This window comes from Falco cherrug, chromosome 3, assembly GCF_023634085.1.
Source record: "Falco cherrug isolate bFalChe1 chromosome 3, bFalChe1.pri, whole genome shotgun sequence".
Classification (NCBI taxonomy): Eukaryota; Metazoa; Chordata; class Aves; order Falconiformes; family Falconidae; genus Falco; species Falco cherrug.
This window is the reverse complement of record NC_073699.1, coordinates 51,795,205-52,346,322: the sequence shown is the minus strand read 5'-3', so window position 1 is coordinate 52,346,322 and position 551,118 is coordinate 51,795,205. Positions and strand designations below refer to the sequence as shown.

General features: G+C 41.7%; 4 protein-coding genes and 1 non-coding gene across 20 annotated transcripts in view; 3 read left to right on the top strand and 2 right to left on the bottom strand.

Moving 5' to 3' along the window:
- Window positions 1–71,748: 71,748 nt before the first annotated feature.
- DTNA (dystrobrevin alpha) lies at window positions 71,749–306,042 on the top strand. 7 transcript variants are annotated; one of them, XM_055705138.1, is made up of 21 exons: window positions 116,201–116,431; window positions 203,809–203,876; window positions 208,849–208,929; window positions 234,123–234,336; window positions 242,155–242,240; window positions 243,798–243,952; window positions 248,372–248,477; window positions 250,947–251,113; window positions 253,604–253,728; window positions 259,033–259,113; window positions 267,375–267,467; window positions 274,496–274,583; window positions 277,060–277,157; window positions 278,506–278,619; window positions 281,892–281,988; window positions 287,556–287,715; window positions 290,540–290,629; window positions 291,141–291,309; window positions 292,062–292,194; window positions 295,473–295,519; window positions 302,489–302,628. In XM_055705138.1, exons 1-20 carry the CDS (start codon window positions 116,415–116,417, stop codon window positions 295,488–295,490), a joined length of 2,160 nt encoding a protein of 719 aa, XP_055561113.1. In that variant the 5' UTR covers window positions 116,201–116,414; the 3' UTR covers window positions 295,491–295,519; window positions 302,489–302,628. The 7 variants fall into 7 exon arrangements, with proteins under 7 accessions (XP_055561109.1, XP_055561113.1, XP_055561107.1 ...); XM_055705139.1 differs by lacking the exons at window positions 116,201–116,431; window positions 295,473–295,519 and adding exons at window positions 261,018–261,107; window positions 266,671–266,748 and having other exon boundaries at window positions 203,792–203,876; window positions 302,489–306,042; XM_055705134.1 differs by lacking the exons at window positions 116,201–116,431; window positions 295,473–295,519 and adding an exon at window positions 71,749–71,952 and having other exon boundaries at window positions 302,489–306,042.
- Window positions 306,043–336,587: 30,545 nt separating this feature from the next.
- Window positions 336,588–436,516, top strand: MAPRE2 (microtubule associated protein RP/EB family member 2). Of its 6 annotated transcripts, none has more exons than XM_055704334.1 (8): window positions 336,588–336,607; window positions 363,531–363,589; window positions 397,179–397,306; window positions 409,168–409,313; window positions 411,246–411,459; window positions 423,126–423,265; window positions 427,618–427,776; window positions 433,542–436,516. In XM_055704334.1, exons 3-8 carry the CDS (start codon window positions 397,186–397,188, stop codon window positions 433,611–433,613), a joined length of 852 nt encoding a protein of 283 aa, XP_055560309.1. In that variant the 5' UTR covers window positions 336,588–336,607; window positions 363,531–363,589; window positions 397,179–397,185; the 3' UTR covers window positions 433,614–436,516. The 6 variants fall into 6 exon arrangements, with proteins under 6 accessions (XP_055560309.1, XP_055560304.1, XP_027653065.1 ...); XM_055704329.1 differs by lacking the exon at window positions 336,588–336,607 and adding an exon at window positions 347,035–347,181; XM_027797264.2 differs by lacking the exon at window positions 336,588–336,607 and adding an exon at window positions 362,366–362,458.
- On the bottom strand, window positions 343,305–343,378 carry TRNAN-GUU (transfer RNA asparagine (anticodon GUU)). The gene has a single exon. It is a non-coding gene; the product is annotated as a tRNA-Asn (tRNA).
- Window positions 436,517–437,527: 1,011 nt separating the features above from the next.
- LOC102051967 (ethanolaminephosphotransferase 1-like) lies at window positions 437,528–495,284 on the bottom strand. Of its 2 annotated transcripts, XR_008731276.1 has the most exons (11): window positions 495,177–495,284; window positions 479,071–479,139; window positions 472,992–473,100; window positions 470,810–470,884; window positions 466,356–466,624; window positions 458,162–458,270; window positions 447,755–447,803; window positions 445,401–445,581; window positions 441,352–441,534; window positions 439,893–440,159; window positions 437,528–439,125 (listed from the first exon to the last, which is right to left on the bottom strand). XR_008731276.1 is itself a non-coding variant. In XM_055704328.1 (10 exons), exons 1-10 carry the CDS (start codon window positions 495,225–495,227, stop codon window positions 440,094–440,096), a joined length of 1,161 nt encoding a protein of 386 aa, XP_055560303.1. In that variant the 5' UTR covers window positions 495,228–495,284; the 3' UTR covers window positions 437,528–440,093. The 2 variants fall into 2 exon arrangements, 1 of the variants encoding a protein (XP_055560303.1); XM_055704328.1 differs by having other exon boundaries at window positions 437,528–440,159.
- Window positions 495,285–503,380: 8,096 nt separating this feature from the next.
- Window positions 503,381–551,118, top strand: part of SPIDR (scaffold protein involved in DNA repair) — a 209,364-nt gene continuing 161,626 nt past the window's right edge. For 2 of the 4 annotated variants that reach the window (XM_055704295.1, XM_055704294.1), the window contains exons 1-5: window positions 503,381–503,488; window positions 510,914–511,069; window positions 512,096–512,174; window positions 513,701–513,886; window positions 516,652–516,809. In XM_055704295.1, the coding sequence (XP_055560270.1) occupies window positions 503,474–503,488; window positions 510,914–511,069; window positions 512,096–512,174; window positions 513,701–513,886; window positions 516,652–516,809 (594 nt within the window). In that variant the 5' untranslated portion in view covers window positions 503,381–503,473. The remainder of the gene's footprint in view (window positions 503,489–510,913; window positions 511,070–512,095; window positions 512,175–513,700; window positions 513,887–516,651; window positions 516,810–551,118) is intronic. The other 2 variants (XM_055704296.1, XM_055704297.1) reach the window with 1 other exon arrangement.

Genomic DNA, 551,118 nt, shown 5'->3' with positions numbered 1-551,118 from the left:
GGCAAAGAACCACTCTAGAAAGTTGTTCTTAAGGATGAATCCAAGGTGTTTGCTGCTTAGAAGATCAGAAACTAGAGAGGTGGATAGTTGGTGGTACTAATGTATGAAAAATGCAAGCAAATGAATGTTCCTGGGTTTTGATTTATCTTCTGAGCTATCATGAAGCAAAGCCTGAACTATTAATTGTTGTTCAAGATAAAGGTTTCCTACTAATTCTCTGCTGTTTCCAGTTTCCTGCGAATTCTTTATTGTTTCCAATTAAAATATTCTCCTCTATTTTTTGCAGTAGGTTTTGGTCAGTTACTGCTGAGTTTGGAAAGTTAGAGGAGGTAGACCAAGGCAATGACTTGGAGATGGATTATAAGAACGTACTAGATTGCTAAATCTTGGGGGGAAAGAGGCTGTATGTTCCTGGGTTTATAAAGGAACAAGAGAAGGGTACCATAATTCTGGTTAGGATCTTTTCACATAGAGTGATGTTGATGATGCTGATGAGAATAATATCGGGATATGTTCCATCTTTGCCTTGTAACGATCTTGTTAGGAGACATTTGGAATCTCTTATGGAAAATACTCAAACTCACTTTCCCTTACTGCAGTTTGAAAAATTCAGACTCTGCTTCATTCTACAAAGCTGCTTTGCTTTAAGTAGCAGTTCTGCAAAGCATAACTTCACATATTTCTTTTACTTTATGCTTTATTACTGAGAATATTTGCATGGAAACAAGATCTTTGTTTAAAAGTTCCTGCTTCTTATTCATCACAGCTCGTTGGGTTGGAAGCAATTACAGTACCCTCTACGGAAGGCTCCGATCCCTTCAGAGCAGGAAAATATAAGCAGTAATAGACAAACTTTTAAGAATGTAGGCTATTGTTTTCATGCAAATTTCCTCATTTCCTTAGTAATGAAGAAAGGAAAAGGGAGTAAATATGTGACATAGTGGGGGAAAAAAAAGAATGTTTCAAATGTGTTAAGGTTTGTATATGGGCATCAAACATTTTTTAATGTTATAATGGTGCCTTACATTCAACTTTGCTTGCTTTTATCCTAAAGGAGAAGGTGTGCACAAAGGATTTTTTTTTGTAGGATTTTTTATTCCTTCTATTTGTAATGTGTCTTTCTCAGCTACAGCAACATTAATATAAACCAGCTACTGGAGTATCACCCAGTGTGTTGTCTAAACCAAGCCAGGACTAATAAGGCAGTGCTGAAAATGCTAGCAACCTATCTCTGATAGCATTCTCAACCTTGTTGCCATGGAGGAAGATGTGATAACTGGAAATTTTCCCAGAAAGTTCCAGGTATGACTCTACAGCCATCATGTCAGGCATTACCAGACAAAGCCAACAGTGGAACAGCTGGCATTGTCCTCCTTACAACAGGAGGAAGTTGTAGAGGAAGAAAAAAAGAATTACTTGGTCTGAAATATTCAGCAAAATACAACATTAATCCCTTCCTGGTGTAAAATACCATCCAAATTTTACTTTTGCATCAGCAGCATGGGGTCCTCCTGCCACTTCACAACGTTAAAGAGATAGCTAGCTGAAGACCAAAACAGAAGAAATGGGTGTCACCTCTCATTGCAGATATTCCTTCCTTCACTATTTTATGGATTTCAGCTCCTTAACCTAATTGATCTTGCTTCACAGGTGAAATTTGCTTAAAGTACTTCCCAAATTCTTGCCACTGTTGTTTTACTATAAGCTAGCCATGCTCTTTAAATGAAAATACTGTGCACATTTTGTGTTTATATGTGTAGGGTCCCAGAACGGTCACTAAAATATACCCTTTCAGAAACTGATGTTACTGGTAGCTTTTGACTTGGTAACATTTATGTGCTGTTTCAATGTCCTGAATAAAGTTATCATCAAAACACCGAGTCAGTACCATTAGCATCAACTTTAAGCAGCAGAACAATATAAATAGTATCTGCCTGCATGTGACTTTCCCCTGCTCCCCAAATGCAGCTTATCTATTGCACACTCCTTACGCTTGTCTCTCTGTTCCTGTTAAACTACTGAATAAATTCTACTCAGTATAACCCCATTCCAAACAACAACAAAAAAGATCATTATTTTTAAAAAGTGAACATAACTGAACTGATTAAATAAAACAAATTCTCAGAACAACTGGGGATTTACAAATAGAAGTGGGGTGCAGATCTCCATGAATTTATGGCAAGTAAAATTGGTTCAGACCCAAGTGGGTTTGGTTTGGTTTGGTTTGGTTTGGTTTGGTTTGGTTTGGTTTGGTTTGGTTTGGAGGGTTCTACTGGTTGTTTGGGTTGGTTGGTTTGTTTGTTGGTCTGCTACTCTGTGTGTGCTCTGCCTGACTGGGTTACCCCTCATCCCTCAGGAGTCAGGAGAGGACCTCTGACTAAGGATGGTCCTGCCATGTGTAGGGCAGTGGAGCATTGCCACAAATCAATTAGGTAGAGGATTTTGAGGCATAACGTGTAGAAAACGCCCAGCATAGGGACTCGGACATAGTTGTCATTGTGTCCTGCAGGTCTCCCGCCTTAGCAATGCAGGCCTGGAGCAGACCTTCTGACAGGTCCCACTTACTGTAAGTACAGTGTAACAGTTAGTCAAGGATAGTCTACAAAACACCTGTTCTGTATTTCCCCCACTCTCCAGGGCTCTCCCAATCCTTTATGTCAATCTGGAAACATTCAGAAAGAAAAGAAAATTCACAATAGTTTGCAACAACAGGGAAATAGTTGTGGCACTCTGATTTCTAACCAGCTGTGCCCTACCACAAGCAGTGCAGCAAGGAGGCACTAAGTGTGAAAGATGACAGCACTCAGGAATTAAATGAGGTATGAGCCCAGGTCTGCCCCTTTGTGCTCTGTCTCTGGAGATCTGCCAGAATCACGGCATTTATCTATACCAAAACCTTGCGGGTTGTTTGCTGTTAGAAGCAGGTTTATTTAGACCTCAGCATGCCTGTGTGTTTCCTTAATCCCACATTCCTGTTACTCAGAACAAAAGCGACAATTAGAGTCTTATGATGGTGAAGTTTAAGATGGAGCCATACATCACTGTGACCACTCTGCCCACGCACCCTCTTGACACTGCCCCTCACTCTCAGCTGGGGTGTGGATAGAGAGGTGGAGATAGAGCACAAGGCAGCAAAAATGCCTGCTTTGTTTCAGGAAGGACTTCTTTTAAGCAGTGGCATTTCTCCAGCTGCTGTCCCCAACTGTTTAGTGACCACGTTCCAGGATATAAAGCAATGCAAAAGTGGCTTTAAGAAAAGTGATCCTGGTACCTTAACTTTTGGATGCTTACAAATCTCCAAGGTACCTCTGAGGCACGTCCATTGCTGCTAAAGCCTGAGGGATTCACCTGAACCAGCATGTTTGCTGATATAATTTTGGTTTCTCTCTTCCAAGAAGGAAAAGACCATCTGAAAAAAACAGCCCATTAGATAATGCTGGAAGGCTCTGAAACACAAAAAAATGCTTAGTGAGGAACCTCGGTAGTGACAGCAGTACGCCTGAAAGGTGAAGGATTGCATGAATATTTGTATTTATGACCACTAGCTTATAGAGAACAATGCTGCCTTAGCAAAGTCCTCACTTTGTTTAACGCATACAGAACTTTGCAGCATTAAGCTCTGTATATTTTCATACATTTTGGATTGAACTTTGCATAATGGTTCTTACGAAAGAAAGTAAAACTGGAGCTCTTTGTACTTCCCATAGCCATTTTTTGAACCAGAGGTGTACTTTGTTTTCTGGAATTGATATTCCCATTCAAACAAATATGTGATAAAAAATGTGTTCATGTGTGAAAAAGCCATATGCAGTGTTGAAATTCTGTCCAACTTGTTATACAGATACTACATGCTAGAGAAATTATGACTCAGTAGGGGAATTTTACTCATCATGTAATGCGCTGAACTTTATAAGCAACACCTCGCCTTCACTGCTCTTAGTACTGCCAGAGGCCAGGGAGGTAGAGATGTGCATGGCAATACACAGGGTAGCTTAGGAACCTATTCTACTGTTTCTGCTGTGGTTTGAGGTTTTTTGGGTGGGTTTCTTTGTGGTGTGGGGGGTTTTGGGGTGTGTGTGTTTGGGTTTTTTTTTAAGATACATACTCTCTATGTAAGATCAATTACTGCTGTGCTACTTCCAGCCTCTGATAGGAAGGAAAAAGCCATTTTGGCCTTTGTCTCCAAATCTGCAATTCTCCCTGCTCTGTAATCACCCACTCAATTGTTGTACTTAGCATGGGCAGAAAGCTACCTGTTGGCATATTAGTGATGTTCTATTTTGTGCATTCATTTTGCTGATTAATCAGAGGAAACAGAAAAAACATAGGCTAGACCAAAACTTGTCCATCATATATTAGCTTACGCTGGCTGGCCCAATTGTTCACCTTACTTTTTTCTATTGTCTTTATTGACACATCTGAATTCATGAAAGAGTTGATTCCTTAGCCCATCACTTGATACAGGCCTCTGAGAATGAATTAGAATACAATAAATTAATCTGTAGATGCAGTATCCCTAGAAAACAAACAGCAAGTTTGCAAATGTGCTGCAGGAAGTAATCATGGTGAGTTGAAGGGAAACTATATCACTTCTGTTCTCAAAACCTTCCCAAAGCACAGGTTCAACACAAGAAGTTCTCTCATCAGCCCATTTTAAAGGGTGAGCTTGAAATAAAGGATAACTACAGGTGAAAGACCTTTCCAGATATTGCTCTGTCTGTATTGCTCTAGTATTGCTGAGTCTCCTGGCCATGGTAGGTACCATTCCCAAACAGGAAAGAAGACACATCCAAAAAGACCATGTGGAGTGTTGTAGAAAAATCCCAGTATCTTAAATTCTGCCTGGGGAACAAAACAATGGCCACAGATCTTTGAGTACACGTTAAGGGGGTTGCTGCATTTTTTGCTCCATGTCTGAGTTTAAACATACACTTTAGTGTATCTAGAGAAGCAGCTATGTGCCTCCCTTCTTCAAAGAAGTCCATTTCTCTGTTGCACACAACTCTGCCAGATCAGCCCCATTTCAGATGGAGCATAACTATGCTTAGGATCTCTAGGCTCATGTTGGGGCTCGACATGTATGTTTATTGTACTGGGGTCTCATCCATACAAGTAAAGGTTCTCTTAAAAAAAAAGGTAATCAAAAGTAATGGTGAATAATTTGCTAAATGTAAATTTTCAATCCCAGGGTGTGAATCAAAGGATCAATGCACCGTATCTGCTGCAGGATTTCTCAAAGTAAAGCTGTGTTGCCTCTGTATTGGCAGAGGTGTGGTGGGGACTGAAGCAGCGTTCTCTGCTGGGGTCCACCATGAGGGACTGGTGGCCAACAGAGAGAGGTTTGGAGAAGGGCTACAAGAGAGGAAGGGATGTCTTTCAGAGAGAGGCTTGAGTAGATCCATCTATTTAGCTTAACAAAGACAAGGTTAAGGGTTCGTTATAATTTATAAATTTCCCATCTCCCTGTAGAAGTAGCATAGAAGAGTAGAAATTTGATAATATATGGCATTTCAGTCGAGTGGAAAAAAGTCTGACAAGAACCAGTGAAATTTGAAACTGGACATATTTTAACATGGAAGATAATTAATTATTAGAACAATTTACAAAGGGTTGTAATGGATTCTCCATCACTAGACATTTTGAAGTTAAAAATGATTGATTTTCTCAGAGAAACGCTCTTGTTCCTACAGGAGTTAATTCAAGAAAGTCCAGTAACCTGTGTAATACTGGGGAAAAAATAATGATTGTAAATCGGCTTTCCAGCTTTGTTATCTATACACTTGTACCAAATTGCTAATGCATAGCTGCCTGTGTCCTGTACTCTCCTACTGCAACTAGTAAGTATGATTCAAACATTTTTCCATTTATTCACATTTGCTTGGGAAATTTACAGTGAAAGACTGCAACATAAACTACAAACTTGCTGTTCAGGTGAGACCTTCTGTCTGGCATATGGATTCAAAGATTTTAAGGCTGGTGAACTCCTAATCATCATCTATCCTGAGTACATCCAGCACAGAGCATCACCATTCCTCTACTACTTGAGGAGCTGACATCTAATTGACGGCAAATGTTTCCAAAAGGCATGTGAGTTACAGTTCGCCAAGGGAGTGCAGGGGGAAGCAGGATGCCCCACTCCTTATCCCTCTCAGTGGAATGTGAGCTCCTGATTTTTCCAGGCTCTTTTGTAAATTACACCCCAGACCAAATTTAAAGAATTAGGTCCTGCTGCTGCTGAAGCCAGCAGACACCTTGACTTGGATTTCAGTGAATTCCACTGGATGAGCTAAAATGATGCTGCATTTGCCACACTGAAAATATCCAAATCACATCAGTTAATAATCCTCTGTGGATTTTGTTATGCAGAACTAAATGTAAAGTAAGACACCACTGGACCTCTCTGAACAGGACCTCTCTGTTCCTGATCACCATTCACTGAGGTGTATGAAATAAGGAAAGGTCTACTTTAAAATAGACAGAGAATTTTTTGTTTCAATACTTGTCAAAGATTTTCCCAGCTACTGCATCGAACTGTACTGTCTAAATCCAGCAGATTGTCTGTCTCTGAGCAGAGCTCAATGCAAGTGTTACTTGACCTAGAAAATTACTGCTCCCAAGGAAAAGGAGAACCCTTCTGATGTTTTGGTAGTAAGTCATGGAGACCAACTATACAGAGAACTGCAAATAAATATTACTTCAAAGTGTAGCTCTGGGCAGTTCTGTATAGTTCATCTGAAGCCATTACAACATACACAGCTATATAAAAGAGTCAAGATAGAGGAGGGAGGGTCTTTTATTACAGCTGGAAAAATTAATGTAACAGTTGTTCTAATCAAAGAGGTTAGTTACTTCTTCCTGCTAACTTTGTGTCTTTGAACTGCCACAGCTACAACGCTACCACTCATTCTCCATAAACAGTATTGTTAATAGAACTGATTTTACATACAGCACAGAATACTTGAGAAACAAACCAAAACCAATGATCATACACAGTAAAATATGCACTTTAAAGCATAGGTGAGAAAACCAATTGTTAGATATTCTCACTGGTTTGTTTGTTGTTTGTTTGTTAGCAAAATGAAATGACAAATTTGTTTCTAAAAATAATGCCCTTTCCCCCCACATTAGGTCTGGATAGAAACAGCAATAAAAATAATTAAAAGAATCAGCAGGTTGAACTATTCATGTGAGTTACTTACTTCACAGAATGTATACTTCTATGAATTTTATCCATGATCGAGTTGTGTTTATTTGCTGTAATCATGCGCCATCTCTTTCTGAAGGATCAACTCATAACTCATGATAAACATTCATATCAAGGTTAACAAAGACAATTTTAAAAAAAAAGTACTTAATTTTAACCAAACAGAAGGTAAGGGAAGAAGAGTTAGAGACAGCATGTTACAGTTTTTTTCTGCACAGGTTAGGTGGCAGCAGCACTGTAACAGAAAACAAAACTATTCCCCTCTCCCACCTTCCTTTCTGAAGACCAAAACACTCACTCTTTTACTAAATGACCGTAATGTAGAGCTACACTTGGACTAGCATGCTAAACACCTGAATGAGACTCAGCTTGCAGAGGGTATGAATGATTCAGGTATGAGTGATCTGACTGCCGCTGATGTGCATTAACAGCAGAGATTAGTCAGTCAGCTCTATGTGAGTGTTCAGGTGGCAAAATGAGCAATAAGTGGCAATATATTGTAAAGCATTAGAGATTTTTGGAGGATGAGGGAAAAGGAGGGGAAATTGCTGCTATCTGCAGTGCAATTTAACAGGTTACAGCAACTTTGGAAGAATAAAAATGCACTCAGAACCTCACTTATTTGCAATATTGGGTCAATTAGGTGATTATAAAGTGAGCCCAGATCAGGGTGCTATTTGGGCAGTTCCTGCTTTGGACATGACATCCTATGTAATTTAGCTCAGGACATCTACAATGACCTGATTTTTCTATTTCCTCAGCTGAATTTGTTTTATAGCAATCACTAAATATTTAGTCAGAAATTTTGCTAATAGCAAGGAACAATCGTCCCTTTGAGAAGGGTGCTCAATGCTGTGAGTGCAGTCTGGACGTTGAAGATAAACTCACTCAGAACCCTGCAGTGAGTGGAAAAAACCCATCGATGCAGGCCAATACTGACAGATCCCTGCTAGGCTGGACTCTGGCACTGCTAACACTTAACTGCCTCATATTTAACTTTTTAAAACAGCTTTTTATGTTGGAATTTTGCAATCAACCCCCCAACCCCAGAAGCTTGCTCAGTTTCTAATGTGAATCACTGTTGCTAGACAAACCTACACTTTAGGCTTATTGATACCATGTGAGAAGTGCACTGGGCATCAGGGATTTGCCTATTCTGAGACCTCCACCCCCACTATTGTACCTGCTTTGGGAACTGGATTGCTGCTAGCAAATATGGGTAAAAATCATTTATTGTTCAGTGAAATTTCTCAGGGGAATGCTATGCCTAGCTGCTTTACACAAGCTCTGAAAAAAGCATTTTGAAATTACACAGCAATAAGATGTAAAAATCACCACGTTTAGTTTGCACCTTGAGCCTACGCACAGGGCCAAATCTAAGGGCATGTCTACCAGGTGGTCCCTGAGGCATCAGGATGGCTGAGGCTGCCTGCTCTTAGCAGCAGCTTCTAAGAGCCCACAGTAGGATAAATGACTCTGTGTCCCTATCATGAGGTTTTTGACAGGGGATCCATCATGGAATAATATGGGACATCTTTTCCAGATTTCTCAATAAATGACATTACCAAATATATTGGCATGTACTCTTTGAAGATCTTGCTGTAAAGGAGGGAGGTTTTAATGAGCAGGCAGCATAAAGTCAGGCCACTTTCTTCTGGGGTTTTGTATAATTGCTGCCAGCTTCAGCAAGAGATGGGTGTAAAGAGCCTGGTGCTGGAGAGCCACATGTTCGTCCCCTGCAGCTTCCCTGCTGAACAAGGCAGAGAAGCAGGGATGCACCTTCCCTGAGAGGGAGGCAGGTCACACACTGCTGCCCACAACCTGCTGGAAAACCTTCTGCAGAGCACGCAGGCGCTGCCGCTCCCTCCCCAAGGCTGGTGACATGTCATTCCCCATCCCAAGGCCGGTGAAGTGTTAACACAGCATTTCCAACCCAGAGATCAGGCCCTCCGGAGACCAGGCAAATCTGCGAAGATACAGGATAGCAGAGCAGAAGAGCAGAGGGGCAAGAAGAAATCTCTCCCGTGGTTCGCCGCTTTGCAGGGACAGAGGTGGGGCTGGGGGCGAAGCAGCAGGGGGATAGCGCCTGGCTGTTGCATGCTTCACCGTTCCTGTCCTTGTCCCACGTTCCCACTTTTTTCTACTTTTCAGTACACCTCCAAATATTTGTTTTGTGAATAACAACAAATATACAGTTATATTTATCTGCAGAAGTGTTTACTTTAGAAGCCCAAACTGAGAATGGAAAACTTCAAAAGCTTTAACTTGCCCATTTCTAAAGGTAACTATTTTCAAACAAATTACTTCCTTGAAAGAGACAGTTTCTTGGTGACAATAATGCTGTCATATAGGAGGGCATGTAGTTTTACAACTCAGGCACAAGTGGAAGCATTTCTTGTACTGCTCAAACCAAAATACTTTCATAGTTTTTTAAGAAGGAAGAAGGCACTTTCCCATCTAACCCATTGTTCTGCCTAACACAGGTCACACAATTTCATCTGATTTCTTAGCAACCTGTGACTCTTAAAGTATGTGCTTAGGAAGATGGGAATTTTTCACACATCTAAAAAAATAATTCATTAGGTTACATGTGAGATGGGGCTTTCAGGTGGTGGGTTTAGCCTCTACCTGTAATCAGTCAGCTGTCTCCCAGCTGATGAGATAAGGCTAACAAGGAGCTTACTTAAGGGAGGCAGTCCCTGGAGCTGAAGAGCCTGGGTCATGTTAAGGATAAGGCTGTGTTATGTAAAATTGGGTGATTTGCCTGTTATCTAGGTGATGGTAAAGAGCTGGAAGGAGTCAGGTGGTAAGATTTGGCTTACCTATTATACCTGCCTTTGAATTATGCTTGTGATTGATTCAGTCCTTTCAGGAAGAGTCTCAGAAAGCATTGCCTGTATTCAGCTCAGCTAGCCAGTCTGCCAGCCTGCTCAAGGGAAGCAGAGGACTGAGGAGATGCTTGCTGAGTTCAGCTGATGTGAAGGTGGTTTTACTACAGTAAGCCTTGCTGACCTATGCGAGAGATTTGTTTGTGGTCTGTGTCCATTTTCTTTTAATGACTATAGATGTTATTTCATAGAGTATTTTATCTGTATTTTTGTCCTTAACTATGTTGCAACTGTAAACCCTAATAAGGAATGTGGAGAGTTTACCACCATGCAATGCAGAGCTCTGTGTAGTATGGGCAATGCCTAAAAGCAGAGTGTGTGTTAACCTCTTTTGTAGGAGTTCCTCCCTAGCTCACTAGTGGAGGCATCTGCACTGTCAGGGGCTTCAAATCTTGCTAGAACTTCCCTTAAAGCCTTGCAGTACCAGGTGCTGTACACAAATTGGTTTGGTAGCTTCCTCCAACCAAGTTCTTACCATCTGTCATTGCAATGCTCAAATGGGTCTCTTAATCTGGCAGCATGAATGCTCAAATCTATAGAGAGGCTTATGCAGACACACTCCCTCTTTGTAGTTCAGGCAAAGATCCAAAAAAAAAAAACAACCAAACCAAAAACCAAAACAACCACCACCAAAAAAACCTTGGGTACTAGGGTGTAAATCAAGCAGAACTTAAAAGACACAAAACCACTCTGGCATCTTTTATTTACCGTCAAAACCCTTCTGTGGTGTGTATGCTTTTAGTACTGTGGTTCTTTCTCATAGTTGAAGGTTAAACAACGCCTGGAGGCCGGCTCCCTTCCCCGAGAACGAGTGCCTGCGCTACACTAGATGGCACTGCTTAATACTCGCGTTCTCCTCTTGCCTCTGCTGCGTCCGCTCCCTGGATCTGGAGCATCCTGTACCTGCAGGTTCATCAGACGTTAACCAGTGCGCTGTGGTCGCTGGTGATGGGATCACCTGCAGGACAGGTATTCAGAGTAGTCATGTGGCAGGGCGGTAGGAACGGTCATCAGAAACGTACTGAGTTTGTCTCTTTAACCTAATAAATGGGTAAAGCAGGGCTTTTTAGAGATTGAACACTTAAGACTGAGTTCTGATGTTATCTTTAACTGTTGCTAGCATCCCCCATCTCCGTTATCTTTAACTGTTGCTAGCATCCCCCATCTCCTTTCTCTATGACTGGAACAAAAGGCATTGATAGAATTGCTGCAGACATTAGTCATTTTACAAAGTGAGAAATCTGAGTGGTAATACAGCTGTTAGATACTGATCAATAAATATGGGGGGAGGATAAGCTATAGAGTAGCAAATCTCTGCTCTCATCAATAGCCTATAGATTTGGCAGTAAACAACCAGGCTTCTGCTTCCAGAATAGCATCCAGCTAATTCAACAGCTTGATTCTTGCAAGGACGGTCTGATCAAAATTTAGGAATGCTGTTGAAAAATCCCGTGTTGTGCCCTTCACTCGCTAATAGATAGCTGAATACATCTAAAACATAGATAAAAAAAAGCATAGAGGTCTCATGAGTATTTTATGTACTTTTGGAAATAATGAAATGTATGCTTACAAAAGTCAAACATCAAATTTCATGACTAGTGTATAGCTTTTGCAGAACTTCAAAATCTGTTGTAAAAGCAGTTATTAGTTGAAGTACTGTTCTCCTCCAAGAGTAAGGAGACAGCTAAGTGCTCTTAGCTGAAGTTAGATATTTGGAAATCAGCTGGGCCTAGAACGCTTAAAACCTGACTGAAGTTGTGTTGGAGCATGATGGATGTTTCTGAAGGTGGGTAAAGTTCTGGAAAAGGGCAAATGGGATAAGTCAGGAAAAAAATGGGAAAAGCAGAGGACTGTGGTAGCTGTAGATTGGCCAGCCTGATGCCAGCTCCTAGAAGGAACACCCATAAAAAGCCTGCTAAGTAACAGGGGGAATCGCAAAGGAGTAAGTAAAGAGCCTATGCTGGTTCCTTGTGGAGGTGTCAGGCTAGCTAGCGTATGTTCTCTAACACTGGAAGTGCCCTTTTAGCTGTGGTGAAGCATCAGAGGCATCTTGGCTGTTTCAACGCTGACCCGTTTGGTTCCTGACTTAGGCAATGGAAGTGGGAGTTAAACTTGAAGATGACTCGAGGTGGGAGTCACTGCAAGTGCACACAAGGGTTATGCAGAATTTAAAAGGTCTGGGAAAATGTATTAAAAAATACTGGATGAGATTCAATAAAGATTTGTTTGCAATACATTTGTTAGTTGATTATTCCTCCTTAATAGAGGATGAAAAATAAATGGTTAGGTAGCATTTTTTCAGAAAAGGGTCTTGGGAGTATAATAAACACAAATCATAACTGTGCTGTTGCCAACACTCCCCCTGAATCTCATAAGAGTGGGAGATACAGACAAATATAGACTGCAAGACACATGGAAAGATCCTTTTTCCACCCATCATTGATCAAGCCTCAGCTGGAGCACCGTGGCTGGTTTTGGATATACTTTAAGAACAATGTGGCACACTCAGAGCATCCAGAGAAGAATAACATGTTCTCCTTAGGCAAGAACATAGCCAACAAAGAAAAGATATATATTTTTTTTGAAGTTATCTAGACTAAGAAAGAAAGGTCTTGGAGTGGGAGAAAAGGAATGATCACAATTTTTGAGTACGTAGAGACTTTCAGAAAGAAAGGGGCTATCTCTTCAAATATGATGGATAAAAGCAATGGCTTTAAATTGGTGCAAGGAATATGGGTGATGACTTGGGTAAAAGCACAGGTATAGTTAATCTTGCCTTGGAGCAGTGAGAAGGACTAGGTAGTCCCTTTCTGCCCTGTTTTTCTATTATGATATTTATTAGTAATTAATACTGACAATTTCATTTAAAACATACAGCTGTGAAACTCCAGATCCTGGGTGTGGTAAACTGACATTGCTGATGATTTATTTTGAAGACCTCAACTTTGAATTTTATTGGTGTCCAAACAGTGTTCTCCTTTGTTTTATGCCTAAACCCAAGCTAAATCGCCCATCTGAAATAAAAATCATGGATGTGGCTGTTCTTTCAAGATTTCCCCACAGAAATGTTACACATACTTCTTTTTTTATACTCATAACCCAGCTTACAAAATAAGGTGAAAGGAAGAGAAGTTCTGGAAATAATTAATAAGTAAATAATAATAGTTTGTATTTACATGTTGGTTTTTCTCAGTGGCTCAGTAAGTAGTAGGTATAGACTAAACTTGTTATTTAGCATGGCTACAAACCAGGCCCTACACTAGCTTTATAAGCAAAGGTATAACCTAAGCTTTCTGGCTTTTCAGGCTTGAGCCTGAACTTGAGAATTGGAGCCCCTGGGGGGGATCAGCCTGGGTGGGGGAGAAATTGCTCTGTGCAGCTGAGGAGGTTCTCAAAGGGCAGTTGGGAACCATGTAGCTAACCTCAAGAATGAGAAACAGACTCTTTCTGAAGCCAGAACAACTTGGCTGTCCCAAAACCCCCATAAATCAGGAAATCAAGTATTATCACTAAGTTTAAGGTACTGCATATTCTCCTTGTGTTAGTCCACTGAAAATATTTAGGGACTTACAAGCTGGAAAAGGTTAGATAATCCTGGTATGGGATTGCTCTCTCCTGGAGAAACTGGCTGCTCGTGGCTTGGATGGGTGTACTCTATGCTGGGTAAAAAACTGGCTGAATGTCCAAGCCCAACAAGTGGTGGTGGATGGAGTCACGTCCAGCTGGGGACTGGTCACAAGTGGTGCTCCCTAGGGCTCAGTGCTGGGGCCAGTGCTGGTTAATATCTTTATCAACGATCTGGACGAGGGGATCAAGTGTCCCCTCAGCCAGTTTGCAGATGACACCAAGCCGAGGGGGAGTGTTGATCTGCTGGAGGGTGGGAAGGCCCTGCAGAGGGATCTGGGCAGGCTGGATCCATGGGCCGAGGCCAGTTGTACGAGGTTCAACCAGGCTCAGTGCTGGGCCCTGCCCTTGGGTCACACCAGCCCCACGCAGCGCTACAGGCTGGGGCAGAGCGGCTGGGAAGTGCCTGGTGGGAAAGGGCCTGGGGGTGCTGGTGGACTCACAGCTGAATGTGAGCCAGCAGTGTGCCCAGGGGCCAAGAAGGCCAACAGCATCCTGGCTTGTGTCAGAACCAGTGTGGCCAGCAGGACTGGGGCAGTGACCGTCCCCCTGCACTGGGCACTGGTGAGGCCGCACCTCGAACACTGTGTTCAGGTTTGGGCCCCTCACTGCGAGGGGGACACTGAGGGGCTGGAGCGTGTCCAGGGAAGGGCAGCGGGGCTGGTGAAGGGGCTGGAGCACAAGGCTTATGAGGAGCAGCTGAGGGAACTGGGGCTGTTTAGCCTGGAGAGGAGGAGGCTGAGGGAGACCTCATTGCTCTCTGCAGCTCCCTGACAGGAGGTTGTAGCCGGGTGGGGGTCGGTCTCTTCTCCCAGATAACAAGTGACAGGACAAGAGCAAATGGCCTCAAGTTGCAGCAGGGGAGGTTTGGATTGGATATTAGGAAAAATTTCTTCACCAAAAGCACTGCTAAGCATCAGAACAGGCTGCCCAGGGAAGTGGTTCAGTCACCATTCCTGGAGGTATTTAGATGTGGCCTGTAGATGTGGTGCTTAGGGATGTGGTGTAGTGGTGGACTCAGCAGTGCTGGGTTAATGGTTGGACTTAGGTAATCTTAAAGGTCTTTTCCAACCTAAACAATTCTATGGTTCTACTGCATGATGCAGCAAACAACTGTAGAGAGGAGTCATCTGATCTAGAAAGGTTTGTCAAAAAGGTATCACTGTGAGGTACTTAATTTTGTTAACATTAAAATGCAACAGAATTTGTCATATTTATTAATCATAACACGGCAAAGGAGATGAGGGAGATAGTTAAGTCTAGAAAAGTTTTCATCCTTTTGTTTTCAGCAAACAGAAAGACTCTTGTAATGCAGATTTTTCTCTGCATAAGATGTTGATTTTTTGAAAAATTAAGTCTCAGAGATGTGATTAAACTGAAGAAAAATTGGATATGGATATATTAATGTGTTTCATGAGGGTTTTGCAAACTAGAGATTTAGTAAGATGTATGAGTAGATACTTTAGGAGTCTTGTGTTAGAAAATGGGCTCATGTTCTTTTTCTGAAGCTTAGTTCTGTCAAATTTTTAAGTGTTGTGGAATATGTACCCAGCCTCAAATGCAGTACGGGAAAGAGTATTTTTCTTGATTAAGCATTGTTGAGAGATGACAGAAGCCTGCTAAACCTTAACTTGAAGCTCAGGTACAAGTAAATTTTAACTCTATGTGCAATAAGTTTTACAGGTGGATTTTAAAATGTATGTTTCAACATTAAGTACCATTTTACACAGTAAATCAAGACTTACTTATAACTGAGTTGTGTTTGAAGATGGTAGTAATGTACACTTGAAAGGAAACTATTCTAAGGAAATCATGTTACCCTAAAAAAGTAATTAAAAAAAATGTTTTGCTTTTCATGCTGTTGTCCTTGATTTCTATATAAAAAGATGACTGCAGTGTGGATAACAAGGAGGATGCAGTGGGCATCTCATGGGTTTTTCAGATAGGTCCTTCCTTTCCTCTGCTTACCTTGCCCCTTGCTTTTCATTGTCTTGGGCTCCCTTACATGACTCCTTGACTTGGTGTCAGCCACATTGGGGTAGTCCTGGGCCTGGACAAGGGGTGGACTAGGTGACGGGGCAGCCAGATGCTGGCCACTGCAAATGCCGAAGAGCCCTTGAGAATATAACCTTCCTGTTTCTCTCAATCCTGTTAGATGTTTACCTACTTAAATACTTCTTGAAAATCTCTCTTTAAATGGCTTACAGGTGTAAATCCCACTGGAAATCGATAGCAATTTTTTTTCCCTAAGTGATCAATATACTTTTTAAAATCCTACCCATAGCTGTCGCGCATGTACAGAGAGATAACACTTGCATGCCTGAGTATCTTATGGCCTATATTTACTATTATGAAACATCTATTTTTGCAAAGTTACTGCCATTCAAACTCACCAAGGTAACTGTGATGAAGAACAAATGCTGTTTTGATTGAAACTCAGTGGAAACAAACTCAAACAGAAATTTCATAGGTTTTTTCCCTGATATTATTGTGCTTTTGAAAAAGTGACTAGTTAAAGAACAACCTCCTGCTTACCCAGCAAAATGCTTGTTCCTGGTTGCATGGAAGCTGCTATGGAGCAATAAAGCACAAGCAGAAAGAAAGCACTAAATGCTGAGATGCTGCAAATAGGCAATGCTTATTGTTCCCAGTTCCTCAAATTCGTTTGCCATACACAATCAGAACACAAGCTGGATATAGAAGGTTTGTGATTCAATAATTTGAGCTCTCCTCTGAATTGGCATAAATAATGTGAAACACTTTTCCTGAAATCTACTTTAATGATGAAAATATTGCTGACTTTCAGTGCAAATATACATCTGATTTATTTACAACAATGCCCAAAGTTAATTTTGATTATTTCACTTTGTAGCTAATAAATGATCCTGGCTCAGTAATGAGGGTGTCTTATTCCTGTGCATTTCACATAAGCAGCAGGGATCACATGTTCATATAGAAAAATAAATTTTAAAGGTCTTTTAGCTACTTAAAAGAATAATTTTGAGAGAGCTGCTCGTAACAGCCAAAATTTTGTGGAGTATTTCCTACACAAAGACCTTAATACTTTCAGATTTCTGTGAGTTGTATGATTTACTTACGTATTTTTTGTACTGACGAATACTGTTTTCTGCCTTTGTTTTTTGGCTATAGGACTGTCAAGAAACACCTATGGGAAGTCAGTGTGGTTTAGATTTATTCCCCCCGCCTTACTGTCTTTCCTTATTCACTTCCAAAATGATTTTTGAGAAAGTGTAAACCCAAAATTCAAAGGTCAGTTAACAAAGCAAGTTATTTGTTTTAAATGACAAAGCCATAAACTGCGAAGCTAGCTACCTTTATAGATGAGGATGCTCCACAGCATGGAGACAATGCCAGTCTTGTCCCACAGACCTTCCTTCCGTGCTTCCTGAAAATTAAGGAGGAGAGAAGAGTTAAAGCAGGATTTCACAACTATTCCCTAAAGGAGGTCAACTTCCAATGTGAAAAGGGACTTGTATCTTATTAAAAAAAAAAGTGCAGCCTCAGTCATTATCTGCATCTTGTTTCTGTGCTGGCTCTTGAGAGAGCATGGCAAGAGGGAGTGGTCTTGGCTAGACACATTTACAAATCCAAAACCATGCACTAAATGAAAACTAAGCATTACAAATGCTTTTCAGGCACTCACTGTCGGGGCTGTGCGTTTCCTAAAATCCTTCCGCCAAATGTGTTACTGTATACAAACGGTTGGCATGCACACACTTAGCAAGTCTGAGTGCAGATGGTTTTGGTGGTCTTAATGGTGCTTCTTTTTTTTTCCCCCTTCAGTTTTCTCCCTTTCTGTGTGTGTGGATGTGGAAGAGTGAGGGAGGCAGAACACATAATGAAAGTATCATGTCTGTTAACTGTGGAAATAGCATTCTCCTCATTTTCTTCCTTTCAGAAGTTCATATTTGCTATTGTAAGTGGCCCAGCAGCTTGCACAGGATAGAAAAATGCCATATAGAAAATCCAGGCTGGCCCACATTCCATCAGCTTGAGAACCAGATGCTGTCATGTTGGAGCCACCACCAAGTCCTGCAGTGAGCTGGCCTGAGGGACCGCTCAGCCCCAAGCCCTCTTTGCACAGCTGGCAAACGCACTCTGGGCTGGCTGCCATGCTAGGTATTTTCATCCTAAAGGAAAGAACAGCCTCTGTTTAAAAGAAAAAGCTTCAAACCTCAGTAACATCTCTGTCAGTACTGATTGTGCAACAAAACCTACATAATACCAGTGAGCAAGTGAGAAATAAATTCTCTGTTCTGCAATTCACTGAGACCGTGTCCTAGCATGTTTGTTATTGCTCTTTTGTGGGTTGTGGCTCAGTTTTTGTTAGCAGCATCTCTGGCTGTACAGACACTAAGTTTTCTTCCTCTGAAAGGAGAAAAACATATATTTGTCATGGGCAAACTACAAATCAAATTAGTAAAAAGACTAGTAGTATGGTTTCAACTGCTAATACGCTCACCTGCATGTTGCATATATGTGCAGTATCTCCAGGAAACTCCATATAGTAGAAGAGAGCAACTTGCTGAAAATGCTATTTGACGAACAGAAGCTAAGATACCGCTGGCCACGGAGGCTCATCTCACGCTGCGTGGCTGCTTTCACTCCTCATCATGAAATGCAACAAATTTAACCTACCATGGCAGTTTTGCAAGGGGAAGAGGGGTAGAGTCAAGGCTGTTTATGGATCAGACCTTCCCCAGTCACAGTTTATGTTCACATAGGAAATGGCACTGAATTATTCAAACCTTTGGGGATTTGAAATCACTGGATTCCTACTGGGTAACTGGTGTATTAGTGGTACTGAAGTGGTTCCTGTTTTGTGAAGTGGAGGTGGGGGGTTGGCAGAGGGGAAGAACGATGCCTGAAAACTATAACACACTTTGCAAATGTCCCTGTTAACTTCTCAGAGGTCTGAGCTTGATTTGTATAGCAGCCTGAGAGGTAGGTAAATGGTCATTTTACAGGCAGGGAAATTAGGATTATTGAAGTACCAAAGCATTAATAGAGGTAACCTCTCCAGTCCTACTAAGCCAGCAGAGCTACAGCTAGCATCCAGAGCATTCCAATTCTCAACTTGTTTTTTAGCTGCAATTTTCATACCTGTTTTAAAAATATTTACATGTCTATGGTCCCCCTGGGAGCCTTGGACCAAGACTTCCATGTGACTAGAAAAACAAAGATGAAACAGAACACCAAGAACATTAGTCTTGGAGGTTTCACACGTGATTCCTTTGACTATCTCAAAATGTTATAAAATTGGTCTAAAAATGAATAACAGTTTTCTAGTCTCCCCTAGCCCAATAAAACAAAAATAGGGACCTAATCATAAAATCCAGGTTCCACACCTAATGGCCAGTTAGTATTTAAGGCCTTACCAGGAACGTTTTGCCTGTTGAACTGGCCTCAGCCAAATGTTTCTCACCAGCTGTCCTTCACTTCATGTTCAGTACACGACTCTCATTGTGCTGAGCAGAAGCTGCATGCACACACATGACACCAGCAGTTTGCTCAGCAAGTTGGAAACACCTCCATCCCTCTGCTTAGATAAATATGAGCCATTAAGAAACACTTCACTGAAGCACCTAAACTGATGCTATACTTACGTGTGCTAAAATTATAAGGACTAAACTTTATGAAGCAAATGAAATTGAACTAATTAAACAGACAAGAAGGGCCCAGCCTGAGATTTTTCTCTGCACTAGGTTTTCAAACTGCTCTTAAGTACCATGCAATGCATATCTGCTTTTGCAATGCCTAACTTTTTCTGGTGTGCTTACATTATCAGATCAGAGAAAACTCCTCCTCACAAAGCCAGTAGCAGCCCAATTCACCATTGATATCCCCAGCCTCAAGCTTCAAGGTGAGGATTAAAGAAACTTTTAAACATAACTGTCTATTAACACGTGCACAGAGTTTTAAACTACAAGTGTAAAGGCAATGAGAAATTTTATGCAGCTTTTGAACTTCCTGATTTGGTTTAAAACCAGTGTGCACAGGAGGAAAAGCAAGGAAAAACAGGATGTTCTGCAAGACATCTGACCAATCCGTACTTGTGAAGACCAGGAAAATCACCTGGCTCACTAGCAAAGCCAGTGCCTGTGTGCAGATAATTCTGGTTTAAAAATTAAAAAAATCAAAAACATCACAACCTTCAGCCTGTCAAGGATGGCGCCAGAACAAACTGCTTTTCATATAATAACACAGTAACACTCTTCTTTAGGGTATTTTTTATCAGCAAAGCCTTTTTACAAGAACTCGAAAGCAACAGCATTTTCTACAAGCAGTATCTTACTATGCCACAGCTTCTGCATGCTTGATTGTAGCGTAGGTGGGAACTCCTACCTGCAATAAACCAAAAGAAATAAATGTCCACCCATGAACTGTAGTCATGATTTCACCTCTCCTTGGGGAATATTCTCTCTCAATACCAAATTGTCAAAGTGAAACAGAAAAATAACTTCATAGCTCTTGGCTCTTCAGTTAGCTAGGACTCAAATGAGACTAGCGTTTGAGAACGAAGTAGGCAGCCAAGAATAGTTCAGTAGCAAATCTGGCATGGATTACACTTCTAGAGCACCTCAAGTCTCTGCTGTGGCAATTCACAGATGAGAGATCTCATAGTCACTGTTCTTTGAGGAAAGATGGTCTCACACAGCAGTTGCAGCAGGTAATTAATGCTACATAAACTTCTTTAAAAAGGACCTTGTGAAACAACTGTATTCCCTAGGAACAGAGTGGCAAGGGAATAAGTTTCAGTGATGGTTTACCCCACTCCGATGATGACTATGGTGAAAATAATTGCCTGATGTACTGATAGGAAATACAAATAGATTTATACTAGAGCACATATGAAATTTTTAATACTTCAGCCTTTTATCCAAGGCAGAAGTACCCTTTTATCCTGTTAATACTTCAGCCTTTTGTCCAACAATCTCAAAACACACTGGACTTAAACATCAAGACTTGAAACTGTGACATTATCGATTATTTTGGAAATGGAAAAACAGAAAAAGCATAGAACAAGAAAAAAACTTGCCTGCCATCGCTGCTTGAGCCACTAGTACATTACAAAAGAGACCTCAAACTCTATGAGACTCACTTCCACCTGAAGCAGCAATTCACTTGTAATAGCATAAAGCTTAACACCAGAAGTGTTGTGGTTGTGTAGAGTAACCCACGTATGTGAGAGGACATGAACTGTTATTGACGTTTAACTGAACTTTATCTTGTAGACAAGATTGAAGACACAAAGAGATGAACAATTAACCATGCCCCTTAGCTCTTTCTTCAAACAACTAGTTTTCTGCAACATTAAAAATGTGATTGGTTTTGTATTTGCCTGCCTTTGGCTTCTCTTGTTCAGTCAGCTGTATTCCTTCTCCTGCCTTTTCAGCTAGGTTAAAGCCTTTTGGATTTATGTTCCCCCTCTATGAAGGTACTTTGCATTGATGTGAAGGCCATTCTCTGACTCCTCTTTGCTAAGCTAAGCAGACTGAGTTCTCGAAGTCTCTCACTGCCAGGCATTTCTTCCAGCCCTCAAAGCATTCATCCAGGCCCTGTCTTTGTCTTTTTCAGTTCTGGACTTCTCTTGTTTCTCTTGTTTGTTTCCTGCAATTTCTTTTTTAAAGCATGAGCAGCCCCTGTGCCATTCCAGTAATGGTGATCCCAGTGTCCCATTTAGTGGTAAAATTTTTTCTCCTCACAAACTGGCAGAGCATTGTGAGCTCCTGCTACTTTGCCTGTTTCTTAGGACCCTCTTATCTCCTTGCATGCTGCTGTTTCCTAAGATGTGACTGTCAATTCTATAGGTATGACCCCTATTCCTTTGCCCTAGGTATGTAACTTACATTTGGCTGCATTTTAATGCACGTGGTGTGAAGAGCTCCAGAAAAATCAAGTAAGTCTCTGTAATACTTCTAACTCCATAAAGAAAATGTAAAGCCTAATTTTAAGTGATGATAAGCATTCTCCAGTCTCTTGAGTTTATTAGCTTTAAATATCAAATAAACTATAAAATCCCTCATTTTTTTACTTTCAGGAAGTTGAACTTATATTCTTCAACTCAGAGATTAAAATTCTAGTTTGCAATAAGGTTGGAAAAAACAGCAAGCAAATTACAGAATTAAGTGTTAAGGCACCAACCAAAAAGAGAAAAATATGCCTGAGGAGAATTAACAACATTAATAAGTGAGCACCAGACAATAGAATAATTACTGTTTCAGTACAAAAGGGTCTCTATTAGAACTAAATCCCTTTGAGGGGGGAAGAAAAAGAAAGCTACATGCTGTAAGCAGGAAAGTAACCTGCAGCATAATCATTGCTAGAATCTAATCTTAATAACCTGCCCTTACTTAGAAATCTTGTACACGTATGGAAAAGATGTGACTGCAAATTAGTAAAACAATTATAGTCAAAGGCTATTTATACTTCAGGATAAAACTCAGTGAAAATCTTTGCCTTCAGGGACTGTCTGTGTATTGAATTTCAGGTAAAATTACCAATGCAATTGATGAAAAAGACCTTTGTCTTCAGCATACATGCATCTGATCAGTATCTGATAAATTTGAGCTGCCAGTTAGATCAATAGTTTCCCTGGTAAAGGCCAGAAATTAAAGGAGAGCACTGCTTCCTAAGAAGGTCATCAACAAAGCTTGGGCAAAGCACAGAGATCCCAGTACTTCAGGGAAAGCTAAACAGCCCCTGTGTTTGCACAGAGCTGACTTGAAGTCACTGTGCTCCCATACTCAGGCTTATCTCAGGGGTCTCATCTAGACCGTGTAAGGGAAAGCAGCCTGCCACATACATAAAGACTTCCAGTAGTCCAGCCAGTTGAAAGAATGGGGGGGAAAAGAAGACCCAGATCCTGCAAATGTGCACTCATCCATAGTTGTGAATATGTAAGTTGCCCCACTGACTTCATAGGGTTGGCTGTCTTTTAGGTTTGCTGGCAAGACTGGAGCCTGGCATAGTAAACCCCTGGGGGTAAAGGGATCCATTTGAGTTCTGCCCACAAAAAATCTCAGCACCTGGTCTGTAAGACTCTTAGGACACTGAAACAACTCAACTAATAATTGTTGTTCTGTACAATAAAACTGTAAGTTAAATACGGTCCCTGCAACAAGCTACACTGTAGTCTCCCTGGCCTACGCTCAGTGCAGGTGAGAGCCAATGCCGCCCTATGCCACCTTCTTGGACAAGGACTTGGTGCTCACTTGGTCAGCCATGTGTCCCAGGTTAGAAAAGAAATCCTGGCTAACTTCTTCCTGTGTAACAAGAAGGGATAGTGTAGGACACAGAGCAGTCTTCGGTATGTCCCTGCTATCCAGCACAGCCTCAGCCTGCTATCCTGGATGTCAGGATTGAAGTAGCTGCACTGACCCTGGGCCATCTAAATGCAAAGTTCTGAATCTGAAAAAAATACTCACCCTCCAAGCCAACTGATAAAACTGGAGCAGTGAAAGTGGCTTTAACCCACAAAGAATTAATCCCAGTTAAAAAAAGTCTCCATGAAAGTGGCTGCTGAGTCCATCACATTGCATATTGGTAAAAGTAACTTGAGTTTCTTATCCTTCCCAAGTGCTTTCATTTTATGTCTCTGCTAATTCCTTAGCCTGAAAATTCCCAGAACCAGAAATGTCCTAACAGGCTTTTCTGCCCATCATGAAATGCAATTATTACCTCTACATGGGAAAGTAATTTGTTCTTCTGATTTTCAGCAGTGATTTCTGTGTGAAGCATGGTGACTCTTAGCAGAAACTGGCAGGTTTTTCTGTATGCTAAAAGTTTATCAGTGATTCCTTTCTTCAAGCCAGGATATATTCTTCTTCTAGTTGGATTAAATCTTTTTTTCTTTTTTTTTCCCCTAAATTAGTGCAAAAAACAGTGCAATATTCTTTGAATTGTAATGGTACTAACTAGAAGTATTTTGAGCCTGATTTTATGAATAAGACGTAGTCCTACATAGTGGACTGTGAATAGAAATGTTGTGGGTTGGGGCTCTGTATAGTAAGTATATGGAGCAGATCCTCCAGTCTGGTCATGGTACTCTGTGTTGTAATAATGCAAAGCAACTGTGAAGTGTGTTTAACTAATCATATGAGGAGTCTTCAACCCTGGAGAATCTCCAGGAGATGTGAGGCCGCTGTTGGATTCACGCTAATCTGTACCCACTGGCTGATGTGAGGCACTGCTGTGAATATACAGGTATCCCTGTTTGAACTGTGTCTGGTATAACTGCAGTCATTTTAGGGCCACGGGCAGATGTCGTCAGCTGGACGTGGGTCTACTAAAGGGTGGAAGGTGAAGGACTGAGGCCAGTTCTGAGGTTACGAAAAGCTCTGGCTAGTGCCTTCTGCACTGCTTGTTCTTGACCATCACAAAGACAAGGTCTCTGTCCAGTAAGTTAAATAATTAAATTTAATATTCATACTTGAAGCTGAAATCCATTTTCAGGTCAAGTTCATCTTTCACAGTTGACATTCCACTGGAACCTTCCTGGGGTTTGCACTGGTGAACCACAGCCCCAGGGATCAGCAACATGCCCAGAAAATCAGTTGCCCAAACTCTCTGATCTAAAGCCTGTTTTTCAGGTGGAACTGAGAGAAACCAGTGGAAGCATTTCAACTGGAACAGAAATCAGAAGTCTTTTTTGCTAGAAGATGTTCAAAAGGAGCAGAATTGTTGGCATCCTGACAATTCCCACATCACATAGACAGGAAAAGCGCTATCAATGCAGGCCTTCTTCTGGATCAGCTTCAGGCTCTTTCCCACCCTTCCACCTGCACTGCTAACAGCAACAGCGATTGATACAGCTAAGCCGCTGCCGAGGCTTCAGAAACGTTCAGGTTTAAAGCAGAGCAGCGTTACACATCAGCAGGGAAAGCCACGTCAGCGGCACTCGTTTAATAAAGGTATTCCTAGCAGCCTGCATGCTGGATGTGCTGTAATTACAGCAGGGCAGCAGAGTGGTGCGGCTCCGGCTGCCCCCGACAGCTCTGCTCCCCTGGAAGAGCAGGGCTGGCAGCTCGGGAATGAGAGCAGCAGAGCTGGAGGCAGCTTTCCTGGCAGCTGGCCTGTGTTCGCAGAGCTCTCACCCAGACCGTGCTGGTGCACAGGAGCTTTCTGAACAACATGTGAAAGCCCAGGGCAAGAGGCAAACAAATTCCTCTTCTCTTTGGGAGAAAACAGAACACTGCGTGGTAATTAAATTTGCCAGGCTCTGCTGTAGTAAGATGATGCAGATGAGAGGAGGCAGCTAGATATTCTGGGGCAGCCTACTTTCACGTTGAAGCACTGGAACGATTCTTTTACAAACAATGGCATTAACAAGTCTGCCTTAGTCTTGCCTAGTCCAAAAGGTAGTGTTCATGAAGTATAGTTTACAAGGTTTAGGGGGTTTTTTAACACTAAAAGAAGGATGCAATTTTTAACACTAATAGAAATACTCTTATATACATTATATATATATATATACACACACACTATGCTAAAAGAATCACTTCTCTCCAGACCTGAAGTAACAGAGATCTTGTTTTATTAACTCAGAAAAAATACAGAGCAAAGCATAGCTGAAGCAAGTAGAAGGACTATGGAATCCCACTCGAAGGATTTCAATTCAGACCCATTATGACTAGTTCCCACTGATCTCAGTGGAAGTTATTTGCCCCCGAGAAGGAGAGCTGTGCAGACCTTGGTTTTCACATGATTATTCACTTTAAATGCTTTCCTTCAGCTTCCCAGGGAATAGATGTGGAGAGTGTCCAGAGTATGCCTTTGAACTCCTGGGTATTTTACCTGGCATACTGCAGTATTGCATTGCAGCATGGCCACAGAGCTGCAGGTAGTTCATTTTGGATCATGCCTACAATCACCTGGGAAATCTCTTTTGTTGTTATGTGCTCAGATACCATCCTGATCCAAGTCCCTGGGCTGATCAATGCAAATAGCTAGCGAACACATGTATAACCTCTCCTGATTATCATGCAGCTTACTGTGCAGCAGCTTTCCTCCATTTACTTTGTCATTACCTGTTTAATGTTCCTCTGTCTCTCCTTTTAAAAGGGAAATCTTCTTGACCTCAATCAGTGTTTCTTCAAACTCCTTCCTCCCCCGCCCCTACCAAGTTCATGCCTCTCCATCAGCCATTAATGCTCATTCACTAGGGCGGATTGTCCTTGATCACCTGCTGTCACTCTCCTACCCTGTCTTCCTATGTTAGGACATCTTCTGTGTCAACACACCGAGCTAATCTTCAATACTGACACCTTACACTCAGGCTAGTAGTGTCAAACAAGACCAAGTATTTGCTTTCAGAAGGCACCCAGGGATGCCAGGGTAGTTACTACCTTCCCGTGATGTAACGCAACAAAGTTTTACAGTAGGCTTTGCTCTTTGACTTTTGATTTTCTGTTGTAAAAATGAATGTGTGACAAGGTGGGGGGTCGGGTGGTGGGGGAGTGGGCAGTTACCAGGAAATATTTGGTTTGCCTGTTTTTTCCTGAGGTAGCATTTACTGCTTGGGATCTCTGCTTCCCGCAGGGAGTCATATGAACCACAATGCAGCTATCGCAGGGGGCAGCAGATAAAGTCAGTGAGTGGACGTGCACTTTCCCAGACTAGTCAGAGGGAGAAAGACCCTTTGTATTAACACAGAGAAAAGTTGTCTGCTTGTGCCTTGCACCTTAACAACACTGCCACTGCAGCAAACATCAAACATGAAAACCGGCTTTGCACTGCACCATGCTGTTGATGGGGAGAACAGGCTTCCTGCTGCCACAGAGGCTTTTGGAAGCTGGGAGGGAGATGCATGGGGGTTTGGCTAAGCAGTCCTTATAATCCTGATGGGTATTGTGTGTGTGGTGGTGGAGAGCTTCAAAAAACAAATGTATTTGGTGTTCGTTCCATGGCACATGCCTGGAGGGCACTTCTGTACGTACAGATACTGCCCTGGCCACTTCCGAAAGCAGCTAAAAAGACATTCAAGAGGTATTACAGTATCACTCAAAAATGGCACAGGGACACCTGGCTCACCTTTTAACAATTTCACTGCTTCAGATGGCCACAGCTTGGACAGGTGCAAGGCTCCCCACCACAAACACACCCCAGCTTCGTGCTAATGAAGTCTTCTTCGTTGACTTCGAGGGTGTAAGAAGGAAAGGGAATGGCTCTTCTGGAGGCTGGAAATGTACACACTGGAAGTGTAGATAGCATGCAGATTTGCAGAGTGTATGTTTTCCTCTATGCTACTGTAAAACAGAGCTTCTGCTGTTGCAGTGAAGTAGTAGTTTCTGACAGGGAACATGGAAGAATTCAAGCCCGTATATGCCTGAAGTTACCAATAGCTGAACTGTACTTTGGTTATAGTAACTTTAAACTTGAAAATGTGGATGAAGAACTTTTCTTCTTTGCTCTCAACATATATACACCCATTTTGTCATTTGTAGTTCCCTCACCAGCATTCATTCACAAGGCACATGGGTCGAACAGCCCAGACCCAGACAAGGAGATTTCATGCTTACTGCAAATGCCTGTTTCAGCTTTATAACCTTATTTTTGAGTACAGACCAAGCTGAGTTTTGCCCTTTTCATTATCCTAAACTCCTCAGCATCTCAAAATAGCTATATCCTATTAGAAAAGCAAACATCACCTTGTATCATCCACCAATTGCCCCAGTTCAAAGCCCCTAGCTACCCAGAACTGATCTCTCTCCTCCAACGAATGCGTCATTAACCTCAGTCCCTTCTAAAGCCCACCAAGTCCCCTGCCGCTGAGCCAGTGTACTCAGCCCACAGCCAAGGACGGCCAGGAAGGTTAATGGTGTTTCTCGCTTTCTTCAACTGCCTTGCTGGCACGGTGGGATCCCCACAGCCTCTCACACCACTTGTTCTTGCGCCAAAGCTGCCCTTTAGCTTAACTTAAATAGCCCTTTTCCCTTTCTGCTACTAATTCTTCTGAATTACTTATGAAGAACAATCATATAAGCTCTACAGCCTTTTGCTGAGATAATTAATCTTGTGCGTATTCCCTCATAGGAGAGTGACTGTCCCCAGACATCACCTTTGCCTCTGCTCCAGGCTGGCCATGTCTTTCCTGACAAAGAGCTACTGGTTTAAAGCAGCAGGGATGAGATCCCTCCAGAGACTTCTGTGATAGCATTAATAAGTCTTGCTCTCTGTAGGTAGTACCTTGCCTAATAGATTTTGTGGTCACCTTTTTTCTTTTTCACAGCCAACACATCTCAGTGGCTCATTGTCACCTTGTGACTAATAAAACACAGACTTACTCCTCCTCTGTCATTCACAGCTGATGAACTCAAAGAAATTTCCATGATTAATCCTGAAACACTGAGACTATTACTTTGCTGTTAGATAGATTTCCATTTCTACCCCACTGGTCCTCATGCTCATGCATTACGCCTTCACATATTATTCCAACCCTTGCTTTGTTGGCAATGTTTCCCAGTCTGGTGTCAGCAGTGTGTTGCTTTACCTCCTGCCTTGCACTTCTGCCACTAGAGCAGAACAAGGGCAGCGTTAAGTCTGATCCCATAGCAGCCCCACCACTGATTTCCTTCTTTGCTGATAGCTTTTTCTCCAAGAGCATGCATGGCCATCAGCCTTTCTGAAGCCAGAGGAACAACTGGCCCAAAAACCGTGAACCTTTTCTTTCATACACAACAGCATGGACATGACATGTTCTGTGGGTGAAAAAATCAGGCAAATGCCAGACCAGGTGCTGAGGCTCCCTAGCTGGACTCCAGCGCTGGCTCACCGCTTGCCTTGCCTGGGGCTATCAATGGACCCGGCTCTGCCTGCCATGGCCAGACCCTGGGGGCCTGTGCCCCACTGCTGAGGGCACGGCTCATGCTGTGGTTGCCCTCATCACGGAGGCACCAGCCCTTGCTGTGCCCTGGCCTCTCTGCCATGAGCTGGGTTGCTCCTCCTCAGCTTTGAAATACACATGGCACCAGGAGAGCCTGAGATTAGCTTGGTGCCAGCTTCTGCTTCACCTGCCTTCCTTCCTGTGTGCAGAAAAGAGGGATCAAAGGTTTTATCTCAGCCCCAGTAAATTTATCCCTTGGTTTCAAAGAGTGATTTTCAGTGATAGGGAGAATATCTTTCAAGCAGCCAAGTGAGAAATCTGCATGGGCGTCCACGTTTCTAAAACATCAATTAAATTAGATGTTGGGAGAGAGGGTAGGTTAAAGTCTGACTCCACATTTTATGAATGTATGGGTGTTGAGCATTACCACAAATTTTTCTGCAGCTTGCTTTCTTTAGTCTGTCCTTAGTAGAAGCACCTCCCATTTTAAGTATCACAGTAATCTGTGATAACTGGATGCAAGTCATACTCCCTCATTGTCCACAAAGCTAGAAAAATTACCTCTGTGCATTTACGCATTTTGCATTTTCTAAACACCAGTGCCTTTCCTTGCTCTATTTAAAATGTCTAGCAGCATATTTTTGGCCATTGTTTTACCCCCTTGCTCTGTGTTATTTCAAGGTTGATGTGATGACAAAAGCCACTTAAGGATGGCAGCTAATAAGACATCTGCTTTCCCCTAGTGAGTGTGAGGGGAGGCTTGCAAGGCAGTGGTCAGATGTGGATCAGTAATAGGATGCATTATCTTCTGACTCCGGGTCACTGCTTCACCTCTGATCCTTGTCAAAAGTGACCATAACTTGTTACCCGTCTGTAAATCACTAACCTAGGAAAATGAGTTGGTGCTTTTGCTTTAAGTCCTGCTGACAACTATCTATACCACAATTAGCCAAAGTAGCAAAGACAGGCCGGAGTGAGTTGCCTTCTCAGCCTGTGACAGGGGGTCTGGCAGGTCAGGAGTAAGGCAGCTTGCGGGGCCAAGGCTGGGCAGGCATGCTGGCTGCAGAGCTGCAGCGCTGCCAGTTCTGCAAGTGCAAACCACATTATGATATAAATAAAAATAGCAGTAAAGCAAGGCAAACTGGCACAGTTTAACTTTCCTGTTGTTTTCTGGAGTGCCACTAATAAGAGAAGTCAGTGCCCATTTAGTAGAGTGTACTTTAAGGGTGGGCTAAAGAAAGGAAACTGTAGGATAAAATATAGCAATTTTCAGGGGTTTTGGAGTCACAACATAAAGTGATGGTTAACTGTTTGTCTGCAGTGTATGCAACCCTGGGCTTTGTGTTGATTTTGGCTGCTTTGTGATGTGACTCCACATATATCATGTCAAAAATGCCAGCCAGCTGTGTTACATTTGCGATATAAAACATCATACATTTCATTTTTACTTACTCTCTGTATCTTAAGATAAGGCATAGGTAAGATTAAAGTCAGCAGGAGTTTTATTAACTAGTGCTGTTAATCAGTGAAATGTGCAATGCTATCAGGTGGTCAACATCAGCCATTTTCACTACATATAATTGTCAGTATCTTTCTCAATTTCAAGTCATCACAATTGCCATATTATGCATATAGATCACTTTTTTTTTTTTTTTAAAGTCTTTATGGATGTCAAAATGTAACCAGAACTTAATCCAAATAAAAGGGCATACTGAAGACCTCCATTTGTGGTGATTAAATCATACATTAACCCAAGAGAACAGAAGGTCTGACATCACTACCAGGTAGTCAATGATTATGGCTCCTAGTGTCTCCTAATATTATCTTGAAAATGGCCATATCAGGAGGCCTAGGTATCCCTCAGTGCACCTTATGCTCTTCTATTTTCAAGCGTCCAGTTGTAGTATGTGATCAGAGAGAGAGACAGACATATGAATTAGCTAAATGATCTGTTAGATGTAAAAAATGAGGGCCAAAATATGCTTTTTTTTTAGTCCATTCTCACTCAGGCAAATCTCCAAGTACTTTTAAGGTGAGCATTTGCTGGAGAAGTTATTTCAGAGCAAAGCAGGAGCGAGCAGACTGAAATATGCCACAACTAGTAGAAAGATATTTGTTTCAAGAAGGTATCCCATGGGTTTTGGTGGGAAGAGCACAGGGAGAACCACTCAGGCTTTCCCCTGCTCCCTGCCGTGACGGGGTCACAGCAGATGCTCAGGGAGGGACAGCAGCAAGAGGCAGGCACAGCGAGAGCCTTTCTGCTCCCTTAGTGACTGAGGCCTCCAGAAAAAAAAAGGCACCTGCAGTCAACCTGTATGTGAATGTTACTCAGTCTTACTGGTGCTACACAAAAGGGCATTTGGGGTTTTTTTGCCCACACCTGATCCGGTGTAATGGCTATTCTAGGTCAGGCACTGGCCATCTGTGTGTGCGTGCTCATGCCATAGCCCAGCTCCTTGGGGCTTTATCCCAACAACAGGCTTAAGCACATGCTTCGCTGTTCATGGTGGTGGTAAATAAATGCTGAGGGACTGAAAACTTGGGTCTTAAGACAGTGCTTACCAGCCAAGCCGTTTACAGGGAAACCTGGAGAATTGTGTGTTTCACACCCAGTAAGGCTATTTGTAAGAATGAGCAGAAATGGCCTTTTGAAGATTTTATGGACTGGGAATTTTGAGCTTGGGAATCAACCCGTCTTCTTAAACCAGGGTAGTTTTTTAGCTTGTAGCTCCCATACATACTTGTTTTTGCAAAACACTCTTTGGGGTGGGGGGCTAACTGCTGGGTGCCCTGGCTGCAGCGAGTCTCTGCTGGGATGTGGGAGTGTGGCTGGAGCCTTCCTCACCCCAGGAGGATGCCCACAATGTGAAATAAAGACAGCAGAGAGGCTGGGGGTGGGGGAGTGGGGTGGCGAGCTGGAACACCTGTAATGCAATGCAACAGGGCTGGGCAGCCACAGACACAGGTGAAGCAAGGAGAAGGCAGGGGCTCTCAGGGAAGAGAAGACACCAGCATGTCGCTGTGGCACATCTCTGACTTGGCCACTTCTACAGAATTTAAGCTGTTGTTTAATCAAGGTGCTTAAAAAAATGGATACAGTTTGATAAAGTGATGTTTAATCTTCATTATACTGCTCTGTGATCATCACAGCAAAGAGCTACACTTGTATGTCTGCTTATCATCTCCTCTGAAAATTTTACTGGTAAAGAAAGACTTGCTTGGGGATTAGATTTTCGTCATCAGATCCCATTTTTGTTCACATGCAGCAAAAAGGAAGAACTTGCTTTTGAGGGAGAAAGGAAGTAAAAGGAAAGCACAATTGCTGGGCGGTTATCTCTGACATTCATATAATGTAGTGTATGTCCTTATGTGACATTTATGTAAGAGGAAAAGAAAAGCATTGGCTGAAAAAGGTTACAGAAGTTCTTCAGGCATGAAGTCATGTCCAGGCAGCAGAGTCACTGCAGTTTATAAACAGGTTCTGCTCTCACCCAGCTGCATCCTTGGAGTTAGGGCACCATGTAACCATTTGCTGGCTGACACTTTAATACCCAGCTTCAATTTTCCTTTCCAGGAAATTAGGAATTAAACCAGGAAATTAGGCCAACTTCTGGGTTTAGGAAAGACATTTGCAGCCACTGCCCTTGCCACCCTGTCTTCCATGAAGGAGAAGGGCACTGCACGGAGGAGGTGGGAATTGGTGTGGGGAGCTTTCTCTCCTGTCTGCTGGGAAAGAGTGGCTGGTGCTTACAAGGGGCTGTCTTCTCCCATCCCTGGGCATGACTTTCTGTGAAACTGGGAAGTCAGGCAGATGGGCACAGGATGCAGATGCAGGCAGAAATGGCAGAGTGAGGACCACCACCTGAACTCTGTTTCATTTTAACTTTTTGAAGAAGAAAATCCAAAGCCTACCCTCAAACAACCATTACATCATCTATTTCAGTAGCAGTCACTTTACTTTCTGTTTATCTCCGGTTTCTAAGCATTGGGACTGACTGAGGGCACATCTTCAGATTCTTTTTATTTCTACAGGCATGGCACCTACAATATTATTTCTATTGGTCTCAGAGCACATCATCCTGGAAAAAGCTGTGCAGACGTCCTCACAGTCCCTAGGCCTGGCGGATCTTGCACAGCCAAGGTTTCTGAAGATGGAGATCCAGATACAGAAGTGTAACCAAAGACCTGTGGAAGAACTGGCATTATATTGATAGGTAATGGTGGCGTAGAGGCGGAAGCCTCTTTGTTTCCCTACCCTTGCAGTGCTGTCTAGTTTCCTGAGGTGGCCTGGGGCATCAGGCAGTTCTGCCTCATGGCTTGCTGTGGAAAACAGCTGTTTTTTAGAGAATGCAACACTCCTGGGCAAGGGTGGCCATTTAGCAGTGCTGGAGCTGCTCCTGCAGTTTCTGGGTGTTGGCATGAACTTACCAATAGCACAAAAGCTCTGGAAGCAGAGCTGCCTCCTCTTTGGACTCCGAGGCGTAGTCTGCCCTGTAATACATGCGGATGAAATTGTCTTTGTCACAAGATATAAAAGACGTGTAATAACACGAGCATCTTCCAGCATTTTGAATTGATTATGAATGTAAAAGAAATGGTAACCATGTAAACACAGACTGGATGCTTTTACATGGCACATAGGCAATGCAGAGACATCTTACTCCCCAGGGCAGGTAACAATGAAGTGCAGTTGTCATGGGCTCATGGAGTGGTCTAAGTTCATATGATCTTTAGTGTCTTTCACAATATTACTTTGCAGTGTGTGATAAAGCATTACTTGACCAGGGTGACCGCTGTCCTACCTGAACGTGTGTGAGCACTGCCAGCCACAACAGCTTCCCTTTCAGAGATCGTGTGTTCTGTGCAATTTTATTTTAATTAGAATCTAGAACAAGAAAAGCTTTATATCCCTCACATCACAAAAGAGAATAATATAATGTGCATTGTGTAAAGCTGTGTTTAATTGGGGTTGTACAACATAGCATTTGCTACTGCAGACAGCAGCACAGGTATTTGTTGCTGCATTGTTACTTGAACCCAGCTGTCCTCACATTTTTCTTGAAAAATCTTACTTCCTCTTGCAGGTGCTGTTTTTCCATGATCTTTCAAACACATTCCCATTTCTCTTTTCGCCTTTCATTCCTGAATTGTGTGCATTACCTTCCGCTTGCTGAAACTAAAGATGTGTAACACTTCTCCTTCACATACTCCGGACAGCCGATCCCTGTCTTCTTTAATTTCAGGAATTCTTTTTTGAAAAGGGAACACCCAGGTTCCAGGGAAATTCTTTGTGCAACTCGGGATTACGAGTAAGGGTGGCAGGACTGTGTCTAATGGCTCACAGGCGCAAAAGCGCACAGCCACTGGAGAGCTGCTTAAAAGCCACTTGTGTGCCCGCGTGAGAAAGTCTCTCGCTAACACGCGTCCGACTCCGCAGTTAGGAAAAGCTGGAGCTTTGCGAGGCTGTCGAGAGGTTGAACAGCTCCAGGGGATGTGCAGGTACCTGCTCCCTCTCCTGGCAAAAAGGGCAAAGCACCAGCGAAGGGCCCCCTGCCCTGCGCATCCCTCCCGCTCCGCAGCCTGCGCAGCCAGCCGGGGCCGGCCGGGGCTGGGGAGGGGGGGTGGTTCTGCTCCCCTTTGTCCTCCTGCCAGGCTTGGTGGCGAAGGGAGATGGTGGCAGAAGCAGAGATGAGGGGACTTGGGTTAAGATCCAATGGGTACCTCCACAAAGCTGCAGCGCTGAGCGGCCTGAGGCAGCAGGAGCACCTGAGGGATGGAGGGGGCACGGGAAGAGGGGTTGTATCCTTGCTGTGAACCCACACAGAGGCAGTGGGAAGCAAGAATTCATATTGGGGATATTATTCTCAGTGGTCTGATAAAGGAGATCAACCAGAGTTCGTAGTGGAATGGTATTGCATCCCTAATGCGCATAGGTGGGTTTGCTGCTGGTTCCTCCCTCTTTATAAAGCTTTCTCCTTACAGGACTTTTGAAGGCTTGTGAGTTTGGAAGCCCTTGCCAGTCTAGGTGTCTGCATACAGGCTCTCCCGTGTCTCAGGAGCTGAATAAACCGATTTCATTGTCCTACATGTGATAAGCTTACGCTGCTGAGCACTGGAATGAACAATTCCATATATACATAACCATCACAAGTATTCACAGTCATTTCTAGAACACCTGCTGCTTTAGTATCTGAATTTGAGGGGGGAAACTAGCAACTAGGCAATGATTTATTACCACCAACACTCCAAGGAATAGTTTAGATAAATTCCAAAGATTAATCAAAGCTGGGAAGATAAAGGTAACTGCAGAAACAACAAGGAAATGTTCAGTACTCTAGCTGTAATGCTAGAATGGATACAAAGATTCAAGTTAAATGAAAGAGAAACCAAACACTAAAAATAATAATTCAAACCAAAAATTTAAAGGGCGTATTTGGGGGAAGATACACTTGGCTGTATAAACCTTCTGGTCAATGCCACAGCAGTCTTTAGGAGATTATCTGGTAGGAGTGCCCTTGTGCTCGTTAGGCATGCTCGCACCCCTGGGCACCTCCTAACGGGCACCTCCTTGAGTGTAATATTGCCTTCTCCACACATGGGCAAAACATCTGTCTGGAAGCCTGTGCACCCAGTCTCTTCACTGGCTCCCTAACTCCTAGTTTGACCTCCCTTGGAAATGTACAGGCAAAAGAGTTCTTGGGAAATAAGGGCATTGCACTTGTAATTTTAAAATGGGTGTAGCTGATTTTCAGAAATACCACTCAAAGTTTATTCTTATTCATGAATTTCAGTACAGCAGGCTGACTTCTCTCTTGGTTGTAACGTGTTAAAGAAGATACGACTGACTTGGTACCATAACAGTGTGTCAGAATATGTTATCATGGTAAGAAATAGAAAACAGTTTCTTGTTGAGACCTATGTTCAGCAGTCTAGCTGCATTTGGCAAAGTACTTAAATGCTTGTTTAAAATTATATTTATGTCCCACTGCTTTCAATGGGACTTAAATAAATCCCAAATGCTTCACTTAGCTGAGAATTCAGGTTTAGTCTCATAAAGATCCCCCATCACTACTGAATTCAGTGGAAGCTGAGGGAACTTGTCATCCAGTAGGAAAACTATCATTTCATGAGGTGTTTTCTTAGTGAAGCAAATGATGTATCTTTTCCGATGTGAGTGGGAGAAGCACAAGTCCATAATGTGCTTCGTTGAATAAAAGAGAAGCACACTGGAATGCAGGGGTTGTATTAGGAAAGCCCCTAAATTTTGCATGTCACTAATACACAGTGTTATTGTAAGATGCAATTTCTGGAGGCTGGGAGCTGATCTAAGTTAAAAGAGGTAAATTAGTGATTAGAGCAAAGAAATCATGAATGTTGGTTTGGTATAATACATTTTGTAGTAGTTGCATGTTACGCAGTACATAAATTCAGAAACAATTCAGTAATACTTACGTTTCTGAGAGCAAAGGGACTGGAAGTCCAATGCTCCTGTTTGTTCAGTAGCTTAGCAGGCTGCAGCCAGTGGTATAATGTGTATTTGTCTTACAGGTGACCTTCTTTTCGAATGGAGTTAACCATCATGCTTGTTCAGCCCTGGTCATTTCATCCCCAGTCTGGTTCTGCTGGATAGTTTTTGCACACTGAACTAAGGTGTGGAAGGAACTCAGCTGAAGCCACAGCTTTTATTATAGTGATGGCATCAGGGTGGACAGGAACCACAGCACCAGTGTTAGCCCTGAGCCATCCTGAGGCACATATTTTCTATTTTGGACTGACCTGTTATGACTGTGCCCATGCCCTTCCCAGTTTGGAATGGAGAATTCAATGTGACAAGATATCAGGAAGATATTCTGAGTGTGATCCTACCGCTAAGCATTTCTATTGTCTCAATTTGTGTAATTTGTGCTGCAGAGCTATGAGAAAGTGTGGACCAGAGCCTTAACTCACGTGTGAAAGATACATTATGAAAAGAGTGAATTATGGATTCGAGGAATAGTAACTGCTCACCTCTACAGATCACTAGATAAAGGTAACCAAAAGAAAACAGCAAGACTTTATTCAGTTTTTTTCTTTTTTTTTTTTTTTTTTTTTACTGTTCTCATGCCAGTTTATTGCTGGGCCACTGCCTTGTTTCTGTTCCTGTCTCTCTGTAAAATTAATTGAAAACATCACCTGGATCGAGCATACCAGGTGAGCCTCAGACCACAAAATGAGTCTGTGTCCTGAGAAAGGGGAGTGAGTTCAAGTGGCCATGAGTTTATGGGAAATGAGCTGTCACCTACTCAGGTCCCTAGGACTGCAGATTTATATAGTGTAAAACTGCCATTGAGACTGGCCCTTAAAGGCTAGCCTGATTTTTACAGTTGGATGAACTGGTGGAGATGTGAAGAAGGGAGTGCCATGAGTTACATTTCACTTGGTGCCTTCGTCTTAAACAACGGCCAAAACCCTTGGGGCTGGCTCTCCTTTCATGTGTGAGTGCTTGGGGCAGGACAAGCTTCCCTGCAGTCACCCAGGACTCACCAGAGTAAAATCTGCCGTAGGTCTGCTGAGCCAGAGGAGGAGGGTGACCAAAGGGGGGCTTTAGCCTGTACATTAGCACCACCTGATACAGTATATCTCCTCTGGGGCAGGATGAGGAAGATGCCACAGACCGTGACCATCACAGCTGTATCCAGCCGTATCCAGCTGTATCCATCCAACAAACCCCAGTGAAGAACAGGGCCACAGGGAAACACAAATCCTTCAACAACCTGAGCCACGCATTCTCTGTGCACAGTCACTGAGCAATTCATTTCCCAGTGCTATCGGTCACAAAAATTGTCATCCTGATTAAAAAAGCTGCTATCTATGGCTATATATAGGCTGTTCTGTGTGTGGTTCAGCACCCAGCTCTTCACACACTTTAATGTCTCATTGTGTTATGCAGGGAAGTGTTAGCATCACCCATCGGTTAAAGAGTACAGCACACAACTTAGGGCCACAGTCGTGCAAATGGGGATACACCTGCTTCTCTGTCTTAGAAGAACAGTCCCGTGAAATCAGTGGGACTTGTCATGGTTGTCTCCCGGGTGCCTCTGTGTCTGCAGGACTGCAGCCTGTGCGCTGTGCCAGGAGAGGAGCCGTCGTGCTGCATGCAGGTGAAAACTACAGTCACCGACGGAGAGGAATTGGATGAAGCTCGGATGTGTTTTTGTGAATGAAGTATGTCCTGGTGACCCACCTCAAGCAGAGGGGGAAGAGAGGGAATGTTACCAAACATGCATTCCTGGAGGCAAAGAGAGTGCAAACTCATCTTTCTCTACAGAACACACATGCGTAGAGTGGCCTGGAAAGCACCAGACGCTGCCTGTTAAAAATTGGCATCTCTTCAACACAGCTACCAGTGATTTTTCCATAAAACACATTAAGATTCAGTATAAATGCCTTTATGGATTTCACACCACATTAAAAGGAGTGAGTGATTGACTACATTCCCAGTAGCTTATTTTTCATCCTTTGACAGCTGTTAACCAGACAGAGGCATTATTAGTTTAATTTCTCATGCTGTAAAAATATTTGGATATAGGAATTTGGCCAAATTTTTCCTTCTTGTTTCTGGTTTCCTATCAGAGTTGGTTAGATTGTTTTGACAAATCTAGAGTGTAACTAGCACAGCATCTTAACACGAATGTTGGTTTTAGAGCCAAGCCTCCAGGTTTGCTAAGCAGATTTGAAGCTCAAAGTAAAGAGACGCAAGCTCTAATTACAGCACTCCTAAGCAAAGTTTCAGGGTTGTCAGGGCTTGAATATGTTTTTGCTCTTCACAAAAATAAGAGCTGCTTGTGGGTTGTGGGGTATCTGGTTCAAAAGTAGGATCTCCCTGCCACGGTCAACAGATGGCATATGAAAAATAGATATTGAGTGCTATGCTAAGTCAAATCTGTTTTTTCCTTGTGTAGACTACAGACAAGAGAATATCATTCCTGTTCACCAGTCTCTTCAGTCTTTATTATTAATTGTCTGAGAAAACTTCGGTGCTATCTGTGCATCTTCTGGAATTAGCAGTCTCTTAACACAAACTCTTTTGCAATCAAGTGTCGAAGTTCTTGAAGCACAAAGTGTGGAAATAAAAGAATTTCCCAGATGCCTCAATGTCACTGGCATTTGATAGCATCTGCCACAGCCCCTGGGGAATTTACACTACCCAGGCATTATTCATTGTTTCAAGCAAAATGATTGTGCAAAATCAGCAAGGTGATGGTTACACAGAACCAAGTCATGCTCTCAGTCATTCAGGGGCAATGCAAGGCAGCAGCATCAAAGTCAATGAGTTGCTTTGCATTTAATCCAGGGGACCTAAGAGCAAAGCCTGAGCATTTCTGAGACATCAGGTGTTACAAACAGTGCTGCTTCCCTCCCGTGGGCTCTGGGCCCCACCAACCCTGTGATGAGAAACTGAGGGACTTGGTGAATACCAGCTGTATCTGAAAGAATTTCTGATGTTGTGGGAAGCAAAAACCTGAACACTTCTCAGTGTATTCATCTGAATATGAATTACACAAGCTTGTAGAGCATACAGAGAGAGACAGTTTTGGACCGAACACAGAAGCAATTTTAACACCTACTTTCCTGGAATATGGTTATTTTCAAATCAGGTTGGAGTTTTGAAATGTAAATGTTACTGGTCATAGCTAAATTACAAAGTGAGTTCTGTTTTTCAAACGTTTAAATGTGGGTTTTTTTTTTCCTCAATAGGCATACAGGAAATAGGCACATTGCAGGAGCATAAAGTGTTCACTGGTGAGCAGCGTAAAATAGCCATTGCAACTATTAAGTCTGCAATTTTAGCATTCTTAAACAATACTAAGTACTCATTTCTTGTTCCAGCTAAATATTTATGATTTTATATGTAGTTATATAATTTTCTAAGTAAGCTAGTAGCAAAGAAAATGTACATTTACTTTTCCCTCAGCTTAGAGCCAAGTTAAGCTAATATGATTCAGGTGTTTTTGTCAACAAGGAAGTCCGTAGCTAAAAGCAAAACAAAGCTGTCGTGTCCATCTCAACCATAAAGAACATGTTAGCACTGCAGAGCATTCACAGTTCCATTTGCTGGATCAGAAAAGGGGTCCTGTTTATCCAGGAGTTACAAAAAAGCATCGTCTCAGACTCTGAGGCTCCCCGCTTGTCCAAAGGCTCTCTGCTGGGCTCTGGTATGTGTGGGACATAGCTACATCAGGCAGGGCAGGGCAGACGAACCCAAATGATCACCTAGTGAGTGAGCTCTCAGCAGAAAGCGAGGTAGCAACATATACTTCACTAAGCCTGGTCTAACTGACTCCTGCAAAGCTAGGCTGAACTAACTCCAGAGCAGCACTGCACGAAGAGGGTGGCGCTGCGGCCAGGACCTGAGAGGGTACGTGTGCCCACCACAGCAGTGGTCCCTGTGCAGCACTCGCCAGGAGCCAGCTGTGGTGTCCCACCATGCACGTGCCTCACCGCCCTGTGCAGCTCAGTTTCTTCTCTGCATCTGCCCCCACCAGCTAGGGCACTACGGAGCAGTGGACCAGGTCACACAGCACAGTGACCACTGGCAAGCTCCACATATGATGCATTAGCCCCCATTACTTACATGAATTAAGACAGAAACCTACTTTTATTTTCCTAGGCTTATTCATATAATTAATTAATATCTCAATCAGCCAAGAACAGGCAAAGACATAACAGTATTTCAGTGCGTTCCTTGGGGAAACACTACACAGAGACAGCACAATTAATTTAGACAAGATCCATTTAGATAGCGAGTTAATTTTAAGGGATAGAAGCAGGCAGGAGAACCATTTTTCAGAAGAGTATGAGAAAATCAAATTTCTTTTCCCTTTACCTGTTGTCTATCTCCATTGAACACACTTTTGTTTAAAGGTGAAGACACGCAGAAAACATAGCAAAACCTGTGTTGAATTTCTACAGGTTTCTGGGGCATTCAGGCCAGGTAACAGTTACGACTGAGAAACTCATTGGAGCTTTACCTGGTAAGGGAATTTGTTCCCCAGCTCATCTACACCGTGAAACTGTATCAAAACCTGAAACAACGCAACAATGTCTGGCTTAGCTATATTAAAATCAGTTCTCTTAAGCCTTGTCAGCATTAGAAATACAGCTTCACAGAGCTAAGTCAATTAATTAATTAATTAATTAATTTTAGCAAGCCTTGCAATGATCTGACTGAAGATGGGGGGGGGGGGGGGGGGGGGGGGGAGGAAGTGGCCCCTCTTATAAACTATCCAGTTTATAAGCTATAAACTGGGTAACTGTAAAACTATCCAGTTCATAAGCGAGCTAGGTTACTGTACGGGTGTCCTTGACACCGAGTGCCAAAGTGCAGTATGCAGTTCTTGCCTCCTTGTGGGTTGCCATCTGCCATTACATCTCCCTCTACTCCCTCTGTCTCCCTGTTGGGGTAAAGTCGGACTGTCAGGGGCTTTGGCAGGCGGTGGTAAAAAATCCTCACCACTGAGTCTCCTACAGGCCAGTGCAGTCTGCTTCTAATATTACTTCAGTCTCTGCCTGCAAAAAATGAGGTTAAACAGACCTTATGCTGATCTTGGGCTCAATCCTCAAATTGCCGTAAAACAAGGGCACTGGAGAGCCTCTGTTCTGCCCAGGAGATGGGGTTTTTGCAGTGAAATGTTCTGTGCTCTCACACAGCACTGCAACAGTGAGTGACTGTACCACATCGTAGCACAACAGGGCTTTTAAAGTTTGAATAATGCATCTCTGAGCACTTAAAAATTACTTCCAGTGTTTGTTTTCAACAACTGCATCTCTTAACAGCTCATGGGAGGCTCTTTTTTGCAGCACGAAATTCTGCCTGTGTTTGCACAGGTCATTATACCCAAGCACAGATTAGGCTCCACTCAAGGAGAATTTCACTTGGAAATCATAAGGCAAAATGGGATCTACTAATTGCCATGCAACAACCAATAAATCAGAAACAGAGAAAATACTTGCGTTCTGCTTCAACAGTCCACTTGCATCCCAGGCTGCTTTTGCAGCACACAGTAAAAGAAAGTCCCAAGTGTTTCCGACCAAGATCATGCATTCTCTGAAATACAAAGCAGATTTTAATAACTGTTTTCTGCTATAGCTGGCCCCAGCTATGGGGCTTATACAAGAGGAAAATTCACCGACCATGAATAAGGAGCCTGTCTCTGCCCAGAAAATCTCTCCTGTAGCCATTTCAAACCCTTTTTATGTCCAGATGGGTATTTGCGTTCCTGGCTTTTCAGGAAAATGAAGCGGGACACAGTGTAAGCTTAATAGTTTATGAAGTGTTAGTTATAATTTGGTTTTATGCTTATGCAAGACAATTTGGTTTTATGCTTATGCAAGACAAAGCTTGAACTTTTTGGGGAAGATCTGTTCTGCGAAGACCATGATGTTCATGTGAAATATAAGGCCAGAATGTTGGGCAAAGGGAATGTTCAAGAGAGGCTCTTTTATACATGTGGCTCCATATCTGCCATCGTTGCATTCTCTCATCACACTACAACACAGAGAAATGGAGTCTAATGAGTTTTTAGGCAACTCTTGCTATAACCTATATTTTATTCTATTTTAAGTCATAAGTTTAAACAAAATAGCCATGTCCAGCTCTTTTGGAGTTAAGTAGGCAATTAATAGAAACCAGTGCAATCTAAGCACCCAGACTCATTCCCTGAGGCGAAGAGCTGCTGCGGCTTAGGATGCTCTGTTTTGCAGATTAGTTCTCTCACAGCAGTGCCAGCAATAAAAGGCTTGCACCTCAGCCACTGCAATTCCAGAGCATACATATCACTGTAAATTCATCTTCATCAGAGGTTTAAAACAGTATGCCCAGCCCACACCAGACCATGAACAAATGTTTTCTTCTTCCAGCTTCTCTATACAAAATATTATTTATAGTCACTGGGGAAGAGGTTGACATCTGGGGAGGACCGGACTGGATTTGCCAGAGCTTCTGTGTAGGTGCTGTGAGGCCAGTAGGTGTCCTGGGTGTCCTCCTGCATGGCGGGATGTTTCTCCAGGTACCTGCTCAGTATTTCTGGCAGAGCAGGGATTAGCAAAGGAAAGGCAGGTTTTTCCTCTGAAGTCCACTGAACAACTGTCCATTTTTGCCTCACAAAAGGCAGCACTTAGCCCTATCAGTGCATTGAATGTGAATATTCTTGCATCAACACTCCCACAAAAGTGGTTTATTTTATGTGAGGTGTAAAAAGATTTCACGCTAAGATAAATTAACAATTATTTGCCATGATGTGATGCAACAGCCTTCTCCTTTCAGAGTCATTCATGCAGTTTTATCCTGGACAACATATATAGATCTACCTGTCCTGTGGCCATAAGACTTCACACAAATCTGCTAGGCATTCAGCTGTAATACCCTTCACATGAGGTTACTCGTTCAGCTTGTATCTATTGCTTAATCAATGAGAAATAAAACTCCAGTCACTGCCAAACTGGTGCTTCAGCTAATAAAGGCTTGGTCTGTTTTGCCTGAGTATCCTAATTAATAATAATGAAATAATGTAAGTAGACCTGATATATATATTGGAAGTTTTTGTTGTGGTGTTTTTTCTTTTTTCTTTCTTTCACCAAAATAGGAATTCAGTAATGCCTGGAGTTTTATTTGTCACTGAACTACTCTTTAATTGGAACTGATGAACTACTCTTTAATTGGAACTGATTGCCTGAGCTGCTATATGTAACTGCAGCTCTCCCTCTAGTTTAGGGAGAAACTTTTAACATCACCACCGACAGGGCTGCAGTGTTTGCTGTGACAGGGTGTAAGATACTCTAAAGCATCCCTGGGTAGAGACAGATTTAATATGCATCCTTTTGCCCTAGTGGGTTAGAAACACTGACTGGTGGTGCTGCACCTTCTGATAAAGATAACAGCGGCAGGCTTGGTTTGTGCTAGTTAGCAGGCTGTACAGGGGTGGGCAGCAGCCTCGTAAACTCAATACCAAGTAATTATCAGCAATTTGCCATGTGTTTCTGTTCCCTGTACTTCTGCCCCGTGGAGGGCACTGAGCTGCTGTGTGCTACAGAACTGTCTGCCTGGGCTGTAAAAGATCCTTGGACCTTAACACACAATAGTAAGATTAACAGAGACAATTTGGGGAATCTGCTCTGAAACGTTTGGATGCATGTCCTCTAGGGGCCTGAAGATTCAACAGCTACTGGACAGCCAGAAATGCTGGAGGTCTGTTGAGACAGGTGAGCATACTTCTACCTGCTCTGCAAGCAGTGTTTTCTAAATTAGCTTCCAGAAGGGGTTAAATGGAAAGAACTGCAGTGACACAGTTGTAAGAGCTCTTACAGAAGCATCGCTTAGTGGCTGAGGTGAGAAGATCGATCTCCAAATGAGCCAGCAGTGAAAAATCCTATGTTGCTTTATGTTCCTGTGATCTGAAAATATGCAAGAAGCTATAATGCTTTATGAAAAAAACCAGTTACCCAGAGTAACACCATTAGTGGTTATAGTGTAGGAAACATGCTAGCGAGAATTTTCCTGTATCATATCATATAGCATTTTTTCCTTCTATACTTTGGGGGAGAAATCTCTTTGCAGTGTGCCAAACATGCACCTCCTTTAAAAGCCTGATAAGATCCTTTCTGATTGGTGGCTGAATTATGTCCTTTGTAATGTGGTGTGCAAATGTTAGGACACATTTAATGTGATTTCCAGTCACGCTCGTGAGAAATACTTTATTCAGGAATGCCTGTTTTGTCCTCTGCAGAGCTCTGCTTCCCATTGCTGATGGGGTAAATGGAGAAGTAGCTGCTGTCCTCTAGTTTGGGTGAGACCTGGATCTCAGTGCAAGGTATGCAGGAAATACCAAAGATGGAATCATAACGAAAAGTGCATACATTGCATATACGTAGGTCAAAGATGATCTTCATAGAATCATAGAATGGACTGGGTTGGAAGGGACCTTCAAAGGTCATCTAGTCCAACCCCCCACAATAAGCAAGGACATCTTTAACTAGATCAGGCTGCCCAGAGCCACATCCAGCCTGGCCTTGAATGTTTCTAGGGCTGGGGCATCTACCACCTCTCTGGGCAACCTGTTCCAGTGTTTCACCACCCTCACTGTGAAAAATTTCTTCCCTGTATCTAAGTCTGAATCTGCCCTCTTTTAGGCTTTTGCTTCACCTGTTAAACGGCCTTTATCTCAACCCATGAGTTTTCTCACTTTTACTCTTCCAATTCTCTCCCCCATCCCACCAGGGGGGAGTGAGCGAGCGGCTGTGGGGGGCTGAGCTGCTGGCTGGGCTTAAACCTCAACAACCTGGAAAATAAGTTGTACTGCATGGGGAATGTATAAGGTAAATCTTGTATTGTCTAGCACAGTGAAAACTCAAGGGAGAAAGAAGCAGGGTTTGTAAATACTATCAAGCCAACAGCATAAATGAAAGAAGGGAATTATTTAGTCTCAGAAAATAGCAGGTCGAGAAGAAAGGGCCTCAAGCTAAGAACAGGAAAGCTTAGATTACTAAAAGCTCTTCATGGAGCAATTAGATGATCATATATGTACCTAAAAAAAGTTGGGAAAGATGTGTTTCAATTTTTAAAGATTTCCCATTAGAATAACTGTGTCAGAGCAAATCCCTGTTGAAAATCAGCCACGCTAGCACAGAATCGGACTTGCTCTTGGTTCATTGAATTAGTAAAGGCAGCTAATCGGGAAATATCTCTGGTGCCCGCGTCACCCTGTACCAGCTATATTACAACTTTTGCAAAATAGATATAAAAATGCTAATATTCAGTCAGAATAAAATGCCATTATTCTGGCTGCAGTGAGCTTCGCACCTATTATATTGTAATTTCTGCATATGGCAATATCAAATCCACTTCTCTTGCTGTAGATATTTAAGTACAGGTTAAAGAAATCAGAAAAATTATGGCTTTGTCAGAAGGCAAGACTGTCCTTTAAATATGTGGGAAAAGACTAATCTAACACTGTTGATCTATTCTTTCAAGTACCTAATTCCTCTACCTGGTAAAGTCAATAGGAATAATTTTTTCTCCCTTCTAAACATTTTATGGATTATACGCCAAAAGCATGAGATGTGGTTATTTTGTTTTTTGTTTTTGTTTTTTATTAATATCTGCAGTGTAATCAGTAAAGTCAACAGTACTCTGGAGACAGGATATACAGTCTCGTCCAAGTATCTTTACTCATCCATAGAATAAATAACTGGACTGGAATACCATTTCTTAATTCATTTTCTCCACATGGACAACTCTTCTTTTGCAACAGCACTTCAAATATCATGCATCTAAATTGTTACTCTGTTAAAGCTTATTCATTTTTCAGAGAAAAAGTAGTAGATGTTCATTTTCTTAAAATAAGAAAAAGGTTAAAATGTGATTTTAAGATGAATACCACATTTCTTGTCATAGCAAAATAATTTTAAGGCAGGTCAAGCTTTGAGTTCAAACTAATTGGTAATATCCCTTCAAACTGGTTATGGACTGTCACTGTCAAAATCTGTTTCTTTAGATTAGCATGACATTTTTCATCCCTTAAATTCTCATGGGAACATATGTAAATTTTGATGACAGCATTTTTCAGAAAACCTGTAAAATACACAGCTGAAATGTGGATATAGTCTTAAACTATTTTTTAGAACTAGAAAATAAAAAATGTAACATTAGGCTATTTCAAGTTAGCAAAGCCAATTGCTCTAACTTGCCCCTTAAAAGTCTCAGAACTGGGAGCGATAAGGACTGGTGAACTTAATTGGTTCCAGAAAACTCCCAAAGGTTCTCACATGTTTCTCATGAGAAAGAAATAAATCTCGCATCTATTCCTACTGTCCTACATTCATGGAAAAAAAAAGTATATCTAGAGTACCTTCTTCTCTGGAAATGTTACTGGAGAGTGTATTCTACAGTTGGAAACATAAAGTACCTGACACTGCACTTACTCCAAGTTTATGCTGATGTAAATAAAATCTGGAGAATCTCCTCAGCATAAAGCCTGTCTAAATGAAACCCAGAGTAAGGCTTTAAGAAAGTCCTTCCTCCCATTTAACTTACTAGGACAATTTTCTATTAACTTTCAGTTCAGATTAGTCAGTGCCTTGTTCTAATAAATAATTTCTTAATTGCACTCATTAAAAATCAACATGACTTTACAACATTATATGAAAGACTGAAAGTTAATACATATTTCAGTCATGTGGAGTTCAAAAGAAGGAACAGCCTAGGGACACCATGGGCATCCATGAGACAAGTGAAAAAAGACAAAGGATGGTATGTAACTATCCATTTAAGTGCCACACCCCCATCTATAAACTAACGAGAATTTATTACAGAGATACTAGAGAAAAGCAGATTACCTTGGATTTATGGTGAGGTAAATCTGGATTTGCTTATTGTCTGTTTGTTTAATGTCCTTACAAATGAACATCCATTATCTTCTTTATTGTGCTTTTATAGTTTTCCCCTCTCTGTGAAGTTGAAAAGATTAGTATTAGAAACCTGATTCAGATCTGATCCAGTCTATTGATCTGCTTTTTGAAACACCTGAGCTTGAAGCAGGAATGCTTCTTCATCTGCATTCTCACACAACCTTTAGCAAGCATCAGCCAGTCACACAGGAGATTTTCAAGTAGCCATTCATTATATATTTCCTTTAACATGTATGATTTTTCTGGAAGTCTTTAGCATCGACCTTCTGAAAATTACAAAGGGCTGGAAGAGACTGTGGTAGGGGAAACCGACAACTGGGATAACCAGCAACAATAGTCTGGAGAAGGAGAGGAGGGGGAAAATGTACTGCATCTAGAGAAGAGGTGCAAACAGAAATGAGTGAAGAGTCCAGTGTGAGATGGCATACAGTACCAGCACTTCTCAGAGCAGCCAGCCCACGCGCCAGCATGTCTTAGACCAGGTTAGATAACAAGTGGTTTCGCAGTGAAGATTCTAACTCTCCGTTTGATCAGATGTTGTAAAGTACAAATAAACATACAACGTAAGGATACAGGAGAAAGTGTGTGAGTGAGGAGGGGAGGTGCAGGGAAAGGTATTTCCATCCTTTTCCTGCCCCCACAGGTCTCACATCTTTACATTGATCATTATCATGAAAAATGAGTTTCTTTTGAGAGAGACTTGCTGAACTTTGTGGATTGTTTTGGTGGCTCAGGCCAGGAAGAGGAATGTGATGTCCTCTGAGGCAGGTGTTTCTATGGGAAACTGGGAGCCTACAGACAGCTCCTGAAGTCAGAAAGCCTGAGTGCTGACCTCTGTGCTGGTAAGGCGTACGTAGCTTGTGTGTTCATACAAAAACTCCCCGCTAGACAGGAGCTCCTTACTTTTGTTAGCATTCTACCATCTAGATGCGTAAGGTGTCCATCAAGGGCCATCGGAGTAGACCTCATTTCAGTAATCCCTGCTGATGCACAGTTAAGAACTTTAATGCAATGCTGTAAATTGCAGCAGTCTGGCAGCTGCTGTAAATTGTATCTCAGTTGTGTTGGATCGATAAAATCCAAAGTCTCCTCGTATTCTGCTCTTTCTTCCACCAGGAAGAGGCTCTAATACTCATTATTATTTTTCTGTCTTAAATAGAGATATCATGGCACAGAGAAATAGGACATTATCTCTTCCACGTAAAGCATGGAAACCCTCACCCACAGCATATTTATCCCATCAGGTCTAAGCCTGTACATGTTTCCTGCTTGGTTATGACTGCGGTCAGTCCCTTCATCTCCACCCCATACCGAGGTGTCCTGCTAAGAAAGAGGACAGCTCAGCAGTCTAAGTCCTCTTAGACAAAAACATAGAAATTTTTGCTGTTCCTTGTTAAGGTTTTTGTACACGAGGAATAAATTCTCTTGCCTGTAATGTTCTGGCAATGAGTACTTTCTGGAGATTGATTAAATGCTTCAGCTTTGCTCAGTCTATTAATCTCAGCAGCCATTTATTGCTTCATATACTACAGTGCATTGGGGATTATCCCTTAAGCACTGTGTGTAGAAAGCATGTAGCGGCGAGATACAGATCTTGTGTCTTGGAAATGCTTCTCTGGAAATGAAGAAAAGGAGCTGTTGGTAAAAGCCGGGATAGCTTATATTGGCACTGGATGCCTCAAGCTTTTGTTGTCACTACTGCAAGTCCCATTTCCTACATCAAGTAAGTGATACTAACCCAGAATCTGTGGTGTAACCTAGTGTATCACTGCTGCTACACCCTCACTTGTCTGTTACTTCCCAGTGATACCTGAGCCAGTGGAAAGGGGACTTAAAACACTGCAAGCTTCTGAGAACAATATAAGCAATTGCTGCTGTGTATTGGCTGGAACATTCAGCCTCTTAATCCAGTGAACTGTTACAGCTGCCATTGCAAGTATTATTATTCTGCATATTAAGCATATAGTTAAAGGTAATACATGCACCCTAGTGGATGAAGCAAACGTATATCAACTATGTTAGCACTCGGGCTACCAACATGAATAAACTATACTAAGAAGTCTCTTACTTTATCCTGGGTCTTTGACTACTTCTTTTTCTTTGTCTTGCACAAGTTGTTGGCTAGCTAACATTAGCTTCAGTGGAGCTATGGCCAGTTTGCAGCAGCAGAGGGATGGGCTCTTCGCTGCTCAGCCACTGTTACTTTGAGAAGTCATGTCAGGGCTGTCACTGTCTAAATCCTTTTCTTGGTTGATTGCTTGTCTTTCATTTCAATAATGTAAAAACAAACAGGCACATGCATCAGGATGAATTCCCTCTGCACTGAGTTTACAGTATAGTTAACCAGGTTGTGTCTTCCCCTCTCGTTATTTGAATGGGTTTGTATAGTACTTACTTTCAAGAGTTTGATAGCTAATGAGTAATGAGGCACAGAGAAAGAAAAGACAATGTAACCAGAATGTTTTGATGCTTCTTGCTTTCTGGCTTCTCTGTTTATCCTGCTCTAACACATCAGCATTTAGATGTGTCTCTGTTTATGGTTATCTGTTCTCCCTTTGTGCACTCCTAAGTCCTTGAATCATTGCCTTGCCAGCCCAGCAGTGTTTTTTCCTACCATGCCTCTAGACCATATTTCTGATGGGACACATTTTCCAGACTTGAACACCTTGACTTATGGAAAAAAGTGGTGTAAAAGATAGAGAATAGTTTTGAAGCTGAACATCGCATGAGAAGGATGATTTACAGGGCCGTATGGAGTCATGGGATTTGAAGTCCTCTGGAAACAACACAGACAAGACCAGTGATTCTCAGGGCACCTGGCCAGGCTGCAGAGACAGTTTCCTGACATGCTACTCTGGCAGTGACATGGCAAGAGTTTAGGACATCAAGGAGGCTGTGATGCCTTCCAAAAGCACATACAGGAACTGTCTCCCAGAACAGTGACCCGGTTTCCTCTCACACCAGCCTGGGCACTCAGCCCTGCATCTCTGTTGCCTGAGCATTCAGGTCACCAACAGCCCAGGTGAGAATTTTGCTCCTCTCCAGCTACTTGCCACCCTCATGTTACTGCTTCCCTCTGAGTCTTCCAAATGCTTCTTGACAACAGTCAAGAACCACCCCCACCCCCCGCTTGCTCCTATTTTCCTGACCAAATAAGCCCCAAATCCATATTCCATCACATATGTATTTACCACTCAGCTAACTTCTCTTTTTCAGCAGTGGAGGCTGTCCTTGGTCTCAGTCCCTTATGCCAATTATTCTGGTCCTCATCATATTTATCATCAAAATTATTTTCTAGGTTCCTTAACTAAAATTCTAGTTTATCAAGAGAAACCCATGTAGGATTATTGCATGTATGATTTGATGAGGAGGATACAAGTACAAAAAAATTACTGCTGTCTTCTTACAGCATCATGTTAATTTTCAGTAATGTTTTAAGAGCAATTTTATAGAAACAGAAATCAGTCTTACATTTTAGCATCATTCATTTCCTTGCTTTTGCACGCATTAGTTCAGTGATGACAAAGGTCCAAGTTATTTTTTTTCAGGAGCTTTCTTCCTTGTACCAAATTTATGATTTGATTTGTTTTAAAATTGTTTTGTTCTTTTAACTGGGAACAGCCAAAATGAATTTTGCTTCCTTTTCCCTTCTTAGATGAGCAGGAGTCTTAAGTGGCTATTTCTGGTTTCTGCCTTCACCAGTGCATTTTAGAGTTTTACGTGGTGGTCACATCCAAAATAGAAACAAGCAATCAACTGCACAAGTGCAAAGCACAAACCTCCCATGATCATTCCCAAGTGCAAAACAGTCAGAGTGGCACACCAAAGAGCAAGTGCTGCAGTAAATTCCTCATGATAAGGTAGGGTCACTTTTTCTCTGTTCCCATGCCGGTGACCCAGCATGAACCTCAGTAGTTTCATGGGTCAGAGAAGAATATCTGTGTTAAGAAATCTCAGAGGGAATCTGGAGAAAGACATCTCTCAAAAATTTCCCAAGATTTTGAGCAGAACCATAGATCATTGACAACTATAGGATGAAAAAAGACCTACAAAAAAACCCACACCCAAAACTCCAAACCCCAAATACATGAACCAGCCTTCTTATTTTTGCCAATTCAGCACCTGTAACATCCCTCAGAGGCATCAGACTGAACCACCACACAGTTTTGAGTGAACCGAAAAGTAAAAAGTGAAACAAAGGTCAGAGACCTCATGGGAATCTCCAGCTCTGTGGTACACATAGAGTTTCTCAGACTACAGAAAGTGAAACACAAGCGGAAGTAAAAGGGGTGAGAGCAAAGAAAGGAACGTAGAGATGTTCTAGAGAAAGAAAGAGGGTCTTACCCTGGCAGCTGCCACAAAACAGCCTCAAGATAGTGGACCACAGTTTGGCCATAACAGGGAAACCAACTAGTGGCTATGGAGGTTGCCCGGCAGCACAGGGGCATTATTGCTACTGTAAAGGATGTAATCTTCAACCAAATGTAATCAAAGCTGCCATCTCTTTGCCTCCCCTTACCTCTGGCATCTCTAAACTGAGACATATCACAAAACTTTGCAAGCCTAGATGCTACCAGTCCCTAGTACTCATTCTACCAGGAGAAGGCATTTGGCACTTGGCTCTCCCAGCCACCATATAGCTCAGTCTGACAGAGACCAAACTGCTCCCAAAGATGCCATGAATCTGATATAGACCTTCAATATATGGGTGATCCCCAACAAGAAAGGCTGCTCACCAAGACCCTAAGCCTTTCTAGAAAAAGTTCTTATCTTAAATTTATAATTTATAAATATATATTAAAATAATTTATAAACATATATAAATGTAATTTATAGTATAATAAACTAAATCCTTAACTACAACACTATATTCCTTCCACTTACTCCCTTCATTTCCCTCTTTGCAAAGTTCAAAATGGTCTTAAAAATGTGTTCATGCACCTTTGGTGATATGTGTTTTGATGCACATCAAGGACAGCAGTGTCTTATTTTATTTACTTGGCGAAGCCACATCTTGTTTACTGATTAAGCATCTTCTACTTTTTTCTTATCATCTGTTTCTAAAATTCACAACAAATCCATATAGATAATGAAGCTGCTAATTCTGAAAGGTGAAGCATTCGCACCAAGTACACAGTTTGAAATAAAAGAGTAAAATCTTATTGAGGGAAAAATTCTGGACAATACACAGAAAACTGTTCTGGGCCTGTTGGTGAAGGCTCTCACATAGATCATCCGCTCTGTGCTACAGGTAAACAACAATCAACATTCATGAAAGCACATGCTGGCTGCAAAATGGTCCCTCTGATCCATCATGCAGAGCCCCTCGCACCTGATGGACTGGTGTGCACTATTCTATTTTAACACTCGCGTGGACGTGCAAAGCACACAAAAGGAATGCTTCGCATCTTAAAATTTCCAAGCAGTATTTCAAAAACAGTGTGCTCCCTCTTCCTGGGAGGTATGCCAGGCATTTCAGATTGCGTGCTGCTGGCAGCTGCTGTTCAGGAGGCATCTTGAGGGCTGCTCAACCTGTCCTGAAAGTCTTCGAACCTCTGTTGAGCGACCTTGAGCTGTAGCCTTTGGTCTCAGTGTGTAGAGGGATGAAGCTGGGTTCGTTATCATTGATAATATACAGCTGTGGGCTGGCTTCAGGGGCGGCAGGTTGGCTGATGTAGGTAAGGTGCAGCTGTGGCTGGTTAAGTGGTTGGGCAGCCAAGGAAGATAGAGGAGGAAGAAACAGAGAAGAAAGAGCATGCGCCCTGGGTGAGGATGGATAGGGAGAATGCAGCAGAGGGACCGGCATGAAGAGTATGTTGGTATGAGCTGGTAAAAGACCTCGTTGCAGCTGGCTAGTTTGGAGAGTGCTGCAACATCAGTGCATATGAGGTTGCATTCTCACTGCAGGGCATAGCACTCAATTATAATTCCTAAAGAGAAAAGCTACCGTCGTGCTGCAGGCACTTCAATAATAATGACATAGGGTTATTTTTTTCTGTCCAAGGAAAGGTTTCCTTAGCCATGGTTGTAGAGGGCTAAGAAGACAAATGCTAATAGCATTCATCTTCAGACTAGTAACCATGTTGGAAAACTTCTTGGTTTTAGAGTGGGTTTATTTTAGTTTTCGTTAAGGAAAATAGAAAACAGTTTATGAATATTTACTCAGAGTCTTTCCCAAAAAGATTCACCAGATTGAGTTAGCGGAGAAATATTCCTTTTGTTTCTAAACTCAGTGGCTTGGTATGGAGACAAACAGTATGTGCTGAAAACAGGGAACAGCATTTTTGCAGAGGTGTGTTTGCTTTCCGTGGCTGGACAACCCTTATGATAGGCAGAGAAGATTCTTCTTCATGGCAGCATGCAACACAGCCACAGTAGTCCATTCAGCATCAATTCAGAGTCTTTGTAAAAGTAAATGAGCATGTAAATAAAAGTGATTTATTTGGTATAGCATACATTGATTGGCAAAGTTTTGCCAAGCTTCTCAAAGAAGCTAAGCCTCTTGAGAAGAGAGGAAGTGTCCTAATAAACTGTCACACACATGCACACACACACAGAGTTAAAATGTGGGAAATAAAAGACAGGAATAAACTGCCAGGGTCTGCAGCAAGAGGTTGATTACCAGATACTACTATGGAAATCTATGCTATGGCTTGTACCAGATGTTTACAAGTTACATAGCAAAAGGGCAGAGAGTGAAGTTGCAATGTCTGCAGATGGCACAGATGTTCAGAGTAAAGCTGACTGCAAAGATGTACGAAAAGGATTCTTGCTGTATTTTATTAATTGGTGGCAAAATAGCAGATGAAACTCAGTGTGAATACATACAATGTAACACACATGGGAAAAGTCATATGAATTATATGTACATAGTGATGGGAGAGAAGTTAGCTATTACCACTCAAGAAAGTGGACTCGGAGCAATTTTTGGTGGTAAAAAAAAGAAACAAATTGCATATCAAGCATTGTTAAGAAAGAAGCAGAGAAAAATAACAGTAAAAATTATCATACCACTGTAAAAATCTATCATCCATTCCCATCTTGAATACAGCAGATATTTCTGATCACCTGCTTTCACAAAGAGCACAGGAAGGAAGGAGAAAGATGTCAAAATGATAAATGCATACAGTGGCTCCCATATGATAGCAGACTGTGAGAATCTTCAGCTTCCAGACGGTTTGTGAAAGGTGAGCAGGGAACAGTCTTTCACTATTTTTCACAATTCAATAGTCAAAGGGCTTCAGGGATTTAATTTCAAAAAAAGGAAAATGAAGGGTTTTTTTCCATTTGGAATTGAATGATCAACCTTAATGGCACAGGTTAAAAGCATAAACAGTTTTAAAAAGGAATTACAAAGTTAAAACCAAACAGACATATTGATGTTATTAAGCAAGGTAGTCTGAATACAGTCTTCATCAGAAGAAAAATTCCTTATAAGGCCTTTTTCAACATATGTGCCCTATTTCAACATTTCAGATACACAGTACTGAGCTAGCCAGACCTTTGATGTGATCTACCACAGAAGTGCTTCTGTTTTTGCATTCCCGGATCCTGTAAAGAGCCATATCCAATGTGAAGTTTTTCAGAGATAAGTGACACTTCTTACTCTTTGCTTTCTTATTCTGCTGCTATGGAGTTTTCCCCAGTGCTCATCTCTAGAAGGCTTGAGCTAAAACTGAAATAGGACAGTTGAACCTGGGGGCAGGGGGTAGCTTGGATGAAGTTTGAGGTCCCTTCCAAACTTTTGATTTGGTAAGCTCCACTGCAGATAAGCTAGGAAATGCTGTCATTGTCTTCCCACTTCTCAGGAACAGGGTGCCTAGGAGAAGTATGTCCTATCATTATTTTGTCCTTAGCCACAATTTCACAGTCAGACAGAAATGAAATCTTATGGCAAAAGACAAATCATGGTATTTTTACAGTTATATGAGAGGACATGAAAAATGCAGATTTACAGTGTCCACCAACAAAACATGCTGCACATGTTGCAGTGGCACAGTCCCAAATTGCACTGTTGTCCCCCATCGGCCCCAAGGAGCACAAAATTCTAGTTCACAGCACTAAGGGAGTAATCACCACCACAACAAAACAATTATTTACAGCAAGATGAAAGCCCACTCCTTCTTTACTTATTCCAGAGCAGATAATGTGAAGCAGTTAAAGAGAAGCATGTAATTTCTGTGGAAATTCTCTCATGTGGAGAAATTCTGAGTGTGAAATTAACCTGTGGGGTTTTTTTAATTCCAAAATTTTCCTTTCTGAAAGTCTGCCATGAAGCTTATGGCTATCTAGCTGCTTTTATTATCATCATACAGTTAGGATAATACTGTAGAGTCAAATTAGAGATCCCCATTAGGGAAGATATCCCCTACATAGGTGCCAGGACTGTACAAACCCAGGGTCTATACTGTGCTAAACTTGTAAGCTAGGAAGACGTGAGGCAGATGTTTTTATCCAGGATGGCAAATCTAGTCCAGTCTTCAAAGACAGACATATCATACCGCAGAAAAAGGGGACAATCTACAAAAAAGCCATCAAATTACTGCAGGGGAGTTTCTAAACGTTCTTCTGCATGAATGAAGTGATAATGCTCTTGCTATTTGCCCTCGTATCCCAGTAGCCGTTGTGGCTGCTAACTACATTGTGTTCTTCATTAAAATGGCACCCCTTTGCTAAAATCTTTGCTGGGTTAGTGGGTCAGATGATCAACATTTGGTGGGATTAATCACTCCAGAGTATTCAAAAGCATCTTCAGTATTGCCCAAGGACTCTGTTTTGGGATAGAAAAGCAAGAGACAGGGAGAAAGATTTTGTGGAATCCAAGCTGGAGATTGTCTCTCTGCTGGCATTATCTGAGCTGCTCTGTTATAAACCCAGAGTACATGGCTAAAGTTACTTACCTCCATACCATTATGTTCACGTCCCTCAGGTGACATGACCGTATATATTCATGCCAATAATGCCAACTCAACAAGCCGCCCCGTAACTGAAAGCACAAACCCCCTCTTATTTACCAGTGGGCTCCATTTTACTGCCTGAAATCCACAAGGTAATATAATAGCTGCTGATTTACTGTAAACAAAACAGCTTAAAAGTGGTTAATCTGATGAATGTGGTACAAACCCAAATAACCTTTTTGCCAGCTGTTTACTGCACTTACAGTTACTTAAAGTAATAGCTGATAGGAAAGATTGGATAGCTAAAGAACAGGAAACCAAAATTGATTTAAGCATGCATCTTTATACAGTAGATGAGTGCATAGATACAGTGTCACTACTCTTAGGCTGAGAGCACTGGCAGCAGCATTCTTCTGGCCCCAGCTTTGTCACCTGAAGATGTTATTGTGGCTCCCTATGTGTAACCACTCACTGTCACGAGGGTCCCATCCAGCCTGGCGCCAGGCACAGTCAAATACGTGAGCATTTCTCAGTCGGTTTTTATGTAACATCACCAAGGTTAGCACCGTCCAGCTTCAAAACAGCTGCACGTAGGTGCCTTTGCACGGGTGAGTCTGAGGAGCCCTTTTGCTAGCTTTGCTGTCAGGTGGAAACCTCCAGCACAGGAGTAGTGGTGTCTTGGTGAAAGGAGTCACCTGCAAAGGCCGTGTCCTCAAATCCTGTGGCCTCCGAAAGACGCTGCAGTAGCACACTACCTTCATTTAGGTACGAAGGTGTTTAGGAGCAAGCAAGCATGACCAAACAGGTGCATCACGTCAGTGCACAAACTGGCCAAATCCCTGAAAAACTGTGCGTGCACAAGAAGATGATTCTCACAGCTTTCTATGAGGTCTGCCTTTTCTGCCAAGTCTGTCACTCTCCGTTATTCATGATTTAAGTCAGCAGTGTTTATTCAATTACAAAAGCACTGGAGGGGGTGAGGAAGGGTATGCTTTGCATGAACACTAAATGCAATCTACCTGTACTCAAGAATTAACATTCATATGTAAGCAGGTCAGTCTTTAAATCAATTTTGTTAGTCTGTTTGAGTTCTGACACTTTAGAAAGTACCTTATTTGTGTTAGACTGCTGCAGACTCTAACAGTTACATTTTTAATGGAGAGATCACAGAGCAATGTGACTTAATGTTCTGAAATCTATGCTCCCATGTAGTTCGACTTATTCAAGTAAGCCACGCTAAGGTTTTGTCTTTGTGTTAATATGATTCTAATAAGAGGTGGACTAATACTAGCTTAGGCCTAATGTTATTAAAGCCTGTTATTTCTTTGCTTTTCCTATTACCAAATTTGTAACTCACGCTGGGTAGTAACCACAGTGCCTGCTGGGAGACTTTTTTAAGTAGGTTTTCTTTGCTTTCTCATTTTTGCTTTCTCATAATTGAACGAGGTGGGGCTGAATCTGCCAGACAGTTTTGAAAGGCTTTTTGTAAGAATGTTATGAGCTACCACCTCATGTTTAGAGCTGTGATTGCTTTTGAAAAGGACTTTCTTTTCAAAAGAGGTCTCATCTTGTCAAATATTGGAAAAGTTTACTTGTTTTCTTGAAATACAATTATCCCTGCAGTCTTAGAAGTGGTAATGGTGAAAAGGCTAAGTGAAGCTGAAATCATTTATATCATTTATGTCAATTGATCAGCTGAGACGAAGAGTCTCAGCCTTATTTTACCACATCAGAGTATTGAAACTACCGTGCCCAAATTCTGTTGTGATTTCTGGTGGGTTGTTATGTACTCATTTGTTAAGGTTACTCAAGCTGTTTGTTGTCTGTAAGGCTCTGGTTCCATGTTATTAATATTGGACCACTACAGCACTTGGGAAAAGAAAGCTGATCAGGATCAGGAAGGAAATTACATTTCTGCCCCGTTAGCTGGAGCACCCAAAATAAGACTCACGCTGATGACGCTTTATACTGCCTCTCTGAGTTATTCCTCACCCAGTACCAGCACTAAGAGGACAGTAAATACCTGATCTGGCATACAGTCTGTGAAAACAAAGTTATCCCTTCAAAATTTCTAGAACAAATCTGAAGCAGCCAGGCAAATTGTACTACTTCAGTGCCTTTCATCATCCAGCTGCAGCACTTCAGTTCCCCATTGCTAGGTACCTAAAGCCTTGCGTGATTTCACAACTTAAGACAATTAGTCCCCAATTCTTTACAATCCATCTGCGTTACTATTAAACTGATAAACTGTGAAGTCTTACCCTGTGCGTACAATCTGTGTCCTTCAGAGCAGCTCAGCTGAGGCCCCAGGGAGGCTGCCCAGCAGCAGGCTGTCCATGCTCCTGCTGTGCAGTACAAGCTGTGTGTCCTCCCCAACTCACTGCTGCTGGACCTGACCCTGGCTGCTGTGGAAGTGTGAATAATATAGGAGTCTGCAGATAAGAAGGGCTTTGTAAATAACATAAGGCCACTGCTGGTTGTGATAATGTTCTCCCAGTAGAAGCAAAACTGTGTACCACAGGTCTGGTATCTCAAGTGGTATCTCTCTGTTGAGACATGACAATATTAGGGGTTGTTTTATAAGTTTTAGCAAACAAGTTTAAATATTAGCTAAAAAACCTGGGTCTTACTTTCATATCATCACTGGGACTGGTAAAAGCAGATATCTCACTGGTGACACTGTTTTCTAGCTGAACACACCAGATATCACTGGACTGCTACAAAACTCATTACCAGTCATGTTTGAACTGATGGCTTAGATAGCCAACACATCTGGAGCTTAGTAATGCATAATTATAACAGTGGCTGAAGATATCTTTCTCCTGTTGCATGGTGCTAAGTGTCCATGGTGTCTTCTCCACACAAGAGGCAGTAGTCCCTGTAGAGCATAGCCTCACCTATTCAGTCTGTCCCAAAACTGTTCAGGAAAAGGAACCCCGATCCAGCTGGAAGGCTGTCAGCACAGTTTAATCACCGCTACTTGCTCCCTTACCACTAAATGGGATTCTCTCTTTAGTTCTCCCCCCTGTCAACAACGCACAGAGTAATTATCGTTCTACTTTAGTGTCCTGTGAACACCTGAGGGCTGAAATGAAATGTATTTTTTATTGCCTCAAAAATATGCACAGATTGGTGGACAATTTTTCATGAATATGTGTTTTTTTCTTTCTTCTATTGCTATCTCCCAAGTTTTTTGTTGACATTATTTGCTGATTGTACTTTGGGGCCTGCTTTTAACACCATTACATGGCCAGGACAGGTGCTAGGACAAGTTCAGGGAAGATTTTCCTGTAAATGATCTCACTGCCGTATAAACACCCAGATGATATCATCTCAGCAGCATGGATGCCACAGTGAAAGACCTTTTACAATCTAGACACTATCAATGCTGTACATAAACCTTTGACATCCACACGTATGCTGCTAATTCTTCACCACCCAGGCACTGTGAGGTTAGGAAACTTCAGAAAATGGAAGAATCCAACCCCTATGTCTTTGGCTGATAACAATGGAGATAATACTGCTGCTTCCAAATCTAACCTTTACTATAGCAGGTCCAGCTCAGCAGTCTAGGCAACATCTCCACCATTCCTCCTTTTTCAAGAGCAACGTATTAGCCCCCATAGCAGGGCAAGTGAATGAAGCTGGCTCAGCTCTAGAACAAGGATAACCATCCTTTCACAGGCCTCCAGCCAAGCCAATTAAGACCTGTAGTAGCTGGCAGTACAAGGAATGAACATCTGAGTGGCTGCAGAACATGCAGCTAGATTCTAGCAAAGTTTGTTCACTTGGCCCAGTAGTGCATAAACATGGCTATTGTCATTCTAGAGAGAAGCTGGCTCTGGGCGCAATCCACTAATGTGTATATTTGTCCCCACTTTTCCACTAATGAACTCTTGAACAATAGTAAAGGAAGAATAGAGGGGTCTTGGAACACAGTACCTGGAAAACTGTGTAATCTAGTAAGGGAGAGCTGAGTGTTGGCAGTAAATGAAGAGTTTCAAGGTGCAACATTTTGAGGGGGGTTCATTGGGTGATAGTGTAAATCCAAAATTTCAGGTGTGATTTCACTGAATAGAAAAATATCATCCGAAAGGAAAAGAAGAAAAGGGAGTGGAGGTAGATATGCTGACTTGCAAAAAATACAAAGGGGAGAGTGTGAGAAGAGTCCACAGGGGGCTCTCTTCTTGTACCAATCTTTGATCTTCTTTCTGCCTGCTAGAAGACATGAAAAGGTTAAAACGCTACTATCAAGGAATAAACATTTTGTGTATTTGCTTCTCATGCTGCTCCCCTGCTATCAGATATCCTATTTGATTTGTTGTTGCTAATTCCTTAAAGTGCAATTATTATTTGACTTTATTTTGTACTTTGTAATTTCTGTTCAATTCTCAGAAAAGTAGCCTATGACTGGCAGTTGAATGTTACACAGCTTTCTGGACTACATTATAATTTGAGCAAAATCTGCCTTTGGGGAAAATTCTTCCCCACAGGATGAAAGAAAAAGAATGATATTTACCATAATTTGCCACTGGACTGGTACAGCGTTCAACAGAATACATGCACTGTATACTAAGTATTTGAACTAGTTGCTGGGTAATTGAAAAAAAAAAAAAAAGGGATATCATAAGCATTTTTTAAACAGAACTCTAACATCCTTCAATTTAGTTAGCTTTTCAAATGCTTCTGTCCCGCAAACTGAATAGCTCAACAGAAGTCTTGCAGATGGAAGGCACAGATACAAATACAGAAGAGATATAAAAAATAATGTATTTGATTCATAGTCTCTTCCTACTTCTTTGCCTTCCTGTAGCTTGAGAAACACTTCGCTGGGTGAAGTTCTACAGTTCTTTATTTTGGAGAAATCAGGGCCTTCCCATTGCCTTCATAAATCAAGGAAGTGAAGAAATCCTATTACTTTTCTTCCATGTACAGCCAGATGATGGAGTCTCCACTTGTCTGAGTGTTATGACTAGAGTCACCAGTATTATCCATAAAAAGTTGCTCTTTGAGATGAGCCTGAAGACCGGTTCTCTTCTGTGGCCAAGCCGGTGTGTGCTTGGTGTCACACAGCAAAGCAGGAGAGGCTGGAATCGCTGCTCTCCGCCGAAGCTGCAGAGGGCGGCTGGAGCTATTCACTGGGCTAATACTGACCAGCTCCTGTGTGACTAGGTGTTAACCTCTGTGCTTGCTCCTTCTGCTGGCAGGCATCAATGAGAACCAGTCCCAGAGCTCTCTTTTTCTGTTTCTGTCTCTGTTTCACAAGAGGAAATAGGAAATGCTGTGCACCTCAGCTGACCTTAACTTTGTAAGATACTGAATGTATCCTGTGCCGTTCACCCCATTCTGTCGTAATTTTAATGCCATTTGTTAGAGAAAATAGAGCCGCCTTTCCACTACCAACTGTACCACACACTGGCACTAGCACTGGATGGGGAATACCCTAACCATGACTCAGAGCAGATGTCACTATCCAGTCTTTCCCCCAGTCAACAGTTCTGTGTTTCTATCAGAAGCAATCTCTTCATAAAATTAAACGCACTTTGTTCAGTCACCGAGACAACTGCTGTCCAAAGCCAAATAGTTGTTGATACTAGACTCTGATATCTTGCTGCTGTTCTCTTTCTTTCACAGTTTCAGGGTTCAGATGACTTTTATCTTAAGTACTTTATGATTGTAATGGACACAAACGTTGGTTAGAAGATTGGATAAGTAGATCTACAGCAGCATTTACCACCTGCACTTAGCCGGAGTTGTCTTTCAAGACAGTCAAGAAGGTCAGAATGAAGGAAGAGAAGCAGAAGACTGAAGAGGCAGAGGCAGGGTTGAAGGTAGCCCCAAGGTACCACCCCCAGGCTGTGTAACTGTTTGGGGTGGAGGTTTGCTGTGGGGCTAGGAGAAGAGACATGAGAAGAGGAAGCTGAGATGAGAGCTGGGCTCCAAAAGAGCCAGCACCTTGTCTGTCCTTTTTGCTCATGTCTGCACAGCCCTCTCTGCCAGCCTCTGTTGTCAGGGTTAGAGAAAAGGTGCAGGGCAGAGCCCAGGTTCCTGCAGGATTTTGAGTAACCTTTGGAGCTAACTGCAGGCTTCTGCTTAGAAGGGACTGGTCATTCCTCCTCTGCAGAGCCCCCGTGGCCACCTTACCCCACCCCCAAACCCCACCCCATGAGGCTGGGAGAAGCTCAAGCCTGAGCTCTGGGCTCTTTCCAGCCACTCTCACATTACTACTTCTTCCCAGTCAATCAGCTTTGTCCCAAGAAGCTGGGTTCTGCTGTGCACCCTCTCCTGAAGACCAGCCCCAGCCCTCCCAGAGCGCTCTAGGGCTAGGTTTAGCTGTGCCCCAGACAATAAATTCCTCGGCAGAGAACTCTTTGCAGCCCTCATCTTCCTTTGGTAGCTGCCTGCCCACCCCACCTCAACTATGACTCTGCTGCTCCTTTTCTTCTCTTACCCTAACCTGAACTCTAACCCATCACAGCCCCAGCCTGGCTTCCCCCACAGCAGTAGGTATCTCTGTGCTTTCCTCTGCCTGAACCTGGAACCTAAAACCCTAACCCCAACCCCAGAGTCACCCTTCAGCCGGGCACCCAGCCATGGCTCAGACTACCGCAAAGGAGAATTGATTTTGCAGCTCTCAGTTTCTGTCCCTAAATTAAAGTCTTTCTCATTCCCTATACCTACTCACAGGTAAGCTTTCCAACGCTTTCCCATCTGAAACTTTCCCAGGAGACAAGAAAGGGTAAAAATTAAATTTAGAGTAAGAACAAGGCTTCATACTGACCCAAGAGTGCAGATCCTCTGGGCTTGTCCCTAGCCCAGTACTCTACATGACTGCCTGGACAGCTCAAACCTCTGCAGAGGTCTCCAGAGACCTCAAGTATCTCTTAGTACACGTACTTGGTCTCCAAAACCAAACAGCTGGTAATAGAAAAAGGAGAAACCAACAAGTGAATGAATAAGCAGCATCTCATTGCAGGTTGCTTGATAGCACAGTATTTCTTCTACTCTAAAGTCAAAGACTCTGGGAATACAAGGAGGCAAAATGCTAGAACAGAATGTACATGGCAAAAATAAGTTATGTCCTTTCTGATGCTATTTCCAGAGCTGCAAAACAGTACTCTAGAGATGCTGTAGGCCAGATCCTCAGCTGCTACAACCTGAGCGAGTCCTGCACCGAGCCCAGCTGTGCTGAGCAGGGTGAGCTGCCCTCCCTGTGCGCAGCCAGCACCGTGCCATTCTGCACGGCAGCAGCCAGCGTGAATTACACGAGTGCAAAAGCAAATGTTCATACTATTTCTTGTCACACAGGGAATTGGATCAAGATTTCATTTTAGATGGACTCAGTCCACAAATACCAATGAAAAAAAGCCAATGACATATATCATCAGGCTGATAAATGTTTTTGCACTGTGCATACCAGTAATACATAAAGAAGCCCAAACCTTCAATTTCATACAGACCTGAGTAGCTTTTTTTCACCCGAGTAAAGGTAACTTAATTGTACAAAGAAATTTGTGAAGATTCTTAGGGCTGATCCCTTTAGTAGAAGAAACTGTGCCATAACAAAATATTATGGTGTATGGCTTTTTGGTTCTGTACACCGCTATCTTGCAAGAGCTCAGAACTAATTGACTGGTATTGACTACACACTTTAATACTGAACTGCAGAATTAGATTATTAAGACTACATGCTTTAATACTGAACTGCAGAATTAGATTATTAAGAACTATGTTATCTCTCGTGATTTAAGCTGTTAGACAAAAATCTCAGATACATAAGGTTGGAAGAAACACGCAAGTCCTATCTCCTTTGAGAAAGAATCAACTCTGTGTAGCATATTCCTGAAAGAAGTTTGACTGTCTTGTTCTTCTAAAATGTTGACAATGGGAATTCTTGAAGAAACCTGTTCAAATGCTGAGGAAATGATGATCTAACATGTGTCTCTCTTGCTGCAAATCAATTCTCATTTTAGCATGGAGAAGGCTTGATTTTCTCTACAAGTCTTTTACATAGGTGAAGAATGCTACCAGGTAATTGCTCAGTTTCTATTTTTTCTCGATTAAATGAATTCCATTGCTCTTTTTCCTCTTCTCTAGTCATTCTTGATTTATTTTTTTATTATAGTATTGTGGGCACATAACTGTAGTAATTAGTGCTGAGTAGCACAGAGTAATTATCCTTACATTCACCAGAATTACATTTGTTCAGCTGATGCAGCAGTGAAGTCGTTGCAGGAGTGAGTGTGTTTTCAGCAGTATTATACTGCTGACTCGTCCGCAGTTCATGACTGACTGTGGGACCCAGAGCCTTGCCTCCAGCACCACTGCCTAGCCAGCTGTTCTCCACTTTGCACCTCTGCATTTGACTTCTCCTCCTTGGGAGGGGTCCTTTGCATTCTTTATTGAATTTCATCTTATTGATTTCAGAGCATTTCACCAGGGCAGCAAGATTATTTTAAATTCTAATCCTGTTCGCCAAAGTGCTCACAAACCCTTCCATCTTGATGTCATCCACAAATTTACTCTCTATACAAATCATTACTCTCATCCAAGTCATTAATGAAAACATTGAGTAAAACTGACCCCAGACAAACCCTTGTGGGACCTCACTTCAACATTCTCTTGGTTTGACAGTGAATCATTGATAATTACTCTGGACAAGTGGTATTTCAAGCACTTGTGCACCTACCAGACTGCAGAGTGATTTTAGCCTGGCCTCATGGTTTGTTTTAGTTCAGCACATAACATCATGTGGGACTACATCAAAAGCTTTTAAAAAGCCTTGCTCACATCTGATGCTTACCATACACCAGCTAGGTCAGGGATGCCCAGTGTACACAGCTTACAGACTCTACCTTCCAAGTCAATTCATGCAGCCCATACCCAACTGCCAGGCATCTGCCTTACCTATGTAGGCAGCAAATTACCTTGTCCTAACAACACAGCAGCAGGGTTTCAGCTGACCACCTTCCCTCAGACACAGTCAGAGGGTATGGAGGGATTAACTTGTACGCAGGATCTTTGCAGCTCTTGCCCAGTAAATCCAGCACCCACAGAAAGGGATGGACTTCCGCAGACATGAAGTGTTTTGTGGGTGCAGAGTTTCCATAACAGAAGGGGAAAGAAAGGCACCTCCTGAATGCTTCCCAGAGTTATCATATCATCAGCAGCAATAGGGGTAGGTGCCTATGGCACTAGGCTGCTTGTCCTAAAGAAGAGATTAGATCCATTTAACAGTATTTGTTCTTCAAAAGTCTTTGTTGCCTGACTGTATTCTACATGTTTAGAAGCAAACTGTATTTGTTGTAAAATGTTTCTCAATGACAGTCCTAGCCTCACTCCCCTGAAAGTCCCTATTTTCTTCATTTCCCCCTTTTTAATGACAGGTACTATGTTTATCCACTGGGATTTTTCTTCTAGCAGAAATTCTACATTTCTTAAATTCTACATTTCTTAAACATTTAGAATGTAGTCTGTCCTTGAGTTTGGACTTCTCTACACACCTGTTAAAATAAAGCATGATAAGTTTCTGGGTACCAGCACCTTGTTTGTGACTAAAATCCATTGAATATGTCAATCTTGGTGTCACCTGCTTCTCTTCTCGTTCTGCACTAAGTTCTGCACCTTCCCCCATTTCTAACATCCTTTCAAATTTGTCATTACAATTTGTCCCTTGTGACTCATTTTGTCCCTTTCTGCATCCTCCTTGGTCAGGCCCCCTTTGTCCCTGTATCCCTTTCTGTACAGCTGCTTTTGTGTGATCCCGGTGCTGTTTGCAAGGTGAACTGGGAAGTGCAGAAGGATATTTCTATGGTCCAGGGCTCATTGCGGTCACAAGGGCAGAAGGGAGGCTGTGCGGTCACACAGTAGCTCCCTGTCAGGCAATATGGTGTGTATACAACTGACAAAGCACCTTTGGCTTCTCTAGAGTAGTAGAGCCAACATTCATGGACATGTTATCCTCTCAAGATCATACAGCTTTATATTCACATCCTGTATGTGCCCATGTTTGAAGCGTGGGACTCTCTTCTTTCAAGTGTCTGCTTCTATAAACTTTCCTTATAACTATTTTAGATGGAGGGTGTGGATATACCTAGTTACCATAAGGATAGCTCCCATTTTTCCTTTGCAGATCTTAAGGCATTTACAAGGGACCCCTCCTTTTCCTTCTGCAGGTGGAAGAATGGAAAGGCAAGGGCTGTGCCCAGGGCAACACTGGGCTCAGGCTGGGCTGGCAAGGGAAACCCCGTTGCCGAATCCCCACCCTATGTTCCTGCAGCAGCATCACATTATCTCCACAGATACACCACTGACTTCCTCAATATTTGTAAAGGTCTTGATGATACACATGTTAAACTTCACTTTCCATTTTAAAATGCTGCATACTATTTAGCTGTTTGGCACAGACAGCAGTGATGTGCTAATAAATTAAAGTCTCTGTAAAGCACTACATTGTTCCAAAGTACCGTTACAATATCCAGCTTCCAAACTCTTTAAAGTTAAAGCTTTTGCATTTGCAAGATGTAGAGCACAGCAGCACAGTAATACACTATATACTACATTAATGCAAATAACAGTCATAAACTTGCATATATCAGCTGACGATAATTGTGTAGCATAAAGTTTTCACTCTCTCATGAGTGCCACTGCTAGAGTGTATTATTTATTGAAGGAAAAAAACTTAGAGGGAATTAAATCTTCTACTGTTGTAACTGGCGACCTTTACAGTTTCATCCTCTCAGACAACCTGAAATCTGTTTGTTTGAAAGAATAGCATTTGGTGAAAAATCACTCTGCTTCCTTGCAGCCTCCTGTGGTATGCATTTGTCCGCCTTTCTAAAACAGTTGTGCTCCTCTCAGATTCCCTTCAAGCCCATTATTTTCTCTGGTAGACAGACTAGACTCGTACGGAGAGGGTGGGAACACATCAGAGCTCAGCTGAAAAGCAGTCACACCATGGCAGCATCAAACCAAGGGAAGGCAGATGTCTCCTGGTTTCACCAGTGCCAAGTAATGGCTAGTAACAATTGCCACTAAAAAGGTTTTAAACTCCCCTTGGAGTAGGTAAGCAATACTCCCAGAAGGTGCTTTAGAAGTGTTAGATGTGAATAGTCCCCTCATTTTGCAAGCAAATAAACGTCTGTTGCAATGTATTTCTGGTACAGCGTGACCTCTCTGGGACTACCATCCTATTCTGAATAAAATTCACACAGTTTCCACAAAGCTACTAATTTAGTAACAGACTTAGTCACAATTTTAACTTCCAGGTCATTAAGAAAGCTCAGAGTTACACACATAATTTGATGCTGAGTAGTCAACACCATTTCCTTCTTCTAAGGAGTGAATAAATAAAATTATTAATGAAAAAATTACAATAATACAGCGTACAAAGTGTTTTGTAGTTTTCTGCCAGCATATTTCCCACTAAATTATTTTATTTCTATGTACTAGAAATCCTGTTTCTCTCTGTGACATCTCAGTGTTAAGCACGGCATTTTTCCAGAGTGCAGTATGAACTTTATTCTCTGTCCTGTAATGAGTCAAGGCAATGACTAACATACAGTGTCCGTATTTTTACTATTATTATCTGTATTCTGGCATTTCCGACAAGTCAAATATCATAGTAATGATGATGTATCCAACAGTCCAGTTTGGATAATATACCCAAATGGAACATATTAAGTTTATTATTTGATTTCACAGGCACTTAATCATACAAAAGGATGCCTGCTTGGCACAGTGATAGATGAACTAGGGAAAGATTAGATTTGTTAACAGTGACATTAAGATCAGCACTGTCTAGTGTGATTCCTGCTCTCCTCACACTCTCTTAGATGTAGGAGGTGTGATCTTCTCTCATTTTTCAGCAGCGGGCGGAGCAGGGAGATGTCAAATTAGGAACTCCAGAAGCTGACACCAAATGGTGGGAGAGCTGCTTGGTCAAAACGTGTCGTTCTCATGTCTGTCATCTTCAATGTTAGAGAACCATTTCTGTTACCCAAGAGGAAATTGGCTACGTATGGAAAACTTGAGAGGGCTGTTACAGAGCTCATAGCTTTTAATGTTATTATTAAACGTAAAATGCAGGAAAGCTAGTAAAGGGTTTGTAAACTCCCTTATGAATTGCTGGCTGGAAAGAAGAGCTGGACAATGAGTGATAGGACAGCTTGCTTAGATGGTGCAGCAGAAAGGTCAGGAGTGCAGGAACTACTTTGAACTTCAAACAAAACCACAGCTGGTCACACTCTTGTGCGTGGAGGGAACAAGCCAAGCCACACAGTACAGGTGCAAATTAGGCTCCTGTGTTTTTTCTGGATGAGACATCTTACAAAACTCAAGGTGAAATATAATAGGGCAGCAAAGGAAGAACCTGTTGTTACGTTTGCCCTAGAATGACGTTTTTAGTTTAAATGACTCCCAGTCATTCTTGTTTTCCAGCCTTGTGATCTGGAGCTTGACCTTGCACCTGGCTAGAATGAACCTTTAATTTGATTAATGCTTGCACTTGACTAGAGTTGATGACAAACCCAGGTGAAGCTAACAAACTTCAGAGTATTTTCTATCTTGTGACATTATTCAAATGCTTCCCCATAAAGGGACATGAAGAGGCAGCTCCTAGAGGAACTGCTCTAGATCTGTATAAAGGATCAGCAAATGGAGTGTGTTGCTTTGCAGGTACAAGAAGGGACAAAAGTTTTCAGGTGTGTGATTGCAGAGAGAAGCCTGCTCTGGTAGACACAAGCAATGCCTCTCCTGCAAGGAAAAGATGTCTGAAATAGATCTTAGAGTTGCAGGCGGCAACCCTCAGACTGCCCCGTAACAAATCTGCATTTGCATTTGTACCATCAGCATCTCCATGAGACTGGCTAAGAAGCTGGATTTTTTTAGCAGAGCCTTTCACTTTTGGTTTGGTTTTCATTCATTTCAAGCAAACCAAATAATCACATTGCTTTCCTACAAACTGGACATTTGAGGAAAACTCTTAGAATACATTGATGTACGGTGCACCCTGAACAAAATAACTCCTTATGTGGCAGCAGCTCCATCATGCAGGCACACACGTCTGTTAGCAGTCCCAAGACTGCTAACCACACCTAGAGGAGCATAAAGCCCTAATGTCCTGCTTCTGCTGTGCTCTGCCAGGAATCAAAGCACTTCTCTATGGGAATTCTGCCTTCTAGGCAATGCCAGTTTGTTGAAAAGCAGTCTGCTAACTCTGGTCTTGATCCCCCTTGAAAAGATTACCTCTCCTGCCACGCAAAGACCATCACAGCTGGGTCTGTGAGCCATAGAATCGGGCATCCTTTGGCCACTTAGCCTTGGAAGGGCATGTTGTAGCAAATGAAAGATTATGGTTTATTGTGGTGGAACTGCCCATAAGTGCAAATAATTTAGTGCCATGTTAAAACAGTGATGAGTTTAGTCCATAATTTCAAGAAATGAAGCGACACTCCCTGACAAAGCCTCAGAAGCTATAATTTACAGCAGCTTTTCCTGGGTTAGCAGCCCAGAAAGCTATGAACATCCTCAGCCCCGTTAATGTCTTAACTGGATCCCTACTGAGCATCATGGTCTGCTGGCATATTCTCTGGTGAGCTGGAAACAGAGATTTTAAGGACAGATTCTCCTGTGGTCTGATCCTCTTCATGTGTCACTCTTCCTTTCCAGTAATGTTACTGTCGTTTAAATGTCTCTGTTGAAAGGCAAGTCTTCCCTTACCTCGTCACTACAGTGACAGAATCCCTTGCTGCAGGCTCACTCACTTCATCCTCTGTGATGCTGCCTTTCCCCTGCATTTTTCTACTATACTCTGGTAATAATAATCAGCTTCCACAACTGATACACTCTGCAGGTACACAGACTTCCCTGCCGGCTTTCCATCACCCACTGCGCTTCATTTCAAGCTCCCATTTCAATCCCCTTGTTCTCCCCGACCTCACACCTTACTTCAGCAGCTGTGTCACCTTATCCACTCCATCCCTACCACACTCCTGGTGTGTCTTACCAAGACAGAGGATACCATTGGGCCACTCTGTAGTAGCTACTACACCTCAATCGCATTCTCATCCTCTTCTCACTGCTTCTTCCCACTATGTCAGCAGCATGAGGGGGGCAGTTACTGCAAGTGGTGTAACAAGGCATCGGTGTGAGAATGCAGTGTTGCCTGCACAATGCCTTTCTCCTGTGCTCAACCCCTCACACTGCTTTTTAAATGAGGATTATCACGTTCTTAAGTACTTGCACGCAGCTGGGTAATGCAGTGCCCTAGCTATCTTAACAAGGCACACTGGGGCCTCCAGCATGATCAGACCTCCCCCCTTTTCACTTTTCTGCTTCTCCAGACAAATCTGGGATCTCCTCCTGTTGCCTTCCAACTAGTCAAAGCATCAGTCCTGACACAGGACTGATGTTGTAGTGCGCCTCAAAAGCCTTCAGTCCTCCTGACACCATGTGATGAGCAGGATCCAGACCCTTAAGCGTTACCTGAGCTCAAGGTTAAGTATTGTAGCTAAACAGTTATACATACAGTTAGTTGTCTCCGTGAGCGGGTTGGAAAATCTGTGAAAGCTGAAGAGAAACCCCCCCCCCCCCAACTCCCAAATATCATTGTTTTAAAGACTGTACATCGCATTTCTAATGCGGATAGCTCTGTTTTATTTTCAGGTAATACATGATGGAGGAAAGAAAACATGGGGCTGCTTTTCTGAAAGGTTCCCAATTTTCTCCTCGGGTACCTGCGCGTTACAGCTCTATGGTTAATCCCGACGGTTTACGCGACCAGCGAGGGGAACCCCCCCTCCCCCCCCCAGGCGGGTCAGAGAACTTCAGCAGCAGAGACAGTTCGATTCCTTCGCCAAGCCTGAACGTGCTGGTTTCGAGACCGGCAGAAGCTCTCGCTGCTCATCCCTTTCCGAGCCGGACGCGCTGGGAAGGCGCCCACACACTCGCGCGCCAGCCTCGCGGCCGTGCCCGCGCCGAGCGCCCGCAGCGCCGCGCGCCCCGCACAGCCCCCCCCCGCCCCCCGCACGGCCCCCGGCCGGGGGAGCGGCCGGCTCCGGCCGCGGCTTGGACACAACGTGCGTTCCCCGGTACGTCATCGCGCCGCGTGTGGCGGTGCGAAAGCGGCGGTCTGCCCGGCGCCCTGCGGCCTCGGGAACCGGGGACCGGGCGCGGAAGGTTCCCCCCCCGCCAGGGCACACGGCTGGGCGGCGCACCACCCGCGGGGACGGTGCCGCCCGGCCCGAACGCACCCGCTGCAGCACGGCCGGAGCCACCGCGCGCCCCGTGCCGCTTTCACACCGCCGGAGGGCCGCAACCAGCCGGTACCCCCCCGCCCGGCCCCAGGGGAGGCGCCGCCGCGTCGCGCCCCCCTTCCCCGCTCCGTCCCGCCCCGCGCCGGGAGAAGCGCCCGCCCCGCCCCGCCCCTCCCCGGGAGAAGGGGATGACATCATCCCTCCCCACCCGCCCGCCGCGCCGCTCCCCCGGCCCGCCCGCCGCCCCGGGACCGAGGGGGGCTCGCGCCCGCACCCCCGGGCAGAGCCGCGCCCCAGCGGGGGGCTCGGGGGGGCTGGCGGCGCCCCCCGGCCCCGGCCCGCCGCCCGCCGCCCGGCCTCGCCCCTGCCCCACGCCCCACTACGTCATCCCTCCCGCCGCCCCCTCTCCCCCGCGCGAGCGGCGGTGCTGGCGGGGAAGCGTCCCCCGAGGGGAGCGCCGGGCCGGGCAGAGGCTTCGCGGCGGCTTCAGCCGGCGAAGGGCGCAGGCGCAGAAGCGCCGCGCCGGCGCGGTGTGGCGGGCGCGCATGCGCAGCGGGGGGGGGGTCGGGCGCGGCGGGCGGGCGGCGGGGCAGCTCCTGCGCTGACACCTGCAGCATGTGCCAGGAGCTGCAGCGGCAGCGGCCGCCTCTGCCTCTGCGCGGCGCGGCCGCCCCGCTCCGGCGCCGTGCGCGGCGGCGGCGGCGGAGAAGCAACTCCCGCTCCCGGCGTTCCTCCTGCCTGGCACCGTGTGCCGGCGGGTGCACGGTGACCTTACGGAGCGTGCATTACCTCACAGGTAAATATCAGCTGATCCGCCCCGGCGGCGGCAGCGGCGGGAGCAGGCGGCGGCGGGAGCTCACAGAGCCTGCCTGAGGTAGCGATCCCGGCCGGGGCAGCCGGTGCGTGGTGCCGGGCGGGGGGCGCCGCCTGTTGCCGTTTACCTGTGTGGGGCAGCGGGCGGGGGGCGCCCGGGGTTTTCCCCCCCCTCAGCGCCGCGGGGGCGCCGTGTGCGGGGCGGGGGCGGGGAGGCCTCGGCGGGAGGGGGAGGGCGAGGAGTGGGGTCGGCGGCCCGTGCCCCCCGGTCCCGCCGGGGCCGCCCGGGTGGGTCGTGCCGCGCTCCCGCTTGTCCTCGGGGCGGGTTCGCGCCGCCTGCTGAGGCGCTCCGGGCCCCGGCAGGTGTGTGAGTGTGCGCTGCCGTGCGGCACGGCCGGGCTATCTCCTAGTGACCCACCCAGCCGCTCCGTGCGGCAGGTCCTTGGTCCCTCGGCAAGGAGAGGGGGCCCGGTGGGCCGCCGGCCGTCCCTGCGCGGCTGCTGTCACGTCTTATGGCCAGCTGAGGTAAAAGGAAAGAAAGGATGGCACCCCATAACGCAGCAGCCCTGTCTTTACCTGTGCGTTCACTGACTCGTTGGCAAACTTTGGTAACTGGCGGTGAAAATCTTAAGTCATTGCAGCCAGACTAGCTTGTACTACACTCCCATGCTAAAGAGTAGCTGCTTCCTAAAATTAACTATTGCTGGTGACTGCAGCGGTCAGCTGAATCCGGTAGTTATTCACTGGATCCGCTTGCCAGCATGGGTGATGTTTTAGATAGTACTTTAAACGTTGGTAGGAATCAGTGTTGTCTGATAATCCTTGCTAGTTACTGGTGACCCAGAAGATGTTAAAATGAGAGTTTCACCAATCAAAAAGCAGTATCACAAACTTGGTGCTTGTAGGCTGTCAATATATTGTGTTGCGTTCGAAGTTTTGTAACTTACTGTTCACTTCTGAATGCTGCATCTCTGCTCCCCCCCTTGTTGTTGGGATATAAAAGTAGTTTAATAATAATGGGAGGTAAAGGCATGGATTCTGTGGTTTAACCCTAACATAGCTGTGGAGCCGTTTCCATAACTTTTACCTGAACACCAGAACACCAGGTTGTTGTCTCTCGCACCTGTGAACGTGCACATGACTGGACACCTCTTCACTAAAAAAATGATGGTAACTAGAGTGTAGTGAGTGATAGATTTTGGAAGTCATACTGGTTTCTGGTTGTCAAAGGGTAAATGGGCAAGAGATAAAAGCCAGTGCCATGTCCATTTTAAGTTCATGTATTTATGTTGCTCCTCAAGAGTATGGTCCTACTAACACATTTTTGGGTTTCACCCTCCTGTTGCAGTCACCAGTCAAGTTCTTATATATATTCAAAGTTGGTATTTAGTGCACTAGATGTTTTTGTGGTTTTATGTGAGTTCTGGTTTTTGTTTTTTTGTTTTTGTTTTTTTTTTTTTATCACAAGACAGAGTTGAAATTCAAGGAACTCTATGCTTACAAAGAAATCTTTCCTTCCTATAAAAAGTCACACATAAAATATCAGCTCCTGGCTTGACCTCTTAATAAGTTATAACTGTAATCAAATGAGGTGCTGTAGTCTTGTAGCGGTAGTAGTAAATACAAAATTACAAATGTGTGCACGCTGTGATTGCGAGCAAGTGGATAATTCATGCATGTAATACTCTGTGTATGTGGCTTCCCAATGGTGTGTTATCATTTCCACTAGCAGTTTTTGGTGTGTTACTGATTGTGTGCACCAATGCTCAGGATGGCTAAACTATGCAGGCTCAGCCATGGCAGGTTCAGTGCTCTCTGGGAAGCACCTCAGGACTCAGTCCTGAAAACAAACATGTGGCTGTGATGTCTGTGTGCTAGGGTAACCTACTGATCCCACAACGAAAAAGAGGAGAAAAAGCACAAAGTACGTTATGGTAAGCTGCTGGATAGCGATCTATTAAGGTTTAGAGGAAGGTGATGGATGGATTTTCTTGTTTTGTTTGGCTTTTGAAGATTTTGTCCTTTATTAGTGATTTCCTTTATTTCTACAGTTGTACATTGTCAGAGACTGTAGAATAGATTATCTCTTCCTATCCATTTTGCCCAGCGTAAGTCTATTCAGAATTGCCTATAAGGGTCAGCACTGATCTGTCTTAATTTCCATGCCAGGCAAATAATCAGATATAATTGCACTGAAATCAATGAATATATACTGACATGAAACTGTGAGAAGAAAATCGGCCTCCTGATGTTTTATATTTGTGTAGCTGAAAGCCAAAAATAGCTGTCATAAACACAGCATGTCCTTTCAGAAGAAATAGTCAATGCCTGTCTTACAGTTGTCCAGAAAGTTTCTTCTGTTTCAGGAGCTTTGGGTTAGGAAAGTGAAGGCAGCGGTCTTTGAATAAGAACTGTACTGGAGAAACTTTTTGTTCCAGTGACTAATCTCCTTCTCCTTTAATTCTGTGCTGTTAATCTTAGCCTGCACATAGCCACACTGTTAACATTTGGCAAGGACTGTTTTATTAAACAGGGCTTCTTAAGTGTGTTGCCATGTGTCACAGGGTTAATTCTAATGACTATGTTTTAAACTGCTGCTCTTTATAGTAATTACGTATGTTCCTATCTCTAGGCATAACAGCAAAATGTAAGTGCTATGGAATGTTACATTCCAATTAATTTTGCCATACAAATGGGCATTATAGTTGATGGCTAAGTCTGACATGTACTGCATGACTTGTGATGTTTTTCCTGGAGAGAGAAGAGTCCTGGGACTGAGTCACCATGGAAGAACATGGAGCCCCGTAGGCACAAAACTGGTGCAATGGAGTGATGAGTCAGACCTCTTATCTTTAAATTTGGTATTATGAGGTATTCATGCATGGGGTGCATTGCATTCATTGTGCACCTAGGCAAGTAACTAGCAGGTGAAAAACTCATTTAATCAGTCCTCTGACTCTGGGAAGCCTTTTCTTTGCAGAGTTGCTCCTGTTTTTATTGAAATGAAAGGATGTTGGTTAGGGTCATGTAGGAAATCATGGTGCATTAACTTGAACCAATCGCTCACCTGTGGTGGGCAAATGGCAAGTTTCTCTTGACATCACTGGGTGAATTGCCTTTTAGTTGTATTGGTGAAAATCCAAAGAGCAACAGGACTAGGTGAATATATCTACAAATGCAGAAATGAATCCGTGTATAAAATCTTGGGTCTGCCAGGCTATACACATTCATTTCTTACATTGTTTCAAATCCAACAGTAGTATGACCTAATGCTTACATTTTCACTTTCTGCATTGTAGATTTGCACCAGGTTTTTCAGACTTCTGAAACTGGATAAACAGTAGAGGAGTAAGAGCAGTGTTGCATCTTCATAGGCCCCAATATTTGTCTAAGCTAAATGACTTTTGAGTGTTGCTGTGGAATGACAGTATTGTTTCAGATTCCAGAGGAAGCTGGTGTTATTGCTAAGCTAATGAAAATAATTGAAATTTCTTAGGGGTGGTAACCTCAGAAATATGTTAAACAGTGAGAGTGAAGACTGCTCACTCGGCTGTTTTCAGAAACAAAACAAATCTCAACATCAGAGATGTCTTCACGTAGTTATTCTGAACTTCCTTGAATAGTGATCATTAATAGCACCATCTTTTCAAGCTAACTGAGCATGAAAGTTACTTGATTTATAATCATTTTGAAGCAGATGCTCAAAATTCTGATTACACGAACAGCACAAGAATGACACTTTTGCTGAAAATGGGGGCGGGGGGCAGGGGGACAATTGTGTCTGGGGCAGTCGGAATGGCTCGAAGGAGTGTTATACCATGGCTCCTTCTCCTACTTCATTACAATGGCTACTAGAGGGACTGTAGAAGAAAGTACATGAGGTTTTTATTTGAAAGTCATAGCAGGACATTATTGATCTGTATATTTTTAAATCTTGTTAATGTAACTAGTCACCATTTTGTGATCACAGACATTAGCACTGTTTTGGGGTGGTGTGTGTGTGGTAATGATCTTGCAAAGATAGCTTCTGTCTTCTCACATTATCTTAAATTGGGAAACTGTTACAATCAATACACATTGGAAAACAGGCAGGAAAGATGTGCCAGCCTAAGATCTAAATCAGACCAATTCCAATTAAAGCATAAATGCTTTATCTGTTTTTAAGTTAGATGCACCTATGGTATTCTCTAGATGTATAGACATTTAGAATGTCACATGTGGAGAAATCAATGCAGGGAGGGTTTAGCAGTCTCAGCAACTAAGATGAAATGCCATGCCTCTTGCAAGAACTTGGGAATTTCAGTGGTCTTTGTGTCCTGGTGTGGAGATCAACAAACCTGAAGACTAGTTGCGCTGATGAAGAAAGTGATACCAGAACTGGAAATCTCCAGATAAACTCATCTCAACTCTATAAAGAGATGAAGATCTAAGAAAAGCCTTCAAATACCTCTTTTTTGGATTTAGTTACCATAGAATTGGAACGCTGTGAAGTTGTGAGGTGGTATCGCCCCCCCGGAAATCAATAGCATTTTGCTATTGACTTCAGCAGAGCCAGGGTTTTGCCCTGCTACTTAAGATACCCAGGACTGAAATGTGTGGGGCTAAATCCTCTCATTTGTGATGACGTAAATCCAGTCCTAGTGTATTTTCTTCATCACAGTGAAGAGAAAAAGAGATCACAACTGTGCTACTATCCATAGCATATCCACAACTGCTGCTAAGGTATATAATTATTTTATGCTGTTCCTATATGCTATGCAAAACCTTTACCATTAAATCTGTGGCGTCATCTTCTCCTCCTGTAGCCACTATATTTATACTGATTATGTGAGAAGTACCACTGACAGTTCACATACCTGAGCATATGCCACAAGGACCCAGAGGGAAATCCCAGGCTGTATCTTTTATTTTACAGAGACTACATTTATGCTTTGTATAACCAGAATAGCCTGTAAAGGGGAATACAGAGATTTTTATAATTGTTCAAAGGAGATTACAACTTTAACACAATTCCATCCTATAATGCGCACAGTACAAAAATAAAGGCTCTTTTCAGTTAAATCCTCTACCAGATTGATGTCAAGAAGCAATGCAATATCTCAAATGATTTGGGCTTTTTTAATCTTCTTAGCTGGAAGAGATGTCAGAAGAGCCAAGGGTGAAGAGCTACAAAAATGAAGTAGAAGATTTGTGTGGAATTTCCTCACGTAGTGGTCTGGATGCCTCTGCTTATTTTGCTTAAAATGAAATTCAGACTTCAGAAGCACACTTGATTTTCTTTTCTCTTGGTGCTGACAAGCTCTGCCTTGGCTTTGTTGACTGTAAAGGTAACAGCAATTAAAATGTCATGTGATAGCAACTTCTGTAAACTGTTGCGTTATGATTCTTACATCACAAAAGATTTTTTATGACATGATGGAAGTTAACAGAGGAAAGGAAATCTTTCAGTGTTATTCGCAGCTTTTCAAAAGTTCAGCCGGAACTTCCTCCTGATCGCCAGCTCCTCACACAGAGGGTGTGATTGGAGGCTCATTTAACTGGTGAAACTCCTCTGTACTGCAGTTTGACTGCACTGGTTTAAATAAAAGGCTGATACAATTTTGCCCTTGGGGCCTTCCTGGGGAACTGAAGAGCTGCTGGTTTAGTGCCAAAATTTGCTTGTCATACTTACAGATGAATAGATCCGTTGAACAGTGAGACCATGCTAAGCTGTTCATCTTGGCTTGTGCAGGATGGTGGAACTGTGTTTGCACCATGCTTGGCACCAGGCAGGGTTGGTGAGCTGCTTCCATCCAACAAGAAGAGCCACGTGGACTGGTCCTAAAGCAGCTTCCTCGTGGCTAAGTCCACAGGTGACTGAAGGAAAAGTAGAAGATAATGCAGCATTTTCTGAAATGTAATTATTACCATTAGAAGGTTAAATCCCCAAAGTAAACTACGAGCCCTCTATCTTCAAGTGATAAAGATGAAACATAGTGCAAGTAGAAAAGTAAAGATTAGCTTTAATTAGAAATGTAAGAGGGAGCAGTTGCACAAGATGGTAGTATGATCCTCCTGGAAAGATTTGAGCTGAATTGAAGATCTGATGCACCTTGTTCTGATATTGCCCCCTGGTTCCTGGGCAGCTGTAGTTACCAAGTCTGCCCACTTGTGAAAGGAGCTGCCTTTTGTAGGCTATTTGTGTATGCCCTTATGCCTCGCAGAATTGCCCTATATAGTGGTTGTTTACATCTATTGAGTTTTCTCACAATTGCCCTGTTGTACTTGATTGGTGCCAGAGTTAAAGTTAAATGATGGCTGGCCTGTGCTTAGCCACAGAAGCATTGTCCATGGTAATCACTGCCACAAAGTAGGTCTTGATCACAGTCTGAAGTACCAGCCAGCTCTCCTCTTTTCTTTCCTCTTTGAAATCTTCTTTGCTTTGGCATGCGTGTCAATGAGCATGGTCATGTGGTGTGCAACACAAACTTGAGTTGCTCTGGGAGGCTTGCCTCCCTGGAGAAAGAAGGGCCCTTGGCTGCCCACCAAAGCGCATCACAGCTTGACAGTTACGCTTTAGTGAAATGGACCGACCAACTTCTTGGTGGGCAGAGTGCCAGCCTAACAGATGGGCCTGAATGTGGGCAGCCAGCAAAGCACATACATACGTGTAGATGTAGATAATTGTATGTATAAGCATAATAAATAGGGATCTTTGCAATTTGAAAAAAGTTGCCAAAGCAAAAGGCTGAGTACTAAAGCAAAGAGCCTGAAGAGAGACTTCTTTTGGGGAGGGGCCATGTCAGAAATTGCAGAGGAAGAATCGGTGCTTTCCTTGTCGCTCTCTGCTTGCAGTTTTGCAGATTAAATAGCATCCTTTGTTTATTATATAATCTTTTGAATCCAGGCACTCTTGTTACTACAACTGGGAATGTGGAAAATGACACTTTACTGCAGTGAATCCCCTTACAAACCACTTGAAGCTTGCTACCAGCTCAGATTCTACCAACACGTTTACTAGTACTGCTTGAGATCAGTGGAAATCTGTGGATGCCACACTTTTTGTTTTGAATTACCTTTTGAAGTATGAAATACTTCACTGAGCAAGAGTTGCATGGAAATCTGTTACCAGTACAGAATGTATGTAGATTATAGCTTCCAAAATCTTTGTGTGTTGTTAGCTAGCAAGTAAACGCTAAGCTCCTTCCATGGATGGCAGTCAGCTAACATATGTGTGCAGGCCATATAATAATTGATAATTAAATGCTTGTAAGTCTTTTGAAGACCTAAACATTAGCTACATCTCTACAGAAGGGACATAGAAAAGCTAGGTGACTTGAACTTGTCTGCAGAGGGATTTGATTGCAGAAGCCTGTCTCCCTTGAGCCCAGTTCCCTAATTTTAGCAATGTGATGCTGGAGAATTGCCTGGCCTTGCTGTCTTAGGGCACACAGGTACCTTGCTTGAAGGTCCCTCTTTCCTTACTATAGAAGAGAGCACTAGTGGATTGCTTGATGAATAGCATGACTTACCCAGCTGGAAATTGCCTCGGGCTCCTCTTTAAATTCTGGAATGTCTGTGGATGCAGTTTTCCTTGAGCTGATAGGGCAAACCAAGGATCTAAGATTTTTGGCAAAATCTGTAATGGGCTCTGGATAGCTTCAGTATAAAAGTGGAGGTTCGGCTTTATGTTTCTAGGACCCTTGAGTTAGATTAACAGGAATTATTGGGATAAGAATTTTTTTTTTTCAAATCATGGAAATAAATTAATTTACCAGATCTAATCTAATACCTTTACACTTAACCTGAAGACATGGCAGCTGTCCGTGTGACTCCCAAATTAAGTACTGCAGTCGCTGGCTTCTAAGTGCACATAGTACACAGAAATTTTGCAGGCCAGCATGTTACATGCTCCAGCAGGCCTATAGAGTATGTTTCGGCTTCAAGGATGGGGCCAGGCTTTTGGTGGGGGCTGACCTACTGGCAAGGTGTCCAGAATGAATACAATGGAAAGACTATTTTGAAGAAGGGGAATAATGATGTAGTGTCTTAGGGCCCAGATTTCAAAAGATGATTAAAAAATCCTGTAGGTTTCAGAGGCAAGTATTTGCTCCCATACTGGAAATGATAACAGTATGCCTGATGTGTTCTGAATATTGAATGGGTCTAGTCTGAATATGATGCCTGATGTGCACACACTTCTATTAACTTTTTATTCTTCTTTTGGTCTGTCAGATGTGTTTATCATGTGACTCTGCTCATTTTTTCCTTTCTTAAATAATAACCAGAACAAGCAGTTTAATGGTGGTATGCACTAGTTAATGGGAGCTACAGAAATTTAAATCCTCTGTGTGGAAATTCAGCAAGTTTTGACTCATTTAATCCCTGTCTCCGTAGCCCACATCAACCATTCATTCCCCTTTGTGCAGGCTAGGGGAGAACACAGCCCTTAAGTCTCAAGTGTTTTTTATCAGTTTTCTTATCACTAGCATTCAGCTGCTTCTGGTGGGACTGTTAGGAAAACACAGGTGCCGTCCTCCAAAGGGCTGGGAGAGGGCAAAGGGAAAGAAAAATAGGATGGAAGAGAAGGATTGTTAAAAGGGGAAGGTGGGATGGAGAAAAATGGTACATGAAAAGAGAAGGAAAACAGCACAAAAGGGAAGTGTAGAAAGGAAGAAGACAGAAAGAAAACCCTGAAATTAGTAGAAAGGAAAGAGGGAGAGGAAAAGAGTTAAAAACTGCAGATCATCAGATGAGAAGAACTGTACTGTGTTAATGAAAATTAGTACATGCTCCAGCTAAGCTCCTTTTCTCTTAACATGACAGAGCAGGACTCATCTTGCAAAGGCTTCTGTGGGAAAAGGATCTCATTTGACCTTATGGGACCACTTACATGAGGAACTCGCTTGAGAAGATCTTTATAGGGTGAAGACTGATGTTAGTGGTAGCAGGGTCAGGCTGTATCTGTTTATGCCAATAGACAGGACCCTGATTTCCTTTTTATTACAGAGTATATTGAGGTGGGAATATACATGTCCTCAATTTAGTGCTGGCACTGAAACAAGGAAAGTAAGTTGCTGTGTGTTTTAAGCCTGTAGACAGGCATATTGGAAGCTGAACTGCATCACATTGTGCTCTGTATAACCTTCTGCAGAGAAAGGTGATACTGTCAAATACTGTAATATTAGAGGTATTACTTTTGTAGTCCCTGTTTCTCTAGACAGAATCAGAAGATTTAAAAGCAATCAGTGTTCGTGAATGCTGCATCAGTCTACCCTAAAAAGCACTCCGTTAGTTTTTCCTTCCTGACCCCTGTTTATCTAGTCATACGAAGACCAAAATTATTATGGACAACTGCAAGAAACTTTTTTGCACCGAAAAGATAAATAATAACTGTTGTACAAGATTAGTGACTTAAAATGCAACTTAGTACATTTCTCTGTGCCAGGGATTAGGCAGTCATCCTTCTTAGGCAGAAGAATAGGGAGAATACCTTCATGTTTTGTTGAGGGGTATTTTTCATTTGTCCCATTGTAACACTTTTCTGTATTTCCACAGGGAATGCTACATTTCTGATACTAGGAACCCCATATCATCATTGCTATTTGCATTTACACTTAAATGTTACCTATCTTATTTTTTAAAATAATCTAGCAGAAAGATGATTATTCCTGCACAATTTGTTGCTTTAATTTTTTTATTTCAATACATGAAAGCATGTGGTAGGGCATTATAAAACTCTTGATTTGTTGTAAGCAATCGGACTTTTGATGATATGCTTGACTATTGGAACATAGCAACCATGACTTCTTTACCATAAGCTCTGTTCCAAATAATTAATGTAATGTTAGTGGGCTTAGTGAAGCAGTGGGCTATATTACAGTGACTGCAAAGCATGGAAAGCTACTGTGTCTTTCTGTCATAAAAAGGCCCTGCCTGTGCTGTAGATCCTATGAAGAATTTGTAGAGATACTTGAAAGGATAAAACACTGTATAAATTCCTAAAGTTCAAAGAGAAAATACCACTCAGGATAAAAAAGGGAGCTTAGCCCAGTAGCAGCTTAACCATATATGACAGATCTAGTGCTAAGTCCTGTGCCATCAATGCAAATGCCTCTGGAGTTCACCGAGTAACCAGATGGAAGGACTAGAAGAAAGGCTTTGAGGATACTGCCGGGGGGGGGGGGAGGGGGGCTATGGGAGGGGGGTGAGTAGAGAGAAAAGGCATGTGCTTTGCAATAAATAACTGGTTCTCTGGGCGGGATACAAACAGGGATGGTTTAAGAAGTGTACAGCTAGATCTGTTTGCATTTAGTGTGAAAACTACTTTTAAAGGCATTAATATGTATTTGTCTGTATTTCTGTGCAAGTATTATGCCATAAATAGACTTGAGGACTATGCAAGTTGGCAGCCCTGTTATTCTAACATAGGTCTGAATGATGCTTTTGAGAGCGGAGACTTATAAAAATCATTAGCTATGTTCTCCTTCCTGTGTCATATAATGACATGAACATTGGATCAAAGTTGATCACCTTCAGGCCATTGAGGGTAATAAAAAATTCAGTAAAAAGGCTGGTTTTGATATGATACTTCCTTCTAGGTAGCTTTCTATGACCTTTAATCATCTCTACACATGTCCTGGACCCAACTGTTTTCTCGTCTCGCCAGCTCCCAACAGAAACACCCCATGGAACAGTGAGCCCAACTACGCCTCATGCTGGCCTCCCTTCCTCCCTCCCCAGCACAGAGCTGCTCTTGTGTGCACTTTCCTCTACAAACCTGAGCATCTTCTCTTCCCTTGTGCCAGTGGTGCTTGGATTTATTAAACAGCTCTGTCTTATCTCAGCCACTGCTCCACGTTGACCATGGATGGCATATGAACATGCAAATTATCTCAGTAAATAATTTGCACTAGTTGCCACATAGAACAATGCAAACCTTGGTGGCTTTGGCAGACTGCTGTCGCCGTAGGAGATGTGCAGGGACAGCTTGTATGAAAGCCTGAGGAAAAGAACGACACAACAGCATTTTAGCAGCTGTATTGATAGCAGGTGCTCTTTTAGGCTTCTTACCCAGTGCTCGGAGTCTTTGTTTCAAGTGGTGTGAACGTTTGGTAGGTGGGAGGTTACGTGGTATCTGGAAGACCTTAATGCTCAGTAAAATTAACATGGACACATAGCAGTAAGTGAAGTCCTAGGAAAGAATGTGTGAGATTGCTGTCACTGCCAGGAGATGTATGCTTGTTGGCCATATGGTGGCTTTTTGGCCCTTGCTGATGACCACAGGCACAGAAATGGTTCATTTGCTTTTGTTTATTTGTAGAAAAAGAAAGAAACATGGAGCTGCATCTCTGTTCTGGAGCTAAAGTATAGATTAAAGGTACTATTTTTCCCCCCTATGGTTTTGTTTTTTAGGAGACTGCAGCAATGTATTCTAAGCAGTCACAGGAGTTTTAATGACAGCTGTTTTGCTTGAAAGCCTGTATCTGTCAGTGTCTGTACCATGATTTGATGTAATCCTTTGGATTTCCTCATGTTTAAAAAAGCTGCAAAGTCTTCTTTGCCTACCAAAACACATTTAACAGTTGAAATTTTAGCAGGGAATATTTCTAAAATCTACCATTTTACACATACTCTGATGATCTTACTGTTCATGTATTTTTAATACATCTTTCACCTTAGTCTGAGCATCCAGTGAAGAACATAAGAAATATGGGAATTTGGGGGGAAAAAAGAAGAAGCAGAAATAAAATTACACTAGCAGAAACCTTATTAGTCCCATATCCCTATGGTGTTTGCTGCTCAAAACTGAGGAAAAATATTTAAAAATGAAGTTGTCTTTCACAGCAGACTTTATGCCTATGAGTCAATCTCATCTTACTACTCAGCTGTCGAGAAGATTTGTCCTTGAAACCCAGATTTCCCTTACATATACTTACATGTGTTTTGCAAGACCTTGAAATCACACAATGGAAGGAGAGCTGAAAACTGCTGCCAAATCTACTAGATGGTCACGGTTACCCGGAGCTGACCAGAAGCTTTGAGTTTCCAGCACTACAGTACTGCAGGCTGAAAGCTGCGGTGTGCAGGCAGGTAGTCGGCACTGCGCGGGTGGCTGCGCCTTTGGCCAGGTGGGGAAATGCAGATTTACCACAAGGGGCAGGATGTGGGTGTATTGTTTCTTTGACCTCAGCAGGCGGGCTGTCACTTTCCTCCTGTTTTGTTTGCCCAGAACACTTTTTCTCAAGCAGTGATTCTTGAAAGGAGAAGGTATCGATGGGCACAGGGGGTCCTGTGGCACGCTGAGCGGAGAAGAGTGGGGATATGGGACTTGATTTTAGCACTCCTGACGCAGCTGTTTGAAAACCAACCAAGTCCAGAGCACTTGAATTGGATACTGGTTTTTTTCCAGGGGACTCTCTATGGCCCTTACTAACAGAGAGAAAAAAAGATGGTCGTCCCATAGGTATTATGATATACATCCCAATTTGTTGATACCAACATGCTTGTCTTTGCTAGGCTACAAACATGGAAACACAGAATCATTTAGGTTGGAAAAGACCTTTAAGATCATCAAGTCCAACCATTAACCCAGGACTGCCAAGTCCACCACTAAACCTAAAATTAAACTAAACTAAACTTGTTTTGTCAGATGCAGTTATCCAAAATAACCAGCATCCAGTTGGATGACTCTGGTGGGACCTTGGGAGGGGGGGAAAGGGGTTTTTGTTTTTCATGGTGGTATTTTTCCTTTCCTTGCTTTTCTTCTTACCAACTTCTTTTCATTGAAATGACAGCAAAGTTTGCTGTTGTTGTAGTTAGCTCTTAGCATCTATTTTTATTTAAGGACTACAAGATACTGGGCCAATCTACATTTTTCTAGTAGTCTTCAAATGCAGTAATTAAGAACAATTGATTGCTTTGTTTGCAAAGCCCCAAACCAAAAGGAGAGGTGTTGCTTTTATCACTTCCTTGTCTTTGTCAGCCTCACAGCTGTGAAACTTCTGGGCCTCTGGCTCTCTGCTTGGCTAAGTCCAATGAATCTTTTGTTAACAAGGGCGTTAAAAAATCATTAAGAATATTTTTGCTCTTTATGCTTTACCTCATACTTCTACTTGTGTTTGGGTAGAACATACCAGTGATTGGAACATAAGTTATGAAATGTTATTATGTGTTGTTAATGCATTTAATTTGAAGCTCCAGCATACACTCATACAGTCCTTGAGTATCAAAACATTTGTTAGCATATATTAGTGAGCAGCAACGCTAAAAGTTCAGACCCTGAGAGGGCCTTTACTTTTTTCTTTTCACATCTTATTTTTCACAGTTTATTAGTTTATTCCTTTTTTCCTTTTTTTTGTTTTTAAATTAGACAAACCTCCCCAATCTTTCAAGAGTTGAATGTATGATGTGACTTTGGTTTGGGCAGTGGTAACACCCACTGGCACACTGTTTGTTAATTGTCAATGTTATTAGGTACTAAGGTGTTCAGCTGGATTTTAATATATAAGGCTCTGCTCCCTGTTGTCTGTGCGTCTGTATTAACTAGCTTCTTAATTATTGTGGTTTTCTACTTGACAAATATTCTCAGCAGAAGCACCTACAGCAGTTGCTTCTAAAACTGCAGCATTTGTAACCGGTTACTGTACTGTTACCATTGTTTTTTTAATATTCTATTTTAAAATCTTCCTTTTAAAAAGCAAATACATGGAACAGTTATCAAGAAATGTAGCAAAAAACTTCCCCAGTCCAGAAGGATTTACAGGAAAATACAAAGCAGTACAGCTAATCTGTGCCTTCTCATACAAAAGGAGTGTGTAACATACAATCTAGGCAATAGATCCTTAGCTGCACAAATTTGTGTAGCTCCACTGAAGTAATTTTTGAAGGCATCTGCCCTGGCTCTGAGTGTGTTTCCTGTGAAGCTGTTGATAGTAAAGCAGGCAGCACATATGCTGGGGCAGGATCAAACTACATGTGCATCAGAGAAGGGAAATAAATGCTTGAATATATACAAACGTGTGTCTGCAAAGGTGAGGTGACTGGATTTCTTAGCATATTGATTGAGGTGTGGAGGAGACAATGATAGTACCCCCCCCCCCCCCAAAAAAAAAAAAAAAAAAAGGTAGAGAATGAACACCCAGGAGGCTTTTTTAATTATTTTTAGTTTATCACAAAAACTTAGCAAGGAAGAGAAGGTCAAAGTCCTAAGAAGATGAATGGCAACAGTCAGAGGCCCTTTCATGTTTCAGTAAGAGGGAATGTTTTGAACACAAAGAATTGTTCTTTCTTCTCAGTGACTTGACTGAAGATGAACACATTTCTCACTTGTTACAAGAGTAGTGTTAAAGAAAGGGCCTGTTTCTCACTGTGGGGCTTCAAGTCTAAACAGGTAGGAGTTCACCATTGTTTTATGTACCAGCCACATGAATTTGCTTCCTTTTGATATTTAACTACTGCATCCCTGATAACACTGGCCATTGCTAAAAGTAATCATAGAATCACAGAACGGTTTGGGTTGGAAGAGAGCTTAAAGATCATCTAGTTCCAACTGCTGCCATGGGCAGGGACACCTTCCACTACACCAGGTTGCTTGAAGCCCCATCCAACCTGACCTTGAGCACTTCCAGGGATGAGGCATCCACAGCTTCTCTGGACAAACTGTTCCAGTGTCTTGCCACCCTTACAGTAAAGAATTCCAGCAATGATGTGGTTTTGTTAGATTTAGATCTATTGAATAACATTGTCAAATAAAAAAACACTTCTGTCAGTACACTTCCTTTATAACTTTTTCAATGTAAGTAGGAAAAAATAACATCATGAAAACTTTGGGAGCTGATACTAGAGCTGACTTCCCATGGCAATCTCTGTGTGTAACTCCAGGTGGTTTAGCATGGTCCAAGTGCCAAGTTATCCCCTGGTCGCAGAGGGAAGGCTTCTCAAGGCTGAATAATAGTAAGCTATGACCTTCCATGCTTTGTAAAATTATTTCCTCTTTTATTTTCCTATCTGAGCACTTAAGATGATCAAAAATAACTGGCAGACAGTTTTTGCTCGTTTGTTCTTTAAGTAGTCTTTTGAACTGGCAAGATATGAAATCCTTAGACCAAAGGACAGTATTTTTCAGTAGGTTACAAATATCTGAAAGTAGAGATGCTGAATATATTTACCTCAGCCGTGATTTTACTGCCATAATAAGATTTTTTTGCTTTGCTGCATATACCAGGACTTTAAGATTATGTTAGTTTACGCTGAGCTAAATCCAGATACAGGATTTGGTTGTAAAATGCACAAGGGGAGGTTTGTGGCTGCATAAAGTCTCTACAATTCCCTTTCCATGAGAAGGTACTAGCAGGGTTGAAAGGAATCTGTTGTGTAGTGCTTTCATGCAGTCTTAGCTAAAGTGATGGTGACGTTGCTGTTCACACCCCTGCAAGGCTCCTGAGGAGCCAGGGGGTAACTTCACTGGGCCTCTTCCAGATGGCAGTGTCTTTTTGGTCACTGGGCTTCTTGCAGATGGCAGTGGGCATTTTGGATTTGATTGCTCTGCCAAAGCTTGTGTTGACCAAACAGTATATGAACTTGATGAGCTCGCCTGTGCTCTGTGCTCTTCCACACAATGCTCTTAATGTGCGGTAACCGTAGAAGAGGCACCTCCTGAGCGTGTACAGCCTGTACCAAAGGTCACCCACCCATACGGTATGAGTGCCTGAGTAAATCCTTGTGCTCCCCCTCAGTAAGAGCATGCACAATGGCTGGAGCTTAACTACTATCATTTGATGATTCATTTGCAATGCTTATTTTCTAAAAATTGCATAGCCTGTTCTCAAAAGCAAGGCAAAGAAAAAAGCAGCTGTTATGAAAAGAGAGAAGAAAAACTCACACATACAAAACATAGAGCCACACAAAACCAAACCACATTGTTAGGGTAGGGGGAAAAAATTCAATTTGCTGTATCTTACCTTTGAAAAAGATCAGAAATAGAATTATATTTCTGAGGTACTATTAATATTTTAGGCAATTAACAGTGAAACTTGTGAGTCTAAGAACGTATGGATTTTAATTGAGTCCTGACTTGCATTTCTTACTTTTGTGGGTTTTCACAGAGAATACACCAGGGAATTTTTCCCTGTTGTGAAAAGGCATGTTTTTGTATTCAGTACTAGTGAATTTTAGGCATGTGATATTGATACTGAAATAAACACTGCTTTTTAAGTGTAAAAAGCATCAGAACCAACCAGTCCAAATTTTACTCTGTCATATCATTGAATACAAGAGTGGATTTCATTGTGCTTCTCTTTATTCTAGCATAGCTTATATAGAATTTGACTCAAAAAGCAGAAAATTAGCCTGACTGAAGAAAAGAAAAAAATAATTTTCAGTGCTCTCTAATGTTTTGTATAAAGTATTTTCTTTCTGTGGAAGCAACTGATCAACAAAAAACTAGCTGAAACTGAAACTTCACAATCAAAAATTTCATAGGTTTTCATTTAAAAATTCATGATTGAAGTGAAATATTGTGACATATCTGATGTCATTGTTTTCTTTCACCTCAGTCTGAACTTTAATTTTTTTCTTCCTGAGCTACAGCAGCACTTACTTCCTTCCCCCATGTCTCCCAGTAAGTCAGGCCGTCCAGCCCAGAGAGACATCTTTCATGGCATGTTACTACTATGCAGCTGCTGTGCCCAGTGGGGAGATTGTATTTACTGCTTAGATGATGTTTTGTCCAAAAGGAACCCCACAGTCCAGTTCTACAAGGCTCCAAAATTAGAAGTCCAGTGAGGTACTCCAGCAGCCCAGATATATGCAACATATCCTGAAACAAAACCATTCAGTCTGCTTTGAAAGTGATACATTTTTTTCTGCATGAATTAAACTTGGCTTTTGATGAGTACTTCACTTGGATTTTTGCTGATGGAAGATTTCAGTTTTCAGCTCAACTTAAAGCACTTCTGTGCTAAAACTGTTCAATATTGTTCTGCTGGCCAGCTCTCTTCTGAGGTTCTCTTATTCTTTGTTTGCATGGGTTGTAACTTGGAAATATCCTTGTGAAGGCTTCTCTTCTACGATGCATTCCCTGTTCTTACAGGTGGGGAACTATGAAACCAGTACTGTTTCTCAAAGTGGAAGAAACATGTCAAGGACAGATGATAAATTTTTTTGCAGACTGATACACACATTTATGTTGAAGGTCCTGACCAACTTGGAACCCAGAGAAAAAAAAAATCCTATCTCTCTGTGTGTATTTAAGAGAGTAACACACAGATGAGTCATGAAGACAGCATCACTAATGACACAGCACAGCTGCTGAACCTTTCTGCAACACAGAATGAGCTCTAGACCTCCCCCAGACGCTAAGAACATCTCATCAGACTCGCCGGAGCTGATGGTCTCTGACAGGCTTTCAAGCCTGGGCCCCACCTTCTAGCTGAGGAGCCTGTGAAGACACTCCCCCCAGTTCTTTTCCCTGCCCACGTGATGTGACCTACCCACATCCTTTCCTTGGCCTCACCTCCTGTAGGATGAAATCTACCCACCCACCCCCCCCAGTAATCTTTGTAGCACTGAATTTACCTTTAAGTCATGAAGCTGCAGCGGAGAATCACACTGCATCAGTGAATGCATGCAAATAAATGTAAACCACAGAGAATGTGGTAATTTCTGCAATCTTAATATTCTGGCTATATGCCTATTAGCATTTTCTTTGATGGACTAGCTTTTCTTTGACGTCGGACATATATTTTTTTTAATGACCTTTATAAAGGCAATTAATGAAAAAAAGGTAGATATAGTGTAGTGTTGGTTTAGAATAGGCTAAAAATCCTTTTGTGGCTCTTCTTGTTAAGCAAGCAATGCTTCTTTCAGGGCAACACAAAATGTGAGTTGAAAGTAGGATGAGAGCAATTAAGATCCAAGAAACGGCATGTAGAAAGCTAGGATTAAAGAAAGCTGAAAAGCAGAATTTCAGCTGAAAAAGAAGAGACTGATAAATATATTGAAAGCTTTTGGTGGCTGAGAAATACATAGAAAGGCAGTTCATTTCATTTTGGCTTTTGCTTTTAACTGTCAGTTTACTACAAGTGAATTTTTGTTTTCATCCAAAATAACATTCTGGGGAATGGCCTTTCTTCTGCTCCTGACTCTGATCTGCAAAATACATTTGAAAGATTTGCCATATGACTGTGAGTTCTCTCAGTGTTTTCATTAAATCTAGGTTTAATGGATTTTTCTTCTTCCGATTGAAATCTATAATTCTTTTTTTTTCCCTTTGTATTTTGCTTTTCTGGTTTGCTACTGTTCTGTCTTCTTCTGGGCCAGTGCAAGCCTGTGTATTACAAATAAGCTGTTTTCATGAGAGTCCTGCCTCTTCCTATTTGGAAACCTATTTATGAGTGCTGCTGTCTTTTTAAGCACTGTGCTGTCTTGTGTAGAGGCAGAGTAAGAGCTTGCTGTTTGATTGCTCCCAATTCCCCGCTCCTGCAAGCTACTCACCTGTCTGAATGCAAGGTACGTGAACCTTTCTGAGAGTTGCCTCTCCATGGTTGTTCTTGTGGATACTTGACCTAACAGATGCTTCTTAGAGTTGCTCAGTCTGCTATTGCGTATTTGGAAATTTGTTTGTTTTTTGACAAAACTAATTTGTTATATTTGCAGGCTTTAGCAAGCCTTTTTTACAGTCATTCCTACCATCTTATGGTTTCTGTGAACCCAGGTGCTGTTGCTGGTCTTAAGTTCTAAGAAGAATGGTGATCCTGGTTCCAACACAAGCATTGCCAAGCAGATGGACTGCTTTTGTGCATGGCTCTGTTCCTCTTTTCATTCTCAGAGTCAGCTGTAAGAAAGACTACTGCTTTATGCACTTTGAAGACAAGACATTCACTGGCTCTTGGTCCTGGACTGTCACCTTGGACGAATGTTCAGAGTAAGAGAGCAGCCACACACCTCACTTGATGTTCTTGGTGCTGGAGGAATATGAGTTGCTGGTGAAGACTGCTCTCCCGAGTGGCCAGATCCAAAAGCCTTTGAGCTTCAAATCAAGGAAAGAGGCTGCATGGCAATGCTGGTAATAGTTTCCAGCCTGCTGAGATGTGGTTTGGGAGTGATTGTGAGGTTTTTCAGGGTCTAGGAAGACCATTTGGGATAGCATGGTCCTTTGTTGCATTGCTGCCATGTTAATAAACAGTTTCTGCTAAAGTTGTGGTGAATTGCGGGTATGAATTCAGAAGCATTGGGCTTTAGTCTCTTGCTTGCTTATTCACAGAGGAGATGGAGTTCTTAGGCCCTGTTGCAACACTACCAACCCTCAGAATACTGGACTTTATTTTAACATGCAGCTTCTAGATGGTACAAGATTTCCAACTAAAACAATGTTATCCTTTATGGTATTACAGAAAACTTTGGAAATAAAGTGTATTAAAAAACGATAAAAACTGGAAAACACAATTTTTGAGCCAGTACTATGATTTCAGGGTGATTTGTTTTGGTATTCTCCATTTTCTTTTGAAAATAAAATTAGTATCAAGCACAGTTTTCCACCTGGAATTAGATCATGCACCAAACAAGCTCATCTGGAACATTTCAATACTGCTATACCACAGATATCTTTGAAGTCTAGGGCTTAATAAAGTAATTTTTACCAGTTAGGAATAGCAGTTTGGATTAGAGTTGCATATGTAGCAATATCCCTTAATCTGAATTAGTTGATTCTAGGAAGTGAAAGTCAAGTGCACAAATCTACTTTATGAGCAAAGGTAATGGATTTTCAGTTGGGGTGTAGGAGATACGAGCCAATTTACATCAGCATATGTTTATTGGTATTTTTCATACTTTTGTTGAGGAAATTATTGTGTGATTTTATTCTTTTCTTCTAGCTTGTGTATCTGAAAATGGGAATCACGTTGGTTTTCAAGCATCATTGGATGTTCACTGAGCATCTAAAATCAAAAAGTAATAATCATATTTTAGAAGGCAAGTGAAAATCACTGCTGACTCTTTCTTGTGAGTTGTGTTGTGAATAGGATGGTTTGCATTGCAGAGAATTGTGATATAACTGTGTTTGAGAAATTTATTCAAGAAAGAAAAGCTAAAAACAGGCTCAGTCAACTGATGTGCTAGGTTTCATTCTGCTTTTATCTCCCAAAGCAGGAGGAATAATATTTCTGATTAATTATATTCTTCAGTATTTGACAAAATATGAATCTACTGTGACTTCCAGACTTTGCTGAGGATGGATTAGGAGTCAGGGAACAGGGAGAGCTGTTGTGCATGGTCAGAGTAGTGTGGAAGAGTTTGTGCTAAACTTGACCCATATCACTGCTACCAGGCTATCATTATTCACAAACATGAGTTAAAAATATAACAGATATATCAACAAGATGTCCTAGCAATCCTAGCAGAAGCTTTCAATTTTTAAAAACATTTTTTCAAATTCCTTTTGGAAATAGTTATAAGATTTGACCTTTCAACTGTAATTAATTATAATTTTTAGAACAGTAGAAATGTGTGCTTGAAGAATACGTGCGAGTGATCTACGGCAGCAATAACTTTGTGCAAAGAGCCATGCTATGCAACCCAGTAGAGTTTCTTGCTGTGTATGGAGTTCAGTGCATGTGTGTATCCTCCATGGCTCAGAGCCTGGGATAAACACCTTGATCTTCCTTTTGGGCAGATAAAGTGGAGTTGAGAAGTGTTTATCCTGAGACCTTTTAGGTGAAAATCTAATACCAAATTGTTTCTGTTGTGCTTCATTAGAGGTGCTTGCAACTGGATTGCTGTTGATTGGCTTTTAAGCCTGATTCTATATTTTAAAAAGTTGTAACAGAAAAATGACAAGTGATATATATATATATATATCTACACCTTAGTAGCCCTGTGTCAGATGTGAAGAAAACTGCACTTTATCAACGGCCTGTTAATGGCAGAGGAGCCAATGACTATTCACAACCAAAGGCCCTGATCCTTTTTAATGTAAGTAACTGCACTGAATATCATGGGATTACTCACGTCAATAAAATTAAGTGAGTTTCAGTGATCTTGGAATCAGTACCTTGGAAGCTGTTCATGTAGGAAAAAACTATGATCAAATAATCAAAATCAGAAATGCAAGTGTTAAGAAAGGTACCAGTGGTCCTGACACTAATAGTTTCTTTGTGCTTTCCAGCTGACAATAACAAATTATACAAGGTTAATAATGTAATCACTAGAAATTGTTTTGCCACTTTTATGACCAGCTTATGTGACTGGTTGAAGTCGGTGGGTTATGCCACTTAGGTCACTTTCAGATTTCACTAATTTTCACCTATCCTGTACTTTCTCTTTGCTTTGTGCAGGCCTGATTTTTTTAGGCAACGTTGTTAATACATGTGACATTTCCCTATCTTCTTTAGCATGATGATGACATCAGACACAGTACTAGGAAATGCTGAGGCATCTTCAGGTCCTGCTATGGCAAAAGAGTTGAAGGGGTGTTTAGATCTTGTAGAGATCCTCAGCATCTTGCTTGGCTGAAGTCTTGATACGCTTGGTGTGTACAGCAGAAGTCCACAGCTCAAGTGAAGGTGGGCCCTTTAAGGACTCCACCAGCTAGTGTGAGAGCCTCCAATGATCACACCTCCTCATCCTCACCCTTTTCTTCCAACCTACTCCACCCTGCCTTCCCCCTCACCCCCTCATTTCCCCTTCAGGACACTATGGATTTGGTCACCAGCCCAGCGTCCCAGGGCCCCAGCTGCCTGTGCTGTAGGAAAATGACAAAACACTCTCTTCTGCAGTTACTGCCAGTCAGCCATAGTTTTTATTCTGTGATGAAGGTTATTTTGAGAGTTCAGCAGTCCTCACTTGGGGGGGATAGGACATAAAGAAATGTGATGGGTTTTTTTTCAGTTTACGTCTTTCCAGATTTTTTCCCTTTTGTTTTACCTTCTGTCTTCCTTTATTTTAACTCTACTTTTTCTTCAGTCACAGTAGTTAAAAAGAGAAGAAACACCAAGTATGTTTTGAAGGCAAATATTTTGAAAACTGGAAAAAATAGTAACAATTTATACAGCTTTTGCTGAAAATAAAAGTATTTTCAGACAGTAGTAATATTTATACTTTCATTGACTGTGCTATGCACACGTTGAAAATGGTCCTTCAGCTGACTATCTCCAAAGGTAGGTAGTTACATCAAACCTAAATTCTCTACTCTATGACTTTTTGTTGTAATTAGATGAAAGGACCAGATCCATTTTGGCTAACACCCTAAGAGAGAAATCATTGTGTTCCCCAGTTCCAGGGACTGGAAGTGTTTGGGTTATGAATCTAGATCCACTGACCAAAATGGTTTGAAAGTCCTCTAATGGATTTTACTGCTAAATGTTAACAAACATAATTTTTTTTGAGACTTATAAATACAGTCCCATCATGGCACTGTCCTAACTCTGATGATGTGTCTGTTCTCTGTTAATCTCAAATCAATAGCCATTCTATTTTCTTTTTGCTTTCCTGGTAGCAGTATGAAGTGATTAAAAAAAAACCAAACCAACCACAAAGAAGTATATAAAAAAAGAGCCAGATGGGAGATCCACACCAAGGTGAATTACTTTTTCACAGCTACCTGGCTAAGCTATTATCCCTATTTGTGGTGAATTTCCACCAAAATCTTAAATAAAAACATGTAGGTAAATATCCTTGACATAGTAGTGATTTTCATATTATTTCAGTTTTCTTTTGTTACTGTGAGAGCACAAGGAGGAAAAGACTATTATTTAGTTACTATATGCTAATATGTGTTTTCCTGTGATAAAGAAAACAAAAATTCTGTAGTTCATCCTATACTGCATCCACAGTGATGTCTGTGTGTTACTGTCTAGCTGAATTCAGTACCAGACTTGAATGTATCATTTTCTGATCATGAAATTGTTTGAACAGTGGCATCCAGGCACAGCCAGTCAAAGTGGTTGAAAAATAATATCGCATAGAGAGCTCAGATTCTTTGGGAAGAGACTTGAAAGACAAAATAACCTGCCTGCAAAGGAAACAGATTGTTTCTGAAGTGCAACAAGCAGCACTTGTTCCTCTTCTCCTGAGTGTTAAGCTGCTTTCTATCAAGACGTCAGGTGTGATGCACCATTTTCAGCCTGCTTCAATGAAAATACCTTTGGAGAAGCATGGAAGTTTTTTTTGCATGAACGTAGTTTTTCCAAAAATAGTGAGATGCAAGACTTAAAAATACTTGAACACATTGTCCTACTCTCCCTAATTTCCGGACATTTTGAGGAAAATTGCTACCTTGATTTTTTTGTATGTTGTTTGCAAATTTGTAGTTGGAGGTGATTATTCTACCAAAAACACCCAAAAAATGCACGACAGTAAGTTTCTCTTTTGATGGTCCTTAACAAAAAGTGCTTTACAGTAGCCTTTGTTTTGGACAGTCTTGCTTTGCAACAAAATTAAGGCATATCATGTTCAGATTTATCTGAGATACTATCCTGTATATAGTTAAAACTCTTACTCTTCCCTTCTTTTTATTTGCAAACTGCTGCTGTAGTGGTCAATGTTTTAACACCTGGTCTGTACCCTGAGTAGCATGTTATGATTTTTAATGGCTGAATGTCACGTAGCTGCAACAAAGTGCTTGGGTCAGACAGCTTGGCCTGGACAGATTAGTTCAAATAACATTTACCTGTCTATAGTACTAGAGAAAATACTGGAAACCAGAAGAATCAAAAAAGAAATCTGTGTTTGTTTCTTTTCCTTCAACTTCTGTGTGGAAATACTGAACTCATACTCAAAAGATGAAATGCTTGTCTTAAATATGTTTTTGAACAGAGAATAAATTAAACTCAGGTAAAACATGGAATAACCTGTGACCAGTAATTCTTACCTTTGGTTATACATAAAACACTCAGTTTGTAAATTAGCTCCAATATATTCTCTTATCTAAGGAAGTTCTGTCCCAGCAAAATGTCTGTGCATGCAATAATGAAACCAGCATTGCTTTTATTGTTTGGGGGAGAGGGGTTTGTAAATAAAGCATCGTTACATGAAATCTCTGTAGAGTTTAGACAGGCACTCTACCAACATGTGTATTTATGGTTTATTGCATATGAAGAATTGGTTCCTGCAGCCATTACCAACTAGTACCATGTGAGAACCTATCTGTCTGCGTTACCATCCATGCATAGAAACTCCAATGTCAAGCTACAACTGCACTTGTGTGATTCATAGCTGTTAGAAAGAAAGGCTTATTAGTCATCTACTTCATTGCCCTTCCTGTATAGAATTATTCTATATTCTATATATCTGTATAATGCTGTACATTTACTACTTTTTTGTCAGTCTAACTTTAAATTATTGAAGTAATGGAGCTCCCACCACTTCCCTCAGGAAAATGTTCCAGACCATAATAGATCTACTGTCAAGAAATATACTAATTTTCTGATATTAATTTTTCCTTTATTAACTTCATTTCATTGCGCTAACTGCTGTCTTCTGTGCATTTTCCCATGATCTCACTCTGAAACCTAGGCTTTGCACCCTGCAAACGTGTCTTGTTTATTTTCAGCTACTGTACGTGCATATGAAGGGGTAAAATTTAACCTCTGCAGGCTTATAAATTTGGCCTGTGTTTAGTAGGAGTAAGGCAATAAAACTGCTAAAATTAATTGGTTCATTTTAGAGCAGCACATCTTTGCAAGAACTCCAGAAGTAATTACAAACAACAGCTAAAAACTTCATGTTGATTTCCTAGGCCACTTTTTACAAAGGATGAGTGCACTATCTGAATGTAAGCAGGCAGAGTTAAATTAAGGTAAAAACTTGTGTAGACATTGATTTTGATTTGAGTTTTCTAATTTATGTAGAGGACCAGTGGGACAGTTCAGACAGCTGAAGAATTCAGTTTCCCAGTGGAGGTGCACTCCTGTGTGAACTTCCCTAGGCTGTTCCACGGCAAACTTTACTTTAAGCCAAGTCAGTGTTTGCTTGTGCTGTTATTTCTGCCCTGAAATGGATGAAGAACACTTCCTGCACATCACAAATGTGTGGTACAGGACGGTCATTTAAGATATGCCTTTCTGCTTTGCATTCAGATGATCTTTGTTACCTCAGACAAGGGACAGTAGCTTAGCACAAGATATGTCAAAATTCATCACTCACTCACTCACCTGACTACACTTTAAACCTATTTTCAATGGGTATCAGCTGAATGAAATAAATCGTTCTTGAGTGGAAATAACTCACATTAGGTTTTCCGTAGCTGGATTCTGTGTGCAGGAGTAAAACTGACTTAAACTGTGCAACTTTACAGTGTCTTGTAAATACGTATGTCCTTAAGTGACTCTACTCGACAGAATGGTGAGCAAGTCTTGTTTCCTTCATTCTGCTTTGAAATTTGCCATCATTAATTTCCTTGGAAACTTCAGATTATGCGAACGGTGTTCAGGTGGCTTGTGTCCTTCTAGCATCCACCTGCTTTCTCTCTCTCCTGGTCTTGGACAAGTCTGTGTTGTGCTGACCTTGTCCTAACTGCTAGCCCTCTTTCTGCTGAGTTTCCTGTATAATTTCAGATTACACACTCCAGCTTCTGCTTTGGACAAAGATTCAGCCATGATGTCTTACCCTGGATGTGAGCTGGTATAGCAGGTTAAAATAGAGACCTTGTTTTAAAAGCTTTAGAGTTCATCAGTTTTATTAAGGATATGTCTGTCATTCTTTTGCCAGGAAGTGACCATGTTTTATATGATAGTATTTCCCTTGGAAGCGCTTCCAGTAGGACTCAAAGATTTTGAAAAGTGAATGTTTTCTAACTGAGGCTAAATGTGGGCAAGAGCATAAATAGAACTTGATTTTACAGAATACGTTCTGTGTCACGGTGTCTGCTTTATGGAGGACAAAAATACCTGCAATGCAGAGAGTAAGATGGTAAACATGACTCTGCCCTTTTGCTCAACAGTATCTCTCACTTGAAATACTTGAATCTTAAATGGCCAGCTTATCAGTCCTTTGAAGTTGGTGAGAAGACTGCAAATGTTTCAGTGTATTCAGTCTTCCTGTCTAAATATCCAGGGAAGCCATATGAGGGCAACAAGACAAAAAAAGATCATGCAGATCATACAGTTAAGAAAAAGTGGGTATCCTAACTTCTTCAGTCTTTTCCAGGTTGCTTGCGAAAGCTGGATAATAGAAGGGATACACTGTCTTCTGAGATAACAAATCTTAATGTACTTTCTTAGCTCCTTTTCAAGAGCCAGTGTGCCGTTTTATTCTGAAAAATGGAATAAAATGAAAGTCAAAACCAAATCAGTCTTTTGGGCTTTGTCCCAATATTTGCTGTAATTGACATGGCTGACATGGCTAAGGTTACTGTGAATATATCAGAAGAACTACAATCAAATGTTGAGTGTTTGAACAGGCTTTTCCATAGCTTGGCTGCTAAGGCTGTCTTTACCTAGAATTTTATTGTCACTGAATGATCAGACAGTCCCTTTTGTTAACTCAAACTGTTTTTTAAAAGATAATTGGTCTTTTTAAGTTTTAATTGGATCTTCAGATTTTATACGATAAAGCTGACTGTGCAAAATGCATGAAATGGCATTAGGTTTATTTTATGTACTGTAACTGACCATGCATAAAATTCATGTAATAAATTAAACCTTGACAAATTAATATTTTGTCCCCTTCACCTCAGTGCAGTCTGGGTGAGCAGAACATACGGATATTCCATATATTTAGCAGTCTTAACAGGATTTTAGGTGTTTTGGGAGTATTTGGTTCTACCTTAATGTTGTCCACTCTGATCTGTAGACTTCTTGTCAAGAGGTAGGTCCATGTTAAATGCCTTTGAAAATACCAAATATGATGTAGCTGCTTTGCATTGGGAGCAAAGATTAGTAGAGAAAGTAAGTTTTCTAAGGCACTGTAACAGATATATTTGTTGAGATGAACCTCACTTTTGGAATTGTATCAATTGAGGCAAAGAGCAGGAATTAGCTTTGCAAATCAAAATGGAAGCCTTACCATGAAAAGGAACCTAAGCAGAAAGTAGGCTGGAATACTGCTCTCTTTAGCATTTACATTCAACATAAGTCCTACCATATACTACCACCCTTTTGGTATATTGTGTATTTTGCTATGCACGTTTAATTATCTATATAAAGCCTTTATATTAATTTGTCTTTGAATGTATGCTCTGAAAATGGTGACTTTGCAGATTTATACGATGAACTCTGCATTTGTGTTGGTGGATGAATGATTTAATAGCTCAGAGAAAGCAAAAAGTCATCAAAGGCAGCAGAAATATGTCTTTAAGAGTGTACAGAGCTGAGATTTCAATCAAGGAACATAGCTATCATGTTCTGATGTCATGTCTCGATCCTCAGGTAGATCCTGTGGTGAAGTGAGGCGATAAAAAATTTGTGACCTCACAGCAGTAAGAAATTAAAATATAGGACAACGACATTACTGGAGCCGTAAGGGAAAAAAAGGTTCAAGTTGAGAACAGCAGTTGTGAAGGCATGTTTATCTCCAATCTAAAGTACAAAATGGTTCAAGGAGAAGTTCCTGATAAAGTAATTTGGTCTCCTAGTTTGCCCCTGAAAAATTCTTCTTAAGATACTGTAGAGCAGCTTAGTGGAACAATAAAAGCAATTGCCAACCTGAGTGTATACAGAAAAGCAAGTCTTTGTTAGCAAAGGGAGAAATTAATTCTGTCACGTACTAATGAGGTGTAAGTTTTCAAACAAAAAAAAACCAATTTCCTTACTCATCTGTCTTTTATAAACTTTTAAGAGTTTGAAAACTATTCTGAACTCTTACTGTCTAATTGATGTGCAAGTTCTTGTGTGGCAGTGTATGGACTACTGATACTGAATTTGGCAATCTATTTTAGTTTGACCATTTGGTTATTCTGTGTGCAAATAGCCTATACAATTAAGTGTATGTGACTTCTTTTGCTGGTACTTCTGTCACGTCATAAATGCAGTGACCCTCACAGAAGAGGTTAATGGCTTTCGTGTCCTGATGCCATTTGTCCAGCACAGATGTAAAACAGAGCACAAAAGGTCTGGATCTGCAGTGTTCTTTGGCTTGTCCGAAATATTTTTTTAATAAATGGCAACAGAGGTTTTAGAATATAGGATAGAAATAAATCTCTAATTGCCATCTTCGTTATCTTTCAAGTGAAAAATACTTGTGAAAAGGGCCTTGTTTAATCATACAAAAAGTATTTTCAGAGTAATTTATGGGTAAGTAAATATTTATTACTGGTGCAGAATCGTAGTAAGCCACAGCAGAGTTTTATTAAGAAATGACCTTATACTTAATGATTATGTTATAAATTTAAACTGCAATAATCTGCTTTCAAAATACGGGTCGGTGACTCTCATCACACTGTAGTAAAGGCTGTCATATAGGAGGTTGTGGAGCAGGCTAAAGGGAAGGCTCCTGGGACCAGGCAATTAAAACATCCTGAGCACACAGCTTTCACAACAGTGCTTACTCTGCATGTGGCAGAAGCATTAGGAAAACTTGTATTGTTTCATGGTTTTTTTTCCAATAGCAAAATTTACAGTTACTGAAGTTTAATTTATGTATGCGTTAGCTGGAAAAGCTTTAGGCATTTGTGCATAGAACTATAGGAAGTATGATAACTGTTTTTCCTACTCTTAGCACGAAATGTTCAGAGAGGGTCACCACTCCTGTGTGAGAAACGTGTGCATAGTATGACTGAGAAGATCACTGACCAAGGGCTAGAAGAGATTAAACACTTCAAGTTAGCTCTCCCACTGCTGCTTTTCAGGGTTGGAGTCAGCTGCTGTGTGAATGCTGTGTGCTCAGGACCTGTGAACGGCTGGGTCCCACGATCCTTTCCCCTAGCCTGCTCCTGAATCTTCCTATATGACAGCCTCTTCGCAGAGGGCAAACATCTCCTCTTGAGTGCTGTGTGAAAGACTGCAGAGAAGTACCTTTGGGTAGCTCCTCTGTCCTTGATGCTCCTTTGCACATTTATTGTCTTCTGTGAAGCAAAGGGCCTTTGTGCTGGAGGGGTGAATCTCATGTCCCCTATAAATCCAGTAACATTGATGCAAATGGCACACATACATTTCTAGGATTTACTGCCATTGTTATATGAGTGTTCTCATATAAAAGAAACCCCTTAAATACCAGGGGCCAAATATATTCCTAAGTATAAAGTGTTCAAATAAAATGAGCCAAAATACCAAATTCCCATCCAGATTGTCACCATCCTTTTTTTTTATCCCCAGTTGCCTGCACCTCAGATCTGACAGTGATTTAAGATATGCAGGTAAATATTGTTGTGTATTTTGGAAGTCCCAGAGTGAGCACAGTTTCATGCATCTTGGGGGCCAGCTGAGGAGTCTTGTTAGCTGAGTATTACTTGTATACCATACCACAGACAAAATGTTTCCTTCTGCTAGTATTATTGCAGTATTTGCTTAAAAGGAATTGTTGCACAGAGATATTAGTATGACATCTTTAGTTCTTTGGGTTTTTAAAGCTCAGATTAATGTTTGCAGTTTTGCAGGGACCTGATTCATGTCCACTGGTTTTGAAAAAATTTAGATGTATCAAATGAATGTCAGCAGTACAAGTCATGTCCTGCTAGTTTGCTAGTCCCTCAGTGTCCTGAGGTGCAGATTTGCAATGTCTTGTATGGTAGGAAAGGAGTGGGCAAACTGTGTATGTTGGTACCACTGTCCACCCATGTGAGAGTCAAAACAGAAAAATAACTACCTGTATTAGCTTTACAGTATAGCTATAAATTGAGGAGCCTTCTCAACAAAATGGACCCCCATGATGCTTGGCTGGCAAGTGTCTCTAGAAGAGCATCACAATGGAAAAGGGCTGCCAGCAAGATGGAACAGCAAAGCTTCTCCAACCAAATGGCCTGAGGACTGAGAAGACAGGCATGCATTTTGGCGCTTATCCCATGGTGACTTCCCTCTCAATAAACCTTTTCTCAGGGCAAAATCTAGTAGAAGGATCCCAAGCAGAGCTGCAGCCTCCCTCCAATTGCAAGATTTGCTATAGGAGGGAAGCAGTGAGCCTGTTGTCATTATGGTTCTGCTTTACTGCCCTGTTAAATGTGGTGCCTTATTGCTATTTTTAATTTAATTCTTTTGTGAGATTGGAGGCGATAAAACAAATTGTTTCTATGCTTCATTCACACACCTAATGGGAGAACAGTGCAAGGGAGCTGCAAACTGTAATTCACATGAGGTACAGCAACAGGAATTTCCAAATGCACATGCTTGGAGTATGCTGAAAAGCTGACATTTGCTAATGAGTCCACTTTCATCCCCATTTCTGGTTGTACCTAAGTATAATTTATAATATCAGTGCCTTACGTCATGAACCCTAGATTCATTTGTGCTATCCAGTGGTTTTCATTGTAAGTCAAAGGGCGCCTGCCTAAGGGTATATATGTGACCTTGTAAAAGGCTTTTTGCTGTTTCAGCAGATGTAGGAGAGACCACAAGTGAGAGCAAAGTTTCTTATCAGGGACTAGAAGAAGAGACCAGGGGTTGGGCAAATTGTGTTGATACCTGCCCATTGGCATCTAGATCGAAAGCTAAAGGATTAAAGAGTCCTGCAAGTAGAAAGCTGGAGTTGCAGGGCCACGGGGAGTGATGTACAGTGTGAGAGAGATTTAATAAGCCAAGTGGAGGATTGATGGGTTTTATTTCCCTTCTGATTTTTGCATTGAGCGTAGAAGGCACCATGGGTAATATGAGACTGCTCCAAGAGAAGGAGAAAGCAAACTATCCAAAGGCATAAAGGGTGGACTATTGATGCACCTCCTCATAGGCAACAAAAGAAATTACGTATGCTTGCTGTGGATGCCTGATACTCCAGTTTGTGTGCAGATGATACCAGTGAGCCATGTGAGTGTCCACTGCTGTTCCAAGAGGCAAAACTAAGGCAAGAGGTAGGTGATCTCTCAATGTAAATTGATCTTTCTACATACTATGTTTATGTTTGTTCATATAGCTGCTTTGTAATTAGTTCTGCCAGCTCTTGGTTTCCATATTTCTTGAGGAATGACAGTACACTCTTAGATTTACTTCTGTTTATACGAACTAAATACTAGTGAACCTGTCCATCTAAAGGACAAATTATAAATCATATTTTCCTCAGCTCTGTGCTGGACTTACCCGTATTCCTAACTATTAAAGCTGCTTTATTTTATATGTTCTTCCGTCTTACAAACAGTTACATAAGTTTATAGTCCTGTGTAATTTAGCTATACACTTCTTACACTGAACTCATACAGAGGAAATCATGACAAGTTATGTAGGAGGAGGATTTCCAGTTATTCAAGGCCTGAAGTGATGAAATTATATAGAGATTTATATTTTTATTAAGCAAAATCATGGTGTCTCTAGAACATCTCCATCGCATACTAGCTTGAATATACATGAGAAGCGTCATTATCAAGGTTATATACCTGAAGTTCTTTTAAAAAAAAAAATTATACAGGGTTGAAAAATAACATTTAACGCCATAGCTCTTAGGAAGGAGAAACCTGTAGTAGCCAGGTGATTCCTGACAGCGTGGAAAGTTCTCAAAGCAGACTGTATATTATCCAGTGCCAGTGTAAAGGGAAAGAAAACCATTTTTCAAGTAAAGAAAATGCCTGGGATATTGTCATTAACAATTTGGAGCAAGAGAATTTCTAGTTTGGTGGGGTGTTTGTTATTTGTTAATGTGCTTAGTGGCTGCAGCCTGGGCCCAGACCAGCTGCATCCCCTGTCCTTGCTGCACTACCCTTGTTCACCAGCTGACTTGTTTTATGATCAAGGCAGAAAGTGTTATCAGCCCATGGATTGCGATCCAAGTTTTGTAGTTGAGCAGTGGTGTACACTGAACAATTGTCTTCCTCTCCTTTCCAAACCTATTTACTGAATCAAATTTATAGTATGATACTATTCCAACTGAGCAGGGAGAGGACTCCTTCTGAGGCTCTGTGGGCAAAGACCTTCTGTGGTGGAGCAGGGGTCTAGCTATTACCTAACTAGTGCAACTACGAATGGAGTTGCTTTTCTTGTAAGTATACAGATTAATCCAGGGAGGGCATCTGTGAGGTCAGCCATGCCACAGAAAGTTAGGGATAATGCTGACAAAGAAATGGGCCGTCAGGTACTGAGATGGTACACGGTTATGTGCCCATTCATCTTGTGCCACTGAGGCTTCCAGCTGGCTCTGGCAGAAACAAAATAGATGCATGCTTAGAACCATGTCTGAAGGTGGAACACAGCACATTTTGTAGGTCTGGCTTTAAGGTAGAATGTAAGAAGCAGTATTACCTGCTTGGTTATGTCTCTGCAGCAATGATACAGACATGGAAATTTGGCAGAGGGGATTGCCATGCTAAGTAACCTATATCCTCATTGCCCTTCATGCTAAGGAATCCTCAGTCTCTTGGAAGAGAGTTGTGGCTTATCCTATGAAGTTGTGTGAACGGTGCTGTAGAAATGTGATTTTAACATACTGTGTCCACAAAGGGCTTGGCATCATCACCAGTTAGGTTTCAGTTACCTCACAGTGCAAGGCAAGATGTCCCTACATGCCTGTTGGGGGGAGCCATGAGGCTGGTTTTGCCCTGGATAGGCAAAAATCAAAAAGTCCAAATCAGAAATGTGGGTGAATGTCTTTAAATACAGGGTACATTTTAAAACCCCTCATTATCTTTAAAAGATCTTCACTTCTGCCTCGCTCATGTAGTCTTATTTCAGTCTCTCCTGGTAGCTCAGTTCTATTCCCAGAGGCCTGAAATTAATAAATCCAAACATGCTCTGTTTAGACTTCTACCCCATGGCCAGCACACCCGATATGGCATTTCGGAGACTGAGGGAAGTGAGCCACATTTGCTTATGGAAAAAAGAAAGAACTGCAGCAATACAATGACGTAAGGTTTATCCTGCAGGTTCACCTCAGGTTACAACCGGATCTAATTCAGCATGCTGTTGTCAGTACAGCTTAGTTCAGCTAAACCAAGAAAACACAGTTCAATTCTGCATACAGCTAACTCCCACATAAAGCATCAAAACCTTTCCAATCTAATTTTTATTGCAGGCTTTTTTTTTTTTTTTTTATTTGAAGAGCTGTTGGGCCTGAATAATGTGGGTTTATTTATCTGTCTTGTACCAAATGAAAGTAATTTTATGAATTTGATTAAAGAACCATCTCAAAGTAAGCAGGAGAAACACACATTTAAAGATGTTCCCACACATCAGATGCTAATGAGGTCACCCAGGAGAACATTGCTCTTTGGGGCTTCTACTTGTCCCCAGGGTGCATTTTCTCACTGGCAAAAGCTCCTGCTATGCAGTCTTAATCTAGAGCATGTTTTGAAATAGCTCTTTCAGCTAGTGATGTGCTAAACTGCTTCTTTGTTTTCATCTTAGTAGACTCTGAGAAATGAATTGCATAAATTTCATAGCAGTGAGATATTTTTGATATATGTAATAATTTTACAATTTGACTTTTATATCACAGTGTAGTGGCAAGCTTCATCAGCCAGAAGACCCTGCAACTCCTAGAACTGCAAATATTCTGAATGTAGTGGCAGACCAGAAGTCAAGTTTCCACTGAACATATCAAGCAGCTCAAAGAAGTGAAATAATGTATCTTGACCCAAATCTAGGCCAAAGTATTTTTACACACCAAAGCAAGTAGAGTTGATGTATGCTTGCTGCCTTCATCTTCAAGTGCTGCTAGCTACTGGCAGGCAGAGCAAAAAAATGGTTTTAAAAGCTAAGTTTTATGGTACACTCCCAAGGCTGTAATCTTTTTTTCTTAAACGATAAGTTTTAGACAGAAATTTCTTGATTGAACTCTAGTGTTAACCAGACATTGGTGTGTTGGATCTGACCCAGTACATTGTTCCTGACAGTGCTCAGGAACTGGTCAGTTGACAGTTACAGAATAATGTGACAAAAGAGGGATTTTCTTAATCCTTGGGGATTCCCCTTAAGGGGAATGTCTTAATCCCTGACATTTAATCATTGCTTGTGTCAGGAAGTATAAATGTTTGTATTCTGTTGCTTAAAAAAAGCAAGGTTCATTAAGGATTATATTATTTTTTTAAAAAAACAAATGAGTTTCTAATGGGAACATACAGGAATTCATTAACAATCTAATGAATATTTTTTTTTTTATCCTTTTTGGTCCCGATTATATTATGCTGCAGACAGCTCCACAGGGTAAACTATGCTTTACGTTTAAAAAGGTAGAATTTTCTTTAATCTCTTTTAAATTTGCCTGTCAGTTTTAAACTCCCAGTTTAACTTTTCTTCCATATTTCCTTAATTATGTTGTCTTTTGGCTGCAACATGTTATTTTTCTTCTGTTATGAGAAAATAAATAAGAATGTTTCAATTCCCTTGTTTTTACTATTTATAATTTTTATACAGCTATCCTGCATTCATCATCTCTCTCCTCATTTGCCTCCTCTCCAAACAGAAATCGGTCTTTCTTCATACAGCTGATTTCCTGAGCCTCCTGGTGGTTTATGTTCCTGGGGTCTGAACCCTTTCTGTGGCTGCTCTTTTAGCAACCCCATCCATCTGTAGTACTCCTGATGCCAGTTCTTTCATTTTGTTTGCTTGTGGGGAGAGAGCTTCTGCACATCCCCTTGAATTTTGAGTGGTATGCTTGACATTGCAAGTGTCACCAGAAGTGGTGCAAGCTGGAGTTCAAACAAGTGGTAGGTACCATTGGGCTGCTGTCACGGGGGATGAGATCGTACATTCATTCTGTCTCTGTGATGGATTTGTCTAACTCTCTCCAACTCAGGCTGACTTTGATCCCATATAATGAAAAGCCTTAAAATAGAAAGTGGAAGGGAACAGAGAGGAGCTTTAATTATTTACTGGCTGGGTCGAATCCATACCTTTTGTAAAGACACTTCTTTTGTTGTTTTTTGGTCTATTCAGTTCTCATTAAGCCAAATTTAAATCTTTGTGCTCAGCATTGATTCAGATTCTAGGGCTGATTAAAGAGGCTTTTGAAGGATGATGCATTTTTTTCTTCTTTGACTTAGTTATTTTTTTCCATCTACTAAATGGAATAAAAACGCTCCCTAAATAATTTTCAGTATTTTAGTCACAGTAGTGCTAGGAGGTTCCAGCTCAAAGTTTTAGTTGCTCTGAGCACCTAGAAACGTGACATCCATCCTAAAGCCACTGAAGGCTATGTAAGTAAAACAGATAGGCAGTGGGAGGAAGTAAGTTTGTAAATTCCCAAATTCACAAAACAAATTTGTGGCAAAGCTGAGACCTGATGAGGTACCCTACCACTGATACTGTGGTGTTTAACTGCAAGCCCATGCTGGCCCTGCTGTATTCACCCCTTAAGTAACACCTGAGTAGCACAGCATGGTGTGGTGGTCTGTGACACAAGTACCCCCTGACTGACTGCATTTCAGAGTGGTATTCCCAGATACAAAAGTGGTTCCCATCATCCTGAACGTTTTAATAATGTGTTTTTGCCCTCCTCTGGAAACAGTAGAGGTGTCATCTCCCTCATTGCGTAGGAGGAGTTAATGCAGGGTGTGAGTACAGCTCCTTTGTGAGCATCTTGTCCTGCCAGGTTGTGCAGAAGGAGGCAGGGTATCATCCCCAATCCTTCCCCTTCTCTGGAGGCTACTTGAGGGAAGGGGGAGAAAGGGCAGGGGAGAAAAGCTTTTGGTGTGCCAGTTCTTCACATCATTTCGCTTACAACGAGAAACACCCTTGCAGTTACCTCTGTAGTCAAGCCAAAAGCTCACCAGATTTATTTTGGAAGCTAGCATCTTCATAGTGTTCATGGCTGTAAAATCTGCATGCTTGAGTTGAGGCTTGAGGAACCTCATTGCCTATCAGTATCACTACATCCATGGCTCCTTCACAAAAATAGACAGTAATGTGAAAGATAGTGATAGTTCAGAGAAATGTCCTTGCTTTATCCTCACCCTCTTGGTGCGTGTTGATACGTTAACAGACTACTGTACATAAGGGAAAACATGCCTTTAATAGTTCTGTCTCTGCTGCTGTTAATTTGATTTCCCTCAGGTAGTCAGTGTTCAGTCACAAAGTCCTGGAGCAAGACTTTTTGTAGGAAGAAGTACAAATAATTTACACTGTAATGTCTGAGGCTCTTAGATAAAGCATACACTGCTCTGAACAAAGCAAAAAAAAAAAATTTATTGGGGATAAACATGGTGAATTCAGAGAGATGGGAGGAGGTGCTATAATAAGGAGCATGTTTTTTCAAAGCAGCTTTGTGGTATCTGACAATGAGTAGATTATGTCCAGAGCTGTGCTCAGTCTCTGTGCCATACATGTTGTATATTTGCGGGCTGTTTGTTATGACACTTCACAGGAAAATGTCAAAATAATTTGTAATTATTACTGGATTACTACAGGTAAAATATTTTTCAATATCTCAGTTTTCCTGTGGAAATTGTTTACTTTATATTTTCAGCTCCATTCCAGCTTCTGTGTAAACTGGGCAAGTGTAAATTAAGTACATTGTGTCAGTCCTGAGGCCAAACCGCATTTGTTTGCGTTTATGTAAATCCGGAGTACTGCCTTTGACAAGAACACTGCATTCTGCCCTGAATTGTCATGTCCCATTCCATTGCTGGAGCCCCTCATTTAGGGGCGGGATTTTTCAGCAGGACTTAATGCTACTGCAACATTTGTTCTAATACTACTGTAGTATTGCATGGCTCATACAGCTTTGCAAAAACTAAAATTGAAGAATTTAGAGCAAAATTAGGTCATGGCAAAATGCATTTGAAAATGCCATGCTAATTGTTCACAACTTTAAAATTACTGCATTAGTTTCTTCTGAATTTGCTCTGTTCCATAGATCCCATTGACATTTCAATGTAATTCACTTTATCACTGTGTTATATCATAAAGTCCTATTTCCAGTATTTTCATTAGCTGGTAGATGTTCTGTAATATAAAAGGAAATAATACTTGGGGCATGGAGAAAAAAGGGAATGCAGTTAGTCTGTTAACCTTGCCTTTCTGGAATTCACAGATTAATTATTTTAATCTCATATGGGTATTAGGAAGGTTTTTTGGTTTTGTTTCTAGTTAAAGTTGTGTAAAGTTCCTGAAATTCTCTGGAAGGTTTAAGATGAGTGTATGACTGGTCTTGATTTCCATAAATCAGTGCTAAAAGGGAAGTGTGGACTAACTTAAATACTGCTCTGGAGATCACAAAAAGCATATTGTAATGTTTGAACATTTGAAAAAAAGCACTTTTCTTGGGGTGCGGGTTTTCCCTATGTTCAGATAAATGCTGCAGATGTCTTTTACAGGTGGTATCCAGTGTTGCCAATTTCTTAGCTCTCAGAAATAAGTGTACAGGATGGAATGATTGACTGGAGTTGTGTTCAGGTGGTCACAGGTTGAAAAAAACATTCTCTACGACAGTCAGATTGGGAATTCCCACATGATTAATTGACTCCATTTCCATAAGCCATTCTTCCCCTTGCTGCCTTTTTTGCCTGCGCTTCGAGTTGTCTAAAGGTGGCATGGCACTAACAGGACTGACAGGTGGGGGGTGTTTGGTGGGGGGGTGTTTGCCCACCCGGCTGCGGCTGCCAGCCCGCTCGGGGAGCCTCATGGGCCTTTCTCTGCAGCTGATCCTGACACCCATCCATCTCGTAAGATGAGATCATTATCTAAATATGTGTGCTAGAGCGAGATGATTGTGCCCAAGGAGAGGCATGATTTTCCTGTGCCTCTCTGGAAGCGTAAGGATAACACTGGCAGGTACAGAGCAAAAGAGATTTGATGGGTTAAACGGGCAAAAACAAAAATGTGCCATCTCCTGAGTGTGGTGGTGGTTTCTTCCTGATCAGCCATGACTTTATCCCTTTCCCAAGTCTGTCTGGGTCTGTGTTACCTGCAGATAGCTTGCTGAAAGCTGCCATGCCTTATCCCAGCTTTTTGTGCTGACATTTGGGATTTCTCCACAGGATGGGTACAGCAGAGGGAGCAGTAGGATAAGGTTCTCCCAGGCCGTCTCACCCTGTGTGCTGCCGCCCCAGCCCAGCCCCTCCGGCTGATCAGAGCTCCTCTTCTCTCCGTTTACCCCCAGCAGCACTGAGACCCCCAAGCCTGAAGGGTCTGTGCGTGCCTTGGGTCCAGAACCGAGAGGGAGAGAGAGAGGGCTGTGTGGTAGGGACACCTCCCCAGCCCCTGCAGAGCAGATGTATTTCAGAGAGCAAGTCAGACTCTTCTTGCTTTTACATAACTGATCGGATGGGATTTTTGTTGTTGGCCTATATATTAATGCTCCAGCTCTCATTAGCAGTTTCTGAGACTTCCAGGCTTCCTTCTGTGTTATTGCTATATATTCTTTCCTTAAAAAAAAAAAAAAAGGTAATCTCTTTTTCCCCAAGTTTTTTGTCTGAAGGGTGGAATAAAGTGAGTTTTATTTTAGAGCAGGAGGGTTTTTTCGGTGGTATGTGGGATGAAATGAACAGTCCCTGTTCCTACCCTTGGCTTAACTGAACAGAGAATCTGTTTCATGGATTATCCTCTTCCAGTTCTGAAAAAAGTGTGTGTCACTCTATCCACATGCGTGTCTGCCTGCACGCACACTTTAAGTATTGGTTGATTTTCCACAAAAGGCCTGTGGTTGTCTGTCCAGGCAAATATAAATACATAATTTGTGGCATTTTTATGAAATAACTTACTGGAAACCTTTTCCAATGCAGAATACAGTGCTGCAATGAAAGCAAGGTGCTGGATTGACACAGGATAACAGGGCCATTTCCATAAGAAAAATATTTGCTTAACTTCATAATCTCAGCAATAATAAGAAAGTTGTGACAACAAATTTTGGTGCTGTGATCTTTCACAAACATTCTGATTATTCTTTTCAGGAACAGGTTGCAATGAGCTCTCCTAATTAGCAGTCTTCACTACCTTTTGTATACTTTGTTAGATCAGACATGAAGCCTTCAAAGCAGTAGAGGATTCTTACCATCGAGGAGACAAAGAGCATCTCATGCTGGAGCAAAGGCTGTGTCACGAATATTTGTAGCTGGCATGTGGGGTATTTTGTTTTCCGAGTTTGGCTATAACGCTATGTTTGTTTGTCTCACTTCTGGTCATAGCCAGCAGTTTTGAACTCATTAGACACCTTTGCTAAATTTAACAGAAAAAAATCTCAACTATACTGATTCGCCTTGACTCTCATGAAGTGGGATTCAAGATAGCACCCCAATAAGGACAGGGCAGGTAACATTCGCCTCTTGAAACAGCTCCCACGTGTGCTAGCTGGTCAGTCTGAGCACACACAGCTCTGAAGCAGCTGCATGACTTGTTCCCTGCTTTTTGCCCAGGTAGGGAGAAGGTACAAAAGGGCACGTGGAAGGAAGCAGGAGTGCCGATTAGGGCTGTACCTTGGAGGCCTGGGGAAATTAAAAGGATTATTGTGGAGGTGGGGGCAAAGTTTGCATAGTATGTTAAAAGGAGCTGAAAGTGTAGGTGGGCAACACTCATGCCTGAGGGGTAGGGGTGGTTGTGAAAGTTTAGAGGAAAGGGGGGTTGCTGTGTTTGGGAGCAATAAATAACAAAGTAGCCTGAATCTTTAGGAAAATAGTCTTCATTAGATGCTCTGCTAACCAATCAACTTTAATGAACTATAGCTGTGACTTCAAACCTTTCAAGTTCAGTGTTTTCAGGTGGAGAACCTATAGTGGATGATACAGCTTTTTTATTTATCCATGAATGCCATTGTGCCACAGGAGACTTTTCCAGGGCTCAGCACTGTGTGGGTTTAGGTTTACCTGGCTTTTTATTTTTAGAAAACTATTTTTCCTTTCAGTGTGGTAAAATTAAACCATTTACTTACAAAACCTAATTTTTTTTAAAGTTCTCTTCATTTTATTATATCTCAGAGATCTTTATGCTGATCAATTCGGACATCTAATGAAAAGAGTAGTCTTTTTCCTGTATTTTCTGTTTGGATTAAAGATAAATGGAAGCAGAATTGTTCTAGTCCTCCTCTTAGATATTTTTCAAGTAAACTTAAATTGCTTAATTCTTCATAATTAACATTCATAATTTGTTCTTGTGTATAAAAATAAACCCAAAGCCTTTATATCCTGGCTCTTGTAGATGTGACATGCTTGTATATGATGATAAACACTGGTTTAAACCACAGGTTTGTCCAAAAACCTTTACCAAACTGTAAATAGAAGATGTGGAAAAAAGGAAAGAAATGTTTAAAAGTAAATCACAGATTTTTTTTAATCAGTAAAATGGATTGACTCAAAATATGATTTGTTCCTGAAGCTTAGATGCATGACCATGGACGATCTCCCTTCTTCCCACATAGTTTGAATCAAAGAAACACGGAAATCAAGAACAGAAAAGCCAGCACAGAAAATCCTTTCGTGCTGCAAAACTGCTCACAGAGTATGTACCAAGTGCATTCCCCATTTATCTTACTAATGCTTACTGAGAATTGAAGCAATTTGAGTATGTTTTGCAAATAGCAGAGCTAACCCATCTGAACATTTTTTGTGACTGAGTTTCCTCCCATCATCCTGTGAGTCTCCTGGAAATGGTAGGATTATACTTAGAGCAGTCAGACTCCACACTGGGAGGCCAGGGCAGTGTTTTTTCCTGTGGGAGCCCATCTCAGTCCCCTGGATTGCTTCCAGAGCAAATGTACCCTGCTGTGCCGGAGGCTGTGTTGGAGGCAGCAGCAAGAGAGCAGGTGTTCAGGGGCTGCCACCAAGAGCCCTCTGTCCCCACCAGCTCCAATAGCTGTTCCCCATCTCTTGCAGTAAAAAAAGTGGTAGGTGGGAGAGAAGCAACTCATGGGTCAACACTTGGCCAAACCGTGCCTGTTGGACCATGTTGGAGAGGGCTCTTGGTGTAACCACATAGCTGAGTAGCCAAGGCTGGAGGTAGGCTGGGGGAGTGAGGGGTGTGGAGATTGAGCGATGCTGAATGAAGTCAGTGTGCTGGGTCCACTGTGACAGGCAGGAACTGCATACCTGTCAATGTAGTGGCAGCCCCCTACTCAAAGCTCTTGCTCTCCAAAAAACCCATGCTGAAATCATCTGCAGAGGTTTACAAGATTATTCCTAAGAGCAAGAAGTAGTCTGAGTAAGACCTAGAAGGACTGAACCCGTAGGGTAGAAGATGTTGCTTGTCCCAGTAAGCCCAAATCTTAAGACTGCCAAGACAGATGAATTCAAGACACTGACAGACAAGGAAAGACAAAGAGCAAATTCTGTACACATTAAAAATAGCTAAATGTGAAGGGACAGATCATGCCTCTTAGGCACTGGGCTAAATTGGGAATGGGTAGGAAGTCACATGGCTCCAAACATGTTACCTATTTACACTTGTCACTGGTACCAAATTACTTTCTCCTCCCTGCCGCTCCCTTGTCTGCTCCCACGCCAGCTCCAGCTCCCACTCCTCTGTAAGAATTCGCTATTAATATGTATCCACATATGTCAAATCTAATGCCACAGAGGTCCCTGATCTGTTACATTTGGTGATGGCTATAAGCAACAGACCCTGCTGAGAGAGAAAGAGTAGTATCCCTTCTCACAGGTGTGGTAAATCTGTCCCAGACACTGGTATTACTGCATCTCTTCATCTGAGGAAACTGGACACCTGTCTTTTCCCTTAGCTTACGTGATACAGTTTTTGGACATATGACCTCTGTCCCATTCATGGGATTGGGGTCGTGCTGTCCACATTGACATCCAAGGTTTCTCAGTATTTTCCAGCATCCTGTTTTACAAAGCTCCACCCACCACATACTCTTAGGTTTATAAATAACTTCTTAAGAGACAAGGGAAGTAAACACATTAAGTGTTCTTTTTAGAGGATCCAAAACCCAATCTCTTCCACCCCCTCCACCTCCCACCACCCCACCACCCCCCACCTTCCCCGTATCTAGTAAGGGAAATACACAAGTTTAGATAAAAGTGTGGTGCTTCTGTTGATTTCCCTGCCTTTGTTTTTCCCCACACTTAAGCACTCTCTAGAGGTAGGCTAGAGTCCTAGAAACAGCTCAGTCTTAATCCTTCCTGTTCACGACTTTGCTTCTGAATCACCAGATTTGTCTATCACACCTTCTTCCATGGGGAGCTTCTTTCTTCCTTCCTTGTTGCCCTAATTAAAAAGGAGCTCTCAGCCACAAAGACATGACTGACTTGTTTGCCTCTCAGCATCTAAAGCACTGTGCTTTTTAAACCTAATGTTAGCACTTGGTCTCTGATTCTAGTGATTATCTGCCCTTGGAGTCTCACATCCTTACAAACAATTGGAAAAAAAACCCTGTTCTGAGGTACGATGCTGCATTATATGAAGTTGCTCTGTTTGAATGGGGGACACTGTGGCTCAATGACTTTCCAAGGGATTTGTAAGCTGGCAGTGTTAGAGGTGGCTCTGTTGGAAAGCAGTGCCAGGCAGCCTTCCTGCAGTTCACTGCAGCTCCTAAACCTCAGTGATCGACACCTTCCCTGAACCCTTTCATCAGCAGTCAGAGAGTTTTAGGACCTGAGGCAAAGAAGTGACTTCTTCCTGTCTGGCAGGGAGTCCCTGGCATGTTTTACTTTTGCTGGAGGTTGTAAGGCACTCTGGAAGGCATGCATTAAACATACTGAGGTCTGGCTTTGCTAATAGTAACAAAGGTTAGGAATTCAAAATACATCTTTTGACTTTTCAGGAGTTGTCAGCTAGTTTATTCTTTAACATTTATATGTTGCTGGCAACTTTTCCAGGCCCACAAACCTGAGCCGACTCCAGGTTAAGAGGAGCTCTTGCCTTACTGCCTGTGGGACTGATCATGAAAATGGCTGTGAAGCTACTGTTTGGTATATGTTCTATATATACAGTTATCAAAAAGCATCATGAAAAGTAGCTGGCAGGAGATGAAGTGCAGGCTTACTTAATGTGCACTAAGATACATCCCTTTAGATGATTTTTTCACCCTTCTTTAAGCCTTTCCAAGTCTGAGTTGTTTCCCTCATTAGCCTGAAGTAATGTGTGATTACTTTCACTACGAAATCAGTCCAGCCCCTCAACACTGGTGCTCTGAAAAGTGCATCATCGAACAGGACACTGGCAAGGTATTTATAATCTGTGGGTTTTTTAGCTAAGTGATTCTGGGCACAGCTTGGCCTTGCCCCGCTCCCTGCCCCGACCTGTCCTCGCTGCTTGCTTGGCTGCATCCCTGAGTACCGACCCCTCTCAGCAGCAGCTCAGACTGTAAACCAGAGACATTTACCATGTTATTCTGTTTGAATTGGTGTGACTGTCAATTGATATTTTCCAGTTGCAACTGAAAGTGTTCAATAATTCATATGTTTTACATAGAGTCTTGTGGCTTATTCCATTCCCACCCCTGAGATAAGACAGTCTTGATGGCAAGCAGTATTCAACTGGATGCGCATTTACAAATTAAAAACTGCTGCTTCAAAAGGCTGATAGTAGGAGCCAGGGGGTTGTGTCAACACTAACGATGCCTGAAGCCTTTGGTAGGGATACTGACTTTCTGGGTTAGGTGGAAGGACTTTATTTTCCCTCCCCACTTCAATCACCTCAAATGCTTCCATTAATCAGTAGTCTAGTTACTTCTGAGTCTGACTGCTGACAGCATTGCAATGCATTGTTACTGGAAGGAGCCACAGATTTTCCAAGACTGGAAGTTTAGATGCTTTGTGTTTCAGATCTGGTAAAATATCTTTTTGTTTGTTTTGTTTATAAGCCGTTCCTCAGTAAAGCTGTGCCCAGGCAGAAATGCCGTAAACGTCCCAATCTGAGTTTCTGCAGAAGCTCCATACAGCGGAGGGTGAATCACTGCCTTCCCCCAGCCCTGGTGCCCCGCCAGCCGGTCGCCTTTGGAGTCCCCTGCAGAGACGGCTTGCTCGCCGTCCTGTTCTTGACCGAGGTTCGGTCGGTGGGCACACGCCGTACCTCCAGGTACCCGGCGCCGAGCGGGGAGCCGAGGGCTGCGGGGAGCTGCGGGGCGGCCGGCGGTGCCCGGCGGCTCGGGCAGGCTGGCGGGGGGCGCGGCGGTGGGAAGCGGTGAAATCCTGCCTGCCAGCCCCTCCGAGTGCGAGCGGGTGTGCCAGGAGGAGAGGTGGGGATGGGGGCGATGGGGGCGGAGTGGCAGCCTTGGCAGGGAGGGAGGAGGGGGGGGGGGGGGGAAGGGGGGCCGGGTGATTGCGATTGGTAAAGCTCCGCAAAGGCATCTGCCTGCAGGACTTCAGAGGAATGTGAAACCAAATCATTTAGAAGTTAAAGATAGAGGCAGAATACACAGCATCTTGTGCCAGGGTTTAAATTCATCCCTCTCTGCCTGGCTTCTCGCAAAGCTCTGCTTGTCAGCTTGCCTCTGTCAGCTCAAACGACTCTAATATTCCCTTAAAAATAACATCATTCTGGATTCTTTGGAATTACTAAGGTGGCAAAAGAGATCATGGTGCATACTGTAGGGTAAGTAGGAAACTTGCCTTTGCATATATTTGCTAGAGTCGTTCCTCCTGGCTTTGCTTCTGCTCTCAGAGCACTCGGCAGTTCCTGTAGGACGAGACAGATATTTAAGTAACGACTTCCCCACGCGATTTATTCCCCTGTTTTCCCCATACAGATTGAACTTTATTCCTCAGTGAAGTGTTAACTCATGAGGTTACTTGTCTTGAGGAACCTAGGGAGCCTGGGGCTTTAATAATTTTGCCATTACAGTTTTGAGTGCTGTTTTCCTATCAGCTGAATTTTGTTATATACCTTTGCTCTGTGTTAGTGGGATATGCTGTTTGAAATGCTGCTTATTATTACAAAGTTGAAAAGCAAGTTGTTTTCTGCTTTACAGAGGGTGTAATCAGTGTTTGCTTGCTTGTTTGGCCATGGTTTCACATACCTACTATTTCCTCATGTGTGAATTTGATCACAACACAGGGTTAATTAAATTTAACCTTTTTGTTTATTTCTTTCCAAATAATGTTTTTACTTGGTGTTTGGGTTTGGGTGTTGTTGTTTTTTTAACATTTTGACCCTCGTTTTCTCTGAACAGTGTCCTTCTAGTAGTAATTTTAAAAGGTGCGCACATTCCTCTGACAGTCCTCACTGAAATAGTGAGTTTGTGAGTAAAAAGAAGATTCAGGAGATCGTGTTCTTTCTGTAGCTTATCAGAAGTAATTTCAGTATCTAGCAGTTACTTCATTGATCAATGTTTTTCTCAGGCTATTTTTTTAATATTTGTGATGAATCTGTGTTGTTCATGTGGCTGAAAGGATTTTAAAATGTCAGTAACTCAGTAGGAAGTTAGATGTAAGTTACGTTACAGAATGAGAACTTGTGTTCTGAAAGTTTCATCTGAATCTGTGCTGTGAATGAGAATTAGCTACATGCTAACATCATTTTTAGCATTTATCCCAGACATGTGTGTTTTACACTCGTAGTAGAGGAGGTCTTAACTTTGGATTTGGTGGCAGTTCACCCAAACATAGTCAGAATTCCTGACATGTTAGTACTGCCAGTAATAACCGTAGGAAGTAGGTGCTGTCTGCGGATAACTGAAACGCCTAACATTTTTGGTTATATATACCAGTGCCGAAGAGACTCACATAATGGCAGTCTGCGCCTTGCAAAATACGTGGAACTGGGTGAACTAAAATAGAAATGTTTCCTCTGTTTAAAGGAAAGTTGATACATCTGGTATGTTTTATTATCTTCCATTTGATCGAGTTCATCCCTATTGATCAGTTTACCCAAATTTTGCAAAACATCTGGGTATATTTGGGTGAGTACATCTGCTGTCAAGTGTTTTCTGTGTGGTTAAATGTCAGGGATGGAGAAGAAGGAAACCTGTAATCTTTAAGGTAAATGTTAAGGAAGGAAAGGAAAAAACTAACTGCGGGGGTGAGAAAAGACATTTAAACCAGTTCTCTTATAGCTTGTACTAGTTGGGAGTTGTTTTAACTAGCTTAGACTAGCTGAACACTTCAGTCCCATGCTATATTTCCAGGTCAACAGTTACTTACATTAAGGTATCACTGCAATATTTGTTTTGGTATTGAAGTGAAAGAGCTTTAAGACAAAATGTGTCAAGATGAGTAAAAACTTGCAGTGGGGCTTGGTAAAGCTGTGGTTAGTTTCTGCCTCTTGTACAGGATCCTGCACAGCTTCGGGCAAGTCCTGTGAGCTGTCAGAGCTCCTGCACACCTGAAGGGTATGGAAATACCTTTATTACTGTTCTGTGTTAGGTATGTGGATAGCAGTTCCTCAGGCTAGGCATTGTCTCTGATAAGGCTTGGCACAATTGGCTTCTGTTTTCAGATGCATCTCCCCAGGGCTATGGCAAAAGGCAAGAGGCAGGGAGAATCCACAGATTTGGAAGTAGAGGTTCACTGTACCTTTTATAAGCTTCCTAAACTGAAAGAGAAAAATAGACTGACATTCAGAGGTGAGCAGAAAATAGAACTAATGTTCCATGGGAAATTCCTGAGTCAGTTCAAAATTAAATTGCATTTCCCTAACACAGTGTATTGCTTTTCAGAAGTTACAGTTCAGGAGCATGATGTTCCCATTTCATTATCTGAGACCCTTCTCCCATAATTAAATGTCCAAGAGGCACTGGAGAGCTTCATCACAAGGAAACCTGCTTTGTATTCTGGGAAGTGAAGCTGCCTGAAGAACCTCATTCCTGGAAGGGAATGAGCATCTGACCCAGGAACAGGGAGTTCCCAGGCTAAAGTGCAGGACTGACTTTAAAAAAATGTATTCTGGTGTATCTAATCCACCCAAAATAACATCTTCCAATTGTCGTAGCAGTAAATGAAAAATCTTCAATAAACTGATATTTTCCCGTAGAAAACATTGCTGTGTTTGATATAGTTTATATATTATTATAATGTTGGCATATTTTCTGAAATGAAAAATCCTTGAACAGCTGTTAGGGTGAATGGTTGCATGGTTAGAGTGAATGTGGTACTGCACGTGTTCAGCAGCTCAGTATTTGGGTCAGGGTGTGGTAGCTTTATCAGAGCAGGATGTAGGGACTGGGACATCTCTCCACTACCTGTCCCCTTCTTTCCCACTAGCCCTGTGCTGCTCAGGTGACTAGGATTTGTTGGGAAGCAGGGAACAAGAGAAAGGGAGACATCTTTTTCTTAAAGACTTTTCTAACAAGGTGTTGCTGGAGGTGGTAACACCCTCTTCTCCTTGATCACCTGGACCAGGGGTCCTCAAACTTTTTAACCAGGGGGCCGGCGCGTGGATGCAGTGGCAGGCAGTCATCTGCGGCTGCTTGGTTTCCCCCCCAACCCCCGGTGGGGGGGTCTGTAAATACGGGGGGCCGGATTGAGGCCCTGGGGGGCCGTAGTTTGAGGACCCCTGACCTGGACTAACTCTTGCCTCACTGCAGCCTTTGATTATCCTGCCCTCCCCTTTCCCAGGACTCCCACTAACCCCACACAGGGGGAGATGGAGAAGTGCTGCTGGGACAGAGTGGATGGAAGGGTGAGAGAGTGCCTGCTCCCAGCCCCTGCCTCTTGCTACTGCAGGTAGACAAGAGAGATCATGGAGGCCTCAGTTTTCAGGAGGATCAAGCAGGGGACAGAACATTAACGAGAGGAGCGCAGGCCTACAGCTGAAACATTGATGCCTCCTGGTTTTGGTACTGTTTGAGTGGTTGAGGTGTTACTCTGATGCTGGTACAGTGTTCATCATTAGCATGTGCCATGCTTTTCTGCTCCAAGGAGCTGACTCTTTGGTGTTACCTAGGGACAAGCCCTGCTTCATCATGACTAGTAACATGTCTTCTGGAACAGGCAGGACACGGTCCCTCTCTTTCCATTACCATTAAGTTGTAAGTGACTTTGTCAATGAGAGTTCAGAAAAATCATGCTTTCTGAGGTGAAAATGGGTTTGCAGATTTTTTTCCTTTAATACATCCTCTGCTTCTTTCTTTGTAAACCCTGCTCATGGGTGTTAAAATCCTTCCTTGCTAGACTTTACAGTATACAATTCCTGTTTTCTTTCTTTCTTTCTGTTGTGATCTTTTTTCCCTTTGTAAATCTTTGTCTCTAGCCTCATCTTCAAGCTTTTTGCAGTGATCGTTTGGCCATAAATAAGAAAACAGGCGTGTCACCAGGGACCAGTTGCTAAAGAGTTTAAGGACTGTTTCACCAAGGCATTTTTCTGAGCTTAGAAGTACCTAGAAGCAGCTCACTGTGATAATGATTCTGCTCCCAGTGACAGCAGCTAATTTGCTTTGGCAGAGTATGACAGTCAATGCTTTGTACAATGCAGCACAGTGTAGAAAGCCTCAATTCTGTAATTTTGTAATTCTGTAAAAAAAGAACCCCCAAAACACTCACAACCAAAACTAATGCAATTATGATTTCCTATACAGCCGTATTATCACTTCTGAGTCCGTGAGTGGAAACCCAGAGAAATCACCAGTCTGAGCTGTGTCAGACCGCCTGCACTTACTATTGATTCCAGCTCCTGGTGTATCAGGGAATAAAGTACTTCCTGAGCTAATTATTACTGTATGAAGTGACTTTACCTGGAAACACAGCGAATACTTCCCACTAATAGGATGCTTAAAAATGCATCTAATTGCAGCTGCGGTAGTTGAAAGAATGCCTAATACCCAATAGTCTCAAGAAAACCATCCTCCCTGCAGGGGGCTATTACAGGAAGCCAAGTTTTACCACAGCCTTCCTGTGTCTGAACCAATTGCATGGCCTTGCTGCATTTGGCTGTAAAACCTGAATTGGGGATTATACTCTGGGTAATAAAGAAGAGATAGGAAAGCAGTAGAACTAATGAATCTTTATTTATTAATTTATTTGTTGGCATGGTGGTATCTGTTTGCTGAACATAACCTTCCCTAGGGCAGTGGAGGAAACAAGTCAGCTTCTGTGCCTGTGATCTTTGACAAGTCATGTAAGGGGCTTGGTGTATCCTTTTCTGAGAGCAGTGACAGTAGTGCTTGCCCAGTTCTGTGAAGGTCAGGGGATGAAAAGTGGTAGCAAAGTGCTGCATTCTTATTTTCTTTTATATCTTTTTGTAAGGATAAGACTACTCTGGTATGAAATGCCTCCTTGTAAACTTGTAAGAACATTTGCACTCAGTGGAACCTCAGAGAAAAATGAAGCAGACAGAAAAGTCTGTGAGCAACTAGGCTTTAAAAAAAAATTATTGACAATTTGTGACTAATTCGTTTAAACACAGTGGAAGTAAGCACGGGCAAAGCACAGAACATGCTTGGAGTGAAGTTGTCCTTGAGTACTCATTACCAAATAACAGCTGCAGATAGAATTAGTTGGTAATCTTAGGCTTTCTTGCTACATTTTTTAAAATATATTGTGTAACAAGAGTATATGCTTTCTAGTAATTACTACCATTTCAGTCCGTGTTCATTCCTAACTTGACATTGTCCTTGGAATAAGATCAGGAAAACCTTTTGATTCCTTCCAGATTTATAAAGCAATGATAGTTTGGCCATTGCATGTTTCTGTGCCCTCCTTTTTTGTTATACACAGCTCATTTATATTGGATTAAGAGAGCTACTGTATCATTTGTGTGGTATGGAACTATAATCCATTCCCTGGTTTTAGATCATTCTTTTTTCCTATAAATTGACTTCAGAATGACGGACTTTACAGCTAAAAATTGCATTAAATTATAAAGTCAAGACATTGATTTAAATGTTTTCTAAATTTTGAGTTAATAATTCTGAAATTTTACCACTCTTTCAACATGGCATCCTAATCTGTAAAAAAAAAATTTAAGCTAGGAGAGCTGGCCAGTCTTTTGCAGACTAGATCCCAAGGAAAAAAGGTGCATCATAGATCCCAAGTTTGAAAGCATTTATCTTGGTACTTGATGTGTATTTTTAATTGCTATTACAATTACAAATATTTCACTTTTCTTTGAATATACACAAACAAAATGTGTTTCCAAACAGATCAAACCAAATGCAAAGTGTTTTATGTTTTATTTTTGTCCTTAAAAGTTTGATCAATTTGCATGTCTTACTAGGGAAAATAAGTAATCAGTTTAATGCAGGTACAAATTATATTATGCTGGTAGAGGAATGCAAGGAGATCTTAATGGAGTTGAGAGTCAAGCCATTTACTCTGCCAGGCTATTCTGTAAACAGGTCATGTTTTTCTTTTGAAAAAACCCACTTCTGATAATGCCATCTATCGTATTACTTCCCCTACAACCTGTTCTGCCTCCTGGCTTCCCACCTCTCTTGCCACCTGTCAAGCCATTGGTAATCCTTTTCATCCCAACCTCCAAGTCGTCTTCCCTCTAATTCCAGCTGTAGAGTTGGATGAATTTTTGGCTGACTCATTGAACACATAGTCACAGCAGCCAGGGCAGGCTGGCAGCACATCCAGAAGTGGTAATTCAGTGCAAATCCTTGCTCCATCTCCTCGTCTTGCCTACAGAGTCCCATTTAGGGAGGAAATTTCTGGAGGAGACACATCTTCAAATACAAGAATTTGTGCATGGCTTGCAAGAAGCCCTCTGAGCACATCTCCCATAGACCCATGTCAGTTCAAAACAGAAGTCGTCAGCAAGGTTCAGACCTTCAGCTGGCAGAGCAATCACTTGCACTCACAAGCTTTGAAGCTCCCTGTGAACCATCATTGGACGGGGATGAAATATGCCTTTTGTTAATAAGTTAATTTCATCAAATCATCAAATAAGGCTGTTTGATGATAGTGGCAGAAAGACAGCAGAAAGAAACCTGCCTGCCAGGTTTCAAGTTTTTGTGTGAAAGCATGGAGGAATGAATGCTTCTCAGCAAAAGAATGATAAAAGATTTCTTTTAGCACAAGGAAAACTATTTCTTTTCATTAATTTTAGCTTTGAAAATTGCTGAAAATGCATAAATAATACATTTGGCTTGACTATTATCTGGTATATAAAATTTCAGGTCAGGCATAACATTCAGCAGAACAACTGAAAAAAAGTTTTATAGTAGGAAGTGGGTGTAAGCAGAGGAAACTTGCTAAAGTGTTGATGGCAAGAAGCAATTATGTGAGTCTAAGAGACAGTAAATACAATTTCAGAGATTGTACAGCTAAATAAGTAATTTAGGTGGTGAATGGTTGAAAAGGATCCAAGCAAATGTAGGTTCTTTGTCTACATTAAAACTGGTGATGTATTCCTCAATAGAATTAAAAGTGCTGGAGTTCAGAGGCTTTTTTAAAAAAAATCACTCTCCAGGCTTAGGTGAACTCTTCACAGTGCATTTTCACTGAAAGGTGAATAGGTGTCTGCTGAGAGCCATGCAGTTACTCATAATCTGGTGGCAGCTTGGGAGGAATGGGCCTAATCTTTGCTGTTACACTGTTTAATAGTCACCCACATTGAAACAATGTATTCTCTGTGAAAAAGACATAAAGTAAGGAGATAGACTGGCAATTTTTCAGGCCACTCACTTTTCCTCAAGGTGGAAATAAATTCCTTGTGCACAAAGCCTCAGCTTTTGTAAGTGGGCATGTAATGTACTAAAGAAGTCATTCATTGTGTTATGTCCAAGAGAAACCAAGCTTTGCCAGAAAGCAACCTCAGCCTGGCCAGGTCTGACCATACCTATTTCAAAGGTCATTAGTCCTATACTTTTTTTGTTGTACACCATCGTAGATGACTGCTTGGGCTTGTATTAGGCATGACTATATGTATATATATATATACACACACATAACAGACTCAGTATAGAGCTTAGAAATAAAATTGGATATCTCTGCCTTGGAAGAAATAGTCCTAATTGTTCTACCCCGCCCCTGGTGGATTGAGCAGGCAGATAAAAAGAGGGAAGGTTTATGCAAATATTGTCCTGGGCCTTGCTGGATTTCCAGTATTTTTCACTGTGTGCTAATTAAGAGCTACACGCAACTCAATGCCTTTCGTGAGGCAGCATCGCAAGGGCACGCTTGGCTCACCGGGCGCACAGAGGCTAGCAGTGGTGGTGTGTAGCTCCAGAGGCGTCACTGAACTGTGTGCTGGCAGCTCTTGATACCAGTACAGGCTGGGGAACAACTGGTGAGACAGCAGCTCTTCAGGAAAGGGTATAGGGATTACTGTGGATCTCTAGTTGAACATGAATTGGCAATGTCAAGCTGTTGCACAATAGAAAAGGAAAAAAAGAAAGGCATGATGTTGGGAAGCATATGGGAGTACAGCCCGTAGGAGCAATCTCCGTGTTGGTGAGTGCTTAGCTGGATTCCTGTGTTTGGTTTGGAGCACTGCTCTTCAAGAAAGTGCTGGCCACTTTGGAAGTGGAGAGGAAGGCAGTAAAAATGACCAGAGATCCAGACAACATGCACCAGGAGAGAAACCTGAAAGATCTACATAGTCTGTGCCTAAAGAAGAGCAGCCTGCTGGGGAGCAAGTAGGAGGCAGGCAGTTTTCCAAGCACAGATAGCAGAGAACCAGCTATTGTGAGAAGGCCAGTCATCTCTAGTCTGTGCCACAGACAAAGAGAAATGGGTCTAAAGTGAAGCAAGAAAGGTGAGGTAAACCCTAGGAAGACATTATGTCTGAAATACACTGCCAGTGGAACTTGTGGAGTCTCCATCACTGGAGGTGTTAGACAAGGCTTTAATAAACACGAATGAAGTGTATCTGACTTTATCTCACAGTGGGAGGTGGATTACATATCTTTTCTACCATCCTTAATGAGTTGGTGATACTGGTGATAATATTGCACATGGAATTCTTGTCTTAATGAAAGACATGCTATCTAAATTATGTTTGGAAAAATCTGCCTGCAGAGTGGGATGCATTTTGCTGAGGTGCAGAGGCACTTACTCATCATATAATTTTCTCATTTGAAATGTTCCTTAGGTAAGTGGTTAAGGCATAAACAGCTGGCTTTGCATTTCAGCTCAAATATCATTGTCCTGAAATACTTGGGAACATCATTTTGTCAGCTGGGACTTGACAGTCCATCCTAAATTTGAAACACGTAATTGGATTCTTAGGATGAAATCTGAGTCCCCTTTGAAGTCATGGGTTTATATTGGGTAAAAATTTCACACTGAAGACAGAGTGGTGTCCACTTGTATGTGCTTTAGCTTTACTGTCCTAGGCTGGCCTGTTGTTTTCAGGACAAGGATACAAGGAGTGGGTTGTAAGAGCGTGTAACCTTTGCTATGGCAAACATTTTGGTGCAGGAGGTGGCCTTTGTAGTGCTCGTGTGGGTGAGTGAGAGTTTACAACAGGCATTACGTGAGATGAATTAATTAATTTTTACTTTTTTCAGGTCATGTCAACAAAACCAATTTACGCCATCTGTTCTAAAATAGAGGCAGTCAGTAAAAAAGCAACACCCATTTTAATTTTTTAAATTACATTTGATAAGACTTCAGGCATTTTATATTCTCTTTAGTGTAATGTAATTTTTTTCCTTTTTCTGTTTGGGGGTGTGTGTTCTCCCCCCAGATGTATTTTTTTGTTGCCCATGGCCTTTAATTTGCATTTAGTATTCAGATAGCTATAACTGCAAGTTAAATGTTTCTCCAGTTACTGGTTAATCCCTCCCAATGAAATGCATACAGAGAAGTCTCCAGGTGCTATGAACTGGAATAGTTCCACTGAAAATACTTTGTCTTTGTTTATGCCAGTATTAATTCAGAGCAAGTTCACTGTTCACAATGTAGCTACTTTAGTTTTAGAGTAGGTGATGGTCAGAATTTCATCCCCCAAAAGAGATCACATTGATGCAAAAGCTCAGTGTAAATCTCAGAGCTGAGAGCTAAAGTTTTGTGCCTCTTAATGTATTGTTGCATTTCACATCCAAATTTCTTTGCCAGCTTTTCTTAACTGTGCAATGACATGCCCTGTGTAGGAATTCCGTATGTATACCTGAGGCTAGAATAAGCCTGCAGGGAAGCACAAAATCCAGACTTTAGGACCACCGATATATCAGTTGTTAATAACCTTACAATGATGTTATAGTTAACACTAGAAACATAGTTAAATTTAAATGATTTGAAACTGCCATTAGAGGGAAGAGGACAGAGGAAAACAGTTTCGTCCTTACAACGTCATGTATTCGTTGACCTACTTACGGTAGAGAAGAAAATATGTCCCTTCCCATTAGAGCAGAATAGGTTTGTTCAGCAATTTTATAATGTAGCTGCGCAAAAAAAGACTGGCTTTCCTAACCACTCCAGGAGGATTTGGAAAGGAGAGTAACATTATTTCACACACTACTAAGACGTGTAAGTTCCCGTCCAAGCTAAAACGTTATTAATCTAATCAATTTGGCAGCAAATGCTTTGACTGAGAAAAAAAAAAAAGGAAAAAAAGAAAGACTTGTATTCAGAGGTGAGTGGAAAAGGGCTGTGCCTGGGCTGCAGCTGTGCAGAGGAAGGTTTTGTGGGCAGTCACTTTTCCTTCATCTTGATCTTCCTTGATGCAAAATCCCTGACATCCCTGAGTCTCCTAGACCCCCTGCCTGGCATCCCTTGCAGCTGAGCAGCCCTGCCTTTCAGACACTGAAGGGAATCTCTGCAGCATGCGTTCACTTCAGCAGGAGTTCCCTGGCATGCTTCATGTCAGGGAATTACTGAAGTGCATGAAGAGATGGCGTAGGTCCTGGTCCTGTTGGGATGCACAAACTTGCACTGACACCGAGCCTTTGGAACTGTGTGAGTGTGGGCATGCAGCCTTTGGGACCACCAGGCTGGAAGTGGAGGAGTCCTGAACATCGGTGCCTGCTACAGCACCACCTGTGCATGTCCAGTGTCCCTACCTAAGTCACCAAGCAGGGGGCCAGAGCTGTAGAGCCCACAGCATGTGAAGCACTGCTGGAGAGCAAACCTGAGTGCTCACACTTCTTCACATCTGTATCATGAGCAAACAGCGTGACACGCAGGTGTCCGGGTTACTTCAGCCATGGGGCATGGTGGTGCCCATGGAGTAGGCAGCACGTGGGGCTTGGGGCGCAGCCTTCCTCCTCAGGACTTGTGCGTGTGGTATTTAATGTTTATTGTCTTATACCTGGGTTAATAAACCATCTTTATCTGAAAATAAACACCTGCAGCTAGTCCTTTCTAGGCCACTCAGGTCACATTCCTGCACAAGATGTTGTTGGTAATTTAGTGTTGTCAGAGGCATTAGTCACTGCCATAGTAGCTTAATAATGCGCGGTAGGAGCCAGCTGGTAATTAACAAATTAAAGATACCATATACATTTTCCTCAAATATTTCATATGTAGCAAAAATAATTAGAAGCAGAGCACTTTGGGTGTTTAAAGCTGTTCGTATATTTAAAACATCTCTCTGTGTTAGGAAATTATTCATTCTTTCAAAGGTCAGCTAGGCCTAATTTTGATGTTGTCCCAGGATTCATAAATATGCACATAGGAGCTGTGAAGCAGGCAGCCTGCCAGAGTCCTTTCTTTTTCTAACCCTTTAATTCTGCCTTGTTTAACATATTCATCCCAATGTCTGTGTTCTGTGCTTGTTTTTAAGAATGGCAGAACTTTGTAGGTCTTAGCTGCTCTCTTTTGCACTTTCATGTCAGAAGTGTCTTGAATTGGAAGGTTACATGCATGTGTGTGTGCACTGCAATCTGTTCAAAAGATGAAATCATCTTGTAATTGAAGCGAAGGAGAGACAAAGCTAACACAAATTGTATTAAACTGCTAAACTGGGAAAGACGTGACAGTATGAATGGAGGTGATGATGGGTTTCATTATGTAGTGCAAGTAAAATATCCAGGTATGGACAAGCTTGCTTTAACTCACTTGGTGCCTCCTTATTTTATCACCAGATGGTGGCCAGCAGTTTCAAATTAAGATGCTCTAAATTACCTGTGTGTGATGGTTGAACAATAGTGCACCTTGTTATGTCTCCCTTCCATGCTGCTTCAGCCCAGCAATCCTTGATCCTCCCACTGCCTGACTCCAGGACTTGGCTCTGAGTATCCCAAGCCTTTGACTCTGCTTTTTCTCTGGGGCAGGATCTGGCCTGAGCACTCTGAGGCAGAAGAGGCAGGGAACAGAGCAATCGATTGGAGGAACATCATTTCTACGGGTAGGGTACAGTTAACTCTTCGTGGGGAGTACTTGGGTACTGGCAGTGGCTTTGAGAAATATGATTTATGTTTGATAACTTTCTTCCTAGAGAGGAAAAAATACTGTTGAAAATGTGGATGGTTACTTTTTGATACAAAGTCTTTGTCAGACAGTGACAGAGTTTCTATTCCAGCTTTGAACTCATGGTACAGATGCAAGTGGCTGTAACAATGCAATGAAAGGCAGAGAAGAATCTGCTCCATAGTACCTTTGCTCTTTGCTACATTTATTCACCTCCACATTGTTTGATGGAAGAGCACTGGGGATTTAAAAGAATGCGTTTCTGAAGCTTATGAAAGAAAAGGAATTCCATGTGCAATTTCTGTTAAGATTTTTAGCCTCTTAGGGTTGGGGTCAGGCATTTGGAGTGCTTCTTAAAACCCTTTGGTAACTACTGCACGCAGGGTAGAGGTAGAAAAGGTCTGTTAAGTTATTCACGCGATGCTGTTAACAGCATAGACTTGTCTTGTGAGCCCTGAATTCTCTTTTATTGTTGGGGGTGGCTTTTGCTTGGGGGTTTTCTGGTAGTGCTTTGTACTGACTGTTGTCTCAGCAGAAATCCGTCACTGTTTTTACTGTGTAACAGTAGAACATGAAAGGCCAGGCAACACTGGAGTCACATAGTGTGCAGACGTGGTGAGAGAGTGATCCTGCTGACTGCATTCGGGATGGGTGAGAGCGGACATCTGAGAGGCCAGACAGAAATACAGGAACGTGCTGCCCTTTACCTGCAATCCCACAGCAGTGGTGAGAACAGGCCCTTGCATCTCCCAGCCTGGGTGCAAGCAGCACAGCAGATACTTTTTACAGTGCTGCCAACAATCCTTGTCCCTCTGCTGCCCAGACTGAGGAGCCTGTTGAATGCACTGGGCTTCTCTTATTGCTGGTGTTTCTGGATTTCCCCCCAGTACAGCCCAAGGGCAGGGTATGGGGATGGTCTCACCTGGTTCTGCCCATGGCACGGCATTGGTGGCAGCTGGGCATAGACGGCAAGACCTGGCAGTGCTCCTGATATCCACAACTGAGGCGTAGCTGGAGAGTCTCGCCTGTGTATCTCTCCCAGTGACAGAGTAGTGTTTCCTAGCAGGGGAGCTGGTCCCACAGGCAGGGCCTTGCACAACATCCACTTTTACTACAAGCAGCATCAGAGAAAATCTTTCACATTTTCCATCCCCTTGAAGCCCTTCATATACACAAACAGTTACACAGACTTCATAATGATTATGTTTAAACTGCTGTATTGATATTGGTAGTAGATTTTTTAAATAATTTTTTAGCCTTTGAGTCATGACCTTCATACTAAAGGTTTTCAAGTGCCATTACATCCCATGGAAGACTAGATTGCTGTTGAGGGGAATGGAAGTAAATACCATAGCAGGGGGAAAGAAGGAAGCTGGCTTTCTTCAATCTGATAATTCATGTAATTGGGGAAGGCTGGGGGGTGTCTTTAATACCTGTCACTCTCTTGTACTGATGCTTTTCAAATATTTGGACACAAGTCATGGAGCTTTCTGTTCACCTGGGAATGAAGGCAGACATTCAGTCTGAATCTCCTTAGTTGCTACTTTTCTCACATTACATTGCAGGTTAGTATTTCTGCAATGAGGCTATACAGAAATCTCAGAGTAATTTAAGCTGCAAAGATTTCTCGGTTCTCTAGTTTATTTTGGCAAAATAAGGTCCATATAGCTCTGTATTAAAGGAGCATTTGGATATTGCCTTTAAAGCATTGCCTTTCAGTGCAATTACTAAAAAATAAGCTGTGCATAGCTAAAATATTTTACTTGCTGCATTTCTTATATTCTGAACAAATATGTAATATTAATTCTGGTTGTATAATTTTCTGGAAGAAACCTTTACTTCTGACGTGTTTTGTTCTGTGCTCATTGCCTCAATTGTGTAAGTCAGACTTAGGCTGTCCTCTTCAGTTTTTAATTTTTATTTGATATTTGGGAAGCTAACCTGTGTGTTCTGTCATCAGTCTGGATGACCAAGTAATTCCAGGAAGACTGCAGTTCACCAGCTGATCACTACACTTGCAATTTACTTTTACTAAGATAAATGCCAAAGTCCCACAGCTTAACAATTTGATTCCAAATGCAGATGGCTACATTGATACTCATTTATTTTGTAGTTTTTAGCACTGACAGGTGAGGTTCAGAGTCCCCACCGGCGCTGCATGAGCAGTAGTAGAAGTGCTGCAGTCATTATGAGGAATTTTTCTTGAACTTGGGGGTGATCGGCTGTTAGAGTTGTTCAGCACTCTGCTTACCACATGCTTAGAGAAGGTATTTCCTTTAATTTCAAACAGCCAAGCAAAATGTCATTCCCAGCCATTACCTCAATGTCTTCCCTCACTAAAGTGACACAACAGGTGACTAGATCCTGCTGTGCCATATCTGGCATATTTTGCAGTTGTTTTCTGCTTCTTGGTAATGCTGGGATCTGAACTTCAGGTCATTCCAGCTGCTCTGGCCACTTCTCTGCTCACTGAAATGAAGACTGCTGGGTTTAATCGTTGCTATTTGCTGAGGCTACATTTACGTGCATTTACTCTGTTTATAGGATCCCAAACACTATGTGTAAAGATCTGTGCTGGCATTTGTAGTGAGAGTTTCTGTGCTGATGGGAACCCAGGCACGTACATGTATATGTTTTTGAATCAAGTGGTTATGGCGATACGTGCAAGCTTATCTCCTTAGCCTGTTCATTTGAATGTAGTCTTCTGCAATTAATTGCTAGGATGAAAAATTCAATCCATCCTGTTGAGAATTACGTGCGTTTATTCCGTTCATTGTTAAAGCTGGTGCCATTAGGCATGCATCATTTTTGCTTCCCATGTAAGTTTTATTATACTTTGATATTCTCCTGTAGCACCCAACATACTTTTAAAAACCACTTCCCCAGAAACTGTCATTTCACTGTAATTATAAAAGAACATGCATATGAATCACAAATGAGAATATTACCCAACTAGATGTTCCTAGAAACAGGAGGGCACTTACGTGCAATACAATATATTAATCATTTATAAGGAGTCAGCTATTAAAATGATATTTTTTTAAATACTGTACACTGAGTACAAAGATGATGTGAAAAGCCTTTTTACTGAAGATGTTTCTGGGCTTTTGAAACCTGAAGTTTCCATCATCACATTCTTGTCACAGATTTTGAAAAGGAAAAGCTCAAATATACTAGTTTGGGTGACTCCAGGTTAAGGCACCTCTAGCGTGTGAGTAAACATGCATACATGTGTATATACATATGTACATACATGTATCTGTACGCATATGAGAGTGTATATTTTGGCCCCATTTCTACAAGCTTTTGTCTTTAAAGGAAGTCCACAGTGTGCTTGGTGGTTCTTCATTTAAACAGAACTCCTTATGGGCAAGAGGTTTGCCTGCTTAGACATTTTCACAGTCAGGATCTGTGGTCACTGTAAGCAGATTTCTCAAATGGAAAAAACTCGTGATAAATCTAGCTGAGCTATCGTTTCTTCACAAGGCTTTATTCCTGGGCTGGCTTCAGACTTACATACTTGTAAATGTTACTGATAACAGAAGAAGAGAAAGGAAAAACAGGAATGAAAAAAGCTTCAAACAATCTTGTTTTGAATTGCTTGTGTGAAGACGTGGTGTCCCCACTCCACGTTTGGATGCAGGGCATGTATCTGCAAGATGGCCACATGAGCTCCCCTCTGTCCTTTCCCCAGGCTGGTGAGATGTGCTCCCACACCAGCCAGGAGCTGCAGAGCTCACTTACCACCGCGCTGTGTGCAGTGATGATGCATGTTGTTTTAGCAGCTGCTGAAGCTGAAACCAGCTTAGAGCTGCCTTGTACCTGGGCAGCTCAAGGAGGAAGCAGGAACATTCCCTGGGTGGTGCACATTCGTGATGGAGATGGTAGGGCAGGAGACCTTTCCAGGAGGGTGTCTGGTCTGACTCTTGCTTTTGCAGCAGAATTATTGTTATTAAGAGCCCTGTCACCACTGGGCAGTGATGCAGAGCACTGTTCTGCTGCCCTGGATATCTCACCCTCAGCTCCCTTGATTTGGAGTGAAAACTGGGCAAGGGAAAGGACCAGCTGCACGCCTGCAGTCGTTTTGAGGCAAATGCACTGCATTAAGAATGGAGGTACAGTCTGGGCCACTTTAAATTCCCTTGTTGATGTAAGCCAAAAATAGGAAAAAGCGGGATGGTTTGGGGAATTAATAGCCACACCTGATAACTTAGCTTTTAAATAAAGAACAAGATTTTCCAAATATTGCAGGAAGTGGCAAAAGCAGCAGGAGAGAACAGATTTAACACTTGTAAATTATCTTATTTTTTAAGTGCTAAAGTTTGGGCAAAAGAGATTGCAGTTCTCCAGGGAAGAAAAGTCTTTGTAATGAATAGTTGGTTCCCACCTAAATCCCTTGCACTCATTATACTGGAAAATACAGCAGTTGTGATTCCCGTAGCAGTATTTAAAATGACAGGCGTATTTAAATCTGAGTTTGTCTAGTGAAACTTTGCTGAAACTATCACACCAGCATGATGATAGCATGAGTGCTTTACGGTTTCAACCAAATCTGTTTTGCCTCTGATGCCACCCTGAGGCCCATTGTAGTGAAAAAAATCTGTGGTTCATGCTCTGTGCTTCCAGATTGGTTGCATGTCATTGTGGGGCAGGGAAGGAAGGTGGTCTTTGATGGAGACCAAAGTGAAGGTATCCAAGACTACTTTGTGCTTTAGTCTCCCTCATGGGGTCAAACCCCAAAAGAGATCAGACTGTCTGAGGCTTAGGAAAAGAACCTCCCACCTTCCTGATGCCCTAATGGCTTTTTGGGAAAGGTCGTCCATTCATTCATAAATTAGTTAATTTTTCATTCATGAAATAACCCTGTTTCATGCTCTAGAAATACTGGTAGTGGAAGACGGTGTGTTACACACATAGTTTCCATAGTTTTAAATGCAATATTACCCTTTGTGTCTGATTTTCAGAGATTCTGAGCAGCTGTAATTCTGAATGAAGTCCATGGAGAAGTGTGCATGACAATCACACTATTAAAGTAGCTCTCTCTACCAAGTTTCTCCTGTTTTGCTTTCAGTGCCAGACCTTAGTACTTGCAGTTCAGCTGTTTATTAAAGGAGAGCTCATTATCTTTTGTACCCTATTTATCAAACGTTGTACTGGTAATTTATCCTTCTTATGTGCTGTCATATGCAATTCATGAGCCAGACCCTATTGAAAATTCATGGAAAAATGCTTGGAAAAGAATGTCCGCTGGAAAACTTATTCAAAGTAAAATTCAACTAGTTGTTACAAAATTGACAGTCTGATTCATTCACCCGTCCAGGGCAGAATGGAAGGTCAAATAAAATTTGAACCCTTGGTAAAGGAGTATCACTTCATACTAGTGTAACAGGCAGTCCAAAGATAGGATCACACATTACTAAAGGTAAGTGGTGCAAAAACCCACTTAGAAATTTAAAAGCAACATCCTGTACAAGTGTGATTGTTGAGTAGGACATTGGTATTATAATCTTCCAAATGACAGATCTATCTGACTGTAATTCATTGTGAAGTAAAGAGTTTCTGGTGTGCTGGGAGTTTTCTGGACCTGATGTGAGAACTTCATAGTTAACTTTATGACCCCAGGAAATTAAATACATTATTGCAATTCTGAATCTAGTCTTTCCCTGCCTGAAGGTACTAAAACTTCTGTAATACTATTTATTAAGCAATGGACACTTAAAAATTCTAAAACTTTGCCTTTCCTTTATAGTTCATGCACACACAACTGCATTGAAGCAGCTAAGAACATGTTGCAAGCTACCTGTTTATTGTTTTTAATTTTGGAGTTAGCAGAAAATAAAAAGTCAAGCTGTTAAGCCTCCACCAGTTTTCAGTTCATTGGAGCTGTTCTGAGAACTGCAAACCGTACGTTCAGAAATGGGCTTCTAAGCAGGATCTTGTGTGCCCTACATGTGTCATTGCAGAAAGACTTTAAATTCGTCTGATGAATTAGGAGAGGAGACTTCAGTGCTGAGAGATCCTCATGGTCCCAGAGACAGATTTGAGGTACAGTCCTGACCACACTGTCATCATGTGGCTCTGGAAATGCTCATTTACTGCCTGGGAAGAAGGAATTGTTTTCCTCCTCTGTCTCTAAAGGTCAGTCTGTGTGAAACCTGCTCCAGTTTTCCTTTTGGCATACAAATAAAATTGCCTGTTGCTTTTCCAGGTATCCTTTTCCTTGTATCTAATCCAAGCACACATCTCAGGTTTCTTTTTCATCTGCTGAAATATGACTGTGATAATTTTATCTCGACAGCCTGTATGGCTCCACTCGCGTTTAAGCGGCAGTCTGACTGGCTGTGGGTTTCAGGCACATGGCCTTGGTAGAGATGCAGGCTATCAATGTTACAAAAACTTTCTGTGTTGGAGTGATGTGCATGTGCATGCATCTGATACAGCTTTGTAAGGCCATGGCAGACACAAGAAAATGTCCTTTGGTGTCTCTCACTTCCCAGACTGACCACGGAACAATCTTACAGGCCTTGTCCAAGTTCAGCCAGCAGCTCTGCCCTCTGCCTCCTTTCTGCTTCCCTCCTCTTTATTTTTCTGCTCATTTTCAGTTCACTAGAGAGTAGTTGATAATGTAATCTGCAATTAAAAAAAAAAGTAAAGTCCTGACTATGTAATAGGTTGGTAGCACCGCCAATTAGGAAAACTGCCCAGCAGTTCCCATTGTAGTACCCTGGTTTTCAGGGTATTTGTGAAACTTTTAACGTTTGAGCTGGAATTTTTCAGGTCAGCTGTTTTCCTCAGCCCGAGTATTTTTGGAATATCTCAGCTCAAGTGATTCAGTAAGACTGAGAACAAGGCTAGCATAAAAATAAGTTGTTTTCTTCACCTTAAAAGAAACGTCATTTTTTTTTCTTCAGTGTGCTTTAGTATTCTTGTACTTTGGAGTAGTGACGTAAACTTAAGCAGAGCACATGACCTTTGCATGAGGAGTACTTCTGTTATTTGTCACTGTGCAAATCTGCCTACATTTGTCCTACACAGTAGCCCTCAAGGGAAATAAATCCTGAGCAGCTTACCCATGCTAAGAACCAGCTGTTTTGAGTGAAGGTCTTTGATGGATCCAGCCCCTCTGCTGGAGAGTGTCCATGCCTGCTCATGACACCTGAGTTGCTCTTTGGGCCTTGAGCATCTGGCAAGCTTTCCGCTGTATTTGTCTTCGCAGGGCTTCAGGAGACACAGAGCTCTGGTATCTAGTTTACAAGAGTGGTGCACTGAGTGAGGAAGTGGTTGCGAAAAGAAATGTGTACCGAGGAGTCAAAGACTGTACTGAATAAAGGTGACAAAGCCTCCAATTCTTTGTAGTAGTTATACTGCCTAGCATACAGAACAACCTTGATCGAGGATGCCATAGTACTTTTGGCTTTCACCTATTACCCCATGAGGTACATGCAGCAAATACACTTCTGGCAGCTCTCCGGCAGGAGCGGGAAAAGGATCCTTCTTGTTCTCAGGCAGCACTGTCTCCGGGGAAAGGAAGTGGCTTACATTCAAAGTTCACTTCCATTTTGGTTTATGAAGAAGTGCTTTTCAAAACTTCTGGGTTTCTACCATACATCCACCCTTAGCTAAACAGATCTCAAAGGGAAAACAATAAACAGAAGGAAAGAAAATACATGAACATTTTGAAACCTTGGTTAAGCAGCATTGGCCAGTATTGAGTAGAAAATCATCCTGCTGTCATCAGTGTGTCTGATGTTAGGATTACATCTCGTCTCTCCGTTTTTTTGTTGTTGCTTTTCTCTTTTAACAATCTCCCTTTTCTTCAGGAACAGCCTTTTGATTCAGTTTCTGTTTTGTTCAGTGTGGTCAGATGAATGTTATTTTCCACTTATTATATGCCCCATGCTTACTGTATTTTACACACATGAATAGGTTTGCTTGAGAACAATGTGAATGTTGCATGGTAGGGGGAGCAGAGAGTTAATATTGTTTACTGAGCAACATAATGCTTTTGGATACATTTCTCTGTTGATCCCCCAATCCTCTTACGTCTGCCTAAATAAATTCTTTGTCATGGAAAATAACTTCACAGTTTATAACACTGTGAGATCACTTCCCCCTCAAAAGATCTTATTTATATAGTCCTTTATTGCTTTCAGACTCACTACTTCTGCTCCAGTTTCCTCTCTGGTAGTAGTGGTTTAAGGATAACTAATAGGCAAAGTTTGCAAGAAATAGTGCTTTTTACAAAGCCAACTTGCACCTGTTGAAAATAAAAACAAAATTCTGGCAAATGTAGTGGTGGCATTTTAAAGAGATACACAAATCAACAAGTCCTCTCCCCAGTTATCTGTAGTAAAAAGGCTTTGGGATTTTTTTTCTCATCTCTTTCACAAGATTTTCTGTGCTCGCTTCTCCTGCCTTTCACCTCACTGGACCTCATGTTTCTTGACTACTTGATGAAAAATATTTTGGCCAAGGCATAAAGACCATGGAGAGGATATGAATACATCATAGCGACTCTACCTCTACAAACAGTTTCCAAAGTTATAAAGCTATTAAACAACTGGACAACTGAAAAAAAGAAAACCCATAGTTAAGTGGTTTACTAAAGGCATGACCTTTTATTAATGCAAGGCAGATTTCCCAATATGGGGAAATACATCTTTGGAAACAAACAAAAAGAAGAAATTCTGCATCCCAGCAATTTGCTGCAGACAAAGGTTGCCTTCCTGACTTCTTCAGGGGCACAGTCCACTTCACATGCTGTCATTTGCATATTAAACCACAAGTCTTGTTATAGCAATGTATTAAGGGGTTCAGAAAGTTATACTGGGTTCAGTCATTATTTAAATATGCTCTGGGCTTTCCTACCTGAATAAATGGATTGCCAGCTGCTCAGACAAAAATACTTTAATTAAGATGGGAGAGTAGCTGGTAGGTTCCATGAACAAACATATTTCCCGGATTTTAGATAATGCAGGAAAATTGTGAACTTCATGTTACAAAAAGGAAAGATGCTGAATGGAATGAGCTGATGTGCAGATAAAAGCAACTGTGAGCTTATATTGCTGTTGCAAGTGGTTTCATGTGTACAGAAATAACTGCTGTGCAGGCCAGGCTGGGTGCCAGTGTCATCTCCTCTGCTTGTATGGTGCTGAGGTTGCCAGCGCTTACCCTAAAACTGACATAGCTGTTGGCACAAGCCTAGACTCCCAGTGGTCACTTTGATGTCTGAAATATAATACAGCGTATAGGCGACTTCTTTACAAAAAGAACAGCAGAGATACGAATCCCTCTGTGTCCATGATGAGAAGTAACAGATGGGTGAGAAAGGCACCATGTCTGCTGGAGGCCAGAGAGGGGAACAGGAGGGCAGAGCACAAGCACAATTTTGCTGTTGCTGTCTTGCCGCTTACCAGAGCCCTACCACAGCATTTTGTTTGCAAACAAAATTCAGGTTTCTGTGTACAAATGGTGTTAGAAACAAAGGCTTAAAAGAAAGGGGAGGGGAAATCCTAGATTCCAAAGAGATTTAGAATCTTGGCTGTGTAAAATTGCAAGTAAAATCCATGACTGTTACTCTCCAATCATACGAATTGAGTGGCCTTTAAACAACAAAACTGTTTCAGTGATCAGCTGGGAAGTGGATTTAGGATGTCAACTCAAATGCGCTTACCCTACTGACATTAAATGTAGCTTTGGAGATGAAACTTTACCTCTGGCTGCATGCTAATGGAAGTAAAACTCCCGCTCTCAGATGAAATATGTAGCTCGCAGGATATGTGATACCGTGAGATGTGCTGCTCGTCCCAGGAATTCGCACCTTACGCAGCAGAACAGAAAAAGCATTGTAGGCACTGCACGAAGAAATAGATACAGCTCATTCACAAAAAGCACCATTGCTAATGTCATCGGTTAATAGGCAGCACAACATACCAAAACTACTACTTTGAAAAATGGTGGTGTTTGAGGTTTTTCTTTCTAGATAGAAGGATGTGGTAATGTCAGTCCTTCGATACTCAAGAACAGAAGCTAGTATTATTAAGAGCATCTCTGTTTTCATACTCTACTATAATTTTTCCTACCCACTTTTTTTTTAGTACCACCTCTATTCATTTAATAACCTCTGTTTGGAATTAAGGATACTTTAATTTAAAATATTGATTCTTAAAGAAACTATTAAAACTGAAGTACCTTTTATGAGACACAGCAGCTTTTTACGAGTTCTGTTTACACATTATCTAGGCTTGCCAAAGACTGTGCATATCCCAGAGCATATTTTCATTGCTAGACAAGAAGGCCAGAGTTTGCCCTAATCGTGTCAGATTCTGGCTGCTGAGAGCACCTTAGTGTGCATCTTGTTTGTAAAAAAATTATCACCGAAACAGTGAGTGTAAGAGATACGATCTTTATCAAAGTAGCTGTAGTTCTGAGCAACCTGTGTCAGGATTCTCGCTTATGGCTATGGAGAGCATGGACTGCAAGGAAAGCTGAAATTCTTTCAGATAAATCAGCTAGTCTGATTACCATTACTTTTATTTTAGAGGGAAAAGGCTGATTTTGAAACATGAGCTTTCCTAAGCAATGTGTCAGTTTTAAATCATTTTGGAAAGAGCTCTGGCATCCAGATTCATACATCAAGCTGAAGAGGTAGAGACCTCATACTAAATAGCTCACTGACTGAGACGCTGAGGCTATGTCTATTCTAGTAAACACACCACAGAGATGCCTCTGGCACTGAGACAAACTAGCACGGCACAGCATGTGTCCATACCACTGAGCTCAGTCTCCAGAGCGGGGTGGCCACAAGCAAACAATCTGCTGGAAAGGTCTCTGGCCCCTACAAACTCCCAAACTGTGCCTAGGAGCCCTCGGGGGGAAGGAGGGCTGTCTAGGGCTAAAACTGTGCCAGGGACTGCTGTAATGCTCTAGTGGTAAAGGCAACAGCTTCAGCTCCCGGGAGTGCTTCCTTGCCCAGTTTCACTTACTAATATAGACAGTCTTATCAGGGAGATGGAACCACCTAAAGAAGAAGCAGTGGTTTGGTTGCCATCACTCGCCATTGTGTTGCAAGGCATCGGTTATGAACCCCATTGCACGCTGTAATAGATTATTCAATAACTCTGGGCAAGCTGCCTCCCTAACAGCTCCCAAGTTAAGTTGGAACAAATCTGCCTTGGGAAATGCCAGAGCCCAGCTTGACTGCGTGTCTTCTGCTGGGCAGGATCTTGCTATCAGCAGGGTTTTTCAAGAGACATTACACATTTGCTTTCAAAAGCGATGAAAATATTTGTGGGAAAATCTTGCCATTGGATACAAAAAAGTTTGTCTCCTGGGCCCAGTGCTATAGTCAGTGTGTTTCAGTAAATCACTGATGCCCTAATTTCTGGCATTACTTTTTTTTCCAGATACAGAGGAATTTGGAATTCTGTTATCTCTGTTTACAAAGAAGTATTTATATCAGTACCTTTTACTAGTACCTCAGTGCATGTAACATGGTGATGTCACTGTGGTTTAAGTAACAACATGTAGCACTGCTGTCCCGGACATGCCAGATACTACTGCTGCACGTGTGCAAAAAGCTAAATGATCTGGATGGGAAAATTTGGTTTCAGAATGATACTGAGCTTCCAGGGATTGTGCCAGGGATCAGTCCTAGTTGATCCAAATTGTGTCGGGATGTGCTTGTATGTAGGTGCAAGAGGAGTCACAGTCAAGAGGTAAACTAAAGGACCCGTACTGCACAGCACTCGTTCCATTTCAGAGGAAAGTTTTCCGGAGTCATGGCTGTAAAGGAAACATATTCATGTGCACAATTCTAAGCAGACAATTAATCCCACACAAACTCTTAAAATTAAGTGCATAAAGTTTGTATCCATTTCTGTTATGTGAAGATCTGTTTGCTGGTCGCCCATCTTGTTGAAATAGCTGTACTCAAATACCATAATAATGGGCATTGTGGGGAAGCTTAAATGCAGTAGAACTGCCCATCGTTCTGTTTCTGCCTAATTCACTGATGTTATCCACAATATCCAAAGGCATGAGGAAAAAAAACCCCACTGCTACATAGGCCAGCTGAAACTGCTGAGCACTCTGCAGTTTAATAGTAAGAATAAAGAGAGTGACATTTTTGTGGAGGTAGATTTATTTCTTTTCTTAGAAATAAATTCTGTGCTGAGTAAGCAGGCAAGGTCTGTAGTTTCCTTAGTATAAATAAAAAATCTGATTTGACATATATATTAGTTTCATGCTTTGGGCTAAAGTTTCTAGTTTAATTTGCAAATATTTTCGTTTTCCTTAGGGAGAAGAGTCCTTCTGCTCATCTTCTTCGTCTTGTAATACGGGAACTTTGGTTTCCAGTTTAGTGTTTGTAGTTTTATGCTTCTATAGTGAATACTTCTGTAGTGTGATCAAATGCATTTCAGCATATTCTGATAGTGGTGATTTTGCATGTAAATTGCCATCATTGGGTTTTTGAAGTGTCAGGCAAAGCAGAACTTTCGAATCCAGCTCAGGACTTGATCCACAGCCTAATATGGATGTAGAATGTATCTGGCCTCAGCCTCTCCGAGCACGTTTGGAGCCTGCCAGGATCTCACTTTGGACGGTTTGCATGATGAATTCATCCTAAGCAGTAAACAAAATGTGGTTAATGCTCTAAATAGACTGCCCTGTTGCCTGGGTTCTGTGTGGTTCAACTGTTACTTAACTACAGTAACAAGATTTTTTTCAAAGCAGAGAATTAATGTTTCAGCTTTTTGTTGTGTCCATGTAGAGCCATATAGCAGAACTGTGGCACAGTGAAGCAGCTGTTTTACTTAAAAAAACTTTAAACTTTGAAGATCAATTTAACTCTGTTTAATGTTGCTATTTGTCCTAGCATTTACAAATTCCCTGCTTTAAAGTTTACCCTGAGAATGATTTTGTAAATGTAGTACTATCATGCTAGGAAGAGGTGAGCACTTCCTGGGTAGGACATTGGTAGTCCCAGGTACGCGGCGTGGGGAGGCGCTGCTTGGGCAGGAGGCTGGAGCAGATGACATCCAGAGGTCCCTTCCAACCCTAACCACTGTGAATCTGTGACACAGTTCAGTTGCTGTCTCTGTAAGGCTGCTCCCATTTCTGTGAGAGCAGCCACCGAACATGGATGTTAACCACCAGAACCAAACTACTTAATTTTGCCATTGTTTATTGTCGCCAAGAAAGTTCATTAAAAATCAAAATCTCTCTTCATGCCATTCCAGACATGCATGGTGGTGATTGCTCCTCAGGAAGCCTTAGGTCTGCATTCTCTGCCATGCAGTGTGTGGCTGTATGGGTGAGCTGGTACTGGGAGGAGATCTGCACGTTACAGAACAGCTTACCTGAGCGGTGTTAACAGATAATACTATCAGTAGGAAAAGTCCTTTGGCTCCTAGGAAATGAAGCAGCGCTTTCTCCTTTCTATAAAATACAGTTCAAAAAGGAAAAAAAAAAAAAGGCGTCCCCTCTGGAATGTTACTTCTAGCCCTTGTTTGGTTGTTTTAAATGGAAGGTCTAGAGGGAGGAGCCTGGTTTTGCTTGTTTCATCCGATGCCCTTTGGTAGGAGGGACTCTCTTGCTAAGTTTTGTCTCTGACCTGCAGAGTTAGTAACCGGCTCACCTGTCTCCCCTGTTCTGCTCCAGCATATTGAACCTGAGAGCCCACCAGAGAATTACAGAAGCTGCTTTTTCTGGAGGGATGACTTACCTCCAGGGAATTGCCAGACCTTCCCAGATAATGAGAAACTCTTCCATAATTTCATGTGAGTGATCTCTGACCACCATTAAACACATTAGTCATGTTTAACCAGTGTAGTTGCTTTCCACCGTTGTCCCATGTCATGGAATTACTGACCACCAAGCCCTGTTGATGTCCTTAGCGTTTCATTTGTAACGGCAATGGAGTCATTGCCTAATCTGACTAATTGCTAGTAAGGCCAAATTGGGGGGTGGGGGGCGGGCAGAAAAAGTGTGTGTACATTGTTATGATTGAGATAGAATTTGTGTTATTTCTGCTGCTATCCCAAACAGAATTAGCCAAATTAATTGTTTTGGAGTTATGGGAATGTAGAGTTTTTTATATGAAACTTCATCATCATCTTTAAGGAAGCAGTTAATTAACTCTTGAAAGCTAAATTATTTGGGGGGGGGTGTACTGCATTTAGGATTTTTGTGACACTTAATGGATCTTGGATAGATCTAACTTAATCTTAGACTGTTTCTCCTGTCATTTCATTCCTTTCCTGGTGTACCTTTAGCCCCAAACGCAACGCCATGAACAGACTACATTGCTAGCAGGTAAATACTTTGGAGAGGGACCTGGTTTACTGTGAAGACTGTGAGACACTCTGAAAATAAACAGTACAAAATAAAAGGAGGGGAAAAAAGTATTAAAAAAAAAAAAGGTGAAATATGTTTGTCTGTGTAGTCCTTGAAAATGGCAATGTAGTTCTTTATTTTGTCCAACCATTACTGAGTTCTTCTGTAACACCAGGGGTACCCATAGTGTTGCTGTAGGTTAGTGTTTCATTTTTCTGTTGTTCTCACCAATGGTCTGTGTGTGCTTTACTCTGTCCAGGAAATTAACTCTGCCTAGTAAAGAAGTGTTCAAATGCGTTTCGTAAATATCATGTTTTGTCCTCAGTTTCTATGAATTAGAAGGTGTTTATTAGGTACCCTCATTCACCAGTACCTTAGTGCATGGTCCTTTATACATCTTTCAAGATAACAAAGCAATTGATCAAAAATACTCCTCTGCTGATCTCATTCTTCACTGTGTTGCAATGGAAAGAATTGATGCAGAAGGACTAAAGATAAAGAAAAAAAGGTAAAACTGTAATTCTTATTTAACAGAAGTTATTAATGAGGAAATTTGGTAGAAAACTATTTTTATAGGTGATGAAATTCACAGTTGTTCTAATGCACCAGAAAAATGCCAAAGGTTGGCTGCAGAGTAAGTAATTACTGAGAAGATGGGAGAAGGTGGATATTCTGTGTCTCCTGTTATGATTTTGACTCTTGGTCCAGTTTAGTTTTCTGCAATATTTGCAAGTAGCTTTCAAGTTATGGCCAGTAAGCCCAAAGGTTTATTATTTTTGTTGTGATGATGATGGTGAGTATCTTTGTCATTGTTACTGATAGGTGGTAAAATTAGAATCCAATTTTTTTTCCAATTATTGACTAGTTGGAAATGAAAATAATTTGTGTGTTCATTTTTAAAATCAACTTAAAGGATTTTTCAATAGGCTAGGGTTTGGGGCCGTAGCACAGCCTTGTATACGCTTAAGTGGTCTTAGGAGTTAAACAGACCAGGTTAGTTGTGTATTCAGAGTGAAAAGCTAAATTAACCAGTCCCTTAAGGAATCTGACATAGCTATGAAAAACAGATAAGGAGTTTTTGTAATTCAGGCTTTTGGCTTGAGAGAGTACTTTTAAGAGGCAAAATAGGTAGGTAAGGAAAATCACCTCTGACCCAGTGTTGCCCCAGAAAGCTTCTTACTACCTTGCTGGTGAATCAGGAGGGTACCAGGGTGTACCCCTGAGCACACCTGTGGCACCTCTGCTGGGCGCCTGGCACAGTGGTCCCCGAGTGCCCCGGCAGCTGCTGGTGGCTCCCCGCTTGCCTCGACCCCTTCCTCCATCCCACTGTGAGCAGAGGAGGTCTCCTCATTCAGAGCACTTTGATTGCTGCTTGGTTTATTCACTTCCTTTCAGGCCAGATTCTGCTCCTTCGGTAGGTGTAAGCCAGGGCAAACCCACAGCTGTCTCCAGCTCTCTTCACCACCCCGGGCCGGCAGGCAGGCAGATGCTCCTTGAATTGATGCAAGCAATGAGGAGACTCCCCTCCAGTATTTCAGCACAAAGAATCCACCCGCAGCTACATTGCCATGCTGGAAACCGCTTTAAAACACCATTTTGCATACAAATAAGAATTTGCTGGTGGGAAAAAACATATCTGGTGTAGGTTAGTTGCAGTACTGAGTGGCCAGATCAGTCTCACAGGGCAGTAGCCTGCTCTGGCCACAGCAAAATGTATCATGGGGACCTGCCCAATGCCTTTTTGGATGGGGGATGTGTTGGATCTCCTAGCAGCTCCTGTCCTGGATGTGCGTGGAGAGCAGGGTGGGCATGGTGTGGAGGGAGAGAAGCCTTGCCTGTGTAAGAGACTGGGACACTGGCAAAGTGTGTGCCTGAGGGTGGGAGCTGAGTGTCCTTTCTGTGTCCAGTAATATAACTAGTGTAGCAAGAGTTATTTGTTGACTTGAGAGGGATCATATTTTCCATAGAGCACCAATACCCAGGCCAGTCTTTTTTTGAACTTTCTGTAAAAATTGCCAAGGACAGAGAGAAAATAAATTGGAGGGAAGGATGGGTTGTAGCACATACCAGTGAAACACTGTTTCAAGTAACTCTTTGAAGGCTTGTTTTAGCCTCTTGAAAGGAAGCAGGAATTCACGTGTTTTATTTTTAGCTTGCAAGGGAAGAGTTATTTAATGTTCCTTTATATCTCATCTCTGAAAATGTTCTCACTGAGGCAGGATCTACAGTCTTGGAGCTAGTTAACCCAAGACTTGCCTGCCTGTGAAAATTTATTTTTTACAAAGGGGAGTTACTGAAATTGTTTTTCCCTTATAAAATTTTAAGTAGAACCAATTCCAAATTCCAGAATCAGTAGAGTGTTAAAATACTTTCTGCTGCTGGCAGTGATCTGTGATTCACAATATATAGTCAGGTGCGTTTTGCTTTCAGGAAGTCATAAGTTTTTTCAGAATTTTATTGCGGAGTTGCTTTTGTTGACATTTGCTTTGATTTTGGCTCCTGTAAATTATATGCAGTTCAATTACTTAAATTTTTCTAGAAGAATATTTTCATTTCGGGATTTGAATAGTAGTGCTGTGACTGGGCCTTCAATCTCTAAGCAGAGATGGAATGAGCTATAAATGAGTTCGTGCTGAAAAAACCTCTCTCACTTTTTTCTCTCCCCTCCTCCCTGGTCTCTGAAATTCAGTACCATGGCTCATGCTTTAGGTACCTGAAAATCAGTGAAATATTTATGATACTTCATTGTCCAGCAGTTGCGTCTTGAATGGGCTTGCAAGATGTTGCTGGTCAATACTCACACTGCTTGTCCAGCACTCTTGTGTCAACAAACATCTCTGATGCATCTTAAACTCCTTGGGAGCCTGCTTTTATTTTCCTTGCTTTTCTTTCCCGTGAGGTAGCAGAACAGTGTCAGCAGCAATGAAATGAGAGCTATCATCTTCCCGAATGGGTAAGACAATCTGCAAAGCATGTATTAAAAATAAAACAGGAAGTCAGCGATTATCAATTTTTAGCAAACACATTTCTACCAATCTTCAGACTGATGCCTAATGATAACACAAGGAGAAGCTCTGCGTCTAGGCAGTGTAATTTCTAGTTATTTGTAGTATCTTTTCCCCTCATTAAGGCATGGGCTGTTTTTATTTTAAGGCATAAGACTTTTAGGAATAATAACAGAGGCCTAGTGTTGCTTGTAAACAGTGCGTGTTGAACAGCATGGCTGGGATAAATAGGTATCGGGTTAAAAAAAAAAGGAACGTCCTTTTATTGTGCATTTACAGTTTGCTGAAGTAAAATGCAGCATATGGCAACATTAGCAAGGAAGAAGTCACGCCTCTCAGAGACTCTTCCCTAGCTTAAGGAATTAGTAATTGCTTCCCACCCTCATAAAAGAAAATTACTGGCATCCCTGTGTTGAGCGGTGTGCATGTGGGTGATGGGAAATAAGGCTTCCTCCAGACCTGACCACCTGCTTGAGGAGCAGTGATGGTGGTGGGAGGGAAATCCACCCACCAGTGAGCGGTGTTGATTGATGTCTGTTTTCACTGCCGGAGGGGAACCAATGCTCTGCTGCATGGGGAGCTTCTCCTTTGTGCGTCTCTTTTCCCCTTGAGAAGAACCGAGAGTGTTTATTTGGACCCTGCTGCAGAGGAGAGGGAACAGCCTGCACACCTGCCAGGAAAGGGAATCCTAAACAACTGCTCCCGCTCGGAAGAGATTGGGAGCTGGGCCAGACATTTCATATGTGGATGATTAAAATTAGACTCCTGCATCCATATGTACGTTCTCATTTTGAAAACACTGCCTGGCTCTACTTCTTTTCTCCCCTGCCTTTTATGTAGTCCCCTAACGGGTGCATGCTTCCTTCTTTCCTGTAGCTCTGACAGTGGCCCTTGTACTCACTGAAAGTACATTTATCTTTCCTTTCTATAATCACACCTGATCACAGGCACAGGAACACAGCTTCTGTCTTTCATTTTCCACTAATATTCCCTTGACAAGTATCTTTCTGAAATGAGAAGAAATTATAATCACTCCTTTGGAAAAACAGCCAAGTGTGGAAGTAGACTTGGCTCTCTGCCTCTCCTCCTGTGCTTCTGCCTGAGCAAACTGAGACCTTCCTGCGCTTGCTGATCCAAAGACATCCAGGCCTGGCTGGAAAGGCATCCCATGGAGGAAGGGGAGAGGGTAGGCAGACCGGCACAGCATTTGGCTACAATGTGCTTGTCTGCAAGCCTGTTCTGTTCACAAGCTCAAACCACCAAAGGATAAAGAAGCAGTAAGGGAGTGAGTGCATAGCTGCATGACCTCCAGTTGCGAAGAATGGAGACTTGCAATGAGCCGTGCAAAACTGTTGGTGCAGGAGGACTTTGTGCCAAATTTCAGCTTTCTGTATCCTTTCAGCTGGATAAGTGCACAGAGATGCTTATCATCATTAGACAGTGATTTGTTCCCAAGAGCTCTGAAGCATGCATGCAAAGACCCTTTCTAAAGTACTTCTAGAAAGAAATCCTCATGTCTCGAAAGACTTTTTGACATTCCCCTCTTAAAAGCTCTTGGTAGGAAAATGAAGAGACTTCCTGGAATTAGCAACTCCTAGGAAACCTGTATTAATGCGGCTGTTTTATAAGCAGCCAGGTGTCGGCATCCTCCTGCTTCACAGTGTGTACCCACTGCAGAGTTTAAGCACCCACAGTGGGAGGAGAGAGTCAGCCCGGGGGGACCTGCACTTCCCTGAGGGCTGATCGGTCAGGTCATGATTCTGCTCTGGGCAAGGAGACAGCACAGCCTCCACTGTGCCCTGTGTGCTTGCCTGGCATGGGCTTGCCCATCACCTTGCTGGTTGCAGGGCTGTCCTGGTCCTGACCCTTGCATGTGCACTGCTGTACAGGTGAGGAGCCACCCCTGTACCTTTCCTGGGGAAAAAACTGCTCACACAGAAGTGCTGAATTATTTTCCCTGTAGAAGTACATCTTGGATGGTAAATTGAGGCTTAAGTCTTCCAGCCATGGTCCCAGCTGGGGCCTGGTGAGGTTGCATGGGGACCCCTGCACTGGGTTTCCTTTCATCTGGAAAAACTGCAGGCTACTGGGTACAGGCCAAGGCAGAGAGAGGAGGCAGCTGATGCACACCCTGTTCTTGCCCTAACATGGAGTGAGGACATGGCTGCAGGGCACACAGAGATACAAAAGCTTTTTTTCTTTTTTAATATCAAAACTAAGAACAAAGCACCTCCACTAGCAAAGTGGAGTTTATAGCTTGCTTCAGCCTGGAAAAAGGCATTTCAGAGCAAATAGTACTGGCACTGTCTCCTAACAACCCTGCAGTGTTTACTGGAGGTAGTTCATCTCAAGCTGTTTTTTCATTCCTGCGTTTTTTAAATTGTCCTCCCAGACCCACAAAATTAAACAAACGCAGTGACTTCATAATGAAACATCCCAATAAAAAAACTCAAGTGAAATTTGTACATTTTTACAGAGCAGCTCCCAAAAGCCTGCCAGTCATTGTAGTTTTAAGAGGACTTGCAATTTATGCATAGCCTCTAAGCATCTCCTCCATCAATAAGAGTTTTCTGATGTTGTATGGAGAACAGGGATATATTCGAGGTATAGTAAATGGCATTCTTAACATTACAGATGCAACTGTTCATTGTATACAAGCAAGAGGACAAGGTACATGTAGAAGAGATTTCCAGAATTACTAAACTCCTGTTACTGTCACAAAAATGCTGGCAGCCAAGCAGAGCGGAGAAGTCAAAATAGGTGCCTCAGAGAGCAAAAGGGGAGCAGGACTGAGCAGTTACACAGTCGGCTGTGGGAGCTGAACCATCTGTACATGCATAGCGCCCGACAAGCCCCTGTACTTGCTGGCTTTTGCCCGGGAAGGCTGTTGCAGCCTGTCTCCCCACAACCAAAGGTGTAAAAGTCATTACATTAGTGAGAGAGGAAGCTGGAAATCATATACAAAGGAAGGAAGTTTTTTGAGAATCAGGTTTCACTGTTTCAGCTACTCAAGGCAAAACTTGTTTATAATAATATACTGTCTATATTAGGTGTGTATCTGTATAGGTATGTGTATATATGCATGCAACATAGGTGTATGAAGAGAAGGAACTTTCACTGTGCTCTGTCAGCCTAAAGCACATTGCTTCTGTTTCTTCCTAAGCCCTGCGACTTCCTTTTTTAAAAAAAAAAGGCATTAAGAAACTCCCAAGGTAGAGTGCGTGCAAGTGTGTGTGTGTGTGCGCGAGGGAGTATGAGTAACTTATCTTCACATTTAGCTGGAGCCTTGGTATTGTCAAAGCAGCTGAATCACTCACTGCCTGTGAGCTGCCATCTTTGCCATGGTGATAATTTGACAGCATGCCAACATTGCTGCCTACTGTCTCTGAAGAGCTGACCTTGTAACAACATCAACACTCTTTCTTTGGCTTTTGCTGACATCCTCTAGGCTCTGGAAACTGTTTTCAAAACAAATATATAATGAAGTATTGTGCTTGTAAAAGCAATTGTGTTTCTGTCCATCAGATTATTTTAGGGTGTCTCACTGGCTGAAGAGCAAAACAAAGGAAAAGGCAGGGAGGATGGGACTCCAGATAAAGTGAAAGGCTCTCCGTGTACAGGAACGCTTGGAATCAAAACTAATCAAAGTAACCTTCTCAGAATCAGAAGTTAACGGTAAAGTGGCAACTTACTGACTCCTTGCACTGTTCCATTGTAAACCAAATTATTTCTCAAGGTCATGAACAAAGCAAGGGCAAGTGAGCAGAGCTCTATAAACAACGTGAAGAACTTGCAATGGCCAAAAGCAAGGAAACCTTGATTTAATGTTTGCTGTGTACTGTTGTGTGTCTTTCTTCATTCAGGCAGGAAAAAATTGCCATCTAAAATACTGATTGAGACTTTCCATCTAGATATTTGATATGGAGAAATAATAACTTGTCTTAGCAGGTGGGGTAAAAATGGCAGTACCTGAATATGCCAGTCTTCTTGGCGCTATGGTTAGGCTACTTTATACTGGACGACCTGACACATTGAGACGTTCTCTAGTTGTGGGGGATTATCTAGGCACTTTGTATTCCCACTGCCCACTTATGCCTACCAAACTTTGTGTGCCCTCTGAGCATCCAGTATGTTTGCCAGGGCTCAGCTTGTAAAGGAAACAGAATAAACCAGACACAGAACTCACCCCACATTTGCTACTGTTTTGATCGTGGGGACCAGTGGTAGTGAAATGCTGTTACAGATTTTTTTCTTCTTGCTATCTTTACTAAAATAAATGAATACAGTAATTACTGGTACCCTAAATGTCATTTCACGGAGGGTGTTTGTGATATCAGAAACTGTATAGTGGATGCATGACAGGCTTTCCTTAAAAACTGCCATGCGGTGTGCAAAACCCGTACATATGGTTAGGTAACAGCAGTTTAAATTTTAGATATGGCATTGGAAAATGCAGTTAGCTTAAACTTAGGACTCCACAGGTTAAGACGAGAATGAAAGATGTAGCTAACAAAAGTCTGGAGGCAACATCTTCATGAGACACCCCAGTTTTCACTCCCCCTCAAAGATCTATTTTCAGATGTTGCCATAAAGAAGAACACTATAATTGATACCAAGATGTTTCCCCTGGATCCTTCTTCAAGTGCAATCCTTTAGATATGTTTAAGTCAGGTGAATTTTATATAGCTGAAGTTACGCTTTTAGTCCTGCATGTAGAAGTAAAAGTTACTCTTGATTTTGCATAGTGAAGATAAAAATTGTATTGTTTGCCTGCTTTCTAACTTACCTACTTAAAAAGCCTCCAACAGATAAAGCACTCTGACTTCAGCTCCTTTTGACACGTCTCAATGTATTACTCTGACTTTATGTATAGTGTATATATGGCCAGCAAAACTTCAGCTACTGCAGAAAAATGTATTTGAGAGAAACAGCAAGCAAATTATATTTGAAAAAAACCTTGGCATTGTTTTCCAGCTTGTTTCTTTTTGCAGTTCAGTGTTTGGTTTTAACCTGTTTGGGCTTCATTTTCTTTGGAGATTGTGTTTCTCCCTGTGTTGTTAGCACTTGAATTGTTGGGCCAAACTGACAAACAGGAAAAGACTGAAAATGGGATTTTCAACGTGAAATAACTTGCTGTGGGACCTATTTTCAAACCTGTAGGCCCTTTGTAATGAGGAAGGCTGAGTCTGTTACTCTTCAGGATATCTGAATGATGTAGCATCTCAAACTGCAAAGAGGGGTGCTGAAATTGCTGGGCCTGTTGTATGTCATCTAGATGGGATGTTATGTTTAGCTTTGAAAGGAGTATTTGTGCCTAAAGAAAAAGAGGTTTTGTTGCCTTAACCAGTGGCATAGCTAGGAATGAAGTTAAATGGTCTCCAAGCTGTGGTGGACAGGCAGTGACTAAATCTTTTTAAGTGTGGCCACTGTACCAGTTCAGATTTGGGAAGGCTTAAGAGCTAGTTGAGTGGGCCATGTCTAAAATGTTTGCCTGAACCAAGCTTATAACAGAAATTTGGTGCAAATTAGCTTCCTGAGATGCTCCTGATAGCTCAGTTGTCGATGCAATGGAAATATGCATTTTTTTTCTGACAGTGAGAAAATTCAGTCTTTCAGTGCCTGAGAGTAGTTCACAAGCCACATGGTTTATAATTCATTCAGCTTTATACTAAAAGCAGGGACTAGTTTTTGGGGCATTGTTTTCATGTTAAATGTTAAACCCCTGTACAGCAGAAGCCTGCTTCTTACCGGCTTGGCTTCTTCCGGATGGATGGCAAGAAGGACTTTCAGAATGACTTTCCAGGGGACTGTGAGCTTTTACTGGCAGTGCATGATTTTAGCTAATGCATTTATTAGCTTATGCTAGTTTGTTCCTGTTTGTGTGAGTGGGATCACAAAGCAGGGACCCTTTCAGCGTGCAACTCAAAAATAGGTAAGGAAGACTTTTCTATCAAAGGACAAATGAGAAATTGTTCCTTGTGAGAAAGCTAATTTGAGACTATCCAAGGCAGACCTGTTAGGATGTCAACCAACTAGTGCCTAAACCATGCAAATTACTGTAAAAAAAATGAATATTGCTTGCTTGTTTGTTTCTGAAACCAAGGGTGCCATGCATTAGCTGCTCACTGAACAGAGTATCAAACTGGACCATAGAAGGAGAAGAGGAGAATGCCATGGAAAATAAGGCTGGAGGCTGAGCCAGATTTTTACTTGGTTTTGTGCATGAAGAGGTCTTGTTATAGCCATATCCTTTAAGCCCTGAGGAGACAAGATCCATTGCCAAGAAAGGCCTTTGCGTCTCTGATCACATGCTGCCTCCTCCACCAGCCTGTTTTTTTTCTAAAAATAATCCTGATTTCATACCTTAGCTGATGGACCTCCTAGCAGCCACAATAGATGCAGCCTCCCCGGAAAACACACAGTAATACTTAAAAACATTGGTTCCAATCTCTAAGGGAGGTTGTACACAGCTTTTGAAGAGGCATCCTTTGTACTTTGAATTGTGCTAAAACATAGTAAGCTTATCCCAAGCCATTTCTTCTTCCTCAGAACAAACAAGTCATTTCTGAATACCAGGTATCTTATTCAGCAGAGGAACAAGAATTCCTTTTTTTCTTTCAAATAAAAAAACCCCAAGAAGTCACTTGGCAGACAGGAAAGAAAGGATTTGGTTTTCTAGTCCAGGGGGAAATTTGTCAGGCTGCACAGCCTGAAACGTCTGCTTGGGTTATGTGATGGTCACTAACAGTTGAGGGAGTGTCCTGAGACAGGTATTGTATTCGCCGTGTGATTAGCAGGGAGAAAAGCTGCCCTGCAGTGCAGCACAGCTTTGGAGGCTGTGGGTCTGTGTTACTGTGCTGTTGGTGGCAGATCCCTTGTCCACTCCACACTCCCCTTCGCTCCCCCTTGTGCCAGAGTCACCCTCCTCACAGCTGTGTCAGGTCCTTTATCTGTTTGGCTGCTGGGAAGCTCCTACACCAGATCTGCTGCTGGAGGAAGCAGTAATGTACAGCTGCACCCTTTGTAGATGTAAGAGTTTGCAAACAGCCCTGGGTTGCCACATGTGTATCCATCATAGGGTACCAAAGTAGGGAAAATGCACCGATGGTAATCCAAAATATTTTACCAGCACAGAGATGTCTGTGGTTTGAGGACTTCCTGAGCCACAGGTGGAGTCTCCATGTTTAACAGCATTAGGGTATGATCAAATGGTGGTGCTTTGTGCCCTGAACTTGCTGGTCTATGTTGCAAGTGGTGCTTTTCCTCTCTGTTTCCTCTCCTCAGCCGAATACAAAGGAATTGGTGGAGTTTGATACCTACCTCATACTCACACTGCACCCAGGACTACCTAGGCCTGGCTGAGCAGAATTGGACCTTAAAATGCACTGTGGATATATCTGTACCTGTAACATTGCCCAGGCTATAGCCAGATGGCACCAGAGCTGGCTGCAGCCGTGCAGACATTGACATGGGAGGGAGTACCTCCATGTGCTGGGGTGACCCTGGTGGGATGCCAGGTGCCCCCCAAAGCCGCTCTGTCACTCCCCTCCTCAGCTGAATGGAGGAGAGAGAATATAACGGAAGGCTCCTCGGTTGAGATAAGGACAGGGAGATCACTCACCAATTACCATTACAGGCAAAACAGACTCAACTTAGAATAGAATCATAGGTTCGTTTAGGTTGGAAAAGACCTTTAAGATCATCAAGTCCAACCATTAACCCAGGAATGCCAAATTCACCGCTAAGCCACGTCCCTAAGCATCACATCTACAAATTTTTTAAACACTTCCAGGGGTGGTGATTCCACCACCTCCTTAGGCAGCCTATTCCAATGCTTGACCGCCCTTTCAATGAAGAAATTTCTCCTGATATCCAATCTAAACCTCCCCTGGCACAACTTGAGACCCTTGAGACTGTTACCTCTTGTCCGTGTCACTTGAGGAAGATTAGTTTTCGCTTTCAGGGAAATTAGTTTAATTTATTACCAATCAAATCAGATTAGGATAATGAGAAATAAAAACTAAATCTTAAAACACCTTCCCCCCGCCCTTCCCTTCTTCCCGGGCACAACTTCTCTCCCGGATTCTCTCCCTCCCCCCAGCAGCGCAGGGGGACAGGGACGGCATGGGGCTGGGTCAGTCCATCACACGCTGCCTCTGCCGCTCCTGCCCCCTCGGGGGAGGCTCCTCACACTCGGGCCCTGCTCCAGCCGGGGGTCCCTCCCACGGACACGGCCCTCCATGGACTTCTCCAACGCGAGCCCTTCCCAGGGCAGCAGCCCTTCCCAGCCTGCCCCAGCCGGGTCCCCCCCCGGGCGCAGCCCCTCAGGCACAGCGGCTCCAGCGCGGGTCCCCGCGGGGGCACAGGCCCGGCCAGCAAACCTGCTCCCGCCTGGGCTCCTCTGCACGGGGCCACAGGCCCTGCCAGGAGCTGCTCCAGCGCCGGCTGCCCGCGGGGCACAGCCTCCTCGGGGCATCGCCCTGCCCCGGCCTGGGGTCCCCGTGGGCTGCAGGTGGGGATCTGCTCCACCACGGCCCTCCACGGGCTGAGGGGCACAGCCTGCCTCGCCAGGGGCTTCACCGCGGGCTGCCGGGGAACCTCTGCTCTGGGGCCTGGGGCACCTTCTCCCTTCCGCTTTCGCTGACCTTGGTGTCTCCACTGTTGTTTCACATATTCTCACTCCTCTCTCTGGCTGTAGTTGCTGTTACGCAGGGCTTTTTTCCCCTTGCTAAATACGCTGTCCCAGAGGCTCAGCCTTGGCCAGCGGCGGGTCCATCTTGGAGCCGGCTGGCGCTGGCTCTGTCGGACATGGGGGAAGCTTCCAGCAACTTCTCACAGAAGCCACCTCTGTAGTCCCCCGCTACCAAAACCTGGCAGAGCAAACTCAATACACTCCATCACAGAAACTTGCCCTCTGCCACTTCCTGCGATCAGGAAACAAGTAACAGAAAAGCCTCCCATTACTGGCCACAGACAACTTCTGTCACCAGGAGTATGTATTGGATGAAGAATAAAGGCAAAAAGCCACAGTTGTATGTGCCAAAGAAAGCAGGCGGCATTGATGGCATCCTTCTGCAGGTGTTGGCCACCTTCTTCCTGACTGCTGTCTGACAGTACACCACATCAAGCTTTCAGCTCCTGGAGCCAGCTTCGGGGCACCTAACACATAGCATCAGGGGAGAAGGTGGCAAAACACCGATCCCTGTTCTGTAGGCTCAGAGCCGCTTAAAAAGCACTGACAGGGTGACCTCCTGTGCGTGGTGTCAAGCTAACATAAGCTGTGTGTTGTATGCTGAGGCGGATTTGACACCAATGTGCTTGTGTGACAGTCTCGGCTGCAGGTCAGGTTTGTGCTGCTGAGTGACCTGTCAGTCACAGGCTGCTTTCATGGCATCCTAGCTTCAGCTCAGGGGTGGAGGGAGTGGTTTGAGCACTGTGTGTACACACAACAGGAGTATCAAATGGGCTTCGGAGGGGAAAACCCACATCAAGTGAAAGACACTCCCTTCATCTTGTCCTGGATGCACAGGACAACTAGCACAGACATATGTGGCCTCCATTTAAAGATTTTTTTACTCCAAAACCTCATCTTCAGCACTATGCATAATTCAGTGTGTCTCAGCACTGCTCTCCTGATGGTACACGATTTTACAGTGTATCAGTAATTTGTTTTTCTCTCTCTCCCTCATTTATAAAGGGTTTCCCAAAAAAAGTTCATTGTCCATTCTAATAAGCATAGACATGTTTAATCTGACTTACTTTATCTTGATTAAAAATTCACTTTGGAAGTTAGCAGCCAGTTGGCTCAGTTGTGCTGGTCCAGAACATCCAGCAGGAAAATCAGTAAAATCACCATGTTTAAACTGCTGTGAATAGAGCTGGGTCCCCTTGCCCCCTCTGGGTGTGCGTTGGCTCAGTAGGTCCTGCAGCCCAGTGCCCCCTGAGTTTTGGTGCAGAATCATAGTTTTGTTTTCACTTTGTGCCAGGGATTAGTGTAATTTTAAGGCCTTAGTGGAAATAATAAGAACATAATAACAGGTTTCTGAACAGTATTTCTTTGAAACTCTGGGGGCTGGAGCAAGGGGAAGCCTGGTCTATAAAAACATCGGTGAGTGCTATTTGCTATACATTTGAAGTACTGAATGGTAGCTAGTGAAAAATACATCATCCAGGAAGAGCCAAGTAAAACTATTGACAGCAAAGATTTTCCCAAGGGCTTTTGCAGCTGCTCAGTTTAGAAATCTAATCTGAAGGGCCCTGATTGGTGAAATGGGCTGTCAATTTGTGTCTTACCATTTTATTCTCAAAGCGGGTGGATTGGAAATTGTGATAAGATGCTGGAAATTGCTACAAAATCCTGTACTGTTTAGATGTCCTATACAACATCTGCAAAATCCTGTACTGTTTAAAAGTCCTATGCAACAATGTCCGAGCTGTATTTATTGTCCTAGTAAATAAATTTTTCAAGCTGTCAAAATAAACAAGAAAGAGGTTCCCTCCACACATACACATTGTATCTGTAACTGGTGGTCATTGTGCATACCTGTGTGAATCCCTTGGGAAATCCTTGCCTTCCTCAGAAGATAATGCCTTTCATGTCACTTGGGTGAGGGTTAAGCACTATTAACCAGAAGGATGAAAGCTGATGCAGTTGCTTTAGGGAGCCGGAGGGATGTTTAGGCTTTTGGTTCACTTGATTTATTGCTCAATTATTAGACTGTGTCCTAACAATAGCGTGTGAGAGGCAGGGAGAGCTATACATTTCTGCCTGATTTCTATTAACAGCCTCCCAAATAACAGCCTGTGTTAGCAGCTGCTTTTTCCTTTTCATGTCCAGGGAAGAAATGTTTGAAAGCTTTTATACTGTCTGAGTGAGTTAGGGAGAGAAAGAAGGTACTCTCATCTCCAGTTCAGCCTTTATGTGCAGTCATTTATGTTTTCACAAAGAGCAGTGAAATCCAAGGCATGTTGCAATACTGGTTGCTATTTTCTTATCTCCTTATTTATGTGTCGGTTTAGAGAGAGGCTAACAGGCATGTAACTGATGAAATATTAGGGGCTGAGTGTTCAGGACATCTGGTGTATCACATGAGTAATGAGTGAAAATCAACTGATCAATCAGTTTCCCTGACTTATGCTCTTCAGAGCTAATCTTTATGTTGATCCTGGTGGAGGGAGTGATGCCTTTGGTTAAGAAGGAAAGGTATTTGACAATATGCAGCTACATGGCAGGGAGATATAGTGTGTGTGTTATGTGGGATAAGTTAATTGTCCTTTTGCTTGTTTGCATGTAGTGAAAAATGTGAAGTACTCAGGATGCTTGGAGCTGACGCTACAGATGTTATAAGACAAGAGGAACATATGAACTAAATTTCTGAGAAAACCTGCACTAAAACCTGGACCAATTCCAGCTGGGTTTCCTGAGCAGCTCCAGAAACTACTGATAGGTTCATATGAGCATCAATTAATTATCATTAATACAGTTATGATTCATAGGCAAGGTGCAACATGCCTTGAGCAAGGAAGTTTCCTTTGTAGCTGCTTACACCTTCCCTTCTCTATTTTCACGATCATTTGCCTCTGCTGTGTCCCATTTCTCCTGCTCTGATCCTGTCTTTTATCATGTCTTTACCTGTTACTCTACCCTCTTCTTCCCTCCTCCTTCTCAGTGTCTTCTGGCTTCCTATGCCACCCTCCTCCTCAGGAGCCCCCCCCCTTTCTCCTGCCTGCCATTGTGTGCTCTGGCTTGCTTGCTCTCCTCCCCGGTGTAGTGAACACTGAGCCAGGGCTCTGAGGGACAGGTAGGTAGTCCTTCTCTTAATATCAGGCTGGTGCTGGGCCTGTTTGGTTATAGTCCAGAGAGTGCTAGCAGGAGTGGTCTGGCAAAGGTCTGTCTTGGGTATTTCTAAGCTCCTTGTCTATATGATCATCTAATCACATCAGGCTCATAAACATCTGCGTCTCCAGAAAAACGCTGTGAGATAGGATGCGCTATTAATCCTGTTTTATAGATGGGAGACTGAGATCAGAACAAATGGGGAATTAAGCCAGAGTCTCCTGAATTACAAATTAGTATGACAATGTGATCTTTATGAATATGTTCTTTGTTTCAGTTTGTCTGGACAGTTTTTTAAAGTGTGATTGCAAAAGAATGTGGAAAGTGGAGAGAACCAGCACAGTTACAAGGATGTTCTAGTTTGGAGAGGGTGACTATAGCAGGAGGGAGAAAGGAGCTGAGGTTATTACATTGTTATCAGAACTGTACACAATATTGTCCTCTTCATGCTGAAATCTGTCGGTGTTGGTAATATTGGGTTTTTTTTCATTAACCATTGGTTTAAAGCTAAGTTGTTCTCAAAATATCAAATGGAGACATATTCCTACAGGCATGCATTGTAGCAGCCCAGAAGTTAGGAGGATGGCTCTTCCTGGTGGCATTCCAATTTCAAGGCTCCTGAGCTACAGTGACAGAGCTAGGGACACAAGCATCTGTTTTCTCAGTCATCAGTGGAGTCCTAACTACCAGATGTGCATGAGCCTCTTTTGGGCTTTGAGTAAAAATTCTACCTTAGACCTGAGAAACCTTTCCAACAAAACTATTGTCAAAACTAGGGTATGCAGATATGATGGGAGTTGTGTTTGATAAATCAGCATTTTCTTCTTACATATTGCTGGGATAGGGCAACCCCAATCCATCCCACTCCTGCCAGTTTGATGCCAGTGCCAGCAATAGATGCCCAGAGCCTGAAGAGGGACTGCAGGTCAGCGGGAGAGCACCTGAAGAGCAGCACAAAGGAATTGCAGCCCCCCCCCCCCCCCCCCGCAGTCAGCTTCATTGAGGGCCCAGCCTTAAATGCCTCTGTGCAAATGCACTTAGCGTGGGGAATAAACAAGACAAGTTAGAGACTAAAGGTGTGCACACACCTGCAGGGCTGTGATCTTGGCATCATGGACACATGGTGGGATGGTTCCTGTGACTGGGGTGTGGAGGTGGAAGGATACAGGCTCTTTAGGAAGGGCAGGCAGGGGAGACAAGGAGAGGGTGTTGCCCTCTATGTCAATGACCAGCTGGAGTGCATGGAGCTCCACCTGAGGATAGATGGATGAGGAGCTGACCAAGAGTTTATGGGCCATGGTTAAAGGGAGGGCAGGGACAGATGACATTATAGGGGGGGTCTGCTACAGGCCACCTGACCAGGAAGACCAAGTGGATGAGGCCCTCTATAGACAGATAGGAGCAGCCTCACATTCACGAGTGCTAGTCCTCATGGGGGACTTAAACCACCCTGATAATTGTTGGAGGGACAACACTGCAGGGCATAAGCAATCCAGGAGGTTCCTGGAATGTGTTGATTATAACTGCCTTCTCTGAGTGATAGAGGAGCCAAAAAGGAGAGGTGCTGTGTGGGACCTTGTTCTCACCAACAAGGAGAGGCTGGTTGCGAACATGAAACTCAAGGGCAGCCTTGGCTGCAGTGACCATGAAATGGTGGAATTCAAGATCCTTAGAGCAGCAAAAAGGGTGCACAGTAAGCTCACTAACCTGGACTTCAGCATAGCAGGCTTTGGCCTCTTCAGGGGTCTGCTTGGTAGACTACCATGAGATGAAGCCCTGGAAGGGAGAGGAGCCTAAGAGCTGGTTAATATTCAAGGATCACCTCCTCCAAGCTCAGGAGTGATGTGTCCCAACAAAGACAAAGTCGGGCAGAAACACCAGGAGGCCTGCATGGATGAACAAGGAGCTCCTGGACAAACTCAAACACAAAAAGGAAGCCTACAGAGGGTGGAAGCAAGGACAGGCAGCCTGGGAGGAATACAGAGAAATCGTCTGAGCAGCTAGGGATCAGGTTAGGAAAGCTGAAGCCCTGATAGAATTAACTCTGGCTGGGGATGTCAAGGGCAATAAGAACAGCTTCTATAGGTACATTGATAGTAAAAGGAAGACTGGGGAAAATGTGGGCCCTCTCCAGAAGGAAACAGGACACCTGGTTACCTGGGACATGCAGAAAGCTGAGGTACGCAATGACATTTTTGCCTTGGTCTTCACTGGCAGGTGCTCCAGCCACTCTGCCAAAGTCACAGAAGGCAAAGGCAGGGACTGGGAGAGTGAAGAACCACCTGCTGTAGGACACGATCAGGTTCGAGAACACTTGAGGAACCTGAAGGTGCACAGGTCCATGGGACCTGATGAGATGCATCCGTGGGTGCTGAGGGAACTGGCAGATGAAGTGGCTAAGCCACTATCCGTCATATCTGAGAAGTTGTGGCAGTCCAGTAAAGTTCCCGATGACTGGAAGAGGGAAAATGTAACCCCCATTTTTTAAAAGAGAAAAAAGTAAGGCCTGGGGAACTACAGGCCAGTCAGTTTCATCTGTGTGCCCAGCAAGACCATAGAGCAGATCCTCCTGGAAACTATGCTGAAGCACATGGAAAATATGCTTCACTAAGGGCAAATTGTGCCTGACTAATTTTGTGGCCTTGTATGATGGGGTTGCAGCATTGGTGGATAAGGGAAGCACAACTGATGTCATCTACCTGGACTTGTACAAAGCATTTGACACTGCCTCGCATGACATCTTTGTCTCTAAACTGGAGAGCCATGGATTTGACAGATGGACTACTCAGTGCATAAGGAATTGGATGGATGGTCGTACTCAAAGAGTGGCGGTCAACAGCTTGATATCCAAGTGGAGACCAGTGACAAGTGGCATTCCTCAGGAGTCAGTATTGGCACCAGCACTGTTTAAAACCTTTGTTGGCAGCATGGACACTGGCATGAGTGCACCCTCGGCATGTTTGCAAATGACACCAACTGTGTGGTGCAGTTGACATGCTGGAGGGAAGGGATGCCATCCAGAGGGACCTTGATAGACTTGAGAGGTGGGCCCATGCAAACCTCATGAAGTTCAACAGAGCCAGGTGCAAGGTCCTGCACGTGGGTCCTGCAGGGGGATTAGAACTAGATGATCTTTGAGGTCCCTTCCAACTCAAACCATTGTATGATTCTGTGAATTGGTGTTGGAGAAAGTCGCAGTGAGCTTGGCTTTTCACACTATAAGATGTTCTCGTCTTCCGTGTGCAACTTTTGAACTCTGTTAGCAATGCTTGCTGCAGTGTCTGAGCAGATAAGCTGATTTGAATTATCCTTCATTTTATTCCTTTGTATTTGTTTTTGGCTCAGTGTCATTAAAAAAAACAACAACAACAAACCCAAAACATTTATTTGAGGTACCCATACAGGATTTAGCTGTAACAAAAGTAAGTGAAGTTAATCACTGCTGGGAAAAATAGAGCTCTAAACTCTGACCTCACAGGAGAATAAATAAGGAACCGAACAAAGATTTTGATACACTCTTAGGGGAAACAGAGGTTGCAGTACCGAGCTCAAAATAGTGCCAACAGTGGGTTGACTACACAATGGAGAGAGTAGTCCTGATTCCCCTTCTCTCATTTGATTCATTCTCCTTCCTCCCAACTGTACTATGCAAGAAATTTGGACCAAACAGAAGAACTTCCAGTAGAGTCTCCAGTGTGGAAGATCAGACCTATATGGGCTTTCTGATGCACTGAGGCATTTAATCTCTGCAGACTAGGTAAAGCACCTAGGCACCTAGCATGTGAAACTTGTCCTTATTTTATGACTGTGTGGTGAGAGTCAGGAGTCTGGAAACAAGTCCTAGGTGCACCTCCCTACTCACTTCTCCAGGCTCAAGAATTTGAGCCTTCTATTTATCTGGTAAAATTGTAGGTCAGTGCAAATAAAAGAATGGCACCAGAACTGGACAGTCTCCTCCACACTGAGCTACTAGTTTTAAGTATTTATTGCAAATATTGTTGCATACAAGTGATTTCTATCGTAAGTGGCCTTTTGCAATTTATTTTTTTAAAACCAATTTCCTGCTGTAAGCCAAAAGTAATGTGCCCAGTTATGAATGATGTTGCTTTTATTGTATCCTTAAGACTTTACAGTTTGCCTCTCATCCCTTTCTGGAACAGTTTTTAAAATAAAATGTTTTAAGTGATATTAAATTACAAATAATTTAATTTTAAAGCCACATTTTATTTTGAAGTATTTATGCAAAGGGTCTGGTATGTTTTACAATTAAAATAATTTCCATATGGAGACTGACCTCGATGCTCCTGAACTGAAGACAACGGTTTTGGTGTAAGGTGTGGCAAGTTCAGGAGCACAATATTCAAAAGAGAAAGTAAAAAAGAGAAATCCACAGGTTCTACTGACCATCAGTAGCTTTGCTTTTTAACTAATTAGGTGAACATGGTATTTTCACGATAAATGTGGACCCTACTCACACACGGATCCTTTGAAAACTAATTTTAGATTATTGCATCTCTGGAAAGTTTGTCATAGTTTATCTGAGTAGGAGCCCATTGTAGGCACAGCAGATAGGTCTGTTGGACTGATGCTAGCTGAGGACAGTCAGGATAGACCACAGATTGACTTTACTTACACTGTGGGGTAAACCAACTTGGTGCCCTTTGTATTTGTCTTATTCTACAGTATAATGAGATAAATGTATTGCTCTGTGTGGTCTGCGTCTTGGGCATTGCTTCCCCCACCCCAGAAAACTTTAATTTTAAAATGCAGGAGTCTGTATCTGTTTCATTATGCATCTTTTTGTCACAGTTGAATGACCTGGCATGCTCACATTAGCTGTGGTTGCTTTATGATCTGCAGGCATTTCAGCAGGGCTGCAGCTTCTGTAGTGACTGCTGCCCTGGCTGCACCGGCGGGATGCCCAGGAGACCCAGGAGTCCCAGCTCTCAGGCTTACTGGACAAGCAAATACTTAATTTGCATTCTTGCTTGCAGGTACTGACTGGCTCTCAGTACTAGTTAAAACAGTTTTAATCAGCTGCAGCTGTATGCAACTTGATTGTTTTGAATACGAATTCCTAGCTATATTCCCTCAGCATTTATATGTGGATATATTAATAATATCTGTAAAGATAGATAATGTCAAGATTATCTATATTTACGCAAGTGCTTCATTTGGAGGTCCACAGTGTAATTCATCAGTCATTTCTATGTGCTTGAATCCCAAGAGGGCAGAGTCACCTCTGTGTCCTGGGTCACAGTGCACTTAACTAACTCATCAGGTCAGAGGGTTTTCTACTGCAGTGTTTGATGTGGGGAATCATTCCTGAGAATGGGTAGCTGTTAGTCACCTGAAAGGCTCTGTCCTTTTTGCTTGCAGCTCAAAATATAACATGATTCTTCTGCATCATGAACATACTCTCTTCCTTAATACACACATCCAGTGACTCAAGTTTTCTTTTGTCCAAAATTGCTAAAGAGGTGCTTTAGGAAGAAGAACAAGGTGCAGTTACACAATGGGATGAGGACAGATGCTGCATTTAAGATATTCAAAGCCACCTAAGGAGGACTGGATCCCAGAAAGGTCGGGATAAGTATGGGTCTTAGAGAGGGTCTTTTAGGGGCACTTTAGAGCTTCCCTTGCAGATGAGTAGTAGCAGAGGGAAATCCTTCCTGTCATACTAGGTGTTTTGTTGGTTTACATCTGGAAGAAAGGTAAGATTAGGGGTTCTTCCTTGAGCATGGGGAGGAATTTAAGAATGCAGCAATGCCCTGTGGGCAGAAATGCCACTGTGCCTTGTACATCTTTGTGCCAGGGTAGCAGGAGTCAAGCCGCTGGCTTCCATGGCAGTAGCCTGGGGACTGGAAGCTCCTCTGTCTTCAGAAAGGGCTGAATCTGGAAGGGAGTAGGTCAGCATGTGCTCAAGCTCCCATCCACAGTCAGGGACTTCCAGTGTCTCTCATGTGTGAGAAAGAGAGGTCAGTACCAGGGTGCTGGCCTCTCTTCCCACATGGAAGGCACACATGAAATAAAAGATGATTTCTCAGAGTAGAGGCAGAAGGGGAGAAGTTTCATGGGTTCTGGTAGTGCATGCAATGTTGCGGAGTTCTTCTCTTTTCCACAGGTTGACACTGGCATGCATCTTTTGGTAGAACTGGAGCGGGAAATTTGAGGATGCAGATGAGGTGAGACATCATTAGATATAGCTCATTTTCCAGACAATTGACAATCAGTGAAAGAAGATAGTAGCATGCAGTGTTATATTTCAGGACAGCTATAGGTGAAACATGTCATGGCAGCAGGATCTGGTTTCCCAGATGTCTCTGCTCATCTTTCATATGCAGTCAAATCAAAACTCTTTATTTTCTAATTTTTGTCCCGTTTCACCTTCTGTACTGTGGATGGCAGTCCTGTATATTTTTCTTGGCCTAAAATTTGAAGGCTGAGGGCGCATGCTTCCTTTTGAATGCTGAGTTTTAGCTTGGTTGGGAGATCAGAGGAAGGGGCAAAGGGGACTGATCAGTTAAGTTTTGAACCTTATCCATAACTTAAGTCAGAAATTAGTTTTCAATTCTTTTTGTTTTCAGGAAAAAGTATGGGCAGGAGTATTGCAATATGTGACTTTTTATAAATTGTCAAACATTGTTTCTAGAACAATTTTGATAACACTCAGTTCCATTGAGTTTACACAGTTACAGATACTTCCTTGCTATGGTGATCATCTGGTACAAATAATGCATATTGCTATTGAAAGAAAACCAGCTGTAGTTAAATTCTTTTTAAAAAAATGAACATTGCCAAAACAAAGATGATAAGCTGATTTTAAGAGAATGCTTTTCAGCTTTTCAGCTGATAGTAAAATTAGAGCTTAAATTAACAACAGTGAAATTGCCAAAAATTATTTGAAGTACCTTTTAAAGTAGAAATGTCTTTTTTCAGTGAAAATTAGTTAAAACTGCTGTTTCACTTAGCATGAATGCGGTTTGGGTTGATGCTGTATCTTTAAATCAGAAACCCCATCCTGATTGTCACCGAGAGTCATCTGAACCACGAGGCAGTTTCAGTATGGCTGTTGTAAGAATTGTGCAGGTCTCCTCAGAAAGGCAGGGACTGTTTTGCCTCTTTTTTAATCATCATTCCTTTGCTTTCCCTCATTGGCCTCTCCAGAGCAAAAGGCTGCTTATCTACTCAAATGGAGTGGGAACTTCTTTTTTGTGGAAAAGTGCAAGGAGAAGATTTAATTTATTTTCATTTGTGATGTAAGAAGGAAATGAATCCAGATTGCCAGAGGTAGAAACCAAATGTATTAACTCTTTACAGACTTTCCTGCCAGAACCCCTTATGCCAAAACTCTGTATGGGATGTTTTTAAGGGAAATCAGTTGGATAAATGTCAGGAGAAGGCAAATTAGACAGCTGGCTTCAGCTGCTTGTATTCCCCACAACCTTGACTCCATCCAGCAAGCCCAGACGGATTCCCCAGTGACCCAGTTCAGGGGTGATCCTGGGTACTTCAGTTCTTGCTCTCTCCCATCCTCTTGTCCCTGTTTTCAAGCTGTTAGCTGGGGTTGACAGTCTTTCCATGCACTGACAAGGGGACAGCTGCAGGTGCTGCCTCTTACAGCCTTCGTGGGGACATCCCTCCCTTGCAGAGCCACCTGCAGGGAAAGAGGGTGGTCACAGGAAGGGGTCTTCCAGGTGTGCCCACTGCATACTAGTTGAAGTAAATGCCTGATACATGTGAAACCACTTGCCCATTTTCAGTTTGAGAACAGGGTTGCTGCAGTAATTCTGAAGTCTGTTTCACCCTTTGCATCTGAAGATTGTAGCAAACTGGTTCCCCAAGGAAGCTGGGAGTCAGCTCAACCATCAGAACTAATTTTAGCCAGGATGTACTTCCGTTCCTGGCACAACATTTCACATGTAAACAAGTCAAAGTGAGAGAAGGTGTGGATGTTATGAACAAGGTCCCAGCTCACAAACTTGGAACACTTTGGATGTTGGTATGTGTAATAATTAATCATATGGCCAGATGAAGGGATTGAGATGTCATATTGCAGTGCCCTTAGCTGGACACTGGACAGTGCTTCAGGTACTACACAATAACAAAGTTCACTGAAACACGAACGTTAGTTTACAACGCTTAACAATTTCAGATAGTCTGTGTCATTGTGTCTTCTTCCATATTTCCTTTTGTTTCCTATGTAACCATGTACTTTGCCATACTCCCAACAGGAAAGTCAGGCTTGCTTTGGTTAAAAAGCCATGGAAAAAACAGTACTGTGGTTCCCCCACTATTTGTAATCACATTTTCCTTAAAGGTTTGTGTAGAAAGACTTTTGTGTTCATCACAGTTCATTCCTCATACTTTCATGCTAATAGCAGGCAGACCCAGTTATACTTACACATTGTTCTAATTGTTGCTGGTGGTGTCCTATTTAGTTAATATCACTTCTTTCTGAGTAATACTAGGTTTGCTGAATCTGTCTGTTTTTTACTTTTGCTAAATTGAAAAAAAAAGAAAAAGACAAATTAACATGCTTTCAAAAAGATTTAGAGATAGGGAAACCACTACATCCCAGTGCATGAATTAAAAAAAAAATGCAAGTAGGCCTATAAATGGAAGTCAGGAGTTGTTTTTATTTCATAGTTGCGTCTCTGTGAATGCAAGATTTATTGGCTTTCAGTCCTCCTAAAGCTTATGAATGTGCTTAGTTGGACTCGTTGGATTCAAAGCAGGGTTTTTTCCACGCTGGGGAGCAGGGGTGCAGAAGCTGGCTAAGTTTCAGCACATCCTGTGAACTTCACTTGTGTTCACATCACCAGCTTTGGCTTCCCCTGTGTGCGGGCATGGTGACCTCTGGCAGTATGTCTGTTCAGAGGTACCTGCTTTGCTAGATGTGATGCAGGGTCTTTTAAAGAAGGAGTTTACATCTGATCAACCAGCTTGAAGTCAACCAGGTGATGGAGATGTACTCTTTAAAATATTATGGGTTAAATGGCAGAAGATTTAGGCTTGTACGCATGGTCTTACATGCACTTGGCATGTCCGTGATGCAGATGGAGACTGCCTTGAGCCACCACAAAGAGCAGGGTGGTGGACCAGGTAAGGCAGAGTCTGATCTGTGTTTCTCTAAAGTCCGTGCCAGAGTGTGGGTCTGGCTCCACTCTGAAATGCTGCGAGCAGTGAGGTCCTGTGAGCTCTGTAGTCAGTAGGCTCTTGTCCCTGTGTTAGGGCAAACATACAGGGAAAGGGTTGGCTCAGCAAAAGCAGCAAGGAGATGGAAGCATTTCAGACATGTTAGTATCTCCTACTGATCTTCCACACTCATTAACACAAGTTGCTAAGAAGGACAGAAGATGGCTGTTGGCAAAGCACAATAAATAAAGGCATTTGGGGTAAGATAATAAAGCAATATGTAAAATTGCAGCAAGATCATACAAAAATGTAGATGGGCCATGAAGTGTAATCAAATATTAAAGTAAGAGTTAAAAATAGTTTCACTTAGTGCACTTCCCTTAATATCTTGTCCATGTTTTATTTCAAGATTACTTTTATTCTATTACTACTTTCACTCTCCTCTGTTATATTAAAAAGCTGCACAAAGTACAAAGCACTGTTCAAACCATAAAGCAAACAAAAGAGATAATTTATTTTTTTATACAATTGTTTTATTTGAAGTAATTTTAAGTATCACATAATAGTAACATTTTTGAAAGTCAGAAAATTGATTTTTTTTTTTAAAAAGTGGTTTGTATCTTTTAAGGACTGTTCATATAAATACTGTGGTTCTTTATATAAGAAATGTAGTCGAACAAAATCCTGTGCGGATTTCTGTTGCTTGAGGGCAAAATGACTTTCATAGCATTCAGGGAGGCATGCTGTTGCAGCCCCATAGCAGAATACACGTGCTGCCGGGCAGCACGGTAACATGGCAGCAAGCTTGAGAGGACATATATAAAAGCGGATAGGTAGGAATGTGTTCTCGTTGCCAAGGTGTTTGGATACTTCATTTCATCTATCAGCTGAGTCTGGTTCTCTCCCTCTCTTCTGGAAACCTGCAGCCCTAACCTGTAACCAGGTTCAGCCCCTGATAGGCAGTCAGGTCCCAGTAAAATATGGACAAAAAATTTATTGATTTTTTTTTCCCCCCCCAATAGAGTTTCTGGCATTCATGGCTGAGGAGGAAAACTCCAGATGGTTGAGTGTGCATTATCTGTTCATTGGTGCTCCTAAAGCCCACCTAAGTATGCCTGTCAGCTGGCCACTGGGGCTTACAGCCCTGGGTTAGCAGCAGGAGCCCCGCAGAGATGGGTGCTGCTCCCTGCTCTGTCCTCAGCCACCAGGGCCCGGGAGAGCTGAGAGCCAGCAGAGCTGCCCTGCCCTGTAATGAGATTTTCAGCTCCTGCAGGTCGGTGAGAAGAGGGTTTGGGAGAGATTAGGGGTGGCCCTGGAGCCTCACTTAGTGGGTGGCCTCTTTGCCCCAGTCCCACTCTACCTGCCAGACTACAGAATTGCTCTCGGATAGAGATGCTTAGCTGTTCTAAAATTTGTGACAGCTTAATGATTATCTCAGATAAGGGGTGGGATGAGCTCTCCACATCAGTTTCCCTTGTAGTTTGTGCCAAGCTGTGAATATAAAATGTCAGGTTCTAGTTATACAAGCACTTTGTCTGATACATGCAGCACACTTCCCTTGATATCCTTAAACTAACTACAACAAAATGGACCAGACATGCATATCAATTTTAGCTTTTTGACTGCTAATGTCATGGTACTATTTTCAGTGACTTTGGTTTTATCATGGTGGCATTACTGCCAGTGAACTACTGTAGTTGAAAGGTTGTTGGCGTATCCCTCATAATTTTGAAAATAAAATATCCTTGTCTCCCTCTGGCTGAGTGGTGAAATCACACTACAGTGGCCCTACTTGATAATTTTCTCATGAAAGACTCAAATCCTAGAGTTAATTAAAGCATGGAATAAGTATCTAGGGAGGCATACATAAATGCTAACAGGATTCCTACCACATAGCTACAGAGGCAAAAATCAGCATGTATAGTCTATGCTAAGCTGAGGACAGAAAATCCTTAGATCTCTTACAAGGCAGAATTTTTGTATTTTGTGATAGATGTAGCCAAAAAGCCCCCAAATGATAACAAAACCACACAAAATTTGATAACGATGATACATAAATATATCCCTAATAATCACAGGGATTAAATGTTCTGGGAGATTGTATAAAGCTTTGTATTTACAGGAATCTTGAAACCCATTCCTATCAGAGGAACCGGGACCTAGGGTCTGAAAGCAAGGAAGAGTGCTGTGTCTGACTGAAACTACCAGGGAAACTGTAGCAACCAGAATTATCTACTGATAACATAATCTGGCCAGTGCTGCAGGCCAGATCATTATGGAGAAGAATTGCATGATCCATAATGATAGGTGATCAGAAACATTGTCAAGCTTCTTGCCTAAAAGCCCCAGTTCTGAGAAATCCATTGGCACTCACCATCTGCCCCCGACATCAGCGGGGGCACCGACTCAGAGAGAAGGGTGCCACCTCCTGACTTCTACCGTCCTCCTTGGCTGGCCTCCATTTTCACCCTGAGGTTTGTTTTTCTGTACTGGCTTGACCCTCTTTAGTTTATGCTGGTTAGCTGAGGTAAGAGGAAATAAATGGATGAAGTAACCCAGAGCTTTTGGCAGAAGTCCCCCTCGCTTTTCTGTCAGCAGCGGTTTGGACTGCTCTGGCGTAAGGGAATTCTGTAGAGGGTCTCTCCAGGCCCTGGATCACCTAGATTTAGGTCTGCACTCCTGTAACTGAATTTGCTCATTTTTAAAGAGGTTAGGGTTTGTCTGCTGGAAGCAGAGCCTTAGGAGATGGAATGATACCATCTGCTTTAAGCTTCCAACTTGGATGCAATTCAGAGGACAGCGTTAGGAGCAGCAATTCCCTGTAACTTCATGGTAGAGAGGCAGGTGTCTCTGTGCGGGCAATTGAGGTCATTCATGTTACATGCTTAAAATAGAAGATACGCAAATTCAGATTGTCTGCTCTCCTTACCTAGTCTATTGCTTACATCTGTTTATGTCTTATATGTGATTTACCATCGAGCCACTGAAAGAAACCTCGCACTCTTTTAAACTTGCCTGCCCGATGTAAGAAAAAAAAAAAGCATATACATTAGATCCTGACTGCATGCCCATTACAACACACGTGCCCCCAGCATACGCACACGCCTCGCTCCGAAGTTGCCTGGGAGGTGGTACTGCGGCATTGCTGGGTAGCTGGGGAGGGGGGGGAGAGAGAGAGCCTGAGGCTGCTGGGCAGGACCGGCAGCAGCCGCATTGCTTTCAGGTGAGTGGCAAGAGGCCGGTGGTTGAGCTGATTGAGCCCAGATGGGTTTTGAGGTGGTTTGAGCTATTGCCTTGTAGAAACATGTTAAAATACAAATGAAGAAATAAAACTGCCTTTGCAGGAGTGTAGAAGTGATCACAGTGGTAGGGAACCTAATTGCTAATGTATTTGAGAATTTTTTTTAAAATGTGTCCTTTTGAGAACCATTAGAAAAAGGCTAGTTCATCAAACCACTCCCTGGCCCCTTGTGCTTGCATGTTTGTTCCTTTGCTTTGGAAGTGCTTGAGCTGTTACTCTGCTATATAGATGTGCTCCAGTCTTCAAACATTTGCTCTCCCCAGTGTTACGGTGCTGCTTCATACAGTGTTTGCTGGCCTTGTGTTCAGTCCCATAGTAACCATTCCCTGGGAAGGGCAGCAGGATGAGGCGAGGAACATGTCAAGTGTCCAAGATAGAAAATGCAAAGCCAGACCTGACAAAGTCTTGACATGGGTGGCAAATATTTGACAATGCTTTGTAGTGGCCAGTGAGTTCTCCCTAATGGAAAGACAAGTGAAGAAAAAATGCAGAATACCGAGCAAAAATTATGAGCGGCTCACCAGTATTTGACAAGGGATTGCACGGACCGGTCCTGTGTGGAAAAGAGTGCTTGTGGCAGCATGGGGAATACAGGTCAAACCTCCCAGTTCCTAGGTCATTCACAACCAGTACATTCACCTTGGGGAAGAGGTGGGAATGATGGGAAAGAGGCTGGAAACTGTATATATCCTTCTTGCTTGCTTGCTTCCTTCCTCTCTCTTTTTCTGTTCCCCTGCCCATATGTCTGGTTTTCCCCAGTCACTCAGCAAGCCTGCAGGAGCCAGCTCTCACGGTGGGCAGCCACCGAGGTGTGTGCAGGTGATGGCGCTGTATTTGCTCTCTGCCAAGGTACAGTTCCTCCTTCGGCTTGGTGTGAGGGTGTACCTGGGTGGCACACCTGTCACCCCAGCCACGCCGTGAGCTCATTGTTGGTAGGTGAAAAATGAGGCTGAGCCCAGTCTTCAGACTGAAGAGTTTTTATTCATTCTGACCTGTTTCAGTTAACATGTTTTATTTTGCATTCAGAGTTTAATTGCAACCAGAGGCACACACCGAGCAAGGAATTCTGCTCATCAAATAATCAAAATGATTTTTTGGGGCTCTGTGGGTTCTTGCACCATAGGGCTTGTGTGGGCTTTTGTCTGCCAGTGGTGTGCACTGCCGGCTACCAGATACTTGAATCCTCAGGGAGGGGGAAGGAGAGGCTGTAAAGACTTTGGCTGACACAACCCTTTTTCAGCTATTTGGAGATTAAGGCTGTAGTTTCTTAACGCAAATTTTCTGCCTGCCTGCCTCAGTGCAAGGTTTCACCCCCATGCCAAACCGTGGCTGCTTGCTCCTGTCACTGCACGCTGCCTCCCCAGCAGTGCTGGAACCAAATACTTGTGCCGTGAAGTGGCTCAGCCACAGAGATTTTTCTGCATTCTATTTCCACTGATCTGGCCTGAAGCATTATTAATTTGAAAAGAGCACCCAAGTCAGCTTGAGTCCAGACAGGCTTGTTAGCACTGGTGCAGCCATGCCAGGCGGGGGGGCTCACAGGCTCTCTGAAGCCATGCTGGACCAGTGCTGTTGGGGCTTGCAGGACCCACATCTCTGAGGAGCCCCTCAGAGTGGTGGTAACATCCGAGCAGCTCTGTGAGGACTTCCCTGGGTGCAGCATGGCAGGCTGGGAGCCAGAGCTGGCACAGCATCTTACTGACCCCCTTCGGAGCCATCTGGGTGCCCCTGTGCCATGCCCACTAGCCCTGCCGAGACACAGGCTGGCTCAACTGGGATGCAGCTTGTGTCAATGGGGCTTAACAGTTCTGGCTCTTTCTGAAAGCAATCTGAGTGCTGGCCTCTATTTGAAGGAAAGCCTAAACCTGATCATCTGTGGCTTAGAAATCTGACAGCTGAACAAACCCAACCACAGGCATTTGTAATATCTTGCAGTCTCCTGGGGTCTGCAGCCCAGCCTTCAGCCATCTGGGCAGCACTGGGGATGCCTTTCCTACCTGTCGATGCAGGCAGCTGCCCAGCACCAGGGCAGGGGTGCCGCAAAGTCAAGCTGTTTGTCAGGCGAGTGGGGGCAGTGAGAAGAGATGTGATTCCCTGTGCCGTATCCTGCTTGGCTTCAAAAGTGCTGGAGCAGTGCCGCTACTCCATCCCTTCTGCTCACACCACATTTTAAAGGGAGAGTCAAGTCTTCACAGCTGCTGCAGACTGAGTTCCTCCAGAGAGAGTCCGTTCTCATAGAAGCCAGGCTTTACCTTTATTTTGTGTGGCTTGAGTATTGTGTGAGAGGATCAGTTATCCCATGGCAGTAGGAAGAGAGCCCTCTAAAAGTCTCAGTAACATGTCTGATGAGAAAATACTTTGATGGAAAAGCGGCCATTCGTCCTGCAAGTCCAAATGTTCTTGATGCCATCTGTGTAATGCAGCCCCCGGCCAACAGGTGTTTAAAGAAAAGCAGAGTAACCTTCCTTTGAGTGCATTTGACATTGGCTCAATCTCCTGTTGCATTTTCCAGGTAGTGTATTAACTGACTCTGTTCCAGAACAGTAAGCACACAATGATGCTTCAAGCCATGCCCGACCCTTTCCATACAAAAGGAAGTGCTGCCTGGAAGCTGGTTCCCACTTGTCTTAGGAGCACGGTCCAGGTGCCTAACTGTGTTAAAAAAAGTGAAAGAGTTCAGAGCTATCCCCCATTACTGACAAGCACAATTTCTGAAACGGGCTTGCTTTTCCTGCAGGTCCGCTGAAGTTTGCTACAAACCTGTAGGAGTGAAGGAGAACTGGGTTTGGGGGGGGAAACACAGCAGACGAGGTAAAGACTGTTAAAGGGTGAAGTCGTGAGCGACACAAGAAGTTGCTTTTAGCCTTGGGACACCAGAGTAGACATGAATTATTGAAATTATGGCTCTGTTAATCTTTGTGTTGTCATTCCTTCTATGAACAGTGAGCAGGTGCTGTACGTCCGCCAGCCCTGTTGAGTGGGAAAGCCCTCTGGTCAGGGAGCCTGGAGGCCTCTGCTGGGGATCCAGCCTGCAGCCTCAGCTGTCTGACCTGAATTATTTGTTGGTTCGGAGGGATATTACTCTTCAAAAGCCTGTGTTCCTTTCTTTAAAAACAGGTGATGATGTCCTTTAATAGTCCATTAGGCTCCCTCAATAGGTTTTCTTTTTTTGTTGTTTACTTTATACACAATTAGAGTGAAGTCACTGCAAGAATACAAGACAGACAGTAACCTTAATAGGATGTGCTTGGAAGGTTTGCTTGCCTTTCAGCTTTTAGGGTTTTTTGCAGTTGTTTGTGTGTAAAGTACTTATCACAGAGTTCACAAACGACTGTGTAAGAACTGAAACTCAATCACGTTATACAACTTCAGGATGTGCTTTATGGGCTATCTGTTCTCCTAATAGTCAGTATTTGGGGAAGAAAATGCACCATGTCGTAACAATTAAGAGGATTATGCCTTGAGTAATTCTCTGAGGAGAATCCTCTTGCACTGTGTGTTTTGTCCCTGTATCCAGAATGCCAGACAGAATTTCAAAAGTGAATAAATACATACATACCTACTTCAAGGCAAAGTAAGGTGACTTTTCCAGGAGCCTCATTGCTCTTTTCTGTCTTCAGAGGTCTCTTAGGACATCTGCAACTCTTAACATGTACAAAAGTGGAGATCTGTGAACTCAAACCCAGCCTTCGCTGGCAGTTGTAGTAAGATAATACAGATTGCACAAACAGCTTTGGCAGGTCCTGTATGAAAATAGGGTAAAAAAATAATGAATTACCTTGGACGGAATTTGACTCTACTCATAAAGCAGTAAGAAAGAATGAATTAGTAGTTACTATTTTATTTTTATTTTTATTTTGGACTTTCTGACGGGGCGGGGGGGTGAGATCCATGATAGTAGTAGCTGTTTTTTTCTGTGTGCTCCATCACATTCAAATGGAGAACTGAGTAGAAAAGTTGACCTTTTAATGGTATAGTTGCAAGGCTACATTATTACGTAAGACACTCCTGGAACAATAGTACCTTTCACACCTCGAACAGACTTTTTATCTTGGAAAGGAGAAGCAGTTACTCCAACTCAAAATGCCTAGCAGGTTTTGGGGAAGGCTGCTGGGAAAACCGTATTAGGGCCACTTCAGAAAAGCCTGGCCCTTCAGAGGTAATAACTCATGTACTCAAGTACACTTTGCAAGGCAGACTTTAAATGTATTACTAAGATGTCTCAGCAGTGCAAGAATTCATTTAAAACCGTAAATCATCAATGTTTAACTCAGAAGGCTTTTTATGGTCAGTACTCATGCTTAATCCAGTAGGGCAGTGCTAATAATGATTATTTGGCATTTTCCAGTTAAATACAATTCTGTTCCACAAGCAAGTAATTTTGTAAATTTTTTTTTTCCCAGGCCAAGGGGGTGGAGGTGCATGGATGTTTTGTATCTGAAGGTGTAAATCTGGTGTTTGCCACCTGTACTGGCTCTGCAGCTATACCATCACATTTCTGTCTGCCAAGCATGATTATGTGATTGCAATTCCTATGGAGATAGGGACCTAAATTTTGAAACCAGTGAATGGCAGGAGCAGAAAAACAGGATCAGCTGTTTAAGGAATCAGTGGTGATTTCATACTATTGACTCATTTGTTCTCTTAAAAATAAATCCGAAGTCCTCCTAAGAAAAACCTATAGTTGTGTCTTTCTTTTTAGACTTTGCCACAGTTCAGCTCTCACAGGTGGCATAAGTCTATCTGGATTAGATTTGCTGCACAAGAAAACAACCCTGACTTTTACTGGGTGGGTGGACAGGAAAAAACCCACAACTTTTTGTCAGTCTTTTGTGTTGCAGCAGCTGGATTCATTGCTGCTATAGCAACACACCACATGATGAGGTGTATTAGATTGCTCTGCACAGAGCACGAGGGGGAAAAGGAGCACAGCTCCTTGCCGAAGGTAAAGGCTACGCTGGAGTTTCTGATGGAGAGCTGGGGAAGGTCAAATGCTACAGTTCCCAGCACATGTTGTGCTCCGCAGAAGGGAGTAGGGGTGCATGGTAATATTAAACTGCAGAACCAGGTAAGGTACAACTGCATCGATTAACTTGAGATCTTACCCTCCTCAGTGTGTCAGCACAACTTCCCAGAAAGTTTTCTCTTAGTTTTTCCAAGTGGGTGGTTTTTTGTAAGTTAATTTGCTAATATGACATTGTGAATACATTGACAGTGATTTAAACTGTTAGAGACGCACCCTTACTGCAGAGAGACCAGTCTTTCAGCTTAGGAGGTGATTCCCCTAAAATCAATGCAAAAGTGAAGTTTTTTGCTGTTGTTTCCACTTTACTTAAAGGTGTTGAACAGGTTTTGGTTTTGTTACTGTCTGCACAGTGGTTCAGAACATCTCTCTTGTCAGTCAAAATCCAGAACTTTACCTACTTAGTGGTTTTTATTATCAGTACTTTTTAATGGTGTGCAGTCTTTAGTATTTATTAAGATTTCTTCCTCCCTCCCTCTGGATCAGCTGCATCAGGGTGCCTGAGTCTTCTTGGAAGTGAATTTTCATGTAATTTTCTCCTTCAGATTCTATGCTACCTCCTTAAGTCCAGCAGTTTTCTTAATGCAGCTAACCAAACTTCAGTGCACCTGTAAAGATGTGGAAGTGGACACAGTGCCACAGGATATTATGGTTTTTACCCAGTTAACCATTCGTCCACATACAGGTAAATAGAAATAATGTCAGCGCTGAGTTTATGCTTATTCAGATCCATATCAAACTCAAAAAAATACTTACTCTCCCATATTCTCTATGCACCTTTTTTTTGCTTTTACACATCTCTAGGTTAAATGTGACAGGCTTTCAGGTAGCATCTGTTCAGTGGAGGAAGACAACAGTACTTTAGAAAGGAAAAAACTGAGATCAAACCAGTAGTGGAGAGGGTGGAGAGCATGTCTGAAATTCAAGTTAGTTGGTTCAGTACTTTTCCTGCTTCCCATGAGGCTTTTCCAACATTTTGAATACTTTCTATTATCTGCAACTTAGAACATATTTCTCCCTTACCATTGAGCTCCTCTTTATTTCAACAGATAGTTGCTTTTTTCTCCTGACCATATAAGAGATGTTTAAGAGCCTCAAACTTCCACTCCATAGATGATTCTGCTTACACAGATAACAAGAATCAGAGGCAGAAACCCAAGTGCTTTCATGCCAGTTTAGGAGCAGTGGTGAGGCTAAAGACTCATCCACTCCCTAGTTCTGTCAGAAAGCTGAAGAGACATGGCATGGATGTGTGTGTAAAGCCAGTCCATGGGAAAAGCTCCAGTGTGTTTCACAGTAGACAGTTATAAAATGTAAGGAAAAAGTGTCCTGCCCCACTACTTTTACATAGGGCATAGCAAGGGTGTGCAGAAGTGCAGTCTTTCTCTACTGCTCTAATTAAAAGGTTTCAAGTGACCGTTGTGTTTCTCCAGATATTTATATCCATGGTGATCTAGTATTTAAAATCCCTCATCACCACTGCAGGCAAATTGGAAGCCTTCCTGTAGAAACTGAGGCCTGGTGTGAAAGTCAGCCTTCCCCTCACTCAGCCCTGTTAGTGGCAAGAAGCAACAGCCTGATTTACGGTATAAATAAACCAAGTCTGAGTGATAGGCAGCTTTGCCACGAGCAAAGAGTAAGTGTGCTTTGTGTGACACTGTAGGAACTGTGTGATCAGAGCTCAGATTTAAATGAGACTTTTCCAGCTGTAATGAGGTGACTTTAACAGAGGTGAAGAAAGAAGCAGCCGTCCTGCCCATCAGCTCCCAGGAGGGAATTTGTGAAATAAAGAAGTATATAAACAAGCAGCCTGTTAATGATCCCAGAACAAGACAGGTTTGCAAGGAGCTGAGTCCGGATTCTTGAAAATGAGGATTCAGAAAGGGTGGAAATCTTTGAAGGGGAAGATTAACTGTACAAGGAAAAACTCAAGTAGGACCTTGATTTAGCTCTGATTTCACCAGTTAAACAGAGCAAGGAAAATCCAGATGAAATTATCTAAGCAATAGAAGCTTAATCTATCTAGATTTAGGGACCTTGTTCAATTGGGTGAATGAGAAATCTAATTCAAACACACAAGAGCTCTTTATCAATAATACAGCACATCCATTGTGGCCCAAAGCATAAAGCAAGTGATGCATAGTATCACTAACACACTATCTAACAGACTGTCACAGAGATACACTAAGGGTGAAGTTCTCCAGGGAATTAAAAAATTAAGGAGGAGACAAAGCACCATCTAATAAGTACTTCCCTCTCCATGAGTTTGTCTTTCTAAAATCACAGCTACGATGGTTTATCACAAGGAAGGGAGAAATGGAAGTGAGAGTCATAGGTGCTCCATTATTAAGCAACAATAGCAAAACGAGATAGAAAAGAGTGTCTAGCTGGTCATCTTTGCTAGAGTAGCAAAAAGGGAAGAGGTTATGTAAATATGGGTATGGAAAATCATATTCATGGTGAAGCCTGGTGAATAGAAGGAACATGAGTACTGTCAGCAAAAGGCAGTTTCCTTCACCAAATGGTGTTCCTTTGCATGGGTTTACTAGGATTAGGTTAGATTCTACGCGTGTTCTTAAAGATTGCAATCCTGGTCATGGTCTGGTGAAGAATACTGTATTTTCAAGTATTGCATTTTGTCCATTTTTAGGATCTGTGAGTACATATGAACCTTCCCCCTTGGACTTTTGTTCCATTTCCTTTCTACTGCCTCATTAATCCCATTGAATCTCTTGTAAAACCTTCAAAACAAGGGGCAGTGTCTTATATATCTATGTCTACAGACTGCACAATGTATTAAAACCCAGTGCTAAATGAAAGCTCTGAAAGGTGCAGTAAACCAGGTAATAATTCTTTATAACATATGGGTGCCTCTTGTATGTGAATCATCTGAGAAAGTCAGGGAAAACTGCTAGAATGTACTAATGTACCATTGGAATAATTTCACTGCAAAATTTTGCTTTTCAGATTTTACCCAGCATTAAAACTATAACTCACTAATAATGTCAAAAAATTTATAAAATACGTCTCATCTGCCCCACTCCTGTAGATTAATATCACACAATTTATTAATAAAATAATCTTTTTTCTGGTTTTGGATTCATGGAAAAACCAAACTGACTCCACTGGAAAGAAAAAAATAAGCCACTGGACTGACATGACTGTGTGTCAGCCTCTGAGAAGGAAGAAATCTGGAATCTTGATTAGTAGGAATCAAAACAGACACAATTTCTTAGGGCTATGTAACATGATGTGTATATGCCTTGTATGCAAATAGTAACGTAGGCAAAATTCCAATACGGAACAACTTGCAGTGACTAATTGATGTAGGAATATGTGCAGTAGTAGGAGCAGGCCAGTCCCTCACTCAGCTGTCAGATGGCTGAGATATTTTTCTAGAGGTAAATATGTACAAGGATGATTACAGTAGCAGACACTATCTCTAGGAGCTTGGTCTCCACATCCAAATCTTCATCTGGCTCAAATCAAAATGGGAAAAACCTTTTCTAAAAGGAGAGCTAACATCTCCAGGGTCACATCTCAGATCAAAAGTGGATGTATTGATAGCAGTCCGGAGTGTCTTCCTCACATGCATGACCTGTGCTCTCAGGGCCAGTTACTTACAAAAGATCCAGTCACTTAGAGCATTCAACATGGAGAATTAAAGAAATTTGCTGTCCTTGGAAGGAAGTCTACTATGAAAACATCCCAGGAGAAACTGGTTCAGTTCGTCATAGAGCACAAGAGCTTATGGCATCAGGATGTTTATCTTGGATGTCTGTAGAGCTAGCTCCAAAACCCATTTCAGCTTTAAGAGTGTGCTGAAAGAGGGCAAACGCACACACCACTTCTGGAAAATGAGGCTCTGGCTCCCAGGCCACCATGGCCACTGAGCAAGGAGAGGAGGCTTGCATATGAATGCCTCAGGGAGAGATCCACATGGCCACATTTGCCTGGGTTCAAACTTCCTGTAATTCTTCCTCTGAGGAACTTGCCTTCAGTATTGCTGAGTCCAAAGCGCTCACGGATCACGAGTCTGTGCTAGGGAACAGTCACGAGACGTTAGCGCTACCCTGCTTTCTGGCTCGTTGCATGTTCTTTTCTGCAGCTGTGAACCATGGAGAACTTCGAAGTGCACTGCAGAGCAAAAGAGTTTGTTCAGTCTCCTGTTTCCAGTAATACAGTCTGTTAAGGAAGAAAATGCCAAATGCTGTGACACCCTGAGAAGAGATCCTCTTTTCCTGATGGAGCAGCAGAGGTACAGCCAAAAGAAAGCTCTCTGAGGTGAAGGTGAGCCTCTAGTGCAGAGACCCTAAACCTTAGAGGTTCATTTGGAAATATGTGCAGAAGGTTACTTTCAGTGAGGAATTATCTTCCTGTGAAAGAACGAGAGAAACAACCGACAGCTTCTTTAACCAACAGCTCAGAGTATCTGGTGGCTCTTACTGATGTTAGATCTTTGAGAGGAAAGGGAGCATAGCTTCCTCCCACAGATTCATCCAACAATAAACCTGTGCTGAGAGAGTTTCTGGCTCTGAACATCGAAGACTAAAGCTCCTATCTAGATCCTGTGCTAAGAAAAAGCTCCCCTCTGTGATTATACTACCTCCTTTGTCAGCTCAGGCTGTGCTAACTGATTAATCTACAAGACTCCTCCCTCCCTGCCTGTCCCATGTAAACCAGCCCTCATACACATGCTTTTGTGTATGCATGTACGCATATACACACAGACGCACACACAGATGCACTTAAAGTGAGTCATGTATGTCATTAGACACAGATTACTGCATTTGGGTTGAATTACTTCGGTTTTCATGATTTCCAAAAAGAAAGATGACCGAAGAAAAGATTAAATGCCACAAGCTCTTTTATCAAAGATAAGTGACCTAAGAAGTGCTGTCACATTGGGTCAAGGAGAATAAAACAGGCACAAACTGCAAGCCTCCCCTTCCTTTTTTACTGAGCAGGTAGCCTGTTAATTGTGCCAAACTGCGTGCTGATCTGCGATGCTGAAGTAACTGGCTGCCTCAGAGGCTGACCATCCCACATTCACTGTGCACTGCAGCAGCACTGGACTGAAAGCAACGGGATTTACAGGGCTGAGAGGCACAGTGCCACCTACCTACTAACTGTAATTAAGAATATTATTTCTCACACATTTATGTCACGAGGGGAAGACTAAAAGCCTGTTAGCTGTCTTCAGTTAGGGATATTTTTGTGTGGAGTGCTGTTTAGAATGAAAAGTGGCAGATTAGACTTTCAAGCACCCTTCGACAATGGCAGCGAAGGTGAGGGCACACTGAGGAATGCTAATACTGGAAAACTAGGAACATCTTGATTGTTAATTCTGCTGAAGTTAGCGGAGGAAAGCAGGGGGAAAAAAAAGGTGTGGGTTTTTTTCCTTCTTATAACCCCTAGGCTTCATACATCACACTTCCTTATTGTCAATTTGCTCAGGAAACCACTGCTGACATCTCACCTACGGATTTAATATCATTCCAGTCAGGCTATCTTTCACTTATATTGAAGATTTCTTGGATTTTTACCAGCTTTAAATTATATTGAAAGTAGGCAGATGAACATTTAAATTAAAAGGTTAATTGAAACTGAAATATTGCACTGGCACACTTAATTTGTTTCAGTTAAATTGTTTATTAGCTTAATTAAGTATTTACAGAACCAAGGCAAAAAAAGTTGTGCATGTGTTTCCACACACAGAAAAGTAGATGTACTTGTATTCAAAAGGTAAATAACCACTAATAACTCTTAAAAACAGTAGCCTGTAAGAGTATTTCCAAAGCAAGGAATGTTCTTCTGTAGCCAAAGTCCTAATTTTTTATGGTTTCCTATCAGTCACCAGTTTCTTTTATGATTCTTCAGGGTTTATGAGTATCTTCAAAGGTGTCAAGAGAAAGAGCTTACGTTGTACAAATGCTTGGGCCAGGAAATGCTGGTAAGGTCTTCTGCCTGACAGAAGATGACCAAATACATGATTCTTTTTTCTTCTTAGTGGACTTTTTGAGACTGATGAGCAAGATCCTTGTGAGGAAGAGTTGTTAGAGAAATCTGTCTGCTTTTTCTTTTCCCTAATTGGAGAGGGCTCAGGCTCTGCTGGTGGCAGGAGAGGGAAGCAGTGATTCATTCTGGCTTTCCTGGAAGAAACCAGATTTTAGTTAGTTGGCTTTTGTAGGGTGCCTAATTTAACAGCACAGTCACAGGAAGATTTTTTTTCTTCCTTTGAGAGAACTGTATTTCCAATCTAAGGGGCAAACTGAACACCAATAGTGACACCAAAATTAAACTGATCAGATTACGTCTGTATGAACATAAGTGTTTTTTTTGACAGAGCAAGTATGTTCCAAAATAAGGAGTAACACATGTGATTTGAAATATGTTTAAACATGAAAAATGTGCTTTAATTGGATTATTTTAAAGAAGTTTATGTTTGAAAACATCTAAGATTAATAAAAATGCTATTGTGCAATTTCCTATTCAAAGAAATATTACGGCTTTAAATAGCAACACAAATGGATTTATTTTGTTTTTCAATATCTAATAGATGGACTATTTGAAATTCTGCTTTATCCCCTGTATTAGTTTCCTGACAGGATTTCCATCATCAGGCTTTAGGGAATACACTTAAGCACTGAGGTCTTAAAGCTATGATAATTTTTAATCTTTAGCAAGTAACCAGTTAGACCTCACTGGCTTCGTAGCATTCAGACCTCTCCAGATTTTACGAGGTATTTTGCCCATTATAGCATCTGCCTCAATTACACAGATGGATATGCTGGAGCAGTATCATACCAAAACCTCCAGTTCGTGACAAGTGGGAAGGGTGCTTTTATCCCCCAGCATGATTTTGTGAGTTTGTGCATCTTAGCAGCACTGCAGGAGAGGAGACAGTAGGTAGTTTCAGGCAGTGAGGTAGCTACAAAGGTCACAATGCCTCCTGTTTTGCTGGAAGTGTGGCTGTGGCTCTCTTCAAAGAGTATTATGCTACTCTGTAACTGTGTCAGTTCCGAGCAACTTAAATGTGCTGCCTTAGGTGGCTTGAGCAACAAAGCCTAGTCCTTTGGCCTTTAATCAAAACAGTTACTGTTTGATTTTGACAATCTTTTGCCAGCCGTGTATTGTTTTCCTCATGCAGTGCACCCACAGCTCCCACGTGAGCAGTTACCCGCAGGTGCGCGGTGCCCAAATGCTTTTCTGGTGCACTGCTTCAGACTGATGTGTTGGTCATGAGTAGGCTGACCAAAAAATACCTGTTGTTTGGGGTTTATTCCATGAGCCTGGTGTGTTTGTTCCATGTTGAAACATAACTGTTGACCTCTGAAAACTCTGTGTGGAAAGGTACAATTAAGTGTCTTCAACGGGCTTTGAAAATACTTCCAACACCGTGTTGGAAGTGTGAAGGACACCGACTGGTACCCCTTAGCTTCCCGGCTATATGTTCATCGTATTTCCCTTCTCATTTGCTATTCTTACTGCCTTCCCTTGTCTGCATTGCCACTCTCTGCCGTTGGTCCTATTCCTCCTCCATGCTCACTACATATATGCACTTTTTTGCCTCTGTTCTGCTATTCCTTGGAGCAGACTGGCATTTTCTAATGACCAGATACTCTTCATTCAAATCTGTCCTTTAACATTCACACAAGGAATCTCTTTTTCTAGTTCTCCTCACTGATAATCCTTGCACTTTTTCATTGTCTTTAACTGTTTCCATATATCAAGGTTTCTCTTTGCCGTGTCTTTGTTCACAAGTTTTTCCTGTGTTCGTTAAGCACTGGTTATCTGTGGATCCTTCGTGATTGTTGATTGTTATCAGCATTGTGGCTACAATTATGTTTACACTTGGTATAGGTCAAATTGCTGATGTTATTCAGAGATATTAATTAAACTTCACCCACGCTATTTCATATTGTTGCCTTGTGCCTAATAAAACAACCTTATTTGGTGCCTTACTTGTCTGATCTCTATGAGGCATTGCCAGAGCCCAGCACTTGCTTGGTGTCTGTTAGGGTAAAAGTACTGAAAGCTTCTGGTAGACCTTTCCCATAATGAAGCCCGTGTCACTCCTGAAAAGAGCACCAGTTTCAGGAGGTAGAGGCATAACATAAAAATTTATAATGCTTATATCTGAAGTACCCCTATGTGCTTGTGTGCTAGAGACTTGGAAACACCTTCCCTAACTGCTGAGATAACATGAAACAAGTGCAGCTTCTGCACCTTGAACATGGAACAGCGCGTGAATGAGAGAAGGTGATGGTGGCGGATTGTGAGTGGAGACAGGGAACTACCTGCTTGTGAAGGAAGAAACTTCTTACAGCTGCACCATGTGTAATGATACGAAACCAGCTCCGCTGTGCCTTCTTTTTCATGTTGTTGCTTCACCTCACTGCTGAGTCTTCTTTTCAGAGTGATTTTATTACAGTGATACATTAAATGCAGGAAGATGGAGCAATCCTGAGCAATGATTAGAAGCTGAAGAAGGAGGATGTTTTAAGCCAGCCATTAGTAGTGTTTTTTTTCTCCCAGCTGGTAATGTAAAATCTGTAAATCACATAAATAACCTAAAAGCAGAATGAAATAATTATTCATTTTGGGTCAGGTTTTGATTTTTAAGAGCCTAAGCATAATTATTCTTGCACAAGGGACCTTCTAATGGTTTTAAAGCAAACAGAATTGGCTGCAATGCAAAACCTTGTGCCTTCAAACCAGCAAGCGTGCTGGTCTGGGCAAAGCGGTGAGGCAGAGTCCCATGAGCCAGACCATCACCAGCTTAGACTTCTGCTGGGTCTGGGTGGCTGCAGGCTTGGGTAAGTATAACAGCCTTCCAGCTGTCAGGGTGCAAAAAGAGTATTCGCTTCTGTTTTCTTTAAATGCTTGGGTTTGTGATGAGTATACACTAAACCACCATGTTTTACAAGAGAAATTAAGAGTTCTAAGTCAAAAGCTCGAGAAGGTGGATCATCCTTGCAGGAGGAATTAAGAGTCAATACACCTGAGACTGTGTGCGGCCAGCACTGAAGCATGTTCTTTGTGGGGCTGCTTTTGCCAGCCTGCTCTCTGCTCTCTCTCACTTAAGCAAGGGGTACACCTCAGCACATTTAGTGGAGCTGCATGGAGAGAGAGAAGTGATTTAAAACTACTGAAATTGTAGGAGTCTTTTTTTTTTTTTCTAAGGCAGAGAATGTATCAGGTAGGTGCAGAAATAGATTGTGCAGTTCAGAAATAGGTTTTGAATAGCAGAACATCCCAGGCCCTTAAGTTTTGGGTGAAGTTCAAAGAAATGCTTCCAGAAAGCCAATTCAGAATTTAGCCAGACCATTCTGTTCCCATTTGGCTCTCTAAAGCCTAGGAAATAAGAAGTTTAATCAGCATCTACCAGTGCAATTAGCTCAGAAAATTTTCCTCAGTTTGGGGTGTGACTTGGCAATGTAGAGAACAGCTACAGATCTGAAAATAGTGACACAAGGAGCAGAAAGTGCTTTGGCTCCCTTTTACTAAGCTAACATATGTATATTTTGAATTCTGACCAAAACCCAGGATAATATGAAGTTGCAAATAGTGGAAGGACAATGATCTCAACAGCTGGTAAAAAAAATAATTACATTTTCTATTTACCTGAAATTTCCTACCTTTGTCCTTAAAACCAAAGTTTTATGTGTAAATTGTAATTTCTAATAGAAATAAAATACTTTACACAGTGTATTTTAAATTGAGGGCTACCACGAGAGAATATGTCTTGTCTTCATAATGCTGTCAATGCAGACATTAATTTTGTGCAATTGTAACTGTTGGAAGGGGATAGTAAAAACCTGAAGTCCCATTCCAGTTTCTGAAATTCTTATAGGAAAGCGATACTAGGGCTGTAAGTGCATTCTACCTGGGAAAATGCTAATCCATGTTCCCCTCCACTACAGGTGGTCAGATGCAAACAGAAAGGTCCCACTAGTGTGCTGGAGGCAGAATAGACCGTGACTCTGCCGTCTTCAACGTATTCCATCTGGCTTTTGCAGCTTCTTGCAAAGGGCAGGACCGCATGAGCTACTGCTAATTAGAGTCCTGTTCCTTTAAATTCCTGTTGTATCCGATCAAAAACTGGTATGTGAAAACACCTGCAGGCCAGGAAGAGGAGTATAAGTGGTTATGTTTGCATTTTAAAATAACTGCCCCTGCCCCCACCCCTGCCCCAATTTATTGCATAAAAATAGCCAATATTTTAAACCTTTCTTCTGGGAGTGTCCCATGCAACCTCTGTGTCTTTTTATCATCTCTTTCCTGTAGTCACTTTGGTAGTTACGCTTTTCCTATCAAAATTCTGGACAGCTAAGAGATAGATTACTTTCACAGGAATCAGTGACTGAAATTATTACATCAAGGTCATTAGGTTAATTTCCTATCTTTGTAAAACAGCATATAATTCTAAATCCAAAATTATCTAAAGTGGATAAAGATGTGGAAAAAATGAGCTGATATAATGGTGCGTAAAATCTCCCATCAGCGAGTATTTCACATCTGCCACTTAAGGATGAACAAGATTGTGTCGTTTATAACAAATGCCACCTTTTCCATTGAGAATCTTACAGTAATTAAAGAACAGAAGTGACTGTTGATCCACACATTGCCATCATTCATTGCTTATCAATTGTTATTTCTGATGTTGCTGTTCTGTTGTCTTGGCTCCCCCTTGATTGGGAATCTGTTCACATCACAGTTTAACCTTGCAGCATTCTAATTTTAACACTGCAACACTACAAAATAGACAAACATACAGGCTAGACTCTGTTTTCAGAAGATGATGTTTATTTTCACTGCCCTGCTTGATTTTTGAGCAGAGAATGAGAACTTTTTGTTTGTGAAAAACAGACATCTAATGGAGCTTTTACAATATATCCAGAAATAGAGGTATCCTACATCACAAGTTACTTTTGAAAAACACAAGCCATTATGGCTAAAATTAAACAGAAGTAAAATCCTGGCAAAATGGACTCCGTTGTCATTGAAGTCAATGAGAGCCTTTCCATTGATTTAAGTGGAACTGGAATTAAACTCTGTATTTTATATAGAAGAGCCTTTACTTTTTTCACATGCAGACATATGCATGCTTTCTCTTCCCTTTTCTGCTATAAATGTACTGTGCTGGACAAGAGCCACTTGAAAGTTCACAACCTTTAGGACAGATGGGATGCCAGCAGCAGAGAAGCGTTAGTCGGTGCAGGCTAAGTATGGCTGTGTACATCAGCCAGTGCCTGTAGTTCTCAAACAAGAGAGTATTTCACTTGACAGGTCTGCAGCAAAAAACTGCAGGTAGATTTCAACAGGCTTCAATTCCCACTGTCGAAAGGAGAAATTTTAGACATACTTACTGAGGCTTTCAGGTTCAGATCAAGACAATTTCCGTGAGACAGTGTGCAGGCTGCGTTTGTGAAAGTACATTGTTATAGCAACTTAAAACAATGTATTGGATGTCAACTCAAGGGAGTAAGCGGGCAGCGAAGCTAAGCCTTAGCAGTACTCAGGGTAAATGGCTTCTGACCTGTAAAAGTGTACATTTCCACAGACGGTTGTTAGCTTTGCCCTTTCTCTGTGTGGCAGACATGGAGGAGCAGGGACCAGTATCTGGTCTGGTTTGTTCCAGGCATTGATCCTGAGGGAGATTGCCTGGGGGCCTGCAAGCAGTGGAGCAGATACTATTGCATTTTACAGTGGATGTCTTTAAGGGAGAAGCAGGGGTTTTACCAGGGTGCCGTATTTTCAAGATAAAATTTGCAGTGTTTGGTCCAGCCAAGAGAAATTTGCCACAATATTTTGCTCCAGTACTCATGGTAATTCTGGCCAGGAGCCCTCAAACGCAAATCTCACTAAGTGTTTGCTCTTCGTAGTTCAGGGCAAAACTTTGGCTCAGCCTCTGAAAAAGCCTAAAACCTTTCTTTTAAAGAACAAACATTTACTTTCCCATGTGATTATCTGCCTGGAATACAAGAGAACTGTTTACTGAGAAAAAAAAGAAAAAGACATTTTTCTTTTGTTACAGTCACCCTGTAAAAAGAATGTGAAGTGTACACTAAAGCCTAAATCTAAATCTGTATTTTTTCCTCATAAATATCACCATAGACTGATGTATATACTGAAGTTTGCATTTGTTGCAAAAAGATCCATGACTTCAAGAGCAAGTAAAAGGCCTTTGTACCAGGACAGAGAGGGTCCAGATGCTGTATCTTGCCTGGAAGGAGAGGAAATCTGTGCAGAATTCTTTTCATGGACAGGGATATAGCAGAAAAGATTATTCTGAGTAGCTGTTGCCCGTGGGAAGCTTAGAAAGTTTAATTTTAAAAGGTTTTCTATCCCATATACATTCAGGTGTTACCTATTTTGCCGTCAGTGTTTGTAGTACTAGGGAAACATATAAAACCAACTCGCTTTTATCCTGATAGAACCAAATGTGTGCAGATGTGATCTGTTTGTTTGGTGTGCATGAGGGGAATGGGAACATTCTTCTTTGGACATTTGAGAGAGTACTGTATTTGTTCTTTTTCTAATCCTTTGCCATACTAAAAACTGAGCAGTCAGGACGAAGATTACGTGATGTGTCTTTTTGATCCTAGCAAATACATTATTCGAGTCTGATAAGGTGCCTTTTTAAAAAAAATTGTTTGGACCTAGCTTTTCTGTTAAAATTTTAGAGGTGAACAGAAAGCATTCACATATGAAGCATTGGATTTGGTGCTTGGTATTCTTCCTCTTCAGAGTAGCTTATGTAAAACTGTCCCAGGGTCTCAGGTTTTGGCACTGTTCAAGAATTCAGCTGATGTCATGAACTGTTGCTGGCAGATGCAGCAACTTCTAAGGGCTTAAAATGTTGATTCTCCAACGCTTTTCTAAGTGCATTATTTTATAACTTTTATGTGTATGTATTTTTACAGTTTTCTAAATTTAGAAACTTACAGGTTTCTAAAGCTTTGTAATGATTTGTAGTTTCCCCCTCAAGACAGTGACACCATTTCAGTCAGTACGATTTCAGCAGATCATCCCAAAATTATATGATGAAATTTAGCTATTTGTTGTTTCAACCTTGAGTATTTTTCTTATACAACTAACACGATTAAAAAAAACGTGTATTAGTTCTCTTCCTAATGCGAGATCTTGGATGAAAATAAAGTTTGAAGGGATCCTGTTATGTTTGCCCTCATTATTTTGGCCTTATTAATGCTGCAGGTTATTTATAGCTCCATGAGTGCTTGCTAAAATCTTTGCAGGCAGTCTGACTCTTATCAGAAACTGCATATTTGAAAGTCTTCCAGGGTTGCTGCTACTTTGGAGTAGGATCTGCTCCATTCTAGCTTCTCATGCACCAGGATCTGCTCTACCCTGGCTTCTCATGGACCCTTTGGGGCTTCTGCTCTGGGAAACCCTGCTGGTGTAGCCAGCTCATACAACTGACATACAAATGCTACCTCCAGAAGTGCTACCCTGTAGTATTTTCCTACGTCACCCAAATCTCTGTGATGTTGTGCATTAGGCGATACAATCTTAATTATCCTGTTGCTGATATAGTGAGAAATGACTGGCACTTGATATAAGTGAATCTCCTGGCATTGGAGATTGCCAGTGGAAATCCTTTCAGTGCTTCTCCTCAGCTGAAGAAAAATGAGGTGTATGCAAGGAACGCCACCAAAAGGCTTTTCTTTGCCAAAAATTTCAACATTTGACAGCATGTAGGTCTGTTCCAGGCAGAGGCATTTGTCCTCTCTAGCTGCTCTGCAAATAGGATTGAGTGGCAAATTTGTAAATAAAATAAAAAAGTAAAATAAAACTGTGAGCAACAGGAAAAAAAAAACCTCTCTGACGCTTTCAAGTTGCCTTTTCAACTCATTTGTTGTAAAACCACACTTCTGCAGGCTTGCTTAGAACCAAGCCTGCAGCTAAATATTTACCCAATAGATTTTGTTAAATCTGTTTCGGTGCCTCTGGAAATGAATTCACACCTCTAATTCCTAAGTACCCTTTGCCTCTGGGCATCTGTAGTGAAATGCAGGTATTAGAAGAGCTGAAATCGAGCTGAGCTAACTGATAACCTGAGTCAATAAGCAATGAACTAAGAAGAGAGAATGATCTCTTGTCTCTCCAGGGTTTGGAAATGGAAATGGAAATTTTCAAGGTGAAAAGCCAAGCTGGACTGGGGTGTTTCAGGTCCTTCAGATGATGTTTGAGAAGTATTTTCAGTGCCTGTTGCCAGGCTTCTTGTGATCTCCAGGTCAGCTCCCGTGCTTCCCAAGTTGAATCTCCTGGAGAGAAAGCCATGTAGGTGGGGAGGTGCCACCACCCCCTGCAGCAGCGGGACAGGTGAAGAGTAAAGGCAAGTTCTTTCATGGGAAAGCAGAAGGAGCAGCACATGGTGACAGCCTGCATGGCTGTGTCTAGAACTGGAGCATGAAGGAACTGTCTTCCTGGAAGTGCCTTGGTCAGGGGACAAGGAAAAGCCCTGGTCAGCTCAGACAGCCTCTCCAAGACCCTCAGCCCTGCAATGAGTTGTGTTCCGTCTCCTTGGCCGAACAGTCCCCTACAGGCCAGACACAGGTCAGGAGGAGCTAAAGACTGGCCACTCACCCCACCAGAAGGTATAATAATAATCCCACCAGTTTTCTTGGCTGCTCAGTGTATTATGCTGTTAATTCATCTCACCTGTTAATCTTGCCCCTTATAAAAGGAGCATAGTCTTTTGCTGAAAAGTTTTTGCTGTTCCTACTGACTTTGCTGCAGTTCTGTCTTGCTGGAGCTTGCTACACAGGATGCACCTGGTTTTCTGATGTGGAGCCCCACCTCTGACCATGTCCGCCCCTAGACCTGGGCTTGTTATAGTCTTGCTTCTCAGGTTTCTGATCCTGAATGGTTTTGACTTGGCTACCTGGCTCTTAATTTGGGTGGGGCAGCTTCCTCACAACACTAGCACCTCCTGGTCACCATGTGTCTTTAACACACTTCACTGATGTATGAGCAGGAATGGTGCATCACCATCAAATCAACAGCTATTTCCCTATTTTATAAGCTTTCTGAGAATGATTTGGCCTGTGATAACTGTGTAACTGTCATCTTTCTCACAGGTAAAAGCGGAGTTTGGCAATTCTTCCATCATTTTCATGTTTCAGCTTTTGACGTCTGTTCAACGCAAGGTAGAGATCTGAGCCCGGTGCCCAAAATCCAGCTGTGTGGTTTGCTCCCTTCCTTTGCTCTCGTACTTACGCTGGAAGCTAAGGCAAGAAGCAAAGTGGTTAGCTGTCACTGAGCAGTCTGCTGTAGGACATCACAACTCTGTGATGCAACACAGGGGAAGTCTGAGAAATCAGAAGGTGGTAGAGGCAAACGGATGGTTTGGGAGAGAACGGACAAAAGAAAGGTAATAGCGAAAGAAGAAAGAGCAATGGGGCAATAGGACGTGGCTGCTGAGCTAGTCTGTTTTGAAAGCTGTATGTTTAAGAAACTAAATTATGAAATATGTAAGAGGAAAAAACATATATACAACTGGGGAATGGAAGATGAGCCTCTGCTGATAAAACTCTTCTACATGCTATTTTATACCGTAGAGAGTCTTGTCCAGAAACACTTCTGGAGTCTCCATTTCACCTCATTGAAAATACAGTGTTAGGCCTACAATATATATTTCAAAGATTTATTGAGATAGTTTTAAAAACCACAGACTATAGGGCATTTACCACATCTCTTGAGAGACTGTCCACAGCCTCATACATCTTTCACTTCAGAGTTTTCCTGTCGAGATTGGATATTTTCTATGTTTAAATATCATTCCTTTTATTCCTAATCAAACCCTTTGTATCACACCTGATAATTTTCTCTTCAACATGAACAGCAGATAGCTGTTTCATTCCCAGCACATGAGCGTTTAACAAAACTGTATAGATTTTATGTTATTCTCTTCCCAGAAATTGTCTCTGCCCTCTGAGTATTCCCCCATCTCTTCTCCTCGCTCCTTCCACTCTGTCAATGGCTTCCAGACAACTCGGTGCCTGAAACAGAATGTAATAGTTGAGTGCGGTTGAACCAGAGCCAGACAGAAGGAGAAGGTCTCTTGATTCCTGCTCTGATGTGATGCATTTGATAAGGCAGACCAAAAATGCACTGCTGCTTTTTTGCCAGAATGCGCAGAAGAATATTAGACATGGTCACAGAATTGAGTGATACCTGAGCTGTGAATGCACTTCCTCTTGTTTGCAAATATCATTAAACAGCTTAGCTCAAATCTGCTTATTACCAGCTTAAACAACTTCAATTTAGATGCCTCTAGACTGGTTTAAGGATCGGCTTCATGTAACAGTAGGGTTCAAGCTGGACATGGTTTTGTTAAGGCAGTGGTGTGGTGCTTCTAACAGGAACTTCTCCGTTTCAGTTTCTGTTGTTCTCTGAAGTAAACTAGTCACCACTTTGAAAGCGGGCGTTCAATATGTGGCCAGAGCATCACACCAGCGAGCCGCTGCTGAGTCAGCGGAGAGCTGCTTTTGCGTAGGGGCCCTGATGGTGGAAGTGGTCTGTAGCTACCTGCTGCTCCTAATTACCCGGCTGAAAGTGCTTCTCGCCTGTGGCAGTCAATTCAAGTACATTTTCCTGTCAAAATCCAAGCCCAGAGAGGGTTACTGCTCTCTTGAGAGGATGCATGTAATATTCTCACTCTTGTGCCCCAATTTTCAGTGCCCCTGCAGTAGCCACAAATACTCCGGCAGCTCTGGCTGGGATGCAGCTGCTGGGCTGCTGTGGTGCATCGTTACAGGTGGTCAGTACCTGATACTGAAAGTATCTGTACAGCGTTCTATCTGCTCAGAACCAAAGCATTTCACATAAAAACTAGCTTGAACAGTTCGCATTGCTACTCTGTCTCCCAGAATGTGTCATGCCCTGCAAACTGCTGGAGATCTTCATTCCCCATGCTTTACTGTAGGGTGTCTTTGTTTTCACACTGACCATCCATTCCTCTTCTTCCACCAGCTGTGAGGCTTTCTCGTAGTTGATGGCTGATGATTTGTGGTGACCAGTCTTTGTGAAATACATCTGTAAGTGTGGTGGATCTTGGAAGCGGCACCTTCACAGCTGGGAGTTCAGTGACTAGGGTTGCTCCACGGAGTTGTTTTTGAGACAGTTCTCTTAGAAACTGCTGTGGTTTTTGAAAAAAACTTACTAAATGCAACTGTGATGTAAAGACCAGAAAGTCTTTATTCATTCATTGAACAGCCTCACTGAAGTCCACAGTAGTTCTCCCAGGGTAAAAAACTATCCTGCACAGGTGAAAATGTTGGCTTGAGACCAGTAATTCCTCCTGGCAATGGGAGAAATACAGCATGTAAAACATTTTTCTGTTATAGCTTTATGTGTGCATTTAAATGTAAACTGTTGGGTTTGTACTAAATTATGTAGAACAATGGACCTCAGCAGAAACAGAAGGAAAATGAGATCTTTTCAAAGGAAGGAGGTACTGAAAAATTAGTTTGAGGAAGATTAGTCTCTGGTGGAACATGTGGAACTTGACAGAAGCACATACAGATATAAAGTGCTGTGTGACTGGGTCTTCGCTGTTTTGGTGTCTCTTGTAACCTGTCATTAATGTTACAAAAGTCCTTTTTCCACAAAATTCGATGCATTCTGTGCATCCTAGAGCAATGCTTTTGTAGGAACATGTCTTCTGTCTTGACTTCCCTTAGCTGAGTGTTTCTAAGAATCTACTTCATTTTACATAAACAAAAGCATCTTTTAACAACCATCTGGGTATTTCAAAGCACATCAGAAATCTTTACAGCCATAGGTGCCAGTTTGATTAGTTGCACTTCTTCTGGGCTTTCTTGTCCTCCCCTTGGCTTTCTTCATATTCCCTCCTTGACCTGGGAAAGGTAAACTCAGGACACTGAAATTTCTCCAGGGGAAAAAAAAAAAAGCATATTTCTAACAGCTGAAATGTTTATGCTGCACTGGAGGGATTTTTATAACCTAAATGTTCTTTCACAATATAATTAATAGTTCTATTAAAGATGTTCCTCTTCAAGCGTACTTTGCATAACCAGCAGTAATTTGAGTTTAGCAGGGTCCAACCAGTGTTAGAGGTAATGTATGTAAATGAGAGGAAAGAACAGGGTCAGTCAGTCACACGTAGCAGCCTGTTTCTGCTGTGTCCATTTACAACAATCACCAGCCATTATCTTTGCATTCAATATTTGAAGCATTAGCTTTATGTTCTGGCTTAGTGTATGAGACTATTTACTACATACTTATATTTTATTTCATTTTCTTCTGTACACTATTGTAATAATGATATTGCCTAATAAAATAATGTCAGATTTTAATTAGGTTAAAAGTAATTTGGTATATTAGGTTTTTTATTTGAGAAAATAAAGTAGGCGACAGTGCATATCAAGCTGTCCATTTTTTGTGTTTGTATTTGCTTTCATTTCCTGTCATACTTCACCTGTTGAAATAAGGGTGGTTTTTTTCTTGAATTGCCTTAAGTTATTACAGCCCTTCACATCCATATGTCTATATATTGATGTAGCAAGGTGTCATGGTTTAACCCCAACTGGCAACTAATAACCACACAGCCGCTTGCTCGCTCCTGTCCCCATCACCTGCCCCAGTGGGATGGGGAGGAGAATCGGGAAAAGGTAAAACTTGTGGGTTGAGATAAGAACAATTTAATAATTATAATAATAACAACAACAACAACAATAATTGTAATGAAGAGGAGAGAGAAAGAGAGGAATAAAACTCAAGGGGAAAAAAAAACAAGTGATGCACAATACAATTGCTCACCACTTGCTGACCGCTGCCCAGCCAGTCCCCAGGCAGCAATTGGCAGCCCGTGGCGAACCTCCCCAGTTTATATACGGAACAAAACGTCATATGGTATGGAATACCTCTTTGGCTAGTTCGGGTCAGCTGTCCTGGCTCTGCTCCCTCCCTGCTCCTTGTGCACCTGCTCACTGGCAGAGCATGGGAAACTGAAAAGTCCTTGATTTAGGTAAGCGCTACTGAGCAACAACTAAAACATCAGTGTGTACCGACATCATTCTCATACTGAATCCAGAACACAGCACTGTACCAGCTACTAAGAAGAAAATTAACTCCTATCCTAGCTGAAATCAGGACATAAGGACATAGGATGCCTAATTTAGTATTTCTTGAATGGATAGTTTTGCAAAAAATTCCTGCTCCTAATAAATAGCTGCACCTTATTAATCACTGAAATGAATCAGCTAGACTAATATGAAAGGGTATGGTAATACTATATGAGAGTAGTCCAGCAACAGGAGGCCAAAATTTACTAGGAGGCACAGACAGGATACATTTGCATCAAAAACATTTTTGCAACAGAAAACCTTATGCTAGCCCTCTGTGGTGGGATACTTTACAAATAACCAGTGATGTATGAACTGACATAAATTTGCAGTTCACTTTTATAAGAGTGTCCTGAATAGCATCTCAACATACAACCAAATAAAGAAGAGGAGCAGGAGGAAAGGGGGAAATATTCTTCCGCTTCTTACACACTTCTCGTTAATTCTTTAATTATTTTTGCTTTCCAGGTGACCTCAGTACTCTGTAAACTTCCACATCACATGCAGAGGAGGTATGTTCTGTGTTAGATACATCTCTGCATGTGACTAAAGCTTATCTGGTGTTGGGAGATACTCTGACTCCTCCTTGGAGTGCCGTTTCCAAGTACATTCCCTGTTACATACACTGTAGGCTGTCCTTTTTGTTAGATGTTTATTAAGGACTAAATAGAAAAACCTTTGAGCCCGGTTCAGAAGTCCATTCCTCTTTAGCTAAGTACTCAGTCAGCACAATGGAATTCAAGCATATGCTTTGAATTCAGTGTGTGTGTAAAGGCTTTGCAGAATAAGGACGGATTAAAGAAAGCTTCTGTTGAGCTGGAGCCAATCTGTGTTTGCCTTTCCGATGTGTTCACCATTAGAAGACTCAGAAATGTTTGTATGGGCCTGTAATTTCTTGTCACTTAAATTTTTACAAATTTAGACATCTCATTGCTTGGAATTTTTTCTGCTGTTTCTTCTGTTATCACATGGTACTGCCAGCCTACCTCTTCTGTTTCTGTTGGGTATAATGACTGTATTGCTGCATTGCTTGTGTGGTTATTTGTGGGTATGCAGGCAGGCAGTTAATGGAACGAGAACATACAGACACTGATTTTAATCATACTGACTTTGGGATAGTTAATATCTTAACTGAGTATCTTGAGGACTGAACCATTATAGCTAAGGCTGCCAAGTGAAATCATTTTAACAATGCATGCAGAATTTGTTTTCCCACCACAAGCTTAGAGACTTAGATGTGTGTCTTTCAATGTGATCTGGTACTTGAAAACAGAATTAAAAGGAACAAGTTGGCATCTGCTTTGAAAGATTCTTCAGCTGAATGCAGCCACCGAAATGATCAAGCTCTGTCACTTTTACCCAAGTCATCAGGCCACTCACAGAATGGATATGGACAAGTAAAAAAGAGAAGATCTCCCATTTGCTTATTCCCTGACAACAGCTAATTGCTAAAAATGCCTTCTTCAGATACTAATTAGTTCAGCCTGTAGGCTGCTCTTACTTGGATTAAGGATCTGATTTCTCTCTGCATGAGGTTCATACAGACTCAGTAATCAAAGCTTTTTTGGTCTCAGAAGGTATACTTAACCGAATATGCTCTTAAATTCATTAATTCCCATCCTAGTGCCATTCTTCTGTCCTAGTGCCTGCTCTGACTGAACCTCAAGACAAATTAACAGCTACCACTATGAAAGAATATATGTGAATAATTTCATCACTGCCTCATCATGCTTTCATTTGTAATTTATTTTCTATCTTTTCCCCAATTAGATCTGGAGAGACGGGATTTCCATGGGAATGTTTTTAATTTTTTTTTTAGCTGTGTTTAGATACAATTCAGACTACTTTTTCATCCATCTATTCATTATAATATTTCAGAAAATTAAAAAGTGGAAAAAGGCCAAAGGTATCTATTTCAGGCATAAAGATGAAAAAGTTTAAATTTTTCTTGGTTGTCAGTTGAATAATGAGAAACTATTCTTAGCTGATAAGGTTTTTTCAACTTCTCTGTATCAATGGCTATCCAGTTAATTGTTTGGATGCTGAAACTTTTGATCAGGTAAGGTGGCAAAAGTCAACAGCCTCTCTATTAACTAGTTTGCTTGACTACCCAACAATACTTAATTTTGGTGAAAGACTTTCACAGTATACTGAAGGGATCTCAATAATTTCAACTGCCTAGGAGTGTATCTTCTCCCACAGCTACCATTTGGTTTATTTAGATGTTTTTATAATTCTAAGGAGATGAAAGTACCTGCCATCCTACAGCAAATAATCATCAAATCCCTGTTTCCAAAAACTGACAACTTGTATTATTAAAATTGGCAGAAGCCAGGAAATGCTTCCCAACACAATAGTATCAGTGACAGCTTACTCAAATGAATTTGGGTTTAATTATGGCAGCACAAGAAGAGCTGAAAGGTCCTTTTGACTAAGTAGAAGTTTAATTACATGAGAAATCCTGCAACCTCCTTTGTGTCTCTACAATGGCAAATAAAAAGACCTGAGAGAAGACAGGGTACCAAAGTATCAGAGTATCAATTACATGCTTCCTGTGATAAAGACCTTGTAACTTTTTATCCCTTGAGTTTCATTATGGTTTTCCCTATGAATTATTCCTTGCCTAACCAACTGAAAGAAGTAGAACTGCAAATTTGAGTGTTTAAAGGTGATCAATACTTTATTGATCTTGTTTTTTAGAAAAATAGTTTTTAAAAAGCATACATTGAGGGAAAAACTACAGTTTGGGTGAAATCCAGCTCCATGTTGAGGGCATGGCAAAACTCCATTAAAAGATTAACACATCAGACAACCAGATTTGGCATTGTATATTGTCAGGTTTTGTTTCTGAGTTTTGGAGCTTTCTTTCTCTGGACTGTGTTTTGAGTGCAACGAAATTGAAATTACTGTTAGCGGAGGTTATTTCTGAATACCCCTCCATCAAACTAAGGCTCTGAAACATCATGCATGAGTGTAAAGGAAATCAATATTCTGCTTTATTTCTTTTAAAATATTTAATAAGACTTAGACAAAATATAATTTTAAAATAGCATTTGAATAGAACTTTGAAAAGGTATATTTAAATCTATACCAGTTAGCTAAAATCAATCCTTACTGTTTGTCAGAACTCTTTATCAGAAGTGATGGCAATGAAACACTGGGGAAAAGCTTTTTGGAGCTGGCCAAAATGATTTTATTAGATAATTTTGTACTCTCAAAGGGTGAAAACTTATTTGAAGCACTGAACATTAGTGTTCTTTCTGTGTTTCATCCAATAGAGTAGTTTCTTATAGTACCAGGAAAGCTAACTCTAAAAAAGCATGGTTGAAAAAATATATCTAAGCAACTCCTGTAAGACAGTTTTGTAAAGTTTCACAGATATATTGTAAGTCTCAATAATTTCACAATATATTGTAAGTATTGTAAGTGATGGTTTTCTTAAATGTCTTTCATGTCTGGAGTAGTAAGGTTCTCTAAGAGAAGTCCTCCTTTGTGTTGCAGATAAAAGCTGAAAACTGTACTCTACAGGCACACATAAAAAGCATAAACCCAAAGATTCTGGGTTATATTTTGGCCTGATGAATAATATTTTGAATTCCTAAATTTGATAATGCCTAGTGCACATGGAAAATGACTGGTGGTTCCTTTGTTCCCTGAAGCCAAACAGTTATAGCATCCTCTGTTGAAGTTCTGATTCTGTACAGTATTAAATATGGAATTAGTCTATTTTGACTCTCATGTTTTCTATTTTCAAATTGCCCTTTTTTTCTTTAGTGATTAACCTCTTCACAATACAGTTTTTAGACCTCACAGGGAAGATGTGCATAGCATTTGGTCTTCCTTGAAGACTAAGTGTTATGAAAATGAGTTGCATTGGGTGCCTTATTAGGCATTTTTGACAGTTTCCTACTAAGGATACGAAGCTACCAAATGGGAAACTGATGAAAAATCTGTTAGAAAATTCTTTATTAAAAACAAAGTACACATTTTGCTAAAGGAATAAATCAAGATAGAATTGCATATTTTTTTTTGTAATATTAAAATTGCAAAATGTGACAAAAATAAAAGAGGCAGACTTACTGAGGCTCATGTTGGAGATGAGCTTAGCAACAGCTTTTATTTTCCTTCTTCGCTGTAAAAAGCTCATCTAGATAAAATACAAACAAGCATTGCAAGCGCAGTGCAATTATACCTAGCCTCAGGAAACAGCATTGACCAATTTTATTATTGTGCCAAAGATTAGTCCTGGAGTGTAAAGCTGAGAGAGACCTATTAGGGACCTGCTTCATTAAAAGATGTGGAACAAGACCTTCATAAGGCACCAATAAATCCCTTTAAGGGGAAGAGGGCTCTGAAATGGCCTTTTGGGGTTCTCGTTATTAACTTCAAGGATTGCTGAGGTTGGTGACTTTGCAAATATGGTTTTAGCTAGCACTCACTGTCCTTTTAACTCTCTGTTCCCCAGTCCAAATTCACTTTGAAAGAAGCAGCCATAACTCTGCTCTAGTTAGCTGAGCAGCATCCACCTACTGGGGCTGAATTTGGAGAAAACGAGAGAAGAGGAAAAATCTGTGGAAAATCTTCTCTCTGATATTGCTATGAATCTTGCATGAACGGCACTCCAAACCTAGCTGTTGACTACAGCTTTAAGTTCCTCATAAAGTCCCTGTAAGCTGTGATTTTTCATAATTTTTCATAAATCAAAATTTCTGATGCCAGTAAATCTCAAAAAGAAATAGCAGTTTGTTATGTATGGAGGGCATTTTGATAAAACTATCCCAAGCAATGGCAGACAAGAAGCCTATGCTGCTGGAAAATGTTAGTGTTTTCTGCTCAAAGCTGGGTTTAAATGTTGACCAGCGGCATGGAAAATAACATCAGATTTGTCAACAGCAGGAGGAATAGCCACAGAGAAACAGCACATTTCTCTGCATCCTAATGCTTCCAATTCCCAGAGATACCAAAGCAAATATCTAGCATTTGACATTTCAGGGAAGAAAAAATAAAGAGCTGTTTATATCAGGAGTTCGAGATTTCCTTGCTAGGGAACTACAGACTGCTCAGATAAGTGATGCTTGAGCATGGTTGATATTTTCTACAAAATGATGGTACTCTTTCCAAACGTGATCTCGAGATACTCACTGTGGGTTTTACCCATCTTCTGGAGCAAAATCTCCAGCTAGAAGTTGCATCCCAGTACACTCCCAAGCTCTTCAGAGCAGCAGCAAGCACAACCAGGCAAAACTGGGGCAGAGATGAGTGTTTCTCTTTTTCCTCTGTGCCTGCTGCAATGGAGAACCCAATTTTTAATCCAGCCTAAAAGACCATCAGGAATGTCACCAGACAGGATTCGGAGCCTCTTTTGTCAAACACAGGGCTGCATCACAGCCATCACATGGGACTCGATAAATGTTTCATGCCACATTTAATCTGTTTCAGCCGACAGTTTTCCTCACTGGCATGCTTCCTGCCGCCCTGGGGCACTTCACCATCACTGCTGGACAGGATGGGGATTTGTGGAAGTGTTCATGGGGTGGCTTTTCTTAGAGCCATCAAACTGCGTGTGCACGTGTGCGTTAGGTCAGGAATTTTTTACAGTCTCCTGGGAAGTGTCTGGAACTCTCCAGACGGGAGCTCCTTCTCCAGGTATACAGGCAATTACTTCTTTTGATGGTTTTTTTTGGAGCTAATGTTTTAATTTTGGCAGGCATTGCTTTTACCATGCATAGAGATAGCTCAAGAAATGGAAATATACCAATAACAAGAATAATGACATAAACCAGGGGTTAATAAAATACACTATTTACCCTATAAATACTAAAACAAGAAAAACAGTTATGTGTGAGAGAGATTATTACAGTACTCACAAATCAAAGCAGCACAACAGCAAAAAAAAGGAAAGAAAAATTAGGCGTTTATTTCTCACCTTAGGTATATTATATGATATTTCCTCCCAGGTTTTATAAACAAATAAAGTGAATAAATAAACAAATAGGTTTTTTAAATATAAATAAAGTGAATAAATAAACAACGTGAAAAAAAACCCAAATAAAATAAAAAGTAGACCAGCTATGCTTTGGGTACAGGATAAGCATGAAGATGAAATTGCAATCAAAAGAGTTCAAATCAAACTAAGTATTTCTTTTTTCTTTTCCTTCAAGCACCACTAACATCATAAAAGTTTTCAGCTTGAAACACTGATAGAAATGAAACATTCATGGTATCTTTTTCAGAGGTTGGAAACCTTATGCTTGGAATGATTTCTGCTCTGGAATGTCTGTAATATGTTGAGGCCTTAATACCTTGCTAATTGGTACCTTACTAATTAGCCCATGACAGGAAATTTAATAAGAGGCCCAGCAGGTGTTCTCCCTACCTGCAGTGGAGAAGCTGTTTCCTGGGGAGAAAAGTGAAGGGAAAAAGATAGTGGAAGGGGTCAATAGAAGACAAATATAATCTAATCCCAACTCTGGGAAGAGTGTACGTTAATTAATATTTTTCAAAATTATGTCTCTGATAATATATTCTGCTTTGTAAAGTCCATTAAAGTTCACTTTGTAATTTGCTCTTCTCCCCTGTAGAACAAATTGTACTTTTTTTTTTCTGTGACTTGACATGTGTTATAAAGCAAAATGAGAAATACTGGGACATGACTGTAATTATGCTCACGACCAGCCCAGAGACTGTGCTGAGCATCCCAGGCTCAAAGAAGCATGAGCCTCTGTAATCTGAGATAAAGGGCAGAGCTGTGTACATGTGGGCTGGATCAAGGGGAGCAAGGCTGAGAAGGGAGATGCCCAACACCAATGACCAATGGCATTAGCTGCGCCTGTAGCACATTCTGGAGTTAAAAATGCACACAAAAAACTTGGAAGACACAGTTGAGTGAATTACTATGAATGGTAACTCAAAAATAACAATATTGATGAGTATCATCTATCAGTTTCCTTCTGTCAGGAAAAGATGTGAAGGAGGGATAGAAGATACCTATCTGAAAATACTGCCACCACTGATGCTCTCATTAGCTTAATGTCCTGTACCCTGTTGCAGAGGATTTTACTGTTTTGTCATTTGGTATGAAGCCTGTTTTCAAAACTGCAAAATATCTAGTGCATTGAGAGTCTTAAAAATATAAAACCAAAGTTTCTTCCCTCTCAAAGGAAGCCTGAGTTGTGTGTGTATAAATATAAAAGTTATTTGTCAGGCGTGGTAATCCCCATAAGCCCCAGCAGTAAAAAGGGTGATTCAGTTTCAGTAGATAATGGGACATTCTGAAAAATTATGATCAAGTCTGGGGAACGTTTTATGTAAGGAGATATAAACATCAGTAAAAGTAAGGGGAGGATGAATTGCAGGAAAGGGAAAAGCAGTTAATGATTTTTACCCCACTGAAAGGACCTTGTAGGAATGGGCTCTCCGGGGGAAGTGGAGAACTTGCTGTACAATTTGCATTATTTGAAAAATTCCTTTTTTTACTTAATTTTGACTGGGAAAATTCTTACAGGTGGTGAATAAGGTCACAGGTGAGCCACATTCCAGTGGATGCTCTGTAGATATTTAAAAGCAATAGCTAAGGAATGTTTTTCTCCAAGAGGTAGTATGAGGGAAGGGCAAACAAAGTTGCACCCCTTCTGTTTTCAATAAAGTTTGCAGCAGTCACTGTGAGACCAGTGATTATTTCACTTATGTTAGAGAACATTGGTGGAATTTAAACAGCAAATTAATAAATGGAGAAAAATCTGTAAGAATTAAGTGTAAATTGTATCAAGAAACTGAAAGAAGATGATGTGATCCTTGTGCCAAAATCACAATAACCCAATCTTAGTCAATTAATATGAACACTATATAGTCTGGAAAACAGTTGCATATTGTTTGTAGAATAATTCTGAGGGCAGGAGAAGTCAGGGAAAATTATGGTGGCCTGTGTCCCGCTCTACAAATAATAAAACAATCTAAAATTGTATTTGCTCTGAATTATTCACTCAGCTGTCTGCTATCTTTTCAAAGGGTTTTATGAAGCCACCTGTCCTAAGAGATATGGTCATTTACCATGGCAAATTTGTTTCCTACTATGAGTTTGATTAGAAACAGGAAGGAGTGGGGAACTCAAGCTGGAGTTAGTGGGATTACATCATTTTTCATCTTTGATGGGCAGAGATTTAAGGCTAATCCAGGCACAAAAGGTATTACTGTCTGCTGTCTAAGTAGGATGCAGGCTGGGTCTGGCATATCTTGAGATATATCTCATTTTGCAGGTGGGTATGAGTCTTCCCTGACACATTTAAGCTAGCAATCCACCAGCTACCTCTAGATCAGAGGCTGTGTGGCCACTTCTGTAAAGCACTCTACTGAAACCTGGTATCTCTGCACAAAGGCAGGATACGTTAGCTGAGACTTAACGTCATGCTACACGCATCTGTATCACTCCCAGCCAAGTTAGAGCATAAGGGTGAACTTGAATGTCCCTGCAAACAGGCTGCAGCTGTACTCTTTGTCCACTTCCTAGTGGCACTGCTGCTCACATCACAAAATGTCCACCGTAGACAGCACTTTAGCAGAACCTTTATCAGTACTCTGAGAACTGAATAGGCTGTTTGGAAAAGGCAGTTATAATGTGCCACCACTTCATTTGAACAGTGCATTTTGAAAGGAAAAAACCCACAGACAACAAAACACCTCTTACGTGATTGCCTTTCTTTCCTCAAGAAGTAAAAGGAAACTGGGTTTCTATCCTAAGTCCTTTGGTGATGGTAGACTGCAGCATCCAGTACTTTTACCCTTCCCGTTATATACATATGCGGGTTTGCTATGGGATACAGTAGAATATTTTGAATTGCAGGTCTCTGCAGATCATCTCCTTTATATATATCCCGGATGTTCCAATGTTATGTTACACAGTCTAGTTGAGATAAGGATGCAGATTAAAATGCAGGTCAGAAGCCCTAACCAGACTTGTCAGGGAGGAAAGGATGTTGGTTTGCTAGGAGTTATCCATAGGAAGTAGTGATGCTGACACTGGTTTCATTTTTTGAGTGCTGCTGAAGTTTAAATAAAGTTGTCACAGCCTTTCACAGCCTTATGTCTAACATATTGACGTTGTAGTGAGCTGCCGTGGTTTAATCCCAGCTGGCAAATAGGTACCATGCAGCTGCTTGCTCACTCCCCGCCCTGCCCCCACCCTGGTGGGAAGGGGAGGAGAATCAGGAAAAGGTAAAACCCGTGCGTTTAGATGAGAACAGTTTAATAATTCAAATAAAGTAATACTAATAACAACAACAACAATAGCCATCTGTTATGGTTTGAATGCTGGCTTTGAAGGAAGTTGTCTCTTCTCTGTGCTCTATCCAGCAGTAGTGCTCTTCAAAATATTCTGAAGATTTTTAGATCTTAAAACTGAAGGAAAATATATTCTTACTTCTGAGTTTTTTACTCATGTAATCAGAGTCGTACTGTCCTGAATTTGAATGAATATTTGGAGTATATTTGCTTGAGTAAATAGAGGGTGTTATGTTGTGGAGTAGAGATTTAGTTGCTGTTGTGTTATTTTTTTGTCCCCTCTACCCAGAACTGGCTAGAAAGGTATTTTCTAAATTACAAAATAACATCTGAATCTTGAGTGATTTCCTCTTTCTTACATAGTTTAAACAGAAGATTCCTTACTTGACAAAACCTAAAATGAATTTCAGAGCTTGTGTTACGTAAGTCAGTTAGTTACATCAAGCAGAAAAACTGAACATTGCCTTTGGGGGAGAGAGAGAGAGAGAGGGAAAACAAATGCTTGTAAGCAGAGTCTAGGGAATGGAGGACAACTTGGGGACCAGCTTCCTTGCAAACCATGCCACAGAGAGGCTGGCAAAAGGTATTGGGTACACATGGAGCACCAGCCAGCCTCAAAGGTTCTCTAGGATCAATTGTGGATGCTTATGTACTTATGTTCAGTCTGGGAATAATACTCAGTATTTTAACATGATTTTGTCTTCCAGAATGATTGAAGATTGTGGGAAAAGAGGAAATACCATGGCAGAAAGAAGGCAGCTGTTTGCAGAAATGCGTAAGTACTAGAAATGTTTCACAGAGATAAACGAAGCCGGTTGCAATGCAGTGTCAGTAAAATTTATGCAAGCTTTCCACCTCAAGTAACTGATACCTCCATTTCACAAATGGTTTATTATGAGTCCAAAACTACAGGAAAATGGGCTGATTTGACCAAAAAGCAGAAGAGAGGGATTTTCTACATCAGATTTTGTAATTGTATTATTTAATCAGTAGCTTCTTGAGACACAAATGCTGCAATGCACAGGTAGCAATGAAGAGGGATAAAGGTCTCCGAAAGGCGACATCTTTTAGTGGGGGTATCTGTAGTGAATTGTCCCCAGCTGGCTGCTAAGCACCCACACAACCACTTCCTTAATCCTGAACCAGCCCTCAGTGGGGTGGGAGAGAATACAGGGAGAGCAAAAGCAAGAAAACTCATGGTTTGAGATAAAGATAGATGATTAAGTGACGTAAAGAGAGAAAAAAAATTACCACAAGAAACAAGTGATGCAAAGGTGGTCACTCATTCATTGATGCATAGACTGTCTCCGAGCAATGTCTACCTTGGAAGACAAAACTTCCCACCCCCTTCTTTTGCTACCCCAGTTTTATTGCTGAGCATGACGTGATATATTATGGACTGTCCTTTTGGCCAGGTGGGGTCATCTGTCCTGGCTGTGTCTCTCCTAACCTCTTGCCCACCCCCAGCTGACTCTGGGGGGAACAGAGTGGGAAACAAAAAGGCCTGGATGCTCTGCAAGCACTGTTCAGCAATAGCTAAAACATCAGTGTGTGATAAACACTTTTTTAGCAGCGTGCAATAAAGGAAGTTAACTCCATCCCAGCCAGGCACAGTACAGGGACTCTATCATACTCCACTTGAGCACATTTTTTATAGTTTCTAGTGAAGCTTTGTGTTCCCTGCAGAATAGTGTGTCAGGGATGTACTATAACAATGATCCTGCAGTTCTCGACAGTCATCTCTCAATTCTCTTACAAGCAATGCACCATTTGTCAAGGAATTTCTGTTACGTATGAAGTTTGGGACTGTCACCTTGTTACTAGGTTTACCTAAGTTCTGTCTGTAATAGACGATACAATACTAATACAATACTAAGCTTCCTATTATTTGTCCCCTGCAACATAGTAAACAACGACAGAACATCTCCCCCGTCGTTGGGGGAAGACTAAGATGAGCATTGCTGGGACTTGAGCAGCTGTGCACACTGAAAGGCCAGGTCCGCGCTGGTGAATTAGGTGTGCTTAGGACTGTTCTCCAGGGGTGAGTCCAGGGGTGACTGAATGCCCTACACCTGTTCTCCTGAGTCTCCAAATTAAGGATTTCTCATTCAGATTGCGTGCTGAGGACAGTCTTGGCCTGTTCCACTGTGTCCGCTAGCTCTGTTGTGCCCTGTAATTATTTCAGTATCATACAAGGCTTGCTGTTGTAACTCAGGTGGGTATTTCTCTTGTCCCTTGCGTACAATATCTCAGACCAGTGGAGAGAGGGGTTGTTCTTTGGCTAGAAGGAAAAGAAAAAAAAAAAAAAGCAAGAAAAAAGGATGATGCATTTATCCATTATTAGAACATACTATACTTTTATTTAGAACTATAGAGAGAACTTGAGTTTGTATCAGCTAAAGTCGATAGCACAACTTCCATTAACTTCAGTGAGTTTGAAATATTCCTAAAATGGAAGATAATTGCTTAAGACTTTGCTGGAGGATTTATGGTTTGTTCCCACAGTTTTGAAGGCTGTTTTGCTGTCGGGTTGTTTTGGAGGAGTTAAGGAGGTGTTGGGAAAATTTACACTCAGCAATTGAAGGGAGAGAAGGGACTATTTTCCCTGCACTGTACACAAATAGTTATTGTCTACTATTTTTTCTTTCACATTTTAGTATTATGACATATTTACTTGAGTCAGTTTATCTCACGTGTGCTTTCCTTTTTCTATTTGCCAGCCTCCCTTCCTCCTCATACTACACATGCACACAGAGAACTGGGTTCCAACTAGGTAAAAACGGGGAAATATTAAGTCTTTGTGAAAAACTAAATATGTTTTAGGCAAATAAATGTCCATATTAATAAAACACTGAATTTTGCATTTTGAAAGTCGCTTGGAATCCTGTGTGTGTAAAGGGTGTGCTTCACCGAAACAGAAGCTCATCCTGGCATTACATTGAGGTGCCCTCAGCTGTGTGCGAGCCCACATGATCCATGTTTAACAAAAAACATGTGCTCCACATGCCCTACATGCTGTGGGCCATGTGAAACTTCTTAACGTAACAGGCATAAACTTACGGTAAAAAGTTAAACTCCATAACCTGCAGATGTAAGAGGAAGAAAATTCATAACACAGAGGACTCTGCCAGTGTTTTAGGTTCCTGCAGTCATATCTGCAAGTCTGATTAAAACCCCACAATACTTGTATGAAGTGGGTCATGTTCCAGACTACACAAGACAGCAAGAAATATTCCAACTTTTCCTGCCTTTTTAAGTAGGAAATTTGTTCTAAACAAGCAATAGATGGATTTGACTCTCACTTTAGATTTGTGCCAATATGTGATTTTCCCAATGTTTTAAAGAAGTTTAGCTTGACTTTTTTGTTTTCTTTCTTCCGCAGAGGCATCTTTCTAGTTCCAGATTACAAACCTTTGTGAATTAGTATCATAGTCAATATCATCTTCTTTAAAGTCCTGTGGTTAAAACTTAAATTGTGTCTTATATCTCAAAATGCACCATTGGATGTCAAATCACTAGGCTTCTCTTAGTCTTACCTGACATGCTCAGGTATATCTGGCCTGATGAAGAGAGTTCAAAACATACATCGCTGTTGTGCTGCAGGCACATATAATCCAGCAAGAAAACAGCAGCCAAAGCTTGAAATGTATCCCTTTATTATTTTTGCAAACTGCAAACACACAGTGTTACATGAGGTGAGCATGTTCAAAGGAAACAGCGAATCACTGGCAGCGAGCAAAAGGAGGGAGAGGCCACTGGCAATCCTGTAGGCAAGTTACAAATTCATAGTCTCATTTACCGTGCTCAGTCCTGCACTATTTCCACTTGCTTTTCAGGACTCTCCGTGTAAGTAAATTCACTTTTCTACAGAAATTGACAAATGGATCTCTGACTGTGGCAAAATATGAATGATGATAAAATTAAATTGTCTGTTCCAGGGATTTTATCAGCAAAAACACCTGCTCCCAAAATAGTATCAAAGTAATACCATCCGCTGTGTGTGCAAATAGAAAAGAAAAAAAAGCAACACTATTGCCTACAAATTTGTTTGTTTAGGATTAACACTGCAACCTTGGGAGCTCAACGAGCCAGTCTTTCTTTGCTTTGAATCTTTACATTAAAAGGCTGAAGTTTTGTAAAGGGGCATTGGAAGATTTTATTAGTGGCTTTCACTAAAGAAGGAGAAAGTTAAATTCATATTACTCATCAGTCCTATTAAAAATGTTAAGACTTAGTGTTACAAGTGTTGCCAGTAAAGAAGTTTTCCAAAAGCTGTCAATGAGATTCTAATAGAGGAGAGAAAAACCTGTCTAATTTAACAATAAAGCACATGATGAAAAGAATAAAAAATCTTTCCAGACCTGATGTTAAGTAGTTACGGGTAGCTTCTCCCAGGAGCAGATGGTGTTAAGACAGCCAACTGGCAAAAGGGAGTAGCTGGGATCCCTGGGAACTCAGTGTGGGGGAATCCAGTCAGGAAAAGAGCAGAGTTTGGGGAGAGGGGAGAGAGGAGAGTATCATTCTCATTCGCAACTTGCAGGTCAGAGCACACTTGAAAAATTTGGGTCCGGGAGGTTTTTTAAGAAAGTGTGAGTGAACAATGCTGACATAGCCATATGTACAAACAGTGCAGCTGAGCAGCCGATCTAATAACGTCAGGAGGAATCTTAAAGAAAGCATTTGGGAAACATATGTAAAAGCAGGGATATACTCCACTCCTCTTCCAGCCCGATTGTACCTTGTTTGGATGTGTTTCATGCAGACAGTTCCTTAAGAAGCTCTGTTTTTTGTAACTTGGTACCTTGCCTAACTGAATAGAACAGGTTTTACTGCTGTTACAGGGCCAACTAATTTAATACGTTTCCATTAAATGTGTGGTAAAATTAATAACCAGTCATGTATTTCATAGTCCATGTTGTAGCTATGAGGCAACCCTTTTTTTATGTAAGACATACCAGCCAGGAAGGAGAAAGATTTAAATCACAATCTCTTCATCTACATTTTGAGGATTTGGGGAAGTGTTATGAGTGGTACACAGCAGCAGGAGCCCTAAAGACACTGTGCCAGGTTCTGCCCCCATCCTGGTCCCTCTGTACTGCACTTGTATGTGAAGTAGCTACCAGTCAGTTTATACCCATCTCCTCAACAGCTGCTTTGGAAATGTTGCCAGATCTTTTAAGTTGCAGCAGCCAGGGCCAAGCTATGTGTGAAGCATAAAGCTGACCCTTTGAGGTCTCTGTTGCAGAGGACATAGCTCTGCAAAATGGAGAAAGGCCTCACACCCTTTGCATTATTTTTGTCCCCTTCTGCAGATTGGCATGTCTTTTTGTGATGGCATGATATTTTTTCTCATTTGGCTTGCCGGCAATACCTTGTTCTGATCTGGCATGTCAGCCAAAGATATTTGATATGAGCTTTGTTGTTAAATATTAAAATTAGATGGAGGTTTTCCCTGCTGTTGGAGCCTGGCCAGTGTGTCTTTTAGCCTGCAGCTTGACCAGATTGTTCTTCAAAGTGACAGACACAGTGGGCTGACTATTCCTTGCCTTCCTTTATAAAAGTCTTTTAACACTGTAGCTCCTACCATTCCCCTCCTTTCTCCTCACCCCTCTCTACTCCCTGCAAAGGGGAGTGCCTTAAAAATTATTGAACAGAGTCCGCTCATGTGTCCTCTTTGGCTTCCCTGCTAGCAAAGATAGGCACAGGTCATATTCCATACAAATGTTGCTGTTATTCTCTTGCACTAGGGGCTCAAGATCTGGATCGCATTCGTTTGTCCACCTACCGAACAGCATGCAAGCTTAGATTTGTTCAGAAGAAATGCAACTGTAAGTATGTCAGCGCTTTTTAATATACCATTGTTACTAGCTTTCCACCACACTCCCCAGTCTGTCCTTCACATCAGTCACAAACTGGGGCTGTTTGATCCAGCACTGTGAAGGACACTAATCAGAGTGCCTAGGCACATTTTAAATATTAACCTTTTTATATAAGGAACTTGTCTCAAGCATGCCAGTGATTCAGTCACAGAAGGGTGAGTTGTGATGCAGGCCACAGCTTTAATTAATAAGTATATTAACTACACTCTCCAGTTTTCTTGTAAAATAACACCTGTGGGTTCCAGCAAGATCCTGAAAATTAAATGCTTTTGTAGGAACTCCATGAGAAGGAATGGTGGTTTTAGTCCTTGTCTATCTGGGGTGCAGCAAGTGAAGTGCAATGTCAGTCAGCCCCGTTTTCTCCAGAAGGCCAGCTAGAGACATCTTCTAAGAGGGTGAACTTGCTTCTGATCTCTGCATGTCTGTCTTCCACCTTCTAGACTTCATTCTTGAGAGGTTTCCCACTTGATTAGTGACTTTTTAAATGTTTCTTCTGAGATTCAGTCTTTCTTCCTTTACAGCTGCAGTTTCTATTATCACAGTCACCTGCTGTGAACTTTAAAGGGGAAATACATATAAAATCTGTAATGGAGTGTATCCTTTTTTCTCCATCCAAAACAGTATGCAAATACTTAGAATGGTAGGTTTTGGTCTGTGTGTTTTACTGGACCTTTCCACACCAAGACAAAAAAAAAATTCTAACCAAGGGAACGCTTGTCATCAGTGGCAGTAGGGAGACAACTAATGCAGAGAAAACAAGTTTTTTAAGTCTTCGTATCTAAACTAGAATGATAGTCTGTCTACGTTTATGCTATGCGCAGTGGTAAGTATGTTAAGAACGTTCACTGCAGATAGAGATTAACCACCCTGGAGAGAGTTCCTAGTTTTGGGGTTACATCTAGCTGCGTTATGGAAGTGTTTAGCTTATGCTGTCCAAACCTACTGGAGAGGCCAAGTTGTGGTGGAAAAGACTTTGGAGAGTATTTTTTGGCTTATTAACTACAGAGCAGGTCGTTCAATTATTTCTGCAGAACATTTATCATGTTTTTAATATGTGTTTAGCTGAAGTAGAATTGAAGGATTAGTATCACATTATAAGCAGGCTGCGGGACACAAAACCCAGGAGGGATTTAGTACCTGCCCAGCAGCTGGCTTCTCCCATTCAAGAGGAAGTGTGTTGAAAGACACTATGATGTTGCATTCAGTTGTTTATTTTATTTTTATAAATTTTATATTTAAGAGGATGAAATTTTCACTTCATTTTCATGGTAACAGAATACAACAGTCTGAGGTCACAAAAGTATCCAATTAGGTTGACAGTGACAGCAAAATCTTAACAGTAATTGCTTTGATAACTGTATATAAAAGCAAATGAAAAAACCTAAGGGTGCAATAGCTTCATTCTTGGGAGTGGCTGGCTGGCTAAAAATATTGGTTGTTAATCTTAACTTTGTTCTTCTTATTTATCAACTGCAATCTGCTTTTGTGGAACTGTTGTTTCTCTTCATAGGGAACAAATACACATATACACATACCCTTCAGTTTACCAGCTCGTGCCAAGTTGCTCATGGACAGTGCTTGCCTTCTAGTTGCCCTTGATAACCTAGGAGAAATGATTTGCTGGTCTCGTATCAAGACTTATACTATATCAATCTCCTCTGAAGAAAAAAAAATGGAGGAACTTAAAATGTCACCCTAAGAATTGGTTTCTGCGCAACTTAAGCAATAATGCCTGTTGCTCTGGAATGGGCTCAAGTACATGCATCTTTTCACCATCAAGTACAGATTCTTCTGGTTGTTTCTGGTCGACTACTGCTCTCCCAGATGGCTTTCTTTTATTAGTGGGAAAAGAAGTCATTCATTCACATGATGTGATTTCAGGCAATGGCTGTGCAAGGCAGAGCTTCTAGGCAAGAGCTTCAAGGCAGAGAATAGATAAATCTGAAAAAGCTCTAATATTATCTTTCAAAGAATTCCTGCAAATTTAAGATTCCCCTATGCCTATGTTAACATTACACATAAATAACAGTATTTAAAAATTGTTGTTGGCGCACATCTGAATCTACCAAGTGCCCAAACATGGGAAAAAATCCCAAAAGAAGAGACCCACAAAATTCTACATGCAGAAATCCTAAAAGCTGGGAAGTTATATTAGTGCACCATGAATATAGACTCATTTTATGCTTCTCTGTTTCTCCTGATAATTTCTGAAACTGGAAGTAATGAAAAGAGAAACTGTCAGTAATGTAGGTACCTTCAAGGATGTGGTGGATATAGAAAGAGATGATTGCAGGCTACTTGCTTATTACTTTGCAGAACTCATATAGCAATAGTCTTTACCTTAGTTATACATACTAACACAGGATCACAGAATGGTCAAGGTTGGAAGGGACCTCTGGAGATCATCTAGTGCAACCCCTTGCTAAAGCAGGTTCTCCTACAGCAGGTTGCACAAAATGATGTCCAGGCGGGTTTTGAATGTCTCCAGAGAAGGAGACTCCACAGCCTCTCTGGGCAGCCTGTGCCAGGGCTCTGTCACCTTCAAGGTAAAGAAGTTCTTCCTCATATTCAGAAGGAACTACTTGTGTTTCAGTTTGTGCTCATTGCCCCCTGTCCTGTCACTGGACACCACTGAAAAAAGCCTGGCCCCATCCTCTTGACACTCACCCTTAAAATATTTATATGCATTGCTAAGTTTCCCTCTCAGTTTTCTCCAGGCTGAAGAGGCCCAGCTCCCTCAGCCTTTCCTCACAAGGGAGATGCTCCAGCCCCCTCACCATCTTTGTAGCCCTCTGCTGGGCCCTCTCCAGTAGTTCCCTGTTTCTCCTGAACTGGGGAGCCCAGAACTGGACACAGCACTCCAGATAGGGCCTCACCAGGGCAGAGCAGAGGGGGAGGACAGCCTCCCTCCACCTGCTGGCCACGGTCCTCAGATGCACCCCAGGATCCCATTGGCCCTCTTGGCCACCAGGGCACACTGCTGGCTTTGGCTTGCTGTCCAAGATGTAGATGACTCTTCTGTAAAAAAAAAAAGGAAAAAAATCAAATTCTAAAGAATTTTTGAGAAGATCTTGAGATTTGGGTATAAATAATTCCAAATGAATGCAGACTCTTGGACAGACAAACCCCAGAGGAAGCACTGCTCATGGTTACGTCATCTTCAAATCTCAGAATGTAAAGCAAGTGTGAGCTGACGGTGGCTGCTCTACTGGGTATAGTCTTGGAAACAGCAGCACCCTAATCATTTGAGGTTTAATTTCATTATCTGGGATAATAAAAGCAGATAGGAAACAGGTGCAGAAATCTGATCAAACACGCTACGTCTTTATAGAAACATGTAATAGAATCATAGACTAGAATCACAGAATCTCTTAGGTTAGAAAAGACCTTTGAGATCATCAAGTTCAACCATTAACGCAGGACTGCCAGGTCCATCGCTAAACCATGTTGCTAAGCACCACATCTACGCATTTTTAAAACACCTCCAGGGATGGTGATTCCACCACCTCCCTGGGCAGCTGTTCCAATGCTTGACCACTCTTTCAGTGAAGAATTTTTTCCTAATATACAATCTAAACCTCTCCTGGTGCAACTTCAGGCTGTTTTCTCTTGTCCTGTCACTAGTTATCTGGAAGAAGAGACCGACCCCCACCCGGCTACAACCTCCTGTCAGGGAGCTGCAGAGAGCAATGGGGTCTCCCTCAGCCTCCTCCTCTCCAGGCTAAACAGCCCGTTCCCTCAGCTGCTCCTCATAAGCCTTGTGCTCCAGCCCCTTCACCAGCCCCGCTGCCCTTCCCTGGACACGCTCCAGCCCCTCAGTGTCCCCCTCGCAGTGAGGGGCCCAAACCTGAACACAGTGTTCGAGGTGCGGCCTCACCAGTGCCCAGTGCAGGGGGACGGTCACTGCCCCAGTCCTGCTGGCCACACTGGTTCTGACACAAGCCAGGATGCTGTTGGCCTTCTTGGCCCCTGGGCACACTGCTGGCTCACATTCAGCTGTGAGTCCACCAGCACCCCCAGGCCCTTTCCCACCAGGCACTTCCCAGCCGCTCTGCCCCAGCCTGTAGCGCTGCGTGGGGCTGGTGTGACCCAAGGGCAGGGCCTGGTGCTTCTTGTTGAGCCTCATACAATTGGCCTCACCCTATCAATCCAGCCTGTCCAATTACTCCAGCCTGTACGGTACAAATTGTGAATAGCTGACTTCATCATCTAAATTTTCTAAATGTGCTTTACCCTAAATAGTGCACACTGCAAGAGTGTCAGGGAGATGGAAAAACTACAGGTGAGCACTACGACTTCTGCAACAGTAGCAGAACTTGGGAATTCTACAAACCAATATTGCTCAAAGTCAAACATCAGGGTATTGTCATTCACTTCACCTCCAGTGCACTGGAGCAGTCAGCACACATTCCCACCATACAGGCTCCTGCTCATCTCCCCTTACTGCCAGGAAAATGCCATCTTGACAAGGCTGATTTACAGCTGTTTATTCATAGCTTTCACACATGGAAACATAATAGGTTTTCCTAAAACAAGGCATGAAGAACCAATGACAGCAGTTGCACATCTCTGCAACATTCACCAGTATTCAGGAACCACCAAAAAGCACAATTTATAGTTATCCCCAGTGATCATTGTGCAGTTGGTTTATTTTAATACTTGGTTTTCAGTGAATTGATTAACAAGCAGAGATGAAATATCATGTTCACATGCAGATTCCCTCTGGGGTATGGTGGCAGCAGGAGTAGAAAATAACAACATACCGTAATCAAAACTGTTGTGCTGTTAAACATCGCTCACCAATACAGAACTGTGCAGCTGGAAAACTACTGCTGCCCTTGACAAACTTTCCTGAATGTGTTGTGAGATTATTCTATGACTGGCTGAAAAAAGCATGTTTTGCTGCTGTCCCGAGATCAGAATAAATCATTGGCAATTGAAAGTTTGAATCTAAAGCATGCTGGTCATAGTAATAAGTGACTTAATGCAGACAAAAAAAGGGAGCTTGTTTCTCTGGCAATTTAGTCCCAGCACCTTAGGGCTTCAGTGTCTATTTCTTTCTTCAGTATTCTTCTGGTGAGTGACAATTTTTTTGTTGTTTTGGGTTTTTCTGGGGGGGGGAGGTTTTTTGGGGTTTTTTTGGGTTTTTTGTTTTTTTGCATTGTTTTATCCAAGTTATAGTACAGCTATTGCCACGTAGGGAATGCAGCTACCATGTCTATGGTGGAGACCTCATGAACTTCCAAAACAGTCTCCTCTTCCTCCACCCCACTCTTCCTCCTGCCTCCACTGGGCTTTAAGTAGTCACAGCTGAGGCATGTGGGTGTGTCAGCTTAATTTGCACAGATTCTTTTGGGTGCCTCCCTGATCTGATCTGCCTTTTTATATTTATTTTAAGTTAGAATAATTTCTCACCCTCCTGAAATATAATAATTTCCCACTGGAAGTGAGTGACAGTTATTGTAAACACACTATTTTTAGATGCTTTTCTTAAAACTTTTTTCCGTCTGTACTCTTATACCTCCTGTAACGCTACAGCAAGCTGCTGAAACTGGTTTTGTCCTAGAAACTGACAATTTGGATATCAAATGGTGAGATCAGCCTGTGTGAGTGACTGACTGCCATCAGGACAGCAAGCACTTTCTGAAAATTATTTGATTAAACCTAAATAAAATACTAGGGTTTGGGGTTTGGGTTGGTTTTGGGTTTTTTTTCTATACTGGGATGACAATTAAAATATCATTTTATCCCATCCCATTCAACATGCCATTCACCACAAAATGAGAAGTCACAGTGTCTGGTACTTGTAGGAAAAGGAAAGGGTATGAAAAGTCTTGATTCCACACTGGAAATGGTGCTGTGATCTTTGTGTTATCTAGTGGCTGAAGAAGTCAACAGGAGATCCAGGTTCAACTTTCACTACTGCATGACAAAATCTGCGCTGATCATACACATCCAAAAAGTTCCCTAAACACAAATCTAGAGGATGTTCAGAAGTGTTCTAATCTGTCCTGTTGATGCTTAGCCACCAAATGTTTTATCTTTGTATGTTAACTGGTTTAGGAACTGGCAACTGCTGCTCTTTACTTAAACGAGACCTCTTGCCACTGTTGTATAAAACCATTCTTTCTTTGACTCAGTATTTTCTCTAAAGTGAAGCAGTGCACAAGAAAGACTCGATGGTGGTATCCTCAGTGTGCAAGAATCTCATGAAGATCCCTGCCATGGCAGGAGGCATTCATTCTCAATATCCTGCCTTTTACCTCTGAAGGACTGTATAGCCTGCACAGTTTTGTACTTGCCCTTCATCCTTTTATTCTCAGGATGACCATCAGAACAGAGCCACCAAATTATCACAATTACAGAATTGTTTAGATTAAATAACTTAATCCTTCATCACTGTAGGTTTCCATGGTTAGTGCTCTGTTCTCATTGTTGATTTTCATCATGTTTTTCACTCCATCTTGGAAGCAATAAAGCAGAGGATAGATTCAGGCTGGGTCACAGAGCAATCAAACTGAATGACAAGCAATGTTGCCTACTCAAGAAGTGCAAAAGGTCTGCTTGGCTGCAGTTTGAAGCAATCTGCCTCTTGAATTTGTGATCATGGCATTCTCATATTTTTCTAAACCCTCAGTGATCAGTCTCCCGTGTGATTGGCTTAAAAATCATATAATTTGCAAAGAAAACCTGCCATTTTGAATTCTTATTTTTATTCCTCTGTTGACTGTCTTGGATATTCTGTGGTCTGCTTACTATTGTTACAGAAAGATAGAGGCTGGAAATGCTAATTGTATTCTTTGTTTTCGATTTTAATGGAAGCTGAGTCTTACAGTTGACTAATAGTGAATTACATTATTCACATGGCTCCAACAGGTATAGCTTTAAAAAAAGAAAAAGCACTCTATATTACAAGACTCATGATACCATTGTGTAAGTTACTAATTCTGGTATCCTGCAGTACCTGAATAATGGAAAGAAAGATGAGTTAATGATTTTTAAAACTTTTTTTGTTCCATTGTCTTTACCAGCAACTTAGAGACTAAATGCTCCTGGAACTGCTAGTACCGTTCCATATGGGTTTCCAGGCAACTATGGGGAAAAGATGCATATATTATACATTCTGCATTATGCATCAATTATTTAATCAAAAGTTCAAAAGGGCTTGATTTAGCATATTCCCTGCAGACAAATCCTTTATAAGGGTTTTAGCCTGTAAGTGTTCACTCACAGCACAATATCCTGAAAATGGGTTCGGATTTTCTTTTCCTTTTGACTGTAAAAGTTTATTAATATACTCAAAAGATCATAATAGCTGTTAGCGACCCAACATATAACCCGTGTATTTGGCATGTTTATTGAGGGACTGCTATTCAGCCTTTTCTTCAATGTTAGCATGAAGTGTACTGTTATTATGTAAAAGGGTTGTGGTATCTCAGATGTCACTGAGTATTTGCTCTTAAAGGCTACCACTACAAGTCTGCCTTGTACAAGGCTGATAGAAGAACTATCAGTGGATATTTGGAATTATTTTAATGTCAAAAAAGAGTGAACCGAACAAGGTTATATATCTTAAACTTTCACATTTTCATTTGCTTAGAGGTAGATTTTTCAAACATACTCATGATTCCAAGTGGCTCCTGTTACAAACCGAGTTGCAGAAGATTGTCAGCTGGTATTATTTTGTCCTTTACAGAGGAAAATGACTGAATTGGCTTCCTTTGAGTCAGAAGCTGACAGACACGTAGGCTAGGCCACGTCCCAAGTATACCTGCACGCTGCTCTCTGCTACACAGGTGGCTCAGCCCTGCCTTGATGGAGACAGCTTTTGTAATTGGATCATAGCTGAAAATCTCTTCTTTCTGACTTCCTGAACTCTGTGAAAACTGCCATTCACAGTGCTATTTCTGATGGCTTTCCTGATGCAGGTTTAAGGTTGGACAGTCTGTTGAGTTCCCCACTGATGTCTCTGAACATCTGCTACTGGTAAGAGGTGTTCAGTCACCTTTGTCTGGCAGGCTTGGCATTAGTTACCCAAAACCAGAAAGTTTCTGCGTTTTATTTCACATTGGTCCTCCTAATGAATGCTTCAAACTAAAGAAAATAAACCATTATTATTAGCCTTAGTACTCTCCTAGGCAGTCTAAAAATTGCAAAATATATGCAGACATACAAACTGATACGTTGGCAATCACAGGATGACCGTTATCTTCTGAGGTATGCTGCTGCTTCATGTGAGAGCTTTTTCTTCTTTCACCTTCTTGTTTTTCCCCTCAAGCTGTAACTGTGTTTTTAAGTCTCCTTCATAATTTTCTTGTCCCTTCTTCAGCTTCATGTCATCATCTGTGGCATTTGCTTTATCTCTGACTACTCTGGAACCCTCGTTCTCTTAGCTGCTCTCTCCTCTCCTGTTACCCTCTTGGCTCCAAGCACCTTCCTTCAGGCTAACGTTCTTTTACACTTGAGCCTTTTTTCCCTTGCCCTGGGCTGTTCTGGTCTGTCCCATTTGGGTATTTTGCTGAGCCTGTCCTGATGTTACACAAGCACCTCTTTAATGTGCCAGAGTGCATTAAGCAGTGTGACTTAATGCCTGTCACATGTTGTTGGTCATTCTCAGTTTTTGCCATGTGACAACGTGTGACAAGGAGAAAGAAGTTAAAAAGTCATCCTTGGAGCAGATCTCAGTGAATTTGGTGATCACAGTCCTTTGTTCTTAGGGAGCTTCAGTCCATCATCTTGAACCATCCCTGCCTCTCTATTCTGGACTCAAAGCAGTAAGTCTTGAGCAATAATACATGAGCTCAGTCCATACATGTTTTCTGTAGAGAGTAAAGGACAGGTTTTATGTCTGTGCAGGAAATTGTTTTCCTCAGAAGATAAGCTGCAGCATTTTGCCCTGTCTTTCTGTTGGGGCATTGCATTCAAAGTGTCCTTCTTCAGTACATCTGCTGACTTGGGATTTTTGCTGAGGTTTTTTTGCCCTGTGGTGTTTTTTACAGTGTCACGCAGCTCTGGAAAATTAGTAGGCACTACAGAGCTTTCTTCCACCTTAACCACACAATCTGCACCATCTTTGTGCCTAAACAGTGATTTCTGTCACAGCCTCACATAGACAGTCTGATCTGTCCTCAGCCCTTCCTCATTCCCTTTCAGCCTCTGTCTCCAATAACTTCTACAAATAAACCAGCTGTGGAGCCAGCAGGGACACTGGCTGTCTGTGGTGCATGTTCTCAGCAGTTATGGGCTTCTTCAGGGTGAGGACAGCAAATAGTTCACAGAAGGAAAGTCAGCGTGTGGAACATGACATAATTTTTACTATAATTCTCTTCTCTAATTCCAAAAGAGTGGGTTTTTTCCATGTTCATTTGTTTCCAGAGCTACATCAAAAGTAATTTTGTGTACCTCTAACAATATAGATCAAGCTCCTAACACCCAGAATATTCAAAGTGAAGCCTGAGCTTAACGTCTATCTCCTATTTTTACCCATCAGCTGCACCTACTATTATTTTCTGTAAGTTTTAGTGGAAGATTTCATACAGCATATATCTGGTAGGCTAGGACAAATTGTGAGAACAGAAGATGTTGGCCATAAAAATAATTTCCTGCTTTTATAAGTGTGAAGAGACTGCACAATATAATGTTCTCAGTGTGCATTGTTATTACTACAGTTCTGAGACTACACAATGAACATTCAGCTTCCTGGTGTTAATGGTTGTGATATACAATGGCTTTACAGAGGCAGTTTTCCTTGTGCTGAATTAAGGCATTCCTAGGCTGAATTCAGACTGAATTATATCTGTGATATTGCTGTTGGCTGCAATGGATTTCAATTTCACGGTATTTCTGAGCAGTCTTCGATCCTTTACTGAGCAAAGTGTGGGCTAATTCCAGGAGAAGTTGTGTGTGTGCTATCGTGGTTTAACCCCAGCTGGTAATTAATTACCATGCAGCCCCTCGTTCACTCCCCTCTCACCCAGAGGGATGGGGAGAAGAACTGCCAAGGAATGTAAAACTCAAGAGTTGAGGTAAGAACAATTTAGTAATTGAAACAGAATAAAAATGAAAGAACAATACTAACAGTTATGACAATAACAGTTATAATGAAAAAGGGAAGGGAAAGAATAAAATCCAGAGGGAAAGGAAGAAGGAACACGTGGTGCACAATGCAGCTGCTCACCACCCGCTGACTGATGCCCAGCCAGTGCCCGAGCAACGACCTGCCTGCCCCGGCCAGCCCCCGGGTATATACACCAGGCAGGGAGTCCCATGGTATGGAATGCCGCCTTGGCTAGGTCAGGTCAGCTGTCCTGGCTGTGTCCCCTCCCCCCTCCTTGTGCCTCTCCAGCCTCTTTGCTAGCAAGGCCTGAGGAGCTGAAAAGTCTCACATCAAAGCCAAAACACAGTACTGCACTAGCTCCTGAGAAGATAATTAACTCCATCCCAGCTGAAACCAGGACAATGCTCAGCCTTTTCTTCAGTACATGCAGACGGATAGATGGATGTCTCCTTTCGTGACAGAAAGTATATTGAAAGTAACTCTATTGAACTCCCTGACATTACTATGGCATGAAGGAAGGAGTGGCTCAGTCTCTCGTGCATATTGTTTAAGGAGATTGGACTCAATTTCAGATAAATTGACACTCTAGTATCATACTGCATCTCTTGTAAAGGTGCTGATCTTCCCCGAGTTTAATTTTCCACATTTCATTCATCCTTATTTGCCTTGATACTCTTATCTTGTCTTGGATTTGCAAGATATCTTTAAGGATTGCATGTGTAAAATAAAGGGTGACAGATAAAGTGGTCATGTACATTGAGACTCTTACTCCATCTAGGGGCCCTGACAACATCGTTAAAGAGCTTCTGTCACACAGAGGTGGAAGGATAGATGTGTGGGACTTCACCTAAATCCCATTTACCTGTCATTTCACATTCTGCAGTCTTGTTTCCTTTCTCATTGTTGCTGATTGTCAAACTATGTTTGTATGAACTGGAGCTTTTCTCCTTTTCTTGGCCTATTTGTCATACCTGTTTCCTTAAGAGATGTGAAGTTTTAGTGCGTCGTATCGCACATTGCTGCAATGGGAGCCACTGCAGTTTCCTCCTGATATGGGTGGCCTGGTGACTGAGCACATCAGCTGGGGAGCTGGAGCACTGAGTGGCTCTTGCAGAAGACATTGCTTTGAATATGAGTAATGGCAGGAGGGCAAATGCGGGAAGATTGTGTGAACACAAAGCCAGAGTTCAGTCAAATATTCTCTACAGTTTCTCTGAATGAGATATTATCTACTCAAATGAATTTGATGCAAAAAAAATGGATCTTTCAGGTGCCAGGATCCATCTCTTTATCTCGAAGCTAATTATAGCTCAGATCCCAAAAGGTTTTTGCGCAAATAAATCCCATTGTTTTCAAATTTAATAGGTGTTTAAATACCTGTGAAAATGTGAGCCTGTGGCAGTAATTATCACCTACATTACCAATCTCAGCAAAAGGTTAAATAAGATTTAAGAGTCTGAACTGTCCTTATGACTTTGGGCATAAGATGCTTTTTCAACGAAGTCCTGTGTATTATATGAATGTTCTGTTTCATAGTAATGCTCTCAGTTTTACCAGCTGGGGTTGATACTGGGATTTTGTGCCAGAAACTGTCTGGACTGACCCAAACTCTTCAGAAGAGAGAAGCATATGCTCTTTCGTATGTCTCTTCTATCCTGGAGGTAAAAAATGCAATTCTGCTATCAGGCAGTTTACGCAAGCATCATATTCATCTTAAGTATTTCTCTAATTATTTTTAAGAGATGAAAACGATATGGGCCAAATTCAGTCCACATTACATAGAAATTATTTGAATTAATAAGTATCAGCTTAAGAATATGCTTATTTATAAAATATTGCATCTCTTATATTCAAGGATATGCACAATTCATATTTCATTAGTATTCTGTACATTGTGTTGCTGGTTACAGTCTTGCCAACCCTAAACGGTTAAAAAAAAATTACAGAAGACAGTGACAGCTGACCACGGATCGAAGTCTGAAAAACAGGAGATGGGCCAAGGAAGGTTTTGGTCTTCAAGCTGTTCTAAATGTGTAATAGATGCTCTTTCTTTTTCATTGACCTTTGTGATATGACTGAACCTTAAGGGTTGACAATGTAATCTCAACTTGTTTTCTCTAAGAACCATTACAATGCATATTCTCTTTTCATCACCAGCTAATTTTTAAAGAAAACAGCAGTTTATATGACATTGGGGATAATACCCTGTATCCTTAAAGTTGGTAACATATACTGCTTCAAAATTAATGGAAAATATAAATAAATATAATAATTATAAGTGTAAAGTGAACGTGTATGTTTAACAAATAGCGTACACGTTCACTTTACACTTGCTTTTTGCTGGCAACGGTGCCAAAGGAAGCTGTAGTCCTCTTGAGGCATGGACAGTTTTTAGAGGGGATAGCCGGAGCTGGGAACAGTTGTATCAAAGGAAAAAGCCTGAAGTTATTTGAGAGAGGAAGATGTCAGATTTGGCATTAGAAGAAAGACTTCTGGAGGAGATTTTATCACTGTAATGGGGACACTCAACATGAAGACGTTCTGCCCTGTCCACCTCATGGATTTGGTATCATCTGCCTATCATGTATGATCGCCTGCCCAGGGCTTCCACACCACCCAATCTCCAACCACATAGTCTTGATTCAACCAAGCGGATAGGTAAGGCCATTTTCTGCAGACAGCGGTGGGGTTGCACAGCCTTTGATTTGTGTCAGTTCGCTTGACATTATGCCAGCAGAGAGTTAAAATGTTACGGCAAATTATGCTGCATTTACTAAAATACACCCAGTAGTGCCATCCTGTGGTCATGACCGCGGCTGCCAGAAGGCTTGTGCACCCAGTCCTGCCTGTTTTCTAAAAGCTGGTGTGTCTTGGGTTCTTGCACACAATCTCAGTTGTGCCAGGCTCTAAAATTAGGGTTTCCTTCTCACATGTTCAGTAATTTCTGAACTTCTAGTTGAATCTCCTAAGTAGGAGGGCTGGGATATGGCTTTTTTCTTTTCTCTGAAGACATTTTTTGAAAGTCTCCATAATTCAGTTTCTGTGATCAGATATATAACAGAGAAAACTTTGAAAATCAACTCCAGATACGGTATCACCCAACCTTGGAGATGTTTTTTGCCACCTTTCAGGAGCGCACAAACTTTTCCCTGATATATGCTTTGCTGTAATATAATACAGAAGAGTTATATTTCATTAAAATTTTGAAGCGCTGTAATTTTACTAATTGAAATATGAACTCAGATGTAAGGCAAATTGACTTTATTTTAAGAGAAATGAGAGATCTGTTGTGTATCATACATATTTACTGACCAAGTTTTGTTACCTCACGTCCCCATGATTTTTTTGGCTAATTTAAAGCTGACACTTGCAAAACCCATTTGAAGGGAATAATTAGCCACACTGAGGACTGATCACACAATGCCTCAAATAAAACCTTTCTCATTAAAATAGTATTATGGTGGGATAGCAAGAATAATAGAGGTGCATAATCTAGGAATACCATTGTCTTGGAGGGGAGTGATTTCTAAAGTTTCTGGCTATGTAACAAACATAATGACACGTCTGCTATTTACATATTGGTCTGTAATTCATAAATATGTTTAAGTCTCAAAACAAGAAAATTATGTATAATGGATGATTTAAGCTATGTGACTTATTAGCAACAGTGCAGAGTTTAAATTGAGTGGTCTTTCCTGGTTGTCATCAAAAGATTAAGCAGCTTAGAGTTAGACTTTGTTATTATTTTATTTTATTTTATATATGTCATACTTCATTCAGCATTCTGAATAAATGATTTCAAAGTGTGTTTGAAAAAAAGGAAACACTTTCCCAGCAGCTGGGTGACAAGCAGATGACAGCAGTTTCCCAGCCCAGCACTCAGGGTGCATTGCCCACCGTTCCCTTTCACAGAATCAGTTGTCGTTAGTGCTGCTCCTTGGGGAGACTGACGTCCTCTTCTGCCATCCGTGGAGAGCCCTTCAGGCTTTGGTTCAATATAGGTGAGACAAAATAGGCAGGAATTGACAGCAGAGGGAGAAGGAACTTTTATTGTAAATTAAATTAATGTAAAGAATTTTACTGGTGATCTTTACATACTCTTACACCTTGGTGGATTAAAAATACCACGTTTCAGTGTATCGTTAGCCTGATGGTTATTCCTCAGTAGTAGCACTTGGCCAAGTTGACAGACTCTTCCGACAGGCCATGTTGGTTTAATGTGCTGTAGTGATCAGAATCTCAGAAGGTTTTAAAAATACCTGATTTTTCTTCTGGGCAGAACAGTAGGTGAGGGTACAAGGATGCAAGCTCAGGTATGCGGACAGCAGAACCTTTAAGATTTTTACCCAGAGTTTTCCGTGCCTCAGTTGTACTTATCATGTCCTGCAGATTTCCAGACACCCAGCAGCCAGGTTTGGCAGCCACTCAGAAGTTTCTCCTGTCTATGCTGTGTGCAGCTGGCCAGCGTGTGCACAGAGAACCCAGCTCCTGGTGGCTGGGACATCGCTTGTCCCATGTGGTATTTCACAGACAGGTGATCTGAATGAATTCAGTGAGTCTAAATGCAACCAACTTACTCCATGTGTACAGTAGTTCAGAAGAAAAGATGTTTCTGTTGGCTAGTCTGAATGTTTTGTTCCTTATCCAAGGATGACTCCTCACTCTGGGTATCCACCATTGAGATGGGCAGGTAGAATTAGATAGCCTTGCTCCTGCTTCCCACTGAGCCAGTGTGTACCACACACCTGCCCACTCTCACAGCACAGGCAAAGAGGTAAGGAGGAGAAGGAATGCTTACAGGGAACTAAGTGAAATCATGATTTCCCGCTTGGCATTCAAGGGAAACCTTGAGAGAAAGACAGAATACGCGGAGTGCTGCGAAGGCCCTCAGTACACCTCACACAAAACCTCTTGACAAACTGGAGAGCTCTTTCCCAAGCATCCCAAAGGGCCTCAGGGCAGGCTCTGTGGTTTTGTTTGCTCATTGCACATGTCAGAAAAGGAACTTGGAGCCCATCTTACTTGAGCAATGGCTTTAGAGAAAAATCAGTGGGGCAGCAGTGATTCTTCTCCGTTAATATATAGTTTTGCAGTATAAATTCATGGTTAGACAAGGGCATCACAGAATCACAGAATTGCTGATGTTGGCAGGGACCTCTGAAGAGAGCAGGGTCAGCTAGAGCAGATTGCTCAGGGCTGTGCCCAGTTTGGGTTTGAATATCTTCAGGGATGGAGACACCACAGCCTCGCTGGACAACCTGTCACAATGAGTGACAACCCTTACAGAGAAATTTTTTTGCCTATGTTTAAATGCTTTCCTGTGTTTTAATTTGTGCCCGTTTCCTTCTGTCCTTTCACTATGCTTTCTCTGAGAAGAGTCTGGCTCCATCTTCTTTGCTGCTTTGCATCAGATATTTGTACAGACTTATACAGTCCCCCCTGCGCCTTCCCTCCTGTAGACTGAGCGGTCCCAGCTCTCTCGGCTCCTCCCCAAATGACAGTTGCTCTAGTCCCTTCATCATCTTCGTGGCCCTTGCTGGACTTTGGACCCAGTACTGCAGATATGTTACCAGTGCTGAGAGGAAGGTTCACCACTGGAAGGATCTCCGCCTGCTGGCCACGCATGCCCAGTGCAGCCCAAGGGGATGTTGGCTGCCTTTGCTGAAAAGGCATATTCCAGTGAGCACCCAGCCAGTACTGGTACATGGGGTTCCACGTCGAGGAACTTCTATTTCCATTTATTGTGCTTCATGAAGTTCCTGTTTGTATATTTCTCCAGCCTGCTGAGGTCCCTCTGCATGGCAGCCCAGCCCTCTGGTGGGTGTTATCAGTCACTCTTCCCAGTTCTGAATCAGCTGCAAACTTGCTGAGGGTACCCTCTGTCCCATCATCCAGGTCATTAATGAAGGTGTTAAACAGTATCAGGCCTGGGGGTATATACCATTAGTGACTGGCCTCCAACTGGATTTGGTGCCACTGAGCACAAGATTTTCAGCTAATCTGTTCAGCCAGTTTTCAGTCTACCTCACTGTTCACTTCGGCCCACAGTTACTAGTTTGCCAGTGAGCACGGTATGGGACACTGTGCTGAAAACCTTGCTAAAGTCAGAGTAAAGAACATCGACTGCTGTCCTTTTTCCCCATGAACTAGTCATTTAATTGTGGGAAGGCAAATAGGTGGGTCAGGCATGATTTTTCCATCATAAATCCGTACTGACTGCTTCCAGTCACCTTTTTGTCTTTAATATGCTTGGATATGGTTTCCAGGAGGGTTTGCTCCATCCCCTTTCCAGGGACTGAGGTGAGGTTTTAGTTCGCTGGATACTTCTTGCTCTTCTTGGAAACTGGAGTGACAGTGAGTTTCTGCCCACCCTCAGGAACCTTCCCCAATTGCCACAGCTTTTTAAAGACTACCAAGTGGCCTTGCATTAGCATCATCCAGCTCCCTCAGCACTCGTGGGTGTGTTCCCCATCAGGTCCTATGGACTTGACTATGCCGGTCTGTTTAAACATCCCCTAACTGGACCCTCCTCCACCGAGGTTGCCTTCCTTGTTCCAGGCTGTCCCACTTGTTGTAGAGGCCTTCATCACGAAGGCAAGGAGGCTTACCAGTAAGTCTTACCAAATTCAATTCTAGGTGGGCAGTCTTTTGTAGAGGAATGAAGGCAGTGGGGTGATTGACATGGATGATGTGCAGCTGTAGCTGGTTCCCACAAGGTGGTTGAATAGCCCTGAGGATTGTGGAATAGGGGTGGGTGGAGGAGGAGCAGCAGCAGCATGGATAGTAGAATCTGCCTGACAGTAAAGGCTTCGTTGCAGCCTACTAGCTTGTTTGTGCTGCAACAACTGGTGCCCCGTGTGAGGCTGAGTTGGACTCAGACTACAACAACTGGTGCCCAACGTAGCTAAGTGGGAGAACTTATGACCCATAACAGACATGGTGAGAGGTGAGCTGTTGACAACTAATTGATATGGGTGTATTGGAATATTTATTGTCCATCTTAACTCGAATTGCAACTTTTGGTGCCCACTGTAGATGGGGATTTAACGATATGGGTGCAGAGGAAGAAAATTCTATGTTAACAATGCTTACAGGTATATTTGAGAAAAGAAGCATAAAGTATAACAAGAAGGCAATAAGAACTTTGCTAGAATGGTGCAAAGTAAATGATGTGCTGGTTACGCTGAAAAATGTTTCCAGCATTCAGATATGGCAAAGTGCTGGAAAGTTACTTTTTGGGGCTGCTACAAGAGGGGATGAAATTGCTACAGCCTTGTTAACAACATGGAGATTGATCATAGATTTGCTAGAACAATCAAAGTGGACAGAGAGACAAACGCTATAACAATGCTAATCAACCCACTGTCTTCATTCCTCTACAGTCTTTGACAAGACTTTGATTTTTGTGAAAAAGTGAATGTTGTCTATGTTTGCTCTTGGTTATCAATATATCATTCTCTTACAACTTCTCATACTATTGGATGGGTCTAATACACACATCTCTAAAATCAAAGCATTTTGGGATCAGAATAACATGGCAGTAAATATTCTGAATATTTTGTTAATTTTTTCTTGAAGCTTGCGGTATTTACTCACGCGTGACTGCATCTGCAAAACCTAGAAATCAAGTGAAATGGCAAGAAGGTGCAATGAAATGCATTTTGACATTAACACGTTCAAGTATGTGATGACAAGCTAGAAGTCCACCAGTCTTGCTTTTGGAAGAGCAGTGGTCACCAGCCTGAGAGCGGCTGGTGGCCTGTGGAGTGTTCAGAAGTGGCCCTATGCACACCAAGCTCTGGGAACGGCTGCTTAACGGGTACCCAACTATGTGAGAAATGACTGGGCTGTGTGAACTGGCCCTGGCAGCAGAAGTCAACCGGGGAGGTAGAGGAGGAGCCCAAGAGACATGGGAGTGGGAATGGGAACTTGCAGGACATTTCCAGGTACAGACTGAGTGCAGGTTCAGATATTTGGGCAATGAGTAGCCTGGGTGTTTCAGGCCATATAGGGTGACAGCTGTCACCAGACGTGCCCAGCCAAAGAACTGGGTACTTCATTTTAGCCCCAAGCAGAAGCAACACCCTGGCACATTTTCCTTTCCCTTTAGTTTGGCACCCAGAGAGTGTAAAAGACTGTAAGCCATGGTAGCTGGCACGTTGACCTGCATAGTGGTGAGATGTGCAGATAAAAGTTTTTGGTGATCATGATGCAGCTGGCTGATTTGAGGGGAAGCTTGGCCACAAACGGGTGTAGCTTAGAGGAAAAACACACCCCACTCAGTCCTCAGTTACCCGCCTAGCAGCAGGAGAGAGGGAGCCAAACAGAAAGCATGAGTAACTTCCCAGGGCTTCATAGCAATGACAATGACAAATGGCTCTAATACCCTGATTTGTGATGGGTTCATAGATTGTAATCAAAAAAAGAAGAATTGCCTAACATATTCTAAAATATTTTTAGGATTGTTAGACAAGGAAGCATAAATCTTTCCCTTTTAATGAAATCTGCCTGAAATACCTGACATATGTTCAAGTGCCGTTGATGTCAAATGACAGTATTAGTATGCTTAAACTCAAGCATGTCCATAAGAGCTTTGCTAGACTAAAATCTTAATGAAAGATATACTAAAGTTTTGGAAATAATATAAATTACTACTTCTTTAAAGGTGTTTTTTTCTGTATTCACCAACAAAGGAACATCTATTGAGGAGGAATTCTGTCCTAACTATCAATTAGGCATGTTTAACCTAGAGTTAGTTAAACCTACTGTATGTTAAGTAAATTTGAATTGATTATTAAAGCCTTGATCTATTCGTTTCTGTTGTTTAGATTAAATGTAATCTTCTGTTCCATGTTCATTTAGTAATAAATGGAAAGATAACATGGAGTTCATGGTTCAGATGGAATACAAAAAAATGCAGTAGAACAGATGAGGGGTTTTGCATACATAGATCTGTTTAATGGTAAGAAAGCTTAAGCATGCAGGCTGTTTCTAATATATTTATTTTTTTTACTACTTGAAACATAAACTTCCACTGCAGTTTTCTTTTCTTACGTTTGCTTAGGGCAACGTCATTTCTTGAGAACTGATGTTTGAAGTAATCTGCCTCCTTTGAGATTAGTGATATATCCAAGATTATCTGTATCTCACAACCTTTCCATAATTCTAAGTAAACTGCATGCTGGAAAGAAGACTTCATTTTTTCTGCATAAATAAATTTTAATTTCTTTGCTTAGAGTTGAAAAAACATGACTGTAGTCCATCTTGTCTCTTGCATTTTGGCTATTAAGATAATGTTATCTACCAAACAGAAAATTACTAGTTGCAAGTAAATTAAAGTTGCTAGTTACAATAAATTAAAAATACATTGGTTTTTTGCTAATGAAGAGACTAAAAAAAACACTTGAAGAAAAGAGGATCAAGATCAATAAAATTGACATATGCATTTATAGTAGGCGACATAATCTTGTCCTTAATTCTGCTTTCTCCAAATGTATCCAGAGTACACCTTTTCCACAAATTAACCTGTTGACAGAGTTGTAAGTGGTGGAATTCTGCACTCTAACAACTAACTAGTCTTTTCTGTCATAGTAAAAGGAAATAGGGAAAGATGTTCTGAACACAGGTAAAGGGAGAAGGGCAGGGTCTGAAAACTTTTGGGGAAAATGTAAAACTTTCAAACTGAGCCAGCTGTCTTTCACTCATCCTTACATCCTGTGGAGAGAGACTGATCAACTGAGTTAAAACATGCTGGCAACAGGCATTCTCCAAATGTTGTTTTAACAGCTGAAGGAGTCCACTGAAGGAAATAACATTTGTTATTTGGAGTGTATTTTCACGCATTAATCTTCATTCTCTGCAGTTCAGCTGGGGTCTCCTCAAAGTGTGCATCTTCTGGTAACGATTGTTGTGGAGTGAATGGTGGCCATCTGTAATGCTTCTCATCTGCATTGTCCCACTGCTGTCTGGATACTGAACTTTATTTACATTCAGCAATCACTGTCTGTTACAGAATGTGCTCAAGTATGAAATCCTCTATGACAGTGTTTAAATATCACTTGGTCTCATAAAAGTTAAATTACCAGACACTGTTGGTCATAGAAGGTTTAATAATGCAGATGTTTAGCTTAGCTGTGACTTCAGAAATCACTTAACAAAATCTGAAAGGAAATATATAGTTTGTCAGTTGCTTGTGGAAATCATCTACATTTTTTTTCAGACATTAGGCAAATGAGGGAGGAGATCTGTGCCTGAATAGGTATGCTGCTTACAGAGTGCAAGGCCTTTCCGAAGGGTCACTGAAGATTGGCTGAGCTGCATGATTGTGGATTGCCTTATGCTACACAGATGCTAGATACAAGCAGCTTTTTACTCCTACTGCCTGGTGATCATCTGCTGACACTGAAGAAATCCTGACAGCTTTCTATAGTTTTACAGATCCACTTCTGAAAAGCTACCTTTCTCATGCTGAGGGATGATTCCCTTTTCAGAGGGAATTGCAAGTAAGGCAACAAAAGCAGCAACAGCAATGAGAAGCCGAAAACATACTTGTGGAGTTTTACTTTGTTGAGGGAATTTAAGGCAGATTTGGGGAAACAGAAAGCTCCCCTACACCTGTAGGCTAGTTTGTTACACTGCAAACTCTTCTTGTTAGCATCACAGTATACGTAGAAATCAAATTCAGGTTTTATTGCAATACTGTGCAAACAAAATAAGGAGATATGCCTTCTTCAGTGAGATTAAAACATTCTCAGTGATGGATAAATAAATAACTGAGCATAGCAGGTATTACAGAAAATGAGTAACAGAAGATGAAAATTAAAATGAGAGGAATGTTAAGCTTATGCAAGGTTTGCAAGGTTGATGTTCTGTTGTTACACTGAAAAGACTACAGATATATTGCTTGTTGACGTGAATTTCTAGTAGTACAAAGGAATAGAGTGGAGTTTGCAGAGAAGCCTGTGTTTTACTCTGCCTTTTCCCAATGTTGATAGGTTAACTTGACAGCATGATATAATAGTAAGAGTTTGCTTACTATGTGAGTAAACCTTTAAAAAAATACGATTTGAAGTGATCAGGAGGGCATTACGCCCAGATGCAATCTGCCCAAGGTTAAGCAATTCGGTGTAAGAGGCTGTGGCTTTGACAGGATCTAGTAGCTGTTCCTACAGATTAAAGTATTTATTATTCATATTTTATATAAAACCTAAATTATTCTAGGCCATGTAGTAGTCGGAACAGGAAAGACATCTTTTATTAATGTTTAAAGAGCAAGGTGTGGGTTCATCTCGGTTAACTTGAGTTAACATCTCACCTCTGAGGTTACATGTCTCGTGTAAACTCATTGCTTTAGGCTTTGTCTGTAGTCAGTGAAGAAGTATGGGGACCTTCAAAGCACTGTTCACCCACCTGTCTCCAGACAGCTGCTTTAAGGTGCCTTTTTCTTTTGCTGACATTAGAGGAAGCCTTGATCACCAGCTGACAGTAGACACCTAACTTTTGACATTTAAATTGAGGTGGGTGAATTCTTGTCCATAACAACTGACTTAAAAAAAAGCCAGAGACTTCATTCCTCTGTGTAGCAGTTGAACGAGCTCCCCTTGTGATTTTGAGCTAGTCATATCAGCAGATATTTTCAAAAGTAGTAGATCTTGTATAATGGCTGGCTTTTGTCCATCTTCCATTACCTCCTCCAGGAATTACTACTTTCCAGCCTTTGCAGAGAGATTTGAAATTCATTAATAAGAAACAAAATAAAATAGTGCAATAGAATTGTTTATTCAGCTTCGAGTGGAACTAAAGTGTTTCTTGAAAAAAAGCCCAAGTAAAATTATTTACAGTACAAATGCACAGCAGTTCCTTGAGACTAATATTTTATGGTGGGTTGGGGACTTTTACTGCTGTGTAATTTCCAATAAGTCATTTTCTTAGTCTTGTGCCCTACCTTTCTGGCATACCAATGAATATCAGGATAGCTTATGAGGCTTTCGGGTTACAGTTAACACTGAAACCAGTATTTTTTTTCAGATATGTTAGTGTACTGATATTATTAGACCCATGTCTGCTAGCCTCTGGATATTTCCCTTCCCAGGACCATCATCGAACTTAACTCTAGATATGACTAGGCTATGAAAAATATAGTATCAGTGGGAAAAGATAGAAAAACCATGAAAATCTGACAGCCACATAGTATCAGTACTGAATCTTGTGAAGAATAGAGACACCAACACCCATTTCAGCCTCATTCATTATGACAACTGTTTTCCTCCATGCTTTCTTATTCAAGTTTTCCACTACTAGGCTATGGCAATTAAAGTTAAATTGCTGTGTGAAATTCTCACTGTCAGGGAGTCTGGATGTCTGGTTCATCCTCCCCGGATGTCCTTTTATCAGTGGTAGGGAAACCATCCCAGTTGCCTGTAACTGCAGAAGTAAACACGTATGGTCAAAACAGTGGGCTTCCGGCTGTGTTCATTCCTTCACGCTGGTCAGGTGCAGGGCTGCTTGAAAGGTACCCTGGGCAACTCTGATGACACGATTTGTTACCCTTCAAATTCCCCTTTTCCGCTCCCATGCTTTTTTCCTCTACCACAGGCATGCACCCCCAGATGAACAGCCTGTCCATATTTATTCTTTCCCCACTAGCTCTAATGTTGCTGACTTTACGTCCTTATTCAGTATTTATGATGGAGTTGCCATAGTAATTTCTTCCTTGGTCAGCAGTGCTGTTAAGCTAGTACCCCTGTTTGTGCTGTTCCTCAGGTTGCTGTCTTGTTAGTGTAGCCTCAAGTCAAGGTCAGCCATCTGCATATGCATTAATCCCTTTTTGCTGTTTGTCATGCCTGGTAATTTCTCACGTTGTTATCTTGTTAGTGTAGTTGCAGTTTGGGTCTGACAGTTTGCACACATACCCTCACACCCAGAAGCCAGCCTGGTAAAACTGCTAGTGGAAGCACCTTCTCCTTCGTCTTCTTGGTCTGAATTACCAGAGAGACAGCCCTCAGGGCCAGCGACAGCTAGACCTTGAGAGAAACATCACACTTAACCTTCTCCTTTCTGCCTGCCTTTCCCCTCTTAATAAGGCCACAAAATACATGCGCATGGTCCAGCCTGTTGCTGCATCTTCTGGCATGTTGCTCTGTATTTCTTCCTTGGCAGCTTTACAGTGGTGACCCAGAGTGGGCAAAGCTCATTAACCCTTCTCCCCTGGACCAGACAGCGGCTTGCTTTCCGGTGACTTCTTCCATTCTCTGCCTTGTCTGGCCTCTGAGCCATGTGGCGTAGGTGCCCGGAAGGGGACAGTTCTGTGCAGGCTGTCTTCCTGGAGGCTGTTCATTTCCCATTTACCCACGTTACCTCTGTGGGAACTTGACAGTGAAAACTGATTGAATGGGAATGCCTGCATTAAAAGGATCTGAGACCTATGCCAGATATTTTTACAGGGAGGCTGCTCTTCCACCAGCTAGAAGATAAAAAGGAAGAGTTCCGAGAGGATGTATGTTCCGCCCACATGTCTTAATTCAGGATGACACTCTGAAGACAACTTGCCAGTATATGAGGTCACCTATAGAAGTTTCCTTGTATTACAAAGGCCAAATAAATACTTAGGTGTCACAATGGGACTGCATCTTTCAGTTTTTCCCAATTGTTTGCTAGGGAACAGCAAGAAGTGAAGTGCCTTGTCTAGTGCCTGAAGTAGTTGTTGCTGCTGTTGCCGCTCACCTGTATGATGTATCTTCCTCCTTGGGCTTACACATGCCACCACAGGGCATTAGAGGTTGGGGTTTTTTTCCTGAAGCAGAAAAAAAGGAAACCTAATCATAGGGGAAATCTCTAGACTAAGTAAAAGGACTATATCTGGTTTCATTATCTATCTGGTTTCAGCTTACATTTCCCTGCCATCAGACCATCATGTCATATTGCAGTCTGAGACAGCACCTGCAAAACAAGCAAGTAAAAATATAATGATGAGGGTTAGAATAAAATTTCTCTTTCCACAAAAAAATGCATCTCCTTCCGCATACAGATGGTTCTTGACATGTCATAAGAAATATTGCTATGCTAAGTAATAAGAAGTACACAGTTTCTCTGGTAAAAAAAACCCAAAATTTGCTCCCTGAACCTCATGATTTGTTTCTTATTGACAGTTTAGTAGGACAGTGAGTAATGCTTAAGATAAAAAAAATAAAAATGATTCTTTGCGTTCAGGCTTGAACAAAATCCAAATCTTGAATGACTGTAGGGTTTTTTTATTTTTGGCATGGTCCACCACTTTTAGAAATGCCAATCTGCGGCAAACTGATCATTCTGCCACAATAACAGTGCTATGCAAACAAGATTTCTGTTTGGGTACAATCTGAAGGGTGAGCAGAGATTGTCCTTCAAGCTGTCCTTGTAGGTAAAACCAGCCCCCATCAAATTCAGCTTAGACCACGGCTTTATCAAAGAGAAAGATTTAACAAATCATTTAGCGAATATATTTAGAAGATACAAAATATGACTTTGGGGTCAGTTCATTGCATGTTCTTTGTTTAAATGTAGCTTGTCTACCCTGACTCAGTTACAATTCTGTTTCTGTAAAATATTTTGCTTTCCGTACAAATTGCTGAAAAGAATTTTCAAAATGTCAGTACGTGATAAGCACTTAGCATTCATAGAATCTTCTGAAAAGCCCATCTGCTATGCAAATTAATATCTAAGAGTAATTTCTGAATGGAGGTTCATAGAGGCATGATTTAGAAAAACAATTAGCATATGTTTACCTTCCAGCAATTTCAATAAAATAGGGATTTTTACTTGAATACTTTATGCAGTGAGGAATGATTTCCCAAGCTGAAGTTGTACTCATTGCAACTAATAATATCAATATATTGTTTGCTTATTAACGGATTTGAATTTTATCTGCCCATTCCTCCACCAAGTTCAAATTTCAGTGATGGAAAGTACATTCATTTGCTTTATTATTCATGAAGCATATCCTGTGTGGTTCTGTTATTCCGCACCCTGTGGGATAAGGTGACTTTTTTTTCTCAGTTGCTTTCAGGAGCACGTGCTCCTGCCGACTCTTGTCTGTCCTGTCCCGTAGTGCACCTGGTGGACATCTGGAACGTAATAGAAGCCTTGCGGGAAAACGCACTGAACAACCTGGACCCCAGCATCGAACTGAACGTGGCTCGGCTGGAAGCTGTGATTTCAACAATCTTCTACCAGCTCAACAAACGGATGCCGACAACCCACCAGATCAACGTGGAGCAATCCATCAGCTTACTGCTCAACTTCTTGCTAGCGGCCTTTGATCCGTAAGTCTGCCTTTCTTCCCTCTTCTCCCAACTGGTGAAAGGATTATACTTACTCCAGAAATATCTTTGGAAAACAATTAAACAAGCTCAATTCTGACCCAAATAATGAGCGTGTGAATAGTGCTAACAAGGGAGAAAACCTAAATTAAAGACCTCTGCTTTCCTTTCTGTCAAGCCAAATTCAGCACAATTGTGTTTTCATCCAGTTACTCAGACTCGTTCCAGTTTATATCAAAGAAGAGTTATCTACAGAAACAAATTTACATCCACTTCTAATTTGCCTTGTTATTTATTGATGCACCAGTGGCTGACACCACTGCAATGCCTCTGCAGCAGTGCCATGGGTTAATAGCTCATTATTTTGAAAGAGCTCATTTTCCGGCAAGTTCTTGCAGCTGTAAGCAATTTTTTTTTTTCTGGCTCATGCCAGTGCAGCATGATTTTGAGACCATGACAGAAATAGGATAAAGACCTGGAGGTGATAAAATTAATGTTGTTTATTACTGCATGGGACCCATATTAAAAAAAGGGCAAGTTTGAGATAGAGCAAGCCAATTACCTCAATGCATATACTGTGTATGTGTATTACAGTTTCAGAATATATGGTTATCAACCTGTACAATGTTTGTAATCCTCAAAACCGAATTATTGGAGAACAGTGGTTAAGTCTGACAGATGCAGATGACCTATTGCCTCTTTATGGTTTATATCTTGAAAATTCACCAGTGAAAACACTGGCCATGACACATTAAAATAAGGATGCTGCGCCTCTCCCCCTCCCTCATTTCCATCCTTTTGCTGAGGGCCCCAGTGCTGGGTGTCATCAAGCACCTTTTGGAGCTAGACCAGCCAGCAGCTCTGTCACCATGGCAACAGGGAGAAAAAGTAGATGTTCCACATGAAGAGGCTGCACTCTACCTCCCCTCCGGCCCCTTAGAGGGGAAGAAAAAGAAGCCAATCCGTTGTGCAACCATAGCCTTCAGGAATATATTTCTCCCCTCAAGGGCAATAAAAGAAGGAACAGGCATTTTAATTTATACCATTGTGGCTATGACAAGAACACTAAAGGACGATGAAAATGGCCAGATGCATGCATTGCTGCATGCCGCGAGCAAACTGCTTCCCAGCTGGTAAACACAGGGAAAGACCCAGGACTGTGGAAGCAAGACCTGCAATAACGTGCTTGTTTTGTACCTCGCTGTAAAGGGGCAAAGATCTCAGCTAGACATTGAGGCTACTTGCAGCAAAATGGAGGAGAGGAATTTTCTCCCCTATAGGGAAACAGAGAGTATGCTTAAAAGGGTAAGGTTTTGCTTTCCCTGAAAATGTCCAACGTGCTGTGGGTCATGACCTGTTTCTGGGCTCCCGTCAGGCCGTCCCAGGGTGAAGAGGCTGGGACCCTCGCTCCCTTTGCCAAGCAGCAGCTCAGCCTGTCGTGCTGCCCCTGAGTGGGGTGCACAGATGCACTTCCCATACAGGGGGAGCAGAGGTGGGACTGTGAGGCAGGATGGAGTCTTTTTCTCACTCTCCCCCCATTTGTAGGAACTGGACAGTTAAACTAAATTGCCTGCAGTCTTCTCTGATGAAAGGAGGGGTTTACTAGGTGCATGAATCATACTGAAATCACGATGGTCACCCCTAAAATAATGTTATCTTTGATCTGGGTTCACTCCTGTATTTCTTAGTCTTGTGTTTCAAGGAAACAGTTGGCCTGCAGAAATGCTATCCAAATTTCTAGGTAGCTACTAAGGAATTATTTTTCATGTTTATTAATGAATGTTAATATGATCACTTTTGATCATATGAATGCAGGCAATGAAAAAAAACAAAACCCAAACCCCTAAAAACCCCAGAACAGCTTTCTAAGATCAAAAACCAGTAGACCAAGGCCAAATAGCTCTGTATTATAAATGAGAAGGCTGTTCTTAAGTAATCATGGATGGTGTTTGTTTTGGTGTTTGTGGCTACACAGATTGATGGCTGCTCTTGCTGTACTGAGGGCAGGTCCAGAAAAGGTGGTGCGGTTTCTCATGTCCCATTTGAAGTGCAAAGAAAGAGAATGGAGAAATGGAGTCAACAACTTAACATGTATGAAAGGACCACAAGGGACAAGTTAATGTGTGATTTAAAATTGAATAAGACTTCCACTGTCTCACTTATTTAGTTCTAGTTAATATATCCTACCCCATGGGTACTGTGCTGGCTGAAGATCCTCCAAGCTTTACAGAGCTTCTTCCTTCATTTATAGCCTGCTGAAAACCTGGCAGGTTTCTCTGCCTTCTGGCAAGGAGTATTTCCCTAGGCCTGCAATAAGATGTCTTCTCAGGAACTAGAACCTGGCTAGCAAAACTTAAGAGGAACCACAGTAGAATGCTGTGGCATGTGTGCCAGCTTGCCCCACTGCCTGTGCTGAACTTTCATTCCAGATTTTTTGTTTTTGCATGGCCTTGAGGATTCATTAGGACTACAGATAATTATATTTCCTTTCTGCTCAACCCTGATGGGAGGAAAAAGTGGGGTAAAATATTGTGTATAAGATTTCACATGATGCTGAGTGTGACGTGTATTCACGGTAAGCCAAAACTAAAGTGCAATCTTATAAAACTGCAAGTCAACAAAATCAAAATTCACCAACAGAAATGCTGCTTCAATTAATTTGCCATTAGTTTGTGAAAAGCATCATCATGGGGTAGAGGGCCCTGACAGACCAAAACCAGTGAGCAGAATGAGGTGGTCACACTTTAAAATGTCTGTACAAAAACATGCCTGATGTGTGTTTTTAACTGCACATTAAAACTGGCCAATGGCTTTTCCTTCAAGATCTAAGGTGATTAACTGGCTTTATGAAATAATAGCATACTTTCATCACTGGCACACAAGGGCTGTATCAAAACACGACAAGTTCAAACCTCTCTGAAAAATCCATCTCAGGCCGGTGTCAAAGCTTAGACAGCTAGGTGGGATGTCAGCCTCATTCAATCAAATCAAATCTCATTCCCAAAAAGACACTTTTAAACAGACTGTAAAATATTCTGTGCTAGATCATCTTCAGCACTGACTCAGTATTGCAATACAGCTATTCCCTGCTGCACAGTTTAACTGACAAGAAAATACCTGAATTTTTGCTGTCCCTTGACATACCTGTATTACAAATGGAGCTGTGAGCTCTGGGCTATGAAACAGACCCAATCTGGCTGGAGGGGCTTGACTTCTACAAAGAAAAGAGGAAATATGTGTGCCCTTGTTTAATCAAATGCACATTTGAGTCGTATGAGTTCAATACATAAAGATGTTCAGTATCTGTTTTGGAAGTGTAACTTCTTGCTCATCCATTTATTCAGTGCTGTAAAGTGTTTATTTCTCTCTTCTCCACCTTCACTAATCTTTGAAAGCCATACAGGCCAGCTAGATTTTACAAAGGAAGTCCAGCAAAACATGCATTTCAGAGATTTGGTCATTATGCATTTTGCTCTTCTAAATGAAAGAATTTTGCTTGATTCCAATAAAATTTCCTCTCTGAAACCTGTTTGTGAAAATAGGAATTTTTAATTACAGCCTCTGACATTTCAGAATTGGCTGCTCTGATTAAGGTGGGCAGTAGGAGGCCCACAAGACCAAAGGAGTTTCATTACTTTTGGAAAAGATAATTTAAAGTGTTAGGGGAACACCACTTCATTTCTAGTTAATGAGAAGAATCCTATTTTCTCGATGTCCATTTCATGGGACACATTTGCTATTTCGAAAGATGTGTTGTAATTTCTTTATAGCTTTCCCCACCATATGGCTGTCTCAGTGTGAGTACTACTGCAGATCCTGACAAAAGTCGGCATCATCCATTTGGTACTGCTCTTCTTGCTGACCTGAAAGGCAAATTCAGCCCTGGAGCTGTACTTAGCCCCTTATGGTGTGTGGATTTTACCAGGCAGTCTGTGGGGCTTCCTTGCTCTGGGGAAGAGTCTGTCTGTCTCAGCAGCCACAAATTTGAGGAAGAAACCCTCTGCTCTGGTGTCTAAAATAATGTATTATTTTTCGCCCTTTTTTCCCCAAGCCATAGGAGATAACCTTAAGCCCTGGACTTCATTCCCTTTCCTAGGTACTCCATCCTGTGTTGTCGCTAAGTGCACATCAGCTTCAAGGTTTGCTTTTAGCATCACCAATAAACAGAATCACAGAATGGTTTGGGTTGGAAGGGACCTTTGAAGATCATCTAGTCCACCCCCCCTGTTATGGGCAGGGACAACTTAGTGCTTCTTACCAAAAGTACAATACGTGATGAATTTCCACCCTAGTGTTGTTGAGAACCCCTGAGTTGTTCAGCATATTTTACTCTGTATATGGCACCATCAACAACAACGTAATACTGCAGACGTAAGAAGTTTATCCTCCTTCATATCATGCTTTTAGTGCTTTTCTGTAGGGATCTGAAGAGTAATCTCAGTAAGAGAGGTGCTATATAAAATCAAAATATTTTCTGTCCTCTCCTGTTCCCACTCTTTGCATTAGCCAGCCTAAAGCTTGAGGGAGCACTGACTTTACAATAGAGATCTTCACGCTGCTGTGAGCCACTGCTTCAGCATTTGCTTTTACCAGGCAAACACTGTGATGCCCCAGTGCTGCCAGTCGAGGGCATCTGTAGTGCTTAGACATGGCTTAGGGCACTTCTGGATCCAAATGATATTGGCAGGTCTTGGGCCCCATTATCCTGTCAGTTCATCAGTCATGTATATTTATATATGCATGTGTGTATATGTACACACACAAATACACAGAGACATATATATTTGGAGGGCAAACTGAATTTGTACTGGCTGTAGTGATGCCTTTATGAATACAAATGACCGATACAAAATACAGTGTCAAAACTAATCAATTCAAATGGAGAGACTGAAAAGATAAATTAAATCTTTTCTTTTTTCCGTTCCATAACTGAGTATGGGAAAAGCTGATAGCTCTGGGGTAGAAAGCTGAAGGCGATTTGATATGTGTCTGCCATTCAAGAATATAATCCTATTAGTAAATGTAACTAAACCTACTGGGAAGAATAATGTAAATCTGAAGCACTTCCACATGGGCTTTAGTTTTTCCTCTGATTCTTCCATAGCTTCTTCATAATGCCATTGCTTCCACTTAGCATTTACTTTTCTTAAGTATAACAGCTCTTTTAAAGGCAGGTGAAAAACTCGTGATGAAACAGTGCAGGAGAATCCCAAAGGTTTAAAGGGTAGCAGCCACAAAAAGACCACAAAGTGACCAATTTTTGTAGCAATGCTAGGTCCTGGTTTACACAAATTAGAATCCAATCAACAAAGGACAGAAATACAGAAGACTGGAAATTCCTATACTGTGATTTTAATCTTATAAAGCCAGTCAAAGAGAACACAATGTAGTGAAAAAGAAAATGCACAAAAGCCAGCATGTAACATCTTTAATGTACTGATATACCATTCATGTCTACTGTGTATGTATATATTACTGTATTAGTCTGGTTTGGGGTTAGCAGGGAGACACAGTCACAGGCTCTGTGTCTTTCCAGGATCAGCTTATCTTTTAATTCTGATCAAACACAATTTTCTTCATTTGAGTTATGAGTGATAATCAACAGAGTGAAACAGAAATATTGATGAAGAGCTAGATTTCTATATATTGCTATTGCAGTTGGGCTATCTTATGTAAGACGTAATTACATATATTTTAACAGGAAATCTCTTATAAACATAATATTCCCTGACAGAGTAAAGACTGAAGGTCATAGAAACCCCACTTTCAAAAAATGATGCAAATTTTTTATTATCTGGTACCATCATTAGCCCTGTCAGTAGAATTTAGAAGGAGGAACGGGTGCCGTTTTGCTCAGCTCACAAATACTGGCTGACTGTCTCTTTTTTTAAATCATGATGACAATGTGTTCCCACTGATGTCATTAAACAGGCATATGGGAAGCTATTAAGTAATGCTAAGGTGTTTGGATGACAGATAAAAGTTGCTCCGGTGCAACTGTGGACTCTTACTGACTTATAGTAAGACTGAGAATTCCAAGAAAAAACACATTTCACCATTTGGACATTGTCCTGATTTTGTCTGGGACAGAGTTAATTTTCTTTTTAGTAGCTGGTGCAGTGCCGTGTGTTAGATTTAGTGTGCGAATAATGCTGATAACACACAATGGTTTTAGTTGTTGCCAGGTAATGTTTATACTGAGTCAAGGACTTTACCGTTCCTTGGGCCCTGCCAGCGGGAGGGCTGGAGGGGCACGGGAAATTGAGAGAGGACACAGCCAGGACAGGTGACCCAAACTGGCCAAAGGGATATTCCATACCATATAACGCCATGCTCAGTATATAAACTGGCGGAGTCGGCCAGGAGCTGCTGATCACTGCTCAGGGACTGTCTGGGCATCGGTCAGCAGGTGGTGAGCAGTTATATTGTGTGTCACTTGGTTTTTTTCCCTTGGGTTGTATTTCTCTCTGTCCCTCTCCTCTTCATTACAATTATTATTGTTGTTGTTATTAGTTTTACTTCAATTCTTAAACTGTTCAATCGCAACCCACAGGATTTACCATTTTCTGGTTCTCCTCCCCATCCCACTTGGGTGTGGATGGGGGGCAGAGTGAGCAAGCAGCGGTGTGGTACTTAGTTGCCAGCTGGGGTTAAACCACGACAGATGCCAAAAAAACAAACATTAAAAAGCAGATGAACTTAGAAGAGCATGTTCATGCTCGTCTTTGGAAAGGGACTGAACATTGCAGCATTTTTGTTCAGCCATTCCTGTCAATGCTGGACTTGGTTTTGCCTAAAGTGGAGGGATTGGTCTTTTAGGAGCTAAGAGTGCCTTGCAGTGTGTGAAGTCATGTATTACTCATGCAGCTCGAAGACACCAAGGTTTATATAATGGCAGGTAATCAATGGGAACCATCATGACTGTAGAAGGAGAATGAGGACAGCAAGAGGAGCAATAAAGTTAAGCCATTGTGTGCTTCAAGGCAGTTGAAGGAAGAGCTGACAACGGCTAAAGGTGAACACAGCGTCCTGAAAGTGCAGTATATGGTCTGACCCTTTCAGGAAGAAAAAAAAAAAGTCTTTTGTTTTTACCTGAAAGTGACTGGATTTACAGAAAAAACTATGTCTTTTTGCCCCAAGGCATACTCCTGTGTGCATTTGGGGTTTAATACATTATGCATTTCAAGTTGACAATAGAGCGCCAGACATGGCCTCTACTTGAACAAACCAGGGACAGAACTCTTCCACATCTCACAACAAATGTCCTGCGCTTGCTGTGGATGCCAGTGTATTCCCCATTTTTCAGCAGAGTCATTCTTAAAGGTTCATAGGGTTCTGGTGAATCATTTAAAAGGCAATTGTCACGACTTGCTAACAGGTATAATATGCAGCTTATGCAATCATGTGAGCCCTTTCTGCTTTTACACATGCATTCCCTGCATTGATTTTTGCACTTACTCGCGGTCTTCTGGGGACAGAAGATGCACAGTGCACTTAGGGTATAGGGAGATCACGAGTGTGATAGGTGTTTTCCAGTGCTACTGTAGCACAAATAGCAGTAATAATCATTGCCTTAGTCTATAATGAGATAAACAGTTTAATACTGAGCTTCATATACACAATAAATCTGTTCTGAGATCTTTACAGACCAATGTACTGATGTGTGTTCCAGCAAAACAAACTTTGATTTTAAAGTTTGTTATTTCTTTGTATGTCAATTCTCATATACTGTGCATGTCATGTCCATGATATACATTTTAAATGGAAAGAGGTCCATATTATAAAATGGATATAAAATGTCTACTTTCTACTTTTGAACAGGGAAGGACATGGTAAAATTTCCGTTTTTGCTGTAAAAATGGCCTTGGCAACCCTTTGTGGAGGAAAGATCATGGACAAATTAAGATGTAAGTCTTTTGGGTGTTAATTTACCTGTTAATCATTGTTGTACTTGGAAGGATAACAGTGCACATAGAAGAAGAGGGAATTAGGATAAGTTATAGTTTCATGGCTGGGTTTGGGAATTGCACTATATATCTCTCCAAGTAAGTCCCGCTAAACATTTGGCTGAACCTCACACTGGACTTTGTTATTTTTGAAGCCAGATTGCATATATTGAAGTTCTGATTGGTGGGTTATTCTTTTTTTCCTTTGGGATGATTGAATTCAGAGTACAGCTAAGTGTCTCAAATGTTCAACATCATGAAACATCATTTAGCAATTTCTTCAAACTTCATTTTAGTGACATCTCTCTCTTCACATGTAGAAGTACAATATATTTATGCACTATTTTTATTTCTTCCCATAGGGTATATACTAATGCATTCTACTTTGAAGAATAGATTCTCATTTCACAGGATTTATTCCCAGTTCCCCAATAGCCAAGGCATAGTTTACTTGTAGCTGCAAAGAAAGGCATTCTCTTTAGTGCTATGATGTCGGTAGTTCAGGTTAAAAACACTATTTTCCAGACTTTTCGACCAAAAGATTAATGTCAACCTTCGGTTTCCTCTGAGCCTTCTACCACAGCCAAAGAAAACTGAGTTTAAAAATTGTTGTTGATTAGAGCAGACAAGTAGAAATCCCAGGTGCTAATTTAGTCTTCTGGATTTGGTGCCATTTTTAATATATTATTTCTATGTAGAAACTCAAATGCAAACTGAATTTAAATTATAAATTATATATGAACACCGTTATAAATTGAACACTGTTTGTTCCCTAGGATGCTTTAAGAATATCAGCAGGATCCATCCAGTGGAAGGTTGGAGTACGATGCTGATTTTTTGGGTCAGCAGTCCCAGGGTCCTGTTGTCAGAATTTCCCTTCCAGGTTCCTGGAAATGAAGCAGCTGACGTGACAGCCTGAAAAATGAGAGATTTTCCTTGGTCTATTATCCATCGCTAAGCTTAGGATAATTTTAAACAAGGGAGAAAGTAAAGGCATAGAAACATGCAGCTCTGCAATAATAAGACTACAATATTTTTATACATGAACAAAAAAGAGAAAAAAGAAGAGTGAAAAGTTATGCATTTGAAAGACCTTCAGTGCTTTGTGTGTCCAAAACAATAATAACTGACTTAATGAACTCATTGTCAAGATACAGATCTGACATGGTAAGCTGGCAGCAGGGAAAAAGCTGATGTTGCACATCTTGTCAAATCAGATCCTTCTTATCTGATTAAATTACTGCCTCATGCCATCCATCAGACTTCACTTTAAAAAATGGCCACACACAATGAAAAAAAAGCTGGAATATTTTAGTAATAAATTCGGCTACTTTTAAATATGTAAATGATTCACTTTGTTTTCTGTTGAGAAAGATTATAATTAAGGATGCAGTAACAGTGGAGGTTTCCGTGAGAAGAACATGTTGTTTAGCACTTCAAGTTCAAGTCAGACGATGCTGAATTCAGACCATATCTGTAGCTCTTTACTGAAGCTTTTCTTGTCTTTTCCCCCCTCAGATATTTTCTCAATGATTTCTGACTCCAGTGGAGTGATGGTTTATGGCAGATATGACATGTTTCTGCGGGAGGTTCTCAAGCTGCCCACAGCCGTTTTCGAAGGGCCTTCATTTGGTTATACTGAGCAATCAGCAAAATCCTGTTTCTCACAACAGGTAAATGAAGAGTGAGCATCCTAGATACAGGATCTCAATAACCCCTCTGAACAGGCTAAGACTTCATTCCTTTCTTAATATATGTGCGTATTTGCCCAGGAAGCACATGGCTGTGTGGAGGAGGGGTCCACTTTGCTAATTTCTGGCATGTAGGTTAGGTGCATTCAATAGGAAGCTAGTCTTTATAGGTTCTCCGTAAAACCATGGAGGAGTAAGAGAGTCAAAAAGTAATAGAGAGCAGGATCTTAATTTACATGTTCCTAAATTAGGGAACCTGAGGAGACTAGCTTCGTAATTTAAGCACCTAAGTTAGATACTTACATTTAGGTGATATTAATACCCCAAGACATGCAATTCTTCACTCCAGTTAGTTCTTGTTGCTATAAGCATATATGAGACTTTAACTTCTCCATGCAAAGCTCAACTCCTACCAAAAAATCAAGCTACATGTTTTCCAAGTGATGGTGTAAACAAGAAGTTTACGAGTGAGAAGAAAATTGCTTTAAACCTTTTTTGAAAATGGGAGTCAGTAGGTATTAGGAGATTCCTAGTCTCTTACGGATAACGTCAATGAGATAGGGTCAGGAAAGCAATGAATTTATCATAAAGAAAATATGAGATTTTTCCACAACTCACCAGACTCTAGGTGCACTGAGTACAGTACATTGGCTGCCGCTATCACCTAGCACTTCAAAAGATCCCATAACTGGGGCTGGTGGTCGACTCCTCCAATGGAGAAAGAGAATTCTTCTGGCTCTTGCCCCACATCACACTGTATAATTCCGTAAATATAAAGTAGGGGAAGATGCAGAAACCAGGAAAATGTTGCAAATAAAGTGGTATTTTCCTGCTGTTTGTCTTTCCATACGCTAACTGAATACCATTGAACAAATAAATTGAATGGAGCAGGAGTAGTGTCATTTTCGTGTAAAACAGAGTCTCATTTTTTGTTTTCCCTTAGTTTCATCACTGATCAATAGGGACTCCAGTCAACTGAAAGGCATTGTTGAAATTAGTCTATTGAATCATCTCCCAAATCATTTTACATGACAATGTTTGCATGTGTCAACTAGTCTTGCTTCACAGAGGAAGGCTTAAGACAGCACTTCATCTTATAAGAATTTACAGTGAAGTGACTTTTGGTAGTTTGGTGTTGAAGTAATAAACTGAGTGCTCTTGCATGGCAACAGGGCATTCAAGCTTTGCATCTTGGACATGCTGTTATTAAAGATGAAAAAAGCAATTTCCTTTCATGAAAAAATGTCATTCAGGCCTCATTTTCTATTTGAGAAGGCATCAGAAATGGCGCTTTCATTGACATTGCATCCAAATGAGTGGACCAGATGTACTAAGGTACTTGAAGAAGCAGTGTCTCCAAACAGGCATGAGATGGTTTTGTTCACAATCTCCACTTACAGCTAATGAGGGTTAGCTCTCTGAGTGACGCAGGTACAGAGCAGATTTACAAAGCTGCTGTTTTGCATCCATAGGCAGCCAAGTGCTCTTGTAATCTGGTCTAATATTTCACTTAAATTTACTTTATGTAATTCTCATTATGTCCTCACTAGGGATGAACTGGAGTTTTGAAATAAGGCTCAAAACAACATATCCCTATGATATTATGATAAATAATGTTTACAGTCTTAGTTACACTATAGGTTGTTCTTTCACTCTCTTAGGCTGCACTTAGTGTTACCAAAAGTCGATACCTTGGGATGTTGGGCACACTCTGTTGTTCTCAGTATGGATCACTTTTACTTACCAGAAGCCTTTCAGCCCCCTGATATATAGATTTCTCAATTTCAGAGAAAGAAAAAATTCTGGGAATGATCTTCTGCTCACGGTGTCAAATCCATTTCGACTTGCATCTGAAAGGATTTTTCCTATTGTAGAAATGTTTTATTGTTCCCCGTTGTACTGGTTTACTTGATCAAACCATGTATTTTCCTCTGTCTGTGAACCACCGCTAGATTGAATGACTGTTCAAAATAGAAACAACAGTATTTCCTCAGCAGCAAAATTATGGAACAGAAATGCCAGAACAAGTGACTTAATATTGCAGAATACAAATCTGTGGCTCAAAAAGGAGTTTTATTGCCACCGCTTTCCCCCATAGGTAGGATTATTGTTAAGTTATACTATTGCTATTATTACAAAAAACACTTTTCAGTTCTCTTTCTTTTATCCCAAACTAAAAAGATAGGCACTAACTTCATTTTCTTAGCACTTAGCTAAGTGTTATTCCACAAACCTAGACTCCATCTGCATGTAGTATATATTTAGAAAACAGTTTTCGGTTTCAACTTTCCCAGCAGCTGGAAAAAAGAAAAAGAAAAAAAAAAAAGTGAGAGGAAAATACGCCTTTTAAAATGTATGTAAGTTGCTCTGTTGGTGTCCTTTTAAGGGACACTGCTCTCTCTAATCCATAAAATCAGTGGCCTCCAGAGGAGTTTGGCCATAAAGCTGTCAGTGAAGCTGAGTTGCTTTATTTGGTGCAAATCAGGTTTTAAATTATACCTGCATTCAAAAGCCTACTGCATTGTGGAAGAGCTGTTCTTGTCTCCCCATCTATTTGCTTGTTTAGACCAGTTGTGTGTTTGCTGCCAACTTATCTGCCTTCAAGAGCAGAGAGAAGACTTAAGGCTACTCAGCTCTGCAGTATGGGGCACTGGAAGACCCTTCTTTTCCTAGACTTCATTCTCCCTTTTTTCCTCCTGTTCTCAGTTCTGCTGCAGACAGCACAGACATCTGCCGGTGGCATTGGTCAGCAAAGCCATGCCAAACATACACAGCAGATCTCCAAAAGAAAGGTCCTTTTCTGTGAGCTGGTGCTTATAGCATAGGATGCCTATTTGGGAGGTGGTTATCCATTCTCCGTGGGTGGGAAGATCATTCGTGCAACAAGCAGGTGGCAGCTGTTTGATTGGACTTTCATACTGCAGGTATTGTGGGAAAAGATAGTATTTTAATGAGATTTAGAGCTCATATTCTGGCTATTTCTGTTCATTAAAGAATCAAGACCATTTTCACAACTAGTCTGAAGTATATTCTCTTCTCCTAGGGACAAATATCTTTATATATTTCCCAATATCTTGCAATATTTCAGCCCTGAGACTGTTACAGAGTGAGGTGTTTTCCATTGATCACTCAGTATATAAGAGAAACAATGATTTTCTTTACATCTGGTGGCAATTGTATAGAAATGCAGCACAGACACTCCATCTGGAAATCTCAGCTCTTAAAAGCATTCCACAACACGCAGAGATGATACATGTCACTGCATAGCTGCTGTTTTGCTTCCTCATGGGGTAACCACAGTTATTTAGCAAGTTAAAGCAGTAGCTTATGCAATCAGATATGAAAATTTAGCAATCCCTTTGGATATGGGGATGCTACTTAAATATGTAAGTCTGTAAATTATATCGGCACACGTTCTCAACAGGGCTCAATATTTTTGCATCTTAATTTTAGTCTAAAGGAAGGTTCAGTTGCTGATTTCTTAAGGACTCTCTGTCCTTGACCACCCAGTAGGTACTTCAGTGAACACTTACGTAGCTGGTATACTATGCAGGAAAGAGCAGGTATTTATGGTGGAGATATGTCAGACTGAAATATCACCTGCAGGTCTGAAGAAACAAGTGAACTAAGATTTGTGATGACTTTTTCCAGACGCCTAAGAAACAGAAGGCCCTAAGCTGTGTTTTTAAAATCAACAAGGATATTTTAGAATTTAAATCCCTTTGAAAATAAAGGGACACAAATCTTTAAGTGCTTGCAGGTGTTGAGGGTTTAGGAACAGTTGCAGACCCTGAGTGTATGCAAACACAACACCCCACAATCAGAGCTCACCCATAACTAGTTGCCATCACTCAACAGACAGGCATAGGTCCTTAAATCACAGTAACACAATTGCCTGTGATGGTCTGTCCTTACCCTCTATTTATTTTGAAAGTATACTCCCTTGTCATTATTTTCTTTCATTTTCTTTGTTGGAGTACTGTCAGTCGTTCTCTGCAGTGACTTCTCGTGTGGAAATTGATAATACAGAGTGATACCCGACATGCACTTTGCTCATTATGCAGTACTCAAAACACATGAAAACATGAAGAGCTGAATACCAACCTTATTCACAGATCATCTTCAGGCAATGACTTTAGAAGAGAGTTTTGAAGTGAGTGGGAGCTAGGTGTCTCCAACCCAGCCTTGTGAGAAGGACTGCTAGTCATCCGTAGTATACATTGTCACTGTCAAAAATAGTCCAGAAAAGCTTTGCTAGTATCACTTCTTTTTAGCAAACCCAGGCTACAAGCAAACAGTGTCTGAAACTTACTCCCAGTGTTTCTGTAAGGACAAGATAAAATCATTTTGATGTGTCTAATTACTGATTCTTTGTGCTTGTTTGTTTGCTTGTTTGAGCAGAAAAAAGTCACATTAAACACTTTCTTGGATACTCTCATGTCTGATCCCCCGCCACAGTGTCTAGTGTGGTTACCACTTCTGCATCGACTGGCAAACGTTGAAAATGGTAAGTAAGAGCTTCGGCCAAAATCCAGTTACAAAAGTAAACTTTTGTGTGATAATTTTCTCCCTCTGTAGATGGTTTTGTAGGAGTTACTGTACTGGGTTCATTGACTCCCTGTGCTATTTTTACAGTCCTGGGTAAAACCTTTAAAGAATCATGTTGGTCATTTGGCCAGGAACGTGGCTTAATTTTTGCTAGGTTCAGGAAATGTCCACTCCTCCTGTGCTCTGGATAAGCAGAGAGCGATAGGACTTGATCCATTCACACACATTTGGTAAACTATTGATGCCACAACTTTTATTAGCTATGACATACGGCAGCAGAGAAGAAACAGCTTGGCATTTTCCGTTCATGCAATATTCTTGGCAGAAGATGTCCAGTGCAGTGCAAAATACCAGCCAAAAGGTCCATATGAAGGATCTCTTCCTAAGCCTACGCTGCCAGAGGGTATACACTGAAAAGAAAGTTCCGGATTTGTCCTTATCATTTGTTTGTGTGGAAGATCAGGATTGAACTGTGAGATGCCTCTTTCTCTTCAAGGGTAGTCTATCCCCCAAATGAGTAGATCACAGATTTTAAGACAGGAAGGGACCATGAAGATCAACTCAATTTGATTATTGTACAGTGGATGTTGCTTGTCCCTGGACAGCAATATCTTTGTCAGCCTTCCAGCTTCCAGCCTGCAGAAGAGATCACAGACTCACAGACGTGGTCCTCCAGCCAAACCCTTCATACACTGTTTTTGTAGAAGGTGCTGCCACACTGAAGGTGCAGGAGCAGAGCTAGAAAATTTGTGCATCTCATCTCACTGTGTGTACCAACAAATTGCCTCTGACAAACTCTGTACAGTTCCTCATGTAGTTCTGGAGGAGTTCACCGGCTCCAATGCAGCCAGTTTCTGCTGTCCAGAACAAACAGCACTGACAATAGAAAAAAACATGAGACAAGAAATGCCTTTTTACTGTCTGCTTGTTCCTAATGTGGCATGTCTTGCTTATGATCAGCAGGAAGCAATGATGCTGAGGGTCATTATTCCAACACTTTAAATCTAGAAAAAGGAAGATTTAAAAATGGAGAAAGTTTATACCAAAAAAATTAATTATTAATTTAGCCAGATAAATAGACTTTTTGTAAACAATTTTCCAACCCAGTAGTACGCTTCAGAGGTTATTGTGTAGGGGGCTTGTTGAATATTCCTAATTTGTTGCTCCCTTGAAAGTTTACCTCTAGCGTAACTGAAGCTTTGGGATGCTGCAGGGAAAAAGAAGGGGGCGGGGCAGGTGGAAGAAAAGATCATATGCATTTATTTTGTTAGGCAATAAAAGTATTTATACCATATTTCCTACAAGAAAATGGGGGGGGGGTGGTGGTGTGTGGAAGGAGAGGTGTGCAGACATTTTTTGGTGATAAAAGGAGAAAGAGGAAGTGGTACATATTCTTGTACTAAATAAATCCCTTTTCCACTGAAAGGCACCAAGGTGGGTAGGGTGGTGTTCCCAAGTCCTTTTTGGCTACAGAGCCACCTATCTTCCCCACCTTCCTCAAGCTCTTGTCATCCATCCCTGTCCCTCACCAGTTTCTCACTGTTTCCCAGCCTGGAGCGCTAGCCCTTCCTCCTGCAAAATTCTGGCAAGGAACTAAAACCCTGATACACTCAGCACTGATCCAAATCTTCCCAGACTGAACCTTATGACAGAAAAGCAGAAGGTGCCTGGGAACAGGGAGATGTTCAGTACTCCGTGGTAAATCGGGTACGTGCTGTAGTGAGGAGAGAGGAACAGAAATAGCAGTATTGCTGGAAAGGGGCTTCAGAATGTCTTGATTGGTGCCTTAGCGTGCTCAGTGATTTGCATCCTCGTTACTATCTGCTTCTGAGTGGAACAGAAAACAGGACCACGTGGGTCCCTTCGATGGCCAGCTTTCCAAATCTGGGCATCCAAAGCTAAGTGTTCAACTCCATTTATAGGTATCTAAATGATGCCAGTGGTACAGATGAGACAGCAGTAATTAAGAGACAATGACATGCCTAAGTACACTTTTGTGCTTCCAGTAATGAGACAGCTGAATGTGACATTTCCTCCAAGACACATCACTTTAGCTCCTCACAGCACAGCAAAACATTCAGCTTCCCCCAGTAACCAGTAACGCAGCTGAAGGGTGCAGTGGATTTTTCCCATGTATGAATTTACTCTTATCATGTATTGTGTTAGACACTGAGCACGTTTTTTGCTGCTGCAAGGAGGAGGTGCAGGCATCAGCTCAGAGGTGGTGAAGGGTTTGGTGCCCAAGTTGGAGGCGTTGCCCATGGCTTAGCATGGGTTGCTGCATGGCTACTTGAGTTGTCACAGGTCAAAGCTGCAGATGGCTAGAAACAAAGAAGGGACTTGCCCTTCAGTTCAGGGCTTTGTCCATGTTCTTTTGCTGGGGGTTTCTTTGCTTTGGTTTATGGCTCAGTGTGTCTTTCTCCTGCAGTCTTCCACCCCGTCGAGTGTTCCTACTGCCACAGCGAGAGCATGATGGGGTTTCGCTACCGCTGCCAGCAGTGTCACAATTACCAGCTCTGTCAGGACTGCTTCTGGAGGGGCCATGCCAGCGGTTCCCACAGCAACCAGCACCAAATGAAAGAGTACACGTCATGGGTAAGGGAAAGCTCACGCCTCGCCTCGCTGCAGACTGCTTTGCCCTCCAGCTGGTGGAGAAGCCCCCGGCCACAGCTCGGGGCAGCCATCTGGCACAGGGAGGCTGGGAGCTGTGCCGCTGGTTCGGATTGGCAACCCTGTCAGGGAGGCTCTGGTCTTGGGAGCCATCGGGAGAGCACAGAGGTGGGAATGGTCTTTTCTGGGTGAGGATCTGGGGTGCCTGTGACGGTGCGTGCTGCAGCGAGGGCAGCGCAGGAGGGGCTGGCAGCAGAGCACCAGGCTCACGGCAGCTTCTCCTGTTCCCACAGGACTTACGGTAAAATCATCATTGGCTTGTTCTGTTTGGCTATGTGTAAATGAAATGACGAATACTTGAGGCTCATTCATCAATATTTTCAGTTGAGTGGCTGCAGCATATGCGTAGCATTTGGGATGGTCCTGGCACTGTAGATATAAGCATGGTCACAGGCTTAGATCCACAGTAGTGTTTACGATAGAGAAAAACACATTTCAGCCTTTTTGTTCTTAAAATAATTCAGTGCTTTTTCTAAGCTGAAAGAGAAGTATCAACAGCTACATTAACCTTCTCTGAAGGGCATCAGACCTGGGGGCTAAGCTCTCCATGGACAGGAGCAAAGCCCCAACAGATTCTGTTGGTCACGGAGCACCCCAGTCCTTCAGGGTTCAAATCCAGAGACCAGTAGAAAAATCCTAACTAATCTTAAATATTACAAAAATATATTGTTACAAGAAAAAGAAATTTATGCATATAGTAAATGCTCATGTTTGTGAAGCACTTTGTGCGTATTTTTTAACAAAGTTATGAAGCTTAACACTTTTTAAATGTCTGTTTTTCTGTTGATGGAGCAGGCAAGGGTTAAATTTGACATGGTTTGCTCTGTATGCCAGTCACAGGGGCCTGTGCTACATCCCGGCAGATCTGGATCTGTAATTGTTTTTGTGGGTCCTAATTGCTGCTTGTTGTATAGATAGGAATGGCTTAGATTTTAGTCTCTGAATAGGAGAGTGCCAGGTATGTAGCTCTGACTCCATTGCTAACAGCAACTTGTGCTATAAAATAATATCTGCTGTAGCCAGGGTACTGTAATTATAGGTAGGAAGTAATTGGAAAACTTAATATTTCTGTTCAGGAGAAGACAAAAACATGACTAGGTGTCTAGTGGTTTCAAATGTTTCCTTGTCAGAAACAAATGTTTTGCTTCAAGTTTGAAATAGCCTTTTTGTAGCGTTCATTAGCATTTATTCAAACCTGGTTAGCATTCTCAATAATGCATCCATATCGAGCTCCGTATGCAGATTGGAGGAGTTCATGGGTGCAGCGGATGTCAGCCGCTCTCAATTCAGAGTGAAATTGCATTTATAATGAAAGAGAGAAAGCCTGAACTTCACATACTTATGTTGGATTTCTGCAATAAAAATACTTCATTATTATCTTGATTACAGTCTTAAGTCAACGCAGCATGTGTGTGCACAAATACAATGCCACTGCTGTTAATTTTCAAAAGGCTTTTTAAATTTCAGCATGCAGAGCTGTGATGTGGGGGGAGGGGACAGTGTAAGGATCCCTACCCCTGTTTCACTGGCAGAAAAGCTGAATCACAGAGAGGTGAGTTGGATTCCCTGAGAATCTCTCACACAGCCTAAAAGACACCTTTGAACTCCAAGCCCTTCCTTCCTTAGAAACGTGTTCAACTGCAGCGAGCGTCTGAACAAAACTAGAAAGCAGAAAATACTGGTGGGTTTATTTTTTAGAGTCACTGATGGGATTTCAGGGTGACAAGCATGCTTTCCGTGCGGAGCCTTTCCATCTTTTCATGACAGTAGGTCAGCCTCTTCTGGCATGCGGTCACCGTGGCATGGTGGGGCAGTTCTCACCACGCACATCTCAAATTTCCCATTCCCTGGTGTGGCAGGGGCTGCAGCAGCCACAGGAGGTGGAAGAGGAGCTTTATGACAGTACCTAAACAGTACAGGGTGCTGGAGCTGAGGAGGGAAATACTAGCAAGGAGAAAGAATACAGCAGCCTTGTGCCTGTCCCACAACTAGGAGGGAAAAGGTGTCCCATACATGTATCTATATGGGCAGGCATACACAGATTTGCTCCGCTTGCACGCCCAAGATGGCGAGTTACAAGCCAGCTCCAGTCCAGAAGACACTACCTTTGTGCTGTCCTTCATTCAATACTGCCTGAGCGCGGCATTGCAAAGAAGCTATTGCAACTGCATCTGCCCATATAGATATACCCGCTGAGCCTACTCTGAAGGCCCCTGAAGGTAAGGGTAATCTTTCCTCCAAACCGAGCAGTAAAGCAGACTTCGCCTTACCAGATTCTCAGGGTGGGAGTGGGGTAAGGGGGCTGTCAGTCAATAGGTATATAAGCTGTAGAGCTTCCTGTTTTGTGCTTCCTATAGCAGAAACAGTATGTACCTTACTTGTCCAGATTACCTCTACCTTCCTTGTTCCTCCCAGAAATCACCTGCTAAGAAGCTAACTAATGCACTTAGCAAGTCTTTAAGCTGTGCTTCCAGCCGTGAACCTTTACACCCAATGTTCCCTGACCAGCCTGAAAAACCTCTAAACCTGGCTCATATTGTGTAAGTATCTGTGTGCTGTAGAGAAAGTAAGCTTTGTTGTAGGAGTTGCTTGCACCAAGTGTAGATGCTGTAGCTCTGAACAAAACGGGAGGCAGCTGTGGCATATCAAACTAAATGCATCTCAAGTGCACATTTGCTGATAGGGGTATTTAGTATAAAAATGTTCTTTTGGCGTGACTTCACTTGAAGAGGCAGCGGGATATGTACATATAGCCAAATACTGGGATGCAATTTTGTGATGTCCCCATTATCCTCAAAAGCTATCCATGCAATTTCATAGTTTCAGCACTTTGGGATGTATTCATGCTGAGAACATTAGTTTTGTCATCTAGAGACTCTCAGCTTCAGTGTATCACAGGTATGCCTTGACACAAGGCATGACAAGTGAAGTCTGACCAATTTTGTTGAAATCAGTGTCAGTTCTCACTGACTTTAGTGCAACCATGGCTTCACCCGGCCCTAAAGAGTTATATGAGTCTGCATAAGAAGTGTGTTTTTAATTGCCAAGTCACTGGAAGACAGGCTATTATTTTTACGTTCTGATATTTTGGGAAAGCAAAATTATTTTTTGGTATAGTAGTTTGTGTCATTACTTTTTCTCTGCAGGAGTCAAGAAGCTCAAAGCAGAGAGAAAACGTATTTGTGCAGGGTGGGGAAATTATCACTGGATTATTTTTTTTTCTGAAGCATGTCCACCGTCCATAGTGGGAGTTGCTCAGATATTCTTATGTATCAATGTGGTTTACCTTTGCTTCCTGAGTCCTGAAAAGAAAAATAAAGTTAGGTTTTCCATAGAATTCAGTGAAAATCAAGGCATTGGTTGGAGGAAAGTTAAAAAGAAATTAACTTGGAAAAATTATTCCAAAACCCCTGTCTTTAAAGTACTTGTCTTATTCTGATACATTTCTTAAGAAAATATCTTTCTTAATGATCTTCCCAGGGGCCCTGACTGAAGCACTTAAGGCAGCAGTCATTAAAATTGCATTTGCCTGCTGCATATCTGTGTTACTGGCTGCTGGAACTGTTCTTTTCTGTAATTATTATACATACTTACTTTTGTCAGTACCAAATGTTTGCACGTAGCATCCTTAAGGGCAAGTGCACACTGACCATCGTGGGCTGTGTGACACCTGGAAAATTCATCTAACCTACCTGACATTTTAAGGGTAAATTATCCTCATCGTCCTCCTCATGTGGTTACAGCAGAACTTTCTCAAGGCGTAAAAGAGTGCTCTGGTCTTCAGACACAAGGTGCCTCTGACAAAAACGTAGTGCCAAATCCCTGTTACACTCAACTGTCAGTTAAAACCCCTGCACCTCTTCATGGGGGTGTAATGCGAGGATGTTGTTCTTTGGAAGAAATCATGTGGAGTTGGATCTGCTGAGCTGCCCTGCTGCTCTGCGTGGTATAAAAGCCTGGCCCTGCTGGCAAGTCAGTGGTAATTCCACAAGGCAGAATTTGGCCATCCTTAAGAGAAATGGAAAGAGGCAGGGAGCATGACACTGAAAGAGAAGCCTATGTTCCCTGTTGGCTGGAGGCCTTCAAATGCCGGGGGTTATGTCAGGAGATAATGGATAATGAAAACCAGGCTACTGTGAATGGATTAAATGCATTTAGGCAAGGCAAGGGGAAGGTACCATAGTTAAGCAGGATCTGTTTTAAATCTTTGCTGTGAAATTAACACCTTCCCTTCTTCCTAACTATACAGACATAATTTAGAGTGATTACATGTGAGAACAAACCACCATCTATTTTGATTTATTATAGAGTTTCTCTTTATTCATAGATTGAAGGCAATATAACTTAACAATATATATTGGCTATAATGATACATGAGTGAAAAACCTGTAAGTGTGGAGGTAGCATGATCTACGGCATAAATCACATAAACTAACTGAGGGGAGAGATATGCTACAGTACATCATTGAGAATATCTTCTCACTGATGTGATTTTTATTTTTAAACATAATGGAAGTTGAGAGAAACAGCTCTGGGCAGGCATCCAGGCAAAAAGAGTTTTATATGTGCATTAAATGGAAGAATTTTGGCAACAAAACAGTATCCTTTTCTTAGCTTCTAGCTTAAATGAGGGCAAGAACTCTGCATTACTATACAGCCTTTCCTTTTAATCATTCTTCCACCTTTGAGTGGTAACAGACAGAAAGACTGCATGTTTCTTTTCTTTTAATGGTGCCACACAAAATTGTCAATTGAAAAAGAAACACATCTAAGGCTTATCTAGGAAAATGGTTATCGAGGTGTCATTAACCTGATGAGGAACTCCCCCCACTGATGGAGGGGTCATTTTTCCTTTTTATGCATAAAATTGGCAACAAAAAAGAAAACCCGGACTGCAGAGATGACAAGTGGCATGGCCAGTGCATCATGGAGGTATCTTTCAAATGCATTCTGCACTGGCCTGACTTGGTGTCCACCTAAGCCTGTGGGGGCGTTATTTTTGACATCAGTGTGAGGAGGTTAGACCAGCATAGAGCACTTTGGAAAATTCCTCTTATTTAACGTGGTTTATTACTGTGAGTATGAGTTATGCTATAACATGCATTTATTACATGGCATATTTCAATAGTATTAAGTGTTTTCTGCCTCCTTGAAGAAAGCTGATCGTCATCAGCTCACTTTTATCAAAAAGCTTAATTGCTCACTTCCAGAAGCTTAGAAATAACCTCAAAAAAATATACATTCATAGTCAATAGCTGCGTTTTGCTTTGCTTTACCATAAAGTCTGCTGTTCTTGTCTTACCACGTCACACAACTGTATATGTATGTTTGAACATCTATTCATGCTGAACCTGAGGAATGCGACAGTGGGCATCAGCCTTTAAGTAACTTGCCTTGGGAAAGCTCAGATTAGTATAGTTTTCTATATTATATCCTATATCTATAACAATTGACAAACGAATGCTAATCACAAAACTTGAGCAAAGCCTTGGAGTTTATAGACATTGGTACACAAGAGAGACTGCATATGTAAACAGATCAGTGACCTTTTATGCATAGAGACTCTCATGCTTTTTGCAGAATCAGGGTCATAAGAATGGAGTATGTCCAATGCACTACTTAGACCACAAACATATTAAACTGACAATTTAATTAATGATATCTTTTCCGTTTCATTTTGGCTGCAAAAGAGATACTTGGTGAGTATTTTTCTTCTTTAGTACACTTATTAAAGGAATAAGCTTGCAAAAAAATCCTATAATCTCATTATTACCAATCCTTAATTTATCAGAGTCCAGAGCCAAATAAATAATTGTCTTTAAATACAGAGACAGTGAAAGGGATGATCTCTTTTGAGGGTTAGAAACTTTCTTTTCCATCTCTATTTTGAGAAAAAGCTTAGAGAAGACATTAACCTGAAGCATGTGTGTGGTGATCTGCTGAAGTCCATGGGTGCCACATACCCACTTCCTACTCAGCACAGGTGGACTGGGTGCAAGGCAAAGCAGAGCCCAAGCTCTGCAAAGGGAGCACTCCCCCACCTCCTTCTCTGGGACAGTGTTGAGAACCAGCCTCTCCTCCCTTCTCCCCTGCTGTTTAGAACTCCACAGCCCAGGGCTGGACGCATCTATCAGAAACCTCAGCCTGTGCCCAATTAGTTTTTGAATTGTGTTCACTGGCCAGTGATTGTATTGAGAAAAGGGAAAATGCAGCAGTTGCACGTAGTTGGTGCGAACTATTTCCCCTACACCAGTTACTGGTTTACAATTCCCAGGCCGCAAAATACTGGTTGATTACCCATTAAATAAAATTAGTTTCTAAGAATTGTCTTGAAGTTTATTTTCAAACCTCTGTATTTCAAGACTGATACCACAGTGACCTTCCCAGCACATTGGCTCTGATTATGGCCGCATCCAAGCTCTTCCTAGCTCTGATGAAGGAGTCCATGAAAAATGATATTAAACACTTCTCCATAAGTACACAGAGCACAAAGTTTTGCTTCTCAAATTCATGACTGACCAGCACTGGAGTTTTTTACATGGGTCTGAAGAGGCAGGGTTAGGCTAAAACTGTATTTTCATATAAATAAATAACATGCCAAATCCTACATCTTTCTATTCCCAGTTTTAAACTTCTTAAAGTCGGTGTAGTATTGACATGCTGAGAAATCCATTCGGACTTGTCAGAGACCACATTTATGCTTGTTTTCTAACAGTTACAAAATAAGGAAGAAAATGTATAGAAATAGTTCACTTCTGTGCAGAACTGGCTTTCTTCTTTTCTTACAAACGGTTTGGATGACTGGTTGTCTGGCTCAATTAGAGCCCAGTGACTGTTTTGCAGATGGCTACTATATTTTGATTTGCTCCTCTGCAGAATTCAGAAGCAAGACAGATCTTTCACAGAGCTTAAAGGGGATATTAACCCACTTGAAATCCAGGCAATTTGAAGCCTGAATTTATATATGGCCTCAGGTTCTGCTCATGTCTGATTGAATACCCTGTGATTTTAATAACCTATTTTTTAGTTTTTCCAGAATGTCTATATCTTTTGCCCAGTGTTGCATAAGAAGTCCATTAAGAAGTGGAAATTTGTTCTTAATGGATACAGAAGGAAAAATTATGCACAAAATATTTTTTAAGAGCAGACAATAAAAGAAAGCGGCGGAAATATTCCTTCTCATTTCATCTTCAGTAAGAGCAGGAAATAAAGAATGTAATAATAAAACCATCATTATTAATGGGTACTCTTAAACTGGATACTTATTTTAAATTTTGATTTGGGGGGTTGATATACCAGCTGAAAGCTTTGCAATTAAACCAGTTTAGTTCTGCATATATTTTATGGGACACTGACAGCTGTAGGTACACTGTGGTCACTATGTAGCGTGAAGCTTTGTGCCAGGGATAACCTCATGAAAAGATGTGTAATTCATTGGCAGTTACCTCTTGCAGACCTCCGTGCTGCCACAGAACCTGCTGTCGGTGCTCAGCCTAGCTGGTTGAAAGCAGTGACTGCACCCTGGACTACAGGCTGTAGAAAGGAAAAATGGCATAGTGGTTATTTCACTGAAGCAGGGGAAAAAGAAATCAAGCAAGTTGCTTAAATCTCACCTTAGAACACACAAAAGCATTATTTCCTTCCAGACCCAAGTAACAGCTTGCTTTATCAGCTTCTGCTTAAAAACACAGCATCTTTAATTTGGGACTATTGCTACTTAAAGCAGAAGATGCCAGTAGTAATGTTACTTTAAACAAGAAGCCCATTTAATTATCTGTAAATACTGTTGCTGATGAAGTGAGGTTTTGTGCAAAATTAATGCAACTGGATACTTTGCCTTCTAGGCCCCCTCGACCTGTAACCAGCATGAACGACACACTCTTCTCCCACTCTGTTCCCTCAGGAAGTCCTTTTGCAAACAGAAGGTGAGTTCTTATCCTTATTTATATTAAACCATTATATGATACTGGTGGAGGTTTCAATTTTCAATTCCTCCCCAGGAAACAAAAAAAACCCAAACCACCCACAATATAAGATTAACAGACATGAGGAGAGAAATGCCTTCATTATTTTGGACTAATGCCCAGATACCTGGATGGAGAATTGGGGTTAGGGCACTGCAAGCTCCTCGCAGCAGAGCACAGAAAATCAGCTCTCATTTGAACCATTACGTCCCACTAAAATGTGCTCACATGCAACCGAGGCACCCTCCCATCGGGGCCGAAAGTGAGCTGTTGGTGAGAAGCCATTTTGTAGCAGCATTGTGGGAACAGGAACTGGGACATGCCGTTGCCTACTGGTATACTGGGAGTGCCTGCATTGTACTGCAAGGTATGAACAGAGAAATGTGTTCATATTGCAATATATAGCAAGATATCCTTACTCCTTTTAAACCATTCAGATTGTCATTAAAGGCTACAAGAGAGCAGGAGTAGTCTTGGACTATGGTGACCCTTCAGTAAGCACATGAGAAAAAGAGTGGTCAGAAACATTAATCCCAAAGAGGAGGTGCTTGCAGCTGACGATGTACATTTTGGCCATTTTGTACATTGTACAATGTACGATGTACACTTTGCCAAACGTGTGTAGCGTTTGCTAGCTGTCTCACCCATCTGTGTAAACCTACCAATGCACATAGATAAGAAAGTAGCAGAAAAAGAACTTCCAGCTTCACTGGGGACGGTGAGCACTATGTCTTCCTTAGGTGCATTTTATTGCTTGGTTCCTGCTGTATGTGTCAGTGCTTCCACGTTCCCAAATAACCAAAAATAATCTCTGGGTGTGCATGGCTACATATTTTAACACCAAAACCAAACCTGAGTGTACTGCGTTGCAAGGTCACAGTAAAGATGGTCTACTACTACTTTGAGTTATGAACTTTGTTACCAGGAGCTATAAAATGTACATTCTCAGTGTTATCTTAGTGCAAGTAGCTGCTGGGTGTGACTGAGATGCTTTTTGAAGGCCAGTCCCAAAGCAGCCCCCAAGACTAGATCTGCTGCCTATACAGACAGTGAGACAGCAAATGCAAATTCGTTTCTGTGCTTGGAATATATGGGATCTTATGTGCAAGGCAGGATAATCTATGTGTGGCCTCTCTGGGCTAGGTCATTAAGAGCAACGCTCTTTAAGAGTGTAGCTATTGCTTCTATTTATCCCCAAGAAGTCCCTGTGCTCATTCAACAAAGGTATGCTTTGCCGTTTAGGCCAGGGACATGCAGTAATAACCACAGCACTATCTACTGTGCTGCTTGTTTATCTTTACATATGAAAAAATCCCAATTGTTTTACTTTTGTGTTCTTTAACAATTCAAATGAGTGTCTTTAACTGTCAGGATTAAATGTACACAATTCCTGAGCATTAAAATATCTTTTCTCCTTGATGGAGAATCCCGCGAGGGCAGGAGACAATAAACACCCACCCACCCATAGGTATCCAGGCTTCCTTATAAGTGGATAGTGTGACATCCTTATACAGCAGAGCATTTCCATGATGCAGCAGTCAGTTCTGGCTTTAATTTTAGAGTAAACAGTACCCTGATATGTGAAGCAGTAACACTGCTTGTATATGGAAAGTTTTGTAACTTTTGTTTCATTGATTTAGCAGGATTTTAAGTGTTTGACAGCTTATTCTCATTATTTTGAATTTCATCTCTTATAAATCAAATTTGCATCTTTTTATTTGAATGAAAAAGCACACTATAAACTGTCAAGTCAGTATCCTTTTTAAATGGTTACAAATTATGTTTATTGTAACAAACCCACTCTGAACACACTGCTGTCTGTATACTTTTTGAAGTATTAACAAGGTTTTGTTTGAATCATTCAGGTTACTTGGGGGTATAAATGCAGCCAGTCCTGTGGCTGATGAGCATTCTCTTATAAAGCTGTATGTAAATCAGCTTCACAACAATTCACGGTCAGTATGAGAGCACTAACCCAATAAATGCCATAGTTCTGTAGCTCATGCACTAAATCATTAGCGGTTCTGCTAAACTACTAAAGATACTCTTCAAGGAAGGCTCTGGTGGGCTAGAGGGTTTCTGTGGCTCTAATTAGTCTTTTGAATAGACTTCCTGCTGGCTGTGGGCTTTGCCAACCTGTCTTGCTTATGCAGAGCACAAATCTTTCATTTTACCCTTTCCTGTAGGATTAATGTTAATGTATCTAGTGGAAGTTGGAAATATCATTTTGGAAAACCAAAAAAGCAACACCTTTATGGTTTCATCATCAACGTATGACTTGCCTGTTGCATTCTTGACTGAGGAACAAAAGAGGCTTGCGTGAGAGCCTGGAAACATCTCCCACGCTCACAGCCAGCCTCCTCTTCCTCTTCCACAGCTTTTGCTGCTGGTGGTTACTGTTCTGCAGTTGGCTCTGCTTGCCAGTAACCTTCCCCAGACCCTTTTTCTTTGCTTTGCAAAATGGCCACAGAAAAGGCAGATCTAAATTCTGCTGAAGCTAATGAAGACTTCCCATTTACATAGTGAGCCTTGGATTTGGATGGATGCCTTTGGTTGCTGCACCCTTTTCCCAGCATTTCCTCTCATCTTTCGGTCACTAAAGGAAAAGCCTGTTTCATTCTGCATAAAAGAAATATGCAATTGAGTAAGAACAGTTCCCCAGTTTTTTTACTGTGGAGTGCAATGACCTTTCCTTCTTTCTTTTTTTTGATTAATCCACGAACATTAGCTATAATTCAGTAAGCAAGTACTGAGACCAAGGTACTTTTCTGTTAAATGCCAAGTTCTTCAATCTGTATTAGGCTAATAACAGTATCTTCATTCATTCTTTTAGGTTTTACTATTATTATTGCCCTGGGAAAGTCAGGCCTCAGTAGTGGAAGCTCATCCTCTCGTACATCAGAGAAACAGACTTTGACAGCTCTGTTTGCAGTTGTGCTGATTTTACATTAAATGCTCTGTGATTCATATTATAATACAAATTGTACAAACTCAGGGTAAAATATCTAGCTGAATGTAATCAATGCTAAAAGCTCTGCTGGTTGTGTTTTCACCGCAGATAACTTATGGTTACTATAATTTGTGCTGCAATCTAGTCCAGAGGTTTCAGATAGCTTTACAGAAAGTTTTTATGTAATTACAATGTTTATTCAAAGGAGAATTGGCACAGGCTGCCATTTGTAGCATTCCAATGGTATTTATTTCAGCTACTTGTGTTCATATAAGGACATAAGCATTTGCAGCCAGTTTCTCCTTGTAGCAGCAAATGCTGAATTCAGCACACCGACTCATTTTGCTGCTGGAAATGGATATAATCTCATAAGTTCAGCACAATATCATAATTTCTGGATTCATGAGTGAAAAAAGGAAATTAACTGGGAAGAAGAAGAATTTTATTAGAGGAAATATCTTTGATAACTAGTAAACACAATGACAAATTGTAGGGAACAGCTGAAAGGGGATTGAACATTATATGTTATTTGCAGCTTAATTGCATCTGAAGCACCAGTTTTGGGTGGGTACACAATTATTCCAAAGCTCAAAGGCTGTTGGATTCAGGCTTTCCCTGAGGTGCTTCTCTAGTTTTTTCAAGCCACTTCAGAATCAAAGTCCACTTAAAATTTCTCTGCTTACTTTGCTTAGTTTGAGCAACCAAGTCCATAAGAGAGCTTTAACAAGGAGGTTGGCATAACAATTATAAGCACCTTTCTTCTAAATATATAGTGTGAAAATTGATATCAACAATATGCTCCATACAGTTAAAGAGCAACTTTAAAGCACATTAGAAAAGAAGAAACAAAAAAATCTCTGATCTTCTCCCAAATACCAAATCACAGTCATTTGTTGCAATAACAGCTGCTTTGTGATTAAAACCAAAAGTTCTGTAATTTTTTCACTGTCACTAATACTTAGGTTTTAACCTCACATTTATTTTTGTGATCTCCAATTACCTAGAGGGCAGCAGAACAAGGGAATATTGCTGCAGAGTAGGTAATGCCCTTGCAAACCCCATGAATTGGATATGTGATGTCAAAACAGGTAAATTGAGCATTATAGAAACTTCTGTGTAGTCAAGAGGAATAAGTCTGTACCCTGAACTAATGTTTTCTTCCTTATTTGGGTTCTCTTGTTTCCCAGCTGCAGGCTCAGTGCTGCCTTCAAGTACATAGCTACCATAGTAATGGATACAATCTCTTTCTTAATAAATGTCTTCTTTAAGCTATCAAATTATAGGGCTAGCATGGGGTCAGATGAAACAGGACATTTTTTCTTGCATTTTTCTCAGTGCCACTCCCCCCACTAATGCATTTAGTTCTTCTAAAGGAGTAATAAACTGGCATAAACGGAGTGATGCAGCACATTTTGCTGAGCTTGAAATTACTTTGCAATTCTGTGGTAGATAAAAAAAAATGCACTATGGTATCAAATGCCCACAGCCAAGGAGAAACTGAGTCTTACTTAACACTGAATCAGAGTAGCTGGTGCCTTTTTTGAACTCCACATAAAAGCTAAAAAAAAATGGGATATTCTACCTAGGCACTGCAAGAGGTTAGGCCAGATTTCTGGACAATAGTTTTGGAACAAAACATACTGGTTGCTGATGTCAATTTTTCGATCTCTAAGGAGTGTGGTAGACTTGAACTGCAAGTTGCCTTTGTATGTTATTTTCAGAATAATATGAGAATCCTGCTTATTTCATCAGCAATGTTCTACCTGCTAAAAGAAATGTTTGTATGTGTGATTGTTCAGTGTAGTCACTAAAGAGGGTATAACATTTAGAACAGTATTGCTAGGTCTGCATGTTTGTAGACATCTATTTGGAGCTGGAGGTTTTGTCTGTTAATTTGCATGGGTAAGCATTCTTTGGCATCTTGCAAAATGTTCCATTTTAACAGGAAAATATATTTAAAATTTATGCTCCAGTTGGTAAGACCCAGAGTAACTCACTGTGGCCAAAATGATCTCTGAAGTATTAGCTGTATTTTGGGGAATATGTGGAGGGTGTAGGAGGATGTGGAAGAATAAGAAGGACAAATGTCAGCTCTTCCAAATGAAGGAATGTTGAAGGCAGAAACAGGGACAAAGCCCAAAGGGATTATACAAGAGACAGCCTAACCTTGGTATCCAAAGAAATGGTGAAAGAATTAGTAAGCACCTGGAGTATAATAAACCAATGAGAAATAACCAGCACGGGTTTGTCAAGAACAAATTATATCAAACCAAACTAATTTATTTCATTGACAGGATAACTGGTCCAGTGGGTAAAAAAGCAGCAGCAGATACGATACAGGTTGACCTTAAAAGGACTTTTGACAAAGTCCTGGATGATACAGAGGTACTCAAAGGAAATATGGGCATGGGGAAATCATTATAAAAGCAACACTGGAAATCAGTAGTTAAATTTTCAAAAGTTTGCCGTCATTCTAGGAGGAGAACAGCCGGAATTCTTGAAGGCTATAAGTCAGACACTGTGCACTATTTCTTGTAATGACCTAGTGGGAGCAATAGAGCGAGTGTATGCAACTTGTAGACGGCACAAAGGTTTAAATAGTTATGGGAAGGAGTGCTTGGAGAGCAGTTTCTAAATTAAAAAATAGATCAGTTGCAATGGTAGTAATTGATGCCCAAATGATCTGAAATCAGTTAGAGGGAACTCAGTAATGATAAGTGAAAAGTGCTGCAGCAAGGAAGCAAATAATCAAATGAAAGATTAAGCATAATTGCATGGACAGAAATATTTTAACAGAGGACCTAGCAGTTGCAGCGAACCACAAACTAATTGAAGTCAGCAATACGATTGTTAGATTGCATCTGACCCTGGGACATCATGTGGAAAGATATTAAAGCTCTTTCCCTGGAGGAGGAGAAATCTTCCTGGAGGATTGCACACAGTGTAGGGCAGCAGCATGAGGACAAATACACTGACTAGCGTGACAGAGTCCAGAAGAGACACCCAAACATCAGAAAAGCTTAGAAAACATAACTCATAAAAAGAAGTTGGGAGATAGAAGTTTGCATAATCCACCAAGAAGGAAATGAACATTGATAGATGTGACATCCATTGCTCAATGAGTTGTTTGCTTGCTGGTCACTCCACCCTAACTGTGTTTCTTCTGGAGCATAGGAGAGGAGAACTTAGGGTTGATAGAGGGGGCATCGCACGCACTGTTAGAAAGTAAAGCGCAAAATCTGCCCTGGGATCATTGGTCGCCCACTGTAGCAACATACTTATCTTTACTTTAAGAACCGACAACTGTATATTTTGGCGGAAATGCCACACCCTGTACCCCTTGAATGCATTTTCCTTCTGTAACTGGGAGGAAAATGTGGGTGGAAAACATACCCTTCTAGCTGGCATGGAGCATGTTAACCTGCATGGGTATCACTTCGGTGGAAGCACAACAGACATAAGTAGCATGTTGATCGACATAGAAATGTGAAGCAAGCATTTTTTCTTGCTGTGCAGTACAGCATTTCCTTTAGCTATCTTCCAGATTTATTATATATCAGCAGGGCTTTGGTTGTTAGGACACCCTTCAGTATCATCCTTATCAGAACCCTGCTGCCAATCTTGACCTTCTAAAAGGAGGGGAATGGCACACACCTCATCTTACTGAATTCCTTCTTTGTCCTAACATTAAAGATTTTGATTTCTAGTCAGTCAAAGCCACATCTGCACAGATTTATCATGCATCATATTTGTGCAACATCATCTGCCTATACACACACACACTCCCACACGCATGCAGCTGGAGGCAGAGGTGCATGCATGCTCACACACCTGTCTTTTGATCAGGCATTTACAGTATCAGTAGCCAAACCAAAAATTAAAGGTGAATAATTTTAAAAAGAAGAAGTTAAAAGTATATTTTCATTTTGCTTTGTTGTTTTACAAACAAAAAATACTGCAGCATGAAAGAAAACCTAACATTTCAGTCTGCATTTTTAGCCAGTTACCTTATTAACATTGATATTTTAGCATTGGGAAAGGTGCAGTTAGCGCCATCCATTAAATACTGTAATTAGGAAGAAAAAAAGTGGGTTTGATGAACTATATTTTTTTTTTAATCAACAGAACAGTACTTCTGAAAATTGAACTGGTGTATCCCATCACTGGATCTAAATAAGCACATTTCCACAGATTATTGAAACCATCTTATGGCAAATGTGGAGAAAAGCAATTCAGCTGTTATGGTGAAGCTTTCCCTGCTTGAAAGCTGCATTTAGGATGATGTTTATCGCAGACTCCACCTTGAAACTACACAAGCTTTCAGCTCTCCATTTGTGAGAGAAGCACATTTTGTCTGTCTTTTCTGTAGTGAAGTCTTTATAGTTTGCTTTTGGAGAACAGGAGGGAAAACTCTAGTTTACTTTGCATTTACTGAATTTTTCAAAAATTTTTTTAAAGCTTCTGTTGTTATTTTTATTCAGTCCAGCGTGGTTGAATGAGTTTCTCCAAACTCTGTTCTGTAATGAATTTCAGACATCACTTCTTAGTTTTCCTGTCTTATTAACTAGCTCTCCTTCCAAGAATACTGAAGTAGAGCAGAGCAAACTGCTGGCTAGGGCTGCTCCAGCTTTCTTGAAAGGCAAAGGGTAAGTTAAAGAGAGAGAGTATGTTCGTAGCTTGCACTAACACAGCTAAACTAAAACCTTTTCGTCTATTCCTCCCCTTTTTAATGTATTCTGTAAACATATATCTTTCCTGAGAAAATTGTGATAACCAATTAACCCAGTGAGCTAAGTAGGGCATGTTTAAATGTATTTATGTATACCTGGATGCGTGAGGTCTTGATCAGACACTTCCAAACAAATCCAACTTGTGATTTTAGTATGTTAATCGTGTGTATAACATATGTATATTTAGTGTATATATGCAATATGTAGTATATTAAAGCAAATACTGCCGACCTCACAATCTGTTGTATTTTGAAGTAAATGGTACAGTGCAGCTCCAGTCCCTGGCCCAATCTGGCATCTCACTGATTTCTGAGGCTGCCTCTGTAATCAAGTGGGATTCTACATCCTAAACCATGAAATATTTAACATATAAATCACAGTAGTAACAAAATAATTTCTGCACTTGGTGATTGTTTTTTTTCTAAGAGCACTTAGTGTTCGTTCCTAAATTCCCATTTCACGCTCTCACTTGCTCCTGCTTTCTCTGTTTATGTCCCTCTGTCTGTCCGGCCTGCACCCTCTCTCCCCTGACCCTGTTCCAGGTTACAGTACAGCCTCGATGTTGCAGACAGGCTGGCCGATGAACATGTACTCATCGGGTTGTATGTCAACATGCTGCAGAGCAACCCCGCACGGTTAGTGCAGGTTTGGCACCTTTGGGGAACCCAGGAAAGGGACGGTGGTTGGTCACGTGCTGTCACTGTTTCCTCCTGGCTACAAGCTGAAGTAGCTCTTAATGAGCAGTAAGCTAAAGAGAACGTGCATCAGTATGGGGTATGTCCTCCCGAAGTTGGTGGATTGTGGCAATTGCTGTTATTTTCAGAGAAGGTGAATAAGCAGTGATGGTAAATAGCAAGGTATTGCAAGTAAGTGCTTGCTTGAGAATGGCTATGCAAATTGATTTGGGATACCGTGCTCTAGTCAGGGCAGGGCTTGGTGGTGGTACGGAAATCTTCATACAATGGTGACTTAGAAGTCCACGTTTTCAAGGTAATAATTTTTGAGGTGCTACATAATTCGTAGCTTCACCTTATCGGGAAAGTAAGAAACGGTAATAGCACATAAATAATTATAATAGGAATTTGCTTGTTACGCTAGTGAAGAAAATTCATTTCAATTTTTACATGTCAGGCATTGTTCTGAAATCTGCCTGATTTCTGCATTGTTTGAATCTTGTATGTAAATTTGCCTTTATCTTATTCAACGTGAAGAACGACAGGTTTTTAAAACGGCTGTCTGGAGCATAGTTCATTGTTTCTGCTTGAGCGAATGTGGAACTTTGTCTACTAAACCCCCTCCTGACGCAGCACTCGTGGATGGTGGCATTGCAGTGGGCCACCCTGGGGAGGGGAAACGCTGTCTTCCCTCCCCATGTGCAACAAAACTCAAGAATCTACAGCCCTGTACCAGCAAGGCGGTGAGCACTGTAGTATACGGCCCTAGAAAGTATGGTGCTAAACAGAAAACTCTACAGTGTTTCTAACAAAACTACACTCATGAGGTTTCTTTTGTGAACCCTTCGGTTGCTTGTACTGCCATTGCAGAGTATTTCCCAGACTGGGAGAAACTTCACTTACCCTTACATGTAGAAGGCAACAAGCAACTTCATTTGGGAGAGTGAACGCAATGATTCTCTGCAGTCTTACAAAATTCACTTCTGTGTTTAGCTCCGGTTGAAAATGGGACTAATTTGCCATGCCCAGTGAAAAAAAAAGTCTGCCTTCATTGTTTTGGATCTACTTCTCTACTCTATAGCCCACTGGAAAGTGCCAGTGGGGGGAAAAAAGGCAAATCAGTTTTTAGTGAGGAAAATTAAAACCATTTCTTCAAAATAAAAACATTGTGAAGGGGAATTTCATTCCTGGAGAAGCATTTCCAGAGAGCAGGTATCTATGCTGTGGCTGTGAAGACAAGCTGTTGGGGGCCTGTGTGTAATGGCTGTGTCCATGGCTAAGGACAGGAGCATGGTCTACCACTTAGTCTGGCTTGACAGGGAGAAGGAGATGTGGCCTTGCCTACCACAAGTGACTTATTTGGTACAGTTGTTCAAAAGGCAAGCAAATAACGGATATGGTTTAGAATAATTTTGTTGCTAGGCTGGTTTGCCAGGCATGGCATTTTGGATGCCATGTCTGTGGTTCGTTTAGCTTCAGCGAGGACCACCAGCTAGATCCCCTTGTGAGTGCCTAATCTCATCTTTACCATCTTCATCCTCTAAATTTTATCCAATAAATTCGACCTGTTCTTTCAAGGTTGAATATGTTTTTTTGAGCCAACCTTACCAAGTCATAGTATATTCACATCCAGATAAGCACATAACAATTATGTGCCATAACAACCTTCAAATTTAATGTTTTTGAGGGATGGAGAGTGACTGATAATGATCTTAATTGTTGAGTAACTTATGCAAAGCATATTACATAACATCTGATTACTGACATTAAATCACTGCAAAAGAAACAACCTCAGTTTTTTATACAAGATACCCATTAGATTTTGACAGAAACATAACCAAGAGGGACAGCAGTCTTAGTCACACACAAAACCATGCTGCATTGCCAGTTTCTGCTTTGTTGCAATGAGGCTGCTAGTAGAGAAAGAGAATGGTTATGTTTTGATAAAGACAGTACAAATGAAGTGTTGCCATCCCGCAGCTCCTGTGTGAGCCAGTTTCCAGGAGAGGTAGGTGAGGTCTCTGCAGGATGCTCAGCTGCTGCATCTCATATAGGCTGGGTTAGCATCTTCTGGCAAAGGTGAACTCCTTCTGCCTGTTCCCCAAAGTGGCTGGATATTGTCTGCTCAAAACCCACACAGCTGTATTAAGATGGTGCTGACTTCAAGTTATTTCACCCTGCAGCTTAACAAGATTTGGTAACCTGAGTAAAGGGTGTGTAGATGCAGTGCTTAGAGACATGTTTAGTGGTGGACTTGGCAGTCCTGGGTTATCGGTTGGACTTAATGATCTTAAAGGTCTTCTGCAACCTAAATGATTCTATGTAATTAACCATAATCAGGTAGCTTCTGATTTAGGAGAGGCTAGCTGTTGTATCTGCCTGCAAAATACCATGTGTACATACCCATATGTGCCATCCCCTATTACAAGTGCTACTGGCAGCCAAAGATGAGAAGAGGGTTGATGGTAGCTGGACCTTCATCTGCGAGAAAAATCTGCAGAAACACTTTGTGAGCATAATGCATAAAAGTATTTTCAGAGGTATATAGTAGCTTTTCAAAACAAGGGAGGGTTTTTTTAGGTATTGAGTCAGGCCAATTTATAGTAGCTAATGATAAATCCAGTATAGCCCAGTATAACTTTTTCCTGGTTTAAGTGTAGCTAGTATTTAGGGTGGGGACGGTGGGGTAATGTAATTAATTTGGTTAATTTTCACTGCTTATCTTTGGTTTTCATCTGCAGTTATTTGATACCGCAACTAGAAGTACAAGTTTTTCTTTCCATCCCCCGCAGGCTAATAACCTACTTGAGGATTTTTGAGAATTCAGTACTCCAGGACAAATTACGAAACAAAAGAAAGACTGAATTCGTTATTTATAGTAACTGTATGGGTAGAAAAAGTATCCCTTAGCCAGATGTTTTGGTTAGTTTAAACATAAAGAATGTTTTAGCATGTAAAACCAACAGTTGATATTCAATTTAGTTCATTTTTAGTGTCTGATTCGACAAAAAGGACTTTTAACTGCAAATAGTTCTCCTTTTTATTCGTATAAGTTAGAGACTTTACCTGGTTTTGAAGATTAATTCCACATATTTCAGTCTTTTTCTTTTCAGGTGCAGAAGAAAATAAGATGAAATATTTTATATGTAGGAGGTTATTTTTGTTCCACAGAAAGTTATTTTCCAATTTTTTTATGTTATACTGTGTAGTACTGTGGTGAGTCATATTTCTGTACTATAAAAGTGCCGTGCTATTCTATGGTATTTTTAAAAATGTTTATTAAGGGGGTGTGCTCAACAGCTTAACTCCAGCTAGGAAGGCTGGACTGTTTTTGCCTTGAAAGAGGAAAAACAGAGACCTACTGATTACAGAGGAAATGTGTAGATACTTGGCTCCCTTGAACAGAGTCATTTTTTATGATTATACCCCCATACCTGAGTGTTAACATTTTGATGGTAAAATCTTGGTGATTCTAAAGTAAATGGCAAGTTAACAGTAGCAGAGAGCTCAGGTGATGTGTCTCAGTTTAAAGTGCCTTAAAACCAAGCCAGTTTTGAAAGGGTCGCGGGTAAACAATCCTCAGAATACATTTGGTGAGTTGCTGTTAGGGGATTTGTTCTTACAGTCCTGAGGTTTAGAAACATACCCTTTAATTTGTAAGCATTTTTGATAGTAAATTATTTATTAAGTGAATGTTTGGAGAATAAAGAGTATGTCATGAAGACCACACTGATACCTATTGCTAAAATTTCACTAAGGACTGACATTTCTGAGACTTTTCTAAGCAGTGGTAACATTAAGACCACCAGGGGACATCCATATCACCCATTGCAGGGTACCTACTGCAAAACAGGCTGATTTGACACATCTAAAGCTTGAGAAGTAGCAAAGATCCTCCAGTGTCACTCCTTTGTTCCCAGGCTATCATATTTTTCATCCTTTGCCTGCAGTTTTGAGATCCTTTTTTTATTAATCTTCCTTAGACCATAGAATATTACACAGATCAACTGAAGCCTGAAAAAGAAATCCTGTTGCACAGGTGATAATACTAGATATTCACTGTACATATTAATTAAGGTAATTCTGCTGACCAATTATTGCTAAAAATTAAAATCTTTAAAGAAACGATCACTAATGGAGAAGCAGTGTTAAAAATGTCATTTGACTATTTTAGAAAAGAAGGATCAGCAGCAGGATCTTTGTATGCAAAATGTTCATTTTCTTTCAAAAGGTTGCCCGAATCATTCTCTTGAGGGTCTCAGATTTTGCACACGTATTCATAATATTTTAAAGCTTGTATGTATTTCACTGTATCATTGTCCATGAAGTTGCTGAAGTAAAACAAAAGTGAATTACGGCAAATCAGAACTCTGAGACATAAAAGTCTTGGCAGTCAAGGTTAATGCTGCTGTGCATACCTCTGTGCTTAATGATCACATAGAACAGGTACATTTCAGAACTAAATTTATCTCATCCATTGAAATTTAATTTACACAGCTTTGTGGCTAGTCATTTGTGGCATTCATAGACCAAATTTGACGTGCTGCTACCTGTTATTTTATGACATCCACCTACACACAAATATATATCAAAGACATTAAATAGCAAGTAAGAATCAAAAAGCTGCAGTGGCTTGGTTCATTCATTAAAGCCATTGTCTCAGGGGTTAATTCACATTTCAGAGCTGCGTTGCAGATTGTGTTATGCCAACAAGTGAAACCATAATCCATTATTTTTCCAGGGTGGATAATATGGTTGCACACTGCTGTAAAGAGGAGAATTGATGCTGAATGCCTTCTGTTTTCACAGCCATCTGTTAGGACATGATGGTTTAGTCCTTATGGAAAAATTAAAAATTAATTATACTGTCATGAAAGTAACCCTTATTACCTGGTTTGCATAATTTCATGTGTCTGCAAGAGTTGCTTGCTCTTTCTTTCTCTGGATGACATATCAGGACAGTAAGCATGAGTATGTAAGAAGCAGAACTGTGTAAATTTAGAAAAATAACCTTTAGCTTGGGTCTTTTGAGAAAGTAAATCAGTTATCCCACAAGAATCTGAGTAAGCATAGAGTTAAGCTATATATGTAAAAAAATAAATTAAACATCACCAACACCAAACAGTCAGTGCTCATCTGCCACCCGAAGTCTTGTGTGCAGTCTGCAGCATAAACTTAGCTTACACAGAACCCCTCTGGGTCTGACTTTTCATAGCTTTACTGGTTTTCTAAACTTCATGTTTGTGGTCTCTCAGGTTATTGTCAGAATGAGAAAAAGATGATGTTTGTCTCTTTTCCTTTACTTCAGCAAGCCATAACAAATCCACATGACTCCCAGCTTTAGTTTAATGGATATCAACCACTACTCATCGTTCAAACATAACTTTAAAATCCCAGTGGACTTAATCAAGCCAACCAAATGATGCACATTGTAGCTCCCTGAGGAACCTGGGGGTATGAACGCACGGAGAAATTTTGGAGAAATACTTCCTTTTCCTTTTAAAGATGCCAATTCTTCAAAAGCAGAACTTATTGCACAAGGGCCATTTTCATCTGGAAGGCTTTTCAAGTTCAAGATATAATTTCTAACAAAAATCAGAATATGATGCCCACAAAATAACCCTTGTTTGCACATTCTTTTGAAACGTGAAGCTCATTCACCAGCAACCAGTTGCATGCCCTGAAGAGCCCATCGGTAGGGCAGTGTTTGCCTGTCTCCCTTCTGCCAAAACATCACACAGACAGTTGCCAAGGCATAAAAAAAGAGGTCAGACTTACCTCTGTCTGGGATGGTTTGCAGGCTGTCTTGTATTCCACGCAGCAAAACAGTCTTCTCACCTCTTAGGAGCTTCATTTTTCCTTGTATATGTACTAAAACTTACACAGTGTAGGTTTCCAAATCCCAGGATTATCCAGGGTCAGCTAAGTCCTCTTCAGATTTCATTTTTTGACAGTTTGTTAGTTTTGATGGTTCTCTGCAAACTTCTAAATGCTTAGAAATAGTAAAGGTTCTTACTATATTGCCCTTTTCCTGGTCATCTAAGTAATAGCCTCCATTTAAAGTAAGGACAGCTGGCAAGGGATTAACCCAAGAGAAATATTTGCCTTTGATAGTCTGGGAGTGGGGGTGAGGGGGAAGTAATAAGGTGCAGTATTTTAAAGGAGTTTACTCTAGTTCTTATGCTTTTTGAGTGATTTTTATGGAGATCCTGCACATGTGACCAAAGCTCTTCATAGTTGTCACTGGTAGACTCCTGCACCCTGGCAGCAGGCGTTGACTCCAAGTTAAAGTGAGACCAAGTCTGGAATCAGTGGTGATATATAATAATAAGTTGCAATATTTTAAAGGAATTCAGCATATTTGCTGTTTAGTTCTTATGCTTTCTCATCACCATTATGTGATTCTCGGAAATCTTACTCCCAAATACCAAGAAACCAAGAATAAAAGAGAAAGTCCAGCTGTAAATTCCCAGATCAGTGGTTCCAGACTGTGGTCCGTGAGGCCTTGGTAAGTGCCCTGCAAAACTGTCCTAAGTACTGTTTTCTGTTGCAAGTCTGACAAAGCTTCTGAAATTTTTCTGAGCAAACACTGAGCTTCCCACCACTCCATTGTCCAAAAAGTAATCACTCTTCTAGGTGATATGACAAGGCTGAGAAGTAAAAACAAATGCTGACTGGTGGTCTTAACCACCCCTGTTTGGACAGAGTAGCCTGCAAGTTGCATCTTGCACAGCCTTGGCCAGGGGTTGCAGACCACTGCTGTTTCCCCCTAAGGGAAGGTGCTGCCTGGCCCCTAGAGCTGATCATTCCAGGGAAATTACCCTCTCACTTTGCTCCTTTGCTCAATTAACATTTGCCATTGTTGATTTGTCAACATTTTGCTTCTAAATTCTGTAACAAGGGTGTGTGAGTTGACAATGTGACAGAGCAATGGTCATTTTTACCGTGTATTAACATGTCTGCCCTCCTTCCCCTCCAACCCTGAGCAGCGTGCTTGACAGTGCAAGTCGCCTGGATGAAGAACATAAGCTGATCGCCAGGTATGCAGCAAGGCTGGCAGCAGAAACTTCTTCATCAGTAAGTGTTTTAATTAAAGGAAGGTACTTTCCTTCTGTCATGTTCCAGGGGCTTGGCAAGATCAGGGAAATTACATCTGACAGTCTTAATGATTAATGGATTATTTTTCCCTATCCTTTTCATCAGATGCTGTTACGCTTTAGCAATAACAGTTTTAAGCAGTCCATTTAAACCAAAGAATCCACATACTAATGCATATAATCTATATACTAATGCAAGGGTATTTAAACAATTACAGCAAAGGGAATCTGACATCTTGAACCTGGGAAAGACTAAAAAATACTGTCTGGACCAGCTTTGGTTAAAGGTTAATGATTTACTGCAGTGGGAAAATGGGGTGGTGAATCCATTTTACTCTTTAGTTCAAATATGATGGCCACTAGGGCCCTAAGTGCTGAGGATTTTAAAAAAATGGTCTTCAGCAGGATGACTGTAATGACCCCCTGCATTAGCCCTGGCTCCCATTTTCATTTCAGAGCAATGATTATTCTGTTCTGTGTATCCCAAGACAGAAGGTGATGACAGGCTAAAACCTCACTAACTACATTCAGGAACAAGAGAGAGTGAAACAGGAACCTAATCAAAGTATATAAAATCTTAAATGGCACAAATAAGGTCAGCCTAGTTACGTCTTTTTTCCATCTCAGCACATTTGATAGAACCATAAATGATGGTTAAGTGAAAAGCAGGCAGTCCAGAGTGCCTGGAAACATATTTTCACACTGAGATTTACGCCGCGGGGTCAATTGAAAGGGTGAAATCAGGCACCAGTCTTCATATAAAAACATTGAGTCACGTTCCTCCCGAGCAAAGGCAGTGAAGATGAACCTGCTACCCCTGTGCAGCCATCTGTCCCGGAGGATTTCGCCCTACCTGCAGCTGCAGGGGCAAAGAGGGGTGTTCCTGGTCTGCCAGCCCAGCCCAAATCAATCCCTTCCAGAAGTGTGACACTGTTTCAAATTTCAGGCAACCTGTAGGTGATGGTCCTGTTTCTGAAGGATGGTAATTCTTTATGGGAACAAGTTTTCCCATTAATAATGTCTCTGGGTAGAAACGGGTAGAAATCAGTTGTATATAACGTGTCTGTGATATGGGGGAAAACTTAGGAAACAATATTTAAGTAGCTTTTAAATAGAGGTGGTTTGAAGGGAAATACTTTCTCGTTGTCATCCACCTGTGCTATTTGAACAAAAGAGATGGAAAAGGGAAGGTTTCTGTATACAGAAATCTTTCGGGCCGCACAAGTGGCACCACATTAGAAGTGCAGTGGAAATTTTCAGAGCTTTGCTCATGGTCATTCTGTTTTTTAAGGAACAAAATGTATTAATAATACTGGGCATTCAGGATAAAGATCCCTCGTTTCCCCTGTATCAGTCATGACATCCACCAGCGTGTATCAGTTCTTCTTTACACACTGCTCTGCTTCGCCATGGTTGGAGTGTTAAATGGGAAAAGGTAGCCGTAGCAGAAGAAATAGTGAATGCAGGTGTAAGGTGCTGTCCTTTCCCCATAGACAGTGCTGACGAAGGTTGGCACTGAGATGTATCTTCACCCTTTTTGAGGGTCCAGCCTCTGGAGGAAGAGGTGCCTGGCATCAGCTAAAATGAGGCTCCAGAGTTACTCTTCACAGGGCTTTTACAGTGAGAAACACTCAGATCACAGCAGTAACTCAGCAGAGTATTTTTTAATGTGATTCTTTCAGGTTGGAGTTAGAACTACATGGGTGTCTTTGCTGTGAACCTTTAAATGTCTTGTTCTGTGTTGTCATCAGTACAGTACTGAAATACAGGAGTGTGTACAAGGAAAAATACTTGGTTATTGCTGATGAATATGAAAAAAGAGCATAGTCCAACGAAGCTGCGAGCACTGCCTAGTTTAATAAGAAATAGTTTAATCCCCACCTCATGTTATTGGGGAAAAAAGGTTCTGTTGCACCTGAAGGAGTGGGGAAAGAGGTTTTCTGAAGTATCATCAGAGTGTATAGGAAAATTTGGCCAAATGGGCCACACAGCCAGACTGAAAACTGAGTACAGCTTTCAAACTGGAAGTAAACCGTACTTTCAAGAGAATGAAGCATCAAAGCATCACTGCACTGGAAACACTTCCCCTTCTTTTTGGCGTTGCTGATTTTTGCTTCAGTGTATTCCTCTTTTTGGTATCAAAATTAAGAGCCATATTACAGCAACTGCCTGCAGCAGTGCTGTTGCCTTTTGCGTTTGGTTCAGAGGAAGCTCCTTGAAGAAGCAATGAATGACAGGATTGCAAACACTGAGTCTTATTTACTGTAGCACATACCCTGCTTTTACTAGCAATGGAGCCATACCAGTTTGAACTCAACATGTATGCTCTTTTTTCAGTGTAGTCAAGCCTCGTACTCATTTTCTGTAAGCAGATTTCACAGTACATATCTGTGTTGAGCTCATGGGTGCATGCTGGCTAATCCTCCTTCAATGCAGCCTTCTCTTTTGTACAACAGCAGCAGGGTCAGCAGAGAGGGGCATCAGATATCTCTTTCACCATTGATGCAAACAAGCAACAAAGGCAGCTGATTGCAGAGCTGGAAAATAAAAACCGGTAAGCATCCACAAAGTACCTGGTTTTGTTCAGTCCCATATATTATGTACGTTTGTTTCTTAACATTTTTTACCACCTACTTCTGTGCAATGTGCTCATTATACATGCACATACACCTCCCCCTACAAAAAGCACACGGCACAGAAAGGTCCACAGAGTATGACAAAGGCTTTGAAATCCATAGCCACTCTCTTTTAATGAGTGTACTGTTCAATGACATGATATAATCATTGATACTTTACTGTTTGTTAAGAGTTAAAAAAAAAAAGCCTGTTCTCTTTCAAAACCAGATTAACTTTCAGTTGGATCCTCTGTAGCACTGTAACATGAAATAATAAAAGGATCAGTCACACTGGCAATGTTATGCTCCCCTGCTTTTATTTATTAAAAAAGTGATTAAAGCTCACCAGAACTACTTCTGCCTGGGAAAGGTTTGCAGAAAGATTAGCAGCAAGTTAGGCTGCTGATCAAATGAGACTCCAGGTACGGATGTGACCGAGAGTGTCAAGGAGAAATGGGCTCGCCAGCCCCAAAAAGGAGTGATGCCCATTTGTCAGCAGCAGAGACTCTGGCCCTGGGTATCAGACTGCCTGATGCCATGAAATGTATGGCAGCAGAAGTCTGCTTTTACTGCCGGACTGTAAAACAGAGGCCAGACCAGACCAGATGGTTTCCTATTCCAAACTCGGCACTGCCTTCTGTCACCATGTGATGAGCCACCAGCTCCAGCCTCGATTTGTCTTTCATAGTTTGAGGCCTGCCTCCTGACCGTCTGCTATCCAGCACATTGCAAAGAAGAGATTCAATTCACAAAGGTTTCAACCTTCTGCTGCGAAGCTTTGTATTAGCCTTTTGAGACCGCTCCAGGTCTGGCAAGCCAGTCGTAACAAGTCCTATTGAAAGTCCTTCTTCGTGAATTGTTGACCGCTTTCACATCTCTGCTTACACTAGAAGTATTTTTGAAGTGCTAAACATTTTCTCTGATACTCAGGAAGGGCCAGATAGGTTATTTTCAGTTTTGTGAAGTTCATGCAGTGCTTGAAATGTTCATGGGAAAGAATTAGAAGGGAGCAATTTAAGTAAGCATAGAGCTATTTCATATCTACCTCTGATTTTGAGGGGTCATGAAGAAATATTTCCCTTTATGATGAAATCTTAAAAGTGTATTTAAAAAATACCCAGAGCCCTCTCCCGTTGCTGAGGGCTTCTTTTGTTGGCTGGAGCCAATTATATCTACGTTGATGAAGAGCTACATACAATCATACTTTTTCTCCTCTTGCAAGATCCAGTGAGCTGGTTGTGTGGAAAATTATTGACTTACAGTCTTCTGCTTATTCTCCTCCCCAAGGGAAATCCTACAGGAGATCCAGAGGCTGCGACTTGAACATGAGCAAGCATCTCAGCCCACACCAGAGAAGGCACAACAAAATCCCACTCTCCTTGCAGAGCTCCGGCTCCTGAGGTAAGTCCGCAGTGATAAAACCTCCAGCCATGACAGCCCAGCCAGTCATTCTCAGCGAGAGAAGAAATAAGAGGTCAGCCTGGCTTACAGTTTGGGGGGCTTTTTTAAGTAAAGAACACAATGTGTATTTTTTCTCCATTTTCGGTGCAGGCTGTAGTCCTAGAAGTAATTAAGCCTATGCTTTAAACAGCGTGCATGAGGAATCTCACATATTACTCATCTACATTAAATTAAGCATTTGCATTAGTGTTTGCAGAGTTAAGCCTTTAGGTCATTTGGAATAGGTCTCTACAGCCCTGTCCAAATGCCATTAATTATATGGGGAAAAAAGTTCTGTCAGAACAAATGCTTCTACAAAGACTTCTCATTTTTGCTAAAGTAAATACAGAGCCACATGAAAATGCAGCCAAATTTAGACATTAATTTTTGGAAATTTCCCCCATGTGTTGAACTCCAAGGAGAGGTCAGTTCCCTTCACCCTGCGAAACCAGGCTGTGGAACGAACCTCCTTGTCACGTGGAAAGTCAGAAGTAGCTGAAGATTTAGAGGATCATTTCTCAATTATCCCACCCAGCTAAAAACATCGACATGGATGTGTCCACATGTTAATTAGGATGCTCTACGTGGATTTACTAATTGCCATGTATCTCACATTGAAGAGGTACAATTGTCATTGGCCCAGATCCTTAGGCTCCCTGCAAGTCCTGAAGTTCCTGTTTGGTTTTATGAGAGCCAGACAGAGAATCCAATAAGAACTGTTTAAAACACTTCACATGAATAGAGAATAGAGTGTAAACACTTTCTTTCTAGTTAATCAATGCTAGATTTTTTCCCCACCCCCATAGAGCCATTCTCTTATGAGAAGACTAAAGAATGTTTTTGGCCACTTAGCTGCTTCTCACACAAGTAACATTTTAGTGGTCTGATTCATAACCAAAGGAAGTTACTGTAAGAAATTGTGCTAAATTTGTTCTTTACAAATACTGTATAGTTTTATTATTGAGTTTTCCACACTAAAATATTTTTCTGTTTCACAAATAATTACATTTGCTTTCCAATCTGAAGACAAATTAGCTTCTTCATTTCTATGAGTGACTTTAGTGTGTAATTACTTCTAGATACCTACAGGCTAGTAACATTCTGTGAGACATATGAAACTGTGATGAAAATGTGTACTCTACATAAAATACACCAGTAATGTAACTCCTGTGCATCAAGCCTGAAGTCTGTTCTAAGCAGGTTTAGGAGATCAGCTTTCTAAGTAGTTGACAAATAAAATTCATTATCCTTAAAAAAAAAATCATATTGGACAGTGTTAGCGAACTGACTACTTAATTTTTCCCTCTTTCTGGTTCTGCTACACATATTAAAAGCATAATATCCTTTTTTGAATTTCCTGACATGGGATGTCCCTAGGGCAGTGATGCTGAGTTCCTCAATTACGATACCTTTTCTGATTTAATTCAGATTCTGTCAGAGTCAGAAAATAACTTTTAATCTGTGGGTCTGTACTGCTTTGCATACCTTCTAAAATGTTCACCATTTGAAAGGCAAAATATAGGCTTTGATTTACTTTGGAATTTCAACACTTCCTAGATACTTAAGATGTCACAAGGCCGTTCTTGTAATGTGTAAAACAGCAGGACTCGGAGCAGCAGCACTGATTTACATCTGTTACCCCACAGATTTTGGGGGCTTGAATCGATTAGGGCAAATTAGTTCATATAATATTAAAAAGTGCTGGAATCTGTAAATGTTGTGGCTACTTGTCCCAGCATCTTTTACTAGCTGCTGTAGTGTTGCAGACTTGCTGAAATGTGGTTCTGAACACAGCATTCCTTTCCAGTGCTGTCTTGGAGACAGGCTGGAGAGCCCATTACTTCCAGGAACTTGCTCTGGAGTACAGCAGGAGAAAAAAGTCAGAGGAGCCGTCTGTACATTGCATGCTGCTTAGATCTCTCTCCCCGCAGAAAGAATCTAAAATCCAGCAGAGGTCTGTGCTAGGACCTGCCACTTTGAATTACATGGATAGTGTATCTTATTTTTATAAGCAGTTTCTTAAACTCAATTGCCTTTGCTTTGTACAGTTCATAGCATTTCCAACCATTACATGCCTGGAAAAGAAAAGCCAGCACAGGCAGTTTTTAGCAGAGAACAGATTAATCCTCCAGAAGAGTAAATACAACCTGGCAGCGTTACTGTATGATCCCATTACACAGGTGAGAGCGAGCACACATGAGAAATCCTGTAGAAGTCAGTGTTGCTTATATCGGTAACCGCTCTCTTACAGAAAAGGCTCAAAATCAGGGTTTCATATTTCCCTAAATCAGGAAATGTACTTAGTCTTGTTGGCTCTGACGCTTTTCCATTTAGGAGGAAATTGTCATATGTTGTAGGTAGTACAAGGCTAACAACATAGTGGTTTTATGTTATCTGCAACACAGTAGTGAATAAAACATACCTAATATGTATATTTTTCAGCAGTAATGTTGTTAATTGCATCATAGCTTCCAGGAGGCAACAATTTTATTTTGTGTTTATGCAGGGACTTCTTACACAATTTAGTGATCGAACATGTGCAAGTGCTGAACCCCCACCCCGTGCAGTGGAGCTGTGCAGAAGCAAAGCTGTTCCCATTTATGTGGGCACAAGCTGGCTGTCACACTTGGAGTGGCTCGGTCTCCACACTGTCACAGGACCAGCACTGGACTCCGAGTTCCAAGAGCTATTTTCAAGCAGTTATATCTCCACTATGTGATGGTCTTACTCTCGCTTTCAGAAAAAAATAGAAACAAAAGCAGATTGCTGTGGTTTTCTGGCTGAATTTCTGAACTCTCTTAGTTTCTGTCACATCTCGCTGTGTTTAGTGCCCCTGCTGTAATTTCCTGGCCTGCAGGGCATGGCTTTAATTTCTCCTGACAGCTAGTGAGCTTATTGACTAGAGACATCTGAAGACAAAGATTACCAGGTATCCCCACAAGGGAATATAACACAAATTTGTTTGAACCTCTTTTGTTCTTTCGAGAACAGTGTGTGTTAGTGTCTGTCTTTTTCCTAATCACTGTATTCAGTCCCATGAATATTCTCGGGTTGAGGGAACTCCCTAGCTTTCATCTAGCGCCATTTCTAAGCACTATACTGAATTCATGCAGTGTGTTTGCTTTCCTGCGGTCTATAGGCATATACCTCATAGCTGGGCTGGGGAAACAATGCAGCTAAAAGCTCCTGACGGTGTGAGGGGTCAGCTCTGATCGGATCTGCTTGTTTCTCAGACAGCGGAAGGATGAGCTGGAACAGAGGATGTCAGCTCTCCAGGAAAGCCGGCGGGAGCTTATGGTTCAGTTAGAAGGCCTCATGAAACTGCTGAAGGTAAGGAGCTCCACCTGATACTACCAAGGAGAACAGGCAGAGTGAAACAAGAGAGTAGAGGGAGGAGATATGACCACAGAATTCTGCAGAACTTGACTATTTCCACCCATAAAATCTGGCTTTCTTTCCTTCCCTTTTTATTTTTTGCCTTGGTCTTTCAGTTCAGGGGTTTCAGATGATGCTCAGATGATGTTGTTCCTGTAGTAGCACTGCATCATCAGTGTAATCTACTGCTAAGTAGATGGAACATCAGAGACAAGCTCTAAACTATCGAAGAATTAATACAATCCTTTAAATAATACCGCAGTGTGATGCGTTACAGTCCTGTTTTTGTTCTTTTGTAGAAGGATTCAGCAGCATCTCTGGTTTTCAGGGTAGCAATCTCTGGATCAGCCATCTGACAATGTCCAAACACAAAATATTTTGTGGTCCAGTTTCAGGTGGTTTTAGGGTTTCCTCTGTTGAGAACATCAAATAATAATAATAAAAAAGTAAGAAAAGAAACAAAGCAACACATAAAATGAGTTAACTAATAACCGAGAAAAGCAACTCAGCACCATACACTATTACCTACTCCAGCTGAAAGTATAGAATTACTTTTGCTAGTTCCTTTAACTTTGCCCATTCAGTTGTTAGTTCTGTCAGACATGCCATTTGACAAGCGGATCTAACTCTCTGATCTCAGAGATGCCTCCCCACCAACACTTGGTCATTTTCATAAAAACAGAAGCAAACCCTTGTTAAACAGATGAAATGCCTCAAGAAAGGATCTCAGTTAAAAATGAAGGTATCAGAAAGCATGTGCATTTTTAAGACAGACTAGGGTAAGATGGAAATTGTGGGGTTTTTTTGCAAAGTCCAGCCCTATTTTACCTGTTGTGCCTCAGGACAGATGATGTCAGAAATTCACATTGGAAGAAAGTGCTCTGAATAACGTAAAAGTCCGTTTTATTGTTGGCCATGCCAGATAAAATGAGTGCATTGAAATTTAGAGCAGCTTAGGTTGAATATGGCTCTGATAAGAGCAGAAAGAATTTCAATGAAATACATTTAGCAACATGTATTTGCATCAAAGGATGAGTTTGACCCCTTATGTCATTTGCATCTCCTCAGGCACAGCCTTCTGCAGCTACAGTGCTGGAATTGGTGGCACCTGAGCAGCAGAGCCCACCAAGTAGCCAACAGATTTTGGGGAGCTGGAAGTAGACAGGGTACTTTTCTCTCTACCTATAAAATGTTGCAGTGCTACAACTAGCAGTCAGGTCAGCCTGCTATTGCACTGCCTGGACAAAGAGAATTTGGGGTAGGAAATGGTAGTAGCTTTCTGCACACTTTGCGCTATTCTGGTGTTTCAAAGCGTGCAGAGGTGGGACTGTAACCTGGTCACATACCTTCAACTATCTCAACAGTACCTTTAACCCTGCACTCCAAATTTGGCTTTATTTTCTGTTCTTCACTTACATCCTAGCTAATCTCATGTGCTGATCCTCTTTTTCTTTAGGAAGAAGAATTGAAACAGGTAGTAAGTTACCTCCTTATTGTAGGCCTCACTAATTCCTAAATGTGTTTGTGTTCCTGTGATTTACTTCCTTTGCTTGAAATGTGTGCATGTTCTTTTGACCAAAATTAATATTTTGCAATTCTTTTACACATTATTTTCAAGTATCTTGGAGTAATTTTCACAATTAAAACATCTTAGCCCTCTAGAAAGCAAGTCATGGCTAGAAGGAGTCTCGATCTTTTTTTCAGTCCTCTAAATAAAAACACCTAAGATATGGAAATCACCACCCAAATGTAGTGAAACCAACCTAGAATATGCATTTAAGAACACTTCTACTATAGATAACATTTTGAAAATGTAATGAGAATTCTGGAACTAAGAGAAATGTTTAAATTAGACCAGAGCAATGAGTTTGAAATCCCACTTTATCCAGAAGAAGTCAGGGCATTGTGTGCACATCTTTTAAAGTTGGCACTAATGCTAACAGTCCTATGAGTCTTCAGGAAAATAACACAGTTTCTGAACAGCATCTGCAACCTAGATCAAAACGGGCAAGTGTTTGTATTACTAGTGGTAAATTTTAGAAGATTTAATTGGTTTGATGCTTTTTAGTATTGAAATAGATCTTAGACTAAAAAAAAGCACTTTCCAGACAGCAGTCTGATTTATGAGTCCAATAAAAATGTCTCATTTCAACAAAACACGCTGCCTCTTGCTTTCATCAGCAGAAGTACGGTCACAAGTCTGATGTGTTCTGTCTATGGTAGAGCATATGGAGTCTGTAGGTAGTCCTCACTTTCATAAAACTAACATTGTGCCTAATCTTTGTAAAGCATCAGTCTGTCACATACAAAAAAATAAATCTGACCAAACATTGGCTCCATGTAAGGGCTGTCCTTTTTGATTCTGCAGTATTAAAAGATCTTCCATTCGCAAAAGAGGAAGTTTCTGATGTGACGAGAGTTTCCCTATCATATAAAATGTTCACTGGACAGTATAAGTCAAAGCACATTTTCAGGCTGTTAGGAGATACGATTTTTTTCTTCCAAGAGTAATAACCTCACTGAATACCAGGTGGTGACACTAAGGAATTACTCTCACAATTTCTATTAAACGATCCCCATTACACTATGCCATTTCATGATCTGTTGAGAGAAACAGGATTAAATTAATTTCTGGAGGAATTCAACTGGAGTGAGCAGCCTGGCAATTTACCTAATGCGTATGAACTTCATCTTTCTCGGCTGCCCTTCCTTGAGAAAGGATAATGAGTTCTTCACGTCTGTGTCACTTGAGGCGGCGAGATGGGCTTTCCCCGTGTGTCATCCCAGCTCAGTTCCAGCAGGGGGCGCAATGCGCTTGAAGTGCCTGTAAAGCCAGTTTTCATTTCAAGCTTTCTCTCCTAAGTATGTGTGACACTTGATAGTGGGAAATCTTTTCCTGCCTAGCAAGGGTTAACTTAAAATCCGTAGCAGGTTGGTTGGGCATGGTGAACTAAATAAAACACATAGAAGTTTTCCTAAAAGGCACCAGAACATTGATAGCTGCAACCAAGCTATCATCAGACATAACCAAGCTATCAGACATAAAAGCTGAAGCCATCCGCGTAGCTGTGGTAGCTCCTGTCTCAGCACACCTTGGTCCTCAGCTGGGAGGCTGCCGAGGTCTGGGAGCAATTCGGTGCTCTGTGTCTTTGCTGAGATTACTGAAAAGTCACTGCTGATGATCATAGCAGGTTTCAGGCCATTGTCTCTAGCCTGTGAAAACCACGTTTCTCCTGATAACCCCTAACCTAATAGCACTCCATTCCCACAAACCTGGGCTGAGGTGGATCTTGATGAATAAAATAGAATTCAAGTTTTCACCTCTCTGATATCAGGCATTCCCTAATACCCTCCCATTTCAACTTGCTGTTCATCAGTTCTGTCTGGTACTGCCCAAATAGTGTAAAGAGAGAGTTTTTTACTGGGCAAGGGACTCCAAATGTTTCATCTCCCTGTGCTTCCCAAACCGTTCGTTCCAACACTGAAAGCTACAGATAAGAAAGTACTGTTTATCAGAAACACAAGATCTCGGTCATAGCTGCAAAGCAGGCGCAAGGGTGAGCGCTGGTGTGCAGCAGCTTTTACATTTCTCTGGTGGGAAAATTCCAGTGAAGAAGTACTGGCAGGCATCTGTTATTTATAGTAAATAAAATGCATATTCTCAAGTTTATTCCTTGAATGTGACTTGACTGTAGGAAGCAAATTTTGTCCATTTTTTCCCCCATCTTCTCTGAAAGTTCCCACTGTTGTTGGTGTTCCCCAGAACCGAGATCAAAGGCAGAGAGGAGCTGAGCAAAAAGGGCAAGCGAAAGAGGGAGCTGGGAACCAGAAACCCTTTTGGAAATTTTTTTCACAGAGGATAAAATGTGCCCCATGCAAGGAGATAGCTGGAGATCCCAGATCCCCTGCCTGATGTGCAGGGGGTGCAAACTCCAAGGACCCTGAAACATCTCCAGGTTGCTCTGTGCCCTGCCTCTGGAGGACTAGAGATCTGCATTTTTGCTGGAGTGGGTACAGACGATTCCAGAAACAGGAGAGCATCTGGCCTTTATATATTCAACTTCCCTTTCATCCATCATTTAAATGTTCTAAAACCGATCATTAAAGAAATTATAAGTATTAAATGCTCAGTTCTCCTATCAGTAATGTGCCTCATAAACCTAATTTGCCCTTGATGTCTCTCTGGTGATAATGTCTCTTAGAAAGGGGTGATAGGAGAAAAGAACAAATAGCTTAGTATTCTGATACATTATTTATGGTCCAGGGCAGGAATTTATAAAATTCTCAAGGGCAACGCTGCATTCCTCCTGCAATGGGCAGCTGTTGTCTTTTTTACAACATATTTGCCAAACTCTATCAGGGCTGCAGTGGCAGCCACTACAGAAGTCAAAATAAATGCCGCGGGAAGAATTAAGAAATCCTCCTGAATTCTCAAAATAAAGCCAGGGTGAGGGAAACACCAGCCCTCAGGTTGCTTTCTGCTGTAAACAGCCAGGGGTATGTGTTGCAGTTCCTCTTTAACAGCACTCAAGCCATCTGCATCCTTGGCATCTATGAAACACAGGTTTTCAGTCGAAAGCCATGTGCAGTTTGGTGTGGGCCCTAGCATTTGTTTTTCCTTAGGTGGATGCATGTTCCCAGGGGTTTTGAAACAGTGGATGAAAAGGACACTGTGTCTCTTGGTACCAGTCACCCAGCTGCGTTTGTAAAAATTGCCGTTTTGTAAAGTCTGCTTGAATTTCAGCTAAATGATACTAACTGTGAGGTGCCAACAGCATGACATTTTATATGTCTAGTGTTAAAACGTTTTCACTTCCAGCAGCTGAACCCAGAGCAGGAATTTATATTGCCCTATCCCCACAGTGTTTTGGGAGTGCCTGAGTATATCCTGTAGAGCGAACAATTTAATAGTGTATGATTTAATAGCGCCTTAAAATAGTTCTCTAGCTTCGAATAAAAAGGAGAAAGCTGTATTATTTATTGTCAATGTCAGACTTTATGTGACTGAGAGGTTGCATGTACTGTGAACTCCTGCAGGGAGGCAGAGGGCAGGGCTGTGCTCAGCTCTCACAGCAGCTCTCTGATGAAAGGGGCTGTTTCGGTCCCTTGCCCAGGCTGAAAGCCATGTCAGTGCCAGCATCTTTCCCCTTTTCACACCCTGAGTGGGTTGTGTTTTATCACACACATATGCGAACGGGGGGATTGAGAGAGCAAAGAGGGCAGAGAGAAGGACTGTACTTTGGTGTTTATTAACTTGGATTTTTTTTTTAATGTAGCTGCCTGACATTTTCCCATGCTTAAAGGAAGTCAGACTTTGACTCATATTTTCCTACTTACTGTTTTTCTACACGGAAGTGTTGCTGTCTGCTAACAACTGACTTCAGTATATTTCTTTTAGCAAAATTAACATTACCCAACTGATCTACGAACAGCATGGTGCCTTTAAGCTGAGGGATGGGTGGCAAGGACAGCAGGCAGGAGTCTTGCGGAGACCTGTTTAACCCCTTGTGATTGTTTTTCAGACCCAAGGGGCAGGCTCCCCACGTTCCTCACCCAGCCACACTATCAGTCGACCGATTCCAATGCCCATCAGGTCTGCCTCTGCCTGCTCCACCCCAACCCACGCACCTCAGGATTCTCTGACCGGAGTGGGTGGAGATGTGCAGGAAGCCTTTGCACAAAGTAAGTCTCATTAACAGCTGGTCTGAGGTACTCAGAGACTGTTTGAAGAATCGTTATTTCTCATGGTTAACAACTAAATGAACTTCTGAGTTGCATGCAATGAAACAAAACGAAAAAAATCCCCAGCTCTGCAACAACTGTGTTTTGCCATTGAGAATCAACTTTGTCAGCCATCAGCCTTTGCCGTCAAAGGGAGCAGGTAAGCAGAAACTGGACAGTGATGCCAGTTAATGGATTTTGTGGTGGTAAGAGGGAATTTTGATGCAGAATGGTCAGACCAATTACCAGTGCTCTGTTAACCAGGAGAAGAATTGCTATTGACTTCAGCAAGGCATTGTCAGTGTGTTTGGTTTTAAGTAAAGACTTTGCTAGGAATAGATGATACAATCATAGAATTACTTCAGGTGGAAAGGGCTCTTGTAAGTCCCCATGTCCTCATGCTCCAAGAAAGAGGGCTTCAGAGTGAGATCAGACTGCTCGGGACCTGAACCAGTTGAGTTCTGGATAGGTCCTAGCACACGTTTTCCACACCCTCTGTTCCGCTCTTTGGCCATGCTCACTCTGTAAATTTTTTGTCCTTGTATGTGGACAAGGAACATCCCTTGATGCAACCTGTGACTGTTGTCCCTTGTCTTTTGGCTTTGGGCCTTTGAGAAGGCTCCAGCTAGACTGGACAGGAATGGAGTCTGGAAGTCTAGGTGAACCCTTCCTTTGCATCTCCAGAAAACTGCCGCAGGCTGCACCATGTTTCTCACTCCTCTTTCCACTCTTTTGTCAAGTAACAATAAATTTTAAACTATTTTGAATTTCTAAGGCCACAGATTAAATTATTATGTTGAATACTAAAGAAAGTAATTAGTCTATGTCATCTAAATGAAGAAATATTCCTTTTTTTTTCTGATCTGCTCTCTCCTAAAATATTTACATCACTGAAGTTCTTCTGTTTGAATAAAATCCCTGTTTCCCTAGTGTAAATCAAATGTAAGTGGAGCTCTGGAGTCCCTCGGCTACAGTGGAAGTGTGTTTGTTCCCAGGAGCCCATTTCAGCCATCTCATGCACCCTTCCCCTTGATTTTTATGGGAATTGTGTCTGTCTGTGTATCTTAAGACAAGGTTGAAAATGCAATCAAAAACTTTATACTAAACTTTTTACTAAAGTGCTAGTCAATTCACGTGTTGAACATAGGCATAATTCCTGATCCCAGCGTAACAGGTTGCTGGATATCTCATTTTCTGTGTCAAAAGAAACAGGCGAGATATATTTTTCTTCTTTCTGCTGTGAAGAAAATCAAGGCAGGCAAAAATGTGGACCACTAACCCCTATGCTGTTATAGGGCTGTTTCTTCCAGAGCTAAGAGTAAGAGAAATAATGTAGTGGCCACAATAAAATATCCATAAATAATACTAAGGCCGCCTCAGGCAAATGCTTTTTAAGTACATAAATGTGTTTTGTTCAAGATAAAAAGTAATATAAAATGGTAAGCAATCACATTTAAAGAACTGTTGCATTTGATAAATACCTAGCTTTATGTCATTATTTACCATATTCTCTAGGTGGGAAGGTCAGACCCGAAGCATTTCAAGCCAGCTATTCTGACACATCCTGACATGCAGCTTTGTGAGGGAGGGAGCGGGCTGAGATTTTATGGCTCCATTCTGTGCTGTGCCAGCAGAGATCTGCCAATATATATGTAATGCAGACAAGCCATGGTTAAAGCATGGTTTCTCTTGTTTGGTTTTTTTCTCTTTCATAGTGTTTGCAATAGTTCAGGGAATCAAAATCAAGAAGTCTTTAGAGAGGGAGTGGCTGTCTGAGCATTGTGTGTGTGTGCGTAAGAGAGATGTTAACTACATTCCAGTAACCCTTTGCTAATAGATATATTTTAAAAAAACGCTTTAGGATTTGGGGAACTTTTTAAAATGTGTTGTTTTACATTCAGTCACTTGTAAAGAATCTACAGCAGTAAAATCTTGCCAGTTTCTGTGAATAATCCAGTTTGGAAGATTAGAGATTCTGTGGGATATATTGATTATTCAGCTACAATAGGATCTGTGTTTGGGATTTGGGGAAGTTAAGGATGCATTTACCCACAGCCTGCTCCTAGGGAAGGAGTATTTCATGCAGCTCACAAGAATCTTTCATGATTGATGGTTAAGGGAATATTGCCAGGTTCAGCAGGGAAGCACTTTTAGATCCTTTATTAGAAAGAGTTTAAAAGCAGCCTGGGGCTGTTTAGAGAGGCAGTAGTGCTTCCTTTATTAAAGAGAGAGAGAGAAAGAGAGTAAATTGTGGAATATACAGGAAAGTCCTTGAGCTACAGGAGAGGCTGAGAGGGAGCAGAGAAGAAAAATCCCTATCAGTCTTGATGAGCTCAAGTATGTTTCTTCAACATTTGCCATAATTATCTGGCAAATACCTGGCAGTAATGGTGTCATTAAGCAGAGCTGTGGGAACTTAGAGAAAACACTTCATTTCTTGCCTCCTCCCCCACAGACATTGTAAATGAGTTCACGCTGGATTTAATCTTCCAGGCTTGGTCTGCTGGTGTCACCACACAAATGCAAGCTTGATGGCAATGAATAATCTCCACCTATCTGGCATTGTGATTAAATGAAGCATGAGGGTAGGCTTCTGCTCTTGCATACAGCACAAGTAAATGAGGCCATTCTGCAGAAAACTCTTCTGCACGTGTCCATCGTAAGGACTTTGATACCCTGAATTATCACAATGGCAGCTTTCAACAGGGTTAAAACTGCTTTCAATAGGAAAACATATGTCTTATAAAGAATAGTAACACTGTGCTTTGTCTGTCTCTTGCATCAGGTGCAAGACGAAACTTGAGAAATGATTTGCTGGTGGCAGCAGATTCAATCACCAACACCATGTCTTCTTTAGTAAAAGAACTGAATTCTGGTGAGTGAGGCTGGTGAGAGTGGATAGTCACCACGCTGACATTTCACATGTATTTGAAAAAATGGGAGGTAAGAAAATATAAACCAACAAAGAACCAGTGTAACGCATCTTCAAAGCTTTTTATGCTTTTAGAAAAAAAATACCTAAACAAGGCTTCAGGAATACAGCAGTTCTGAAAGCCACAAACGTAGAGGTGTGGCATTGGATTTTGCTCTTTAGAAATTTCAGTCACTAGAGAACATGTAAGACCTCTTATAAAATGCAGTCTGTGGTATCCTCATAAAAACATCCTACCTAGTAACTGAGATAAGCAAAAGCTTCACTATTGTGCCCCTCACCACAGGAAGAAAACTATTAGCTCTGCAGGTATATGTGGAATAATATACTATTACTCACTATGAGGAAGGTGGCATTCTAAGTCAGAAAGGTTGAGGAAGGCTTAGAGAAATAGGCAAGTATACTTAGTCTTGTGAAAGTCAAATGGAACCATGTGTCACCTTTTGCTTCACAGAAGTGGGGAGCGAGACAGAAAGCAACGTGGATTCTGAATTTGGACGGACTCATTTTGATGACCTTGTTCCGTCCCCAACATCCGAGAAGGCTTTCCTCGCGCAGATCCATGCCCGGAAGCCTGGGTACATCCACAGCGCTGCCGCCACCGGCTCCATCCGCAGTGACATGTGGGTACCTGCTCGATTCGCCTTCTTAATCTCATTCTGTTTCTGTTGAAAACAATATGCAGCATGTAATATTTTCTCTGCCTCTCAGCTATTTGATTACCAAAAAAAATGCCTAGATCCGAGTGAGGACAGCTTCACAGCTGGATGGTAGTGAGCTCTGTAAACAATAAAGGCCAGAACTTAGGGTGCCCTCAGGAGTGAGCTGTCTCGCATGCGGTCCGGTACACTCGGGCAGTGTGGAGGCTGTGGGACAGCTGTGCTTCCCAGTATGCCCTGTCGAGTAGGACTGTACTCACTGCTTATCCAGATTGAGGGGCCTGTTGGAGCCCACTGGAAAAAAACACTTTTTAAATGGAAAAGACAGAATGCTTTTTATTGACCAACTCAATTGACCAACAAACCAATTTATTTTAGAGCCAGAATCTTACTAGAAGGACAACAGGCATCTTTCCAGTTATTTTTAGTTTAAACCTCTTTGTAGCATATTATTGAGAACTGTTTGTTACTCATTTCTGTAGGGCTGTACCCCCAAAATGCCTTCAGCAGAATATGCCCTTTGGTCTACTTCTTCAATACCAAGACTACTGGAGAGGGGAAGTAGCAGAAGTGTTTTCCACTGCCAGGAAAATACTAACTAATGGAGCATGTGCTTGGACTAAAAGTATCCCGTTCTCCTCATAGCTTACAATAAAGTTTTATTGACTCTGAATGTCATTCATCTCAGGAGGCTATTTTTTTATAATTGTTTTTAGGGTTACAGAAGATGCAGACCCCTATGTCAGAGCAGAAGATGAAAATTATGAGAATGACTCTGTCCGCCAGCTGGAGAACGAGCTGAAAATGGAGGAGTACCTGAAGCAGAAGCTGCAGGATGAGGCATACCAGGTGGGAGGACACCAGCTGCCCATATATCTCCATAAGTGAGAAACAACAATGCACCATAGCTGCCCAGTGCCCTTGTTGGCCTGTCCTGGGCCCTGAGGCATGATCTCTTCTCAGTTACTAGAGCAGCCAAATTCCAAAACATGCTGTGGTTCTCTTGCACAGGCTGGCGTGCACCTGCCCTTTGTGCATGTCCAGGAAGACCACACTGCCTGAGGCACACACCAGTGGTCCTTAAGCTCACCAGAGCATCAGTGGGACAGAATTGCCTCTGAGCTTGTTCTCTGCCAGTGCCTACCAAGTCACTTCGACCTCATTCCCCTGTGCCATAGAGGACTGCTGGTGGTATCAAGCTTGAGTTCTTGCTATATTTAGATTTTTTTCTCCAGTAGTGAAAACTATTCATAATGGTTTCTCCAGTGTGAACTGAAGCTCAGGTGCACCCTGTGTATTATTGTCATTGTCAGAATCTGAAAGGAGAGGAAAAGGTCTGAAATGAATTGTATTCCAGAGGACAAAGTATTCAGCAAGCATCTAGTATAGAGAAGCCTGGGGATTTGTCATTAAACACCCCTGAGGAAGTTTTCAAAGGGCAAGTTTAAGAGTCTTAAGTAAAGCAAATTTGCCAGAGCGAGCTAGAATTCTGTAGATACTCTGTCCTGTGCATAATGGTCTCCATTTCTAGCTGGTGTAATGCACTGGTTTTTAAGTTATTCTGACTTGGATCATCCTAATACAAAATTCATTACTTCCTGTATTGTTGGTAGTAGTATCAGTAGGAGGGTACACCCAGTTCAGCTATTTGGGAGCAGAGCTGAAGTAAGTAAAAATAACTATTTTTCCACATGGCAATCAATTAAAACTTGGAACTCACCACTACAGAGCATAACAGAGACCAAAAGTATAAATGAACTAAAAAAAAGGATTAAGCAGGTACCGGGAGATCAGGTGCATGGAAATGAGGTTCAAAAGCACCTTTGGAGCAGGAATTCTTTAAACTGCTGACTGCTGGGAGCTAACAAAATCTAGCCTTTTTATCTGGTAGTTTTTCGGTAGTGTCCACTGCCAGTCGCTTCAGAGACAAGAATCTGGGACTGACAGGCTCATGACAGGCTAATGAAGAATGGCTGCTGTTTTGGTCTTCTTTTCTCTCCAGTTGCCATGATAACTTCGCATTGTAAAAGTTCATTGACTCGTATCAAAGTTGCAGGTAGTTTTGAGGTTGATGTGAGCATCTTGTTGTTGTTGTTTACCTAGGTCTGTTACATGCCTGTGGTAGCCTGACAAAAGTCATTTCATGTCTTTAACGACATGATGACAGGAGCAGAATTGTTACAGACTATCTACTAAGGCAACAGTGGGTGACATGGGGGTTTTTGTCACAATTTTTTATCCAAAATAGGAAATGGCAAAAATGGGAGCCTTTACACTTCTGAACAGGATGAGCAGCTACTGCTGATGTAATGGAAAATAATTGTCAGTTATAAAGAAGGAGTACCTCAATGGTGACAGCTGTCAAGCATCAAATAATAAATGTTATTATTACTGGTAAAAATTGCATTTTCTTCAGAAAGAACGATAGACCAATTTGACTGTACTTTGATTACAGTATGGAAATGCAATATATGGCAACAGTGTTACATGAATGTCACAAGTTACAATGGGATTTTATATATGCACAAAATTGAGTGTGCACTGCAAAATAAGGGCATTCACTGTGCAGTAGAAATTATACATGGTGGTCAATGGAACTGGGTGTTACTCTTGCTTCAGTCAAAAAGGGCATTTCTGCTGCCCTCCAACAACATTACCGGAAGAAAGGGAGGAAATCTTCTCCCTATCGGTGTCAGAATAAAACTTCTTTCACATTCAGGTCAGCCAAGACTACACCCAGATGAACTTCATTCCCCATGGTTTTACAAGATTTGTTTCCGCTTGAAGTGGGGGTGGGGGGCAAGGGGGACACAATGACAAGACACAACAGAGAAAAAAGAAGGCTTTTTTCTTTCAAAAATGTATTCACTGAGGGAACAGAAAGTCCTCTTTCCAGACAAGCTGTGTTTAATAGCATTTTTCCAAAAGAAATTTATTTATGTACTTCACTGTCCGTGAGATCGTCGGTTCCTCTCAGGCAATGATTTGACAGTAGTGACTTGTAAGTAGAAGCTATTTGTAGTTGATGACCACAGACCCAAAGCATGCAACACACAAGAAGTCCTTCTCAGTGTGGCTGATGCACTTTCTATTAGGGAACAAATTTAAAAGGAAGCAAGAAAAGTTATTAATTTAGGAGGGACCACTAGGATAATTAGGAGTTGGTTGGATAGTGTCATGTATTGATCCTGAAACATGTGCTTTGGCTTTGGCTTGTTCTCTGCACAATGCAGTTAATTTGTAGTTTTTTGCTTTTCTGTTCTATTCCTTTTTCCTACTAGTATCACTGAGTGCTCTAAAAATAAACACACAACTTTCTACTTGCAAAACCAAAGGAAAATTGGGAAAGTTCTGTTGAAGGTATCCTACTTGAACAGTGGCAGGTCAACTATTCTCATTTTGCATCAAACCACTGGAATTTATTACAGACTATTTTACTATTTGTGCTCACATGAACACTGCATTCATCTGGATAGCCAAAAAAGCTGGTGGCTGTACCTATCGTAAAATGCAATTGTCAGCTGAAAAAATCTGCCAGGATGAACTCCTACTAAGGTTACAAACTGATAACCTCAGTAACAATATGGTAGCCATTTTTATGTTATTAAATGTCTTGCTTTGTGTAAAAGCAGCACAGTTTAAAAACATGTAGATGTAGTGTAGCATGGAAGATTGTTGGTCAAAACCCACTCTTGTTATTTCGTGTCACCATGTCTCCAAGTAAGATTTTCATGCTAAACTCTAAATTGGTATTAAAGTATGAGCAGAAAACCCAGTAAGCACAAGGAAATCTGGGACAGAGAAACTCAAAGGAGGCTTCTTTCTCTCTCTTTTTTGGAAGCATGTTGTAAATAACAAGTATTGGTACCAGAAAACAACACATTTAATGCACTAGTGTATATGCTAACAGTGCTTACCCTCCCACATCTGCTACCCGTTGTGTTCTTGTTACAGTCTTTTGCTGGATGTGTTGTGCAAGACACTTTTCATTGGGTTTATTTTCTGGGTCCATAATTGTTCCCTTTATTTCTACGCTTGTGCATGGCTTTCTTCAGAATAATACACTGCCTGGCTGCTCACTGGCTTAATTTGTCATCTTCTTGTTTTCTATCCTTTGTTGTCTGCAGGTCAGTTTGCAAAGTTGAGTGCAATATCCTTCTCTCTCTCCTCTCAAGTAAGTATCACTACAATTTAGAAGAATGTTTGGAATTAATCCTCGTAATGTGTATTTCAGTTGCAGTGCACCTTGTGCTGCCTGAATGTATGTGACAAGGCTCTTTCTTTCTTCTTTTAACCTGTGTTAGGATGCCTAGGAATCTCTAAATCATTTTGGACTTTTTGAAATGTGGTCCTAGTCCTGAGGATTCCTGCTAAGCCACCACCCTTGTTATCTTCTTCCTTTGTTGACCCTAAGAGTAAGAACATGGGCTTTTTGTCCCTGAGGATGATGACAAATACATTACCCAGTACAGAGAAACTTTATCCAGAAGATAAGGAACCAAATTACATTTCAGGAAGCCTGAGCTCAATTCCTTAGAATGCTTTCATCTTCCTAGGATAACTGAAATAAATCATTTCTGATGACACGAAAACATCTAGTCTGGTGTGTGAAACAGGAGTTAGGCAAACATTAAAGAAAGCAATCCACCAGCTGCTTAACCACAGAGGTGTCTTCAGATGTGTTGTAGAAGTTTAAAATGCCCCAATCCAAAGTGTAGCATACTCAGCTACTAGCTAGAGTCTGGCAATTCAGAGATACAGCAAGAAGGTCTATAAATACCCTGCTGGCCCATAATCAGGTCATGTTCCTCACACATGCCAACCTCACAGTTGCAGCACTGAGTTTAATGCCAAGTTCAGCAATTGTGTTTTTCTTCAGGAGCACAGACAAAGGCTATTTTTATGAAGTAGCCTGTTATTCTGAACATTTGCCCAGGAAATTGGAGACTACACATTTCCTTCTTGCATCATCTGAAGCTATGGGCTCTACATTTCTGACTTCCAGGGGGGGTACGGTGCCCTGCTGTGAAGATGGCAGTGAGACAATGCTGTCCATCCTACAGTGGCACTGACCCATGGGGTAACAGGGCCAGAACGGGAGGAGAAATCAAGTTAGGGGTCAGGCTGGTCACAAACTGAGTCTCTTCCTCAAAGCCAGAACTAAAGGCAACCAAAGGTCAACTATCAAATGGGCACTTCAAGCTGGGAGCGGGGTCATGTTCAGATAAGCAAAACCAGTGACCTAGCCTGCACCACCTTTAGCAGGAATTCGTGTTGCTAGATTTTGTATGCCGTGTTTTATGCTAGAATTCCTTATTTATGTGGCAACGTTAATGGTAAAATTTGATCCTGGTTCAAGGTATTTGCAACTTCTGATGACAGTAGAATTTGGTTGTTAACGTGTGGACCTTGTGAAAGCAGCTGCCGGTCTTCAGTGTTAAAAGCTGTTAGGTATTTCTGAAGCATCTGTCTCAGTGTCTTTGGCAGCTAAAGCAGAATAAATGGATGTGAAAAGCAAATAAACAGCGATACACAGAGTACTATAAACACCAAGTAACTGCTCATAAAAATTCTTCTAACATTGCCCCTCAGGTTACGTTCATTTTCCCGGTAGCCTTGTTAAAAACATGAGCCTTGTAGAGTTTCCTAAACATTGACAACCAGAAAAACAAATTTTCTTCTTCTATTTTGTTGCAGTTGTCAGTTACAGGTCAGGTCACATTAGAAGGAAAATAGAGCTTTCAACAACAGTGTATGTGTGTGTAACTACCTATCTAGTGGAAATGTTAATTACAATTATGAATAACTATGACTTTAGAGCAGGGGTCCTCAAACTACGGCCCGCGGGCCGGATACGGCCCCCCAGGGCCCTCAATCCGGCCCCCGGTATTTACAGAACCCCCCGCCGGGGGTTGGGGGGGAAACCAAGCAGCCGCAGATGACTGCCTGCCACTGCATCCGCGCGCCGGCCCCCTGGTTAAAAAGTGTGAGGACCCCTGCTTTAGAGGGTAGTAGCATTCAGAGAAACCATTTGCAATATTAAGTGGAAAAAAATCCTTTTCATTAGAATTATAAATCTCAGGCAATCCCATTTAAAGTTTCCTTTTTTGTTAAGAAGCGGTGTTAAGATAGCGTGATGTGGGGAAAGGCATACTCCTGTAGCTTTCTTAAAAATGTGTATCCTTGCCTCAAGTTAGCAGAGATCTGAGACTGAGCTACTCTCTCTTCTCCTGTATGCTTCTGAAACTTTTTGAAACCATGTCAAGAAGAAACTTTTTAAAGCACTGTGCTCTGGTTAATTCCGTAGCAAAACTGCTTTTGGCTCCCAAGGGAGCCCTTCAGCCAGCACCAAAGACTGAAATGTTCCCACCAGTTGTAAAAGCCTGGCCCTGCAGAAATTACCAACAAAAACTGGTGAACTTGGCGCTTCACCTACGCCCACAAGAAGAAACTCTGTATTATAGTACGTTGTGATAAATACATCTACTCAGATAAGCGTGGCTTAGTCTTCTCAAGATTCACTCTCTTGCGAATATGGAAGACTACATATCTTGTGTATTTTATTTGGTGCTAATATTTCATAGCACTGGAAAAATACATCCAAAATAGTTCATACCAGTCAAAATGTCTGAAGTGCTTTTGCTGTTTATGTTGGGTTCTTGCTTGAAGCTTAGCGACTGCATTTACTTCTAAGACAGTATTATTCAATCAGTGATGATGCAAATAAAGTCAGTATGGCCCTAGATGGCCATGTGAGGTTGAAAGCCAACATACTTTCTTACCTCACAACAGTATTACATTCGTGCTTATTTAAAAAACAGGTGGGAAAAATGAGATCAGTTTATTGTAGTTTCAAATGAGTGATACTGCTGCTGATGGCCAGCCACAGTGTTTTGTTCTTTTCCTCGTTCATCAGTCACGGACAAGTGGTGTTGGTGTCATTTGATTAAGGCTTTTTGCATTCTATTTGCATTTGCAGTTTTAAAAGCGCTATGTACAAATTCTCTAGAATTGATTTGGAAATAACATGTAGCATAACAATTTCCCAAGACAGCGAATGATGCCAGTAATATATAAAACATAATTTAATCATGTTTTCAGTTTACTTTTTATGTTAAATGTACTTTAACACCACTTGTTTTATTTTTAATAGCGTAACAGAGTGAATTTGAGCTTGTTTTCAGCGGGCTCTAGGCAGATCTTGAAATTAAGGGAACATGCAAGTTTGACATTATTTTGCCTCTATGCTCCTGATAGCAGGTTTTTTTTGCCAAGGATGGCAAATGGGAGCAGAAAGCCTCCATCTCTGGAAGTGGTTAAAAAGTTGTCATTTTCAATTAAGAGCCATCTACTTGTGCAGTGGACATGTTCCCACAAGACCTACAATTTCCTAGATTTTCTAAAGCAATGGTTTCTTATTGCTGGCATGGCAACATTTTAGTTGGTCATGTCCAGTTCATTTAGATGCATTATTATAACAGAAAAGGAGGTGTGAAAAGCTAGTAAAATCAGACCTGAAGCATGCACTGAGAGGGAGTACAGGGAGGAGTCTTTATTAGAGGTTTTGTCCTCTGTTTTAACTGTGATCACATTTTCCATATCTTGACAAAAGCGTGTACTAATTTGAGTTGAAGACTCCATTCCATTCCCACTCCAAGCCCTTTCACTCACTTGAAACCTTGTCACATAAATTGTTGTGAGGTCTGGGGCTTTGGGTGGCTATGGGTGACATTTTCCATTGCAAAACTGACTGAATGCTTTGCATTGAAACAGGTGGAAATTTTTCAAACACAAAAACTCCATATCCCCTCAATTTATTTATATGAATGCATTGTTAACAAAATATTATTTATTCAATATGACTGGTTTTTTCAGGACAAAAGTCTTATTCAACACATTTATGTTTTTCTCATCTTTTCTCTTTTTCTCCAAACTCAGTTTTCATGTTTACCAGCCGAGATTAGGAATATTGCCAAAATGTCAGGTGATAAAACCCATGGGCCAAGTGGTCAGTCCAGTCCACCTGGTGTGCCGCTGCGAGAAAGACTGTTGGCTAAGCTGACAGGCACAGACAATTCGTCTCAGTGCTGTGCAAATACAACTGCCCTGCATATCTCTTTTTTTTTTTTCTGGGAAGGAAATAAGATTTTACAGCTAGTGTGTGTTGCACTGGCCACTGACATTTTCAGCCCTTTGCAATATGGACCTGGCCATTTACTCTTGGGGAAAGACGGGACACAGGATCTGTAGCCCAGGGTCCAAGTCAGATTACTGTCCTACTGTCCCACAGTTGAGGAATGTGTGGGTTTCATATTTGCTGCACCCGCTGCCTGAGGTCACTTTTCCAAGCTGTGCCCTGGCCTCTCTTTGGCTGTAGGTCCCCAAACACTGCGAGGCAGAGCTGACTGGCTGCATTTAAAGTTCATGCACTGCATGTTCATGTTCGTGTTCCTTGCATGAGCTTCATGCCAGGAGCTCAGAAGATCACAGAGGTGTAGGTGCATTGGTTGACTGGACCTTCAGGAGGCCATTTGGTCCAGTCTTCCACCTGACACAGGTCTGGCTCCAAGACAAGACCGTGTCAGCCATGGCTTTCTCTAGAAAAGAATTTTAAACCTCCACAGATGGAAATCTCAACACCTTTCTGGGCATCCCCCCCCCGCCCCCGCCCCGTGCAGTGCCACCCTCCTCATGGTTTTTATTTTTTCCTGATGTCCAACCTGAACCTCCCAAACTGTGATCTGTCCTTTTTGTGTGTTTCAACCCTGCCAAGAAGATTTTTAGCTTGGTTATCCTTGTAACTCCCCTCAAACAGCTGCTGACATCCTCCCTCACCACCTCTGCCCCAGCCTCCGTAAGCCCAGGTTCTGTAGCCTCTTCCTCCCATGTCAGTGATGCAGAGGTGAAGAAGCAGGATACAGGCACTGGATGAGCTGCTTACATATATAAGTCATACTCTGCTAGCACAACCAAATGATTCAGCATCTCTTTTGGGGTTTTCCTGAACAAATACATAAAAAACAGCATTACATGGACCATTCCATTTGAAAATAACAGCAGGCTGACAGCACAGTAATTTTCAAAAATATCTGCTACATTCACTCAGCCATATTTTGGTTTTCCTCTTTATTTTTCTGCTTAAGTAGGCATAAAAAAAGCTGTACAAGAACTGTGACCAAGTTAACAGGGAAGAAGTATCTTTAGTTCTGTGAATTTAATTCTAAAATTACACAAGTGATAGGCATGGTTTTTGAAAACCACTGAATGATAAGTAACAGAAAGGGACCTGTGGACTAAGTTACAAAAAAAGCTAAGAAACAGTTTTATAACATGATAAATTATATGAGTCTTAACTTGGAATTAATTCTGGCATTTCCAAAACACTGCAATGAATTTAGAACTCTGAGGTTCATTAGTACTCATTATCTCCTGTATGAAAGTCTCTCTATCCCAATGCTGGCTGTGGAGCAGAGATAAGCCTTGAGAGAATTTAGAATAACCCTCTCCACACTCCACCAAAAAGAAGTAATCTACCCAGAAAATTTGAAGCAAACCCAAATACTTAGCAGTACTATCAATGCATCTTAATGCATCCAGTGTTTCACAAGCCACTCTTAACTTTACTGTCCCGGTTTACAACGATACCATCAAGAAATATGAGATGAACTTCTATTTACATAACCCTGAAACTGATTCAATAAAAATCAGTCTCAGGCAGCTGAGAACTGACCTCTTCCATGCCTTTCATTTGTACTTTTTAGCTGAATCACAAAGAGCAAAATGTGCCTTTACTAAGATACCCAGATGAGTTTGTGTACTTGAGCAGTACAGATACACATCTGATTTTTAAAAAATACTCATTGAAGATGTACCTTGGAATTTTTTTATGAACACCTCATTAGACTTGCGGTGCAGGTTACCTTTCAATTTATCAACAAAATGTTAATGCTAAGTCTTCTGTAACTGCTTGAGACAAGGAGATACTAAATTAAGATCATACCATTTGGCATGCTTAGGTATTAAGGAATTTGGTGGAAGTGTTTGTGCTTGAATAATTAATACAATCAAATGGTGTCAAGGAGAAGAAGCAAGCTAAACTACCTGACCTTTCTTCACTCATCAGCTTTAATTTAACTCTTTGTTGCTGATGTAGTTTGCATTTCATCTCTCACCTTATAGACCAGCTTCTTGCCTGAAATCAGTAGAAAAGAATTCATGTCATTAAAGTTTGGTCTTTTGTGCTGTTGTTATTGTTATATCTCATGCAATGAGAATTAGTTTTCTGTCTGAGGTAGGTCAAAAGAAGAAAGGTGAGCTCCTTTAACTTTGAAGGGGTCAAGCATGTAAACAGTGCCTTCATGATAAACATGCCGAAAGCAGAAGTTTGCAGTATTACCTGACTGTAGATCCTGACGTACTTCTGAGAAAGAGCAGCAGTCGTCTACCAAGCATTTTCCATTACCAGCTAAAACTTTTATGCCTCCAATATAGGAATTTAAGATACTTACTGATGCTTCAGGATTCAGGGGAGCACCAAGGAGAAACTGGTGTACCAGCAGATTAGGGTGCTCATGAGCTATAGCACCCAGAATCATGCTTTTAAGTAATCACATTTCTTTTTAGACACAGTAAAACATACTCAGGCATGTAAGCCGAGGGTGAGGCGTTTACATGTGAGGCGAGGCTCATGGTGGTGAGTGACTGTTAACTGAGTGGCTGAACGCTGTGCACAAAGGGAATAATCCATGGTTTTGCGAGCGGTAATGTATTTATAGAGCACCCTGGAAGGGTAAAATGGAAGGGAAGATGGCAACATCCGCAAATCTGTGTCAGTGCAGACTGAGTTACACCTGGGTTCCCCAGCAGAGCAGGCAACAGTTTTCTTCCCCACAGTGAGAAGATTTTCCAACTTCCCACGTGCCCTGTAAGTTTCTGTTTACAGCTCCACTACCTGTGGCTCATCTGGGTAGAATGGCTTTTCCACTTCTGTAACTTTTTGAGGAATCACTGCAGGAACTGGCCAGCTCCTCCTTTTTTCTCTCAATGAAGCAGCAGGCAAAGGCTTTACTTGCTCCTGCCTGTGTGGGTGCAGCATCTTAAACCAGCACGCTTTATAAAACCTTCCCTAAACATTTCTCAACAGGCAAGCTGTAGTCAGACAGACAACGAAAGCTACGTAAGAACTGATGATGAGGAGAGCTGCTTTCAGACAGATGATGAAGAAAACTCAGCTGCCAACTTCACGGAAGAGTGGAACCAAGAGGTGCAGCGTCTCTTGACAAAAAAATCACATAACTAAGTTCTGAGGACTGTAGCACAGTACTTTTGTTCTAAGAGTTGTAGTTTGTAGATGTGTGTTTTTGACAACAAGACTTTTGTTTAAAGCTAACTTATATTAGCTACATCTTCTGTAACATGGCTCATTACCAGTGAAGAAAACAGACTGACGTATGTACTGCTGTTACAAGTATGGCGGTATTAATAACTCACGTAAACCCTTTGCACATGATATTGAACCTGTTCAGTTTACAATAATACTGTTTATAGATAGGAATTTGATTTCTGAATACTTTGAGATTTTAGTAGATTGGTTTACTATACACTGTACATTTTTTCCACAGAAGAAATAAAAAGCTACAATTATGCATTTAACACTGAATGATTATACTCCTGAGTGTATATATCTAGTAGCCCAAAAAACAAAGTACCAGACTATATTCGCAATTTGTTTGCAAGTCTTTAATTTAAGACTTAAACAAAAATGTACTAAAATAATAATAATAATAATAATATAATTAATAATAGTAATTTAAAACTTCTCTAATTTAGGGCTAATGTGTAACTTAGGAATGTTTCTTTCAAAATAATCTAACAAATCAGCCATAGAAGTTAGTGTAAATATTTTTTTTCCAAATAGATATCATATACAAAAGGTGACATTCAAATGATATAGAATCTAGTTTTTAAATCAGCACAGATCTTCTTAAAACTGTGAACTATGTTTTGAAATACTCGTTGCTAAAGCTGTTTATAAACCACAGGTGCCATAAGATCCCTGAACTGACTGATGTTACGTATAATCCTCCATGGTATTGTTTCATTGATGTTTTAGCTTTAGTAAGCATGTGTTAAACAAACCGGCTCTTTCCATCTCTCTGCCCCTCCTTCTCCCCCCCCTCTGTTATGTTATTTTCGAGGCCTTCAGCTTTAAATGTACAGGCTTAAAAGTGCGCTTGCAACTGTTTTCTTTTTATTTCCGAATGTGTATTGCCTTAGCCAGCCACCAGATGTTCTGCATGCACTCTTGGAAATGTGTAGTGAGACTCTTTCAGAGCTGGATGGAGAAATAGCTATCAGTGAAAAGCACAAGAAAAGCAGTGGATTATTTTTTGAAAGGACAGGCATACAGTTACAGAATTGGAGTTTTGTCCAGTTTAGTATTTTTCAAGTATAAAGGCATTTCAGGAGAAAGGGAACTTACCTGGCCATTTTGGATTAGGCAATGGGACTGCTAGCTAAAAAGTGTTTGCTCTGCTGTGACTACAAACCTACAGACACTCCTGAGCAGGGACTGACACAAACTGGCTATAATGTCCTCCCCACAGCATATTTGCTTGGAAGTACAGACTACACCCGTATGGCACATAGCACTGCCATGCAGAGACATCAGAGCCAGGCCAGGATCAGCTAGACCAGGAGCCAGGCAGTGACACGGTGCGGTGTTACATGCTGGCCACACAGCCCTGCGTGTCACTGAGTGCAGTGTGACCTGCAGTGTGTCACTGCAGCTCAGGGTGACCTCTGTGCTAATGTAATTTTACTGCCCTAATACAGTATTAGGCTTCCAGTATCTGGCTGACCTGAAGTGACACTGTCTAACAGCCCTGAAAACAGTAGTGTTTCATACAGATATTTCACACCAGCACAGTTTGCCTACAGCAAGTGATGAGATACCCATCTAAAGCAGGTTAACGTGGTTTGGCTGTCCTTGCTTTCATGGTGACACGGATGTGCGCTGCTGTATTTACGTGAGATTGCTATGTAGCTCAACCCAGTAAGTCCACTTGTTTGCATGCACACTATAGGCTCGTGGCTGTTTCCCTGGGCACTATCTGTTAGGGAAGGAGTATCTGTATGAAAAAGCTGCTTCCATCTTTCACTTTCATGTTGTTTTATTGCATATGCAGGTCTCTTGTCTACATCTCCTTGCATATCTGGGCTTGGTCTCAGACATCCAAGTGCATACTAAGACATCCAGGTATCTCCATGTAAGCTTTTCATTTTTGCAATCACTGGTCTTTGCTCCTGGGGTATGTGCCATCCTGGCAAGGCAGGCACCATATCCTCCAATGCCCCTTCCTCCAACCTCCTCTCAGGAATGGGTGAGCCTCCACTAGTGCCTAGCACTCCACATTTAAAGCTACTCTGGTGAAGCTGTAGACATTGCTGTCAGCTCAGGATTCCAGGCAAACATTTCCTGAACAGAGAGAAAACAAGCTAGAACACAGCTACATGCAATGGCTGACTAATTCAACCCATGTCAAGTTTAACTGTACCCAGACTAATAGATCCCTCCCATCATCTCAATGTCTGTGTGCTTGTTATCACTATGCTTAAAATAGATGCAATAGAATAAATCCATTGCAAGGGCTTCTGGCTAGGAGTAAGGAAAAAAGTTGACGGATCAAGCGCCTTTCATTCAGACTGGTGTCAACAAGGTGATCCCCAGTGGAGCGCTGGGTCCCTTAAGCCTTGGAGCTCTGAGATGAAGCACCTATTGCTTGGCTCTCCAAATATCTATTTTAAGCATTTTCCAACTGTTAAGCTGGCTGCGTTTTTGCCCAGCTGGTCTTTGTCTGCTTGTTGAATATTATTTTGGTTGTGGTTTGCGGTCATTAAAACAGAGTTACAGAAGAGGTCCCTGGTGAGGGCCTTTTCTTAACTACCAATGGCCCACCACAACAGTCAAAACTCCGGGTGGTTTTACTGTCACTGGGGGGAAACCAGTGGTTTGGAATCAGGAGACAGGGATGTGAAGATGTATAGGGTCCTTGAATGTCCAAAGCGAAGGTGGAGAATGGGTTGTCTGTAAGTAGTAATGTTAACTAAACTGCATAAAAAGGTGTGTGGCCTTTGTTGTGATATAATACGTATTTTCTTATATGCATGAGGCAAATTGTTGCATCATAATTTATCATAAGTGTGTCCACCTTTACTTTCAGTCATCTTCTCCCATCCTTATTGGTTCTCAGCAATTACTGTAGATAGACCTTGTAAATATTGCAACCGCAGGTTGCTGTAATCACGTTGGTTCAATTCAGCAGACGGAGCTGTGAACAACAAGCACTCCACTGTGTCCTGAAGACAAAAGGGCATTTTTACCTTTGAACCAAAAAGAAAAGAAAAAGTATGAAGAGTTACATCTTGAGGCTACTAACTGTAAGACATTTTTAAAACTACTGTACTTGACACCACTTGAGACAGACACAGAGACACTAAAGATGTCACGATATTCATTGGTATTGTAACAGAACTGCTATTGTATGGGTTTTTTGTATTGCTGTTAAGTATTGTTTTGTGTGTGTGTGTTGGAACCTACTGGGGACATGTTATATTTTGAAGTGATTAAACTATTTAATTGTGTGTCTATATTTTGGAATGGAATTATTTCTTCATTAAAAAGATTTTTAAAAGTAATTATGTTTGTGGCTTATTTTGGTTTTGGAAGTCCTGTTCCATAGAGCGCAAGCAGTGGATGTTTTCAGTAGGGAAGGAAAATGTGTCCCCGTGGTGCAGCAAGCAGTCTTTGCTTCACCCACACTGTCTCCACTTCTGTGTGAAGTTCCACCACTTTCCCCAGCACTGTGAGCATGGCACTGAGCAGCACCCGCTTTTGGTGGCCCAGGCAGTTTCTTCTTTCTTCCTTTCTTAATTCTCTATTTGGCAGTTTCGCAACCTGAAAATGCAGTTCCCCATCTGTAAAATGTCTATCCCTGCTTTCACTTCACAAAAATGAAAGTCACCCTAAGCTGAGACATCAAGGGCCTGGCAGGTGCCTGGTATGAGGGGACTCTGGTCCTCAGGAACCTAAACTGTCTGCAATCGTGTGATTTTTCTTGGCTGCTGTGTTTCTCCCTCTCTGTCCTTAGAAGGAGCAAAACCTTGGAAGAGGTACTTTTTAATGGCTTTACCACACACAGTCGCGTGTTACCTTTTACTGCAGAAGGACGTGAAGTCTTTGTTTTTCCAGTTACACTTTTAAGATGTCTTTCCGTATCAGGTCTTGGTATTGCTAACCTAACAAAGCACAGAGTTGCAAAGCAAGAGCTCGCACCTAAAACGAGTTTGTGTCCTGGTGAAGTATCTCCAAGCGTGGCAGTGCCCAGCTGTGCTTTCTGTGCTGGTGGCCCTCCACAGGACAGCTGGCTGAGTGTGTGCTGCTGGCCCTTGGTAGCAGCCCTTTCCAGCAGATGCCCTGCAGCCAGCCATTGCAGAGGGTGTCCCTGGCAGCTTGGCACAGCTGCAATGTCCCCAGCTGTACACAGGACATTGCTAGCTGGCTAATTAATTGCACCATGGTGGGGTCTGTTAGAAGGAAAGCAGTAGCAGCTCACCAACAATATCCTCTATCTACTTGTCACATATCCCAGGATCTTGGGAAGCAGATAACACCCAGCCTGTTGCCTCCTTCAGCGTTGACTGCTGTGGTAATCTATGAATCACCAGGGTTTATTTGTCCTAATTCCCCTGTCTACATGGTGACTTTGTTCAATAAAGACGGTCATTTTACACTGTAAATTATTTGCGATATCTGCTGAACTTTGCCTCCACAGTCCCAGTCCAAATTCGTATCTGCAGGACTGTAATATATGATGACATATCATCAGCTCATGAGGATAACTGTTTTATCCATGCATAATCCCAAATTGCTGTATTTCTTCCTAGCCCACAATCAGCCTATGGCCTTTGGGGAGCAAAGCAGCCAGTGAAAACTAATTTATAGGCAAAGGCTGTTTTTCTCTTTGCCTCTTGATTACTGTGGCTACTTTTTGCTCCCTACAAGGAAAAGAGACTCATACAGGAAGAAGTTAGTTTCATGTGCAAAAAGATATAAAATAAAAATAGTAATACTAAAATAATAAGATTTAAAAAAAATATTATAAAAAGAATAAGTCATCTATATCTGGGAAGATAGCACCTTGGCTGCATCAGAGCTGAACTGGGTGACTGAAAGCATCTGAAACTTTCTTTCAGCAGCACACGGTTCTATGACCACTCTTCAAAAGTCTGCTTGGGAAGCCTGTTGCTCAGCAGTTGCATATTTCCTTGCAAGCAGCCTTCAGTTCTGGGTGAAACCTTTTAAGGGAATATCACAGGAATACGAAGCTGAGCCTATCACAGAAATAGGTTAAGTGGGGTGGGGTGAGAAATCTCCACTATTGTTCCGTGATGAAAAAAATGCATTGAAAAATTTCATATGCTTCAGGATCATCCCGTCTAATACCCCAGATAATCTGCAGATTAAGGATTCCCCTTTGCTTTTTCCTGAGTGATTGCCACTGGTTGAGTTGTCTGTGGATTAGGACAGCTATCCCACACTGCCAGCACAGAACTAACGTGCCTTTGGCTGCAAAAAAGGCAAAGTGGCAGAATTAGGCTGCACCTCTCACTGGCTTCCCATTTCCCTGAGAGAGGTACAAGCCAGTGATGAACAGGTCCCAGGCTGGAATAAGCCTTTCTGAGGACCCACAACGTGGACCTTTCTAGGAAAAGCTGGTCTGGGGAAGCAACCTCCTAGGACAAGGCTGGGGAACACGTGCAGGGGATCGGGGGAATCATGCAGCCACACCATGCAAACTTTGAGGTAAGATGGTTAATGCAGCTTGGAGATAATAAAGACTAAAAAAATGGGCAATGCAAAAGAGTAGTTGATTTTTCCATGTCTTGGAAGGAAACAGAAGAGGCCACAGTGCATTTTTCATTGATATGCAACATTGCAGAACGTAGTTTGCTATTTAATACAACAAAATTTACCACTAGCAAATTAATTTCCTTGTGACTTAACGTTTTTTACATAACACTCAGCAGTGGCCAGATGGCAGATGTGTTAGGCCTGCTGCTTGTTATGCTAATTGCCACCCATAAAGGCCTCCCAGTTAGCATTTCATCTCCTCTGCTTGTCACAGCCCAGCATCGTGTGCAGCCCGTGTGTTCCTTCAGAGAAGAGGCACTCTGCGAGTGCATGTTTTGAATGGTTTTCTTATCACTGCTGGGTTCGGGTTTGGCCCCTCTTGGTACACTCCTATCTAAAAATATATAAGTCAAAGTGGTTTCCACTCTGGGGATCTGAGCACACGTACCTACTTTTCTCAGCCTTGAGTCTTCAGACCCCAGGTCTCTGAAAGCCTCCCCTAAGCCCAGCCTGGGGCACAAAGCCTCCCTGGTCCTCCTCCCTCCGCCCCATGCACCTCGGTATGATTGCAGGGCAGGAGGCTGCTCCTCACCTGCACGGACCTTTGCCCTCATATTTTTGCTGGCATTCCAGTCTCACACCAAGGTGAAACAGGATTCTCCTGAAACTTCCCCAAAAGCTGTTTGGCGTTGCCTTGCGGAGCAGGGGTCGCTGCTCAACTGGAAAGCGTGTTTCCCCTGGGTGAGCATCTCTCTGCTGTCCTGCCCCGCTTCCCACAGACGCTGTGGTGCCCGGACTGCAGTTTCCCCTGAGTGGGATCCCTTGCTCAGGTCTCAGGGTTTCTTTTGGACATCCAAAACTCTTCCCTTGTTTCACCCAGAGTGTGTGTGCCCCCCTGCCCTGCAGACTTACTCACTTCTGCCTAGTCCAATTGCACTCCATTGTTTCCCTTTTTTGCTTTGTTGTTTTCAGAGGCCACTGACAGTCTTAACTCCCCAGCAATATTGTGCACATGACACTGCTGCTATCAGTAGGAACCAGGTGCTTAGCAAGCCAGGAAGATCTCCGCTTCTGTCTCTGCACTCCTTTCACCTCTGCCTTCATGTACAGAAGGAAGAACTTACAGGCTCTGTGAGAAGTAGCTTTCATCACTATATATTTTATGTAGGTGCAACTAAACTTGCAAAAAAATGCAACACACTTCAGCTCTGAAAAGCCACCCTATTGTCCTCTCTACAAAGTAGCATTTTGTTATTTTTAAGTGGCACTCCGTGCTCTCTGGAGCTGGTTTTAAAATTGCTACCTATAACGGCATGCTTGCTCTTAGCTTGTTGCAAAGCCCCTCACGGTGCCCAGTCCCCTGGCAGACCAAAGAGCTCAAGACCCATTTGTTTCAACTGAAAGTCTGATATTGGAGCCACTGCAGATGGTAATTAGTACTTAAGGGAGCACTGCTTCCAGGGAGTCCTCTCATCACTTGCTCCGAGTCACACGCTTATGGGAGGACACTTCACCAGAAACACATTTTCTGCTATGTTTTGCATCTAATCTCTCACAAATTAATTGAGTTCATGTATAAATGCAACAGGAGGAATGCAGAACACTTTCCTAAGGTCACAACTGTGAGAAATGTATGCGAGAAGACACCTGTTCAGCAATTAAAAAGTGGTTTTATCAAGATTGTACAAGGTTTGCACAGCTCTAGCATTGGTTGATTGCCTGGCAAAATGATAATCAAGAGAAAAAGTAACTGTGTTTGGCTGCAGGTTACTGATGCTGGTGGTGGCTTGAAGCAGAAAAATTAAACCATCTTATGCTTAGTTGGGGACGCAGCGCTTAACCTAAAGCCTGGAGGACTAAAACCAAATGAAAACCAGATCACTGGTTAATTAGCTATTCAGTGGCCAGCTACCGCTTTCCTAGGGAAGAAATTTATTATTCCCTTTACATGTTGTGCTGCTGGGAGCAATAGATCTCATCTGCTCGGCTAACACTGCTGAGTGGCAGGTGGTTTTCCTGTTGCGAGGACATAGCGGGCTTGCTCTTGCCCTGGCTGGGCCATTAGGTACAGCTGAGGTACAGTAGACAGAAATTTGCCCTAATAGCTCTCTCGAGTTGATAGCAGGACTGCATCTGGTCATCCCTTTAATAAAACGTGATGAATAAGCATGGGGTGTTTTCCCTAGCAACTGAAACCTTTTCCAAGACAGGAATAATGTTCATGTCTTCAGCCACCTAACCAATGAGACAAAAAAGCTAGTGGCCTTGTCCAGAAAGCATGAGCCAGCCTAATTCTGGGGTGAGGCTTCACACCCACCTATGTGATAATTCAAAGAGCAAGAACCTGTGTATCAGGACCTTCCTCTATCCTTGGCTACAAACTGTCTGTACAGTGATAATATTTGTTGTCTCACCTCTGAATACGGAACTCGACCAATACAACTTAACCCAACACATTAAACAAAAACTGGGAAAGGCGAGGCTTGGATTTTGCTGAGTATCTGCATTATGCCCTGTTGCCTAGGTATCTATATTTAAAATTCAGGATCTTGTTTCTAGGAGTTATGAGCTAGAGAAATAAACAAGTTCTTTCAAGGATGCAGAAGAGAAGAGGACTCAAATTTGGTTTGCTATATTTACTTTGTTGTGCTCATTTGGGTGTTCGTTGTCTAATGGTGGCCTAGAAACACAGATACCCCGCAGAGGCGTTTCCCTTACTCGCTCCAGCCAGCTTTATGTGCCCAGCCTTGTACAATCCCTGGCACAGGCAGACATATGCCACATATAGCGATGAGTTTGTTCTTGTGACATTAAAAAAGAAGCAATATTCCAGACTGCATGGGGTGAGTCAGGTGTGGTACTAGGCTATCCTATTCAGTTTGCGTGGATCGGGTTGTTCTAGTTTTCACTGTATGAGAGGATGAACAGTCCCCCACCAGGTAAAGGTGAGAGCTGTGCTGCACGTACCCTTGTGCCAGCCCCCAAGGCAATGCTGGCCACATCACACCAGAGGCAGTACCCACACATGCCCCAAGAATTTATTTTCCTTGACCCACAGCCCAGGCACCAGCTCTGCTTTTGTGAGATCCCATTGGTGTGAGGGCTCTGATTTTACTGCACAGTGGCCACCAGACCCTATAGCCTTTTGTTTGTATCTTCAGAGCATGCAGATGCTGCAGTGGAAGTCAGGGCTCCACCACACCAAACATGGGTGAGTGTCTTTCCTCCTCCAGAGATGGGATGCTTCAGACTAGGAGGAAAACCAGGTGAAGAAAGTGTAAAAAGATGAGATGACAAGGATGTTTGCCTGCTAACATAAAGTATCAGTAGACATAACTGGTGGGCCAATTCACCTCTAAGATGTGAATAGACAGTAGCTATTTGTAATATCAGCAAGGTGTGCTTGCCCGTTAGCCTCGTCTGATTGAAGCAGCCCTAGTACAGCTCCCCTGACCAAGAAAGATCTTTTCTTGAAGGGCACAGTATTAATGGAAATGTTTATTCTTTATGGCCTGTGAATGCATTTCATTACCGTTCAGTGATACCATAGCTGTAACTCCAGGAAAACCTATTTTCAATATACTGTATGTCTACAGAGAGTTTCAAGCTTGTCCTGGACTTTCTGCACTGAATTCTGGCAAATTATCCCAACCCAGCACTTCCCTTCATCTAATTTCCCACAGAGGCATGTGGACATGTCTTTAGCTGCATAAACCTAATTATGCACCCACAGCCCCCAAACTGACAACTAAATTACTGTTCCAGAATACTTGTAGAACAAAGCTTAGCCAGAAGTGTTGCAGCTTGACTTGTTTCTGAAAAGAAAGATTGTTATGTAAATTTAATTTGGAAATTATTAGCAAGAGCAATGCAGTAGAACAGAATCCTCTTATTTTTTAAAGGGATGCCACCTTATTATAACCACATTCTGTTTCTGGTTACATTAGCATAAATAAATAGCAGGTATATGAAATATTTTTAGTAGAGTAGATAGGTTTTTGAAGATTAAATCTTTCTCATACAATGCAGTCCTAAAAGAGGTCTGAAGTATTCCTAAAAACCCAGCACTGACTGAAAGTGTGATTTCTTTCCTCTGTAAAACTGCAAAACTGTTGTTCTGGAAGCACTTGTTTTCAGCAGAAAGTTGGCAGCATTCGTAAATGAAGTCACACTGTAAAAATTGAAAATATCCATCCCAGCCAGTGCTAGTCCATACCTTGCTCCCTCCAGTGCCTTTCCTTCTATATTTGCTGCCTGGAATCAAAGTCAAGCAAGGTCTGAAATCTCATAAAACCTACAATCCATGAAAATCTGTTGCTAAATAGGGGTAATAACTTCATGATGCAAGAAATAATGTCTATCAGAGTTAAAATTTCATTTATATGCCTTTCACAGTTACAAGAACCAATATATCTTCAAACTATAGAAAGATAGATAAGCGTCTTGAAAACCAGAGCAAGGACCTATTGGAGATGTTAGTCTTCTTTACATTAGTTATTGTACCTATTAATAGGGCTTAAAGTTCTGTCTTAGTTGAAATTAACACTATTTATACTCTACTGACATTATTTATACTTGTTTACATGCGACATAGCAAGGCTTGGAAAAATAAATCAAGACAAGTCCAGTCCTCATAGAAGAACATTGGCCTGATCCATTATCCACTGATCTAAAAGATAAAGCTTTCATTTTTAGAAGCAGTGGATCAAGGCCAATACAATAATTGGTTGTGTTGTAGAATATGGAGAAATTTTCAGCTTTTCCTTACATTTCTAAAAAATCTAAAAAGTAACACCCAACAGATGTAAAACAGGAAAAAAAACCAGTTGATTTTTAAAAGTACAAACCTGAAGCCATGGAAGTTAAGAGAGAGGAAATGCAAACCCCATTCATATAACTATAGAAAATGCAGACAAACAGGAATGTATATGTATTTCTTTATGGTAGTCATCAGCACATCTGTCTTCCAAAAGAGTCTGCTGCACTTCCACTAACAGCTTTTTCTTGCAGCAAAGCAGAAACGAAGTAGCAGTTTTAAAACTAGAAGAAGTCAAGAAAATTAAATATACAGTGCAGTAAACTCAAAAGGCTGGGGTTTGTTTATGGCAGATAAGGACTCACCCATAGAAAATAATTGAAGGAATAGAAGAGTCCTGTCACATTTTTCATGACAAACAAGAAAACCAAAAGCGCAGATTTTTGGCATGACACTAGGCTTGAGATTTTGAACAGCCCTTTTCACTGCATGTAGAGACAACAATCCTGGCATGATGCAAGCCAAGCTGCTGGCATGCAGCACGATTTTCAGCCATCCTCTCCTTCTACCCTGCAGCCCCCGCTACTCTAGAGCTCGGTGTGAAATTGTGGTTCACGATCTGCTCTATGTCCCTTCAGGTCTTTGGTGGAAACAGGGGAGCTAATGAGAGGTGGTGAATGAGACCAGGAAAGAATAAAAATCACTTCGGAACAATTTTGAAGCATTTCCCTGAAGTTCTGGGGGCAAACATTAATTAAGATATCAGGGATACTTAAATCACTGCCCTTAAGCATGAAGTTATACCTAAAACCCCTGTTGGTTTATATTTTCAATATATGGCCAAAAAGTATGGTTCTTGATGCCATTCCTGCATTTCCTCTCCTCTTTCTTTCTCCTAACCTAATGAGTTTCTTTTCCAACATCTGTAAGCACGAGCCAATCCCTGCTACATGGTGTCCTCCTCCAGGCCCTGGTTGATCCACACAACCTGTATTTTGCCTGACTCACCTCACTGGTGGGACATGGTAGGGTTGAAGCTGCCTCCTCACACCCCAGAGACAGCAACCCTGGCCCTGCATGGCCAGTCCCACTCCCTCCCAGCAACCAGAAGGCTTGACCTGCTTATGTCCATGTGCGGTCTTCACCTTGCAGCTAAATGTCTGCCTGAAGCACACCCCAATGAGGTCTCCAGGAGGACATTCTCCACCCTGGCTCTACAAAACCCAGTTGTCACAGCACAAGCAAATTAATAAACTACAACAAGGCCTTACTGTGGGTCAAACTCTACCGTCCATGCTGTTTTTCCCCAGCCACCAGAGGCCAAACCACACTCCTCCTCATCTCTACTACATCCAGGCTCTTCCTTCTCTAGGCTCTTTCCCTGTACTCCTCAGGGCTATTTAACCACTTTGCAGGAACGAGCTACAGCTGCACATCATCCATGTCAATCTGCCTTCATTCCTCCACACCTGGTCCTGAGTCACAGCTTTCTTCCCTATAGCAGGGTCTACTGTCTTCTGCATCCTGCAGTTTAACATTGGAGTTCAGTGAGACTCACAAAACATGGTCTTTGACCTCCAAAAGAGAAAAGGTTAATTGTTTTTCCCCACGCCTTTTGCTCTTTCTATGGTTCAGCAAAGGCCTTGACTTCCATGGCTTTGAAGTTTTTCTTCCTCAAGGGTTTCTTTGTTTTCTGCATGAGACATTTACCTCTTGTCTAGCCTTGAAAATTTGGGTGTCTGGAAAGTTAGAGAAATTGCAACTTCAGAGGACCCTGAAGATTAAGCGATGAAGAAGGCGAGGAGCTTCCAGAGAGCCTGTAAGTTCTTAGGCCTGGGAAAGTAAACTTGTCCAAGCTTACAGTACCTTCCAGCACAAAACTGCTGTACAAGAGCATAGGTACAAATGTGAAAGAGCCCTTTGTACTTTTTTTTTTTATTATTATTTTCTCAAATAACTGCTTTAATGCAGTGATAAATTAATGTTTTATGGTGCCTCTGTGTAAGTTTACAGACCACAGCACTTATTATCACCTGTGACAGCTGAGGTTCCCAGCCGATCAGCACCTGCTGAAAGAAGAGGAGAACAGATCTGGCTTCCCCGCTGTTCTGAAGTCACAGGGGGAAAAAAGTTTGGAGACAGTTTTTTCTTTTTCAAAAATTTAAAATGCACAAAAAAAAGAATTAAAAAATAAGGAATGATTACAAGAAGCCACAATACCACTTTAAAATATTCGTCATGGATGGCCACTATTAAAATCTGTTTGAATGACACATATACTAAATCTGCCCAATTTTGTACACAGCTTTAATATGAAAAGATCAGGGGTTTGGGGGCATGTGGAGTGTATTATTTTTAATTATTTAATTAATTATTTTACAGATTTTAAATGGGTCAGGATGAAAAACAGTTTTAAAAGCAAATCTCCTTTTCAGAGATACATTGGCATAGCTAAACGGGAAAAAAGAACACACACACAATGTTGAGGGAAGTAGCATTAACTCATTCTGAAGACAAAGCTTTACAATGGCATTATATATTACTTTTTAATTTTTTTTAATAAACTGCATTTGAATACATGTGATCAGTCCAAAACTCCCCAGACATCAGACTCAGGCAGGGAAGGGGGAGAGGGTGCATGTGTGCACATGGCTGGGGGGATGACGGGGGACACTCGTGCCTTCTGCATTCCAGATTTATTTCGGTGTTGAAAAGTCTAATTAACAAAATCAAGTTACTGTCAAATATATTCTTTTCTGACAGTTTCTATTTATAATTACCACAGGACAGAAACAAAGCTGAAACTCAAATTGCAGAATGGTAACAGTGGGAATACGTTGCTTTCAGCAGCTCTGGCTGCTCCACTCCAGAGCCTGTGTGAGAAGGCAGGGCAGGTGCTTCCTCCCTTTGCCCTTCCATCCATCCTTCTCCTGGCTTTCTATTGCTTGGAAAGCAGGGTGTGGAGCTGTTCATATGCTGTGCACTACGACCTGGTTTTCTAATTCCTGGGGGGCTGAGTAAGTCAAGCAAATATCAAACTGTTCATTGCTATTCTACAAGTACATTGGGGCTGGAGAGGGGGATTTCAGGAGACTGGGCAGCGTTGGAGGATGTTAGCAGACATGAGGTAACATGCTGACAGCATTATTCCACTCTTTTAATAGTTGTATTAGCCCTGGTGAAGCTGTAGCAGGACACTTGCTCAACCTGTTTATTTTGTTTGGGCATCCATCAGGACTTTCAATGTTACTTTATCCACTGTTTTGGAGTAACATACCCATTGGTGAGTAAGCAAGTAAAACTTTTAGTTATGCATAAGTAAATGGTTTCATTTCTGCCGTGGCTCCTCTGCACAGGAGGTAATGGGCTGCTGTCACGCTTTGCAAAGCTCAGCCAAAGATCACAGTGCAAGTCCTTGGCCAGCTATGCCATCCTCTTACTGACTTGACAAGATCACTTTTACACATCTGCTCCAGTCACATTTCTCCTTGCTTAGCTCATAAAGAAACCCCAGTAAATCTCCCTTGAATCCAAATTCACAGTTTCCAGAAATTGGTTCAGCCGGTGACGTCTGTACTCTTCTCTGCTGAGAACATGCCCCGACGATCCACATGCCCCCTGGCTCTGCCTGTACAGTCAGAAGCCAGGATACTTCATAGCCCCAACTGCTAAATCCCATTGCACGCTTCACTTCATGCTTTGCCACAGACATTCCTCATCTCTTCCCCTGTGCATCGTCCTTGCACCACACTTGCTAGCAGAAATACCTGTAAAACTCGGTGAATTAAGGACTGTGGCCCCAATACCTCCAGAGGGCAATAAAGAAGCTTTTTAATAACAGCAACTAATAACAACAAGCAGAACTTGATTATGTGATGGGAAGGAAGTATTAAGGAAATTTCTTGTTCATTAGTTGATCAACAGCTCCAGGAACCATAGATCATACTCCTCTCACTAAGGCTTAGCCAAGGAATGAGATAAAGAAGGCATCATCTCTACTACAAATAACTGATTTCAGTAGTAGTCAGATCATGCTTTGTATCAATGATGGAAAATATTAAAGTTGCTTAGTAATAGGTGTAAATGCATGGGGTATCCAGTGATTCCAAAATTAATAAGCACTATTGCCATACCATAAAATCAGACTTGTGCCCTGCTTTGTAACAGTGTGGTCTTTCTTAGTACTTAAATTAAAGTAAGTTCATCTTTACTCTTTATTACAAAGATTAAGAAATTTTTCATTTATCCGTGGGGTTGAACGTTGCTGCCTTAGGGTAGCTGTAGCCAGGCATGCACCAGTCCTGTTTCGAGACCTGTCCTATTGCCCCCACAGACCTGGTGCTGTCAGGGGATAAGGCAAGCAGAAAAACCTTCAGGTCTCACATCAAAATTAATTTTGCCAAACAGCCCCAAAGCCTGATGTTTCTGTCCTCTCTACAGTCTCTTGAGACATGCTACCAGTGTATTTTTAGCAAGAGTAATGTGGTTCCCTGCACCTACTAATAATTTGTTGCCACCTCAGATCCTGTTTCCCCAGAATGAGGAGTAACAGCTGAAGCCACTGAAGCTACGTGCTTTTGACTATTTTAAAGGTTAGTCATTTTCTCAGCCAGCCTACAATTTTAACTATTCAAATCAGTGATTTCTGTATTTCTCATAGGATTACATTTAGCCACTTGTGTACTTTGAACATTGATTTTTATCGCATGAAAGCACCATGCCACACCTTGCTGTATTAGCTGCTTTTACTACTATTTTAAGGTTTCATTCCCTTGAGTGCTCATGAAGGAGCTCAGCTACCACCTGCACCCCGTCATTACAGGTCCTAGGAGATGCCCTTGGCCCAAATCCCAGGCTCAGTGTATACTCCAGCTTCGCTCTCTTGATGCAGCTCCACTTGTTTCAGCCTTTGCACTCAGACGTCTCTCTGCTGTGGTGACATGGAAGCAGAAAGGTCAGTTCTGTACAGCCAAAAGTAATTAATTAGATCAATCTCTTGAGGCCTATTTGCAAAGGAAATATACCTCCTGGTATTAATTTGCTTCAGTAATGTAAATAATGTATTTCTGACTCATCTCAGACACCGTTTCCACTATTTTCACATTTCTGAAAAGGGAACGTGCAGTGCAGCAAACAGTCCAGGTTTAGCCTGTGAGCTTCTGCTACATCATTAACCTTGAGGCTACAGCTCAGATCTAAGCTTCTATCCTTTCCTAGCTGCACTAAATACTACTTTAATTTTTATGTAAAAGTCCACTAATACCAAGTAAAATTCCACATTGTGGAGCTGTTTAGACTAATAGATCATATAAAACCTGCCATATCCACACATCTTTTTAGATCCTCCTTTTCTGTGGGTCTTCCTTCTATGGCTGTTTGTGCCACAGTGGGATAATGAAGGCAGCAACTGCAGCCCTGTTGCACATCCTCCCCTGGGACACTTCTGCCTTCAAAACTATTGCATAGAATCATAAAACGATAGAATGGTTTGTGTCGGAAGGGACCTTAAAGGTCACCTCATTCAACCCCCCTGCCATGGGCAGGGACACCTTCCACCAGACCAGGTTGCTCAAAGCCCCATCCAGCCTGGCCCTGAACACTTCCAGGGATGGGGATCCACAGCTTCTCTGGGCAACCTCTTCCAGTGCCTCATTACCATCATGTAGCTCCTGGCCTTGCCCCATGTCAGCATCCCAGAGAGCAAGGGAGCTCCAGCGTGTTCCCAGCAGCGGGAGGGACGTCCCAGATGGAGGCAGCACCAGTGAGGAGCTTTATGGAGGGTATGGGTGAAGGCACTTCTTGGGGGGATCACCCAGACATTGGGCCACTGCCCTGTGCACCCTGCTGCAGCAAGCACCAGCCCTGCCACCTCTCGGAGGAGGGACCTCTGGTTTCTGGGAAAATGTTGGCTTTTTACTGCTTGTTAGCAGCTCTGATCTATCACAGTTCTGTGTCTGCTGAAAGTAATCTGCTGTTCGTCAAGCTCAAAGTCCTACAGAAGTCACGATGTGCAATACTACATGGGACTTCTGCCATGCAGAGCTTTGGCGTCTGCCAATTACCAACGTGCCAAAAAAATTAAAATGCGGTTTTTTATCTATAAGACAATTGTCAAACAGCTACACTGTCACATACACCCTGGTGTCTGGCTGACTGAGCCCCACAGAAAGTCTGTCTCCTGCATCAGTGAGAACAGAAGAGGTCAATATCAGTACCTCAAACAACTGTCGATGTATAGCAGGCGACATCCATCAGATAAAATGATTAAGAGATCAGCTTTCCAAACCATGACCCCAATTGGCCAACAGAGATGCAGAGTGCAAGCACTAGTATGACTGCATCTGTCAGGACATATTAGCTCTGGGAAATCATCACCCACCCTAGGGAGGAAAATTAGTGAAGAAAACCATTCTCCCCCAGCGTTAGTCTGAACTCTGTGTAGATGGGACTTCCAGCAAGCAGAAGAAGGAAACACAGCAGAGCTTTCTCTCACTGCTGGGCAGCCATTAACTTTCCACATCTATCCCTGTAGGGGAAAAAAAAAGAAAAAAAAGGCAAATCCATGAAAATAAAGTTTAGGAATAGTGATTTTTTTAAGAGAGCTCCTTCTGGCCTCCCTAGCCTGCCTTTCGTGAGAAGTGGGTTTGGCAAGGCCTGGGAGTTACTTCTTGCTTTTGGTTTTGAGGTCATGTTCCCTGAGGACTGACAGCATTTACATCAAATGATACAACAAAACACTATTAATTCAGAAACTAAGAAGAGTTTTCCCTTTTTTTTGGTGGCTTTTGTTATTCTTGTTGTTTTCATTACTAGTTTAGTTTCCTAGTAAAAGCACTTCTCACACCACAGGCTGCCTCTGGGAAGACTAGCATGTCTTTGAATGAATGTATAGATTGGTCTTTAGGAATCATTCTATCTGAGCTAATCCTTGGCAATTGTTACTGCACAGTGTGCTCTACAGAGGCGAACCAGCAGAATTAGCTCTGTTTAACAAGTAAAGAAGCAGTGGTGCAAAGCTTTCATTGTTTCTAGATATTCAGTTCAAGGAAATTAAGGCCCAGGGAAGACATTATCTCACTGAACCTTAATTTCTCATCTTTACTCATTTCAGCTTAAATTTCTTTTTGTTCAGATTCCTGTACCAGTCTTTAATACACAGTTCTGACTGTTGCATAAGATGCACAGAACAAAGGCATCTGTGTTTGGGAGGATGGCCTCATTGTGCATTTCTAGGTCTGGTAACATTCTGAGCTTGTAGGATGTGTAAAGTTTTTGGTAAAAAGGATAGAATTTTTGGCACATGAAGCTGACAGACAAATATATATCTTCTTTTGAAAGATCTTGTTAATGCAATTTTCTTTTTCTGTAGTTTTCAAAAGAATAGTGCTGGCTTTGGGGTGCTTCTTTTTTTCCAAGTACTGCGTTAGAATATAAGGAGCAAGCAAAATTCTATCCAGGTCATACAGTACAAAGGAGTATTACTTCTACCTGATGACAGACAGCCACTGGTGATGGGAACAGGTAAGGAGAAAAAAGTCTTTGAAGCTAAAACTTTTCTTTTCTACCCCAGTTGTGTACCAGACTGGAGGCAGAAGGAGCAGGTACCTGTGAAAGCAAAGCACTCAATAAAAACCTTGAGAAAACATCCTGGGGAAAATGTTAGGTCTGCTGAATGAGTTTTGCTATTGACTTACACAAGATGAGGCATTTGTCAGCTTGCCCACAGCCGCACTACTGGTTCGGCTGCTGGTTAGAGGGTACTCCAAGACCTAACTGATCAGGGGCAATGGCCTGGAGCATAGGGGGCTGTGGAAGTATTGATTTCTGCCTTCTTAAACATCTGCAACAACATCTAAGCTCAAAAGCTTAACACGAATGTTAGCATAGCTAGTCCTCTTTGCTTACTCTCCCTTCCACTACTAACTTAGCCAATATCCTCAACGATATTTACACTTTTCAATAGTTTTTAGAATCTCAGCTATACTGATGGACTCTACAGCCTTGGCAAGGCCAATCCTGACCCACAGTCCTATCTCCAGAGGACTGAAAAGATGTATTAAGCAAGTTAAAAACATTTGAACAGTCAAGGTACTCCCAGACAAGGGTTGTTCCTACCTGTGCTGCAAGTTCGCTGGGTATGGATATGTCACCAAATCTCCATGTGCATCATCTGACCACAACTGGGATGGAGCATTTCACTTTGTTTCTCTTTTGACAATAGAATTCAAGTATAATTTGTACAATGTAGTATCTAAAAAAAGTCTCGGTCGTCTTTCTTTTCCTCCTTTACTCTTTTAATCTTGTTCCTTGTCCTTTTGTCAGCTGCCATACACTTTAGTCTTTATGTCATGGTGCTCAAATTAGGTTTTAAAAACAAACTCAAAACCTACATGACTTTTGCATGTTACCACTGTGATCTCTGTTTGTACACTTTTAGAAGTGGTTCTGAGTTCTCCAACGTAAATACAGGTCCAGCAGAGATTGTCAGAGAAGACACACAGATCAAAAATGGTGGATAATACAGAAGATCCCCACATGCATATTTGCATGGTGCACAGGTTCATCCAAGACTGAAGGAAAACTCGGGTTAAGACACTGTGAATTTGTGGGATTTTGATGAGAAAGACAGACTGTTCCCAGTTGCTTTCCACGTCCCGTTGGTGGCAAAGGAGAGCATGTCACTGCACTCTTAATATGGCCATGTGCTAGGATCTAACCTAGAGCATCTTTCCTTCAGAAGCTGGGGATGGTTCTTCTGCTTTTATTTTTAGTTCATGCGAAATCCCCAGACAACAATAGTTCTGTAAGTGGAAGAGAAACAATGGAAGTGCTTTGAATAAAAGCAAATGAGAAAATAGGCCGGGCATCGCTTCCTTTGGCCTCGGAGCGCCCTTCTAGTCATTCTTCTGTGAATGAGTAATGCTGGGCGTGGAATCTCCCATTTGTCAGTGAGGCTGCATTGGCTGTGAAAAATCAGAACTGTAGGTTAATCTGAGGCACACGACAAACTGAATAAACACAGCAGCGGTGGTAGATATCGTGAGAATGTAAAGTGAAATTTCAAAGCAAGAGAGAAAAGTTCAAATCGAGGTGACTCAGTTGCTGAGTGTTTACCTTGGCCCAGCATGCAAGCCTGAAAATAATATGGTATATTAATACATTAGCATACTTTCAGCCATCACTGTTTCAGCAAGAAGAAATTACAACCTGCCAGACATCCATGTGTTTCCAAAGGCAAGATGCCGTGCATCAGCCCCAGTGTCTCTCTGGGCCTGGTTCATGGATGACTGAAGACAGAGAGTGTCCTCCACCGTCTTCCACAAATGTTAGCTCAAGACCTACGAGCACATGACATAGAAAACAACAAGCATCTGTCACCTCAAAAGCAGGGAGCTGACAGAAGTGTCAAGCAGATTTCATTAGCTGTGTACTGGCAGGTACATTAATGCAAGTCTGTGCTTTGGTTTAAAAAATCCACCCTTAGATGCTCCTGCAGCATCCTGGGACTGAAAGTGTGCACAGTTTTACACCTGTTTTTCAGCAGATTTCTTCCATTGCAGCATTTTTAGCTCTTTACTCTCTCCCACCAAATTGCATATCAAGAGGAATTGCTATCTCAGTGCCAAAACACATAAATCACAGGGTGTCTGGTCTAGCTGCAGAGCGGTTGTGAGATCATGCACGAGGCCACCCCAGCACAGGCATGGCTATGGACAAGCCCACTTGCTGTGTGCTGTTGGCAGGCTTTCCTGTTCTTTAGAGACAAAGGGGGCGAAACACAACATGAAAATGAAGAGACTAAGGCTGCCTTCTAGACCTTTGGCTGCTAGCTGATTTTCGTTGGAGGGGAACATGAAAACAAAGGGACGGATCAGCCCAAGGCTGAGATCTTTGGGCCAAATTCATCCTGACATGAAGCGGAAACAGGTCCCTTCAGGAGCTGTACCTGCCTGCTCGTTATCTGGAGCCCTCCTGTCCTGCAGGATTTGTTCACACATTTTGCTATGTGCTGCTTTTCTGTTCTTTTAGCATCCCTTTTGGGATCAGGGAACATGGAATCTTCTGATCTTCAGTACAAAGGAGCAAAATGAGCAAATGTATCCTGCAAGTCACAGAAAGGGGTGAAGGTGGTGGTATCTCTCTCCCCGTTGCTGCATGCCCTCTAGTCAGTGTCTCCCATGCCCAGCATCCCCCAGCACTGAGGCTGGTGGGGCTGTGCCACAGGCAGTACCACGGAGGACCAGCCACAATGCCAGCGCTGGCAGTGGTGCAGGAGTGTGGCCATGCTGCTGAGCCAGCCGCGATCATGGCAGAAACACTGCCAGCTGCTTCTCAGCAGCCTTCACTTCTGATTTATGACTCCTGCACAGGGCATAGTAGTGGCTCAGGGACGGCACAAAAATAGGCTGTGCAGACAGATTGACTTTCTGAAGCAGCAATAGCGGGTCTGCGGAGATAGGGCTTGCTGCGGTTTATCATTCTGCCTTCAATTAGAAGTCTGTCAGGAAAACAGTCATAGAAACCAATCGTTGCAAAAATCTGTAAGCATGTGTAGGTGCTGAAATAGGGGGTAGCATGGAAAAAGGAAATCCCCAGAGATGGCTTAGCAGGCCCAGAGGGAGCAACAAATGTTTTCCGAATAAAATAATGCATAGAAATACCTTGAGCTATTTGCAATGAAAAAAATATTTCAAAAGTTTAACCCCTTTTCTCTCCATGATTTCTCTACAACTAGACTCAATTGCTTATGATTTCCCTTCTTAAAGTAGTCCATAACATTTCAGTCTATGCATGCTTTTGAATGTTACATGGCTTTAGCCTTGAGTGTTTGCTTATCCTTATTTGCTCCATGTTCTCTCGTTGCTCATCTAAACAACAGAAGTTATTTTTCTTCCGTACTATACGAGTGAGCCTGCACAGATGGGAAGATCATTTGTTATTACTCTGCTGAGAACATACAAGTGACCACGTAAGAGATCCACATTTCAGATAAGAGGGAATGCATTTATTTCCCTAACATATTTTTATGCTGTTACAAACCTGTTGCCCAAGGAAATCAAAGCACTCCCTGTATTAAGTTGATTCTCACAGAATTCTAGTGTATTACTACCCACATTTTACAAATACAAAACATGGAAGAAGGAGAACTTCGGTGATGTGCCTTGGCTTACACAGAAAGAAGTTGAAGGAAAATCGTAGAACTGAAGATATATTTTGCTGCAACAAGGTCTTCTTTAGCAGTAAAGCCACTCTTCATTTTTCCAAAATGTCATCTTCTGATAATTAGTGAAAGAGCATTATCATAAATTGGGGGGTTTCATTTTTGCTTTTCTATTTCTGTAGTTGAGTATCTATAGTAAGATTTAGAGGCAGGTGAAGCAATGAACTCTGCTTGGTGAATGCATTCAGTGCTTACCTGTCTGCTTTTCCAGCGGAAAAAATAACGCCTGCCTGTCTGTCTGTCTATCGGTCTGCTTGTGCTAGTATATGCTCTTGATTTTCACTTTCTTCAGAAGTAATTTCTTTGCTCATATTTCACCAATCGAGTATGTTCTATAGATCAATTTTCATTACATTGCATTTCTGCCTCACTGGTTATGAGGAGTGAGCCATGAACTGTAGACTATATCTCATCCTGGCCAGGGGAGATAATCAAAGAGATGGTTAAATCTGCTTCCTGTACAGTCTGATAATTTTGAACAATAATCTCTGTTTTTTTTCTCTCTCCCTTCTGACCCCTGTGACTATGACTTATTAATCAGAGCTTCAAATGAAAGAGGAGGGGGAAAATAAAACTATATACAGTACTATGCTGTGGCTTAAATTAATGACTTCATTCCTTGATTCTCTCTTGGATTCAGAATTGCAGTAGAACAAATAACATTCTTAATCTTTCAATTAGAATTTGTTAGTTGAGTCATGTGAAGTTATACTTGACAATATAAAACCGCAAATGTGACACTTAGTGGAGGGAGGTCCTGAACAATTTGTAAAAAACTGCCAAAGATCTTCAGTTGGTTCTTGGTATCTTGGAAGAAAAATATGGGTGGAGAAAGGACTAGTGTTTTATAATGCTGCCAGAATCTTATCTGAAAATCAGGGATTGCACCAAAACAATGGTGCAATCTATTGTACTGCAAGATTATCAGAAAACAGCTGTGAATATGTTTATTATCTATGCTCTATTTCAGACTCTTTTGGCATATCAAAGTTCTGGTTTATGATGCAATATAGCCCAGGTGATCATGAATCCCAAATCACTCAAAAATCGTTACATTGATTTGATATCTGTAAGATATTTTTTTTTCTCAACTCCAGGAACTGAACTTAGAGGATTCGAAGTTTAGAAGTCCTGAGTACTAAAATATCCCCTCTTTTTTTCTCCTACTGAAAATTAATGTAAGATCACAAGAACAGATATATTGGATCAGATTCAAGGTCCAGCTAGCCCAAGATCCTGTCTCTGGCAGTAAAAAATATTACCTACTTTGGGAAGAATATAAAAATAGGCAGTAATGTAGTGACATTCTCTTAATATAGTTACCAGCCTTCTGTGACTGCAACTCAGGGAATGCCTGCACCAGAGATGGCATTTTGGTGTTCAACAGCCCCTGAGAATTTTCCTTCCATTAATGTATTCAATCAATTTTAATCCTTTTAGGCCTTTTAGATCCATAACATCCTGTGGCAATGAGATCCAAAACTTAGATACCTGTTGCATGAAGAACACATTTGTTCTTGCATCTCTTCTCAATCTGCTGCCTAGAACCTGTATGTTTTAACCCAAATTTCTTTGTTCTGGGAAAGAGCAAGTGATTACCCCCAAATTACTTTTTCAGGACTGCTCAGGACTTAATAGAGGTGTCTGTCATATCCCCTCACTTGCCTTTTCTTCTGGCTGTAGAGTGTCTATTTGTCACTCATTGAGCAGAAGTGGTACCACATCTCTGGTCCAGCTGGTCACCTTTCTGTGTAGCTCTTCCTCTGGTATTATATTATTTTAGCAGCAACTAGGGGAGAGAAACCAGATCCAGATGCACCATGAATTTATATTCATAATGAAAAATAGCATAATACTGTGAAACAATAAAATAGCAAGAGTTAGCCATATTGATACTGAAAGCAGCACTGTTGACCTATTAGCAATAGAGAACACACAAAATCTAGTTTAGATGGTGCTGTACAAAGATTTTAATCACATTTGCAACTTCACTTCTATGAAATAAAAAAGATCCACTTGTTATTGAATCATTACAACTGTTGTAGAAATTTCAGGCCTTGAGGATATGATGAAAATATTCTAAATGTCAATTTTAGGTCAACCTGTACTCATCACCCAGATAGGCTTTCAGGCTCCATTTTTTATTTCAACTCCTCAAACTTCAGTAGTATTTTCAAGCTTCTAAATAAAGTATTTCTGGTTCTACCTTGCCATAGATCATTTCAATTCGAATGTAAAAACTAGGAAAAAAGGAAAAATACAGAGTCTTTTTTCTGTTTTTAATAACTTTTCAACATATCTGTACAGCTGAAGTTCTTCCATGCCAAAAGCTGAAATTTATCATGGAATAGCTCCAGTTACTGAAAAGGGCTTTGAGTGTTTTGGTAGAACTGTTTGGGTGACTGATTTAAATCAACCTAGAGACCTATCCCTGCACAGGAGTGTTCATTCTGTACAGGCGGTGGCAAAGTCAGGGGTAATTTAGCACCACAGGGAGTGTGTTGAAGCTACACAGAAAAGAGAGCCTCTTTGATTGAGTGTTCACAGGTCAAATGCATACAGGTGTTATCCAGAGCTGCTACCTGCTTTGTAACTCATGGTTTGTGGGGGGCACATGCTCCATGAGTTACGTTTCACGTATCCAAGAGCAGCGATCAGTCCTCAGGTCACTATGCCAGAGGTACTCTCCATGGAAAACAAGCCACTAACCCCTGAAATTCTTCCCTGAATATCTTGTGTCAGCATAGGTACCAGCTTCCCTCCAGCTGGTTTCCAGGTCTCCTGGTTGGTTGTGCAATGGACAGACAATTGTATCACATGCACCAAGAGAAAGACCCAGAGCTCGGTGCTGCAGTGATGTGCTGCAAGCTCACATTGCTCCCATATGTCCCTGTGGGACCACGGAAGCAGCAAGCTCAGGCACTGGCAGGGCTGGGCAAGTCCCTGTCCTTGGGACATGGGGCCATCTTTGCTGCAGAGGGGAGGACCCCAGCCTCGCAATGAAATACCAGCCACTTTTGCCTTCGGGGACTTGCTGTCTTGCAACACCTTCTAATCATGAGGTACATGGAGCAGCTCAAAGATGACAGATACATACGTGACCTATACTTCTCTCTTGGGTTGTTTATTTGAGACACAGAGAGAGCTGGAGGGCAAAGGGAGCCTGATTGTGTGTGTGCAAAGGACAGATAGCCTGCTCCAGCCCAAATGCAGTGACTTATCTTCCTTACAATACTTACTCTGCAACTCATGAAGCTGAAAGAAGCTTCCTTTTGTAGACAGCTAATTTTTAAAACGTAATTGTGTTGGATGGGGAGGAGTATTTGAGAGGGTTTTATTTTGGGTTTGTTTGGGTTTTTTTTATATTTACTTCCCCCAGAGCACATGGAGCAGTAAAAAGCAATAGCTACCATTATTGTGTGTCTTTCCATGGAGTCTCATTACTATCAGGTCATCTGCAGTGCAGAGAATTGTGAGTACTATTTGTTTAACCAAGCCATTACAAACAGCCACTTTCTGGACAATTTGTAACAAAAATATCTGTGTAGTTCTCCCCTTTCTTCCTCCTACCACTGCTACTCCTGGCTTTGCTCCCAGACAACTCTCCTCTTCAATGCAGAAAATGTCCTTTATAACAAGTCAAAAGCAACACGTCCCAATAATTAAAAAATGTTTGTATGGTAATTTTTTTTTCTTGCCTAGTTTGAGCCTATGATGTATATTCTGTGTCTGCTACAGCAATGCTCCCTTTCAAACTTCCAGCCCAACAAGAAATACCATGAAAGAGTTGTATTTCTTTGCAGGCAAATAAGTAATTAAAACCAGAACGATGGGTTCTAAGAGACAAGACTAATCTGACTTTCCTTATTATCATCATCAGAAATTGGACGCTGTTTGAGAATACAGGCCAATATATTTATGTGTGCCAAATACTAACAAAATTCTGGAGTTATTTAGATGTCTCCGTTGATTTCAGGATGTTAGACAACTAATTATTTTTGAAGTATGCTTAAGCTAGACTTCAAGAATTAAGTTCTTATTTCTGGCAACTTGGTTCTTGTCGAAACTCTGCAGGTGTCGAAACTCTGCAGGGGTATGGTGATTCTCCCCAGCTCAGTTGAAATGCTCTGCTCATTTTTTGCTGTCTATAGAAGCTGGGAACTCCAGCCCCAGTCAGGAAAAGACGTGTTGACATGAGGGTTTTAGTTCACATCAAGAGTGTGTTCCCACAGGGACTCACCTGGCTGTCCCCACTGGGCTTTGTTTCACACTCTGCAGCAGGTGCAGAAGCCACAAAATGGATTCATTTTGGAAGAAACCAATCCAGATGATGCAATGCATTTACAAATACAAATGCACGTCAGGTGCTAAAGCCCTTCAGTCAACAGGACCAGCCCCGAGCTCGTTCAGCGTAACCCTTCCCTAGCACACGCATAACGTGGCCCTCAGGCTCACCAGCCCTTCCCTCTGCAAAGCCACTGCCTGCTCCTGTCAGCAGAGCCAAACCCATGCCAAGGATAATGCCCTTTGCTAAACTGCTGCCAAAACATTCAGCTCATTGCAAAATACAGACCATGACAATTTAAGTCTGTTGTTGCCAGAGTTACTGAAGTGCTGTGCTACCCACAGCGCTTACTCATAGTGAAGTGCATATGGTGTGCAGAAGAGAAAGGAGGCAACGGGGCAGGGCAAGGACACAGGATGTATTTTCTTACCACTACTGATAGGGGAAGCTGCTCTTATAGCATCAGTGGGGCACTGCAAAGCCAAAACTTCTGGAATCTGCCCTTTGTAACTCTCCAGACTTGTGTTTTTCTGCATGTATGACAGCATTTCAAAAGAACTCCTTGACATCCCATATAAACGGAACTGCACTTACCATACCATACTAATCCATCTTTCTTCAGAGATCTTTACTACCTCTTTGAATATGATCACTTCCTCACTGACATCACTTTAACTGCACTGGTATGTGTGTTGTCAGTACTTCTATGCAAGTTTCTACCCTACATAAACATTATGTCGGGTTTTCAATCAAAGTCTGAAGCCACAACTCAGCTCAGCAGTCATGATACAGACCTCAATTTCACTTCTTTCTTGTGCTATTAGGATGGTATGAATATTTATATTCTTATGCAAATTACAATCAGGGAGTTTTTAAGTTCAAGAACAACTGTATTTGCTTAAGAGTCTGGTATTCCTTCTGTATTTTCTTTTATGAGTGTCCCTCACATGTGACATTTAACTTAAAAATTACTGTCTTTGTGGGAGAGAAAGTAGCTTGTGGAGGTAGGCATTGCTTATGCAAATTGTTCAGTCCTCTGGGAAAAGGTTTAGTCACTTGTCATTAGTTCCCTTATTACCCACTTAATGGATGAACAGTTACTGGTGTGAATACACATTTTAAAAAGTAATATTTAATAAAACCTCACCTTTTATACAGCAAAATAATTTGTGACCCACTCATTGAAAATCTACAGCCTGACAGGAAAAATGTATCAATTTTTTTTCCTCTTACTGTTAATCACTACTATAAGACAAAGCCAAATGGGCATACACCAATAGTGCGCACAATTAATTTCATCGAGAACAAAGAAACACGTGGTGGCAGGATGAGCAATGTTAGGGGTTTTCAACGCTCTGCTGACTGGAATATTCAGTCCCCTGGACTCTTGCACCATTGTTAGTTTTATTCCTGCAGATTCAGTAAGACCTGATCCAGCTCTGTATACACAGTTCATTTACTTCTCACATGGCTTGTTTCTATGGTAATACAAAACCAGGAGATTTCTGATTACTCATGCTTCCTTATTTAGAAAAAAACAATGTCAGATGCCATAAACTGAATCTTTTTAACCCATGATACCAGGAAAGTGCATTACTTTGCATCTACGTATGGCAGTGCATCTTGCTGCTATGATAACCCGAAATGACCTTGGCTTTACAGGAAGAAAAAAAACTGGGGTATTTTTCAGATGAGCTGGCTTCTCACTTTGTCCTTCATTTCATTGCTTCCGTTCATGACAGTCACGGGAAGAATGGCATAGCTCTCTCCAGCATCTGTTATAGTGAGATGTGCACAATGTTTTCAAAGAAGAATTACCCTCCAAGTTGCAAAGGAAAACCACTGTAAAGGGAAAGTGTGTTCAACACGAGTTTCAGCTCAGCTTTCTAATTATTCCCTCAGGGAGCAGAATTTCTTCCAGTTGTAATCAGGATAAGTCTGGCCCTTCAAAGCAAAAGCTTTCCTGAATTTTACACGGTTTGGGGGCCACCTATAGAGGGTAAGGAGGCCTTGTATAATGGCACATTGCCATTAGCAACTGTTTTGTCAGACCTTCGCTTTCCCTGAGGTTATTCAGGAACAGCACTTCCCATGGTGCTGTGCCATGGGGTACAGGGACAAGCCTCACACTTAGGTAGGTACTATCTGTCTCCACTGTTAGGTGCCACAGACGGTATCTGCTCAGCCATCTGCTTCTGTTCCACAGACATCACTAAGATCCCACCTCCGGGTAGGTGAAGTTTCCAAGGAACGGAGATCTTCAGCCTCACTGCTCCTCTCTTTTTCAGTCTATTTATTTCCCCTGATTATCATCAGGCAGGTCCCGGCAGCTGGGGACTGTCCCCATCCACAGTGGGGCTGTAGTCTCATCAAAACAAGGAGACTTACCTCCTTTTTACAGTATAAACACCTTCCAAACAACAGTCTGTTGCCAGCCCATTTGGACTGCTGGCTAATACTTCTCTGCTGTTGATGACAAAGATTAAATTAATCTTGAGGTGCCTACTTCTTTCCCGTTTTGTGTAATGACAGTACAATCCAGAAATCCCCCTGGCATCGGGAAAGCAGCCATCGGCCTCACAAAGAGCTTTCATACTTCACAGACTCTGAAAGATTCAACATCACAATTTTAGCAGAAAACCAACTTAATTAGCCAGGTTCTCACTGATGAAGACTTCTTCCATCTAATGAAAGGGAAGACTCCCAAGTCCTGAAATATTAAGGTCAAAGGTGACTGAGAAGAGACTGCCCAAGATGGACCTGGGCATCCCTGTGGAAATTAGGGATATGGCATACGTTCAAGAAAGCATCCTAATCAGAAAAGCATTTAGATGTGGGCCTGATACAAGGTGCATACTTACGAATTTTCTTTTAAAGGACCTTGGTTAACAGTACCATTGCACAGCCTCTGGTAAAAACCTTGAGTGTGGCATCTGGGTTGGTTTTTTTCCCCAAACATTGCTGGTTCCTTTTGAATGAATACATTTCTCACCACTATCTGACTGTTTCAGAGCTTGAAAAATTCACCCCCAGGAGAACCATTTTGAAAGGCCATACTTGGATCTAACCTCCTGATAGTACCCCTTAAATTAAATGCGTTCTTAAAACTCATTCATTCATTCCAGTGATTGGGCATATCAAGGCCACAGTGGGGTTAGAGAAGAGGGATTGCTCTCCAGGGATGCTGATAGAGTGGGAAAATATGTAGATACAGCTAAGAACCTAATTTTTAATGCTGCAACTGGGCTGAGGCAATTACCACATAACACTGTTCTTCCCTGAGGCAAACAAGTTAGGTAAATGAGCAAGGGGAGGACTGTGCCAAAGTCTTGCCTGGGCCCTACTAGAAATAATGGATTAGGACAGCAACACCAGCAAATCAACATACCCTGTATGAGGCAGGAATTGCTCTTTTCAAGCCTGCCTTTGAGCAACACAACACAGAAGGTGATGCCCTTGAGTAAGACTTTTCAGATTTACCCCCGTGATGATTTATATACTTCACTATAAAATATGAAGAATGATAGATGACATATTATATCGCTTCTGTCCCACACACCCCATGTAAAATAGGCTGCATATATCCAACTAAACAATTTAATAGCCCACTGAAGTATTTGAGGGTTGTTTTCTCAAGGCTTCAGTAGGGAAAACACCTTTTGTAAAAATACTGTACAACGTATCTGTTGGATTAATGTGTCAACACAACATGAAATACAGCTTTCTCAGCCTCCTTCCCCCCCGCCCCGCACTCTGCTCCACTCACCACAGCTGCTGTAAGGAGAGGTAGCAGATGCACTGTGAACGAGGTGGCGTGTAAGGCTGCACTCTCGTAGGGTGATGGTGGATTGTGTGTTAAAATGGAGTTGGTCATTTGCCTTCTTACTGGGTTTCAGAATAGTTTTTGTGGGTGCTGGGCACAGTCACCTCCTGTTGACTGCATAGTGCCTGCTGGGTGGGAAGTGGTCTGAGACCAGAGCTCCAGGCACACGGGGGGCACTTGGGTTAAAAGGTAAAAAATAACCAAACATACAAACGAAGCAAGTACAGAAATCGGTATTAGTAAGAGATGATGGTTTTCTGAGGATTTCCTCAGATGTTTCTGGATATTAGATTGTAAGGTTTGACCAAATACAATATTTTGTGGGAAACTTGTGGTTTGGGAGGACAGCTGGTCAGGGAAGAAAAAAAAAAAAAAGAAAGACTGGAAAGCTTTATTTCAGCAAACATGGAAATTTTGCACAAGGAAAAAACCAATGCTTTCTTCCAACAGGTTCTGCAAAACAACAATTTAACCTGTCTGATTGTGACATTTAGGAAGTGCTATTATTTATCCTGAGACAAATTTGATTTTTATATGTTCTGTGAACAAAGGCTGCTGCTATATATTGTAATAAGGCCTGCTAATTTGAATTCTTTCCATTTGTTTCAAGGGGAAATAGATCACACATTTTTGCCTACTGTAAAAAACGAAGTGACTATTGAGGAATCCCATCCTGTAGATAATGAAGTAGTAAATGAAGAATCAGAGAAGCATTTGCAAGCAGGAGTGCTAAGTTTTATATTCAGATAGATGTATTTACATGGATGCTTCAGCATATGTCTTTGCTAGAAGACTCAGCTACACACTTTGCTTTTGCCATGGGTTTGTGTAACGGGTAAGATCCTAATGCTGACAGAAGATCATCTAAATCAGTTCTGCATTAGAGAGATTGATGTCCCTTTTGTTCCTCCTTTAGCTGCACTCACTGATGAAGATGATGCAGGTAATTAATTACAGCTATGAAGAATGAAAGTGAAAGTGCCATATTCCCTCTTCAGCCATGACCCTGCACTGGGTCAGCATTAAGGAGGTTGCGGGGTCAGAGGAGTTCAGGAAAAAGCCTTGGGTAATAAATTATACTGGGATTATGTCCTGTAACCTAACTGCAACTCTTCCATCAGTGATTAAAGATCAAGTGCGAAGAGCCCTTAAAAAACTGAAAGTTGTCCTTTCTCCCTGCAAGTGAAGTGTGGCTGAAGGTGGATGCGCTCCCCTAAGGCTCTGCAGGGCAGATCATTTGGCAGCCTTTTCTGTACCAGGGCAGCCCTGACCGAGTCACAGCTTATCTGTAGGTGCTTCTCTTACTGTGCTTGAAGGAAAGCTAGGACCTCTTACTGTGTTTGAAGGAAAGTGTGTTGCTTTGCCCTTTCCTTTGTCAACTTGGAGTCATTGTCTGGTTTTTCACTTGCTAAACAGGAATTCATATGTGAGCTGCAGAGCAAGTTTTGTTGAGAAATAACTACCAAGCATCCAGTTTTAGAGGTGGGACAAATGTTCATCTGTAAAACAGTTTTGGTAGGTAAAGCCAGTTTGCCAGCCCACCCCACTGCCAGCTGCTACCACTAGCACCATTGGTGGAAAATGACAAATGGCCACAAACATATCGTTAGCACGATCCAGGCACCCCATGATGCTAGGGAACGTGTGACCCCAACTCCTCTCTGCTGGGGGAAACAAAATCCACTGCAGAGGGACTACAGCAAGAAGTGGCTGTTTTTGTAGCAATGATCCTTATGCTGGTGCTGGCATTGGTGTAAAACAGAAATACAGGAAGCATCTGAGGGAAGGAAACACGTGTGAGGATGTCTGCAGAGAGGACAGCCTCCATGCTACTATAGATGATCAATAGATCCCCAGCGCAGCCCTTCCATGGACCTCATCATGAGTCTCTCTAGTCTTAAAAGTCCTTGTTTCTGGGCACTCAGTACCTGAAGGCTCTGGGAGATGATTTCCATGAGACTGGGATGTTTTGGCTTAGGAAATCACAGGTGTGCAGGACACAGGGTGAGCCACACTGCCCACTGTGACTGGAGGTGACAGATATGGAAGGCCCTGGCCATAGCTGAGACCGAACGCACTTCTCACCTGTGATGCTGGGGACCTCAAGCAGGAGAGAGGGACCAGCCAGCAGGGACCTGCAGCTCAATCTCCAGACCACAGGTCTCCTGAGTCAGCAGGTCGCCTTGTGGGCGTTTAGACTGGATAGTGCTGGAAGACGAGAGGAAGTTTTTCAGCTTGACTTCGTCTCTCTGCTCTGCAGTCTCCCTTCTGCACAGTGAAGATAACAATTCCAGCACCGGTCAGGTGCACACTGATGATAAAATCATCCACCAGGACCTCAAACACTGCTGTGCAGAGTTCCAGAGAAGACCATACAAAAATAGCATATCTTTTGATCTTCAGACTCGGGTAAATGCAGCCTGCAGATGCAGTAAAATCCTCGAATTGTTCTGTGGGCGCAAAAATAGGTTTCTTGTCACTATGACATGAAATGACAGGATTAGGACAGAATTCAGGAGTTTTCAGACGCTATCAAAAGAGACATAAATTTCCTTTGGCTTCGAGTGGCAGGTTTTTGAGGTCTTGGCCACCTTGTATTGCCTGAGAATGCTTGTATTTGGGACTTTTCCCCCCTCGGAAGGTGTCTGTGACCTGCAGAAAGCTCCTGACCATTCTTGACCTCCAGGCCCAGGTTCATGGTTTCCCAGTTTTAGCCCCATCTCATCGGCAGTGCAGGACGGTGCCAGCAGCACAGCACTGCCATTGCTCTTCTACCATGAAACATCCAGTGGCCATGAGCCCCACTCTGCGCCCTGCAAAGTGGGCAGGTGGCCCCAACCCACTCAGTGGTGGTGAACCCCTTAGCTTCAGCCCTAACATGGTCCCAAGGCAGGGGTTGTCTCTCTTCCTAGCAATGGGAAGGGATGGAGGCCCCATGGGTATCCCCCATTGTCATTTCCAGGCTGCCCTTTCTGTCAGTTTATTGGCACAGTAGAGCAGCTGTACCAGGTCTGTATGGGGTCTGTGCATCCCTAGGGACATGGCATCCCATAATCCCGGCAGGAAAGGTCCCATAAACATTGGAGAAGAAGCTGGGTCTTGGCCCTGCTCCTTCACACAGCTGCTCAGAGGAATGGCACTATTTCCTGCAGGTTGCATAACGCTGTCCCTTCTCTAAAATAATGGGGTTACAGGAAATTCAAGTTAGTTACTTCACAGCTTTGAGGCTTCCCCCCCCTCTATTTTTAATTCTGTCTTCATTTAAATATCCCCTGCCATAACACCCAGGGGGAAATACCAGATTGTATTAAAAGAGAGGGAAGGCTCTGCACTGTTTTTCTTTTTCTCTAAGCCCCAGTTGATACTTACCATCACAAAAATAGGAAAAAAAGCATCCTACACAGCGATCACCTCCCCCGGGCATTTATGGCTACATGACACAGAGCTTAAAAACGTAAAACACTGGACTCCACGTGGGCAGGACTTGACTAACAGTCCATCTGCGTGGCAAAGAACTAAAGATAGAGCCCTGACAGCTCCCTGGGCTAGCTCAGTTTTGGGGAGCAGGTGGGATGGTTTGATGCGGGGGCTGATCTCTGACAGCCTGTGTGAACCGGCGCTTCCTCTGCAGAGCGGGCTCCTGCGCTGCGCCCCTCAGGCGGGTCCCGCCGGGCTGCGGAGCCGAGCCGCGGGGACTCGGGGGGAAGCCGGGGGGCGGCCGGCCAGCAGCGGCGGTGCCGGGGCTGGCCGTCCGACAGCCCGGGGGCGGCCGGGGAGCGGCGGCTCGGCGGGGGCTTGCGGGGGCTGCTCGCCCGCCGGGGCAGCGCCGCGCCCGGGGCCTCTGCGCTCCGCTCCCTCGGGAGCCGCCGGGGGAAGGTGGGCGCGGAGCTTAACTGTGCTTCGAAGGCGAAGGGAGAGGGAGAGGGAGAGGGGAAAAAATAAAAAGGAAACTATGGAAATACAACTTAAATAAAAATAACATAATCACAGCACCACCTAATAGTAATAATGCAGCCAGGCGTGGGCTGGTGCCCTGGCTGCCCCGTGCGTGGAAACGTGCCGCCGGGCAGGATGCTCTGACCGGAGCAGGGAGGCACACTTGCCTCGGGGCGCCGTGCCGCGCCGTGCCGTGCCCGGAGCGGTTCACGTGGCGCCTCCCGCGCGGGGCGGAGCGGACGGAGCGGAGCGGGGCGGGCGGACAAAGCCGGGCTGTCAGCGGGGCGGGCGGGAGAAAGGAAAAGCGGCGGCAGCGGGGAGCGGAGCAGGTGAGGCGAGCAGCGGGACTTGTGCCACGCTGGCACCGGGAGCGGCCGGGTGGCTCCGGTGCCCGGCGGGCGGCACGCCAGGGGGGGCCGTGCCGTGCCGTACCATACTACGCGTGGGCGGCCTGGCGGGGCGAGGGCGGCTTTGTCCCCCGCGGGGCGACCCCGTCCACCCGTGGGCAGCCCGGGGAGTCGCACCCAGCGCGGTCTGCGGCCATTGCTCCTGCCGGTGGGTGCGAAAGCACTTCGGTGAGGGAGCGGAGCGGTTACCACTCACTCTTCGTAAAAAAGGGAAGTGAATCGTAGGGCTGTGACGGCGCTAAAACAACCCCCGACTCGAGCCGAGTCCGCTATCCCGTGGCGGTTCAGCCAGGAAAATCTCAGGAGTGTTACAGTGAGTAGCGTCACTAGAGAGCAATTAGTATTTAGACGGCTCAGGGACTGTGAAGCGTTTGTTTTGTCAGTGCGCACAGTTGAGAAACAGAAGAGTTGCCGGCTGGCTCTGCAGTGCCTTGTGTCAGAAGCAGGAAGGCGCTTACTGCCGCATGTATTTGAAATCCTTCGGTCTATAACCAGTTTGCACGTCGCCGCTGAGTTCTGAGTGTCCGAAACAGCTTCTGCTAACAGAGGCTGGAAAGGAGGCTTCCTTTGGCTCGCTGCAGGGTAGGGAAGCTCCGGGATGAATAAATCCCACTCCAGAGAATGCACCTAAAAGCCTGATGATTCAGCATGCTGCATTCACTGACCCACTGTGGCAGCTCCTGCGAGGAAGGATGCAGCACTGTGGGCAGATACTAACCCTACCTGAAGCTGCAAGCTTCCTACGCAGTAGTGGCACATGTGAGGTAGTGGGAGAAAAAAAAAAATTACCGGCAATTTTTCATTTTAGACAGCTTCTTCTGATAATTCAAACAACCAACCCTCTGGTGCTTTCTACCGTGACTTGTAGTCTTTTTTGTGCTTTACTCGCTTCCCAAAGGGATATTTGCTTTTTACCTGTGGCCCCAGACTATGTAGCGAATTAATTGAGGCTAATAATACAAGCTCATAACTTCACATCGTGAGAAATCTAAAGCAGTAAAGGTGAAAACTTTTTGCAGGAAATATTGTAGCAATTTTGCTGGTTTAAGAGAATATAAACACTGAGGCAGAGATATAAATGAGGCATTTTAGAAGTGGAACAGCACAACAGTATTTCAAACAGAACATTGTACAGCTTAAAGGTTGTTTTGTAAAAAGCGCTTGCTCTTTTAAAAGATACTGTCTTTTGAAATCAAATGAACTGTGTAAAAACTTCTACAGGAACACTATCACAGGGTAAATCTTTTAGTCAGGATTCTGATTGCTTCAATGAAAAGCTACATATTTAGGAGTACCAATTCAAGGGCATGTTGAGATATTTATTATTTAACAGCTGTATGAGCAACTATACACACTGTTGTGTCAGGATGCCCAGTTCACGGGCCAAATGCTCTCCAAATCCTTGGTGTTTACACGCTCGCTCACTCCATCTCTTTTTCCCTGAGATACAGGGACTCCTGTTCTAATCCTTGTTTATGTCTTTGCTCACTCAACTGGATGTGTGGGGCAGGTCTTCACCCAACAACTGAGAAGATACAAAGAGCACAAAACGCCTTTGTCTCAACGCAGGGGTTGTCTGCAACCACTGCTGAGATTCAATGGCTGCTTGTTAGTAAACCCCTTGCAGTGAAAATCAGCCCCAAAGTGGAGGACAGGAGGGTTATGACCCCTTAACTCACCTACTGCCGTATCCTGTGAATGCAGTGTTTGAGTTACAGGAAGCTCTCCATCTTTCTAAAATACTCAAGATTTATGGTACCGCTGCTGCAGTAGTGTGGTTTCATACTGTCCCTAGCAGAGAAAGCTGACTGAGATGCTATATAATCTATTTAAATACAACCAAGGGCTTCAGAAATGACTAGCAGTTGATAAATCCGACTTTTCCCTGAGGGCAAGTATGATTTCCTTCAGTCTGCCTCAAATTCAGCCTGCAGAATCCATGAGCTACTTCAGCTTCATAAGGAGAAAAGAATCAGCTTAGTAAGAGAGGAATCAGGGACAGCAGCATACAGGGCAGTTAATGTCATGTGAGCTTGGTGTCTATGAAATACCTATGCCTTTTGGAGATGTTTCAGAGACAGGCAGATAGGGGAATTTTTCTATGACCTGGCCTGGCAGGGTGTGCCATGGCGGGTTGATATAACTTGGCCAATTGCCCTGTCAGACTGTATCAGAGTGCCTGGTACTGAATACGTTTTGGTCATTTGGGGTGTCTTCTGCTTATCTAAAACTTTTGGCAACTGGCCACTTACCAGGTACCTGTTCTTCAAGGTTAAGTCTGTAGCGTTCCTCTTCCTCTGAGAAGCAAGAGGGACTTTCGTGCCATCATCACTTTTGCTACTTGGGCAGGAGAAGCTTCTTGTCCACAAGGGCAGTGGGGACAGCTTACTCAGGAGGACAGAGAGTCTAAAGTGTGTTGGAAATAACCTAGGCACTGATGATGCTGACTGGGCTGGAACAGTTATTTGAGCCCTATGATTTTTTTTGGAATGGCCTGATTTAGTTTTAGTCTGATATTCTAAAAGTAAGGCCCTTCTTGGACAAAAAAACTCAAATCAGGTTTCTTTCAACGCTTACAAGTCCAAGTATTCTCAGCTATGTTTCATTGTGTCTTCGGGCTAACTGGCATTTTACTGTGTTATTTTTGAGCATTTCTCAAAATGCCTGTGAAATATTTGGAGGAGTTAAAATCAAATGACACCCCCTCCACTGACCTCCCCACACACACTCCCAAACGCATCATCGCAAGAATTCATTCTCAGTTAATCTTGGGGGAAAAAAAATTGAGGGCCTTCAAAATTACTGAAACTTTTGCTAAAATGTGTAATTCAAATTTACCTTAAAATATCTTTTATCCTGGCCCTTCTTCTCTTAAGCATTGCCACACTGAAACCTTAATACAGTCAAGTTTTTTAAAAATAGCTGAATTCCAGAAGAGGGAGAAACATTAGACTAACACAATGCAATGAGGTGAGTGGAATGCATTTTTCCCTCAGGCACCTCTGGAGAGTGACACTATATCATGTTAAAAACTGTAAGCTGCTGTCTCAGACAGAGCTGGGCTGGGCCGGCGTTGGCGTGAGACGCGGGAGGGAGAGCTGCAGCTGGTTCAGAAGCCCCGGTGGGGAGCATGTCAATAGCGTTGCTCTGAGTCACTGAGGGCCCAAAGACCAACCATTCCATGATGGCACACGTGTTGCTGTTGGGTGAGGTTTAAACAAGATCTTGAGCCTTTCAGCACCTTCCTATATATGTATTATTTATTTATTTTTACACATGTATATGTATGTGTACACATATGTAAAAGTCGGTGTTTTGGCTTAGTCCTTTGAGGGTAGTTGCAACTGCCAAGGTGAGAACCTTGCAGCTTCAGTGGGGGTTGATTTCTCACTGATGAAAAGGTAGGGGGTCTGGGGAAATTCATGTGCAGCTTCTACATCCTTTTTGTCCTGGGGTGGCTGCAGATCCTCCCTGCTGACAGCCTCTACGATGCCTGTCTCTAGGAGCAGTGAACTTGAAGAACAAACTCCGACAGAGCAATGGGTGCTCTAAGGGCAGCAAGAGAAACTGGGGGGTTTAGTCTGTCCGCAGGAAAGGTGGGTGGGGAAAGAGCTTCAAACAAGGTGTTTTTTTCAAGAGGTTTGAAAAGACACTTGATGGACTGTAAGGAGGAAGCAGTGACTCATCTTTGGCGTTTGGGAAAGTCAGGTGAGGAAGAAGGGGACTGGCAGCAGGGCTCAAGAGAGGGGAGGGGAAAATGCAAAACCTGAACTCCAGGGAAAGGATCCCGAAAACAAGAAGGTTCTAGGAAAGCTGTCAGGGCAAGCATGTACCATACGGTTATCCAACTGGATCTCAGAACAGTTTCATGTTGCATTTGTCCCTGGTGAGCCGGAGCACAGCCCCAGCGCACAGGCACAGGTCGGGCAGGGTTAAGGTGCAGGCCTGTTCTGGGAGCGCTGCCCAGTGTCAGCAGCCAGCAGCAGGCCTGCCCTGTGCTATTTTTATTATGGCCGTGTCCAAAAAGCATTTTAAAAAGGGTGAAGGAAAGCAACCCTGCTTTCTGTCTAACAGAGTCCCTATAGCAAGGGCAGGGCATCAGGAGGGGCAAGTATGCTCAAATCTGATCAGTGACGGCTGCCCTAAAGAGGGGACAGTTCTTCACAATAAAGTTGCCTAATGGTAGTGAAGTGAAGTGGTGGTAGAGAAAACAAAACCGTGACAAAGTTTGTGAGGAGAGCCTCGATGATCCCTGTTGAACACCTCCTCAGCCCGAGAAACTCCTGCATCTTGTGCTGAAGAGTTTTGCATTTATCCAGCTTCATTCCACAGAATCTTGAAAGACCCCAGATTTCAAATTTGTTTAGGAATTGTTCTAATGCTTTATGGGAGCCTAATCTTTAACCTGGTCTCTTCTGAGAATGGCTCAGCATGTTACTTTTCCACCTGCTAGGAGGAAGCCAGCAGTATTTCCTCAGCAAGGCAATTTCAGATATTGAATACAACATTTACTCAACTTTACTCCTTTTTTCCTTACGGGATAAATTTAGTAGGGTCCTAACACTGGATAATTACCATACACATAAAATGACAAGCTTTCAGGTTGATCTAATTACCGATGCCAAACCACACAAAGGTAACAATTGCCAGATAATACAAATCCTGCATAGATTTGACAGGCGAGAAGGGAAGAAGGATGTAACATGCAGGTCTATCAGCTGTAAGCTTTAGACACCCAAGTTGCTTTAATCTAGTAAATCTTGATAGAATTGTTAAAGTCAGCAGAGAAAGATCTGTCACTCATTCACCACGTGGTTTGGTTGTGCAACATCCAATGTGAAATGGCCAAATACCTTCTCAGGCTACTCCTTCCAGAGGAATTTTATTAAAATAGGCTTTGATCTAGCAACCATTTTATGTCTCAATTAATACTGGGTTGAATATAAAGAAGTAACAATCCCTTCAGACAGTTTGAATCACACTGCAAACAAAGCATGTCAAGTTTTATCAAAGGAAAACAATATGTTTTGTTTGACTTTACAATATTCAGACTAAGTAGAAACACTGTGAGTAAACTCAGTTCTTGAAGCTTCATCACAGTATGGCACTTGAAACTAACCTTGGATTTCATGACTCATCTCTGCTGGGAATGCGGCATCCCTTGATGAGCTTGTGATTCTAAATCCAAGAACATTTGCAAGCCAAAGGTGAAGAGACCCAGAGTAAGAGGCAAAACTGAAGCAATAGATGAATACCTCACTTGATTTCCATCAGTGTCTTGAGTTCTTCATGTTTGATATTAGTTCAGAAGGCGTTGTCTTGCAGGAATACATGCAAATATTGTTCGGCAATGTTTAGGTCTTGTGGATTTAATGGCCCAATAAATGCATTTCCAAACACCTGCAAATATTGTCTGCTTTGCTTTGTGAAATTGGAAATGGCTCATTGGCAGATGGCATGAGCACTTCGTTAGTATTAATGGACCTATACACACAAAAGGAGAACTTGTGACTTCTGTTTGTAAATAAGCTAATCACAGGGGCTGCAGAGAACCCCTGTCTTCTCAGGATTACTGCTTAAACGTCAACTCTGAGACCGCTGCAACAGAGCAACCACTTGCCTTGGCATTTGGTGGTCCATACAGCATCGTGTTCTCTGGGGCTTCCCTGAAGTGGTTAGTGGCCAGGGTAGGACATCTCACTCATGCAGCTCTGTTCCTCTTTGATAGGCTAGTCTGCAAGCCTGCTGTAAAACTAAATAATTTTGTTATTACCGAACAATTGGATATTTAAAACCCCTGACATAAACAAAGTGTGCAACGTATACAGACTAAGTCTTAAAGCGGTTCATAATTTTTTTCTGTTAATTTTTACATATTTTTCTTGCAGCTCAAGTTCTCAGCTACTATTGATTGCAGTAACTCAGTTCTGTTCTACTTCTTTCAACTCCATTAACCCTTTAATTCCCTCATTAGCTTTAGTGTCAGTCATAATAATGAGACTATTTACAAAAAAAGCAGGAAATTTAGGGACATGAGACATTGGCAATTGGTTGTGAACATCTTTATGCCTCATTAGCAAGCCCCAATAAATTTGCTAGGAATATACATTTCTGTAGGGGAAACGAGGGTTGCAAGATGCAGCTGAAAACAATCTGGGGAATGTCGGAGGACAACTGCAGTCGCTGAAGTTTGAACAGCAGCTCTAGGTTGGCTGTCTCTTGGAAGACTTTTGAAATGCAGATTAAATAATTCCAGATGATGACAAAAAAATTCTGTTAAGAAGTTTGAGGTTTCAGCCACCTCAGGGCTGTTGGTTTCCTCTCCAGTTGGTTTCCAGTGCCTGGAAAAAAACCTGTTCTCTTGCCCAATCATTACTGCTGCTTTTGCTGCTCCTCTGCTGTCCCCCTGCTTTACTTTCTCACATGAGATTTTTTCATATTATTTATTATTTGTGTGTACGTATCTCTTTCCCTTCGCTGCATCCTGACTCCGCCACAAAACGGGCATCAGTTCAATAATGTTTACCATCCTCCACGAGGTTACTGTTCCCTCGTTATATACACCCCCGGGAATTTGGACCAACTAATTCCAAACCTCCGGCATCGGTGCAGGGGAAGCCGTCCCTGGGTGGGCTCGAACCACCAACCTTTCGGTTAACAGCCGAACGCGCTGACCGATTGCGCCACAGAGACTCCCCGTTAGAACCGGTCTGTACCTTGTGGAGCGGGTTCCGTGATGCTCTAACATCGACTACTGAAACCTCCCCATTCACCCGGTAGGGTCCTGGTTGCTGTTGGACAATTAACTCTTGGTTTCCAGGCTGCTCGTGGGCTCAGTAGGAAAGCCAAGACAGCAGGAGAAGGGGTACAGCAGAGATGCCCAGGTTAGCCTTATCCCAGCCACGCAGCAGAGCCAGAAGATGCTGTGCTTACCAGGAGGAGTGAGAAGCAGTCTCTGCTTTCAGGGGTTGAACACGCTGCTTTATCAAACCAACAGCTTTTGATCCAGGCAGCTGTGAAGAAAGAGGGGACTGCGGAACAAAATGGGACTAAAACTCGGTCTAGGTTTTCTCCTGAGCCTGAAGTGTCAGTGGACAGATTAATTCTGTACTGTAAACACTGATGCCTTGCCAAGTATGAGCAGATTTTGAGGACCCCTTCCTTGCAACCGCCCTTGCTCAGGAAAGCAAACGTGTTTTTGAGGCTTGCCTTTGTGCAGTAGCTGCTGACAAAAGCAAGATGACATCAACAGAGATGGGTATAAGTGAAGTGCCTCCTCAGTAAGGACTAACATACTAGCCCCTTGCTTGCAGCTGTGTACTCACCTCTTCTAGTTTTGACTGCTAAAATATGTTCTGATAAACTAAGCTTTACCAATTTCCTCTGCTGATAATGGCAAAAAGTGTGATTGCTCTTACAGCTGCATAATGCTGTGTTTGTCAGTAGGACAATGATAAAGTAGTTCTGGCAGGCAGCACAGGTGTGCCCTCATGTTGTAAGAGGGTTGGTGTTATTCAGAAAACAAGACTTTCTTTTTTTTTTTTTTCATGTGTGGGGTTTATTAGGAAGAAATCCCAGGTAGGGTATTTTCTCTCTTGATTTTATTTGCTAGCTGCTACAGATGAGACCATACTCAGTTTTACCATTTCATGTTTTGTATTGGGGTATAGTTACTACCAGCTAAAAACAACAGATCTTTTAAAAGTTAACACATAATTTCTGGTATCTTCTCAGTCCTGTATTTCTAAACAGAGCATGGTTTCAAGCCCCAGCCTAGGAAGGGAACCACTGCATCAGTACAGTAAGGACAAGACTCTAGTACTCATATCCTGGTTTCTAGTCTTGCCTCCTTTCACCCACACCTGTGGATTCCCCCAATGTGCCTAGGGAACATCAATTCAAAAGAAATGAGAGCCTAACCAAGGATGTCAGAGCCGACCTGTTGTGTCAGTTGTCACTGAAGCAGATAGAGAGGAAGCCTGCCCACAGTGCACACCTCTGCTAGGAGACCTCATGGTGGTAGGAAAGAAAATTAGCTTGTCTTTTTTTCTCCCAGCTCTGCATTTAAATAGAACTGCTTTCATTACTCCTGCATGCTATGTTTGATTTGTGAACTTGCCAAGATGTTATCTTTTTCCCAGAATTATTGGACTTTCTTTAAAGGGTGAAATGGTTTTATTGCCCTTGGAGAATGCTGCAGAATTTTTGCATTCATGTACGGTAGAGCATGAAATTACAGACTTTCAGCCACAGAAAAGGACATAGATAACTGTCCTTTAAATGTGGATTTTAAAGTGAAAGATGCTTTATCTTGCCTGCAGAGATACACAATGAAAAGTGAATGCTTTAGTTTACTGAGCAAAAGTTCTTGATGCAATAAAGGAGAAGAGAAGCACAGGCAGTATTAGGCTTATTTTATAGTAGAAGTTCCACACAGCATTTTCAGACAGAAACGGCCTGGTACTGTGCAAAGGGATGAACATTCTTATTGTAATACATTTTAAAGGTAAGATTTGGCCCAAATCACTAATTGTCAAGAAAATACCTCAAGTCTCCATATCAAGATGGAACAATCACTTCAGCTTAAATACAGGAAATGTTGGGCATAACAGCCATTACTTGCAGAGATCTTGTTAACAAGAACATAATTTCCTAATCACTCCCTTGAAAGCAAACCCAGATGATAGAAGCATAGTTGAGCTCCTGCCAAACACCTCAAGAACTCTGATTTCACACCCAAGCTCCTGCAGTAGTGCCAGGATAACCTCAACTATTCAGTGAAAAAAAACACCTTAAGCACTATGCTTATAGTTCTTTATACTTGTATTCTTAAATACAATAAGTATCAGTTGCAATAGTGCTAAAACTTGAGTAAAAACCAAGAGTACAGACATCTAGATGTGTTTGTACTACACACCAAGTTAATATAACAATTAAAATATCAAAGGATGTGGGGGTGCTGGTTGATGGCCAGCTGAACACGAGCCAGCAGTGTGCCCAGGTGGCCGAGAAGGCCAACAGCATCCTGGCTTGTGTCAGAACCAGTGTGGGCAGCAGGACTGGGGCAGTGACCGTCCCCCTGCACTCGGCACTGGTGAGGCCGCACCTCGAACACTGTGTTCAGGTTTGGGCCCCTCACTGCGAGGGGGACACTGAGGGGCTGGAGCGTGTCCAGGGAAGGGCAGCGGGGCTGGTGAAGGGGCTGGAGCACAAGGCTTATGAGGAGCAGCTGAGGGAACTGGGGCTGTTTAGCCTGGAGAGGAGGAGGCTGAGGGAGACCCCATTGCTCTCTGCAGCTCCCTGACAGGAGGTTGTAGCTGGGTGGGGGTCGGTCTCTTCTCCCAGATAACAAGTGACAGGACAAGAGGAAACGGCCTCAAGTTATGCCAGGGGAGGTTTAGATTGGATGTTAGGAAAAATGTCTTTGCTGAAAGGGTGGTCAGGCATTGGAACAAGCTGCCCTGTGAAGTCACCATCCTTGGAGGTGTTTAAAAAATGCATAGATGCAGTGCTTAGCGACATGGTTTAGTGATGGTCTTAGCAGTGTTAGGTTAATGGTTGGACCTGATGATTTCAAAGGTCTTTTCAACCTAAATGATTCCATGGTTCTATATAACTCTGAAGGCAATTATGCCTTAGTGGCAACGTCCTGGTCTATCTTCCCATCCTCTCGAATTAGGCCTCAAGAAAAAAGAAAGTTGACCTTTTTTTTTTTTTTTTTTTTTTTTAAGATGTAGAGCAGTTAGAGAACAGAAGAATAGATTTTAGTTTTATTGATGGTGGTCCCTCTACAGTGAGGGCAAGTGTATGATTTAACGAGGCATACAAACGGCTTTGATCTTGCATCATCTTCATTATGCAAGTGATGAAAACAGGAGCCTTCACTGGTGGCAGAGGCTCATCAAGAGGTGATGCAAGTGGCAACTGCTGCAAGGCTATAGATGTGTTGGCTTTCAATATAGTGCATCTCATACAAATAAACACTCAAAGCTGTTAAGCTTCCTTCAGGTTGTTACAGTATTGCTTTTAACAAGCAACCAACCAAGCAGGAGCACCCACTAAATATTTGTGGATCATGTTGCAGGAGCTGTAAATATTAGAAGCAACTTTAATTTTTTTTATCTACATTTTTCCCATTAGCTTGTGAAACTATCAACTAGTTATCTACTTTTTTTTTTCACACAGAGCACATGACAAGTTGACAAAATAATTATCTTGCTCCAAAGAAGTTTTTCATTGGCTCTCTGGGCTTCTAAATGGGATGAAGGGTGGAGCAAGTCATTTAGCCACACCCATGTGAGGTTTATAAAAGGCGGTTTTCTAGGGGAAGCTCTTTTCTACTGGTCTATGACAACTGTCAGTTTTATTTAACAGGGTTTTATCTTAAAAAAAAAACCAACAAGGTAAACAAAAACCAACCTATTATGTCAAGGCCTCACAAAGGTTCCCATAGTGGGGAAGCTCTTCTAAATGAACCTTTGAAACAGCAAGGTAAGGTAAGTCATGGAATCTGCTTCACCTTTTTAGTTCATTTTCTCACATAATATTTCTGTGGCAAAGAGCTGAGTGTTACTGTAATTTCAAAGGTCTGTATTATCTCTGCTGTTTATAATTGGAGTTATGTTCTCTATTGTTTTGTATTGCTGTAGCACTCACTCAAATGGAGTAAAAACAACCTTATAAAAACATCCCCAAACTTATTAGAGTTTGGAGAGGTTGCTATTTGTCATAGGGTGGTCAGGCTTTCAAGACTGATGACTTTGAGGGCTAATTTGCACCACCTCTCTACACCACTAAGGTTAATGTGGCTGTTGCAATTGTGCTGCTGTTTGTAAGTCACAGCAATATTAATTTCTCAAGCATACAAATAAAAGATATGCTATGCTTTATTGCACAATTGCTGTGACTTAATCATGACTTTTTGATACACCCAGGAATCCTGCCGTGATTTTTGGTTTGTACTGTATCATAGTTTCCTTATGTATACGTGCATGTGATTGCTTGTAAGTTATTATGCTCAGCATAGGTCTCGTGAGTTACTGTGCATGTCCCTCAACAGGATTAGGTGCTATAAAAGTTTGTTTGCTGTTCAGCACAGGTGTTTGTGTTGGTACGATAATTCTGTAGACAGGTCTTTATCAGTTTGCAAGGTGACTGGGTGAAATTTTTCATAATCAAGTCAAATGCATTGTATCAGAAGTGATCACAACAATGTAGGTGTGTAGCATGGATGTGTCAAGAATGCTGGTCGGCATAAAAAATACTTATCTCATTACGCTGCTTATGTAGCTCTGGGCTTATTGCTGGTGTGATGGTAAAGCAGGATTGTAAGGAATTGGAGAGAGGGGCATGAAAGTATCTTCAAAATACTTTTTAGGACCTCCTTTCAGGCCTTTGGGAAAGGGGAAGATAGTATGGTATCCTTCAGAAACTGAATAAGCAACTAGAGACAAGTGTCTTAAAAGTTAACCTTTTCCTCCAATTATTTTATCTGTACAAAACTAGATCAGAGAAGAGTAATAAGCTTTCTCTTGTGAGCCTTCGGTTTAGAAGTCGTCAATGATATTCTTGTTTTTCATTGCGCCCAAAACATGGGAAGTGATTGAGGGTCACTAGTCTACTGGTTGTTCTCCATGTACTATACTATTATAAATACCACGTGCTACAAAAATAACCAAAGTAATGGCTTCCACAAAACTGGTGGTGTTGATGGGTTCTCTTCTTCAAGCTGTAAGCAAAACTGTGAATTAATGTAGCCAGCAAAAAGCTGACTGATGGCCTCTTGGGCAAAATGGTATGACATAAGTTGGAGAGGATGTCAGAGCATTTTGACTTTGTGTGATTAATGGACATGAGAAAATAAACACATCTTGCATTTGAATAGACACGTTTTCCACCTTGATAATGCTGTGGTTTTTCTGTGGAGCTTTTGCTGTCAGTATTAAACTTGTAGGATGCTTCACTTCAGCAGTGTCGTTATTTCTGCTTTTTACCATGTGTTTTTACTGATATGTAACAAATTGTGGCTGTGCTGGATTGTGGTGAGAGGAGCCTTGTTTGACAGCATAGTCATCTCCTGCAAGGGAGTCCCCTTGTTTTATCCATTGACATTCTTCCGGGAGGCAGACATGCTGCAGTTAAATTGTTCGTAGCTATTTTTAAAAGTGCCTGATGTAGACAAAACTGTTAAAATATTTGCTGTTAATGTTTTGTTGTGTCAGTACAGTAAATGGGAGAGATGAAAGAAGAGGAAAAAAGCCCCATTAATAGTAGCAGAGAATCATAGATGTCTCTGCTCTTAGACACTTTTGGGTAGGTTTTCTGAATCAATGAGGAAGTTTGAGCTTTTTCAAGTGGGTAACGTAGAGTGAGCTACTTTTTAACACTGCTGCATAGCTTAACGTGTTTGTAAAGTTGGTCACTTCTCTAAGCAGGGATTAAAGTGTCTTCTGTCATTCTGGGACTTGAAAAGCAATATGTATGGAATAAAACATTTATCCAGTGTAATTCTGACACTAACCTGCTATTCAGCGCTAATGAGTCAAGGGACACCAACTGTCCTATGACTGATTACTTACTATATTTCATAAGTCTAGATAAATCTTCAAAAGGCTAATTTTGAGTAGCCAAACTAGAAGCCTGAGAGTGCCATCTTCCTCTCCTGATTTGATTTTTTGGAGCTATGTATGTACTAAATGCAGAAAGTCCTCAAAGATGACTTCTTGGTGGCGAGCTGAGTAATTGAGAGACAGATGGCTAACAGCAATCTCTTAGTAACTGATTCCTTGAGGTGGTGTATGAAGACTGACGCTGACAGCTGGATTGCTTTAACAGGGTGTTCGGTTAGTCCCTTCACATTTCAATATTTTTGCTATCAGAAGATTCAAGCACAAAACTTCAGTGTATTTGGGTGGATGCTAAAATTAAGTCTTGCTCTGGATTCTCCCACCTGAATCCATGCATGGTAACATGAGCGTGTTCAGAGCTGAGCTGGGGGAGGGGTGTGGGGTGGCTTGCAGGTTCAGCAGGGGTGGGTGCAGGGGTGACTGTTGAGAAGGGGCTGGTGTGGGTGGCCTGAGAGGGTCCAAGGGGAGGAGGTGGGTTTCCAGGAGGATGGGGAAGGCAGAGTAGAAGGAGAGAGGCCCTATCACAAGGGCAGCTTCTGAGTCTTGTCCCAGCCGCTAAACCTTGCTGGCCCTGCATCTTCGGTATCTCTCCTTGTTTCCCATAATCTCTTCCACTGCCACCAAGAAAAGTGAGCTTTCTGACTCCTGGATGAAGACAGAAATGCATTTTTCTCTATATTCCTGGGTCATCCAAAGTCAGTTTTATCTGTATTACTGAGAAGACCCAAGCTGACCCTACTTAGCTGGGTGCCTTACTGCTTTATGAATCAGCACACCACTGTGGATTTTCCTGTTCAGCTATCATTTATTTAGATTGTGGAATCCTGAAATCAGAAGGGTTTTACAGATCCTAAAATTACTGCATTTTCTTTAATGTGACTGGATTTCCTTAAGTAATATTTTTTTCTTAATGCAGTGCTGTCAGAGGAAAGAGTCAGCTGGCTTTTGTTGCCCTGTTTTAGTTCAAGTCAAACCAAGTTGCTAAGCTTAAACAATAAGGCTTGTAGGTTTGAGTTTTTCCAGTGTTTGTCCACCTGGCAATCATGCATGTAGGCAATAATTTCCATTGCAAGGAAGAAGCCTGAAGTTCAGCTCCTTTGTGCAAGCTGGAAGGAGAATCGCAAAGGATGTGGTACACAATGAAAACTCCTTAGATAACTGAGATATAAAAAAAACAAACTAAGAAATAGAACTACCAGTCAGATGTCGTTTGGCCTGAGACAATGTTTTTTGAGGTCTGTTTATAAGTTGCTTGAAGGCCACATCAGGTGAAGGATGTGATTAGCATCCTGCCTATGGCTTCAGGATGATGTGTTGTCTCTGCTGCAGCAATAATCCTTCACTGCGATGCAGGGACTACAGGCAACATGTGATCATGTTAGAAAACGAGAGAGAGAAATCTTATGAAGGGCTTTTCAAATGACAGGGAACTTATTATGTAGCTGTGGAACAGACTAACAAGAAACATTTGTCTGACCGATGGCAGTGATATCTCGTCTTCCTTTGAAAGGAACACATAGCTGCTGGTACAGTTCTGGCCATTAAAACAATGTGGCACAGAAGACTTGATGTGGCTTTGTTACAGCATTCACTGTGCACTAGTGCAAGAAACTCGAAACGCTGCCTTCCACTCATAGACCATGAAGATCTTAACCCAGGTCTTATTGAATTCATTGATACACAATAAGACATAAATAAAATGTGTATGTTATGCAGTAGCCTAAATGCATTCATTTAAATCCACTAACATTGGTGGTACAGAGTTTAAGGCCTCTGAGCTATTTCCTGCATGTGTCCTGCCATGCAGTATGGTGTTTATGTATGGTTTGGGGATTTTTTTTTCTTGATGACTTGTTTATATTTGATAATGCACTTCCAAAACTCGAAATTGCAGGGAAAGGTTTGCTCGGGGCAACATCTCAGGTGAAAATGAATGGTATCTCTGCCTTTCTCATAGCCCTAAGTGTACAGGTTGGTCCTGGAAGGTGCTGGCAAGCCTGCTTGGAAGTATTCAATGGGAGCTGGGCATCAGCCTTTGTGCGTGCAGAGTGCTGCAGCGGCACCTGGACCTCGCATGAGCCTTATAGGGGAAGCACCCACTCTTTTCTATTATATGTGCATGAGGGCTGTTAGAGGCTTCCAGCCCACAAAGCTGATTTCACTAGAACCAAAAAAATACATGTTAGAAGAAAAAGCACTTACCAACAGGAGAGAAATCTGGTGGGTGAGATTAAAGCTCTTTAATAATACATGCCTTCTATGCCCAAGGTATCCTGTGCAGTAGGGTCCTGCCCTCCTCTCTTTCCTAGTTCTCTAATATTTTGGCTTCTGAAGTTGGAGAAATTCTGCGTTCTCCCCAGGAGAGTTTATTTTTACATCTTGCTGGGCTTGCCTCTTGGTTTGAGTCCCTGGCATGAGCCCAATACTTTGCTCAGGCATCTCCTGTTGTCCACTTATGCATCATGTTGACTTTGGAGAGGTTTTGCTCTCAGCTCTCCCCATGATGTGCACCTAGAGCTATGCTCCACAGCAGTCAAATCGCTCTGTGTGAGTATAAACACAAAAACTCTGTGAGCTGGGTTCTCTTGCCATGCTACTGGGTGCATTTCCATTGGTATCAAGCAGAGACAGGCCTAGCTTCTCTGGGATGTGGACTGCCAAAACTTGTGATTTTATTCCAAATTAAGAAGTTGACTGTAAAAGAAGCAGCAACTTGAGTTCATGAAATGTAGTTCTTGCTGTCAGAAGACTGTTACACTGTCTTGCACGTCCTGTTTTCCTGCATGGAATAGCAGGAGAAAGAGCACAGCACCTCAAACAAGAAAAGGTTGTAAGTATCTCTACTGACTGAGGAAAGCAGGAGCATTTCTGGGATTAAAAATGGCACACTTCCCAGTGTAATGTTGTGTCACTTCATTAAGGTTGAAACAGCTTCACTTGTATTACTCTTTACACATCTTGTATATAAAAATGTATTATCTCAATCACTTTCATATTCTGGAAATTAAACTTCAACATTGATTCGTCACCAGAAAGGAGTAGGAAAGCTGAACCCTGACAGTCTTCTCTGGGATACAACAGTTTCTCAAAACCTACACATTACACTGAGAGAGAACAGAATAAAGCTGAAGTAAAATGAGGTGCTTGTGCTCTCAAAAGGCATTTAGTCTGATAAGGTGCCAAACAGTGTCATCTGAGAGCGTTGCAAAGATTTTCAGCTGTCTTGTGTATGCTAACTAAATATCTGGGTGAATTAAATTTTGTCCCTGGCAATATTTCACCAGACGTGACCTTGCCTGATCTGGTTAATCCAACCTCTTGCAGTCTCCTGATAATAGTTTTGACCAAGACTGCCTTTCTCTGAGCATCCTACCTGATGCTGAAGTGAAGGACTGTGTTTGCAGAAGTGTAGTAGGGCTCTCCTCTCGGCTGCCTCCAAGCCCTGCTCTGTTGACTCATGTGGAAGGTGTGGTGTGTTTTGATCAGGAATGGAAGGGCGTAAGAGTTGCAGTAGAGTGCAGCAGTCTGAAATAGGCCCTGCAGGGAAATCAATCTTATGGGAAAGCGTAGGTTGAATCTTGCATTTTTGCTACGTGAGTTAACAAGCAAGCTGACTACCAAAAAGGGAGAAAAACTGGACTTACACCACAAATATACATAAACTGCTTATTGTTTTGTGAGAGAGAGACCTGCTTTCAGCTGATGCTGGATGCTTCAGCTGCAGGCACTATCTGCTCACTTGTTCCACGAGTTACTGCCTTGATTCACCGTGGACATGTTCAGTTCAGTAATACCTTGTTACAGGGACTTCCAATAGCTGACTGACCTTGCTGAGAAGGGCTTTGTTAAATGAGTGCATGCCTGGGAAAGAAGGATTTCATTTGCAGAAGTTTTATTTAGAGCCCCAAAATGCATGTTCACCTTTTCATATGTATTTTATACCTAGCACTGTTTACTAAAGTGGTTGTGCATGAAAATATCTGACAGTTGCCATCTTGGGAGCCCTGGATGCAAAGACAGTGAGTTTATGCAAGACAGGAGATATGCAAGCACTCTTTCAGGCTCCACTGAACAACACTTTGGTCTCTCCAAATTAAAACAGCTACTAGGAGGCTGCTACTACAGAAAGTGCCACAGTTTGAAGAAAGCTTATCTGACAACATTAACGGGGTCTGGGTTCTCTAGGGCAGATTGCATGTACCTGAGAAGAAAAAGTAAGACTTGTTCTTCTGCACAGTATTTGCTGTACTGGCAGGTTTATGAAAGAGGGAAACAGAACCAAAAAAAAACCCCACACCTAAACACCAAAACAGCCAGAGTTTTGTTTCCCAGCGTAAGGTAAAAGGCTTTGTCTTCTAGATGTGAAAAATTGAGCAGTGTAGAAGTTCAGTCTATAAGGGAAGTGGTGTAAATGTCAAATCAATCCAAAGTATCCATTTTTCCATAACTTCTCAGTTATGTGGTGACTTTTCTTGCTTAGTTTGGACAGCAAACAGAAAACATATAAGTGTCCAGGAAAGGCAATGAGACAACTATCTACTCTTAAATTATGTATGCTACTGAAATAGGTTTAGTGCTCTTCCAAATGAATACTTAACAGGCAGTGTGCTGGCAGAAAAACTTTCCAGAGCAGAATGTTGTGGAAGTTTAAATTTGGTCTGATACTGTAGAGTAACTTGGAAACTTCCCAATTAATTCTTTCTAATGAGCAGAAATGATGCATGTACCTTCAAGGTAGTGGACTGGTCCACTGTGTTTGGTGGCCTTTGTCTATAGAACAACATAAAGGAACAGTAATTCCTGTGAGCTTTGCCCTGCAGTGACTTGGAGGAAATACTGCAGCTCAACACGAGAGCCCAGAAACTTTTGATTTGGTACACTTCAAACACAAACTATCCTATCGGAACAAAGCTGTGTTAACTTGAGGGGTTGAAGTTTGGCAGCCAACCCTTTGAAGCCCCTCCTGTATGACTTGCTTCAATTGTGTAGTGTCACGAAGTATCTAAATGACATAGAAGCTGCCACTGTTACCTCACAGACTGGAATATTCAACTTGAACTTCACAAGCTGTGACCAGCAAGTGCTATAGTAACTGAAGGAGTAAAAGGTATTTATGAAGCTTTCAAATGCAGTCCCGCTCTGACGACACCCCCCCCCCCCCCCGACAGCTTTTGTTTCCCTTAATGTAGTGACCCATTTCCAGTTTCCAGCTTTATAAACATTCAAGGTCAGTTGACTCTGTGCTCCCTTTATCACATACACGTTTTACAATTTTTGCTCTAATTACTTGTGTGGAGTCATTACCACAATGCAAGTGTCCTCAATTTTTGGTGCATTTTGGCTTTCCTGTTTTGCAGAGAGGATGCAAGGCTGCCCCCTGTTTCTGATAGACCTTTTACAAGTCTGATCCTTACTGAGACTATAGGTAACTATTATATTTATCAGTGAAGTTTTGCTTCTCTTGATGATCAGGCAGAGCTACTGCCGTCTGGATAGGGTAAGCAAATCAGCACTTGCTCTTTTGAAACATGAATAAATACCAAATAACATTTCTCTGCCTACCTCTCATGTGATCTAATCCTATCAGCATACCCAGATCCTGTTACCTGTGCCAAACACGGCAATCGCTGACTTTGACTGTTTTCAGTCAAAATACGTGGAGAAGAGTGGCAAGTGATGGTGTGCCATTCCTCCACTTTGTAGATGAGTATGGCTGAAGGACTGATGCAAAACATGAGATACTAAAGGGGATCTGCCCCTCAGCATCTTGGAAAAGGTTTAAAACATGCCCTTCCAGAGAGTTTCATGACCACCTGGCTGTGCTTATGTCATTGAGACCACCTTACCACTTTTCTCCAGTGATTAAGTAATGTAAAAGATTAATGCAGTCCTTTGAGCGGAGATTGGCACCCAGGGATGGTTGTCACACTGTGGATCTATGGAAAAAGTGACTCCTAGGTGCCATCTAGGAAAACTGGATGGTTGGGACTGATCAGGTGAAAATGAGAGAGGAAAACACTTGGTTTTTGGTTTATGACTCAGAGCACATGTGGTGATCTGTGCAGTACTAATGAGGTGATGCTACACCCTTCAATGTATCTTCAGGTGTCACGTGAGCACCTTATCTAAACAGAGGTTCACAGGACATCTCCACAAACTATAGCCCTACAGCCTTCATAGGTTTGTACATCTGTAATTAACTGCAAGTAATCCATTCCACTCACGCAACAGACTAGTCCAAGAACACTTTATCTGCTTCACCAGTGCTGTAAAGAGCAAAACTTGGTGGTTTTTAAATTTATATATTGGATATTACATATTATAAATATATTTGTATTATATTTTGGGATTTGTAAGTATTTAAACAAAAATCAAGATACAAGACTAGCTGTTCTTACTGTTGCTGCAGATACTGGAATCTGTCTTTACATCCTTGAGTTAGTCTCATTTTCCAGTTCAGGAACTTGAGGCAGAGAAAGACATGCCAGAACTGTTGAAAGAGCTGAAACGACAGTCCAATACCCTAACGAGGGCTCCCTTGCCTGGGTAAGGAAAGCACGCAACAAGCAGCCTGCAGTTATGATGTTTTTACACAGAATCACTGGATGATATAGGTTGAAAGAGCTCATCTTGTCCAACCCCTCTTCAAAGCCATCCCAAACGGATCAGGCTGCTCAGGAACTTGCTGGGTTCTGACTACATCAGAGACATTCAGACTTCCCAGCCTTACCAGACCCAATGTTCAACTACCCTCGTGATAAAAATGCTTTTCCTAACGTGTAATCAGGATTTGCCCTGTTGAAACTTGCCTCTTGCAGTGTCAATGTGTGCCTTTGAGAAGATCCTGGCTCCATCTTCTCTACACCCTCCCCTTAGGTAGATGTGGGCTGCAGTGATGCATCCCCCTACACCCCTAAATCTTCCCTTCTTCAGGCTGGACAAACGCAGCTCTCTCAGCCTCTCCTGCAACATGTGCTCCAGCTCCTTAAATATCTTGGTATAGTAGACTGGGCTCCAGTATGTCTGTCACTGGTTTGCAGCTCCCCAGTACACAGGTAATTCACTTTTTCAAGCCCTGAATACAGGGGAATAATCACTGCCCTGGATTTGTAAACAGAATGCCATGTAGGATTGTCCTTCCTTACTGCACAGGCATGTTGCTGAGTCTTTTTCAACTTGTTGTCCACCCAGACCCCCAGGTCTTTGTTTTTGTTGTTTTTTTTTTTTTTTCTCCGAAGTTAGTGTCCAGCTAGCTGGCACCCAACAAGGTCATACCTTCCCTGGGACAAGAATTTGCATACTTGCTTTTCAGGCCTGTCCTTGCCTCTTTCTTGGTCTGAAATAGCCATGGGTAGTGAATGTTACACTGTTCTAGAGATTATGTTTATTTTTCAAAGAAAGCTACTAATTCTGTAACTTAGCAAAGACCACCAGTCAGTAAGCCAGACAACTTGCAGGTGTGTGTTGTGCATCTGCAGGTGCACAGCAGAGCAGCGTGTTAGAAGAGAGGGTTGGTAGGAGCATTTATCCACCTCCATGTGGCCGCCACCAAAGTGATTTTTGCTGAATAGTGTCTGACATGCTTAATTTTGTTCACTCTCTGCAAAGAGAGACCTGAAAAACAATCCCAAAATAGAGGGGGATTCAGCCCATCTAATTTCAGGCACCCTGAGCTACCTGTGTTTTTTTTCTCCGGCATATCTAGAAATGCAAGGGTTACACTGAGGGGTGCTATTTAAATGTAAATTACTACTTGAGTTTAAATGTGTCTTTTAAGGCTCTTAAACCAATTCATTCTTCTGAATATTTTCCTGGTCCTTAAGCTGGTAGATTTTATATCTGTGAAGCAGGTCTGAGAGTCAGTAACACTTATATGGAAGTTATTTTGGGGTACTTCCTACCACGCTTGTTCAGCAGGCGTGTTTTCAAAGAATATGAACCTGGATAATTCAACATACTATGCCATCTGGACTCCCAATGTTAAACACCAGGTTTTGCTCTCTTAAAAGGACTTAAGAAAATGTCTCAGGTCAGACCACAGATGCAGGTTTTTGGGTTTTGACCTCTGAATGTGTACTTTAATGCTTTTTCCTTGAAACTTTTTTTAATTATAAGTTGCTGATTAACCTAAAAAAAAAAATCAGCTGCAAAATGAAGCCTAAAGCTGGGCACAGGAAATTATAAATGTACTGGAAACTGGCGGTGGATTGACCTGGACCAAAGCAGTTGCTGGTATCTGTCTTCCATGTGTCTCTTACTCCATATTGAACAGGGAAAAGCTAATGTGTGTTCTGCCATAGCTCTGTGTACCCACTAGTCTCTAGCCTGAGGAGTTCATGTCTGCTTTTAAAACTTAATTTTCTAGGCCACTCAGCGGAGTTGTTCGCTGTACCTGTTTCTGGCCAGCAATACCAGCCAGTGAGATTCTGCCTTCCCAGCTGTGCCAATCCAACTGTTGACAGGGCCGTGCTGTGTACTAAAATAGGGAACTGCCCTAGATTTTTAAATATGAAAAAAAAAGGTAACTTTGAAATTGGATCCCTTTCTGCTTCAGAGTGGATTGGATTCAGAGCTACTCCAGCAAAACTGAGGGGCAGTCCAGAGACATAAATAAGGAGCAAACAGTTAAGGCTGGAATGCCTTAAGGCAATATTATTGCCAAATTCTTCATAATGTGAAACCTTAGTCAGTTCTGGCTTTTCTTGCCTTGCTATAAAACACATGCATCAGTGCAGCATATCTTTATGTTTATAGAGGGAGGAACTAAAAAGAAATATGTTAAATGATTATAGTGTATGAAACAAAGCAGAAACCTGATCAGCTCTAGTTGTTCTTAAACAAAGTGCATTCTGTATGATGGTATAATGCCTACCAGAAAAACACATTAAAATACATAATGCATTGGTACATACAGAAGTGCATCAAGAATAAACTGCAGTCCAACATGCAAACTGTAGACAGGTGCCTAACAAAACTAGTGATTGTGTTGGATGTAAAAGCCCACAGACATAGGCACTAACAGTGCAAGCAGAACAGACTTTGTTAGCAGGACAGAAACTGAAAAGTAGGCATCAATAACTGAACTAAACTTTAAAGGAAATGATGCCTCAAATAATTGAAGAAATACTGTTTTCTCAAAAAGAATCAGAGAGAAACTTTTGTGATTGAAATGGAGCTACGATGTGGCAGCCTGCTGCTAAATAGAAAGGATGATAACTACACATTCTCATGTTTGTCCTATTAGGTCTGCCACCTACTGCTTGCTATACTGGTTTGGCATTGCTTGCTATGCCAAAAAAACCACGTTTGTCAAATCTGTCACACTAACTGACTAAAATCATATGAGTTGAGCTCTATTACACCCTTTTCAAGCTGGAAGATAATTACTGCATCTCAAAGTTACTGGGCAGGAAGATATTTGTTAATAGGAGGAGGGCAGGTAGGCTGCTGCAAAAATGCAGATGTTGCACTGTGGTTGGCTGGAGCTTTGAACCTGGTGTTATCTTCAGGACACATGGGTCTTGGAAACTTCTACAAAAGTTTGAGGAGGGACAGGAGAGGACAACAGAAATGACAGAAGTTGGTTTACTGCTCCATAGGGAGAAAAATCTAGTGGGTTCCCAAGTAGGCTAGAAGTCTTCCTGAGAAAGGATGCATGTTCTTTCCTACTAAGTTATGGAGTAGGGCATGCTTGGATTTACTTTATATGTAAATGACCAGAAAAAGATTGATCGCTTTGTAAATGCGAGGGAGGGAGGAGAGTTTTATAAGAAGTCTTTGGGATCTTTTTCATGTGAATAGGTGACTTGAAATCAGAGCACTGGCAGAGAAGCAGAAGCCCTGGGACAAAGCCGTGTTTGAAATGACAAGAGTGAAAGGTGGGAAGCTCTGTCATACACTTGGTAGCAGCATCTTGCACCTTATGGGACTTCTTTCCTTGTGAAACACTCTGGGTCAGGCTAGGTTTCTCATGGTTTTGGAGTCAGAGATAATACTAAACTCAGCTCTGTAACTTAACTTCTTTGTGTTGAGTCGTCATGTTTTCCATATACTGCTGCAGAGCCCAGCCCTGAGTAGGTGCAGAGGACTTACCCAGGAACAGTGAGACAGCATAGGGTTGGGCTGTTAACAGTAAGTTGAGAAATCTGCCAAACTGTGAAGTGTATGGGGGTTTTTGTTTTGGTTTTTGTGAATCATGCACAGCTCATAAAAACAGCAGTTCTTCCCTTTGACACTGGAAGCTTTAAAATTAATCTCTCAGTTCTTTTCAAAAGGAAAGCATATACAAATAGTGATATACACTGTTTTCTGATTTACACTAGGAGTTTGTCCATTTCTATAATTTGTCAAGCTATTCTCCACTCAGTAAATGCCTGGCTAGCAGCCACAAGGGGGTTGCTTGAATTCTTTCTGTTGCTAAAAATAAGTTGGGTTTGAAGTTTTCTGTAACCACTGAGGATATTTGAGGCAATAATAGGTGACTGTCAGCCTATATTACAAATTGTTTTCGTGCAACATCGCGTTCCCAGTCCTTGGCAGGAGGAAGGAAAAAAGATCTGTGCAGTATGGAATAAAGCGCCCAGTGCGCTGAGACACAGTAGCAGAAGACAGGGTTCTGTTCCTGCATGGGAAATACAGTTCCTGGAGACAAAGTTTTGAAAATACATTGTCAAATGTACTAGAAAGCATTTGATTTAAATCGCCCTAATAACATTCTGTCCTAACTTGTCCTCCTTGGTCCTTCAGACTAACAGCTATTGGTACTACTTTTCATAGCATGACTATATGATGTGCCTCTACACGATGTACCTAGTTTTCTGCAGATCACCTGTACTGTTTTTTCACTTAGTTGCTTTGCTTTCAGCTTGCTTTCTAATATCCCTCTTCTCCAATTCTTGTTTTGTCTAGGTTTTTTCTTTTTTTTAATCGTATTCATTCAAAATAAATTTAATGTTTTACAGCATTTCAAGGGATATTGTCATAGAAGCCCCTTCTGTGTCCGTTTGTGTGAATGGGTTCAACAGGTAACTAAGTTTGTGGATGTAGCAATAGCCACCAGAAAACAAGTTCACAGAGAAAAAAAGTATGCACTGAGAGTGAAAGCCTCCTGAGACCAGGTCCAGGTAAGCCCTGGAGAGTGGCAGTCCTGTTGAATCCACTGGACATCCCAGGATCCCACAAACTCCAAACAGCAAGAGTCTGCCAAACCTGTCTGAGGCCTCTGCTAGCACACACTTCCATCAGCAGCAGGTTCTGTAACTGAACTGCATCTGAGGAAAGTGACTGACAGAGGCTACAGAGCTGTGTGTACAGCCAGTAAAAGGAGGGACCACCAGTCTGACCCCCCCGGGCTGGACATGGCCTCCCGACTTGCTGCAGCAGGGTGCCAGGAGGGGTTGCAGGAGCAGGCTGTGGGAGGGGGAGAGCTGGATGCACTATGTGAATAGCCCTCGGCTATTAATAAAATCTGCTCAATTCTGTTAACAGCTTAACTCGAAACACTTTCTAATAAACATTGGGTTTTTTCTCCCAGTGCAAATCCTCCATCAGGGAAATAGGTAGTACAATACAGGGAACTTGCAGCTTTATGTAACTTTAAAAAAAAATGAACAAATCATAAGTTTCTGTCCTGAAAACATGCATAATACTTTTTCCTTGTCTGTTTCATTATATAGGATTTTCTGACATTCCTCTTTAAATTCTTGTTAAAGAAATACAATTTTTTTTCTGTGTTCAAAAGTATTTTCCATTCTCCAGATCCTCTAGATCTTCATCCTCTTGCTTTTTACCCCTTGACCTTTTTCCTATGTTTACCAGAGTACAAGAAGCAATTTCTTCAGATGTCTTGGTAGGTGACTCCTAAGGAGATGGGAACCTGTTTAAAATCAGTGCAGCCTGGGTGTGTTGAAGAGCTCTGAGGAACTGAGTTGTGCTTGCTGGTTTATGTAGAGCAGTGATACGATGACAGTGTCTGCAGCTGAGAGCTGTGCGTGGCCTGGCATGTAGTGGGAGGAAATGTGACGTCCTTTCCACCCCCTTTGTTTTCATTGCACGCCTTTGTCCCTCCACCCTTCCAAAGAAGACTCCAGCTCCCCATCGTTACCTTCCTCACACCCACTAACTGGGACCTCTACTGCATTCCTTTGTCCACCTAAATTAAATTCCACCTTAATGATCTGGTGTTTCCTACCACTCCCTTGCCTGGGTACTCCTCTGACATCTCCAGCCAGAAGTACAGGTCGAGGTGTTGGCATGGCTTACAGAGCAGGTGGGGACCTGGCAGAGGTACTGCATACAGCAGCAATTATCTCACCTGGCCATAGCCATTGCACTGCTCCCTGTAGCTCAGGTAAGGACCTGTATGGAGGCAAAAAATCAGGAGCTGTTGCCAAGATGTACCTCTTTGGTATGACCTGTACAAGTATCATCATCATTGGTTTCCAAGCCTTAGGGGGTCTCTGCTGTGAGGGCTTCTCTTTTTTTTCTTTAAGATTAGATGAATGAAGTTCAGTGTGGTGGTGTTACTCAAATGCTTCTCAAACCAAGGTCTATATACTGAAGACAATTAGTTATCCATCTTCAACATGCCAAAAATATCACACTCTTCAGAAAGTATAGTGTGGAAAAAATTCCATGACCAAATTAAGCCTCACATGTGTAAGGGAATTGCTGTGTCTCTGCACTGCTGCTGCCTGTCAGAAGTTCTGGTCAACACCACCTGATGGGAGATTACTACTTCTAACCATCGTCTTAAGTGTCCCAACCTTACAAGCTGTTGTAGTGCTGTTAGATCCCAGCTTAAGTTCAGGAGGGTCTACTTGAGCAAAAGCCAACATACCATGATGGATTTGCTGTTCCTTTGCCAATAGGATGCCTGAGGTTTGTCAGCTGTGCTGGAATCACTTTCCACATTAAACAAATGGAGGGGGGTGGAGGGGTAGAGTACATTGAAAAGCAAAGCTTAAGAGGCTTGGAGAGATTCAAAGAAATGAAACAATAACATATTTAATAGCTAATTCCCATTCTGGTTTGGCTTTAAGGTAGCTTCAGCCTTCGAGTCTGCTAGCAGCCTTCCCAAGTTCTCTGCCAGGATGAGTCACAGCTCCTCGAGCTGGGATCCAGTCCTGTAGACAAGCCATCTTTAAAGGTCTGTTTACTTTTTCCAGATGATAATGAATTAGAGCGAGAACTGGTTTTTTTTTTTTTTCCTCTTGAAACAAGGTTTATGATGAATATCAAGTCACCTGCAGCAGCTTCTTGCATCTTTCAATCCTGATTCAATCTGAGCACCCCTGAGATCCCATTTGATGTAGTTTTGTGCTGTTATGCAGGGATAGATGCCTTTGGAATACCCCTCCCTGCCAGGCTGTCTCACCTAGTTGACTAGGAATGCAAAACAAGCAACAACCAGAGCCCTGGCCTGACTGTAAACCATTATTTACCTGCTAGGAATGATATTTCCTGCTGACTGAGAAGGCAAATTAAGAAACTTAGCCATATAACCCTAGCATGTAATTCATGGCACAAATTGAAACCCATATACGGTCGCTCCTGCTTATATTTCTGTAGCCTGTAATGTAGCACTTGAGAGAATGGGTGCAAGGACAAATCTAGCTGCAAATGGCAGCTGTATCTAGAAACACAGATGGGAATGGGCCTTGATGTGGCTGCTACCAGTGGGCAGCTTCATGACTTCATTGCCAAGCGAGGCACTTCAAAGAATTGTCAGCATTTTTGTGTTGTGTTGGCAAAAACACAGGCTTTCCTGGGTGTCAGTTCATGTGTTTCTCAATGGTAGATTTTTGTTTTTCCCTCTGAAAAGCTGTTCAGGCAAGTGTGGCAAGGCCCTATGTGCATGACGCAACGGTCATAACCGATTGCCTGTGCTAAGAAAAAGCCTGGTCAGATGAAGAAACAGCAATGTGCCTGGCAATTACGAATAAACTCTGAATGTAGCACTGCATAAGGGAGCTCATAGATTTGCTACTCTATCAGAGGGACATCTGATCGTTGTGCAGATGTGTTGGACACTGAACCATTGTGAATGCAGCTGAATTAGGATATTGTAATGAAGGAGTTCTCCTCTTGTTCCATTTTTAGCATACGGCTATTGCATCACTGCCCAACTGATACAGACAAAGATCACTCAGTGAGTCCTTTTTTTTTTTTTTTTCTCCTGTTTGCTTGTTAAAATAAAGGTTTTCATGTTTTCTTTCCAGTACCAAATTGCTGCAAGGAATTCAAGCCGGCAACCAGGGAAGGTGTTTGGATGCTCAAAGTAAGTATGTTTGTGTGCTTGTATGTGTTTGTAACAGTGCTAGTGACTAAAAAAGTACCCAAGAACTTGTGTTTGATGGCTGTAAGACAGTAACTAGATAAGTTTGGTATCAATGAAAAGTTATATTCCTTTGCAACATCTTTGACCATGTAATTAACGGGTTCAGGTTCTCAGGAATTATTCATTAAACAGAGCTGATGAAAGCTAAACTAGATCACACAGACTTTTTGGAAATAATTTGTGGTTTTGAATGAAGTAAGAAGGAAATGTTGACAGAAAGGAATTAAGAAAAAATAGAAAGGAAAACTAAAGGTGGACAATAAACTAATTTCCCTCTCCCCTTCTGTCTGGGAGCTTTGAGGAACTGTATTCTTGCATTGTTTCATTAAATGTCAACTCGTCTGCACATTATTAGCGCTGTGTTCATAATGTTAAGTGAAAAAAGAGCAAACTACACAAAATGCCACTGTACAGGGTTAGTAATGAATGTCAAATAGAATTTGTGAGGTGCCCCTTTTTTTAATCCCCACCTATGGGACTTTAAATCGCATCCCACCCGAGCTGGGTGTTAACTGAAACTGTCCAGCCCCCAGCTTGGCATCTGTGACATCTGCACAGGAAGCCATCTGCCGTGAGTGGTGATATCAGTGATACCAGGAGACAGGAGCCCCACGAGGTGGCAATGTTTAGAAAGCCTTCAGAAGGGATGCGCCTGGAACAGATCTGCGCTTCCTCCGGTTGCCATCACTTGCTGCCCTTGTATCATGGCTGCCACATCTGTGCTATTAAACAAGAAATCTTCACTATTGCCAAGATGGAGCATAAGATACCCGGTAATAAACCTCCTATTTGCACAGATTCACTACTGACAGTGCTCACCGTGCTATGCTGGATACTGTATGTGCCTTTTCCCTTGACAAGGAACACACTGCAGCATTAGTGGTTTGCAATAATACAGTGTGGGGTTTCTTTATTCATAGTTAGTGCTGAAAATATGCCTGTCACTGAAATGATGCCAGAGCTGTGCAAGAAAGAACTTTAATTTTGAAAGATACGACCGCATTTCAGCTAAAGCTTGAAAAGCTATTACAGTGTATGAAGCACTAATTTTTAGCAGGCACCTCGATTTGCAGCGATGCTTTGTGCTTTCCAGTTAAAAGTATAAAGGTTTGTCTGAGCTATTTTAAAGACTTGTTTTGCAGGCAAACTAGGGATTTGTTCAAAGTTATTTAATGCCCTGAAAAAAACATATGTTTGCAGAAAGATTTCTCTAGATACATGATAGACATGAAAAATTATTTTTCAGGGTAAGTTCTATGGGAAATGCAAGAATTGTCTGTGTGCACAGGTGCAGGTAAGGAGATGCTGACACTGGGAGGAGGAGAGTTAAATGGGAAGACAGAGTTCAGATTCTTCAGGTTTTGAAAGAAGTTACTTTCACAGCAATTAGACTTTTTTTTTATTATTATTATTAGAAGGGCTCGACTGGACCTGGAGATTCTCAGAAGAACAGTCTATAATTTAGAGCTGAAAGAGGCTTGTGTGCCTCAAGGATGAAGCAATAGCTCTAGACTACAGGAAGCATCTGAGAGCAAGCGCTGGGAACACGGAATGTCCTCTCCCTGCAGACCCATGCCCTCCCATGAAGGTGCTGCAGATGGAAGTGCAGCGGGGCAATGCCCTGTGCTGAGCCACACTGGGTTTTGGCTATCGCTTTCTACTCTTGCACAGAGCAGTAGGTGCTGCTACTTATAGTCAAGCTTCACCCCTGTGGCTATACTGGCATTGTCGCTAGTACTTTGAAGCAACAGGAGATGTGAAGAAAACCACGAGCATTGAGATAGTGCGCAGCCACCAAATGCACATTGTTAGACAGGTAGTATGCAGTCTGCTTTCATCAAACTTAAGTGACACGTGCAGGTTTCCTGCAATAAGTAACCTTCTCTGTGAAGCAACATACAGCATTTCAGCATATTCCCCATGGATTCCTGCTTACTGTTGTAGCCTTTCCTTTCCAAATCCCTTAGGTCTTATGGCCTATTATAAGTCAAAATAAAGATCTAGCTATCTAGCATTCTAATACCAGAGATTCATTATATTGCTAGAGAATTAGCTAAGCTATTACAATTGCAAAAGCCAAATCCATGTAACATGCTATTATATACTAGTCTTTGCTTGGGAATCCTTCCAGTCAGGTTTCGGTGCCTTTGAGCCTCACAAATGTGTGTATTTTTTCTTTTATTTAAGTTATACACACAACAACATGAGGAATGGATGTTGGAATATCCAAGGAATTTTACAGTTCTCACATGAGGCACTCTTGTGTGCAAGATGCAGATAAGGGGGCTTTTGGCAGTTACAATTTCTTGTTTGATGTGTTATCACTAAAACAATTACAAATCACCCTAACATTAGAAAGCAAGTCTGTTTTCTACTGGAACGTTAGCTCAGGAATTATTTGTTGTATTTCAGTCATTTTGAGATGGAGGAAAGAAAGAAAATATATTTAAAATATCTATAAATATGTTTTTATGATGAATAAAATATGTTTGTATGATGAACTACTAAATCATGAATTGTTCAGGGGAGATCTGAATGAAAAGTTCCGTGTGAGCTTTTCTCTTCCCTGCACAGAAACAAATGTTCTCTGGTCATTCATGCTAACGGTGCATGTAGTGACTTAAACCAGGCAGATTAAAGAAGTGTTTCCTCTTGCTTCTTTCTCCCTACCTCCCAGCACCAGTGCAGAATAAAATACTACTTCAGGTAAGTGTGCTTTGTTTCCCACTCTGTTCCCTACTGCTTCTTTTCTCAGACTGGTCCCTGTAATGTCCACCAAATAAGACCTGACTCCCCTAAGGGCTGCTTTATACCTCTGCCAAAAGACTGAAGAAGTCTGAAAATGGGTGAAGCTCTGAGCTGAGCAGAGTGCTTCAAAAGCACTTACATTCTATGGAAACACCACAAGGTCCCCCAAAATGTAGTGGAGGACATCTGCTTAGCAGTCAGTCCTGCATAGGACACAGCTGCTCTATAGCTGGTTTTGATCTAACATGAGAAAACTGGAGACTGAAATCCTGAACCTAAGAGAGCAAAGTTAACCGAAGTGGAATGTTTGTTTATGGCTGTGTGCTCACCAGCCCACTCCCTTCTTAAGTTAGAAATTGGGTAGCTTGTATAGCCTTTTATGGTGCTGTCTGAAAATATTCTGAACTTTGGGGTGATATTTATTTTTTCAGTGCCCAATACCAAAAATTATCCCACAGGAGCTCAGCAAAGCAGCTGTTTAATCAGGAATGTAACTTTTGCTTTTCAGAAAGATAACGTGTGGTTTTGTTCAGAGTTAATAATAAGATCCGTTCCAATGCAGAAGCTGTCAACAGCACTGACATACATTCACAGTTACAAAAACGCATAGCCTTGTGGCTGGGGGTTTTGTTAAATAGAAACCTCATTTTCTGCTGTAATGAAGAAAAGGCACTGTTTTCATGGCACTAGTAGTACCTTTTGTGCTCAAATTGTTACAGAATCTTTTTTTTTTCTTCATTTTATATACAATATGACTGTTTAGGGGTTACAAAATGGTGCTACTTTATGCCATGACTGTTGAAGCCATGACAACATACAATAACATAAACAAAGAATGATACCTTTGTTTCTAGTTGTCTTTTGCCTTCTGCGTCTTGCTTATCAATGGTGCTTCATTTAAAAGATGGAGAACGTTTATTAAAGGATGATTCAAGTAATGATTTGAGTTTTGCTCCAGCAGCCAAAAAAAAAAACAACCCTCTTTTTTTAAGAACCTTAAAACCCCCACTAATTCCTCCTAGGTATATCAAGTGTTTGCAGTACATCCAGATGCTATAAAAATAACTGTCAGTTTTTCCAAAGGAGTTTCTAGATTTTATAAATACAATCTTGCGAATGTGATTGCAAGATCTGATTTGCATCCTGATTCTGTGCAGCCATTCTAAGTCTGTTGTCAGGCTGGATCTGTTAGGAAAACAGACCATCTTTTTCTAGTAGTCTGTGTCTTGCTAGTCTGTTTGCAATACTGACTGGGAGTGTGATGACTTGCTAATCACTATAATGTCCAGAAGGTGCTAACAGTGAAGTTGTAAATAGCCCTAGATTTCATCTAAGGAAGGAAAGGCAAAGGCATAAGAGATGGAGAAAGGAAGTGGATGGAGTATTGTAAAAGGACGATGGGAAGAGAAGGTTGGGCTGGCACAGGGGGGACTGCACACAGTGGTAACCCCCAGGTGTTGCTGAGGAATATGGCAAAGAACTGAGCTGAAACCAAAATGCTGTTGCAGATGTGGTGGGTGGCGTGTGGAGCTCAGAGTGCCATGGCTGTGTTCCCATCTGTACCTTCTTTTCTATAAAGGACACGTGTCCCTGTCCTATAGTGTGGTAGGTGCTGCGTAGCTTACCTGGCCTCCTCTGCAATGCTGCTGCTAAAGTCTGTACCTGCACATCAGCTGCTGGGATGCTGATCTGCAGAGCTCAGGGCCTCCAACACCAGAGTAAAATCCAGGGGGTGTACAGGCTCCCAGAAACCCATCATGCCTGCTAGGAGCTTAGGAGTGAAGAAAGGCTTGAAAGAGCTTATTCAAATATTGCACTTTTGTTAAAGAAGGGGAGTTTGGGGGTTTTTTTGGTCATTGCTGGCTTTTCTGGTTTTAGTATTCGGGTTTTTTTCTTAGTTCAAGTATCGGCATTTTCCAGCATTTCTCTGTGATCACTAGGGCTGGAAACATTGGTTTTCATTAGCTGACTGCTAGGATTCTTATATAATTAAGTTGCTCCATGATCTGCAGCTTCCAGAAAATCACCCTATATACTGAGTCACAGTAAAGACTGAGTTGCAGGCCATACACAGCATGCAAGTGAGGTCAGGTGGAAGCAACATGCACTTAATTGTATAAATTGTCCTTACAGTAAAAATGTTGCTTATAATAATGGCTTCTTCAGCCTTCTTAGACACTTGTTTAGCCGTAGGTAGAGTGTGGAAAGGCCGCTGTTGTGTGCATTACTGTTGTGTTACAATGCAAGGTGGGAAAATTAGAGATTTTCCATGTCTTGAGACCTAGTAATTTGTCCCTGATGCATTTCCTCTGTTGTTAATTCAGGGCTTGTACTCAAGCCCAAATGCTGTAATCATCTGTATAGTCTGGTATGTTTGTACCTATTTGAACCTGCAACAGGCGTGTGGTGGGAGGTGCTTACACATGGGCAAAGTTGATGGCAGCTGGCTTGAGCTCTAAAAGCCTCAGCTGGAGATCTGCCACCAAAGCCTGCGCAGCTGCTGCCCCTGGTTAAAAATCCTCTCTGAGTGATTAGATAGGCCGGGTACGTGTTGTGGTTACCATCTAGTGCGGGGAGCACCAGCCTGACTTCTCTAGGAATACCCATTCCTCACAGAAGGAAGCTGGCAGTGCCCCCACATTAAGGTTTAGGCAGTGGCTTCCATTAGAGCTTCATCCTCTTACAAGAGGCCTGGATTTGGCTCACCGCTAATGACCTGAGTGGGCTGCATGGGATAAACTCCTTCTGAACAGCACTATAGGAAACACCCTCACATTGTATTGTAGGTTTTAGCAAGAAGAACTAGTTATCGCCGTGTGTCTGTATAAAAGAACATTATTGTCTGCGCTCAAGTATTTTCAGACTTGCTCTGATTACATAGCTGGGATCTTTTTTTGTCTAATGTAAGAGGCTTCGTGTAATCACTCTTCTAAATCTACAGCTTATGTTTGACAAGTGGGTCATTGGTTAATGGAAGCAAGTAAATCCAGCTGTTTATCTTTTCAGTAAGATTATGCACATTCTGTATGCTTTTGTCTGCTCAGAATGGAGATATGTACACTTTTAATGGCCTCACTCTATTTTAGAGTAGAGGCGTGAGCCCTTTATTATGTTTTGTCTGTTCCTTACATTTAAATAAAGTCACGTTAGTACTTCAGCTGGTATCGCATTTGATCCACAAATTTATGGTAGCCATTGTGGTACAATTCATTTAATTACTAGGTGTGTTTCTTAAAAAAGCTGTTAATTTGACTTTGTAAGGAAAATTTACTGTTGTACATTGCTTGCAAGTTTTTTTGTTTCCTCATTTCTCCTCCGCAAGCCCCAATATTGGTACGTGTTGCTGGTAGCAGATGCACCTTCCACTAAAGCAGGCCAGCAGTAGCTTTCTCCCAACTAGCTTTGCCTCTTAACAACCAGGCAAGAACATTTTTTGGCTAATTTGAAATCCCAGGATTTCAGAAAGTGCTTAGTATATGTTCTGTAGGGTGCTAATATCTAAAGAAAGCACTTGCAGCACTAGGCTATTAAAGTGTTTGAAGTATGCATGGAAACTTGGTCTAATATGTCACTTTACGAAAGTCTTCTTAGGGAATGCCTGTCAGCAAGATACACTTCTTGACATAGTTGGCAAATCTTTTTTTTCTTTATTCCAAAGTGCTAATATATGTGTAACATGGTTAAAGCGATCTGTGAAAATTACTTTTCCTTGTCATTTGAAGGCTATTTTATTAAAAAACACTTAGGGTAAACACTAAGATGCTAACAAACATTGCCATTGGAAAAAGTCTGTTTTCCATCAATAAACAAGGAAACAAAAACTTTAAGATTAGTAAGAGAATTGTGTAAACCAGCAATTAAATTGTACTTGGAAAAACAGTTTCTTGCTCCCAAATGCTTTAGTGTTTGCAAATAGTAACTATTACTTACAAGTGTGTTGTGGGTCTAAATGCTTAACAGCAAGTCAGAAAGCACAAGTGTAAGAAACTGCCAGCAAGTAAAGAGTGCCTCAGATGCTTACATTTGACCAGTGAGGAGCCTGAAATCACTAAGAGCCTTTTGAATGGTAAAACAAATTTCTGTCAAAAAAATTGCGTGTGTGTAACAAATTTGTTCTAGCCTAAAGAGGAAGCACTCCTTGATTTCTCTGTGAGCCAGTGATCACAAGCAAATCCTTGCAACCCAGTTTTTCAGAGGTGCCTCAGGGATCTCAGTTCTTTATGGCAGCGCCACGTCACAGGAGGTGTGTAAATTCTGTGCATTATGCAGCTCTTAAATACAGGTGTTGCTTCTTGGGGTGGCTGCGTGTGAATGTGCATGCACCTTAGCAGGCAAGTGCTGTAGTACATTCCTCTCAGCCTGGATGAAATGAGGTGTTATTAGCTAATAGCAGTATGTTAGCCAGACAATAGGTATGCTGGGGACTTTGAGGGAAGGAGACCAATTTGACCCAGGTTCTCTGCAGGTGGCTGATAAAGGAAAGTGAAAATTGCCTGCAGAGGATTATGCCTGACAAAGGATGGGTGGGAAAGAATGGGAGAAAGAACAATGGGGAAACCTCAGGTGTGGAAAAAATCCTGAGATGAAAGGGAGGAGGTGGTCACTGAGTTGTAGTAATGGAGAAAGGGTATAGGATTTGCTTAGCTGCAGAGCTGGAAGTACTGCATGGATCAGAAGGCAAACCGTGGAAGAAAGGCTGGGGACTCGCCGTAGTGGTGCTGGGGGTGAAGTTTGCATGGGGTTTTGAGGAAGTTGGTCATAACAGCAGGGCCTGTTTCTGTGCTTGTAAAATGAACAAAGCTGACAGAAATTAGTTTTTGTAAAATACTGTGAACATCCCGGATAAAAAGCAGTTTTCAAGAGAAGGGGCAGGCAGCATGCAAACAAAAAAGCACACCACTTTCTGTGTCACTTGGCACTTGCTAATTTGATCAGCATGTGACATGCGCTAGCTTTGTAAGAGAATAATTTGTAGCACACTGTAAGGACCCGAGGAAACTGTAGAGTATTTTTGCAGCAAGGCACCAAATTCTTGGGCCAGGGTTTACAATCACAGAAACTCTCTCACACTACTGAATGACTTGGCAGTGTGATTTTGATGCTGGTCAGGCATGAATGCGCTTTGTATTTCTTTCACATTAGCTAGAGTATGTAATAATGTTTATGTTGGCTTTTTGCTGGGTGTGGGAGGACAGATGCTTAATTAACAGTTTCCTGGGACAAAGTAACCCCTTCAGATCTTGGTTTGTAATGATCCAGCCCTTTCTGTCAGCTGGTTGAAGCACTTTTGATCCAGTAATAAGGTATCCAAAAATTTTATTGACCACCTGCTGGAACCATTACTTTCTTGCGCCAGCCTTCTCCCTTCCTCTTTAGCAGTGGTGAGCACCAGGTTGGTAAATGTTGACATATGTAATGTTCCTTGTGGTGGTTTATAAACCATGTGCAAGCTTTACATGTCGAGTACCTGTAATGCTGATATTGGACAAGGTGCTAAACAGTACACTGAACAGATCTTAGCCAACAATCATTCCAAAGCATTTATACTTCTCCTCCTTGTGTTATGCAGGTACCAGAGAGTCATGTGGAATATTAAATTACTTGGATAACATCTGCAAATCAAATGGCTATCAGCTTCACAACATTTGTTGTACAATAGGAACAGAGAATCATTGATCCCAAGGGCTGTTGTTAACTTCTTGGCTTGACATTGATATTACATACTAAGTTCTCTGTGGAGTAATGTAACAAGTCATATTGAAAGTCATCATCTACCAGTAAAGGTATCACTTTATTGTGGGATACAGCCATATCCGATTTTCACATGAAAAACTTCTGCCTTGGACAAATGGTGTTGCAAATCTTCTCCTTTGTCCTCTCCCACAAGCCAATGTTGCTTTTATGAACTATATCACTAGACTGAAATGCCTTCAAAGTATGTTGTTGTTTTCAGTATGAAATGGTAAGAAGGAACAACAGAGGGGTAGATTGTCCACTCCTACCTGATTTTGTCATCTTTCTGCATTTTTCCAGACACCCCTCTTTAACTCCAAGAAAGCCAAAGATTCCTCAACAGCTGACAATATATAAAGAAATGCTAGACTTTTCTACTCTCTCATATTTCCAGACCCTTCCAGGCTTTTACTGTTTATAACTTCTTTCATTGATTTTGTTTAGGATGTGAATGTCTGAAGCTCTGACTATTTCCGAGGGTAATAGTTGTAAGCTGTACTGTATGGAAACTTGGAAATCCCGAATCCCCTTTTTTGAGAACACTAGTCTCACTTTCATTTGTCATAGAATGGTTTGGGTTGGAAGGGACCTTAAAGATCATCTTGTTCCACCCCCCCTGCCATGGGCAGGGACACCTTCCAGTAGACCAGATTGCTCAACGCTTGAATTAGGCTGGCCTTGAACACTTCCAGGGATGGGGCATCCACAGCTTCTCTGGGCAACCTGTTCCACTATCTCACCATCCAAAGCTGGGGGTGGGGATTAGTGTTGGACCAGCATCCTCCGACCTGACCTGTCACCTAATGGAGATCCCATTTAATTAAAGTTTTGTCATTCTCTGAAAAAAATCCAGGAATCCAGATTAATTGAACATTTTAAATGTTTTTATTTTGGCTTTCCATGGTGTTTACATTTGAACTCTGACAAAACAAGACTAGAAAGCTAGTTAACGCCTCCATACAAATGGAAGTGGCAATGTTAAATCTAGAACAGCCCCAGCCAAATAGTTCCATCTAAATGCGCGTGAATGAGCCATGAGTCAGTCTCCTGCCTCAATTCCTTTCAATCAGTATTAGAGGCAGAGTGAGAAAGTCATCACTCCAAGCATTTATTGATCACAGCCTCAGTTTACAGGTTTTCAGATGAAAGCAGCTACCCCAGGTGTGCCTGAAACTCAGCTACAGCCTGGTAGATATCACTGAACACAAATGTAACAGGCACCAAAGAATTCAAAATTCTGGTTTGGTCTGGAGTTAAAGGAAGTGAAAATTTATTCTTTGGAAACATCCTTCAGTGAGTGTTTCCTGCTCTCACTGGAGTTTTTTGTTATGTAGGAAGTGCTGGATAAAAATGTTTTGGATATTCAGTGTGAACTTCTTGCGTTTCAGGTACAAAGTTCTTTGTATGCTGAAGAGTGCTTCTTTCTAAATAAGAATTAGGGACTTTTTCTTTAAAGCAGCTGGATTTAGCTAAACGCTGAAAGGATTTGATTTAATAAATGTCCAGTAAACCTATTTATTAATTTTAATCTAACAATTAATATTAAAAGCATATAATTAGTCTTAAAATATACCTTCTATTCAAGGGCTTCTGAAATCCTGTTTCTTTGAAGAAAAAAATCCTGGTTTTGCAGACAGTGTTTGAATCTTGAAATAACCCTCTGATTTCTATTTGATTTCTGGAACTACAAAAGGTAACTGCTGCCTTTTTAAAGAAAAATACCCACAGGCTGTGGCTCTTGAAGACCTCTCTCTTTAGTGAGGAATTCATACACTAATGGTCAAATTGGCTTTGCAGCTTATTATACTAAATTTTCAAGAATGCTTAGCTGACAAAGACACTAAGTTTACTCTTCCTCACAGGCAGAGAACACTTCTTAAAATATTAAATGTGACCCCTGAAATATAAATATGTCCATATATTTAAAAATAGACTTGAATTACCTCATAGGTATGTGGTCCATGCACATTGTGTAATTGGGACAGCCCTCTCTTTCTTTCTCTTTATCTGTCTCTCTCCAGGGAAGGCAAATAATCAAGACTTTGCTTAAAGTGGCAGCACTATAATCCCCAAGAGTGGAAAGCTCATTCTTTGTCTACAGGATGTCTGGGGTGATAAGTAGCTGTTTTATTAAAACTCATGCAGTGTTTCTTTGTCCTGGCAAAATTATCATTTGCTGTTTGGTATGGTCAGTTTAAATGCAATGCACCCTGAAATCTAAGGCATGGAATGAACTAACGGGGTGGAGATGGGAGGTTTTGTTCAGTGCTGTGTAAACAAGGAAAGTCTGTAAAGTTATAGTTTTGAATTTTCACTTGGAGTTATTTTTATGCCACAGTAGGAGCTTTCCTTTGGGTTGATCAGTGCAGTTGACAGTATGTCAGTGGAATGAGAAATGTGAGTTTTTCTGCATAACCCAGGTCAGCTTAAAACTCATCATATGCCACATCGTATCTGATATACATTCATTGTGCTAGTAACGTTGCTGTTGCTAATTCAATTATGGACATTTGTGTGTAATACGTTATCATTACAGGTCAGAACTGTGCACTAATTTAGGGTGGCGTGAGCTAGTGCGCTCTAATAGACATGCAGTTGCAGATACCTCATTTGTATTTACCGTAGATGACATGCAAATCTGGATCTCCTAAGTCATCTGTTCTTGATTTACTAAATGAAACTTTTATTCATGGTGTGTGCTATCAGAAATTAGGCTGATTCTGATGCAGCCTAATTAAGCATGCTCATGGTTATATCCATCTTACTGAATCTACTCATGCTGGGAACAGAGTATGTCTATGTAGTACCTTAATGAACTGGGCCTCCCTTGAACAAGCAAGATATGACCAAGACTTAACAGATTAACTTTTTTTTAGCTCTTCCCAAACTTTCTTCCTGATTTTCTTTATTCATTTACTTCAGAACTAAACGCTGTTGGCCGCCTTCTTCAGTGAAAGCCTGTTTCTGCACAGGTTTCTGATAAACACACACTTGAGTGCTAAAATAACTGATTTTGCTCTACAGTGTGTAAATCTGTTGCTTCGCACAATTCTATTAATCTTCATCCTGATAGAGGAAAACTATGAGAACAGTTAGAAAGCAGACTATATTGACCAGGACTGCTGCTTTACAAAAGCTGTTGCTACCTCCTAACTGCTTGTTTGCCTGAAATGAGGATTTCTCATTCTTTTTCCTGGTAGAAAAACTGTGCTTCTGACAGGAGTGTTCATGAAACTCCTCTAAAAAGTGAAGCACATGGGCCAAAATAGTCATACTTACATGGTGTTTGCTGCAGCTTGAAGTTGTAGCTGAGGTGTATTCTGAGAGTCCAAGGAATATCACACTGATTCCTTTATGAAATTCAACATGAACAGAGATATTAGAAATGAGAGACGTTTGCTGGCCACTCTGGGGTTAAACATCTCTTTCTTGATCTCAGCCCCTGCCCCCAAAGTTATCCAAGCAGTGGGGAATTTCTGCAGTCATTAATTGTATTTATACTTTGGCTATGTCACATAGAAAGCTCCCTAAAACTGTGTGTGTTTTTTTAATCTTCTGACAAATATATCAGCAGAAGTCTCTAGTGTGGCCATCACCTCTGTTTTCAGAGGCTGTGCATTGGTTGCTTCTTATCAGCGCTAAAATACTCATAATTTATTTCCACATTAGCTGCCTAATATAATATTCTGGCTTGAGCATGCCTGAGGTCTTTCTGACACTGCATTTTGGGCTTTTAGGGGATTTCACTCTCAGGCGTTATAAATCACACTACATGGCCTTTTTATTGCAGTAAGTGAAGCCTGGAGCAAAAAAGGAGAGAGGAACTGAAAGCAAAAGCTTTGAGGGGGAAGGAGCAACCAGATTTTGGAGAATGGCATTCAGGCCTGTTGCAGTGCTCACCAGTGTTTCCTCTGCCTGGTTCACCGTGGCAGAAATCAAAGTACTGAAATGCATGTGCTGGGGTAAGGTGGTGACTTTTCCCCATCAGCAGCACATCTGGTACTTGCTATATTGTCCGGGGGAAGTATGGGATTGCCTTGTAGCCAAAGTCAGGTGGGAAACTGTGAACAGCAGGCTAAAGTGACACAGGAGCAGGTTGCCCTGAGAGGATGTGACATCTCCATCCTTGGAGATTGTTAAGATTTGACTAGACTATGATCATCAAATATGACCTGATCTTGTGTTGGGGGTGATCCTGCTTTGAGTGGGAGATTGGACCGGACAACCTCGATCGGTTGGTCCTTTCCAGCCATTGCTTCTGTGGTTCTTGGTGCTTGGAGATCTATTACATCAGGTTCTGTAATTCTCCCCCTTAGCATTAATTCCTTTCCTGGCTCTTTGCTTTGCTTAGTCTGCGTACCACTTGTGAGTACTGGATTTCAGTGCTTTCAACATACCATAGGTGGAGCTTTTTTATCAACACCGTGCTGACCTCTTATTTTTCAACCTGCTTTTCTATTTGTACGCCTACTTCATGTAAAATCTATAAAGGCAGAACAGATGCACAGGCACCTAATAATAGCACCAGGTTCCTCTTCCTTGTTCTGTGCCACTGGATCCATGCCTGAGACGTCTTGGCTCAGAACAGTGAAAGTGGGAAGAAGATGCTGGTGCTTTCCTGCACGTCAAGAGTTGTGTTTGTGGGCATGCAGTGCTCGAACAGAGATGTAAGTGGAGGGAGTGCTGTGCAATACGGAATCCGTACTGTGCCCCGTGCTCTGCCCGACTGTGGTAGGTCAACCGAAGCAGCATGTGCTTTCTGAAAACCATCACCAAGCTTCTTTTGCCATGGCCTGGCTCAGCCTCTGTAAAGGTAAGGTGTTGCGTTGAGGCAGTGTGTGTTCTTTTGACCTTGAATCCTAATGCAGAGGCAGGAAGGGGTCTGAGGCAACAAGGCTGCTGTGCTGTCCTCACCTGCACTTCTGTAGCTTTGCCAGTACATGTTTTAAAAACAGTTTTGGAGACATCAGTAAAAAAGCTTCTGTTTTTTTGCCACTGGCAAAGAAATAAAAATATTTTTATAAGTTAGGGTAGTGGAGTATATTACTGCTTGCTGCCTAGCAGGGCAGGTAGGGTTATGTCTGGCAGATAAAAACCTGCTATAGGTTATTTTTATATTCTGTCACCATGTAGCATTTCTGGCTTCTCCATGCTCTTGAGCATTACTAAGACACTGGCCTTTTAGCAGAAAGTATTTTGTTGCTTGTTTTGAGAAAGATTCAAAGGCAATTCTCTGGTGGGTTTACTGTTGCCAGATGAATGCAAGATTTCTCAATCAAGCATGTCAGCTGCAAATGTCTATAGGTCAGTTACTGAAAGAAAAATTTGAGTATATTTGAAAACCTGGCAGAAAGAATATATAAAACCTCCTGTCCTGGTGTTCAGAGGACCATGACAAATTGGCAGACTAATTTTGAGTTTTGTTAGATTGCTCTCTATGTGTATTAATGTATACATCTGACTTAAATCCAAGTAGTTTCTCAGCAGTCCAAGTGCTGTGCAGCTGGTGTTTAGTTATTGATTGTATTCACCTTACAAGCTCTCTGTGAACCCAGAGTCCATATCATGAGCATAATCATGTAAACTAAGCTTTCAGCAAAGTGGCATTTCAGTCTGAAAGGTTAGATAAAGATTGGTTAAAATTTTGTAAAATCACTTTCTTCACACAGCAAGTCTGAGGTATAAACCTGATCAAACTCATACTTCAGACCTTTTAATAAGATACTAGCATGTGCCTCTGAGAACACATTAGAAATACTCATTGCTTCCAATAGATCTGTCACCTTAAAATTAATTTTAGAGAGTTGAATTTAGGAGTGCCTTTTTTTTTTTTTAAGATGTCGGTATATCTGCCCAACTACTTCTTGCTCTTTCACATCCAACAGCCTTGAGGTCTTACAGAGATGTTTAGAGTCTGTGCCCATAGCTGCTCTTGCTGGATTCTCTGTAGAGAAAACAATTTCTAAACAGTTGGATAGTTTATTTTTCTAATGTGGTAAATGTGAGTTTTGATCCACTATTGGGACACAAGGGTAGGCTTTACTGTGGTGAAGTTCTGATCTGCTGTCTATGACTGGCATTGCTCTGTGGTTAACATCCAGCTTTGAAGGATGTGTCTACGCAAGGTGAGATATGCAGAAATTGTAGAGATATGCTAAGAGGGGGGATGAGAAACCCTTTTAAATGAAGGGGAGGAAGACATGAGGGGTTGTGTGAATGGCAGCGCCAGCAGTTCAGCACCACTACCCTGGCAAGTTTGGGTTTTGCCCCTTTCATGTTTCTGACCCAGGCAAGTCATGCCATCAGCTTGCTTCCCTGTGTAAGCCTGGGAACAGGAGGACGCTGCAGATGTGCAGTGCAGCTTGGCAGGTGTTGTACTGCACTCTTCAGTGAAGCTGTAAGCAGGGATATAGGGTTTGGTAACTTGGCTATCCTGGTGCTTGGGGCTGGGAGGGAATCCAGGCGGAGCAGTGGATGCAGGAACAGGGGAAAAAAAGCATCCATGAACTTAGACCTTCCTATGCTTTTTTTTTTAATGATTAGGAGTCCACGGTTTCTGACACCCTCGTGTTCCCATACCATTTAACATTTATGCACGGTTTGGTTAAAGTGCCTACCGTACGGAACACAGAACCTGCTCTGGCGAGCCGCGGACGGCGGAGCAGGCGGTGGAGCTGGCCGTTGCTCCAGGCGCACCGGATCGGAGGGAAGGTGTCGCGGAGCGCCGGGCGCTGCTTCCCTGTCGGGGTTGCGCGGCCGCCGCCCGGGCGGTGCAGCAGAGCGGCGGGGGCGGGGGCTCCGGCCGAGCCCAGAGGAGCTGCCCGAGGCGGGGAGGGGCGGTAGCCGTGGGCTACCGCGCTCGGAGGTCCCCGTCGTTTTGGTAACGCAGGGCGAAGCCGCAGCCGCCGCTGTCACGGGCGGAGGCGGGCAGGGGGCGGCACGTCCCCCGGCCCGTTGCCGGAGGGGAGCGGGACGCCTTCCTGCGGGGGGTGCACGGGGCTGCCCCAGCGCTTTGTCTGCCTGCGCCGGGCAGGGCCGCCCCGCGGCTCGGGCGCTCTCCGCGGGCCCGCCACCCGCGGGGGACGGCGGATCCCCCCGCACGCACGGGGCGAGCGGCTCTTTGTGCGGGGGCGCGGGGCGGGGCGCCCCCTCCCCCTCCCCGGGCGCAGCGGGGCGGCCGCGGCGCGGCGGGCGGCGAGGCGCGGAGTCGGCCGGTTGCCATGGCGAGAGGCGGTCACGTGGGGCGCGGCGGCGGCGGGGCTGACGTGCGCGGCGGGGCGGGGCGGCGCGGGCGGGCGGGCGGCGACAGTCGGCTGCCGCCACCTTCCGCACACCAGCAGCGCGGGGCTCTGCGGAGCGGCGGGAGCGCCAATGCCCGGACCGACCCAAGCCCTGTCCCCAAATGGCGAGAACAATAACGACATCATCCAGGATAACGGGACCATCATCCCCTTCAGGAAGCACACGGTGCGGGGGGAGCGCTCCTACAGGTACTGCGGCGGCGAGCGGGGCGGCGGCGGCCGGGGGGGCTGCAGCGCGGGGGGCGGTTGCATAAGGCGGGCGGGCTGCAGCCCCTGCCGGCGGGCGGGCGGGCGGCCGGGGGCTGCGGCGTGCGGCGGCGCTCGCATTGTCCGGCTGGCAGGCGCTTGGTGAATAGGCGGGATGTCTGCGGGGGCTCGCTCGCCCGGGCGGAAGAAAGGCGGTTAGAAATAACGAAGAAAAAAAAAAAACCACAAAAGGAAAAAAGGGGGAAGGAAAGGGGGGGGGGGGGGGAAGGAAAGGAAGGAAATAAAGAGCTCCGCGCAGGCGGGCAGCTCCCCCTGGAAAGAGCCGCAGCACCTCGCTGCGGATCTCGGAGGCGGCGCCGTGCGGGAGGCGGCGGCCGGGGATGGCGGGGCGCGGGCAGCGCCTGCCTGGCCCGGGTACCGCACCGGGCACTGCCCTGCGGGGCGGCCGCGGCCGAGCGCCCCCCGCACAGCGGCCCGGGGGTGCCAGCGACCCCCGCTGATCGGGGCGGGGGTGACAGCCCCCCCCTCCCCGGTGTTTGCGCGGGTGGGGGGGAGGCGGCTCCACCCGCCCCCCCGCCCGCCGGGGCCAGCCTCATTTTCTATTTATCTATCGTTTTTCGTTTGGGGGGGGGGGGGGGGGGGCGCACGTCCTTTGTCGCAGTTGTAGGGATTTTTGTTGAATGGTCTGGCATGCGTTGCTGGCAGCGCTTCTGCATTAACATCCCTGACAATATGTTCCGGCAGATAAGCTCATTAAAATTGTTTGCATTGTTTGATAAGGGTCGCGGCGCAGCCCGGAACGCAACTGGTTTTATGTGCTCCTGGCTGCCGACTCCAAGGGTGATAATACAGCCGGTAGCTCCCCTTATGTTAACATACAGTTATTTTAAATACTGCCTGGATGACAGCAAGCAATGCCTCTGCAGAGAACACGCCCCTTAAAGCTGATACTCAAACAGCAGGAAATGATGCTGCTTGCAAATATCTGACTAAAGTGGCGAGTTGTTTGCTCGATTAGATGAAAACAAATGTGGATGACTTGGCTTGTTTGTCGGAAGAAAAATCACAGTGGGTTTTTTTTTTTTCTGCCTGAGGAGTAACAGAGCTGCTACCGGCATCGCTGGCCATCAATAACCTCAGCGGTGGATCTCATTGTTGATCATAGGCTGATGGGTGGTTGTGAAATGTGTTGGAGACCCAAGTGTGTGGTTTGTCTCAATACCGCAAAATCTAGCCTGTCCCTCTCTCTGAATCTATTGATGCGTTGTGTAACGAAGTCCGGATGCACACATTTAGCACAAAGTAGCAAAAGTGCTTTTGTGAAGACCTATTTCTATTTGCAGAAAGGTTGGAGCTCCTACTTCCTATGTCTAAATTTCAGCTGAGCAGGAGAAGGTTCTGGTTTAGAGCAAAGCTGTTATTTCTATCACATGCCTAAGCAGAAATTTGCAATAGATTTGAAATTAATTATTTTGCATCTACCTTTGGTTATTCTGACATGTCATGGATGTGTCATAGGTGCTACTGGTTGCTATCTCACTGCTTGCCTTTGGAAGGGTTCTCTGGAAAATCTCTGTTGAGTGGGGTTCTCCATTATGCTTTTGCAATAGGCTTGTATGTGATTTTCTGCAGCCATCAACAAGTTGGTTTTCTTGTCCTTCTGCCTGTCATATCGTACACTGAACTATGCCTAGAAAAGGCACTTTGTGAGGCTGCTGTGTTAAGCACATGATGACAGATATAATTATATACTTGCCCAGTTTTCCAGAAACTGGGAAGTTATTCTGCATCTGAGTAGCCTTTTATCCAGAGGAGTGCTCCTTAGTCTTGTAAAGCTTTGTATCCATTTGTATCCATACCTAAGGCAATATAAAGGAATGTAGAGCTAGTAATACTAAAATCACATGATTTTAGGGCAGTAAGTAAATAATCCAATTCAATGTATTTCATAAATAAACCTTTAATGCACAAATAAAAATTGCCACTGGGGAATCTTATTTAGGCTTGCTTTGCCTTGTGGAAACCTACCCTGATTTACAGAGTCCTGGCACCTTTATCTGTTTATTTCCCCCTTTCTTCAAGGGGGGAAGCAATACTTACTTTGTTTTCATCTATTTCTTAAGTGCTTTATGAAGTAAATGTCAACCATAACAGAAAGGGAACCTTAAAATATGTGGAAGCTGTGGTGAAACTTCTCCTTGATACTGGAGAAGAATGGGCTTTTAACTTCCATGAAAACCTTAGTAGTTAGACTAGTTTGGTCCTTGCCATGTTTGTGTTGCAGCAACATCACTAGATGTAACGGATTAATACTGTCAGTGTGGTGCCATGCTGACTTGGGAGCAGCCTGTACAACTTCGCCATATGACATATTGCTATGCCTTTCATTGTCGGGCTAGTTTGTTCCGTCTGTGTCTAGAAATATGAAATAAATACGTCATTAAGCACAGCCTGGAGCATGACATCAGATCAGCAGTTGTATGGATCGGGAAGTACGTACTTTGCTCGCAATGCACTTGTGTACTGCAGCTTTGCTTGTAAGTTAAACTGCATCTATCATGTGTGTAGAGGTTCAGTATTTGCCTTTCACTTCTCTCTCCTGCAATATGAGCAAGGCTTTCTCATTTTACTTTTTTTAACATGCTCTGTTCATGAATATTTTAAAACAGAAGTGTTTGTTGATCAGAGTAAATTTATGCTTACCAGTTTACCAGTAGATATTCTCCCACTTAAAAAAACCCACAACTAAACAAAAAACCAATGTTGCTATTTAAAATACCAGCTCCTACCAAAGATTTGATATCCAGATTCTGAAGTAGGTTTAAAAAGGGCTGAAGTTTATACTGTTTTACAGCCTAGGAAGCTGACATGATAGGAGCTGCCCGAAGTTATCCACTGAGTTGAGGATGCAGCAAGGAGCTGAACCTATACCACGAGTCCCAGCCATGTGCTCCGTATGCAAAGCCACAAATAGTTTTCCCGTCTTCCAAAGGACATATTAAATTTTGCAGACAGGGACATGCAGGCCTGAGGTGTTAAGTTTCTTATCCCAATTTACTTAGCTGGTAAACGGAAACCAGGCACTTTGGCATAAAATTCAGTCACACGGAGATGTTACCTTTCAGAGTAAATAACTGTAATCAATCTGTATTTCTCTAGTGAAATGCTGTTGGCCCAAAATAGACTTGAGCTCATTTCAGAGAACGGCATTACATTTAATTATAGTTTTACTTGCATGATCAAAGACGACTGAAAAAAATCAATGAAAAAGCAAATCAACAGCTGTGTGGAGAATTTTTTTAAACAGGGCATGTCTACAGTGCTTTTTTGTGAGACTCCTGGCATCTTATGTGGTTGAGCAGCTCATCACATGTTTAAAAGCTAGCTATACAAAGAGTTTGAATACTTTCAGGTTTGAATGGCACACCTAGCTTAAACCACTGGGGTCTAATAGGGACAAACTGTTGTACTCTCCTTTGTAGGATACCATGCCTAACTCTTGGTTTATCTATGTGCTGCTAGAAAAATGGCTTTCTCGTCCTTCATACACCAGTTATATTTAGTTTTGTATGCAGAACTTTCACAAAGGGGGCTAAATTCCTGATTATTTTTCTTCAAATCACTAAACTAAAATAAATTAAAACAAACAAAAAAACCCAACCCCTCTTTCTGATCTATGAGCATGTCCTTTTCTAATGGTATCTGGTTTAAATGTTTGGTTTTCCTGAGTGTTGTCTTCCTTTTAGCAGCCATTAAGCTACTGATGTGCGATGGTGCTGTCCATAATAATGAAAGCTGGACAGAAGCCATGACTTCCTCACCCGTGGCTGTAATGAACTGTGGGGTGTTACAGAGTGTATCTGCCTGTCTTTTACTGCAGTATGAGCTGGTAACTTCCACGATGGAAGTCGTTATAGCAAAATCCGTTTTGGGCTTTGCCTTCCAGGCTCCCGATGAATTGCTGGACACAGGCTGGCCCCACGCGACAGAGCATCGTCCCCACTGCAGGACGTGCCCCTGTTGCTGGCAGCTCAGTGCCTCCGCACGTGTGCAGCTTGGCGCAGGGTACAAAGGGAGACTTACGGCTTCGCCTTACTCTGGGAAGAAGGCATTTCTTGCTCTAAAGTTAGGTTGCGTTGAATATGGTAACTAGGTAATTCCACTGAAGAAAAACAGACCATACGTGTTGATAAAAATAATATATTAAAGGCCCAAACTTGCTGAGAATGGGGAAGACAATACAGAGTAAAAGCAGTGAGTTGTCTTCTCACTTCATAGTACAGAGAGGTGTGACTGTTTCCATCCTCTGAAACTGTAAATGCTAGTCAAGGAAAATGCTACTAAATATGTTTTTGAATCTTTTTGAACTGAAACATTATTTTCAGAGGTGCTTGTTGTTGGCCTAAATGCTACTGTTGCAGATTACGAGAATTTTGCCCTAGATTTCACTGGAAGTAGGAGAAAGGCAGTAATAAATGTTTGTTTAAAAAAAAAACAACCCATAAATCACACCCAATAATTTTGGCTTGAGCTTTTCTAAAAGTGGTATTTGTGATAACTCCCTTGTCTGTCAAGCATCTGGACTGCAACAGGATAGTTACTAGCTATCTGAGAGAAGACTCCTGATGCCTTACAAACAACAGCTACTAGCCAGTGTAAGAGGGACCGTGCAGAAATCTTTCCTTGGTTCCTGTGAGCTTAGGTACCCTCTATTTTCTCTTCTTTCACTTTCATAAAGCTGTCATTCTGTCGCTGCCACTCTTCATTAATCGTGTTTTCTGATTAGGGAGTACTCTGCCTAGGGAGAGCTGTTTTGGTGAATGTCTTCTGCTGGGCAGGTCCAGCTCTTAAGGGTGAAACTGTCTGATGATAACTGGGAATCACATGTGAGTGCATGGCAATGTCTCAGAAGGTTATGAGGATGACTCTGCTCAATACTGCATTGGTAGTTTGAAGCCTAGATAGTCTGTGCCTGTGTTACTGGGCTACCTCTCTTGACCTGGATTTAGATCTTCCTTGAAGGAAATACCTTCACAATGTTTTGGCACTTGTAGCTGTTTGTTAAAATCGGGGGCTAAGAGAGAGGTAGCTTTATGGAGAGGGGAAAAAGGAAAACAACACCCCGCAGACAGCCCAGTTTGTGTGAGGAAATGAAAGCAACTTTCAGACAGCACCATCTTCTCAGCTTGCACCCAAGCGCTATCACCGAAAAGGTCTCAGTACGCCTAATTTGCACCCAGCCTCTGTGGGTTTTGGAAACATCCTGTAGGTGGGAGGCTGCATTCTGGTTTTTGTTGCATGGTGTGGGGTTTTTTTAAGCTACCTCGTTCAGCTGCATAGCAACAGCAGTGTGTTTCTGGCATGCTAAAAAAAAAAAAAAAAAAAAAAAAAGAGTGGGTTTAGGGTATGTAAGAACTGAACCTGATACTGTCACTTTTAGAAATAGACATTTTGGCTTCTGCCTAGTTTTGTCAATCTAACCTTCCTGGAAAGCAAGCACTGAAAAATATGCTGCATTGTGAAAGAAAGGTGACTTGGAGTTGGGGCTGTGGATCAAGAGAGCCTGATTAAAGCTATTTGAGTTTTCCTTTGCTGCATGAATGGCTAGTTTGAGGGAGGTGCAGCTACATCATGACAAGCAGACTGGAGCACAGGAACGTTCTCTCAGGTGGCATACTGGACTAACCTTTTGAGATACCAAACTTGGTTTGGGGAGGCAGTAAGAAAAAATAAGTGTAGTAGGTTTACATTTCAAGTCTTGGCATTTGAATGAGTGACTTGCTTTTTAAAATATCTCCAGAAGTTTTGGGTTTGGGGGCTGGGGAGGAGGTTAGTTTAATCTGACAGTGTTTTCTCCTTCCTCCTGCCCAAAGCTAATTATAGCGAAGGCTTGGTAAGGAAGAAGATAAATCGTGTGCCAGCTTTTCATTTTGGAGATGCAACTTTCAGCCTTTGTTTGATAATTGGAAACGAGTGGTCTTGCTACATCTGTTCTCAATCACGCAAACCACTGAGCGGGATGGCACGAAGGCTGTAATGCGGAGTAAATGTGGTGGCGGCGGCAGCAAGGCTCACGCTGCACTGGGACAGCATTTGGATAAGTGCGTCCTCCTTGCTCCCTGAATCCTGGCCTCTAGCTAGCGGCGCTGATTGCTCACTTCCAGTATTGGTCCTAGGGAACGTAAATGGAAAACATCCATGTTTCTTCTGTGGATGGTGTTAGCTGAGCACTGCGTAACTGTTTGGATCTTGCTCAGATCTCTGCTGCCTGACTCACTGATAAAGCATCTTACTTGTATTGTTTCATTATAATTAGGTGGGAGGGGAAGGGGAATATCATCTATAAAATTTACTGAACATGCATTTAACTGTTGGGGTTTTAAAAGTGGTGGCTTTTTAATTTTTAACATAGTTCTGCTGTCTTCATGCTATCGCTTATTTACTTCAAAATTAAAAACTTGCCTGTGATATTTTGACAGAGGTTTGTCTAGTTTTCTGGCAGTATACAGAGTTATTTAATATTTGCTGGAGAAGGCTCTGTATACTGAAAGCACACCTATTAAACGGCTGAGCTTAATTACTCTGAAATTATTTCTTATTTCCCATAGAGCCCCATGCTTAGTGAAGGGTGCTTTTGTGTTAAATCTGGTTTTTTGTTAGGCTGTCCAAACAGGAAACGTAAACATCCATCAGCGAGTCGAGACTTAAGGATGTAGCTTCCTTAGGAAATCCTACAACTGTGCCAAATCGTTCTGCCTGGAGAGGAATACGCCATGCAGGTTGTAGTCTTGATCTCCGGGCCTCGTGTACAGCTGCCTTGCGTTGCTTACTGAGGCTGACGGAGGGATGGAAGGGGTTTGAAGTGCAGGAGAGGAGGGGGAAGGTGGAGCCTGTGGGTTTGGGTCCTGTGCAGATGAAGGGGCAAGGACAGAAACATTGGCGTGAGCCTGTGTGAATTTAAACAGAAACTTAGAGTGGTCTGGAACAATATTTAAACAAGCTATGGAAACGGACGAATTGTCGGTTTGGATTTTGGGATGTCTTCGTGTGAAATGGGCCCTTCTCCGGTGTGGCAGCTGACAGAGTAAAGGAATAGCTTATTTTGCTCTAATGGTATAGTGTAAAGCAACACTGTATGTCCTGTCTTTTTATATGGTTGTGTGTATTGTTTCAGAGGTTTAATTTTCATTATTATGTTCTTGGCGATTTGGAACCCTGAGTGAGATCCGTGGACTTTGGTTTTATCTTTTAGGAGTAACTCAAGTGAATATCCCCCCTGCAGCAGGGTTTCTTAGTACCATGCAGATTACAGATAGATTTCCTGCCCAAGCAGCTGTAATTATTCAGAGAGGCACATGAATGCAAATTCTTGCCTGTCACTCTGGAATGCAGTGTTGATGCTCAGAAGGGCTTGCTGGCAATATGTATTAAACAGTTTTGGGGGAATGAAAATTCATTTTGGGCAAATTTTACATGGTTGTTAGACTTTGCTTCTTAAGGTTAATCTCTGTGGAGCTAGTCCAGCAGTATCATGAATAGGAAGCACTGAGATATTTGAAGTAGAGTATGCATTTGCTTTACTTATGGATTCAGTGTTATACAAATCATAGTTTATTAAAATAACTATAGAATCTGTGAGTAATTGTTTGTATGGAAGTGGATTACATGATCCAGTGAAATGAAAATCCCACGGGAGCTTTCATATACAGAAAGACCGTGGTGTGTAGGAGTGCTGAGAACATGGAGGCAATGAAATGATAATTGGTTGAATAGAAGAGGTACATTTTCCTAAAAAGACATCATTCACATGTAAATAGCCATTCTGTTGGAAACCTTGATATGCAGCAAGGCATTAATTGTATTTTACTAGATTATTTTTTTGGGTCCATATCACTCCCTGCCCACATTAGGTTCAAAGTTGTGCAAGATGTAGGCTCTGAATCAGGATCTGAAAAAACTGTTTTCAGTCAACACATTCATGTTGTGTCAGTTGTCAGACTCAAGGAGGCATAAGGCGTATTTTCTTTTTTTTCTTTTAATATGTATTTCTGCCTGCAGAAGTTTGGCCCTCCAATGTACATTTTTAACCTGTGGTCCCCAAGTGTGAAATGAGTTTCCCAGCAACGGGGATGCTGTAGAACCGCCTTGCTTCTTAAGCAGCTCTGGTTGTAATATGATGAGGTGTTTTCTTCCACTACTACTTTAAGCACACACACACACACCCCCCTTCTAATTGTTCCTGAAGTGCTGCACAATATGGACCTGGTGGTGCTGGTGAACAAGATGAACATGAGTCAGCAATGTGCTCTTGCAGGGAAGAAGGCCAAAACCCATGCTGGGCTGCATTAGCAGGCATGTAGCCAGCAGCTCCAGGGAAATGATTATTCCCCTCTGGTGCTTCTGAGGCCACGTCTCTCATACTGTGTCTGAATTTGGCCTCTCCAATTTGAGAAAGACGGTGACATACTGAAGTGAGTGGGGTGGAGGGCCACCAGGATGGTCAGTGGGCTGGAGCACATGAGCTGCATTTGGTCAGCTTGGAGAAGAGCGAGCTCAGGAGAGGGAAAAGTCTCATTGCAGTCGTTAGCTGTCTAATAGGGGAGGTGTGTAGAGAACTTGGAGCCAGGTCTCTGAGGTACACAGTGAAAGGAGGAGAGGCAATAGCAGTCAGCAGCTGCAACAGTAGAAATGGCTTTAGATACTGGGAGAAAAAAATTTACGGTGGGGGACGGTCAAACACTGGAAGAGGTTATCCAGGAAGGCTGTGAAATATCTGTCCTTGGAGAGACTCAAAACTCTGCTAGATGGGACCATTGGCAGCCTTCTCTTGCTGGATCTGCAGCGAACGGGAGGTTCAGCAGATATCTCTGGAGTTCCCCGCCTACCAGAGCTGCTTTATGATCCTGTCCTGTAACTCTTAGTAGGCATAAACAGCTCTTGAGTTCAAAACAAACACAGCATACAAAACAGTCATGAAGTCAGGCACTTTAAAAGTGAAAGGCATGTCATGCGACAACAAATTTAGTACTGCCAGCCAGATGAAATCATCCTATCATCAAAGGTTTCAAATCAAAAAGAAAAATGTGTGTATGCAGTCTCAGTTAAGACTACCTCAATTTCAACTGTTTTCTAGGTTAATTTTTGCAAAAGCTACACTGCTGCTGCTGCTGCAGTGTATTAATTACTTCTTATTGCATTCTCTAAATCACTGGGAGCAGCTTCTGCAGCTTAGTGCCCAGGGATGACTAAAAGTTTGTAGACACACAGTAGAGCAAATGGATATTTTTGCTTTGTCATGTAATTAATTATGTATATTCCAGTTAAAGAATATGCCTTGAAATTAAAAGCTGAAAAGTTGATGCATGACAAAGTCCTGTTCTCTGTATCATATTACATCATCTGCGAGTAGAAAAGGTGTATTGTTAGTCCCTCTATAGCTAGCGCAGGAGCTCTCCCATGAGAGTGCTCTCTGAGTTAGCTTTGCATGCCTCGGACAGCCAGGCTTTATTAAGTGTCTCTTGGTAGGAAACAGCAGCTACGTGTTGGGAGAAGGGCTTTGCGTTTCCCCTTGTTTAATCCTCTGGTTTTCCCTTCTTCACAGACTTGCCCTCTTCTGAAACCGGCGGATGCTCAGTGCCCATCTCCTGCTGAGTCACTGCCCTGCTCGCCTGGCTCTGTGTGGGGGTGTGAGGCGCTTGGAGGCTGCTCAGGCCCCCCGTCAGGAGGGCTGTATAGTATTACAAAATCTCCTTTGCCATTACGTTATGCTTGGAGTAAATCAGCATGTTACTTTAGCCTTTCACCTCCAAACGTATACATGTCAGGGAGGAGGAGGAGGGCAGCAAAACCCTGGATAGGTCAAAACTAAATTCATTTGGTGACTTCATCTGACTCTAGTTGGATCTCATCCCTGCTGAAACTCCCAAGCCTGCCCACAGCCTTTTCTGGACTTAGAAGGCGGAAACAGCAGGAGTCGGGAGCAGCAGGCTGCCTGCCCTGCCAGAGCTGCCACCGAGCTGCAGCGTGGCTGCTGTGCTGGTGGGTTATGCCTCCAGCATCGTGCTTTGGGTGCCTGACAGTGTTGTTTTTTCTTAATCAGGAGTTCTGATTGTTTTGATCCCTTCCTAATCAGGGAAGGACATTTCCATGGTGTAGATGCAGGTGGCTGCTTAGGTGCGTGGCTGTACCCGCATTGTTTTGCCTGGGAGTTCGCGCAGGTGGGGCAGTGGGTTTGGGGCCAAGCTCTTCTCTGCTGCTGTCTTCATTTTCCAGTAAATCTGCATTTGCTAAAGCATATGAGGATCTACTTTCTGAAAATGCAACTAGTCATCGACCATCTAGTGGGAGCAAAAAGATAGGAGGTTCCCTTGTTCTTTGTAGAACCCGGGCTAGGAACTGAGGCTTCCTAACATCTGCAGCCTCTCAAGGCATCCCTCCGCCACCATGATGAGTGTACTCAGCACTGCTGTTACCTTGCATTTTTTAACCTCTTAGCAATCCTTTAGCAGTGTCTGCATGTATGCTTAGTATCTGTTATTTTCCATGAGTGGAAGAAAAAAATGAATAAAAGGAGAATTAAACCTCCCATGTGTGTCTTGGTGAATTGAGACTTTGTTTCACAGAAGATTAAGTGTTGGTTTATTCATCAGCTTTTTCAAGGTTTTCTAGTTACAAAATGGTCATAGATCCTCTTTTGTTTTCTAAAATGTAGGTGTTTCTAATTGAATTGTTTACTATATAATGCAAGTCTGAGAATTATTTTTTCTCTGAACTAGTTCCCCCCCTCCCCTCCATCCCCTTGTCTGTTGTGAAAGGTAGGCTGGTTGCCAGTGTCTGTTTATGAAAATTTTACAGGTTGAATGTTGTCCTTCAGGGCATCAGAACAGCAATTCAAGCTTAAGATCTTGGAGTTGAAAGCCTTGGTGGGGGGAGGGTAATAACTGTAAGTAAAAGCAGTTGGGTTTTTTTGCATTGCAGCCTTGCCACGCTTATGTTCCTCTCATTCAGCCCACTTCAAAGATTTTTGTGGTTCCTCATTAATAAAATGCCTTCTTAATTTGTAGTAACACTCATTTCGTACTGAAATTTGTGCATCCTTGCCCCATGTTAACAAATGCCTGTCTGTTCAGCGCCGAGCACTGCTATTGCTTTGTTCAGCTACTCCAAGGTGCAGTTTGAGGTTGCTGTGCACTGCGGTGGTCCATTCCTAACCAGTCTATCTGGGGGGAAATGGTGGTGGCCAAACGCTGTGAATTGCTTCTATTTTATGTAAGCTATTGATAACTGCCTTTCTTGAACCTCCATCCATTGTTAGGAATGTATTTGTTTACTCATAGAAATTGATAAGGAACCTTTCAGAGTATGCAAATACTTTCAGCCACAATTGAGATACCATGTAGTTAAGTGTTAATATTGCATTGTACTTTCAGAGGCAAAGGTGAAGCCTGGAAAAAAACCCTGTTAGTATTGCTGTAGAGTCATGATGTTGTGTATTACATTGCTGTACAGTTTCAGTGAAAGCAGGAGTGCAAATGTAGTTGGAAAATAAAATACCTTACTTATGCTATGCAAATATGACTGTCAGATCAAAAAAATTAATTTGAAGTGAGTCAGTGAATGTGGCTTGTCCCCCTCAGGTGCTGTAAGATCTTCCAGGCACTAAATTTTCTTGGAAATTCTAACTGGTCTTTTCATTTTGGTAAACCACCCCAATTTCATAACTATTTAGTGAATAAATTTAAAACTATTTTGTAAAAACTATGCAGCAGACAGTGTAATGCATTGCTAGTTATTGGGCCATCTCAGAGGTTTTGGCTCAAATTGCGTATATTGTTTGAATACTTTTGATTGTGTTTTTCAGATTTGGGGGAACTGAATGTCTGAAAAAGAACCAGTATATTTCTGCCTCTCAGAGAATATGTTTATGGGGCTTTTTGTGATGGGGTGTTTTTAGTTTTTTTGTTTACTTTTTCAATGTATCATATGTACCACGAAATAATTACCGTCGGTCTTTATAAGAGTTACTCAGATTTGGGTCTAAACAGTCCTGAAGACCCGTCACAAAATTTATGTAGGTCATAACATCCCAGCATTGGCAGGCAGCCTCTCTAATTTAAAAGAACAAAACTTAAAAATGCCCTAATCCAATCAAAGCAAATCTTTATTACTTTAATCTCACTTGCACTTAAACAGGGAGCTGCAGTGAGAACAATAGAATAAAACACTGCTGTGTTAAAGGTAATTCTGCAACATTCAAGCAATCAAAATGTACATAGATCGCTTCAGTCTTGTCTAGACTCTGTAGCACGCTTCACAAACCATTTTAGGTCTTTAAGTCAGATGTATGTAAAATGGCATTCAGAATTGCATGAGATGCAGAGATAATAGAAGATTTTTAACATTTCAAGGCTATTTAGTAAAATGGGAACAGTGCGCTATGGATTTTGACATTCAGCATTTCAAAAGGTGTGAATTTCCCCCAATATTACAACCACAGGATTATTTTCTCCTTTTTTTTCTTTATTCCATGCCAATACTCATTGTGGTCAATCTTTAACTGCTTGAGTTTCTGACTAAATAAAGCCTTTATAGTGCTTGCTACAAATATTGCTTCAGTTGCAGTGCTCTGACATGAGGGCCGTGGCTGTGGCCGTATAATTTGCTGCTGGAGCACAGTGTAAGTCAAAAGGGAGAGTAAGTTGAACAGTGTTGTCAGCATTGTGCAGGCGCTTTTTGTAGCGTCTTTCTGTCCTCAGGACTCCTTTCAGTAAAGACAACCTCAAGCGTAACTGGCCTCTAATGACTACAGCTAAGGCTGTATGCAGTGAATGTTAAAGAAGCAAGTAAGGTCCAGCTGCAAATCAGCTGCTATTTCAGGACGATATGAAAGGATGAATTTTCTTTATTCAGGGATGCAGCCACCAAGGCCGGCAGGTTCATTCCTTTAGTGATTTTTGTTTTGCAATAGCCTTAATAGAGAAAGCCCTCCCAACAGCAGCTGCAGCAGTCTCACTCAGCTACATCTTAGCCTTTTTGCTGTATCTTCCACTTCAGTAATTTTTGATGTGAGCTCCTTTGTTTTACTGGCAGTATATATCCTGGTGCTATCAGGTGCCAGTTTCCAGAAGGCTCCTCTTTATATTGTCACATAGGCTTTCTACAGCATTTAAAAACTTAGCATTGTACTGTGCCTGACTGTACAAAACCACAAGGCTTTGCAGGTTAAGAGGCGATGGCGTGCGTGATGGGCTTTTACACTACAGATAGATTCATTGCTGTAATCCTTCCGGTCTTGCCATTATTACCGGTTTGTCATAACGCAGCTTCTGCTGTCAGCAACTGCTAGTTTCTCCTCAGAAAAATAAAGTAAATATGCCTCCTCAAACACCGCTGGATAGCACCTTGTAACAGCTGCAAGTTATCTGTAGCAAGAGCAGTGAAAAATGTCTAGTAGCTGAATGCTCAGTGCTACATTTGTGTAGCCTTAAAAAATTAATACTTCTTTGGGTGTAATGCTTACTGTCAGACGTGTTGAGCCAGTAAATTTCTTGATTGGGGAAACTCCCTAAGTATATACATGATTTTCAGCACCTAACTCATCCTCTGAACTCAGATCTGTGGTGCTTAGTCATGTGTGTGTGAAGGGTTTTTCTGAAATGGCCTGGACTAATTTGTGAAGATTCTCCTATGGCTTGTTCATATTTGTTGGGGGTTTTAATTTTGGTTTCTTATAAGTAAAATAAGGGAGAGTCCTTTGTGGTTATACTACTGTAATAGCCAGAGGGTTTTAATTTGCACCTGTGTGCTCTGAAGTGGGGGATATGATGTGCTATCTTCAATCTGCTTTTAGTTACTGTAGAATTGCCAGGCATCTCTATGGAAGGTGGAAGATCTCAGGTAGATGCTGGTTTTCAGGCTTGTATAAGCCTCATTGCAATCTTATGCTTGAGAGCCTTCAGCCTAAACAAGGGAAAGCCTAATAAGTTGAAAATGTAAATAATGTTATTGGGAAGAAGTAGTAGGTTAGAAGATATGATCAAGTTGTTGGCTACTTGGCCATTCAGAGTATGGCCTGTGTGTCTCCACCTGTCCAGCTGGTCTCTTGCATAGACTTACAAATGGCTATTAGTATGTGTTTTGAATCTGTAGTCCTGGAGAAAACCTGAGCCCCGCTGTGGATGTCGAGCACAGGGGGTTCTTGTCTGTTGCCGACCATGGAGGCTCCACTACCCATGCCTGCTTGTTCTTTTTCCTATTCTTTTGTTTTGTTTGTTCAAGGTCTGTCTGTGTGGCAAACAGGATGTGTGTGTATCTGACCCTTAAATTAGAGCACACTTACTGTAAAGGAAACCTTTCCCAGCTGAGTTTATTTAAAACGTAACCGTTGGGAGGGTGGGTGACAGGAGATGCAAAGACGTGGTGAACTCTTTCAAGAGAAGAGGCTGTGGAAGATTCAGACATATTTTAACAAGTCACTAGGAATAACTGTCAATTGCATGACACTAATTTTTTTTTTAAATGGAAATTCTGATTCATTTTGCTCAAGTTTGTTTAAAACTGTATTGATACACTTTCTTGCATACTTGCATGTATAAATGCGATACCTGCGTGTACAAATGTGGAGCTATTGTCTCTAACAAATAGCCTGAACTTTCGTTTGACCCATAGAATGGAATAATTCATTTGCAGACACAGTGTAATTTGTTAGAGATATCCTTCAGGGCATCATTGTAAAACTCAAGGTTATTCGTTTGCTCACAGTTTCCTGCAGCGGAGCTCCCCACCCCGTGCACTGCAGCGAAGGACGTGGTTTGCTCTCCTGTCGGTTGCAGGATATGTATTTCTCTTTGCAGTTGCTTTTGGAGAGGGATGATGAGGAAATTCCTGCTTTCTTCCTGCATGTGGGTTTTCTTCATCTTTTTAACAGAGTAGACTTCTCTTTTGCTAGTGGTAGCTGACAGTTGTTCTGAGCTCTGTCTGGCCTTGAGAGGCCAATTAAAATTTGTATGGAGTAGTGGCAATTACAGATTTATTTCAAATGTTATTGTCTAAATATCTTTAGCTTTTTTAGAAGTGAGTGGACTGTTCCATATTGAACAGTTGGCTTAATATTGAACTCACTGTTCTGACTCTTAAGTGTATATTAAATTCACTATTACTTGAACTGCCCTTACAAACAGTATGCAATGTGTTAGTTTAATTGTGACAGTGGTAGTATCTTTGTTAGTTTCTTATCTGCGTAAAAGGGCTAAAAATAATAAAGTAAAACCCATGCTGACAGTGACATAGTGAACTTCAGATGCCATTAGGAACAAAGATGATGTTTGCCTGCTCAGTCCTGCCCACCCAGGTGCTGAAGTGAAGCTTTCATGGTTAGCCCTTACGGTGTGGTTTTAAAAGGCACTCCCTAGCTCTATAACTTTGTTCTAGCGCTCAGTTCAATCCAAGCACTTGGTGCATGCCAAGAAAACGACCTTTGCTTACTGTTACACCGAATACAGTGCTAAGTTCATACAATTAGCTGTGCTGTCTGGGAGCCTGCGGGAGGAACTGAGCAGAATGAGGACAGGTTGATTTCTTCTGTACTTTGGAGGTGCCCATACAGCAGCGGGTAGATGGGCAGCCTGGTTCTGGATGAATTTCTGGCAGTAGTAGCCTGACTATTGGAGCGTGATTTTTTTGCACCTGTTTTCTCTCTTTGCTTCCCCCCAGCCCCCAGCAAATGTGAGGATTTTGTGTTTTGGATGTTGATGTCGGTAGGTGATGACAGCCATTTAGAACAACCTTCTGTTTGTGAAATTTCTTAGAAAGTGACCTATATTATGAACTTTGAAATATTGTATTTTAAATTTATTCTCGGGTTTGTGTACTTACACACTTCTATGTTACTGAGTCAAGTTTCATGCTGGTGAGGTTTTTTGGTCTGTTTTATCTTGGTTGCTCCAGCATACCTAACTATGGGCAGAGTTAATTCTGCAGAGAACACAAAGACTGCAGAGGTTATCTATTAAGCTTCAAACAGTTACATCTCTGCAAATTTTCAATGAAAATAAGTCCGTGCAGACCTCGGATGCAACAGGGGAGATCCTGCTATTGGTCATTGAGAGAGAAGGGTGAGGTCCAAAGCTGAGGTGGCAGGACTGGCATCAAAGCTAGGCAGTTTGGTGTCACTAGAGACAAAGGTGTGCAGTCCCCTCCAAACCCTTTCTTTCCAAGAATAATAGTGCAACTTCATTGACTGTTTATTTCTGAGACACCTTGTGCTGGGATTGTTACTAGTGGACTTTCTGAAATCCATTCCTCTTGGGAACATTATTTACTCTTTTCACGAACGATCTTGGTTCAGCTCTTTGAAACCATTGATGAGATAAACTTGCACATGTTCATCTTTTCTCTTGGCAATGTCTTGCGACAGAAAGATGTGACTAGTGTGGAATAACAGGGAATAAAGTCCAGTAGTATGTGTTTCCAGTCTATGTACTTTGGGACTGATGATAAAGGCTACAATGAATTACCTACTCGCAGGAAAAGACCTTAGCTAACTAGAAGAATCTATTTAACATGATGTGGCTATGAAAATTTTTAACACAGAGTGCCATTTTCCAAGGTTTTGGTGAAATGTTTTGAAACATTTCACCAAACACAGTTTGAAACTCTTTGGCTTTGTTCTAGGAGGACTGCTGGCATGGCCAGTAAGTGAAGGGCTGACTTGATAAGAGACTCTGAGGATTGATTTGTTTAATCTAGACTACCTGGACACTGGGACAGACACTCGGTGGTGTCCCTAACACATTATGAAATCAACTCTGGGGAAGAAAAAGCCATTAGAGCTGGTGGATCATGTCAGTGGAAGTATAAATGGGTGAGAGGAAATGTTCCTGGTGGTTTAGAGGGATTGGGCCCCATGGCAGCTCTCGGACCAGGCAGTTGGGGGTGCAAGTCTCAGTTACTTTCAGGATAAAGGTTGGTAAATTGATTAAAAAAAGATTATCTGTTATTGACTCTGTGACTGTTAGGAACTGAATTAATGATCCGAAAGGTCCCTGTCCCAGTAAGAAATCATCATTTGAGAAAGTAGAACAGCCAAATCTTCTAGAAGTTATCTGAAAATGAAACACTGGTTTAGGCAGTCTGATCATCCTGCAGTGACAAACAACTGACAGATAGGTGTCAAATCACTGTGTTTGTGCAGCACTACGTGATGAAATCCCAGGTGTCTGATCCTGTCTGTGTATCTTTAGGCTATGTCTGATTCTATTTTTCCTGTTTTACTAGCATTAACCAGAATACTATAGGTTTGTATGTTCTTTACATTCAGTGACAGCCAGAGAAATATGTTCATAGATTCCAAGATGACATTCAGGAGTTTACGTATCGTCGAAGAATAAAAATTAAACCTTCTTTCTCAAGAAATGAGAGACAGATGTGCAGTGATGCAGCAGCTTTTCCTTCTTTTTTTTGAACAGGAAGTGTAAATTCATTGTATCCAGAAAACAATTATCAAAATGTCAAAAATATTTTTTTGTCCTTTTTTTTCGTAGTTGGGGAATGGCGGTCAATGTGTACTCTACCTCTATAACCCAAGAGACTATGAGCAGACATGACATCATCGCATGGGTTAATGATATATTAGCTTTAAACTACACAAAAGTCGAACAACTCTGTTCAGGTAAGAAAGTGTGGTATGATCTACAAATATTTACTTTAAAACCACTTCAAAAGTCTGATTTGTTGAAAACGGGTAATTTTTAACTTTGACATAAAACAGTTACTCTAAGAAAAGAGACTGATGTATGTGCAAAGGAAGCAATTTTGCATTTGTGTTAATCATGGAAAGATAAGGTGCCTTGAGAAAGCATAACAAACGCGGTGTGAATGGGATGAATGTAGCAAAAGATACATAGAAGTAATAAAAAAGTTAACTAAGCAAGAAAAGCATACAGTGATAAGCTTTTGTGTTGTGAAGCTACTGGGGTGGTATTTTTTCAAATGGAGAGTAGACACAGCTGAAAAAGAGACAAATAGAGAACTGACACTCTGGGTGAACAAAATTCTCCAGCACCTTTTCCTTCCTGGTAAGGGTCCTCAAATCCCTGCTGATGTTTGCACAAGTGTGACTGAAGAAAAACATGGATTTGAGGAAATGAGCTTTTAGCTGTTGTGAGGGCTTTAGAAGTTTGTCAAGAAAATCTGTTTCTCTTTAAATGTAACTGAGCTTTTGTAAGTAAATTTGGTAATGAGCCCTGAAAAAAAGGGTAATGGTTTGAATACTTTGGACATTTTGGTTAAGCAGAGTGGCAACTACAAGATATGTGTTAAACAACAGGGTCTGTAACTAGATGATGACTAGGAATGACAAAGACAAAGGTTGATGTTTCACTGACGATACAGATGCCCCTGGGAAGTGATTCTTTCTGATTTCCTGCTGTGATTTTTAAATTTGAAAATGTTTGTGTTGAAGGAGATCTAGCTTAGATCGCTTCTTCCAGACAACTGACATTCTGGGAATATCATACTTATGAAGACAGTGCTCTAAGTACATAGAACCCAAACCACATTACTGCATTTCAGCTATTTACTGGTCCAGCTGAAATGCCTCAATGGGGTTTTCTATTAATATATTTGAATTTACCTACCATTCTGGGTAAATTTTCTATCTCAGAGATCTTACCTGAAAGGTATAGAAAATCCGGTGTGGATGATAGCCTCATAGCCTACTCTTCAAAATTTAAAAAACAGATCTCAGCTGCAGAAACAGGCTTACGTGCTTGCAGGCTTGCACAGTGACTATAAAATCGAGGTTGAAAAAGTGCAGGTTAAAGTACATGTAAGTAACTGATATAAACAAAATGGCTGAAGACACAGAACATGGGAAATAACCTTTTTGACGGTTATTAAACTTGAAGTTGAAATGTTACATTTATCTGTTGTTATAGTTGCATGTCCAGAAGTGAGCCTAAGTATTTTCTTTCTGTGAATTACATGTAAAGGAAATATTGATGAGGGATGTGTGTGCATTGGTGTGTAAATACGGGTATAGCTAGATGTGTAGAGATATACACAGGCACACACACTTATAAGGAGATAAGAAGAAACAAGAAAATGGACATTTTCATCCCAAAGTACCCAACCTTTGCCACTGTTGGAAACAGGAAGCATACTAGACAAGTTATTGACTTGTTCCCGCATAGCTATTCATATGTGCATAAATAGTTGAATGAAAGCTTTTGAAGTGAATTCTCTATCAAGTTAAATGTGTGTGGGCTTACAAAAAAAAAAAAACAAACAAAAAAAACCCCCAAAAACCCCAAACCAAAAAGGGTTTCCCTTTCCCAAAATAGGGGAGAGGTGATCTAAGAAAGTTTTGATTATGCAGAATACAATGAGTTAAAGAAATTTAAGAAGATCAGATTGAGATGCTTCAGCTGGGTGGAGCTGACAGGAGAAAGCATGGAAATTGTCACAAATCCACTGTGCAGTTTCATTACACAGTTTCTTATACAACTTTTAACATGACCTCCAGTGAAGATTTTGGGACGCACCACAAGGGAAAAACTGAAAAAGGGTTGTCTCATTAGAGTTCTTACTCCACCCCATATAAAATTTAATCTTTTTTTCTTTTAGAACTTCCTGGATTGTATTGATTGCTATTGTTACCTGATGCTTTTACATTCGTATCTTGACAGGTCAAAGCTGTAAACTTGAATTTCCCCATTTGGTTTGATAGTCGAGCTTGATAGTTACACATTCTTATTTTTGCATTAATGTTCATCACAATCCCAGCAGGAGTTTTAACAGTTCCTTATGTGAAGAAACGTTCTAGAGCAGTCCTACTTGTTGTCTGGAGGACTTTACTCTCTGAACTGATGCATCTAAATTCTGCTAGATTATTGCAGACACTAGAGCATGGTAGTCTAATGGTCTAGGTCCTTTCCATTGGAGACTTCATAGTCTGTTTCTCACATGCAAGACATGTGGGTGTAGGGATTGAAAATAGATGGGCAAGAAGCTTTGGGAATCTTTCTGTATTTAATATAGTTTACCATGTAAACTCAAAGTAGTTTATTTAATATACGTATAGTTTATTTAGTGCACTTCTAGTGTAGTTTACAGGGTGGAAACTAGGGGAACAGTAGCACAGATGACCAGCTAACGAACAGGCTGAGCACCAGCAAGCTTGGTATGGACCATAGTTTGGGAACAGATGATCTAGCGTTTTTGTTCTGGCATTCCTTTGGCTGATGTTCCTTGAAGCACTGGCAGCTTTCATGCAGCTTAACATTAGTTTCCATAAAACAGGAACATTTCTGCAGGACTTAAAAGAGAAGGAATACGTGGGAACCTCTTTACAGCTATGAAGCATTTCACAGCATTAACAGGGAGCTGCAGAGCCACTGTAACTGAATTTTTATAACCTGCTGTAAAATTGCATGGACATTTTCTTCTTTTTTAGAAAAAAGCATTAAGATTTGTCATGCTGTTACATGGCTATTCAGTTCTTGTTCATTTTTGTTAATAGGGAGCAATTGAAAGGCCAGAAAAAGCTGAATGCAAGGCCAAAAAAAGCAGGAGAGGGAAGGGAGGGGATGCCAAGTCTGAATGTAAAGCTCGAAGGCATTACTTTCAGGAGGCATGAGCTACCTAGATGTGGCATACACTTGTGTTCAGCACCTAGCTGTGAGACCTCGTGGATGCCTATGTTTTGTAGCCAACCTAGCAATAATTTGGACATTCTGAGCTTAAGCAAGATGGAATAATGTGACACTGCTTTTTTAGTAAAAGCTTTATTCAGAACGTACCTGAAGTTTAATGTGACAGTTCATAATAATGACAGAAAAAGCAATCAGGCCTTCTTTTTCTCATTGCTGTGGAGAAGTAGCTTTGATAATACACATGCCGCAGCAGTACCAGCCTGCTCCCCATTTGCCAGTTACGGGAACAGAGCTGAGGAGCAGCAAAGGAAGAGGCTGGTTTAGTCATAAAGTATTTGTATTCTTTGGGAGTCTTAGATGTGTTTTTGTCTCAGCTAAGTAGGCCAAGCGAAGTGCAGTGTCCCCTGAGCTTTCTGAATGCCTGCTGTAGTAGCGATGTGCCAAAAAGGCCAGGTTATGGATGGATGCAGCCCTGGAGAGTCTAAATTTAGTCAGCAGCTCCTCTGGTAATTCAGTTTTGACAACTCGAGAGAAAATCTGTCTGAGCATCTCAAAGCAATACAATTCTCTTTGCTTTAGGTGAGTGTCGTTTTGTCGGGTTTTGGTCTCTGGGTTTGACTTCCTGCAAGGCTGCTAACCTGAATGTGAAATGTATCATCCATGGTTTTAATTGAAGGCATAGTGTACTGCCTTTAGGTGGGCTTGAGACCTGCGAGCATTTAATTTGATACATGAATGAAAAATAATAGAAAACAACTAAGTGGATTTAATGTCACCAGATCCCATGTGCAACACCCATAGGCTCGGGGAATAGGAGTTTCAGATGAATTATGTCACTAGTTGTTTCTTAGGAGTCATGCTATTTTTATAATCAATGCACAGTGGCTCCTTAAAAAGAATTCTGCCTAAACAGCTTATAACTGAATTTTCTTTACTAAGGCTGTTTTTCATCTATAGGGAATACCAAGTGAACATGTTACAGGGCTTTTCATGAGTGTTTGGCTGCTATGTGAGAGTATATTCAAAATAAGAGTCAGGCAGGACACTACAGAGGGCTTCCGTATGAATTAAAAGGAAACAACACAAAGCATACAAGCTATATAAATTATGAACAAGGAAGCTAGAAATGGTCAGTGTATATAGGAAGGAAAGTGCAGCCTGAAGTGAGGTGTAATTTCTGGTTTAGCTATGCTTGTGTGATCCTTTGAGGTTAAGGAGATACAGAATCTTTTCTCCTTTCTCCTGCACTTGAAAATTCTCAGTAGAATTATAAACTTGCAAATTGCCTGGCCTCCAGCGCATACAGGCCTTCCGTCTTTCAGGATTTGTGTGCAAGGATCAAGGATTAAATGCGGGGTGGGTTTTTTCCCCTTGTTTTTAATACATGACCATATTATAAAGAGAGCATGTGGTTTGGCATTTGCATGTTTTAGCCTCTGATGCTCTCTCTGCAGATGCCCTGAGTGTTGCCACAGGGAATTTTTCATGTGGTGACTGCTGTAGCCAGTACCATATCTCAGCTGGTGGTCCTCCTGTGAAAATACGTAGTCCCTCTATACATACATTTTGTTGGCAGTCCACCAACCTGATCTCAGAGGAAGGCAGGCAGTGTGGTGGCAGGGCAAGTGTCAGTCTTCGTCTGACTTTGTGTTGCCTCCCTGACTCAGGATTTGCGGAAGAGCTCCATCACAAGCCTCGGCAGGCTGTTGTCCTTCGTGACCGGTGTTGTGCAGGGAGGAGATTCTTTCCTGGCTTGCGGATAGCACCCGAGGTGTTCTCCTTCCTGGGACTGCTCCTTGGGGCTGTGTGCTGTGAGGCTGGTAACCAGCCCCTGGGCCCGGCAGTGCACGTTGGTGAGGTGGCCATGGTGCCTGCAGCACCAGCCAGCCTCGGCACTCTCGGCAGCAGCATGCCGGGCACGCTGCCTCTGGGCAGCCCTCTGTGGGAGAGGGAGCTTCTCTCCTGCGCTCAGCAAAGATCTTTGAGCAGGGCGGAGGTGACTGGAGAAGAAGGGTACTGGCCAGGCAGAGAGACATTGAAGAAGGACTTTTATTTCTGCATGTCATTTGTGTACATACATGCAAACCAGGTGTATTCTGTGGCTGCATAGGATTTGTTTTTTCCCTATCTCAGAAGGTGTTTTGCTTGGTGCCTGCATTAACCCGTAACTTCCTGCCTGCTAACATCTGCATTATAGGACCGTGTTGGGAGCATTTGGTGTCAGCGTAACTTCTGTGCAACCCGGTGTGTTAAAGCTGAAGTGTGTTTCAACATCGATGGTTTTGGGTTTTTCCCAGTTTGCAGCCTTGCAAAGGCTGGGTCTCTAGAGCAAGTTGGATACATGAGTAAAACATGGGTTGGTCCCATTTGTGCTCTGTAACCAAGCCATGTTTCAAGGAACTGGCATGTTGTCCTGAGGTCGTGCAACACTGATGATGCTCAGTGTCAATGACTCTCTAATGACTTCCATATGATGTTTAGGATTAGAGGGATACAATGGATGTTAATGATTTGATTTAAGATCATTTCCAAAACTTTCTGAGAGCGCTTGCAAAGGAGTATCATGAGATTTGCAGCCAGTAATTTTTTTTTTTTTAAATGTCACTCATTAAGAATTCAGGAGGAATAGAACTTAAGGTTGCTACTTTTTTCGAATTACTATTTAATTACTTGTAGCACTCCCTTGTAGCCAGTTGCTTGATCTCCCCCCCTTTTTAAAGAGCTTGTTAGATTTTTACATGCTGCTTTTTCTTAGGCACGATGAGTTGCACAGCTTTTTAAGTTAAATGGGAACTGTTTTCTGAAATTATTCTCATTTTCTATTTAAAATTTAATGAATTCCAAAATACATTATTGCTAAAAATTAAGTAATAAAAATCCTTCTGCATATAATTTATGAGCAGCTTAACAATTTACATATTTAAGAAAAAGATAACACAAGTTAACACAGGGGAAACCTCCCTGCAATATGCATATTTTAAATTATCAGTGGATATTCTGGATTATGTTGCACAAATGCCCCACCTGTGTGGAACAGAACTTTCTGAAGCAGATGTCATCTAGATGCAGGTATCTCAGTTGACCATTGGTAGAGCTGGTAGGAGGCACATAGTTCTTGTAGGCTGCTTTCTGTGGTGGCAGCATTGCTTTCAGAAGCTCCCATCTGTATGCAGGCAATCACTCTGCCCTCGCTGAAGCAGCTGTGCTCTTGCAACTGTGCAGGAGTGTAGGGCTACACTCTAATCTGCATAATTTTTATTTTTTCCTTAAGTGCCCTCCAAGATTGTTGCTAGGGAGGGTGAAACTCAGATCAGAGTGGCTTCATTGATGCACAGCCCCATAAACACTTGCTTCTCTACAACTAAGCCGGCAGTAAATTGATGCGGGCTTGAACATTCACTGGGAAATGGGCTGAAAGTTCTTAAATTGGGTTTTTTTTAATTGGAGATATAGAATTGTATTGACCTGTATCCTAGGCCACATAGGTGCTGCTGGAAATAAAAATAGCAGAATTGGAAGGCTATGATTTCTGATGGAGTGCTCAGCATGAATTGTGCTGTTTCTTAAACATGTGTCTGTATGTAACAGAACTTTATGCTTACAGACATGACCAGTTTTTTTAAAAAAATCCTTGAGTGGCATAACAGAACAGCTGTATTTGAAATCTAAATTAAAATCTATATTCTGATGTCTTAAGTCAAAAACCTACTACTGTTACCTACCTTAACATCACTCCTAAGGAAGCAGTTCTAGGAAGCCTGAGGTAAAAGGCAAGCCCTAAGTGCTGCTGTACTGTAAACAATTATTGCTGCCATCTGTGGGGTTTCTTTCCCCTTCTCTTCTCAAAACTATTAGGTCATGCATGCTTTTTGCAAGTTACTGCCTTATTTTGTTGTTGTGATCCCAGCAACAGAAATACCAGGTGCGTGCAGTTTCCCATCAGTGTTAACAACCATTGCTCTAGTGAACTGAAGTACTGATGACTAATACATACACAAATCATCCTGTATTTTCCAAATGCATGGACAGATTATTGCAGATTTGGAGGGAACAAATAATTTGACGGGATTTGTATCTAATGGGACAGAATTTATGTTTTTAGATTATCCGAAATAATTTCCTTAAAGCAAAAAAACCCCCAAAAAACCAAAACCAACATTATAATTACAGAAAAAGATATAGTCAGCCTTTTTCCCAAATGGGAGTTTTCAAAAATTGTCTACATGAAAATCAAACTGAGGCCTGGTTAAAAAGGTTTAAACTTGACTTGCATGCTATTTTAGAACAAAATTCTCACTAAGCATATATAGTAAATTTCTAGTGTAGCACTTAGCTCCTTTTGCTGTGGTTTGGACACCAGAAGTAAAATAAAGCCCCTGCCCCCAAGACAGACCTGTCTTTTCATGGGCCCTTTGCATTCCCATGTTGGCTGGTATGGTTTTATGTGACTTTCTGGGATCTTGCTCCCACACACTTGCATGGATGAAGTGGGAGGGACAGAGTCTTCTGACACTCGATACGAGGAATTGACCTAACTTCTATTTGGGACGAATATCAACTTGGCAATACCTGAGCTTGTATTAGAGTATTTCTACTAAACACTGCATTAGTATGTAAAGTGCTAGCTACAGAAGATTTAAAAAGTTAGTTTGCAAGTAATATTTTCATTTTTCTTTATAAATACATAAACATAAATGCTAAAAGACCCAAGGATCTAATCTTGCTCTCCACTGAAATCTAGGTTTACTGAGCAGTAAACACTTGTAGCATACAGGATTCTCTTGTCTTCATTATCTCCTTTAATTTCCTTGTGCTTTAAATAGCCAGAAGCAGAAGTATGTTTGATTATCAAGAAAATGCTTGTTTGCATTTGTGGATTCATCAGCCTCCAGATCCGAAGAGGAGAAAGGAGAAAAAACAAAGATCTGTAATGATGCAGAATGCATATGCTTCAGAGCAGAGTCAGTCAGTATGGGCAGTCTGGGAAGGACGCATAGAAAGAAGCAGGGAAAGAAAAGTATAGGACAAAAGATAGAGTGAGTTAGGCATTACTGCAAGGGGGCCTAGTGAGAGGTTATCTACAATGCTGAAAATGTAAGAATACTCTGATTTTATGGACTTAGTAGAAATTTTCAGCTTTGCCACTGCATGTGGCAAAACCCTTCAATTGTAATAGCCTTAAACGACCACCTTTTCCATTCTCAGTTTGTTCTGTGTCTTAATTCTGCCTCAGCATCCCTTCCCCTCCTCTGGCAGCTGCCTGCCTGCCCAGCCCCGCAGGTGCAGTGCCCTCCCTGCGTTTGCTGCCTGCTCTGCCCTCAGCCGGGTGTGGGGAGCCCAGCAAATGCCCGCAACACCCTGATGCTGCTGAGCTTTCTGCTGGTTAATCGGGGCAAAAGCAGCGGCTGCTGGGGGCGTGATCAGCGCGGCCATGATTGCACGTTGGGTTTGGAGTCTGGCCTGTAAATATCTTCTGTGACAAATGGCTGCGTGGATATTCTAGATCAAAACACAAAAGGACTTTTAGCCAGTGATTCAGTATTGCTTGTTAGCTAATACAGGGTGAGAGGTTTTTAGCATTGATCCCTTTTCTGCAGTGTTACCAGCTGTAGTTTTAATCTTTCATTGGAGTAGATTCTGGATTATTTCTGGTTTTGTGTGTATGTGCATGTTTATGCATATAAAAGTTTTTTGGTCATAGAGACAGATTTATTGTGAGAGTCATTCTGGACAGGTAGTACGTTTTCACTCCTCTGTAAAGATTTGTTAAGGTTTTAGGGGTGGGGTTTTTTTGGAATTCAGGTTTTTGGTGGTTTTTTTTCTGAGAAAACATAGGGAAATTTTTAGATCTTGAATAAAATATAGTGGCATAAAAATCCTTTTGTCCATGTAAAATATGCAAGAGATAGGTCACAAGCCATGATGTCATTAACTCTACTGCCATTTTCTTTACATTTTGTTAAAAATATTCCTTTCCCATGCACCCACACTGAAGCATCAGTTGTATAGTAAACTACATAGGCCTAAAGTGCTGCCCACTGCAGAGGACTGCATGTCTATATGCTGTGGCTGCGAGGTAAAGGCATTGCAGTCTTGCATCACTTAAGTAGGACTGCTCTTTCTGCTGCCTCCAGGAAACCTAAGCCACGGGCAGTGTAGAAAGTAGCGTCCGCATTCTGCTGTGCATTTGTCACATTCAAATGCAATGTGACAGCTACAAGCTTTAGGGGGTAAAATTTTTAAATTATAAATAAATACGTATATAATATTAAATACGTACATAACCTCCATGTCCAAAATCAGCTAGTCCCAGTTGACTTGTGATATATTTACTTTCTCCTGTCGTTGTGGTAGTTAGGTCTCTGCCTTTTGGGAGTTGGGAAGAGTTTCCTCTTTGTAGTTCACGGTGTTCAGCTCAGCCCATGCTTGTATGTTGCTTCTGTACTTCAGGAAGGAGCATTTTAATGAATTGTGTTTGCCGATGTAATAAAATCCTCCTGTTGGGGAAATGGCCCAGCAGCCAGCTTCGATGCTGTGTCAGAGAGCAGGTTCGTGCTGTCATGTGGATGTAGTCCAGCGTTTTTTGCCCTCCAGTGTTGTGCAGACCCAGGACCACCCCCTGGCTGGCAGACGCACAGAAACAACTGCCAGCAGGATGGGAAGAAAACACAAGGAAATACCGTAACTAGAGTCTTAAACCTAGGAAGACTCTGTCTAAAGGCATGCAGAAGGAATTTGCATTACCAGCAGAAGGAGAAAATCTCATGTGAACACTTTGGGTTTCTAGTTTTCTAAAAGGATCTAGATGAAAGGTTGCACAGTGCATTTTCAAAGCCTCTAGGCAATTACTTGGATATCAGAGTAAAGCTTATAATTGGGGTATGGGGAGGATGAAAGGACAGAGTTAGGAACAAATTCCATTTATAACATTAAATGATTGCATAATAATCCTTTTGCATGAAATTAAGTAGTAATGAATGTAGTCAAGTCATGCATTACCTGTATATCCGTCCTTTTAATTGTAATGTCATTTTTCTTTTGCCACGTATTTACCAGTTCTCTTGCTAAGGATGAGTTTTGAATAACTAATTGTGTTTCTATAGCTTTCTATAAGAGATGCAAATTTGTCATCCGATGTTTGTAACCTGCCAGAAGGCTCCTTCACCTTTAGGGATTATTTTACTTTGATTCCTAATCATAACAAAATCATTGCAAACAGCTAAGCACAAGCTTGGAAAATCAGATATATTTTTAATAACTTTTTTCTCCCACAAAGGTTGGCAACATGAAGATCATTACTTTTTTTTTTTTTTTAAGTGGCAGCAGTTTTCAGCATTAAAGCTTGATCTTGGTAAGGCCCTTAGCAAAACCTCCTTCAATATTTTGGGAAGCTTTTTTCAACTCCACTCTTCAACTCTGCTTCTCTTTTGGGGAAGTTACAAGCTCTGTAACGCTTCATATGATGGTTGAGTGGATACAGAGAATGAGATACTATCTCATGCATAAAGTTGGTCCTGTCAAAACAGATGCATACCCATGGAGAAAAATGTCTTAAGTTTAAGTTATTGTTGTGTCTCCTGTACAACTGGGCAAGCCAAGAGTCCGCTTTGTTAATTTGGTTTTGGTATGAGCACTGAGCAGAATTATTTTTTGATAAAAATCATTGTTGTTGATACTGGGCTGAACTGTTAGGTGAGATCTGGACACTTGTTTGTCAAGACTGATCTGCATTAAATGCACAATAGTCCTTTTTGTGGAAGTGAAATTGAACTTGTCAGGAGTAACCATGCGATCACTTCCCTGCCCGGTATGCGCAAACGCAGGGGCTGCACTGCACACTCCATAGCCCTCTGCTCCAGAAATGAACTTCACTGAACCTTTACTAAGTAGAAAGCATTTTGTAGAAAACTCTATTCTGAAGAACTGAAATTGGTTTTCCTCTGATTTCCTCAAACATTTTCATCCTTTATTTCTAAACACTTGAGTGTGTCAACAGTAAAGACTTATTTGGCAAATGGCGGTGACAGCATGATGATGTAGGAGGAAGCTCCCTGCATACGAGAAAAGGCTGGAGAGGTTACCAGTTCTCAGTACACTGTTCAGAAATTTTTCCAGGTACTTGCCACTGTGTGCTGGATGAGTTACACACACAGAGGCATGCACCCCCCTACCTACTACTGTCTAAGTTCGGAGAGCCCTCAAGGTTGAACTTAGAAAACCTTATTGTTTTGAGTGAGAACTGAAGCTGGCAGCCCAGCTTCTGAAACCTATGGGCAGACTACCCTGAACTCTGCTTATTTAAATGTTTTACTTGGGAGATGAAAATCAGTAAGGCTGTCTCTTTTAGAGGGGTAGGAACTAACATGTTTTAAGAAGCTGGAACTTCACAATTACTTTTTTTTTAATCACGATTTGATACAATCTTAAGTGATTGCCTTGGACTTGACTGGCATTCAGCTACAAGTGCCAGAAAAGAGATGATCTTGGTTGAATTTAGGGGGCTGTGAGGATTGAGTGGAGCTTGTTTAAGAGATTCCCATTTGGACTGTGATCTCATTGTATGGACAGTTCTAGTGTGTGTAGGGACTCCCAAGAAAATCCATTTTAAATAGAAGAAAGATTTACTTTGCGTTAGTCATGGTGGCTCTTCTTTCATAATGAACACAATTCATTATGCATCCAGAGTGAATGGAAAAACCCCACATAGTACGTCACACTGCTCAATGTACATTAGACAAGTGCATCTTGGGTGCATAGTGTTAGGTTGAATTACAGCAGGGACTTATTCAGCTCAGTTGCTTTCTGCTAATGACATTAAATGCCATTTGGTCTTAGGTGGTTGCATCTGGATTAACACCAATGCATTCTCTTGTTATAGGAGCAGCTTACTGCCAGTTCATGGACATGTTGTTCCCAGGGTGCATTAGCTTGAAGAAAGTAAAGTTTCAAGCAAAGCTGGAGCATGAATACATTCACAATTTCAAACTTCTGCAAGCGTCATTTAAAAGGATGAATGTGGATAAGGTAGGCGTTCTGTATTTGTATGTCAATCGCCACAGATTTCAAGAGTTGTATAAACTGGTAAGATCAATAAATAGGGGAAATAAACTACAAAATACTTAAAGTCCACTTTTTCAACTTTCGGACTGAAAGCTGGAGTTAAAAGTTGTATGTGAAGATGATGTTCTTGATCTTTCTTCATCTGAAAGAGGGTATTTAGGCATGAAGGAGAAAATTTGGCATGCTCCATTTAGGTACAAACTGAAAATTGAGTCCATGTGTCCTCTGAGGAACTTTGCAGCCTAACTCATTGTATCTTAATATCAGCGACCCTTTTGATAAAATACCATGTGTTAGAAATTCTGTACCATCAGTGAACCTTAATTTTAGATACAGTAAAATTATTGGTGACCTGAATTTCCAACAAAATAACTTGGAAATATGCTGTTCCCATAAGCATTCCATGTTTCTTGTCCGAAACAGGGTTTAAGGAATTTAAATTACTCAAGAGCTGGAATAATTTACCTAGTGAATCAATAAGTTGGACAGCACATGTGATCTTGTAAAGCTAAGAATGGAAGTCTCTTAGAAAATGGCTTGTTCAACCATAAGGTATTGGTTTGTGCTTGAATATGAGAGTCTGATGGACTCACCAATGTAGTTTTAGTTTTATACAGATGCAGTACCTGTATACCATTTCATGGTTCTGCTCTGGTTTTAGCGTTTCCTGAAATGTAAACAGTCTTAATCGAGAGTCCTGTAACACTTTTTTATAAAGCACTGGAAAACCCTCATTGTTTCCTGAAATGTTGTGGATGCTTCTGTTTACACTGTGATTTGCTAGTGAAATATTGGAAAGCCTAATAAAGTTAATGTTATCAGTTTTTCTGTTGGCAGCAAACTTACTATACCATCTCAGTGTAAAATTAAGATACAGGTGGAACTACCTGAAAGGACATGCTAAATGCCACGTTAATCCTTCTAGGAGTATCACAGACTTATAAAATGCTGCACATACGGCTTAACCTTGAAGAAGAAATGGAAATTGCAGTGGTTTTCGGTACCCTTTTTCCAGCTGAAAATTGAATGCATTGAGGAGACATTAAGATCCATCTAACTTGACCTTTTTAATCAGCTGCATGAATTAAGCAAAGCAGGGCAACCCTCCTTCTGCAGCTGTTCTTTGTGTCTGCCCACAGTGCCTGGGAAGCTTGAGCAATGTTATATTGGTCCAAGACACCTTTTGGAGCTTTCATTTCTGTGAAGATTTTGCAGGACGTGGATATGGAGACAGCCTCATAACCTTTATTTTGTTTTGCTAAAACATTATAGGCATCTTTTTTTCAACTTCTGCATGTCCACAAACTGTTCCATGTATAGCTATATATGGAATGGAAAAAAAATTACAAGGTTAAAACCTCAGGGTTAGTTTGTATGATGAACATGTACTACCAAAATGTAGGTTGGTTTGAACTTCAGCATGTCTTGGAAAAAGCTGCTGGGTTTTTGTAGTTCAAACAGTGAGACAGAGAGCAAGAAACTACCATCTGGACCTTTTGAAGAGTTGTTCATTTTTAGTATGCCAAACTGTAGCACGTCCATTGAAAACAGAAATCCCTAGTTAGCTGAATATAGTGCTGCTCCCAGAGCAGCTTTATTCATCATGGCTGTCACTGCAATAAGAAAGGAGTAACCCTGGAAGAGCAATTACAGAGGCTCAGATACACCCACTTTATAGCCACTTCAAAGGCTGTGACTTTGTTTTATTTTGATTCTATTTCTTATTAAGAGCACTTGCAAGTCCACCATAATCCCCTTTCTTTTAGGAAGCAAACAATGGGAGAGGAATATATGCTGATATAGTCAGTAGACTTTTTCCCAAATAAGTGTGTGATGTAATTTTTAAATTTAAAAATGGCAGTGATATGTTATTGAGACCTTTCTTCTACCTTTCAGGTAATTCCCGTGGAAAAACTGGTCAAAGGGCGCTTCCAAGACAACTTAGATTTCATTCAATGGTTTAAGAAGTTCTTTGATGCTAACTATGATGGGAAGGAGTATGATCCTGTGGAAGCTCGACAAGGCCAAGATGCTATTCCTCCACCAGATCCTGGTGAACAGATCTTCAATCTGCCCAAAAAGTCTCACCATGCAAACTCTCCGACTGCAGGTATATTGCATCTTAAAGAATTCAGTTTCTGTCTCTGAAGACAATTATAAACTGTGTTATATATTACATAAATACTAGTTTCCTCATGTGTGTGGGTCATTCTTTTTGACTTGTTGTAGGCCTAGCATCTGAGACAGAAGTTAACACCTTGTGGTGCGCTCTAGTTTGGCCCAACCTATCAAACATGGGGTCTCCTCCACTGAACCCTTGATATAAACAATGCAGATTCTAGTGATGTCTGATGGTGAACGCAAAGGCATTTAACCTTCTTATTGCTGAGTGTGGTATGTGTAAGTGTATTCAAGAACATTAAATGGAGTGTGTTCCCCTCTTGCACCTCCACCATTACAGGAAATTGCTAGCACAGGCTGATTTCTTTTTTTATTTTTTGTGGTATGTGAAATGTTTCCAAATCTTAAGGGCTGACCAGAAGGAAAAAATTAATTGATCAGTGGCTTTATGTGCTTTTTGTTCAGGGACACTAGTCCTCTTAAGTGAACAACATACAACTGTTGCTCTTTCTTGAAGATACCTGTCTTCTAACTTTTAATTTTGTGTTTGTACTGGGTTTTGCTAGGATAGAGTTAACCTTCTTCACAGGAGATTGTATGGTACTGTTTTTCATTTTTGTGACTAGAACGGTATTGGTAAGACGTGGATGTTTTAGTTATGGCTGATGGGTGCTTACACAGTGTCAAGAACTTTTCTCTTTCTCACATTGCCTTGCCAGCAAGCAAGCTGGAGGTGCACAAGAAACTTGGAGGGAACACAGTTGGGACAGCTGACCAAAGAGGTATCCCAGACGATATCATGTCATGCTCAGCAATAAAAGCTGGGGGAAGGAGGAGGAAGGGTGGGGGGATGTTTGGGGTCGTGGTGCTTGTCTTTGCAAGTAACCATTACATGTGACTGAGCCCTGCTTTCCTGGGGATGGCTGAACACTTGCCTGACAGTGGGAAGTGATGAGTGAATGTTTTGTCTTGTTTTGCTTGTGTGCGTGGCTTTTGCGTTACATAATAAACTGTCTTTATCTCAACAAGTGAATTCTTCTCACTTTTACCCTTCCGACTCTCTCCTCCATCCCACCAGGGGACAGAGAGTGGGCAGCTGTGGGGGGCTCGGCTGCCTACTGGGGTTAAACCACAACAGTGTTCCTGGAACAGGCCAAAGAACTAAGCCTGATCTTTGGTGTTTATATAATATGGGCATGACTGGTCACTAAGCAGATGCCATTTTTTGATAACTGAGAGTTAAGCGAACAGGAGAGTAGCTAATATTTCTTTAAAAAAGTGATCACTGCTCAAGTGTTACTGGGGTTGATTTGCCTGTACAGATATAGATTTGTGCAAACAAAAACATAGGTGCATGCACACACAATTCTTTTATTGGTTTGTCCCGAGTGAGTTTACCTTATTCATACTAACCCATTCCTCAAATAAGGGTTAATTTTCATTTTACTTAAATCTGTTACCTGTCTTCTCACGGGCTGAGATATGCACCAGTGCTGGTAAGGGGAAGGGGCAGCTATCAGGTGCCCTTAGTTTTAGGCTGGCTTATGCTCTGGATCATACCCAGAGTTCTGCTTTGATCACTTCTGACGTCCAAGTGGGGCTTACTTGGCCAGCTGCCTTCAGCTCATTAGTGCTTCCAGGAAACTGAGCACCTAATAGCAGGCCAGAGCTGCTTTGGGCTTCTAAAGCTTGTCTGCATCTTTGTTTTGCACCATCTTGTGTCTGAACTTTTGAATTTCAGGGCCTGGTACACTATAATTTCCCACGTGATGTCTTGTACTCCCTTTGAAAACAAAAAAACCCCGAGTGCTAATGTCACGATGTTGTCCAACTGAGAAACTGGAAAAGACGCTTTTATTAAATACAGACTTTACCACGCTTGTTAATTCTTCTTGCAGATGATCTGTTTTTGCCAAAGTCACAAATGTGCTATCCAAAGTAGAGCTGTGGAGATGACAATTCTAGAAAAATAGAATAGCTACTGGAGTGGAACCATCTAGCTGATACGGAGGATAATGCAGTGATCTTGTGTGGTGTCACTGGTTGTACGAAGAGCATGTCCTGTACCTTCCCAGCCCATGTATGGAATAGGAAAACAGAGATAGTGTGATGAGTTTTGGTAAGGTCTTGTGGCTATGAGAGTTAGCTTTTTCATGGAAAGCTTCCATCGCTCTTAAGTATAGTCCAGAAGTATGACAGGCAGGATGCCATTTTAATTTCTGTTGAGCTGAGGAGGGGGCGTGTGGATATTTCATGATGCTAGGTGAAATGAGAGTTCTGGCTTGTATTGCTGCTTGTGTTTTAGAACTAGGGCTATTTCAGTTAGGTGTCAGTCATTCGAAGGTTTATGCAGTTTCTGGGTGAGCAGGTATTTGTTTTGCTGATGTATTGAGCCTGTGTGCCTGGCCTGCCCACACCCTGTAGCCTGGTCACTTGAAAGGATGGGAGTCCTTACGGGGTGCTTGCTGGCAGAGAGAGGACACTGGGAGGAGTGCCGTATGCATCTGCGAGCTTGTGTGTGCCTCATCTTCTGCCATTTCGGAGTAAATTGAGATGATGTGGAAGTAAGTCCTGGGTAGCTGGGAAATTGCCATAAAAGATGTGCTTCTGTACCTCTGCCTTGTGCACCTGCGTGCTTAGCTGGAAATGAAGGCGTATTCATTACGGTTGTTATAGGAACTGTAATATGCCCATGTGAGCAAAGCAAGGTTAGCCATTTATATGAAAAGGGCAAAAAAAGAGAAGGCCTCGTGAGTTCCCCTGCAGCATGTTAAGAATTCCCTGCCCCATCTGGAGCTTTGTCTTCCTTGATGTTACAGACTCCGAGAGAGTATGTGCCCGTGAGTAAGTACAACATCAGGTGGCATAGTTTAAATTGCTACCTATGGCTTTTATGTTGTTCTTTTGTTCTACTTTCCTGAGTCTTCAGTGAAATGGCTGAGGTTTTGGGCACGGCTGTACTTCCATTGACTTTGTTGTGGGAGCAATAAACATTGTGGGCTGCTGATGCAATAACCTCTTACACCAATGCAGCAAGCATTTGCCAGCATCTGTAGCCACTCACCTCGGGTTTTGTACATTTTCTTTTTTTATGTCATTTTTAATTTGTGTGATTTGCTCTACATTAGCACTGAACCTTTGAAATCTTAGTACTGCCTTGTTTCAGTTCATTAACAAAACAAAAAGGAAGCAGTAGTGAGAGAATATAAAGAACCCAGAAGATCTTTCAACATAATCCAAAAGTTTTTAAACAGTGTGCAGTGGACATACCTAAATGTAGACATCTGTTGTTTAGTGTCAGGAGCAAGCACACATATGGAAACACATTCATATTATATTTTTGGTTATGACAGACTCCTAAATATGCCTAGATTGGTCAAATATATACATTTCTAAAGGAATAATTTATTTACCCACTAGCAATATCGTATGTGTTTCAGATGATTCCTGTTGTTCCATGGAATAACTCTTCCAGTGCCCTTTGTCAGAGTTCTGGTTTTGAGTGATTTAGGAGGTGCCGATCTCTTGAATTACTCATCACTTCTTTGTAACACTCACTGTATTTTCAGAGTTAGACTAAGATGTGTCTTTCAGTTAACAAGAAAGTGGTCAAATCCCTAAGGACTTCTCTGAAAGTTTGCCCCAAAAGGTACTGGCATGAGTTAGAATTATGTTTGGTATTTTAATCTGACACTAAAGCTTGACAAGACCTATGGTATCGAGTATCTGCTTTCCATACATATATCTACCTACGTCTCTGCAAATGCAGTGTGGTCTTTATTTCATTTTTTTAAAATGCTTTTAAAACAACCCAAAACTTGAGAAATCTGAAAATGCGTCGTTTTTTGTCGGGAAGCAGGCCAGCAGCCATGGCCTTCCAAAGGCAATCCGACTGAGGAGTCAGCGCAGGTCAAGGATAATGCAGCTCGGAAATGGAAGCGTAAATAGGTCCCTGCAACTAATCTGCTGTGCCACCCTCATGTTGCCTCGTCCCTTCCTTGAGAGACAGAGCCGATTTGTTGCAGAACTGATGGCGGCACAGTGGGTGGATGGCTTTGGCAATACCTGTAGAAGGCTGCTTCTAGAAAGAGTAGGAGCAGCAAGGATCTGCCAGGTAAATGCAGCTCCCTGCTGGGGGAATGAATATGTTTTCATCCTTCAAGGAGCGGAGCCAGCAGCACAGATCACCGCTGCAGGCTCTCTGCCAACAGCACCACAGCTGCTTTTAGATATAATGCCATCTGCCAGCCCTGAGCCGACTTTCGATCTGCAGCCTCTGCTCTTCTCTAATGCAGTGGTAAGCAGCCTACAGATGTAGAGTCAAAATTATGGCAAGGGATTAAAATATTAGGGCTCTGTTGTTTGTACCGGTTCTAATGCTCCCTGTGGAAAACAGCAGAAAAAGCTTCATCTGATCAAATTGAAAATGGTGATCAGGTTGTCAGGGTTTTAGCTTAGTGTCTTACATAAGTATTGCTGTATGTCAGAGCAAATCTCCATGGAGCACTGTTTTGTGTATGGGTGTGGGGTGTCAAAAATGCACAGGTAAAGGACAGCTTAATCATATTAATTATTTACATATAAGCTAAAAATGCAGGAGGTTCTTAGATCTGAAGGCTGTTAGATGTTTTAGCTTGAACTATTCAGTGAGAGCAGGATGACTAAAGCAGAGCTGGAAAATACTGGAGGATCACATGAAGGCTAAAAATACTCATGCTATGACAGGGAAAATAACCAGGGCAGAATGAACTGTTTGTGCACGAATGCTTTATGTATACTGTGCCATTGAAGAGCCAATTGCACAAAAAAAATATACTGATTTTCTTTAGGGAAATGGTATATTCTACTGTGGCAGATGTGCTGTAAATTAATTTTGAGGGATAAAAATACTCAGAAAAAACAGGCTTTATTTTAGCAGCCAGTGATATGATTAGGACTCCTGGGAGACTAGAGAACTCATGCTAATGATTTTTTTTCTTTGCTTTCCACTAAAACATGCTACCTTTTTCCCCAAGTGGCTGGCAGTTGTTGGTGGTGGTGGTACCCTCCGCTTGCAGTGGTGCGGTGCTTCAGGGCAACGTGGCAGAGCTGGAGATGGAAAATGCCATGGGGCGACAAATTGAAAATGCTTTTGTGTCTGGTTCATACGAGGCCAGGAATTGTACTAGCCGATGGGAACAGCATGTGCAGTGACAGTGCTGGCCTGGGAGGTAGAAAGTGGCTTAGCCTTAATACAGACACACCCCTTCTGCCAACGTGAGGAGAGTTTAATTTTTAAACCCACTGAGCCCAAGAATTTAGACCATGAAGGAGCACTGCTTGCAGTGCAGGAGCCAGGGCCTTTTTTCTAGAAAGCAAATTGTGTTTAGAAAAGTGGTGAAAATTGCTGTCTTAATTTTCTGTGTACTATGGGTGTGGTTTGAATGTCTGTGTTGCTCAGATTTTTACATGATCTTTCAAGTTTCAATATGCACTTCTTCCCATGTTTTCTTTCAGATTTTTCCTTTTGAGACTGCTTTCTCCTTACAGCTAAGCAGACAGTTGAATTTTAGAAAACGCATGGTTTTAAGAGCATTTCAAATTTTAAATTGTATCCTTCTGTTAAGCCTATGTGGAATGAATGCTTGCATGCTTGAAGGTGTTTCTAGAGAAGACAGGGGTTTCAGTTAGAACAATTAATAGCTGCCATTAAAATGTTGGTTATTTTAGATCTAAAGAGAAGTCTTCATTTATGCTGGGGAAAAGGCTGTGGGTTAGTTCCCAACTATCAAATCTCCTTCTATTAAAGACAAACTGAAAGAGTCGTGCCATCAACAAAACTTTATCATCTGACAAGTAGACTGCCTGATATGTTCTTGCTTGGATTGCTCTGCTGAAATTTGTAAAAGGTGCTTCAGTTTCAAGTACTTGTACACACTTCTCTGTCAGCTGTCTGGCGGTGATGATCAGCATAGAGCTCATCAGACTGTGCTGTAGCCAGCAGCAGCGGAGGTAGGGAGAGCTGAGGGGGACAGAGGGGTCCTGCCACCCAGGGAAAGTGAGTACCACAGAATAATTAGGCAGTTGCACTGCAGCATGTTGGGATGCTAAAAGTCAAGTCAGATTTTGTCTGAGGTCGTTTCATTCCCATTAAGCATCATTTGTCATCACTTGTGCTATTAAGTATCCCTAAATTGAGCAGTTTCTTCCATCCCGGTGTAGCTGCAACAATAAGTATGTGTGAATATTAATTCTTATACTGTTCTCAGTCATTGATTTTAAGTGGATACAGAGTTTTTCTTTAGCTCATGAAGAAATTGCTAGCTCTGTGGCCTCTTGGTGGGTTTGTTTTTTCTTCTGTGGCATGCATCAGGAATACTAATTTTATGGAATCCTTTAATTTGACTGAAGATAGATGGTGAGTGATTCTCAAATTCCTCTGAAGCAGTGGTCATGTGGACTCAGCCAAGCCTTATGCTTGCTCAGGGCTTCCATTGCTCTCCACACCATCCTCATGCATGTCTACACTGTAATCACACACATGTTTTCTTGGAATCTTACATAAATATTTAATGGTGTATTAATTGCTCATATAGCTTCAAGGAAGATTTCTCCATAAAGAGTAAATAGGTTTCTTGTCTGCAGGACTGCACTTGTGATGTAAAGTGACTGGGAATTCACAGCCTGGCTTTGCTGTACACAAAATCTCTACAGTACCAGCATCCACTGTTTTAAATTGCAGAAGTGTACATCTCTTTGTGAAGCTTACGTCTTTACCAAAAAGAATAGTAACGCTGAAACTGTGGGGGATATATTTAATTATGATGGATTGACTAGTTATTTTTTCTGGAGCACTGCAGATAGAAACCTGTAATGCATTTCAAAGTTGGTTCATCTAACTTATTTCAGTACAACAAAAAAATAATTTGTCTTTCAAATGTGAATTTATTTTTCCCATCTCTGCTAGCGTTACGTGGGGCAGGTACAAAAGTTTATGCAGGTGCTAACTGAAGCAGCTGCAATACTGTTTACAAAAAATTCCAATTGGACCCTGCATTGGTCTAAAGTCAGAGTATGCTGTAACAGAAGTTCTCACAGAACAGTGGAAGTGGGAAGGCACCACCGAGATCATCCTGTCTGACCCTCCTGCTCTAAGCAGAGTCACCTAGAGCTGGTTGCCTAGGACCGTATCGAGTCGAGTTTTGAGTATCTCCAAGGATGGAGACCCCCCAGCCTCTCTGGACTGCTTGTTCAGGTGTTTGATAACCCTTAGGGTGAAGAAGTTTTTTCTTATGTTTAAATGGAATTTCTTGTATTTCCATTTGTGCCCATTGCCTCTTGTCATTTGACTAAGGGCCACTGAAAGAAGTGTCTCCATCTTCTTTGCAGCCTCCCCTCACGCACGTACAAGAACCCCCTGAAGCTTCTCTTCTCCAGGCTGAACAGTCCCAGCTCTCTCAGCCTTTCCAGTCCCTTAGCCATCTTCATGGCTGTTTGTTGGACTCTTTCCAGTATGCCCATGTCTCTCCTGTGCTGGGGAGCCCATAACTAGACCCAGCACTCCAGATGTGCCTCATCAGTGCTGAGCAATGGGGGAGAATCACCTCCCCCAGCCTGCTGGCATTGCGCTTCCCAGTGCAGCCCAGGAGGCTGTTGGCATTCCGTGCTGCGAGGCTGCATTGCTGGCTTGTGCTCCTCGTGCTCAACTTGGTGTCCACCACAACCGCCAAGTCCTTTTCTGCCCCACTGCTTCCCAGACTGTTGGCTGCCAGCATGTTCTGGGGCGTGCATGGAGCTGTTCCTTTCCAGGGGCAGGGGTCTGCACTTCTTTCTGAACATCAACAGTGAGTTTGAAAAGGAATTGGTAACGGGTAACATTTATGGTGCTGATTACAATGCAGTTCTCTGTGATCAGTGAGGAGAGCTGGTTATCAGATATTCTTTTATATAAAATATTTGTGTAAATTTTTGTGCTTTCTCAGAATTTGTAAGTGGGTTATAATATAAATATTTTCATGGAAGATATTATTTTGGACAGATTTTAAACTACTTGGATTATATTACAGTCCCTCTGAGCAATGCATTAGGAATTATTCCACAATTGCACTAATTGAGTGCAAAGTCATTATGGTGCTCAACAGCAAAGTCATTAAGTCTACCAAGATCTTTCATCTCCATTTAAATATCTGGCTGTTTCAAGTACTTTGCACTACTCTACCAACCAGCAGCCTTTAATTCTTTTATGAAATTAAGCTTTGTTAGAATGGGAAGCTTACCTCTGAGCTGATTCCAAAACTGATATTTCAAAATAAGTGTGTGGTAAAGCTTTTTTTTTTTTTTTTTTTTTTTTTGCCTCCAGGAAACTTTAAATTAGGAATCCCTAGGCATTTTCTGTTGCAATTAAGTTCTATCCAGCTGTTGCTGATACCATCTGAAACGCTCAAGTTAGCTGTTTTTTATCTGTGTTACTGAAATTGGAATATCATGTTCATTTAAGAGCTGATCCTAAGCAGCAGAGCAAAAGTCAATTTCCTTTGATTTGTCTGGACTTTATAAAGCTTAGTAACACTTTGCTGTAGAAATTCAAAAGACTTTGTTGTTTTCAAAGGAGGGCAGAATATAATGCAGTGTATTGGTGCTACCCAGCCCTCTGTCTGCAGGCAGTGGTGATGTGGACTTGCTCAGCATGCTCTGGGAGGGTGCCTCAGCTGCAAATTAGAGAGAATACCTGGGGATAAAATGTTTGTGCCTACTCTGTCCTTAACTCTCTCTGCAGGTTAAAAAGAGGTGTGTACTTAATGATTTGGCTTTTTGTGATCAGTACTGTGATCTACAAAGAACTAGCTCGCTTCACGGTGCTGTTGAGCATGAAAGGGAGCAGTATCCTGTGGCTGCACAAGATGCTTTGCTTAGGTCTTGCACTATGATGCCCCAGGAGGAATGGTGAAGAGCTGACAGGCTGGGGGATGCTGCCCTAGAAAAGTTGAATGGCTTCTCCTGTGCTTGTGTGCAGGTGCTTGCTGCCTAGGGGAAGTCCAGTGGAGTCTTCAAGTAGAAGAAGGGTAGTTGGTAGAGGGGGGAGCTGCATCGACCCATCAAGGTTTCACATCTGAAGGTCCATAGCTTGTTTTATAACATTCAGTTTTCAGTTGATATCCTGAACTGTGCCTTGCAGGTGTAGAATACAATAAGAAATAAATGTTGACACCTTGGATTAGTATACATATTTATTATTTTATATGTTTTATAGGTAACTGTTGCAGTTGCATGTGATACAAGTATTCATTAATAATAAATAAATATAAATATATAAAATTAATACATAAATAGCTTAAGACCAAACTAGAATGCTATAGTCAAAGTGATCATTTCATGTGTGTGTTTATTGTGCATATTTTGACATCAGTTTTCTTCTGTTTATCCACTAATCCAAATGAAAATGATTTTCCTGGCTTTGAGAGCATCTTAATAATCCTGCTCTGAAGCAGCTGATTTTTAGTTAGTCAGAATATGGACTGAACCTAGAAAGCATTGAAGGCAGGATGCTAAAGTTTATGCAATTGCCTAAAGAAAGAAAGAAACAGTAGCAAAAGATCTTGGCAATTTTTAAAATTTTCCCACAAATGATTTATTCTCTGCTGATCTAAGTATGATGTGAAAAGAAGTTTAATTTCAGGCATGTACACAACATGGAATTTTCCCAGCTTTAGTAAGTCTGTTTACTATATCTGAGATTTGCTAGAGTTTGTGAATGCACTTAGACATAGAAGCTATTGGAGTCACTAATTTAAAAAAAACAAACAAACCAACCAAAATAAAACGCAACATAATATATTGTTTTTTCTTATCTGTCTTATATTAAAGAACATAGAAAAGGAGGACGGGCATCTTGCACAGAAATGTTTACACATGTTAACTGAATTATAGAGTTGTTTGTTTGTGTTCTGTTGGCATTAGATGACCCAGTTTATATCGGGTTATCCTTAGAGGCAGGAGGAGATGCTTGTTACAGACAGAGGCCTGTGACTAAATCAGGAAGGCTTAAGCAAGCTTGATTAAATAACACATTGCTGCTGTCCTTTCCCATCGCTTTTCAGCTCCTCCAAGGGACCAGTGTACACAGTCTTGGGTCAGTGAGATTGTGTGAGCTCCACAATCCGGTCATATTTGTGGGCAGCCCCACAAGTTGTGTCTCTCCCCCTCCTGCCTTTCCCTGCTTCCTTGCAATTTTTTCCTAGCCATGCCTTTGTAAAACATTGGGTTTACAATGAATTGCTTTATTAAAGTGTTTTCTGACACTGGGGATACATTGTGGAAATGGCAACTTAGGACAATTTATAGTGTGCCATAAATCAAGTAATCATATGGGAGGAGCAGGTGGTAAGATACGGGGTTGGAAGGTGGCTGCTGAGAAAGCCAGGGCAAATCCCTCTGGAATTGGTGAACTGAAAGCTCAAGCTCAGAGCTCAGCTGTGAGTTTGCTTGCTGGATTCAGGCTTTCTCTTGCACCCTGTGTGGCCTGGGCTCCAGAGCCAGCAGCATTTGATGGTGGAGGATGGCCATGGAGCCCATCAGCATGTCCAGACAACTGTGTTTTGCTCTTTGTAAGAAACAGTGACAAACATGGGTGCTGCAGAGCAGGACTGCTGATTCACATGCCTGCTTAAGAAATAAAATAGGTCAGAGGGAGGGCTGGGTTTCTGTTCCGTCTTCTTGACCCAAGCGATTTTTGCACCAGATGTATGTCCACTGCATCTGAAATTTATTCTGAGTTGGAGGGGGTAAGGAAAAAGCTGAGAGTCAGAGTACAGTGTTTGTGGGGGCTGAGGCGAGGTGGGCAGCTGTGAGCCAGGCACTCGTGTACCAGCGCTGAGCAACGAAATCAGATGGGCAGTGACACAGAGGAAAGGTGGAGAGGCAGAGCACGGTGTGAGGAGCTGGCTGTGAGGTTCGTGTGAAGGCACCAAAAACCCTTTCACACAAATGTTCCTCTGCTTGGGCATTTGTGGGCCACAGGTATTGTGAAAAAGAGTGCCTGTATGCTCTTGTTATTGCCAGTTTTGCTGGTAAAGATGTTGCCTCATATTCTGGCAGATTTGCAGTGCAAGTAATTAAAAACAAATAGCAAAACCTAAGCAGATCAAAAGTCATCTTGGTCACTATGGCAACTGAGTTCACCGATGGATTTAATTCTGCGTGCTCTTGTCTGAATTTCAATGCCCTTGTCTCAGGGATGGCTTAACGTTTGAAAATGAGGAAAGCACAAAGGCAGTTTAGTTGAGTTTATTTCAAATCTGTCTTTCTCCAGGGAAATTGAAAATAGATACAGACACTAAATATTGGGCTGGGGGAATGGTCTGTTAACTGCACATTTATTTTTTTTAAAGCTGAAAGCTGCTGAGAACTAAGGGAACTTTATCTTCTTAGTTTGATATTTGTTTATTTTAGTTTGAGTTACTTCGCTCTGACTGGCAAACTCAAAGTAAAACTGCTAGGAAATGTGTTTTTTCCTTTCCCAAGATACAGCAGCACAGGTTCTTCCTCCACTGTCATCTGGAAGTGAGAGAGAGAAAGGCTGTCCGTAAAACAAATACTTTTGTTTCAGTACCAGGTTAATTGGAAAGTAATTATCATGGAGGTAAATCTTGATTATTATTTATTTATTGTATTTTTCAGGTGCTGCTAAATCCAGTCCAGCTTCTAAACCAGGATCGACACCCTCTCGCCCATCTTCAGCAAAAAAAGCCGCACCAAGCAGCTCAGCATCCAAATCAGATAAAGATTTGGAAACTCAAGTTATACAGCTCAGTGAACAGGTAAATTTGCTTGAGGCATAAAATTAGATGCGTTCATTGTCACAGACAGGCATGAAATCTAACGTTGCCCTCTGTTGAATGATGCTATCCAGAATTATGAAGGGATAAAAGATTGAAATAGCTCAGCTGGGAAGAAAAAAAAGAAAGCGATCTATTGTTAAAAATAACATATGACAGAGATGACTGGTATTTGCCAGTGTTTTTTAAAGGTGATTTTAGGAATAGCAGGTAAGTCTTGCTGAAGTATGATAATTTTATTAGATGTTGAAATTTATCTTTTATTTCACTTTGATAGGAAAAATCCCAATAGTGTCTTTGCTCTGGTGTATTACAAATTTGAAATAAATCATTTTAATGTGTCGTTGTGGAGAAAACAAGCCTGTTTGTAATACCAAGGTGTTAGAGACTTGCAGCTGAATCAAGACTAGCTCATTGCACTCTGCTTTCTGGAAGGCAGGCGTTCAGGTAATACGCCTTTTTCATTTAAGTATGTGATCTACCTTCGTGAGAATACGTAGTTATGTTATAAATAATGTTCTGCAATGTAATTAATAAAGCTTCAGAATTTTTTTTTAATGTTAGGAATGTAAGGGCTTAATTTTAATTTATGCTATGGAGCTTTACGCCAGGAGGAAAAAACCTCCTATTTTAGTCTGAGCTGCCTGGCAGCTGCATTCAGGAAGAAGTCATTATTCTGGATCAAGTGTAATTTTCCACAATTAAGGGCATTTCAGTTTCAAACTTCCATTGACCTGAACAACAAAGATTTCAGTTTGCTGGGGCACTGTTTGCAAATTCTTGGCTACTAGTTTAGCTTAAAGCTGGTGGATGGATAGCCACGTCCCAGACATGGCCGACTGTGGATTCAGGGTTTAATTCTGAGCAGTAGAGAGCAGAGCAGGGTCCACCAGCCCTTCCAGTGGGCTTTTGATTGATGCTGTAACAGAAAAGTTTTTAAATGTTGCACTTAGCTTTTTCATGGAAGTTTGGGGTTTTTAATCAGCGTAAGGGTGGAGTTCAAACGTCAGCTTAATGCACCTTAAACTGTGACATTTATACTCGGAAGTCAGAATGTGTTTGCTTCAGGAGGAAGAGTTGGTTGGGATCTGAGAAACATAAAAATACTTGATCTTTACTAAAATAGGCAGTCACTAGCACATCTACTGCTAATGTATTCCTAGCACGTTCCATGTGTGAAAACCTTAAGCTTAATATACAAATAACGCTGAGGGAAAGCTGATGATTTTCCCCATCACCAAAGAGGAGAAGAAACTGAAGATTTGGAAAGCTGGTGTTTTAATAGCTAGTTTTTAAGAGACGACTTCTAGCTGGAATGGTCTAGAAGTCGTCTTTTATTATTATTTTTAAATGCTGGCATTTTGGTATCTCATTTCCTGCTAATGGTTACTTGTGCACCATGGGCATAGAACACAAGCCAAAAGAGCTGTGCTGCAAGCAGTCTTGAGCCAGGTTTTTCTGACCCCTAGTCTGAACATGCTGGAGGAGCCAAATTGCCTGGGTTTTGCCACTCTCCAGCATCCAGGGAGATGCAGACAGCAGCCACTTTTACCCAGTTGCTGTCTTAATTACAAGTAAGACATGTTGAATGGTATCTGTGGATAACAAATTCCTATGTGGCTGTAATAGACTTTATTTCAGCGCTTTCATGGATGGCAGCTAAGGGAGATTGAAACGTCTGAACTTCCATGCAATTTGTAGTGGAAAATTTTAAATAGTGGGAATGTCTGTACACTGTATTTTCCCATAGAGTAGCTTAATTTGCTATTTGCAATAATCGTATGCTGCCCATAACATTTGCTAGTTTAACGGCTCCCGGAAATCATAAAGTTTCTCTTAAAATTTTCTTAGCTATTGCCATGGTCCCTGATAGTAAATTGAACACTTCCAAGAAATGTCACTGTGCACTGGAACTTGATTACCCATAGCATTAAAATACTGAAGTGGTCTCTGCTGTGGTTTTGGTCTGTGCCAGCTAGCATTCTCCCAAAGCATTTCTGAGCACAGCTGAAGAGACAACACGCACCAGGGACCGGTACATGCAGAGAAGGAACCTTTACATACGGAGAGTGGTCCCAGGAACCCTTAACTCTATGCTACTATACACATATTTTCTGAAAACAGCACCATCTTGACTGCGTGCTTACAGTATGTGCTTAATCTCCAGCCTGGTTCTGCAGTCCTGTGAGTATTCTCCTACTACCAATAAGAGCCGTCAGAGAAAAGACCAGTTAGTAAGAAGTGCTGCCTTTGTACCCGTTAACTGGATGGCAGAGGGGTACTTCTGGTCCAGAAACAGAGCATGGGAGCCAGCGCGCGCTGTTCCTCATTACAGGATCAGCCTTTTGGCATGTTCCTAGAAGGAAAGAGGAGGATGTGGGTGTGCTCGGTATCTGAAGAAAAACAAATTAATGTGTTACAGACAGGTAGTTGATATGTAGCTGAAGAAAAGCATATCTGGTCTGGTTATAACAATGTTTAGTATATGTTGTAGTTAATGAACTGTGAGCATATACACGTAATTTAATGATTCTGTTTCTGAAACTGCAGTGAACATGATAGAATGAAAAGAGGAGAATGCCTTCACAGTAAACAGATCAGAAAGGGAGATGGTCTATGCTGTTAGCTGCCAGTGTTTCAGCTGAGGTTGACTGGTTTCCCAAGCCCTAGCAAGCACAGAGCAAGAAACCTGGAAGCTGTTATGTTCTTGTTCTGTCTGGATGCAGGTGTTGCTCTCAAGGAATATGCTGCTGCAGATCAAGGAGACACATCTTAAATATGAGGTCTTCATCTATAGACCAAAATACCATAAACGTGTGTCCCATTTTGCTGTTCTTACTTTCATGAATAAATAGTGAATTTTAAGGTGACTGGTCATTATATCAGTCATAGATTCAAACTGTCAAGGGAAGACTTGAGAGTCGCACTCAGGCAGCTGGTCAGAACTGGGTTAGTATGTGAATTAGATGCTCTGAGATCCTGCCCTGGTAACAGGTTAGTTCTGCTGTCTGACACCTCTGAGAGTGCAAGCAAAGGTCAGAAAAAGGCATCACTAGCTCAGCAGTTATGGAAAAATGAACTGATAGGATTTAGAAGGCTGTCAAAAGATTTGTTTGAACTCTGCTTGTACTTTTACTAGTGAAAGAAATAAATTACCTTGCAGTAGAACTGGCAACGCAGAACTTTCTATTAAATTGTATCAGTTCACTGAAATGTAGTCTGATGTGATTTAATCATTTAACGTGTTTTATTTTTAAAAAAACATTTGTATAATTATGGCCTTAAAAATGTGGATGTTAATTTGGCTGTAATTTGGATGTGATTGGGGTCGGTGCATTAGCTTCGTTGATCATTATTTCTCTTGGTCATTACACTGCTGTCCTTTGAATTTGAGAGCCACTTACACATTATCCTGATTGTGTATACCCTGTTGGACAGTAGTTTATCTGTTATGCACCCACATAATTTCTTTTTTAGATATACATGGATATGCATATATATGTATGTATAAAAGTATATTGCAACATCTGTCATGATTTATATGAAGCCTAATCATTAACAGCTACGTTGCCCATAAATGATTTGCATCAGTCCCAGTGGTGAAATTGAGACTGACAGTATAGCTTGAAGACTCCTGTGAACGAGTTTGCAAGGAGGATACTTGGCATGTGAGAGAATTTGTTGATAGTAGCAGCACATCAGTCAGAGCAAAAGGTCCATGGTGCAGCTGGTCAGTCGGAGTGCCAAAACACAAGTCTGTAACAGTATGGTAAGTGGGGAGGCAGAAAAGGAGAGGTGAAAAAATGACACAACGGTACTCACATTTGCAACTAGAGGACCTTTTTATTTCCTAACTAGACCACTTCCCTTTGTGAGCCTTTCTGCTAGATCTACTTATTTTTAGGCAAAGAGATACTGCAGGTTTCCCAACAACTACACATTAACCCAGGCAAAATAATGCAAGTACTGAGCTGAAAGCTTTATTATTTACCATTACGTGACACTTCTGGCAGCTTTGCTAGGAGACAAGTCTTAAGCAGCCCTTAGTCCTGAACTGCTGCTTTGGGTTTCAGTATAAAAGAGCACTGAGAAAATTGACCTTTAAGGATCAAGGTTAAGATGCATCCAAGAGGCGTAATGGTGGAGCTTGATTTACTGTTCTCTGTTGTGTAAGGTTCAATCTAGCACTTCAGGGGAAAAAAAAAGTAGACTTCATTTTAAGCTACAGAATTGAATATATATTTAAGATTGTTCAGCTTGCATAACTTTAGACTGAGTTGTTTTGTCTGTAGTGCACCTCACAGTTGATGCATCATGTGTTGGTTTATATGCAGGTACATTCATTAAAACTTGCACTTGAAGGTGTGGAGAAGGAAAGGGATTTCTACTTTGGCAAATTAAGGGAGATTGAACTTCTCTGCCAAGAACACGGGGGAGAGAATAATGACCTTGTCAATCGGCTAATGGAAGTCCTTTATGCTTCAGAAGAACATGTAAGTTCAAGCTTAATGTCTTTTGTTTAGGCAAAAAAGTGCTTAATTTTATACAAATTTATTGGCACAGTATTGGGTCATGTCCTATATTTAGGTCAGCAGAACTGTAGCAGCTAGAATCCCCATGCTTCATCCCCCCAAAAGGAAGTTTGCATTTGCAAACAACAGACTTTTCAGCTTGGGGAAGGGATTCAGGATGCTAGCTGGTTGGGGGTTTTTGCTGCTTTGCTGTAGGTTTTGTATTCTACGTTTGCTGAAGTTGATCTGAAAGGGAAGGGGGGGTATGTCACCATTTTAAATTGATTTCATATGTTTCTGAGCCTTAGCTTTGTGTTTTCATCTTCTACCTTTCTGCATAAAGTCTTTCACTCATGTTCTTTAACGTGTTGAAGATCACAGAAATTCTGACAGAGGTGCTGCTGTTCAGTGTCTACAGCTGCGAACCTTCTCTAGTCCATGTGGGAGTGCTGTGATGCATATGGTGGAGGTTGCCAAACATGTAATTATATCTGCAGAGATAACACTCTCTAGCATTTTTTTTATCCTGTTGTTATAAGCAAAATTCTTCCTTGTGCAAACCCAATAATCCTCTATTACCAAAATTTCAGAAATGTATTGTCTGCAAGATTAGGCAAGAATCTCATTGCATCTTAGACTTAGCACTGTAGACACTGAACAAAGCAAGAAGCTGCAAAGGGCGCTGGTTAAATTCCTCAGATACATTCAGGGATAATGATTCAGTGGAGATTTCGCTGAACTACTCCCATTCATGTTAACTAAATCCCTGTATGCATTGTACTGACGATTGACCCTTCAGTGGACGATGGCTTTGGCTCCGGAGTGTATAAGCATCAACTTTATCTCTCAGCAGTACTGTGGTGCTGTAGGCTGTCTTACATCTGTTCCCAGAAAACTGTTGCAGCGGTAATCAGCTGACCTAAATATTAAGTCAAAAGTAGCGCTGAAGAAACTACTGACTGAAATGCTTTTCTAGAAAAGACCAGTAGAGCGTAAATGCAAGTTGAGTGCAAGAGGGACATGAGCTTGCTGCTGACAGGAGCCACTGCTCAGGTGAGAAGCAGCAGGGGAAAGAGGATTTGTTGAAAGGTGTGGGACAAGTGCTAGAGAGGAAGAGGAGGAGGAAACCATTATTTTTACAGGAATAAACAATAAGACAAATTTGCCAGGCATGTGATAACAGGCTAGAAGAGTTACATACATATAGCGGTCAGAGAAAATGTCTTCTGGATTCAAGAACAGTGATTTATTTATAAAGCAAAGCCAGAAAAATCCCTCTTCTCCCCATACCCCTACCACATCTGTCTGTCTGCGTTGGCTTAAATAGCAATTGATTCTGTGCCAAAGAATGCATTTATTGCTTTTCTTCCTGCAGTTTTCCTTACAGGCAGAACACATTACAAAATGTTCTACTTCAGTCCACATCCCAGTGTTTTATCTCCTTCCTCCCTCCAAATCTTTCTCTGTTGAAAGCATCGTCTGCGCCTGCGCGTGAGCTACATACGATGACTGTGCCTTTATCTAAAATGTGCTTGCAGTTGGAGGCCGGGTATGTCACTTGAGCAGGGGAGCACTGCTCCCCTGGAGGAGAACACAGAGGCCACCTCCCACACACTTTTTTTGTACCTTGTAGTGGGAGACTTGATCTCTCTATCTTCTGGGGTGCATTCCTCCTCAGCCAAGCAGATGGACTGCGATTTGCTGAGGAAAGACCCTGGTGCATTAGCACTAAACCAAAGACTGGTTCCCTTGCTGATGCAAGTCTTGCCTACTTTTTGTTTTCAGACCTTGCTGTCTCATTGCCCTGCTTTGACCTTCAGTTCTGTTTTTTTTCTCTCTCTGTAACTAATTTGTCCCAAATTAAATTCTGTGTCTCGCAGCATTTTGCAGGTTAATTCCTCAGTCACAGCAGTTTGGCTTTCCCAATCCCCAGATGGGAAATAGCCCCAATTCCCAAACCACAGGCAGTTCCAGCATTCCTGGTTTCTTGCTAATGAGTTCATCATAAATCCAGCTTAGAATTTTTATAAAATCTCTGTTTCGGAGTGTCTCGAGTATACAGAGGCAAAGGGGGTGGGGTGGGAAGGATTACACTAGTTTTCAGTGTTTGTGACACATGTATAAATTACATTGTGGCCATGAGGCTTTCCTTCAGGAAGGGGATGCTAAGGAATGCAGCTCACACGTACCATGCAAGGGATCCCTGACCAAAGCCTTATGCTTGAATATCGTGACTGACTTAAATTTGTTTTCGGTTCGTACTTCCAATAACTGCTTGATAGCAATCTTGAACTCTTCCTAGCTGTAACTTGACAGGCGTCTACTGTATTTGACATTACACAGAGAATCGTGTCCTGGTTTTTGTACCAAGGGAGACTCATTCCTTTACACTTAATTTTTTGTTAAGCTTAATTTAATCTCTCTAAAAGAAAAAATCTGGAAAAAAAATCTGGACAGCAGTTGAAGTGGTTGCATCTCCCAGTACCTCATAGGTCCCTTGTGAGCATTGTAGGCTGTCAGGTGAATTCTGTGTAGAATGGTTCAGGATGTGAGTATAGAATTTAGTCCTTATAAAAAGCATTCTCTAGAGGTTTGATTATTGTAGTATTGCATTGAAGAGATTTTTATCAGGTTCGTGTCACGGGTGGAGGGGAATTCTGAGTCATAGTTAGTTTCAGCCATGACACTTCATAAATTTCTCTTTTGTTTGATTCACCGAAGGGTAAATCTTTAAGACTGATTAATTTTTTTTTATTACTTTCTTGGGGGTCTTAATTTTTGGTGAGTTTTTGAGTCTTACAGCACAAACATAAATTCATTGGGTTCCTTGTCTTTAGAGGCTCCCTTTCCCCAGTTACAGTTCTGTTTTAAACCTTATCATTATCTCTCTGTTTATACAAGAGGGATATTTGCTAGTGTAATTTAATGTTTCGCTGATCAGTCTGTAATCCATTGTAACTTTTAATTACAAATTGCTCATTTGTAATTCTCCTACTTCCATCAAAAACATCAGAGTTGACAGAGGATGGTGTTAAAAAAGGATGCGTTTGGGTGGTGCAGAAATGTGGCCTCTACCACCTGTGTTATGACTGCTGTAGGCAGTATTGAGACCTTGGAGGGTATGTAGAGCATCTGACTGTGTGGTGTTACAGAAGGAGAGCTTCAGACTGAAGAGGCTGTATGTCTAGTTATGAAACCCAGAGCCATGTAGGTCTTGGCATAAAACAAAAATGTAGGAAAGCTTTTGCTCTCCTACATAGGCTGTTCTGGTTCGTTTCATGCAAAAGTTAGATGCATGGCTGATGTTTGAGCTATCAGCTGCTCAGCTCAAGTTTCCAAAGCAATTGCTCAAAATGTAGTTGTCTTTGTATTTTTCTGCTGTGGCAGCTACCACATCTGCTGCTGCTTTTGGAAAAGCCCTCCCCCTTCTCCACCCCAGCAGCTGGTTTTTGAAAAGTTTAGCTCTTCAATCTACAGGCACACCTGAATAGTTTGAGACAGATGGATCGAAGAGTCAGGAGAGCACCTCTCATCATGTGAAACAGAGATGACCATGGTTATGTGATCCAAGCCAGAAATAAGTGCTCTAAATAGATCTTCCACTATTTTCCTTATTAGGGGATGCTATTCAAGGAGATTCCACAGTCCCAAGGTAATTAGGCATGGTGACTCTTGTCTTTCCTATTCCATGTATTTGTACAAGCTGTATATACTGAGTAGCAAGTGTCCAAGTCTCAGAGCAACTTCTAAGGTAGTCACGGAAGATGTACAGTTTCCATCAAGGGTAAGCCTGGCAAGAGAGGAACCACCACTCCTCTTTCAGAGCTGCAGAGTAGGTTCCCAAGCCACTCCCTGTGGTTAGAGGCTCTTCCTATTACATGCATGAAAAGATAGCATGTATGTGACCTTCAGATTCTGCATGGGTGGGCATTCTAACAGGGGTATCTCATAAACTCTGCATACACAGAGCCTATGGAACAGGTGCATTGCAGAGCAGGTCACCTCAAACACTTAAGGAGGGTCAGGATAGATGGGGTTAAGGGAGCACAGCTCACTGCGGCTGAACAAGCTTCAGTCTTCTCACTCTGTAAGGCAGGGTCATGTTCTCACAGCTGTCAGCTTCTCTCTGTGAAACTCCTGCTCTCTGCAAGTCTTGCACCCTTGCAGCCCATTACAGAAGTTGTGATTTCTAGATGCTAACAAAAAGCTGTTTTGACACGATGCACCCACTGTATGTAACAAGGGCATCATTGCCCCCAAGGGGCCATAGGTGCTCAACTACAGTTGTCCTGACTGCCATGTGTGGCTTCTACCTTGAAAATAGCACCCAAGTGATAATAAGCTTGCTTTCAATTGAAATTTGGCTGTTTCTGTATGTGGTAAACAACTGAATATTTCCTTTGTATCAGCAAATATTAGGAACCTTATTCTCCTGTTCTTGCCCTTTAGAAATATGAGTTATTTTCCTGCCAGAAGGGAATTTTCTTGTTGCATAAGCTGCTCTGCACTACTCTGGAAAAACTCAAATTACAGTCTCCCTTTTTTTTTTAATTTTTGCCTCAAATTTGAAAACTTAGCAGTATCAATTTGTTGAAATTTGTTGTTCAAGCTGCTTGCTTCTGACAAAAATTGCTGGGAGCCAGGGGAGTTCTGCAGAGGTACCGTATCAGGGTGCTGCATTTTGAATGGCAGCCCAGTATCTTGGAAAAGTGCTCTCCTTTGGAGCTTCCTGCAGCGGAGCACCAGTAACGCAGGGCAGAGGGTACACGTGGGGGAATCTTTTCGGTGAACCGTGCTCCAGAATGATGGAAGCCACTTGAGAGGACAGCTGTAAATGCAGCTGCACTTACTGTGGGAATCCAGAATGCTCTAAGACTCAGCCAGACTTTTTTGAGGTCTGATAACATCCAGATCAACTCAAGGGACCAGGTCTGTTGTCTCTGAATTGGAAGTTGTTTGAAACTGTTACCGCTTGCAGTGAGGATCCACCGTTCCCTTCCATCAGGGATTCTTCTCCCAGTGGGAAGGTACATTCAGAGAGACAGCTCTGGAAAATACTGTGCATTGGAACTGTTTACAGAAGGGAACTGTTCAGTAGCGATTAGCGCTTTTAACATTAGCTCTATAAATGAGCAAATACCGGACTCGATTCTTTTCAAAGAAAATGTGTTTGCAAGTCTTTGGTTGCATTTTCTGGATACAGCTAAAAATCACTGTTTTGGTAAACTTTGATCTATGTTAGCATGAGTATATTATTTTGGGAAAGTATGATGTCTGACCTCAAAAAGGAGGCTGAGTTTAATTTTTAAAGCAGGTGATAGCAGGAGTGTCTTGTCCATTTAGTGATACAAACCTAGAGTGAAGATTGTGTGAAAACTACAGCAGACAGGCTCAGAAATCCTTGGACAAACTGAAAATGGGAGGGCATCGGGATGTTACGATACAGCATCTCCCTGTCTAGCTATTGAAAATGTTCACTCACCAGAACAGTTAATACTCGGTGATGCTGAAAACTGACACTTTTTCTGGGGAAGTACCAGTACTGCATATGCATTGATTAAAAGCAAAGTAAATGCAGTTTATTGTAATATTACAAGATGCTGCTTTTCTCAGGTAACAGCTCATTTCGTATTGATGCGCATGAAAATTAGACGTTAAGCTTTAGGTTGTGGTGAGTACCACAGGGCAAGATTCTATAAGGAATGCTTCCTGCTGAAGAACGTTTTGGGGTCTTTTTCTCCCTGCAGGAGAGCCACACAGAAGAGCATGAAGGTGAGGAGCAAGTCCATGAACAGCCCCAGCAGCAGGAGGAGTACTGACTCACCCAGCGTCTCTGACAATTTTCATTTTGTGTGAGAACTTTCTTCTGGAGAATGGAACATGTGCGGCCTCAAACTTGAAATCAGTTCACTCCCAGTCTGCCATTAACATTTATGTACCATAGTGAGTGCCAGCCAACCACTGCATTCTGTACCCATACTTTGCCAAGATGCATTTGCAGACGTCTTCTTTCAGTGTATCTTCCCAAGAGGTTGTAGGGCTACATCACCTACTGTACATCACTGCAACTTCACCACTTGGCTGCTTGAGATTTGTTCTGCTCTTTAAAAAAATATATATATTTATTTTTTTCTTTTTCGTCTTAAGTATGATACACTTGTAACTTGTTCTAACATATTTATATTGGCATTTTGTGTGGCAAGAAGTACCGTACCACTAGCTGTGTCTCTCACTTTGTGGTGCTTTCGCGTTTTCTAGTACATCTGCCGTGGGGCATAAATTCGGTCAAACAATTGGAATAAAGGGATGTAGTGGAAGTCATACTCAAGCCATAATGATGAGGTGTGTTGTGGAGGAAAATGTTCATGTTGCTCACATTTATTCCTTTCCTGCCTTCACAGAATGGAAGGCAGAGCATCTGTTTCCTAGGAGAGATTTTAAATCCCTGTGTTAGAAAGCTTGTTAGAAAGCTGCATGGTATGTTTTTTGGCTTATTTCTGGAGGAACAGACATCCACTTAAGTTTCTTGACAACCCTCCCAGTTTCCTGACTAGTCAATAGACATTTCCCAGCTTTTCTTCCTTCCTGAGGAATCCAGTCCCAGCCTCCAGCTGCAGGTCTGCCTCCGCAGAGCTCAGTATTGACGGAGGAGAGAGATCTCCTTGGTGCAAGCGTAGCTGCAGGACAAGATCTCTGCTGTCATACTTACTTGGCTTCCCACCCCTCAGAAGACAACAAAGTAGGCCAGCCATTTCTTTTTGTTATCCTTCCCCTCTCTGCTGCCCCAGCCCAGCCAAGTATGGAAGACAGAAATTTCCTCACTAGTGCAAGGCATGGGGAAAAACCAACAACAGCACTAGCCGTGAGCCCCCCTGAGCTCCCTTTAAGTGGGTGGTGGACACCTCACAGGCGTTGAGGCCGCTTCCAAAGCGTGGAGAGGCAGTGAGTAGTCCTTCTGGAGACGGAGCACACATCAGAGGGGAACCAGATGACTGAGGGGCACAGAGCCGGTTCTGCGCTTGGCTGACCTTCCTCTGGCGAGGCTGGCACGGTGCAGAGCCACGTCTGCCCTGGAGCTGTCTGCAGGGAGAGTGTTCCCTTCCAGTGCAGTCCCACCACCCTGTTCTAAACGATGGTATTTTATAAACAGAGGTATCTTGAAGTATAGAAAGCATTCCTTATTTTTCCCATAAAACTGCGTGTTGTAGTCTCTCCGAGTACTTAATGCTCGGTCTTCTTGGTCTCTCACTTGATTTTCTGAATTCTGGATTGTTATGCTGATTTAGGAGGTACATGGTAGTCCCATCCCACTTGGCAGCCACTGAAAAACTCCAAAGCCTGTTGAACAGCTAAATCATCTTAGACCTTCATAGGCTCCTAAAGCATAAGCTCCCAGCTTACGCTTCTATAGAAAGATTTTCAATTAATCAACCCCCTGGCACACACACATACGCAGTTTTCTGTCCCTAATCAATCTTTTGCAGCTAAGTGGCTCTTAGTTAAACATGAGCACCCTGCTGTTGTGCTGCACCACAGATGATATATAAAATACTGTTAAGCATTAGAACAGGTATTTTCAGTTCCTTGATCCTCCCCCTGCCCCAGAAAGTTTCTGGACCCTGTGGGCTCAATGTCTCCCATCCCTGGCTCCAACACTGACCTCGCATCCTTCCCAGTGATGAAGTCAAAGTGCTGGGACCTGCAGGCCAGTGCTTTCCTTTCCCATTTCAAGTGGTTACAAATAAGGTCTGGTTTATAAAAATGTGCATATTCAAAAATAAGTATTTTCAAGAGTCACCACAAATGGGGGAATTGTCGTTTTCGTTGTATTTGTGTTTATTAGAACATATGTACTTATTACAATTGTCATTGTAATAAACGGTAGTTCTTCATAATACTGTTGAAGAGCAGTTACTAATTTTTTTCCAGACTCCAGAATGTCCTTTAACCTGTATGAGATTTCTGACTGGGGCAAGGAGTTTGGGATCAGGCTATAAACTTAATTTCATCAGCACCAGTCTTTGCTTACTGCCGTTCATCCTTCTGCCAATACTTGAGCAGACGCATGGAGAGCACTTCAAGAGAAAATGTTTTTCTAAGGGTGCAAATGGTTGGGGTTGCTGAGCTCCCTGGAGTGTTCATAGCCAGACTGTTGCGCGCCTCTTCATTTTTCTCTTTGAAGCACATATAATAATAAACAATAAAAAAAGCTGAACTTCATTTCCTGAAAATTCCTTATATCCTATTTCTGGTCTGAGGACTGTAGCCCTCTCACTGTTTGCATCAAGGGGGGAGTGACTGATGTAGGGAGCCGGGGCAGTGAAGTACCTTGTGGGCACTAGAAATTTGGCTGTGCTGAGGGGAGAGCGATGCTCTGAAAGGGGAAAGAGTTGTCCTTCTCCCCCCACCCCCTTTGAGTAACCCATTCTTCTGTTATGGTTTTAATATGCATTTGTAATTACCTTTACTAAATAGCACACCATAAAGCTTTGGTTATATATTAAATGTAAACTGAAAGGAATGTAAACATATGTATTGTTAATTATAAATAGATAAGTAATGGCATAATAGATACAAAGAAGTCTTATTCCAGATGTATTGGTCATTTTACATTATCCACAAATTGTCGCATGGTAGAGTAGATTTTTGTCTGAATATGTGAATAACTTGACTTGCGTTTATCTTTTTACATATTTAATAAAAAAATATATGTTAAAATCTGTCTAGCTCTAAAGACTATTCAAAACATTCTAAAATATTACTTTTCTGGTTTAAATATGTAATTTTGTTTCATTAGTGACTACATATGGGAGGAGGAAGAAAAAAGCAGTTGCTTTAAAAAAAAAAAAAGTTCACTTATTCTCTGTGTAGGTATTGTTTCCCCAAGAGCTCAGCAGCTGGATCCTCTTCTACAAATCAAAAAAGAAAATGCACGTATGTATGTGCATGTAAACAGAACATCCTTCTTTATGGTAAATGCTTTTCATTTCAGAGTACTAAATCTCTTGTTGCATCGCAGTTTTGATACAGCAAAAGCAAAGTCTGCAGCAGCCGGGACGCAAAGAAAGTGCTGTACAGCAAGGGCACTGAAGCTCCCAGTGGACTTCTCTTGCAATGGCCAAGTATTAAGGGATAAATCTTCAGTGCAGTACCTAAAAGCCACCCACATTGTAGATTAAAATATTAGGGGTTTGGAAGAAAAGGGGAAAACTTCATTGTAATTCTCACATCTCTGATCTTTTGCAGCACAAGCAATGTTGCTGCAGTGGTTGCTGCTAAATCTCCAGGACTCTAAGCCTTGGGTCAGGACCTCTTTCTGCCATGCGTTGAAGTTGCCTGGTTGTATGCCACCACTGAGAGGTCAGCCTGGGCCCCCCTGCTGCCTTCAGGCATTCCTGGGGCTGGGGCCAAACCACTGCCCAGCCCCACTAAGGGAAGGTTTCTGGTAGAGGTGGGCAGGATGACCAGGGACCAGAGGAGCCCACTTCCAGCCCAGGCACTCAAACCTGGGAGAACAGCACTAGTTTAGATGCTTGTCATAAGACTGGGGGGAGGCATGTCTTTGGGCTAGTGTGAATGCTCAACAGCATAAAAATTATGTTATATATATATTTTCTAGTTCAAATAGTTGAAAACTTTCTGCCACAATGTTGTGACCAAAAAAAACTGTTAGACTGTTAGGTCATCTACATACTGTTACCTGACTTTGTGCGATAAATCTGACCATACAGCCTTATGAAGAAAGCATCTTTATTCCCGTTCATTGAACCAGTTGCCATCTATGATGACTAACAATTCAATATATACACTGTGCAATACACGATCTGTTTTTATACTTGTCTTTAGAGAGATTGTAGTGAGAAGCTGCTTCAAAAAGGAAAAAGAAAGTTACTTGCCATGTCTTCATATAGAATGTGAAAAAGCTGGCCAGAGCTTCAGTTTCCTTTAACAGTGATATCGTAATTCTCTTCAGAAAGGTACAAGTGCAGGCAGGTTGTGGCAGCTCAAGTTTTATAATTCCATTTAATGAAATATTTCAAAATACTCCATTACAGTGCACCAAATTGTGCCGCTTCTGTGACCCTTATTTCCAACTGTTTCATAAATAAGTGCAAGACAGAGGGAAAAGGGAAGCCTGTCCACAGAGTTCCTCCAGTACAACCACATTCAATCCAGAGGTATTTTTGTTTAATTTATTATTCTCTTCTTGTTTGGACTTCCTCTAAATACTTTTCATGGATGGGTTAAATATAAACTGAAATACGTGAGACTTTTGCAGCAGCGTACCTGGTCTCAGATGTAGTATTTAACTTCATCAGTGAGATTGCTGTGTGCATGCCTACATCAAACTCGTCGTTCCCCTTCAAACACAGTCAGAACAGGCTTTTTAGCAACCCTTATTAAAAAAACAGCTGTCAGCCTTACTCGATGAGAGTCCTCAGGCAGTTAGGGAGTGCCTCTGTGGAGACCCAAGGCTCCCTGGGCTCAGGCAGGGCAGGGGCACGCTCCACCGCACCAGTGGGGAGGGAAGGCTGGAAGAGCCTCTGGTTCCAGCTGCTGCCCTGGACCGGTGCTGGAGGGCGCGTGAGCCTCCCTTCCCTGCAGGGCTCTTGGCAAAATCTCCAAACCAGCATTAACAGGGGTGACCTTGTGTCCTCTGCCTAACCTGAACCTTCAGCTGCTTGAACTGTGCCTGTAGCATGGTGTTCATCTGTGGGGTGGGACCTCAACATGCTCATTTGGTAGGTGGAATGTGCGTACTTTCAAACCCTAAGAAACTTTACAAGCCAGCGTGGCTTTTCTGCTTTGCGAAGAGGGGAAGCTGATGTGCAGGCTTGTCCCTTGGTACTCGTGGCAAGAGCTGCCAGGGGAAATCAGCCCTACGGACGCTGTGGTAGGCCAACTACTGTAGCGGGTGGTACAAACTTAAACCTTCTGAAGCTATTCACAAAGATATGACTAGTCAGTTCTCAGCTGGAAATATTAATAGGAGCTACTGATGTAAGGGTATGTTAACCGGGGGGGAAATGATCAGGCTAGCGATAAGGCCAGAGAAATGGTTTAAGAACTGAAGAAAGTGAACTTAAGGCTCAGCAGCCCAACTACGCTTCTGCCCTGCTTCTGGCAAGCAAGATATAACTACTTAATAAACACGGCAGTCCATCAATCACATCTCTCTGTGCAAGAAATGTAATCTAATGCTTACCTTGGGGAAAGCGGACAGATTGTTTCATTAGCGCTTCAAGGCCACAAAGTCCCTCTGGCTAAGGCAGCATATGAAAAGAGATGAAACTCAAATTCTTACTCCTTCCTCCAAAGCACACACAAAACCTACATGTAGATGAAGTGAGCAGTTTACATCTGCATGCAAATGTGTAATGTTTAAAAAAAGCTCTTCTTGTCTGTCTGGTTTTTTTGTCATTATCTAAAACCACAAGAATTTGTTTTGAGCACACAGGCAAATGATGATTTGCTTAGCATTTTGCACTCAGGTGATGTTTGACTAGTTTTGCAGTGAAATATGAGAATCTTCAAAGGTTTGTTGGCTAAATTTACTCTCAGCTGGTTACCTTTGTAGGGTATATTGCTTGTTGCTACTGAAATATCAACAGTGCGCTTATTGCTGCCTAGAAAATAAGTCTAAAGGCCAGTTGCTGCTGTACAGAGCCTGCATTTCTGACAGATACAGGTCAGCCTAGACTCATCTTGATGCTGGGGGGAAAAAAATCATGTTTCAAAAACACTTTACTGTATCCATAGCTTTCTGAGCTCTTTCTCTTCACACAATCATTTGAGGAGAGGAAAAGACTGAATAGGCATAAGCCCTTCAGGAGGCTGTATGGAAGAAATGAGTTGTGAGAAAATAAATAAGGAAAATGAACCAGGCAGTGCTGACTGAGTGGGAAGGACATACAGGGAGGGCTTGTATTGCTGGGTTCCCACTGGTGACTAGGCTGGGCAAAACCAGCGCTGGTTATAAACCATCAAAGATCTCATGTAACCCAGCATGGGTTTATCCAGGACTTTGGACACAGTGGCAAGGAGGAGGAAGACAACATGGCATTAGTGAAGAGAATACATATTAGCAGCAGAACAACCTGGTAAACGCTTCTCTGCTGGACAGGAATCTTCCTCTGAGATGAAGCATCTTGCTGCATAGCTCATGGTTGCAGTGGTTCAGATATCTGGATTATTCTATTCTTTGGTTATTTTAATCAGATTAATTCCAACTATTTATCACATCAGAAGAGCTGTGAATCTCCACGTCAAGTGTTACAGTCTGATCATAGCACAGGTGTTCACTCGTGGACACGTTTCTTCAAGGAAAAGATGTAAATGTTCAAGTGCTCACTCAGCTGCCTCCCCTAAAGAGAAATCATGGAGATTAACAACCAGGTTCGTACGTGCTTCACAATTCACTGTAGCTTTTCTGCCGGTCACAGAAGGGAGGACCCAACCACAGTCTTGGTGTACTTGGGGACCTGCAAGTACATAGGAACCTACAAGTATTCAAGCAAGAGCACTGTGGTCATTCCTTCCTCTTGTGGCACACTGATGGGAAGTTAAATCACTACAGACCAGACTCACAGATGACATAAACTGTGACTGACCTGGGCCCCCTTGGTCAGTAGTGACTTTTGAGCAGGTCTGACCTTCGCCAACTGGCCTATATTGATACTGGGGTAAAATCTACTATGATGCCAATGTCTGCTGGCAAAAGGCTTCTTTCAAAGGAAAATCGTTACATCCCAGTGCTGTACCTTAAATAAAAGATGCTGACCAGCTCCCTGTGAAATGAGATCTTTGCCATGCAAGGTGTTTTCTCTCAAAGCAAATCCCCATTAAGAAACCTTCCTAAGGACTGTTTGACAATAATCTTTAGAAAAGAGGGCATTAACTGAGGAAAAATGAATTTAAGCAGTAATTCATATGACAATAAATGACAAAACTGATATCTAACAGACACAAAAATGCACTGGTAAGACCGAATGAACTGGAAAACCATTTGTGAGATGGTTTTCTTGAGAGCTCTCTGTTAGCTTGAGAGATGCTAACAGAGGGCCAAGAAAAGACTAGAATTTGGGACAGTTATTTTGCTTGCAGATTCAAAGCAAAGTTAACCTTATTTTATGAATTCTACTCACGTCACTTTGCATTTTACCTTCCTATTTGTTCAGTCTAGTAACCTCAGAAAGAAGAAAGGGAAAAGAAGGGGTGGGAACATTCATGCTACGTGGGCAGAACGCTACATAAAACTAGTCCGTAAGTATTCTGATGGTGATGGTTTAAAGCCAAATCCAACTGGCTACATTGGAATAATTCAAGTCTCTGAAGTTGCTGCATGTGCAGAAAGGCACTGCCTGCTGTAAGCTGACTTTTTTACTTTAACCTTAGACTAAATAAAACAATTGGCTGAAAAAAGAAAAAAATCATAACTGAACATGCAGACTCCTGGGCACTGCCCCAGCTACACAGTATAGAAACCATTCCCAGACCCCATCTTCCTCCCCACCCCAGTGCAGCTCTCCTGTGGCTGCTTTGGAAGTGCCCACTCACCACACAGACACCGTAGTGCACGTGGGCAGCCGTGACCAGCACGGTGAACATGGCGAGCACCACTTCTTCCATCCAGCCCAGCAGCCCGGAGATGGCTGCACAGACCACCAGCGCCAGCGGGAAGAGGAACCAGTGGAAAAGCTCCGGCCGGGTGCTGCTCATCTGGCAGATGATCACTTTGCACTGTCGGAGCAAAAGGTGCGAGGTGAGAAGCGCTGGGTCAGCCCGGGAGTCTAGGCAAAAGTATGTCCATTTTCTCTGGGGGTTGCTTTTGATGAGGGGAGAACAAGGCTACAGTTCAAAATGGGGCTTGTTTCTGGTGAGAATACTGGTATAGATACACCTTTGTGCCTCGTTGTCTGTGAGTCTTAAAGGATTTATTACAAATAATTTAAAATAGCCACTTCTTTTCTGGATAGAGTGTTTTAACACGCTTTGCTTTACAAACCGAAGCACATCTTCACAAAAAGGGACCCTGTTTGCCACCTCCTGCTTTCACATAGGCTTGTAAAGTTGCGATCCCAAATCAAACGTGCCGCCACTTAATCACTGGGAGAGTGTACTGGTACTTCAATCACATAGCATGAGAGAAATATATTCTGGTTCATTGTTTAGAAGAGAGGGAAGGTAATATATGCCACTTTTAAATCCTGTTTTTCTTTTCTAGCACTCCTTCATGTGCTAGAATGCTAGCACACCATTTTTTTTTCTCCATCATGGCAGTGGACTCCCTGGAGATGTAGCTGGGGGCCCAGAGAAAGGGATCCCACTCAGAATGGCAGAAAAAAATGAATATATGGTGCATGGTTTGACTGAAAGCAATTAGCTTAATTTTAGTGAGTTCTTGAAATGTAATGAGATGAACTCAGTTAACATTCTGATTTTTCAAACCAGCTAAGCACACCTGAGTGTTTTACCTGGTTTAGACTCCTTAAGAAATGTGTCTCTCGCACACCATGTCCTTCACAAAAAAAAAAGAAATTTAGGCACATCTGAAATATGTTATCAATTTAAGTTTTGCTCAAAATTTAAATGTGGTTAAAGATAGATTTTATGTGTCAAAACAGTAGAAGCATGAAAAAATCATTCCCTGTGCAGTGCCTGAAATCCTAGGAGTCTGACCATAGGGAAAAAAAATACTGTCTTTACTGTCTGTGCTATAGAAACTGAAGAATAAAAAAGTAAACCATGAAAAAATAATTAACATTCAATAATGCAAGAAGTAAGCATTTGTACTTAATGTAAATATTTTTGCTTACTATGCATTATCAGCATTGATTATGAATTTTTTGAATAACACTCTTTTTATGAGTCCTTTGGGAATTGTTCCAGAGGGTATCAGAAATTGCTAAAGCAATCTACATGCTATAGTTTTTCTGGCTGAATAATTGCACCTGTACATAGGTTGGATTTCACATTGTTTTAAACCATGATTACACCATGCTAAATATGGTACTCAATTTTTCATAAAGATCGCTTAGTAATATTTGGAGCAATTCACCTTCAGTGTATCACAGCACTGCAAAATGAACTACACTCTGCGCTTCTCCCTCAGTTCCTTATTCCCCCTGGTCCTGAAGCACTGACTTACACTACAAGTGAGGTAAAAACGGCATGAGGAGATGGAAGCGCTGCAGTGTGGAGAGGCAGACTGGAAAGAAAAAGTAAGGCTGTAGGACTATGCTCTGTGCTTTTCCATGTGCCTCATCTACACCTTGCAGTGCTACCCTGGCCCCACTGAATTTAAGCCTCTAGCGGCTGTGGTTTTGTGCCCCTGGGGAGGTCCTTGGTGTCTTCTCTCTTACCATCTCTCCTGGGAGGTTCCTCATGAAGCATCTCCCGAGTCTGAGCTGCCCCTGCTTGTCAGCCGGCCACCAAGTCGGCCACGGATCTCCTGCTATGGTGCTGGCTGAAGGTCCCCTCCATGGCCTTACCCATGCCATCCCTTCCTCCTGGGCTCAGACACTGCCCCTGAGGGCTTCCCCAGCAGCAGCTGTGGTGGCTGTGCTCTGCGGTGACATGGTCAGACCTGGGTATTGCTGAGACTTGCCCTCTCAAAGCAAGGTCTGGGCTGCTCGGCAAGAGGGGTGGTCAACCCACAGGCAGTCCCGCTGCTGGCCATGGGGACTGGGAAAATAAGTCCTCCTCTCACAGATACGCACATTTCCTTTTTGAGGCCTATTTTTCCTCAATTTAGCCAAAAATGCCGGAAATGGCCTGTCTTTCTGCTTGCTCGGTCACCTTCCCTATTCATCCTGACACTGCACAGCTACGAGGCTGGGTCTGAGACCAGGCATTTAGCTCAGGGGATCTGCTGGACAGCAAAATACATTGTCAAAGGCAGGAGAAGTTCAGGACACTGGCAGGCAGAGGAACACGGGCTGCAGCTTGTGGTCTACAGAGCAGATAATGGAAACCCAGCGTGTCAGACTCTCACAGAGAAGGAAAGCACTGCCATGACAAGCCTTACTCTGATGCTGGAGGAGATGTGTTTAAGGGACCAGAGGAGGTGAAAGGAAATACAAGCTTGCTTTTAATTTTTAAAATGTTATAAATTCCAACTAACACCCATACATTTTTAATGCTTGCTTTTAAAATGTTAAAAATTTCAAGTAACTCATACATTTTTAATTCATGTGAGCCTCTAACACTGCAGTAGATGTTTTGGTAAAAGAAAAAACATGGCCTGAAGAATATGCATTCCACTCCATGTCTAACAAACAGCAGTCTACAAAGAAACTTCTGGTTTGCCTTACTATTTTCCTTCTGCAAGCATCCTGTCACAATTTCTCTGGGTTGGTTAAGATGTATGTGCAGAACCTGCCATCTGCCAAGCTCTGAAAGCACTTTCCCTACTGGTATGAAATACCTGTAGTTCTCATTTTGGAATCTACAATGTTGTCTTAAGAAAAAGGGGTAGATTGGGTAATGGAAAATGCATACAATAGAATTTACACAGCTGAAAATAACCTAACTTCCGTGAGATTAAGTCCTTAAGATGGAACTGTTTGATCTGTGACCCTGGGAAATGTACATTTATAGTATACATCTAACAAACTTCACAATTATGATTTCTTTTCCATTCCTGAATACAAATTTCTAGAGGGGTTATGTGTTCTCTTTTAAAATCCCACATTTTCAAAGCTCTCAAAAGGCACCTCAAGCCTTTGACTTTTTAAATTGGATGTAGCATTGCTCAGTGACACAATTTTAGATGGTGTTGGAGACTATTTTCCTAAAATTACACTAGTCACTACCCTTCGGACAGCTTTAGAATTAAATGGAGGAACGCCTTTTTGTTTGGCTGCAGCTCCCTTGCCTCTCTCCAGGCAAGAAGAGAGGCAAATGGCCTCACCCAGAGAAGAAAGCCCTGGGTTAACTGCAGTGCTCAGTGTTACTGTCTGTCTGCCAATGTTGTTACTTCACCGAGGTTTATGCTGCCTCACAGGCGTTAAAGGAGGGAAATGGGTCACAATGATGTGGTATAGGAGAAACTAATCTGTGGGCAGACAGCTATTGCAAGGCCCCTGCATCTCTTCACATCTTTCCCTAAAAATGCTGTCAGTGGTATGTTTTTATTCCAAATGGTGAAGGGAAAATGTGGAATCAGCTGAACTGCAGGATACATGTACCACACTAATAGGCACAACAGCTGGAAAAGGCTGCAACCCCCCTACTCTTGCTGGTAAATCTGTACCTGCATTGAGCTTTCTTTTACTTAGACAAGTCCCTAGTTCTGCCTATATGTTGGGGAATATCTGTTATATTTCTGGAAGTAAGGCCTGCCCAGGGTTTTCATAAACCCTCAGGGAAAAAACCAGAACCCTCATAAAAATGTTATGCTGTGGTGGAGTAGGTATTGCAGTATTGTAAGTGTCCCTAGTCCAGACAACTGCCATGGTGTGTGTTTATCAGTCAGAGCATAACACAGAGGTAGAAGAGCTGTGTGATTCTGCTGAGCTTTAGCTACAGTTTCTGGGCCCTTCTGTTTATTCACATAAAAATAGAAAGCTATCTCTAAATAATACCGCCACCACAAACATACTTACAATAACGTTTGAGAAAGCAACCCCAACCATCCATAAAAACAGTCTCGGTTGCTTTGCTAATATGTTGCCTGGAGATAAAACCACCCAGACTGTGAGAAGAATGAACAGCAACAGAGGTGACACAAGAGGTAGGAGTCCTTCATACAAAGAATTGTTCTTCAGTGTTTTCTTTAAACGTGCTCTGTAAATAAATACAATGATTTTATAGAGTAAGGAAATTTATCTGTTCTATTTCCACACAGTAATTTCAAACTCTAGCCTAAACTCGGCCCAAGAATTCACCTTGCAACACAACTACCTGTGTAAATGTGCTAGATACCCAGACATTTTACAAGAAATTGTAAGATACCCAAGTAACATTTATTTCTGGGGTAAATTATACTGGTTTATTCACATAGCTTCTGACCAGCTTCACCCACTCATCATTGCTTGACAATGGACCACACAAAAAAGTGAGCTGCAGTATTCTGTTGAAGTTGTCATCCAAAGGCACAGCATGCAGGCTTGCTGTGAATTCAAAATCTGTATATTTTTTGGAGGATGAAACTTCTGACATGAGACATGAAATTACTTCAGTTAATACACCATGTTTTCAGTGGCAACTGAATCAAGCATATGGCTGGCAGGCATTGCTGTTGTTTAGGTCTAGAGGTGATGCTGCTAGACAATCCTGTACTGTTGCCAAAGTACAGCCTAAAGGGGAGGCCTTTTTTGCTAATTAAGAGTACAGGAAAATAAATAATGCATTGTGTTTTCTTGGATGTTGTAAGCTCCCTTTTAAAGATAGTACTTTTAACGGTAGTTAAATGACCGTATTTTCTGTCAGCTAGGTTAAAAGGTAACTGTAAGATCAACAGCTTTTGCATGTATCTTGCATCTTTCTCATTCAGGCAAAACTCAATGAGAGGTTATACAAGAAGCAGGAGGTTTAATTTACTAAAGTTCAGTACCATTATACCACTTCTTCATACCAATAGTTCAGAAGAGCAATTCTGTGCTTGAAGTGTACTGGGAAATGTCCTGTTTAAAATCTCTGAACATGTGTATTTATAGAAACAGCGACAGAAAAATCCAATAAATATCTTTCTCATTCCAAAAAAAATTTTCTTCTGATAAAATAACAACTGAGAACAGGCAGCAGGATGAAGAAAGAGAGGATGATTGGAAAACTCAAATTCCTCATGACCAAATAGCTTCTGTGTGCATCCCTCAAGCAAGCTTGACTGGATGTTTAAAATTACTGTGCTCTTCTGTTCAGAGGAATGATAAATGCACCGGAAGGCTTGAAAGAAGCTATGTCGAATGATGACTCAAAAAGTCACTAAACAAACAGAAAACATTAAACAGAAGTCCTGACATGAGAGAAAACAAAGCAAAACCTAAATGTTCATCGGGGTAAATGCTGTTACTGCCAGGGACTGACATGCCAAAGGGGCTGTCCTCCCCCTAGTCCTCCCTAAACCAGAGTCCCCTGCACCAGCGGTCCCCAGCCTGCTCCCACGGCTGCTCCCAGCACCCTGCCCCAACACCCAGCCTCTCTGTAGGTCCTCACCCTTTCCTGCCCCCCGCCTCCTGCCCCAAACTCGGGGCTATTCAGGCTTTTAGTTACTACACTGAGCACTGTGACATGAAAAGGGATGCGTAGGAGCGATGTGTTATTGTCTTATAGTCTCTCCAAAATTTAAACGTTAATATTAACTTCCACTAATTCCTGAAGACAGTCAGCGACAGTCCCTCCTCCAGGACACTTAGGGCCTGAGACCTGATGTGACAGATGAGTGAAATGAGCTAGCAAACACTAACGGAAAGCAGGCCAGCATTAATAAAAATAGGCCATCGGGGTATAAACTAGCCATGTATAAAATTCCTAGGTGCATCAAGCCAGCTCTTAGATGCAATCACAGCGTGCCACCTGTCTAGCTTGTATCTGATGGCAATTATCTGCAGACTCCACACAGAGGAGAATTTTACAGAAGGATCTGGGAGACATCATGGAGTGCAGAATGATCAGCTACAGAATTTTACTCAGCACAGGCAGAAGTTACAAATCACATTTGACTGCAAATAAAATGCAGTATTTTTAACTACATAGCCTCCATCAGTTTACTGTGCAGAACCAGTGTGAGACTGCCTGGAGAATGGGAAGTGAAAGGAAAAGCAGAGGAGTTACAAACATGGAAAAGAAACGGGTCAGATTCTGAAAATTGGCCAGAAAAACATTTTACTACATTATCAGGACAGCATCTGGCTGAAAGCTACTTCAATCATTACATTTATTGCTCAAGTGAGGAAACCATTCAAATACAAAAAATTAAAGGGGGAGGGGGAACAAACAAACAACTTAATTATCTTACCTGTGAATGTTGTATAGTGTTTGTGGAAATGAAAGAAATAAACTGAAACCTGGAAGAGAAAAAGGTTCATAATATCAAATATCAAATAATGATATACAGTCCTGTTCATTACTGATCTTAGAGCTTTCCCATAGGATAACAGACCTACTGCACTATTTTAAAAATGAGTTGGTATTTCTGTACTCATTAGAGGATACAAACTGAGTTTGGAGGCTTTTAGCAATAATAAAACTTTCCTCATTTTTCCAAATGTTAGCTGCTAGATATAGCTGCTGTTACAGATTTTCTTGTGTAATGAGTGATGAGACCAGAAAGATTTTTTTTCATTCTGATGCAGTAAGTAGGTAGGATCAGTTATTTGTCATACAGGTTCCTTTGCTAGACCCAAGAAAGATCAAAGCCCCATTTTGCATGAGCTTCTCTCTGTTGAAAAAAAACAGAGAAAATGCTTTTCATGGAGGAAAAAACCGAGTCTGACACCAAAAGCCTTCCAATGGAATACATAAAGGCAATTAACTTCAAACGGGTCTGCCTATATTACTGGGGAAATAACAGTTTATAGTTCAATATACTAAAGTTCAACTAATGATCTGCTTTGCTGATAAAATAGCTGAAATTAATTCATTTTCATGATAAAGCCATCATTTGAATGAGTAATGTTTTTTACTCATTTTTTTAATACTGGAGCTCAGTTTTAACCCACAAAGGATAAGGAATTTGCCCGTGCTAACACCGCATCTACCTGCACTGCTGCTAGTATTACCAACACGTGCCAGCAACCCTAGAGCTGCCTAAAGTTGTACCCTGTCTAAGACCCACATCCAGAATACATTGGTCCACCCAATGGTCAAAGAAAACCTCCAGCAACAAGTGGAAGTTCAAGATCTAAACAAAAAGCCACAGTATCAGTCAGCCTAACTGGGTGAAAATATCTGTGTATACAGACTTTTTAAATCTCTGTGTTTCCCTGCAGAGCTCTTTGGGTTTGGGTGGTTGGTTATTTTCCCCACTTTCTATGTAGCAAGGGCTTTTCCCCATTTGTTTGCTGCTCGGAGATTGCTCTGGGTAGCATATTTCTGCCTAGCTTTTGTATTATAAGGCATGAAGATTGGGTTTGGTGCACTAAATTAATACATATTTAATATTTCGTAATGGTCAAGAAAAGCACTCTAATGATGTAAACCTCCTTTTTTTCACCTTAAAAAGATCTTGTTTAAGAAACGCAGCGTACTGTTTGTACAGAAAAGTAGCAGACTTTAATCTCGCTACTAGAAATAATTATTGGAAATACGGAAGAATAAGAATGAATAGAGGAAAGAACTGATTTTGGATGACTCAGTACTGGGGCTAACGTGGCATAGCAGTCTTGAGAAACATCAACGTTTACCATTCAGTCTTCATCAAAGACATACCCAAGTATTTAGCACACTCTGGCCACAGTGGCAACTCAAGAGAAGGAAAACCAAAAAAAAAAAAAGCAAGAATAGTGGAGATAAGAATTGTTGGAAAACAGAATTAGTAAAAAGGGGTGCAATAGATAATATATTTCTCCAGTCTTTCTGGTTATCTTTTAAAGAGGAGGAAACAAAAAATTAGAAAGAAAGAATATCCAGCCTGTAAATAATTTTGGGTATTGCATTTTTATGTGTTTACTTCTTGGTTTTGCTTTTTAAAACAAGTAAGAGAAACAGCTCTGCATCTTTACCATTGCAGAAACTCCGTATCAAACAGCTGAAGGAGGTGCAATTGAAGTAATATCCCAAGTATTTTGTAAATATATTTCTAAAATTCACAGTCTTAGTGCCTTCAGAGTGATTTGTGTTTAATGTGCACTCCGGTTAGCTATGTTTTCTATTAGGCAGGGAGGGCTAGTTCAATAAAATCTTGAGTTACGTACAGCAGTTCCAACATCTGTATCACATTAGAGCAGACATGAGACAAAACATTGACTCTTGAGGTTAAATCTAAATTTCCTGCTGCAATCCTGAAGTTTTGATTTGTTAGGAGAAAAGCAACCGAGAGGAACAGAAATAGAGACTAGAACTAGAAATAGAATTCAAAGAGCAATGGTTGCCAACAATTTGTTATTTTTATGAAGTGCCATTTTAGTTAGAAATAACACACTGACCACAAACAATCCCCCAGCTAGCTAAAAGCCACTTTCCGAATGGGGCAGTTACACCAGTTACTCCTCTGTACTTTTATATGGCTTCACTTTATACAGAGTGAGAGCTGAGGATGCAGTAGGGAAAGCAAAGGGTGTTCCCCTGTTGCTTATGGGATTTTCACAATTCCATCATTTCCTACAACATGTTGCTTTCCCATCTTTTTTTAGCTAAGGAGGCCTGGCTCGGGGGCTGCTTTTGGTACTCATTAAGTCTGCTTTTTTAATTGGCATTAAGGATCCCTTTTGTGCCCAGGAGCTAAACTGCTGCTTCCGCATTGCTGCCATTCCCTGCTGGTCTGGGGAACAAAAGGTGCAGCCTGGAAAGCAAACCCACTGCTGTCCCTCTGGCGCTCAGCCACCCAGGCACTGCCCAACTGATGATGATGGAGCTTTTTTTTTTTTCATGTCCTAAAAGCACATATTTTATTTTAAAATCATTAAAAAATCAAGTTTAGTGCATTAGTAACACCTTACAGAAAGTTGAAATTCCTCAAGTGTTATTAGAAGTATTACTGCTCTTCCGGTATTTTTAAATTTCTCCATTAATATTATCCCCCATTTTCCAGCTGATTTGAATTCTGAGACCCAAATGGAAGAACACAGGCCTGTATTAAAGGCAGAAATACTAAAGCACAGATGGGTGGCACAGGTACAGACAGGGAATTCTTGTGTCATTCTAGGCTGAAGGTGTCAAGCCCAAATCCTTGGATTTAGGTACAGTCCTATGGTCAGTCCTATGCCTTGTGCTATCTTGACTCCCTTTTCAGAAAAATTAGCATTTGCAAAGCTCTTTATCAGGAATTAATTTGCCCTTATTAAAAAAACCCACCCAACCTAAAACAAAAGCCCAAACCCAATGCATTCAGAAATTCAGGATTAGCCACATGTAAGAAATAAAGGCATTATCTTGTTTTCCAAATAGATATATACATAAACACACTGATACATACATACACATATGTATATAGATATTTACACACATGTGTAAAGAGAATCAAAGAGAGAACTCCCATCAATTTTAGTCACAACTTCAGATTTCATTTGGTGCTTTCAAATTCAATTCCCAACAGTAGGATGTTGTGTGACATAGCTGAGTGAATTAAAAGAAAAAAAAAAAAGCTAGCATGTGATGGATACCATGGTACATTTGTGTCCTATATTACTCTAGACTAACAGCAGTGTATTTAAGTTTAGTTGTATGAGGGCATCTTAAACCCTCATGTAACTAAACTTAAGAGTACTGCGGACCTGAGACAGTCAGGTCGTTTCCGTTCCACACTGCAGTTAACTTCGCGTGGCTGCCGTACCTGAGCTAATTTAGGCATTTCTGCAAAATACAGACTTAGTCGTTGTAGAGAAAAAGAGGGTTCAGCCAGAAATGAACTGCTGACACTACTTGCAGTTCTAGAAAATGCTATTTCGGTAACCAGGAGAAGAGCACCACACTGGCGTTCGGACAAAGGTAGAAAGACTACCGCAGGTAGCCAGGCTCCTGAACACACTGAACTTCACATACTGTGAGCACCACTAAATAAAGAAGCAACTCCAAGCAAGTAGCCAAGACACCTAAACCACTATTTGTAAACAAGTTATACTGCTTCAAAGGAAGAACAACATTTATCTTAGTTGTTTATCTCCCTCACACCTTTGCTATTGGAAATCGTGTTTGTTGGCAAGTCCCTGGCAAGTGAACCATCCTTAAACTGTCCTAAGAAAAGCTTTGAAATATTATTTGTTAAGAATTGGCTCTTCCTGATACCTAAAAGTTCAAAAATTACACAGTGCAATACAGAGATGTAATTATAGGTGAACACCATACTGGAAACTGTGGGAATTCATTCAGAAAAGTACCCTTCCACATCTGCTGTGCTCCCCCAAAAAAAGACTCCTCAGAGCTTCCCCCCTATTTGGGAAGCAGTGAAGAGGTCTGTGCAAAGCTTCTCATGGGCATACTGCAGAAGTCGAGCTCAGTAAAAATCAACTCTTTAACAGCAGGCAGTTGTAGCTGCACTTCAACCTACAAATGAAATACTATCATCCTACTCTCTTTTTCTTCAATTGCCCACACCTTCACATGGCTTTCTTTGACATACTGCTTGGCCTTTCTATCTCTAGGTGAATAATTCATCATAGTCAATGCTTGCTTTAAAGAAACGGGATGTTATCATTTACCTTTCTTAGCCACCACAGAAAAAATTGTGATTAAAACTATTTAGGCATCAGTATTAGTTTGGGAAAATCTTTAAACAATTTTCTATGGTTTTTTTCAAAATTTCTTCCACATTTAGAGCAGCTAGACACGTGAAAATAACACACTGAATGTTTAGCACGCTGATCAGCGCTTGGAAGCAAGCTTCAACAAAAGGTGAACATTTAAAAGTATTTGTAACTGGAACAGCAGCTCTTTACGGAACAGTGTGATTTTCTCAGGCATATCTTGAGAAGGCAACTCTTTTAGTTGCTTATGCAAACAGATAACTGCATATTGAGCTGTCCACTAACTATAAAATTATGTTTTATTATTATATAAAATGGCAAACTTAAAACCACTTAGTAATTGGGGGAGAAAAAAGCTTAGAAAATGAGTATATAATTTTCAGACTTAATTGAGCCTGTAAAGTCTGAATACATTAAGCAATTTAAGGACAGAAGAAAAATACACCTAAACATATCAACACAGTATGAATTGAATTTTACAGGGATTAACAGCACAGTGTAAACATGAGCACTGTATTCATGCACAAAGTTGATATATGTTTTGGACATTTAGCATCTAAGATACTTCTTGAGTATAAAGATTGTAAAGGGATGCATTTATCATGCCTGTTGATTTCATAGCTTATTTTCAGTGTCTAAGGAAATACACACCACATTTATCTCTCTTGAACTGAGCTGTAAGCTAACAATTAGCATTTGGAGGGATTTAGCACAGCCTGAGAAATTAGTTTATGGATATAGATGTTTCTTTTACGTGTTCCTGTTCACACAGCACGTACACATCATTCTCTTTTTCTGGGCACAGGAAGAATCAAGGACCAGGGAAACAGAGCCTTCACTTGTAAAGTCCAGACTGACTTGCAGAAAGCCTCTGCCAGGTGAGCTCCTTTGTTTGACTTTTTGTTGGGGCTCCCACCACCCGTGAGACGACTCGTTGCAGCTAACAGCACCAAACCCATTCCCACTTGTAATCAGCATCCCGTGACGCTGCTCTGCCTCCGGCCTTCAGCGCTCCAGTTTTCTGGGTTATTGTTCTGACTGGTTCGGATGAGTTACTCCAAACATGAACTCAGCTGCTTTTTATATATATCTTGGGTGACAGGTGAGCATTTCACACCCTTTACTTCAATGAAGTCTCATACAATCTGTCTCAACAATGCTTTAATAAATGTTAAATTGGTGACAGACATATAACATAGAAGCCAACTCATGTTAACCAGACTTTTCAAAACAAGGCTAGTCAAAGCCTGTTGGAGTGATAACGTTTTGAAAACCTATCACATAACGTTTAATCATTCAACTATCCATCAGTAAGGCAGAACCATCAGCCACTTTGCAATGGGAACTATAGGAAATCACTACAGAATGACTTACCCCTATGAGGCAGAAAGAATTTATGATTTGACCATGCCCTCCTAAACATTTTCTGACACTGAAAAAAAGAGCAGGCTGCTGTATAATTAACCACTGCAAGGACTTCTGTGTCTTCCTTTGACACACAGGACACACTGCAAGGACAAGGCGCTGTTTTTTAGACAGACAACTGTGCTTTCCCACTATGACAGGATTCAAATACTTGACATGTTTCAAATGTTGTGGCTTAGCTCATCATTAGTTTTTTGTTGCTACTATGTTTTCATTTATTTATTTATTTACTCTTCATTTTATATACTTAAGTAGCTCAGAGAAGGAGTGAACCTCAAGGAACACACTCTGCAAAAGTCAGCGTAGAACTCAATCCAATACACATCACAGGAAAAAATTCTGAATGCTTTGGCCCCATCTCTAAAAGAAAGTTCAAGATTCAGATCTCTGACAGATGTTATTACTCCATTCACATTTCAAGTTCAAACTTGTACTTTGAAAATTTGTCTCAGCTTTGCCACAGCCTTCAGTAGCCAGATCTGGGCACTGTTGACCAGATCGACTGGACTCAAATGTGCCACCATGTCTTGATTACGGAAGTGTCTGCCCCAAGTGACACACACTGATGCAGTACAACATATCCACTCTATGGTCTGGTGGTCCTTTAACCACAAAGCTTATTCTTGTGGTTGCAATTAATACCGAGGAGGAGCAGGAATCTTCCTGTGCATCCAGGAGTCGTGTTTCCAACCTGGCTTCCTAAGGGATGAAGCTAATGTGATAACACTTTAATTGTTTGTGTGCATCCCACCGTAACTTCTGAGCTCTCTGGACAAATTTAGTAGACTGAAATAAATTTCCAGTGAGTTTCAAGGAAATGAACAGTCAGGTAGAGGAGAAAAGACATATAAATGTCTCCAGTGAGGACAGGATTGCAGACCAAACTCAAATATTATTAGACACAATAAAATCTATCTTAGAGAGCAAGTATGAACGTCCCAAGAATGGGAAATGCTTCATTCAGAACATGCACCTATTACAGGTCATCTGATTGCAATGTGAGACAAAACCCATCATCAATTAGTAATGCTGATCCCTGAACTACTGATGTTTACCTGTCAGTCAAAATCTTATGAAGTCTATAGCATCATTTGTGGTACTAGACTTTATGCGGGGAATTGACTGTTTTAAAATGTGTACTGTAAATATTTTATATTGCTCTCAACCTGACAGCAGAGTGACAGGGAATGCTAGGCATTTGGGATACCCTGGAGGGGCGAAAATAAATGAGAGCTCTCACCCCAGTGCTGCCCTTTGAAGGGACTCTAGTTAGGCAGGTAACACTATGGGACAATTGAGGTTAAATCCCAAGAGAGCTTTGGGAGTGCCATCCGCAGGAGCCTGGCTGAGAGCAGAAGTGATTAGTTCCAGCTGCGCACACAGGCACATACCTTTGGAAAGGTCTGGCTGCTATCCTGCTAGGAGAGAAAAGGCATTTCTGTCTAGCAGCCAGGACAACACAATCTGGAAACAGGAGAATGGCCGCCTTCGTCTGTTTGGTGTCCAGCTAGGTGTGTGTTTTAGAGCTGCAGGATGGAATTGCATTCACTGCCTGTGAAAATTATGGGGTTTTGTTCACTGGGTAGCTGAAAAATTCCCATAAAATACTATGCAGAAGTTTCTCTGCTTCACAAGGGAGTCCTCTGAGGTCACTGTTCAGCAGCCCAAAGTTTGACCTTCCCACAGGTGTTCACAGTGTGCTAGACAGTTCCCAGGGACATACGTAAAGCTCTCTTTTGGGAGGCTTTCCTCAGACATCTAATCTAAACACTGGTATTGCTGCACTTTTATGTATATCTTTGTGTGTTCTGGCACCTGATAAAAATCCCATTATTTTCAGCAAGTGAGTGTCACCTGGCAATACCACAGCTTCCTCCAAGGAGGTGCTTTTGCAGAGTTCATCTTTAGGTTATACGTGGGCTGTTCTTTTTCTTGCCCCCCCCCCCCCCCCCCCCGAAACTCCAGGAAAAACATCTGAAAAACTCCACTCTTGTGCATATCATTTGGACTTCTTCCCACTACATAAGGTACTAGCTAAAGCCCAGCTGTTCTTGGAGAAGTGGCGGCTCAGCAGCTGAACTCCTGTTGTGTACAGAACAGTAAAACCACAGAATGAATGCCAAGTATTGATGGAGCAGCTACAGGTTCATTGTTAGAAGGACCACTAGTGACTACTAAATGCCATCAGATGGTTAAGGACAGCCAGTTATGGTTTAATGGCTCCTCTCAGGGTCCTGGGAAACTAACTCATAAAAAAACAACAGAGGCCCACTACATCACTTTGCTTTTTAACTAGCCACAAAAGTTATGTGCCTAGTTTTATATATATCTCTGAGCACGCCGGAGCGTGGGCTCTCTGATACAAATGGATCTGACTGAGCAGGACACGCTGCATCCTCTCTAAGGGAGAGAATGATTTAATCTTCCCCGCTGCACAGCCCTTGGTGTGGGTTAGACTGATACTTTTTCTGCAATCACAGTGGCATCCTGCAATTTACTACAAGCTTCTAAAAACTCTCTATATTGATATTCACCACACATAGGTTATCCAGCGATAACCACCTTCATCACTATTGCTGAGCTGAGGTTCAAACCTGTGGTGAAACGGCAGTGCTTTATGGATCAGCATGATCCTCAGTGGAAGGATTCTACTTTTTTAATACTTAAATTTAGCACCTGTTTTTAAGAGATTTACTAAGCACTGTGACACTTTTGTAATATAGAGTCAACCAAGATAATCTCTTGCCCATATTTAACTATAATTAAGCTGCAAAAGTTGCCCTGTTAATGGCCTTGTGGATAGCGTGTGAGAGACAGTATTTTTAAATAAATCTTTTGGCTCTTACATCTGCTCTGCTTGAGACAATGATGGAAGAAATACTCAGTTCTCTGCTCATGGAGCCATTCATGCAAGCACACTATGTGAGACAGAAGCAGTAACTCTTTCTAATGCTAATGCAGTAGTGCATCAAACCTTCTTTTGCAGCTGCTTTTAGTGGAGTATGAAAAAGGATGCTCGCTTCTGCAGATTTGATGACGTTGACATGCTTCCCTACCACAAACCTTCCTAACATGTTGAACAGTTTGAATTAAACCTTCATCCATGGCTTCCCAAGCACAAGAGAAGCCATCAGTGTACTACTCACTGAACAGGCTGTCATGTGCCTCGGTGACAGGAACAAAAGCAGCAATGCACATAGCACAGAACAAGCGTGTTCAATGGACTAGCCCATGCTAGCACGTAATGCCAACACAGGCCTGACCTGCCGCTTCTGTGCGAGCCAGCATCCATCACTCCTGGACCTGTGGTGCTCCTCTGAGAGCACAAATCACTCCCTACCCCTCAGCACCCTGCCAGCCCCCAGAGGGTGTGTTATTCTACACCTCTGTCAAGCTGAATAATTAGTTGACTACTGAAAAGGCGACCATTAGGGTTTTTTTCCCCTTCCTTTCTTTCCTTTTATCAGAGTGTCTAAAATAGAAGAAGACTGTACAATCTTGGTCGCACATGGTCAGTTGTACACTCTGGCTAAAGCCCAAAGCACTGTCAAAACCATGTCCCTGAAGGCACAGCCTGAATGCAGGGTCCTTTCCAATCTGAGGATTCTTGGAAGCACTGCTGAGGCTGGAGGTTGTATCTGCTGGAGACATTAGCGTGGGAAAAGGTGGTGAAAGCACAAGTCAATGCAGTGGATTCAAAAGTCCACCCCAAAATGCGCAGATAAGTCCTGGGTAGAGTCGGTGTTGGGTATGCACCTATATCCAAGTCGTCTATTTGGCTCAAGGACTGAGGGTGTTTCTTGGGATTTAAGTCTAGACTGTCTGTGTCAAACAGGGTTTTTTTAGCGCCCTCTTCTCATCGCTTGCACAGTCATATAAAAATCCCTATATGCTAATTTCTTCACCTTCCAAGCAATACATCAAAGCCATTTTGCATACGCACATTTTTAGCTAAGTCTACCATGTTTTTAATTCATTAAAATGTAACTACTCTTGTTCTCAGTCTAGCTATAGCAGTTGAAAAATGTTCTATGCTTACTTCAAACTACACTCACAGTATCAAATAATGAGCAAATAAGCCACTGCTGTATATGAAAAATGCATGACTTCTGTTCAGAAAGTAGTACTAAATTTCTAAAAAAAGAGCTTAGAAACCACCTGGCTTTTTTTCATATTTACAGTTGTGCCTCCTAAGATTATTTAAATAATGCCTTTATTCCTTCTGTCCGTAATGTTTTGGAGCATAGTGTGCTGCAGGCCAAAACATTAAACTTATATAAAGTTAAATCTGAGTGATATGAGGAGTTCCTGAGTCTTTGAGAGCCAGCCAGCCAGCGCACTGCACTGAACTGCATGTGCAGGTAAAAAACGTTTTCTGTATTATTTGTGGGCAACAGCAATCCAGTGAGGAAAAATGTCTCCAAAATGATCTACTTTTAAAAAGTTTTCCAGTATTAGCCCTTTTAATCAGCTCTATTTACATGGGGTTCGGACTAGCCAACACTTAGAAAAAGGAAAAACATATGAAGGAAAAAGAAGAAATATCTAATCAAAATAATTAAAAAGCATTGTAGTTTTGCATGGATCTGGACACTTACCTATAAGCAAGATTACTAATGCGTCTGTAATGTAATAACCAAACAGGAGAGGTTTCTGCCAGACTTCCACACCAACACCACCAGTCAGCAGATATGCTGCTATTAATACCTATAGAAAAGGATAACATATTTTCAATCCTTTACTTCTAAAGGCACCAAATTTTGTTTATCATCTGAATACAAACACAAGAGTAAATAAAATCTGTCGTTTTACTTCTGTCTCCACTTTACAGGACCTGATGCTGCCATCCCAAAACAACTACTTCTAAGCAGTGAAGCAGCTTCCAGGGTCACCAACAAAATTATTTAAAACATATGAAATACAGTAAGAAAGCAACTTCCCTACTAATGTGTGCATCTGCTTGCATGTGGTCAGTATCACTGACTTACCTTTTCAAAACACATAATTTCTAAATCCCTTCTTAATGCAGGTCTCCCCAGTGCATATGCACGCTCTTGTGTTTGCATACAGACTTCAGAATTAGCAATGTGGTTATTTTGCAGCTCAGTCCCCTGAACTGATCATATAAGAATAACTGGTTGGGGGGGGGGGGGGGAGGCAATCTAAGCTCACCTGAAATAATAAAAAAGTTTAAATAAAGTTAAATTGAATGTGAAGAAATAAAAAGAAGGGGAGGGAGCTGAAGTCTTCCCTGATTTTTAATTCGTTTCACAGATAACATTGTTACAGGACACAAAAAGAAACATTAAGAGTGAAAGGACTCATACAGAAGACTCATGAGTCACTTGCTGAAGTGCCACCAGCTTCATCAGAGATGTAAATGTAGTGTTTACTGTCTCTTCAGGATTAATTTTGTGACCCAGCTGAGGTCAGAAATCTTATTGCAGTCAATACCCTACAGCTCCTAGAGCAATACCTTTCACACCCATTGTACTACCTGTAGCAGCACCACCTCCAATTTATGGCACGAATTCATTATTCATTTTAGGTGTTTAACATGCAAATGCAGTACTGAATGTGGCTCAGTGGTTCCCAAGCCCTTGTGCCTTTGATCCCACCTCCTCAAGGGACCCCTCTCCCTCCTGAAACTTGTTTCCTGGCTCAGCCTAGGCCACCCACCCCTGCAGCCCCTTCTGCTGCTGACGCCCAGCGAGCAGGACTGCTGCCCTGCTCTTTCTCTAGGCTGTTTTGTTCTCAGATGTTTAGCTTTGCTATAGGACTCATAAGGGACTGTAAGCTTCATGCTACATATCTCAATCTCCTGAACTCCTCTAGATTTGGATTAAGAATGAATTGTGAACGCTTTATCTCTAAATGAAAACAACTATGTTAATTATAATGCCATTTAGAAGACTGCATAGTCATCTATTTATTCCTACGTAACATTCAGTAACCTTTATATTTTCCATTCAATACAGCTTCTGACTCTGGGATGATAAATATTTGACAGCTTTACCTGCACAACAGATTTTACCATTTTTTTGGTTAGTTTTTTTAAATACTTGTTTTTCACTATGTTATGGGGTTTCTTCATTTTTAACATCAATAAACACATTTCCAGTCTTCTATTAAATTAATTACTTCCTTTTAAAGGAACACTGAAAATCTCTTTTTTGGATAACAGCCTGTTTAAGATCACAGATTAGTAGCAGAGCACCGATGTCACTTAAACTCCCTATTACTCGTAAATATCACTACATTTGACTACACTGACTTCTCTGTATCTAAATTCAAGATTCTTGCCCTGTTGGTATGTTGCTCTTTAAGAATTTTGCTTGAATGCATCATTGCAGAATTGGATGTTTGAATTGCCTCTGCAAGAACAAGCAGCACAACAGATCTGCAATGGAGAAGGGCAGATGCTAGTATGAGAGTTACATCTTGGGCCATCGAAGACAGTGAGTCAAGTTTTGGTCTAAAGGAAGGACATGTACAAAGGGTTCTGCAAGCAACTGCAACAGACCTAACATTTGGCCTTCTGAAGAAACTGCATTATGTTATCCATAAGACATGACGGGTGGAATCCTGGCCCCGTCAAAGTTGATGGCAAAACTCCAACTGGCTTTCATGGAGCCTGAATTTACCCTCACACGTTGCATTCTGAACTGACTTTCTTGGCAAGTGATAAAGGAGGAACTGCAGTATTATCTGTTATTAGTTAGTACTTTTGGCAGTACCGTCATAAGTATCACTGTCAGATGTCAGCACACCTCTAGGAACAGGAGTGTTTGCGCAACAGACTCTCAGGGGAATCCCCTGCCCTGGGATTCGGTGACGCAGCCCTCACAGGTTGAGACTGCCTCTTACTGAACAGATGTAGTGTATGAAAAAACATTCTTTGGCTTCAAATTTGTGGTGTTGTTTTTTAAGGACTCGTAATTTTGACTTCACTGAGGCAGTCTCAAAGACCTCCTTTAGAAAGCTGGAAGAATGAGAAAATGTCTCCATCCTTTGATCTAAGCTATAGTGTGACAACTGAAGATTGTCAGGATTATTAGACAAAACATAAGTATGTTAATCAGCTGTATAAACTGTTTTTAAAATCACTGCTGGTAAAAAAATAAAATTAAAATGTAAAGCGGTGTTCTTAAGTGCAACTGAATGATTCTACTTAAGACAAGATGGCCAGGCTTTTTACTCATCTCTCTGGCATCAAACAGCTTTAGTACTTTTCAGATATAAATGTAGTCTTTAGCAAGGAAATATATTTGCAACCTTTTGTAAAATGAGAAGTCCAAATCAAGTAACAGAAATAAGGACTATATAGCAAGTTAGCATCAGATGTGTACAATCTTGGATTCCAATTCACTGCAGCATCTGACAAGGAAAATTTTTCACTTGCCAAGGCCTTACCTATGAGGAGGAGGAGTACTTATGCAGTCAAAAACCTGGAAATACATGGTGGTAATTTGTAGGCCCTTTGATACAGCTGAACAGCAGGACAGTTGGCTTTTGAGCAGTGGCTCCCTATCTTGTCACAATTTAGTAAATCACAGCGACATAGTCACCTTTGTCCCTCTGTAAAATCAGTGTACATCTTTAATATGGCATTGGCAATATTCTAGCAGTATATTCCCTAACTGCTAAAAAGCAGTATAACACCTCAAAATTTTCTAGCTTCTAGCATTTTAACTATTCTCTAAAATATCTGATTTTTTTTAAAATCACCATCTCTTTCATGTTTTCCAGTTACTTCAGGTGTAAGATTTGTGACCAAAATATTCTAGATTGTGTGTGTGCATACACACATTGTTTCTCTCCCTAATGATCCACCATTTCTGTTTTATACACAGGCACACTGAGTATGCTGTGTGATGTACTACACAGGAAAAAAAAATCAAACATTTTCTTATCTTTTTTAAAATTATTATTATTATGTCTACGCTTTTAAATTATTTGATTCCACAAAAAATGATGTTAATTTCAGTGTAATATTCAATTTCACTAGCATTTTCCAATGGCATTGATTGCTTATGTGTTGAAATATCTTCCATTAACACAGTACTCAAAATTAACGTCTAGAGAACAAACTAATTTTAAATACAATGTTGTTTTTTGCCTCTAAAAATATACTTGACACTTGCCTAAAAAAGTAAGAACTAATGATTTTCGATAAGTGAGTTTCAATAGGAGTTAGCTATAGTGTAATGTATACTTTTTCCTTTCTAATTTTTTTTTCAGTATTTTGTCTTTCAATAAATAAAGCTGGAAAATTTAGCCTATAAAGATAGGTTTTTATGTATCTTAAAAAGGTCATTTTGCATTTAGATATGCAGTATGTGATAAGTAAACAGCTAAAGGCATGTGGAAGATTAATTAACCAAGAAAGGTTTGAGGAGAATCATAGCCAGCTGGTTAAGAACGAAGGAATCTGCTGCAGAGCGGGCCTGTGCCTCACAAGTTCTTCCACTTAAATTTCCCATGGAAACACTATGGGGGTTCCCTCAGATAACTGAGTAGCGAGTTTGGTTTCCAGCTGTGCCAGGAGGCAGCTGGAGCAGACACCATAGCCTGGCCAGCACTGCTTCCACATGGCCACCAGTTCTTTTACTTCAACCAGTTCCAGTGCACTCCTACCTTTGGAACTAAATAATAATCGATATTACCTCTTCACAAAAAAGGCTATGCTTTCCACAGACACTTCAAATTAAAAAACTCTCAAAGTGAGTGTCTTTAACTAAAATAAAAAAATATTCTGGATCCTGATAACACGACCAAAGAATGACACCTTTGCATCCTCATTTTTCTCTTTAACAGAGACTTTTTTTTTGCCCCTCAGAAGAAATAGAAGGTTTTTAAAGATGTGCTGTGCATTTGCATTGCTCAGGATTTCTCTGCCAGCTCTTGAAACACTGGGTGCCACAGCAATTCCCGGGAAAAGGCCATATGAAACATATTTCAGCATAAATTTTGTAAACTGCTTGTCAAAAGAAAACCTGGTATATAGCATCCAAAAAAACCTTACCCTGTTTTGACTGAAAGGAAGGAGAAAAGTAAGTTCTACAACATTTCAGTTGTTACCTGCAACATATAGTTCATTTATTCAGAGTTTTGAGGCAGGCAGAGTGTTCTCCCTGGGAGTCTAGGTGGGACTGTCCAAAGCCATTGGGCAGAAGCAGCTGGGAAAGTATCTCAAACCAAAAACCTGGGGCTTGCAGTCCAAGCATCCTGGCCTTCAGGCATGACTGTATATAGGATTTATGGTTATCCTCTCTCTACAAGGGCAAGGGCAGGGGCAGAGAACTGCCTGCTGACCTTCACATTTGCTGCCTGAGCTTTTGTGCTTTTTTCAAGCTTGCCCTCTTGGCTGGGGAGTGAGAGGAAGGAGCCTGGAATCGGCTGGGTCACTCCAGCAGCTCATCTTTTCACTTTTAAACTTTTATTTAAGAATATAAAGGGTATCTCCCTGTTATGCTTAAGGCAGCAGTGATGTAAGCAGAGGTATCACTACACCGTATTAAGGAAAAATGAACATTTTGTTCCCATACTATGAACTCAACTGTAGTGGCTTATGAAAAGCAACAGCAGGATTATGGGAGCATTTTGTTAGGGGAATATTAAATTTTTCAGGAAGAAAATAGATTTTTAAAAAAAAAAAACAAACCAAGATGTCTGTGAAAATTAACATATGGCAGCAGCCTGACATTTTAATTTCTCAGGAAAGCTCTGTCTTTTTTTCTCCAAGAAACTTAATTTGCAGATATTAGGTTTCTTTGGTTGGGCTTGTGACAAAAATAAAAGCGATTATTTTCACAAGACGTAACCAAGAGAATTTCTCACAGAACATTGCAAAGATTTCTTTTTTAGCCTTCTCTTCAGCCTGTGATTTTGGGATTTCTAATAGGTATGCTTACTCAAAAGTATATGAAAATTGTCTAGATGTTGTGGCGTGAACAGGCTCCTCTCCCTTTCCACCCGCAGAGGAGTCAGCACAAGATGGCTCCTTGCGCCGAAGGGAGAGGGAAGAGTTTTTACTGCTGCAGACGCCGCCTCCTTGATTCTGGATCTACAAACACAGCAGCCCTCTGACCAAGCATCTCTCAGGCACATTACAGCCATTTTTCAAGTTTACAAACCACAGCTTCCTATGAATGGCCGCCTGCTGTAATCAAAGCTAATTGGAGTGCCAATTACAGCCCAGCTAGCGTAATTAGGTTACCGATTCTGACGAGTCATCAAGTCATAGAAAAATGTGATCTGCATAAGCCCCACAAATTTCTCTATTTATAATGAGGTATTTTTTTCATGAGGAACAGCAGCTCTTCTTATACCGCAGCTAACACAGAGCCAGTGAGCGGGCTGTCTGTGTTTATGGCTGTAGCGGAGCTGACTCAGCAGCAGTGTCCTGGGAGCCACATGTCAACTAAGCTTTCATCAAGGTCAACAGTTATCTATTTGCACACTTATCCTAATTACTGTATTTCCTGAGCTTTGTGGTGATAACCAAGTCCAAAGTTCCTGGCTACCATCAAATTTAAAAGCAGAAGCAGGGGACTAGACCACCTGAATGTCTGACATGCCAATGCAAGAGCATCATGTTGTCAGTGAAATTAGTGAAGACAGCAGAAAGGCGCATTCATGCAGCAATCCAGCTAGGAATGCCATGGAGGAAACAGCGAACTAAATGCTGGGAATCAGTCTGAAAGCAGCCTGTAAGCGCTTCTGCCCTCTCTGCCTCTGAATGTGGGAATATCTAGCAGAGAAGCGGGGGCGGAAAAAACAGCAAGGGGAACATTACCTTTCTTATCCATCATCAGACACCTGCCTACATCCTCAGTATCCTCTCCTCCAAGCAGCGGGAGAGCTACCTTTAATAGTGCACACATCAAACAAGATTTGCTGAATGGGTTTACAAAACGAAAGGCAAGGCAATTTTTGTAGGGGAATTAAGATCTTTTACTAGACTAGTTAGTACAGCTGGGAAAAATACATTATGTATTTTCTGGTGTGCATGAAATGTAGTTTGGACTAATGGAAAAAATACTATGTTGATCTACAAATCCCGTCTTGTCTGTTCACAGGCAATCACAACTACAGCCAATTGTTACAGATGGGAAAACTGACACACAGGTATTTCGGTAGTACAGTCTTCCACCACTGTGGATGATTGTGCTATGCAGCATCAAAAAATCCTTACATTTACATGCTCATCATTTTGACTATAGGCAAATCATCACAGAAGTTACTAGAAAGCAAGCATGCAGGACAGCAGTTCAGCACCAGGGGGGAACAGGAAATAGCACTTGTTAGCACCTTGCATCCAAGTTAATCAAAGCAGTTTACAAACTTCACTGAAATTCATCCTCACCACAAATCTGTCAGGCAGGGAAATTTTATTACTATTATTTCCCAGATGGGAAAGCAGTGACAGAGGCATGGGTCACTAAAAGGCACTGACAGAGTTAACAGCACTGCTCTATTACTTGTTACCCACTGCCATATTTAACCACTAATACAGTTCAGATGCTGCAGCAATCCAAAAGAGCCTTCTAACCAGTTGCATGTATACCTATGGTGATCATCTGAGCAACAAGTGAAATTGACTTGAACATAGCTGTTCCTGTCCTGCTGGAAGAACTTCACTAAGAAGCCTTACTTATACATGGCTGAAACTTGCAGACCAGCTGGCTGCCTAATGTCTTAGTCCTGAGCCAACTTCTTCTCCCAGAACCCATTTTCTAGGGGATGAAACAGATGCACCACAGCTGGACCACCATCTCCGAGTTGTTCTCAAACCACTGAATTCTGATTATGTTTACAGCAATACATCTGCAGCCATTAATTCAAATACTGTATTTCCATTAAAACACATATTTGAATATTTGTCAAACTTCTTTTCAATTATGTATATTTGGCTGTACCTTCTATCTCATGCCTGTGACAGGAAGCTCAGAAGACTGGGACTGTGCTCCTCAGGCTGCAAGAGCCTGACTATCGTAAGAAACAGATAAGCCAGCCCAGAAATCCCAGCACTGGGCCCTTGGCAGTGCACTCAGCTTGTTACTGCTGTTACTTATTTGTCTGCTGAAGGCACCATGGTGCCCCAGGCATGTTTCTGAAGAGGTCCACCTCAAGGTAGGGCTATAAGCCAGTCAAGAATTCAGCTGGGGTCCGGCTGTGGGCTGATACAATATTGACATGTACTGAACATCATTCCCAGAGAGGAAACCTCTGCTGGTGTGACTTCAACTTTTTTCCAAGGGTAAAAATCACCTGACAACAGATAATGCTCCCTGTATAGGTACATTGCTATTTTCATTACCACATTTGATATAAGAGGCAGTAGAACTGAGAAGGTCTAGTATTGTATAACTGTGCAATTACTGTTAATAAATACTCCTTGGACTAATTCACATCATGCCTTAGAACCTAGTGTTGGTGGGAAAATTGTTTATGGCTTCAGATAGCATAATAATTTGTGTTAATACCACAAATCAAATACAGTTAAATGACATTCTCATCGGCACTGTCTGACAGCTAGGCTTGCTGCAAGCCTTTCTTTTTCCTGCAAGGCAATGAATCTCTGATGCTGACAATTTGCTTGAGAGCATCCCTTCTTTGCAAATGCAGGAAATATTTCTGAATTACTTTTCAGGTTATGCTATTTCACATTCAAAGTCTTGGCCAAACATATTTGCCTTGAGCTCTATTCTTCTATTTTTGTAATATTATTGAAAACACTAACATAGTTTAAAAAAAAATAAAACCAAAACAGAAATGATAAATACTTACCACTTGGCTTATATCATATCCCCAAGGAAGAAAAAGAACTCCTGTGTTATATTTCTCCCAGTGTGAACACATAAAGTTAAACAAGACAATGCTTAAATATATATACATTGTATATACAGAAACTCCAGTCTTCCCATTGTCACGGGAACAGACAGAAAAAAAAGAAAGCACAAAAATGGAGGTAGCCCAGCTATCCAGCCCATGGTCAAATAATTCTCCTAGAGGAGTACTGGACTGAGTCCTTCGAGCATGTTTCCCATCTATAGAGTCTATAAAGATTGAGAGAAGAAAAGAAACAAAGAATTAGAGCACAACAAAAGGCGTAACTTTCTTCACATACACTTCACAACTGCCATATATAACACAGCAAAAATACACCAACGACAACAAACTGAAGCACAACAGTCCCTTCAATACCAACACGTTAGGATTGCTCGTAAAACATTTGCCTCAGTTATCAAGTCACTTTTCTGTCCTTACCTCAACTCTTCAAGCAAATGCCACCTTCCTTATAAGCTTTAGAAAAGACATTCAGAATTACTTGTCCCCAGCGGTCTTTCAACACTTTTATGTCAGTCCCTGCAATCAGTTTCTCAATGAAAGTGCTGAGAAGCATCCATAGGGCTTCTCACCTGTCCCTTGGTGTTGTGGACCCCCTGAGACTTCAGACCCCTTGTGGGGTAGATTCACTACGGCATTTTTTGAAACAGTGTGGGCAGCAGGACTGGGGCAGTGACCGTCCCCCTGCACTGGGCACTGGTGAGGCCGCACCTCGAACACTGTGTTCAGGTTTGGGCCCCTCACTGCGAGGGGGACACTGAGGGGCTGGAGCGTGTCCAGGGAAGGGCAGCGGGGCTGGTGAAGGGGCTGGAGCACAAGGCTTATGAGGAGCAGCTGAGGGAACTGGGGCTGTTTAGCCTGGAGAGGAGGAGGCTGAGGGAGACCTCATTGCTCTCTGCAGCTCCCTGACAGGAGGTTGTAGCTGGGTGGGGGTCGGTCTCTTCTCCCAGATAACAAGCAGTAAGACATGAGGAAATGGCCTCAAATTGCACCAGGGCAGGTTTAGTTTGGATATTAGGAAAAATGTCTTCACTGAAGGGGTTGTCAAGTATTGCAGTAGGCTGCCCAGGAAAATGGTAAAGTCACCATACCTGGAGGTACTTAAAGATGTGTTGATGTGGCATTTAGACATGGTTTAGTGGTGGACTTGGCAGTGCTAGGTTAGTGGTTGGACTTGATGATCTTAGAAGTCCTTTCTGATCTAAATAATTCTATGACTCCAAGAACACCTTACTGTTAAGGTGAGTTATGTATTGATCACTTTTAATACTTAAGTGCTTGAAAGATGTCCAAACACTGTACTGGATCTCACTTTAAGGATGCAGTTGGATGGTATGGCTTGAGCTGATCTGAGAGTTCACTGCTGCTGAACAGGGAAGGACCCGCATCCTGCTCAGTGGGTGGAAAGACAGCACACATTACATCTCTTTCCAGGTCACTGAACAGGACTGGTGCTGTGGAAAAGCAAGGGAGATGGCACAAGGGAGGGGTGGTGGATGCAGGGAGGAGAAGGAGGAAGGAAGGAAGCAGCTGTAACCTTTCTCAGTTGTGTTACCAAACCGTACCCTTAGTCTTTTCTCAGAGATTGTGCTGGTGAGAAATAGAAATATTTTCTCCTTGAAGTTAAGCGTAATTATGCAGGATGAACCTCTTAGGAAAAAGTACATAGGACCAACCTTACAGATTGTTTACTGTTATCCTGAATCTCAAAATAACATGAAGAATTCTTTTCTTTTTAATATTACTTGGCAGGTACTATAGCCAATGATTATTAGCTATTGATAGCATTAGTAACCCAAAACTGACTAGAGATACAACTCAGCAGAGTGAGACCAAAGACTCCACAGCTGCTACAGATCATATGCTACTTACTTTTCCAGATTATTTGGCAGTACTCTGAGTTTTGTTTAATGTAAATATACTTCAGGGATCTAAACCAGGAAAACATGGGATTTCATTTTGTACAGATTTTAGTCTATCTCCCTATTGTAATACCTAAGCAGCTGTGAGATATCCTCTGCTCAAATACAAATCTATTGAGACAGTTCTCACAACTCTAAAAGTTAAAGATCTCATAGAGGATTTTTAATATGGCTTGTCCTCTTCTAGAGCTGCATTCTCGCTCTCTTAACACCATTGAATTGTCGGCATCTTACTGAAATGTGTAGAAAGAAAACTATATAAGCTTGAGGTTACTTGAATAGTGTTGCTATAAATGTAGAAACTCTTCAGTCTGTTAAAGGCTACTTCTGAAAATTAACTAGCAAATAGATATGTAATCATCCCTAAAAAGTTTATGGTCTTTTATATTTCAAGAACATCTATTGCAAATCAGAGAGCATTTAGTTATTAGGGTAATATTTAAAAAAAAATGAGAACGATAGAAGATTTGTCTGTTCATAAATTATTTTAGGTCGTCACAAAAGAATATTGACATCGGATGTAAACTATGTATATCACAGTGAAAGAGTGATTTTCATTTTGCAGGAACTTTAGTTTTACTAAAAAGATTTTAGGCTTATAATGGTGTCACGAAATACGGTACTTTTAATTACACTAGACATGGAGAAAAATACAGGAACTGTATAACACATAAGTAAAATCGGATCTTTTAGATTTTAAAAAGTAAGATTTAAAAAAAAAACACCCCCCCACACACATTTTCCATGGGGTTTCACTAGCTTTTTAAGAAACTGAAAATATTTTGGTTTAGGTTTCAGTCCTAAATCACACACACCAGCAACAGCGTATGTTCAATAGTGGACATCCTACACTGCCATTGCTTTAGAATTCTTATGTTATGATTTTGTCTCATAAAGGTTCATAAATCTTCAGTTTTATTAAAGTTCATATAATATTTAAATAGAGGAATTCAAAAAAACAGCAAAGAGTACTCCACTTGACGGTGAGGGAGAAGATACCAAACCACCTTAACAAAGAGGGGAAAAGAGAACAGCATGCTAGGGAATTTGGAGAGAGTAACTGTCATTAAAAAGAAGCTGAGTGAGATTAAAGCTGCATAGTTGGTTAGTTATTATGGCTCTTTGCAGTCTTTCAAAGGGACAACTTTGGCCATGCAGAATTAAATCTGAGACTAAATATTTCATGAAGTGGCTTGGACAGCAGACATAAAAGTCTACATATATATCAGTTCATTATAGCTTTGACTGTCGACACTATATTCCTTGTCATCCAAGTATTAGGAACTATAGGCCTCACTTGCAAGTAACATCTACATTAAGAACCTCAGAAACTGAATTTCCAATGAGCTTTCTGGGGTGTCAGACACTAACAGCTCCAATATGTAATTCCTATTTATGAAACAACAGCCACTTCATTAAACTCCATATAATTACATACAGAGAAACCGACGCTTCTGATAATGATTATAGAGAGCTATTAGGGAAATCTGACTGGTAGTAAGCTTCAAGGGATGGTTGTCCCAGTGATTTTTATGGCACAAATACAAAGAAATACTGGACAAAATAATTGTGGCACAAACTTGCCACTGGAATAGAAATGCCAAGGCATTTACAGTGCAGGGGGAGGTGTCGCACAAGGGGATACCCCCAGGTAAATCAAGATGGCTCTATGTGCATGGGTCTGATACCAGAAGTGGCCAGCATCTTTGCACAACACTGCAGCGTACATCTAGAAGACATTAATGTCTAGTCTGCATATGATAAGTATGGCACACAAATGTATGGCTACTCTCTGCAGTGCAGGGCTTTATAAGATCCAGCTCCAAAGAGAGGGTACCTCTACACAGCACAGGGCAGTCCGTGTAAATATACCACCTTGAGTTCCCCCCCCCCAAATTAACTCTGTTCACCACATTGTGGAGTGACTAGTTTGGAATGAGTTAGCTTTGGAAGAGAAAGCAAAATAGCTATGGTAATGTGGATCTCACTCCCAGATCTGCATCAGTTCAGATCTATGTCTTCACACCACTGCACTGCAAGGTGCGTTTTCCTTTTTCTCTGCTTTGCCTGTATTTTGCCTGTCTTTGAAAGCACCTGTGCTTATGCCAGTGTCAGGGAGCTTCTCAGAATGTCACCATTGGAAGCCACAGACTTTTATGAAAACCAACAGCAGTGACTGCAGCTACATAACGATTTCCATTGCTCCTCTAAAACAATTTGCACTTTCGACAGGGATAAGTGCTACAGTCATAGAACTTCTAATATATAATTAAAAGTGCTGTTGTTTGGGGGGGGGTTGAGTTTTATGGATTTTTTTGGCTTTTTTTTTTTTTTTTAATCTCAGAGAACTGTCTTGGAGAGAGATCAATAATTTATCCACGATGCCTCTTCATCTCAGTATCAGCGTTAGCGAACTAGTAGATAAAACTACATGAAGACATCAGATGTGTAAATTATTTAGTTGTACTTTACCTAAAGCATAAGCACAAAAGGTGGTAAAAGCACTGAACAGCCACACCCAGGTGGGAACAAGTCCAGGACTGGTACCTGAAACAAATCACGTAGTGAGTCAGCGTAACAGTGGTTAACATCAAAGAAATCCACCAAGATAGGCATATATATACAAACAGGCTGCCACTGATCTGCCCACTAAGTCAAACAGACTGAAATAGTTGGGTTTGACCTCAAGTTGTCAGTGAGCTTTATCAAAGAAGCAATGATCAGGCTGCTAGAATGTGTTCACACCATAAAGGAGAGAAGATAAGGCAGAGGTTTTTTGGTCCTGAAATTACTCTAGTACTGCACAAAATAATGATAGTAACCCCCGCAAAAATTTTCACAGGTCATGGGAAGAAGACTATCCAGCCACAAATTAGTTAATGTTTATGTAATAGCTAAGTATTAAAAAAAATGTACCTTTCAAGCATGATGATTATTATTAGTGCCAGTGTGGGGTTTGTGTAGCACTTTTACCATACAGATGGAACAGGAAATTTTTGTCCTTAGGCTAGGACAGGTATTAGCACCTTTTTTTTGTCCTTGAAAAAAAGGAAAAGAAAGCTGAATTGGACAGAACCCAGGGTTCTGTTATTGCTCTGCTGAGACGGTTATTGCTGTTCTTTTAAAGAAATCAATCCTTTTTCCAAAAAGCATCCTATTTAACTTAAACATAATGCAATAAGGACTACACCAGCACTAAACAACTGTAAGTGCAAAGCCCTCTCAGCTTTCTGGCATTGGCATCGAACACAGGGAATACTTGGACACAGAGGCGTGCCCTTGCTGAACAGGGAGATGCAGCACCTATAGCAGTGCCCGGATCACCTTTTTCTCCATACCTCATATTGCCACTCCGAAAGAAAAGATGGCAATTCCTGACTCCTAGCTGCGAATTTTCAAACTGTAGAATGAAAACCAGCTGTCCAGGAAATTAAGTCTTTTATTCCTGATCCTAGGTATGGGATTGATATATGATACTCAAAAGGCTCATTAGGTTGCATGAACTTTTTCTATTGATTGGGAAATGATGGGCGCTGTTCTCGTGTGGAATCAAGAAGAGGCTTGCAAACTACACAAGAGGTCTCAACTCTAACAGACTTAATCACCATTTCAAATGTCTTCAAGTTCAATGTGTATCTACTGGGAATGTGTCAAGATAAAACTACCCCACTCAAAGGTCTGTGCTGGATGCTCTTTTATTACAGAACTTGGTAAATATCAGTGGCGTTGATTAAAAAAAGCAAGTGTTTAAAGATGAGGCCAGATAACTACATAACATGCTGGTCCTGAAAACTTAATGCTCATAGAGGATTATTTTTGAACCAAAACTGCTAGCAAGTATCCATGCCTCTAGAACTGTTGTGACAAATCATAGAATCATTTAGGTTGGAAAAGACCTTCAATGCCAAACAGTACCTCCTGAACCTAATCACAGGGATAAGAAATTAAAGGCAGCAAAAAAACCCAAACATAATTGTTTCTGAAAATAAAAGTGTTAAGTCTTCACCAAATCATCTAGTTTAAAGAAAAGCTAGGCTGTTTATATATCACCCAGGAGATGCTTAATACTTTCTGTAGGCTCCAACACCTGGTCTGAGAAGCCCAGAACTGAATGCATCCCTACACTGAGGAGCAATCAGCTCCAGAAAGCATTTGACTTGGTGTGCCATGAGCAAATAATCGCCTTGGACTTTGAAAGTCAGAATTGCAAGAGACATTTATTTAGAAACTATTTCTTCTTTGTCTAGAAGCAGTCTTGAATGGGGGGAGGTGTGATTAATGAAAGGGAAATTAACTCAACCAGGCACAGGTTTAGGTATTAGGAAACATGAAACCAATGAAAACGTTATGAAGAACATTAGGGTAGTTTTTGGCCCTGTATTCAAATCCTGAAATACACTTTTAATAAAATGAGGTATTAATAGACTTCAAGTAGCACATGCTGAAAGCCATATTTAGGGATGAAATTAAATAGATTTTTCAATAAAATTATCTAAATTTATAATGCCAGGTGTGAGGTTAGATCCTCCTATATGCACATGGAGCCTCATTAATGAGTAGAGGATTCAAGTATCTGATACCTCCTCTGTATCATTCAGGAGTATGACATAAGCAGCTCACTAATTACAAAAAATAACAACACGAAATTATTTACCTGAGGCAGTGTAGTCCCAGTCATAAAAAGATATTAGAAAATAATTAACTAAAATCATGACAAATCCAGAGAATGTTAACAGGTTGGGAGCAATCCACAAAGGCACTATCTGTTAAAAAAAAAAAAATATCTAAGAAGTAGTATATTTCAAATCATCAGACCTATTTCAATTAAATATTTTATATTTTTTATCAGGAAAGGAGAAGCCTGTATACAACACCAGCAGTGGTCAGATTTGTGCATATTTTCCCATTTTCAAATTAACATACATTTTTCATTTCTGAATTTTATTTTCAAATGTAATCCTTTTGCCTGATCTTTGTGACTGCAGTAAAAATGTCATTTAAAAATGTTGTATTTCCTGTGTTATACATTGTCCTTATTTTCCGAGTCACTGAGGAATGCGTCTTGTGATTACGTGTATCGCAACTGAAAGAAGGCTGCAGCACCCCAGTGTGGTAAATCAGCATCCACATGGCAAGTTTTTTTAAGCATTCTATTCCCACACTATAATAGGGAAATCTCTTCTAAAATATGTCGATATTTTCCAACTCTAAACATCAACTAATATGAGACACTGAGTGCATTACAGTTTTAGATTCAGAAGATCTCCCTGTTACAAGCAGCTCCCTACTTTAGATAGTAACTGTCTGCAGGGTCTCCCTCTGTAGTCGTAAATTATAAACACTCCATTAATTCATTTTACTTTGTAGAGTGCTGAAAAGGACTCTGTCTTCACCTAAGCCTCTAATTCTTTATCCTGTTAACCATTCTCAGCTCTGCTTTCCCTGCGGTTTTAAGGTATTCTTACACTGCAAGAGGGATCCCTTTTGGTAACATCTTCCCACGAAACAGTTTCTTCCAAATTTAGACAGAACATATTTGCAGAAATACTAATTATTAACCACTACCACCACTCAAACACAGTATCAATATATTCAAAATATAAACATACCAGAGGCTTATAAACAAATTCTTTGGACTGTTTAAGGACTGAAAAGGTACATGAAGTACTTTGACACAGTAAAATATTACAAAACAATATTAAAGAAATAAGTTAAATTTAAGTTTTGAAATCAAATGTTTTGTCAATTTCTTCGGTCCGGCTAGATGGACAGGCAGGTGAATACATATTAATTTATATACATCTTTATATTTCCTCTAGCCTATTACTACATGAAAAAAATGCATATAGAATTTGAATGCTTGGACTGATTAATTATCCTGACTAGATCCTCTTTTTCTACCATTGAACAATTCACAATATCCAGGAGAAACTGTGCAACTGATGTTGTACAGTGTAAGCTTTCAAAAATCAGAGGAAAATTCCTGAATATTTTTCAGTTACATTTCTTAGATCTTTTCTTTAATAATGTCGGGGAAAATATTAAATCTGATAGTTGCTTTCCTTATGACCAGGATTTTATCACTAATTTTAAAATATTTTATGTCAGCTTTTACAATATTTAAAATACATCACAGAATGCATACAGTTACAGTAAAAAAAATTAACATACCTATCATTCTCAGCCTTCAGAAGCCCAACTCTAAATCCCTAGGAACAAGTGACAGCAAATGTTCCCTGAAGCTCCTTTAGGAGAACACCTAACGAAGGACGAAGCCTTCACTGCATGGTCCCCTCTTCTTACATTGACTGCACATCCAGCATGCACTGACAGTGGCACATCTCCTAAATTTGCTACCTGGGGATGCAGAAACCTTGTAAGATGGAGGCTTGGTATGAATCGCCTGCTGTGGAATTTATCTGATGTCTGTGACCTTACGTGAAATAAGGACAGACACTGAAGAAATTCTAGACTGGCATCTTTTAATCTAAAACTTGCATCAAAATAGTGCATCAAGGCAACCTGTGGATGAACCATTTACATGGATATATAGATGCCATCCAATGTATTGTTTTAAAATGACTGATTTCTCCTGTACGACTCATAATAATTGTTGACTATTAAATGAAGTGTAGCGCCATAAGTGTCTGCTTTCTAATTAAGCTCATCATTCTAAATAGTCACAATGTTATTGTTAAGTTATTACAGGAAATAATCTATGCTTACACAGTGCAAACACGAAGATGTTATTTTAACCCACTTTCTTGGTAACATCATGCATTTTAAGAAGGAATTCATCAAAGGATGTTGTTATATTTGCAACCCCTTCAGTTCATAGACATACCATGAAAAACAGTTACAGGAGATCTATCCTCAGGAAAACAGCCTCTCCTGCAGTTAAACCCCTACATGCACTCTTGAACCTTACTGAACCTAATCTGTCTAGGTATTTGGAAAGTATTCCAGTTGCAAAATCCCTTTTATTATATTTAATGACCCTTATTCTTTTGGTTGACATTATGCTACCATCACCCTCTCTCACAATTCAAAAATTACCGGGTGTTAAAAGATTAACTTCTTACACATGTTGGGAAAACACAGCCTGAATTTACTAGTATCCTATAGAAGGATATGTTACAACCTTTATAATCTCATTAACAAACAGTAGAAATCTAACACACCAATGTGCTACATTATTAATACAACTGGAGGTGCCACTGGCAAGAAACACATCTGCTCTCCGGCAAAACCATTTTATGCTTGAACCTTTTAAAAAACTTTCAGTTCCACAAAATACTAACTGATTCCTGTTTTAAAGGCTCTACATCCATTTATGCTAAAAGCCTTAATACAAACAGCAAATGTTTTAATATATGAACCATCTATTTGGATAATAAATGCTAAAATACACATATTTATATAAAGCTCTATTCAAACTTGAAATATTCCTTAACTAAGTCCCTTGAGACCGTGAAAATTCTAATCATATCCAATTCTAGTGATAAAATCGAAGTTCATAAAGGCAATGGAGAGGGGGTTAATTGACTTCAGTGAAGCTGGCACACACCTGTGTATCCCAGTGGGGTTTCCTCCTTTTCCTCTCATTGTCCTGCACAAATTTGATTTCTCATGAATACAAATAGAGGAGGAATATTCAATTTGTGTAGCAGCTAAGTAATACTACCCATTATCTGTCAGAGATCACATGATTGTGTTTTATTATAAAATACAAATCTTAATTAAAGGCAAAAAGACAGAGCTCTGAATTCATTAAAGATGAAATACATACATCTGCATAATCAGAATAGTTCTAAATGACATGTAAAGAATGTTACTCTGTAGTTTCACATAGGTGTTACTATAGTTTCATACAATGTGGAAAAGCCACCATGGACAGGAGTTACCTCAGAGTACTTCAAGCCCATTACAGAATCCAGACATGAAACATTACCATTCACTTTCTGCTTTAGCACCACATTCAACATGTTTCTGAAGCACATAAATACAAAAATCACACTTAAACTGACACAGGCACATGACAATATAAGAAAGATGTCCTTGGAAAAGGAAAGAGAGGAAGGTAATGCTTAGGATTTCCAGGAGAATTTCTAACTTAAATGCACAAATTCTTTGCTTTCCTAGCATCCCCACCACAGGTAAATGAGCAGGGTTATGACAACGTGTTTTCAGTTCTTACGTGTGTCACATCCCAGCTCATAAATTCCCACATCTTCTCTAATGTCAGGCTCTTCTTAATTTCTCATAACATAGGAAACATCTTCCAATGAATTCTGTGTTATGGAATACAGAGAAATGTGTTGCTATTCAGACTAAACTGACCTATGAGAAGCCAGACCCAAATCCCAGGACTCTGTTCTCATAGATTTGATTATTTTATTTTTTTTTTCATGGCTCTGAATTTTAGGTTGATATTTTTAACTCCTCTAGAATATGGTAAAAACAGTCCCTGTGTAATGTTTATTTTCACCCGATTAGAAACTAAAACTAATTGATTCATATCTGCAAATGGGCATATAAGGATGTCTGAACTGAGAGAAATTATTTTTCCCAGTAATCAAGAAACACACTTTACTATCCAGTTCTGAATGAACATATTAGATGCAATGTATCCTCTTTAAAAATTACCCCACCTTTATTATATCTCCCTATTGCAATGCACTGTTCTATTTAGATAGAAATAACATGATACATTGTAAAATGTAAATTCAATATTATATGCTAGATCACAGATTATAGTCTAGAGCATGCTCATAGCCCAGTTATAATGCTTACAACAGGTAGAAGCTATAAAATATCAATGATGAGTGAATGCATTCAAAGCTTCTCCTACTAAAAATAAGACTTTATCACATTTATTACAATACCACTGTTTTACTTACACTTCAAGAGAAAAAAAGTATTTTGGGGGGAAGAGATGAGAAGAATTTTCTTGGATTGAGTTTGGAACAACAGTCACTGCCACACCTGGTTTCAGTATTCCAGCCAGGAAACAAACCATTCTAGCAGCTTCCATTCCTACTAATACTTTACAAATAATTAAATTTTGGCCAATAAGTTTGGTGTTGTCCCAGTTCTCTAGGAGCAACCAAGGTGATTCTACTGCAATTCCCATTACATGCTGCTTTGACCTCTGCAGCTGAGAATTCCCAGCTCCTCTGCAGGACTCTGATTTTACCTGGCAGTATCTTTTAACATTAGAATGCCTACTTCTAGAAAAGCTGAGAGCATTATAATTTCCCTTTAAACACTTGTGATACACCCTTGAAAATAATCCTGTAAGGCTCTTGCAGCAGGAGACAAAGCAGAACATTCATTGGTGTATCTTCAGGGTTCAAACCAAACGAAACACCAAGGTACAGGCAGCACCTGCACCCACTCCCAGCTTTTGAAATAGGTTTTCAGTCCTGTGCTCTGGTTTGGGTTCTCCTCCAGCAAGAAGTGAACAAAATCATGCTTACCTAAAATTTAAGGAGGTTTAAAAAAATCTAAAGAGGTCACATTTTAATAGGATCTATCACCCTGTCCTACACAGATGGTCAAGAATGTTGCTTTTCTTCTGGGAAAACCCTGCAACCATTAGAAAAACTTCTCTCCAAAGGAGGCTTTTCATTGATAATACCCTCCCTTCAATTTGATAGCAGACTAATACCCATAGATCTCCTAAACCAAAGCACAAATGCACAGTAAAGTCTCTGCTCATCTCCCACGCCAGACTTCAGAGTGCTGGGCGGGTTTTTCTGCCTCACTGTTTTCCTCAATATTATGATGGGAAAGAAAACAGAATCTCTGAACTGAATTATTGAATTCAGTTTCACATCTTTGAATTGTTTTTCTCTCACACCACATCCGGGTTGTTTTTTAATTCTTAAGTTAGGTCATATAAACACTTTCATGAAATCACATTGAGGTTATGAACAAAAGATTATGATTTTCCTGCTGTATCAAGCATAAGCAATACCTGAGTTACAGAACTCAAACATGGCAGATCCCACAAGCGCTCTGATCACATACATCCTTTTTTGTTTGCATAAAGGTTTGTTTTCAAGTCTGCTCCAATCTAAATATTTCCTCTAACGATGCAGAAGTCATTGTTTCCTTGGAGATCAATAAAGTTCATAGTTATTTGAGATACAGCTTTTTTTTGCCAACAAGAGCAAAACTAATTGTGAGGTTTTTTTTAAAAACTGCAGACAATAATGCATTCAAGAGATGCCATCTTCCAATCGTTATGGTGATCATGGTAACCGCTCTCCTATTCAGCTTCTTAAGAGAAATGCCTAGCTCTCTTGAGCAAGTACCCTTGGGAGAAAATGAGACAGCACTTGCATAAAATCATGTGCACAGCACAGAGATAAAGGCTTGTTGCTGTTAGGCAGCATATGCTGCACAAAAATAATTTGTACTGAGTAAACCCTTCCATGTCTGCAAAGCTGTTTAATGAAAGATGTAATCATGAAAGGTGTAAGAAAGGAAAGGATGCCTTTTGCATAGCAATCAGAAAAACAGAACCAACTTGTTTTTCTAAAAAAAACCACCTCAAAATGCAAACATCCTCATCCTAAATATAGCTATATATCTGTAACATTTGCTTTCTTTTATACAGTTGTCTTAATTTCAGCGTTATTAACCAATACCTATTTTTAAATTAAAATACATGCTGTATTTACAACAAATTCTTACATTATCATGTGATATTTCTATTAAATTCTTACCTTAATAATTTTGTTCCAGATGGGCTGCATAATATATACAGATAAAGGATTTGTATCCACAGCACTGTACTGTGAGGAAAAAGAGCAAACATGTTAAAGCACTGAACAATGCATATTTTTCCCTCACTGTATATCCTTCAGCATCTGAGAACAACCACTCTGAGTGCGACTGGTGTAAATTTATTTTATTCTTATGACCATTCATCCAATTTTAATTTAATTTAAAAGCACTGGTATGATTTGCAATTACCTTGTTAGCAACTCTACGTACTAACACAAAGGTTTCAGCTGGTGAAATGGTAAACAGTTCCCTAGCCACATTTTACTTCTAAATCCTTATTCATTTTACAAGTTATCCTGTAAGACTGTCTTTCTGTGATATATTGGATTTCATATCTTTATTTATACTACCAGTAATGCAGTCTGAGCAGAGCTCATTGCTAGTATGTAGATTAGCTAGTGCATATGGAATATGGTCATAAGTAGATATTATCTCTCAGAGATGCACAGCATTTGACATAGTTCACAGCTGCATTTGCATTATGTTAATTAATGTAAGGCAATGTTATTATAAAAATAAGCACTAAAATAGTGTAGTTTCTTACCACAATAAAATTTACCTATGGGACAGACTTGTAAAAATATTGTACATGTTTTACAAATTCCCGTAAATACATATCTGTATCTTTTGCAAACAAAATATTTCAGAAATCCGAGCCCACCCCAAACTGCTGTTATCTACTTCCTCCTCAGAGGACAGTATCGAGTTTTATCCTGCCTTGGGACTGCAGAACACAGACACAGAACAATCTGCAGAAGAAGGACCGTAACTGCTAACACCACTCACAATGAGGTTCTTGAGCCCTGGTGGGTCCACAGTGGAAGAAGTTAGTCATCAGCGGGACGGTACATGTAATTCTTTCAGACATTCTTGGACTTTGAAAGTGCATACATGGTTTATGTTGTTAACACAATGCATATGACTCACATAAAGATTCAGATACCTCTGCATACAGCATCATTATGCTGTATGCAGCATTATCCAAACATCGTGTGCGGATAATGGAAATAAGATAAGGATGTGTTAGACCCCAATTTGTTGAAGCTGTTCACATGCAAGAAGAGCTGGTGACAGAGGGGCTTTAATTTCACCTAATTTCAGCTAACCGCCAATTGTTTTCTCTGTAGTTAATTTATTGACACTTTTAGCCAACTATCCTTTGGATGACATTGCACTCTGGAAGTACCTGTTTCAAGTCATTAATTACCAAAGGAGCCTAGACACTTGTCTTAAACTTAGGCACCTTTTAGGTGACTGAAGTCTGGCAGGATTAATCTCAGTTTCAGTATCCCCATCTCCAATCTTTTACACACATGCTTAACCTGCATACATCTGAGCTAAGAGCTTCCAGTGGACAAGTGCAAGCAGAACAAAAAAGCAATGCAGCATGCCTCGCATTTTGAATGCACACTCTATGACTTTTCATCTAATCTTTCTGAGGATATCAGGCTATGGAGTGCTAATTAAGAAGTCTTCCACACATTTCCTTTTCCTGTCTGCATACAAAGGAGACGTTTTAATTACCCTCTGGACAAAACAAAGCATTTGCACTGTTATTTTGTAATTTCTGGTTAAGTTTTAATCACAGATAATTAATGTAGTATGTTTGTAAAATCATTATATCACAGCCACCTGTTGTGAAGGCATATTGGCAAATATCCAAGAAATCACCTATCAGCTGCTGGTCAGAGTGGGCAAACTAACTTTCCACAGGGAATAAAATGTACGGTTTAGTGAAGTGTGTATCATTGATCTTTTTCCTAAAAATACTGGAAGTGTCACTTCAGCATATAATTTTTCTGCCACCCATATTATTTAAAACATGACACGACTCCGTCATCAACAGCTTTTCTGCCAGTATGTATATTATAATTCCAATAATACATTACATCAGAAAAAAATAATTTGCAGGTGAAACTAAAGTTTTCACTATACTGTATGTATTTGCAGCTCCAGATGCTGTATTTTATACAGTATCTTTCAAACATTGATTATTACAAATGATAGATCTTTTGACAGTCCAGCCTGCATGCGAATTGCAGTCTGAACTGTCTGTGGGGTTTGCTTATATTTATGTCAAAAATAACAATACCACCAAGCCATACAATACCTCTGCCAATAGAATGGTACTTAACCTACATGAGAACTATGGAAATCCTCTGAAAATTAAGCAAATTCAAACTATCGATTATCACTATCGAGGTTCCAAGTAACCAGGAATCTGCCCATAGTTTCGCTGTAGCTGTTGCCCATTCCCTTACCTCAACTGGTATTCAAAGACTATATGAGGTATGTTATAATTTGCTGACCGGCAAATTCAATGAGTTCAGGCATACCTGAATAAGAATGCACAAAGGTCAAAGTATGTGACCTTCACTCCTGCTCCTGCTTTGTCTTTCTCCTTCTCCCCTCTACTCCAAACCTTCAAAGTCATGAATAAAATCACAAAACCCTACTTAAACACTACCACTGAAATGAGACCTTCTACTCAAAGTACTCACTGGCTGTCCAGAACTATTACTTGCTCCTAGGAGAAAAAAAAAGGAAAAATAATAGCATTTATTTTAAATTATTTTCTTATATAGAAATTATAAGAGATTATGTAGGGATTATATAATTTATGTATTTTCTTAAATAGAAAATTTAAGAGATTACATTTTCCAACATGTCTCTGTATAACAGACATGAACATAAGACAGAGTCAGCTTTTCGTTCACTTGGTTTCCAAAGTCAAGCATCAAAAATCAAAACAGTCCTTATTAAAAAAAAAAAAAGTAGAATTAAAGCCAACTTCTGCCACCTAAAGACATTTCAAGACCCATCACACTTCATATTGCTCATTCCTGTGTCTGTGGCTGAACCGTGGTCCTCTGGGTGGGGAAGGAATGTTCAGCAGATGTTCAGAACGATGGAAATTTGCTCTTCCCTCATCAGTAATCTGCTTTAGCCAGACCAAAGGAAACACCCATGGAAAAAAAGCATTCTGCTAGTTTTCTGTCATGGCAAAACCAAAACTTGACAAATAAAATCTGCTATACAGTTTAACACTCTGCTCTGTTCTGCTCCCAAGAAGCTACTAACCTCAAGGCCATGAAATCTCAGGAGTTTAATGTTCATGGCTGCTCAGAAAAGCAAATTACTGAGTAACATGCTCACATTACAATCAATGAACATGAAAGCGAGAGTGCACTGAACCTGATGTAAAAAAAGTACTGCCATTTGCTATTGCTATCGCATAATTCTGTCTTTTTCAGGGCACTTAAAAGACAGAAGTGGAGGATAAACCTATTGGAAGTTTTAAGTGCAAGACTGATACGACTGCTAAGCACCCCCCAACAAACACCTTCTGCACTAGAAAAGGGATGTTGATTGTCCTTATACAAAAAAAGAAGGGCCTGGATTAATCAGAAAGCTTCCATTAATTATTTTTAAAAGTAGCTGTAATAGCTGGGGGGGAACAGCAGTAGTGAGGGGATAGGAAAACCAGCATTAATTGACTCCATCTTACTCCCAAGTTCAAAAATGCTTCTGCTGGTTTTTTTAAATAGCTGATATCTCCTTGAAAGCCATCTGCTTTCCCTCTCTGGATTAGTAATAGCTTCCAGCAGAGCTAGAAATGAGAATACAGACAGCAGACACATGCACACATACATGTTGACTCCGGTGGCACATGTAAGATGTGCTTTTATTGTGTGTTCCTGCGTTTTAATCTCCATCCAGGGGATCCAGCACAGCATCAAGTCTGTACCGGTCATCTGTGTTAGAGGGAAGAGGAAAAATGAGAGGATTAAGGTGAAAGGAAGAAAAAAGGTATAAACAGTAAGAAAAGTAGAGAGTAAGTAAAGAGAAGTAATTGAGAAAAAAAAGAGAAAGAAAAATGAGCCAAAGCAAAGGTTTGGCTACACAAAAGGCAGACAACTGTTCTGGAGTGGCAGAGCACAGCCAACCCACCTGTGGGTCAAATGCTCTCACAGTGAGCAAGGTCTGCACTGCCAAACACAAGACCAATGGTACCCTCTGGCTCATATCCACACCGCTTTGAAATACCTCCCCTACTGCAAACCGGTCACTTCCACACCTGACAGCATCTGCTAGAGGGGTGTGGGGCCTCATTATCTGGCCCTGCACACCTAACACCATTAGCACCTTTCATACCTTTCGAAGTATCCGAAACAGTCTGGAGACTACACTCTAACCCAGAAATACAGCATTTTCAGAGCATGGAAGCGAGCACTGCATGTTGTGCACGTTCAGAAATCCAGATGACCACATTGGGAGAGTGCTGAGGGATGGCAAAAGCCAAAAAAATTGTACATACTGCCTCCAAAACGGACTATTTAAAAACAAAGCCTAGCTATTCTCTTGAAGAGACCTTCTGGAAAAGAACAAAGAACAAAGAACCAGGGAGAGAGCTAGCCATTTATCAGAGCAGATAGCTGGATCTTCACTGGGTTCCCTGGCCCTCTCCAGTATTGCACTGTGGAGGTATCCCAAGAAATTAAAACTTTGGAATGACTACAATGAAGAGAAGAATGTAAAGCATGTTTACCAAACTTGAGAGTGAGGACAGAAAGCAAGCTGCAAGAAATGCAGTTGCATTAATTGCTGGGAGGTACTTGCTTAACTCAAGCTGCTCCTTACGCTAACAGACTATTCCTTTCCTGTACTTACATTATCTTATTCCAGGTAGCACTGTACTGTGCCATACAGTCATATACAATCAGAGAAACAGAGTAAAACTGTTGTAAATTGCTGGCATCAAAATGACTCCATAGGTTTTAATTTCATATTAGTAGCAACAAATTTGCAACACTTTCCTGCCCAGAAATGACAAACTTAATTTTTTTATTAAATTCATGAATCAGCACATGATTTATTATCTCCACTGTATATGGTGAAAGACTGAGGCACAGGTGGGTTGTGATTTACCCTCAGAGTATATAGCAAAGGACACAGCCACAACATTGTTAGAGGTGTCATACACATAATTGTACTGATAGGGCAAGAGGTAATGGGTTTAAACTGGAAGAAGGTAGATTTAGATTAAGTATTAGGAAAAAATTCTTTACCGTGAGGATGGTGAGACACTGGAACAAGTTGCTTCATTCCTGGAAGTGTTCAAGGCCAGGTTGGACGGGACTTTGAGCCACCTGATCTAGTGGGAGGTGTCCCTGCCCATGGCAGGGGGGTTGGAATGAGGTGACCTTTAAGGTCCCTTCCAACCCAAACCTTTCTATCATTCTATGAATTCTATGATAGTTTCAGTATAAGCAATACTAGTTTATTCAAATAAAGTCTGCCCATATTGGTTCACCTTTATAATTGGGTTCACTTTTACAAGAGGAAATAACAAAATCTATTAAAAATGTAAAGGCTGAAAAGCTTCTTTCCCAGACATGTTAATGTTTAAAACAGCTATACATATCAGACAATAATCACATTTTAGGTTGCAATTTATTGACTATATGGTTCTGTGATCCCTCAAATATTTAATGTGAAGTTAGATGCCTGTTATAGAAGACTACGCTAGCTGTTCCGACATGGAAAACATGAGAAATATCTAACAATGACATAAGGACTTGGATGAAGAACATAAATATTGTGATACCTGCCGCCCTCTTCCCACAAGCAAACTCAGGCAGGTCAGGCACAGGTATGGAAGAGCCACAGCTGTACCTACGTGCTGGTGTTCTAACAACTCAAAGGTTTTGCAGGCTTGGGCAACCTCCTCTTAAGTCAAGCATTCATTTACATAACCCATGAAAAAAAAAAACCTCTATTAGGAAGCAATACTTGGCAAAACAGCAAATGATGGAAAAGGGTGAGACATGTAAAGAAGTTACTACGAGATAACCAAGGGTTTGCCCCACAATGCACCACAGCAGATATACCTATGCATGTCGTTACCTCATGATGAGTATTTGATTAACTGAGGTAACCTCTGCCTAAATGTAAAAGGATTAGGTAATTTATATTTTCTGTGGGAGAAGCACCATAGTGAGAGCAGATCAAATGCAGTAAGTTTCCCCTACACTTTATTATCACTCTCAAAGTAGTTCAAAGCGTTATCAAACTTTTAAAGTGCTATCAAAGTTCTAAATGACCTTTGAACCTGTAGTCATTTACATCTGTTACAAATGAATGAAGAGAGGAGGGGGGAAACAATTTTCTTCTCCTCCTAAATTAACTTTTCACGAAGATAATTCAAGACAGCCTAAACCAGCTGTGAATCAATATAAAAAATTCAAAATAGGCAAAATTACGGTCTTTAAACAAGTGATCTATTGAAAATAATAGCTCTGCAGACTGGTTTTCCACAACATTTGCATGATGGCGTATTTCGCCACCTGGACATCTACTGATCGCTTCTCCAGCACATATAAATGTGAGCTTGTCATCATTTGGCCTACACTTATACACAGGGACCTACATCACAGATGGGAAATTTTGAAGGATCTGGTGGTGGAAAAGGTTTGAAAAATTGGTGTTCCACAGTGTATACTTGAAATAAAATAAAAAAGATTTAAGCAAGTGGTGAGGTTTTACCATCAACCATGTATGACCCAGCTAACCCGCCCCAGGGCCAGCACAGCACTGGCAGCCCCTTCCCTGGGTGTTCATGGGCAGAGGCTCTCGGGGTGTTGAGGCCAGCACCTGGGTCCCAGCCCTGGTCCCTTTGGAGCTTTCAGCCAAGCTTCTGCTGGTGGGACAAGACGGGCTGCCAGGCCCTGCCCTACCGCCCCAGGGCTCCCACCACCCCCAGCCATCACGGCACCCTGACAGCTACCAATGCCTTCCTACAGCTTCTTTTATCACATCTCCTCCATGATTATGCCATTTCACAATACCTGTGTTTTGTAACTGACGGACAAGTTGGTAGGAGGAATGACGATGGGTTGGGTGAGGAATATTCTTTTTTGCATTAGATGAGGGGGGTTGTCTTTTTGAAGGCTGCAAAATGACCCTCCCGATCCAGGGCATGAACCAGTCGCTATTGAAGAGAGCTTGGTGGGAACTCTCCCTTCTGGGCAAGCTATTTCGTACTTATCCAACATTACCTTGCCTTCTGTGGTATCTCACACTTCTGGAACCACACAAAAATTAAAGAAAATATTGAAATTCTGACACATGTGGTAACAATTCTCCATCCACCTTTCAGATTCCTAGAATACATTTAACACATGGGGTTTAATTCCACTTTAGATATGTTTTTACAGGTTTGTAGACGTTATGGGACACAGTCTTGGGTTTTAACAAAAGCTTCACAAAGGGAAAGAAGAGAAGTACACTATAAACAACAACAGAGCTATACAACATTGTGGATGTCAAATTCCAAATTTTCAGCAGTTTAAAAGTGCTGATGTATTCCAAAACACAGTCCTGTTATTTCTAATAATAAAATTATGTTATATCATCATTTAGTTAATTATTCACAAATAATAGCTTGGATTTTGCATCTCCTGTTGCTTAAATAGTATGTCTACCTTGCCTTTCCCCCCCATCCATATATATTTTTTTTATTATTAGGTTGCTGATACCTTAGCCCAAGACATTTAGGGCTGAAGCATAAAACATACAAGTAGAAACTAAAGAACAGGGTTTGTAATTTAGCCTGGAAAAAAGTAGGTGGTAGTGGGCATGTAATCACATCCTCAGATGCAAACGCTTTTCTTCTTGGGGTCTAAGGTTATGGATTGTGTTACCCAATGGTTGCGCTGTTTGTACTAGGGCTGGATGTAGTTGTACTGTGAGGAAACAGGCTGCCTGAGTTGGGCTCCTGAGCAGTTCCCTCCCCCCTGACTTTGTCTGCCCGAGTTCCACAAGCCTGTGCATACCTACAGCTAGGATATGGTTAAATTGTCCTTCCACCTTGAGCTATTCCTAGTAAAATACTCAAAACACAATGTCAGGGTTTGGGCAACTCAACAATTCTGGTTGGTATTACTAAGTCAGGAGGAAGCTGTTATTACGCAAACTGCTGTCCTGGGGATGCTTCTTTGTAGATGCACTGAGCCACACCACACGCCACATCCTGTCACCTAATGGAGGTTATGTATGAACCCATGTCCATGAGGCACATGGAGTTGTGGGTCAGGATAGACTGCTCTTAGGGGGTCATGCCTCCTAGTGGCACATCCCCTTGCTTGCAGAGCAGCGTCATGGCCTCAAGATCACAGAATCATGGGTTAGGATGACAGGACAATTCAGGTCAGAAGGCACCTCAGCAGTCCTTCCTCCTTCTCAAAGTAGGCTCAGCCAGGAGCTCAACCATGTGCTTGGTGCTTTATTCAGTTGTGCCTTGAAAAGCTCCAGGGATGGGGACCACACAACCTCCCTGGGCAACCTGTGCTACTGCCTCGGTGTTCTTGAGGAAAATCTTCTCCTTATATCCAGCATGAATATGTCTTGCTTCAGCTTGCGCCTGTTGTCTGTTGTCTTCCCATCATGCACCATTATAAAGAACCTGGCTCCACCTTCTCAAGGACTTCCCCATAGGTACTGGGGGGCTGCTGCTAGGTGCCCCTGAAGATGTCTCACCTCCAGGCCCTCAGCCTCTCCTCACAGGACAAGTGCTCCAGCCCCAACTACCCTGATGGCCTCCGCTGAACTTGCTTCACTTTGTTGACATCTTTCTTGTACTTGGAACCCAAAAGCAGACACAGTATTCTAGATGTGGCCTAATAAAGGGGGATAATTGCTTCCCGCTTACTTCATGGGCTGTGCAACCGTTAATACAACCCAGGACGCTGTTGACCTTTGCTGCCAGGGCACATGGAGGGCTCAGTGTCCAGCTTCTTGCTTACCACAACCCCATTTGCCAGGAGTAAAGGGCTGATGGATTGCAGATAAGTTGGCTACCTACGCTTGAAATGTGGAATCTATGACAGACATCAGAGCCACACTACAACTGAGAGAGAAGCACATTTTGGAGCAAGACGTCATAACGTGCTGACCTCAACAGTGAGGTTCTTGCTTAGAATGTGAGACTAGACAGACCTGATTCTTTACTGACAGGGCTGTAAGCACCTAGACGAGAGAGAGGTGGAGAGGGGTAACATTGGAAGTCAACAACCACTTTTCAGTCATCAGTAGTTATATTAAGGATGCTATCTAACTTGTCTTCAATAAAAGGCTTTGTTTAGTGGGACACGTTCAAACGCTTAACAACAAAGCCAAAATGATGCAACAGAACACAGAAATGCAATTAAATATTGAGCAAGGGATAACAGAAGGCAGATGCACATTTGTTGCTGTACAGGAACAAAGGTAGAGGCTGGGCCCAGACTGATGAAAGTACAAATCCTCCTAAAAACCAGAACCTGCATGCTCTCAAGGAACTGCACAAAAAGATCTTTTAACTATCCCTGTTCAAAGAAGCTCTAACAAGGCAAGTAAGTTGATTTCTCTGTATTTTGTGTGTAGTCTGGTCTTTTGGAGTTGGTAAAAGGAAAGGACAGGAGGATTCTGTGCTACATCTCTTTGTGTGCGTGTACAAACACGTGTTCTCAGAGGTACTGGCAGCCCTTTAAAGATCAAACAGTAGACCAAATTCCCACACAGCTGGCGCTCTCCCAGGATGTGTACCTAAATCTCTGGGGAACTGAAAGAAACCACTCTAGGCCCAAAAGGGCAGACAGATTATAAGTGGGTTGCAGTTTTCATAAGGGATACTAAAGTTGGGTTCTGTAACACATACACTAAACAGTTGTGTTATCTAGCATCCTGACACACGAGAGGAGATAATTCAGTCAGATGCAAAAGCTCAGTTCCTCCCTCTATAAAACAACCCTTACACGAATGGTTCCCCTAGATTTACAACAAGTAACGCACATCCAAATCACAAATACATGTTTGCAATTAGTCTTCTATTAAAACAGAGAATAAACAAAAATAGATACATATGAATACATAAATGTGTATCCATGCATATCCTACACACAAAAATCCAATAAGCACTGCAGAACACTAACATCTCTTGAAAAAGCAATAAAATTAAATTATGTGGTTGGTATTTGCAGTTTCATGAGATTCAACAAGGCAACAACTCCTTATATCCAGCATATTTATCCCAAAAGTGATCTAATTCACTTTTTAAAATTCACGAGCATAATGTGGCACTCAAAACCACATACAATTACACCATCATTGGGGAAAAAGTCCTGCAGCAAGTAATATTAAATGTAGCATCGCTGTGATGTGATTTCATTATGTTGTTGGCTCATTAGCATATGGTATGTAGAAGGAAAATAATGATTACAGAGCTCTTGAAATGCCACATTAATGTCAGCTACCATTACAACAGGATGAGGAGTAAGAAATGGTGTGCGCATGAAGATGGTCTTTCAGAATGACGTAATACAGTTGGCCCACAACTCTTCTACACATGAATACAGTGACAGAAAATGTAAGGGTAATGAGTGATTTTTTTCATTTCACATATTGTTCAACAACTTTTAATTACAACCCTAGTCTTCCATTCCATCAAAGTAACATGAGGAAGACTGCAAGATTTTATTTGTAGAACAATGGGCTGTTGACTCACTGGTTTTACAGAAGGTGGAGAATGTTAGTTTTCACTGCCTCAAATACTCAAGGGCATTATTAAAGTGGTTTGAAAAAACTAACTGCAGCAGATAAAACTGATGATAAAATGCTTTTAAATAATATTTGGAATTAAAAATTAGGGGGAAAAAACCAAAAATGCCATCTGCAAAAAACACTGTATAATAAACATGTATGTACTCAACGTATATAAAATTGTCCACATGCAATCATGAACAATATTAACTGTCTTCTAAGGAAGTTCCAGATAAATATGCAAATGAAAGCCTCCCGTCCTAAACTTTCAAAATCATGTAAAATCCTTGTGCTACTACATTTGAAAGCAAAACTCCTGTTCAATCAATGTGAGCAGAACCCTTTCTGTTTCTAAATCTCATAGTTACACAGGTAGTCTTGGAAATGTGTAAAGACTTAACAGAAATCCAGTCTCATATCTGGATCAATCCTGAACTTCCAGAAAGTAATCTGCTAGATTATACCCAACACACTTTGCTCTTCTGGTATAAATCAGTACCAGAGAAACAATCAAGCCTTGAAACATATCATCATATGTCTGACCTTGTTTCTCAAACCTACCAAAATGAGGACTGGGATGTAACCTGAGAGGTCTTCTACTCCAGCACCTTCATCTAATGCAGGATCATGTTTAGTAGACATTCGGGAAGCAGATCAAGTTGCCACGAGGTAATGAGCCTATTGCTTGAGATAAACGACCACGTTGGCACATTAAAATAGAACACATTATCCAAAACTTCGCTAAAAAAGGTGTAAGCAACTGCTTATTAACACTCAGACTAGATTGTAGGTCCTCCCTCAGGGAAATTAAGCCACTTCTTAAGACTGATAAAATGATTCCACAATTCCCCTTAGTACCTGTTCCAGCAACCCTTATGGACACAAGACTGACGTAGCATCCACCTTAAATTTTAATTTGCGCAGCCAAAACTTATGTATGGTCTTTCTTTAAAGGGGGATACATGAAGGCTAGGTGGCTGTTAGGCTCTCACTCCGGGTACTTCGACTGTTTCTCACAGTTAATCTTTTCTAAGCATCTTAATATTCCTAATGCCATTCTGTGGATTGTAAACTGTGTGCCAAAGCAAGAAGGACATGTTATTCCAGCTGATACCTGATCAGTACCTCAGCTGCAGGAGTATATGTAACCTTTTGACTTATCTATGATACTTCACAGTTAAAAGCCCAGCCACAATACTGCTGACACAGTGATCCCCAGGTACCTTTTTTGCAGTCTGTTGCCTCTTCCTTTATGTTTGAAATGTTGATTTTCTTTCCCCTAAGCACCGTACCTTGTTTACTGAATTTGTTCATATTGATTTCTGGCCATTATATCCCTTTTTCAAGAACACTTTAAATCAGAAACCTATTCCTCAAAGTGTTTCAGTATCACATGAAAATTTTACAAGAGTAATCCCCCTTCTGTCAATTAATGAAAGTATTGAACAGCAACAGTCAGGACAGAGAGACAGCTCTGTAGGTAGCATCCCGTTTGACAGAACCTCCTACTTGGACAGAGAACTTAAAATTCCTTTTTAATGTGTTTCCACTTCAAACTGATTTCATCTTACTTACCTCTATCTACTTTACTTATGAAAATGTGGGACAATATCAGAAGTCTCACTGAAATGAAACCACATATACCTAAATTCACTGCCACTCTCTCCCCCCCATTTTCTCTGCACAGGGAGTCACCCTCTAAAAAATGGCCTAAGAGGACAGAAGCAGTGTGGATGCACCAAGATGAAAATATGGAACCTTAGACTTTAATTTTTCATTTTCATTTTCATCTTATATTTTTTAAATCATATTTTCCAAGACCTATCCTTTGAGTCAAGCTTCTGTAGTTTGTCCTTAGATCTCTTATTCTGAAAGAGGATAAGATGTCAAAGTTTTCTGGCTTGGAAAACCTCTGCCCATAGGTGCTGTAGAAAAGCTGATTTGAGGCAGATTTGCAAGGGAAATCCTAAGATTGCAGTGATGTGAAAAGGCAATGGCAAGAAGAGCTTATCATTAACATTACTGCATTCTGGTGAAGAGGATAAAAATAAGAACCAAATTCTGGTTTATTTGTACTCATCACCTGGCTGTCTCAGAACTGCTTATTTACATCAGAAACCCAAACAGGCAGAAAAAAAAGCAGCTGTGCAATTCCATGGGTGCTCCTCTAGAACTGCAAAATGGTGATAAGAGAAATAAAAAAAAGTAGAAATGACATGACCCAAGCCCTACAATTACAGTTGGTTGCAGCTTTTCAGCTGTGTCGCTCCAGATCCTAGGAGACAGGACAAAATCCAAGTAACACTGCTTCTGCTCTTCAGTTGCAGCAAATCACTTCAGCATACAACTATCCTGAAATCAGTACCTGCCCACCTGACCCACAGGCAAGAAGACGGCAGAATTAACACAACAGCAATACCCAGGGTTGCGTCTGAACTGTCCCATCATCACATCTCCATCTGTTCTCAGTGCACATTTGAGCAGAAAAAAGAAAACTGAATCTCTGAATCCCCATTAACATGAAGAACAAATGGAACAGATTTGTAAAGTGAAACAACTAGCCCTAAGGATCTGATGTCCATCCTGTAAGGATTTCAGGAGGTTTTACACTGAACTGGTTCCAGCATGATACCATGGACTGCATGTACTGGGTGTACTTGTACATTCCTAGTACATCTGGTTTAGGTTCATTCAAAGGGAATGCATTTTGTGTGCTGTGGGGTCACTCTGTAATGTAAACCAAAGCTTAGTAATCGAGGAATACTTGTTTCAAAAGCATAATATACACGGACCTGACGATGCTAAAGGGTGCTGAAGTCTTTGCATTCATTAGGTCTGCCGTTCCCTTTGCAAGGAACCGTACTGGTTTTGTTGCCAAGGCCCTCCTCCCACTGCAAACAGGAGACAGACAGTGCCCGAGACATACAATTGAAGCATTCATGGCAGAGAAATGAGTTCAGCTGTGTGAAAATTTTGAAAATTGCACAGTACTTTTTTCAGGCCAAATTTACCTTCACAAAAGGAGTGGATGACACAAATTATTTTTTTAAGCTGCATCATGATCAGCTCCTGGATCAGTTCAGCAGATAAATTGTGCAAAGTATGGAGCATATTAAGCCACTGATACTAGTACAAATACAATGCTGCAATGTGATGGACAATGGAGAGGTGGATGTCCCTAGGCATGCTTCAGACCTGGAAGCAATACCTTGTTTTAGCTCAGTATTGAACGTGTGCTAATGAATCCTTTCAGAGACTATCTAGCTCTTCACAGGGCTGGCCCGTGTATCCCTCCACAGCACTGTAGGGCTAGGTCCAACAAGGAACACGCTACAGAGAAAGCCAGGTGGTTGTAAAAAGAGATAACCTGTGTCTGCTGGGCACGGTGACCAAGTTTAGTGCCAGTCCTGTTGAGTAGGCAGCAGCAGTCTCCTCAGAGGGGCTGGGAAGCTGAAGGAGCAGGGTGAGGTGAGGCCCTAAGGCTGAAGGGGAGAAGGAGGAGATGGCAGCCAGAGGACAATAAGAGGCTGAAGAGCATGTGTCAGGCCAGGGAGGCGGTGACAACAGAGCTGTGGTTGTGGTAGCAGCCCAGACACAGGAAGGTGAGGTGAAGAGGCGGGGAGGAGATTGCGGCAGTGATTAGTGTCTCTTTGCCTCTCCTTGCTGCACTCCTTTTGCATTTTTGGAGGACTTTAACGCACTGTGAGCAGCACTTCAGGAATGGGCCACCTGCCACATCCTCCTGCAATCTGGAGCACCAGGAAGATGGCGCAGAAACCCCACCAGCTCGGCAGCAGCTGCATTTCTCTGGGTGTAGCCTATGTCATTTGGATTGACTGATTGGTTTGTTTATTTATTTCCAGGATGTCCCAGTCCCAAGTCACCTCGGATAATAAATAACAAACTACTTGATTCCACCTTTCTAAAACCTGAACTTACCATGGTTTTCCAGATCATAGTTGAACAGATACTTCTCAAGTGTGTTGGCTGATTGCTGTGATTAAGAAAACCACTTATTTTCTGCCCTTTGCAACGTTCCAAAAAAAACCCAAAGGAATTTTAATATACTCAACTAAAACATTTTATGCGATTCTGTCTTTTGGTAATCATTTGTCCTGTAATTCGTAAGTACTACACAATGTTACCAGTTTTAAAAAAAAAGTTATTTTGATTCTTCCCCATCTGCACTTGTTTGAAGCTACTTTCATTCAAGTGGTAAGGAAGAATGCAATAAAAGTGTTCCTTGTATTTGTACTACAAACTCAAATATTTCAGGAAAGTTACTTGAATAACATCTGATTATGCTAAAAATAGCTTTTTATTTTTCCTATGGTGATCTCAGTCAAGCCTGCGGCTCCACTGTTCAAGCACAGGCCTGCGCAACTTACGCCCAGTGGCCAGATGCAGCTTGCAGCATGTTTTATCTCGCTCATGCTGGAGACGCACAAACAGGTTGGTACATTTTAACAAGCTGCTGCGCCTAACACATTCCTAGTAAGTGACTTTGAGAAGGCTCCTAAAACCGCAGTTACTCCACCATCCTTCACATCGCAGTGAGCAGGCAGAAGTGCTGGTCTGGGGAAGGGAAGGGCTCGGTAGGAGCAGGGAGAAGCAGAGTCCCCTGGTTGGAAGCCAGGCTGGGAAGGCACATGATAAAAGCAAGAAGGCAAGAAGCACGGTGAGCCCAGGGTAGGGACTGCTTTGGAAAACCTAACATAAAATAAAATGTTGGGCATTGCGCTGGTGGAAGCCGGTGTGCTCCCCACACTTTTAAGAGGGAATGGGCTGAGGGCGTGTGAACATGATAGTAGGGCCCACCTCAGACACAGCTACAGCACCTGTGGGTAATCCCTGAGACCGCACCTGCATCATTCTGGGAACAAACCCAGGTATCTCACACAACTGCAACACAGCACTGGCAAATCAAGATATCGAATGACCCACCTATTCATCTGAATTCTGCAGGCCTGTCATTTCCAAACCTGAGGTTCAGTTCAAGGTGTTGTGTGTGTGTTTTTTTTTTTAAGTAAGCTTTTCTTTCTGTCTTTCTCATTTAGTTCTCAAAGCCAAAGCATTCCAGTGTACCAAGAACATGGATGGAGCCAGGCAAGCAGGGCCAATGCACACTCCCTTGCAGAAACAATTACTCCTAAGCCGTGCTTCAATCCAACCCGCACGGCTTTCACAGACGTCGCTACTCAAAAGACCCAGTTAACTTCGTTTCCACCGGGACCCGCCGCTCCGTAACCACCCCGCTCCCACCCCGCCCCAAGGCAGACCCCGGCCCGCTGAAGGCCACCCTTGCGGGCGGGCGCAGCCGGGAGCCGCGGACCCTCCGGAGGCGGCGGGGCCGCACGCAGAGCGGAGCGGGGCTGGGCTGGGCGAGCAGCCGCGGCAGCCCCAGCACGCCAAACCGGCGGGACCCAGGGCCGCCGTACGCCGCTGCCTCAGACCCCCCCGCCGTTACCTTGTACTGGCGGAAGCCATCCAGCTGCCGGCCGCTGACATACCGCCACATCGCCGCGCCGGGAAGGCGGCCGGGGGGGACGGATGGAGGCGGCGGGGCCGGGGGCGGGCGGAGGGAGGCTCCCCGGCCGCGCCCCTCGGCGCGGCCGGGGAGCCTCCCTCCGCCCGCCCCCGGCCCCGCCGCCTCCCTCCGATGTTTTATTTTAAGTAACGTGTTTTAGAAACGGGTGACAGTGAGGATTAAGGATTTTACTGCCCTTTCCCCCCCCCAGCACCGACCTGCCTCTTTCATCTCTTTATTACAGCACCCGCACCGCGTCGCAGCACGCTCCAAAGTAGCCGGCTGCAACAAGGTCTTTCACCAGCTCATACCAACATACTCTTCACGCCAGTCCCTCTGTTGCCTCCTCCTAGTCTCTCCACACCCAGGGCGCACTCTCTCTTCTCCCTGCTTCTTCCTCCTCTCTCTCACTTGGCTGCCCAACCATTTAACAGAACCAGCCACAGCTGCACCTTATCTACATCAGCCAACCCACCGCCCCTGAAGCCAGCCCACAGCTGTATATTATCAATGATAACGAACCCAGCTTCATTCCTTTACACTTCCCCCTTAACATTTCATACCTTATGTTTTTAACAATTATTACAACCTTTTTACAAATACATTTTTCATACAGCCCTCTATAATTCCTCTACAGCACCGGAGCCCTTCATGCTGCGTGGGCCCCCAGTGTGTTCTGCACCTCTGACCTCAAGGGGAGCGAGGCACTGGTGTGGGCAAGGGACTGGGAAACATCGGCAGTAACGTTTCGGCTGCAAATGCATTTAAGTAGATGGCGTGACACCTTGCGTTACCTTTGCTGTACGCTATTAGATGGAGGGTTGAAATCATACACGTCAGGGTCTGAGATCTTATTGACCAAATGGAATCTACCCAGAAAGGAAATCAATGAAAATCCATTACTCACGCCCCACGAGCTCTTCCAGACACCTAATGCATTGTGAGAGCCAGTGTTATTTTACAGACTATGCAGGTTTGATAGGAATTATATAAAAGTTAAAATTGCTAAGTGCAAACCGTATACAGTGGTTCTTGTTCTGTGTTATTAACCACACATTAATCACCTGAGATATGCTTACACCTACATTCTGCTTCCAGCAGCAGCAGCTGAACTTCTGCTCTTGAAAGCAACTCAAAACTCTTAACACATGGCTTCAGGTTACTGAATTACAGCTCAATTCTAGTTAGGAAAGCTAGTCTTTGGAGCTCATATTTTTCAGGAGCCAACTCTAATTTCATTTAGTGTTTATAGATTTTGAACATAGATTAGTGTTCCTGGATTTTGATTTCAGATCCTCCTCACTTCCCATTGTTATTATTGTATTTTAAAGTCGTATGATGCTATTGAATCAATCTACAAGGGTACCCAAGAAAAGACTCATGACTGCTACTGTACTCAGTGCAATTTTTTTACGCAAGTAAGTTCCTAAAACTGACCAAACCATTTTATAGTTATCACTTTCACTTCTTAACTCCAACACTCATAACCCTCAAACACAAAAGCAGAAATTTGGCTGGACAACTATTAGGAGTGTGATGGACAGCAGTAGAATAGGTGTTTCCTTTTCTGAAAGGTAGAAGGTAGCAAAGTATTTTTTTCTCTCTGCAGGCCTCTAAATTTATGTCAAAAAGTTGTGTGGTCACAAAGATATAGATGTAGAAGCTATATAGATATAGCAGATACAGAACACAAGTTTTATTTCCTATCCTCCTCTCAAAACTGTCTTGGTGATAAAGGAAACACTTCTTTAAAAAACCCACATAAATACCCCACTAAACAGAGAATGTAAAAGATTACACATATGTAAAAATGCGATTTCACAAACTAATGCCTCCGCATGTTCTCTGTCTGCTAACGTGCACATCAAAGGAGGCAGCATTAGATAAGCTATACTGAAGAGAGGGAAACAGACTGGCGACTAGGTAAGGAACCTCACAGAGCAAGGTATGACACAAGTCATGCAACATTTGAGAATACTGTGGAAATTATACTGACATCAAAGGTGCTAGCCTTTGATTTAAGAAACTTCCTTGATTTAAGCATCACAATCCATACCAATGGCTGGCCCCAGCACGCAGGCTAGCCAAGCCCAGCAAGCAAAACCCACAGCCACGTGGTTTACTGCTACACCTGATGTTCTCACTGTTTCCGTGCATACTCATAGATATGTTTAGAGGTTTTTCTATGGTTTTATTTTGCAATCTGAGATGTTTTATTAGAGTTCTTTTCAGGACAATTGTTTGAGCTGTGATCCAAGCTGTCTGTCCTACATGCAGGATGGTGGGAAGAGCAGTGAAAGCAGCCTTAGTGCTGTAGCACATTCTCTTGTGTCTTTTCTGGAAAACTGAGTTGTAGCCTGAGTAAAGAGAAGTTCTAACTGGCACCAGTGAGTATTACAACCTGAACAAACTTCCATTTCATGAGCTTGAGTGTGGATGAGGCAAATACTAAGACAAAGGCCCAAATCAGAGCACAGTTAACTTTCAGTATAGCAAAAGTTGGAAGTATTTTAACAGCTGTGGCCAGAACGTTTGTGACAGTTCAGACTTTACTAAGTAAAGGACCCAGACATGACTCTCTGCAGCTCAGGGGAAATAATTCAAGGCCAGATTTGAATCCAGTGAATCAGCTGGGGAATTCTCGGGTCTTCAGTGCTGTTTACTAATTATGTGTAATACTGGGAGGAAAGCAGTGATTTATTATTTTGAAAGAGTGGGCATATTGTACCACTGGTACATGCAAGAAGAAGTTAAAAGGAACAGCTGTTCCACAGATATGAATGGTATTTGTTTAAAAAAGAAATCAAACATCAATACAAGTTATGTTCTTAATCCATCAGAATGGTAGGCAAAGAGATGAGGACTCAGGATAGCTTAGAATATATCTTTGACTTTCAGTTTTCACCCTGTTACAAGTTAGATGAAGAAATTAGTAATGATGGAGCTTCTTGCATAGGGAAAATTTGAAGGTAGCCATTCCTGAGATTAACCCATGGGACTCATCATCACAGAGGACCCTTTAAACAGACAGCTTAATCTTTGCTTCCTCTGCTGCAGATCACAGCTCCTTAGGGGTTTGCTCCATATTGTCATGGTGATGAAAGAAAAAGTCTTAAAATATCACATCACTAGTTAATATACTGTACTAATAAATAAAACAGGCTTGAATCCATTCTCAGGCTCTGAGGGCAAGTGGCATGGTACATCTTGTGGCCTTTTAGTTAAACTCTCTACTTCCAAGTCAGGGCAGCCTTGTCCACACTGCCTACTGCAAAAAAGTCCTGGCACATGCTATCTCCAAAACAGTGCCAGGGGCACTGCTTGGGAATACGCCAGCTGGCAGGGCCTGATCCAGGCCAGGGAGGCTGCTGACAACTCAGCAGCAAGGACAATCACAGGAGAGCACTCAAGCTTGTGCTCTGGCTCCCTCCAGTTTGGTGATGGGGAAGCTTGGTGACCACTGGACCCAGCTGTCCACACTGCTTACATGTTTACCTTCTTCCTAGCTATGCTCTGCATCACGCCAGCTCACTTCAGGCTGCTGTGGAGCAGCTAGCCTCAAACAGTATGGGTGCACACAAATCCATGCCAGTCAGCCTTTTTTCCCCTCAACAGTGTAGCTATTCTTGGCTTAAGTGATGCTTACTTATTAAACTGAAAAGACCTTCTTGACTGCAGAGAGTCAGCAGACCCCATCCACTTTTCAGCATCTTATCTGGGCATGGCATTGCTTACGGTTTTTCGAGAACAGCCTTTGTAAAGTCTTCAGCACAAGGGTACACCATAGTTATGATTAAACCAATTACGCTAAAGTAGTATTAATACTGGAGCTAAAAGAGATAATTCAGTTGCTGAAGTTACTAAAATATATAAAGTGCAAAGTGTAAATGCAAAATTACCTCAGTAATTTTATATCTTGTTGAATTTAACAGCAAGAACTTTGGTGGGAGTAAACAGGTCTAATTTTGAAGTTTAAAAAGTGCCATATTTTCCAGCTCTGAATATGTGCCTGCATTTTTTTTTACCAGTTAGACCTGAACCAAAGTATTTTGGTGATAGAGTTTGGTTTCAGCTTGGAAAATCTTATTTCGTGTTTATCTTGTTCAACTACAGAGGTATCTATATAAAAAGTAGGCAAATATGCTTCCCAAATGTTACTGTTTGTCAGAAAGTTACGCACTTGTATTTCTTTTATCGCACTAAACACAAAGAAATAGCAGGAGAAGACAGTAAGATGCCCCGTGCAGTGCTTGGTGGTGGGATGCTGAAATGACGGCGCTTATGCCCAGCACACAGCCACCCTGTGCCGCTTGGCAGCCAGAAGGCCCCAGAGGCTGCAGACCCTCGTGGCTTTATGGCCCAGGGGCAAGGGCTGGCATAAAGATGCTTCTCAGGTATGCCAATTCATTTAAAATCTATTTTTGGTTTTGATTCTGAAATGATCAGCTAGGAATTTTTAATTTGCATGAATGTAGAAATTTGACTCCATTTGCTTCACTAAAACCTGGCATCCCCTGAGGGTTGTTTGTGTTGGGTTTTTTTCCACAGGTTTACAGCTTACATTGTCATAGCCATACATCATATTGTGAAGTGGTACAATCTATAGTGGAACTGACACTGTAGTTTGGAGATTAAGAAGTCTGACGTGTTTCATGTTTCCTAGGAAACCTTAGACAGCCTGGAATCACCAAACTGTATTACAGTCTGCAGGACAACATTGCTTTGGATGTACATTGGGGCTCTGTCCTGGGATCTAGCCTAGGCCTTGGGTCACCTCTTGCCTGATAGATTCATAAAAATCTAGCTGACCCTAAAAGACAGATTCTGAAATACTTAACAACTTTTTCTATCTCATCCCAGTTAAGTGGCTGGGTTATTTGTGACACTTAAAACTTTACTACAGAAACAATTCAAGCCAAAAAAATTCTCTATGTTGGACTTTGACATTGTCTGTACCAGGCTTTATGCACCGGAAAGCTTTTAAAGCTGAAACTTAAAGCTCCGTAAGAGGAAACTAATCCATAAACCCATGTTAGAATGAAGGACAGACACAATCAGTCAACATAAACAAGTTCTCCAAATGTCAGTTATTTAAGCCTCCTTATCTTTTGACTCATTTGAATAAAATACATTTTGTTTCTTTGAGAGAAAAGTTCTTTCTACAGAGGGATTGAGAAACTTCAGTGCAATCAACAGCACCACCAACAAATAAACACTTCTTTCTGGACTTCACTAAAGAAATCCAGTTTTATTGTTAACAGGAATTTCATATTTTTCATAGAATTGTCATGCAACAAAAATACAAAAAGTATAAAATTTCTTAATGTTCCCTAAGCAACAGTAAATTTGATCTTGAGCACACACGTGGTCAGTGTATCAGATAAAACAGCAAACTCAAACTATTATTTAAGCCTGTGAGAACACAGATGTGCTTGTACATGTAGGTGAAAAAACAGTTCTTAAAAATTATATAGCAAATTGTGTTATGACTTCCAAAAACACAATGCACAGAATTTTTTACCAGACTTAAAGAATAATCTACTGTTATTATGAAACTTAAGCTTTCATCAAGAAGCACGGCATCTATTATTCTTTCTGCACAGAAACATTATTTTTTAAAAAATCGCAGCTATATGTTAATTCCTAATAGATAGGGAGGTTTTCTGACCGGTTTTCTCTATTTCCATGCCATTTCAGTACTTGTGAAGAACATAAAAAATAATTGAAGGAAATCTATTGATTGATTGAGTCACCATTTTACTGACTGACTGAATACCGAGCAAAAATGAACTCCAAATCAAATATAAGAATAAACGTAGTTTATTATATTACAATATAACAAAGGAAAATAGAATAGAGTATGGTAAAGGGAAACAGTACTAGTTATTACACACAATGTGATAGAAGACCAATAGGAGCAAAGCAACAAATCATTACTGCAAAGTGTTAGACTAAGAAAAGGATACATCACCAATTACCACCTTAACATCATCCAGGCCCACACTGTGGCTGGGAAGCCCCGTAGCAGCTGGTGCCAGTCTCTTGGTACCTGGGAAATTCCTACACAGTGCGTCCACCTGTAGGCAAGGTTTCTGGCCCAGTCCTGGAGCTTCCCACTTTTATATTCGGTGAAAAACTTGTGAACTTTTAAGTTCATGCTAAGTGTAGGCGTGCACTCTCATGATTTATAAGACTCACACATGACAGGGATGCTGGCCAGACATCTGAGCGTGGTGGAGTTACCATCATGACACAGCTGCACATGGTTTACCATCTGGATGGTCCTGCTCATGTTTTGCTTGTTCATGGGGCTCAGGACAAACACCACTTGCTCATTAAAGTTGTCCTTGAGGTCACTGTCCAAGTTAAACAATTCCTAATTAAAGATAAAGACTTTTTCATAAGCACTGATCAATTTAATAAATTTTCACCACAGTCATCTTCTTGGGATTCTATAGAAGTTCCTCCCAGGTGTTAGCACCCTGGAATCCTTGGAAGGAGTTTATGTACAGAAAAAATTAATACAGACTCAGTACCACTCATTTCCCCGTGGTTTAGCTCCAACATAAGGACTATTTAACTGAATAGTGCACTAACATACTTTGTCAAATATCAAAGAAAACCACTTCTGATGATATATAATAAATGATGTATAATAGAATTCATTTGTTAGTCTAATAATTTCAGAAGAAAGACTGTAAATTTTTGGAAGGATGAGAACACAATTGCTTTTAACTCTGTTTTGAACATAACAATCAAGACTATATGGGGTTTGGATGATGAGGTTTCTGGCTCTCCTCTCTTTGCAAAATGCGTTTTAATTAGTGGCAGTTTTATAAAGGGAATACAAGACAGGTATTGGCCACAGGGTGCCTTGGAAAAAATTCAAACTGTAAACTATAGACATCTAATTAGGGTTTAATAATAAAAATGCAGTCATACAGTACCTTCTATCAAAAGTGCTTTATAAATTCTAATTAAGCTATGTGATACAATTCTCGCATTTTACACAGGTTGTTTATTATTCTGAACTGTAACAGCAGCACCGACAACCTAAGCAACCTTCTCAAGAAGATACAAAAAGCGATGAAAAATAACCTCTCTGTCCCTTCTTTGCCAGTGTTTCCATTTGTACCAGAAAAACATTTTCAAAGGTCATCAGCCTTTTTTCCCCTTCATTCACTTGCAATTATAATTTTATGGAAGAGAAGGTCCATTCAAAGCAGTTTCAGTTCCAAGCCCCTATATCTTGGTACTACCATTACCCTTTTTGTCTGTAGATTTAACAGCTTACTTGTTGCTTAGGGAGTTAAAAGTTTCAAGTTAACAGCTTCCCTGCAAATGTATTTTTAAAAAAGCGTCTTGTCCCGTGTTCAGACATTATTTGTTTAGATATCTGGGCAGTGTTTATATCCCAGTGCTTTGTTTGTTTCCTTGTGGTGTTAAACAGCACCACTCTTGAGATTTTACTTCCGAGTCAACTCGGGTATCATGAAGGATGCAGAGCCAAAACATCTTCCACAACAAACGCAGCTCAGCTCTCCACGCCGCCCCCTCAGCAACCTGGGCCGGCAACTCAGCCAGTGCCCAGGGCCAAGGAACAGACAACCCAGGCCGCAACCCCGCCGCAGCCCCTCCTCGTCCCCAGCCCCACCTGAGCCCACGGAGCAGCCCGGCAGCGGCCGATGGCCAGGCCAAACCCGCCCAGCCCGGGGGGACGCCGTGCCAGCGACGGCGCTCCCCGTCGAGAGAGCCCCACGGCTCCCGGTGCCCAGCCCGCCCCTCCGCCGAGCCCAGCGCCGCCCCTCCGCCGCCGGGGCGCGGGGCCCGTTAAGGCCGTCTCTCTAACCGCCGCGCTGCGAGGACAGCCTGCCGCTGCTGGGCGGGAGCACGACAGCCTGCCCCCAGCGCGGCCCGCGACCCCAGCGCCGCAGGGAGGGCGGGATGGAGAAAGCGGGCGGGGGGAGGCCTGAAAAAAGAGCAGCGGCGCCCTCGCCCGCCGCGCCGCGTCCGCCACACCCCGCCGCACCCCCAGAGCCCCGCCTCCCCCGTGACGTCACCCGCGGTGCGCCACGCCAGCCCAATCAGGAGCCGGGGAGCTGGCGGCGCCAAAGCTGTAAAGGGCGGGGGTGTAGCCGCCAGCTCGGGGAGGGGAGTGGGCTGGGGGTTCCCTCTTGCCCCGCCCCCGGGGCTCCCCCGCCACGTGACAGGGGACGTGGCCGCCTGGTCAGGGGGCGATGCCCCGTAGGAAGGTACCTGCGCGCGCGCGGGAGGGGGGGGGGCCGCGCGGGCGGGCTGGGGGCTCCGGCGGGCCGGGCGCGGCGGGTGGCGGCCGCCCTGGCCTCCCCTCGGGGCCCTGCCGGCAGCGGCGCTCTGTGCTGCAGCCGCGCTGTGCGTCCCGGCCGCCCGCTGCGCCTTGCGGCCCCGGTGTGAGGGGCGGGCAGTGGCGGAGCAGTCCCGTCCTGTCCCCGTCCCCCCCCCCCGTCCTCATACCCGATCCCGCAGCTCGCGTTGCACGTCCTGGCCCGCCCGGGCCCGGGCCGGCGGCGTAAGGAAGGCAGCCAGCCAGTCGGGTGGCTCCGCGGGAAGGGGGTCTGGGCGGCGGGTCCTGTTCCCTGCGCCCTGGCCGGGCAGGCGGGGGCAGGGCCCGCCGAGGTCAGCCTGCGAGGACGCGGCTGCCGGGGGGGCGGCTCGGCGGAGGCCACGCTGGGCTCTGGCTGCGCCGCGGACCCCGCAGGAGGAGGGTTCGCTCCGGCTTGTTCCGAGGCACGACGCGTGTGCTGGCGGCCCGCCGCGCTGGGGCGGGGGGCGGGAGAGCGGGTCCGCCGCCCGCGCGGTGTGCTGGGTTGCGCAACGCTGACCATCGCCACGGAGTGGAAGCACAGCTGTACTGAGGGGAAAATGTGCAATACAGCCTGGTTTTTAGATGACCGTCGGGGACAAAGTGCAGGGAAAGTAAAACTGTGAGAGGAAAAGAGACTTGTCAACGTTGCCTGGCTTAATATTCTCTCGAGTAGCTTCGCTGCCTGGTGCACGAGTGGGAGTGGAGGGAGGAGAAGCGCCCGGCGCTTGCTGTGGGTCTCCTCACACTGGCGGTTCGCTTGGCAGCTGGCGGTATCTGCAGGACGGCGATTCGGGTGCTGCCTGTGACTAAGTGCTTGTGCTAATACTGAGATGCTGCTGAAGGGCAGACTGCAAGTGTCATTTGCGGCGTAAATACAAATCCAGTTCAGATGGATCGGGATTCTAAAACCTTTCGTTTTCTATTTAACGTACGAGTACAATGGTGTGAATACACCGATTTTAAAATAATCACACTTGAAATCGGTTTTCACGGAAGAAGATATCAAGTTTAAAACAACATCCTACATTTAATTTACCTTGTAGCACTGATGTGATACGTATTTTCTTCTAAAACTTAAAGTTTTTGACCAGTAAAAGAACTGCACGCTTCGACTGCCGAGGTTTAACCAGCTCTTGTTGCAATGTGATGGCAGCTTTTGATAATAGTACTTTCTTTTGCGGACGAAGATAATGTTCCTCATTACTATATCACTGGTCAAGTGAAAAGACAGCAGTCTTCTCCACTTGCTGACTATTAATTAAACCATTCAGAAAAACAAACCAACACAATACATAACAAAATAGCATGATACTGTTACAGTATCCTAAACATTTTTGATAACTTAATCTTGCAAAATTTTTTCTGGTTTAACCATTTTGATGGAGTGAAGATTTCAGTCTTAACTGCTTGCCACCAGTTATTGACACAAAATGCATTTCAATAGTATTCTTATTCCTTGAGGGTGTTTATTTTTTTCCTCAATGTAGGCTTATAGTAATTTATATTCTTGCTTAAATAAGCTTGTATAGGTTAAAAAAATCCTGACATTCAAATGGTAATGTTAAATACATATATGTATCAGTCAACGAGAATAGCCTTTCATTGATTAGTAAACATCGTGAACACAAAGAAATGTTTTAAAACAGTGTTCTAAAAATATCAGTCTCCTATACCAATATCAATAAGAAAAGTATTTTGAGATTTTTTTTTTCCTCTTTCCCACATGCATGCTGACAGCTTGGAGGGAGGGATGCCAGGTCATTGTGACTATGGTCATACAGTTTAGACTTTTTCATGAATGATTACAACTTAACGAGGTCCTTTCTCAGGTTCATATGTATTCTTGCAAATTGCCTTTGGAAAATATACATACTGGTTTTCATAGGAATAAAAAAAATAACCTTGGCTTGAAAAAAATATGACTGCAGTTTTAATTCTGTAACCTTTATTTGAATCCTCACTTGAGGGTTTCAAATGCAAGGATGTTTTAATATTAAATTAAAACTGCACTTTCTATCTAGGCAGGAAAAACAGTAATTATACTTTCAGGAGCTCAGTAGTGTGTTCAGCTGAGTTTTGCCGAAAATGAGATGCATGTTTTCAAACTGAGTTTTGTGCTATCTTAAAATTGTGCTTTTGAAGCCCAACACTTCTTCTAGTTTGAGTACTTTTATGTGAAGTCTCTTGAGGACGAAGGTGAAAGGTGCGGATGGTTATTGGTCAGTGTTTGGTATTTCTGTGTACTTTTATGCAATGGTTCCCTTTGTTTTTAAAAATATGAAAAGTCTCTGGAAACTAGAGCTGTGATTTTCAGCACTATTGTTTGTTCTGCTCTGTTTGGGAAGAATGAATAATTGTATCTGAATACTTCTGAGGTGCTTAAGTGACATGACTAACATGGATTTGCGTGTCAGTAGCAGGAGGAGTTCATGTAGTAGAACATTTTATTATTATATTTGTCCTTCAGCTAATGTTGCTTTTAGTGTTAGAGAAGATGAACCGTCAAAGAAATGCCACTTGTATATGAAGTAGATAATATATTGGTTCATGTTTTCCTGCGGGTTCATTCTGTGGTTTTTGGAGCAGCCCCAAGAAAGTGGGATTGTCTGGGGTGTAAAGGGCTGTGATATAGTCCCAGTGATTTAATATAGGGTATTTCTGGGTAACAAGTATTTGGCATAGTTAGTGATATAGATCAGTTGAATGGAGGTGTTCTAGATAGGAACATCTATTTAAAAATCAGATCCAAATCCCTGGCCCCATATTTCTTGTATTCTGTTGCATAATCACTATGTATATTTCTTGAATTTTCAGAGAGTCTCTCCCTTTTCCTCATACCTGTACCCACGTAGGCTGACTTACCTTTATTCTCATCGGAAATAACTAAAGAAGTAATGGGAGAAGGATTGCTTGCCATGCTTTTTACGTGAAGGGCTTGATCCTAATTCCACTGACACCATCAGGAGTGACTTAATTTTATTTCACTTCTTTAGAAGGGGCTGCTCCAGTGACAAAATGCAGTGCTTCTGTGAACAGAGGTCTACAGACAATTTCAACATGAGGTAGCCATCCTAGCCTCCCCTTTTTTAACTCAGAACTTCAGAGGTCATATTTTGTCTTCAGATGCTTTACACAATTCACAAGATTATTTGCCTGACTCTTTGTTTTGTAATAAATCCTGATTTTTGCAGTACACCAGGTGTGTGTGCTCTAGCTCTTTTGAGCCCAATTCAGTGATACATATTTTTTTAATACCAATACCTTGTTTCTAGACACTTCATGCATAACATTAATAAGTTACACAAGATCTTTTTTGTGTGCCCTGTTTTTATGCCAGAGGAAGAAGATGAGGGTTAACCTTGTGACTCAAGATTAAGAGAACTCACTGTTGCTGCATTTCTTTGGGAACAGCACGGCCTTCAGATTAGCTTAATTATAAATATTTATTCCTGAGAAGCAAGTTACTTAAAATATTAGTTTCTCTGTTGCCTTGAAGCAGGCTGGAGTGGAAGCAAAGAGCCTTTAAAACTTTACATTTCTGCATGCCAGCTCATGCATTCCTGCAGAGAGGTCCTTGGACACCAGACCTCTGGGCCAGGGTGTCAGGGAGCAGCAGACGCTGCAGCTCTGCAGGGGAAGAGTGAGGGTGGTCTCCCCAGCAGAGGCACCATCCCACCACACCCAAAGGTGAAGAGCTGAACAGAGGCCCCGCAGAGCTGCCTCCAGATCACACGTACCCACTCCTGGGCCTCGCAGCTGGCCTCCCTGCTGCCGTACTGCATTAGTAATTTGAAGCACGGTGACACTAGCTGTATGTGGAAAGTATGGTCACCGTGTTTTGCTTCCGTTCTTTGCATTGTAACCTTCAGCCAGAGGGAACCCTCTGGTGTTGGTGGTGTCCTTGAGAATTTTTCTCCTGAATTGCATGTCTTGTAACCTCCTATCTATGTATATCTGTAACTGCTATTGCACACTGTTCATATTTTCAATAAAAATACATTTGTGTGCTTTACATTTGTATCTGCACATAAACATTATTTTACACATGTTGAAATGATATACTTTTGCATGGCATATTTTTCTTTTAAAAATATGCTTAGGGTGGGTGTGTATATATGTGCACCCATACATGTGCATGCATGCAGTGCTGCTTTGACAAACCTCCCCTTCAGTAACTGTGGGTTGAAGCTGTAGGTCCGCTTTCCCAAGTTCACTTCAGTTATTTACATGGAGAGATTGAAATTGTCAAGGAGTTTGGGATGTGGGTAGCTGTCTTTAGGGTTTGTTTTTTCATTTTTTTTTTTAAGGTGGAGTAGGATGTGGGAAATGGTGGAAAGGTATCTGCATTAAAGGCATGGAGCTGTAAGTCACTACTGTCAATATCGACAATCCTAAGTCCTCTTTCTCTTCCCTCCAGATGGTGTCTGTCAGAAATTTGCAGTAGCTGAAGAACATCTCATGTAAAGGGTGTATTTCCTTACTTTGTTGTTCTGGAACTTCAGGAACTGTGTTCAGTTTTTCTCAGTAACTATAGTGGCTATAAATTTCTGTGTGGTGGTAGCAGAAACTCTCAGATTTTCCTGTATCTGGGGAGAAGAAAGTGTGGTGAGATAAAGAGGTAATTATCCAGAGCTGCCAGCAGTACTGATGGTTATTCAGGTTGTAATTAAACTGCCATGGTGTCAAGCAGCTGCAGGAGTGGTCCCACTGGTCCTTGTATCCTTTCTTCTGCTGCTGTGCCAGCTGTAGGTAACTAGTGCTTCTTCCCAAAAAAGTTTTCTGGCTGTTTGGTTCCTTGTCACAGTGTCTGCGCGGTCTGGCAAGTGCCAGGTGCTCGGGGAGAGGGGACTCCAGTTACTTCTGATTTGCCATGAGACCACCTGCACAAAGACATCCCTGTAGTGCTGCTCTGAAGACCTGAGCAGCCCTGCCTGTATCCAAGCTAGCAAAGTGCAGGATTAAGTAACATTCTTCTTCATTAAGTCATTAACTATTAAAATTTGCTTTTTGCCTGTCACTGTCTAGTGCCTCTGAAGGAGTATTCCAGCTATTTGAAAGTCACTCCCAGTGCCACTTCACGTTGCACTCCTAATGATCTAAATGTAAGCGTAACTATCTACATCCTCTAAGCATAAAACCAGCTATTTATTCTACTCATATTAGTCTGGGGTTTTTTAATCTTGTCAACTGTAAGTATACCCTTCTTATATCCATCGTAACCCTTCTTACTTAGGGAGAGGCAGTTAACATATAGCTTTTATCCTGCCGACTTTTATATGGTATCCCCTTCCCGAATCTTGTCAGTTGTGCGCCACTGGCTGTACCTCAGCTGTCACGTGTGTTTTGTTTGTCCCCTGTGCCTTATGCTGTGCTCCTTCTTCACTCTGTTGGTATTGGACAGCATACAGAAATAGAGGGATTCTGTGTGTCCGGGGATGTAATGATTTTAAGAATAATGTGGATGAGAAACTTGAGAGAGTAGTTCTCTAGTGCTATGTTCATTAGGCTTTCTAACAGCAGAAATATATTACAAAGCCTGTTTCATGTAACTCTTTGTGCATGCATTTTTGTGGCTTTTTCACTTATTTTGCAATTGTTTCTGCTTTTAATTGACTATCAAAAGCAGTGTATTGTAAAGTTGCATGCAAGCTGTAGTGCTACTGTTGGCACAGATCAGCATTTTTCAGCACTGGATTGTCCTATTTAAGAAGCAAGCTTAGATAAACCATATTTTATACTGTAAAGTTTTGTCTGTGAAATGGATCTTGCAAAATCTTCCAGAAGCTATGAAAATCGACAAAAAACCCCCCTAAACTAGAGCCATGGCATGATTTTGAGCCTTGGTGCACCATTGGCTGTACAGTCAGCTCTGAGCCTGAGAGAAGTCATCCAGCCTGAGGGACATGCAGGTGAAACAAATGTCTCCAACTGAAGTGAGGTCTTGCTGTGACATGTTGCTGCAGAACCAAAAAAATGGGCCTTGATGTGTTTCAGTGGTTAATATTTGCCCTGTTCATGCTTTCTGCTGTGCAGAAGTACTTACCAAGAGCATAGCACAATGTAAAGGTTCATGTCTAAGCACTCTGGACATTGAGGCTTGGGCCAGCATCTTCACTGGGAGGAAGGCGAGGTTTAAATTCCCTTCATGTCATAATATTAACCTTTCTTGTTTAAACTGCTGTAGCCGCCTTACTTGATATCATGTCCCTATTAAAGCACTTTGGACACCTTATACCACATAATATTCAAGATTTTACTTTTCATTTATACTTCTGTGGGGGTTGTTACATGGACAAAGTTCATGTTACAAAGTTTGACTTTGGTGATAATGAGCTCTTGTAGTAGCTGCTTTGCAGTGTCAATACCCCCAGCAATTTTAGAAGAGGCTTTTAGCAAAGTCAATTACTGTCTGAGGAAACTGACATTTGTTTTACTGTCATCATTTGACAATAGGTCAGGCTGACTGAAGGGGTGAAGATGCTGTTCACTGCTCACTTTTGAAAAGTGCTTGTTTCATTCTTGTGAGCACTCAAAAGGTCTAGAGGAAACAAATATGCATTATCAGTTACAAAATGGATAAAAGTTGCCAAAGACCTTGGTGGGGGTTTTGGGCATATTTTTCTCAGTTCAAAGTACGTATGGTTGAGCAGCCTGGCTGAAAATATATGTGCTGATTAACATAACTTTGGAGTAGTTATTAAATATGGGTAGGAACTTTGTTACTTGAGAGAAAGTATATCAGAAGAAGAAAGATGTATTCAGGCAGATAATGTAGTCAACATATTGTAAGATAAGTTTCAGTAACATAGCGGGCTAAGATGTTTGTTGTGCTAAATATCAAATTATGTGTGTAAACTGGTGTAGAATCCACAAGATAACTTTGGATATAACAGGCAATTCTCTCATCTTCAGCTATTCTCAGGCGTGAAAATCTACTGCATGAAATTAGCACTGGAAGGCTAGTCAGCATCCTGTTTCATGACTTACTTAAGAGTCCAAATGACTTCCAGCATCCCACATAAGGGGAAGGCATCATTCATCTACTGTTTTTTGTGAAATGATTATAAAGCCAAATGTAATGGAGATAAACAGAAAGTAGTGTACTTCCAAAAAAATAAATTTAGCTATGGCATTGGTGGTGGTGTTATTATTTAGCGTTGCATAAAAAAATGGTTGCAAGTATTCAAAACTTTTTTTGCTCAGGTCATTAAAAATTGGTATTTAGGTTTGTAAGTATTCAGAAAATACTTAGGGGCAGTCTAGATTAAGTACAGTTAACCTGAAAAGAATTATGTGTACACACTGTTTTTAATGGATTTGTTTTCCTTTGTAGCGGAAGCGATTTTGGAATGCAGAATGTGCACGCTTCCCAGATGAGACACTGCTACAGCTGAAAAAATCAAATGTCAGGCCATCAGTGGCTGCTGCTTCGATTTCCAATGCATGGCTTAGGTGTGGGGATGGTTTTCAGAATACTTCAGTGCTGGAGGTAAAATGCTGGCTTAACGGTGTAAGAAAGAGATGCAAACTGACAGTTAAACCAATTTCCATGCTTGACTGAGTTATAAGATGTTGCCCTTTTTTTGTGTTGTTTCCCAATTAACAACATATTGTTATAACTGTCAAAGTAGACAAAAATGGAAATAAGGTTACATAAGAGCATTGTCTTAGCTTGTTAGTGTAATTTTCCAAGCTTACATTAACATATTATGTTCTAGATAACGTTTATCAGTTTGAAAATTTCAATAATGCACCGAAAGATGCAAAAGTAATTTCACATTTGGGATGGAGTACTGCATTTCCTAAAAAATATGGAACAAAAAGACTCAAGTTTGCTTCTGAAGATTTTTTTGCTAGATCTAAAGAGTATGTTTGCAATAATGAATTCACTGTAGAAAATCCTGCTTTTTGATGACCCATGCAGATGTGGATCTTGGTGCAGATGCTCTTTTAGATGATATATCTAATTATGCTTATTTTTTTGTGTTTGTGTTGGTCTTGTTGGTCATAAACAGAGATGTTCAGTCAGCTCTGAGTGAGAAGTGCTCGGTGCTGAAAATCTTCAACCAAGTTGCTCTCTATTTCTTCTGGTACTTAGCAGTCACAGTGTAGCATGGCTTGTGTGATTTAAGAAAATTAGAGACAGAGCCACTGAGCGCTTCTTTCTGTAACTTTGAATAGGGCACATGCTTTATCAAGCGTGCTCTTCTTCCCTGCTTTTGATTCTTAATGCTGAAAATACTGGCTCTTGTTCTTTGCAAGGTTAGATGTGATTCCTGTCATAGTTACAGTAAGTTTATGTTTCCCAAAACAATGAAAATTAAGCTTTTATGTTACTATTCTCATGCTTTATTACCTTATTCGTTATACTGCAGTCTAGTAGAAGATAGAAAAACTAAATTGAAATTGTGCTACTAAGTTGTGGTGTACTCAAAACAGTAGTTTTGAGTGTATTACTAAATGTTAAAACTGCCTTTAATGTCTTGGTGATTGAATCTGTCTTTTTTTAATATAGTCCTTGAGACCTACTGGTAAGAAATCCAGGATTAAGAAGCATCTTGGACCACTGTTAACATCTGCTGAAAGCGCAGCGGGTACGTTATAACTATTTCATGTTAGCATTGTCAGCAGATTGCCACTTTGTTTTGCCCTTTATCAAGGTAGAAGCTGGCTCAAAATACTGATTGCTTTCTTCTGTTATTGTCATCAGAAGCTAATTTTGATAAGAGACACAGTTGTGATGCTATTGTGATTGGGCTCCTCTGTTCACCTAGAGTGCCACAAATAACATTCTGCAAAGCTTCAGCTATTGGTCTTGAACAGGTGAAAGAAGCATCACCAATGCTGTCTATAGTGTGTGTTCTAGCAGGAAGAGGATATTTAAATTCTCCACATATTTAAGAGGAGGGAATGTAAAGCAACTCTTAGATGCCTAGTTAGAGGGTAAAATTATTTACTCTAATGCTAGAGACAGACAAGCAGGCATGAGAGAAAATATGTATTTTCTAAGAGCAATAGATAGAAAAACAGAATTTTGCCAACATCCTGCTTTCACAGTCTTCTGTATGTACCTGAGTCTGTTTAATTTTGTGATTTTTAAAAAAAAGAACTCTAGGCATAATAAACAGGAGGAGGACTTACTGACTCATTCCAGTTCTTTCTCTTTTTGAGTCCAGAGGAAAGGAAAGAAAGAGGGGGCAGTAGTTTCTTCAGTCTTTGTATTTCTACTTGCTTCAGCAGTTGTGCTGCTTCTGTTGGGGTGAAGTAGGTGACCTGCTGGGCACCTTTTGAGTACCTTTTAGGGTTCAAAAATCACACCTTTCTAGATTTCTGAAAAAAACCAACCCTAAAACTCTGTGTTGCAGGAGGAGATGTGGTTATGTTTCTCTTCTGGGCCCTCCTGCCTAATTCCAAACCCCCAGTAATTGTCTGACTTCCCATTTACCTAATAAGCTTTAGATAGTGGTAGGAAATGGAAGTTCTGCCTTCCTATGGTTGCTAATTCTGTGTGCTCCATGTTAAGTATTAATCCTTTTCCTCTTGCTTTTGTTATGAAAAATTATGGAGAAAGGTATTTGGAATTTAAATGTCTCCCTTCAAAAACGCGCCAGCTGTTCTTTGTTACTCCTGAAAAGTTGAATTTTTTTTTTCTCTTGGGATAAGACTGGAAAGTAATCTCTACTGATGGAATACTTTTATTTGTTTATTATTCATTGTATAAAGTCAAAGAAAGCCCAATCCCAGAATTCTAAGGACAGTCTTTATTTAAACCACTTACCATTTTAAAAGAGCATGTGTGAGAGCATTAGGAGGGCTGTGTAGAGGGCTGTATGTCAGACAGCCATTACTTGTTCTTACTCGGCCAAAGGACAGAACGATAGCCTCCTTGTATAAAAAGAATTGTTAGCATTTATTGTGGAGAACCAAAATGAAAATAATGCATGCATGTATAAGAAATAGGTGTGAGTTAATACTCCAGTATTAAACTCTGAAGCCTGGTGACAGAATTGGTAATGTTTTTTCCAGTTAAAAAATAGTATAGTTTAATTTTTAAGAATTTAAAATTCAACAAAATTACATTTCTGTAACAATCTTAACACTTTACAATTCTTTTTAATAGGATCTGCTGCCGCTGAAAGCTCTAAGGAAGCTGAGGACATAATATGGACCTCTAGTGGCAGTGATTTTTCAGGTGATGAAAAGAAAACATTGATTCCAAGGTCACACAGCAAAAAAGGTCATGCTTCCAAAATAGATGAGTCACCTAGCAGACATGATTTATTGTTAGAGGACAGAAGTAGTGAAGGTAAGTTCAAATGCAAGCAGATTTGTCAAGAAACCTTCTCTCAGCTTCAAATGCTGTAATGAAAATACTCTGAGATCATTCTGACAAAATGACATGATCTAATCCTATTTTGGTTAAATCACTTCTTTCATCAGTTTCATCTGAGTGTAGAATAAGTTCTTCGTATAAATTATGTACAAAAATTTTAAACCTTGGCGTAAAGGAGTATAGTTTGGCAGTTTGTACAACACAGAGTAAAGGCATGTCAGTTCATTTTAATATATTATAGTTTCTTTGTACCATTTCCTTCTCTGTGCTGTGATACAGACTGAGGTTGTGAACAGCTTTCTCTGCCCACCCTGTTTGACTGGTGATATCGCTATTTGCATCTACTGACTAATGTGGCAGACTTTGCAGCGGCAGATAGCATTACGCTGTGGCGTGAGTTTTTGTTTCTGTACACAGTATTCCTCATTTCCCCTTTTAGCTGTATTGTGTGAACAACCATGGGTTTTGTTTTTAGTTCTTGCTTGCTAATTGATGGAGCAGGGGATGACAGAGGGGAGAGAAATTGATTAAAAAGTGCAGCTGAAGACAGAAAAATCTTGACATATGTACTCTTATATAAGTATTAGTTAGGATATTGTTAGGAAGTAATTTCAATGTGAAAAATAAATCAGGTTAGCTTTGTAATAGTTCGGCTATATCTGAAGTATTACAGCTAAACTTCACACCCTGATGTCTAGCAAAGTGTTCAGACACCACTGTGAGGAAATTGACTGACTGATTTACTTCTTGTTTTGGTTGCCACCCTGGTTAAACGTGCTCCATAGGTTTACAACAAAAATGCAAAATTTTCCTCATCTCATCCATATTTTTGTCATTGATTTAACGCTGTCATTGACATATCCGATAGTAATCTTTCGTAATTTCGAGTGATTTTCTTTCCTTCTTTTTCGAATGGAAGGACTGGCCATTTTCTAGATTGCAATCTAATGCTCACCAGGAATCTTTTAACCTGCCACTAATACTCTATTGCACTTGTCTCCTGCAAGTATATTCTGCAGGTTTTCATCTGTAATTATCTTTTTTTTTTTGTAAAAAAAAAAAAGAGAATATCCACAGACTTATTTCTACTCTTCTGAGACAGCAAAATTTGGTTGCTCTGTGCAAATGAAGAAACCCTGATGCATTATGTATCTGCTTGAAGTTACTGAGGGAGTCTAGTTATCTCCTGGTTTTCTTCTAAACCCAAAAATATATTGAAAGCAATAGGGAGTAAAAGAACTGTAATTTGCATGCTTTTTCAAGTAAACATCCTACACGCTAGTTATAGTATTGTGTATGTATATCTCTGTGTGTGCATATATAGGCACAATTGTAAGTGTGGCGACAATAGCCGAAAAAGTATTTTTAAGTGACATGGCCTTCCATGTGAAGTTCACCTTCAGAGGGCTGAGTGTTAGTACTTGAGGGTGACAAGATAAAACTTGATAGTCTTGTATGTTGTTAAGGAATTTATACTGCTGTCACAAGTTACGTGCAGCTTGTCACACAGCTTCAAGAGACCCATTACTTGGTTACCAATGTCTGTGTTTAAAATTTCCTATGAAGCTTTCTCATAGATAGACAGAAATACATTCATGTGTGTGAAAAAGCAGGCAACACCAGAGCTGTGTGTTTATTTCTCTGGGTGACTTCAGAGTTTAGAAGTTTGATGAAGAGAACTAGTGATTTGGACTACAGTAGCACTGCCAAGTCCGGAAGGTACTGCTACAGTTCCACAGATCTGTGTGGATGCCTAGCACGTTCTGGAGGTGCCTCCTTTCTCTGCTGCCTCTCCCCATACATGATTCTTTCAATGTCAGAAATTTGACATGTACAAAAGCAAAACCAAAAAAGCTTTCATCCCTCCTCCTCTAAACATGCTCATTTATACAAAATATGATGAGATTTTTCCTCTCAGTACCCTGTGGCACTTGGACCTGAAGGGTGGTGAGGCTGCTGTGGCAGCTCAGGCTTCCATTGCCTTCAGGAGATCCTTGGAGGTGTGAGTGGACTTCTGGAGTTGCATTAAATACCATCTGGTTATAAGGATGGTGGAAGAACAGTTCTGCATCTTGTTCAGCATCTCTTAATTTATTGTAATTTTTTTGTGGAATTTTTTGGAAAAAATTGTCTCTTTTTTGCCTGTTTCTATTAATTTATCCTAAACAATCCTCTGATGTGTTTAGAGGTTCGATTTGCAGACCTGTGTGTTTAGCCGTGGTGTTTTAGGAGGTGACCATTTTGACTAGCTTTTTCATTTCTCTGTGAGGGTTACCACTAATAGCAGATGTTAACTTACACCAAATTTTCAGCTGTTCCAGCTCACTGTGAGATATTTGCTTAGAGTAGTTAATTCTAAATGAGTACACTTGGAAAATCCAACACGACTGGGCAAAATAAACCCTACCTAACTAAACCCTAGGAAAAATAATAACAAAACTAGAAAATACTTACCTACCTAAACATTTAAATATATTGCCTTTTTCCAGGCAGTGCCTTTGAAATCTATTTTTTGTATGTAGTTTTTATATTTTCACAGATATTGTCTGCTAGTAGGATTTAGCTTTTGTGAGGGACAGGATTACAAAAGAGTTAAACATAAAGATCAGTTGAACATACATGAAAAATAACATTTTGGTTTTCCCAAATTTGGGATAACTGTACTATTACTCTGACTTCATGCTTATGAATAATACATGCTGATTATAATAACTCTTCTTACAAATATTTTGTTTTAGATGAATTGGAGTTCATTGATTGGGAGAAGGATAGTGATTCCACTGATTGGTGTGACGGATCAGAAAAAGATGATAGCTCGCTGGAGATATCAGACTCGGACTCTTGCACAAATTTTAATTCTCTGCTTGTCAAAGAGGAGAATGATGAACTCTGTAAGGTGAGAAACTGTTTCAAGTTTAAGGGGAGAAAAAAAGCTTCTACTATAATTATGGAGCATATTCATATTTGATTGCATTTAATTCAGAGAAATGTGAGCATTTTGCTTATCTCTTCAGAAGGAATTCTGTACATAAGAATTTTTCAAGGTGTTTTCTCTGACTGCCAAACCTCAAAACCAAGCAGTGCCCCACATGTATAGCTTGGTAGAGTTGTCACTGAATCATGGGATGACTGGAGTGGGAAGGCATCTCTGGACACTGTCTAGTCAAACCCTTCTGCTCAAAGCATGTTCATCTGGAACTGGTTGCTCAGGGCTGTGCCTGGTTGGGTTTTGAGTATCTCCAAGGATGGAGACTCAACAGTTTCTCTGGGCTACCTGTGTAGGTCCTTGGTCGCCCTTGCAGTAAACAAGCTTGTGCTTATGTTTAAATGGAATTTGTGATTCAATGTTTGTGCAGAAAGTGATCAAGTGGGTAGGTTTCTCACCAGAGATGTGATGATCTGGATTCTCTACAACCCCTGGATGCCTGTAGCAAGTTGATGTCAATCAAACAAATTTTCTGCAATGTGGTGGGTGAGGCTGTTAACCTATTTCTCTTCAGCACTTTGAGACCTTAGCTATATAAAATCCAGGTGTAGTGAATAGACCATGTTCTGAGAGCAGTTGTGAGGTAAGGGGATCATTACAGGGCTCCCTTTTCAGCGATGAGGATTGCAGAGCTCAGGAAAGGGACAGCAGTAAATGCTGAATCTGAACAGCCAAGATTTGGCACTTTTATTTTCTACAGAAAAAAAAAAAAAGCTTTATTTCTAAAGACGGCGTGCAGTATCAAGTACAGAATACGTGGCAGAAATGTTGATCTTTGCTTAGTGTCTTACAGTGAAATGACTTGTATTAAGAGGCTCCAGATGTGGCAGGATCCTGCGCAAAGTTAACGTTTAACCCTGGTGCTGGAGGCTGGCTGCACCCGCAGGAGCCTCCCCCGCCACCCCGCGCCTGCAGCGCTGCCGGGGCCGGGGGGGCCGGGGCGGCACCCGCGGGTGGAGCGGGGGGGCCGGGGCCGCCTGGGCCGGAGGCGGCCTGGGAGGACTCTGACCCTTCTCGGAGGAGCCCAGCGAGGGGGCGTGGGGCAGCGGCCGGCGGGCAGCTGGGGAAAGTTCAGCTGGGCGCGGGGCTGGTGGCGGAGCGCTGGCAGGGGGCCGGGGCGCGGCGAGGCTTGGCTGCCGGCGCGGCCCGCTGGGGACACGCACCGCCTCCCGCCGCCGGGCCGGGCCGCGCCGCACCGAGCCGTTCCGCTGGGCGGCGCTGGGCTTCCGGGGCTGCGGCCAGGCGTTCCCGCGGGCCGCCGGCAGGGGGCGCCGCAGGCCCGGTCTGCGCGGCCCCGGCCTCCCGTGCCGATCCGGCCCGGCCGCCGGGCGCTGGGAGGGCGGCGGGCACGGGCCCGGCCAGGCGCGCAGGCTGAAGCTGTGCCACCCCTGCGGGAGGGGGAGGGAAACGGGCCGGGCTTGGGCAGGGGAAAGCTGTTACCGAGCTGGATTAAAGCCTTACTAAAATTCATTTAAATTTAGGTATCGATTCTTTAGTAAAATTAGTGTGAGAGTATGGATGGAGTATGGCAGTGAGTTTTGCTCGCAAAGGAAGAGCAGCCTCCAGTTTCCCAGTGAATCGGCCCCGTAGCAGGGTCCTGCTGCCTTGCTGGGGCCGCAGCGTGAAGAAAGTGGGTCTGGACATCACGTGTGGCAGCATGCCGGCTGCTATGGCACCGCGTGCCGCCCAGCTTTCGGCCACCTCACGTGGGTGTCAGTAGCAGTTTAACAGCTGTAGTTGAGAGTTCAGCAACGGTTACTCAAGTATTCTTCAAGTTTATGAAGAATTGCTTTAAAATGGCCCGAGTCCTGTGTGGCAGTGTCAGAAGAGACCATGCTGTGCATAAACCTGGGAAAACTAGTTGTCCACGGGCCAGCAGTGTGCCCTGGTGGCCAAGGAGGCCAACGGGATCCTGGGGTGCATCAGGAGGAGCATGGCCAGGATGGAGGGAGGTTGTCCTCCCCCTCTGCTCTGCCCAGGTGAGGCCCCATCTGGAGTGCTGTGTCCAGTTCTGGGCTCCCCAGTTCAGGAGAGACAGGGAACTACTGGAGAGGGCCCAGCAGAGGGTTACAAAGATGATGAGGGGTCTGGAGCATCTCCCTTGTGAGGAAAGGCTGAGGGAGCTGGGGCTGTTCAGCCTGGAGAAGAGGAGGCTAACAGGGGATCGTATCAATGCATACAAATATTTTAAGGGTGAGTGTCAAGAGGATGGGGCCAGGCTCTTTTCAGTGATGCCCAGCGACAGGACAAGGGGCAACAGGCACGAACTGCAGCACAGGCAGCTCCATCTGAGTATGAGGAAGAACTTCTTTACCTTGAGAGTGACAGAGCCCTGGCACAGGCCGCCCAGGGAGGCTGTGCAAGTCTCCTTCTCTGGACACATCGCCTGGAGGCAATCCTGTGCAACCTGCTGTAGGAGAACCTGCTTTAGCAGGGGCTGGCCTAGATGATCTCTAGAGGTCCCTTCCAACCCTGACCATTCTGTGATTCTGTAAAGCAAAACTGAGTTTTATGCAAGCAGTAAGTTGTTCTGCTTTTATTATAGCAGAATGACTTACCCCAGTGTAGATGGAGAGTTGGATAAACATTATGAGACACACTTTTATTAGTAAATGGTGCTCGTGAAAGGGCTTTTTTGATGCAACCATACTGTAATAAAAAGTTTTTAACCCTAACCAGAATAGTTACCAGAAAAGATGTGGGTATGTTTGGAATCTGAGGATGCTTTTTCAGATTTTCCCTTCCCTCTTCCCCGTTGGAGTGCCACGCTGTGGGAATTTTCATGGGTGGTCAGCCTCACCAGTAAACTTTCTTCTGAGAATCTGGTGCTTGCAGGAGGGTAAATCCCCAGTGATTGTGGTGTCTGTTACAGTCTTTGTTTTTCTTTACTTGGGATATGCTGTTTTCCTAGAAAAAAAATTACAGGCAAGATGTTTGAGAAGTTTCTAAGAGAGAATAGAAAAGCAGTGTTCACTATAGGAGGTCATTTGCTGTGTGAGTGTACCTTAAAAAGGCCTGTTAATTTTGTGGCCTGTTTCATGGTGGGGGAAGGAAAAAAAGCCTAATGTTGATATATCATAATTTTTGTGGTATTTACTAAACCTCTGGAACCTAATAGAGTGTGTGGATAATCAAAAGACCATGAAGTTTATTTTACCCCACTTCAAAATATGCCAAATACCAAGAGGTTCTGGAGGCTTAGGATTGCTGCCAGAATATCTTTATGGTAGTATTTACCCATGATAGGAGTGTACTAAGTTTCTAATGGGAAATCTCAAAAGTTTAATAACTTCATGGCTTTTCTTCTCCCTTTATACACCAATACATCTAATTTGAAAATTACTTCTATTCATTGATAATTAACTATGCAGAAAGACTTTGTGTGTTGTTTTTGGTATAAAGATTAAACTCCTGCTTATCTGTAGGGTGTGAAGCTACAGTCCCGATTCAGTTCGTGTTCCAAGTCCTTGTGCTGTGTCTTTCCTATCAACTAGTCATCTCTGACATGTAAAGCTGCTTGATAGAGGATAATGAGGAAGGCAAGTTGAAGCTGGTCTTGTGGTGAGCAGCTGTTAGCTAGTTTTTGGGTTCGGTTCAATCCAGAATTTTTGAAGAAAACATGTGCAAGATATGACATAGTCATGCTTTCCTTTGTATATTTTTAGGGGATGGGAGAGTTATTTTTTTAATTAACTTTCCTTTGACCTATAACTGGTTGAATTTTTGCTTAAGGTGATGCAGGACAAAGATCTGGCAAGGTCTGATCCCAGATGGTTTTATTCTGAGAGTTCCTCTGCTTTCAGTTGCCTATGGTGGATACGTCGCTCTCCTTTTTCTTGGAGACTATGATGCTAAAACAAAGATTAACCATTAATGTTAATTTTTTTGGTATACATGTTTTCCAGAAGAGCACCATGTAATCACCTCAAAGTTGATCTAACATATTTTTATGCATTGGTAATGACTGCTCTTTGCCAGACTTGTGCAGAGACCTTGTCTGGTGGGCTGAAGATCCATATTTTATAAGAATTCTTCATCTCTGAATTATTTTCAGCTTCTAAATGTTTTAATGCTAGGGATTAAATGAAACCTAGTGGTCTTGTAGGTGGATTTATGTCTCCTGCTGTATTACCTCATAAACTGGGGACTTTCTCTGGCCCTGCGCACCGAGTAGCATCATCTTCTGTACTCAGATCCCTCCTTAAAATATCTTCTGTAATTTAATCCCTTAAAGTAGGCCAGCATTTTTATGGAGTATATGATTTTGGTATCCTATAGAGTATGGTCTTTTCTTTTTGTCCTGTGTGTTAAATCTACTTAGCAGTTTCTGATGGGTAGCCAGATTTGCTTGCTTTATATGTAAGGCAAGTGAGATTTATCTTAGAGTGGTATGAGAAGTTTTTGCCCTTTATATTGCTAATGTGTAGGAATTAAGGTAGTGTTCTGTACTCGCTATGCAACATTAATAAAGCTTAACTGTTTATCACAGACACTTTTTATTGCAGAGCACACTAATAAGCTTGTCAGTTGATCTTAACTTCTAATTTGGCTGAATATTTATCAAAAATCCACATGGATAAGAGCTTGTTTCCTTTAAATACATATAGAATGGTAATATCCCTAAAGTATCTTGTTGTATGATGATAGACAACTGAAAAAGAGAATTGCCGTATTTTATGTTTCAAAACTTTGTTAAATGGATCACCACTGTGTTTTCAGTGCTTTGTTTTGTTACGGTCTGCGTGCCCTGACAGTGGGTGATCTGATGTGATGTTGTTGAGTCTTGTGCAAAAATTGTCATGTTGTACAAAAGGTTAATTTTTGGGTTTTCCCAGAGTAAAGAACATGCTATTTGAGAAGTTGTTCCTGTACGTGGATGTATGTAGGTGTATGTCTTTCACCTGAGGCCTTCTCATCTGTCAAAATAAGGTTCCCTCAATTGCTTGGTTCATGGATTTATTACTGCCTTAATTTTGCTTTTAAAAAAATCCCCACTCTGTCGTTCTGTGTATTACATTGAGGGGAATTTAACATACCTAATGAAATTCTGAAGAGATCACTTAGAAGATGAGTAAGCCAAGATTTTGCTGTTATTTCTGGGCCTGCTTTTATGTCCTTGTTCTCTTGATCCATTATGATAGTAATAATAACTATCATTGGCTTGGTGATGAGAATTGAGTCTAGAACTATAGTTGTGTAAGAGAATTTAAGAGGCTAGCTCAATGTAGGGAATCATTATTATGGCAAATGGGATTTGTGTCATCCTGTCAGCCTGATGACATTACACTGATAAAGGGCGATGATACAGCCATGTTACTGCAAGCACTTATTTTTGTCAGTCCATTACCGAAGGAAGTTTATTACAATATATACAAGAATACCTACAAACTTACTATTATTTCTAAATGTGTACTTCAGGGAATAATTCACATTGGAAGGGACTTCAAAATGTCTGCAGTTCAACATGCACAAAGGAGGCTGAGGTTCAAGGTCATTCAAGGTTGCTTAGTGCTTTATCTAGTTGGATCTTTGAAAACTCCAAGGATGGAGGCAGCATAACCGGTCTGGGCAACATCCTTCTTGCTCCCGTGCCTCTCTCCTCCCTGTCTCCCCCAAAAAAGGAACCTTACTTTTCTGTGTAGAACATGTCTCTTACAGCAGGGCTCTTCAGGCAGGCTTTTTAGGTCAGACCTATTAATCCTAAGACTGCAAGTCAGTAGCAGTACAGAAACAGATGCCTTTTGCATTCATGTCAGTCAGGTGGAATGATTTATACCTGAACTACAAGACAAAGCTGAATTTGTGTACCAGCTGCTTTCCGCTGCATCCCATTTGCAGGGACGTCTGCATCTTCTGATCCAGAAATGAAGCCTTGAAACTTTTGTCCATGGTCACAGACAATAGCTCCCCTCTCAGCTTTGTTTCCATGATTTGCTCAGATTATCAGAATAGCTTATCAGCATGTTTCTGGGTGAGCTGTGGCTATCTGTATTATAACTAGCTTCTCTTAAGCCTCCAGTTAAACAATGATGCCATGAATTTTAAATCAGGATTGCAGATACTAGTTCAGCCTTGCTTTGATAGTTTAAAGTACCCTGGGAAGATTTTTCTTTATAGTTCTGAGACAGGAGTTCAGATCTCCTAGGGTTAGCTGAATTGGCTCATTATCCTTCTCAAGACTGTTGTCAGTCATATGAGTGTCTTGACGCTCATTAAGTGTCTTTTTGGTGGTGTAAAAATGTTGCAAGTGTGTGGTGCCCATTTTGAAGGTAGTGTCTTGGATCACAGTTGTCATACAGGTGCTTGCATGTATGAGAGTGTGCTCTTGTAGGGGATCCAGAGTGTCACTGAGGTCACTGTACTTCTTTGTGCCTAGTCTGTGAAATTCCTGGATGTCTTATTAACTACGTATAACAGACTCCTGTGTACCACACTCTGGGTGTACAAAATCTGATGGATTGCAGGAGCTCTCTCAGTGACATAAACAGACTTTAGATCTTGCTGCCTTGTGCTGTCATTCTCAGACTGTATCTTTACGTTGTTTGAAGCACCGGGTTGTTTGTGCATGCTAATCCAGCCCCTCTGCTTTGTTTAACTTAAAGCTTCATCTGAGCCCCATATTCTTTCTTGCACAGCTCTGGAGAGCAACATATTTAAGTGCAGCTGACAGCATTGCTATCTCAGCATCCATGTATCGAATGCCCCCCTCTTTGCTGTCTTCCCCTCCTCCTCCCCACATTTGCCTGGTGTTTTGAACAAGATTCAAGTGGCCTGTGTTAGTTCTCCTGCGGCTGCGTGAGGCATCTGCTTTTCCTCAGTCTGGCACTTCTCTGCAGTGTGGTGCTCTTCACAGCACCACGGAAGGTCTTCAGGGGTACTAGGGAGAAGCAAAGCAGTATGTTTGCCCTGTCAGGGCCCTGACCTCTGTCTCAAGAGCTGAAGCAAAGAAAGAGGGTGTCATCTGTCTCTTGTTGGTAGCCTGCCTGGTGCTACAACAACAGAGGCTACAGGAATGAGCAGAACGTGCAGTGCTGGGAGTGCAGTAGTCTCCTCTGAAAGGAGAGAAAGGATAAAACCAGAGGAATTAACATTAATAAGAAGTTGAAGGCTTTTGTCTTGTTTTCCTACGTGTGATGAGGTGCTCTGTCGTTCGCCATTATGAATAATTTGCTAATAGTTTTGTGTTCTCTGAAGAGCTGTGAGGACAGTGAAAAAGCTGCTGAGTTTTGATTTGTCTAACTTTATCCTCCAAACTGTCTCAGGACTCTTGAGGCCAAATTGGAGGAGAGATTGGTTTGAATTTGTTTGAAATTCTTTTTGAAGGAAATGGTGGAAGAGGAGTTTTAGTGGAATACATGGGACCAGTCTTAATCATTTCATGTTCTGTTAAATGTGATTTCCACAACCACAGTATTTAGGAGACCTGAACAGAGTAGATTGGCTAAAGGCTTGAATTCTCTAAAAGCCTTTGGTTCTGTCTTTCTCGTAGGTTGTCACTTTGTTTTAAAAATAATTTTATGATCTTTGTAGTGGCTGGTTCTGTCCCCCATCATGACAGTTCATTATGTCAGGTGAAGGCCTGAATATATGAGAGGAAGTAAAATGCTCTTTCACTACCAGGCATGTTTGTTGCATCCAGTGGTGAAAACATTTCTTGTCCTTTTAAGGTACCTAGTGTAGTTGCAGCTTGCACCTTTTCACAAGTGAACCTCACTGGTCTAGGGGTTTGTGGCAGCAAGACAAGACAGACATACACATGGCTAACTTGGAAAAAAAACCAAATGTGTAATACTGCTTATAGAATGGCTATTAAGTGAAAATAAAATATTTAAATGTTCAAGGTCATCCAGTTCCTGGTGGAACAAATAAAGCATGAGATGTACCAAAATCATCCAACTATCCCTGTAGGGTTCATCATCTTAGGAGTTTCTGATCCCTCTTCACTGAAACAGAACTGTTCCTTTTGTGGTAAGGGTTCTTGTATACTGGGTCTTTGTAGAATCTACTGAACTGTGAAGATCTGGAAATAAATTTAGAATGCCTTAGAAAACAAGAGAAGACCAAAGTTTAGAAACTATTCTATACTAACCTTGGGGTTATTAAAACCCCCTGAGGTTTTTCCAGTGTGTTTCTCCCTGTCTTTAATGGATGAAGATCCTGTATATCTGTGCTTTTTGCATGGAAGAGGGCAGCTATGTGGGTTTTTTGTTTTGTGGGGGTTTTTTTAAGTCATGCCACTGTATTTTTCCTTAGAGAGAATGCAGTTTATTGGTATGGTATGGGGAACAGGACATTTATTCCTGGCTTCCATTGCAATGCAGAAGTGTGTTGGATAGGTAACAGAGGAGTAAATGGGGGCAGAACAAATGGAATAAAACTGAGAATGTTTATAGTAAAGCTTAAGAAATTTGGAGGTGGGAACTTTTGTTGGGCGAAGAGATTGGCTTTCTTGGGGACAATGAGATGGGACTGGGGTGGGGTAAAATATGTGTCTCATATCCAGTTTGGCAGGGTCTGTGTCATGTTTTGTTGGTATTGCTTTGTGATAAACAGTTTCTATACAAACCTCTGAATCATCTGTAGGTGATAACAAAAGATTTGTAAATCTGAATTATCAGGACACTTACATTCCAGACTAATAACCCTGGTGACTGATTAACCCTTTCTGTGGAGATGGTCTGTAACTCTAATTGTAACACGTTAAAGAGAATTTTGCCTGTTCTGCAGGAATCTGTTGGCATACTGTCACGTATATGCCAACTGCATACAACCCTGCTCCTATACTTATCCCTGCTCCCCCCACCCTCTCTATCCCTGTTTGCCTTCAGACCAGTGCAGCAGTCTTGACTACTGGATACTTTTGTCTTTGTCCTTGGTGTCTCTGGCAATATGCTCATCAGTTGTTACTCCATGTGATACCTCTCTTCCACTACTGACAACTTCAGCCCAGCTTTATTATTCCCACTTCCTGGACACATGCAGTAGCTGTTGCACCTGACTATTGATTCAGTGTTCAGTCCCAACACAGTGACATACTTTTTGACTCAGTCCCAGTCATTCTCCTCCCACACTGTCTCCTCTTGCCGGCATGGTCACTATTTCACTTGCTTGTCCCCATTCACCCTTACCTGGTTATTGCTTGGTCTCAGTTCACCAGCTCATGTTCGCTCTTGCCTAATATAACTACTTAGCTCTGTACCACCAAGTACTCTCATCTGGTTGCAACTCTTCAGAAATGGTGGCTGTGGCAGCTTCTCATGTAAGGTGTCTCGCCAGTGCAGTGCTGTTGTGGCAGCCTCCAGTGTTCTGCACACAACGACTCTTGTTTCTCTACCTGTATTCTTCTCATTGTTATGCCGTTGGAGGAAAGCCTTGTTCTCCCTTTGTTAGGGATCCTGGTGGGGCTGCTGGGAAGCCTGATGCTTCTGGGAAGAATGACTCATTGGTATTTTGTAGATGGCTTGACACCTTGCGCGTGGGAAAAGGATCATTGACGCTAAGTGAGAAAAGTAGGTTGGAACTGTCTTGCTTGTGAAGGCAAACATGATGGATGGGCAGAGCAGCTTCATCCTGACATAAAATAGTCATGGATGAGAAGGGCTGATGTTTTTGTTGGGATTTAAATACTCTCAAATGCTGCCAAACACACTGCAACTTTAAAAATCCATTAAGTTTGCGCATCAACTGTACTTAGGGATAGCAGTTTTGGTCCTCCCATTCACAAAAAATAATGTGGGATGAAATGAGAAAAGCTTCAGATCAAGTTGGTAAAAGTAGTCAGATACATGGGATGTTTTCTGCATGAGAAAACTTCTTTAGAATAGAAACCTTCAGCCTCAAAAAGAGGTTGCTGTGGAGAGGACATGAAAGAAACCCGTGAATCACAAATAGAAGTAGTAAACAAAATGACTAGATATTGTATAGAGCTAGGAGACATCAAGTGGAAGTAGCAGGTCTGTTCAACATTAAAAAGTAGTTTATTCATCGCACCATATGAGCTGCAGAGCTCCTTGCCACAGGATGATACGGATGCTGAAAGATGACATGGGTTCAAAACTAGTGGGACCAACTCACCGAAGACAAATCTGTTAAGGATTAGATGCAAAGATCTTGCCTCTAGTTGAAACCACAAACTGGAATCAGGGAGACTGTTCTGTGGCAGCATTGCCACATGCTTGTCCTGTTTTAAACTCTTCCCTGAACATCTGGCACTAATCATTATTGGAGACAAAAGTCAGGGTGCTAGAATGATCCTTGGTAGATTCCTCTACAGCTATACTCATGTTTGCGTGCTGTGGGCTTTTCAGTGTGTATGAATTCTGTCCTCTTTCCGTCACCACCCTCGGTGCTTTCTCTGCAGAGTAATTGACAAGTCACATACCAAAAAGTGACGTTGCAAATGGATGTCCACTTGGTGCAATGCAGGGGATACCCTTTGTAGCTCTAGTTCTCTGCCACCTGCTGCTCTGTGTGGCTTCTGCAGAGTGTTTTTTCATGTAGTCTACTTCATGCTTACCTCGTGTTTTTAATAAAGCTTTCTGAACAGGCATAGGGATGGAGAGGAGCCTTTGAGATGGTGCAGATTTTGTAGAGGATTGATGGCTGTAGCCAGACTTTTCTAGAGAAGCATTTAGTTTCCCTGAAGTGAGCTGGTGACAGGCTTCACAGGCTAAGTTTCTTTAACTTGCTTGATTGCATGAGGGAGAAGTGCAAAGCGAAGTTGGTTTTTGTTTGTTTTTTATTTTTTTAATTGAAATCTTTCATTTTTATGACAAATTGAAAAGCACTATAGTTATCTTTTTTAAAAAAATAAGCATTTGTTGAAGTACATCTAAGCACTGTGAAATTAAAAAAAAAAAAATGGTGTTGCTGAGTTTCGTTGTGAATCTGGTATGTTCCAGTAATGAAGTGATTTGTCTGGGATATGAGGCACTTCTCCCATTCCAAAAGATTCTGTATAACTAGCGGTATAAATAGTGTAAATCCATGATACTTACCCTGCTTACAGCAGAAAGAAAGTTAATTGCAGCTCCATTTCAGGGCATGTATGTGAATGCATGAGTGTATAATGGTGAGGGCTGAAACTGGAAATGGGTCCATAATGCTAAAGTAATAAAACAAAGTGTTATTCATAAACTGATGACGCAGAATTGTTATATAGAAGGTTTATCTAGCTCGGGTCCTGAATTACAATAGTGTAGGGGAGAAAAGTGTAAGACTGTTAAATGTTGTGCAGTGGAAGAAGGAGAATCTCTTGCAGTTTAGGTGTTTTCTGAGCCAGAAGTTATATTGAGATTATTAAGTCTGAGAGACTTAATTGTGAATTTTATCCTTCAGTAGCTAGCTCAGTCCCTTTCTGAACCAACTTATGTTCATGGTCTCCAGACGTTTGGCAAGGATGGATTCCCCAATCTAATAATGCATTATGTGTTTAAGACAAAAAGAAGACCTTTTAGTTGTGGCAGTTGTAGATAAAGCATCATATGTCTTTTGCTCTGTCCTTTGCAGGCATGTACAGGGAAAAGAATTGACAATATCACAGACAGTAATGTAACAGTTTTACAGAGCTGCTTGTAAAACCAGATTATATAGCTGTATACCAGGAAGCTTCACCAATGGTGAGCTTTGGCTAATGTGTTCATCCTGTGCAGGACTCAACAGGATCCTCCTTATAATGTGAGATACTTGTGGTGTGTTGGGAGGATATAAGGGGTTTTGTATGGTGTTTATTTACTGATTTAGAAAGGAAGGGTGAAGGCAGTCCTTGCACTAAGAGAATTTGTCATCAGCCTTAGCCTGTAGTTATTGGAGGAGGAGGTGAGGAAACAAAATGTTTTATTCTTTTACATAGTTTTGTGGTTTAACCAGCACACAGTTTGTGGAGAAAGTTTGGATTAAAAAATACCAGGTTATGTAGATTTTTCAAAGAGTATAACTTTAGGATGCGGAAATAAAATAGGAAATAATTGCCACTGTCATATGCCTAAAAAGCAATGAGCTGGACAGCAGAGAAGATTGTCAGTTTCAACAATAACGAAGTCAGTGTTTTTACAAGAAACAAGTAAAAAAAGCAGGAGGATTAATTATCCCCATCTACTTGCTAACCTTTAGATGCACTTGAGTCTCATTTTCCACATTTTTCCCCCCCCCATGCAAACAGTAGAGCTAGTTTCTTACATTATTTTTCACTTGTGGCTTGCGTTGCTTATAATTTAAAGAATCTGTGATTGCTTTTCTTTTCTATAAGAGCATTTAATTGTTAAAAACTTAGCACTAACCACAGGAGGGAGTTGTGAGAGAAAAAGTAGTTAAGTGGGCATCAGAACAGGGCAGAGAATGCTTTTACATGGCTTTACAATTTTAGGTAAATGGTTCACACACATATTGATGGATTGTTAAATCTAATTAGATCAGAGGAGAAACCAGGTCCAGGAGAATATCTGGTTCTTTCTTCAACGTTTAAAAAAAACCCCAACAACAACAACAAAAAAAACCCAGAAAGGTGAATGCATCATTTTTGTTAATAATGAAGATGCTGAGTTGATTAATCACTTTTGTATATGAGTCTAAGTGAAAAATGTTGCATATATCTCCTTGGTTCACATTGTGGATGATGAGTGTAAAATATTTTGGTTAAACATCATCATAGTTCATTGTGTTGGAAGCTAAGTGGAAGAAAGAATTGGGGAAAAGATGGAAGGAAAAGTATAATGTGATTTTATATAGTATTGGAAGGCAATGTAACTTCTATGCCACACTTACGCAGTGCAAGTCACTTCTGGAAGACAAGAATGACATTGATATCGGGGGGGGGTGGGCGGGAGCGCAGGGGAAGCTGTACTATGTTATTATAAAGTAGTCCACCTAATTTTTTGTTGTATGTATAACTTCACAGCTACCTCGAGCATACTCAGGTTGGCATTTCTGCATGTTTGATGCAGCAGTTGCTTGTTGGATCGTGACTTCAAAAATCTGGTTGTGAGGAAGCAAAACTTTTAAAATTCTCTGCATGTGAATTGCATGTTTTTTTAATGCTACTCAGCTATTTCTTAATTGCCATCAATTAATTTGTAAGCATTTTCGAAAGTGGTGGTGGAAGTTTTCTATTGGCCTTGTGTGCTCCAGACCCCCTGAACAGTCTAAAGTAGTAATATAGACAATCATTCAGCTTTGACTCAGTCATGATCTTTATCGTCATCGCAGCACCAGAAAAGTAAGACTACTGGTGATATAATGTGTAGTGGTTTATTTTCACATTTTAAGCAGGGAGGCATGATTTAAAGAGACCACTGAATGCTAATTTCTGTTGCTTTGTTACCATGCATATTTTAAATGGAAGAACAGCAAATGGTTTTAATTTTTGAGATCTGCAGCCAGTAGATTGTAAAAAATTTCCATCTGCTTGTTAGCAGCACTATGCTCCACTTTTAAGAAGAAAGTTGATAATGTAGCTTATGTATTCTTACGAACTAGAATGAATTGGAATGAATGAATGAAATGTTCTGATGGAGGTCTCCAAGTGTTGGTAGTATTGTAAGGTTTAACTGCAAGAACAGTATCTTTCAATGTATTTTTTTCCTCCAGCACTATGACTTTCTTAAAATGCGCTTCATTGCTCAGGCTCTTGAGCTGGCACAAAGTCATTGAACAGAGGTTGCGGCTTCCTTTTGCGTTTCTTGGTACAGGTCTCAGCATAATACTCCTTAACTTTTCTGAGGTTTCTTTAGGTGTTGCACAAACCACGGCAGCTGGACTGGAAACCTATGGCTGGTGACCCACCTGTTGTCCCTTCTGATTACTTTCTTTGCTGACATTAAAAGTACTGAGAAGTTCTAAATTACCAGACCTCTACAGGGTTTGGTTTAAAAGTGATTGGACAGGGTTTTTTTCTGGAGAAAATCCATCAAACTAATAAGTCAAATGCTGCTTACTTGGGAACTTTTGGAGTTGCAGATCACTTCAATGTGGAGGAGTATATCAGGGAAGAAGTATTCACTTGCTTTGTACTACTACTTTGCTTTATGGCTTTATGCATCTCATATAGGTTATGTACCAGAGAGAATGCTGAGTTCAACACGTCTCTGGCCTGACTTGTTCTTGCTGTTCTTACTCTTGTTTCCTTGATCTCCACAGTTTTTTTAATTGCTGTTTTATTGTGCATTTAAGTCCTCAGCTTCCAGTCTGGTTAGCATGTTATCTTATGTGGCATTATGCCAGTGTTTATGGGATATTAAAGCAAAAGGAAGTTCTGGTTTGCTGTCTACATCTAAAACGCAGAGTGAATCTGATAGGCTATTTCTATTTAGTGAAACTGAAACTTCATACCTGGTGCCTCAATCTGTCTGGTAGGCGTTAGTCCCTGTATGCTCGGTTTCTAAAATGAATAATGCTTTAGTTTTTTCTAGATAAAGCTAGACTATTTGCGTGTTTAGAAATATAAACAATCAATGCTGGAAAAAGAAAGGAATTCTTTTGTTTGGTTTTATGAGCTTAACTATGTAATGTTCTAAAGAGAGGAAATTGTACTGTGGAAAATCAATACTTGATAAAAGTCTTTAAAAACACACAGAGGACATAATAGGGCAAACTAGTGCATAATGTAATGGAAGCATGAAACTGAAGAGAAGAAGGTAATAGTTACGGATATAAAGGAATTAACAAAAAGTGAGAATGAAATTAGGACTGAAGAAACCAACTTGAAATTTTATTAAAGTAACGTATGAGTACAAGTCTGTTTTAACATTCTAAAACTGTAAAATCCAGAAGCCTGATGGATTGTGTGACATTGTTACTGTGGTTAAAATGTGGTCAGTACAACAAGTGTGTGTGTTTGTTTTTAGAAAAATACATCAACCTGCACTGGCTTTTGAAAAAAGAAAAAAACCGCGCGCACACCACACCCCCCAGCCCTAAGCTGAATTGGTAAAAATAAAAACAAGTATCTAGAAGTATGTTGCCATACGCAGGTGGCAATTAACAGCATCTCCTTCACTGCAAACAGTAATAACTTACATTTAATAAATCGAAAGGTCTTGAGTTTTATTGCATAGTCAGATAGGTGCAGTTTGTCTGCCTCTCTGCATTTATTGTAACCACAGATCACGTAAATCCTGTTGTGTTGCTCCATAGGTAGCTAGACATTTTTTCCTTTCATCTGTTTTCTGTGCTTTTCATCTGGTAATAAAATTTCCAGACCAGAGTGTTATGAGGACCGATGGATCAGGTGTTATAAAACAGCAATAGAATTAAAATGCTTTGACTATGAATATTGCAGAAGCTCAAATGCAATGCTGACTTAATTCTGGCTTTATCCTGGTTTTAATCACCTATGGATGTGACTGTATCTCTCACTTGCTATTGCACTTCCTGCTCCTCAGAAGTCGTGTTTTTATGCAGCTTCTGTACTTACGACTTACTGTTGTTATGGATCTGTCCTAGATTCTTTTCTCTAACCCTCTAAGCAGATATTTTAACTATGTTTAAAACTGGGAGAGTAGAAAGTAGGCAAAATTGTTAGATTGTCAGGTTCTGCAGCATTACTGACGGTAAGTGCTCTTTGCTTTATTAGTAAATGACCCAGATCTCAAATGAATAACTTGACACATTAATGTAGCTTACAAGGTATTGCTGTTCTTCAGTATATGTCTTGTTTACACTTGCTTTTAAGGAGGGTGACCCATCAGTTATAATCTTCCTTCTTTTAAATTGACAAACAGTGTTGTATTTAAGAAAATAAAAGTATTCCTCTCACCTAGATGTATTTTTCCCGCCACCTGGCAGGTACGTAACTAGCTATAGTTGTGTGCTGTCGTGGTTGCTTTCATATGTATATAGTTGGATGGTTAGAGACACATTCGTGGTTCAGGATTCAACCGTGCTTTGAAAATGGGGCTTTACCATGAAAATTATTGGTGGATTGGGGTTTTGTTTTGTATGTTGAATAAAAACATAATGTGCTTCAATTGAAAATTTAATTTAAACAGTATGTACTAAAGTCAGGGAATGTGTTACTCTGGGTTTGGACCTGGTGCAGCTAATTGCATCCAATCACCTGAGATTCCCTAAACCGCAAATGAAAATATTCCAGGGCTTAACAAACTGAAGTATTTCATGTTCCAGAGAGGTGAGGTGGTTTAGAAGAAGGGCAATGGAGCACAGGCCTTACAGGCTTTTGTGTTCAGCTACAAAAATATAAGGACTTCTTGCTTTATCTTTTAATTGTAAGAGACCCCAACTCTTTTTTTCTTTTTTTAACATCCCGTTCACAGTCTTGAAGGGTGTAAGAACGAACTACCTTACTGAATATTTTAACAATACAATAAAAAATTAATCTCACCCTGTATGAACTAATAGTCCTGTGCATTTGCTTAGAGGCTGTAAACCACCCTGTGTGTCAGGAAGACAAGTAGCCTGCATGACTGTGGTAAGTGTGTCACATCCTGCCCTCAACTTTGCCCTCCTTGGAGGCTCTGGCAGTCTCGCTGTGGTTTGCCCACTATCCAGCTGGGAGTGGCTCGAGAAAACTTCTCCAACCTGTGGATCTGGTTCTCAAGCAAACTTACAGACTTAACAGTATCTTGGTGCTCCTTGCCAAGCCCAATTAGGAGAGAGGTGAGGGTACTGGGGCAGGCTTTCAAAGTTTGGTGGAGAAGTCATCTGTAATGTTGTGACAAATTTGTGTGTATTCAAAGCATGTTGTGTGGAGATCACTGTGGATTTTTCTTTCCTTGACAACCCAGTCAGCTCCTTTATAAACATGGGACTACTGAAGAGCTTCCCTCTTCTGTGAAATCTTCCCCCCATCTCTGCTGCTTGAGTAGTGTTTCTGGCTGTGCTTGGAGGGGAATGGGCAGGTAACTGCTCTGACATTAGATGCATATGGTGTGAATGCCAGCATGTCTTCGTTAAAAACCCTACGGAAGGAGCAGATCATATTTATTTTAAAGATAACCTATCAAGTCAAGGCATGTCATTGGAAATTTACATGTCTTGATATGAATTCCCTGTCATCTGTGTCATCAGCAATCTGTGTATTTCTTATGTGAATTACATTTCTTATTTCTTTTTCTTCTTGAAGTTACTTAACTCTGAATTCACTTTCTCTCTGCTGATTTATAGGTGGCCTCTTTGGTCTGGAACCTGACCATAGAAATACAAGATTAGAAATTATCTCCATTGCTGTTTCTCTTGCTCTGTGGAAATTTTCACTTATATCAAATGTTGTGTCAAATGATTGTTAATTGTTTATAGAGAGCTTTTAAATTATTCAGTCTTCCAGTAGTCCCGTCCTCTACTTTGTCCTGATGAACAAAGTGGAGTTGTTTTCCATATGTGAATGTGTTCTTGGTGTATCCCATAGAAAGGCAAAAGAAAGTGGTATAAGAATTGTATTTTTGATATCTCCTTAGATTATTTTTTTTTTACTTTAGGATGCAGTTACTCAGAAAATGGCATTTTGAGCGTCAAAAAAAATAATACATATTTTATAAAACATCAGACACATGACTTCTTTCTCATTATTTTTTTTCCATCCTTGGCACGCAGACTTACTTTTCCCAGTGTTATAGTATTGGGGGTAATACTATTTTAATTTAAAAGGCATAAGCAGAGTTCTGGTTGGAAGAAAAGAAATTTTGAAATTATATTCTGTGATGCTAAACAGGGACTACTAAAAGGGCCTAATTGCTTCCTATATGAGTTTTATTGTCTCTTTGGTTAGCACGTAGTTTATTTCTGTAGTCATAATAGCAGCTTGCAGTATGTAAAAGTCGAGGTGAAAAATAATCAGTGCAACTTTCACATATAACACAGGTTTCCCATGTTGCAGAGACTGGGCAGAGCTGTGGATTATCTCCTAGATCCATGTGTTCCGTGTCTCATTAGAGAATCTGTAACTAGACAAAAGTGTTGTCATCTTTCAGCTGTTGAGTGAAGGGTGGTGGAATGCTGGGTTAGCTATTTGATGTGGCTTTTCAGGTTTGCACTGAAATGGTGGAAGCAGCTTCAGTGGGCTGTCCAGGTAGGGAGCATGTTTGCATTACTGTCTCCTGTATGTCCCTTTAACTGCAGGGACTGCGTGCTAGGCTGAGGATGTGTGTGCAGAAGGTAATGAGGATGAAACTGGATCCATCTTCCTGTTGCTGTGGCTGACAGTCTGGTTGGAAGGTTTTGCTGGAAGCTTGCAGGCGGCAGGTGTGGGCCCTGAATAGGTGACTGGGGAAAGCCGGTATCTGTGAGCTGGTTTTGAACCTGCACCTACAGGTGTCAAATGTCTTGATCAGTCACTGAAGAGGAGGACAGGACAATAGGGAGAGAAGAGTGGGAAAAGGGACTTGAGGCTAGGCTTTGGAGAGAAAGAAGGGGAGTCCCAGAGGGAGAAAATGCAGAAAAGGGAGACAATAGCCATACAGTATGTGGAGGAAGGACATCAAGTTCATGGTTCATTAGGTTTGTTTTGCTTGTCTTCCTCCTGCTTGTTTGCTTTTCATCTCACGACAGAGCGTTAACATAATCCATTTGTGAATGACATAACTCTATAACTGATCATTCCGTGTAGAAGTATTGCATGAGGTGCCCGCTGTGTCGCCTCCGTGCGAGGGCTCGGCACGGAAGTGAGTCAGGGGCAGCCCTGGCGCAGCGCCGCTGTCTGCCCTCATTGCCTGGCTGAGCACTGCACTGGAATTTTCCAGGTAGGACACAGATAGAGGTGAGAGGGAGAGCATGTGGGATTGGATTTGGATAGGGAAGGGCTTGTCCTGGGGAGAACTGCCTGTGCGCCGAGCTTCTGGTACACACGGGAGCACCAAACGATATGAATGGATCAGGGGAAGAATGCAGTGGATGCATTTAAAAATATCTAATGCTGCCTTTGTGTTTTATTACCTTTTCATTACCATTTTCCTTTTTTAATTTGAAACATACACTGACTTTTTTTCCTCTCTCTCTCCAGCGTGGATTTCAACACATTTTTGTGCAGGTGCCAGGAACACTGTGTTCTGTTAAGTCACAGGGTGACGTAGGGTGCTGGCTGGCTGCCAACCTGGGTCAAGTTCATTCAAATAAGTTTCGGTGGCGGCTCTTGCTGCTTGAGCCCTGTCAGTCCTGCCTTTGCATGGTAGGTGGCTCTGTTGTGTTAGTTTTCTGAAGAGCTTGGGTTTTCAAATTTTACAGGCTTTTGAATTTGATGTTTGCGGAAGGATTAAGAAAAAAAACCCAACCTGACCTTGCATGAATCTGTGAGGAGAGAAATGGACATGGCCATGGATTTACGGAGCAGAACAAGGTCTGCAAGCTGTAGCATGTGTTCAAGTGTTTTCCTTTCTCTGCCCACTGATATTTTTTTTTTGATTCCTGTCCTTGTGACTGCTTTTAATCATAGTATATACTTTGTGTCTTTAAAGCAGGAATGACTTCTGAAGTTCCAGTGACAAAATCATGCTCGTGACAAAATAGATGAAATGGCACATAGCGCGTGAAAGTGGCAATGGCTCTGCTAGGTTAATCACTTCCCTTTCCTACAGGATTTTGTGTTTTGCTGTCTTAGCCCTGGAGCTTTGGACTGCTCTTAAAAATGTATTAAGATGCCTTATTTAGGGCAAGCTTCCCATGTACAGGATTGTCCCTGTCTTGGTGTTGAAAAGTCAGACCAGTTTTCTTGGTCTCTATATTGCAGCTTCCCTTTCAGGGGACTGTGTTGTTGCTACTTTGCATAGTAGCATACTTTTCCTTCCTGTAACCCTACCAGAAATCACACTAGATCCCCTCCCTTTCACTTCCAGTAACTGCTCTGTGAGCAATAATTTTGGAACTACTGGCAAAATAAGAGTCTTTGACATGCTCATAAAATCCTTACAACAGGATAGCAGTTACAATGCCAGAGACATCACTAAGTGGTCTCTAAGACAACTGTTGATATTTTAGTATTTGATGAGAAACCCATTCTTCCCGTTTGCTTCTGGGATATATATTTCTAATTAAGACTGAGATCTCTGGGAAAACTTGGTGTTTCCAGAGAGAGGCGATTAATTTTAAAGAGGATGGAGAAGTGAATTTACAGGTTGTGATTTAGATCTGTTTTAACTATCTCTTATTTGGACGGGTTAGCCATTTTATTTTTATTCTGTAGCTGTGCACCAAGCTTCGAGGTCTTGGCTCACTTGATGTTTGGCTCTTAAGGGAGAGAAACATAGTAGTGTCAGGTTCCCATGATTCAACACCTACTCCTGGGTTACCTGTCGGTGCTTGCTGGCTTATCTTCTCTGTGTGGGAGAGTGGAGGATGATCAGATTTGTATTCATCACTAGGTGTCACTCACTTGCAATTACTTAAAGAATGTTTCAGGGCAAAATTAAATGAAACAAAGCCCTCTCTTGCTTCCTACCTCACCCAAATTGGGTGGGGGTGATGGAAGGAAATGGTGTGAAATCTAGAAAATAATTTTTTCCCATTCTTCTTTCCCATAAAACTATTGTATGTGGTGTTTTGTAGTTTTATTGCTCTATAGCGTACCTTAATCTGTATTTTGTTGTTCTTGTGTAGTCCTGTTGATGCAAGATAAAATTTTCTTGTATATTTTCAATGATGTTTTCTTCCCTCTATTATCAAGTGTGCAAAAACTTAAAGAATAGTAGATAGCATTATGAAAGATATGGAAATCTAGCTCAAGGGAGGTGTAGCAATAGAACTATGGGATCACTTGGGAGAATACTTGGAAAAAAAAGTTGAGATGATAGGACTCATAAAATTGTTCTTGAGACTTGACCACTGCTGTGTTGGGCAAAGGATGGTGATTAAGAACTGTTCATGCCTAAAGATGATTTATATTTCTGTTATCTAACAAATTATATGGAATGTGGTGCCTTGGCTGGGTCCTGGTCAGCCTTCTTCCTCGGCAGGTGATTAAGCATGGGGAATGTATGTTCAGTTGCTGAACTACAGAATGTTTCAAAATTCTAACACCAATTCTGAAAAAATAAAAGTGGGGGAAGAGGAAGGTTAAGCAGTAAAACTCAATAGATTTATTCAGGGCTGTCAAACGCACACCAAATGCTCTAAATGTTTTGTCCAGAGGGAGAGTTTCCGGAGAATGTGCAAGTGTCCATGTGGATAACTGCAAATTTTATTGGCAAGGGTGACTATTTTCTTCTGTATGTCCCACCTTTCCCCTTTCTTTTCCCCTTGAAATGTGATGTGTCTTTTATCCAGCCTGGTTCTGTCTTTCCGTTTGGGGGCTGGCACTGCTGCGGATCAAGATGTTGCGTAGACGCTGCCTCTCCTCCTTTAGGTTCCAAGTGAACTAGGTCTGTGTTGTGTCTGTCTCCTCTGGGAACTGAACCTCCTGGAGGGTCTCCAAGCATCTCTTGCTGGGGAAGGTTCTCTAAATGGTTTCAGTGGTGTTAAAGGTGGCCTTTGAGCATCAGTAAAAAACTGGTGAAAGACTAAAGCTTGTCTATTGTGTGTTTTCTTTTTCACCCTCTCTTCTGTGTAACTAGAAGTGTTAGTTTAAAAGGTATGGCTATATACAGAAATTACCTTTCCTCATATTTTCTTATACATCAATAGTAGTGGCTATTTGAGATCAGCTACTTTTCTGTTAAAGCTGACTTCAGCCAAGGAAATGCCTTCTAGGCAAAACCTCATTATTCCTGTGGACCTGGAGTTATGACTTGCTGGAGGTAACAATGGAGCAAATCTGTTGCAGGGTTGAAAATACAGTGAGACGAGAATGAAAAGATTTCTGTTTTGTTTGTGCTGAGTAAGATTCTTAGCACCAGCCTACCCCTCTGTGCAACATATATGTGGATATCCATAAAAGTTATGCGCTAACTGTCCAAACAAGTAGATCTCTTAAGCTCTGTGTCAGACCTTATATTTGTAGTGTCTTTGCTCATATTTAAGCACTAAAACCAGCATGAGTTTCTTACGACAGCTGAGAAGAAAACACACAGCCTCCACTGATACCTGCACAGATATGACAGAACTCTTAATCATAAGATTTAGTTTCCCTTTGTGAAGATTATAGGTTAAAAGGATTCATCTCCTTGTTCTATCTTGGATTACTAAGTGTTTGTGGCTGTGTGTCACTGTATTTATCTAGTCCACATGTTGTATTTGAGTTTAACTGAGAGTGTGTTTGGATGAATAAAGTAGCATAATTTCCTTCCCTTCCCCTGAAGGAAAGGTGGGTTTTTCTTTTAAAGTATGGCAGCTATTATGACTAACTGTGTAATTACACCCTTAATCAGAGTGAAATATTTCAGATACGCAGTAGCCCCATTTGGCCCCTCAGTGTTGAATTGAAAACCCTCTAAAGATGCATAGTATGGCCTGTAGTCATCATCATCACCTTTAATCACTCAGCATATTAAAGCCACTGTGCAGGAGTGTACACGGTTGTGTGATTTGCTTTTGGAAGGGGTGGTGGTGAGGGCAGGGAAGAGAGAGGGACGTTACTGTAAATTCCTTTTTCTGCCTCTAAATTTGCAAAGGCACTACTGTTTGTCTCTTCTTATTGTCTCTGATCATCATTTTGTCAACGTTCAATGGGTTTCTTCTGCTGTTGCCTTGTGTTTGAAGGTAGATGGGGCGCTGAAGATGTGGGGAGTTTTTAGTCCATTTGGGCTACTGAAGCTTTTGAGAGGCTGATGGGTGTGGAAAGCACCTTGTTCAATGCATGGTTCAGTGGCATGGCCTCCAGAAAGGCACTCCAAACAATGGGCTAGGTGAAATGGTGCAAGCTAAACACGAGTCTCTAATTTTTGGTGAGTTGGTATTCATCCTCAAAATAAGAAAAATGTACTGCTGTAACTTATCAGTTTTGCAATTTACACACTCCACCCCTGGTATTAATCCTGTAATTTTAATAAAGCTAATAAGTGCAGTTTCTTACAGACCTTAAGTATGCTAGCAGCTATTTTTGAAAAATCTTTTGCTCCAGTTGAAATACAAGTACTTCCAATATTTACTTCTGCTCTGTTCATGGTTTGCCTGATATGTTTAATTTACATTTTTTTTTTTTTTTTTTTGGGGGGGGGGGGGGTGGCGAAGAGGATGAGTAGAGGAGGAAAGAAAGGGGCAGATGTCACCTCACGAAGAAGGGACAACACCAGAATGGCAGTTCTGTCAAATAGAGCCAGATGCGCAGATTTCACAAGGTGGCACATATGGTTCATTTTTGTTATCTCTGAAACTGGTGTAGGCTAGCTTTGGGCTAAAAGGTTAAATGTTGTTGGGAGAAGAACTGAAAGTGGATGAGAATACTATTTGAGAAGGTTAGGAAGAGCTTAGGGCTGTGCTGTAGCCACACAGATCTCACACTGAAAGGCCTGGAGTTCAGAAGTGAGCAGATTTGTGGTTCTAAGACACATGTGCTTGACAAAGTTTTCAGGCTTAGTTATGCATGGTCTACTTTACTCCATCAGGAACGAAAAATTTTGAGCATCATGTTTGCAAAACGATCATGACAAGGCTAGTGTTTGTTGTTTGTTACTACATGTTTTCTCACAACTTACTGGGGATACAAACATTGCATAGGGATGTTGGTACAGCACTAAGATAAGGGCAGTAAATTAAAAAAACCATAAATGTGGAAGCCTTTGTAAAAATGTGCAGACAACTGCATTCAGCACAACTGTTGATGGCTTGGCCTTGAGCTCAGTTGGTGGAGCTGCTGCTGCCTGACTGCTAGGATAAATGTGCATGATGTAATCATGCCAAGCCCACACTATGATGGTGTTACAACAAAAGCTGTGGCTGTGAACTGGGCACATTCCCAGTTACATTCAGGTACAGTAACAAGGTAATTGGAAAGGTTTTGCCAGTACTGTATGTGTGTAGTTACATCTTGAAGTTGGTGTTTTGGGGCATGACACGTAAAGTCAAGTCTTTCTTGCTGGCTAGGTACCAGGGAGTATAGTCTTTGGTTGGTACCCTTTTTATTTAAATCTTGTATTAAATGACCCTACATCTGTATGCTTCTTCCCCAGCTGCCAAGCAACTTTTTCTGATACAACGTAAGAATGGCTATATAGGATAGACTAAAGATTTGTCAAGCCTATTGCTCTTTCTGAGCCTGTGGCCAGATGCCCACAATTTGGACACTGGATATAAACGTAGGTTAAGCTAAATGGATTAATTGGCCAAATCATAATACCGGTTGCTTTGCTGCTGGCTGAATGTGCATTAAAACAGTCTCTGGTCTTCAGCATGGACTAGATATTTGAATGCTAGAAAGTTGTGAGTGGTAGGGAAAGCCTCAACAAAATATAGCAAGTGTTCTGGTTTTAAATACATTTGTTATGTATTCCGTAACTAGGAAAGTGCATAATATTAGATGTCTTCGTATTAGCCAGTTTTAAGCATCTGCATCTAGCCTGTCCAACGGATAAATAAATAGGTCCAAATGTGACAACTGCAGGGATATCTGTTATGTCCTTTCACAAATATGTGCAACTTAATGGGGACATTTTTATTTGTCTGTTTTGGGTTTTGGTTGTTTGGCTTTTTTTTTGTTGGAGTTATATTCTTAAGATATTTACTTAGTCCTAAACTGAGCTTGTTTATGTGGTTGTATGCAGTTTCTTCATGCAGCCTTCACAAACGCTTCCTGCTTTCTGAAGTTTTTGGAACAATTAGTTAATTCTAACTCTCCATCTTCTTCTGACTGAAATTTGCAATTTCCTTTCGAGAAACAACTTCCTATTGAGTATTAACTTATCTGACTGCTTTGATGTATTTGGGGGGGGGGGGGGGGAAAGTCCTGAATGCATTGCAAAATCCAGTGTTGTCTTTATAGCTTGAATTTCTACACTGCCTGAATTGAGGAAGTATAGAAGTGGATAGGAACTCATCTAACTAACAAATGAAAATCCTATTAAATTGTGCTTGATCATGCCGTGTCACTGTAAAAATTCCGAACTGCAGTAATTGAAATCTGGTTAGGCAGCTAAAGAAGACTGAATTATCACATATTTGCTGTGATCAGCATTCACTTTGGGAGATTTGCCTTTTGGGAGTTGTGCGGATTTCCAAAAAATGCTGTGGCATATTTGGAGGCAGATATAGAAATGGGCTTATTTCTGCGGTGCAGCTAATTGTCATGCCAGAACTACAGGAATCTAAGTCCTGGCCTGCAAAATAGCCATTAAACTTAGATTTAGATGCCTGTGTTTTGTATACAATGAACAGAAGAGCTGAAGTGCAAAATACCAGGTTTCCCAGCTACTGTCTTTCTTACCAAGGAACACTTAAGCTCCCTGGTGCTCCTGCATTTTATCTAATGCCTGTTTGATGTGGAGCAGGGACTGGAACTCGTAAAGACCCTTTGATTCTCATGTTTTTTTCCGCAGTGGCCCGGCCCTAGAGAGAGAGGTAGAAATGACCTCCTCATTGCTTTGTTTGGTACTTGAGTGCTTTCCTGAGAGGGAGTGATAAAAACTCCCTTAAGCCAAAGATTTTCTTGCTAGAATTTGGGTTTCTTGCTGCTTAGGCGGAAATGTCTGGCGTGTTACAGAGGAGTTATGTGTTTACTCTTGTGGATGTCCTTTTCAATGCAAGCAATGCATGCAGCATTCTGTGAGTGGAAATCTCTGCAGAGTATAGATCCACACCTACTGAATCAAGCCCCTGAACAGGCTTAGCGGCAGAAGTACCAACTCACAGGCTTGAATGCGATATAAACCATGAGCCTGCAGAGTTGCATTGCATCTGGGTATGTCCAGATGTGCTTTAAGAAACTCATGAAATACTAGGTACTGAAAAAGCTGGGTTCATCAGGAGACTTTGGGGACAGGAGCGGAAGATTTTGTGACTGACCCCTTAGACTTTGATGCCTAAATGCTATCAAAGTGCCTCTTCAAGTCTGAGTCTTAGCTTTTATAGCTGATGATAATGCATAGAACACTTTTAACAGTTTTTTTTTCTTTTGCAGTGTGCCTGAAGTCATCCAAGTGATCCATAGTCTCTTATTTTGAAGAGTTAAACAATTAAGTGAGGACTTTCAAAAGTCTTTAAATTTGAATGTCTGCTTATGCTAAATGCAAGTGTAGATGCTTTGCAGTTATGCTTCCCTTGCCCCTGGACGCTAAGCCTTAGTGGTTCTTGGTGCTTTTACATGGGAGTTGGTGTCTAGCACTTGTGCAAAATAAGCTTGAGAGCCAAGTTGCCAGATACAGTTGAGAGTCACTTGTGAAAATTTTGTGTCCCCAAACCACAGGAACTGATGTTAGATCCAGTCTTAAATGTCAAGCTTTTAGACTCAGTCCTGTGCTTACGCCACTAGGTGATATTTTTTTTGTGATCTATTACATTTTAAAGCAGATAATTGGGTTCCTGTTACAGCTATAGTTTCCTCTTCTGTATCTGAAACAGGGAATTCCCCAGATTTCTCCCAAGAGTATTTTTTTATTTATAAGTTCTTGGTTGTGCTCTCTTCCCTGGAAATCTTCTGGTTCAATTTTACTTCATCGATCACAAGCAAACTCTGTTGGTGGTGGTTGCTATCTACAGCAAATAGCGTTCCTCTGCTTCCACCAAAGTGGTTTTATGTATTGTCTGTCAAACTACTTTAGACATCTTCTGTGCTTCTTTCTGCCAGGTTTTTATCCACAGAGAGGCCATGTTTGTACACCCAGTCTCTGCTGTCTTGACCATGATATGTGGTAATATGATAATATCTAGAAAACCCATGCACATAAATCCAGTGGTGTTGCTTTCATAGAAAACCTGATTTACATGATTTCTGCATCCTTACCCTACACTGTGCTTTTTAAATAATTGTCAAATGAAATAGAGGAGCTTTTCTGGTCTGCCACATTTTTTCCTGGACTTATATACAGGATGTGAATAAGGCATTGGTTTAATGTCATCGAAGTCCTAGTTTATCAGTATAGCATCACTGGAAACTATAGAACCTCTTGGTTTATTGGCCTTTGAGTATATGAAAGCATTACTGCTTTTGCTCCCTATTTTTGTGAGGTATGTTTCTGTAATCCTTCAAATGTAAAGTTAGCTGCCTGCAAATATTATTCTGTATTTGAAACCAGTTTCTAGAGTATGTATGCATGCGCAGTGGATTGTGGAGTGCAGTTTTGAGGCAAAGAGGAGTGGATGGGGAGGTACATGCATCTGCTTTCTACACATGCTGTTCTTCCTTTTCTATTTAGTAAAATGTATGTTGAATTATTACAGCTTTACATAGAAGTAGTTAGTGAAGGTAACTGGAGTTGCTATTCTGCAAAAAGCAGGAATTCAGGAACCTCTTATAGCCAGAGTTCTCACAGTTCAGGCAGAACAAGCTAACAGGTTAACATTATGTGTATAAAAATACAGAAAGACAAACCTGAAAGTGGGGAGAAGAGTATGTGACATTTCCTAAATGGAAAATGACAGGTTTGTTTAAACAAACAAATGTAAATGCTTGTGCTTAGAAGGTAGTGGGGTGTGTGCATATACACGTGCATTTTTTTCACTGTGGTGTTTGAGAGTGTGTGACTTGTTAAATTGAATTTTCAATTTCTTGACTGCCTTTTCCTTAAGAAGTGGTTGTCTCATCAGGTAGTGTAAATGTAATTGTACACTTCTGCTGTTTTGCATAGGGTAGGCTTTGCATTCCAGGAGTAATACTACTTATATTTGGCTGTAGTGATGCAATTTCCCAGGACTTCCCCCCCCCCCCCCCCATTTTACTATTAAGAAATCATTTGTTTGATGGTACTTTTGCAAAATGGCACAAATGATCCACTTTTGATCTAGAAACTCAACTCCTTCTCCCTGTAATTAATGAATGTAATTACTAAGCGACTAGTGTGTCACAGAATCTGTTCACTTGTAGCAATTTGAGGGGAAAATGCATTTAAAACGTCTAAGATTTCCAAGTGCAAATTTGGCTGTAGTAGATGTCAATAAGCATGTCAAAAGGATTTTTATCTTGAAGTCTTAGTAAGTGTTACTGTTACATTGATGTTCTGAATTGCAGTAGCTCCAGAGGAAATCTTAAGTCAGCATTTTGGAAACCAAGAGGGTTTAAATGGTGCACCTGTGAATGTATTTTTAACATTATTTTGACAGAGGAGTTTAAAACTGAGAAACATTTTTTTCTACAAGAATATTCAAATTCTTGCCTTAATGCTGAAGTTAGTCCCCTTTATGCCTAGACTAAGTCATCTTGCTCTGTTACATGACACAGCTGTATTTGCTTTTATTCTGTATTTTCTTAAGTATTTTTTTTGCTTTAATAACATTTGTAATTAGTGTGTAGTTTGCTTTTAATAAATTGATAACTTGAGGAAAAAAAACCACAATATGGTACCTACCATTCTGCCCTTGTTGAAAAACTTGCTCTAACTTTAGCTCTCCTTACTTGGGAAGAGTTATAATACGTTGATAGATCTGTGTAGTTACTGTCCTATGCACTGAACAGAAAAAATACTGTGTGAGTTGGAGCTTAAATCATTAAAACGACAATATAGGTAAAGTGATTGGGCTTTTGGCAAGTAGGAAACAACATCTTGCTCAGCTGCAGTTCTGCTCTATATCGTACCCTGAAAAATGATCTTTGAAGCATGTGAAAGTTTTTAGATTTTAAAAGACTGTTTTTTCTTTTCTTTTCTTTTTTTTTTTTTTTAATCAAACAGCCCCAAATGGCTCTGCTGCAATGTCTTGTCCATCTTTCTGACCAAAATGGAATTACCATTATTGTGAGCTGGGGAATACAGATCATCCAGACAGCAGTTTAGGTTACTATATGTGAAGTATGTCTTTGGTGATTTGGAGTGGGGAACAGAAGATGTAGCATTTTAAGTAGTTGTTTTAGACTCTGGGGGTCATTTATTGCTACTGAAGTAATATGACTGCATGCTACATTGCTGTCGAACCACTACGAAACGTTTCCGATTAAAGTAGTTGCCAGTAAGACAAGCAGAAAATTGATACAGTGGATGACAACGTTGGCACGTCTGCATATAAGCAATAAAGCCACCCAAAAATGGTGCAGCCAGAGGCCCAAAACTGCCTGAGCGCTTCCTTCAAAGCTGCTGTTACTGTCCCTCTCTTTTCTCAGTGTGGCTTTTTCCTCTCCTCGCACCCTAGCTTCTCAGTGCTGAGCACAGCTCCCAGAGTGAGACCTCCAGTTAGTGGTGTATGAGAGTTAACTGCTGTTTAATAAAAAATATTTTTCTAACACTCTAGAACAAACTTTGGGCCCAGGTTTGTGGCCCCAGACATTTCAGGAAATTGCAACTTGCACAGTATTTTCACTTGTTTCATGTGTAACGTGTAAGTTTTGTTACTGAATGCTAAATAGGTCACAAGTTCAAGAAAAAAATGTTACATGCTTTTAAAATCCTGCTAGCTGCAGAGTTCAGTATGAAGCGCAAATATCACATGAGTACTTTTACTTTGGGAAGAGAAAAATAAGCAGAGATTGTTTAATAGTGTCTTGAAGGGGACATTTTATTTTTAAATGCTCTTCCTAGAAGCTGAATTAACATGTATTATTTTAGCATTATCATGTCAACTTTGAGCTTCTCCTATATTCTTTTAAAAAAGGTGTAGGGGGGAGGATGACACACTCTAGCCTTTGAATTTTGCAGAGATTGTATTTTCCATGTGTAAGTATGCATTGACATGTGCTAACCTAATTGAAAAGAAAATGACAGTTCTACATGGTTGCCCCCCCCCGCCTCAGCTTCCTGAAGTGAAGAGTAGAGTAAGCATTGATTTAAGCATGGAAGTGAAATTGAGCCATCACAATCTCTTGATCTGAATTGAGACAGTGGAGTCATGAAGCCAAAAGCTATTGGTGACTGCTGTGCAAACCAGTTAACTATAGCTTTTTGAAGTGTGTTAAAGCATGCAGACATGCATTGAGGCTCTCTTTTTCTCTTTGCCTGTAATTGAGAAGCGTTACCTTAATTCTTTTTTAATCTTCCTACTTCATGCAAGCTTTATAATGCTTATAAGGAATTGCTGAGCAGAAATTGCAAATGTTTGTATTTCAGGGCTCTTTTCTTTGCAAGATCTCTATGCCAGTTACTAGCCAGTTCTTACAGATTTGAAGTCCATTTAGTTTAATTGTTTAAAGATTGTATTTAATTACTGCCTTACTAGGACATTTCCAGTGTGTTTTTCCTGGTATGTTTATGTGGTCTGCTTATTTGCTAATAAAAGTTTTAAATATCTGTGATTTTCTCCATATGTCCTGTAATGTATGTCATACCCATTTTATGGCAATCATGTCACTGTATGCAATGTAACACATGTTACAGCACACACATGTTTTTATTCTAATCTGGATCTCTAAGGAGTTTTACTTGGTCTTCACTTTGAAATCTTTCCATGTACTGTGAACAATCAGCACAACTAAATTTGTCAAACTTAAGACAGTATTGCAGCAGTTAGCACCCCTGAATCTCTCTATAAAATGTGTATTTATAATAACGTTAACAATTTTCAGTTAAAATGTCTTACCAAATTGATTATTACTTTCTTTTCCTTCTGTTCCTCCGAAGTTTAGGCACGTGATCTGAAAGAAAACCTGTAGACTTAATTTTGGGCTCTTTTTTCTTTGTTCTTTCTCCAAACAGAATTAATTTTAGCAGAGTACACGTAATATATTTTTTTAGAAAACAGTTTTCTTACTTGTTGTTCTTTGGCTTACTTGGAAAAGCAATTAAATGGTCTTCTGTTCCTTCAGTCCGTGTATAGGTGCTCTCATCATTGTTAAAAATCAGTCTAGGTAAAGGCGGTGCTTTTGTGTGCATACACATGCTGTCATCGCTAACACAGTATTTCAGACGTGGTAAGACATTTCCTGCCCTGAAATGTTTGCTGTTTAAAATAGTTTTAACAGCGCAAAAAATGTGAAACTGATCTAGAAAAGGTAGGCTGTGGAAGGACTTCTGGAGAGGAGGGAAAGGGTCGGAAGAAGTTAGAAACGAAGAGGAGGGAAGAAATGAAGTGACTATTTTAGGCTTTGGGGGCAGTACCACAGGCGCTGTGAAGCAATAAATGGAGCAAAGGGGAGAACAGTCAAGTGAGAAGAATGTGGAGTGAGTGGGAGTAGAAGAAAATGAATGTAATGTGCTGCACTGCCTGGCAGCCTGGTGTCTCCTTAAGCTGCCAGTGCTGTAGCTGTGAACGCTGGCACAGCTGGAGCTGGAAGCGCAGTCTGAATTTCAAAATGTGTCTACGTACCTCTGTGGAAATTATCAACAAAAAAATTTCTGCTAAGTGCCAAGCACCATTGCAGAAATGATGCCTGTATTCCATTTGTGTGTTATACAACACTGTGCCAGTTACATTTCCTCTCTATCATTTTCTTCTTTTTTTTTTTTCCTTTTTTGACAAGTGCTTTTCTAAGGGGTTTCACAGGAAACAGCAGGCAGATCAAAGAAAGACAAGAAGTCAGCGTGCATAATTTGTACTTCACTGAATATCTGTGTGCAATCTCTCATTTAGTTAGTTATTCTGGAATTTCTTCCTTTCATCTCAAAAATAAGGTGCTTGCAGTTATCACCTACTTTTTGAAAGAGAATGCATAGTATAAAAGATGTTTTACAGTCTTTGACGGTTCCGTGTTCAATCTAAACAGTGACATGATTGTGAGAGGCATTTTCTCATGGTTTCTTTTTTAGAAAGATTTTTTTTTAAAAGCTTTCAGGGTTGTTATTCTTAACTGTATAGGCTAAACATACAAGAGAAGCAATTTTATAAGGGAAAATTTTATTTATTTAGACCAGATGACCTATTTGAAGTAAAAAAACTTGACAAACTTTTGGGACCTATAGAAGGGCTTAATGCTGAAAGCTCATCTGTTTTGCCACAGTTGTATCTGTTTGTCTGCCTATTAAAAGAGATTGCCTCGTTACAAGTATTTGTCCTTTCTGAAGGCTTAGAACAAAACAAAAGAATGGCTTGAACATGGGAATGTATTTCCTCCCTTAACAGTTCCTACTGAATCCTGCAGGTGTTTATAGTCTATGTGCTTTAAGATTTAACTCATAAATAATAATTTGACTTTTAATCATGCCTTTCAGTTGAATCCTTTTGTTACATCCAAGCTTTTAACCTGGATGATTACCATAGCATCACCTAAAATAGAGACAATAAAACTGAGGTTTCATGGCCTGAATCCACTAACTTTAATAAATGAAACAGAGTGCATGGCTGTAAACAGAGAATGTGAAAGTAGGTTATCAAACCATGTGATAACATCTGTTCCTTGGAAACATGAAAGTAACTATTTCTGTGTCAAGAACTAAACCCTGTTTAAGTGGTATTATAAGCTGACTACAATTTTCTTGTGTGCCCGAACTTCAATGCATGATGGTGAGGCTTCTGTGCGAAATGATGTAATTATCTGCATGCCCTATCAGAGTCAGGTATTTATATTTTAAAACCTGGGTCTCTATCATCTGGAGGATCCTTATCTAGATGAGAGCTCAACTGCGTGGGATAATACACAGTTGCATGAGAGGAGACCTGGTTCTGTCCTTGAATAGTTTGCAAGATGCAACATGTGAAGTGGCATCTCCCCCCTCCCCTCTTTTTGTAAAGAAGGAATGAAGAACAAAGGTTATGGTAATTCACTTGAATGTAACATTGGCTAACAGTGCGCATAAATTGGTCCAAATTGTCTTTAACAGGCAGGCAGCTTCCCTGGGCGAAAATGAAGATGTTCTTGTATGATAGACAAAAAATTAGAGTAGAAAAAGCACTTGTAGGTTGTCTGTATTGAAATTCTTCAGCATTGTTTATCTATTAGAAGCTGGCTTACTCTGATCACAGGCTGATGAAGATGTTCAGTGGTAACGCAGAATATTAGGAAGTGATAGATTGACTTAATGCTAAAGTTTAATGAAAACTACTAAAATTATGCTTATGGATATGCATAAAATTTGTGCCCATTTTGTACCTTAATTGCTTACTGTCCCCTACTATTCTTTCATGCCCTTGTGCCCAGCAGACAGACGTTTGTTCCACCTTACCTTCAGAATGCTATATAATTCTACATCTAAAGAGTATGCTTACAAGTAAATGCAGTGCTTCTTGCTTTACTGACTTATTTTGTATAAAAATGCACTTGGGCTGAGAAGACAGCCTCACCTGTTTCAGTTGGCTGATCCATGCCTTAGAACAACCTGTTCTGGGAGAGGCTGGCTGGAACAACTTGTGGATGTATCTCTAGAGGTATAGCCTGCTAAACCTGTTTGCCTTGTAAAAGCTGAGGTTTCTGTTCAGGATTAGAAGTTATGGCTTTGATTTCATCTTCCTTACCACTTGTGTATTCTTTATTTGGCTTAAAAAAAAAAAAAGTTGGTAAAATACTATCTTTTCACTAGGTCTATAAAAAGTCTATTTTGTTGTAATTTTAATCGCTCCTCTCCCTAAGTTTTTCTTTCAAAGATCAGATATTCTTGTTGATCTTGTGTGTATGTGTGCGAAATCTTATTCTAATATTATTTTTTTCCCATTTTTTTTCTAAAGTGACTAGTATTGCATGCAGGATACTGCCTGCCAATGGTGTATGTGTACAGGATTATGTGCAAGAGAGCTCAAACCAAACACAAACATGCAGCTCTCCCTTTACAAAACAAAATGCACAGCCAAACATACTGCATGTAATCCTAATCATCACCTCATTTTCCACTTAAAGGCAGAATGATCTACACAAGATATGTGAGCAGATAAGTGGTAATACAAGTTACTTATTTTGTTAGTTATTTCATGTGTGATATAAAACACAATTTTGTGGGCTTGTGTACTGTACTTCAACTTCCTCGCTCTTTGAAGTGTAAGAGGGAGTTTTCCTGTCCATGTCACCCTCCACACCTTTTTTTTGCTTTCAGAAATCATGCAGGAAGCCCAGCGTCAGAGGATAACTGGCAGTTATACTTGACAGCAGCCATATCGTTCTATTAATTTCTGCAGTTATGTCAAAGCCCTTTCAGCTCCTTCAGTCCGTTAAAGCATCTCTGAAACTGTCCCATTTGTTTTTCTTTTGATAACAGCTATTGGTATTTTTCCTTTGAATTTAATCATACCAGGGTAACCTTTTAAGACAGTAGCTAATGCAGCTATAATTTTTGAGAGAGCTTGCAGAATAAATGGGGTCAAACATGGGTAAGACCTCCCCAGGAACTCTCCAAAGGGAAGCCCAGCCATGTAAGCAGTGGTGTTTAAGGTTTAGTAGCTGGCCTCCTTTCTCCAGAGGTAATAGTGA

Coding starts and splice junctions, on each gene's coding strand:
- LOC102051967 (XM_055704328.1), bottom strand. CDS start 495,227: ATGTGGCGGTATGTCAGCGGCCGGCAGCTGGATGGCTTCCGCCAGTAC. Junction 479,140..495,176: donor ATGGCTTCCGCCAGTACAAG/GTAACGGCGGGG, acceptor TTTTCCTCACAG/TACAGTGCTGTGGATACAAA. Junction 447,804..458,161: donor ATTAGTAATCTTGCTTATAG/GTAAGTGTCCAG, acceptor TTTCTCTTCCAG/GTTTCAGTTTATTTCTTTCA.
- DTNA (XM_055705139.1), top strand. CDS start 203,792: ATGATTTTGTCTTCCAGAATGATTGAAGATTGTGGGAAAAGAGGAAAT. Junction 242,241..243,797: donor GATCATGGACAAATTAAGAT/GTAAGTCTTTTG, acceptor TTCCCCCCTCAG/ATATTTTCTCAATGATTTCT. Junction 278,620..281,891: donor GCAGAGCTCCGGCTCCTGAG/GTAAGTCCGCAG, acceptor CTTGTTTCTCAG/ACAGCGGAAGGATGAGCTGG.
- MAPRE2 (XM_055704329.1), top strand. CDS start 347,110: ATGTCAAGGCCTCACAAAGGTTCCCATAGTGGGGAAGCTCTTCTAAAT. Junction 347,182..363,530: donor CTTTGAAACAGCAAGGTAAG/GTAAGTCATGGA, acceptor TTTTCTTTCCAG/TACCAAATTGCTGCAAGGAA. Junction 397,307..409,167: donor AGTCGAACAACTCTGTTCAG/GTAAGAAAGTGT, acceptor CTCTTGTTATAG/GAGCAGCTTACTGCCAGTTC.